The 576,716-nt window shown below is 39.4% G+C and overlaps 5 protein-coding genes, 1 non-coding gene and 1 pseudogene across 10 annotated transcripts; 4 read left to right on the forward strand and 3 right to left on the reverse strand.

Moving 5' to 3' along the window:
• Positions 1-30,524: 30,524 nt before the first annotated feature.
• RANBP17 (RAN binding protein 17) lies at positions 30,525-413,776 on the forward strand. Of its 3 annotated transcripts, XM_036884800.2 has the most exons (28): positions 30,525-30,683; positions 40,006-40,152; positions 41,675-41,765; positions 79,919-80,085; positions 83,194-83,259; positions 87,610-87,714; positions 89,145-89,310; positions 90,605-90,678; positions 93,164-93,283; positions 95,172-95,318; positions 95,906-96,078; positions 98,156-98,349; positions 130,715-130,820; positions 147,310-147,445; positions 302,670-302,743; positions 303,788-303,868; positions 313,029-313,092; positions 313,181-313,289; positions 335,579-335,682; positions 341,372-341,460; positions 348,802-348,909; positions 351,115-351,197; positions 362,794-363,008; positions 364,943-365,081; positions 375,388-375,554; positions 406,932-407,030; positions 408,853-408,980; positions 413,097-413,776. In XM_036884800.2, the coding sequence occupies exons 1-28, from the start codon at positions 30,666-30,668 to the stop codon at positions 413,191-413,193; spliced, it is 3,267 nt and encodes a 1,088-aa protein (XP_036740695.2). In that variant the 5' UTR covers positions 30,525-30,665; the 3' UTR covers positions 413,194-413,776. The 3 variants fall into 3 exon arrangements, 2 of the variants coding, with proteins under 2 accessions (XP_036740695.2, XP_057347695.1); XM_057491712.1 differs by lacking the exon at positions 93,164-93,283; XR_008993699.1 differs by lacking the exons at positions 375,388-375,554; positions 413,097-413,776 and having other exon boundaries at positions 408,853-408,979.
• Positions 50,301-66,481, reverse strand: LOC118912023 (transmembrane and coiled-coil domain-containing protein 5A-like). Its single transcript, XM_057489075.1, has 14 exons — positions 66,340-66,481; positions 62,842-62,998; positions 62,289-62,412; positions 61,863-61,913; positions 61,080-61,151; positions 58,318-58,374; positions 57,803-57,862; positions 57,323-57,387; positions 56,038-56,095; positions 54,024-54,193; positions 53,100-53,230; positions 52,886-52,964; positions 52,320-52,382; positions 50,301-50,760 (listed from the first exon to the last, which is right to left on the reverse strand). The coding sequence occupies exons 1-14, from the start codon at positions 66,479-66,481 to the stop codon at positions 50,574-50,576; spliced, it is 1,416 nt and encodes a 471-aa protein (XP_057345058.1). The 3' UTR covers positions 50,301-50,573.
• Positions 53,702-53,811, reverse strand: LOC118912051 (small nucleolar RNA U13; annotated as a pseudogene).
• LOC118912052 (small nucleolar RNA U13) lies at positions 276,083-276,183 on the reverse strand. The gene has a single exon (XR_005024704.1). It is a non-coding gene; the product is annotated as a small nucleolar RNA U13 (small nucleolar RNA).
• Positions 413,777-422,892: 9,116 nt separating the features above from the next.
• Positions 422,893-426,024, forward strand: TLX3 (T cell leukemia homeobox 3). The gene is made up of 3 exons (XM_036884784.2): positions 422,893-423,463; positions 423,819-424,062; positions 424,971-426,024. The coding sequence occupies exons 1-3, from the start codon at positions 422,902-422,904 to the stop codon at positions 425,179-425,181; spliced, it is 1,017 nt and encodes a 338-aa protein (XP_036740679.2). The 5' UTR covers positions 422,893-422,901; the 3' UTR covers positions 425,182-426,024.
• Positions 426,025-462,943: 36,919 nt separating this feature from the next.
• Positions 462,944-476,852, forward strand: NPM1 (nucleophosmin 1). 2 transcript variants are annotated; one of them, XM_036884729.2, is made up of 11 exons: positions 462,944-463,108; positions 465,114-465,193; positions 465,750-465,869; positions 466,209-466,302; positions 466,625-466,731; positions 466,854-466,921; positions 469,980-470,037; positions 470,416-470,499; positions 471,237-471,338; positions 473,472-473,546; positions 476,495-476,852. In XM_036884729.2, the coding sequence occupies exons 1-11, from the start codon at positions 463,051-463,053 to the stop codon at positions 476,531-476,533; spliced, it is 885 nt and encodes a 294-aa protein (XP_036740624.1). In that variant the 5' UTR covers positions 462,944-463,050; the 3' UTR covers positions 476,534-476,852. The 2 variants fall into 2 exon arrangements, with proteins under 2 accessions (XP_036740624.1, XP_036740626.1); XM_036884731.2 differs by lacking the exons at positions 473,472-473,546; positions 476,495-476,852 and adding an exon at positions 472,390-472,742.
• Positions 476,853-484,170: 7,318 nt separating this feature from the next.
• Positions 484,171-517,614, forward strand: FGF18 (fibroblast growth factor 18). Of its 2 annotated transcripts, XM_036884823.2 has the most exons (5): positions 484,171-484,308; positions 484,478-484,514; positions 498,139-498,319; positions 509,711-509,817; positions 516,534-517,614. In XM_036884823.2, the coding sequence occupies exons 1-5, from the start codon at positions 484,277-484,279 to the stop codon at positions 516,798-516,800; spliced, it is 624 nt and encodes a 207-aa protein (XP_036740718.1). In that variant the 5' UTR covers positions 484,171-484,276; the 3' UTR covers positions 516,801-517,614. The 2 variants fall into 2 exon arrangements, with proteins under 2 accessions (XP_036740718.1, XP_036740719.2); XM_036884824.2 differs by lacking the exons at positions 484,171-484,308; positions 484,478-484,514 and adding an exon at positions 484,764-484,830.
• The last annotated feature ends 59,102 nt before the right edge of the window (positions 517,615-576,716 follow it).

The following is a 576,716-nucleotide window of genomic DNA, read 5'->3' on the forward strand; positions in this document are numbered from 1 at the left end:
TTTGGAATGATTTGTTCATACTGATTAGTCATAAAAAATTATCAGGATACTCCCTGAAATTCATTTTGCTCTGAAAAATATTTATAACCCCACAAACCCCTTGCCCAAATTTGTGCCCTTTTCTCTTCATCCACAACCTTTAAACCTAAAGCAATGCTTCTGAGACCACAATGTGCAAACAGATCCCTAGGGATCATGTTAAAAATGCCTGCCCTGAATCAGCTGGAGCTCAGATTCTGCATTTCCTACAAGCTTCCAGGTGAGTCCCAGTGAGCAGCTGGTCCCAGGCCACTGAGTAGCAAGAACCAAAACTTTGTGGATCACCCTCAAAACAATTCCTCTTTAATTTTATACCCAGAATATTAATATTATATCCAGTAAATTCACATTACATACTTTGTTACACAAGATACAAAAGTTTAAGCTGAGTAATTTCTACTATTCAGAAATAATTTTATTCTTTTTCTCTTAAAATACTAAAACTCACCACCTCTCATCTCTGCCTCCACTTCATCTCCATTTCAGCCTCAGACTTATATTCCCTTCTTTTTTCAACCTGCTCCACAAACTAAAATACACTGAGTGTTACTCAAGTATACTGCTTCTCTGATTTTTAGGCATTGTTTGACTTTCAAGTGTTAAATAATATCTACAATGTCTTAGATTTATATAATACTTATGACTTGCAAAGGGCTTATGTGCACTTATTTCATAAAAATAAGTTCATGTCTGAGGAGAGAGAGGGTAAAAAAAGTAGATGGACTTTGGAGTAAGATTTCCAGATACAAATCCTGGCTCTGCTAAAAATATTCAGTCTTGGGCAATTTATTTAACTTCTTTGCCTAGATCTCATTTGTCAAAGGGATGGAGAGCATAAATAGATGCATGAGCTCCTTATTTGGGTTAAGGTTGGGTTATGAGGTTTCAAAGGAAACTGACTAGCCAAGCTTTGGAACACAAAGGACACTTCATGTGTAACTCCTCCAAGTTCACACCCAGCTGCCCTTCTAATTCTACTTTGTTTTTTAGGGATTCCTTCAATGCCCCCTTTCCTGCCATAGCTGTCTTTCTGCAGGATGACAACTGGCATCAGACACTACCTTCTACTTTCCTCTTTATGTCCCAATCCTTTCAAATTCCTCTATAAAATCTGCTGCATTTGTGGAGCATGCAGCTGGTATTAGACACTTAGATTTCAAGTGATCAAACAAGACATGATGACAAATCTAAGAAAAATGACACCACCCTTTTGAAGAAACCCAAAATCAATTCCCTTCCCCTACCTTCCTTGAGCTTCCCTCTTTTCCAGTTATCCTACCTCATCTATCATACTTAGACAGAAATCCATATGTCTAGTTTAAATCACTGTTTCTCAGGCAACAGCCAGGCTACTTAGCAAGAGTCTAAAGCAAGCCAATATAATATTCTGCCTAGAGTGATATTTGGCCAAAGGTTACTATGCCAGAGTAGGTTAATTATTCTAAGAGGACTTACTTTTACTTTAATTATTGATTGCCATGAACTAATGAAAAAAGAAAGCTGCTATTTATTAAGTGCTTCTGTATCCCCCAGAAGCCTTTACATACATATCTCATTTCGTCCTCATCACAACTCTGCAAAAGGTTTTCCAATTTCAAGGAAATTTGAAGATCAAGTTGGTGTAATTACTTGCTCAATATTACAAGCTGGTGATAAGCAGAGCCAAGATTCAAACGAAGCCATAAGTGATTATCTGTCTGTGTTCTGTTGCTCTTAATTTAAAATTTATGTTTAGCCAAGTAATATGTGCATACAATGTTGAAGAGTTTCACAAGACTTAGAATAGCAGCAGTCCCTTGCCCTGCCCCTCCCCACCTCTAATTCCCATTCCCCAGAAGAAACTCTTTTCAACTTTTTCTATTTATGTCTATATTTCTCTTAAAGTATGCCTAATTGTTGTTTCTTGATCTTTTAATTTTGAACTATAATTGACTATTATGAAAGATGAAGATTTAATTCTCAAGCACCATGCCACACCCCCACATCCCACCCCCAACACACACAAACACACACACTCCCTTTTTCCTTCCTCTGGATATAATAATAAAATTTTTTTTTTGGTTAAATTGATAATCAATGTTTACATTGACTTGGACACAGAAATACTATTCACAGCTGAACAACAGAGTATACCTGGATCATTTTTCTTTTCTTGTACAAGTTTTCCTTGGAAATAATAATTGCATCACCATGCCATTTCTTTACTGTTTTATGTTTCTATTATTAATTTATCCCTAGCTCCTTGCCAGAACCATAAAACTCTTAGAATGGTCAAGTGCATCAAATGATTTATCATTTTTCTGTGTATGAATGTTTTGTTGTTTTTCCCTAACATCCATGCTACAGCCCCAAACTACCAACACACACTGATTACTCTCAAAGTCTGCTTTATTCATTGTTATGGACTCTTAGTAGGCCCTTTTAACCTATGATGCCTGTTCTTCGATTCTAGAAAGTTTTCCTGTATGGTTTCTTTTCCTTCCCTTTGACAATTTGTTCTTTATTTCTGAAATTCCTACTAGTTAAATGTTTAACTTCAGAAAAGATCATGTATCTCATCTTTTCTTATCTATCATTTTGACTTTTTAGTTTATATTTTGGGTGATTTCTTCTACTTTTCTGTCAATTAATGGGTTTTTTATTTATGGTATTTTATTTTTCATTTCCAAGGTTGCTTATTCTTCTCTGTTTTGTTATTGTGGCATCCTGTGCTTGTTCTAAGGAGGCAAAATTTGCTTTTCTCTCTTTAAGGATATTAATTATAGTTTTTTTCTTAAAAGTGTTCTTCTGCTTCCTAAATTTTCTATTTTCTCCAAGTAGTATTTTCTTCCTGGTTTATTTGGCTCTCATATTTCATATTAGAGGCTTTCCTATTGCCTGTATCACTTTGAGGCACTCTTAAGTATGACACAGGAAGATCTATGCATGGACAGAACATCCAACTACTGAGTTTTTTAAGAGAGAGACAAAAAGGTGATGATGTGATGGGTCAGCATTTTCACTGGTTGATACCCAGAGTCACCATCCAGAGTTTATATCTCCCGAGAAGTTCAGTTTCCTCAAAGAAGAATCCTCTTGTTTCTTCCTTGAAGTTTAAAGCTGGCTGCTAGCATCCTGGGAGCCCAGAACAAAAAAGGACAAAGTCCTGCTTATTCAGCAAGTTGATTTTCAATAAATCTCCTGGTCTAGCATCTTACCCCTGACCATAGCAAACCTTGCAAAAAATTGAACTTCGAGTGTTTTTTTAACCAGCTACCAGAAAACGAATCTTACTGTTCTATATCCTAACTTCCCAAACATCCCCTATTTCCAGCCCCATTCTGTAACTTCAGCTCAGCTGCTGCTGTCATATCTTAACATGCTGGAGTTCTGCAGTATAATGTGTCTGGCTCCTTGTCACCTTCTTCCACCTCAGGTAACTAGGTTTCTACTCTCTGCCATGCTAAATCAGTTACCATCTGTTCACTTGCTTTTCAGCTTCTATGTGTTGATCACCCTTTTGTGTGGAGCCTTCTCCTATTGTCCTTGTTAGTGTGTGTTTTCCAGATTCCTTCACTATCATTTTGAAGGATTTGAGGAGGGAAGAGGAATACATTTGAGAATGTATTTATTATTTTTAACCAGAAGTCCCATGCTTTTATTCTTGTGTAGCAGTTATTTTAGAATAATAGTATGTTAAATAATGGCCTAAAATCTCACTTGACCCTCAAATAAACAGAGGCCAATTAGGTTGGGCCATAGCCATTCTCTAGTATGTCATAGAATGGTAGCCTAGGTATATTGAACATGTCAATCTAAATCTTATGACTAGAACAGAAGGAAGACAAGAAGGAGGGAAAAAAAGAAAAATGGAAAGTCTTTCCCTAAATTTTTTTAGTCACACATGATAATAAACTTGATACTTTACATAATTGCCCTTCATTAATACTTCTTGGGCTTCACTATTTGGTGGTATAAATTCTATTCTATTCTCATACAATAACTGTCTTAGGATTTGGCTTCCAGAACCAACAGGAGGCAAAAACTACACTTCTATTGCCAAGAGTGTTTGTTTTAAACCCAAAAGCTGTCCTGACAAAAATTGCATCCCAGAAGACCATTTGTGGATTTTAAAATATCCTATTTATCTTGTCTAGACTTGGAATCTGATGTCAATATTGTCTTGAAATCATCTGTGACAGATTTGTGATTACTTTTGCAGGGGAAAGAACGGGGAAAAAAAGAAATGGGGACTTTTTTTTTCTCTAGGTGCAAAACCAAACATTCAAGGCTGGTGTTCACTGCCTTTGAATGAAGCCTCTGGTGAGCATAGTGGTGTTTGCAGACCTGCCACATAGTCTCCCCGCTTTGCATGATGAGAGCTGGCTAAGATTATTCAGGGGAGGTGATGACTCAGGAAAATGTGATTTAGACTCTGCTCGCAGCCTGCAAACTGCCTGTCTGGTATTGTATTGGATCAGTGTGGCTGTGCTTAGAATGTGGGAATATGGAAGGTGAGTTCTGTGACTTGGACAGTCATTTCCATGGTCAGTGTGGGCACCACCTGGCATATGTACTAGATGCAGTGGTACTTATGGATGGGTGAAATGTCTAAGCCATGAGGCATCTGTGTGAACCGGGAATGTGTGGACCTGAAGGAAAGAGCTACAAGACTGTCTGCCAGTTCAAGGAGCTAAAGTTTCAGACAGCACCAATATTAGCATGAAACACAAAGTACCTTGTGAATCAGGTAAAGCAGAATCCCCATACCTTTCAGTGGAATTTTTAAAGAATAAAGGATATGGGTCTCTTCATGTTTTTAAATGTCTAACATTGACTATGTGTGTTGAAATGATGTTAAGAGTCTGGTACCTATTTGTAGTCATAATCTGACTTAATTCTGGGTTATTTGACCTCCAGCAGATCTAAATAACTCAGGTATGAGGAATCAGTCATCCAGTGCTCTATAGATATAATCATACAAGAATTAAAAAATGAACTGTAATAGAGTTCAACTATGTGACTTCACTGAGTAATAGCCAATGTTTCTGTGTTTACATATTTGATAACAATAATACAATTTTCTTTATCTCTTCTATAGTTATAAATCAACTAAATTTTAATTTAGTGAGATCTAGATGGAATTAAAAATAAGAAGCAATAAAAGGTAAATGCCTTTATAAATATGAATCATATCTGTGCTGGACTCAACACCTTTTTTAAAGTATGGACGTGGTACATAAAATCAATTGGAGAAAATTTAGTCTTGGTATGAGAGTCAAAACTTGTTTCACTTGAAAGAACCACATATAAATAGATTGTAAATCTACATTACTTGTTAAGTAAATAGAGAAGACTTCCTATGTCAATGGGAAATCATTTGTATTTATTTTGGTGCACAAGACTCATAACAAGACAAAATAAAGTTCTTATGTGGCTGCATTTTCCTTGATAAGATAAAGAAGCAATGTAAGCATAAAACTGCTATACTCATTGGGAAAGATGAAAAATAAAGCAATTATGACAGCAACTTTTACAGAGATAATTTCACAGCCCCATATTAATATAATTCATTCTTCAAAAATAATCATTCCAACTTCTTACAAATTTTCAAATGTCCTAACGCATGCTCTCCAGAGCTCTAAATTGCTTATCAAACACTTCAAAATATAGTTCTGGAGATAGCTATTAATGAAATAAGGCAACAGTTACCTCAGTACCTAGAATCCACTGTGTGTTATCACATGCTCACACTACAAACACGTGTTTCAGAATATGATCATTCCACTGAGTTTTCCAAGGTCCATAGGTGCAATTTTCCTTGTTAAATTTGTTTCTGAAAAGTAAAAATTTGAGATCTCAGGAAGCAGATTCCCAGAATGAAATAAAGCTTAACCAGCAATGTCCCCACTGTAGTAATGTCAACCAATTCTGATACAGTATTAGAATTGCAAATAGAGATGCACAATTTGCAGAGCCTTGTGGTACTGGATGTACAGAAACTCAGAACTCTTGAGAATTACGTAGTTTAGCAAAGAGAATTATTTTAGTCTAAGATCCATGAGTTCAAAATAATCTTTCCAATCAGTTTTAACCTTTTATTGTGAATACACTCTGTTGGAAATGAGAAATGAGTCTTTTTTTTCATCATAATAGAACCACAGCAACACTTGAAGTTCAGTGATCCTGATATCATTATCATATTTATTATTGTGTATTCATATTAATGAATATTCATAAGACTAAATTTTCTACTTTCTTTTTTTAATTTTTAAAATTAGGATAGCTCTTCTACTATCACTTTTAACGCCATCAAAGCTAGTGTTCTTCTACATCATTTGTAATCATTGATTCACAATTTCTCAGTATAATTTGTGAGTTCCTAGGGCTGAGAAGATGAGTCTAAAAGGACTGGTGATGTGAATGATTAGGCAATACAAATACCATTCTTGATTTGGTTGCCTGCTCCAAACCTTTAAAAATTTGTATTTAAAAATACAAAAGCATAGTTAGCTATTATTCTGTTAATTTATGTTAATACCTTCCTGTAATGGTCTGAATTCACATGGTTTGCAAAATGACCAATTTGCCAACATAATTATGATTTTCCTACATTCACAAGGAACAATTTGCAATTATTTTAACATACTGATATACATATATATGTGTGTGTGTGTGTGTGTGTGTGTATTTATCAGTAACAAGTCAAAATCCTTTAAAATACTTTCAAGGCTATATTTTACTTAACTCCTGACTCAATGTTCTTGAGCTAAATAATACATATCTAATATGCTTTAACAGGCCATTGGGGGTAATTTTCTTTTGGTTTTTGGCAGATAATATGATGGATTGAGTTTGAACTTTGATCACACTAGGACTATGGCAAGTCTGTGAGACTTTATATGGACAAGACACGTAGATTTATTATGAGTGATATTAGCACAGTTATTGTGAGTATATTAAGTTTGTAATATATGGAAAATTAAAGGGCCAGCCTTGCTGATTAATATGTGGCAGTAGATAGAACAATGAAGTTATATCAGTTTCCTTTAGCCAAGCAAGGAGTAATAAATTCAGGATTAAAACTATATAGGTTTGATTCCTTTAAGTCCAAGAAAAGGTTGCTATTATTAGCAATCAAAAAGTATTCCCAAAAGAAGAAAAAGAAAGAAAGTATTAGCAAATATTGGGAGCTTTTAGCACAAGCAAAGACAAAAAATTTGGTGGTTAGGAGAGCTAAGCTAAATCATCTATTCTTTATGAGTTTCTTGATATAAAATGTACTCCCTAATGTTGAGAAGCAACAATTTAACACCAGTTCACTTTTTTTCATTTCTTATCCCATTTATTTTTGATTGGATGTTCACAAACTAATACTTCCAAGGGCCACATAGAGCAGCTTTTCCCTTGAAAAGGGGGATTAATGTGATTTTTGGTTTTTTATGTGATACACTTGGCATGGACATTCCTGCTTTCCCAGGACAAAAAAGAAAAATTACTTTAATGTTAAACTGACTGATGGCCCATTCTGATTTTCTGAGATTACTACTAATGAAAAAACACTTAATATTAAGAAATAGAAGATATGGAACATAAAGTTTACAAAAGCTACCTGCTTTAGGACCATATCAGCCATTAAATAATTATACAGTGTCAGCCTGTTCAGTTGCTATATAGACTGCAACAAATAAATAGCTAAATAAGTGGGCAAGAAAATTAATAAGCTGTTTTAAAGATGGCTTGACTTGTTTAATTTTCATTTTAATTAAAAATTTTTATTGGAATATAGTTGATATGCAATATTATATTGGTGCCAGATGTATAACATAGTGATTAGATAATTATATACATTACTAAATGCACACCATGGTAAGTGTAGTTACCCCATTACTTTACCAAGATAAACCAACAGTCTTTTATCAGCATTTATGGGTCAATTTATTTTTTGGTTTTTAGATTCCACATATAATTGAACTCATATGGTATTTGTTTCTCTGATTTAACTCATTTAGCATGATACCTTCTAGGTCTATCCACATTGCTGCAAACAGCAGCAAGACTTCCTAAAAGATCACTTGACTTTTTTACCCTGAGCCAAAACAAAGTCAATTTCCAAGATGTTGTATCAATTAAGATAAAACTGAGCTATGAACAATAATATTGCATTATTTTTTCAGAAAGAACATTTAGTATACATAATTAAATGTATGCACATGCATACATTTTGAATTTCATCCTCAAACAGAAAAAAATGTCCTCTGAGGCAACCCATGGAAGTTGAGGATATTTTTTGTGATTTTTTCAAAAAGTAAAAAAAAAAACTGCAATAGAATTTATTACATTCTAAGTTATATTTCTTTTTCTGTGTAAAAAGTCTGTTTCTTGATTTAGAGCCATTATTGAAACAGAATTATAAAGCTAGTTACTGTATAATGGGGATAATGGGATGTATGTAAAAATGTAATAGGAATAATACTTACTTTGTAGACAGAAAAACGTTAAAATCTGGGCTCTGCTTCTTAACAATGTGAATGACCTTGGGCAAATGTGCTTAAATTCTTTGAAGTCACCAGTAAAATAAGAAAATACCCACCTTGCTACCTGGTAGTGTTAAGTAAGAATTGCCCAAAGTTTGGTACATAACGGTTCAAAAATGTATTTTCCTTCATCCACATAGTGAAAATGAGATCCTAGAGTAATGACTATTTTTATCCCATATTATAAAGAACAGATTTTGTATTTTTTATATGGTACCTTTTTCATTAACAGCTTTATTGAGATATAATTCATATTCCATAAAACTCACCCATTTTAAGGGTACAATACAAAGGCTTTTAGTATATTCACAGTGTTGTGCATCCATCACTACAATCAATTTTATGTTTTCATCACCCAAGAAAGAAACCCCACTCCCCTTAGTCATTGCCCACCAACCTTCCCATCCTGTCCAGCTCTAGATAATCACTAATCTACTTTCTGTCTCTATGGGCTTTCCTATTCCAGACATATCATATAAGTGAAGTGAAATCATATAATATGTGCTCTTTTGTGACTGACTTCTTTCCTTAACATGATGTTTTCAAAGTTCATCCACTTTGAAGCATTTGTCAATACATTCCTTTTTATTCCCTTTTACTGGAATAATATTCTGTTGCATGTTTATATCACATTTTGTTTATCATTCTTCAGTTGTTGGATTTTAATTGTTCCCACTTTTTGGTCATTAGGAATAATGCTACTATGAACATTTGTACACAAGTTTTTGTGTGGACATGTTTTCATTTATGTTGGGTATATGCCTATGGGTAGAATACTGCATCATATAGTAACTCCTTGTTTAACCATTTAAGGAAATACTAAATTGTTTTCTAAAATATCTGCAACATTTTACATCCCTTTCAGGGGTATATTAGGGTTCCAGTTTCTCCACATCCTTGTCAACCTTTATTATTATCTGTATTATTATTAAAATATCCAACAAATGAAGAATGATAAATAAAATGTGATATATACATATATACCATCCCAGTGTGTATGAAATGGTGTCTCATTGTGGTTTTGATTTGCTTTTCCCAATGACTCATGATGTTGACAATATTTTCATGTGCTTATTAGCCATTTGTATATCTTCTTTCAAGGAAAAGAATAATTAAAAATCTTTTTTATTATTGGATTGTAATAATTATTTACATATTGTAAATACAAGCCCCTTATTGGATAGTGGCTCCTTCATCCCCCATTACTTTCCTATTTTTTCCCTCCTCAACATCTCCCATCCAACTAGCACTACATCTTCAGAGCTTTGTTTTACCAAATCTTTTTGAAATATTAATAAGAATTTTTCCCATCCTAATTTTTACTATATTCAGTTAAATGATAGGCACTTCTTAATAAATTTATAATGCAAGGTTTCTTTGTCATTGGGATTCCCCTTTTCACATTGCTTAAATACCAGAGATATTTTTGTAGCAATTTTGGTTAAAAGTCTACTACTATGTGAGTAGTAAAAAAAAGCCCTCATTTATTTGTGCGAATTGAATATATATATCCACAAATTATTTCCAAATATTTCCAAAAGTAATTCTTTAGACACTAGAGACACTTTTGACACAAATTTCTTGCTTAATTTTTTTCTTGTAGCTCCTGTTATTTTTCTCTTCAAAATACAGAGAACTTCACTCAAAATGGTATCATTTTTGGTTGTGAAGTTTCAGTCTACCCAGTATCACATGTGACATGAAAGAAAAAGGCAGACAAATGTTCTTTCCTGGTGATGATAGACATATTTCAATGCAGATACACAAATTATTTGCACACTACACAGTACATACTCTTCTGCAGATCACATTTTATAATTCAAGTTTGAAATATTAAAATGTTTCCATTGTAATCATATGAGGCAATATGTTAATACCTTACATATTCAAGGTCTTAGATTTTGAAAATCATTTCAAAAGTATGATCTCATCACTATGACTTAGAGGTCTGCACATAGTAACAGAGAAAAAGGATATAAGGGGTAGTGCAGTGGTTCTCAAAGTATGGCTCAAAGACCATATGTTTCAGAATGAAAAAGACTATGTGTAAATAACTGCACCTCTTTGATCCTATTGTCTCACTTTTCAGGAATATTTTAGAAATTATTTAATAATGAACATATGTCAGTCACCAGCACATTGCCTTGCCTAGAGTAGGCACTCAATAAATAGTTGTTATTACTATCCGTTTTTATCTGGGAAACCCTCCTCAGAATAATGGGTAGAAAGGGCATTTAAGTGGAGGTAACAACATAAGCAAAGAAGCAAGGACACTCATGCTACACAAATAATTCACTGTAACTGTGTAGAGGGAACAAGTGGGAGTAGTAATAACTAAGTCTGGAAAAGTAAGATTGGGATAGATAAGAGGACCTCAGTACAGAGTTGGGATTTTTCAAAGTAGGCTATGAAGTCATTGAAAGTTAATTTTTATTCTTATTTTGAGAATTTCCAAGCATCCTCAAAAGTAGAGAAAATAGTATAATATAGTATAAAACAAAGTATATAAAGCTCTACATACAAATCGCCCAAATTTAATAATTATCACATTTTGCCACATTGAATCATCTATCCCTTTCTTATTTTGTTTTATCTTTGTCAAAATATCTTAAAGCAATCCCTAGCTTTCATGTTGTTTAACACTCCAAATTTCAGTATACCTCCACAGAATATATAACACTAGCTTACAGAATCAAAGTGCCTTTATCATATCTAAAAAAGTTAATGTTTCTTTAGCATCACCTATCTCCCACCCAGTCTACAGTCTGTCTAAAACATATCCTTTTAAAGTTTTCTTGAAATACAGGACATTCCATCCAACAGCTGCAGAATATACATTCTTAAGCATACATGATTCATTCTCCAGGATATATCATATGTCAGCACAAAATAAGTCTTTATATATTTAAGAAGATTAAAATTATGTCAACCATCTTTTCTGACCACAATGCTATAAAACTAGAAATTAATTACAAGAAGAAAACTGGAAAATTCACAAGTACATGGAGAAAAAAAATATATGATCTTAAACAAATAATGAATCCAAGAAAAAATTAAAAAAGAATTTAAAATAATCTTAAAATGAATAAAAATGGAAACATAGCATATCAAAACTTATAGGATGCAGCAAAAGAAGTTCTAAGAGGGAAATTTATAGCAACAAATGCCTATATTAAGAAAAAAGGAAATATATCAAATATACAACCAAATTTTACACTCCAAGGAACTAGCAAATGAACAAACTAAGCCCAAAATTAGTAGAAGGAAGGAAATCACAAAGATAAAGAAATAACAAAGGAAATAATGAAGAAAAAAATTATATACAGACTAAAAAGGCAATAGAAAATATCAGTGAAACTAAGAGCTGTTTTTTAGAAATAGACAAAATTTCAGTGACACTAAGAAAAACAGATGATTCAAATAAATAAAATCATAAATGAAAGAGGAGACATTATAACTGAGAGCACAGAAATAAAAAAGGATCTTAAGAAACTAATATGAACAATTGTATGCCAACAAATTAGACAACCTAGAAGAAAAGGATAAAGTCCTAGAAACAAACAACCTACCAAGTTTGAATCATGAAGAAATAGAAAATTGGAACAGACCAATCATTAGTAAGGAGATTGAACCAATCTCCTAGGTAGTCAAAAACCTTCCAACAAAGTGAAGTTCAGGACCAGATGGCCTCACTGGTGAATGCTAACAAATATTTAAAGAAAAATTAGTACTAATCCTTCTGAAACTTTCCAAAAAATATGAGAAGAGGAAGCACTCCCAAATTCATTTTACGAGGCCAGCATTACCCTGATACCAAAGCCAGACAAGGATGCTACAAGAAAAAGAAAATTTCAGGCCAGTATCCCTGTTAAACACTGATGCAAAAACCCTCAACAAAATAGCAAACCAAATTTAATAATACATTAAATGGATCATAAACTATGATGAAGGGGATTTATTCTAGGGATGCAAGGATGGTTTGACATATATAAATCAATAAATAAAATATACCACATTAGCAATATGAAGGATAAAAATCATATGATCACTTCAATAGATGCAGGAAAAGCATTTGACAAAATTCAACATCATTGTATGAAAAAACTTTCAATAAACTAGGTACAAAGGAAGTGCCTCAACATAATAAAGAACATATATAACAAGCCTACAGCTAACATCATACTTAACTGTGAAAAATTGAAACCTTTTCCTCTAAGATCAGGAACAAGATAAAGCAAGGATGCACAGCCTCACCACTTTTGTTTAATATAGTACTGGAAGTCCTAGCCAAGGCAATTATGCAAGAAAAATCAATAAAAGGCATCCAAATTAGAAGGAAGAAATAAAACAGATGACAGATGTTTTACTAAACAGATGACTTGACCAAAAAACTGTTAAAACTAATAAATGAATTCAGCAAAGTTGCAGGATTCAAAAATCAGTATACAAAAATGAGTTGTATTTCTACCCACTAATAATAAACAATCAGAAAAACCAGTTAAGAAAACAATCCCATTTGTAATAGGATCAACTCAAATAAAATAGTTAGGATTAAATTAACCAGGGAAGTGAAATATCTATACACCAAAAACTATTAAACATTGATGAAAGAAATATCCGTGAAACTAAGAGATGTTTCTTAGAAATTGAGAAAACTTCAGTGACACTAAGAAAAAAAGATGATTCAAATAAATAAAATCATATTTTATTTTGAATTCTTTTACAGGAAGATTGATGTCTCAGCAGGCCCTCTCTCTGGTTTTTTAGGTATTTTGGACTGAACAAAGTTCTTCTACCTTTTCATGGCAATGGGAGTGGTCGCTGGCAAGTGGTGCATGTGTCAGCTGTGAGAACAAAGTCCCTTCCTGCTTGCTGGTTGCCTTGCCCAGCAAGACTTTGTGAGACCTAGTAGTATTATAAAGTAATCCAAACATGCATCTAGTTGAATCCTGGGGCTTGATGAGTAGCAATATGTATGGAAGGGAATGTGTATTGAGGTGGAAGTGTAGAACAGGGGCATCAAAGTCTGCTTGGGCTGCTATAAGAAAAACCTATGGGCTGTGTGGCTTAAACAATAGAAATTCATTTTCTCACAGTTCTGGAGGCTAAAAAGTCCAAGATCAAGGACTTGGAGAGAGAGTGAGCTCTAGTATCTCTTCTTTTTCTTAAAATGGCTCCTGCCCTATTGGGTTAGGGCCCCATCCTTATAGACATACTTAACTTTTATCACCTCCTCACAGGCCCTATCTCCAAATACAGTCACAGTGGGGATTAGGGCTTCAACATACAGATTCTGGGGGGACACAAACACTCAGTCCATAACACGGGGAAAGGAGACAGTGGGGTGTACGTAGGTATAGCACTGAAAGGTCTACAATTGCTAAATACATTGTGTCTTTCACTTATGTAACTTCTAATCTGTTGTCTGTATGGGTTTTTCATTTACATATCAAATTCCTGCAAGTTACTGAATCACAAAGAGTAATACAGATTATGGAGACTACCCTGAAAAACATGAAGACTGAATCTAGTGACAATGAGAAAATAAACAAATTTGTATTAGAATGTGGCTATTTCACATAAAATATCACCTACATTTACTTGCATAATTACAATAGCATTTTTAGCTATGTACATAAGCATTCTTGCTGGACAAATTGGCATTGAATTTTTAGTAGCTCTCCTAATCTTAGAGCCTCTCTTACTCATATGATGACCAAATATCACTTCAATTGATGTGAATAATCAAATTAAACTATAAGCATTTCTCTGTGCTAAACTTTGTGATTGCATATGGAGGAAGTAAAAGAGGCTGAATACATGATTCATGCATGGAAGATTAACATTTCAAATGTATTTAACCCTTTATTTCACAAAAACATAGCTTGTAACAACCTTTAAATATTCTAAGAAACAAAATCATATGCAATTAGGAGGATTCTCAAGATGGCGGCATGAGTAGGGTGGTGGAAATCTCCCAAAACCATATATATTTTTAAAATTCAGCAAATACAACTATTCTTGAAAGAGTGACCAGAAGATACAGTATACCAGCCAGGCTATATCTACATCTACAGGAACTCAACATCTCACAGAAAGGGTAAAATACAAAGCTGTGACCCGGCGGGACCCAAGCACACCCCCAACCAAGCTCAGTGGCAAAAGGAAAAGAATCAGAGTGGGGAGGGAGTGAAAGCACAGGACTGCTAAATAACTAGCCCTAGTAATCTGCACCGGGAGCACAGGAACACATTGCATGGTGTACTGGATATTACAGGAAAGGAAAAGCAAAATCCGAGACTAAGACTGCAAACAGATTCCCACAGCCCACTGCCCTGGGACAAAAGAAAAGCAGGCGTGTTAAAAGTCTTAAAGGGACAAGGGTTTAAGAGGTGGACAAAATCATCTTGACACATTCAGCCCAGCAGACTGGGAACTTTAAAGAACTTCAGGCACCCTAACCCACTGGGTGGCAATATGGCTCCAAAGCACCTCATTCCCTCCCACCAGCACTGCAAGCTAACTGGCTGACCTGCTACTGCTGCAGAACAGTGACGGAATAGTCCTGCCCACAGCAACCACACACAGGCTTCTCCCTGTGCCCAGCTAACTGGCCCATGCCCAGAGGCTGACCTCTGTGCACAGTTGACCAGCACAGACAGTGGACACTGGCATAGAGTCCAGAAGGCACAAAGGGGCTCTGTCCTCAGGGTGAACATGCACTGCTTGCCTGCAACCCCTGCCAGTGCCCTAGGCCATCCCGAGAGGTGTCCCAACCATGGCAGCTCAGGGGATTAACCCAGAGACTTCTCCCTGTGTGCAGTGGCCCAGCACAGGCAGCAGAGACCAGCACAGAGCCCAGGAAGCACGTAGGGGCTCTGTTCTCATGACAGAACACACGACACTCACCTGTGACACCTGCCAGTGACCTAGGCCATACTGAGAGCAGTCCCAACCATGGCAGCTCAGGGGATTAACCCAGAGACTTCTCCCTGTGAGCAGTGGCCCAGCACAGGCAACAGAGACCAGCGCAGAGCCCAGGAAGCATGCAGGGGCTCTGTTCTCATGACAGAACACACGACACTCACCTGCACACCTGCCAGTGACCTAGGCCATACTGAGGGCCACCCTGCCCAAAGAAACTCAGGGGATTAACCCAGAGGCTGCTCACTGTGTGCAGTTGACTGGCACAGGCAGTGGAGATGGGCATGGCGACCAGCAAGCAGGAAGGGACTTTGTTCTCACAGCTGACACATGCATCACTCACCAGAGACTACTCCCATCGCCATAAAAAGGCAGAAGAACCTTGTTCAGTCCAAAATCCCTCAAACACCAGAGAAAGGACCTGCTGAGACTGAAATCACCAATCTTCCTGAAAAAGAATTCAAAATAAAAGTCATAAGCATGCTGATGGATCTTCAGAGAGATATGCAAGTGCTAAGGGATGAATTCTGAGGGAGATAACAGAAATGAAACAAACAACAGAAGGATTTAAGAGCAGACAGGATGAGGTGGAAGACACTGATAATGGGATAGAAATCAGAGAACAGAAATACAGAGAAGCTGAGGCAGAGAGAGATAAAAGGATCTCTAGGAATTAAAGAATATTAAGAAAATGGTGTGACCAATCCAAATGGAACAATATTCACATTATAGGGGTACCAGAAGAAGAACAGAGAGAAGAAGGGATAGAAAGTGTCTTTGAAGAAATAAATGCTGAAAACTTCCCCAATCTGGGGAAGGAAATAGTCTCTCAGACCAAGGAAGTTCACAGATCTCCCAACACAAGAGACCCAAGGAGGACAACACCAAGACATATAACAATTAAAATGGCAAAGATCGAAGAGAAGGACAGAGTATTAAAAGCAGCCAGAGAGAGGAAAAAGATCAACTACAAAGGAAAACCCATCAGGCTATCATCAGGCTTCTCAACATAAACCTTACAGGCCAGAAGAGAATGGCATGATATATTCAGTGCAATGAAACAGAAGGGCCTCGAACTAAGAATAGTGTATCCAGCAAGATTATCATTTAAATTTGGAGAAGGATTAGACAACTCCCATAAAAGCAAAAGTTGAGGGAATTTACCTCCCACAAACCATCTCTACAGTGTATTTTAAAGGGACTGCTCTAGATGGAAGCACTCCTAAGGCTAAACAGATGTCACCAGAGAAAATAAAATCACAGCAAAGAAAGCAGACCAACCAAATACTAACTAAAGGCAAAAAATAAGATCAGTTATCCACAAAAGCAGTCAAGGGAAACGATAAAGAGTACAGAATAAAACACCTAACATACAAAGAGTGGAGGAGGAAGAAAAAGAAGGGATAGAAATAAACAATCATCAGACTGTGTTTATAATAGCATAGCAAGTGAGTTAAGTTAGATTAGACAGTTAGATAGTAAAGAGACTGTCCTTGAACCTTTGTTAACCACAATTCAAAGCCTGCAATGGCAATAAGTACATATCTTTCAATAATCACCCTAAATGTAAATGGACTGAATGCACCAATCAAAAGACGCAGAGTAATAGAATGGATAAATAAGGAAGACCCATCTATATGTGGCATACAAGAGACTCACTTCAAACTCGAAGACATACACAGACTAAAAGTAAAGGGATGGAAAAAGATATTTCATGTGTTGCAGTACTTGTATCAGACAAAATAGACTTCAAAGCAAAGTAAGTAATGAGAGACAAAGAAGGATATTACATAATGATAAAGGGGTCGATCCACCAAGAGGACATAACCATTATAAATATCTATGCACCCAACACAGGATAACCTACATATGTGAAATAAATACTAACAGAATTAAAGAAGGAAACAGAATGCAATGCAATCATTTTAGGAAACTTCAGTACACCACACACTCCAAAAGACAGATCAGCCAGACAGAAAATAAGTAAGTACACAGAGGCACTGAACAACACATTAGAACATTTGGAACTAACAGACATCTACATAACTCTACACCCCAAAACAACAGGATATTCATGCTTCTCAAGTGCACATGGAACATTTTCCAAAATAGACCACATAGTAGGCCACAAAGAGAGCCTCAGTAAATTCAAAAACATTCAAATTGTACCAACCAACATCTCATATCACAAAGGTATAAAACTAGAAGTAAATTGTACAAAGAAAACAAAAAGGCTCACAAACACATGGAGGCTTAACAACATGCTCCTAAATGGATGAATGAGCAAATTAAAACAGAGATCAGGCAATATATGGAGATAAATGAAAACAACAGCACAATGCCCCAACTTCTGTGAGACACAGCGAAAGCAGTTCTAAGAGGAAAATATATAGCAATTTGGGCCTATTTAAACAAGGAAGATCAATCCCAAATGAATAGTCTAAAGTCACAATTATTGAAACTGGAGAAAGAAGAACAAATGAGGCCCAAAGACAGCAGAAGGAAGGAAATAATAAATATCAGAGAAGATATAAATAAAATTGAGAAGAATAAAGCAATAGAAAAAATTAATGAAACCAAGAGCTGGTTCTTTGAGAAAATAAACAAAATAGATAAACCCCTAGCCAGACTTCTTAAGAAAAAAAGAGAATCTACACACATAAACAGAATCAGAAATGAGAAAGGAAAAATCATGACAAATACCACAGAAATATAAAGAATTATTAGAGAATACTATGAAAATCTATATGCTAACAAACTGGATAACCTAGAAGAAATGGACAACTTCTAGAAAAATACAACCTTCCAACACTGACACAGGAAGAAACAGAAAATCTAAACAGACCAATTATAGCAATGAAATTGAATCTGTAATCAAAATACTACTCAAGAACAATACTCCCAGACCAGATGGATTCACCACTGAATTTTATCAGACATTTAGAGAAGGAATAATACCCATTCTCCTTAAAGTTTTCCAAAAAACAGAAGAGGAGGGAATACTTCCAAACTCATTCTATGAAGCCAGCATCACCCTAATACCAAAACCAGGCAGACACCACAAAAAAAGAAAACTACAGACCAATATCCCTGATGAACATAGCTGCAAAAATATTCAACAAACTATTAGCAAACCGAATTAAAAAATACATCAAGAGGATTATACACCATGATCAAGTGGGATTCATCTTAGGCACGCAAGGATGGTACAACATTCGAAAATCCATCAACATCACTCAACACATCAACAAAAAGAAGGACAAAAACCACATGATCATTTCCATAGATGCTGAAATAGCATTCGACAAAATTCAACATCCATTCATGATAAAAACTCTCAAAAAAATGGGTATAGAGTCCAAGTACCTCAACATAATAAAGGCCATATATGACAAACCCACAGCCAACATTATACTTAACGGCAAGAAGCTGAAAGCTTTTCCCCTAAAATCAGGAATAGGACAAGGGTTCTCATTCTCCCCGCTTTTATTCAACATAGTTCCGGAGGTCCTAGCCATGGCAGTCAGACAACACAAAGAAATTAAAGGCATACAGATTGGTAAGGAAGAGGCCGAACCGTCACTGTTTGCAGCTGACATGATATTGTACTTAAAAAACCCTAAAGAATCCACTCCAAAACTAGATCTAATATCTGAATTCATCAAAGTTGCAGGATACAAAATTAATACACAGAAATCTGTTACTTTCCTATACACTAACAATGAACTAGCCGAAAGAGAAATCAGGAAAACAATTCCATTCACAATTACATCAAAAAGATAAAATACCTAGGAATAAACCTAACCAAGGAAGTGAAAGACCTATACCCTGAAAACTACAAGACACTCTGTTGAGAATTTAAAGAGGACACTAATAAATGGAAATTCATCCCAAGCTCTTGGGTCGGAAGAATTAATATTGTCAAAATGGCCGTCCTGCCCAAAGCAATCTACAGATTCAATGCAATCCCTATCAAAATACCAACAACATTCTTCAACAAACTTGAACAAATAGTTCTAAAATTCACATGGAAGCACAAAAGACCCCAAATAGCCAAAGCAATCCTGAGAAGGAAGAATAAAGCATGGGGATCTCGCTTCCCAAAATCAAGCTCTACTACAAAGCCACAGTAATTAAGAACATTTGGTACTGGCACAAGAACAGACCTACAGACCAATGGAACAGAATAGAGACTCTAGATATTAACCCAAACATATATGGTCAATTAATACACGATAAAGGAGCCATGGACATACAGTGAGGAAATGACAGCCTCTTCAACAACTGTTGTTGGCAAAACTGGACAGCTACATGTAAGAGAATGAAACTGGATCATTGTCTAACCCCATACACAAAAGTAAATTTGAAATGGATCAAAGACCTGAATGTAAGTCATGAAACCATAAAACTCAAAAAAAATAGGCAAAAATCACTTGGACATAAACATGAGCAACTTCTTCATGAACACATCTCCCTGGGCAAGGGAAACAAAAGCAAAAATGAACAAGTGGGACTATATCAAGCTGAAAAGCTTCTGTACAGCAAAGGACACCACCAATAGAACAAAAAGGCCTCCTACAGTATGGGAGAATTTTTCATAAATGACAGATCCAATAAAGGGTTGATATCCAAAATATACAAAGAGCTCACACACCTCAACAAACAAAAAGCAAATAATCCAATTAAAAAATGGGCAGAGGAGCTGAACAGACAGTTTTCCAAAGAAGAAATTCAGATGGCCAACAGGCACATGAAAAGATGCTCCACATCGCTAGTCATCAGAGAAATGCAAATTAAAACCACAATGAGATATCGCCTCACACCAGTAAGGATTGCCACCATCCAAAAGGCAAACAACAACAAATGTTGGTGAGGTTGTGGAGAAAGGGGAACCCTCCTACACTGTTGGTGGGAATGTAAATTAGTTCAACCATTGTGGAAAGCAGTATGGAGGTTCCTCAAAAAACTAAAAATAGAAATACCATTTGACCCAGGCGTTCCACTTCTAGGAATTTACCCCAAGAAAGCAGCAGCCCAGTTTGAAAAAGACAGATGCACCCCTATGTTTATTGCTGCACTATTTACAATAGCCAAGAAATGGAAGCAACCTACGTGTCCATCAGTAGATGAGTGGATAAAGAAGATATGGTACATATACACAATGCAATATTATTCAGCCATAAGAAGAAAACAAATCCTACCATTTGCAACAACATGGATGGAGCTAGAGGGTATTATGCTCAGTGAAATAAGCCAGGCGGAGAAAGAGAAGTATCAAATGATTTCACTCATCTGTGGAGTATAAGAACAAAGCAAGAACTGAAGGAACAAAACAGCTGCAGACTCACAGAACCCAAGAATGGATTAACAGTTACCAAAGGGAAAGGGACTGGGGAGGATGGGTGGGAAGGGAGGGATAAGGGGGAAAAAGGGGTATTACGATTAGCACACATAATGTGGTGGGTGGGCACGGGGAAGGCAGTATAACACAGAGAAGACAAGTAGTGATTCTATAGATCTTACTATGCTGAAGGACAGGGCCTGTAATGGGGTATGTCGTGGGGACTTGATAATGGGGGGAGTCTAGTAAGTAACCATAATGTTGCTCATGTAATTGTATATCATTGATAGCAAAAAAAAACAACACAAAAAACAAAATCATATGCAATTAGATATTGTTTACAGAAAGTCACTTACACACAACCATTATCAAAATATCAGGAGCCTGTTATCCAATTTAAGAAATGACTGTGGTCAATCCATCTACAACTGACACTGTATCAGATGACACGATTGTAAAATGGTATAAGTCATCCAAGTTTTTAAAGAGATTGTCCAAAGGTGTGTTTGGAGAAAGATGTAGAATAGTGGAAATAAAAGAGTGGAAAACTTGATTTAGATTGTCTAAAGGTTTGTTTGGAGAAAGATGTAGAATAGTGGAAATAAAAGGGCAGAAAGCTTGATTAGGATAGCTCATTTAAGATTAAGCTCATTTTCAAAATGCTGGTGTCTCTTTTGAAAATGGTCATTACCAGGTTGTTTGCAGGTGAGGTAGTCCAATTGTGTGTGAAATGCCCAGTGCTCAGAACATGGAAAGGGCTCAGCAACAGTATGGGCAATTGTGAGCTGTTGCTGAAGATGCCAGGCCCATGGTAGCCCCTTTGTAAAGTGTCTTTGGTATATAGCCTGTATCCAAATGATCTCATTTCAAACTGGGCCATTGGAAATACCATTTATTCTTTCCAGCTTCAGATATTCTGGTTCTGGTAAATCATGTAGAAATAGAAACTACCAACCAAATGGATACTCCATTCACTTTGTAAGTGAGCCTCTCCAAAAAAGGTTTATAGCGTCACTGTATGGCCCACTAATTATTGGCACAAAATGTGGTTCGATGTTATTTTTAGCACTACCATTACATGACCTCTCTTGTTAGGGTGACCAATGCTTTACTCACCCACTTTTAAACACTCAAAAATTTGGTTATACATCCACCCTCACACAGATGCTCAAGGATTCCTGAGGCCAACATTTTGACTTCTCAGATTACCATTCAATGAGATCCTTTTAGTGAATTAAGAGCAAATATTACTGGCATGTGCCTAGAATGTAGCTTCGTGGTTTTTTCCCTGTATAAAATGGCAATTCAAGTATATTCCTCATGATGTTGATAGGATGCTTTAGTTCTTCTAGGTAAAAACAATCTCCCTGATATTATCTCAAAATGAATTCTGCCATTTTAAGGAATCAGTCCTAGGGGTCTTGCAGATTATTGCCTGTGTGGACAAAACAGGCAACTATTTAAGTGATGTCATTTCAAGGATTATAAAAATTGTCATTAATTGAATTTCTCCAAATATAAAAAGCACAATTATTTTATCTCCAAATATATCAGTGTGTATTTCCTATAAACAAGGGCATTCTCTTATATAACTGCAATGAAACCATGAAATCAGGAAATTAACACTGATACATTATTGCTTTCTAATCCTCAGATCTCATTCAGATTTTGTCAAGTATCCCCAAAATGTCCTTAATTGCAAAATGATAGTTTAGAATCATGCATTGCATTTAATTCATCATGTCTCTTTAGTTTCCTTAGTTGGATACAGTTCCTCGGTCTTTCCTTGACTTTCATTACCTTGGCACTTCTGAAGATTATAGGCCAGTTATTTTGTAGAATGTCTCTCAGTTTGAGTTTTTCTGATGTTTCCTCATGATTAGATTCAGGATGTGCATCTTTTACAAGGCTGTGACAGAGATGGTGCTATGTTGCTTTTATTGCATTTTCAAATGGCACATGATTCAGACTTGTCTCATTATTGATAGTATCCACTGAAAAGTTACTGATTTTCTGCTTTGTAATTAATTAGTATTTTGTGAGGAACTGCTGTAAGACTATGTAAATACACTGTTCTTCATCAAACTTTCAATTCATTCATTTACTTATATTAGTATGGACTAATATTAGCATAGTATTAAGGTTTTTTATTTTATTCAATTAATTACAATCTATTACTATTATTATTTATTTTGATGCCTAAATTTTCCTAGATTTGGCAAGTGGGAACCTCTTTAAGCTGGCTCCTGTGTCCTTTGACATGCCTGCTTCCTTCCTTTCTGGCACCCTAAGATGTTCCTAAATTATCTTGTACTTACAAGTCCCAAATTGGAATCATTCATTTCTCCAAGGAGTCCTGGTTCTTTAAGTGGAAACAGCACTTAGAAACCAAGTTTTGGACATTAGGTGTGCTATTGTTATTGAGGTGCGGCTGATCACAGGTACTGTCAGTAGGCATATATGCAGGTACATACACACACACCCCTATCTAAATTTATTTCTATGTCTATATATATTGAAAACTATGAATTTTCACTAATACTTCTAATTCCATTCAACTCCACAGGGCTCATTCTAGTTTTCTCCCTTTCCTTATTCATAACTTCCTTCTCCCACAGTAAGAAGTCTGGCTTCCATTATTCTTAATATATTTATTTATTTCACCAATTTCCCAGTCTGTAACCAGTTTCCCAGCTCTACTGCTAACTCCTCCCCTGCACTGATCTCTTCTTCCCCTACTTGGGCTTTGACACCCCTTACCAAGACACCACTCCATGTGAGCACCCTCCCTGTCCTGCTCAGGCTCTGACTCACCATACTCCACTCCTGCATGGATGCATTTCTCAGGCCTGTCAAGCTCCAAAATCCTTCACTGTGCCTGTTCCCCCACCTGTCCTCAGTGCACAGATAGCCTCTTCATACAAACTGGGCTTCAGAACCCCACAAAAGTAAAAACTTTACATGGATGCACTTCTCCCTTGCTTAGTGTCTGACACCCCAGGAAGGACCACTTTCAGGCATGCACACTCTTCTCACCCAACTCAGGCTCTGATATCCTCTTACCCAAAGGTCCTCTTTACCCTACATGGCCCATAGTTCCTTTTGTCACAGTTGGCATGGACCTTGCTCCACCCTACTAGATGGCTATAGGCCTAGCCCAGAGTATGCATTATTCCCAAAAGTATCTTGGGTGAACAATAAACTAAAAGGTCAAATTATGTATAAGTCAACCTGGGAAAGCTTTTTTAGGAGCAGTTTTTTATATGGCCCAAGGGCAAAATTTTGTCTTTTCTCCTCTGCTGGTTATAGAGAATACTGATAGTTCACTGAACATTGCTATTATATGCTTTATAATAGTGAATAACTCAAACAGACCTAAATTTCTTTAAGTAGAGGATTAAATAAATCATGGCATATACATACAGTAAAATATGATGGAGTTCTCTAAAAGAAATGATATATAATACTGACATTGAAAGATACATAAAATGTAGTGTTAAACAGAAAAAGCAAGGCAGAAAGGGGTATTACAACATGATCTCGTTTGCATAAAAGAAAAAAATATTTGCGCACATGTATATGTGCAGAGACAGAGGCATGAAAGAGGCTGCTGTATTAAGATAGGTTATTTTTGAAGGGCTTTCATTATTGGCAACTTTTACTTTCAATTTTATACAATTCTGTACCATTAAATTTAAAACAAAATCATGGATTTCTTCTATACTCAGGAGCAAATGAAAGAAACACTCTTTTAAAATAAGTTTCTGCAATTGAAAAGGGCTTAACATGGGCATCAGTATTGATTGCTCTCCCTTTAAACTCCTCAGTATGACATAATGTAATCTCGGAGATGACATGAATGTGTGTTGGAACAGGGGAGATGGAAGGCCAAAGAAGAAAGGAAAAAGAAGTAGTTGACTACTTGGTTTTCCTTCAGCTATTCTTAAGCTCTTTCATTTTTTCCTTATAATAAGAGACTTGCCTGGTCAGCTGAGTATTCCCACGGTAAATTTAAAACATAACTCTTAGCAAAAGGAAAATGTTGACCCATAGAAGAAAGGACTTAGGTTCTAAGAAATGGTGTAGTTGTTGCTGCTCAAAGTAATATTAGTATGTGAGGGATCCAGTTTTATATTTTAGTCCAAATTAATTGTACTTGAAAAACAAATACACAATATTGTTATCATTGATAAGTCCTAAATGTACTTTGTAGAAATCTTTTAGAAAACAGCACCTAAAATGGGGACACATCTATTTCTGGGAAGAAGCTATGTGCATAAAATGGGCTGTGACTGGTGATAGCTCTTTTTTTTCTGCCCTGTTCCCCTAGAGTTTACACATTTGATATTCTCCATCTCAATTTAAGGCTGCATTATTTTTAAAAAGTGCACACACTGCACTGTTTCAAAAAATATTTGTGGCAATAGCACCTGTCTGGTCAAGTTCCCCTTTTCTAATTAGGCTTTCCCCATATACACACCTCTCATCAGTGCTTCTTTAATAAGTACATCTTTAAGGAGCACTTTAATGAGCATTAACAGTAATCTATTTAGGTCTGATTTTTTTGTTATACCATAAGTTTTTCTCTGATTATAAAAATGGATACTGTACATTTTAGAAAATCTTGAAAACACAGAAACATTATGAAGAAGAAAAAAAATCACCTGTTAATTCTACCAGTCATAAGATAGCACTGCTAACATTAGTTTGTGCGCTGTTCCATTCTTGTTTTCTATGCCTTTTCTTCCTTTCATTGAAATGATGTATTGTTCCATTTTGCCCTTTACATTTAACCTTTTAACGTAGCATTTTCCATGTCTTTACAAAAACTCTCCATAAATATAATTCTTAATGACAGTATAGAATTTTACCATATGCTGTACCATAATTTACTTAACCTTTTCAGCTTTTCCCTATTATAAATCATGCTGTAATAAATATCTTCACATACACAACTTTTTCTCTTTTTTTTGCAATTTAGGTTTTTCTTAGAATCACTTTATAGATATTGGGTGAAGATGAATATTTTCAAGGCTATTGATATATATTGCAAAATTGCATTACAGAAAGGTTGTACTGCTTTATCTATCTAATATGCATGTCAGGTGATATTTTATGATGGTCCTTCTTAGTGGTATTGTTACGCATACATAATTAACATAATATTACTATCTTGCTTATGCAATCAATACCTTAATAGAGAAACTAATATGCAAGTAATATAAGGCAATATACAGAATGAGAAATATTACTTAATTTTTATTTGACAAAATAATGGCATTATTAATACATAGCAGATATCTTTATTATTCCCAGTATGTTAAAGGCATAACATCATTTAAAGAAAATGCATAGTTTTTACTATATATGTAATAATCAAGATTGTGAAATACTCATATCACCAGTGGAGAAGAACTTTTTTTTGCTGTTACTCTGGTTTCACAATGGATATTTAAATAAATGGAGTTAAGGTTAATGACTTGACAAAATAAAAATATAGTTGAAATCATGAAAGAAATATACATAGGTAAATATTTTATGCAACTACTGTGTTTTGAGTGGGGTTACATAAATTTGAATTTTTGGATGCTTTCTGCTCCCATTTCTCTCACTTACCTATCCTCTGTTGGATTCCCAAAACTTACTGAGGTATTGAGCAATCTTACCAAGTATACTTAATAAAATTATATTTTTAGAATAAATTAAGAGAAATGTGTACTAATGTTCCCTATACATTACATATATGTGCTAGTAAAATAAAATGATCATAGGTTTTACGTTTTAAGTATTGATGAAGTAGAATTTTCGTTGGATATTATGAAGTTTCAGTCCAAAAATTTATGAAAACATGAAATAGAAATGCTACTAATGTAGATAATGTCATAACCTTTCAAAATTCTCCAGGATAGAGAAGCTGGATGGGGTAGTAGGGACAATGAGGAAAATATCCAGCTTGATTGTAAATTTACAAACTAAAAACTCTAGAAAAATTTGCTCTGTTTGATTAAAGTTATAATTCCATTCCGTTGAAAATATCATTTTGAAAATGACATGAATTTATTTAATAATAATAATTAGTATTTATGTAGCACTTAATGTTTGCCAGGCCCTGAGTATTTCATATATATTAACTCATTTAATCATCACAGCAACCTATGAGATAGGTACTATTGGTCTCCATTTTACAAATGAAGAAACAAAGGCATGGAGAGGCTAAGTAACTTCACTGAGTTTACTAGCTTAGTAAGTTGGTATCCAGACCCAGACTGGCTCCAGTTCATTTTCCTAACCACTGTGCTCTACTCTCTCACCTCAGTACTACTTCTTATGAAAATTTTGAATTAGAGACTTACTGTTATCCTGATCTTAGAAATAACAAATCAGAACTCAGAGATATTAGGTGAATTTCTTTAGTTACCATAATTACAACTGTTAATTGAATCCCCTGAAAAGCTACAAAGATCCATTTATCTTTTTCAGAAAGCTAGTTTCCATAAAAGGAGATGATTTTGTAATTCCTAAGGGCTCTAAATGTCTCTCTCTTAATTGAGTTTTGTGATGGAAATGAATTATTTGACATCCTGGAGCATCTTCTGTGCTAATTCTAATAGCTGTAGTGACACAATTTCATCTTAAATTTTATTAGTTGACAAAGAAGATATGGAGTTGCATGTATATTTTCTTGATAAAAAATCATAGAAGGGATCATAGAAGTTAAGTGAAAACAGGAAAAGAGTCAGCTAAATTTAAAGGAAAAAAAATAATTGACTTCTCATTTTCAGAATTACCTGGTAAATCCACAGACTAGTCAGCTGCTGTTCTTACAACAACCTTATATTTGTGCCAAGGATATTCTAGGATGGGAAAAAAAGCCAATGATCACATCTCAAGTAATTGTTCCTCCCCTTATGATCTAAAACTTGAAGTAATAGAAATACTACTTTAAAACAATAGCTTCAAAATGTGGTTGGGATCTAGAAGTGAGGCCAAGGCAATAAGCAGTTAAAATAATGGGGTATTGTGTAGGAGATGCATTAGGAAAGTCAGAAATAAACACCAGTGCTTGGGAGGTGGGGAACACAAATGAGATTGGCTACCAAAAGTCTTGGCACATGGAAACAGAAGTTAGAATATAAGAATAAAATCTTTGGATATAGGAATCAAAAATGCCAGAATGAGGGTATTGAAGATTTTAAAGTTTAGGAGTTGAGCTGTGGGGATGAAAACTCACTGGCTGTGGATAAGCTACAAAAATCAAGGGTGAAGAATGGAAGATGCAAATAGTCTGGTCATAATGAATTAGCTTCTGTTGGATTAGACCTCTCACTGAAAACAATTGTAAAAACAGGACAAGCAAATATAAATATATTTAACAACTATATAACATATATAACTATAAATAAATATATATTTAACAGTAATTTAACATATATTAACAACCATACATACTTATACACATGACAAATACATATATTTAACAACTGCTTGAAGGCACTAGAGAACAAACAATAAGGCAGACCGGATTGGCTTCAATCTTTGAGAGAATGAAAGCACTAAGTGTGAGACCCACATCCACCTCAGGTCTCCCCTACCCCCAGAGAAATTTTCAGTTGGTACAGGGTTAATAGAGTTAAATTGACGGTACCAATCTCAGTAACCTAGGAGCGGAGATGGGAGTTTGGGAACAAAAGCAGTGGGATTTGAGGCTCTTTACAAAATTCTAGAGAGACAGAAACTATAGAGATGTGAGCTCAAAAATCTATGTACAAATTCCCTTCAAATCATCAGTAATTTCTTAAGAGTGCACACACACAAGAGTTTAAGGAAACTCAGCAGAATAGCAGCAGCACCTAAAGAGCTGAACAGAGATTTTAGCAGCTGCAGAATACTGGGGAGATGGATTAGAGTTCAAGCTCTACAAGGTGGAAGGGCCTTGTTAAACATCCCAAGCTTTAAACTGTAAGATCTAGTAAGGACCATGACCTAGGAAAACGGGCAAAACTGTAATAAACCTGAATTTAAAAGCCTACAACCAAGCCTCAATAGGATTAAAGTGACCCACTGGCATTCTATCTGCCTACTACAAGAAAATTTAAACCTCTTTGGAGAAAACTGATAATCATCCAGAGCCTTTACAATTTTTCTTTCACACTGTCTGACATTCAATAAGCAATTATGAGGCACATTAAAAAATAGCACCAAATACAAAAAACCAGGAGGATCCACAGGTGATTTAGATATTGGAGTTACCATATAGGGGCTTTAAATATTATGCTCAAAATGTTCAAAAAATATGAAGAGGAAAGATAAAGAATTTCACTGGATACTTGTGTTATCTATCTAAAGAATGGAAGGGGAGAACTCAAATGAAAATTCTGGAACTGAAAATATTCTATCTAAAATTAGTTCTCTAGGGGTTGCATAGCAATGCACACATAGCAGAACAAATTTATATTGAATGGGCAAAAGGTTAGTTAAAAATATTAAAGTGGAATGAGAAAAAATATAGGAAAGAGTGTAAGAGACATATGGAACACTCAAAAAAGTCTAATACATGTAATTGGAATTCCAGAAGGAGAAGAGAGACAAAAAGGGACAGAAGCAATATTTAAGGAACTACTGACTGAGAATTTTCAAACACTGATAAAAAAAATATCAAATTTCAAATTTAAGAATCCTTATGAATCCCAAGCAGGATAAAACACACACACACACACACACACACACACACACACACACTCATATCACACTCAAACTGCTGAAAACCAAAAAAGAGAAAAATTTTAAAGCAGCCTTAGGAGGGAGAAGGACACATATGACATAAAAGGAGAGAGAGAGAGAGTAATGGCTCCCTTAACAGGAACAATAGCAACCAGAAATTAATGCTGAAAAAAAATTTTTAATGCTAATTTTTAAAAAGCCAAAATTGAATTCTATACCCAGCAAAACTATCCTATAAAAAATGTGGGTGAAGTAAAAACAGTTTCATGTTAACAAAGCTGAGAGTATTTGTTGTTGATAAACCTGATCTACAAGAAGTGATGAAAGGAAATTTTCACACAAAAGTACAATTACCCCAACTGAAACTGTCACACTTCATGAAGAAATGAAGAAAATCTCAAAGAAGTGGCTTTGATCCACTTCTGACCAAATTCTCACATCAATGGAATCATTCGGTATAAAATATTAGTTCATAATACATGAAATACAGACAAGAAGTACGAGGTGAATTAGAATTTTGCAACGTAACACCAGGTAGACACTGTCGGTTTAATTTTAACCAGAATAAAATTAAGAAAATTGGAAGTTGGGCTCTGGAAGTCAGGAGTCAAGAACAGCAGTTGGCATAAAGGAGTCAAGGTTATCGCTAATTGTGTCAAGTGTGATAAGAGAAATTGTGGTGATGAGGGCGTCAGGAGCCATGGGCAATCGTTGTGCTGTAGGTGTTGTGGATCTACAGAGTCTGTGGGAGAGATTAAAGAGTCAGGGTTCACGGCTACCAATTCGGTTGCGGTGGGTGTGTCAAAGGACAGAGGTTAGAGGTCCCACCCACCTGAGAGAGCAGCAGTTGAAACTCGAACGTGGAGGGCCGTTGAGATTTCTAGAACCCCCCCCCCCTCAGGCCTCACCCCTCTTGGCCAGCCCCGCGCACGCGTCCTCCATCACCCCGCCCCATCAGGCCCCTCCCCGTCCATCGCCTTGAACGCCTGGGCCGGGCGGCTGAGGCAAACAGCAAGCGAGCGAGCGGCGCAGGGACCCCGCGGGCGGCTGGGCTTTCTCGGCGCCCGCCTCCGCTCTCTCCCCCTCGGCGCTCAGGCTGCCGGCCGGTGCCGCCTCCCGGGAAGATGGCGCTGCACTTCCAGGTCAGTGCGCTCGGCGCTGCGGAGCTCCGCTCTGCCGCCCTGGCACCTGGCGGGACACTGGGGTCTAGAGACTGAGTGAGGGTCGAGAACGGCGGCGGAGGCGGCAGGGTCGGGGATCCGCGCCTCGGGACTCCCGCCCCCGGGCACTGGCCTGGGCTGCACACCGCGGGCCCGGGACCGAGGAACAGGCGGCCCGAGCCTGGGGGTAGTGGGTGGAGGGGTAGGGCACAGGCTCGGAGCTCGCCCTTCGCGGGAGGTGCGGATGCTGAGTACCGGCCCGCAGGAGCTCGCCCTTCCCGGCCCCGCCGCTCGGCACGGAGAGGGGCTTTGGTGGCGCCCAAGCAGATGGGAGCCCAGCCGGGCCAGACCTGCCTTCCCGCCTTCCCGCCGCGTCGCCGACCGTGGCTCCGTGATCCGCCCCTACTCAGTTGGGAAACAGCTCGAGAAAGGGCCTGGGTCCGCCGAAGGACTGTGGGCAACAGTTGGACTTTAACTGGCCTGGGCGCGCAGGGGCTGTATCTGTAGGGAGTTGCGAGGGAGGGCTCCGCTGCAGCCTCCTTGGGGGAGGACACCGGGGCAGGGCGCGCGAGGAGCGCGGAGAAGATAAGGTTCACGTATTCTTGGGCTGCGCTGGCATATACCTCCAGTTATTCATTCCAGTTATTCACATAGAGCCTCCCAATGTGTCTAAAGCACTGTGCAAAGTTCTGGGATAAAGGATTACATCGTTTTACCATGTAAATGCCCTCAAATTCTATGTTCTCATAGAATTCACAGATGATTACAGTACATGTGAAAAGTATGATGTAATTAATCCCATGATATCATGAGAACATGGAAATAGGGCGATAAGCCGTGTGTGTGTGTGTGCTGGGAAGGAGTGAGGCAGAGCCGCTGTGCTTCTCAGACGAGATGTTTGAGCGTTGAGCTTCCATTCATTTATTTATTGAGTTCCTACTTTGCTAGACACTGAAGATAAAGCTCTAGCAAAACTTTATGATTTCTGTCCTCAGGGATCTTGCAGCCTAGTAGGACTTGAAAGAATTGTAGGAGTGCCCTAGGAACGCTGTATAAGGCAAAAGGATATAAGGCAAAAGGACAGGTGAGCCTCGGCAAAAACTGTAGAACATGGCACACTGCAAGAAGTTTGATTCCGCAGGAGCTTAGAGTTCATTATAAAAGGGACGGGAGCTGAGGAGGCTTTGGATGGCAGGAGATTAACCTGGAAGGGTAAGCAATTTCATAATGTGACAGTATATCTAAGTGTCGCATTCTCTTTGTAAACTTATTTTAGACTCCCTGTGGTCCCACTGACTCATTTCCTAATTTATTGATTCTTCCGAAGGGTCTTTTCTTTACAAACAGCCACTCTTCTCTCAGGTAATTGACAGCTCCAGGATGTTATGGAGGAAGAGATAGTGAGCCCCACACATTATCTTTGACTCCTTGCCTTTTCTAAAGGTGTCCATGTCAAAATAATGTTATTTATTTCCACTTTAGTAAATATGTCCTCTGGGAAATTTTCACACAGAGAATCTCACAGGGAAGACTTAAGGATTGTAAATAGATAATCAGTTGTTCATAGTTCAGATGTAAATCTTGAGGGTAAGTTAAAAACTATGGTGGAGTTTGGAACATTTTCAGACTCGAAAAGATGATGCATAATAGTAAATCATCCTGGTAGACTTCTTCATGCTTATGTAGAGTATTAGAAAAATTAGCTGCTAATGCAAAAACTACCTATATTGGTTTCCCAGGAATGTATTGCACAGCAGCTCTGGTCAGCTTAAAAGTGGTGTCAGCCAAATAAAAGATCAGACGGTTTTGGAGGTCAGAAAAAAAACTCTCAAACTTCTCAGTTTGAATTCTTTACAGCACATGAGGGTATATTATTGTACAGTTAACTTGAGCATTTATTAATAATGATAATCAGTACCTAGTGTTTTGAATTTTCATGTGCTTTTTGTAGATTTTGAACCCCACAACAAACTTGAGAGGTATGCATATATGTAATACATACATTTTATTCTTGAAGACACTGAGTCTTAGAAGAATTGTGACCTGGCCAAGACTATAGAGTTAGAGTAGTTCTAATAGCTCATAATTCCATATTCTTTCATACCAATATCTTACTGTCACCTGCCCAAAAGGGTAGCTAGTGAAAAATTATGCCATTAAGATGGTGAGTCAATATAAGTTGGTCATGGAGACAGTAGTACAGCATGGAGAATTTAGTCAATGATTCTGTAATATCTTTCTACATTGATAGATGGTAACCACACTAGAGAGAGTTAGGATTTAATAATATGGGTAACTGTTAAACCACTGTGTTGTACATTTGAAACCAATCTAAGATTGTATATCAACAATACTTCAATAAAAAAAAAGATGATGAGTAAAGAAGTGAATTTGTGCAAGTTGTTGTTAGAGCACTGCCTCACAATCTTTTTCACATCATGGCATACATAAAAAAATGGTGATTTTGTGGCTTATTGACATAAACTGCTCATAGCCAAAAGCCTGGCTGCCTGGAGAACAGACAGATCAATATCCCAGGCAAACATAAAACCCATTCAAGGCATATGCATTCTGGTTAGGAAGCTGTGAGTTGGGGTACTCTGTCCAATAGAAAATAATAGATCTGGAATATCTGAGAGGAGACAATCCATATTGGGAGGTAGATGGCAGAGTGAGGAAAGATAGTGCTGGGAATAAGTAACATGTAGGCACTTTAGATAAAACAGATTGACTTTGATGGGAATCAGGAGATAATTTTAGAAAAAATTAGGGACCCATGTGGGGGTCTTTTTTGCTCTGGATTCTTCCAGAATCAGACTATGGCCATGCTTCATATTATCCAACCAGGTAACCTGATTTGATCTAGATGTGATTGTGGACTATTATATTTGAACACAATGGTACCATGATGAGAAAGGGGTTTGGGAAAGATCATCCTGGAATGATGGACTTGAATGAGAAACTCTAGACAGAAGACCGATATGGTGTTTTATAATTATCAATGACTTTAGAGGTTACATACAGTTTATTGTGGATCTGCTGTGTGCCAGGCACTGGATTAAGGTTTATCTTTTCTGTTTTAATCTTCACAATTATTACTACCTGCAATTTCCAAAGTGATGGTAATAAAAGTTAAAATTTTGCTTGAGTTCACTTAAGAAGTAAAGTGGCGGAGTCCAGCGCTTCCACTTTCATACCCAAAGAAGCCCCTGATCCAGGGCACTGAGACCACAGTTAGAAAATATTATTCTATTCTCTACTTTCTATGAATATTATGCAGAGGTGTTGAGTCTGTCTTTATTGAAAAACAATCGTTAGGACTTTATCACAAATTAGGTGTGTACCCACAATTAGCCAAAGTGTGAGATCTGAGGACATAATTCACATGACTCCCCACACTTCTGACACCAACTGCATGTTTGGGGATTTCTTAGAACCACCCTCAGGTTGGATAGTTTACCAGAAGGAGTCACAGAATACACTGAAAGCTATCGTACTCAAGGTTGCAGTTTATTACTGGAAAACTACACAGATTAGAATTGATTAAAAGAAGAGATGCATAGGGCAGAGTCTGGGAGGGTTTCAAAACAAAGCTTTGCTGGTCCTAAGGACATGTTACTCTTCCAGCAAATATGTGTGGCAATATACACTGAGTATTGCAAAGCAGGGAAGCTCACCTGAGCTTTGCATTCTAGAGTTTTTATTGGGGCTTCATTATGTCATCATGATTGACTTGATTTCCCACGTGATTGATCTCAGTCTTTAGGTTGACTGATACCATGTGATCCACAGACCCCGCCTAAAACACATGGTTGGTCTTTCTAGTCTGGCGAGCCCCCAGTTTAAGACTGGGTATGGGGGGACCCCTCCCCATAACAAAAACACCCTGTTAGGTGTGACATAGATTCCACCCAGAGTCTGAGGGCAAATGCCAGACTTTTCTTTGGGCAAGGCCAAACTCTTAACTGTGCAGGAGGGCCTAAGGAGAAGGAAAAGCCAGAAATGACATCAAGATAGTAAATCTAGATTCTGGTGTAGACCTCTGAAACACTGAAAACAAAGGGACACTGGAAATGGACATCTGTGGGAAATATGTTGAATTCCATTTCTGTTACTTTTGAGTTGTTTTCAGCATCTTTCTGGATTTCCAAGAGGAGGGATTTATAGACAAATATAAAGATGGTGAACAGACAGGATTGAAAGTACACACTAGGACATTAGCTGCTGATAGATGGTGAGTAAAGTAAAGGGTGGCGAGATAGCAGGACGGTGAGGAGACGACATGTACTAGGGCTTATAGACTTGTATTTGGCTCATATTTGGCTCAAAGTTGACCACTCTATGTTTGATCATGAGCAAAATATATATATAGGTATAATTTCTCAATCTCAGTTTGTTTTGTCTGTAAAATGGGTGTGCTAAAAATATGTACTTTTTGCAGGAGTCTGCTTTTCAGCTGGGTTTGAAAAAATAAAATATGAACATACTTTTATAAACTATAAAACAGTAAAACAAATACTATCCAATTTGTCATAGAAGGAAGAATTCCAAGAGGCCCAGGAATGGGCCTTCAGGTATGCTCAGGAAAAGATAGTAAAGGGAGAAAGAAACACCCATCTGTGGAAAATGAGTAACTTCAAGATGAAGGCATTTTCTATTGATGGTAATCAAGATGCTTTGCGTACAGGTAATCAAAATTTAAGAGTTTTAAATTCAGTTGTGGCAGGATTTTTGTGGCTCACCAGTTTATTTTATTATTATTACAGGATATTTTTTTTCCCTAGAACAAAAGCCTTCATCCTTTTTTTTCTTTCATCTTTATTGAGGTATAATTGACAAGTAATAAATGGCACATATTTAAATTGTGCAGTTGGATAAGTTTTGACATATGTAAATACATGTCAAACCATCACTAAAATCAAGATAATGAATGTATCTATTATCCTCAAGTTTCCTTATGCTCCTTTGTATTCCCTCCTTGCTACCCCCCCATCCTGTTGTCCAATTCTCCTCCCTCCCTAGACTATTGATCTGCTTTCTGTTACTATAGATCTTTACAATATATACTTTTTTTGTCTTGCTACTTTTACTCAGCATTACCATTGATAGATACATGTGTGGGAATTTACTGTATAAAAAGAAGTCACATGGTCAATAAATATGAGAGATGCCCTCTCAAAAAAAAAAAAAAGTCATCACATCATTTAGGGATTTGTTATATGTCAAGTGCAGAGACCAGAAAAGAGTCCAGAATAATTTGAAAGATTGTTATTTAGACTATAGACAAGATTATGTCATTGTCTCCTAGGCTATGGAAGTTTGGTCCTGTTTATATTTGCTAGTCACTCTGTGTGAGCTGGGTGATGTCTAATTCTATTTGTTCTACTCATTAGTTATTTACATGGGCTTCTAATGTTGATATTAAACCTTGTAGAAACTTTAATAACAAACTTGATTTGACAACAAATCAAGAAGAGATCCATTTCTTTGAGGCATTCTCATGTTAACCATATTCTCAGATATCAGTGTGTAAATTGATTAATTCACTCTGAAAAATAAAGTATCTTTATAGACAGATTCTCTGGAAAGTCAAATGCATATCTGAAGATTGCTTGGTCAGTCAGCAGCACCACAATGTGAGTTTAGTTGTTTTAAAAGTTTAGATAATACCTTTCCACCAGGGTAAGGATCTTTGCATATATATCCTTTTCCAAAAAAATTCAGTATGTCAGGCATGTATTTGTTATCATTACAGTGAAAGAATAACTTGATTTTTTTCCCCTCTGTTTCAGTCTTTCATAAAAGAAGGTTCAAACCTTCCCCTTTTTATCTTGCACAGCCTTTCAGTTGTTAATAATTTGAAATACCTTTGGAAAGAAAAGGATAATTTGTAATATTGTTGACTTAAATAAATACTATTTAAATAACTCTCTGACTTGTTCTGTGTTGAGGTTTTCTAAATCAATATAGCAAAACAGACAAAGTAATTTCCAGAACTTTTCCAGAATCTTTCCAAATAGGTTTATTCAGGTGCCATTGAATTAATATTAATATTTGTATTCATATCCTAGGGCTTTTATAACAAATTACCATAAACTGTGTGGATTAAAACAATGGAAATTTATCCTCTACAGTTGTGGAGGCCACAAGTTTAAAACTAATGTGCTGGTAGGATTGATTCCTCTGGAGACCTTGGGAGAGAAACTCTTTGATGCCTTTCTCTAATTTCTGATGGCTGTGGCAATCCTTGGTGTTTCTAGGCTTGTAGATGCATCACTCCAATCTTTCTTCACATGACCTTCTCCTTTGTGTTTTTGTGTATCTCTGTATCTCAGATGTCCCTTTCCTTTCTCTTATGAGTCCTTAGATTTAGGTCCCCACCCTAAATCCAGGATGGTCTCATTTTAAGATACTTAAGGATTTGCAAAGAGTATTTCCAAATAAGGTCAAATTCACAGGTATTGGAGGTTAGAACTTGGACATCTTTTAGGAGGATACAATTCCACCCATTACAATATTATTGGGTAATATTAATAAAGAATTAGCTCTACAGGGTATACTGTATGTGTCAGAAGTAATGTGGTCCTAACTCAGTTCGTCCTCCCAAACAAACTTATGAGGTGTTAGGCACTATTATTAGTCTCACTTTTTCGCTGCCTTTGTGTTTGAACAATTAGAGCTTGTCACTGTTTCTGGCCTATTTCTTTTACACTCAGAGTCTACTTCAAAGATTCTTAGACCTAGGTGAATGGATGACAGCGGAATCAGTTTATCATTAAATTATTCTGGGTGTTACCAGTTCTGAAATTCAGCCCTTCAGATTCATTAGATGAAGGAAAAGACTTCTAAGATTTATCATGAATCATGAGAGGGAAAAAAGTAGCTCTTCTCATTTTTCTGTTTCTTTCCTTATGGAAATTCATGAACATAAATTTTCTGTGCATTTCAATATGAACAGTATGTAATAGTACTCTGAGGACTTACTGGGCTAATCGAGGTGGAGGAAATATTTAAAATGTGGTTCATTTAATCTATACATTTGAAATCTTTCTTTTATACTTTTATTTTCACTCTAGCAGGAAATTCATAAGTCTGGGATATTGGGCTATGACCTGGATAAGGATGTGGAAAATGCCACAAAGGAGCTAAGGAGAGAGATGTGAAAAGAATAAAGGAAGCTAGAGGTCTCATTTTAGTGTTTCTTGAGAATTCCTATTAGGCACAGGTGTATGTGTTCGAGGGACTGTTTGGACTGTTGTAGCTCTAAGACTACAACATAAAAATTCAGGCCAGATACGCAAAGAAGTAAAAAGCTAACCTTTTTAAACAATAAGGCTTCTCTCTCACTTACCAACTTAACATTTCCCTGTATGGCCCCGGAAGATGACTGGTTAGCCAGAGACGGGTAAGATTCCTCAAGGGAGGAACAACCTAAGACAGGCACAGTCGCAGGGGGCCATCTGGTGAGAAAATGGGGAGCAGCAGAGGTGAGGCTTACAACCTCCCCCCCTCATGTTCTGAGAGAAATCTTCTGCATACATGGATGTTTATTGCCCTCGTCTAGCTCGGATTACCACATAGTCTACAGGCACACACCTGATCATCTATATTTGCTCTCTTACAACACTAAACTCTGTTTTCTACCTTTATCTCGTATCTACCACTTCAGCATTTTATTAAAAATAATAATAATAGAGAAATGTGGTATCCACATATAAATCAAGTTTAAAAATCAAATGAATATTCATATTTGAACTGACTGTGTATAGTTCATAATGCATGAACAAAACCGAAAGCTTCTGTGATGACTGCCCTTGCACTGTTCACCATGTAACTTATTCACTATGTAAGAATTTGTTCTCCATGTAAGAATTTGTTCGTTATGCATCAGAAGATTGGAGACTGACGAAAATTAGGCTTGGGGTGGATTAATGATTGTGCATTGAGTATTGACCCCCCTATACAGAAATTTATTGTGGTTAACAACTATTTGATCAATAAATATGAGAGATGCCCTCACAAAAAAATATATATATATATATATATATATATATATATATATATAAATATATATATATATAAACACACTTCCAATTGTAAAATAAATAAGTAACCGGGATGTAATGTATAGCATAAGGAATATAGTCAAAATATTGTAACAACTTGGTATGGTGATACCTGGTACCTAGAATTATCATGTATATAAATGTTGAAACACTGTGTTGTACACCTGAAACTAATGTAATGCAATACTGTTGTCAACTACCCTTCAATAAAAATAAAAATAAAAAATAAAAAATTCAGGCCAGAAAGGATAAAAAAATAACATTTCTTTAGGAATATTCCATATTTCACATGCTCCCTGGTAGTGGAATCTGTGCTAATTTTTTGTCCTCCAAAGAATAATTCTCTTGAACTTCAGTTAAGTTCAAAGTGAAATCGTTTGTTTTTGTAAGATGACTTTAACAAAAATTCTTTTAAACTGAGAGGAATGCCAGACTCACCTTTTTTCTTTCAGATTGTATCCATTTGTCCTATATTTTTTAGATGAGATTATATTTATACACAGAATGAATTATTCTTTGTGCCTCTAAAGCAGGAGCCTGCAACAAGATAACTAGTTCTTACATTCCTAGAAATAACATGGGGTCAAGTCATAGTTGCTGAAAATCATGACATAGTTCCTCTGCAGCACTATGAGTGCTTAGTTCAGAAGCCCCAAATCAGTATTTGTTTGTAATTATAATTATCTTCTCTTTTTTATAGACGTTCTTACAATTTGAGAAAGAATGTAAATTTGCATAGTGTCTGCAACTTCAGCGTGATATTTCTCCCACCCATCTCTTCAGCTTCATTTGGCATTGCCTTCTTTCTTTCTGTTTACCAATCATACTGACATTTTAATGGCTTTTAACGATTAAACTCTGTTCTCGGCCTTGGTAAATGTTGTTTCTTTACCTGGACTGCTGTCTAGGCTTTTTTCACTTGGCTAACCCTTTCAGGTCACCATAAATGTTACTGCTTCAGGCAAGCCTTTTCTAACTCCTTGGATTAGGCACGCCCTCTTCTTTCTATACTTTTACTTTTCCGTCACAGAACTATCAATTTATAACTAAATAATTTAGAGGAAGGAGAAATGCCTTTTGGTTCACTACTGTGATCTCTAGTAAGTATTGGTGACTCAGTAAGCATTTATTGAGTTGATGACTAAAGGCATGATAGTTGTATCCCATTGCCTGTGATTACTATATTTGTTTTTTTTTTTCACTCAAATAAAATGCTAATTTTTTTTTTTCTTCTCAAGAGTTTGGCAGAATTGGAAGTATTATGTACCCACCTCTACATAGGGACTGATCTTTCACAAAGAATAGAGGCTGAGAAAGCACTTCTGGAACTTATTGACAGCCCAGAATGTCTCAGCAAATGTCAACTTTTATTAGAACAAGGAACAGTAAGTATTTGATAACAGCAGTTAACCATAAAGATCACTATATAATGTGTCAGTGTTAAGGAACTTGTATAGGTTAGCAATGATAACTGATAGGTATTACCACATGTCATTTTACTATAGTTTATTTCACTGTCAAAGAGATTAATCATAGAAAGAATTGGAAAGCAAACTTAGGGATGAGCCTAGGAGGTGGAAATAGGCATGAATTGAAATAGTTTCTTGATTCCTTTTGGCTCCATTTATGTCTCATATCAGTGGGCAAAAGTTACATTTTTAGAAAGTTGACTAACAGCTTTAAAAAAAAATTTAGATGACAGAGGTAGGTTGCGATTAACTCTGAAACGTGAAAGAATGATTCAGAGTAATGCTTACTACCTCTGGCCTGCCTCCCTTCTAGAGATGTGTAGCCATTCATTCGGCAATCAGGAAATACTGAAATGTTGAACCAGGTGCTGTACTACTTACTTGCTTTATGTGCCTGCATTAAAGTAACTCATAGTTTAGTTGGGGAGGCATAGATATGTAAATAAAGACATATGAAATAATATGGTAAGCACTATAGTAAGAAACTGTATGGCCTAGAACAGAAGCTAGCAAACTTTTTCTGTAAAGGGTCAGATTGTAAATATTTTAAACTTTGTAGGCCAAGAGACAAAATCAAGAATATTTTGTAAGTATGTCTGTAAGAACAGAGAAAACAAATTTCTACAAGGTTTTATTGATGAAATTTAAAATGTAATAATTGAATACAATTTTTTGTAATACAGATCTACTAATGAATGGAATTATTCCTTTGGGGATAACATTTTGCTTAATTGGGGTTCAAAGTTAGTATTTCTGTCATCAACATTGATTATAAATGTTCATATGTTAATACTGATCTGTAATGAGATTTTACATATATTATCTTAGTAAATCTTTTTTTACACAGATAGGTATTGCCAAATATTGATTTCAATCTATGAGCATATGATTTCAATTAAGCATATTCATCACTTAGAAGGCATTTGTGGAATTCTTTTAAAACTTTTGATATTTGCCTTTTAGAATGTGATTGTGTTGCAGATTAATCACTTCCAATTGAAGGTTAGGTGGAATCCCCTCAATTGCTCAGTTAAATGGATTTTGAAATAGGAAGAGTTCTTTTGCACTTTCATCAAGGCCTGAAATATGCTGCTGGAAGTGTAGTTTGAGTTCAGGAAGTATACTCAGGAATAGAGCTATGACTACTTGTTTTAAACTGACAGTTGTGGGAAGCATATAAAGCAACTTGTTACTACTTATGATTCAAATAATGTTAGTTGTTATTGAAATGACTTTACTGCATTATAAGTTTTGTATATAAGAGGTCTTGTATGATATGTAGATAGATAGATAGATAGATAGATAGATAATCTATTGTAAATTAGCCAGTTTGGAAAACCAGAAAAGTTCACATTATTGCTTAGGAAAAGTTCCTATCATAATGTTTTGATTATTCTAATATCATTTCTAATAATAATTAATTTATTTTTCTTTCCAGACATCCTATGCTCAGCTCCTTGCAGCAACATGTCTTTCAAAACTTGTTAGTCGAGTCAGTCCTTTGCCAATTGAACAGAGGATAGATATCAGTAAGTGGTTTGTTATGCTTTCTATTAAATTTTACTTTAAAATAATTTTTTCTTTTAAATATGTTAAAGTGTTAAAAATCATGCAAGTTACTTGATTCTTTCATTTTTTTAAAGGTGACTAGTCAAGTCTCCTTTATCCATCTAGTGATGAGGAATGATGTATAATATAGCAATGTGTAATTTAAAAAAACATTTGTTTAGTTTAATAACAAATAACAAACATTTTATTGTGTATATTATTTACTAAAATTTGCACTCTCTTATTTCATTCACCAAATTTAGAAGTGGGTACTATTGTTATCCTATTTTATGAATGAGAAAGTTAGATTTGATAGGCTCTGTAATATGCCCAAGATCACACAGCTAGAAGTAGTAGAGCTGTGATTCAAACCCACACTGTGTGGATTCCATGCTCTTAGCCATTCTCTTAACTTCATATGCAACTGAATAATAGGAAAGAAATCAAATCTCCAGTATTTCTCAGGATGCTATACCAAAATCATTTGAGATGCATTTAAAATCAAAAGCAGATTCCTATTGATAAGGAAGTTAATGTATATGTGGATGAACAGTTTGGAACTTAGTGTAGTTGGAAAACTGATTCTGTGAAATAGCAGTGTATTTCTCAGAAGTAATGTATTTTAAGATTCTGTGTGTGTGTGAATTTGCCTTTAATATGGACAAAGCTCTAATAATTGAGGTATGGGATTTTTTATCTTTGTTCATATTACAAATAAACTGTTGACTCATTTTTGCTTTCCAACCTCAAGGATCACATTCATATTTGTGTATCAGAAAAATTAAAATGTATTATGTATGATGGATCTTTAAGCTCAATTTTTGAATGATTGAATTATACACTAACTTGTCATTTGCTTCATATATTTGAGCAGTGTCAGGTTCACAACAGAATTAAGCAAGAAGTTCAGATTCCCCATATTTCCCCGCCTCCACCCATGTGTAGCCTCCCCTATTATTCACGTCCTGCACCAGAATGGTACATTTGTTACAACTGATGAACATACATCCACGGTCATTATTACTCAAAACCCATACTTTACACTAGAGTTCACTCTTGGTATTGTGGATTCTCAGGGTTTGAATAAATGTGTTATGACATATATCCACCATTACCATATTAAATAGAATAGTTTTGTGGCCCTAAAAATTCCTGTGTTCCATCTGTTCATCCCTCTCTATCCTCTAATCCCCTGGCAGTCACAACCATTGATCTTTTTACTGTTTCCATAGTTTTGCCTTTTCCAGAATGTCGTATAGTTGGAATCATATAGTAAGTAGCCTTTCCATAGTGGCTTCTTTACTTAACTAATATGCATTTAAGGTTCCATGTCTTTTCATGGCTTGGTAGCTCATTTGTTTTTAGTGTTGAAATGATATGCCATTGTTTGGATATACCATAGTTTTATCTATTCACCTACTAAAGAGCATCTTGATTTCTTTCATGTTTTGACAATTATGAATAAAGCTGCTTGTAAAGCAGGTTTTTGTGTGGACTTAAATTTGCAACTCATTTGGTAAACATTAAGGAAAGTGGTTGCTGGATCATATAGAAAGACTATGTTTAGGTTTGTAAGAAATTGCCAACCTGTCTTCTAAAGTGGCTGTACCATTTTGCTTTCCCAGCAGCAATGGATGAGAGTTCCTGTTGTTCCACAACCTTGCCAACATTTGGTGTTGTGTTTTGGATTTTGCCCATTCTGATAGGTGTGTCGTAGTATCTTATGATTGTTTTAATTTGTAGTTCCCTTTTACATACGATGTTTAACATCTCTTCATAAGTTTACTTGCCATCTTTATATATTCTTTGATGACATATCTATATAAGTCTTTGGCCCATTTTTAAATCAGGTTGTTTATTTTCTTATTGTTGAATTTTTATTTTATTTTACTTATTTATTTTGTCACTCAAGGCCCTCCAGGGCCTGGCCTGCCATTTTTCTTTGTCATAGGGTAACTCCTGCAAATTTGTATTTCCTTTGTAATTCTCGCAGAAATGTATTGCATAAATGACAAAAGTCTTCCTGAATCCTATTCTCCAGAAGCAACAACTTGTTTCAGGCTTTCTTTTTTTTTTTTTTTGGTTTGAGAGGTACTTATTATTTTGCCATATATAGTATCCCCTTTTTATTAGGAGTTTCCCCTTTTAGTCAGAAATGCATGTTGAAATTTATTAAATGACTTTTCTTTTTTTTGGTATCATTAATGTACAATTACATGAGCAACATTATGGTTACTAGACTTCCCCTATTATCAAGTCCCCACCATATACCCCATTACAGTCACTGAATCAGCATAGTAAAATGCTATAGAATCACTACTTGTCTTTTCTGTGTTATACTGCCTTCCCTATGCCTCACCCGCCCTACATTATGTGTGCTAGTCATAATGCCCCTTTTCCCCCCTTATCCCTCCCTTCCCACCCATCTTCCCCAGTCCCTTTCCCTTTGGTAACTGTTAGTCCATTCTTGGGTTCTGTGAATCTGCTGCTGCTTTTTCCTTCAGTTTTTTTCTTTGTTCTTATACTCTACAGATGGGTGAAATCATTTGATACTTATCTTTCTCTGCCTGGCTTATTTCACTGAGCATGATACCCTCTAGCTCCATCCATGTTGTTGCAAATGGTAGGGTTTGTTTTCTTCTTATGGCTGAATGATATTCCATTGTGTGTATGTACCACATCTTCTTTATCCATTCATCTACTGATGGACACTTAGATTGCTTCCATTTCTTGGCTATTATAAATAGTGCTGCGATAAACACTGGGGGTGCATCTGTCTTTTTCAAACTGGGCTGCTGCATTCTTAGGGTAAATTCCTGGGTCAAATGGTATTTCTATTTTGAGTTTTTTGAGGAACCTCCATACTGCTTTCCACAATGGTTGAACTAATTTACATTCCCACCAGCTGTGTAGGAGGTCTTACTGTTGCATTTTAAGAGCTTTTTGTATATTTTAGATCATAGTCCTTTATCAGATACATCTTTTGCAAAGATTTTCTTCCAGTCTGTGGCTTGTCTTCTTGTCTTCTTGACATTGTCTCTCATAGAGCAGAACTTAATTTTAATGAAATCAAGCTTATCAATTATTCTTTAACAAATCGTGCCTTTGTTGTTGAGTGTAAAAAGTCATAGGAAAACCCAAGATCATGAAGGTTTTTTTTCCTATGTTATCTTTTAGGATCTTTTTCTAGTTTTGTAATTTATGTTTAGGACTGTGATCCATGTGGGGTTAATTTTTGTGAAGAGTGTAAGGTCTGTGTCTAGATTTACTTTTTTGGCATGTGGATGTCTAATTCTGGCACCATTTGTTGAAAAGACTTTACTCCATTTTATTACCTTTGCTCCTTTGTCAAAGATCTGTTGAGTATATTGATATGGGTCTATTTCTGGGCACTGTGTTCTGTTTCATTGATCTATTTGTTCTTTCATCAGTTCAACACTGCCTTGATTACTGTAGCTTTATAATAAGTCTTGAAGTTGGGTAGTGTCAGACTTCCAACTTTATTCTTCTCCTTCAGTATTGTATTGGCTCTTCTGGGTCTTTTGCCTCTCTATATAAACTTTAGAATCAGTTTGTCAGTATCCACAAAGTAACTTGCTGGGATTTTGATTGGGATTACATTGAATGAACAGATCAATTTGGGAAGACCTGATGTCTTGACAATATTGAATCTTCCTATCCATGACCATGGAATATCTCTCCATTTATTGAGTTCTTGGATTTCATTCATCAGTTGTAGGTTTTTTGTAGATGTTCTTTATCAAGTTGAGGAAGTTCCCATTTGTTCCTAATTTGCTGAGAGTTTTCATCATGAATAGCTGTTGAATTTTGTTAAATGCTTTTTCAGGATCTATTTTTACGATCATGTGATTTTTCTTCCATAGCCTGTTGATTACATTAATTGAAGGTTGGTTGGTTGGCTGATTATATTAGTTGAATGTTTTTGAATGTTGAACCAGACTTGCTTGCCTGTGAAAAATTCACCACTTAGTTGTGATATATGTGTTTTTTTTATACATTGTTGGATTTGATTTGTTAATAGTTTGTTGAGGATTTTTGCTTCTTTGTTGGTAGAGAGACACTGGACTGTCTATTTGACATATATATATATATATATATTTTTTTTTAATTTTATTTTGGTATCATTAATCTACAGTTACATGAAGGACATTATGTTTACTAGGCTCCCCCCTTCATCAAGTCCCCCCCACATCCCCGTTCACAGTCACTGTCCATCGACATAGTAAGATGCTGTAAAATCACTACTTGTCTTCCCTGTGTTGCATAGCCCTCCCCGTGCCCCCCCCATACTATACATGCTAATCGTAATGCCCCCTTTCTTTTTTTCCCGCCCGTATCCCTCCCTTCCTACCTGTCCTCCCCAGTCCCTTTCCCTTTGGTAACTATTAGTCCATTCTTGGGTTCTGTGCTTCTGCTACTGTTTTGTTCCTTCAGTTTTCCTTTGTTCTTATACTCCATGTATGAGTGAAATCATTTGTTACTTGTCTTTCTCCACCTGGCTTATTTCACTGAGCATAATACCCTCTAGCTCCATCCATGTTGTTGTGAATGGTAGGATTTGTTTTTTTCTTATGGCTGAGTAATATTCCATTGTGTACATGTACCACATCTTCTTTATCCATTCATCTACTGATGGACATTTAGGTTGCTTCCATATCTTGGCTATTGTAAATAGTGCTGCGATAAACATAGGGGTGCATCTGTCTTTTTCAAACTGGAGTACTGCATTCTTAGGGTAAATTCCTAGAAGTGGAACTCCTGGGTCAAATGGTATTTCTATTTTGAGCATTTTGAGGAACCTCCATACTGCTTTCCACAATGGTTGAACTAATTTACATTCCCACCAGCAGTGTAGGAGGGTTCCCCTTTCTTCACAACCTCGCCAACATTTGTTGTTGTTTGCCTTTTGGATGGTAGCCATCCTTACTGGTGTGGGATGATAGCTCATTGTGGTTTTAATTTGCATTTCTCTGATGACAAGCGATGGGGAGCATCTTTTCATGTGTCTGCTGGCCATCTGAATTTCTTCTTTAGAGAACTGTCTATTCAGCTCCTCTGCCCATTATTTAATTGGGTTATTTGCTTTTTGTTTGCAGAGGTGTGTAAGATCTTTATATATTTTGGATGTCAACCCTTTATCGGATCTGTCATTTACGAATATATTCTCCCATACTGTAGGATACCTTTTTGTTCTATTGATGGTGTCCTTTGCTGTACAGAAGCTTTTCAGCTTGATATAGTCCCACTTGTTCATTTTTGCTTTTGTTTCCCTTGCCCAGGGAGATATGTTCAAGAAGAGGTCACTCATGTTTATGTCTAAGAGATTTTTGCCTATATTTTTTTCTAAGAGTTTTATGGTTTCATGACTTACATTCAAGTCTTTGATCCATTTCGAATTTACTTTTGTGTATGGGGTTAGACAGTGATCCAGTTTCATTCTCTTACATCTGTCCAGTTTTGCCAGCACCATCTGTTGAAGAGACTGTCATTTCCCCATTGTATGTCCATGGCCCCTTTATCGAATATTAGTTGACCATATATGTTTGGGTTAATGTTTGGAGTCTCTATTCTGTTCCATTGGTCTGTGACTCTGTTCTTGTGCCAGTACCAAATTGTCTTGATTACTGTGGCTTTGTAGTAGAGCTTGAAGTTGGGGAGTGAGATCCCTCCCCACTATATTCTTTCTTCTCAGGATTGCTTTAGCTATTCGGGGTCTTTGGTGTTTCCATATGAATTTTTGAACTATTTGTTCCAGTTCATTGAAGAATGCTGTTGGTAGTTTGATAGGGATTGTATCGAATCTGTATATTGCTTTGGGCAGGATCATTTTGACGATATTAATTCTTCCTAGCCAGGAGCATGGGATGAGTTTCCATTTGTTAGTGACCTCTTTAATTTCTCTTAAGAGTGTCTTGTAGTTTTCAGGGTATAGGTCTTTCACTTCCTTGGTTAGGTTTATTCCTAAGTATTTTATTTTTTTTGATGCTATTGTGAATGGAATTGTTTTCCTGATTTCTCTTTCTATTAGTTTATTGTTAGTGTATAGGAAAGCTACAGATTTCTGTGTGTTAATTTTTTATCTTGCAACTTCGCTGAATTCCGATATTAGTTCTAATAGTTTTGAGTGGCGTCTATAGGGTTTTTTATGTACAATATCATGTCATCTGCAAATAGTGACAGTTTGACTTCTTCTTTACCAATCTGGATTCCTTGCGTTTCTTTGTTTTGTCTGATTGCTGTGGCTAAGACCTCCAGTACTATGTTCAATAACAGGGAGATGAGTGGGCATCCCTGTCTTGTTCCCGATCTCAGAGGAAAAGCTTTCAGCCTCTCGCTGTTCAGTATGATGTTAGGTGTGGGTTTATCATATATGGCCTTTATTATGTTGAGGTACTTCCCTCTATGCCCACTTTGTTGAGAGTTTTTATCATGAATGGATGTTGAATTTCATCGAATGCTTTTTCAGCATCTATGGAGATGATCATGTGGTTTTGTCTTTCTTTTTATGTGGTGGATGATGTTGATGGATTTTCGAATGTTGTACCATCCTTGCATCACTCGGTTGAATCCCACTTGGTCATGGTGTATGATCCTCTTGATGTATTTTTTAATTCGGTTTGCTAATATTTTGTTGAGTATTTTTGCATCTACGTTCATCAAGGATATTGGTCTGTAGTTTTCTTTTTTGGTGGGGTCTTTGCCTGGTTTTGCTATTAGGGTGATGTTGGCTTGATAGAATGAGTTTGGGAGTATTCCCTCCTCTTCTGTTTTTTGGAAAACTTTAAGGACAATGGGTATTATGTCTTCTCTGTATGTCTGATAAAATTCTGAGGTAAATCCATCTGGCCCGGGGGTATTGTTCTTGGGTAGTTTTTTGATTACCGATTCAATTTTGTTGCTGGTAATTGGTCTGTTTAGATTTTCTGTTTATTTCAGGGTCAGTCTTGGGAGGTTGTATTTTTCTAGGAAGTTGTCCATTTCTCCTAGGTTTTCCAGCTTGTTAGCATATAGATGTTCATAGTATTCTCTAATAATTCTTTGTATTTCTGTGGGGTCCGTCGTGATTTTTCCTTTCTTGTTTCTGATTCTGTTGATGTGTGTTGACTCTCTTTTTCTCTTAGTAAGTCTGGCTAGAGGCTTATCTATTTTGTTTATTTTCTTGAAGAACCAGCTCTTGGTTTCATTGATTTTTTTCTATTGTTTTATTCTTCTGGATTTTATTTATTTCTTCTCTGATCTTTATTATGTCCCTCCGTCTGCAGACCTTAGGCCTCATTTGTTCTTCTTTTTCCAATTTCGATAATTGTGATGTTAGACTATTCATTTGGGATTGTTCTTCCTTCTTTAAATATGCCTGGATTGCTACGTACTTTCCTCTTAAGACTGCTTTCGCTGCGTCCCACAGAAGTTGGGGCTTTGTCACTTAGCTACAGCAGAGAAAACATAGTGATGAATAATGAAATATGTATGAAAGGAAAAATTTTTTTAAGTTTTCTTAAGTGACTCTGAAATCACAGTGTGTGAAAATACTTTTTCTTTCATGATTCTAAGTCTCAAATTCATGAGTGCAGAGGAGTGGATTTCTTGCTCAGCTCTGTCATGTGGCAGGACAGTGGTAAATGGGAGCTGGCCATACCTTATCCTCCCCTTGTGCCAAGAACGAAGTCTGGTTTAGTGAAACACCTATTAAGGCCACACCTACTCGGCAGAAACTGCCAGATTCCACTGGACCCTAGAATGCCTCTGCCACTCAGTGTGGGAATAAGCCACACATGTAATGCTGCTCTTTGAGATGGTGGGGGGTGTTTCCATTTAGGGCGCCAGGTAAAAACTCAGTGACTTGTATTGTCAGACAATGCATATTTGCAGTTACTCTAGTAATTGCCAGGAGAAGAGGATTTTGTTTTCTCTGAGGCCTGGGGTTAAGAAAGAATTTACTCATTCTAGGCAATTTACCAGATTAAGAAAGTTGCTTAATTTTTTTTTTCCATTTGTTTACTTCTGTTCGTAATATTTATCTGTGGTACAAGATGCCTTTCAGCCTTTCATTAAAGGATGACTTTGGTGACACATGATCAGCGGATTATGGGACAGGGATAGGCATTTGCCCTCGGCCAATACAGATTCTTTGGTATTTCCTGCTGTGGCTATTGGAAAAGACTGATTGTACTGAAGTTGCTAATCTGGTAGTATAAGATTTAGGTTATTGGCAGAATATTGCCACTTAAAGGAGCAATGCCCATTCAGAGAAAGGGAGAGAGATGAAGCCCTGAGGACACTGGTGAAACTTCTGGATTCAGCCATGCCTGAAACCTCAGATTTTTAGTTCCATAAGGCAATATCTTTCTTAAAATTTTGCTGTAATTTTAAGTTAGCTTAAGTTAAGGTCGCTTGCTGCTATAGACTTCTAATTATCAGTTGAGAGCCATCTGCATTGCAGAGATCCAGTCTTTTACATTTTTAAGATTAACTAGGAGTATTGAGAGACCCTAACTTTGCTTAGCATCTATGACATTATTCTGAAAATGGTCTGCTTTGTTTACTACTTCATACTATTTAGCTTATTCTATAGCCACTGAAATCTATTGACTGAGCTGTTTACTGGGCAAGGTCGATCTTGGAAAGACAACATGGGAGGAAAGGTAATCAGTAGGCAAACCTCAAGGGAAAAACTAGAGAAAACATCTTCCCTCTACAAATTCCACCATCTCCCAGTGTACACAGTCAGGTACCACTTGCCTTCTTTTTCCAAGGATGTTTTTTGGAGATTAGTGGGGCAACAAGTCCTCAGTCCGAAGTGTGAGAGATGCAGAGACGAAGCTCCTTAGCCTCCACAAGGTGCTCCTGTTCAGTATCTTGGGTAGTATGTCGATTAGGAGATCTGGATTTATAAAGCTTATGTGGAAAAACAAGTAGCCCAGCAGTGTGATGAAAAATAGGGTGATGAAAAAGAGAACCTGAGAAATCCTGAAAAGAGAAAGCCAAGAAACTTTTAGCCAGATGTTAGAAAACCAGGAACAAAATAGTAAGTCATACCTAAATGCACACCTCATTCCTTCTTGATATTCAAATGTCTCCCACTAAATGTTGTCTCCGTTCCCAGCAACCCCTTGTAAATGTGGTCCTTCCCTTGTGCTGGCTTGCTAGTTACTGTCTTCCATTGCTGTGTTTTATTTTCTTTTAGTATTTATCATTATCTGAAATTATCTTGTGATGTAGTCACACCAATTTATACCCCACTAGCAGAGTATGCATTTCTATGGATCTACACCCTCTCCAACACTTACCATCAGATTTTAAAGTTTCACTAATCAAATGGGTGTAAAGTAATATCTCATTATGGTCTTGATTTGTATTTCCAAGATGAACAGTGATGCTGAATATCTGTGCATAGGTTTATTGGTCTGATGTGTTCCTTTTGCCCATTTATTTGCTAGGTTGTTTGAGCTTTTCTTACTAAATGGTAAAAGTTCTTTATATGTTCTTGATATGAATCCTTTTCCGTGTGTACTTTGAATAACTTCCCTCTACTTTCTAACTTTCACTTGTTCTTAAGTGTTGAAGAGCAAAAGTTAATAATTTTGAATAAAGTCTAGTTTATCAACCTTTCCTTTAATTAGAATCAATCTTTTTATGTCGTGTTAAAAATCCATGCCCTATACCAAGGCCTGAAAGGTACTTCTATCTTCATTGAGAGTTTGTAGCATTTTAAAAATATGTTCACAAATTCTTTGATACTCCTCTCATTAGGAGATTTCCCTTCACTGGGGTGTGGACTGGACTTAATGGCTCATTTCTAAAGAGTACAGTATTGTGGAGGTGCCAGTGTATGACTTCCTAGACTAGGTACTAAAGACACTGTAGCTTCTTCCTTACTCTCAGGAGAAAACCAGCTGTCATACTGGGAGGATACACAACCAGCCCTGTGGAGATGTGCATGTGCTGAGGAACTGAGACCTCTTGCCAAAATCCAGCAAAAAAGCCAGTGTGAAAATAGATCCTCTAGCCCCAGCCAAGCCTTCTAATTACTGTAACTTTGGCCAACATCTTGTCTGTAGCCTCATAACAGACCTTGGAGCTAGAACTACCAGGCTAAATGACTCAAAGATTCCTGACTCACAGGAACTATGGGATGATAAATGTTTATTATTTGAAACTAGTAAGTTTTGGGGTTATTTGTTGAGTGGGAATAGATAACTCATGCTGAATTTTAAAGATCCCTTTCTGTCTTTTTGTGGACCTTTAAGTCTTTAACACATTGGGCTTGCTTTTTATATATGCTGAATGTTAGTGATCTGATATCATTTTTTGTCTTATTTGGATAACGTTTTTCCCTACCATATTTTTGAACAATTCTTCCTTTCCCCTAAGACATACAATTAGTGTTACATATCAAAGGTCTAAATGTGCACTGTTTCTAAGCTCTTTTTTTGTTCTGTTTCATTGTTCAGTTTTCCTAGTCTGGTCCCAATAGCACACTATCATAATTATTGCAGCTTCATAGTAAGTTCTGATATCTGAAATGGCATATTCCCCACCTCTTGCTTTTCTTTAAAATTTCCAGGTTATGTCTGACCCTTTACTCTTCCAAATATAGTATATTTTAGAATCATTTCATTCAATTCCATGAAAAATCTTTTGGGGAGTTTGATTGGAATTGAATTGACTATTTTTCAACTGGAGACAACTGATGTATTTCTGATATTAAGGCTTCCTATCCATGATCATGATATTTCTCTTCTTTCATTCATGATACTTTTAATATTTCTTAATACATTTCTCTAAATTTCCCTGTAGTGGTCTTGATTTCTTTAAACGATGAATTTTTTTGCCCTTGCTGTGTTACTGTGATTTGCATGAGCAAACTGCCACTGTTTCCTTCCTACATTAACCTTATCCAGCTGTTCTGGGCTGCCTCCAGCCCCAGGACAAATTCATTACCACCTGCACTCACTAGTCAAAGAGAACCCCTTCCCCACCAGTTCTCTGAAGTCTTTCTCTAGAGTTGATCTTAGAGCCAGGATCCAGGATCCATTCTGGTGAAGTATCTTAGAATTAGAATCAGAGGCCCTTTACAAACCTCCTTCCTCCTTCCTGCAAATCTTGAAGCTGGATACTATATTCATAAGGAGGTTCTGGGTGACATTCCCAGGGAAAATCTTAGGAATAACCAACTTTTTAATCTCTTGATTTAACGACCAGCGTACCAGTGCCCCACAGAATAGTCGAGTAAAACAAGAGGGAAGGTATTTGTAGTTTTCTGAACTAAACTTGTACATTCTCCTCCAGATTACCAACTCTCATTAAGGCAGACAGTCCTGGGGAGTCCACATGGGCGATTCCATGCTTGGCACGGGTGTTAAAAGTATAGGTGAAGGCAGTCCTAGGAGTTCTAGGAAAAATTCTACTAGTTGTTCCAGGAACACTATATGTAGGGATATCAAAATATGTAGTACTTCATTTACCTTGTATGAAGGGACATCCCCCTTAAGGCAATATTCTAGACATTTGGAAATTACCTTTAAACACCAATAATTTTATGTTAATCATTTTGATGGAACTCTTTCTAAATCATATTTTATACCACTTTGAATCTGTTTCTGTATGCCTTCTTAAACATTATATTGAACATAATTTGACCTTTTCTTGAAAATACAAGGGCTACATGAATACAAAATTTTGCTGTCCCAGTGATTCCTTCAGAACTAATATGCACTCAGTTGTTTGAATCTTGAGTTCTTACTCAGGTTAACAAATATTTTTGAGCAATTATGATGTGCTGGATACTGTTAGGTGCTTTATCTCTTTTTCACAATCATTTCCTCTTTTATCTGTTATTAGGCAGCAGTATACTTGCATTTAGAAGTTCTCTCCCTATGTATGTATATATTTTTCATGTCGGGGGTAAGAGCTGACATTGTAACAAGGTTTGAGGGAGGCATGTCTCATACAATAGTGTGAAAACCCAATCACTATGCTTATGAACCCCATTTCTAATCTACTGATTCTACTGGGGATCCAGATACATCAAATGAATTCAGACTGTTAAGGGAAGAGGGAGTAAATATGAGATTTGCCACATCTCTTTTAGGTGATGAGATACCCGTTTCTGGTTACTAGTGGGCTGTTGGCTGCTAATACTGGAAAATGAGATTAGTAATTGCCTTTCAGCAAGAAGTCATAGCATTAAAACTGAGAAATGTGGTCACTGATGACACTAGTTTGTTGACTCTGTGTGTGTGTGTGTGTGTGTGTGTGAGTGTGTATACAAGGTTCTCCTTGTTGTCTTCAGGATGGCTAGTAGATCTCCCAGTTTGCCGGAAGTCTGCTCAAAGATATTTACTTGCCTTTTACAGAGCCATATTCCCTTCTTTTGGAGAGACTTGTCCTGGGAGAAGAAGAAAGGACATTGATAAATAAGCAATTTTTGGAAGCTGTCATCACTGTCAAGTAATATTCAGTGAGCCATTAGTTATATGTTACATTTAGATACCATACAAATTTTTTTCATAAGCATAAACAGATGAAAATTTCAAAGACAATGAGTATACATATATATGCATATATGTGTGTGTGCAGTATTTATATATATATATACATATGCATATATATGTGTGTGTGTGTGTATATATATATATACATATACACACTTACATATTTATATATAATTTTGTATCACCTTCTTATATACTGATAGGAGCAAAGGAAGGCATAGAAACATAAAGTATATTGCCCAAGGTTATATAGCTGGTAAGTGGTAGGGCCAGGCGGGACCTCTGGGAATCCACATTCTGGGCTCTCATAACTCTTTGCTCACCTTCAGCTCAGCCAGCAACCCTTAGAGGAATGAACAAGCTATGGAAACCACACAAATATATTCTGAGATAAGTTTTAAAAGTATAAAAATGTAAAGATGAAGATATATCCTGGATTTTTGTGGCATTTCTTTTACAAAATATTTTCTTAGTTATTTCATTTTCCTTTTAACTTCCTTGGGAGATAAAAAGACAGAGGAATGAAGATCACGTTTTAAAATTGTGTAAATAAGGCTCATAGAATTGGAATCATGAGAAACTTTATGTTTTACAAATTTGGTTCTATAGCTTGAGTCAGATGAGGTGAAGTGCCCTCTAATCAGTGCTCAGGGAGTGTCTCTGTAAAGACGGCTCAAACTCAGGGAACGGGACCATCATGGGACTCTCATAATCTTGATGAAGACACTGTTTTCCCTCTGTTGGGTAGTCAGATGAGTACTTTGATGAACCATTGGGAATAAATGACAGGACATATCAGAAAGTATGCTAAGCCTCGTCCTAGAGAGGGGGAGTCCAGTTAATTTCAGGGTCTAGTTAATTTTTTTGCTGAGTGGAATATGCAAGAGAGGGGCAGAATAACTTGGTCAGAACAATTGGAGTCATGGGCACTGTGGGCATGTCTGACATATACCCAAACATTTGGATGACCCCAGGGACAATGGTGGATTATTGATGTTTGCGTTTTAGGAAAAGAAGACTTCTTTTTTTTCTGAGATTATCAAGACCATATATTTCATGCCAAAAAATTTCTGTTGAGTGTCAACCTTGCCTCTAAAACCAATATTCATTACAAAAATAAAGTTAAATAAAAGTTTATCTTTTAGCCCTGTGCACTTGCTGCCACAAAATCCCAAACAGGCAAAGAGCCGTGATGCTCTGCATCCAATTCTGTGTCCTTCTGACCTTTACATATGTGCTGGTGACATCACGATGTTAAACATGAACAGATTTGGAGCTGTGTCATAAAGAAGTGATGACTTCTTATGTTAAGTCATGGGGCGACTCTGATCAGATAGTGACAGATAACCCTGGTGCTGTGTGTTTTGAAAGATTTGGGACCATGTTGGGATCATCTGGAAAGAGTTCTGTGATTGCAGGAGGAGGGCGGTGTGGTATATGTGTCCTATATTAGCCTCTTCTCTGTAGAGCATAGCCTCAGTTAATGTTCCTTCTTGCTTGCATTCTGAACCTTCTTAAGTCTTAGACTAGTTTCTACGAGGACATGTCTCGTATTTACATGCTGTAAGAGAGGGAAGACAGTTGTCTTCTTTGTTTCAGGTTGGAATGCTTTGAAATTATATCTAGTACTGTTCTTGGAAAATGCACATGGGAAGCTTTGTGTATGTTTCCTGGCTTATAGTGTTTTGGAAACTCTGACAGGCAGTGGCCCTGAGAGGACACAGGGTGGAACGCTCACCTTATTATTTTGGCTGTTAGGTTCTTTTCTTGCCGAGTTCATGCTCAAGACTTTTGATCTAGGGGGAAATGAACCAAGATAGGGATTGAATAAAGTACACTCAAATATTCATACTACATAATGATTATTTTAAAAATTTCATATTCTAAAGCTGTGCTGTCCACTATGGAAGCCAGTGGCTGCATGTAGCTATGAACACTAAATTAATAAAAATAAAAATAAGCTCCTCAAGATGATCAAAACCATATATTTCATGCCAAAAAATTTCTGTTGAATGTCAACCTTGCCTCCAAAACCAATATTTATTACAAAAATAAAGTTAAATAAAAGTTTATCTTTTAGCCCTGTGAACTTGCTGCCACAAAATGCCAAACTAACCATGTTTCAGGTACTCAGTAAGTGGCCCGCTGCTCCTTATTGGATGGCACAAAGTTTTACTGGGCAGCTCTGCTCTAGAAACTTATCTTAGCAGTGAAGCCATACTTAATGTTCAAGAGGCTCTCGGGAAACTTGAAGGTATCCTTCAGAATTCCAAGTCCTGGTACCCTGTGGCCCTCCCAGGCCACAATGCATACCAGGGCTATTTAGAGGCGGTATGAAGCTTGGATCTCTTTACCTTGATCCCCAGATTCTAAAATATTTAATAAATGTAAGTACTTCTCGACTAAGTTAAGATTTAACTTCTAAAAAGGGGCCAAGAAACGGGAGTGAGATTTTTGACTTTGTTTTCTCACCATGTCAATTTTAGACAAACTCAGAAAGGAGGGGTTTTTGTATTACCATTTCTAACCTTTAATGGTCATAGTTTAGTAGTTAATATAGTGTACAGTTTGAGTTTGGTAATATGATAGCCTTCATGTGTCTAGAGGTTAGTTTCATGCCTATCTTATATGGCTGAGTCTCTGTTTTGGGGGAAATGAGGGTGGTATTAGTTTAAAGGGCTTTTCTGTGAAAGTAGGAATGTCCTACTCATCAGAGTGCCTACCAGCCCTTTCAAAATCAGATGTTCCCGCCCTTAATATAAACCTGAATAATTGAAAATGTGATAAAAGCATGAAGGGAGATGTGTTTCTGTGGTTTTTTAAGAAGGATGGAAGAAGGACCTGCATTTTAAAGTTGGTGTGGTTTAGTGTGCGTCAAACAATCACTAACAGAAGGGAGAGAGATGTGGCATTGGGGCTCACTCAGTCCCGAGTAGGAATTGGTCAGAGGAATGTTTGCTGTGACCCGGGCTGAGATGGAGTTACCACTAAAACCAAGAAGTTTCTTTTTTGCCAAAACTCACACTTCTTTCTCAAGGAGCCGTGTCTCTACCTCTTCTTCAATGTTCTTTGAAGTTTCCTGGTACTTCTTCCAAGAGAAATAAAAGAAACCACAGTTACTAATTAGAAGCCTTACACTTTTTCTAATCATAAGAAGCATGTATTATTACGTGGTAACATGAATGCTTGGTCTTCTTTTCCAGCCCCCACACTCCCCACCACTCCTGATCACTCGCTGCACTTCCTACCTTCCCAGGCAGGTCCTTGGGTAAATGGCGTAATGAAAGGAAAAGTGCTCGTTATGAATTTAAGAGCACAGAGGTCAGGAGACCAGGGCTGTAACAGAATGATATTGGTGCTGGGTTGTCAAGGACCCAAAGACCCTTTGTAATGCCACTTTGAAGAGTTAATATTGTTCTAGAAAGTGTTCTTTGAAAAGCCTGGTTTCACATTTATCCTGTACCTTACAAACCCTTCTCTGTCCCGTTACCGAGAAACTGTACCTTAATGCAGAAGACTTGATCTTTGCAGAGCTGTGCCACTAATGCGTAGTCTTCCATTACCTGGGAAACCAAAATTCAGTCTTAAATTTCTTTCAGGAAATTTCTCTAAGAACCAGAGTATACTTGTTTCCTCCTAAATCCCAGACCCTAAATGTAGTTTTCTAATTGTTCTAAATAAGTTTTTGCTGTATGTATGAACTCATTTCATTTCTGAGGCTGGATAAGCTTTATTTTGCAGGGAATTTTATTTTGGGACAGTTGAGAGAAAAATAGATACTAATTTGTTGAAGATACAGATATGGAACATATCCTGTAAAAATTATTGAAGAGAAGGAAACCTAGGAGACTGCATTTACCTTCCTTTCCTTCATCCCCTCCTCAGCCCCATAATGGTTCTGGATCTGGAACCTTATTATATATATAACTCAATCATTTGCAGAATGTATTGCATTGTCTAACTGAACATCAACTTTTCCTTTCTCTGGGAGAAGAAATACTGAAATTACTACCATCACCTTAGCCAGTTCCTTCTCTTGGTCAGCACAGGAAGCTTCGAGCTGTTGTAACTTAACCTATAGAAAGGGAAGAAGATGGGTAATTCAAGGTGCAAGCAGGCTTCCATTCTGAAATGCTGTCTCAAAGGTTATCTTACAGGTGGTTGACGTGCATCAGATGTCTTTTTAATGGAGGAGAGTCAAACCATGCAGCATCCTTCTGGTGAACCTACCCTTCTACACTCCCAAGCCCTTAGCATTCATCAGGGCTCCACTCATGCTTAAACTACAATTCTTAGCTTCCTTCCTTGTTAGCTATTCCTCTTAGGAAAAACATCAATCTTGAAAAACCTCAGTCTTCCTTTTCCTTTTATATACTTACTGCTCACTCCTTTTTTACTCCCCATAGTCCTCCTTCTTCCTTCTTTTCCTTCCTTGTTTGATGGAAGCCTATTCTATATTGGTCACTATGTTGGAGTGATGGGCAGAGGGCCATGAGAGCAGAAAGTCTACAGTGGTGAACAGGATTGACAGGCAGAGTCTCTGCCTCACAGAGCTGACATTCTAGTTAGGGACATTAACAGATAAGTCAGCATGATAATGATAAATGCTATGAAAGAAATACAAACAGAGAAATGTAGTGATAGTGATGGCATGACAGCTATCATAGGTGAGGTCCTGTCTGATGGGATGATACTGGGTTGAAATCTAAATGGTAAATAGTAGCCAAATGGAGATCTGGAAGAAATATGTTCCATGCAGGGTTGCAGCAAGAGCCAAGACTGTGAAAGAGCACATATGTAGTGTGTATGTGGAAGTTATGTGGCTGGAGCATGGGGAAATACCTGGTAAGGAGGAGATGAGGTGGGGAAAGGTTGACATGGATGAGATTATGTGTAAGGCCTTGTAGCTTCTAGAGTTGGCTTCTTTATTTTAATTGCAGTGAGAAGCCAGGTGTGAACTCGAAGTAGTAAGGTTATAATCTGATTTGTGTTTTTAAAGAATAAGTCTTTTCTATGTGTGAAAAGTAGATTAAGGGTAAGAGCAGAAGCAGGAAGACTAAGAAGCTAATTTGGCATCCAGGCAAGGGCTTATGGTGGCTCGCAGAAGGGTAATAGTAGCAGAGGAATAGATGTGCTCGGGCTCTATTCCCTAGTTAGAGCAGACAAGCCTGCGTTTTTCCTTCCTTCCACTTTTAGCTCTACTGTTCCCACTTTGATCTAGGTACCATTGTTTCACATCTGAAGAACTTCTAAGGGTTCCTTTCCTCTTCAGTCAATTATATCCAGGGCCAGAGAGCCAAATGTGCTAAGGGCTGTATTTTCAGGATGGTGGTCTGAGACACAAAGAGGCATAGCAGGCATACCATTAAACTGATGAGCTGATTGCCAGGATGTAAGAACAACAGAAGCAAGAGATATGCTATGTATTTCATAGAATTAGAGAAATCACTTGAGAATTCTACAACACATGTAGGCAAATGGGAGTAATGTAATGGGTCAATAATGCTTTAGAGTTCTTTGGAGGTGGGCTAATAGCTTCCAGGAAAACAATGGCCATTGTTCTGACAATACCTGGAACTACCTATAGTCTTTCAGCTCAGCTAAGGTGACACAGCATCACCAGACTTAAAGCCTTGCCATGGTCTCTGGAGGGCTACCGTCAAGAAAACTTGTTTTGAGCAGAAGGAAGCAAATGCAGTTATATGGCAAGGCTAGTCAAGGGGCTTCTTAAGCCTTTCTAACCTGCGCCCCAACTTTATCCTGAAGCACATGCAGGCTCCACATTTCTTCCTTTCCAGATACATTTCCTCAACAGGTGTGGCCAAGCAAGCTGTTTTGGTGGCTCTGGACTTCCTGTTTTGTTTTTTTGTGTGTGTGTGGCCATCAGTACTAATTTGGCTGACAGGAAATAGGGAAGTAATTCTCTATTTTTCACTTTCTATTTCATTTTCAGTGTGTCCATCTCTGCAGGGGCTCCACAGACGTAGTATGGGCTTAACTGTGACCGTAAGAGGCTAAAGAGAAATAAGGCAAGGGCAAGATTTAATTCTACAGAAAGTATCAAGTAAGAATTGCACCTGCTTTCTGAATAAAAAATAAGTCCACCTTTTTTCATCTTTGATCAGATGGATTGTGCTTGTGCCAGGTTTTTATCTTTGGAACACAATTAGAGAAATGCTAAGCAATGTATGATACACTCAGCAGGTAGAGGTCACTACATATTTGAGTGATAAATTGAATGACTCGTTTTCTGGATGGGAGTCAGTGATAGAGTGTGTAAATTACCTAGCACACAGTAGATTGACAAATCCTAGCTCTGCTCTATGAATCCATACATTTGCCTCAGCTAGACTTTTACATAATCACGTTAAATATGTGACATTTCAAGGTTTTACTCTTCAAATAAAGGAAAGAGTATTTTAAAAATATACCATTTCATTCCGTTTTCAAACTGAGGCTGAAAGGGGCTGATTAAAGTGCCCAACTTCATATACCTCACTAAGTGCTGGGACCAGGATATAAACCAGGGACTTCAGTGTTATATATGCATTGTGCAGTTGTGTTCTGCTCTTCCTGAAGGAAGAGAAACAAAATGTATGGCTTCAGAGTGAAATTCCTTACCAAGGGCAGAAAAGAATTCAGTACTCAGTAGCCTAGGCTTAAGTCTGACATGGGCTCAAACTACAAAGAATTTATCCCAGTTTTGATAGTTGTTTCCACTTAAAAGCTTGCTTCCTGGTCACGTAACCCAAACCCACTCAAGATTGCTTTTTCATTTACCTTCAACTCTTCCAGTGCTCCCTTTAGATGGCCTTGCTCACACTTGGTTGCCTTTTGCAATTTCCTTGTATGCTATGATTTTAAATAAATACATATTTCAAATAAAAATACATCAAATAAACAATTCTAGAAGACAAACGCACTGTTTGGTGTGTAGAGCCAATAACATGGCCTTGATAAAGCTGCCAGTAGATGGTCCCTTAATGGATACTTGGTGCCCTTGGAAGCATCTTTATTCTACCTCCGTCTTCTTCTCACTAGTCTTGGCCACCAGAGCTAGAGTCTGCCCAAGCAGGAGTACTTCCCTGAACCCTATGCCATTCCGGGCTACAGAGGGCTGAGGTGTGGATCAGAAAGTAGGGCGATCATAGGAAACCCACTGTATTTTGAGCTGGAGTTGAGGTGGAGTGAATGCCTGGATAAGGAAAGGGGAAGTCCTTGGGATTTAAGAATTTTTTAAAGTCTCTGTTGAAAATAAAATTAACCTTTCACCTTCCAACAGAGTGTCAGTGGATTCCATTTTCTTGTGATAGAATGAAAAACCCATGGGATCACCAAGTAGCCCAGATGTCGCCCCCACTCCCTTCACCTTATGCTCGCAGGGGAAGTCCATGGCATTCAGGTACAAGGCTCAGCCTCGGGAGAGGGGGGCAGGGGTAGAACCCGCCCCCAATACAGACTTTTCTGACATGTGGGATCCTCTATGATCATTTTCCCTCCCTTGTCCCTTTGACAACTGGAGCTGCTGCGGGGAACCTGGGGAAAACTAGAGCCCCATCCCACCTTTTTCTGAAGTTCTGTTGTATCGTGGACCAGAGTCTCATTTTTCCTTTCCTGTTGAGAGAAAGAAGCAGCGCATAGGTGTGGAGCTCCTTGCTACCACCCATCTTTGTTCAGCTGATTGTTCTCCCTTTCACCGGGTGCTATTTTCCTGCAGTAACCCTACCTCACTGCGTATTGTCAGGTAAAGGACCTGTGGTTTGATTTCCACATACGTATCTACGCCAACTCACCAGGATAGACATGCCCACATGCAGGGCTTCCCAATATGAAATATTACCAATATGAAAATTACTCAACACATATTTTACCATGTCTTTTGACTATTCTTTGCATGTAAAAAAGAGGAGACTAGCTTATCTGATGACTGATGATAGACAAGCTGAGGAATAACACCTATCAGATGGCTCTTCCCAGCTTTTTGCTTACAAGTCTGGCTATTTCTTCTTCCAGGTCTTGCAACGTTCTTTCCCTTTCCATGCTGGTACTATTCTGCTTCTCCCACTCCTCATCATCTGTCAGGTCTTGGGGCTGAGTGATCTCACTTTCCAGCCTGAATGACACAAGCACATAGTATGAGGAACAGACTGCTTCAGAACTGAAAAACACACATCTGTCAGTTTTAAGGGTACTTCAGTGTCAATAAATATGGCTCTCAAGTCGAAAACCCATCTTTCCTGGGTCCTTACCATCATAATCACTTCAAAGGCAGGAAAAAAAATCACTTCAAAGTTTGACCTGATTCCCAAGTCAAACACCCTAGTGTTCTTTCAGCTCAGGTGAATATCAACCAATCTTTTAAGAATCTCTTTGAAACTTGCTATAATTCAGGGTTTGAGCCACAGGAAATGCCAAAGAATGAGGAAGAAACTGCTACATAAGATATAGGTCTCTAGAGCAGGTAGGAAAATTGAGGTTTGTCTCTTCTCCTCTATCCCATCCCTTGGATTGGGAACTTCCCTCAAGAAACCCCAGCACTCACCTCTGTATTTCATCTTCTTTCTGGTGGATTTTGAGAAGAAGTTCCTGATTTGCTTCATCTATTCTTTGCAGATCTCGTTCAAGGTCTCTGTTCAAACTATCAATGTTCCTCTTTGACTGGGTCAGTCTTAAGATCTCCACCTCCTCTGACCTACAGATTCAGCCCACGAAAGGTACAAGGGCCAGTTATCTCAGGGTCAGCGATCTTTGGGCCAGAAGGGGTATCTAGGAGACATGTAATTCAACAACCTGGCTGTTTCTGGGAGCATACCTTTCCTTTTTCATAGGAAATTATATTTCTTAATCATGCCCTACTATTTGTTTCAGTAATTCTCAACTCAGTCAGCAAGAGAGGATTTTCCCAGGCTTTCTTGATCAAAGTGCTCAATATAATAGTACACCTCCTCCCTGGTTCCAAAAGAAGTTTGCTTCCTTAATAGCCTCTTATATTGGAGAGAATGGCTTCTCAGGCAAATGGAGCACAAAATCTGCTCAGAAATACACTTCCATTGAGTATTTTCATCCAGGCACCTGGCACATCACTTAGAGTTGGTTCCTGCCTTATGCCGCAAGAGCTCTCCTCCAGCAGATGGGGCTTCTGCGTTTCCCTCCCTCCTCGCATCTCAAAACTTCTCCATTTCCTGCTACAAAGCTTGAGAATCTACCATGGGAGTTACTCCACCGAGTACACACATGATCCAGGCATTCACTTTCAAGAATACAAACATCTTTTTTGCAGTGAATTTGAATGTAATAGTGGTAACACCTCAGTGGTTTAGAAAGGGTACCTGGCAAATGGGAAGCTCTCAATACCTTTTTCTTTTTGTTGCATGTCAGTTAATTGGTTTCTCTTTGAAATGATTAACTGGGTATAAAGTGTGAGGGAGAGGTCTTTTGTTTTGAGTAGGAATGAGGCATGATTTTGGCAAAGTAAGTCCTTCCTTGGAAGGGCTGAATGGATGCAGGACTTACAATAGTTGTTACTTCAGGAGGACCTGGAGTGCTCGGGGTGGTGTCAGCAGGGGGTTGGATAGACAGGAGTGTAGGACGGAGTGGGGGGAAGATGAGGGAAGTCATGAAGAGCAGGCCTGCTTCACACCTTGGTCCTTGGATGTGGCTTTGCATAATCATGATACTTACTCGTAATCTAGCTGATCCTCCTCAGGTTCTTCCATTATAGATTTCCTAAAATACCAGCAGACATGTATTGGATGAGGTGGGGAAATGGGTCCATTTATGAAACACAGAGTAACTAGCCAAGAGTCCCAAAGGATAGGGACAAAGTCAAGTCAACCGATTTCCTTCCTCCAGCCCCCCAGGTTTTGGCCATGACAAAACCCAGCCCTTTGATTCTTCTGTCTCCCTGATCTGACTGTACCTCTGGTAAGGATACAGTGAGGATACAGTGATATTTCTGGAAAATTCAATGTCTGTCCTTCTAGTGGGTATATGTGGAGATGGTTCTCTAGAACAAGAACCCTTTCAAACTTTGCTCCAGGTAATTAGAATCAATAAAGGTCATCCATTCCTCTGAAGTCCCTTTTTGCTCTGTGCCCAGCTGCTTTCTTTAAGGCCCTGTGGGCATGAATGTAGGTGCATAACCACCCTGAAAAGTAATCTTTCTGACCTCTAGCTGGGACTCTGTAAGGATCTTCAGATATTGAGATCTTTAGTATTAAATAGGGCTCAGAAAAAACCAAGCAGAAGTAGATAATTTGGTTCATTCTGTACCTTAGTTTCCTCTTTTTCTCCAATTCTTCAATAAACTCTGTCCCCCTTCTCATATAAATGGCTTCCTAATTCTACCTTAGTCGCTCAGCTTCTGAAGTCCAATCTTTCCCCACTGGAACCATCCAGTAGAGTGTCAGAACCTTCCAAGGGTCAGGACTCTGCTATTGACATAGGATGGGTGGGGCAGCATGTCACAGTGGGGTGGGTGACAATGGTCATTCACGCAGAGTTCCAAGGCTAGATGGGTGCGTGTGTTTTATGGCCGAGTCTTCCGTTTGGTGGTAGTCAGTTCAATGGTTGCGATTCCTGGGTAGTATGAAGGGGTGGTCCCTGTGTTTTATTTTTCTCTCAGATTGAGCTTCCTGTCTGCCTGAGTGCAGCTATGGGAACCTGCGTCCTAAGGCAGCAGTCTGATCCCATAAGCGCTCGTTCATCTGACACGCACTGAAACAACAGAAGAGCACTTATGGGTGCCAGGCACTGTTCTAAGCATGAGGGAGACAGAGTGAACAGAACAGCCCAAACACCTGCCGTCACGGAGTTTACATTATAGGGAGTATATGTGAGGGCGGGAGGGGTAACACAACGCAATAAATGAGTACATGTATTTTATTTGGTATGATAAAAAAGGGGAATGCTCTGAAGAAACATAGGTGAAGAGGGTGAGAGGAAATTCAGTGTGTACTGCTTACGTGGGAGGGAACTGAAGTTTTAAATCAGGTGGTGCAGAGAAAGCACTGAGCATTGCCGGACCCAGAAGTGTGGTGTGGATGTGTTAAGAGGCCTGATCAATGGGAAGGAAATGTTAGGTTGTGCTGAGGTGAACACAGAATCCTCAGGCCTCACGACCAAGGGCAATAGCCAACAAGGCCCATGGCCCGCAGAAGCATGGGCCAGTATGCAGCTGAAGGGCCAGCAGGCCCAGGGCACCAGCAGGAGGCGTGAGGACACAAGCTCCTCATTTGCTGCTTTGAGGACGCGTAGCTTTTCCTGCAGCTGCCACTATTCTGGGAAAAAAGAACTCTGGAGAAGGAGAATCTGTCCAAAATACCGAGAAATTACCCATAAGAGATTTTTTACCTGGGAAAAGTCCATGATATCTCTAGTTGGCCCCACTGTATTTTCTGTCAACTTCAGTCAGAGCAGGGAGAGGGGAAGATAAAATCAATTGCACTATGTAAAGAATATGTTCCCGCATTCATGAGTCTGTACACTTTGGCCACATTCTGTACAATTTGTAACTTTTCGCCTAAGTTAAGGAAACCTGGGAAGTTTTGGATCTCTACTTAAGGACTGTATTGACTTGATTTGTGGACCAGAGTGACTTCTTAACATACTGTAGTTTCTAACAAACTATTTGTAAAATTAACAGCCTCTGATGACCCCCATTACCGTCTCCCTTCTTCCTGAAAGAAGGCATTTCATTGCTTTATGAAGCTATACACAGAAGAGTAATTAAGTACCAATTCAGGCCAATGGCCTCTCCCAGGAATTAATGGTAGGGAGAGTTCAATAATCCCAGCTGGTTATATAGCTTTTCCAGGAAATGCCCTGGACCAAGGTTATTGTAGCGACTAATGGATTGGATAGGGACTTTGAGTGGGATAAAAATAAAGCTCTGTCTCCTTCCTGGGGAGCTTTTCTCCTGGAGGGGCTACCACAGGCAAACCTATAGGGGCAGCAGAACCCCAAAGCTTGGGGCCTTGTGTGCGGCGAGGAAAACAGACTGCTATTAGTGAGAATTGCTAAATCAAGGTAGAAACGTTGCCTTGGGAGCAAATGAAGGTCCTTGATGTAAGCATTGCTGCTAATCGAGAGGTGGCTTGATTAACACCCAGTGCATCTTTAGAGCAGCTGTTTTCACCTTGTAACTTTTCCAAGCCGTGCTGGGCCCTGTGCAGAAGAGTCATTGAGACACATCAGACTGTGCTGCATTGTGGTCGGGAACTCTGACCTTGGCGTGGCAGTCTGTTGTGAAAACATCCCCTCCTCTTCCAGGCTGGGCACTCAGGGTCTGTTTGCCTGGCCCTCTCCCTTCTGCTGTGAGGGGGCAGGCCAGGGGCCCGAGCCCTGGACGCGGCCGCCTGGGCCCTGGTCCTTGCTGCTGACTCACCTGTCGTTTCACTTTGGCAGATTCTGCTTGTGTATGTTTATAGATGAGCCTGGTTTTGAGGCTCATAACTACACAAGACTCTAGAACGTCATTGTAGATCATTGTTTTTCGAATACAGAATCAAATACATGATTTTCCTTATGTCCTTACTTATTTTTAGTTACTATTTTTTGCAATCTTTAGGCTCATAGAACCTCTTTGAATTCCCTTTTAAAATACTCAGAATAGCTTTCTCAAAAGCAGAAAGTTGAACTGCACTGAAATGTTAAGAAAAATAAAGAATGTACCATTAGTTAATTCTGCCATTATTTAATATCCAATAAACAACGATGGTAGTTTGACCTGGCAAAATGTGTATATATATATATAATAGCATAAATAATTTAAAAAATGAAAACTCATCAAGAATCTAACCTCAGCAAAACCCTGTATTTTGGTTTGAGACACATCAGACTGTGCTGCATTGTGGTCGGGAACTCTGACCTGTATTTTTATGTTTTCTTCTATTTTTTCTATTGACAAACCTTCATTTATAGTTCTCAGAGAATAGATAATACTGTTGTTTGTCTCCTTACTTAATATTTTTCATAAACATTTTCCAGGTTTTTACATACTCTATGTCATTTCAGTCAGCACACGAAATTCTGCTAAGTTGATAATCCTCATGATTTGCTTCTCCACACCCTTCTTACCTGTTTGTCTGTGTGCACATCTGTCACCCCTGGAGTGCTAGGAGAGTGCCCTGTATTAATTTTCTAGGGCTGCTACAACAAAGTGCTACACACTGGGTGGCTTAAACAACAGAAGTTTATTTCCTTCCAGTTCTGGAGGCTATGAGGCAAGGTGCTGGCAAAGCTGGTTTCCCCTGAGGCCCCTTTCCTTGGCTTGCAGATGGCCGTGTCCTCCCCTGTGTCCTCACAGAGGCATCCCTGTGTGTGTCTGTGTCCTTCTTTCCTCTTCTTAAAATGACACCATCATAGAGGAGTAGGGCCCTCCTTAATGACCTCATTTTAAATTAATTACCTCTTTAAAGACCTTATCTCTTAATACAGTCACATTCTGAGGTACTATGAATGAGGACTGCAGTGTAGGAATTCTAGTAGGACCCAACTCAGTCTACAAGAGGGATTCAACCAATGTTTACCTGTGATGAGCATTCAGGCTATTTCCCCACCCTTACCCTAGATAAAAGCACTTCAAAGAACAGATTTATATGGTCATTACATTTTTTAGGTACAACCAAACTGTCAGATATGTATTTATATTTTTACCATTTTTGAATGTCTTTAATACATCAGCTTTTAATTTTACATGTGAGGAAAATAAAGACAGGGACAGTAAATGTTCTGCTGCTATTATGTTTCCATTTGGAATGGAGGCTCAAGGTTTGGTTTTTTTTTTCACCATTTATTCGTTCCTTTATTTCCTGGTAACCTCAATGCACATCTGCTTATCTTCTTTTTGTGTTTGTTTGTTTGTTTTTATTGTGTTATCATTAATCTACAATTACATGCAGAACATTATGTTTACTAGGCTCCCCCCTTCACCAAGTCCCCCCCACAATCCCCATTACTGTCACTGTCCATCAGTGTAGTAAGATGCTGTAGAGTCACTACTTGTCTTCTCTGTGTTGTACAGCCTTCCCCATGCCCCCCCCCGCCACATTATACATGCTAATCGTCATGACCCCTTTCTTTTTCCCTGCCCTTATGAGGCTCAAATTTTTATCATGCATTTTTTTTCCCTACTGGAAATTGTACATTGGAATGTTTTCCCCTTTCATATTATTTATTCTCTCGTTGGCTTATAAAGGCAATATTCAACCTTCCTGGTGAACAATTTCTGCCAAACTTGCCATTGAGAGTTTTTTAATTTTTTTATTAAGGTATTATTGATATACACTCTTATAAAGGTTTCACATGATAAAACAATGTGGTTATTGCATTCATCCATATTATTGTGTTCCCCATACCCATTGCCGTCACTGCCCATCAGTGTAGTAAGATGCCACAGAGTCACTACTTGTCTTCTCTGTGCTAAACTGTCTTCCTCATGAACCCCCCTACACCATGTGTGCCAATCATAATACCCCTAAATCCCCTTCTCCCTCCATTCTCACCCACCCTTCCTCACTCCTCCCCTTTGGTTACCACTAGTCCCTTCTTGGAGTCTGTAAGATTGTTGCTGTTTTGTTCCTTCAGTTTTGCTTCGTTGTTATACTACACAAATGAGGGAAATCATTTGGTACTTGTCTTTCTCTGCCTGGCTTATTTCACTGAGCATAATATCCTCCGGCTCCATCCATGTTGATGCAAATGGTAGAATTTGTTTCTTTCTTATGGCTGAATACTATTCCATTGTGTATATGTACCACCTCTTTTTTATCCATTCATCTACTGATGGACACTTAGGTTGCTTCCATATCTTGGCTATTGAAAATAGTGCTGCAATGATCATAGGGGGGTATGTCTTTTTGAAACTGAGAAATTATATTCTTTGGGTAAATTCCTAGGGGTGGAATTACTGGATCAAATGGTATTTCTATTTTTAGTTTTTTGAGGAACCTCCATATTGCTTTCCTCAATGGTTGAACTAGCTTACATTCCCACCAGCAGTGTAGGAGGGTTCCCCTTTCTCCACATCCTCACCAGCATTTGTTGTTCTTAGTCTTTTTGATGCTAGCCATCCTAACTGGTGTGAGATGATATCTCATTGTGGTTTTAGTTTGCATTTCCCTGGTGATTAGTGATGTGGAGCATCTTTTCATGTGCCTGTTGGCCACCTGAATTTCTTCTTTGGAGAAATGTCTGTTCATATCCACCACACATTTTTTACTAGGGTTATTTGCTTTTTGGGTGTTGAGGTGTGTGAGTTCTTTGTATATTTTGGATGTTAACCCCTTGTCGGATATGTCATTTACAAATATATTCCCTTACACTGTAGGATGCCTTTTTGTTCTGCTGATGGTGTCCTTTGCTGCACAGAAGCTTTTTAGCATGATGTAGTCCTATTTGTTCATTTTTTATTTTGTTTCCCTTGCCTGAGGAGATGCACTCAGGGAAAAGTTGCTCATGTTTGCATTCAAGAGATTTCCGCCTCTGTTTTCTTCCAAGAGTTTTATGGTTTCATGACTTACATTCAGGTCTTTGATCCATTTTGAGTTTACTTTTGAGTATGGGGTTAGATAATAATCCAGTTTCATTCTCTTGCATATAGCTGTCCAGTTTTGCCAACACCAACTGTTGAAGAGGCTGCCGTTTCCCCATTGTATGTCCATGGCTCCTTTATCATATATTAATTGACTATATATGCTTGGGTTTATATCAGGGCTCTTTAGTCTGTTCCATTGGTCCCTGGGTCTGATCTTGTGCCAGTACCAAATTGTCTTGATTACTGTGGCTTTGTAGTAGAGCTTGAAGTTGGGGAGCGTAATCCCCCCAGCTTTATTCTTCCTTCTCAGGATTGCTTTGGCTATTTGGGGTCTTTTGTGGTTCCATATGAATTTTAGAATGATTTGTTCCAGTTCATTGAAGAATGCTGTTGGTATTTTCCCTCCTTCCCTCCTTCCTTCCCTCCTTCCCTCCTTCCTTCCCTCCTTCCCTCCTTCACTCCCTCCATCCCTCCTTCCCTCCTTCCCTCCTTCCCTCCCTTCCCTCCTTCCCTCCTTCCCTCCCTTCCCTCCTTCCCTCCTTCCCTCCTTCCATTCCTCCCTCCCTCCCTTCCCTCCCTCCCCTCCCTTCCCTCCTTCCCTCCTTCCTCCCTTCCTTCCTTCCTTCCTTCCTTCCACCACTTCCATTCTCTTTCCTCCCTCCCTCCCCTTCTCATCCCTCCACTTCCCTTCCCTTCTGTTCCCTCCCTGCCTTCAAACAGTTTTATTAAAGTATAATTTACATACCATAAAATTTAGTTATTTTAAATCTGCTTAATATTTTTAGTAAATTAGGGTTTTGGGAACATTCTTACAATTTGGTGTTGGAAAATTTCCTTCATCCCCAAAAGAGCCCTCATGGTCATTTACAGGCAGTCCTGCTTCCATACCATCAATGTCTAAGATGCTTTCTTCTTCTACAGGTTTACCTTTTATGGATATTTCATATAAATAAAGCCATACCATATGTAGTTTTGTGCATCTGGCTTCTTTTACTTAGAAAAATGTTTTTAAGGTTCATCCATGTTGTAGCATGTAACAGTATTTTGTCTTTTTTAATTGTAGAATAGTATTCCCTTGTATAAATATATGATGTTTTGTTATCCATTCACTACTCAATGGGCATTTGAGTTCTTTCTGGTTTTTGGCAGAATGTTGCTATAATGTTTTGGCACATTTTTGGCACAGTGCTGCTGTGGGCATTGACAGACAAGTCTTTGTGTGGAAAATACATTTTCATTTCTCTTGAGTAGATACATTGGTAGGAGTGGTGTTGCTGGGTCATAGGTTTATGCTTAACTTTTTTTTGCTGTTGTTGTTATCTTTAATCTACAATTACATGAAGAACATTATGTTTACTAGGCTCCCCCCTTCACCAAGTACCCCTACACACACCCCATTACAGTCACTATCCATCAGCGTAGAATCACTACTTGTCTTCCCTGTGTTCCACAACCCTCCCCATGTCCCCCCCTACATGCTAATTATACATGCTAATTGTAATACCCCCTTTCTCCCCCCATCCCCCGTTTACCCCTCCCTTACCACCCATCCTCCTCAGTCCCTTTCCCTTTGGGAACTGTTAGTCCATTCTTGGGTCTGTGAGTCTGCTGCTGTTTTGTTCCTTCAGGTTTTTCTTTATTCTTATACTCTACATATGAGTGAAATCATTTGGTACTTGTCTTTCTCCGCCTGGCTAATTTCACTGAGCATAATACCCTCTAGCTCCATCCATGTTGTTGCAAATGGGAGGATTTGTTTTCTTCTTATGGCTGAATAATACTCCATTGTGTATATGTACCACATCTTCTTTATCCATTCATCTACTGATGGACATTTAGGTTGCTTCCATTTCTTGGCTATTGTAAATAGTGTTGCGATAAACATAGGGGTGCATCTGTCTTTTTCAAACTGGGCTGCTGCGTTCTTAGGGTAAATTCCTAGAAGTGGAATTCCTGGATTGAATAGTATGTCTATTTTTAGTTTTTTGAGGAGCCTCCATACTGCTTTCCACATGGTTGAACTAATTTACATTCCCACCAGCAGTGTAGGAGGGTTCCCCTTTCTTCACAACCTCGCCAACATTTGTTGTTGTTTGTCTTTTGGATGTTGACCATCCTAACTGGTGTGAGGTGATATCTCATTGTGGTTTCAATTTGCATTTCTCTGATGACTAGCAATGTGAAGCATCTTTTCATGTGTCTGTTGGCCATCTGAATTTCTTCTTTGGTGAACTGACTGTTCAGCTCCTCTGCCCATTTTTTAACTGGATTTTTTGCTTTTTGTTTGTAGAGGTGTGTAAGATCTTTATATATTTTGGATGTCAACCCTTTATCAGATCTGTCATTTACGAATATATTCTCCCATACTGTAGGATACCTTTTTGTTCTATTGATGGTGTCCTTTGCTGTACAGAAGCTTTTCAGCTTGATATAGTCCCACTTGTTCATTTTTGCTTTTGTTTCCCTTGCCTGGGGAGATATGTTCATGAAGAAGTCACTCATGTTTATGTCCGAGAGATTTTTGCCAATGTATTTTTCTAAGAGTTTTATGGTTTCATGACTTACATTCAGGTCTTTGATCCATTTCGAATTTACTTTTGTGTATGGGGTTAGACAGTGATCCAGTTTCATTCTCTTACATGTAGCTGTCCAGTTTTGCCAGCACCATCTGTTGAAGAGACTGTCATTTCCCCATTGTATGTCCATGGCTCCTTTATCATATATTAATTGACCATATATGTTTGGGTTAATGTCTGGAGTCTCTATTCTGTTCCACTGGTCTGTGGCTCTGTTCTTGTGCCAGTACCAAATTGTCTTGATTACTGTGGCTTTGTAGTAGAGCTTGAAGTTGGGGCACGAGATCCCTCCGCTTTATTCTTCCTTCTCAGGATTGCTTTGGCTGTTCGGAGTTTTTTGTGTTTCCATATGAATTTTTGAACTATTTGTTCCAGTCCATTGAAGAATGTTGTTGGTAATTTGATAGGGATTGCATCAAATCTGTATATTTCTTTGGGCAGAATGGCCATTTTGACGATATTAATTCTTCCTAGCCAAGAGCATGGGATGAGTTTCCATTTGCTAGTGTCCTCTTTAATTTCTCTTACGAGTGTCTTATAGTTTTCAGGGTATAGCTCTTTCACTTCCTTGGTTAGGTTTATTCCCAGGTATTTTATTCTTTTTGATGCAATTGTGAATGGAATTGTTTTCCTGATTTCTCTTTCTATTAGTGAAGTTAGTGTATAGGAAAGCCACAGGTTTCTGTGTGTTAATTTTGTATCCTGCAACTTTGCTGTATTCCGATATCAGTTCTGGTAGTTTTGGAGTGGAGTCTTTAGGGTTTTTTATATACAGTATCATGTCATCTGCAAATAGTGGCAGCTTAACTTCTTCTTTACCAATTTGGATTTGTTGTATTTCTTTGTTTTGTCTAATTGCCGTGGCTAGGACCTCCAGTACTATGTTGAATAACAGTGGGGAGAGTGGGCATCCCTGTCTTCTTCCTGATCTCAGAGGAGAAGCTTTCAGCTTCTCGCTGTTCAGTATGATCTATTTTATCATGAATGGATGTTGAATTTTGTCGAATGCTTTTTCAGCATCTATGGAGATGATCATGTGGTTTTTGTCTTTCTTTTTGTTTATGTGGTGGACGATGTTGATGGATTTTCGAATGTTGTACCATCCTTGCATCCCTGGGATGAATGCCACTTGGTCATGGTGTATGATCCTCTTGATGTATTTTTGAATTCGGTTTGCTAATATTTTGTTGAGTATTTTTGTATCTATGTTCATCAGGGATATTGGTCTGTAATTTTTCTTTTTTTGTGGTGTCTTTGCCTGGTTTTGGTATTAGGGTAATGTTGGCTTCATAGAATGAGTTTGGGAGTATTCTCTCCTCTTCTGTTTTTTGGAAAACTTTAAGGAGAATGGGTATTATGTCTTCTCTGTATGTCTGATAAAATTCCAAGGTAAATCCATCTGGCCTGGGGGTTTTCTTCCTGGGTAGTTTTTTGATTACCGCTTCAATTTCTTTGCTGGTAATTGGTTTGTTTAGATTTTGTGTTACTTTCTTGGTCAGTCTTGGAAGGTTGTATTTTTCCAAGAAGTTGTCCATTTCTCCTAGGTTTTCCAGCTTGTTAGCATATAGGTTTTCATAGTATTCTCTAATAATCATTTGTATTTCTGTGGGGTCCATGGTGATTTTTTCTTTCTCGTTTCTGATTCTGTTGATGTGTGTTGATTCTCTTTTTCTCTTATTAAGTCTGGCTAGAGGCTTATCTATTTTGTTTATTTTCTCAAAGAACCAGCTCTTGGTTTCATTGATTTTTTTCTATTGTTTTATTCTTCTCAATTTTATTTATTTCTTCTCTGATCTTTATTATGTCCCTCCTTCTGCTGACTTTAGGCCTCATTTGTTCTTCTTTTTCCAATTTCGATAATTGTGACATTAGACTATTCATTTGAGATTGTTCTTCCTTCTTTAAATATGCCTGGATTGCTTTATACTTTCCTCTTAGAACTGCCTTCGCTGCATCCCAGAGAAGTTGGGGCTTTGTGTTGTTGTTGTCATTTGTTTCCATATGTTGCTGGATCTCCATTTTAATTTGTTTGTTGATCCATTGATTATTTAGGAGCATGTTGTTAAGCCTCCATGTGTTTGTGAGCCTTTTTGCTTTCTTTGTACAATTTATTTCTAGTTTTATAGCTTTGTGGTCTGAAAAGTTGGTTGGTAGGATTTCAATCTTTTGGAATTTACTGAGGCTCTTTTTGTGGCCTTGTATGTGGTCTATTCTGGAAAATGTTCCATGTGCACTTGAGAAGAATATATATCCTGTTGCTTTTGGATGTAGAGTTCTATAGATGTCTGTTAGGTCCATCTGTTCTAGTGTGTTGTTCAGTGCCTCTGTGTCCTTACTTATTTTCTGTCCAGTGGATCTGTCCTTTGGAGTGAGTGGTATGTTGAAGTCTCCTAAAATGAATGCATTGCATTCTATTTCCTCCTTTAGTTCTGTTAGTGTTTCTTTCACATTTGCTGGTGCTCCTTTGTTGGGTGCATATATATTTGTAATGGTTATATCCTCTTGTTAGACTGAACCCTTTATCATTATGTAATGTCCTTCTTTATCTCTTGTTACTTTCTTTGTTTTAAAGTCTATTTTGTCTGGTACTAGTACTGCAACACCTGCTTTTTTTCCCGTGTTGTTTGCATGAAATATCTTTTTCCAACCCTTGACTTTTAGTCTGTGCATGTCTTTGGGTTTGAGGTGAGTCTCTTGCAAGCAGTGTATAGATAGGTCTTGCTTTTTTATCCATTCTATTAGTCTGTGTCTTTTGATTGGTGCATTCAGTCCATTTACATTTAGGGTGATTATTGAAAGATATGTACTCATTGCCATTGCAAGCTTTAGATTCGTGGTTACCAAAGGTTCAAGGTTAGCTTCTTTAGTATCTTACTGCCTAACTTAACTCACTTATTGAGCTATTATGAATACTGTCTGGTGATTCTTTATGTCTCTCCCTTTTTATTCCTCCTCCTCCATTCTTTATATGTTGGGTATTTTATTTTGTGCTCTTTTGTGTTTCCTTTAACTGCTTTTGTGGGTAGTTGGTTTTATTTTTTGCCTTTAGTTAGTATTTGGTTGGTCTAATTTCTTTGCTGTGATGTTAATTTCTCTGGTGACATCTGTTTAGCTTTAGGAGTGCTCCCACCTAGAGCAGTCCCTCTAAAATACCCTGTAGAGGTGGCTTGTGGGAGGCAAATTCCCTCAACTTTTGCTTGTCTGGGAATTGTTTAATCCCTCCTTCATATTTAAATGATAATCATGCTGGATACAGTATTCTTGGTTCAAGGCCCATCTGATTCATTGCATTAAATATATCATGCCATTCTCTGCTGGCCTGTAAGGTTTCTGTTGAGAAGTCTGATGATAGCCTGATGGGTTTTCCTTTGTAGGTGACCTTTTTCCTCTCTCTAGCTGCCTTTAAAACTCTGTCCTTGTCCTTGATCTTTGCCATTTTAATTATTATGTGCCTTGGTGTTGTCCTCCTTGGGTCCCTTCTGTTGGGAGTTCTGTATACCTCCGTGGTCTGTTCAATTATTTCCTCTCCCCGTTTGGGGAAGTTTTCAGCAATTATTTCTTCAAAGACACTTTCTATCCCTTTTTCTCTCTCTTCTTCTTCTGGTACCCCTATAATGCAAATATTGTTCTGTTTTGATTGGTCACACAGTTCTCTTAATATTGATTCATTCCTGGAGATCCTTTTATCTCTCTCTGTGTCAGCTTCTATGCGTTCCTGTTCTCTGGTTTCTATTCCATCAATGGCCTCTTGCATCTTATCCATTCTGCTTTTAAATCCTTCCAGAGATTGTTTCATTTCTGTAATCTTCCGGACGTCATCCCTTAGCTCTTGCATATTTCTCTGCAGCTCCATCAGCATGGTTATGACCTTTATTTTGAATTCTTTTTCAGGGAGAATGGTTAGGTCTATCTCCCCATATTCCTTTTCAGGGGAGGATGTCTGGATTAGTCTGCTCTGTATCAAAATCTTTTGCCTTTTCATGGCAATAGAGGTATTTGTGGGGAGCAGGCTCATGTGTTGGCTGGGAGAACGTCCCTTCTTGCTGGTTTGTGGCTTTCCTCTCCGGGGAGAACAGCGACCCCTAGTGGCTTGTGCTTGGCAGCTGCGCGCAGACGGGTTTCTAATTCTTGCCCGGCCGCTGTGAAAGAAGCTCTGCCCTGCTGCCTCAGGCTGCTTCTCCACTATGGCGGAGCCGCATCGGAGGGGAAATGGCTGGGAGACTGTTTATCTCCATGAGGGTCCTCCGTGCTGTGCTGCCGCCCAGGGGGTTAGGGCGCCTGGAGTTCCCCGGGATTCCCTGCTGGTGGGCTAAGTGTCCCAGGACACTTCCGTCCAGCTGTGGCGGTCCCTGTCCCTTTAAGACTTTCAAAAAGCACTCACTTTTCTTTGTCCCGGGTGCACTGGCTGCAGGGATCTGCTCACAGGTCTTACTGTCCTGTTTCCCTAGTTTCCACCACCCAACGCATGCACTGTGTGTCTGCGGTCTTGTGCGGATGGCTAGGGCTGGGTGTTTAGCAGTCCTGGGCTCCCTCTCCCTCCCTGCTCCGAGTGCTCTCCTCCTGCCACAAGCTGGGGTGAGGGGCGTTCAGGTCCCACTGGGCTGCAGCATGTATCTTACCCCCTTTGCAAGGCGCTGGGTTCTTGCCGGTGTGGATGTAGCCTGGCTGTTGTCCTGTATCTTCTGGTCCCTCTTTTAGGGATAGTTGTATTTGCTGTATTTTCAAAAATATATATAGTTTTGGGAGGAGATTTCCACTTCTCTACTCATGTCGCCATCTTGGCTCCACCTATTTTATGCTTAACTTTTTAAGAAACTACCAAATTACGTTCCAAAGTACTTGTACTATTTTGCGTTCTCACCAGCAAAAGGTTCCAGGTTCTCTACATCTTCACTCACATAAATGTAATCTTGACTTCTTGTGATAGTTTCTTTTTGTCCTGTGTATTCTCACTCTCTAAATATTTCATAAGCCAACTCTCTAGGCATAGATTATAGCTCAAGTTATTGTGTTCTTAGAATTTGGAATTGTTTCCATCAAAGCATTTTTAGTTACATACTGAGTTATTTACCTTCATTTTATTTTTTTCCAAAATAATGTACTAACTTTTGGGACCAATGTAAAGACTGAGTATTTCCCCTTTCCATCATATTCTTTTTGTATGTTTTCTGATAAACTGTGACGTATTTTTTACCTGACTTCAGTTAGTTAGTCAACAAGTATTTCATATTAAATTTCATAGTGTGTAATACCTAAAGTATCAGTTCAATGATAGTGAACTTCAGAATGCTGTCTGCAAGTTTGAATTTAGTAGAGTTCTGAATTACTACTTATTGCTAAAATAAATTGGCCAGTATTTGGAAGCAATAAACTAAAACTTAAGACAAATCAAAATAACCTGACTCAGAGTCCCTATTTGGCTACTGTGACAAATCATTTCACCACTTTGACCTTTGTCATTTTTTTCCTAAGAAACAAAATAATAGTTTTATAATAGCAATATCTTCACTTTGCTATGAGAGCCACGGAAGGTATTGTCTGGGAAGCACTTTTATTCTAAGGAATCACAAATGCTAAATATTGTTATTGTCATGTAGGCATTTGGGGCTAACAGTGCCTCTAGTGCACAGCTTTCCAACTTCATATTAACTTAAGTTTAGGAGTTCTTCCATCTGTTTTATGTCGTTCTCCCATGTGTCTTTCTGAACATTTCATTTCCTTCTGTGTATGGTTTTTCCTTATCATCTTCAGCTGGTGATGATGAGATTGTTGTTGTTTTACTTCATGTTAATCATTGCCACTTACTAAATTGGAACAATATTATAGGTCATATAAGAAGCACAATGAGAATGTTTTATGTAAAACGTCATCTAAAATAACAGAAGTATAGTCTATTAAATTTTTTTCTGCCTTAGATAATAAACTTATTAGCTAATACCTTTGTTCAGGCAGTCTGGGAACGTGTGCTTACTGATACCTAGCTTAAATGTGAAACTTGGTTTGTGTCTCATTCGGTTATTTATTATTTTTAGATTATTGCTGGTGGTTATCACTACCAACATATGGATTCCCCACATACCATCCAGGTTAAATTTCTCAGTATTAAAAATAAAAGTATATGAAGTAAATAAACTGTATTTTCTTTTATATTCAGTAAGCAGTGCCATTTTATATTTTGTTATTGAAATAAAAGATTACATATAATGAAGCTTAGGAAAACTCTATTACTGTAATCCATAGAAGAAACCTCTTTCAGATTTATCTTAATGCTACAAAAATCTGAGCTTTAAAAATTATACTTTACCTCCTTTTATATTTGTATTAACTGTATTAATGCTAATAAAAATTAAGGTTGAAATATGCTAGTCATGAGAACTTTTTTTTATTGTCTAGAATTTCACTAATTTGTCAAGAACAACTGTTCAAAGTGTTCTTGGATTTTGGAGTTGTTTCTATTAAAGCTATTTCTAGTTAAATATTGAGATATTTACTTTTGTTTTCTTTACTCTCTTTCCATGTGGCATGCTGGCCTTTGGGACCAAGTAGAAAGTGGATCTTTTCCTTTATCAAAAATTTTTTCTCCTATTTTTCTTAGACTTTCTGGCATATTTGTTACCTGACCTCAATTATTCAGTCCACCAGGAAGCTCATAGCAGAATTTGTTACCCACCTGTTACCCAAGATTTTGGTATATTGACTTAATTCCAAGCTTACTTTACTAGTCTATTCTTACTTTCTTTAACTTATATACTTATTTTCTAATACTGTGTACTATTTGTATTTTTTATGCCACCTAAGTAGGATAACATACATTTAGTATGCTATAACACGAAATATGCATTCTAGAAGTAACTGCAGTGTAGTGTTATGCAGTAAAACCACAGAATTTATGAGAGAAATGGCATTATGGAAATAAAAGTCAAATATTTTTGTCAGTGACACATTAAAAAAAAAGAATCTAATAAAAGAATAATAAAGTTTTATACATGTTAAATGGTTTAAATACTTTAGGAGAGTAAATATGACATTTTATCTTAAAGAAGACCTGAAGTCTGTTTGCAGAAGTGGGCTACAGAAGGTTATGAGTTTGTGAGTTATTATGAAGTAGTGGAAGGAGGTGATCTGAAACAGTGTGGAAAGTTAAAACACCAGGTAAGGCTGATAACATGAGATGCACTGAAACAGCTAGTAGATGTTGGAGGTATATGCATTATGTGTATGCCTTGGCCCATTGGCCTTGTTTCAGTTTTCTGTATTCTAGCATTTTTTTCTACATGAAATTATGCAAAAACAAAAGTGACAATCTCATTATACTCAAATCATCCCCTAGTATATCAATTGAATTGAAAAAAAATAAGCCTTATACCAGAGTGACTATGTTATACCTTGGAGAAAGGGATTAACTTTTTGTCCAGGAACATGTCATCATCACCACCTGTTTTTCTTTACATGATTCATATTATGTTACTGAAAAGTCCAAATGATCACAGAATCACATTTTCTTACAGAAAACTACATTCTTCATTATGTGGCATCACAACCCAAGCTGGCTCCCTTTGTCTTTCAAGCCCTAATTCAAGTCATTGCTAAAATCAGTAAATTGGGGTGGTTTGAGGTTCAGAAAACCCAGTTTGTCTTCAGAGAAATTATTGCTGATGTGAAGAAGTTTCTTCAGGTAAGAAGTCATTATTACATTATTGGACTGTCACTAGTTTGGTTTTGATAACTGCTTTTCCTAAAGCTGTGTTGTTTGTTTTGTGACAATATCAGTATTGTCAGTACCATATTAATTATGATTTATAGTTTATCCTCTGGGTCTTTTATTTTTTTATTGCCAGTACATAAGGATCAGGCCATTATATAACTTCCAAACCAGAAGAATGCAAATTATATTTTCTAATTTCATGAATATGGTCTGTGATTTCTAACATGTATCTGAGTACTGCATATATATAAACGTGTATATAATGTTTTTCATGTATTATCTGATTTAATGCTCATTATATTTCAGTGAAATGGATTTCATCTTGTAAATGAGAAAGCAGGCTTAGAAAAGTTAAGTAATTTGTATCATGTTGCATAATGACCTAGTAAAGCAGAGAGCTAGCACTTCAACAGGTTTTCTAACTTAAGATACATATATTTCAAGTTTTTACATTATACCACATTGACTATGTTTGTTTCTCAAGAATGTTTCCAAACTAAGTGATTAAAGTTACAGCATATGCACATTTAACTTACACAAATTCAGGTATTTGGACTGTAAAAAAATGAGCAAGAAAGAAAAAAAGGAAGAGGACACTAATTAAAATTGTGATTCCACTTGCCATTCCACACAGTATTTACGTGTCATGGGATACCTAAATCTACCATTTTCTGTGCCTTTATGCCTCTTAAGATGACCATAATGCCCTGCTCAATGTAATTCAGATGCATATTTACAATACTTAAAGGTACATATTTTTTTCATACAAACATTATCCCCAATTGCAAGAAAAGTACTTAAGTTGGTGCTCTGCTGAAGAAGCAGTAATCTCTTAAAATTCTTGAGGAGAAACTGGCGTTTAGATTAATTGAGAGGTGGTTCAGTATTGGTTTATTAGCAGTTAGGAAAAATTTGAACTTTCTGAGATTTTAGTTCTTTTACAGTAGCTTTAAAATTTAATCCCTGTGTATGATATAACTCTCTCATATAGTATAATGCTGGAAACCTCAGAATATGAAATACTAGACTGTCCTGCTGCTTATCTTTCATAAAACCCCAGCTAACAAATACTTGGTCATCTAAAACTTCACAGGAATAAGTGCATTTCAGCCCAGAAGAGATATACCCTGGAGCAGTATAGTTTATTCAGAGACAGATGAGTTTTTCACTCTTGTAGAGTTGTGCTTGTAATTTTGGCTAACACAATGGCACTTCTTTCTTGTCATTTACTGAAATTATATACAGCTATCAAGAATCATTAGGGTAAACAATAAACTTAAGAGTTCCTTTAAAATAAAATCACGGTTGAAAACTGAATGGAATGAAATCATTCTGTTGGTTAACATTTCTCAAGCTCTCTTTTCAGTGGCTGGTTAGTTGAACTTAATTTGGGCTTTAGTGTGCTTTTGTCAGTTTGGGAAGACCAGAAGAAACAAAAAATGTTTACCTTCAAAGTTTATTATAGTATCACAAAAAAAGGCACTTGCTTTTTAGGTATATGACTTAACCTATCGTTGAGTCATGAGAAAGACAATTGTCTTTGTGTTTTAGTACTCTAAAATAGTACAACATGCGTCCTTTGGGTATTAGCAGCTTCTGTGAGTTTTGTACTAAAAATTATTTTAAGTTTGCTAAATCTTACATGGCCTGATGTTTTGTACATCTTTTTTTTCTCTGTTATTGCAGCCTAATTCTTGCCACAGTACAAACATTTATATGTGTGCCTCCTTTCTGCATGCATACCCAGGAAATCCTATTGTCATCTAGGGCAGTTGCTGGTCCACAATGAGATAAGGAGTTTATCTCCTTATCAGAATATAAATCAACACAGTGCTTCCTTTATCGAGGACTTGCTATGAAAAAAATTGGCAGCTGAACTAAACAGTGTACTTAGAGACTTAGCTATTTTATGTTCTGGTGCAAACTCTTTGATCTTATGAACTAGTATGAAACTGTTCTTGGATTAGAATTGAGTTTGCAGGTCACTGGAAGATGCATAGACCAGCAGTGGGTCAGGGAACCACACTTGGGGGAACTTTGGCTTGGTAGACAAGAGGGTAGATGCTTCAGTAATAGGAAATCTGGAGCTCATTTCAGACAGTTCAGATTTTCCTGAAGAGCCATAGAGAATTAAAATACAAAAATTATAGGATGTTTCTTTTGCTTATTTTTTAAAATTCTGAGATAGTTTGAACTTAATTATATCTAATGATCCAGTGTTAGTAGAATTCTGTGATAGTTTGAAGGAATGGCCAGCTATAAAATTAAGACTTGAAAGTGTTTCATTTGTATTAGTGCTTTTCTTATGATTACACTGTAACTAAATGTTGCATTTATTATTTTCATTCTTTCAGTGTGATTTTCAGATAGGGTAACTTGTTAGTAATGTACATATAAAATCTGAATTTTTATTTGAAGGACGTTTTTGAGATTAAATTGGAAGCTGATTAAATTAAAAACATTATAGAGGCTATCAAACTGTATGCCATATTGATAGGCAAGTATTTACCCCAGTGCATTGGGCACTTTAGATGCCTTCATTACAGACACATAATAAATGCATATGCATGAACTATTAAATAATACTAAAAGGATCTCAGTGATCTTATCTGATGTTAGATCAAGGGATTTATTTGAATTAGATCCTAAGCTATTTATTAATTATTTATTGAATGCAGCTATCTCAGTAGCCTTCAAGCATACATATTATAGAGCTAAAAAGCATTTTTGTTCATTCTTATTCATGGTCTTAGGAAAAATATTAAACTCTTGTATTTTGAGGTTTAGTTTATTATAAGTTCTAGGTGCTGAAAACATTTTGTAGAGTATCATGCAGTTCTAAGATAGGTGAATTTTTTTCCCCTCAAATCTGTACACACAAATTTATCCTTCAAAAAATGAACTTGAAATTCTTTTTTACTTATGGAACTCATAGTGATTTTTCTACATATTTTAATAAACACATTATTAAGAAAATGTGATGTTTCAGTATTTAATTACTTTTAAGTATTATCTGGTTTGCACAGTCAGAACCAATCACATCTCCACTTAAGCTAACCTTGGTTATTTTCTCCAAAGGGTACTGTGGAGCACTGTATAATAGGAGTAATAATCCTTTCAGAATTGACTCAGGAGATGAACCTGGTAAGTCTTTCTATTTAATGGCAACATGAAGTTTGCTAAGTAATACTGTTTCTTTGATGTAAAAATCTTCTTTTCTTCTTTGTGTGGCATAAAACTCTGAATAAATCAAGTGGGTTTTTTTTGTCTGTTTTATTAGTGGCATAATTAAGTATTGGAACACTTTCATTGTTATTGAAAATAGCAGCAGTAGTATAAAGTACTGCAAAGGACAGGGAATTAGACATAGTGCTTGCTCCATGGCAATTGGGGAATTGTCCTTTTATCTTCCATACATATATACTAATATAGCCTCCATAAGAAATAAATTATATGCAAAAGAGAAACAGACTTTTTATTCTCTTACAAATAAAAGACAAGCAGTTTGGTGAATTGATTCTCAACAATGGGTACACAGCAGGACTCATCAAAGAACAGGCCACTTGGCACTCTGCCACTTGCTAGCATGTATTTTCACCCAGTACAAGGAACATTTGCAGAAGCTACGCCTCCCCCCAACAGTGCCTTTATGAGCTCAGCAGCTGAGCACATTTTCAGCTGCTCCTGTTCACTTTTGTACTTAACATGGTTCCAGACAGAACAAAAGCAGAAGTTGGGTTTTATATGAAACAGTGTTATAAAGTGTTATAAAAAAGGAGAATGTAGTGTTTATATTTTAAAACTATCATCATCTTGAATGGCTTGTGTTTGTGTGCATTTGTGTATGTATATGGAAAGCTTGTGTACCCAGGACCATGTGCCAGCTTCCTCTGTATATACAGTTCCTGTGTATTAAAAAAAATCACCCCAAGTAACTATTTTCTACTTATGTTTAGTTGGGAATTAGAAAATATTTCTAGATTTATTGGAGAAATTTCTAGAATATAGTGGTTTTACTTTACCACAACCATCACATCCCATGACTGCCCTGTCCCAAATGTGTAAAGATCGCTTGCCTATGGATGTATGTCAGTATATATGTATGTAGCTCCAGGGCTATAATGATAATACCTGGAACAGTTACTATAGTGGCAGGGATATTATGACAAGGACTTTGGCTAATCCTAATAGACTGTAAATATGTCTAAGAAACTGTACTTTCTTTTAAAAAATATATTTAAAAAATAATTTTAGTATAAATATTTTATCTCATAAAAGTGAAGAGCATAGTACAAACAACCACATGTACCCAGCATCCAGCTTGTACAGCCATCAACTTTTGGCTAATCTTAAAACTAGCTCTTTTTTTGGTGGTTGTTTCCTACTTCATAGCGCAATAGGAATACAGACTGCTCTGGTAGTGTTTGCTGGGTTTAAATTGTTATGAGACAAGACTAATAATATGGAGTTTTAATACAGTGTGATTTAGAGACCAACCAAGTTTTTTTAAAACTTACAGAAAAGTTGAGTGTAATACAAAGTTTTTTCTCAACCATTTGATACTGAGTTGTCGACATCATCCCGGAATAGTGTATTTTGTACATACAAGGACATTCTTCTACACGATCACACTGTGACCATTAAAATCAGAAAATTAACAGACAGATTACCCTTATCCTCGTGCTTTATTTGAATCTCACCATTTGTCCCAGAAAGGAACCATTTTAGAATTGTGCATCTCATTTATTTGACATGTTTTATTAGTCTACTTTAATCTGGAAAAATTCCTCAGTCTTTCTTTCACTTTCATAAAACCTTAACACTTGTGAAGATGACAGGCCAGTTGTTTTGTAAAATGTCCTTCAGGTTTGGAGTGTTTGATATTTTTCATGATTAGATTCAAATCACGCGTATTTGTTAGAATATCACAGAAACACTGTGGTCTTCTCATTGCCTCCTACCAGGAAGCACATGATTTGATTTTTAAATTACTGATGTTCACTTTGGTCACTTGACTGGTAAAGATGGTCTTTTCCAGGCTTCTCCCGTTGTGGATTTTTCTTTCTCCTTTATAAGGAATAAGTATTTTGTTGGGAAGTACTTCAACGTACCTGAAAATATCCATTCCTCATCAAATTTCTGATTTATTCATTTATTTACATCAGTATGGAGTCTTAGTTTCCTATTTTATTTAGTAGGTTGTGATATGTTATTAATATTGCATTTTGATGTTCAAATATTTCCAGATTGCCAAATATTCAGTAGTAATCTTTTCAAGCTACCTTCTATGTCCATTTGACATTTAATCACTATTCTTTGAACATTTTCTTACTTTTTGACATCAGATGTTCCAGGCTTATCTTGTATAGAACCAAATGCCTTTTGAAAAAAGCTTCAAAGTCTGAGGTGTGATTTTGGCTTTGTATAGTGAAAAATATATGGCATCTGTGGAATCTTTTTACTCAGCCTAATTTTATGGCATTTATAATTTCAACTAGTATTTCTTAAGCACTTCTGAACCAGGCAATAGGGAGATCTACAGTGCATGATGAAAATCAAATATTATAGTTGTCAGATGTAAGCCAGGTAAATTCAGGTAGTGTCAATAAAGGATTTATCTTTTAAGAAAAAGACCTAAACTTGAGGTTCCCTAAAAGTTAGGAGGATTAATGTTATCTTCGTTTTTTAGAAGCCAACATGGTAGAGGCTTATGTATGCAGTAGAAAATGGATGTGCAGTCCCTCTTCTCAAAAATTGGATGTCTAATTGGGCAACCCAAGTAACACAAGCATGTAGGCCTTGAAGATGGCTCTGAAATTAGACCTGGATTTGTATTTTAGCTCTATTGCTTACTGCTTTGTACAAACTTGGTAATGGTTTTAAACTTAAATATCACTGTCACTTGATTAGATTCAAATAATGCAATTTGTCAGGAATATAACAATACTGTAGTTTTCTCATTGTCTCCTATTAGGAAGCACATGATTTAACTTGTTATATAATAAATAATAAACTAATAAAGTGAGAATGACACCATCCATGGATCTTACCAAGATTATGCAAGCTGCTAGCACAGGACCTAGTATGTACAAGTGCTCAGTAAACCCAAGGTTCTTTTCACCCTGTTATAGATAGGGTGGTAATGAGGGGTTTGTCTAAGATAGTGTGCCTATAAACTTTAATTTTCTCATATGTACAAAAAGGATAATATAAATCTCACAAGTTAGTTTTGAGAATTAAGTGAAATAATATGTGGAGTACTTCATAAATTGTGATTGTAATGCTGTATGCTATTTTTAATTTGTATTAAGGAGAAATTTTTTTATATATTGAGGGGAGGTATTATAGGAGAGACAGACTGAGCTTTGATTTGAAAGAGGGGAGCAGTGCTGTAAATGCTAATTTGATCCTTACATATTGAATACAGGTTCCAGTGACTTTCTGTAATCACTTTGGACTTCTGTTACGTTTCTTGTTTCTATAAGTAAATGTGGCATTTAAATGTAGTCTAAATTGTATGATGGAGTTTAGGAAGTATCAGATTAATGAATTTTGAGTTTGCTGCTTTTTTTAGAATCTATTAGCATTAGCAAGGAAAATGGCTTTTTTTCTTCCAAATAGTAATAAGGAATGCTATAGCTACTGTAGTCCATGGTGTTAATAGTTGTTTGGGTGTCAGATTTCAGCTTTGTTTGCTGTTGCCTATTGATAAATGGAAATATTCATGGTATTAATACTACTGTTTTGGCCATGTTATATTTTAGATTAGAGGCTCAAGAACTAGTCTTAGTAAATTTATTCTGAAAAATAGTTATCACTAATTAATAAAATATTTAGAGGAAATTACTGTTACTGCTTGTGTAATAAATCAGACTAAAGATTATTTATAGTTTCTGCCTTGGTTTCTTTTTAGAATACCAAGGATATATGAACCAGTAACATACCTGATGTTTATAGAAATGCCACCTTCATATATATATGACTTTTTCATATATATAAAAGACTTTCTTTAACTGATTTAACTTTCTTTTGCTGACTCACAGGAAGTTAGAATTTGAAGATTATCTTAGAGATTTCTTATTTTATAGGTGGAGACTAAGAAATAGGGAAGTTGTTACTTGCTTAATATTTAATATGTAATACAGTGCATGATTTAGGAGTTGATAGTCTTTGTATCTGCCATTATTTTATAACCCATGTTTATTTCACCTCTGAAAGTATAGTCAATTCTAGTTTTTAATTTGGGGCTCAGTATGGTTTGTAGAAAGAGCACTGAATTGCATCAATCCAAAAATTTGAGTTCTAGGTGTGGCTCTGCCATTAATTCTTAGAGTAACCTTAAGCAAGTCACTATCCCAGTAGATTTTTTAAAAGTTCTTTAGCTCTCTACTTTATGATTCCTTAATCATTATTTCCATTCCTTTTATTACTTAGTTAATTTTTGCTTTGCTGTTTGGTAAACTTGGTTAAATAAATTCATCTTGATCTTTTTAGGTTGATTGTTCTAGACCTTCAGCAAAACACAGGAAAATAGGTACCTCATTTCGTGATACTTCTCTCAAAGATATTTTAGTGCTAGCATGCTCTCTTCTAAAAGAGGTAAGTTATTTAGTAATTCAATATCCTAGTTAGAATACTTAGGAAATTTTAAATTTCAAAAGAATTTCAAATGAATCCCCTCTGCCCCACCCTTTTTTGCCTTTTTAGAGATATCATGGACAATCTTAATTTTTAAGTACAGTAGATTTGCACAAATCTGTAAGAGGTTCTAAAAGATTCACTTTTACTTACTAGGGGTATAATTAGAGTAAAATCCCAAGGGAATTTAGTAACTTGATTTTAGGTGGTAGTTTCATTGCCTTCCTACCGTAGATTATTTATTGGAGAAGCTAATTCAGACTTAAGTTTTTTTATTGCCCTGCCCATATTTTAGTGGAGTACAGATGAACAGTGAAATGACAGTAAGTTTTCATAATTCACCAACCATTATATTTATTCATAACGAGCCCAGGTAGTTAGCTTTAATAATTTCTTTGGGAAATAATATTTTCCCATTTGCTACTTAGTGCCTTAGTGAAACTAGGGATAGTGTAATTCATAATTATATTGTGTTCTCTCATAATATAAGGACACTGTCCTGCTTCTCAAGCTTGTTAATTGGTATAGTACATTTCCCAAAGTATGTTCTGATAATTACCAGTTTCTACTTATTTTAGTTCTGTAGTATAGTGACATAACTGCCATCCTAGGCCAGACTGAAAGACCCCCTATTATTTTAAATTTTTTGTTTTAGTATGGAAAATTTTAACATGTACAAAAGAAGATGAGATAGTATAATAAACTAACCCCCTTGGACCCATCAACCAATTAAGCAGTAACAATTCATAAACCAATGTTGTCTCATTTTATTCTTACTTAACTACTTTATTTCTTTTTGTGCTACTCTTGAAGCAGAATCCCAAGCTTCCTATTTCCTTTACAAATATTTCATGATGTATCTCTCAGAGATATAATCTATTCTGGTTGTGTTAGAATGGACATTTTGGGGGTCAGGATTGTTCTCCAGAAGCATGTGAGTGTCCCTCCACTTTCAACCGGCTCTGAGAACCTTTGTTAGCTGAATGTAGGTAATTTATGTATGAAGTTCCCCCCACATTTTCTTGAAGAATACTATATTTTCAGTTTGTTCCAGGCAAGCTTTGAGCTAATGAATCCCTTACATTTATATATTTGTGTGGTATAAAGTATTTGTCCTAAAGTTACTTCTTACAACTTTAGAAGGTGACCTACTGTTTGCATAGAAGTGTAAAAGTTCTTATTCCTGTTTTATAAAATAAAATTTGAAAATATTGTAGGTTTTTGTTGATAGTGATTTTATAATTTTTTCTAGTATGTACAACAGCATAACTTTGTGAACTTTTTATTTTACTAATTTTAATTTGGTATTGAGGAATTATTTAAATTAGTGAAATGAAAATTGTTAGCTGACTTATTTCATAATGTTTTATTTGAATTTGAATTTTCTTCAGGTTTTCGCCAAACCTTTAAATCTTCAGGATCAAGGTCAGCAAAATTTAGTGATGCAAGTCTTGAAACTGGTCCTCAACTGCCTTAACTTTGATTTCATTGGCAGTTCAGCAGATGAATCTGCAGATGATCATTGTACAATACATATTCCAACAACCTGGAGAACAAGTAAGAAAAAGTTTACTGTAATGAATGGTAAGCATAAAAGGCACAAAATTAAGCAATATAGTTGCCTTATGTGCAGTTATCCATTTTTTGCTAGGCAATCAAAAACTTCAAAAGGATTTGTAATTCAGGGTAGCTGCTGATACCCAATATTGAATTTTCTTTTTTCTGATTCTTATCATTTTAACTTCCATATTTTGATATTAGGAAGGGGAACAAATAGCCTTGAGTTAGGGGGAAAACAGGTTTGGGTGTGAAAGTGAAGAGTTCTATTTTGAAACCTTCAGATAAACAGAATGGGAGAGGTTATAACACTTGGCTTCTCAGGAAGCTACTTGCTATATAAACCAAGAAAGTGGAAGATATGGCATTTGGGAAAAAGGAGCTTCAGTACCTGATGACAATGAACAGACACACAGGTGCGATAATTATATAACAAATTTAGGAACAACCAGTCCAAGTTGAAGGCTCTGGGAGGTAGGATTAGGAAAATGGAAATGACAGGTTATTTGATACTATTGATCATGTAGAAAATGACATAAAGAAAATTTTGCAAATCTGTCAGAGCATTTGGAAAGAATTAGTGACAGATACACAACTAAGCACATAAAAGATGCTGCGATTAAATCCACAGAGTTTTAGAAATGTAATGTAGTCATAGTATATTCCTTGGCTCAGCTGTTAACATCATTTATATAGTCATAATAAATGTAAATACCTAGAATTGATTTAATCCCTAATTGATAGAATAGTGGATGGATTTGGGGAGAGGTTGAATTGTAGATGGTGGTGTGTGGGTGGTGAGGTGAGTGCTTAGATAGCTAAAGCCTTATACACTGTATCATGAACTCATTTATTGTTTAAAGTAAAACAAATAAATAGTAATATAGTATGTTGTTTGAAAACATGAATGTAAATATTAATAGCTAAGAGCTGAAAGGTGGTTGGAATGGGGTAGGATTATAGCTGCTTTTTGTTATACTTTTTTTTAGTACTATGTACTTTCTGATACTATTTGAATTTTTAAATGGTTACATTACTTGAATATAGTAAAAAAATTCTCCCAGTAAGAACTGTAGATGCTACATAGAAGTAAGGAACATAATAGCCAATTAATTTCTATCTCTGTATTATATCATCTTTCAAAGAAAATAGCTAGGATTTGGAAAGGAATTAGGCTTAACTGGAAACAGTACCACATGCAGAGGTCTTGGAGTTCTTGGTTTGTGTGATGTCTTACTAAGTTAAGATCACTGAATTGAAAGAAATGGTATTAGAAAATAATTTTTTTTTCCAGTTTTTCTGGAGCCAGAAACATTGGATCTTTTCTTCAATTTGTATCATTCACTTTCACCACTACTATCTCAATTAGTAAGTAAAAATAATTCATTATTTCATTAAAAAATACCTGTAATCTTTACATATTTATATATGTACTTTATATATACTCTGTATATAAAATATATTTATTCTTCATATGTTTACTTTTTTTTTTTTTTTTTGTGAGGGCATCTCTCATATTTATTGATCAAATGGTTGTTAACAACAATAAAATTCTGTATAGGGGAGTCAATGCTCAATGCACAGTCATTAATCCACCCCAAGCCTAATTTTCGTCAGTCTTCAATCTTCTGAGGCATAACAAACAAGTTCTTACATGGAGAACAAATTCATATGTTTACTTTTTGAAGTTCTACTTCTGTTGTTGATTGGGTTTACCTCTCACAAGAAATGCTTACTTCTTCTGGGATTTGTATTGCTTAAGCTGTTTGTCAGATTCTGTTTTTAGTGAGCAGTGCATTCTATTTCACTGGTGAGCCAGAACCAGTAGCTGCTGATCTGCCAGAGCCAAGACAACCTTCAACCTCTAAGTATATTTTTCTTCCTATTCAGTGTCTGTTCCTTCTTTTGGGCCTCAGTCCAGTAATTGGCATTCCCCACCTGTTAACCTTCCCTTCACTTACCCTCTCTCTAACTCTTTCTCAACCCTCCAAACTCTTCAGTTTCCCAGGCACCTCCCATCAGATATCTCTGAATGAGAAGCAAAGGGGATCTTCTCACTTGATTTTGTGCTCATCACTCTAGTTGTTCATTTATTGTTTGAATCAAAATCTGTTGTGTGCTTAAAAAGTTCTTGAAACTCTTAGTTCTATAGAGCTTTGAGACTATGGACCCTCGATTTGTGGAATCTAAAATAGAGATCAGGCAAGATTTAAAAAAGAAGGAGAAGCTGTCAGTTTAATAACTAGGCTTGTAGAAGTTGGGAAATTCTAACCTTGCCATTTCTGAAGAAAGATGTTCCAGATTTAAGTACATGTCAGCACTGTGTTACTATGTTTGTTTAGATATGTTGTCACCTAGAAGGGATGAACAGATTCATAAAAATACTCCCCCCTGCTTTTTTTTTTTTTATTAAATAAGTCTCCTTTTGAATTAAGGGCTTTAAGGTAGTGGTTTTTAAATTGGGATTCACAGGACACTCATGTTTCCAGATGGTGCCACAGAAATTTAGCCAGAATAGTCCTGTTTCTAGGTGTCTAAAAGCCATGGTTTCAATACAGTTATGTTTTGCGATAAAACAAATATAATACCGTGCTTAAAAAATGAAGTGGAAAACAACTGCTTTAAGAAAAGTAGCTAATATTGATTGAGCATGCCCTATTGTATGGTACTTATCTCACTTCATCCTCAAATTGGCCCTGCAATTTAAGTATTATTACCCTCATTATGTAGGCAAGGAAACAGACCCAGACTGTATTAAGTGACTTTCTCCAGGGCAGCAAACTAAATATTGGAGCTGAGGTTCAAACTCCGATGTTTTTGGCCCCCAAACCCTGAATATTTTTAATACACCAGTAGTTCCAAACTTTCTACATATAAAAATTGTCTAAGAAATTTTTGTTTTTCTTTGTTTTTTTTTGTTTTTTTTTTTAGCAGTAAGGTCTATGCCAAATGGGAGAATATCTAAAAAGGCCAATCTCTGATTTTTGTCCCTATTCTTACCTTTGCAAAGAGAGCCAGACATTTTGTGTGAAATCTCTTAATTGAAATACTTAAATGTTGATAGCTAATTCTATTTTTTTTTAAGTGGGAAGCAAACATACATGGACCAAAAAACAAAACATATGTAGGCCAGTTTGGCCTGAAAGTTGCCAATTTGGGGCCTCTCACTTAATGGTCAAAAGACTTCAGTGGGTATCAGTAGTAGAATTAGGAACCCAAGGAGTGAAATTGTCTGGTAAAGTACTAACATTAGGAAGATAACTAGGGCACAGATAATCTGTAGGAATTTTTACGAGTTATCTTAACCCTTCCAGCAGCATTTTCCAAATTGTTCCTTAAGATATTAAAGAATAGTATGGGTAAGATGTTCTGTCACGAAATAAATTTAGGACATGCTAGATTAAGTAAAGTAGATTAACTAAAGGTTACAGAATTTTTTTTCCAGCTGCAGAATATTGCAGTGCATAATTTGCAACATTTCTCAAACATACTCTACCACAAAACCAGGTTTTCTTTTTGGTAGAACACCTAGTTCATTGGTTCACAAACAGAACTGGACATCAGAAGCAATTGGGAGCCTTTTGAGTGTATGCATGTCCAGGCTGTGCTGTAGCATACTTAATATGTGAAAAAATATTAGGAAAAAATACACAAATAGGAATTTCAGTAATGGAGTTGAAGGGTGGTGGGTTGTGGTGGTGATTGGTGATGTTTAGCTTTCATTATTTTTGGATTCTTAAATGCTTATCATTAAAATAAAAAAATATATATATTTTTGTAAAGACTAGTGTTCCTTACATGTGGCCTTAGGTACTTTTAAAATTGAAATGAATTTTGTTGTTCCTATTTTTAGGCACTTTCATGTTTAGTTCAGTTTGCTTCTACAAGAAGGTCCTTATTTAGCAGTCCTGAACGTGCCAAATACCTTGGTAATTTAATTAAGGGAGTAAAAAGGATACTTGAAAACCCTCAGGTATTTATGAAGTAATTTAATTAATACTTAGCATATAGATACAGTTTTTCTGCTAAAAAGTGCATAACAGACTCATGACTTTATTATGATTCTGGAAGAAAATATAAAGTATCATATTTATCTTCCTTAGATCTCATTTGTAGTAGAAATGGGCAGTTTTTAAAAATGGAATTTTCCCCTCAGACTTATGTATTCTTCCTCTTTTATTTTTTCCATTCTTTTAGGTAAATATGAATAAAGGTTATGTATTATCATGCTCTGCTTTCTACCATTGTATGGCTATTCTTTGCTTGTACTTCTTAAATTACTGAAGTGATTAGTTCAGACTTATATCTACCTTCTGAACTAGAAGACTCAATGTAAATGTGAATGTTAATATTGGAATAAGTGGCTTTAAATTATGAAATAATGTCTTTTTGCCCTCTTGTGGACAAATAAGAGTTTGTAGGTTTCAAAATCCATTCCATATATTAACTACAAAGCTTCAATGGTAATACTCATTGGAGAGAATTGCAAAGCCATTATTAGTGATTTTGAGTGCCTAAATAAAATTTTTCACTTCACTTTTAGTTTTGTTTTTGGTTTAAAATATCTAATGCAAGTACAGATTTTAAAAGGTTAAATGATGATTTAAGGAGGCTTATTTAAGTCTCTTGGTTATTAATAACTTGAGAGGATATAATATCTGTACATAGAATGTGCTTACTCTGTAAAGAGCAGTTGTTTTTGCAGGTTATTCTCAGGAGTATTTTATGTGTTGTGCATTTGTTTTATCTTTTCAATGTTATCACAACTGTGAAATTTATATGTTTTGCTTACAAATGGAATTTTACCATATAGTTTAAAAGTTTTAATCATTTAACTATCTTCAGTCAGTATGTGAAGATAATATCTAATACCAGATAATTCTCTTAATTGATTTTCCAACATCCTCACGTTGATTTTTCATGGCTGTAAAAGTTAGTTTGAATATTACATCAATTATTTTAAAATTGCAAACTTGTAATGAAAGACTTATGAATACAAAATATATTTTTGTAATTTGTCGTTAGTAGATAGACACTATTTTATAGTCTTTCATGGAGTTCATGAATGAAATTTCTTAGAAACTCTTTCAGTGTTAAACAGATATTTTTTGAATTCTGTTTGATGCCAGCTAGAGTGTAAAATGTTCAAGTTTTGAAGATAAAACACGTGTCCTGTTTTCAAGGAGCTGCCAGACAACTGGGGGCACCAGTTTTGGTCTTTCCTTTTCACTTACCTTCCCACAAAAGATACCTCCATATTGGATAGTACTTCTGTTAAACTTGCTGCCCTATATTGCAGTAATTTATCTGAATGACTCTCCACTTAGCCACAGGGAGTTGCTTGAAGGCACAATGCCTGTAAATACTCAATAAATATTTGTTTGAATTTGAAGAAATTTCTATTGTTTGTGTATGCATATATGCCATTTAACTTAAGTCCAGTTGGTATTTCTCTTTTCCAGGGTTTCAAGAGCCCATTGCTATTTTTCATCTTAAATATTTTTCAAGTCCTTTATTGACTTTTGTTTAAGCTACACTATATGCATACACACAAACACACTCAACACTCATGCAAATTTTTTGTGTAATATAATGGGTTCCAAACATAATTTAGTCATCATGGTGCAAAACTTCTGCTAAAGTCTCTACTTTGGATTCTTTATTATTGATCATTGATGACCACATTAAATCCAGCAGGAATCATTTGTTTTATTTCACTGGTATCTATCCATTTGACACAAAGTACCATAAGTACCCATGAAAACTGGAAAACAATAAAATACTCTTGGAATTTTGATAGGTCATTAGCTTAGTTGGTTTTTAAGTTTTTTAAAAGCCTTTCTTTTTGTCTCATAATTTAGGGTTTGTCTGATCCAGGTAATTATCATGAATTTTGTCGATTTTTGGCTCGTTTAAAGACAAATTATCAGCTGGGAGAATTAGTTATGGTGAAGGAGTATCCTGAAGTTATCAGATTGATTGCTAACTTTACCATTGCTAGCCTACAGGTAAATAAAAATATATAATCGATGTTAAACTGTAGATAGCTTTAAAACAATATCTTGGTAAGATTTAGTGGGACTTTTTGAAAACATCTTTTAGAGTACTTCGCTAAAATGTGCATTGCAAGGTTTTCAATAAAAAGTTCATTGTAACATTCTATAACAATAAAAAATTAGAGACCATCTAAATAAAACTGAAGAGTGAATTGAGAACCTGTAGCAAAAACGAGGTGAGGAAATATTAGAAAGTGTTACAGATTGTTTTTGGAAATTTCTTTTTATAAGTTTGAGGGAATGTTTTAAAACCATCTTTCCCACATGATAATCAACTTTGTGAGAAAATATGCATGGAAAGAAAATTAGAAGGAAGTATATTAACACTTTAATGGTGATTATCCTTGGGTGTTAGAATAATGAGAGATTGTTGGTTTCTCCATTATACTTTTTGCACCTACAAAATTTGTTATGTCATTGGTTGTATAGTCAGAATGAAAGTTAATTTTAAAACATGTGTTTAGTAGTTTTGCTTCTGTAATTCTTATTCTATGAAGATATAATGTCATTTAAATAACATTTGCTTTATTTCTTTGTAGCATTGGGAATTTTCTTCCAACAGTGTTCATTATTTATTAACTCTGTGGCAAAGGATGGTAGCATCAGTTCCTTTTGTGAAATCAACTGAACCCCACTTATTAGACACTTATGCACCAGAAATCATGAAGGCCTTTATCACTTCTCGGTTGGAATCTGTTGCCATAGTTGTGAGGTACTGAAAACTAAATGTTTATGTTGTATTTTCATCTTTTCCATCTTGGAATTTTTAAATTTGAGGTGTAATTTACCTACTGTAAAATTTGCCATTTTTATTGAACAGTTTTATGAGTTTTGATAAGTACAAGCAGTTCTGTAACTACAATCACAACCAAGATATAGACTAGTTCCAACACTCAAAAGAGTTTTTTTAGGTCCTTTGGTAGTCAGTCTTGCTCCACTCTCAGCCTCTGGCAATTGCTGATTTGCTTTGTTTCCTGATAGTTTTGGGCTTTTGTATAAATGAAGTGTGAACTGTTGTATAAATGAAATCATATGGTATGCAGTTTTTTAGCCTAGCATCTTTTACTTAGCATAATGCATTTGAGATTCCTGTGTTGTCAGTAGTTCTTTCCTTCTTTGTTGCTGAATAGTATTCCACTTTGTAGATACATGGCAGTTTGTTTATCCATTCATTTGTTGATGGACATTTGGTTGCTTATATTTTTGTCAATTATGAGTAAAACAGCTGTAAACATTCCTGTACAGATTTTTGTATGAATGTAAGTTTTTATTTTTCTTGGGTAAATACCTAGGTGTGAGGTTCCTTGGTTGCATGGTGTAAGTGTATATTTTACTTTATAAGAAACTGCCAAACTATTTTCCAGAGTGGCTGTATCACTTTGCATTCCTACCTACCAGCAACATATAGTAGATTGGATTGCTATGCATCCTCACCAGTACTTGATATTGTCAGTTGTTAAAATTTTTATTGTGGCTTAAACAGTCATTCAAATAGGTGTGCAGTGGTACCTAATTATGGTTTTAAATTGTATTCCCTTAATGACTACTAATATTAAACATCTTTTTATGTGCTTATTTACCATTTGTATGTATTCTTTGGTAAAGTCCCTGTCAAATCTGTTGCCCATTTTTTAATTGGTTGTTCATTTTCTTATATTGAGATTTGAGAAATCTATATATTCTTATCACAAGTCTTTATCATATGTGTTTGGTAAATATATTCTCCCAGTCCATAGCTTGCCTTTTCATTTCCTTAAGTTTTTCAAAGAGCAGAAAGAAGTTTTGAAGTTTGATGAAGTCCAATTTATCCTTTATTTTTACTTCTAGAATGTCTGTGGTTCTAGAATTTACATTTAGTTCTGTGTCCATTTTGAGTTAATTTTGTATATGATAGGTAAGGCTCAAGGTCCTTTTTTTTTTTTGCATATGGATGACCAATTATGCCAACACCATTTGTGAAAAAGACTATCCTCTCTTCATTAGTTTTCCTTTACATTGTTTTCAAAAATTAATTGACCACATACATGTGGTTTCTAGACTCTGTTCTCATTAATCTATGTTTCTCCTTCTGCCAATACCCTATTTTGATTATAGCCTTACAATAAATAACCTTTGAAGTCAGATAGTATGAATCTTTTAACTTGGTTTTCCCTTTTCAAATTGTTTTGGCACTTTTATGTCCTTTGCTTTTCCATGTAAAGTTTAGAATCATCTTGTTGGTATCTACAAAAAAATCCTCCTGGAATTTGAACTGAGATTGCATTGAATTTGTAGGTGAATTTAGGGAAAGAATTGACATCTTAGCTAGCAATATTGAGTCTTTTAGTCAATGAACATGTTTATCTTTTAATTTTTAAGCTCTTCTATGATTTCTTTCATCAGTGTGTTATAAAATTCAGCCTTCAGATCTTAGATATATTTAATTAGATTTAATTTAGTATATTATGTTTTCTGGTGCCTTTGGAAAAAGCTGTTCGTTAAATTTCATTTTCCAATTTTTCATTGCTAGTATATAGTAATACAGTTGAATTTTATATATTGATTTTGTATGCTTGGGTCTTGGTAAAGTCACCTGTTAGTACTGAGCATTTTTGTGGTTTCTTTGGTATTTCTTATGTACATAGTAATCATGTCATCTTCAAATATAAACATTTTATTTCTTACCTCCCAATCTGTCTTTTATTTCTTTATCCATGATGGAGTTTTTATTTAACATAAATACAGTTTATTTGTAGTGAATAAAGTACATCACATTCTAATGTTCTGCAAACTTGTTCTCATATTTGCAGAGATAATTTAGATGATCCACTGGATGATACTGCTACTGTGTTTCAACAGTTGGAGCAGTTGTGCACTGTCAGCAGATGTGAATATGAAAAGACATGTGCTCTTCTTATACAGTTGTTTGACCAAAATGCACACAATTACCAAAAGCTTCTGCATTCAGCTTCTGGAATAACTATGGAGATGGCAATTCAGGAAGGTTAGTAACTTTTATATGACTATTACATGGTATTATGTCAAACTTTAAGTAGCTTCATTAATTGCTTTAATAATTTTACTGAAAAGTATTTATTTCTCCCAGTTCCTGGTTCCCTAATAAGCCATTAATTTTATTAACCATATAGGTATTTTGGTGGTTTGATGGTTAATTTTCAGTTTTCCATTATAAGGTTTGGAGGAAATATTTCTGTGGAATCAGTATCAAGAAAACTGATAATGATCTTTGAGTAGAGTTTATTAACTTACACTTTAACTAATCATGTTTCCTTCTTTGCTATAACTGACTGGTAATTCAGAGCCCAACTTCAGCCAGTAAAAAAATATATGAAGACCTCATCATGGTTTTGCATTAGTGTATTAGCCTTCATCATGCCTTTATTTTATTACTTTACTTCCTCAATTTTTTAATTCCTTTATTTTTCTTTACTCCTTGATTGAAGGAGGATTTATTTATTAATGGAAGGAAGATAGCAGGGAATAAAAATAAGTACATTTTTCAGATTTGTAAAAATGAGATGAATTATGAGAATGGAACTGGCCTCACACATTTCTATTAGGAAACTCTTTGATGGTATTTTCAGAATTTTTTTTTTCTTTCATATTTGACTCTCTTATCTTGCTTTGGAAAGTGAGTGGTAAGGGATGATAGTCAAACTTAAATGATTTCTAAACTCTTTTAAAAATTTCTTTAAAAGATTGTTCTTTGTATTTGCATAATGACCTCTTAAGATACCTTTTTGTCATCTATCTGTTTTGTTTTTCAGTCTCACAATTCTTCTGAGAAGCTAAATAATAGAGTAGTAGTTCACCTTTTGTACTTTAAATGTGTTCTTATTTAAATTAGGATCTCATTATTTATAAATTACCAGGGAGAACTAACCTGTTTTGCAGCATTTAGTCTTTTCATGATTGATTTCTTCTTTTAGTAGAGTTCTGAAAATTATTAAATACCATATACGTACAGAAAGAGATTTATATATATTGAGACATAGTGACTAGCAATAACAAACACTGTCTCATAACTTAAAGAACAGGTCTTAGAGTAAAGATAGACTTGAGTTTCTATACTTTAATAAGAGCTCTTTGTTCCTGGGGGGAGTCGGGTGGGAGGTGAATTTTACTTTCATCTCAATTTATTTAACCCACAGCTGAAATATGTTTTATTTCAAAGATCAGCAATTTTAGAATTTCAGATAGTACTTGCTCAGGAGTACATGCTACTGAAGATATTAAGAGAATAAAAAGATATGTAGATCTACTGTTGAATCAGAATATATTTCAACAAATGTGTGAATCTTAAATACCCTAAAGCAAAAGAAAAGTGTTCTGGAATGTTACTGCTTTTTTAAAAAGCACTGAAGTTAGACCAAGGGATACAGTTTTGTTCTAACAGACATTTAGGTTAATTGTAAGGATAAGGAATGCATGGGTAAAATCAAACATTCCTATCATGTTATGTACATTCTATTCCTGTTATAATTTGCTTTATTTTCAGAATTGTAGTTTGTAGTATTAGTTTCCCTTTATTGGTATTCTTGCATATACTATTCATTGAATAAATGAGTTATGACTCAAAAAAAAAAGACCAGGTCAATCCCAGTATCTTTTTTTTTTTTTTTTTTAGATAATTATTTTTTATTGAAGGGTAGTTGACACACAGTATTACATTACATTAGTTTCAGGTGTACAACACAGTGATTCAACATTTATATACATGATAATTCTAAGTACCAGCTATCACCATACCAAGTTGTTACAATATTTTGACTATATTCCTTATGCTATACATTACATCCCGGTTGCTTATTTATTTTACAATTGGAAGTGTGTACTTTTTCTTGGTTGTTGTTGTTAGGGCATCTCTCATATTTATTGATCAAATGGTTGTTAACCACAATAAAATTCTGTATAGGGGAGTCAATGCTCAATGCACAATCATTAATCCACCCCAAGCCTAATTTTCGTCAGTCTCCAATCTTCTGAAGCATAACGAACAAGTTCTTACATGGAGAACAAATTCTTACATAGTGAATAAGTTACATGGTGAACAGTACAAGGGCAGTCATCACAGAAACTTTTGGTTTTGCTCATGCATTATGAACTATAAACAGTCAGTTCAAATATGAATACACATTTGATTTTTATACTTGATTTATATGTGGATACCACATTTCTCTCTTTATTATTTTTAATAAGATGCTGAAGTGGTAGGTAGATACAACATAAAGGTAGAAAACATAGTTTAGTGTTGTAAGAGAGCAAATGTAGATGATCAGGTGTGTGCCTGTAGACTATGTGTTAATCCAAGCTAGACAAGGGCAATAAAACATCCACATATGCAGAAGATTTCTCTCAAAACAGGGGGGGTGAGGTTCTAAGCCTCACCTCTGTTGATCCCCAATTTCTCACCTGATGACCCCCCTGCGACTGTGCCTGTCTTACAATCCCAGTATCTTTATTGTTCACTTTGTTCCTCTATCCAAATGTGTCCTCCTTTTTACCAGCACAAAATATTTGAAATCTGGAATATTGTATTTATCATTTGATGCCTTTTCTTTATAGTTTTATTGCATATGTACAAATTCTGAAAATCGTGCATAGTTTTGCATATTTTTCATTTTATACAAATGGTATCGAACTGTATTAATTTGTCTGCAACTTGCTTTATTATCTTTTCTCAGTTATTGTATTTATGAGATGCCATAGCTATAGTTCCTTTATTTGTGCTGCCACTGTTCTGTTGTTTAAATATATCACAATTTATTTATGCATTTTCTTGTCAATGAATATTTGTGTTTTCTCTGTTTTTCGGTAGTGCAATGAGTGCTGCTGGAGAGATTGTTATGTGTATCCATTACATAATCAGCTCCAGTAGATAATGAGAATGCCAAGCTAGTTTACAAGGTGGTTGTATTACTTTATATCCCACCCATTCCTGCTGGATCCTTGCCAACAAGCTCATAATGTCAGACTTAAATTTTTGCAGGACTAGTTAAGGTAATATACCTCATTGGGTATTTTATTTTTCACTCCCATAATTAGTAATGGAGTTTAGTTAGGTTTATTGACTGTTAGTTGTGTCATCGTCAGTGATATATATATGTCCATGACTTTTGTTCATTTTCCCCTCACCATTTGGAGTGTTGATCTTTCTCTTACTGATAAACCTCTTTATATATTTTTGACACTAATCCATTAGTTATTTGAATTGTAAACATTGCTGCCAAGTTTGTGACCAGTCTTGACATTTCACTTTAATGTGTCTATTCTTATTTTCATATCAAATTTTATTTTAATTAATTCACCTAATCTTTAAAGAGCTAATACATATACATTTGTTCAGAAAAGAGAAATTAAAATATGCTCTATTCCAGTCCTATAATCTGTCCTCCCATTCTGCACTCTAACAAGTAACAATTCTTGCTAGTTTTGCATATCTTTCCAAAATTTCTGTGTGTAGTTTCTGTATGCAGTTTCTGTACACAAGCAATTATTAATACATAAATTCTTCTCCCTTCTTATTTACATGGGATGTATTATATACCACATTTACTGTTCTACTTTGCTTTTATTATTTAACAATGTATTTTTTTAGTGATTTTCAAGTGAGTATGTAGAGAATGCTTAGTTTTATAGTTACTTATTTTATTTTTTGAATGTACCATAATTTACTTAATGATTCCCTCCAGTGTTGAGAATCATTTGAGTTCTTTGCTATCTTCTGCAATTAAATGTAATACTATACAGATTAACCTTGTACATATGGCATTTTATATGTATGCAAGAATATCTTCAAGATAAATTTCCAGAAATGGAATTACTGTTGGGTGGAAAGGTTAATGTATTTATAATTTGTATAAATATTACCAAATTGCTCTCTGTAAAGACTTTATCAATTTATTTGCCTACCATCAATATATGAGAATGTTTTCATACAGCCTTCATAGGACAATATTATCAAGCTTTTGAATTCTTGGCAATTCTACAGGCAAAAATTGTTTTTTCAGCATAATTTAACATTATAATTTAACATTCTCTTATCCAGTGTGGTTAAACATTGTTTTAACTGTGTGGTCTTCTTCTTCTGTAAGTTAACTAACTATTCATCTTCTTGGCTCATTAAAATTTTTGTTTTAGTCTTTTCTTGTTGATTTTTAACACATCTTTATATATATTTTTTTAATTTTTAAAAATTTTGATATCATTAATGTACAGTCACATGAGCAACATTGTGGTTACTAGATTCCCCCCATTATTGAGTCCCCACCACATACCCCATTACAGTCGCTGTCCATCGGTGTAGTAAGATGCTATAGAGTCGCTAGTTGTCTTCTCTGTGCTATACTGCCTTCCCTGTACCCCCACACACATTATGTGTGCTAATCGTAATGTCCCTATTTCTCCTTATCCCTCCCTTCCCTCCCCAGTTTCTTTCCCTTTGGCAACTGTTAGTTCATTCTTGGGTTCTGTGAATCAGCTGCTGTTCTGTTCCTTCATTTTTCCTTGTTCTTATGCTCCACAGATGAGTGAAATCATTTGATACTTGTCTTTCTCTGGCTTATTTCACTGGGCATAATACCCTCTAGCTCCATCCATGTTGTTGCAAATGGTAAGATTTGTCTTCTTCTTATGGCTGAATAATATTCCATTGTGTATATGCACCACCTCTTCTTTATGCATTCATCTACTGGTGGACATTAGGTTGCTTCCATTTCTTGGCTATTGTAAATAGTGCTGCGATAAACATAGGGGCGCATGTCTTTTTCAAACTGGGCTGCTGCATTCTTAGGGTAAATTCCTAGGAGTGGAATTCCTGGGTCAAATGGTATTTATATTTTGAGTTTTTGAGGAACCTCCATTCTGCTTTCCACAATGGTTGAACTAATTTACATTCCCACCAGCAGTGTAGGAGGGTTCCCCTTTCTCCACATCCTTGCCAGCATTTGTTATTCTTAGACTTTTCTATGTTGGCCATCCTAACTGGTGTGAGGTGATATCTCATTGTGGTTTTAATTTACATTTCCCTGATAATTAGCGATGTGGGGTATCTTTTCAGGTGTCTATTGGCCATCTGAATTTCTTCTTTGGAGAAGTATCTGTTCATATCCTCCACCCATTTTTTAATAGGGTTGTTTGTTTTTTGGGTGTTGAAGTGTGTGGGTTCTTTATATATTTTGGATATTAACCCCTTGTCGGATATGTCATTTACAAATATATTCTCCCATTCTGTAGGATGCCTTTTTGTTCTTCTGATGGTGTCCTTTGCTGTACAGAAGCTTTTTAGCATGATGTAGTCCCATTTGTTCATTTTTGCTTTTGTTTCCCTTGCCCAAGGACATGCATTCAGGAAAAAATTGCTCATGTTTATATTCAAGAGATTTTTGCCTATGTTTTCCTCTAAGAGTTTTATGGTTTCATGACTTACATTGAGGTCTTTGATCCATTTTGAGTTTACTTTTGTGTATGCGGTTAGACAGTAATCCAGTTTCATTCTCTTGCATGTAGCTGTCCAGTTGTGCCAATACCAGTTGTTGAAGAAGCTGTCATTTCACCATTGTATTTACATGGCTCCTTTATTGTATATTAATTGACCATATATGCTTGGGTTTATATCTGGGCTCTCTCGTCTGTTCCATTGGTCTATGGGTCTGTTCTTGTGCCAGTACCAAATTGTCTTGATTGCTGTTGCTTTGTAGTAGAGCTTGAAGTTGGGGAGCATGATTCCCCCCACCCCTGCTTTATTCTTTCTTCTCAGGATTGCTTTGGCTATTTGGGGTCTTTTGTGGTTCTATATGAATTTTAGAACTATTTGCTCTAGTTCGTTGAAGAATGCTGTTGGTATTTTGATAGGGATTGCATTGAATCTGTAGATTGCTTTTGGCAGGGTGACTATTTTGACAATATTAATTCTTCCTATTCTTGAGCACAGGATGTGTTTCCATTTATTTCTATCTTCTTTAATTTCTCTCATGAGTGTCTTGTAGTATTCAGAGTATAGGTCTTTTACTTCCTAGGTTAAATTTATTCCTATGTATTTTTTTTTTTGATGCAAATGTGAATGGAATTGTTTTCCTGATTTATCTTTCTGCTAGTTCATTGTTAGTGTATAGGAATGCAACAGATTTCTGTGTATTAATTTTGTATCCTGCAACTTTGCTGAATTCAGATATTAGATCTAGTAGTTTTGGAGTGGATTCTTTAGGGTTTTTTTAATGTACAATATCATGTAATCTGCAAACAGGGACAGTTTAACTTCTTCCTTACCAATCTGGATGCCTTTTATTTCTTTATGTTGTCTGATTGCTGTGGCTAGGACCTCCAGAACTATGTTGAGTAAAAGTGGGGCGAGTGGGTATCCTTGTCTTGTTCCCAAACTTAGGGGAAAAGCTTTCCACTTCTCGCTGTTAAGTATGTTGTTGGCTGTGGGTTTGTCATATGTGGCCTTTATTATGTTGACATACTTGCCCTCTATGCCCATTTTGTTGAGAGTTTTTATCCTGAAGGGATGTTGAATTTTGTCGAATGCTTTTTCAGCATCTATGGAGATGATTATGTGGTTTTTGTCCTCTTTTTGTCGATGTGGTGGATGATATTGATGGATTTTCGAATGTTGTACCATCCTTGCATCCCTGAGATGAATCCCTTGATCATGGTGTATGATCCTCTGGATATATTTTTGAATTCAGTTTGCTGAAATTTTGTTGAATATTTTTGCATCTATGTTCATCAGAGTATTGGTCTGTAGTTTTCTTTATTTGTGGTGTCTTTGCCTGGTTTTGGTATTAGTGTTTCTGGCTTCATAGAATAAGTTTCGAAGTATTCCTTCCTCTTGTATTTTTTGGAAAACCCTAAGGAGAATGAGTATTATGTCTTCTCTAAATGTCTGATAAAATTCAGTGGTGAATCTGTCTGTTCTGAGATTTTGTTCCTGGATAGTTTTTTGATTACCAATTCTATTTCACTGCTGGTAATTCATCTGTTTAGATTTTCTGTTTCTTCTTTAGTCAGTCTTGAAAGGTTGAATTTTTCTAGAAAGTTATCCATTTCTTATAGGTTATCCAATTTGTTAGCATGTAGATTTTCATAGTATTCTCTAATAATTGTTTGTATTTCTGTGGTGTCTCGTGATTTTTCCTTTCTCATTTCTGATTCTGTTTATGTGTGTACGTGGATTCTCTTTTTTTCTTAGTAAGTCTGGCTAAGAGGTTTATCTATTTGTTTATTTTCTCAAAGAACCAGCTCTTGGTTTCATTAATTTTTTCTGTTGTTTTATTCTTGTCAATTTTATTTATATCTTCTCTGATCTTTTATGTCCCTCCTTCTGCTGACTTTGGGCCTTATTTCTTCTTCTTTTTCCAGTTTCAATAATTGTGAATTTAGACTATTCATTTGAGATTGTTCTTCCTTCTTTAAATAGGCCTGGATTGTTGTATACTTTCCTTTTACAACTGCCTTCGCTGCATCCCACAGAAGTTGGGGCATATGCTGTTCTTTTCATTTGTCTCCATACATTGCTTGATCTCTGTTTTAATTGGTCATTGATACATTGATTATTTAGGAGCATGTTGTTAAGCCCCTATGTGTTTGTGAGCTTTTTTGTTTTCTTTGTACAATTTGTTTCAAGTTTTCTACCTTTATGATCTGAGAATTTGGTACAATTTCAACGTTTTTGAATTTACTAAGGCTCTTTTTCTGGCCTAGTATGTGGTCTATTCTCAAAAATGTTCCATGTGCACTTGAAAAGAATGTGTATCCTGTTGCTTTTGGGTGTAGAGTTCTGTACATGTCTGTTAGGTCTGTCTGTTCTAGTGTGTTGTTCAGTGCCTCTGTGTCCTTACTTATTTTCTGTCTGGTTGATCTGTCCTTTGGAGTGAATGGTGTGTTGAAGTCTCCTAAAATGAATGCATTGCGTTCTATTTCCTCCTTTAATTCTGTTAGTATTTGTTTCACATATATAGGTGCTCCTGTGTTGGGCACATAGATATTTATAATGGTTATGTCCTCTTGTTGGACTGACCCCTTTATCATTATGTAATGTCCTTTTTTGTCTCTTGTGACTTTCTTTGTTTTGAAGTCTATTTTGTCTGATACAAGTACTACAACTCCTGCTTTTTTCTCTCTATTGTTGGCATGAAATATCTTTTTCCATCCCTTCACTTTTAGGCCTGTGTATGTCTTTGGATTTGAGGTGAGTCTCTTGTAAGCAGCATATAGATGGGTTTTGCTTGTTTATCCATTCTATTACTCTGTATCCTTTGATTGGAGCATCCATTCCATTTACATTTAGGGTAATTGTCAGTAGATATGTACTTATTGGCATTGCAGGCTTTGAATTCATGGTTACCAAAGGTTCAAGGGTAGCTTCTTTACTGTCTAAACATCTACATTAACTCACTTATTACACTATTATAAATGCAGCCTGATGATTCTTTATTTCTCCCCCTTATTTTTCTTTCTCCTCCACTCTTCATACATTAGGTGTTTTATTCTGTACTCTCTTGTGTTTCCCTTGACTGCTTTTGTAGATAGCTGATTTCATTTTCCCTTTAGTTAGTATTTGGCTGGTCTACTTTCTTTGCTATAGTTTTATTTTCTCTGGTGACAGCTATTTAGCCTTAGGCATACTTCCATCTAGAGCAGTCCCTTTAAAATACACTGTAGAGATGGTTTGTGGGAGGTAAATTCCCTCAACTTTTGCTTATCTGGGAATTGTTTAATCCCTCCTTCAAATTTAAAGGATAATCTTGCTGGATACAGTATTCTTTGTTCGAGGTCCTTCTGTTTCATTGCATTGAATATATCATGCCATTCCCTTCTGGCCTGTAAGGTTTCTGTTGAGAAGTCTGATGATAGTGTGATGGGTTTTCCTTTGTAGGTGATCTTTTTTCTCTCTCTGGCTGCTTTTAATTCTCTGTCCTTGTCTTTGATCTTTGCCATTTTAATTATTATATGTCTTGGTATTGTCCTCCTTGGTTCCCTTGTGTTGGGAGATCCATGGACTTCCTTGGTCTGAGAGACTATTTCCTTTCCCAGATTGGGGAAGTTTTCGGCAATTATTTCTTCAAAGTCACTTTCTTTCCCGTTCTCTCTCTGTTGTTCTTCTGGTACCCCTATAATGCGAATATTGTTCCGTTTGGTTTGGTCACACAGTTCTCTTAACATTCTTTCATTCCTAGAGATCCTTTTATCTCTCTCTGCCCCAGCTTCTCTGTATTCCTGTTCTCTGATTTCTATTCCATTAACAGTGTCTTCCACCTTAACCAGTCTGCTCTTAAATCCTTCCAATGTTTGTTTCATTTCTGTTATTAACCTCCATAATTCATCCCTTAGCTCTTGCATATTTCTCTGCAGGTCCAACAGCATCCTTATGACTCCTATTTCAAATTCTGTTGCAGGAAGATTGGTGATTTCAGTATCAACAGGCCCTCTCTCTGGTGTTTCAGGGACTTTCAACTGAACAAGGTTCTTCTGCCTTTTCATGATGATGGGAGTGATCGCTGGGAAGTGGTGTGTGTGTGTTAGCTGGGAAAATAAAGTCCCTTCCTGCTTGCTGGTCACCTTGTCCATCTCCACTACCTGTGCCAGTCAACTGCACACAGGGAGCAGCCTCTGGGTTAATCCCCTAAACTACCATGGGCAGAGCAGCCTTCAAGATGGCCCCTGGCACTGGCGGAAGTTGCAGGCAAGGGGCGTGTTTTCTGCTGCATCAACAGAGCCCCTTCATGCTTTCCATACTCTACACTGGTCTCTGCTGCCTGTGACGAGCAACCACACACAGGGAGCAGCCTCTGGGTTAATCCCCTGTGCTGCCATGTGTGGGGCGGCCCTCAGGATGGCCTAATGCACTGGCAGGGGTTGCAGGCGAAGTGTGCATGTTCGCCGCCAGAACAAAGCCCATTTGTGCCTCCTGGACTCTGCACTGGTTTCCGCTGTCTTTGCCAGTCAACCGCACCTGGAGAAGCCTCTGTGCTAAGCTATGTGGTTGTTTTGGTCAGGGCTGTTCCCTGGCTGTTCCATAGCAATTGTGGTCAGCTGGTTTCCTTGCAGTGCCGGCAGCTGAAGGAACGGTAGGCTGCTTATTGTCACGTGGGCGTTCAGAGCTGCGTTGCCACCCAGGGGGTTAGGGCACCTGAAGTTCCTTAAAGTTCCCAGCCTGCTGGGCTCAGTGTGCAAGGAAGATTTTGTATACCTGTTAAACCCTTGTCCCTTTTGGACTTTTAAAGCCCATGTTTTTCTTTTGCCCCAGGGCAGCTGGATGTGGGAACCTGTTTGCAGTCCCAATCTTGGACCTTGCTTTTCTGCTCCTTCAATATTCAGTGCACCATGCAATTTGTGTCTGTGCTCCCAGTGCAGACCACCAGGCCACCAGGGCTGGTTATTTAGCAGTCCTGTGCTTCCACTCCCTCCCCACTCTGATTCCCTTCCTCCTGCCAGTGAGCTGGGGTGGGGGAGTGCTCAGGTCTCATCTTGCAATGGCTTTGTATCCTACCCTTTTCCGTGAGATGTTGGGCTCTCCCAGATGTAGTCTGGCTTGTGTACTATATCTTCCGGTCACTCTTTTAGGAATAGTTTTATTTGCTGTATTTTCAAAATATATATGGTTTTTGGAGGAAATTTCCACCACCCTACTCATGCTGCCATCTTGAGAATCCCCCCTTCATACATTTATTTTTAACTTCATTATTTTCTGCTTCATACTTCTGATTTATTTCGCCTTTTGTTTTCTAATTTTGGTTGGAGACTCCACGTCTTTGATTTTTAGGTTTTTAGTTTTTGCTAATAAAAACATTTAAATCTATACATTTCACTTTAAGCATTGCTTTAGCTGCATCTCATGCATTTTAACGTGTTATCTCTATTATTTAGTTAAAATTTTTCTAATATGGGATTTGTTTGTTAGTTCATGGATTATTTAGAAGTATACTTTTTATTCCCAGAATATTGGGGTTTTCCTAGCTTTCATACTGTTATTGATTTCTGATTTAATTCTACCTTGGTCAAATATAATTTTGTCTGATTTCAGCCTTTTTTAATTTACTGAGACATTTTTTATGACCCATTATATATTCTGTCCTGGTAAACATACCATGTACACTTGAGTATGTACTTTACAATCATTAGGTATAGTCACATGTGAATAGCAGTTAAGTCAGTATGGTTAATAGTGTTGTTCAGGTATTCTTTGTTTTTATTGATTTTGTTTTTTTGTCTTTTTTTCTGTTTTGTTTATTTTGTTTTTTTCTAATATCCAAATATGATTGTGGAATTGTCTATGCTACTTAAAATTGTCAGTTTTTATGTACACATTTATAATTGTTTCTTTATTTATTGACTTTTATTTGAAATCTATCTTATGTGTTATTATTATAGCCAGTGCCTTCTTATGCTCTTTGTATACCTGGGGTATCCTTCTCTATCCACTTACTTACAGTCTGTCTGTGTCTTTATATTTAAAATGTGTCTCTTAATTGACAGTATATGGTTTTCCCTTTTTAAAAAAAAATCCATTGTAAGCTAGATCTCTGTCTTCTCATTGAAGTCCACTAACTAAATGGGATGAAATGGACTACCAACTCCATAACATTTAAACTATTTCATTAGAATAGTTTTTTGTATCACACTGGTAGTATGTATTTAGGCCCCAAAAGCATGTGAGTCTTATTTGAGGGATTTTTTTTCCCCTCTCCACTCAACATTGAAGTTAATTCTGTGTTGTCTTTCTCTTGGGAAGATTTTTTCCCCTCCAGTTTACTTTTTCCACAAGGGTGTAATACTGTTTCACCTTATGTAAGAATTTCTTGTTGGACTCGTCATGTTATCATGCCCTAGGCTTTGTCCTTTGTCCATCAAAGGAAAAGCTTAGTTTCTCTCAGTTGTTTTCTGTGCTTAAGTCTCTGATTTTAGCCCTTCCACCATTTTTTTACCTTTGAGGATATATTACTTTCTTACCAGCTTACTAGAACATCTGGCGCCTTTGTGCAAACTGGGAAAATGGTGTCTTTCTCCCAGGCTGGTGCAGCACCATCCTAGGGTACACACAGGGTAGAGTATAGGTTGGATTTCCATCCCTTCTTGTCATTCCAGTTAAGTATCTTTTTGTAGGTATGTGGTGTCTTGTAAGGCTGACTTGTAGTGTTTCTGGTTTTTGTTTTTACTTATACAGTGATAGCCTTACATAGTATCTTTTCAGATATGTTTTCTAGATTAATTTGGATTATGTTATGTTATAATTTGGCTTATGTTTAGCCAGCTATTTACAGTATCACATTTTCTTTTTCAGTTTCTATCACAATTACTGTTTGCTTCTTTAAAAGTAAATAATTAGTAGTAAATTTCATCTCAGTGTAGTCAACTAGATGCTCTGAAAGGCCTCTCAACTCCAAAACAATCAGATTCTGGATAAATGTTTTAATGCATTGCCTGGCTTGAAATAAGTACATGAAATTTCTGAGGTTCTTTCTCCTTCACTCCTTTGTCCCTCCCTCTTCTGACTACTTTCCCCTCAAAAAATGAACTTTAACCAGAATGGTACTATTCAGCAGAAACAAAAGCAAAATACAATATTGCTTTCAAAGGCAAATTATCAATATCAGTGGCAAAACCTTAAGCTGGTCACAAGGTAGGTGTACTAAACTTAAGATTCTTCTATTAAGTTGGACCCTTGAAAGGTAATAAAGTCCCAGATTGGTAGATCCCTTTGGCTTCCAGCAGAAAAGTGAACTAGAATCTTCTCTGAAGAATAGCACCATAATTTAGGGCCTTGAGAATCCTGCAGATTAACATCAACCAAATGAGTATCTGTAATTTTAAAATAACCATCATAGAAACCATGAAACAAGACACTGTGAATGAGCATTAACAAAAACAGTAAATTTTCTATTTTATTTAGACCTCCCCAAGGACTTAACATATTGGAATTCGACAGGAATATAAAGTAATTAGGTATATAATTGATTTTTTTGGTGACCATTGGTAATTTTATTACACCAACCATTGAATGCACTTCTGCTGCACTTTGGAACACAGTGGTTGTGTAGAGGAAAAGCATTTGTGCTATTGCTTATGAGCTGAGCTAGATTTTTCCCTCCAGAATACCATTTTACTTGCCAGTCATTACTGACAAAATATGGTTATTAGACTTGGACATTTGGCACACATTTTCCTTAATGAAGTGACTGTCACTTCAAGGTAATCGATAGTATTTGTTACTAATGATAAAATTTGTGCTTATAAGCAAAAATTAGAGTTCTAGAAAACTTATATTTACCACCATAAGTTTGACAGCTTTCCAAGACTTAAAGACTTTTCTGAAGATATTGATGGTGTATTAATGAATGTGGTTTTTGGATAGTATATAATGAAATGAGCAACATTTGGAATATTTGCTTGACTCAGTGACCATAACTTCCTAAATATTCTGTATTACAAAGATCCATCCGAATTGCAAAATAGGTTAGAGAATTTTAATGTAACAGAATTTGAAAAGGTCATTAATATAGTTTTATAGTTCACATTTCAGTTAACCTTTAAGGAACTACCACTTATTGAGTTTTGCTGTAGTATCAAAGCACAGTATCCACAATTATCTGAAAATATTGAATATTCCTCCATTTTTAACAATTTATCTTTGTTAGGCTATATTTTCTTGATATACTAGAGCCAAAAGAACATATTGCAAAGCAAATTGAATATAGAAGCAGCTATGAAAATTCAACTGTCTCCTATTTTTTTCTTCTTTATTTTATTGAAATATGGTTTGTATATGATATATTGGTTTCAGAGAGCAGTTTAGTGATTCATCAATTATATGCATTATTAAATGCTCACCATGATGTGTAGTTACCATAACTCACCATACAAAGATATTACAATATTATGAGCTATATTCTATATGAAATACTTTCATCCTTGTGACTATATTACAATTCAAAGTTTCAAAGTTTGTACCTCTTTAAGCCCTTCACCTGTTTCCCTTGCCCTTGCCTCCCACATGGTAACCAGCCACCTGTTTTCTGTGTTTATGAGTTCATTTCTTTTTTGTTTGTTTGTTTTTCAGATTCCACATATAAGTGAAACAATTTAGTATTTGTCTTTCTCTGATGTATTTCACTTAGCATAATATCCTCTAGGTCCATCCATGTTGTTGCAAATGGCAAGCTTTCTTTTTCATTGCGAATGTTATTCTGTTGTGTATTTGCGCCACATCTTTACCCATTCATCTATTGATGGACACTTTGGTTATTTCCATATCTTGGCTATTGTAGTAATGCTGTAATAAACACATATATTTTTGAATTAATCATTTCATTTTCTTCAGGTAGATTCCCAGAAGTGGAATTGTTGGGTTGTATGGTATTTCTGTTTTTAGTTTGTTGAGATTCTTCCATGCTGCTTTTTGTAGTGGTTGCACCAATTTCCATTCCCAAAAACAGTGTAGGAGGGTTCCCCTTTCTCTGCATCCTCACTAACACTTGTTATTTCTATCTTGATAAAAGCCATTTTGACTGGTATGAATGATACCTCATTGTAATTTTGATATGCATTTCCCTGATGATTAATAATGCTGAGCATCTTTTCGTGTGTCTCTTAGCCATCTGTATATCTTCTGTGGAGAAACATCTATTCAGGTCCTCTGCCCATTTTCAATTGGAATATTTGGGGGTTTTTTGGTGTTGTATGAGTTTTTTTGTATTTTGGATATTAACCCCTTATCAGATATTGTTTGCAAATATATTATCCTATACAATATGTTGCCTTTTCATTTGTTGATGGTTTTCTGTGCTGTGCAGAGGATATTTAGTTTAAGGAAGTTACACTTGTTTATTTTTTGCTTTTGTTTCCCTTGCTTGGGATTCACATTCAGAAAAAAATTTCTAGTGTTGATGTTCAAGAGTTTAATGCCTGTTTTCTTCTAGCAATTTTATGATTTCAGGTCTTACATTTAGGTCTTTAATTCATTTTGAGTTTATTTTTGTGTTATGGTGGAAGTCAATGATCCAGTTCCATTCTTTTGCATGTAGCTATCCAAATTTCTCAACACCATTTATTGGAGAGATTGTCTTTTACCCATTGTATGTTCTTAGCTTCTTTGCCACATATTAATTGACTATATAGGTATGGGCTTATGTTTGGGCTCTCTGTTCTGTTTGATTTGTCTGTGTATCTGTTTCTGTGACAGTATACTGTTTTGATTACTGTAGATTTGAAATCAAGGAGAGTGATACAGTTTGAAATCAAGGAGAGTGATACCTCCAACTTTGTTCTTCTTTCTCCAGATTGCTTTGGCTACTCAGGGTCTTTAGTGGTTCCATATGAGTTTTAGGATTATTTGCTCTGGTCTGGTGAAAAATGCATTGATACTTTGATATGGATTGTATTGAATCTATTGATTGGCTTTAGGTAGTATGGCCATTTTCAGAATATTAATCCTTCTCATCCATGAAAATAAAATAGCTCTCTATTTACTTCATTTATCTTCAGTTTCTCTCAATGATGTTTATAGTTTTCAGAGTACAAGTCTTCACCTGCTTAGATTTATTCTAAGCCATTTTATTCTTTCTTTGAAATTGTAAATGGAATTATTTTCTTAATTTATCTTTCTGCTAGTTCATTATTTCTATGTAGAAAATGCAACCAATTTCTGTTTATTGATATTTTATCCTGCGACTTTACTGAATTCATTTTTAATTCCAATAGTTTTTTGGTGGAGTCTTTAGGATCTTCTATATATATTATCATGTCATCTACAAATAATTACAGTTTTACTTTTTACTTACCAATCTGTCTGCCTTTTATTTCTTTTTGTTGTTTGATTGTTATGGCTAGGGCTTCAAGGACTATGTTGAATAAAGAGTGGTGAGAGTGAGCATCTTTTTCTTTTTCCTATTTGCCATTGAGTATATTAGCTGTGGATTTGTCATATATGGTCTTTATTATGTTGAGATAAGTGTCCTCTATACCCACAGTTGAAGTTTTTATCATGAATAGGTGTTGAACTTTATCAAATGCTTTTTCTGCATCTATTGAGATGATCATATGGTTTTTTATCCTTCCTTTTGTTAAAGTGGTATATCACAGTCATTGATTTATGGGTATTGAACCATCCTTGCATCCCTGGGATAAATCGTACTTGACCGTGATAAATGATGTTTTAAATGTCTTTTTTAATTCAGTTTGCTAATATTTTGTTGAAGATTTTTGCATCTGTGTTCATCAGGGATAGTGGTCTATAATTTTCTTTTTTGTAGTGGGCTTCCTAGTTTTGGTACCAGGGTAATGCTGGCTTCTTAGAATGAATTTGGGAGCTTTCCTTCCTCTTTACTTTTTTGTAATATTTTGATGAAGAGAGATATCAACTCTTCTTTAAGTGTTTGGTAGAATATGCCTGTGAAGCCATCTGGTATTGGGTTTTTGTTTGTTGGGATTTTTTTATTTTTATGACTGATTCAATTTCATTATTAGTAATTGGTCTGTTCACAGTTCTATTTCTCACTGGTTCAGTCTTGGAAGCCTGTATGTTTCTAGACATTTATCCTTTTCTTCTGAGTTGTCCAGTTTGTTGGCATATAATTTCTCATAATACCCTCTTATAATCATTTGTATTTCTGTGGTGTCAGTTGTAAATTCTCTTTCATTTCTGATTTTATTTGAGTCCTCTCTTTTTTTCTTGAATAGTCTAGCTGAAAGTTTATCAATTTCATTTATCTTTGCAAAGAACCAGCTTTTAGCTTCATCAATCTTTTGTACTTTTTTTAGTCTCTATTTCATTTATTTTTGCTCTCATCTTTGTTATTTCCTTTTACTAACTTGGGGCTTTTTAAATTCTTCTTGTCTAGTTTATTTAGGTGTCAGGTTAGATTATTTATTTGAAATGCTTATTAATTCTAGAGTTAGGACTGTTTTGCTATAAACTGCCCTCTAGAACAGCTTTTCCTGCATCTCAAAGATTTTGAACTCTTGTATTTCTGTTTTCCTTACTCTCCAAGTATTTTTTGATTTCTTCTTTAATTTCTTTGATGACCTATTGGTTGTTTAATAGCATATTGTTTAGTGTCTGTGTGTTTGTGCCTTTTCCCTTCTTTTATTCTTGTAACTGATAACCAGTTTCATACTGTTGTGATTGGAAAAGATGCTTCATATGATTTCAGTCTTCTTAAATTTGTTGAGACTTGCTTTGCTTTGTGGCCTAACATGTTATATATTCTAGAGAATGTTCCATGTTCACTTGAAAAACATGTATATTCTACTGTTTTGATATGTAATGTTCTACATGTATCAGTTAGTTCCGTTTGGTCTAATGTTTCATTCATCTCCACAATTTCCTTATTGATTGTCTGAATGATCTATCTATTGATGTAAGTGGGGTGTTAAAGTCTACTATTACATTACTGTCATGCTCTCCATTAACATTTGCTTTATATATTTAGATGCTCCTCTGTTGAGTGCATAGATATTTACAATTGTTGTATCTTTTTGCTGGATTGTGCCCTTAATCATTATCTAATGTCCTTCTCTGTCTCATGTTATGGTCTTTGTTTTAAATTCTATTTTGTATGATATAAGTATTGCTACTCCTATTTGCATGGAATATATTTTTCCATCCTTTCAGTTTCAGTCTCTGTGTGTCTTTATATCTAAAATGAGTCTCTTGTAGGCAGCAAATAGGTGGGTCTTATTTTTTAATCCATTCAGTCACCCAGTGTGTTTTGTTTGAATCATTTAGTCCATTTACATTTACAATAATTACTGATATGTTATGCAGTTACTACCATTTTGTAAAATTTTTCCTGATTGTTTTTGTTGTTTTTCTCTGATTCTTTCTTTCTCTCTTGTTCTCCTCTTGTGCATTGTAGGTTTTGTTAGTGTTATATTTGTTCCTAAATGATTGATAAACTATCTCTGGTATATGTTTGCTTACTGGTAAAATTTTCCCTTTCATATTTTTCTTGCTTGTAGTTAGGATCTTTTATTTTCCTCTTAAAGAAGACTCTTCAACATTGCTTGTAAGGCTGGTTTAGTTGTGGTGAACTCTTTTACGTGATGTTTATCTGTGAAGCTCTTTATCTTCCCATCCATTCTGAATTGACAATCTTCCTGGGTAGAGTATTCCTGATTGGAGGTTTTTCTTCTCAGCACTTTGGCTATATCATGCCCCTCCCTTCTGACCTGTAGGGTTTCCGCTGAAAAATCAGCTCATAGCCTTATGGGGTTTTCTGTGTAGGTAGCTCACTGCTTTTCTCTTATGGCTTTTAAGATTCTCTTTTGTCTTTGATCTTTGACTATTTAATTATGATGTATCTTGATGTGGACCTCCTTGGGTTTATTTTGTTTGGGTCTCTCTCTGTTTCTGGATCTGGATTCTCTGTTTTCCTCCCTAGGTTAGGTCAGTTTTCAGCTATTATTTCTTCAAATAAGTTTTCTACTCCTTTCTCTCTCTCTTCTTCTGGGACACCTATACTGTGAATGTTTGTACTTTTGATATTGTCATAGTACTCCCTTAACCTATTCTCATTTCTTTTTATTCTTTTTTCTTTCTGCTGTTCAGCTTGAGTGCTTTCCATTACTCTCCTCCAAATAACTTATTCTTTCTTCCACATCATCTTATCTGCTGTTGATTCCTGCTAGTGTATTTTTCATTTATTCTATTCGCTATCTCTCATTGGTTACGTTTTATATTTTCTTTCTCTTTGTAGGAGTTCTCACTGAGTTCTTCTACTCTTCTTTCAAGTCTGGTTAGCATCCTTAAAGAGTTAAAATTTATCTGAACTCTTTATCTGGTAAATTGCTTAACTTTATTTCATTTAGTTCTTCTAAAGTTTTGTCATGTTCTTTTCTTTCAAGCATATCCCTCTGCCTACTCATTTTGTTTCACTTTCTGTGCTTGATTCTATGGATTAGTAGAAAGGGCTGCCTTTCCAGTCTTGAAGAATTGGCCTTGTGTAGGGAAGGACCCCTAGGTATACTGGTAATTTGGGCCAGTTGGCTAGGGGCTTAGAGAACATGAGTTAGGGGTGTCCTGGTGTCAGGGCTCTCAGGGTGTGGCTTGGGGGAGGCATGATCATGGGGGCCAATTGTAGTGTTTCCTGAGTAAATGCTAATGGGGTCCATGATGGTGGGGAGGCTGCAGGTACAGGTGTGGTCTCCATGAAAGCCCCATCTCTACAAGTAATGGCTCCATTCCTGTGGTGCAGCAGTGGCCCAGGCACTCTCTGCAGGAGTAGTCAGTGGCAGCAGAGCCCTAGGTCCCAGCAGAGACCCCAGGCAAGCTCAGCCTCTGTGGCTACCAGCTCCATGCCTGCAGTCCAGCAGCAGCCCAGGTGCACTATCCAAGGGTGGGCAATGACTGGCTGTGTACCAACCATGCAGCCCAAAGCCCAGGAAAGCTCCACCTCCACAGATACCATCACTGTGCCTGGGATACAGCAGCAGGTCAAGTGTGCTCTCCAGAGATGAGCAGCTACTGGCTATGCATCTTCTATACATATGTATGTTCAGGTTCTGCCCCAGTAAAGCCCCATCTCTGTGGCTAATGGGTTGGCACCTGCAGTGCCTCAGGGACCTAAGTGTGCTCTCCATGGTTCACCTTCAAGGGCTTGCCTTGGGGCATCTGCAGCTCTAATTTGCTCTCCATCTAACCTGTCTAGGTATGGGCAGAGGCTGGGAAGCTACCTAGACCAGATCTGAAATAGGTGTGTGTGACCAACCCTGCTTCCCCCTTTATTGTCAGTATGGGGAAGGAGTGTAAAAGATGGCACTCTCCAGAACTCTGCTTCTGTGAGAATTCCAGCTGTTCCCCCATGAAACTGTAGGTGATTTAGTTGTATAAAACAGGTTTCATGTATAGTCTAGATGCACTTTAAAGTACAGCTTTTTTCTATGCCCCAGGGTAGAGAATTGTCCAGATTTCTCAGTGATGTCTCTCCCATCTGTGCATTGTTGTAGTGGGGGTAGTATTCCCTTTGTTACCATATGTCTATGTCTCCTGCCATTTTTTATGTGATGTCTATCCTTCGTCATGCAGAAGGTACTCACTCAGTCCTCAGTTCTTCCTCAAGATGAATTGCTCTGTAGGTGTAGGTTTGATGTGAAGGTGGATTCAAGCTCTCTCTACACTGTCATCTTCCCAGAAGTCTTCTGTGAAATGTTTAAAGAAATAAAAAAATAGAGTCACAGATGAGCAAAAAGTATGGAAAAAAAGACAGATTGAAGAAGACTCAAGTAAAACTTCTGTTACTGAAAAAAATTTTATGATCTAAAATCTTATGGGTCTATAAATTAGATATAGCTGAAGAAAGAATTTGCATTTTGGCAGTTAGATTTGAAGAAATGTTCAAGAATGTGGAGAAACAAGGAAAGTGAAAATACTGAAAGAGAAGTTAAAGGATGGAATAAAAAAATCAGATATATCATACTGAATCTCAGAAAGACAGAATAGAGAAGGTGATAACCAGAGACTTCTGTCTGAGAATTTTTCAGAATTAATGGAAGATTTGAATCCATCAATGCAGCAAGCCCAATATATACCAGTCAAAAACAAAAAACAGTGTTTTAGTCAAACTGTGTAGTGCCAGAAATAGAATATCTCAAAAGCTGCTTGAGGAGTATAAAATAGACTAATAGACTAGACTCACTTCTCAACAGTAAAAATGTAAGGCAGAAGAAAATTGAATGAAAATAATAGTCATCCTATAGTTATATATCAGTAAAAGTGTCTTTCAAGAGAAAGGATGAGCAAAAGATATTTTTGGACAAATGAAAACAAGATGTTTTCTACCAGTACATCTTCACTGAGGTTCTTCATTAAAAGTGTTCATTAAATGTTCTAAAGATTATTTTTCAGGAAGAAAGGATGTGATTCTGGAAGGAGGAAAGGAGTGCATAGAAATTGGTGATATATAAATCTCAACAAAATCAACCTGTATACTTAAAAAAATACTTTTTAACTTGTGAAATTAAAAAAAAATACCACCATAAACAGTGACATATAAAGAGAGGGGTGTGCTGAATACTAAAATTGTTATAACTCCTTGTCATTTTTAGGAGGCGAATTAAGATGGTGAAATTTTAAGAGTAACACCTCAAAGTATAGATGGTATGCTTTTAAAAACTGACCGGGAAGAACAAAGCTGGAGGCATCGTGCTTCCTGACTTCAAACTGTATTACAAAACTGTACTAATCAAAAGAGTATGGCACTGGCATAAAAACAGACACATAGCTTAGTGGAACAGTATAGACAGCCCAGAAAAACTCATGCACGTATAGTCAAATAATTTACAAAGAAGAAACCAAGAATATACAATGGAGAAAGGACAGTAGTCTCTTCGATAAATGGTGTTGGGATAACCAGACAGTCACATGTAAAAGAATGAAACTGGACCATTTATCTTACACCGTACTTGCAAAATAACTCAAAATGGAATAAGAGTTTAATCTAAGACCTGAAACCATAAAATTCCTAGAAGAAGACAAGTGGTGAGCCCCTTAACATCGTTCTCAGCGATGATTTTTTGGATTTGACATCAAAAGCAGAGGCAAAAAAATAAAAAATATACAAGTGGCACTACATCAAACTAAGAAGTTTCTATTCATCAAAGGAAATCATCAACAAAATGCATAGGCATCCTACTCAATGGGAGAAAATATTTGTAAATCATTTCCCTGGTAAGGGCTTAATATCCAAAATACATAAAGAAACCATACAACTCAATAACAAAAAAAAAAATCAAACAACCCAATCAAAAAGTGGGCAGATCTGGATATTTTTACAAAAAAGACATACAGATGGCCAACAGATACATTAAAAGGTACCTAATATCACTAATCATTAGGAAAATACAAATCAAAGCCACAATGAGATGTCACCTCACATCTGTTATAATGGCAGTTCTGAAGGGCAAGAAATATGTGTGGGCAAAAATATGGAGAAAAGGAAACCTTTGTGCACTCTTGGTGGGAATGTAAATTGATGTAACTGCTATGGAAAACAGTATGGAAATTCCTTAAAAAAAAATAGAACTACCATATGATCTAGCAATTCCACTTCTACGTATTTATCCAAAAAAAAAGGAAAACACTAACTGAAAAATACCTGCACCTCCATGTTTATTGCAGCCTTATTTTCAATAACCAAGACATGCAAACACAACCTAAGTGTCCATTGATAGATGAATGGATAAAGAAGTTGTGGTGTGTATATATATATATATATATACATACATAATGGAATATTATTCAGCCGTAAGAAAGAGTGAAATCTTGCCAGATGTGACAATATGGATAGAACTTGAGGGCATCATGCTAAGTGAAATAATTAGAGAAAGTCTAATGCCCTATGATCTCATGTATGTGTGGAATCTATAAATAAAAACAGTAAAAACAAAACCAGAGCACAAAGATAGAGAGAGAAGATTGGTAGCTGACAGAGGTTGGAAGAGGGAAAAGGAGGGCAAATAAGTAAAAGTGATCAAAGATATAAACTTCCAGTTATAAGGCATGGAGGTATAGTGTACAGCATGGTGAATACAGTTAATAATAGTGTATTGCATATTTGAAGTTGCTGGAAAGTTCTCACACAAGAAAAAAAATTGGGGACTGTGTGGTGATTGATGTTAACTAGACTTATTGTCATGATCATTTCACATGTACAAATACTGAATCATGTTGTACACCTGAAGCTAATATAATGTTATGTGCCTGTTGTATCTCAATTAAAAAAATTGATCAAATGTTAGTATATAAAGCAAATCCGAACAAATTTCAGTGATTCAGGGTGAAAGAATACACTTTCTTACCAATTTGAAATTAAAATTAAATTGCAAAAAGTAATAAATAAACCCCATACACTTGGGAATTTTACAAACATACATGAAGGCACATGAAATACCATCTTACTCTCAGGAGGCTAGCAAAAATAAGAAATCTTAGAGAAGAATGTAGATCAAAGGGAATTCATATAACCAACTTTTATTAATTGGAGTATATCAAAATGAGTATATAATCAATTGGGAATGGAATGGAAATCAATTCGGTGTTTTTCTTGAAGTGGTACATTCAAATACCTGCTGACTGGGCACTTCCACTCTTCAGTATGTCTTCTCGAAAATCTCTTTCATACAAGAGGACGTGTGTGAGAATATTCATAGTCTCATTGTTCCTAAAGACAAACTGGAAACAGCTCAAATACCCATCAACATGAAAATCAAACATATCATAATATAGTTACACAGTGGAGTATTATATAACAATTGAAATGAATTAAGTATGGGTATACTTAAAGATGAATGTCAGAGTAAGGATATTTAGTGCAAAACACAATTCTCAGATAACTATATATAGTATGAATCATATAAAGCCCCAAAAGAAGTGAGGCTGAAAATATGTTGTTTAGGAATATATACATAAGTGATAAACTGAAAAATGAAAAAAAACTGAAGAGGTTAGTAAGCACAGAACACAGGATCATGATTACCTATAGGGTGGGAGGTAAAGGGATAAGCTAGGGGAGGAGTATGAGGTAGCGGGGATGGTAAAGCCTTGATTCTTAAGATAGAAGGTTCACAGGTGTTTGTTTTATTACACTTTATGTACATTACATATATTCTTTTATATGTATCAGATATTACAGTACAATGTAAGAATAACTTGTAAAATAAAAGACCTGTTTTTCTACAAAACAGCATTGAATGACAGTATAGCTGTTCTAAGATATATGAATGGGTTAACTGAAATATAATAATGTATTGATATTAATTTAAATAGGTCTGTCTATTGAATAAAGTATGTCAGACCTGATTATTAATATAAATTCAAGGAGTTATTATAGTTGGATAGACTATGTAGTTTTAATAAAATAACATTTCAAAGCATCTAATATAACGATACATTTTAACATCTTAAATATTTAATAATAAACATTTAAATAAATTCATCTAGTCAGAGGGTCAGTGGGAAGGAATCTTGACTGCTTTTTAAAGGTATCTGTGGTCTACTCAAAAACGATTATTTTATATTGTGAAAAATGCCTAATGTGGCTCTTGCTTGTACCATTGTATGTAATAGTATTCAATTTCTTTTGTGCAGACTATACACTTCAGTTAGTGTTGAACAAAGAAAATTATATGCTCTCATTATGTGTGCTTTAATTTAGATGCTTAATGGCTTTTAATGTTACAAAATAAGTTTATTATTGTATTATGATCTCATTTGTATTATATTGTCTTGCTCTTCCATATTTGTGGTGATATGGTCATGGTTTACAAAAACAATAATCCCTAAGAAATAGGTCATTAACAGTAGTTAACGATTACTTGTGATCTATGGTAATGACTGATTTCTTTGGGATTATTGCAGTTATAAACCATAATTACATATTATTACAGCAATAATTATTTTGTTAAAGGAAAAAATGTTCTGTGCTTGAACAGCTGCTAAAACAAGTGTGAACATTTCAGAATAAGTAGAAAAGTAAAAATTATAATGAAAATTTAGTCTTATTATAAGATGAGATTTGAAAAAAATTTAAAGATATAAACCTAATATATCAGATACTTAAATTTTTAAATGCAGCTTACATTTATGGATTTATATTTTGTGGTTCTTTAAATTTTGTGGGTGTAAAGTAACATTTGTTATTTTGAACACTGTCAGTCCAAAATTGAGGTTTAGAGAAGTGTTTAATGTGTATGAGAAATATCACTTATCACTTAAATATGAAAATTACATTTTATTATAAAGCCTTTATATTTCATTGCTTATTTCTAATATTAATCCATTCTTTAACTGTTTAGTTTCTAAGGGTTAAGAAATGCCTGCATTTCTGTTTTTTATACAATAAAAATCAGTTTTCTAAAACAAGGAAGGAGTAAATACACATTCTGTTTTTCTCTAAATAAATACTTCCATTGAAAATTTAACCATAATTTTAGAAAAAATGCTCACAGTTGATCACATGCTGTTGAAAGCCTTAACTTCAAGGTCACAGAATAAAATAGAAGATAAAAAATTTAAATTTGAGAAATTCATATATTTAACCCTTTTGCAATAATTCTCATGAACTGCCTTGAAACAATCATTTTTCAGCCTCATCTTTTTCTCTCACTAGGTTCAATCCCTTGGGCATGGGAACTCTGTCTCCTTTTTCACCCTGTTCTGTATATATAGATATTTAGTCAAACTCCTACAACAGAACATGATACATAGAAAAGCAAATGCTTTTCTAAATAATGTTTTTCTTGTTTGTTTTTTTTTCAGTTGCAGGCTTTTTGTTTCTCTTACAAATGGCACTAAGGAAGTCTGTATGGTTAATTATAATTAGCTTTAATTGCAACAGCCTTTTTGGTAGAGAGGAAAGAACTTAAATATTAACTTTTAAATATTGTGACTTAATTTTCTTGAGCAGCTTCTATAATAAAACTCAGAATGAACATATAAAAGTTACAAGTTGATATGTTTTATGATTTTTGTAGGTATGATAGGGAAGAACCAAAAAGGGATGATAGCTATTTAATAATAGTAATAATGGCAACATTTTTTTAGCACTTAGAGCAATTATTATGACTATAAGCAAAATACCATTTAGTGCTTGTAACATTCTGTGAGCCAGGTATTATCATCATCCTTATATTCATAAATGAGGAAATTTAAGTCGAAATTAAGTAACTAACATATTAATAGCAGACATAGGATTTGAACCTGAGCTGTACTACCTGAAGTTTTTTCATGTTGGTCTCCCAATAGAGAAATATAAAAATTATGTGCATGATGAATTCTTTGTGTATTTTCAAGTAGGTTGTTTTATCAAAAGATAGAAGGCAGATGTTTCTGTGTTTACGTTACTGATGGACCCCCAAAATAAGCTTGCTTATTTTAAAATCAGCTATTCAACAAATATTTATTTCATGTGTCACATATACTTGATTTTATAGTGGGTGGTTTGGGAATCAGAAGTGTGAAATGCCCTAGAAATGATTGCAAAGTCAGATGCAATCCCATTTGTGGTCAGAATTTGGGAGATATCTAGAGAATAATTCAGGATTAGGAATTAAAATGTATTAAAAACAGGATTGTTGGATATTAAACATTGGGTCATCAAGGTCTGTCCAGCTAATTGACAAGTGTGTTGTTTGAGAATTCCCTTTTATCATTCTTGAGAGGCAGGGGTATGTATCTCATAATGGTTAGAGAATGGACTCTTGGGAATCTATTGCCTATATTTGTATCATAGCTCTGTACTTTAAATAAAGATTTGTGACATTAAATGAATATAGATATAGATTACAGATACAATCTTTAGAACAGTACCTAGTGCACAGTAAATGTTTGCTGTTATTTTTAGTATTAGTCCACCTTTCTTTAAGAAAAATAAATATCTAAAAATCTAAATGGGTAAAACATATAAAAGGTTATTTATATTTAATATAACATGATTAAATATTATATCAGTATCTTAATGTAAGTATTAAATATATTTAAACACTTCCATTTTGAGAATGTGCACTAGGATATTTTTAAAATAATGACTCTCATAGGGCAGGTAAATTATTACGCTACATTCACCAAAAATTATGATGTTTTGGATCACATTCATTCTACAAAATGTGTATGCCTCACAAGCAGTTGGGATATAGTCTATTAATAATGACCTCTGTAAGATTCTGAGAAATATAGTTGATTCTTGTTATTTGGTTTGTAAGTTCTATGAAGTTCCTAAGAACACTGATTTAACAAATGCTAAACCATTGCTTCTAGGGGAAGTACAGAGTTAGGTTCCTGTGGGCCTCTGGTTTACAACATTTTCATTGACAAATCAACATATAACCTTGTTTTATGTGTGTTTTTGCTTAAAGATACCTTGTTTTATATGTACTGTTGGTTCATTTACATTGAACTCACGACCAACAGCACTATAATTCATGCCCGGGTGAAGCTTTCCTACATGTATTTTCTCTACTAGGCACGTAACAGTTTTTCTTCATTTAGAAACACTATGCAGCACTTACGCATTACTCTTGGGGACTATTTTAAACAGTAAGAACACCAAAACAAAAAACAAAAAACCCCGAAGTACAAAAGAAAGTCCAAAAAGTCCATGAGAAGAATACTTCCCTGTTTACAGTATGAGATGAAACAAAAACATAGTGTTGCTTTGTTTTACGTAAGCTTGGAACATCTGCGTTGGTCAACACAGATTTTTTGCTGCTCCGCACCTGTCCACGAATGATTGCAAGTATTGAATTTGGGGTTACAAGTCAATTTTACCAAGTAGACAAATTTGCAGATAACACAATCTGCAAATAATGAGGATAGACTATATCATATCTTTTACTGAGTATGCTTAGAGAAGTTGCTTTTATTTTCCTTAAGCAGTAGAAATAGAATCACCATAAAAATTCATTTATAATAACTGTATATTTTAGTGTTTGCTAAATTGATAATGTTAACTTTTTCTTCCCTGTTTCATGCTGTATTTTCTATGTAATGATTTCTTAATTTGGTAACCCATGTCAATAGATAATGTACTACATGCCAGGCGCTGTTTTAATGCTTTGGAGATGTAATATACAACTAAACAGGAAAGGATAACACAATGCAATTTAGATTCTGTTGGAATACACAGGTAACAAAGCAAGATAAATAAATAAAATATATATTGTGTTAGAAAGTGATAAACACTAAAATGAAAAATATAATGAAGCAGGGGAGGGGAATATGAAATGTTGGCAAATTATGTTATGGTTATCTCTTAGCAAAACTTGGTGGCTCATCAAATAATAATCACTTTGTTATTATCTCTAAATGTTCTCTGGGTTTGATGAGTCTCAGCTGAATGGTTCTCTTTTGGAGTCTTTCAGGCATTGTAATCAGATGACGCTAGGGATGGAGTCACCTGAATGATTCTTTACTCACAAGTCTGATGTCTGAGCTAGTTGTTTGATGAATGTGCTCTAGCTGCGCCTTTGTGGGACATCCATGTAGTCTTTTTTCATGGCTAGCTTGGGTTTCCTAATACTGTGATGGTCTCAGGGTATGTGGTCTTCTTACATGGTAACTGGCTTCCCCAGAGCGAACAGTCCCTGAGAGACTGGAGGAAACTTTCGATTCTCTTAAAGACTAAGCCCAGTACTGAAATAGTGTCACTTCTACCTTATTCTGTTAGTTTAAGCAGTCACAGTCCAGTCCAGATTTACAAAGGATTGGAAGAACAGTAGACTCCATTTCTCGATGTGTGCATACATGGCATACATGGAGGAAAGGAACTGATTGATGGGTATCTTGAAGACGTACTACTAGACTGTAGGTATCAGAACTAATAGGTTTGCTATGTAAGGCCTGACTGAGAAGGTATATTCAAAGTGAGACTAGTTAGCATAGTTGTATTTTTCCCCAGTTATATTAAGCTGTGTGAGTATAGTAAAAAAATAGGTGAGGAATTGGATTTAAATATTTAGGGTTTTGTAAGATGACTGTGTCAGAGCAAGAGAGGAGTTGCAGTGAAGTGGTATGCAAGGCAAAGATGTTAATGATTTTACCATAGAACCAAAGCTGGGTATGCAGGGTAGAGAAGACATGAAGGGGATGTAAGAGTGAAAAAATGGCAGATCCAAAAAAAGCTGTTAGAACTAATAAAAGAGATCAGTAAAGTTGTAGGATGCAAGACAATAAACAAAAGTCAACAGTGTGTCTGTATATTAAATGAAGGTAATCCACTTACAGTAACATTGAAAAAGAATAAAATATTAAGATATAAACGTTAAAAGTAAGTGTAAGACTTGGGTACTGACACTGTAAGATGTTGAAAGAAATTAAGGATCTCAGTAAGTGGAAAGATTCCATGGTCGTAGATCAGAAGACTTAATACCATTATGATGGATCTCTGTCAAAATCCCAGCAGGCTTCTATGCAGGGATAGACAAGCTGATCCTTAAATTATGTGGAAATCCAGGAGACCCCGAATATCCAAAATAATCTTCAAAAAGAACAAAGTTGAAAGACTCAAACTTCCTGGTTTCAAAATTTACTACAAAGCAACAGTAATCAACAGTAACAGTATGATATTGGCAGAAAGATAGGCATTAGATTGATGAAATAGAATTTGAGAGTCCAGATATAAACCCTCCAAGTTGTAATCAGTTGACTTTTGACCAGGGTGGCAAGAAAATTCAATGGTAAAAGAATTGTCCTTTTAACCAGTGGTCCTGTGACAACTGGAAATCCACACGCAAAGGAATGGAATTGTACCCCTACCTCCTATGATACATAAAAATTAAGCCAAAATGAATCACAGACCTAAATGTAAGATTTAAAATTATGAACCTCTTAGAAGAAAACATAGGAGTAAGTTTCCATGATTTGGGGTTGGGCAATAGTTTCTTAGATACAACACCAAATGCTGAAATAACAAAAGGAAAGTTAGAAATTTGGACTATATGAGAATTAAAATTACTGTGCTTCAAAGGACATCAAGAAAGTGAAAACAACCCAGGGAATGGGACAAATATTTGCAAGTCACATATCTAATAAAGACTTGCATCTAAACTATATAAAGAAGTCTATGACTCAATAATATACTAAAAAAGATAAGTTTAAAAATGGGCAAAGAATTTGAATAGATATTTCTCCAAAGAAGGGCTTGTAAGTAGCCAGTAATCACATGAAAGGATACTCAACGTTGTTAGTCATTAGGGAAAGGGATGTCAACATTACATGATTCTAGTTCATACCCACTAGGGTGGATATAATAAAAAAGATAATAACAAGTATTGGCAAGGATGTAGAGATATTGGGCCTTCGTACATTGCTGGTGGGAGGGTAAAATGGTACAGCTACTTTGGAAAGCACTTAGGCAGTTCTTCAGAATGTTAAAAAATGGTATCATTTGACCAGCAATTCCACTTCTAGGTATGCCCAAGAAATGAAAACATTTATCTACATAAAAACTATATAGAAATATTCTTAGCAGCATTGTTTATAAAGCCAAAAGGTGGTAACAACCCAAGTGCCTGTCAACTGATGAATGGATAAATAAAATGTTACATGTTCAAACATGGAATATTATTTGGCTGTAAAAACAAGTGAAATACCAGTACAAGCTACAACATGGATGATCTTTGAACACATTATGCTAAGTAAAAGAAGACGATCACAAAGACCACATATTGTATGATTCTATTTATATAAAATTTCCAGAATGAGAAAAATCTGAAGAGAAATAACGTAAATTACAACTGCTTAGGGCTGGAGAGGCAGTGGGTACAGAGGGGGGTTTCTTTTAGGGGGGATGAAAATGTTCTAAAATTAGATTGTGGTGATGTTTGCACAACCCTCTGAATTTACTAAAAAACATTGAATTATATACTTGAAGTGGGTGAATTGTGTGATGTGTAAATTATATTTCAGAAAAGTTGTTAAAAAAGAAAGTAGTAGATTCATGGATTGGAGGTTCCCAGTAGAAGGAAGGATTGTTGATGTAAGATTCATCTTTGTAAATATTGAAATCAATACTGATTATGATAGAAATATTGTTGGAGTGACAGCAAGCCATGAACTAACACCTTCAAAAAATAAGGAGACATAACCTTATTTCTAACCTAAGGGAAAGTAGATAATTACAACAAGAAAGAGTATTTGGTAGTATGGTTAGCTAACATAAGATGTAAAGCTGAGGGCTTTTATGATGAAGAGAGGAAGTAAGTTCTGGAAGCAGAAATGAGGAACATTAAGAACACCTATGTCCAAGACCCAAGAGGCAAGAGGTGTGGAAGAGAAATCAGCTACCACTTGAGAGTGCCCGCAGAGGAAGCAGGGTCATCAGGGGACTAGTAGACTTTTATACTGATCATAAAACACTTCTGGAGTACATAAGGTAACTTTCTTAGTACTTTCAGTTTCCTACATGGGGTTTTTATTCTGTTACCTTTGTCACTTATTATGCATGTCTTGAAGCTTGAGTCTGTTTTATGAATTACAGTTGGCCCACGACCAACACTGGTTTTAACTGTGTGGGCATGTTTATATGCAAATTATTTTTCAATAAATATATTGGAAAATTTTTTGGAGATTTATGAGATTTGAACAAATATTTTCTTTATCTTTATTTTAAGCATATATAACATATGATGTATGTGTTATTCAACTATGTTATCAGTAAGGCTTTCAGTCAACCATAGCTATTAAGTTTTTGGGGAGTTAAAAGTTATATGTGGATTTTAGACTGCACAGGGGTCAGCACCCATAATCCCCATATTTTTCAAGGGCCAACCTACTTGATCAGATTAGTGTGCCTGTTCTACTTTTGTTTCACGTTGCTTATGTACAAGGCTGCATAACTGGTCAATTCTGATTTATTCATTGTTGTTTTGTGATAGATTAAGGGATGTGGATATTTGCCAGGTTATATTTCTAACTTAAAAGAAGTTTGTCAAATTTCTCAATATAAAAATATAATTGACTTCAGTATTATGAAATACCCTGCTCATCTTTAAAAAAACAAGCCCCAAGAATAGTATAAAATTTCTTTTTAGAAAGATAATTGGTATGTGTTAATTATTCATACAGGTATCAAAAATCTTGGAGAATCTTATACATAGATTGGTGAATCTAGAAGTCTAAAATAATAAGCCTTAAAGAAAAAGCTTCAGTAAATACCTCCATTTCTAAATTTGTCAGTTTTGCCTGCCCCTAAGTAATTTTGGTGAAAACTAGATGTTGTCATTTGTGTCACTGTTGTAAAGTTCATCTTTTGCTGCTATTGCCCATGAAGTTAATTTAGTCATCAAGCAATGTGATTTGCAGTGAAAATCTTGGATTTAAAAAAGATTTTCCATAAAAATACAAAGAATGAATTTATTACCATCTATTATGTTCCAAACAGGGTCAGTATTAAAAATGATCAGACTGGTGCTATCATGGCTTTGGCTATTCAGCAAAGATCCTGGTCATTGGATCATCAAAGTACTTACTGACAGCCCTGGGTCTAGATACTACATTTGTTTTTTTGTTACCAAATTTAATTTTAAATTCTAAGTCTTCTTAGGAGATACTGTTTTCTCCATTTTGCAAATGAAAACCTAAGACATAAAAAGGTAAGTAATTTATGAAAGGTCACAAAGTGAATTGGTGGAGCTGTCATTCAAACAGTTTATCTGGCTCTAAAATATGTCATTTTCACTATTAATACTGCTTTGATAAACTTAAAACCTGACTCTTCACTCTCGGCCCAGAACTGAGTTCACAGTAGTTTGTCACTTGTTTGGAAAATCGATCATTTTGCTACGTTTGGAATTTTCTGAAAAATAAGCTTTATTTCTATCAATACTTTCTAACAATTTTCTTTCCTGTTATATATTAGGACGTCTTGCATGGCTGGTATACTTAGTTGGGACAGTTGTTGGAGGAAGATTAACATATACCAGCACAGATGAACATGATGCTATGGATGGAGAATTATCCTGTCGGTAAGTCACGGTCACAGAATTTATAGGAATTTAATAAGTAGTTAAGAAATTTCGTTTTTGAACTGACATTATGAGCTAAAGCATTTTGTACTTGGCCTTTTGAGGAAGGTATTTTCCTTTTTATTGCTGAGAAAACCAAGGCTTGAAGGTTAAGTGATTTGTGAAAGTCAAGTCCCTACTAAGTGGTATTGTCAAATATATTTTAAACATGTGTTTAATTGGTGTGATGAAGATTTAGGTTACTTTTTATTTCTTAGGACCTGATAAAGCATACAAAATTGGTATGTATTATGATGGTGGCAAAATTGGGGTGACATACATCTTGCCAAAAAGCAGTGGATAGTCAGTTACCTAATGCAAACTTTGTTTATGATTGTTGACGAGATTTTCATCCCATAATCATGGCCTTAATAAAAAGCAGTGAAATATTCGCTTCACATTTCTATTTTAAACTGGGGAAAATTCCTATATATGAATAATATAAGTGGTTTGTTTTCCATATGCTTTGATTTATTTTTAATAACATCAATAATAACAACTAATTCATTTTTGGCTATTATAAGGATTAAATGGGTTAATATTTTTAAAATGCTAAGAACAATGCTTGGCAAATAGTGAGCACTCTATTACCAAAAAATAAAACCCAAAACACATTTTAAAAACAAAATCAAGCATTATGTCATGAACATTTTACCTCGACATGAAATATTCTAAGTGGTACCATAATTTAAACAGACTGTTTTTTTGGAATTTTAGGTTGTTTCTCAATTTTTCCTCATTATAAATTGCTTTGAGGTGAATATTTTTATTTATATCTTTATGTAGCTTGGAATAATTTCATTAAATTAATTGCTAGAAGCTGAGTACCTGGTTGAATAGTATGTAGTGTTTTAAAGACTTAGAATATCTAATACCAATGGCTTCTGGAAAAGTTGTACCAGTTTATTCTCTGAACCCAAGGCTATGAGAATTACCATTTTTTCTGCACCTGAATACTAAATATTAGGTTTATTTTTTCTGCTAATTTATAGATAACAAATGTCTCATTCTAATTTGTGTTTCTTTGGTTATAATTTAGTTGGTGTTCATACTTTCTTTTCCATTCCTATTCTTGCTGTTTGTATTTTCTCTTTGTGATTTTTTAAAAACATATGTAGATTTTATCATTTACGTGGTTTTCCTTTGTGACTCTCTTTCCCTGTTTATCATAAGAACTCATATATATAAAAAATCTTAATATTTTGTAATTGGTTTTGCAAATCTTTTCTTCATGTTTTTGTTGTAGAAATTTCTTTTTTAATGGATTTAAATATTTTTATATTCTAATCTCTGATATACCTACAGTTATTTTGTTTTATGTAATTTTTCCAAAGTTTCCAAAGTGTTAACCAACTTATGCCAGCTCAACTCTGTTGATTTGAAATGCCACTTATATCTTACACAAAATTTTTGTGTCTTTTTATAGGCCTTTCATTCTTTACATAGAAAAGATCATAGAAGTCTACTATCACCCTACTAAAGTCCTTAAAATTGTTTTACCTAATTGTGATATTCTTACTCATTATTATTCTTAAATATATTTCCAAGTGTTTAATAAATGTGTTACCACTTTGAATTGAAATTTTCTCTTCATTCCATACCCTCTCAACCTTTAAAGCAGCACTTTTCGATGAAGTTGAATCTAAATAAAACATAAATACTTTTAGCTTTTCTAAGTCTTACTATTTCCAATATTAAGTCACTTTTAAATATTAATTGGGAGCATTCTTAAAATGCTTTGGTTAATTTTAAACCAAGTGAACAATCTGCCTCTGTACCATCTTTTACTATAACATTACATATTTAGTAAAGTGGAAATTAAGTACATTTTTTTGCTATAGTTTGATTTTTTAAAGTTTTCATCATCAAGTAGGGAAATTCCCAATGGCACTCTTTTCCTGAGAAAATATATACCAGGGAATTAACAGAAGTGGGTTTTATTTGCCAAGTACAACAATTTAATTTTTTTCTTTAAGCAGCAAACTTATTTAATTTTAAGTAAGATTTGTTTTTGTGTTTTAGCCTGTATTCCCTAGAAAACAAAGCCTTAGGTGAAGTTTATGGACTAAGGCTTTATTGAGGAACTGGGAGAACAGTACATTTATAGGAAAGAAAGAGTAAAGGGAAAGGAAAAGAAAGTGACAGAGCAAGAGGAAAAAATGGAGTAAACCCACATTATTCACAGATATCATTTTTGCAAATTTGCATGCTTACGAAAATTAATCTGTAGTGCCAAAATCAATACTTGTGCTATTGCAATCATTCTTGGATATGTCCATAGTGGTGAAAAATATGAGTTACCCAACACACACTTTCTAAACTGAGGTTCAACAGATACTCTGCCTTCTTGTTTTATACTTATTTCATACTGTACATAGGTATTTTTGCTATTTAGTTTTTGCATTTTTGTGCTTTGTGTTGGTGTTTTGCTGTTTAAAATGGCCCCTGCATAAAGCTTCAGTGCTGTCTAAATGTTCCTAAGCACAAGAAGGCTGCCATGTGCCTCACAGAGAAATTAGGTAAGCTTTGTTCAGGCACAAGTTGTGTTATTGGTTGTGAGTTCAATGTGAATGGATCAACAATATATATTACAAAAAGTGTCTTTAAACGAAGCACACATAAAACAAGGTTATATATTGTCTGTTGGTGAAAATAGTGTGACCAGAGTTCCTCAGGAAACCTACCCCTGTATTTCCTCTAGGAAAGGTTGTTCAGTATTCACTAAGTTTCACAGCGACTTTATAGAACATCACTACCATGAAATATGAGCATCAACTGTATGAGGTGGTGCGTTACACACTTGGTTACTCACATTTACAGGAGTTTACCCCAGAGTTTTCATGGAATCACTTGGCCTCAGCGATCCATGGTGGTAGGGACAGGTTGGGGTCTAAGGGCTAGCAGTTTATATATTTGCTTTTTTCTGTGTCCCATTCCTTATTGGTTGAAGTGTACTGCTGGAGTGTTTAACTTTTCCATACTTCTTAGTTGTGTTCCCTGGCCTCTTTGAGGAGCCACTGAGCAAGCCAGAGTTTCTGCTGGGTCTGTTGAGTTGGAGGTAGGAGCGAGAGCTGTGGCAGATCTCTCCTCCTCCCTGGGTGAGAATTTGTGATTGCAGGAACTGTGTAAATCTTCACTGGGGCTACAAGACAAGAGCTTGAGACCAAGGGTCAGGTGAGAGGTGGTGGTGGAGTTGATGGATGTATAAACAGGGCCAAGCAGATTCAAGGTAGGGCATATACTAGGACCTACATACATTGTCTAGAAAAAAACATAAATATATGTTTTAAAGTACTGAGATTTCACATTAAATAAGAATAATGTTTTATGTAAAATTTTAAAATACCAATTTCATATAAAGAAATTCCAGGTAACTAGAACAATAATACTGTTGCCTTCTGCATGTTGTTATATGATACCTTACCAACTCCTGAGAGAACACTACCAAATTAGAAGATCATGAAGCTTCTGCCAAAAATCTATGTGTTATTTTATTAGGAAGGTTAACATAAAAGCTCCCAATATTGTAATAATTAAAATTAAAACATGTTATTTAACATATTTAAATATGCTACTTTAATCTAGTAAATAAATATATTTGTGCTGATGCTACCCAATTCTAATTAAATAAAGATGATTTTATAGTAATCTCAGTTTCATTTGCCATGACTAGAATGTAAACCTCTTGAGAGTTTCCCCAGGGATTTTTGTCCTTTCATCCTGTATCCTCTCAGTTTGCTAGTGCTTATGGAGGGGCTGCTGCTTTCAGACTCCTTCCTCTCAGCTTCACCCCCATTTGTCCTTATTTCTCTCACCTGTTCATCTGCCAGTACTCCCTTAGCATTCACTGAAAACTTTAACAACTAGCTCAGAGTTTTGCTCTCCCAAATCCTACTACAGTACAGATGACTTCAGAAAAGTTCACTCCTCTTCTCTACTCATAAGCTTCCAATGGCTTCTTGTCACACATGAAACAAATTCCAAAGTCCTTACCATGTCCCAAAGCCTCCTTACTACTTCTCTGACCTCACGTTCTGTCTTTCCTCATTGAACTCACCCATTCTGGCCTCCTTGTTATTCTTTGACTGTTACCAATATTTTTTCATTTCATGGTCTTTGCATTTCTCTTCCACTAGAAATGCTTTCTCTCACATGTTTATGTAGCACTCCTTTACTTCAGTCAGATCTCTACTCAGATGTCTCCTCCTCCTTGGACTTCCCTATCCAAAATACCATCTTATCCTACTTTATTTGTCTTCGTAGTACTTATAACCTCTTGATGTTTATTTATTTGTTCATTCCCCTAGAATAGGGGAAGGAATAAGCTTTATCTGCTTTGTGTTCACTGCTGTATTTTTATCTTATCTGTCCGTCAAAACCTTAGTTCTAAAGGAATTAAGAGTTTTCTCTAATTTGTTGAGTGATAATAAAAGAAAGTGCACACCTCTGTAGATAGATCCCATTATAAATTAAGACATCATGTTTTACCCCAACTGAGCCCTCAGGGTTGTTCAGTGATCCTTTGTTGTTTTAGTAATTTGTCTTCTGACTTCCAAACACCTATTGAACTATTTAACTTGCATGTTGTCTGTCCCACATATGCCTCCAGTTCAGTAACTAAAATTAAAATCATTTCTTACATCCACTCCCAGCCCTGACTTTCTTCATGTGTCTCATCACAGTCCACTTAGTTGCATAAAGGGAGTACCTGAATCCCGGGAGTTACCCATAACTTTTCCTTTTTCTCTTATCAGCATCCATATAGTCATCAAATCCTGTCAATTCTACTATCTGTTTATCCCGGTTAGTCTAGTTATTTCTATCTCCCCTGCCATTTTAGCTCCTGTCATCTTTCACTGGGATTCATGCTACAGTTTTAAATGAACGCCTTTCTTCCTTTTTGGCTGTGCTCTGATCTGATTTGTCAGTGCTCTGTTTAAACTCCACAATGACTTTCCATTGTTACTGGGATTAAAACCAACATGGCTCATCAAGCTCTTCATGATCCGGCTCATACCTGTCTTATTAGCCTACTCTCCTGCCCTTGGCTGCTTTTTAGCCATATTGAACTTTTTGCAGCTTTTAAATGAGCCATGCTTTTTCTGCTCTCTCTAAATAGCTACACTATACTTTCCCCTTCCTCTAGACATTCTCTCTCTCTGCCCTGTTCCATCCTAGAATATTAGGAATCTTTGCTAATTTCTTTGAAGTGTCTATTAAAGTACTTGCCATTTTTTATTCTAGTTGCTTGTTTTGTTGTTTTTCCTGCATGGACTGTAGGTTCCTGGGGAACTGGGAATGTCTTGCTTATTCTGAACTCCTAACACACACCCTGTCACATAGTATAGGCCCTCAAATATTTGTAGACTGAATTATTAAGTTGACTTGAATACTTATTTAATTGGATATCCAGGGGAATATAAAATAAATAATTATCAAAAATTATTTCTCATATTTGAAATAGGGATGCTTATACTTGAATCAAAAATTTTAAAGATATATTTATCTTTTTCCCTCCATGCTCTTTACCAAAAATAATTTATTTTTTATTTTTAAATGTGTATGTATATATTTAAAAAGGTATCATTGATATACAGTCTTATGAAGGTTTCACATGAGCAACATTGTGGCTACTATATTCACACATATTAGCAAGTTGCCTCCCACATCCCGCTGCAGTCACTGTCCATCAGTGTAGTAAGGTGCTATAGTCACTACTTGTCTTCGCTGTGCTATACTGTCTCCCTGTGACCCCTCTACATTATGTGTGCTAATCATAATGTCCTTTAATTCCCTTCTCCCTCCTTCCCCACCCACTCTCCCTAACTCCTTCCCTTTGGTAGCCACTAGTCCCTTCTTGGAATCTGTGAGTCTGCTGCTGTTTTATTTCTTCAGTTTGGCTTTGTTGTTATACTCCACAGATGAGTAAAATGATTTGGACTTGTCTTTCTCTGCCCAGCTTATTTCACTGAGCATACTATCCTTTAGCCCCATCCATGTTGCTGCAAATGGTAGGATTCATTTTCCTCTTATGGCTGAATAATATTCCATTGTGTATACGTACCACATCTTTATCCATTCATCTACTAATGGACACTTAGGTTGCTTCCATAGCTGGGCTATTGTAAGTAGTGCTGCTGTAAACATAGGGGTGCATGTATCTTTTTGAATCTAGGATCTTACTTTCTTTGGGCAAATTCCTAGGAGTGGAATTCCCAGGTCAAATGGTATTTCTACTTTAGATTTTTTAAGGAACCTCCATATTGCTTTCCACAATGGTTGAACTAATTTACACTCCCACCAGCAGTGTAAGACGGTTCCCCTTTCTCCTCATCCTTGCCAGCATTTGTTGTTCCATGTCTTTTTTTTTTTATTAAGGTGTCATTGATATACAGTCTTATGAAGGTTTTACAAGAAAAACAATGTGGTTATTACATTCACCCTTATTATCAAGTCCCCTCCCATATCCTATTGCAGACACTGTCCATCGGTGTAGTAAGATGCCACAGAATCACTATTTATCTTCTCTGAGCTACACTGTCTACCCCCATGACCCCACACACACCATGTGCACCAATCATGATACCCCACAATCCCCTTCTCCCTCTCTCCCCACCAGCCCTCTCCCACCCTTCCCCTTTGGCAACCACTAGTCCCTTCTTGGAGTCTGTAAGTCTGCTGCTATTTTGTTCCTTCAGTTTAGCTTCGTTGTTACACTCCACAAATGAGGGAAATCGTTTGGTATTTGTCTTTCTCTGCCTGACTTATTTCACTGAGCATAAAACCCTCTAGCTCCATCCATGTTGTTGCAAATGGTAGAATTTGTTTCTTTCTTATGGTTGAATAGTATTCCGTTGTGTACATGTACCACATCTTCTTTATCGATTTATCTACTGATGACACTTAGATTGCTTCCATATCTTGGCTATTGTAAATACTGCAACAATAAACATAGGGGTGCATATGTCTTTTTGAATCTGAGAAGTTGTTTTCTTTGGGTAAATTCCTAGGAGTGGAGTTCCTGGGTCAAATCGTATTTCTATTTTTAGGGTTTTGAGGAACCTCCATACTGCTTTCCACAATGGTTGAACTAGTTTACATTCCCACCAGCAGTGAAGGAGGGTTCCCCTTTCTCCACATCCTCGCCAGCATTTGTTGTTCCTTGTCTTTTGGATGTCGGCCATCCTAACTGGTGTGAGGTGATATCTCATGGTGGTTTTAATTTGCATTTCCCTGATAATTAGTGATATGGAGCATCTTTTCATGTGCCTGCTGGCCATCTGAATTTCTTCTTGGAGAATTGTCTGGTCATATCCTCTGCCCATTTTTTAATAGGGTTATTTGCTTTTTGGGTGTTGATGCATATGAGTTCTTTATATATTTTGGATATTAACCCCTTGTCAGACATGTCATTTACAAATATGTTCTCCCATATTGTAGGATGCCTTTTATTCTGCTGATGGTGTCCTTTGCTGTACAGAAGCTTTTTAGCATGATGTAGTCCCATTTGTTTATTTTTTATTTTGTTTCCCTTGCCCAAAGAGATGTGTTCAGGAAAAAGTTGCTCATGTTTATATTCAAGAGATTTTTGCCTATGTTTTCTTCTAAGAGTTTAATGGTTTCATGACTTACATTCAGGTGCTTGATCCATTTTGAGTTTACTTTTATGTATCGGTTAGACAATAATCCAGTTTCATTCTCTTACATGTAGCTGTCCAATTGTGCCAACACCAGTTGTTGAAGAGGCTGTCATTTCCCCATTGCTCCTTTATGGTATATTAATTGACCATATATGCTTGGGTTTATATCCACTTTATTCTTCCTACTCAGTTTTGCTTTGGCTATTTGGGGTCTTTTGTGGTTCTATATGAATTTTAGAACTCTTTACTCTAGTTTGTTAAAGAATGTGGTTGGTATTTTGATAGGGATTGCATTGAATCCATTTTGACAATATTAATTCTTCCTACCCATGAGCACGGGATGTATTTCCATTTTTTGGTATCTTCTTTAATTTCTCTCGTGAGTGTCTTGTAGTTTTCAGAGTATAGATCTTTCACTTCCTTGGTTAGGTTTATTCCTAGGTATTTTATTCTTTTTGATGCATTTGTGAATGGAATTGTTTTCCTGATCTCTCTTTCGGTTAGTTTATTGTTAGTGTATAGAAATGCAATAGATTTCTGTGTATTAATTTTGTATCTGCAACTTTGGTGAATTCAGATATTAGATCTATTAGTTTTGGAGTGGATTCTTTAGGGTTTTTTATGTACAATATCATATCATCTGCAAACAGGGACAATTTAACTTCTTCCTTACCAATCTGGATGCCTTTTATTTCTTTTTGTTTGATTCCCATGGCTAGGACCTCTAGATCTATGTTGAATAAAAGTGGGGAGAGTGGGCATTTATTTCTTGTTCCCTATCTTAAAGGAAAGGTTTTCAGCTTCTCGTTGTTAGGTATGATGTTGTCTGTGGTTTTGTCATATATGGTCTTTATTATATTGAGGTACTTGCTCTCTATATCCATTTTGCTGAGAGTTTTTATCGTGAATGGATGTTGAATTTTGTCAAATGCTTTTTCAGCATCTATGGAGATGATCATGTGATTTTTGTTCTTTTTATTGATGTGGTGGTTGATGTTGATGGATTTCCGAATATTGTACCATGCTTGCATCCCTGGAATAGATTCCACTTGATCATGATGGATGTTCTTTTTGATGTCTAATTTTCTGTTTTTTGTGGTATCTTTGTCTGGTTTTGGTGTTAGAGTGATGCTGGCCTCATAGAATGAGTTTGGAATTATTCCATCCTCTTCTAAGGTGGGTGGGTATAAGTTCTTTCCTTTCCCAAGTGTTTGATAAAATTCAGCCATGAAGCCATCTAGTTCAGATGTTTTGTTCTTAGGTAGTATTTTGATTATCAATTCAATTTCATTGTTCATAATTGCTTTGTTCAGATTTTCTGTTTCTTTCTGGGTCAGTCTTGGAAGTCTATTTTCCTAGAAAGTTGTCCATTTCTTCTAGGTTATCCAATTCATTAGCATATAATTTTTCATAGTACTCTCTTAATAATTCTTTGTATTACTGTGGTGTCCATAGTGATTTTTCCTTTCTCATTTCTGATTCTGTTTATGGGTGTACACTGTCTTTTTTTCTTGATAAGTGTGGCAGGGGATTATCTGTTTTGTTTATTTTCTCAAAGAATCAGCTCCTGGTTTCAGTGATTCTTTCTATTGTTTTATTCTTCTCAATTGTATTTATTTCTACTCTGATATTTATTATGTCCCTCCTTCTACTGACTCATTTGTTCTTCTTCTAGTTTCATTAATTGTGAGTTTAGACTGTTTATTTGGGGTTGTTCTTGTTTCTTGAGGTAAGCCTGTATTGCAATATACTTCCCTCTTAGAGCGGCCTTCACTGCATCCCACAGATATTGGGGAGTTGAGTTGTTTTTTCATTTGTCTCCATATATTGCTTGATCTCTGATTTTATTTGGTCATCGATCCATTGATTATTAAGGAGCATGTTGTTAAGCTTCTATATGTCTGTGGGCTTTGTTGTTTTCTTTGCATAATTTATTTCTAATTTCATACCTTTGTGATCTGAGAAGCTGGTTAGCACAATTTTAGTCTTTTTCAATTTACTAAGGCTCTTTTTGTGGCCTAATATGTGATGTGTTCTTGAAAATGTTCCATGTGCACTTGAGAAGAATGTGTATCCTGCTGCTTTTGGGTGGGGTCTTCTTGTTTTGTAGATGTCTGTTAAGTCAACTGTTCTAATGTATTGTTAAGTGCCTCTGTCCCCTTACTTATTTTCTGTCTGGTTGTTCTGTCTTTGGTGTGAGTGGTGTGTTGAAGTCTCCTAAAATGAACACATTGCATTCTATATTGCATTCTGTTTCCCCCTTTAATTCTGTTAGTATTTGTTTTACATATTTAGGTGCTCCTATGTTGGGTGCATAGATATTGTCCTTCTTTGTTTCTTGTTGCTTTCTTTGTTTTGAAATCTATTTAGTCTAGTGTAAGTACTGCTACTCCTGCTTTTTTCTCCCTATTATTTCATGATATATCTTTTTCCATCCCTTCACTTTTAGTCTGTGTACGTCTTTGGGTTTGAAATGTGTCTCTTGTAGGCAGTGTATGGATAGGTGTTGGTTTTTTATCCATTCAGTGACTCTATGTCTTTTGATTGGTGCATTCAGTCCATTTACATTTAGGGTGATTATCTATAGATATGTACTTATTACCATTGTAGGCTTTAGATTTGTGTTTACCAAAGGTTCAAGGACAGCTTCCTTACTATCTAACAGTCTGTCTTAACTCACTTATTATGCTATTTCAAACACTGTATAAAGGTTCTTTTATCCCCCCTTCCTTTTCTTTCTCCTCTACTCTTTATATGTTAGGTGTCATATTCTATACTCTTTGTGTATTCTTTGACTAACTTTGTGAGTAGTTGATTTAATTTTACATTTGCTTAGTAATTGATTGGTCCTTTACTGTGGTTTTCTTTTCTTTGATGACAGCTATTTAGCCTTAGGAGCACTTCCTTCTAGAGCAGGCCCTTTAAAATACACTGTAGAGATGGTTTGTGGGAGGTAAATTCCCTCAACTTTTGCTTATCTGGAAATTGTTTAATACCTTCTTCAAATTTAAATTATAATCTTGCTGGGTAGAGTATTCTTGGTTGGAGGCCCGTCTGTTTCATTGCGTTAAATATATCATGCCACTCCCTTCTGGCCTCTAAGGTTTCTGCTGAGAAGTCTGATGATAGCCTTGTGGGTTTTCCTCTGTATGTGATCTTTTTCTGTCTCTGGTTGTCCTTGTCCTTGATCTTTGCCATTTTAATCATTATATGTCTTGGTGTTGTCTTTCTAGAGTCCCTCATGTTGGGAGATCTGTGTACTTCCATGGCCTGAGAAACTATTTCATTCCCAAGATTGGGGATGTTTTCAGCAATTATTTCCTCTAAGAAACTTTCTATCCCTTTTTTCTCTCTAGCCTTCATCTTCTCGTACCCCTATAATGTGAATAGTGTTCTGTTTGGATTGGTCACACAGTTCTTCTACTATTCTTTCATTCCTAGAAATCTTTTTTTCTCTCTGTGCCTCCGCTTCTTTGTATTCCTTTTCTCTAATTTCTATTCCATTTACTGTCTCCTCTACCTCTTCTAATCTGCTTTTAAGTCCCTTCCTTGTATGTTTCATTTCAGATACTGTATTTTTCAAAGTTTCTGTCTCTTTCTTTTAAGTCCTCTCTGTGGTTTTGAATATTTTTATTTAGCTCTGTGAGCATGTTTATGATTTTTGTTTTGAAATCTTAATCAAGAAGGTTGGTGATTTCATTTTAACTTAGCCTTCTTTCAGGAGTTTTTTTCCTGTAGTTTTGTTTGGACAAATTCTTTTGCTTTTTTAATTTTTAAGTGATTCCTGTATAATAATAACTTTGTGTAAGCAGTGCTCTCTAGTGCCCAGAAGCTTTACTCTCTGGAGCTGCCCAAAATCTGGAGCAATGGTGGGGATCGTGGGTAAGTTAAACCTGGTGCTTGCTGGGAGGAAAGAGTTCTTTTCTGCTTCCCGTCTGAAGGGCATGCCTCTACTGCCAAGGCCAGTGCACTAATCATGCAGGGAGGAGCCTCTGAATTATGTCCTTATAACTGCCATAGGTGTGGCCACTCTCTGGTTGGCCTGGTGCAATGGCGGGGACAGCAGGTGAGCAGACTGGTGCCTGCCAGGATGAAAGAGCCCATTTCTGCTTCCTGTCTATAGTGCCTGCCTCCACTGCCAGGGCCATGGAGGAGCCTGTGCATTATGCTCTTTCAGCAGCTATAGGTGGAGCCTCCCTCCAACTGGCCTGGTACGTTGGCCAGGGCAGCAGGTTTGCCACTTGGTAGTGCAGTGAGGAAAGAGTGGCAGCCTATGTATCACAGTAGGGAGCCTCAGCACTGCATTGTCAGACAGTGGGATGGAGTGCCTGAAGCTCCTGAAAGTTCTCAACCTGCTGGGCTGTGTGTGCTGGGACATTTTTGTCCACCTGTCCTTTCTCCTGAGCAGCAAGCACTGTGTAATTCTTGCCTCTTTAGCAGTGCTTTCACTATTGAGAAGTCTTTCAAAGTGCCTGCCTTTCTGTTGTCCTTGAATGGTCAGTTGTGTGTACCTGTTCTCCACAAGTGGCTGAAATCTCAGTCTCTCCGATTCTGCCTGCCTTTGCTTTCCAACCCCACTAATCTCCAGAGCACCATGTAATATGGTTCGTACTCCTGGAGCACAACTCCAGGGGTAGGTGTTTATCAGTGCTGGGCTTCTACTTCCTCCCAGGTCTGTTTCTGTTCCTCTCGCTGGTTAGGTGGGGAGGGGGGAGAGCTTGGGTCCTGCCAGATTGAGGTTTTGCTATTTTGCCCTTTTCTGTGAGGTCTTTTCTTTTCCCCAGATGTAGGCTGTCTGTTGCAGTTTTATTTCTGGTCATTCTTTCAGGATTAGTTGTATTTGCTGTATTTTTGTGTTATATGTGGTTTTGGGAGGAAGTTTCTGCCTCACTTCTCACACTGCCATCTTTTTCTGCCTCTCACTCTTTACCAAAAAATAATTTAAGAGAAAGGGTAAAAGAAATATAGAACAATAAATTGAAAATGGAAGTGAATATTATATATGTAATTTAAGTTTTGGTCTTAAGTACTTGTTTGAGGTGGCCATAAATCTTTGAGGGCACTGCAGCAGACTACTAATTGTCCATATCTCTTTTTCCCTTCTTCTCCAATAACAGAATACCTGATGTTTTGCTGGACATTTGCCCACCCCAGTAAAGCCTAGATTTACTAGACTTTCTTGCAGATAGGTGTGGTTAAATGATTATGTTCTGGGCAACTGTATGTAGGTGAATGTGGTATGAGCAACATATGTGGTCATAATGGTTGGAACTGAAGTGTCCATCTTAAACCTCAGAGTGATTCTGTGAATGAGGCAAGTGTAACAAGTTAGGAGGAGCTTAACTTGAGCCCTTGATCACCATAGAGCACCAGTTAGTCTTGGAGTACTGCCTTGGATTTTTGCTTGAGAGAAAAATAAACATCTGTATTGTTTAAGGCATTATTTTAGAATTCAAGCACTTGAAGGTGGACATCGTGTGCCCTGGTGGGAACTCTTTCCTACTGTCCTGCTGGAGGTCATTGCCTCTTAGCCAAATGCAAATCGCCAGCTTAGTGTGAATTGTAAAGGCATCCCAACACACTGTCTTTGGGATTCACATTTTTTTTTAATTTTGGAATGTATGCTATAAAAAGGAAATAAAAGTAAACAGGAACAAAGGCATAGACTCAACAAAGACCTAGAGTAGGGAAAGGGTGATTCTACTCAATAAAGAACTTAAAAGCAAGGTATGCCTTATTTAAGTCACTTGAAAAATCACTTGGATCCAGAGACCAAGTTGGATTTGTGTATTTATTTATTTAACAAAAATTACTCCAGTAGTCTGCTAATTGATCAATACACAGACTTTAAAAGTCACCTTTGTCTCTCTTCTCAAAATTAGATAATAAACACAACTTTTTAGAAAAAAAAAATAATCTGACTATAGTAATCTAACTCTTAAATTTGAACTGTAAGTGTTCCTTCATTAATTTTTATGATATTAAAGATATTTGGTAAGTGAAGGGTACTTTTAAATAAGTAGCTTAATATATAAATGTTAGAAATAACTATCGAAGTGATTGTCAAAATATTATTTCATAACACTGACAATAAGAACCTAGTTTGTAAAAGAAATTCATATGTTTTAACCAGACATTTTGTTTCTAGAAACCTTTGGTAGTAGGGAAGAGGACAGTAATTACTTTTCACTGAAATATGAATTCACCTTCAAAATGAGATGATTACGTTTTGGCATAGTCTTAATATTATGCAGGCATACCTCAAAGACATTGTGGATTTGGCTCCAGACAACTGCAGTAAAGTGAATACTGCACTAAAGCAAGTCAAATGGATTTTTAAAATTTTTCCAGTGTATATCAAAATTATGTTTACTCTATACTGTAGTCTAGTAAGTGTGCAATAGTATTATTATGTCTAAAAATACCGTGTATGTTCCTTAATTAAAAAATACTTTATTGCTAAAAAATGCTAACCATCATCTGACCTTTCAATGAGTTATAATCATTGATCACAGATCACCATAAAAAATACAATAATAATGAAAGTTTGAAGTCACCAAAATGTGACATAGCAACACAAATTGAGCAAATGCTGTGGGAAAATGGTGCTGATAGACTAGTCCAACACAGGGTTGCCATAAACCTTCAATTTGTAAAAAATGCAGTATCTGCAAAGTGCAATTAAAGAAAAGCACAGTGAAATAAAGTATGCCTGCACATCCATTAAAAATGTTTTGGAAAATTATTTAATAATATGAAAAAAATAATTGGTCAAGATATATTTAGTGAGACAGATCAATGGAATAGAATAAAAGATCTAGTAAGTAATCAGTATATAAGTGAACTTAATGTATATGATTATGGCTAAATCAAAATGGTGAGCAGAAAGGACTCTACAAGAAAAGAAATGGTTCTGAGCAGCTGGGTAGACATCTGGGAAAAAATGTTGGTCTTTATCTCACAAGATATGTTTAAAACAATTCAAATATATCAAAGGTCAATTTTAGAAGTTAAATATAAAAACTCTTTAGATTCAGGTTAAGACCTGGTTATTTGCCAAGTCCATAAAAAAAGATGATAAAATTTTTTGCTTAAGAAAAACAAAAACTTCTGTACAGCATTAAAAAAAAAAACATAGTCAAATTCAGGAAAAAAATGAAGAACAAGGAAAAATAATTACAGTTCAATCATAGGTATAGGGCTCTGTTTTCTAATATATAAAGAATTTGTTGAAATCAGCAATAAAAAGACAATCCAATAGGAAAAATTGGCAAAAGATATGAACAAGTGGGTCACAGAAAGTATAATAATATGGCTTAAAAATACAGAAAAATTTTAACCTCATACATGAGAGAAATACATATTAAAACTACACTGAGATACCATTTTTAGATTTCAGTAAATTCTAGCTTAATGTTATCCTGAATTATCTGTGTGTGTAGACGCTCTCATAGACTGATGATAGGAGTATAAGTTGTTTTGATTTCATGATATTAGCCATGAAAATTATAAAAGTTTACATTCTTTAAGGTAAAAGTTTGACTTTAAGAAGTGTATATCGTAATTGTACATATGTAAGATGATGTGTACATGTTAACTGCAGCATTTTGTAACAGCAAAAAATTATAAACAACTTTAATGTCCACTGGGAATGTTTGAAAATATTATAGTATATTCATATGGAATGTTAAACAGCTGCAAAAGAGAATGAAGAAGATCTTTATGTCTGACATGGAAAGATTTATACTATATACTGTTAAATGGAAAAGGCTAGGTTTAGAACCATAAGTATATTATGCTCCATGTGTTTAAATCAATTAAGAGATTAGATAGTTGTATTTACCTGTATGTACATGAAAAATGTCTCTGGGAAGACACATAAACTATTATGTGTATTTGTCTATACTCTTGTCTGCATATATGGAAGGATCCAGGTAGGTCAGGGTTAGTCGTAGCTGCCTTTGTGCAATTAGAAAAAGAAGAAAATCTGTTTCCTCAACAACCTCTACTTCTGTCTCTTAAAAAAATTATTATAATACACTGATATTGTCAGCAACTGGCACTTGGCAGCCACCCACTGGAAAATTTTAATGTAAATAAATAATGGAAGGACTTCTCTTTTGAAAATTCTAGATTAAACTTCAGTATATTAAGCTTCTTTTCTAAGAAATTTAACTTAACCTTCAATTCATATATGATTTTCTGATAATAATAGTTGCATACTTGTATTAAAAATATTTTAAGAGCATCTTGTAAGTTATTTCAGGTTAACAGGTAAAATTTTTCTCATTAAGAAAGTGGTATATATTTTGATAGGTGTACCTCTTGATTATTTTTGTATTTTAAGTCATGTGACCCCAAAATAGGTAATTATATAAAAATATAAGGTTTGATGAAAAAGTAAAATATGAAACTACACATTCAATAAAATTCTTCTTTTACTAAAATTTTATATGTATACATAGATGTTGTATCTATATATATTTATAACTAAATATTTTATATATTATATATTTATATGTACATATCATATATGTTTATACATACATTTTTAGTAAAATAAAAAGTGTATGTCCACATAGGTTTATAGTGTATGTGTACATCTTAGGAAAAAAGACTAGAAGGAATTAGACCCAATTGTAGATCTCATAGCGGTAGAATTTCAGATGATTTTTAAAATATTTTCTTCTTAAGGCTTTGTAGTTTTCCACTTTTTACAGTGATTATATATTATTTCATTGATGATAAATGTTTTAATATTGTGTCTCTAAAAATACTTACTGAAGCCTTTTTTTTCCCTTCATAAAAAGAGTTTTTCAGCTTATGTTTTTAATGGATAACAGATTGCCTCAGTGTCCTAATGAGAAAGTAGAACTTGCCATTCTGTGGTTCTTGGATCAGTTTCGTAAAACATATGTTGGTGATCAACTTCAAAGAACCTCAAAGGTAGGTTTTTACTAAAGATTTTTAAAATGTTATTGAAAATGAAGAAGAATATATACATATAATAGCTTTAAGCTGATATGTTTGAGCAGATTTTACTTAAGAAATGTAATTGATCCATTGAAATCAGTTGATTAATTAGTATTGAAGGCAATGTGAGTTTAATTTTCTTGTTTTATACCCAGATTTACTGTTTTCTTTGAAAATTGATTGGCAGAGTTAGTGAATGTTTTTTATTAAGTAGCTAAGATTATTTTAAACACATTAATGGATTTTACCTTGTATTTCAAGGTTTTAAAAAATGAGATTTACTCTTTAGTAGTTCTGGATACTTTTTTGGACACTTATTTATGATGGCTCCGGTATATTTTTCTGTCATTCCATGGTATTTTTACATGATTATGATGAGGACAGGGAGCTAGACATGACTTTGAGAAGCTGCAGTTAAGTCACCTTTATGTAGGGAACACACATACTATGATAACTGAAAGTTTAGCATCAGCAAATTTAGATGAATTGCTCTTAAGGTATAATGAAGGATTATTGAGGACATTTATGTAAACCCTACCAGATATTTAGTAAGTACTTGTGGCACCGAGTAAAACCTATGAAATTTTTTTCTTCCTGGAGCAGTGACTCTTTACAAAACCTCTATAAGAAGTCCTAAGGATATTCTTGTCTCTTTTGGGTTTGTAGTTTGTATTAGTAATGTTGAAGGATTTCTTGTTGAAAATCCTAGAATAAGTTTTTTATATTGAACTGGACTTTTTCTTTCCTGAGAAATTTAGCTTAACTTTCAGTTCATTTCTGGTTTTCTGTTAATAATAGTTGTATAGTAGTATGAAAAAATATTTGTTTGATTTTTGTTAAAATCATCCTTTCACTTTTTTCAGGTAACATTTTCTTTGCTTTTAAGTGATTTACGTTGATACTTCCTTTGTCAAATATATTGTGATATTTTATTGCCATTTAGGATACATTTCACTATAATTTTCTTAGAATTTAGCTACTATTGAATGAGACCATTAGGGAAAAAGAAGAGAAGCTAGAAATAAATGTTTTAGGTTGACAGTAAGGCAAATTAGAATCAGACAAAAATTACATGATATGGAATTTATACAGTGTGCCTCTTAAAATCCCAGATATGCTACTTGAAGGATGAATATAAATTGAACTGTGATAAATTGTTTTGTTTTAAATGTACCCAGAGAGTTTGTTATTTTGCTTTCGCAAAGTGAATACTCCTGAAACATAACTAATCCAGTATCTGTTTAGTTTGGTTCTTAAAACAGAACAGTATAATATGGAATGGAAAAGCCTTCAGATTATCATCATTTTAAGTACTTGTAAAGAAATATGTAAGATGAGATTCGATTTTTAGGAAAAGGATTTAGAAATTTTTTTTCCAAAATGTGTGTGTTTGTGTATGGTAATTATGAAAAAAGTGCATTATAAAGATCAGGGTTTTTTTTCTTGAAAGAGCTTATGTATTAAGGAAAAAAACCCATATCATAACACTGGTAGTAATTCTGTAATACAACGTTAACATTTTTACGATATGCATCTTACCCTATTTTCAAAGAGAGTTTGTCCTGAGGTGATTTTATTTCTAAGGCTTTCCTGCTACATAAACCCAACGTGAAGCCAAAGCTTTCCATTTTTTTTTCCTCTGGTTTGTCTGCCGATCTGCGTAACAGGAGAGATTTTTTCCTATTAGTGGTCTTCAGTATGTGCCCTGGCACCCTTCTAGGACCTCTTCATGATCTCTCTAGGAATTACAACAAGCTGGCATGGTTAGTGTTATTCTAATTTTACAAATTAAACAATGACTGTTTAAGGACTTTGTAAGTTCTCTACTTCCTGTTTTTGTGACAAACAACTAAGTAAGAGTAGATAGAAAATATTTTTTTGGTGAGTGTATTGTTGAATTTCAAATTCTGGCAACAAAGGGGAGAGTATTAGATAATAATAAGTGAATAGTGTTTAATAATGTGCACATATTTTGTACCAGGAACTATACTTAGCACTCTTAAGCATTATCTCATTTAATTGGATCATATAGAGTATGACTTAACAAAGTTCTTCCAGTCTCCTATATATGTTAACAGTTTCATGCTTCAGTACTCTGTACACGTGCTACATACTTTATGTGTATTAAACTTTTTTCAGCTCCTTTAATGGTTTGCATTCTCTGTCAGTTCTGAGCCTTTGAATAAAATGTTTCATCTGCTTAGGATTCTATTTCTTTTTAATCCATCTTCTGACTCACTGCCTTACTCTGATAACTTGTACTTTATCTTTTACATTAGATACCCATCCTTTAGGACACCCTTCTTAACTTAAATTCTGAAAGTGTTCCTTTTTCCTATGTTCTATAAAGCTCCATTCCCCTATTTTAGCATTATTATACTGCGTTGTAATTATTTGTTAGCAAAATGTATATAGACTGTAATTTGGGTTAAGACCGTCTTGTTTCTTTTTTATTGCTAACACTTTCAAGTCCCTGTCATACTGCTTGTATGCATTCTACTAGCCAGTGATTGAATGTATAATATTTAGTAGAATTCCATAGGAATTATGTCTATATCTTACATATAATACTTTTAGGTAATAAAGAGTGTGTTCTTGAATTGGAAAATAATGTTGACCTCTGTGAAATTGTTAAGCAATTTTAAATAAGTTATACTATTGAGCATCTTGAAAAATTCATAAAAGCCTGTATATGCAAAGTAATATAATTTATAGACATAAGTGCTTCAGAGACCAAGATGAAGTCATTGAAGAGTACTAAGTTATGTATAGAAGTCTTGTTCTGTAAGCAGGGAGAAAAGAATCAAATAGTAGCTGTAGGCATTTTTGAGCAATTAGTCTGTGCTACAGACTTTGCATAGCACTTAATGGACATCTAGTTTCCATCTAGACTCGATGGAAATAGTTATTATTTAACATCCCTCACCCCATTCCTTTTTACAGATATGGAAGCTAAGGCTTGGAATGGTTACCTGATAACAGAATCTGTGCTGCTAACCACTAGCTATATTGCCTCCTGTTAGATCTGGCTTAGTGAATGGGCCCTTCAAACTCAACAGGTTCTAAAAATGAACTCACTGTCTTCTAAAACCCTTTCCACCTACTTTCCTACTTAAAAGGAAGAATGACTTTGAACAGAAAATTTCCAATTTGTTTTTACATTTTGTATCTGATCTGTCACCTAATCTTGTTGATTTTATTTACTAAATATCTCTTAAGTTCCACTCCTTTCTCAGACCCCTTCCTTTTTATCCTCATTGTTACTGAACTGCTTGTCATTTCTCACTAGATTTCAAAAGTCTTCTAATTGTCCTCTTTGTTTCCATTTTACTTTCCACCCTCCCCAGTCCATTTTCCATATTGCTACCAGACTAATCTTGACTTTGGTAGAAAACCAGAGAGAATAATGTAATGAACACTCATACACCCATCATCCAGCCGTGTCAGATCTGAATGCTTTGCCACGTTTGTTTCAGATCTGTGTATTTTTAAATTAAACACAAGTGACCTATTGTTGCTCTGACTCTGTTCTCTTCACTTCTTGCCCCAAAGTAGCTACTATCCTAAATTTAGTCTTATTTTCAAGCATGATATTGTTCTTTTCCCACATTTCTATGTGTGTAAAAACAAAACATAATATTATTAACTTTATAGAAAATTACTATGCAGGACATACCTTTTTTGATCAACATTTTTTGAGAGTTTATCCGTGATGATACGTATAGTTCTAATTAATTTAGTTACTGAATAGCATTACAGTATATTACTATACCATTAGGTATTCATTTTTTTCTGTTAATATATTAGGTTGTTTGCATTTTTAAAGTTTACAAAAAATACTGCAATATTCTAATACCTGTTGCCTGATGCATTTACTTTATAAAGTAAATATTAGGAATGGAATTGCTGGGCTATGGAATATAATCTTCAGGTTTACAAGATATTATCAAGCTGCCCTCCTAAGTGTTATAATAGTTTATACCTCCCGCACCAGAGTAGGTATTTATTGCTGTATATTTTCCTAATACTTGTTTTTGTCAGACTTTAAATTTTCCAATCTTCAGAAAACACATTTCTACCTGTCCCATTCCTCTGCTTAGAATTCTTACTTTGACTGCCTTTTCTTTGACACTGCATTCCACTCTGTGTGTATGTGCTGCTTGTCTCTTTCCCTCTTGCTTGTTCCTACTCATTATCCAATACATGCTAATAAGTAACTACTATGTATTAAGACCAGAGGTGTAAATGCAAATAGGGTGGTCCATCTCCCCAGTAAGTTTTTATTTAAAGAGGAAGATGAGCAAAGTTAAAAATTATAAAATTTTCCCACTTATACATTGAAACACTATAAATAAGGAAAAGACACTGTTAAGTAAATACTGCCAGACATTTGGTTTATCTCTATGTAAAATTTTGTAAAATTTCATAGCATAGAAAAATAAAATCCACGTAAGTTAGAGGACTTTCAGTGTGAAAAGCAGTAGATTGTGATTAGGGATAAGGAAAGATTTTTTTTTTACGTAATTCCAAACTGTAAACCCAAAATTTACATAAATTCTACCCATATTAAAAGTAAAAACTTATTTTGTTCCATCAAAAGAAACAATATGCAAAGTAAAAATACAAGCAATATCTACAAAAGTTGAAAATGCATGCGCTCTTAGGCCAGGGAATATAAACTCTAAGAACATACTTTAAAGAAGCTCACACACATACAGAAAGACATATCTAAGAATGTCTTCGGCATACAAACAATTTGAAAATGTAATTTAAAAATATAACATCTATAATAGTACCAAAAAATCCCCCATAAAATACTGAGGAATAAGTCTAATGAAAGATATATAAGAACTATACATTGAAAACTCCAAACATTGTTGAAATAAATGAGGCCAAACTAAATGGTTTATGTCTATGAATTGGAAGACTCAATATTAATAAGGTCACTTAAGTAAAGTAAGGTATGATAACACAGTGTCATCAAATAAAGAATATTAGCAAAGAGATAGGGATTATTTAAAAAAGAAACAAATACTGTCATTGAAAAGAACAATAATTGAAGTGAAAAATTTACTAAAGGGGCTCAAGAGTATACTATTGAACAAAATGAATTTGAACTGCATGTGTCCACTTATATGTGGATTTTAAAAAATATATTGGAAAATTGGAGATCTGCAACAATATCAAAAGACATTTTCTTTTCTCTTGCTTTATTTTATTGTAAGAATACAGTATGTAGCACATATAACATGCAAAATATATGTTAACTGACCATTTATGTTAGCAGTGAGGCTTCCAGTCAACAGTAGGCTATTAGTAGTTTGGGGAAGTTAAAAGTTATATGTAGATTTTTTACTACATGAGGGTTTGGCTCCCCTAACCCCTGTTATTCAAAGGTCAACTGTATATTTAAAATGGCAGAAGAAAGAATTAGCAAACTTGAAGATTCATCATGTCTTAGTCAGTTTGGGCTACTATAATAAATAACCATTGACTGAGTGGCTTAAACAACAAAAATTTATTTTTCACAGTTGTAGGAGCTGGAAGTCTGAGATAAGTGTGCTAGCATGGTCAGGTTCTTGGTGAGGTCCTTTTTTCTGATTATGTCCTCACATGGCCTTCCTTGGTGACCACTGAAAGAGAAAAAGAGAGAGATTGATCCTTTGTTTCCTCCTCTTTTTGTAAGGACATTAATCCATCATTAGGGTCATGCCCTCACAACCTCATCTAACTCATTACCTCCCAGAGGCCTCACCTCCTAATACTGTAACCATTGAGGGTTAGTTTTAACATTTGAATTTTGGAGGCCACAAACATCCAGGCCATAACAGATGGAGAGATAGTATAATATTCAAAGAACAGAGGGGAAAAAAGAATGAAGAAAAATGAACAGAGCCTCAGAGAACTGTAGGCAGTCATTAACTGTACCAGCATGGAGTACCCGGGAAAGTACCAGAGAGGAAAGTGAGAAAGGAATAGAAAAAAATAGTGGCTTAAAACTTAACACAGTTGATGAAAAACATTACATATCAAAAAAGATCAATGCTAAAAGTACATCATTGTAAAACTGCTGAAGGACAAAAATATTTTGAAATTGACAAGAGAACTGCTCATCATGAACAAGGGAACTCCAGTAAAATGAACAGACTTTTCTTTAGAGATAGTGGAGACAGAAGACAGTTGGATAACATAAAGTGCTAAAAGAAACTTATAACAGAGAATCACATATCCAGAAAACCTCTTTGAAAATTAAAGGAGAATTGAAGACACTCCCTCAGGTAAACAAAAACTGAGAGAACTCATTGCTTTCAGAGCCACCTTAAAAGAAATGCTAAAGGAAGTACTTCAGGCTCAAAGCAAGTGACTTCAGATGAAGTCACATGAATCCATGTGATGAAAACACAAAGAACACAAGTGAAGGTAATCCATCTCTTAACTGACTTAAAAAACAGTTGTATAAAACAATTATGTATTTTATACACATATACACTGTATTGATGGCATATATGCAGATAAAATATGTAATGTATTTGCCATCACAGTAAAAAGAAGGTGGTTTGGAGCAAAGTTCTGGGCTAAGGAAATGACTCAATAGTAATTCAAATCTACAAGAACCAATAAAGAGAACCAGAAATTGTAAATAAGAAAGTTAATGTAATAAACACCTTAAACATATTCTTATTCTTTTTATCTCTCAAATTCTTTAAAAAGTATAAAATTACATAAAAAAATAATTATAATTTGTTGGGTTTGTAATGTATAGGTATAACATGAAATAACTAATATTACAAAAAAGGAGAAAATGGAATACAGCTATATAGGAGAAATATTTATCTCATTGGAATTACATTAATATAAATCTGCAGTACTTTCTGGTAAGATGTATATGGTGAGCTCCAGAGCAACCATCCAAGAGGTAAATAAAAATATATAGTTCAAAAAATCATGAACATTATTAAAATGTTACACTGAAAAATATTCACTTAATGCAAAAGAAGGCAGTATTGGAAGGCTAGAGGAACAAAAAAGATTCCAGACAGAAAAAACAAAAATGAAATGGAAGACATAGATCTAAAATTATCAATAATAACATTAAATTTAGAATGGATTATACAATCCAACCAATAGACAGAGGTTGTTAAACTGGATTTAGAAGGAAAAAAACAATGTCCAAAATGTTACCTATAGAACACACATTTTAAATTCAAAGATCCAAATAGATTGAAAGTAAACAATTGTGAAAGATACATCATACAGACAGCAACCATAAAAAAACTGGAGTGACTATACTAATACCAGACAAAATAGATTTTAAAATAATAAAATGTCACTAGGAATAAAGAGGAACATTTTGGAATGATAAAGGGTTGGCTCATGAGGAATATATAACAATTATAAACATGAACAACAGAGGCTAAAAATATATGAAGCAAAAACTGACATAACAAGAAATAACAATAATCGTTGGAGACTATATTGTCCTAGTTTCAATAATGGATAGAAAAACTAGGCAGAGGATCTATAAGCAAGTAGAGGCTTGAACAACATTGGAATCCCACTAGACCATGGACAACTATATAGGTTTATACCCAACAACAACAGGATATACATTCTTTTTAAATATAGAACATTGTCCAGGACTGACCATACACTCTACCACAAAACAATAAACTTAAAAGAATTGAAATAATACAGTGTACATTCTCCAAACAATGGAATGAATAGAAATCAATAACAGAAAGAGAACTCATAGGTATGTAGAAATTGATTAACACACTTCCAAATAACCAATGAGTCAAATAAGAAGTCACAAGGAAAGAAATTCAGATGGCCAACAGGCACACAAAAAGATGCTCCACATCGCTAATCATCAGAGAAATGCAAATTAAAACCACAATGAGATATCACCTCACACCAAGTTAGGATGGCCAACATCCAAAAAATAATAATAACAAATGTTGGCGAGGTTGTGGAGAAAGGGAAACCCTCCTACACTGCTGGTGGGAATGTAAATTAGTTCAACCATTGTGGAAAGCAGTATGGAGGTTCCTCAAAAAACTAAAAATAGAAATACCATTTGACCCAGGAATTCCACTCCTAGGAATTTACCCTAAGAATGCAGGAGCCCAGTTTGAAAAAGACATAAGTGGCCCTATGTTTACCACAGCACTTTTTACAATAGCCAAGAAATGGAAGCAACCTAAGTGTCCATCAGTAGATGAATGGATAAAGAAGAAGTGGTACATATACACAATGGAATATTATTCATCCACAAGAAGAAAACAAATCCTACCATTTGCAACAACATGGATGGAGCTAGAGGGTATTATGCTCAGTGAAATAAGCCAGAAGGAGAAAGACAAGTACCAAATGATTTCACTCATCTGTGGAATATAACAACAAAGCAAAAACTGAAGGAACAAAACAGCTGCAGACTCACAGAACCCAAGAATGGACTAACAGTTACCGAAGGGAAAGGGACTGGGGAGAATGTGTGGGAAAGAAGGGATAAGGGGAAAAAGGGGCATTACAGTTAGCACACATAATGTAGGGGGGATGGGGCATGGGGAAGGCAGTGTAACACAGAGAGGACAAGTAGTGATTCTATAGCATCTTACCATGCTGATGGACAGTGACTATAATGAGGTATGTGGTAGGGACTTGATAATGGGAGGAATCTAGTAACTATAATGTTGCTCATGTAATTGTACATTAATGATACCAAAATAAAATGAAATATAATAAGTCACAAGGAAAATTAAGAAATACTTCATGGTGAAAGAGTATGAAAACACAATATACCAAAACTTGTAACATTCAACTAAAGTACTAGATTCTAAGCAGTAATTTCTACTTAGGGGTAAATTTGTAGCAGTAAACACTTACATTTAAAAAGAAGCATCTTAAATAAATACCTAACCTTCTACCTTACCACACTGGAAAAAATAAGAAGAAACTAAACCTAAACAAAGCAGAAGAAAGGATATATAAAGATTATAGTAGAAATTAATGGGGCATAAATTAAGGAAACAGAGTAGAAAATAATAGCAAAATCAATGAAATCCAAACTTGGTTCCTTGTAGAGATAAATAAAATTGGTAAACCTTTAGCTAGATTGACAAAGATAAAAGACTGAAATACTAAAATCAGGCATAAAATAGGGGATATTACTATTGACCTTACAGAAATAAAAATGATTATAAGGGAATATTGTAAAGAGTTGAATACCAGTAAGTTGGGTAAATTTGATGAAGTGGGCAAATTCCTAGAAAGACAAACTATTGAAACTGATTGAAGGAGATATAGAAATGCAAATAAGCATATAAATAAAGAGATTGAATTAGTAATCAAAGGCTATCTACAATGAAGAACTCAGGCCCAGATGTTTTCCCCAGTGAATTCCACCAAACATTCAAAGAATTAATACCAATTCTTCATAAATGCTTCCAAAAAGTAGAAGAGGATAGAACTCCTCTCAGCTTATTCCATGAGGCCAGTATTTCCTGATACAGAGTCATACATATATATCACAAAAAAAGAAAACTTCTCACCAGTATCTTTTATGAATACAGATACAGAAAAAATGCAAAAAAAAAAAAGTAAACTGAATTCAAACAACTTATAACACTTTCCCCTATTATCAGAAGCAAGACAGAATGTCTCTACTTAAACATTGTACTAGATGTTCTGGTCAGGGAAATTAGACAACAAAAGGAAGTAAGAGGCATCCAGATTGGAAGGGAGGAAGTACAACTACCTCTGTTCACAGGTTACATACATCGTTGGAACAAATTAAAGAAAATCTAATAAATGGAAAGGTATCCCATAGTCATGAATCAGAAGACTTAACATTGTTAAGATACCAAGAATACTCTGCAGATTCAGTACAATCTCTATCAAAATCTCATCTGTCTTCACAGGAACTGACAAGCTTAACTTAAAATTCTTTTGAAAATATAAAGGGCCAAGAATAGCCAAACCAATCTTGAAAAAGAACATTCCTTTCCCAATATCAAAACAGTAATGAAGACAGCGGGGATACTGTCAAGGATAGACATATAGGCCAGTGAAATAGAATGAGAGTCCAGGCATAAACTCTCACATTTGCAGCCACTTTATTTTTGACAAGGATGCCAAGACAACCTGATGGTGAAAGAAAAGTCTTTTCAATGAATGGTTCTGTGGCAACTGGAAATCTACCTAATATGAAGTTGGACCCCTATTTCCCATCATACACAAAATTTAAGTCAAAATGAATCAAACCTAAATGTAAGAATTGAAACAATGAAACTCTCAGAAAAACACAGGAGTAAATCTTCATGCCTTTAGATTGGTCAGTGGTTTCTTAGATAAAAGCACAAGCAGCCAAAGGAAAAAAATAGACAAATTAGACTTCTTCACAAGTAAAAACTTTCTTTCAAAGGACACTATGAAGAAAGTGAAAATACAGCTCACAGAGTGGGAGAAAATATGTGCAAATCATTTATCTGGTGAGGGACTTGCATCTGAAGTATATAAAGAGCTCTTATAACTCAATAGTAAAAAAGATAAGGGGGAGGAGCCAAGATGGTGGCGTGAGTAGGGCAGCGGAAATCTCCTCCCAAAACTATATATATTTTTGAAAATACAACAAATACCAGTATTCCTAAAAGAGAGACCAGAGGATACAGCACAACATCCAGGCTACATCTACATCTGTGAGAACTCAGCACCTCAAGAAGGGGGTAAGATACAAACCATGGCCCAGCAGGACTTGAGTGCTCCTGTCACCCCAGCTCCCAGGTGGGAGGAGAGGAGTCAGAGCAGTGAGGAAGTGGGAGCCCAGGACTGCAAAATACCCAGACCTAGTCATCCACACTGGGAGCACAGACACACATTGCAAGGTGTGCTGGATATTAGTGAAACAGAACAATAAAACCTGTGAGTGGGTTCCCGCAGCCAGCGCCCCTGGGACAAAAGAAAAGAAAATGCTTTTTGAAAGTCTTAAAGGGACAGGGGCTTCACAGCTGGACGGAATTGTCCCGGCACACTCAGCCCAGCAGCTGGAATCCCAGGGAACTCCATGCACCCTAACCCCCTGGGCGGCAGCACAGCTCTGAAGTCCCTCACAGCAATAAATAGCCTCTCGTCCATTCTGCCTCTGGCGTGGCCCTGCCATAGCAGGGGAGCAGCCTGAGAGTGGCCAAGCGCACAGTGGCCGCCCAGAGCCTCCTCTGCAGCTGTCCCAGCCAGACTGAGAGGCCCCACCGGCACACAGCAGCCCATCACAGACAGAGGAAGCCGGGACAGGGTGCAAAGGTCGCCGTTCTCACAGGAGAGCACACCTGGCATGCCTGCCTCTCCCCGCAGGACACTGGGTTGCCCCAATGGCTGCCCTGCCCATGGGGGCTCAGGAAATAAAACCAGAAGTTGCTCCCTGAGTGCAGGTAACCAGAACAAGCAGCGGATGAGGGCAAGGCGCAGGAAGGGACATTGTTCTCCCAACTGACACACATGCCAACTGCCTACGACTACCTCTATTGCCATGAAAAGGCAGAAGAATCTGATCTAGTCCAGAATTACCCAGACAACCCATAAGAGGGAGCCTGGAGAGATAGATTTAAACAATCTTCCTGAAAAAGAATTCAAAATAAAGGTCATAACCATGCTGGCGGACCTGCAGAGAAATATGCAGGAGCTAAAGGATCAAGTTAGGAGGGAGAATACAGAAATAAAACAATCTCTGGAAGGACTTGAGAGTAGACTGGATAAGGTCCCAGAGGCCGTTAATGAAATAGAAATCAGAGAACAGGAACACAGAGAAGCTGAGGCAGAGAGAGATAAAAGGATCTCCAGGAATGAAAGAATGTTAAGAGAACTGTGTGACCAATCAAAACAGAACAATATTCGCATGATAGGGGTACCAGAATAAGAAGAGAGAGAAAAAGGGATAGAAAGTGTCTTTGAAAAAATAATTGCTGAAAACTTCCCCAAACTGGGGGAGGAAATAGTTGCTCAGACCACGGAAGCACACAGAAATCCCAACAGAAGGGACCCAAAGAGGACACCACCAAGACACAATAATTAAAATGACAAAGATCAAGGACAAGGACAGAGTATTAAAGGCAGCTAGAGAGAGGAAAAAGGTCACCTACAAAAGAAAACCCATCAGGCTATCATCAGACTTCTCAACAGAAACCTTACAGACCAGAAAAGAAAGGCATAATATATTTAATGCAATGAAATAGAAGGGCTTTGAACCAAGAATACTGTATCCAGCATGATTATCATTTAAATATGAAGGAGGGATTAAACAATTCACAGACAAGCAAAAGTTGAGGGAATTTGCCTCCCACAAACCACCTCTACAGGGTATTTTAAAGGGACTGCTCTAGATGGAAGCACTCCTAAGGCTAAATAGATGTCACCAGAGGAAATAAAATCACAGCAAAGAAATCAGACCAACCAAATACTAACTAAAGGCAACAAATACAACTACTCACAAAAGCAGTCAAAGGAAACACAAAAGAGTACAGAATAAAACGCCTAACATGTAAAGAATGGAGGAGGAGGAATAAGAAGGGAGAGAAATAAAGAATCATCAGACTATGTTTATAATTGCTCAATAAGCAAGTTAAGTTAGGCAGTAAGATACTAAAGAAGCTAACCTTGAACCTTTGGTAACCATGAATCTAAACCCTGCAATGGCAATAAGTACATATCTTTCAATAACCACCCTAATGTAAATGGACTGAACGCACCAATCAAAAGACACAGACTAATAGAATGGATAAAAAAGCAAGACCCATCTATATGCTGCTTACAAGAGACTCACCTCAAACCCAAAGACAAGGAAAAACATATTTCCTGCAAACACTAGGGAGAAAAAAGCAGGTGTTGCAGTACTAGTATCAGACAAAATAGACTACAAAACAAAGAAAGTAACAAGAGATAAAGAAGGACATTACATAATGATAAAGGGCTCAGTCCAACAAGAGGATATAACCATTATAAATATATATGCACCCAATACAGGAGCACCTACATATGTGAAAGAAACACTAACAGAACTAAAGGAGGAAATAGAATGCAATGCAGATTGTATGCAAAAAGTTGTAAAATATATATAAAACATGATACTCCCTGTATCAAATATGTTAAGAATACTATGTTTGTGGATTCCAAATATAGTAAAGGTATAAAGATGTGTATGGGATTGGTAAACACTAAATTCAGGATAATGGTTTTCTCTGGTTGAGCAAAAGCATGGGATTTAGGAAGAAGGCTCAACAGACTAAATCTATATCTGCAAAGTTATATTTCTTAGTCTTCATTGTGGGCTTGGATAGGTGTTTATTATTATTATTATTTTTTTTTTATTCCTTTTCCTAAACATGGAATTTTTAATAATCTACAAAACAATTATAGACACTCTAGTTTAACTGCAGACTGAATATTCACATTTATCTTCCTCTGCACCTGGAAATCTTATTAGGATAATAAAGGAATAAAGAAGAAATATACTTAGAAGGGGAAAAATGGGAATGATGCTAGGCAGTGAAATACTTGAGGCTAGTAATAAGAGATATAAATTTTATTTGTTTTAATGTACCTGAGAGAACTGAACCTTCAGAACATGGAGACTAAGGTTACACTTTACCTTTGAAGGTAGCTGAAAACAAGGTAAGTGGTTTAAAATTTCTATTGGGGTTAGATTCCTGTGGCCCCTACCTACTCCAGCACAGCTAAGGACTCCTTCTTTCAAGTTTCTTGATGGAGACAGGAATTTTTTAATGGAAGTTTGCACAGCAGGGGATGAAAGTGAGACACTGGGCTGAAAATAGTCCCACGCACTACCTAACTCTTGGTATCACACATAACACTGTTAGCTGGGCTCAAAACGCCAAAGTAGGAGATTGGTGAATGTTTTTAGGACTAAGAAATTTAAGAGTGATTCCTATAGATAAAAATATGTGGGATCGCCAGTTTAAAAAATCAACCTACCTTTTCCTGCTACAGTGAAGTTTATCAGATGACAAGCCCTGTTGTGAACAAAGAGCTTCTATTCAGTCTTGAGTGATTCTTTCTGAAAAGTGATGACAGTTGACAACTGCCAACTTTTTGAAGAAAGCCTCTTAGAGAAAAGCAAACAAAAAATAGGAAATTGGAACAAAACAAATTAATATTGCTACAATGAAATAAGAGCAGGATTCTATAAAAAGGATAATTCAAAGGAGAAAAAAGAACTCTTTGCAATTTAAGACTTGATAGCAGAAATTAAATCTTAGTGAAAGATTTGCAAGATAAAGTTGTGACAAATATCAACCAGAAAGTTAGAATAAAAGGACAATGGAAGAGAAAAATAAAAATCAAGAAACCCAACAGTGGATTAATAAGAGTTCCAGTAAGGGAAAATGAATGAATACTAGAAAATTTCTTGTTACAAAAAATAAGATGTACCATGTTGAAAAGGACTTTGCAGCAGTCCAGCAGTTTGAAAGAAGACCCATCTATATATCAAGGCACATCATTGGGAGTTCACATCAGGGAGGGAAAAAGAGAAGATCCTAAAAGCTTCCAGAGAGATAAAGATGGTCACATTCAAAGCATTAGGAATGAAAATTGTATTGTTCACAGTTGCAACACAAGAAATAGAAGACAGTGGAACAATGCCCTCGCATACATGTGAGAGACAAATAAATTCCAACTTAAAATTTTACCTCCAAACACTTAGAGCCAGATGAAGCTTCACACTTTAGTTCCCTTACATCCTTGCCAGGATGCTGCTGGAGACTGTGCCCTACCAAAAAATCAAGGGAGTAATCTGGAAAGCAGAAGGAAGGCATGGCATCTGAGAAATAAGGGAGTCCAACACAGGACAGAGGCAAAGAGTATTTCCAGCTTGATGGCAAAGGGAAACTCTAGGATGACAGGCTGTGCCTTAAGCATAGAGAGCAAGGATTTCGGACTACAGTGGGTAGGAGGTCATCGGTTTTTCTTTTCTTATTATAAAGGAACTGACGGGCTGCCTGATGTGTTGGATCATGTTAGGAGGAGTTTAGGGGTTTTACAGATCTGGAAAAGAGTTTGAGGACCAATTTGCAGTAGAAACATAGAAAACCAAAGTAAATGAAAAGTGAATTGAAGTAAGTATTTGTACAAGAAAGGAAATCCAATCATAGAACTATGTAGCTTAGTTGTGAATAATAGATATATTGCCATAAATATGTTAGGGAGTCAAAGATAATGTCTAAAATTTGACAATCAAGAAATAGCTGTATCAGCATGTTATTTAGATGAGTGAGTGAAAATAGTATAAGAAATAGCTAAAGTAGTTGAAAGTAGGCTTACCAAGTATTGGACTCAGATGTGGGAAGGAGTATGTCAGAGGATGGCAGCTTTTCATTTTTACTGTTTGATTTTTTTAAATGATTTATGTGTATAATTTTAATAGGAATACAAATTAATTTGGACAAGTTCAATGTCTTTTTATTCATGCAGTGATAATGGCAAGCATATGGCGTCATTGGAGCACAGAGGACAGGGTATTAGCCTAGATGTTGGGAGTTAGAGAAGGCTTCTGGCAGAGGGGATTCCTGAATGGAGTCTAGAAAAATTAGTAGAAGCCCTGGGAAAGTAAGGAAAGCACAATCTAGGAGGTAGGAGATAGGAATAAAACCTGAAAGGTTCCACATTGGAAGAAATCCAAATAGATTCGTATAGCTAGGGCTTGCAGTATCCCCAGTGACCACTGCAGAGCATAACATTAGTAAATCTAAATAAATGTTGTTGAATTAATAAGTACATAAATATATGGAAAAGGTTTTTTTTTTTAAAGACTGAGAAGTCTGGGAAAGGAGACACATGGCAGTCATACACAGCCTACCTTATGTCTAGAGCACCAGAAACTGGACAGGAATCTACAGCAAATCTAGGCCTCTGTAAACTGACCAGTTTGTCAGTCAACCATGTGGATTGTTTCTGAGATAAATAATCTGTTCTGGAATTCAGTAGCAGTATAATCATAGTAACTCAGCATGTTCTTGGAATATAATATACAAATCAAAAGTGTGGCGAACAGTTAAACAGTATAGGTAAACAGATCACCCATTTAAAATATTAGGATACAGTTTAAAATATTCAAACTCTCCTGAATATAATAGAATTTTCTTAGGGTATATCAAACTTTTTGCAGAATTTTTTCTTAACTTTTGTATCCATCAATTGTTCCTCTGTTAGTATTACTAGAACTTTCTTTTATCTCATTATATGGTAGATGCCACCACTAACCATAATTATAAATAGCCTCAGTTGATTAATTGAGAACAGTTTTAAATATTATATACTTAATTTAATGCCCATTCATGTATTAGAAAAAGTCCGTTTTAATTTTTAACCCAATTAAAATTGGATTTTTAATTTTAAAGTTGAGTAAGGAAGAATCCTTTTTAAGCATATACACAACATACACACACATCTTGGCTTCTGAATATCTTCTGATTGGGAGTTTTAAACTTTATTCTCAAATTCTTTATTTATGCAAATCTCACCAATAAGTGAAATTTCAAAAGATAGTTAAAATGTGGTTGTTTAGATCTGGGAATGTATTTTCCTTTAAAAATAGATCCACAAAGAGCTATTAGTGCTGCTGATAAGCCATACTATTAATAAAACTTGCCTGAATTTTGGCCTCCCCATCTAGAGCACCAGCAATTGAGGAAGAAGCAAGTTCCCTTCTCCTTTTAGGATTTAAAATTTTAAATAGGCAGATTAGTCAGAGATTTGTCTCTCCCTTTCTTCATTTACAGTTTTGACATCCTATCCAGTTAGTCACTACCAGAGGGATTTCATCTTCTAAAATAATCTGTACCTCTTTTCTCCATCACCACACTACACACAGTAATACACACACACATCCTACTTTACAAATTTCCTGTCTTTCCAAATACCTAGCATCTGCCAGATGTCAAAAGGAAAGCATTCCAATTAATATATGAATGAATTCTCCTAGAAAGTATTCATCTTTTTTAAAGAAGATAATGCAGTAGTGCCAAAGAACTTCAAATGGTATAATAAAGTGAAGTAAGAAAGATAGCTGTTTAGATGCAGGTTCCATATGGTTTGAAAGTGTACTTGCATGGTAGTTTTCCACTTTTTTTTATTTTACCTTCAGCCTCCTGAATCTAGCTATTTCTAAAAATTTCCATATTGCTTTTCAGGAAGATTCTCAAGGTATTGGGAAAGTTATGATGCCAGAGAGTGAAGGCAGCATGGTAATTTATCAGTAGGGTGACCATACATCCATATTCGCATAGAGTAGTATGGATTCACACTTGTCCTGCCATTGATAGTTAATTAGCCCACCTTTCATTCTCAAAAGTGTCCCTATTTGGATAATAAATTATATAGTCACCTTATATATAAGTCACATGTTTATAAATAGGTTATTGTAGTAATTCATAAATGGGAAGGAACTTTAAGGCCAGACAAGTGATCTTTTCTTTTGACTCTGGCTCTCCATACCTGAGTAAAAAAAAAAGCCTTGTTTATTAGCATCATGAACTAGTGATGGATATGTATGTTGTATCCTTGTAATTCTGTGGGATATAACATAGAATTTTCATTAAGACAGTAAGTACCCACTGAATGTCCAAAATAGAAGTGGAACTATTTCAGTGTTCAAGCATCATCTTTGTATGGATTTCTAAGTTGTTTTATGTAATTACCTACCTGCTATTGAGCTTTTCTCCTGTTGAGTACACACATGAAGCAGCAGATGGCATTCTCTCCCTACAATTGTTAGGTCCTCCTGTATAGACTTACTAACAGTTACAGTAAATTGAGTAGGAAAGCACTTGAATAATGAAACAGAAAAACAAATCGTAACAGTAACTTCAGTGGACTGCTGTAACTATAAGTGCAATCCAGTGTTGAAATAATGTACTTGCTGCTTTTCCAGGGACTTTGATGTATTTTGATTGTTGACAGGATATATCTCAGTATTTGATAACACAATTTTAGGGAAAAGCATTTAGGAAATTCAATCACAAGAAAACTATTTTGTGCATTGAATTTTCACTTTGGTGAAGAATAAGTAGTAGCTTTAAAATATTTTAAACAGCAAATGTTGAAACATTTAAAAATATTCTAGTGCAATGAATATGTCATGTAAATTATAAGGAAAAAGCACCTTCAAAAAGTTAAGATTATCTTTTGAGCTTTGTGTATTAGAGAATAATGATCAATGCCTTTTGGGATTTTCTCTAAGTGTTTTAAAACTTAGCTTTTGATTCTAGGCTGCTTTAAAATTTACTATGTAAATGTATCATAATGTCTCTATGATAGTGTGTTATTAGAGCTAGCTAGGTTTTCCTTCATGAAGAATAGTTAGTGCTCATAGTCCAAGTTAATGCTCCTACTACGAGATTGTTTGTTGCTCAGGGATTTGTTCTTTCAATTGTCTTAATACATCTAATACATGTATAACATATATAATAATATTCAGATAGACTCCTTTACTTTAAAGACGATTTCTCTGCAACTTTCCCTAATTTTGCCCTCCAATCTTACATGGTAATATATATTAACTATTTTTATAAACATGTCTTTGTCCCTGCTTAACAGAAAATTGAGCAAAGCAGACTAAAAACCTAATTGTTTTATTTTAAAAGTGGTTTTGCTTTGTAAGTGAATTTGCCCAGTTACTCTTTTAAGTATGAACTTGCCTAAGTGCATTTAAGTGTTGATTCAAGAGCAGGAAATAGTAGACAAGGAGATTTGGAGCAGAAAAACCTGAAGTTAAAATCTTAGCAGCCATTAATAATTGGAATTATGATGTAAGTTAGAGAAATAATAGGACTTAAAATGGAAAAATAAGGGTTAGGTTTTTTTTAACTGACTTTTTAAATTTGTTATTTATCACACCAAATCAAATATACCATTATTTGGCATCAAATCTTTTGTGAATTATATGTAATTTTGTAATTCCTTATACATCCGTTCATTACTTATTGTCTCCCTTGTGCTGAGCTAGACCGAGCAGTAAAACAAAGGTAATGATTCTTTGTGGTTATTTGACAAAGTATATATTTACTTACCCACAGAGTATTTTTAATCTGTGTTTTCTCTCATTTTTCCATTTATTTTTTGTGATAAATTCTAAAGCATTTATAAAGTTTGACATCTTTGGACAAAATGCTCAAAATAAAACTCCATGTATATTCACAGGTTATGAATGACATGTTTTGTATTCTCTTGATCAATTTTTTTAAAGTAAGGTGGAAAGTTAATTTCTTGTGTTGATTCATAAGTTTTCTGCCTCAGGTATATTTATCCCAAGTTAATTTTGGATGTTTAAAGTTTTTTAAATGATTATAAGAAATTATTGACAAGAGTAATAAATGAAGTATCATGTGGTATGTGTCTAACATGTATCTTGAAGAGTTCTTAGCACTAAAAAACACTCAATTTAAAGATATTTTACTTTATAAACTTTACAACTCAAAAATTCCTTTTCTTCCCACATCGGTCTGAAGTTTGAATTAATAGTCATTGGGTCTTGTGGAAATCATGCACAAGATGATCCCCCCTCACAAATCAAAAAGTAAGACATCCAATAAAGAACTGTTTCCTGAAAAAGACTTCCCCTAATTTAACTTACATCCACAGTTCATTGCAAACACACACACACACGCGCGCGCATGCACGCGTGTTTATTTGGTACGTTTTGTTTCTTGGATAATGATGGATGTCCTTAACAATTCAGAGAATATCCCAAATGCCTCACTGACCACTGCATAAAATAAAAATGGGAAACTTAGTTACTGAAGTCTTGGAGTGGAATCTGCTGTCTTAAAAGTATTTGAGTTGCTTAGAAGAAGCCCATATGTGAAAATATGTCCCTAACTTTGGCATCTCAGTGATAGAGCCATTTGCAGATCTCCTACTGAATTTCTAGTAGAAATGTGTTCACCTGGATGCTGATGCTAAAATTGGTTATCTTCCTTATTATTTAGTGTTAAAGCAGCTATCAATGAGAATTTCCTATGACATCTCTGAAAGTTTTTTCTTGCTTCTGTTCTTAATTGCTTTAAGTAGTTGGCTTGAAGGAAATCAGGATGAGATAGGATCCATCCTACTTCTGCTGCAGAAACTTTGTTTCTTTTTCTTCAAGAAATGCTTAACTCCTATTATATGTTATAATGACTTGATGTCAACTGGAATAAGAAGTTGTTGTAGCTACATGTTTTTAAATAGATATGGTTGAAATATTTCCAAAGTAATTTTAGCCTTCATGATAGTAATCCTATAGCATCAAATGTTTCCTACAAAACTGAATGAGGGATGTGGTGGATCATTTAATTTTTAATTATTTATTTAATAACTATTTATTGGGGTGGATTAATGATTGTGCATTGAGCATTGACTCCCCTATACAGAATTTTATTGTTGTTAACAACCATTTGATCAATAAATGTGAGAGATGCCCTCACAAAAAAAAAAAAAAAGTACACACTTCCAATGGTAAAATAATAAGTAACCGGGATGTAATGAATATAGTCAAGATATTGTAACAGCTTGGTATGGTGATAGCTGGTACCTAGAATTGTCATGTATATAAATGTTGAATCACTATGTTGTACACCTGAAACTAATGTAATGTAATACTGTGTGTCAACTACCCTTCAATATAAATAAATAAATAAATAAAAATTAAAAAAATAAAAAATAAATTAAAAAAAAACTATTTAAAGTTCTTTGAGTTAATTAATTACTTACATAGTAATATGTTATGCTTTTTTGGTAGGATAAGTATAAGAAAGGAAGTACATTATTTCCAAGGCAGATTAGTATTTGAAGAATAGATGTTTAACCTGAGAGAGAGCCTAGTACCGAATAAACATTTTAATAATAAGGTAGGTTTATTGAAAAAATATAAATGAATGGTAAGCCAGAATTGCAGGTTATTTATTAGCACATACATATATATATATGTATATATATATAGTGTGGTTATGATGCTATAAAACAAACAAAACTAAAGTATTAGAAAAAGAAGGAATGTAATAAAAATATTAATTTGCTGTCTCTAATACTAAAATGATAGGCAATGTTTCCTTTAGTGTTTTTTATATTTTCAGATTTCTTTACTGGTTGTATTATATATAGTTAGGGAATCCAATAAAGTCCAATTAAAAGTTCTTTTTATGTCTGTATTGCACTGCCTTTGTTCAAATGATAGTGTTAGGCATGGCGTAGTAGGCAATTTATTGAATGAATTTGTTTAAATGTGTTATGCAAAATTATTCTCCAAGTATACTCTATTCTAAGTCTGATAAATTTAGGTTCTACTACACATAGATAGTTGTATTATGCATTTACTAGATTCCTACTAATTTCAGAGAATATTGTGTGTGTATTTATATTTCTGCTTATTTTATGAAACTAGCTACTTCTAGGTTATGTAATATTAAGTCTCCTACCACCATGTGGCAGTAAATCAGATAAATAGAAATTTCAGTAGCATGGATTATAATAGTTAATGTTTATATTCCATCTGGTACATTTATATTTTTCTTTGCTGTGAAAAGGCAAAAAAATTTTTTTAGCTTAAACAAAGGATAAATGAACATTGTGAATAAGGCTTCTTTACTGTCCTAATGATTAATGATCACTGAACACTTTTGAAAGATTAGCATTTTTCAAAGCTGCTAAAAAAATATACTGCTTTATTTAATTACAAGAAAGTAAAGGCTCTTCACACTGACAGGTGGTGGAAATTAGCAGGCAGTTTTGAAATTGTGCTGTGCACAAGAAATTAGATCTCATTTTAATTCTGCTTTTCTCAACTAGCAAATGAGGTTAATGCCATACATATTCAGCTGATATGGATGAAGAAATTGATATAAAGTAGATCAACATAGCTACAGGGCTAGATTAATTTATAGGTAAAGAGGCAGTGATAAATGAAAGTAATGTAGTAGTGGTCACTAAACTCCTCTGCCATGAGGGATTCAATAGCGTTAGTTGCTCATTAAAGGCATTGTCAGGGTGCATCAAATAGAAATTTGAAAAGGAATAGCCAACTAACCCCTAATTATCAAAATACAGAAAATACTAATTATACTTTAATTAGCTTTTCTTTTAATGTACTGAAATTTGTTACTTTTTGTGTGGCACAAATGGATAGTTATATCAACAATAAATAGGTTGTTTTAATAACTTTCTTTTACCTCTGGGAAAACTACACTCCAATTTTTAATATGCAATAATGCTTCTCTCTAGCCTGTAGGAGATGAAAATTATTAAGTAGCTTTATTTTTTTGAAGATTTTACAGCAGCTTTGGGAAGAATTATTTCACCATGCATCAATTACTTTTAATTGAACTGAATATTTTTCAGATTGTACCAAATGCCTCTCATTTAAGTTTAGCAGTTAGAGTTTAAGAAAGCATCATGATGAGAATTACATTTAACCTGTGTCATGTGTTGTAATAAGATAAGGATGATTATTTATTTTGAATTTTTAAAAAGCAACCCAAGGCAGAAATTGTAAAGGTAGTCACCTTATTTATTTCTGGTAGGCAATGTTGTTAAAATAGAGGCTATATATTTTTTAACTCGGCCTGTGATTTTTTCTTCTTCCCCCATAAGGTAGCTATAAAACTCCAGTTAAGAAAAGATTCATCTATTTAGAATAAAGATGCAGTGTTGTAGTAGAAAGTATGTTGGGCTTCTAGTCAAATAGACCCCAGGTCTATTTTGTGCTCCTCTTACTATCTCTTTATCCTTGACAAATCTATTAACTTTTCTTATAAGTCTCCTCACCTATCAATAGGAGAGGTACCTTTTAGAGAATTGTGAAGATTAAGTAAAATATGTGACAAGTACCTAGGTATAGAATTTAATACAATGCAGATACTAAAAAATGAAAAGCTGCTGTTATTGATAAGAATAAGAACATAAGACTGAAAAGTTTTTAAAAGTATTTCTCTGTAAATTTAATGTAACTGGAAAATTCCCCTTGCAACAATTTCATGTAATCTAATCTTCAGAATATCTAATGTAATTCCTGATCTGTTTTGGAGACTGATTTATCAGATTGATTTTTTTGTGTGGAAAATTTGGAAACAGTTCATCTTTGGGGAAGATATTCACAGTAATTATAATATCAACAGATAATTTAAGTTTGTGTTTTTTCCCAGACATGATAGTCTGATTCTGAAGCCCCCTAGGAAAAGACGAAAGTGACTTCTGAACTAATTAAATGTGTAATTTGTATACATGGTATAATGTATACATCTCTATTTTTCTATCCTGTTTCTTTTGATGCTTATGTTCGCTTCCTGTTTCCCCCTCCCAGTACTTTTGCTTCCCCTCTACTATTTTTTCTGGGAGGTATAGTCATAGCATATACTGGCCATTAATTTGGTCTGTGACGCTCAACCTCTCCAACTTTGTTTTCCTTGTCAGTAAAATAAAAACCATAATGTTCGTTGCTCTTTTTGGTAATCAGTTGTATCAGGATGTTATGCCAACATCTGTTATGTTGCATATTTTGTCACAAAATATCTGGTAAACAATTCAGATAGGAAAAAATGAATGGAATGCCAGAAGAGAGCAGGAGGAGCATTTTACAATTTATCAAGATAAAAATGCTAGCACTACCTTGAAACATAAGCACTGCCAGACTACTTATTACAATTATGAATGCTAACTACATAAATATATGTGAAAGTAAGTTGTAAACTGTGAAGCATTGTATACATATTACATGAAAAGTGAAAATGCTACCTTTCACCTGATTACAAACTAGCCAAAAAGAACAAGTGAAGCAGTAATTCTGAAGAGAAGGAAGATGAATGGGTTTGTTTCCATAGACGATACAGGAAAGTAAGGGAGAATGTCAGAATGGAAGAAAGGAAGTAAGATTTTTATGTTCATCAGAGGAGGATAGTATTTTAAAGTTTAGAATTACAGCAGTTGTTCTCAAACTGAGGCCCCAGATCAGCAGCATTAGGCCCCCTGGAAACTTGTTAGAAATGAAAATTCCTTGGCCCTGTTGTATCTGACCTCTGAGAGTAGGCCCAGCAACCTATGTTGGAACAAGCTCTTTAGGGGATACTGAGGCTTACTAAGTTGAGAACCACTGAATTACTTGCTTGAAGACAGATGCTCTGTCTTACTATTTTTAAAAATCATCCTAAGGAACTAGGTTGGTTGGTTTGTAATTCCCCCCACCCCTTTTAATATGAACGCATGCTCCTCTCTTCCTTTATTTTAACCAAAGTTATAAAGAAGGTAGTGGAAAAATGACCAGATGTCAATTATGTGTTAAATGTTGTGCTAAAGTACGCTAGAGAAATATATGTCAGTGGGATCTATGTTCTCCTCTTTGAACAAAATAAAATGCATATGGTTTATGCAAGGTACATATATAATAAACTATGAGTTATCCTAATCTTATCCCTACTTTTCAGTGTTTAACATTGTAAGTAATGCTAAAGTGAACTTTTTTTTTTCAGAGGAATATATTTTTAAAGGTACAATTGTTTTAAATCGAATGTCTTGGTTTATTTTTTTTTTAAAGAAAGCTGCAATCTGAGCTAATGCCATGAACATAGTCCTCAAATGTTGTGACTCTTCTATGTTCTTGGCACTTTATGTCTGTATATTGCTGGTGATCTATGGTCTCATTACCTTTTTTAAATTAATCCTTTTTAAGAAAAGTCCTTCAAACACTGTAGTAAGATTAAGTCAGAAGTCACTCTCTTTTCTGTTTCTAGAGTTAGATTGTTTGGATTTAATTCCTAGTTGTGATTTTTGGCAAATTATCTCTCTAAGCCAGTATTTCTTCATCTTGAAAATGAAAATAAAACTAACTACCTTTTAGGAAAATTTTGAGATTAAATGAGTCTTCATATAAAAGAGTTGGCAGAGTGCCTGACACAGTGCACAATAAATGTTAAGTGATATGATGATGATGATGGCCATTGTAACAGTGAGACTGTCTCTTTTCTTCTTCCGTTTTAACTAGTGCAGTGTTTTCGGAGTTACAAACTGTTAAAACTGGAATATACTATACAGATATTTTAAATGAGCACTTTCCAAACTCTTTTCTACAGATCGCAACACTCCTGAGAACAGAACAGAACAAGTTAATAGTACTTTTAAAACAAAGGATTTTTGCCACATAAATTTGGAAATGTGTAAAAGCCCATGCACTGTATTTCTGTCTCAGAAATTTATAATGCATATTGTCATATTAAAGATTTTAAGAAAACTTTGCCTTAAATAATCATCAGCGTTTATCAAAATTACTTAACTGTAGAAACCTTTTCTCTAGGGAACACATACTTGTGCTTTATTTGCAAAAACAATGGGAAATGCTATCTAGACCAAATGTTGCCTTTTATAGGTAAAGAGGCATCTCCCATAGAAATTAATGACTTAACTAAGGTCACACAGTTATAGAATCAGATTGGAACCCAGAGATCTTTCTAGTCTTGTTCACTTGTTTTTCTAAGGAATTTTGGTTGTAGAAAGGAAAATGCTTTGAGTAGGAAATTAGAGATGATGCTCTTACATAGGACGTCAAGAAAGGAGGAATCGGAGTTCATTTTAATTATCTCATGGATGCCTGATTTAAGGGAGTCCAGGATACTTGTTAAAAATACAGATTCTCATATTCCTTGATATTTTGCTCTGTAGATATATGGTAGATTATCATTGGTAGGTCATACATGCATAGATCTAGAATTTTCAGTAAAGGATTTTATAAAATTGTGAGCTTTATGATTCTGAGTGACTACAGAATTGGTGTTATCTTTCTACATTGGCAGAAAGATAACTAAAAATAGACGAGATTCTATGACAAGAAATGAAGGTAAACCTCACTTCACATATACTCACATCTCAAAGTCACATGAATATGGGGAAGAATGATGCTGGCTTGTTGTGCTCCTTTTAAATACTCTGTAGTAGCCATTACATAAAGCAGTTATAGAAATCTGAGTATTAAGGTTGCTGTTGGGTTATTCAAAGCTGTACATTTTAATCAATCTAGCAGTTTATCAGTAAGCTATATTAAGTTCTCTTTTTATAAATTTGTGATTCATTAAATTCAGTTTTTACGTTTTAACCACAACTCTGTTGGATTTGCCTTAAGGACAAGGTGCTTATAATTTGAATTTAAATCTAGATCTTCTTATTTCAGAAAATATCTAAGCATTTCTACATGGAAAATTCTGGAAAATATGGATAATATTTGGAGTAATATTATAGCCTTTATAGCAGATACCTATTCAGATTCTATAAAGACAGTAAAAATTCTCAATGAAATAAGAATTAGTTCTGGTGTATAAATATTTTTGCTTTCCAGTAAATATTCATAGATAACTATGAATATTTAGGCAATTTCAGAAATTCAAAGAGGCATTATTTGGGAGAAATAAATATATAAAGTATACATTGTCATGAATACAAATATGTGTGATCTTTTAAGGTGATTTCATGTGACAGGTGAAATGTTTCTGAAAGTTGGTATGTGTGTATCTTTTCTTTAAGATCTTGAAATTTTGACCAAGCTACATGCACATTTTTATATGTGGCACTTTTATTATGAGTTGTCAATTAGAACAGATTCCTTGGTTATCCTCTGCAGCCTCCCCAAGTAATAAAAAAGCTCATGGTTAAAAGATAATCTTTCTACATCAAAAGGGCTAGATATCTAGAAAAGTCTGAAAGAGTTTTTGAAACACCCTCTTCTTTCCCATTGATACGAAATTTAAATGTTAGTTGAAGCTATTTTCCCCAAAAAAGCAAAGTAATGAATGAAAAGATAAGGACACTAGTAGAGAGTGATGTCAGTGAAATAAAAGGAACGGAAAAATTGTTTATGGAAACATGAGTTGAATGGAGTGATGGTAGTAATACCTGAAGTGGACTTAAGAGAAAGCAAAAGTGATCTTCATGAAATTGGTTATTTTGGTCATTTGAGATCAGGAAGTTATTTCATTTTTTTATTTTTTTATTTTTTGTTAAATGAATTATCATTGGTGTACAATCTTACAAAGGTTTCACATTAACAACATTGTAGCTTCAACATTCACCCATATTATCAAGTCCCCCCGCCACCCCATTGCAGTCACTGTCTATCAGCATAGTAAGATGCTGTAGAGTCATTGCTTGTCTTCTCCGTGCCGTACTGCCTTCCCCATGAACTACCTATATTGTGAATGCTAATTATAATGTCCCTTAGTCCCCTTCTCCCTCCCTTCCAACCCACTATCCCCAACCACTTCCTTTTGGTAACCACTAGTCCCTTCTTGGTGTCTGTGAGTCTGCTGCTGTTTTGTTCTTCAGTTTTGCTTTGTTGTTATACTCCAAAAATAGGTGAAATCATTTGGTACTTGTCTTTCTCCACCTGGCTGATTTCACTGAGCATATAACCTCTTGCTTAATCTATGTTGTTGCAAGTAGTAGGATTTGTTTTCTTTTACTGGCTGAATAAAATTCCATTATGTGTATGTACCACCTCTTCTTTATCCATTCATCTATTGATGGACACTTAGGTTGCTTCCATATCTTGGCATTGTAAATAGTGCTGCGATAAACATAGGGGTGCATATGTCTTTTTCATACTGGGCTCCTGCATTCTTAGGGTAAATAAATTCCTAGGAGTGGAATTCCTGGGTCAAATGGTATTTCTATTTTTAATTTTTTGAGGAACTTCCATATTGCTTTCCACAGTGATTGAACTAATTTACATTCCCACCAACAATGTAGGAGGGTTCCCCTTTCTCTGCATTCTTGCCAGCATTTGTTGTTCCTTGTCTTTTGGTTGTTGACCATCCTAACTGGTATGAGGTGATATCTCATTGTAGTTTTAATTTGCATTTCCCTGATAATTAGCGATGTAGAGCATCTGTTCATATGCCTGTTGGCCATTCAAATTTCTGCTTTGGAGAAGTGTCTGTTGGAGCCTCTGCCCACTTTTTAATCAGGTTATTTGCTTTTTGGGTGTTGAGGTGTTTGAGTGCTTTTTATATTTTGGATGTTAACCCCTTATCAGACATGTCATTTATGAGTATATTTTCCCATACTGTAGGATGCCTTTTTATTCTGTGGTGTCCTCTGCTATACAGAAGCTTTTTAGTATGATGTAGTCCCATTAATTCATTTTTGCTTTTGGTTCCCTTGCCCAAGGAGATGTGTTCAGGAAAAAGTTGCTCACGATTGTATTAAAGAGATTTTTGCCTGTATTTTCTTCTATGAGTTTATTGTTTCATGAATTACTTTCAGGTCTTTGATCCACTTCAATTTACTTTTGTGTATGGAGATAGACAATAATCCATTTTCATTCTCTTGCATGAAGATGTCTAGTTTTACCAACACCAGTTATTGAAGAGGCTGTCTTTTCCCCATTGTATATCCATGGCTCCTTTATCATATATTAATTGGCCATATATGTGTGGGTTTATATCTGGGCTCTCTGTTCTGTTCCATTGGTCTATGGGTCTGTTCTTGTGCCAGTACCAAATTGTTTTGATTACTGTGGCTTTGTAGTAGAGCTTAAAGTTAGGGAGAATAATATCCCCAGCTTTGTTCTTCCTTCCACTTGATCATGATAGATGATCTTTTTCATGTGTTTTTTAATTCTGTTTGCCCACATATTTTGAGAATTTTTGCATCTATGTTCATCAGGAATATTGGTTTGTAGTTTTCTTTTTTGTGGTGTCTTTGGTTTTGATATTAGAGTGATACTGGTCTTATAGAATGAGTTTGGAAGTATTCCCTTCTCTACTATTTTGTGTAATACATTAAGAAGGATGGGTACTAGCTCTTCTTCAAATATTTGATAAAATTCGGCTGGAAAGCCATCTGGTACAGGGATTTTGTTCGTAGGCAATATTTTGATTACCAATTCAATTTCATTGCTGGTAATTGGTCTGTTCAAATTCTCTGTTTCTTCCTGGGTCAGTCATGGAAATTTGTATTTTTCTAGAAGATTGTCCATGTCTTCTAGGTTATCCAATTTGTTAGCATATAATTTTTCATAGTACTCTCTTAATAATTCTTTGTGTTTCTGTGGGGTCCATAGTGATTTTTCCTTTCTCATTTCTGATTCTGTTTATGTATGTACACTCTCTTTTTTTCTTGATGAGTCTGGCTAGGGGTTTATCTATTTTGTTTATTTTCTCAAAGAACCAGTTCCTAGTTTCAGTGATTCTTTCTATTGTTCTATTCTTCTCAATCGTATTTGTTCTGCTCTAATCTTTATTATGTCCCTCCTTCTACTGACTTTGGGACTCATTTATTCTTCTTCTAGTTTCATTAAGTGTGAGTATAGACTGTTCATTTGGGGTTGTTCTTGTTTCTTGAGGTAAGCGTGTATTGCAATATACTTCTCTCTTAAAACGGCCTTCACTGCATCCCACAGATATTGGGGAGTTGAGTTGTTTTTTTCATTTGTCTCCATATATTGCTTGATACCTGTTTTTATTTGGTCATTGATCCATTGATTATTTAGGAGCATGTTGTTAGGCCTCCATGTGTCTGTGGGCTTTTTTGTTTTCTTTGCATAATTTATTTCTAATTTCATACCTTTTTTGCCTGAGAAACTTGTTGGTACAATATCAATCCTTCTGAATTTACTGAGGCTCTTTTTATGGTCTAGAATCTATTTTTGAAAATGTTCCATGTGCACTTGAGAAGAATGTGTATCCTGCTGCTTTTGGGTGGGGTGTTCTGTAGATGTCCATTAGGTCCATCTGTTCTAATGTGTTGTTCACTGCCTTTGTCTCCTTAATTATTTTCTGTCTGGTTGTTCTGTCTTTGGTGTAAGTGGTGTGTTGAAGTCTCCTAAAATGAATGCATTGCATTCTGTTTCCCCCTTTAATTCTGTTAGTATTTGTTTTACATATGTAGGTGCTCCTATGTTGGTTGCATAGATGTTGATAATGATTATATCCTCTTGGTGGACTGACCCCTTTATCATTATGTAATGTCCTTTTTTGTTTCTTGTTACTTTCTTTGTTTTGAACTCTGTTTAGTCTAGTATAAGTAGTGCTACTCCTGCTTTTTTCTTCCTATTATTTCATGATATATCTTTTTCCATCCCTTCACTTTTAGTCTGTGTATGTCTTTGGGTTTGAAGTGTGTCTCTTGTAGGCAGCATATAGATGGGTATTGTTTTTTTTATCCATTCAGTGACTCTGTGTCTTTTGATTGGTGCATTCAGTCCATTTATATTTAGGGTGATTATCGATAGATATGTACTTATTACCATTGTTTTTTTTTGGTTTGTGTTTACCAAAGGTTCAAGGACAGCTTCCTTACTATCTAACAGTCTGTCTTAGCTCACTTATTATGTTATTTTAAACACTGTCTAAAGGTTCTTTTTTCCCCCCTTCCTTTTCTTTCTCCTCTACTCTTTATATGTTAGGTGTCATATTCTATACTCTTTGTGTATTCCTTGACTAACTTTGTGAGTAGTTGATTTAATTTTGCATTTGCTTAGTAATTGATTGGTCTACTTCCTTTACTGTAGTTTTCTTTTCTTTGGTGATAGCTATTTAGCCTTGGGAGCTAACTTCCTTCTAGAGCAGGCCCTTTAAAATACACTGTAGAGATGGTTTGTGGGAGGTAAATTCTCTCAACTTTTGCTTATCTGGAAATAGTTTAATCCCTCCTTCATATTTAAATGATAATCTACCAGGTGGAGTATTCTTGGTTAGAGGCCCTTCTGTTTCATTGCATTAAATATATCGTGCTACTCCCTTCTAGCCTGTAAGGCATCTGCTGAGAAGTCTGATGATAGCCTGATGGGTTTTCCTCTGTATGTGATCTTTTTTCTCTTTAGCTGCTTTTAATACTCTGTCCTTGTCCTTGATCTTTGCCATTTTAATTATTATATGTCTTGGTGTTTTCTTCCTGTGGTCCCTTTTTTTGGGAGATCTGTGCACCTCCATGGTCTGAGAGACTATCTCCTACCCCAGATTGGGGAAGTTTCCAGCAATTATTTCCTCAAATAAACTTTCTCTCCCCTTTTCTCTCTTCTTCTTCTGGTACCCCTATAATGCAAATCTTGTTCTGTTTGGATTGGTCTTACTATTCTTTCATTCCTAGAGATCCTTTTTTCTCTCTGTGCCTCAGCTTCTTTCTATTCATGTTCTCTAATTTCTATTCCATTTATCATCTCCTTTATCTCATCTAATCTGCTTTTAAATCCCTCCATTGTATGTTTCATTTCAGTTACTGTATTTTTCAGTTTCTGTCTCTTTCTTGAAGTCCTCCCTGAGGTTGTGAGTATTTTTCTGTAGCTCTGTGAACATGTTTTTTATTTTGATGCTGAAATCTTTATCAAGAAGATTGGTGATTTCAGTTTCACTTAGTCCTCTTTCTGGCTTTTTTTCCTGCAGTTTTGCTTGGACATTCTTTTGCTGTTTTATTTTTTTAGTGATTCCTATGGAATAAGAAGTTTGTGTAGGCGGCACCCTCTAGTGCCCAGAGCTCTATTCTCTGCAACTACTGATCATCTGCAGCAATGGCGGGGGCCACAGGCAATCAGAACTGGTGCCTGCCAGGAGGAAAGAGCTCTTTCCTGCTTCCTGTCTGCAGTGCCTGCCTCCATTGCCAGTTCCAGTGTGCCCAGCATCCAGGGAGGCCCTCTGTGCAATGCCCCTGTAGCTGCCCTAAGTAGGGCCTGTCTCCAGCTGGCCTGGTGTGTTGCTGGGGGCAACAGGTGAGCGGGACCAGTGCCTGCCAGGAGGAAGGAGTGGCAGGATGTGTACCACAGTGGGGGACCTCAGGGCTGTGTTGCCAGCCAGGGGAATGGAGCATCTGAATCTCCTTAGAGTTCCCAACCTGCTGGGCTGAGTGTGACAGGAAGATTTTATCCACCTGCCCCTTCTCCTGAGCAGTGAGCTCTGTGCAATCTTTACCCCTTTAGCACCCCTCTTGCTGCTGGGAAGTCTTTCAACCTGCCTGCCTCTTTTTTTGTCCTGGGGGGCCGTTTGTGTGTACTTGTTCTACACAAGTAATGGATTCTCAGTCTCTCCTAGTATTATGCTCGACTTTGCTTTCCAACCCCTCTGATCTCCAGAGCACCTTATAATGCGTGTTCATGCTCCTGCAGCAGATCGCTACAGCTTTGTGTTCAGCAGTCCCAAGCTTCTATTCCTTCCCTGCTCCGTTTCTCTTCTTCCCACCTGTGTGCTGGGGTTGGGGAGGGCTTGGGTCCCGCTGGATCGTGACTTTGCTTCTACCCTTTTCTGTGAGGTCTTCTCTTTTCCCTAGATGTAGGGAGTCTGTTCTGCAGTCCTCTGCCCACTCTTTCAGGATTAGTTGTATTTTCTGTATTTTCATGTTCTGTGTAATTTTGGGAAGAGGTCTCTGCCTCACTTCTCATGCCGCCATCTTTCTCTGACTCCAGGAATTTATTTCATTCATACTCTGCTAAACCACAGCTTTTCAACCGCTCTACTAGGTGAATATGTAGGAAGATTTCTTGTCTCTTATGGAGGATTTTGATGTCCTAGTTGTAACATCCAGAAGTTTCCACAGATAAAAAGTGGTGAAGACAGTATTGAGACCTAGGTTGGTCAGACTCCAAAGCCGTAGCTCTCTAGATGTGTCATGTTTAGGATTCTGATTCCTACCTAAGATATACCATCTGAGTATAGAAATAAAAGATGTATCTCAAGTTATACTGTCATCATTACTACCTCTCATGTTGGAATGGGATAATTTATCTTTTTCTAGCCTTACGAAAGAGTAAATATATTCTTATTTGTTGTGTGGTGATTTCTAAAAATTTGAAAAGTGACTGCCAGCCAAAAGGAAAGAAAAAAAGTTCAGTTGAATCCCAAAAGCTTTATTATAGCTCCGTATACTCAATGTGATATTTCTGGAAAGGTGGTTCCTCAAACTGTGGTGTATGTAAGAATCCTGGTGAATAGCAGGAAGGGTGGTGGAGACTTTGTTAAATGCAGTTTCCTGTACCTCTCAGAGATTCTGATACTGTAGATCTTCAGTAGGACCCAGAAATCTAATTTTAATAAGTACTCCTACTAATTTTGATATAGATGATCCATGAACTGTACTTTAGGAAACACTCATACAAAATTTCTACCTCTTAGTCCATATCCTGGATATTCTGCCAAGGTGTGAGGGGTGACTTTTTAAGTCCTTTCACAGAGTATTTCTAGCTTGCTTGATTTAGATTGCTGTTCACCTGTTTGGCTTAGTGAAGTCCTATATACCCACTCTTATGTTAAATGAATGCTAGTTGACTAAATAGTTATTTGATATCCGTGTCTTTAAGCTGTTTATTCTATACTATTAGAAAACTACACACTAATTCAATATTCCTGTTAAGCTATTTGCAGTACATGGTAGGAGCCATAAAAATGTGCATACCCTTTGATCTAATGATGCCATGTCTAGAAATCTATTTTTCAGAAATTATCAATCCTCATTGCTTTGTAGGTGGTGAATTTGGTATAAACACATTTCTATCAGCATGAAATCTTCATCACATAAAAAATGCTTTTATGATAGCAATATAAAACAGCATATATTAAGTATATAATAAGATCCAACTATGTGAAAAAGGAAGATCAAGGAGACTACAAGGAAATGAGCCAAAATACCCAATATTTGTATCTCTCATGACAGTAAAGAGAATTTTTAAATTTTCCTCTACTTTTCTGTATTTTCTAGTATTATTTATTAAGAGATACATAATTTTAAAATAACCATTTTTATGTCTTCACATTAACTTCGTTATATAAATGAAAATATAAGTATTTTCACATTAGTTTCTATTATAGTTAGTTTTCCAGTATGCTGTGAAGTCTGCCAAATGCATGTAAATTTGCTGTTTTAAATCTATGCTGCTTATATTTCTTAGTTCCTCATTGACTTTGGAGAATGACATTGTCATATGCATGCCTTTTTGAATATAGCATTTTGAACATAAATATCAGGTCTGAACAATTGCCATTTCAAATTATTAGGAACACTCAAGCCGTTCTGGGGTAGAACTATTTGTTAGAAGACATAGAAGCCCATTTATAAACCTTGAGTTTTGGCTTATTAAAAAAATCATTTCCTTCTTAGATATGTGCATGTTAAATTACCAAAAAGATTGTGTTTAGACCTTACATTGTTATATTTAAATGTTGTATGTATTAATACAATATGAAAAATGTACATATGCACATAAAAATAACATCAGGACTAAAGGTAAGGTAGTGGAGAACTTTGATGGCAATATTAATTCAGTATTAAGTTCTTCTCATTCAACAATTTAATAATCTTGTCAAGGTCCTTGAGGCATTTTAACCACAGCTAATTAAAAATGGACGTACTGACTAGTCTGTTTTATTGTGCCTTTATTTGTCTATCCAGATGCTTTTGCTGATGGGAAGTTAAATAATCTATTACAGTTTCAATGAAAAAAAAAAGTCAGAGGTTTTTAATTTGTATAAGATAATTTTTATTTTGGATTGGAAATTTCAATACGGGGTTCGGTAATTTGTTTTTTTTTTCTAGATGTAGAAATGTTCATAAACTTAAGTAGAATATCACATTTTAGTATATTTTACTTTCAAATTTTTATTTCATATTTAGATAGTCTAATAGCATTGTCAAGTTTAGAACTAGAAAGGATCTTGACAAATCGTCCACTACCTTGAAGCGGTTTAATTTTTTTTCTACTCTGTTGTAATAGTGAGGCTTTGTGAGAGTTAAGTGACTTGCTCAAGGTCTCAGAGCTAGTGTTAGAAAACCAGAATGTAGCTATTATTCCTAAGGTAATGATTTTATCTAATTATTTTCTTAGATCATTATATTAGTACATTTTTCCTAAATACAACTTATATCAGCATTCACCATAATTTTTTTGTTGTATTTCTGATTGTAGATAAAAATGATAGTATAGTATTTGTTACAGGTTTTCTTCTTAGCATTTCATAATATTTTTACAATGAAGGTTAAGCAATTATAAAATTAAATAACCTGTTTTTCAATTGGTGTAAGTTGGCTTTATTTTATACTGCTAATAAAGGCACATTATATTGAAGCATGGCAATTAGCACTGAAATGCACGTCCATTAACTGCAACATTAGGCTGAGTATGTAATTACTGTCTAGAGCCAATATCTTTGTGAAGTTACATCTACAGTGCTATTAAGCTATAAGCAATATTTGTACACTAATATTTAAATGTTTCAGAATTGATACCATCTTTGTTCAACTTAAAAATGAATACTATATTCATTCAGTTTGATTTGTATCTTATGTACTTAGAAAAATCTGATAGGAATGCTCAAAGATGATTGAAATATGTGACTTGTGGTAGGTAGATTTTTATATGGTTGCTAAAATGTGGTACATATCGATCTTACATCTTATTTTTTCCAATTTTTTTGTTGTGGTAAAATGCATACATAACATAAAATTTACTATTGTAACCATTTCTAAGTGTACATAGTAGTATTGTGTACATTCATATTGTTGTGCGACTATCACTGCCATCTGTCTCCAGCTTTTCAGCTTGCAAAACTGAAACTCTGTATCCATTAAACAATATTCTTCATTTTCCTCTACCCCTAACCCTGGGAACCACCATTCTATTTTCTGTCAATTTTGTCTACTCTGAGTAATTCACATAAGTGGAATCTTATAGTATTTGCCTTTTTGTGACCGTCTTATTTCACTTACCTGATGTTCTCTAGGTTCATCAGTGTTGTAGCATGTGTCAGAATTTCTTTCCTTCCTTTTTAAGGCTGAGTAATATTCTATTGTGTGTATATCCCACATTTTTCTTATCTATTCACACTTGGATTGCCTCCACACTTTAGGTATTGTGAATAGTGCTGCTATGAACACGGGTGTACAAATATCTCTTCTAGACTCTGTTTTCAATTCTTTTGAGTACATACTCAGCAGCACAATTGCTGGATCTTGTGGTAATTCCGTTTTTAATTTTTTTGAGGAGCTACCATACTGTTTTCCACAATGGCTCTACCATTTTACATTCCCACCAACAGTACACAAGGGTTTGGGTTTCTTATATCCTCACCAACATTTGTTGGTATTTTTTACTGAAGTCTTTTATTCATTCACCATAAAATACATGTGGATTCTATTCACAGTAAAACTGAACTGGCTATATAATCAAGCTTTTTAATCCAGAAGGTATTTCGGGGCATATCAAAGCAAAATTGCTTTTAAATCTGAATATTTATGTTGATTATTGAAATCTACCTGAACTTGTATTTTCAACAGTAAGTACCATTTTTCTTTACTGTTACCACATTTAGAAGGATATTTGACAGCCGTTGCAAGTACAACCTTCCTACAGTGTGCCTTTCCAACTTGTATAATTTACATGTTGCTATGTGACATTACTTAATTTATTTGGCCCTATTGAATTCTTGTATCAGTGTGCTGGCTTGGAAATACATATACAAACCATACAATGAGGCAGACAGAGTTAAGAGACTTGCTGCCTAGTTGTGTTTCTACCCCTAATGCCACATTTTTTAGTGGAAAATATTTTAGTTTTGGAATCGGGTGAATTTGATTTCAATGCCAGTCTTTATCACTTAGTAGTCTGTGGCTTGGGCAATTTTTCTAACTTTTCTAGATACCAGTTTTCCTGAATAAAACAATGCAGGATTGTTAAGACAGAGATAATAAATATAATGAGGTTCACATAATATTCATAATCTGTAAATCATAGTTATTAACATTGCTGTAGTTGTGTAACCTTGGGTAAGTTACTTAGTGTAAATCTCAAATTTAGCCCAAGTCAAATTAAAGGATTGAATTGGACCAGGAGAAATGGGCCTTGGGATCTTTGAAATAAAATGCTACTATTTTTGTTCTGTACACTCCTGTGAAAAGATTTGTAATGTTCATCAGATTCTTAAAGTTGTTTGTGCATCTCCAAAAAGGATAAATGCTAAGCTAGGTGATTTCCAAGTTATTTTATGACTATATGCTGTACACTCAACTTCAGTGTGGCCATAGTTAGGAAAATTCTTTCAGAAAAAAATTTTTAAATCAGGACTTTTGCTCTCAAAGATAATCTTTGTAGTCTCTGGTTTTTGGTAATGTAGAAGTCCTTATATCAAGTAACATTCTTGCTAAATTATAACCACTAAAGAAAAAATATATATTTTTAAAAACCTACCGTTTTAAGACACTGAAGAGTGACCAAAAGTAGTTAGAAACTGGAGAGCAGATGTTTCTTGAAAGGTAAGAACAAAACTGGTTGAGCTCCACATTTATTTGGCTTTTCCCTTGAAAAAACTCAAAAATTCATTCAGTGCATAGGAATACTGCTCAAGCGTAAATGAACCATCTTTTCTAATCAGTTAGAGATTGAAAATCAGGACCCTCAGAGCAGCTTGAAAGGCAGAAGACACAAAGTGGGGAGCCCCAGAATTTGTACACATCCTCAAAATCCTTATACGTCAAGGTTGCAAGGGACTTGGGGGCAGGGAACAGTAGTTTGAAACCTTGAAGAGCGAAGCCATGATCTCAGCAGTTACTGAAGATAGATTTTGGAGTTCGAATCTTGCCAAGTTACAAAACTTGGTAAATGTCTCAGGCTTGCTATTGAAACCCGGGAATGGCACACATAAGGAGTATAGATCATATTTTAGGAATAAGATTTTTGTGATAGGACCAATGCCAAACTGAAATAGATGTGTTCTAACAAACCCTAAATAAGCTATATTAAGGTCAAGGCGATCCTCTACTAATTAAGTTAACTGCAAGAATAAAATTCATATTTTGGAGAAAGTTAATACAGTACAGAATCCAGAGATTATATATAGTAGACAATAAAAAATTAATAGACATTTTAAAAATGGGGAAAAGTGACCCATAGAAGAAAATAGTCTACAGAAAGAGACAAACAGTTGACTCAGATGTTGGAGTTAGTAGACAAGGACTTTAAAATTACTATATGATGTTAAAGAATCCACATGAAAGAATTAATAGGTGGATAAATGAGGAACTTCAGGACACATTCTATATAAGCTTTTTTCTGAACCATTAAATATTTTATACACATCATGACAGTTAACCAGTAATACTTTTCATATATCTCCTGAGAAAGGGATATTCTCATATATAAACACAATACCATTATCACCCTCAAATATAATAATTATATAAGAACATCATTTAATACACAGCTCATATTTAAGTTTCTCCTATTGTCGCAATAATGTTCTGTATCACTTTTCTTAAAATGCCAGAAGTAATGATAATATATTGAGTTTAGCTATCTCTTTAATTTAAAATCTTTTGCCACCTTTTTTTGTTTTTTCATGATACTGTTATTTTTGAGAAGTCTAAGCCAGCTCTTTTGTAAAGCCCTTCAATTTGTATTTTTCTGGTTATTGCCTCAGTATTTAAAAATATTGCCAAGGTTACTACATAGCTGAGGGCAAGTAATTGTTAAAAATTTTTTTCAAAAGAGAGCACTTTAGACCAACAATGAACTATGGAGCAAATAAATAAATGACAGAAACAGCAAACCTTAAGTTCACAGGATTATCCTGCAAATGTCAATTCTGCATTACAGTGTTGCTGCCTCCCTGCACTTAGCAGGTTTTGTATGTAGGAGATGAGTGAATTTTTAGTATTATTCTAAGGTTAAAGTCTCTAGTTTTTTTTTTTTAATTAACAGTGTATTTGGTTATATGCCCCTGCTGTTCCTAGAATCGTAATTTATGGTTATTATCTTACATTTTCCTGGGATATTTTTGAGAAAACTCTTTTGATTAGGATTCTGTTAGTACTGAGAGGGAAGAAGCAAGGTAGGTATCTTGTTATCTTCTGAGAAGTGTGCTTCCCATAAGTGAAAGTAGAAATTGTCAAATAGTCAATCCAGAAATTGTCAGTGTTCAAACCCAAAGAGAAGGCGATAATATATTGTCTTGTTTAAATCATTGTTTACTGTTCCATTCTCAGTTGCCCCATGATTTTCATGATAGTTTTAATATGCTGAAATCATCACTTTCTAATTGGGACTAAAAATTTCACTTAGATTATAAATTTAAAGAATACTTTTAAAAACATGAATGCCATGTTTACTACAGATATGATCAAATCACCAAATAGTTAGATTTTTATCCCATCATGTTAAGATTAGATTTGTCTTTTCTAGGGTTTCATGTAAATGGAATCACATAATATATACTCTTTAGTATCTGGCTTTGTTATCTCAGCATACCTTTGAGATTGACCCATTTAATGGCTTATTGAGGTTCCTTTTCATTGCTGAGTAGTATTCCGTTGTCTGGATGTAACCACAATATGTTTATATTCACTTGTCGATGGACTTTTTATTCCTTTTGTCTTTTTTGTTATTAGGAAAAGGCCACTGTGAACATTATCTGCAAATCTTTGTAATGGCATATATTTTCATTTTTCTTGTTTGGAGTTTTCAATTGTCAAATGATACGACAGATATTAACTGTCAAACTGTTTTCCAAAGTGGTTGTACCATTTGATATTCTCACCAACAATTTATGAATTTTCCAATTACTCCACATCGTTGACAACATTGTCTGTCTAGTATTGTCAGTCTTTTAAATTTAAGCCACTATTCTGGGTGTGTAGTGGAATTTCACTGTAGTATGAATTTACATTTTCCTGGTGACTAATGATATGGAGCATCTTTTCATAGACATATGGCCTTTCATATGTCTCCCTTTGGGAAGTATCTGTATACATATGTATTGTATTTTCTCCCCACCTGTGATTTGTCACTTGTTTTTTTAAATAGTATCTTTTGAAGAGCAGACATTTAAAATTTTGATGAATCCAGTTTATCAATTTTTTTCTTTTTTTCTTCCTGCTTTTTGTGTCCTAAGAAATCTTTACCTTATTGCAAGATCACAACTCTTTTCTCCTATGTTTTCTTCTAGAAGTGTTTTATTTTTAGCTTTCACATATCTGTGATCCATTTCAAGTTAATTTTTGTGTGTGGTAAGAAATAGGAGTTGAGGTTCATTTTTTTTCCCCTATGGGTATCAGGTTGTTTCAGCACCACTTGTTGAAAAGACTGTCCTTTCTTCTATAGAATTATCTTGGGTTTTAGTAGAAAATGAATTGATTATATATGTACGCATCTATTTTTGAAGTCTCCATTCTGTCCCATTGATCGATAACCCTATCCTATGCCAATTCATACTGTTTTGATTACTGTAGCTTTTAGTAAATCTTAGAGTGAGGTAATGTAAGCCCTCTAATATGATATTCTTTTGAAAAATTGCTTTGGCTATTCTAGTTTTTTGCCTCTTTATACAGATTTTACAATCAGCTTATTGATCACTATAAAATACAGTATGTATTGGAATTACATTAAATGTATATATCTCTTTCAGGAGAACTTACTTTTGTAAGAGTACTGAGGTTTTCTATATTCTTTCTGATTTTCTGGCTACATGGTTTTGTTGATTATTAAGAGAGAAGTGTTGACATTTCTGACTGTAATTGTATAGTGTCTGTTTCTTCTTTCAGTTCTGTTTGGCTTCATGGATTTTGAGGTTCTGTTATTAGATCCATAAAATTTTTAACATTGTTACACCTGTCTGATGAACTGACTCTTATCATTATGAAATGACCCCCTTTTTTTCATGGTAATGTTCTTTGCTCTGAAACCTACTTTGTTTGATATTAATATAGCTACTTGCTTTTGATTACTGTTACCATTCATTTACATTTAATCTATTTATGCTTTTATTTATATATAAATAGGATTGTAGGCCCCATATGGTTCAATCTTGTTTTCTTATCCTAGATAACAATCTCAACCATTTAATTGAGCTGTTTAGAACCATTTATATTTTATGTAAAACCAGTTTTATGCTTCAATTGATTTTTGTTCCCCCTTTTCTTTGTTTTTTTTCCCCCTTATTTTAGATTAATTGTGTAGTTTTTATTACATTTTATCTCCTTTTTTGGCTTAATAGCTATAATTTCTGTCAGTTTAGTAGTTATTTGTTAGAGTTTGTAGTGCACATCTCTAGCTCATCACAGTTCCCTTTAAAGTGATATTATACCCTTCACTTATCATATAACAGTATACTTCCATTTCTCCCCTTTCAGGCCTTGTGCTATTGTCATACATTTTACTTTTACATACATTATAAGCCCCACAATACCTTGATTAATAACATTTTAGCTTTAAAGTCAATTATCTTTTAAAGAGATTTAAATAATAAGAAAAAAGTTCTTATATTTATCCATTTAGTTTCTATTTACATTGCTTTTTATTCCTTTACATAAATCCAAATGTCCATATGGCATCATTATCTTTCTGTCTAAAGATTTCTCATAAAATTTCATGTAGTACAGAAACTCTGATGGCAAATTCTTTCAGCTTTTGTATGTCTGAAAAAGCATTTATTTTGCCTTCTGTTTCAAAATATATTTCCCCTGGTTATATCATTCTCGGTTGACAGTTTTTTCCTTTCAGTACATTAAAGAAATTGTGCCACTGCTTTCTCACTTGTAGTGTCTATTATGAGAATTCTGCTGTACCCCTTTTCTCCGTTCTTGTGGATGTAATTTATCCCTTTTTTCTGCCTTCATTTAAGATTTTATCTTTATCTCTCATTTTAAGAAATTTAATTACTGTGTGTTGTGGTGTTATTTTCTTCATATTTCTTGTATTCTGGATTTATTGAGCTTCTAAAATCTGTGAAATTTTAGTTGTATAAAATAGGAAACACTTTTGGCCTTTATTTCTTAAAGTGGTTTTTTTTTTTCTGTCCCTTGTCCTTCTCTGTTTTGGGGACTCCACTTATACATACATTAGTTCACTTAGAGTTGTTCAATGGCCTACTGGTGTCTTTTTTTCCCTATGTATTCTTCTTTTATAATTTACATACTGTTCAAATTACTAGCATTTTCTTCCATGATGTCTGATCTGTTGCTCATCATATCCAGGATATTTTTTACTTCAGACGTTCATAGTTTTCTTCTCAAGCAGTTTCCTTTAGGCCTTTTTTGTGTTTTCTGTGTCTCTATTCAATGTCTTCCTCAAACTCTTTGAACATATGGAGTATATATGTTATAACACTTTTTTGTCTTTGTCTACTAATTCTGTCATCTATAGAAATTTCTTCTTTGCATTCCTAATGATTTTTTTATTGGATGTCAGACATATTTTTATTCCTATACATACTTTCCGGTTTTGTTCTGGGAAGCAATTAAATTATTTGGAAACCATATGATCCTTTCAGACCTTACTTTTAAGTTTTTTATGCAGAAACAGGAAAACATGTAGTCTAAGATTAAGTTTGCATCAGTCCTAAAACAAAACATTTCTGAGTACTCTGCTTAATACACCATGAATTGTAAGGTTTTCCATTGCGGCTGTTAGGTACAGGAACTTTTTCTAACCCTCTGAACCCCTGGTACTATTCCCTCTAGTCCTTTGGTGGTCTTTTTTTTCTCAGACACTGGATAGTTTCCTCACAGCCATGTGTGGATTAATAAATATTTAGTTGGAGATTCAATCCTGTACATATCTCTGACATTCTCCCTATAGCTCTCTCTTTTTTAGTAGTCTTTTCTACAAATTCTAGCTACTTTGGCCTTTTGGACTTCTATTTCCATTTTCTCAATTTGGAACTCTGCTAGGCTTCACCAAGCTTCTGCTTCCCAGGGCCATTCCAAGGCTCACTTGTTTCTCAGGGATCTCTGTTTTTGTTGCCTTATTCTAATGTCTTGAAAATTGTTTTTCCATATATTTAAAATATCTAAATTTTTTAGTTATTTCAAGCAGGAGAGTAAATATAGTCCCTCTTATTCCATAAGCAGAAGTCCTGGGTTTTACTTTTCTGACCTTTTACTTTTAACCTACCTGTTTCTTTATATTAAAACTGGTTTTTCTCATAGATGGTATCCTATCTCCCAATCATTGAAATATTTAGACTAGATGTCACCAAATCTTTTCTGTAAAGGGCCAGATAGTAAATATTTTAGACCTTGCAGGCAATCTGTATCACAACTGCTCAACTCTGTTATTATAGTGCAAAAAGCAGCCGTGACATTACATAAAAGATTTGGCATGCTTCTGTTCCAGTAAAGCTGTGTTTATGGATACTGAAATTTGAGTTTCAAAAACTTTGATATGTCATGAAATATTATTAAAAATTATTTTTCAGCCATTTATAAATATAAATACCATTTTTAGCTGATAGACCATAAAGAAATAGATAGTAATCTAAATTTGGATTGTGGTCTGTAGTTTGCTGACCTCTGGATTGTAGCATTTCTTTTTAATATAATTATTGATATGGCTGTCATCTTGCTATTTTTTTCTGTTTGTCCTATTTGTGTTTTTGTTCCTTTTTATCCCTTTTCTTGTCAGTTTTGAATTAATTGAGTATTTTTTTCTATTATTCTACTTTATCTTCACTATTGGCTTATTAACTGTATCTGTTTTATTAACAGTTCTCTGGTTTATAATATGCATCTTTAGTTTATCTACCCTGTAATGATATTATGGCACTTTATATATAATGTAAGAACTTTATAACAATATACTTCCATTTAAATCCCTTCATTCTTTATGCTCTTGTTCTCATAGATTTTATTTCTACATTTATAAATCTCTCAATACTTTATTATCTTTTAGATAAATTGAAGAATGAGAGGGAAAGTTTTTATATATACCTACATACATGCTATTTGACACTTCATTGTGTAATTCTACATTTCTATATGGTATCTTTTTAATTTTCTACTCAAAAGTTTCCTTGCATTTCTTGTAGTTAAGGTCTGTTGGAAATGAATTCCCATAGCATTATTTTCTTTTAGCTAAAAAATTATTTTGCACTTCCCTTTGAAGGATTGTTTTCACTGTGTATAGAATTCCAGTTTGACATTTTCTTTCCTTCAACTATTTAAAAATTTGCTTATTGTCTTCTGGCTTTTATAGTCTCTGACAAGAAGTCTGTGAACATTCCGGAACTAAGTTCAAGTTGCTTCAGATTCTGAATTCATATCTGTCTCCTCAACTCAGTGAGACTGCTGTACTATACATAGGATTCCCCTTTCTTCTTTGCAGTCTTGAATGTTCACTGTATTTGTTTCCCTTCTACAAGGATCCTAGTACTAGACTGTTTTCCATTATCTCAAAAATGTTGGTTCTTATATTTAGTCCAGTTTTCTTTTTGCTTAATGCAGGATGGTAAGACTAGAGCCTCTTACGGCATCATGGTTGGAAGAGCAAATTCAGTCTTTCAGAAAATAAAAAACTATATTCGTTGAATGCACTAGGAACTACATCCCAGCTTTCGGTGCTAGAAATAAAAACATGAGCTGTACAGACTTGATTTCTATTCTCATGAAACTTGCATTTCAGAGGTAGCAGAAGAAACTTTTAATCACTAAGGAAATTAAAAAGTGATGGTCTGAGGGCCAGTGCCTGCTTTGTAAATAAAGTTTGTTGGAAAATGGCCATGCCCATTCCTTTACATATTGTCTATGGCTGCTTTGGGGCAATAATGACAAAGTCGAATAGTTGGCCCATTAGCCTAATATATTTATTATCTGTCCTTTTCAGAAAAAGTTGCCCCCCCGTGACATAAAAGAACTGGTTGCTTGAGCTGAGGTCTCATGACTAAGGTATTTATAAAGTTGGTAGGCACTTGTCTACCCATACCTTAATGAACTTTTAGCAACATTAAGCATAAATGACTACTTCCTCCTCCTTGAAAGTTTCTCCTTTCCTTAGCTTATCATATACTATGTTGAGTTGCGTTTCCTAATCTTCCTGACAGTTCCTTCTCAGCTTCTTTGTATACTGAATTTCCTTGATCGGACCTTTAAATGTTGGAGTTTCTTAGAGCTGGGCTTATGTCTTCATTTCTGTCTTCTCTATTTTCTCCCTAGTCTTGTGTACTCATTTGTCTTCAGTTACCATCTATTTACTGATGGCTCCAAATATATATCTCTACCTAGGTTGCCTACAGCCTTAGGTATCCAACTGTCTACTTGACATCTATTGTTATCTTAAGTTCAGCAGGATCTAAACAGAATTCTAAACAGACATCCCCTGCAAAAGCTGCTTTACCATTAGATTTCTCTATTCAACAAAAAGCATCTAGTGCTGTTGATAACCTAGAACTTGTTGTAGCCAAGACCTTTCAATTCAGCTTCAATTTGTATAATTCAATTTTATATAATTTTATATTTATCCAGGCACCTTTCCATGACCTCTGTGGCAGCTTCCTACTGGTTTGCTCATATCCGCTCTTGCATCCTCAAAGTAGTTCATCAGATACTATAGCCAAACAAATTTTTTAAAAATGAAAATCACAGGTGAGAAATTGGGGATCAACAGAGGTGAGGCTTAGAACCTCACCCCCCCTGTTTTGAGAGAAATCTTCTGCATCCGTGGATGTTTTGTTGCCCTTGTCTAGCTTGGATTAATACTTAGTCTGTAGGCACACACCTGATCATCTACATTTGCCCTCTTACAGCACAAAACTATGTTTTCTACCTTTATCTTGCATCTACCTACCACTTCAGCATTTTATTAAAATAATAATAATAATAATAATAATAATAAGGGAGAAATGTGGGATTCACATATAAATCAAGTATAAAAATCAAACGAATAATCATATCTGACTTGATTGTTTATAGTTCATGATGCATGATCAAAACCAAAAGTTTCTGTGATATGACTGCCCTTGCACTGTTCACCATGTAAGAACTTAATCACTATGTAAGAACTTATTCACCATGTAAGAACTTGTTTGTTATGCTTCAGAAGATTGGAGACTGTTGAGAATTAGGCTTGGGGTTGATTAATGATTGTGCCTTGAGTCCCCTATACAGAATTTTATTGTTGTTAACAACCATTTGATCAATAAATATGAGAGATGCCCTCTAAAAAATAAAAAAAATTTTAAAAAGATGAGGTAAAATGCAACCTGAGCCTCAAGTTCCAGAGCTCACTTTTGTTTCCCTATATGGTAGGTCTATGTGGATAATTCCATGTTAATCTCTAATTTACTGCACTCTTTGTGACCCAATGTTTTGTGTTAACATTTATGTCCACAAGAAGAGGAATATTTTGGGCAGATTATGGAATACTTAAATGTAATAAGCGCTTTAAAGTTATGAGAAATTGTAATCTAATCAATAAAGGCACGGAAATAAAAAAGTTCACTACAGAAAAAATAAATAAAAATCAGTGGATTCTCATTGCTTGTAGGATAAAGATGAAAATCTTTTCCGTGGCTTATAGAATCTACTGAAGAAACTGTCTTCTGTTTCCCTCTCCAGTTTCATCCTATACCATTTTCCTTTTTTTCCTCTTTTCTCTAGATACTTTGGCATTTTTTCAGTTCTTAAATTCTCTAAATTCTTTACCAGGGCCTTTGCATGTTGTTTCTTCTACCTGGAATGATCTTTCTATCTTCTTTGCATTGCCAATTCCTACAGTTTTCTCTGGACAGCCTCCCCTCATCCTGTCTTCCCGTCTTAGAGCCTCCTGTTATATGAAGTCATATTACTTGGTCTTTAGTCTTCAAAGCACTTGTCTCACTGTGATCAATCACAACTATAATTAATATCATTATTTGTCTTTCTTCCTCACAAAACCATAAACTCCAAAGGGAAAGGAATTGTGTCCATCTTGTTCACCATTGCATCCCCAGCACCAACCATATTTTTTGACAGTCAGTAAATATTTTTGAAATAAAATGAGTATATTACGTCTTTTAATTATCACAAAACCCAATCATTTATAATTTCTCTTTGGGAGGCTTTTTAGCTTCCTCGGGAGAAACTCAGTAAAGAATAAAGATAATAGCTGCCATTTGTTGAGCAATTTTCATGCACTTGCTACTCACTATGCTACATACAGAATCTTATTTACACCCTCACAACAACCCTACAGTATAGATAGATTCGTCTCCATTTTTATTTGTGAAAACTGAGGCTCAAAGAGGTTATGTCACTTGCACAACATCTCACAATTAGTAAGTGGGACAGCCATGATTCAAACCCATTTGGTCTTTTTCCAGAGGCTCTTAGGCTCTTACACTTTGTGTTGCAGCCTCCTAACCAGGTTATTACTGGGAAAACTCCTGCACTTTCTAACTTAACCAGAGGCCTCCAGCAGATTTTCCCCCTTTATCTCCACTTAACCAAAGGGACTAAAGTTAGTATCTGTACTTAGTAGCTCATATATTCATTAGTAGTTCATATTCATACAGTGATTATAGGCATAATGTGTACTTTTTATATTAAACATCTATAAAATACTGAAGTTTAGTAATTTGGCTTGGATCCTTGTAGATGTGCTCTAGAATAGCTGTGCAAAAATTACACCCTGTTACAAATGAACTTACTCCATTTGACATTACTTTTTTTTCTTTGCTGTCATTAACAGTTTGGATCCTAAATTGAGAAATTGCTCACAAATTCAAATTAAAAAATGGAAAGTTTTATATTTTCTCTACCATAAAACGTAGTAAAACTCGATCTTTAAGTGTCCATTTCTTAAATGAGTTTATCACAAAGGTAAGGCACTGCTTTCAGAAACAGCAGCTTAGCTTTTTTCTATTTTTACTGCATAGTTTAGGAGTCTGAAAGATGCAGCTATTTCATGATAAATTAATGTCATGAAGAATTTTTTTTTGTCTTTTCTTTCATCATTGGCAAATTCATTTTTGCTGTGGAGCATCTTACCTTCTTAAAATGCTCATGAAGTATAAATGGAATTATCTGCGATATTTTGGTAGACCTAATCATATCCCTTCTTCTATCTGTGAGCTTTGCAAAAAGTGTTATCGCTCTTTTTTGGAATTTTATGTTTGACAACTTCTCACAAAAAAACTCTGCTCGTATGTGTAAAATTAGCCTGTAAAGCATTTGAACTAACCTCAGGAGCTTCCTATTATAATTAATAATAATGTTATTATTACTGTTGTCAAGCCTTGCTTCATAATAATTTCCTTTCATACTTAAGTTTAAGTACTAAACTCTGTAGCCTTGTATAGTGATTTTCGTTAAGGAGATCAACTTTATTATTTCCCTCTTAAACTATATAGATGAACCTAGACTACTAGATCTAGTAGTTTCTAGTTACTTTGTAAAATGGGTGGTGAGAAGTAGAATTGAGGAAGGGATTAAATTTTCATATAAATTGCTCAGCTATTTATTAGTTGGCCTATTAGATTTTTATAGTAGCTATTGAACTTTTGCAACCAGTCTTATTCTGAGTACTTTATTAAACATCATTTATTAGCTTCTATATAATCTCACTATATCATTTCACTCATGTGAAATAGAATTTTTTGCTTATTGATTTTTTAAAAATAAAAATTAAATGATATCCATCCATACAAAACATTGAAATTCCAGACTTGCCCATGAAAGAAAATAGTTACATTGATACTAGATTTATAAGGCACTGCAAAAAGAAAAAGCCAACCGAATAATTGTTTGTTTGTTTTATTAAGGTATCATTGATATACACTCTTATGAAGATTTCACATGAAAAACATTATGGTTGCTACATTCACCCATATTATCAAGTTCCCCCCATACTCCACTGAAGTCACTGTCCGTCAGTGGAGGAAGATGCCACAGTCACTACTTGTCTTCTCTGTACTACACTGTCTTCCCCGTGACCCTCCCCGCACCATGTGTACCAATCATAATACCCCTCAATCCCCTTCTCCCTCCTTCGCCACTCATCCTCCCTTTGGTAACCGCTAGTCCCTTCTTGGAGTCTGTGAGTCTGCTGCTGTTTTGTTCCTTCAGTTTTGCTTCATTGTTATACTCCACAAATGAGTGAAATCATTTGGTACTTGTCTTTCTCCACCTGACTTATTTCACTGAGCCTAATACCCTCTAACTCCATCCATGTTGTTGCAAATGGTAGGATTTGTTTTCTTCTCATGGCTGAATAGTATTCCATTGTGTATATGTACCACATCTTCTTTATCCATTCATCTACTGATGGACACTTAGGTTGCTTCCATATCTTGGCTATTGTAAATAATGCTGCAATAAACATAGGGGTGCATATGTCTTTTTGAATCTGAGATCTTGCTTTCTTTGGGTAAATTCCTAGGAGTGGAATTCCTGGGTCAAATGGTGTTTCTATTTTTAGTTTTTTGAGGAAGCTCCATATTGCTTTCCACAATGGTTGAACTAATTTACCTTCCCACCAGCGATGGAATATTCAGTTGTGTTGAAAACAAAACAGACATTGTAAAATCCTGGATTTTACTAATTCTCTAAAATAAAATTGTACATATCTGTAAGAAAGACTTGACATGATATTTTTAATGTAGATTTTAAAATTAAAAGAAGAAAATCACCAAATTGGAGGAAAAACACAGACTTGTTGTTTGAAAACTTCAATAAGGATGTTTTCTAACTATGGAAAACCTGAATGGAACATGTTCAATACATACCAAATACTAGCCTTGGGAATGCCAGATAATCTGAACTGTGGAAAGATAAATTTTAAATCACCATTAGAGTAGCTATAATATCTGAAATAATTTGATCATTTGGATTGACACTGGATTGTTGATGTCTTCCATATCCAAACTTAAGCATTTAAAAAAATATTCTGGGATTCATTACTTTGCCCATAAAAAGAAATTCTTAATTATTGATCTTCTCAAAATTAAATTCTAAGGGGCCATGAAAATGATCACTTACAATTAGCATCATTATTATTGTAATCTCGACTCCAAAATGACTTAGACTTTGGATACCTTTGTCTCTCCCAACTTTTGCAGAGACTTTTTTTGCCTTGTGTACAGAAAAGAGGTAGCTAATGAGAATATGCATACCTGACTTTTTCCCCTCTCCTGAGAAAGGAGAATTCATCCACTGCCACTGTACCTTTTTTTCTTTCCTTTTTTGTCTTGCACAGAAGACTGACATCTTCCTGTGAAGGGCTTGTGGCAAATCTATCCAACTCGGGTTTCTTCCTCCTTGAGAACGATCTGATCCATCATCATCTGAACCAGGGATCACACTCTAAGGGCCCAGGTGAGGGCAAGTCAGGCTAAATGTTAAGCCAGTTTCTTTTCTGGTCAGGTAAGTCGCACTCAGGCATGCTGTCACTCAGCATCAGTCAGCCTTAGGTTTTTAAGCTTCCTAGTCCCCAGAGAGAGATGCAGTTCACCTATCCATTAAATTCTAGGACTCACCTAACTATTAATGACCAATCACATCTTTAAAAATTCTCTTTGCTGCATGATGTAACCATTTTCAAGATACTTATTCTTAATTCCAGAAATCTTAAAGGGAGTTTGTTTGTGTGGAGAAAGACAGATATTGAAACAGACAGATTTTTCTAGTTGCAATTTTAGTGCTTGTCTCCATTTTTATTGAACTTGTAAGAGGTTAGAGCAACTTAAAATCAGTCTAGCATATATGATCTTGTATCCTTGTAATATTAATGGCTTTTAACTGTGTAGATGTCTTGAACCCTCAGAGGTAAATTCAGACTTTATAGTTAACATTCACATGTGTGGTCATCATGATGGTCTTTGTTGGTTTGCCAGGGATTCTTTCATTTCCTGTCAGAATGATTAAGGGCAGAGACAAGAATTTCCCTGTTCTGTATCCAACTTCCACATGCTAGTTATAAGAAGAAACTTATGATTGCTCCTTAGGCAAGTGCTCTTAGCTAACTGAAGTCACACCTTGCATCTTGATGCTATCTTTTAAGATGGAAGGTGAATTAGGTCTGTGGTTATGAGGTTATTTTCCAGACAATTTATATTTCAAAAGCTTTTTTTTATTGGAGGAAAAAATAAGTCTGCCTTGTATTCTGACATTGTTGGTCTATCCTTCAAAATGTGCTTGGTGCATTATATGTCATTTGTTTTATAGATGACATTTTATGTGCCATAATAAATTCATTGTCTATCTTATAAGACATTAGTCTGTTTCATCATGATAATGACAGTGTGTGCATTTAATTGTGAGGAAAATGAAAGTAGTTCTACTCTGATGTACCTTGTCTCTCTGCCATTTGCCAGTACATAGATAGGAATACATTGAGCATTTATTTCCTTCTATTTCCTGATTCTCCAAATGACTCATAATTTATGAACTGAAGTTAATATGCTTCAGTGAGTTTGCTACAGGAAAAAGTGACTCCTGGTTATTGGAAAGAAGAGATTATCTTCCTCTCTGAAATTTTGCCAGCCATGAAACTAAATGGTTGTATTACCCTTTACTGTTGGCTTTTTGAGATGCATTATTTTGTGTTTATTACTCAAAAATGTCAGTACTAGTTTTCAGCTAGAGAACATTTCTTTGGCTGATAAAGCAACTTTCTCAAGCATTTATTATTTGGAATTACCTAATATTTAACCTCTGGACCCAAACTAAAGTGGTTGTTTATTTGATTAAATATTGGTACAATTATGTTGGTATGGACTTAGATGCAGAATTTGTTAGGTACAAATCCCATTTTTTTAATCCCTTTATGTTTAGTGTATCATGCAGATGAACAGAAAACATTCATTGGGTATTTAAAAATATTTTTGTGGTATCCCTCTTCAACAGGAAAGGTATTTATTAGCTCTGCTTCAGATTCTAATAGAAAATTATTTCCCACTAGATCATAACTGTTTTAATATAATTAGGTTCCTACATGTGTATTGTATGACTTTGTGAATATAACCTAATGCAATCATATGCATATATAAAGTAACTTAAATATTTCAAAGTTGACTTAGATTACTTAACCAAAAATGTCATACACATTGCAATGTTTATTAAATCTTAGAATCTGCATTGTATTGAACTAAGTGGCCATGTTTCAAAGGCTTAGGAAGTAGCTCAGGTTTCCCAGGCTGCTCTTGTCCTAGGCTAATAACTACACTGTAGATGGGTTATAATTTTGAAAAAATTAGCAAGCTATGAATGAAATTTGAGGTTATATTTGACTGGCTTTGGAAGTACCTGTAAATCTAAAGATCATTTTTAAAATAACCTTTCCTACTTTTATTCTTGAACTCTTCTACTTTTGTAACCCAGTTTTTTATGTAGATGCATATGTGAACTTCAGATATTTCTATATTAATAGCAGTGAAATCATTGCAAAATGTTTTAATAAATGAATGAAGTGTAATTTAGAGATTTAAAAGATCAGTTTTTCGTCCTTAAAAACATCTTAATGGGATCAGCTCTTAATTATCTATATAGAGATTTATAGATTCTAAGTATATAGATTTAGACTACCTGTGATAGCATTTCCATTCTCTACCAGTAACACATTTCAGAGACACCTGGTATTATAATAAGGGACATGGTAACTCATTTACCTTACCATAAGCAAAACAAAATTAGAAAGGTAAATTTGCTATGAAAAATAAGTAATTGATGAATTCCAAAACTAAATATGTGATTTTTGGACTCTTTCCTGTATTGGTAGGATTGATCTGCCCTTTCCTATTACAAAAGCACACAAAAGCTTCAAAAATATATATATTTTAAATATAATGTGTTAGATTTGGAATAAAGTGCAGCTTTGAGCTAGGCATTATAGAGATTATGTGCTGAAAAATTCTTACCCTTACACTCCCTTCCCAGTTAGTATTTGATTGCATTACTCTAATAATCTTTAACATTAAAATCAGGCTTTGTGCTTCTTCATGTCCATTTTCTGTGTCCTCTGTAGGACAAAATAAATAAATAAATAAACCAATGAATGTCATTCTTCTAAGAAACTCTTTTAGTGTCTTTTAATGCATCCAAGATGCCAGAACAGTCCTTTCATACCTCTTGAATAGTAGCCGTATGCTATTGTATAAGACTACCTAGCTTTTCTTTTGGTGATGTCTTGCCATTAACTTATAGAAATGAGTACCATACCTTCAAGCAATTGGTTAGATTGCCTGACAGCTACTAATGTCTCAAGTTAATAACCATAGAAAATTTTCAAAAAGGTGATGCCTGCTTCATAAAATGTATTTGTGATTGCTAATATCTTATTTGGCTCAAAACAACTAGATTTAGAAGATTCTTAAATTGTATATTGTTGGAGTATGACACTTCAAACAAACAAACAAACAATGATTTACTTTCAGTTCTGAAACTATTCGGAAGGATTTGTTATCTCTTGCAGACCTTTCTGCAAACTACTAATGGGATGAACACAATATATCACTTTTATAATAGTGAGCTATTAAAGGCAAGCATAAAGCAGTCTGAAGCCCATAAGTGCTGCCAACAGCTCCTGCTTTAATGAATTCCCTTTTAGATGTCCATTAAATGCTCGTGGCAAATGTACTCATAATGGAAATGGCAAATCTAAATGGGTAGATATGAATAATCCATGGAGTTTAAATTCTGTTTATGATCATCTTCACATTTAGTTTTCAAGACAACGCAGTTTAGTTTTCATTACAGTTTGGAATAAAGAGGACAGGGAGTAATTGATTGCTTCAAGCAGATTAAAATCAATGGTTTTCTTTCCAAAGAACCAGCTCAATGCAGTAATTCCAACTTTAAACATTGATTTAGGGTACTCAACACAAAATGTTTTGTGCTATGTGAACTTTTATATAGAAAGAGTAGTATTAATTTTATTTCTCTATATATCTATATAGTGAAATATAGAGGTTGTTAGTAGCATGTGCATGACTTAATAGTGATCTATATTAAGTCATTTTGATATTATTGCAGTCATATAATGAATCAATGAGATTCCCGTCATCACTGTAATACTGTTTGTAACCCATTAGCACAAAGAAATTACAGCCCATCATACATCATTACTGTGATTGAGGCTTTATTACCATATTCTCAAATTGCTTGCTTGCTATAAAACTAAATAGACACAAGTCAACTATAGGTGGAGTATAGTCTATGCATTACTGTGCTACAGTAATGAGGGATTATTGTACCATAATGGGGTGAAACTTCTGAGGAAAATAAACTTAGCAGTAATAGAAAATTGGAGACTCTTTTTACATTTGTTTTTATAACTTTGAAGGTCAGATATATTTGTTATACTCAGGTTATTGTCTATGTATTACATGAATCATAGCTTCTTAATATTTTGTAAAGAACTTTTCCCCCCATACGTATACATTCAAAGTCTGTAGTTTCATGTATTTTGAATGCTCAAGGCTGGACTTGAAATCTGCATTTTGCCATTTGAGATTAGATATTTTACTGCTGCTAAGCCTGACATTTTTTTGTGGGTGGGTAATACCCTTTAAACTTTAGGCTATTTTTCAGTACTCTATGTATTTTAATAACAGTGGGAATAGATCAGTAGTCTCCTGGCTCTTCAGTTGAAATAATAAGTGTATGAATGCAACAATATGCTAAGCAATGAAGAGAGGTAAAATATGGAACAATTGCCTGGAGCCTGATTGTAAAATACTTTTGATGTCTCAAAGTGGGAAATGGAAGAAATATATTACCTCTATGTTAAAGAAAAATATATCCCATGACACTAAAACTTGTTAGCTAAATTTTGCATATGTTCGTCCTCTATCTGTTGAGTCTTATTTATAAATTATAACATTGACAGCATTATTTAGAATAGCAAAAAGCCCAGTGCACTGACTTTTGAGTAAAATCATTGTTTGGATTCAAAGTTCTGTTCAGTGCAGAGTGGCTTTCCAATTTTATCCTCATTGTGATTTAGCACCATGACAATTTAAGTAGCAAATAACAATATAAAATAAAAAACTGAAACTGGCATAAAATGTGTTCATGATTATAAAGCACTTCACATATAAATTTGTAGGTAAAGCAATAATAACTACCTCCAAAGTTAGAAATGGCAACATATTCTTCCAAAAGAGGTAACTTTGTTCTCAGGTATAATACCTCATAAGCCACATAGACATTACTCTTATGTTTATTATGATGTAATTACCCCACTCACTTTGTAAATCATATTTTTAAATTTATAGCACATGTAGTACTTGTAGTGGTATATAACCTGAGCACTTGTCAAACTATGTCTTAACCACAGTGAGAGGTACTACATAAAAGCAGAATTCAGAATTGGCTGAGGGGACATAGCCCTAAACTATGCCTCAGCCAACTCCAATGAGTACATTCTTAAAATGTGAAAAACTGAAAAATCTCCTAATTAACCAGCTTCACTGTTATGCTTGTATGCATTGTATGCCAGAGTACACAGCCATTTTAAACTACATGAATACTTTCATGACTTTATCTTGATTCATTTAATCACTTCTTGGAGCACTTTCTATATCAAAAACAAACAAAAGCAATGCAAATGCAAAAATCCCAGGAATAACAGAGGTAAAGTTAACAGATTTTAGAAGGATGTATTTTAAATTTTAAAATCATCTCTGACTCATAATACACTTAATATAATTGCAAACAGGATTTCAAGTTGTGTTACATTTGTTACCTGCCTCAAAATCTTTTGGACAACAACAGAGAACATGAATAAAATAAATTATTTTGGAAAAATGTCTCTTCAGGTCATCTTCCCATCTTTTAATTGGATTATTTTGGGGGTATTTGGTGTTGAGTTGTATGAGTTTTTTATATATTTTGGATATTAGCCCCTTATTGAATATACCATTTTCAGATAACCTTCTTCCATTTAGTAGGTTGCTTTTTAATTTTATTGATGGTTACCTCTGCTGTGCTGAATCTTTGTAATTTGATGTAGTCCCATTTCTTCATTTTTGCTTCTGCTTCCCTTGCCTGTGGAGACATATCGAGAAAAAAATTACTAATGCTGATGTTCAAGAGTTTACTGCCTATGTTTTCTTCTAGGAGTTTTATGGTTTCAGGTCTTATATTTAGGTCTTTAATCCATTTTGAGTTTATTTTTGTGTATGGTATAAGATAGTAATCCAGTTTCATTTTTTTCTCCTGTAGCAGTCCAGTTTTTCCAGCATAATTAATTGAAGAGACTTGTCTTTTCCCCATTGTACATTCTTGCCTTCTTTGTTATATATTAGCTGACCAGTTAAGCATGGATTTATTTCTTGGATCTCTATTCTGTTCATTGAGCTATGTGTCTGTTTTCATGACAGTACCATACTGTTTGGATTACTGTAGCTTTGTAGTATAGTTAAATCAGGGAGCTTGACACCTCCAGCCTTGTTCTTCTTCTTTAAGAGTGCTTTGGCTACTTGGGGTTTTTTTGTGGTTCTGTACCACAAAAATTTTTGGATATTTTGTTCTAGTTCTGTGAAAAATTCCATTGTTAATTTGATAGGGATTGTATTGAATCTGTAGACTGCTTTGCTAATATAACAATGTTAATTCCTTCTATCCATGAAAATAGAATATCTTTCTATTTATTTGTGTCATCTTCAATTTCTTTCATCAGTATCTTACAGTTTTATCATCTCCTTGGTTAGATTTATTCCCAGGTATTTTCCAAAGAAGACATACACTTGGCCAACAGACACATGAAAAGTTGCTCAGTATCACTAATCATCAGAGAAATGCAAAATAAAATCGTAATGAGGTATTACCTCACATTAGGCAGAATGGCTAATATCAACAAGACAAGAAATAGCAAGTGTTGGCAAGTATGTGGAGAAAAGGGAACCCTTCTACACTGTTGGCAGAAATGTAAATTGGTGCAGCCATTAAGGAAAGCAGTAGGGAGGTGTCTCAAAAAACTAAAAATAGAAATACCATAAACCCCAGTACTTCCACTTCTGAGAATTTACCAGAAGAAAACAAAATCAATCACCAGTTCAAAAAAAAAAATGTATGAACTCCTATGTTTATTGCAGCGTTATTTACAGTAACCAAGATATGGAACCAACCTAAGTGTCCATTGATAAATGAATGGATAAAGACAATGTGGTACATATATACAATCGAATATTACTCAGCCATAAAAAATAATGAAATTTTGCCATTTGTGACAACATGGATTGACCTAGAGGGTATTATGCTAAGTGAAATAAGTCAAAGAAAGACAAATATTGTATGATTTCACTTACATGTGGAATCTAAAAAATGAAACAAACAAAAGAGAAGTATAGCCAAACAGAGAACAAACTGGTGGTTGCTATAGAGAAGGGGTTGGGGGGTGTGTAAAGTAGGTGAAGGGGATAAAGAGGTACAAATATCCAATTACAAAATAAATTAGTCCTGGGAATGGCAGTATAGCACATAGTCAATAATATTGTAATACTTTGTCTTTTGACAGATGACAGCTACACTTAACAGTGAGCATTTAGTGATGTTTTTGTTTTTTGTAATAGCCTAGGTGGAGAGATAGTAATAACAAATATAATAAACAATAAAAAAATAAATAAGCTATAAGTGCTAAAAAGAAAAATAAAATGGGATATGGAGGATTGGGACTGCTGAGTAGGATTGTTTTATGTGCCATATTTATAGAGGACCTTTCTAAAGAGATGACATTTTAGCAAAAATCTTAATGAAGTGCAGAACAAGCCATAATGGTATCTGTAGTAAAAGTGTCCCAGAAACAGTGAATACAAAGGTTCTGAGACAGAAGCATGTTTGGCATGTTTGCAGAACAGCAAGGCCACTGTGGCTCAGCACAGTAAATAAGAGGGAAAACATAAGAAATTAAAAATAATGCCCAAGTAATTTTTAAAACTTAATTATGAATTCAATACCATTAAAGATTTTTTGTCTTTGCTATTAGAGAAGTAATTTAAACTCAAATGATGCCTCCAATAGTTTTCTAATCCTGAAAATGACCTAGTTTTTAACTATTTATACTTTTACTATATTCACTCTATTGTGTGTATCTTTAGTATGGATATAGATTTTTATTTTTGGTAAGCTATGGCAGAAAGTCTCAGAGTGGGAGCCATGGACTTGCCTATATATTTTTAGAGCTTATAATTGGGAAATGTTTGTACTTTTACTGCTGGTTTAGATAGGTTTTTCAATTTATTTCTAGCACTCTGTAAAAACAAACATTTTTTCATTTAATGGCCCTTCCAAAGCAGTCCATAGGTCCATTAAAGCTTGTGAAGTCTTGTTATTTTATTTATTTGAGTTACTGACAAATGGAAATAGATGAGATGTGGGGGTCTTTAATCCTATAAAAGATGTCCTTGAATTGAAAAAAATTTGCGCACCAGTTGCCAAAAGGTTCTAAGACAAAAGCTGAGGAACAGAAGAACCAAACATAGAAAACTGAGGTAGAAAGAAGACCTTAAGAGCTGCCTGAAGTTATCAGAGAAAGAAGCTGTAACTCTGGGAGTAAGAGGTTTCCTTTCCCAGAATAAATTCTCCTGTGAATCCACTGAAACCGAAGTAAGGCAAGGGGAAGGGAAAGTTGGGAGAAACCGTTTTTATTGCTCACAGCTTGCTTGGGATCACTAGCCAGGCCGGGCTCCATCTGTCCCCTCCAGCCATGTTATTTCTTACAGTCACTAGCCAGGCCCAACTCCGTCTGTCTCCTGTGGCCACAGCTCCCGCTCTCCTTCCCTCTGGCACTTTCCAGGAGGAACTTCATGGGCGTGACCGTGGTAACTGACTGACACCAGACCGGTTAGGTACCAGGAAAGGAGGGGAGGAGAGAATGGCTGTTTTCTCTCTACCCCTTGTCCCAGTCAACCTCGAGGCTTTGCAGTGGTAAATACCCATTGATATGTAAGTGGACTAAAGTTAGGTGGGAGATTCTGGAAATTCTGCCATTTACCCCACAGAAGCTAAAAACGTTTACAGGCTAAGTTTTTACACAGAGATGAAGAAGGTGTCGAAGAGGAGTTCTTTAGTTCCATTTTGCACAAGTTTTGTGGAGAAGCATACCTCAGAGATATTGTGTGTTCAATTCTGAACACCAAATAAAGTGATTACCCCAGTAAAGCAAGTCAAATGAATTTTTTGGCTTCCCAGTGCATGTAAAAGTTATATTTACACTACATAGTCTATACAATGTACATACCTTAATTAATAAGTAACCATCATCTGAACTTTCAGGGAGTTGTAATCTTTTTGTTGGTGGAAGGTCTTTCCTTGATGTTGATGGCTGCTGACTGATTAAGGTGCTGGTCACTGTAGGTTAGGGTGGCTGTGGCAATTTCTTAAAATAAGACACCAACGAAGCTTGTTGCACAATGGAGTCTTCCTTTCATTTCTCTCTAGCATGTGATGCTGTTTGATAGCATTTTACCTACAGGAGAACTTATTTGAAAATTGGAGTCAGTCCTCTCAGACTCTGCCACTGCTTTATTAAGTAAGTTTACATAATACTCTAAATCCTTTGTTGTCATTCCAATAATCTTCACAACATCTTTACCAGGAGCAGATTCTATCTCAAGAAACTACTTTCTTTCCTCATTCATAAGAAACAACTCTTCATCTGCTCAGATTTTATCATGAGATGGCCATAATCTTGTCATATCTTCAGGCTCCACTTCTAATTCTACTTCTCTTGCTATTTCCCCTACATCATGCAGTAACTTCTTGCACTGAAGTCTTGAACCCCTCAAAGTCATCCATAAGGATTGGCAACTCTTCCAAACTCCTTAATGTTGATATTTTGACCTCTTCCTATGAATCACCATATTCTTAATGGCATCTAGAATGGTGAGGAACAGAAGAGCTATGTTGTACACATAACATAGGTTTTCAGTTTACTTTGCCCAGGTCCATCAGAGGAATCACTAGCTATGGCAGCTATAGCCTTACAAAATGTATTTCTTAAACAATAAGATACGGAAGTTGAAATTACTCAATGCATGGGCTGCAGAATGAATGTTGTGTTAGGAGGCATAAAAATATTTATCTTGTGTATCTTCATCATCAGAGCTCTTGGGAAACTAGAGACATTGTCAATGAGCAGTAATATTTTGAAAGGAAGCTTTTTGTGAGCAGTACATCTCAACAGTGGGCTTAAAATATCCAGTAAACCATGTTGCTAAGGTATGTGCTATCGTCCAGGCTTTGTGGTTTCATTTGTAGAACACAGGCAAAGTAGATTTAGCATAATTCTTAAGGCCCTAGAGTTTTTGTAATGGTAAATGAGCACTGGCTTCAATGTTAAGTCATCAGCTACAATAGCCCTTAGCAAGAGAGTCAGACCATCCTTTGAAACTTAGAAGCCAGGCGTTGACTTCTCTCTAGCTATGAAAGTCCTAAGTGGTGTCTTCTTCCAATATAAGACTATTTAGCCTACATTGAAAACCTGTTGTTTAGTGTAGCCACCTTCATGAATTATATTAACTAGATCTTCTGGATAACTTGCTGTAGCTTTGACATCAGCTCTTGCTACTTGACCTTGCACGTTTATGTTATGCAGATGGCTTCTTTCTTTAAACTTTGTGAACCAACCTCTGCTAGCTACCAACTTCTCTTCTGCAGCTTCCTCACCTCTCTCAGCCTTTATGGAATTGAAGAAAGTTAGGGCCTTGCTCTGGATTAGATTTTAGCTTAAGGAAATTTTGTGGCTAGTTTGATCTTCTATCCAGACCACTAAAACTTTCTTCGTATCAGCAATAAGGCTGTGTCACTTTGTTATCATTCATGTATTCATTGGAGTAGCACTTTTAATTTCCTTCAAGAACTTTTTGCATTCACAACTTGTTTGGTGCAAGAGGCCTACCTTTCAGCCTTTCCCAGCTTTTGGCACACCTTCCTCACCAAGCTTAATCATTTGTGTAGCTTTTGATTTAAAGTGGGGTATATGCAGCTGTTCCTCATCAGTTGCTTGCCGGCTGTTGACCTGAAGTCTCACTCCCTTGCCATATGAAGCTCTCTAAAGGACTGCTTGATTGTCCTTATGATATGGCAGCTAACTTCCCCCAAAGTGGGTGAACCAAGAGAGAGGGCAGGGAGGAAGCCACTTTACTTTTTATGACCTACCCTCAGCAATGACACATTGTCACTTCTGCTGTATTTGATTGGTTACAAGTGAATCAGTCAGTTTAGCCCACATTCAAGAGGAGTGGAATTAAGCTCCACCTCTTGAAAGGAAGGATATCAAAGAATTTATGGACATATTTTTAAACCACCAGACTTACCCACACTGACATCAGCCTGGTTGATTTACATGGGATTAGTAAACTAGTCCTCAGAAATCAGTGTTCTAGAATTAAGAGGAAGTGTAGACAGTGTTCGTTGAGACTTCTTAGCTATCTTTCTCCTAATCCTGAATGTGAGTTTTCCTGAATTTTTATTTTGCCAGCTATATGTCACTATTGAGCAGTAGGATCTCATGGTCAAGTTTAGGGAGTAAGTCTAGTTGAAAGGAGTCTTAGTCCTAAGTAGGAGATTTTGCAGCTCACATACAATTGAGCCTACTTTACTGTGGTTCTAATAGGGATTTATAACCAAAACTTTATTTAAGAGTGATAATGTCTGGCTGTGCACTTTGCATTATCTCTCTGTGAAACTTCTAATCATGGTGTTGATCAGAGTTTTGAGGTTCAGGAACCCATCTAACAGGAACCATACACATATTATTTACTCTGAACTTTTATAAATCTAAAGATTTAAAAACCCCTTCTAATTCATGGATTAATGGGTCATAGAGGGATGGCAAGATATATAATAATACAAAACATGGCAAACCTTTAATTATTAAGTCTAGGTGATGGATATATGACTGTTCACTGTATAATTCTTTTAACTTCTCTTTATGCTAAATTCTTCATAATAAAATGTTAGGGGAATAAAACTCTTATCCTTATTATACTGTTCCTAGCTATTGCTCTTCCAAATGAGTGCCTCCCTCAGTGGGAAAGAATTTGTAACTTTTTCTCCCCAGTCTGGACAGCATATACAAGTTATTTTTAATAGTTGGCATCTTAGCAAGCCAGGTAACATCTAGCTCTTCCTGTCTATACAGTGTGCTTCCTGTGATAGAAAAGCCAGGATTACAACTCTGGCATCCTCCTGTATATCACAAGGTCCTGAATCACAAACATACTTAAATAGAACATCCGTTACATAATAGCAGCTACTGATGACTTAAGTGCCTCCTGTGCCCTACTCACTCTATTAGGTACTTCGTTATCACCTTAATCTATTAAAAAATGCAGAGCTGTAGGAAATTACAGATGAGAAAACTTGCTGCAGTACTTCTGTTTCTTAGTAGTGGTCCTTTAGTAAAAGTCTCTTTAGTATTGAAAGTCAGTATATCTAGTTATGGATTCTAGTGTGTGATTATCATTCATTAGCATAAGTCTATGGAAAATGCCTAGATATTTGCAGTGACCTCTCATAGAGTCTTAAACTTTCACTTGTACTTCACATGGCTTATGTGTAGCTGGAAGAGCCATATTGCTTGGAGTCAGAAAACTAGTTTAGGTCTTAGCCACATCTCCTAAAAGCTTAGTGGCCACATAGAGAATGTGAGTGAAGGATATATAGGAATTCTATATAACTGTTTTTGCAATTATACTGTAAGTCTGAAATTATTTTTAAATGAAACAAAATAAATTGCTCCATTTCTCCTCTGGGCCTTAGTGTACTATTTTTGAAAGTAGGAAGAGCTATGTGTAATAATAATGCCAGAGGAGCATTGAGAGCCTAAAGTGTGAATGTAGATATGTAATATCTCACACAATTTTGAGTCCTCTTGTACATACTCAATAATTATTTTCATATGTAGTTAAATGTATAATATGTATTCATTAAGAGTGGCAATATGATCTTGTAAGAAAATCCTTAATCTTTGGAAAGTGGCTAACTAGACTGAAATCTTGATTCTTCCCCTGCATGATGTTGTGCAACTAAGTCCCTTAATGCCTCAGTTTTTCCTACAGTGGTATGAAATTGTGGTAAATATTCAATGACTAAAGACATTCAAACAGCCTATGGCCTGTGAATTACAAATTCCTACATATGCCCATAGTTATCTCATATAAACTACTGTAAAAATTACTGTAATATTTATCAAGCAGTGAGCCATTTCATTAATTGATGTCACCCATTTGCTTTCATTTAAATACTGAGATTCCTCAGTCTTTCTGAACCATCACTGGGCACAAAGCAACCTATCTCCCAAAACAAAGAAGCCAAACTACAACCACCCCCTTCACAATCTGACTTGTGATAAGATGTGAAAATATATTTTTATTTGTTGAGGGAAGTCCTGTGTATCCCAGTTGAAATCATTTTTTGAAGTACATCATTATATGTAGATGCTATACTTAAATACATTTGTTGTTTCCAGTGTTAATGAAATATTTGTGGTGAAAGAGATGATTAATTAATGCTGGTAAGTTGTTTGGATCAAAGAGAAATTCTCCCTTTACTAATATCTTGATGATCAAAACATCAAGAATGATTTTACTATAATAGCACTCATACTTGAATTATCTTTGGATTAAAAGGTTCTAACTAGTATCCTTTTTGCATTGCTTTTAATTATAAGTATAAATCAAAAACATGTAAAATTACAGAGAGCCACATGTTTTCCAAGAACCGTTTAGTGATTGTTATAACCCACTCTGGGTGGGGTGGACATCATAGTTTTGTCAGGGAAACCAAAGTCACAGAAAGACCTCTTAAATTTGTGCTTTGTATGAATGGAGTATATATTAGAAATGTTTGGAGAAATAGTAACACAAAGCCTTTTCTGCAGTGTTTTAAAAAAAGGATATAGTAATTTGAGTAAAATAAATTAATAATAATAATGTATTTAATGGGCACAAAAGTGGATGACTGACTATAGGATGACTTCAGAAAAAGAGATACGTCTGATGTTACATATTGACTGGTGACTGTTTTCCTGTACTTAATTCAAAACAATGTGTACCATGCACATATCAACCTCTTATCAAATGACTGGCTACAGTATATTCATGCAGATGTTCCTGTAATTACTTTTTAATAAGTAAACCTTTTTGAGGTAAATATGTAAAATGAAATGTTACTATTAAAAAACACCTAAGGTCACTCTTGTCTTGCTTAAAAAATTTTATTCTGAATATTCCAAGAATATATGTAGGATAAGATAGTGGTTTCAAACTGGTTTATAATCAGCTGTTTCTTAAATATTACACAGAAGCAAATGGTTCTGACTAAAATGAGGACACAGGGGTTGCAGGGAGCCAGATGTTTCAACGGCTCAGTCCTTTCTCTGTAGATCCCCTGAAGTGTCTCTGTGGCATCCTGAGCCTCTGAGGAGTGCATTTTGATAACTATGGGCATATGTAGAAATTTGTAATTCACAGGCCATAGGCTGTTCATTTGTCTGTTGGATGACTCTGCCTCCATGTCACTGTTAGATCACATGGGCTAGCCAGCACAACTCCACTTGTTCACCAGGAATATGTTTATTGCATCTACAAGTTATTGTTAGTCAACAAGTTTGTCTAATCAATACTGCTAATTAGGTATGTGAAATAGGCTCAGACATTTCCAAGTCTCAATTTCTTTTATGTATATATGAGAGACAATTGGGTTAGATCAAATCAGAAGCTCCTTTCAAGCACCTACCATTCCATCATTCAGTGGAGAGTCTAGAACTATTTTTTTATGAAGCAGAAAACAAGTATTAGCCATGGCCTATAAATCTGAGGGATTTAAACTCAGAGTGGCAAGATAAAACTAGCCGAAGTAAAACAGTTAGAGACAACCTTTAACAAAGTATTAATAAATTGTTTTGGTCTTTAAGAGCCAAAATTTTATATAAAGAGACAAATTTATGAAGAATGAATATTTTTAAATCCTTAAATTAAAAAAAGTTTAATATTTCATCTAATTCAGGTAAACTAGCAAATTATGTATTTATGCATTTCCTAATAAGAATTAAAAATCAATCCTATTGCTCTATTATATCTTAAATATGGTCTCCCAAGCTGGCATAGGAAGGTATTAGTCATTTTTCTTCTCATGCCATCTATAAATAACTATTAATAACATGACATTTTTATTTTAATACCTCTTTTGAAATCTGTATTCTTAGAAATGTGATGAGCCAGACTTTAACAGCTCATAAAAATTCAGTTGACATATAGCTTGAACATTAAGATGAATGTGATAAATTCTCCAATTGTTTATTAGTACAAATTAGTATTTTCCAATGTCCATTCTTAAAGTGATTTTTTAATATAACTTTAAGGTCCTGTAGATATATTTCAGCATATTAAAGAAATATTTTAATAATTATTTTTTATGTTGAAGTTTTATTTTACTTTTCTAGTGGTGTTAATTCATTAAGGTTTATTTTTCACTTTGTAACAATGTATTTCCAAACCATTAAACAATTTGTAGAGAATTTTATATTTATTTGATATTTCACTATACTACCAGAACTGGTTTTGCTTTGCTCACAAAGTAAGGAGAAATCCAAATTTACTCATAATAAAAGTATTAGAGAAACTGTCAATAAATTTGCTGTTATAATTGAGTCATATGATATCTAAATTGCTGATAATATGATCTGCTCGTTAAACAATAGTGTCTGGAGAAAATGATGGATTAATTGACTGATGGCTAAAGTTTCCTTTAAATATAATGGTTCACCCAGTTTGATTTGATTTGTGTAAAATAACTTTCTCTAATAAACAATTTGCTCAGAGGCAATAGAAGAAATGAATGGTTATCAAACCAAACTTAATTAGTCTATTCTAGATTGATATTACTTGGGGAGTCTTCGTTTTAATTGTGGAGGGCTGGATACGAAGAGTTTGGTTCATTATTTTTTCCTGTATAAACACTATTGTGTAACTACCTATGGAATAATAACATGTGAATTCATTTTAATAAATGCTTGTAAAATGAATTAGCTAATTATGCCAGGCTAAAAATGATTCCTTTAATTATTTTGGATATTTAACTGGTACTTCAATTTTATTATTGTTAGTCTGTAAATGTGATTTGTATTAGCTCTGCCAAACTAATTATAATGTATAACTTAACAAACAATTTGAACAGTTTTGTAATGCTTATAATGTTCTCTTCTCTTTTGCAAAAGAAAACATTATTTCTAGTTTGCATGAAGGTAAAGGCTTAACACAAATTCAGACCAAAAGAATGGCAATTTATATCTAGAGAATAAAAATCCCTCAATATCCAGCTTAGTGATTTGACATAATTATATTTATGAGAATGAACAGATTTCATTCAGGAGAAGATAAAACTAGTGGTGACTCATTGGATTGTCTTAAGATGATATTCTGTTGGCACTTAAAGGCATTTGATGAATTCTTACTTTACAAGAGGTTTCATGTACTCTTAAGAGATTTGGTGAATTCTTATAAGCCAGAAATGTTTTCTTCATGCCCTCACTGTAGATGGAAGAACTCTATCCACATTCTGAAACAGAAAGATTTATATTAATAACTTACTGTGGATGTCAAAAATAATATGCTTCCTATCTTACTACACTGATGGACAGTGACTGTAATGGGGTTTGTGAGGGGGGCTTGGTGACGGGGTGAGTCTAGTAAACATAATGTTCCTCATGTAATTGTAGATTAATGCTACCAAAATTTATAAAAATATGCTTCTTAATCAGTTTCATTTAGCCGAATAATTCTGATAGTTTTTGAATCTAATAAGAACAAAGGTTTTTGTAGTAAAAATAGAGCATGTTATTTCAGTTGTTCTCGGAAGAAAACAAAATCACATCCACAAAAGTTTACAATCTGAAACATTCTTTTTTAAATTAACATACAGGAAAATTCACATTTTACTTTGGGGGAAGGGTGTATAGTATTATTTTAACCCAAGTATCATATAAACATTACCATAGTCAGGATATGGAATAGTTCCATCACCTAAAACATACCAAACCTCCCTCAGGCTGCTATACCCTCTCCCGCATCCCTAGTCCCTGGCAACCACTGATCTGTTCTCACTTACTATAATTTTACCTTTTTCTGGAATGTCATGTAAATGGATTCATATAGTATTCAACCTTTTGAAACTGGCTTCCTTTTTTCAGTGTAATGCTTTTGAGATTCATCCATGTTTTTGTAATATCGATAATTTGTTTCCTGTCTGTACCACTCCAAATTGAATATAGCCAACACTTAACATCAATTTGTCCAGTTAATATGAATCATCTCCCAAAGGAAACAGTTTTTCCTTCGAAGTATACTATTCACAATTAGAATTTGATATTTTCCCTTATTCACACATGTACTTCTGCCTTTTTAATGTCTGCATTGGAATTTTATGGCTGCACCATAAAATTATGAATTATGGCCATTACTGCTTTAGATGCTTAGATTTTTTTTTAATTACACTTGATGCTGCAATAATTATTTTTGTGTGTATCTTTTCTGTACATACATCTTCCAATAACTCTTAGAAATGAAATTTCTGGGTTAAAAGAATAAATGCAAAAACAATTGTATGATTTCAATTTGCCTTCCAAAAACTTTGAACCAATTTGTACATGCTCTTACTTTGCCATAATTATATCTCTATGTAATCTTTGCAAGCTTAGTAATTGAAAATATCTAACTTTTATTTTAAATTATATTTCATTAAATTAGTACAATTGAACTCAGTATTGTTAAGATATCAGTTGTCTCCAATTTGATCTATATATTTAATGAAATCATAATTTAAAAAAAAAATACCAGCAAGGCTTTTTTTTTGTGTGGTAGTTTTGTTTGGGATTTTTGGTTTTGTTGTTGGGTTTTTTTGTTTTGTTTTGTTTTTTGCCATCTTAATAGGATTGTAGTAGTACCTCATTGTAGTTCTGATTTGCATTTTCTTAATGACTAATGATGTTGAACATTATTTCTTCTACTCACTTATCTTCCATATATCCTCTTTGGAAAAGTGTCTGTTCAAGTCTTTTGCCCATTTTTAAATTAGGTCATTTTCATGCTGTTAATTTTTGAGAGCACTGTAGTTTTGGATACAAGTCCTTTGTTCCTTTGTTGGATATGTGGTTAATGAATGATTTCTCTCATTATGTAACTTGTCTTTTCATTTTTATAACAGTGTCTACTAAAGAGCAAGAGTTTTCAGTTTCAATGAAATATAATTTACTATTCTTTATAATTCTTTACTATATGGATCATGCTTTTGGTATCATGCATAGTTAAATGAAAAATGTGTGTGAGAACTTCTGTGGTGTCAGTATAGTTGTTCTCGGAAGATGTGCAAGTTGTTCAACAGAATCTTCATTTCTGATTTTGTTTGTGTTCTCTCTGTTTTTTCTTGCTAAGTCTGGCTAAGAGTTTGTCTATTTTATTTATCTTTTTGAGGAACCACCTCCTGGTTTCATTGATTTTTTTTTTCCTGTTGTTTACTTAGTCTCTCATTTATTTCTTCTCTGATCTTCATTTTTCCCTCGTTACTAACTTTGGGTTTTGTTCTTCTTTTTCTAGTTCTTAAGTTGTAAGGTTAGATTGCTTACTTGAAATTGTTCTTGTTTCCTGAGGTAGGCCTAAATTGTTATGAACTTCCCTCGTATATAACGACTTGATCAGCACCGCACATATTTTGAACCATTGTTTTTCTGTTTTCACTTGTCTTCAAGTATTGTTTGACTTTCTCTTTGATCTGTTCCTTGATCCATTGACTATTTATATGTTGTTTAGCCTCCACATGCTTGTGTTTTTTCTAGCTTTTTTTTGTAATTGATTTCTAGTTTCTCATACCATTGTGTTCTGAAAAGATGTTTGACGATTTCAGTCTTCTTAAATTTATTGAGACTTGTTTTTTGCCCTACTAAGTCATCTATTCTGGAGAATGTGGTATATACCCTGAGAAGAATGTGTATTCTGCTAATGTTGGGTAGAATGCTCTGTATATATCTGTTCAGTCCATTTGGTCCAATGTGTCCTTCAGTGCCACTGTTTCCTTATTGATCTTCTGTCTGGATGATCTATCCATTGATGTAAATGGAGTGTTAAAGTCCCATACTATTATTGTGTTTCTTCAAATTACTCCCTTTAAGACTGTTAGTATTTGCTTTATATATTTAGGTGTTCCTATACTGAGTGCATAGGTATTTACAGTTGTTATATCCTCTTCTTGGTTGACCCCTTTATCGTTATGTAATGTCCTTCTTTGTCTCTTGTTACTTTCTTTGTTTGAAGTTTATTTTTGTCTGATACAAGTATTACCACTCCTGCTTTTTTCTCATTTCTGTTTGCATGAAATATATCCAACCCTTCCCTTTCAGTCTATATTATAATCTTTAGGTCTGAAGTAAGTCTCTTATAGGTAGCACATAAAACGGTCTTGTTTCTTTGTCCATTCGGCCACTCTATGTCTTTTGATTGGAACATTTAGTCCATTTACATTTAAAGTAGTGATGGATTGATATGTACTTTTGCCATTTTATTAATTGTTTTCTGATTGTTTTTCACTGTTCTTTTCTTCCTCTTTTGCTCTCTTCTCTTGTGATTTGATTACTTTCTTTAGTGTTATGCTTGGGTTCCTTTCTCCTTAATTTTGTGTATCTATTTGAGGTTTTGGTTTGTGGTTTCCATAGGTTCATATATAGCTTCCTATATATATAGAACAGTCTATATTAGGCTGATGGTCACTTAATTTCAAACACATTTTAACAGTACTACTTTTTTATTATTATTTCCCCCTCCATGTTTTATGTATATGTCATAATTTATATATTTTTGTGTGTGGGTATCCCTTAACTAATTTTTTGTATTTTTTTTTTACTCTCTTTGTCATTTGAATCTCTTACTTGCTCTGTAAGTGGTCTACTGCCTTTACTGTATATTTGTTTTCACTGATTAAAAACATTTAAATTTAAAAACATTTCCATCTAAAGTAGTCCCTTTAACATATCAGTTTAGTGGTGATGAATTCTTTTAACTTTGGTTTAATCTGGAAAATTTTTAATCTCTCCTTCAATTCTGAATGATTACCTTGCTGGGTAGAGTATTCTTGGCTGTAGTTTTTTGCCTTTCAGCACTTTGAATATTTCATGCCACTCTCTCCTGAAAAATCAGCTGAAAGCCTTATGGGTTTGCCCTTCCACATAACTGCCTTTTTTTTTTTGCTGCTTTTTAAGATTCTCTCTTTATCTTTAATCTTTGCCATTTTAATTACTGTGTATCTTGGTGTGAACCCAGTTGGGTTCATCTTGTTAGAGACTCTGTGCTTCCAATGCCTAGATGTCTGTTTCCTTCCCCACACTGAGGAAGTTTTCGGCTATTATTTCTTCAAGTAAACTTTCTACCCCTTTGTCTCTCTCTTCTCCTTCTATGATCCGTAGTATGCAAATATTGTTTCATTTGGAGTTGTAACAGAGCTATCTTAACATCACTTTTAGAAATTTCATTCTTTGCATTAGGTAGATCAGCTATGCTTCCCAGTCTTAAAAGTAGTGGCATTTTGTAGTAGACATCCTCTGGTGCCCAGAAACCACAAAAAACCCTGCTCACCAGAGTTGGTTGCTCCAATGATGTTCTCTGTTGTGGCTGAGCTGCAATTGCTATTGGTGGGCTGTGGGCAGGACCTGCCCTTTGCCTGTGTGCCAGCAATGGTGGATCCCCACTGCTATGCCTCTGTGTGATACCTGGCCTTTCCACTGTGATTGCACTTGTGAGCAGGACCCACCTTCTGCTTGTTTGCTAGCAATGGCAGATCCCCATTGCTATGCCTCAGTGTTTGATACCTGGCCTTTCTGCCCGTGATGTGCTGTGGCTGCTGGTAATACCCAACTACCACTGGGTTGAGCATGTTGTATGGAGCATGTCTGCAGGGGAATACCAAGGCTGAGCCAGCAAGGTAGGTGGAGAGTTTCAGAGCTGGCCCACATAAGCTTCTGGCCAGTTGAGCTAAGAGCAGACTGGAAAAGTGGTATCTCTGCACCCTTTATTCTCTAGAGAGAGCTCCCTCAGACCCCCATCCTTCTGGCACACTTCCCAAGACTAGTAAATCTTTCAAACTGTTGCCTCAGTGTTAGGTCTCAGACGGGTAGACAGAGCATGCTGGTCCTCCACAAGTGTACCCTTGCCCCTCCCCCCATAGCACTCCAGCTCTCCATGGTGCCTAGCCCCATTAATCTTCAAAGCCCAGTGCTATGGGGACTCAACCTCCCAGAGCAGTTCCCCAGGAACAAGTGTACCAGGATTCTGAGCAATTTTTCTGCCCCCTCTTCTCCTCTGAGCATTTTTCTCTCTCCCACATATGGATTAGGATGCATGAAGGGCTTGGATCCCAGTTGATCACAGCTCTGCTCCTTTATCCTTTTCACTGTGCTCTTCTTTTCTTCTCCAGGTATAGAAGGTCTGTTCTGTGGTACTCAGGCCACTTTCAGAGTTAGTTGTATTAGGTGTAATTGCTTCCTTGATGTGTATGTGGGAGAAAATTATCACAATGACCTATTCCGCGTCTTCCTTCCCCTTCTAATCCCTCTTCTTTTATTTTGTTTCTTCTTTCCTGCATCATTTTAGATAATTTAAATATAGTGTTCGATTTTACTTTATCTATAATAGATAGAAAAACTATCTATTATAGTTTTTTACTGTATCTCTTCAAATTGCTTTTTTTATTCTTGCTATAAGGATATTATATATATTTAACTTTTCACAGTCTGTTTCTAATTAATCTTTTCACTAAAAGTGGAACATAGAACCCTTTTTATCCTTCACTCTTTGCTCTAGTTGCACTATATGTCACATTTGCATACATTGAAAACCCCTCAGTTAATATCATAACTTTTGCTTTGAACCACTACACATATGTTATATAATGTAAGAGAAAAATGATACTCTGTTTATCCAGATGTTTACCCTTTCTGTTTCTCTTCTTTCATTCCTAATGTTCCAAGTTCTTCTTCCATGTCACTTCCCTTCTTCCTTTGGTGACTTCCTTTAACATTTCTTACAGAGCAGGTCTCCTGACAATGAGTTCTCTTAGTTTTACATCATCTATTTTACCTTTATTCATGAAGGAATTTTTTCTGTGGATATAGAATTCTGGGTTGAAAGTTCTGACAGTTCTTTACATTGTAAAAATGTTCCACGTTCATCTGACTGCATGGTCTAATGAAAACAACAGTCATTTGAATAGTTAAAGCTCATAATATTATGTTCTATTTTTCTCTGGCTACCTTCAAGATTTTTTCCTTGGCCTTTAGTTTTCAGCAGTTTGTTTATAATTGTAGGGGCATGGACTTCTTTATGTTTATACTTCATGAAACAGTAGGTGTGTGTTTTTTGCCAAATTTGGGAAGTTGATAGCCATTATTTCTTTTCTTTCTTTCTCTTTTTTATCTCATGTGAGGTAAAAGTCACATGGCATACAATAAAGCATTTTAGTGTACAATTCAGTGAAATTTAGTGCATTCACAGTGTTGTTCAAACACCACCTCTCTGTAGTTTCAAATATTTTTCATCACCTCAGAAGAATACTCCATACCCATTAAATAATCACTTTCTATTTCCCCTCTCTCATTCATTGGGGATAACACTAATCTGCTTTCTATCTCTGGATTTGCCTCTTCTAGTTATATCATTTAAAAAGAATCATGAATGTGACTTTTGTGGATGGCCTCTTTCACTTAGCATAATACTTTCAAGCTTTGTCCAAGTTATAGGATGTATTAGTATTTCTTTTCATTTTATGACTGAATAATACTCCATTTTCAGTGTATGCCATTTTTTTAAATCTCTTCATCAGGAGGGTTGTTTCCTCCTTTTGGCTATTATGAATGATCCTACTATAAACATTTGTGTATAAGTTTCTGTGTGCACATACATTTTTTTTTCTCTTTGGTATATATGTGTATATGCCTGTGTGTGTGTGTGTGTGTGTGTGTGTGAGTATAGTGTGTAGTTGCTAAGTCATATAGTAATTCTATGGTTAACACCAAACTGTTTACTACAATGGCTGTGCCATTTCACATCCCCACCAGCATGTACAAGGGTTTCTATTTCTGTACATCCTCATTAACATTTTTATTTTTCTGGCTGTTTTATATATATTTATGGAATTATTATAGCCATCCTATTGTATGTGAAGTTATATTTCATTGTGGTTTTGATTTGCATTTCCTTAGTGACAAATGAAGTCATTGAAGATAATCACAAATTGTATCTTCTCTGGAGAAGTATCTATTCAAATCTTATGACTATTTTTTATTTTTTATTTAAATTTTTTCCTGTTGAGTTGTCAGAATCCCTTATATAGTTACATAGACTTGATTCTAAACCCTTACCAGAAACATGATTTACAAATATTTTCTCCCTTTCTCTGTGTTGTTTTTTCACTTTTTTAATGATATTCTTTGAAACACAAAAGTTCTTAATTTTCTTGGTGTCCAAGTTTATCTTTTTGTTCTTTTGTTGCTTTGCTTTTGTGTGAGATCTAACAATTCACTGCCAAATCTGAGGTCATTAACATTTACTGTTATTTCTCTTTTAATTATTATATAGTTTTAGCTCTTATACTTAGCTAATTGATCTATTATGATTTAATTTTTATATATGTGTGAGATATGGGTTACGACTTCATTCTTTTGCATGTGGTTAACCATTTATCTCAGCACCATTTGTTGTAGGTAGTATTCTTTGCTCATTGAATGGCCTTACACCTGTTTCAAAATCTTCTAACCACAGATTTCTGGGTTTATGTCAGACACTCAATTCTATTCCATTGCTCTATGCTATGGCCAGAATGTTTATGTCCCCCAGAATTCATGTTGAAATCCTAATCCCCAAAAGTGATGGTATTAGTTAGTGGGTCCTGTGGAAAGTACTTAAATTATGAAGGCAGAGCTATTGTGAATAGGATTAATGTCCTATAAAAGAGGCTCCAGAGAGATTCCTAACCCCTTCCACCATAAGAGGATATAATAAGTCTGCAACCTGGAAGAGAACCCTCACCCAATCATGATGGCACCCTGATCTTGGATTCCCAGCTTCCAGAACTGTTAAAGATAAATTTCTGTTGCTTATAAGCTATCCAGACTGTGGTATTTTGATATAGAAGCCTGAATGGACTAAAGCAGTCCTTACCTATCCTTACACTAGTACTCCACTGTTTTGATAACTGTAGCCTTGTAGTAAGTTTTCAAATCGGAACATGTGAATTTTCCAATTCTGTTTTTCAATACTGTTTTACTTTCAGAGCCCTTTGCAATCCCATATGAATTTAAAGATCATCTTCTCCATTTCTGCAAGAAAACGCAATTGGATTTTGATATAGATTGTATTGAATCTGTAGATCATCTTTGGGACTATTAGTATCTTAACAAAATTAAGTCTTCTGATCCATTAACATGGAATGTCTGTCCCTTTAATTAGATCTTTAATTTCCTTCAGCATTTTCTTAAAATTTTCGGTGTACAAATCTTTCACCTCTTTGGTTGAATTTGTTCCTAGATATGTTATTCTTTTGGATGCTATCATAAATGGAATTATTTTCTTTATTTCCTTTTAAGATTATTCATTGCTGGTGTATAGATGCTAAATTGATTTTTTGTGTGTGTTAAGCATATACCCTGCAACTTTGCTGAATTTGTGTTATTAGCCCTAGTAGTTTTTTGTGGACTTCTGAAATCTGTGTATAGAATCGTATCATCTATAAATAGTGATAGTGTAAATTTTTTCCTTTGCAATTTGGATGCCTTTTCTTTCTTTTCTTTTTTTTGCCTAACTTGAGGTAGGACTTACAGTACACATTTGGATGCCTTTTATTTCTTTTTTTTTTTTTTTTGCCCAGCTCCAGGTAGGACTTCTAGTACACTGTTGAGTAGCAGTGGTGAAAGTGAGCATCCTTGTTTTGTTCCTGATCTTAGGAGGAAAGCTTTCAATCTTTCACCATTGAGCTTGATGGTAGCTATTTTTCCTTCCAATTCTCTCAGTATTTGCTTCATATATTTTAGAGCTGTTGTTTGATACATATATGTTCATAATTTTCATATCTTCTTGTTGATTTGACCCTTTAATTAATGTCTTTCTTTATCTCTTAACAGTTCTTTTATTTAAAATCTTGTTTGTCTGATATCAGTATAGCCACAAAGCTATCTTTTAGTTACTGTTTGTATGAAATGTCTTTTCTATCCTTTCACTTTTAACTTATTTGTGGGGAATCTCCTTTAAGCAGTATACAGTTGGATCATTTTGTTTTAAATCCATTTTGCCAAACTCCTTTCATTGGTGAGTTTGATCTCTTTACAATTAAAGTTCTTACTAATATTGAAAGATTCAGTTCTGTCATTTTCTATATATCTTACATATTTTTTGTTCCTCAGTTCCTCCCATACTGCCTTCTGGTGTGCTTGCTTTTTTTTTTTTAGTGCCAATTTTGATTCCCTCTTCAATTTTGTAAGTTTTTAAGTTATTTTCTTAGATCACAATGAAGGTTACAATTTACATCCTGAATTTATAACTACTTTGAATTGATACCCAGTTAAGCTAAAAAACATACATGCATTCAGCTCCTATCCTGTCACCTGCCTTTATGTTATTATTGTCACACATTACATAAAATCTTCATACAGTGTGTACCCATTCATGTAGATTTGTAATTTTTTTGGCATTTGTCTTTTAAATCATATAGGAAACAAAAATAAGAGTTACAGACAAAAAATACAATAATGCTACCTTTTATATATACTATGTAATCATCTTTACCACAGATCTCCATTTCTTTATATGGCTTTGAGTTATGGTCTAATATCTTTTCATTTCAGCCTCAAGGACCATATTTCTGGTAGGGCCAGCCTACTACTGATGGACTTCCTTTGATTTTAATTTTTTTTAAATCTTGGATTCTCTTAATTTCACCTTCACTTTTGAGGGAAAAGTTTCTTGGTTAAATAATTCTTGATTGACAGATTTTTTTCCCTTTCAACAGTACAAATATATGACTTCACTGTCTTCTGGCCTTCATAGTTTCTGATGAGAAATTACATGTTAATATTATTGAGGTTTTTGTGGGGGTTTTTTTTTGTACGTGAAAAGTCATTTTCTCTTAATGCTATCCAGAGTTTGTCTTTTTCTTTAGACAGTTTGATTATGTGTCTCAGTGTGGATCTCTGTTGATTCATCCTGCTTCAAGTTCATTGAGCTTCATGGATATGTAGATTCATGTCTTTAATCCAATGTTGGAAGTTTTATGCTATTATTTCTTCTAATTTTTTCCAGCTCTTTTCTCTTTCTTTTTTCCTTGTGGAACTCCTGTAATGTGTATTTTGATATGCTTGATTGTTTCTCATAGGTCCCTTAGGTGCTGTTCATTGGTTTTCTTTCTGCTTCTTAGACTACATACTTTCAGTTGCCCTGAAATGTAAATTCTCACATTTACTGAGTCTTTCTTTTGCCTGTGCAGATCTGCTATTGACCCCCTGTAGTGAATTTTTCATTTCACTATTTTCAGCTCCATAATCAATCTCATTCCTTTTTATATTTTCCATTTTTAAAATTGAGTCCCTAATTGCAATAGTGTTCTCCTAATTCTTTTAGTTATTTTTTCCATGCTTTTTCATAGCTTTTTGAAGCTTAATTGAAGTCTTTGTCTAATAAGTCCAGTGAATGGTCTTCCCTCAGGGATTACATCTGTTGATTTATTTTTTCCTGTGAATGGGCCATACTTTCCTGTTTCTTCATATGCTTTGTAATTTTTTTATTGAGAACTTGACATTGTGACCTTGTAATGTGAGTGGTACATCATACAGTAGGATTTTACTAAACAATAAAATGGAATAAGCTGCTCATTCATGCAACAGCATTGATAAATATTACATGTATTTTGCTAAGCAAACAAAGCCAGACCAAAAAAGTATGTATTGTGTGATTGCATTTTATTGACATTCTGGGACAGGCAAAGCTGATAAAGATGGAAAACAGATCAGTTGTTGCCAGGGGCTTAGGGAAGGAGGAATAGTTGACTAAAAAAGGGACATAAAAAAAAAGTCCATTTAGTGCATTTAGAGCAATGCAACTGTTGTGTAGGGTGGTGGATATATATATGTATGCATCTTTGCATTTGTTAAGAGCCACTATCAGATGAACTTTAACCTGTGTAAAGAAGTCAACTAAGATGTCAGGGAATCCCAGGATGGAATGTGGATTATAACAAATGGATTTAAATGTATGTATTTAAATGTATGCCATTACCTTAATGAAGTGGGTTGGGGAAAAGCTGCTGACCTAAGGAGCTTTGGAAAATGGTGTTTTGACTGGCTAGTATGAAGCTAGAGATAAAAAGAACTGTACATAAACTCTGTACTTTAGTTGATAAATTTGTTTCTCACCAGTGTACAGGTTAGTGATTCTAAAACTACATGTATTCTAGAGTTGACCAAATAAGTAAACATATTGTAATATTGAGAATAAAATTTCTCCCTGTCAAAGTAAAAATGTTACAAATAAGTAAGGGAAAGACTAGAATGAACTCTGGTGCTGAAGAGATGTGTGATTAAATATCATGGGTATTTTAATGTATATGCAGGTACATATAGAATTAACAATAGGTATTTACATATATATGGTTTGTGTATGTATGTGTATTTCCAAGTTCTGTGTGCTGGGAAGGCCTAGAAGCAGTGACATCCAGTAACAGCAAATACATCCAGCATTCAGATCTTGGTTTTTATGTACCATTTTCCCAAAAAAAGAATCAGGTTCCTTGGAGAAGTGGCAGATCCTAGGCCTAGGACAGAGAAAACACAAGATAAGTTTGGTGTGTCTTACAGGGCCAGAAAGTAAAGAGATGCTTTAACAGAAAAAGAAAAAAAGATGAGAGCATGTCAAAAGAACTCTCAATGGCCAAAGCTGGAACAAATTGAGCAACTACACAACTACAAAAAAACTATGATATTACTAGATTATAAATCAGGAAATAAAATAAATATCCATAGTGATATAAATAAATGATTGAATTAATAAATCGGAGAGAAGGAACTCATCTTCCTTATAAAAGAATTCCAAATGATTTATACAGATACTGTCCCTTTTAGGAGATAGAGCTTAATTCCCCTCTCCTGTAGTGTAGTCTGGTGATCACTTAATGATATGCATCCAAAGCCGGGATTATGGAAAGGGAAAACGTAGTAACTTTACAATGAGGTAACCTGGTCAGCTCACCTGCCTAAGTATCAAGGTTAAAAATCACCAGTTATAAGTCAAGCGGCAGCCATGTAAGCCATGTAACCCGTGTCTAATCATGAGAAAATATCAGACAAACTCAAACTGAGAGAAATTCTACAAAATACCTAACTAGTATTCTTTAGAAGTGTCAAGGACATGAAAAGTAAGGGAAGTCTGAGAAGCTGTCACATATTAGAGAAACCAAAGAAACATGGTGACTCAGTGCAAGTGGAATCCTGGACTGCTCCTAGGGCAGATAAAGGACATTAGTGGGAAAACTGATGAAATACAAATAAAGTCTGTAGTTTAGTTGATAGTATTGCTGTACCAATGTTAACTTTTAAATTTTGACAAATGTACTTTGGTTATATAAGATGCTAAGAAGCTGGGAGAAGGATATCCAAGAACTATATATCTTCACAGTTTTCATATAAAGATCAAATATTCCAAGATAAAATGTTTATTTAATAAACATACATTTTCTGTCAAAATGTACATTTATACAAGTGAACATCTCTTTACTTATTCATCATTCTTTTGTGAGTTGCCTGTTACTGTCTTTACTAGTACTTTGTTTAGGATTTTTACATATGGTTCCAACCCCACATAGACTTGTTTAAAGCTCTGTATAAATTGTATCAATAACTGAAAAAGCTGTGTTTTTATTCCTTTCCATACTATTTTTTAAACTGTGTGTTCTGAAAGGACACCTGATCATAAATCTTTCCTTTTGTTATCTTCTCTGCTTTAGGTGTTGGGAACTTTTTCATGCACTTTTTGACTTAATCCTTGTTAAATACTTGTTAGCTAATATCTTTGTTTAAAAGAAAAGTATTTTCAGATAAGAAAACAGGCCTAGAGGTTAATAACTTGCCAAAAATCAAAGCAGGGACAGGATTTAAATTTACATCTTGAATTGGTGTAGTTACTATGGAGAGCAAGTGTGGAGGTTTTTAAAAATCCAGAAATAGAAATACCATACAACCCAGTAATATATAGTGACAGATGGTAACTACACTTAACTGTGGTGAGCATTTACTGATGTATGTAATTGGTAATTGTATTCACTATGTTGTATACATCTGAAATCAGTATAATGCTATCTATCAACTATGTTCCAATAAAAAGTAAAATAAATTAATAAAGTCTCACTCTAGTTCCCTTTCTTTCCAGTATGGTAAGTTGCCTTTTCCTCAATATAGTAGCAAAACGTCAGAAAAATTATTTTTGACTTTTTAAAATCAAATTACAAACATTTACAAATGTAAAACCAAAACCCATATCTTTCCTACTTGTAAATATGCCTATTTGGCTGAAGAACATATGTTAGGAAAAATTTTAGATTGGTCAAATTGACAAATTGTTCACTGTAGTTTTTAACATTTCATTAGGAAGCAAAATAGCAATAAAATAATATACCACTAGATTTTGAGGAATTTTAATAGCATCATCACTGGTTGCAATTTTGGTTAAATTTCAGGACAGACAGTATATATAATGCTCTAAGTTTGGATTTAGATTTTGAGAATTGTGATTATGCATATTTTATCAGTTCAAGTAAAGCCACCCTTCAATTTAAAACATTTTCTTTGCTAAAAGGAAGTTTAATGTAGGCTTCAGAACCAGCCATTGGTTTGAGTCCCAGATCCGCTTCTTACTCAGTTTTTTTATTTTGATCTCCATGTGTATAATATATTTCCCGTCTCATCTGTAACTTATGATAGTATAGCTGCATAAGCTACCTTGTTGAAAATATGATAACATAAATCCCTTAATATACTTTAATCCCTTATCTGATACTCCAAGGATAAAAAAGTTTTAATCTCAGCAGGTTATAACATAATATAATTATCCCTTATTTGGTGCCTAAATTCTGTCTTCATCTGATAAAAGACAATCTTTGCCACTGAAAACCAGTAGTTTAAGAGATGAGCTTCATTAGAGTATGCTTGTACAATATTATCAACTAAATATTAGATAACATTTTTTAAAGTTAAGCATCAGAGTATCTAATGTAGAAATTACTAGTTCAATAGTATTTTCTAATTTGGGTACCTACAAAAATTCACTTAACTCTCTTAGATCTTAAATATCTTCCTGTGGATAAGATACAGCAACCACCTTCCCTAGGGTATACAAACTTTTTGCTTCCAGTAATAATTAAGGACTGCCGTAAGCATCAGCTTTAGTCAGAGAATCAGGATAATCTGGTGTCCTAGATGCCAAAGGAAGTTGCAAGAAGAGGGTTTCTGTGTGTTAATGATGGGATATCAGATAGCCTTGAATTTTAAAATAAGGTGAAGCCTCAGACTGAGGTTGCTAAAACTGCCTATGAGGGGATTCTTTGAATTGAGTGATGGTGCAGACATCAGATGACATACTACATTGTGGAATGGCCTGTGTATCTTATAAATCTGTATTGGCAGCCCCTAATGTTTGGCCTAAAGTTTAGTATTAGGTTAATTTTTAAGAAGGGAGAGTGTCTTAAAAATCTCTGTTTTCCCTTTACTCTCACATTGTACTTCACTTCTGATACCAGATTTGTGGGTTTTCTGCAGAACAAGCAGCTCTCTGATACCAGCTAGGCAATCTATAATTCAGTTCAGTTTGACATTGTTTACTTAGAGTTAGTGTCAGATTCCACATGTTTAGGGCTCAGTCCCACAAGACCACCCCAACTTCAGACACCAGTTGCACGTTCCAGGTTGTCAGCTATATTCCTGATTGACTATAAATTGACATTCCCGTGATTCCCTCCTTGGGTTTGATTTTGAAAATGTGCTAAAATGGCTCACAAAAATCAAATAAACACTTAACTCACATTTACCAGTTTATTATAAAGGATATGATAAAGGATACAGATGAACAGCCAGGTGAAGAGATACATAGGCAGGTATGGGAAAAAGGGGTGTGGAGTTTCCATGCCCTCTCTGGGCATGCCACCTTTCCTGCACCTCCATGCGTTCAGCAACCTAGAGGCTCGACACTGTACTATGGTTATTGTGTTACTGTTAAGGAGGCTTCATCACTTAGGCATGATCAGCCATTAACTCAATCTAGCCCCTCCCGCTTCCTCGAGGATGGGGAATAAGGCTGAAAGTTCTAAGCTCCTAGTCATACTTGATCTTTCTGGTGACCTGTCCCATCTTGAAGCTATCCAGGAGCCCAACAAGAGTTGCCTCATTAGCACAAAAGATACTCCTATCACCCAGGAAACTCCAGGGGATTTGGTAGCTGTACATCATGAACCAGGGTCGAAGTCCAGATGTTACAACAAAAGGTGCTCCTCGTGCTGTTATCATTTAAGAAATTACAAGGATATTTCAGGGGCTCTGTGCCAGGAACTGGAGGCAGAAACCAATATATATGTACTTTCCATTATTTCACAGGAAAGGAATGAAAGAAAAGGGATAGTAGTAGCTTGTGGGGAAGGTACGGTCATCCACAAAGATGTTTGTTTGTTTTTATAGTATGTGATAGAGGAAAGTTGAGGGAGGAAAGGAGAGGTAGAGAAAAATCACAGGGCCTTGATCATCTCAGCCAAGTGAGAGCCAATCTTCCACTGAAAATAAAGGACACCAGACTGAAGTGAGGGCTTTGAGGAAAGTGGAGGAAGCTTAGAATAGCAACTCTGGGAAATTCAGCAACAAAGAAGCAAGAATATTTTTTTTAATAAATTGCAGGTAGTAGTAAGGACCCAGAAGAGGTAAGAGAGCCCTAATACAGTATGTGCCCTTTTAAAAATTATTTTTTTCAGTCAACATAAAGTTTTTAGATTTATCCATGTTGATAAGCCTACAGTAATTAATTCCTTCTTTGAATTACAGAGTAATATTCTGTTGTATGAATATACCACAATTTGTTTATCCATTCTGCTGTTAATGGACATTTGGATTATTTTCACTGGTTTTGTTTTTTTTAAAAAAACAGGAACATTTTAAAAATTGTTTTTAAAAAGACAAAGGAAAAAAATTGAAAAGTAAAAGCCCAACTCTTCCCCTCAAATGGTAACCTCAGCCTATAGTAATATCCTCTTTTTTCCTCAGTGGTGTTTACATCTTAAAAATAAAGTGTTGTTTAACCCAAATGAATAATTGTTTCAGGAAAATGTATGCTCCTAACAGTTGAGGAAGAAAACTGCTTAAGTCACCAGAATAGATACCAAGAAATCTTCTGGGACTTTAATCTCAAAATGAAATCTTCCTTTTAAGGCCTTTCCTACAAAAAGAGGACATGTCACGTACTATCAATATTTATGCTGTGAGGATAAAATTTGTCTTCACTTTACTTCTTAAATATATAATATGCTATATGTAAATGTAAGTATATATGCATTTTTCCTATAGTGGTGCATTTGGTTATTTTATCATCTATGGTGTTAGAGATCCATCAGTTACCATTATTTATTTTATTCTTTGAGTGGATAATGACCTCAGAGAATTCTAATATTCTACAACTGTAGCTTTAAATAGATTCTCATTGTAGATTTCAGGACATCTAAGAAGTTATCTATGCTCAGTCATCAAAGCACTCAAATAGAGACTTTTGCTTAGTTGATAAGTAGAATATTCCCAAATATTGCCAATGCTTTATTTTATTCTTTTGAGTATTTACTGAGATAACTGGCTAAGATCTTATCTCAAGGAACACAAATAAAAAATGAATGATTTAAGGAGGGACCAACTTCTTGGGTACTCAACATATAACAGACATGATATTTAAGTTGCTAACACCACTACATCTTATCACCAGTTCTGTATAGAAAGTGAGTATTTTCTATGAGTTAGATACAAAACAAGGTGCTTTACTGTGCATTATAATTTCTACAAGGTAGGTCCTATCATCCCTACTTTAAAGGTAAAGAATCTGAGGCTCCAAGAAGTAAAATACCTTATCCAAGTCGCTACTCAATGAAAGCTAAAATTTCCTATTGGTCCCATCAGAGAATAAACTTGTTTATAGTTAAGCACTGATTTCCATTATCAAGTAAATTCCATGCTGTCTCTGCTATTCTTATTCGAAGGGGGAACTGACTCCCTATCCTGACCTCAGGAATGCAGGCATGACATAGACCTAGCCAATCAGATCACTTTATTCCCCTGGCCACAATTATTAGTTTAATATGAGCGTGTGAATCAAGCCAAGTTGGTCAGTGAAGTTTAATTTCTGAGACTTGTTGAAACTATTTGCAAAAAGAAGCTCTTTCCATTGAATTTGTAGCTGGAAAAATGTAAGTCTTGAGCTTTTAAGGGCTGCAGTGTTCAGAAAGCCAGCTTGAGAGTAAATGAAAGGCATGAAAAGAAATGCTGAGAGATGGAGAGAAACCAGATCTTGCTACTCTTTCTTTAGCCTGTAGGTCTAGTGATCCAGCCATACCTACAAGAAGGTCTAGCAGTGGTTATTTCAGATACTGAGCAAATACTCCCTCCACCCATGCTCCCTGCTTGAAACAAAAGACCCTGCTGAACTCAGAGAACCAAATGACTGCTAATGATTTGAAGTGATACTGGTGGTATTCATTCTCTCTGACACATACACACAACATACACATGTACACAAGACTTCAGTCCAATATGGTCACTAATTCTAAAATCGGAAACAACAGTGAAGATGCCAGGAGGAAGGGAAAAGTGTTTTGACCTGTTGCCAAACCTTATTTTTCACATCTATACTGTACCTATAGTCCGTAATGGTCACTGCAACCCTTTTTTGTGAACTGTTTACATGTCTGACTTCTTGTTTGGATTTTACTTGGTGATTTGATATGAATTTTTAATGTGAAAGCACTTAGCATTAGGAGTTTGACATTTTGTCTGACCTTAATCACCAGGAGGATCATGAGAGGTTTATTCAGTGGGAAGAGAACTGTTACAGCTCTGACAGAAATGATGGGAAATAAGTAAACAGCCTTTTAAATCTTCACCAGAAATCAATAGGGTTTAAAGATGATGGACGTTGGTGTTTTTTGCTGCTTAAGGACTTCAACCTTTTACGGGAAAATATCTTCTCAACGTGTCAGCAGTTTTTTCCGTGCACACAATGAATCACTGCTGCAAATAGAACATTCTGCATAGAACACTCTTCATCATTATTATAAGGAAGAAACTGTATATGACTGCCCATGGTAATATAGAGCCTTTTGGGGCATTTTGTATGAAAAAAGAAGGCCATTTCTCACCATTTTGTTTATGTCTTATGTGTAACTCATACACCAAACTTTTTCCTCAACACAAAATAGTAGTTATTTATTGAGTACCTCCATTGTGCTGGGTATTGGCTGTGTGATATGTTTAGGAAAATGATATGACTCCATTTTATAGATGATAAAATTGAGGCTCAGAGGCTCTGTCTAAGGTAATCTAACTAGTGATATAACTGGTATTTAAAATCCTAGTCCATAGAATTTGAAGTTTGTGCTTTTACCACTCTTCCAACTACATCTCTGAGCACAGGCATTCAATAGTATTCTCACCTTTGGTTCTATTTCTTTAGTAGTGGTATCTCTTATTTTCTTTCTTTCCTCTTTTCCCCCAGTCAGTAAAACTGACTTAAGTGACAGATCTCCACATCATTTAATAAAAGGGTAAGAGCTACACCATAGTCATTGAATAAAGGGATATGGTTTGAGAACTGCTTCCCAATATACTCTGCAGATTTGTTTTTCATGAATGATTTATAAGATATTAGATTTATATAGCATTTAGTAGTATATTCACAATCAGCCAAATCTGATGCAAGTGTTCAAATATTAACCAAACATGTCATGCAGTGTCCTTTGTTTCAAGGTATAGAATTATAGATTTCATTGTAAAAAAAGAAAGAAAAAAACTTCTACTCTAAACACTGTTTTACAACATGGAAAACTTGCCATTACAAAATAGTTGACTTTCTAGGTAGTCAACTAATTAATACATATTATTTGGCAGCTGTTATCCTGGAGAAAGTAAGATGTTTATTTTGTAATTTGGAAGTATTCTTTCTAATTCAAACTAAGAATACCAATTCAGTTTTTAATAGTAAATAATCATGAAAGCTACAGTAGTAAATAAAAATTTTCACATAAACCCTCTGGTTTTGAAGTGAATTTATATATTAAGGACTACATTACTTTAATTAACTATAGTTTTTAAAAGATGAGATAGCTCTTTACCAGTTTATTATAATATATGTTAGATATGTTGAATGCAAATAATATCAGATGAAAGTCACATTCCCTGCTCTTTTATTAGACAATCATGGAGCTTTTGTAGTCCTCCATCTATTTATTTAGAAACTGAAATAAACCAGATGTCCTGAGGATCCTCCTAACTGTAAAGTTTTATAACTCCTAACTAACCGAAGTTTAGACTTTTGGTTTGAAGTCATTTTTTCAATCACATACATTTAAGAATAAAACAATGTTAAAAGTAATTTTTGCTGTAACATTTTTAAATGTTCCTTCTCTAGGCCCTTAAAAACAGGTCATTTTCCAACATCTAATAGCCTTCTCTGAATTGGTGGTACTGTGTTACTCCCCTGACCTGTGCTCCCCTCTAGTGACTTATCTTTGCTTCTCTTATGAAAAAAATACAAAACGTTGTTACCCCGGGCATTCTAAAGGTCCTTATCAAGGAATGAGTGGTCAGCCATTTTCTTGCAATCTCTGGAGCCTGAAGTTTTCAGGTACATGGTGATTAATTCTTATTTGGTATAGGAGTAAATTGATCAAATTGACTGGGTAACTAACTGCTGAGCTTGTAGGAAATAGTTGAATTATGGTGAAAGGATGATTCTCAGGCAGTCTCATTATAGGAAAGACTATAAGAAACATGCATTCAGAATCAAAGTTGTGATCTTACCTCCTCTGCTCAAATTTACACTGAGTCAGGACCTCTATAAAGAGAGCGAGCATAGTAGAAATCAAGAACCCTCTGTTCTAGCCTAACTCTTCCCCCTATTTTTCTGGTCACATAAATTAGAAGGTGACATAACCTCTTGAGGACTCAGTTTTCTCATCTGCAAAATGGGGATAATAGTACCTACTAAGGATTATTGTAAGAATTATTTGAGTGAACATATGAAAGCACTTGAACTCCTAAGTAATTGCTGCTTTATTAGGCAATTTACCTAGATTATCATGCTAGTACAAGTTTTTGTTACCTGGATTTCATGTATAACCTCAGGTTCTTATACTGCAACTTTTCAGGTATGACCACATGTAAGTTCTTTTAAAAAAGGTACGGCTGATTTTATTTATTCACTTACTGTTTCAGTTTTCGTCCTTGCTCCTATTATCAAGTAAACATAACCATTTTAAAAAAGAAAATAGCTTCCTCAAAGATTAAACAAATGAAGAGAGGACTTTTCAGTAGAGAGGGTTATATTTAGTCCAGTTCCTTTTCTTGTTTGTCTTGTAACTTTCCATCCTCTTGTTAAATATAAAATCATTTCTTAGTTACTTTTTGCATTTATATTTTGCATTGGTTACTATAGTTGTTTGTTTATTTTATTTTGGTGAGGCCATCTTTAATGGTTCATTTTATTAACATTTGTTTGGGGGCCAGATATTTTGTCCAGGTAAATGCTTCAAGTTAATTAAAGTCAGTAGGAAAATATAATTTGATAACTAAAAAAAAATCACAGTAAAGCAAAAAATATTTTTTTGCTCCAAAATCTTACTTAACATTACACACTGGTAAACTATGATTATGTCTGTGTTTGTCCTACATTATATACATTTGTTCCCTTTAAAAAACATGTAAGTTTCCTCTTTTCTTGGCAAAGTCTGAAGTTGAATATTTTACTCTTAAATTATATAAAAAGTTCTCATGCCTTATTAAATGACTTATAGTCATCAATTTCTACCAAAAGAAAAATTATTTTCCCCCAAATTGTTATTTTTTTCTCTTTCATAGTTCCTTGTATATCCTTTTATTGCAGCAATTATAATACATGTTTATGTGCCTGTCCTAAACACCATCAGGAGCTTCTGAAGTTCTGAAAATTCTTACTTGCCTTGATCTCTAGTCCTTAAGCTCTGTGTGTGGCACTTAGTGAACTCCCAATAATATATTGAATGATACTTCAAATTATGTTGAAGTCTAAAAATACTTAGACAAATTGATCTATGACTGCACAGGCAAGTTATATGGCAGTGACTCTTAAAACAAAAATGTTCCCAATTTGTAACTGATGGTCTGTAATGTCATTTTACTTCCATATTAGTCACCTTTCATAATAGTGTTGCCATATTTACTTCCATAATAGTCACCTTTCATAATAGTGTTGCCATAGTAAACTAAGATAAGAGGAATTTACTGAGACTTCTCTCCCAACCATTAGGATAAACAGGTATAAGGCTCTGCCTCCAGTTAGCTGTGTGACTTTACCCTGTAAAGGTTTTATTTATAAAATGAGGGCTTATACTGGATTATTGCTAAGGTTCTCTCTAGCTGGAGAAATTCTCAATCTGAAGAGCTTAACAGTATCTGTCACCTACATTAATTTTGCTAAGAGACTTTTTCACATCAGAGTGGCATGATCATTCTGAGTTCATCCAACGTCTCAAAAAGCCTGGGAAGCCCAGTTCTTCTTAGCTCCACAGTAGCAGTGCTTGAGGAACCTGAAATGTACACTAACAATAGCTTCTTAGGTCCTGAGGAGAATTGTTATCCACCTTTGATCTCTAGTCCTTAAACTCAGTGCTCGGTATTTAATGAATGCCCACTAATACTTAGTTTCCTGTTTCATATAATGGAAAGTGTTAATTACATGAGAAGTCTGTACTTCTGTTGTTGAATTTGTGGAAAGACCAAGTATATTGTGCAGTCAGCTTTCTGCCACCCCATCCTACCAATATCTAAGTCCTTTGCAGATGTGGCTTAGTCCCCCAAATATGTTATAAAAGATAGAAGTATATTTTTCTACATATCGTGGACAAACAATATATGTTTATATATGGTCTTGTCCCCTATGGAGTAAAAACTACTTGAGGTCAGGAGCTCTACTTTCTTTTTTATCTCCTTCTGGTTTATAACTACTTAGCACATATTAGTCAGTTATATTTACTAAGTCAATAATTATACAAAATCACACACATGATGTAATAGCTGAATCATTACTGAAAAAATTACTGCCTTTGTAGTGTAATGATCCCTCTCTACAAGAAAGAGTATCAAGACCAAGTTGTATGTGATAGCTCATGAAAGGGGAGTTTCCATAAAAGCACTTGCTGGTTGCTACTCTCTGTTATATCATTTCAGGGACAAAGGACAAATACAATCACAGCTGCTGCTATAATTTTCATGAATTCTAAACATATTTTAGAAGTCATATATTTATTAAATGACTATAGAAATTTATTGGTTATTTTCAGTCTAGTTTTTATGCAGTCTAGCAATGTAATTGGGTTGTATTATGTGACTCGTACTTTTTCACTTGTAGCAATTACCAACTGTCTGTGCCAGTGTGATTCAATGCTTTGGGGAGTGAAGTAATGCAGACTAAATCAAAGCTGGGCTTGAGCCAGGATGAGTTGGGAAGATACCTACTTGTGTAATCATGTAGACCTGGATCTCCCTCACTAATTTAGGTAACATACATAAAACACCAAACATGGTACCAGATCACAGTGAGTTTCTCCACAAATGGTAGCTAATGTTGTTTTAGTTTAAAAGTATACTGTTTCCCTTGTCTGGGGAGATATGTCCAGAAATAATTGGTCATGCTTATAGTTCAAGAGATTTTTGCCTATAGTTTTCTTATAGTTTTATGGTTTCATGCCTTACATTTAGGTCTTTAATCCATTTCAAATTTACTTTTATGTATGGAGCTACCCAATAGTCCATTTTCATTCTCTTGCATGTAGATGTCCAGTTTTCCCAATACCAGTTATTGAAGAGACTTTCTTTTCCCCATTGTATATCCATGGCCCCTTTATCATATGTTACTTTACCATATATGCGTGGGTTTATATCTGGGCTCTCTATTGTGTCCCATTGATCTATGGATGATCTGTTCTTGTGCCAGTACCATACTGTTTTGATTACTGTAGCTCTGTAGTATAGGTTGAAGTCAGGGAGTGTAATATCCCAAACTTTGTTCTTGTTTTTCATGATTGCTTTGGCTATTTGGGGTCTTTTATGGTTCCATATTAATCTTGGGGTTATTTGCTCTAGCTTATTGAAAAGTGATGTTGGTATTTTGATAGGGATTGCACTGAATCTGTAAATTGCTTTGGGCAGGATGGCCATTTTGACAATATTAATTCTTCCTATTTATGAACATGGGATAGATTTCCATTTATTTGTATCATTAATTTCTCTCATGAGTGTCTTACAGTTTACCCAAGAGGAATACAGTTTTCAGAGTATAGATCTTTCACCTCCTTGGTTAGGTTTATTCCTAGGTATTTTATTCTTTTTGGTGCATTTGTGAATGGAATTGTTTTCCTGATTTCTCTTTGTTAGTTTGTTGTTAGTGTACAGGAATGTAACAGATTTCTGTGTGTTAGTTTCTATCTTGCAGCTTTGCTGAATCCAGTTACTAGTTCTAATCATTTTTTGGTGGAGTCTTTAGGGTTTTCTATATAAAGTATCATGTCATCTGCAAATAGTGACAGTTTAACGTCTTCTTTACCAATTTGGATGCCTTTTATATCTTTATCTTGTCTGATTGCCAAGGCTGGGACCTTCAGTACTATGTAGAATAAAAGTGGACATCCTTGTCTTGTTTCTGATCTTAGAGGAAAAGCTTTCAGCTTTTTGGCATTGAGTATTATGTTAGCTGTGGGTTTGTCATATATGGCCTTTATCATGTTGAGGTACATTCCCTCTATACCCATTTTGTTGAGAGTTTTTATCATGAATGGATGTTGAGTTTTGTCAGATGCTTTTTCAGTATCTATTGAGATGGTCATACGGTTTTTGTCTTCTTTTTGTTAATGTGGTGTATCACATTGATAGATTTACGAATGTTGTACCATTTTTGCATCCCTGGAGTAAATCCCATTTGGTCATGATGCATGATCCTTTGAGACACTGAGAGGTGAATGGTGATTACCACAGGGGAGGGGTTGGTATAGGTGGGTGGGGAGCGGGAGGATGATGAAGGGGCACAAAAATTCTCAATGATTCTGTAACATCTTTCTGTGTCAGCAAATAGTAACACACTAGCTGGGGTGAGGATTTAATAATGTGGGCAACTGGTGAACTACTGTGTTGTGTACTTGAAACTAATATAAGATTCTATATCAATAATACTTCAATAAAAAACAAACAAAAATTTATAAAAAACAAGGTTAAAAATATATTGTTGAAAGTAGTCATTAGGTATAATAACCTATTTTAAAAGTTTGATGTCCATTGCCTTGAAAGTAGTTTACTATAATATACAGTATATCTTGGCATATATTGTACCCACAGAAGGTTCTGAAACAGACCAAGAAATGAAAGGACCAGCTAACTTTGTTGCAAGGCCTTGTGCGTTTTTATTTAATGGTCATCAGATCCTAATCTAGATGGTGGCAGCCAACATGTGTGTAGTTGTTAATTGTATGTTAGGTTACAGGAGATCCTGCCTTAGGCAAGTTACTGAGTACTAGATGAACTCAATTCTTTTATATTTCTGGTGTGAAAATAAGGCCAATAATGCCTGCATTGCAAAGTTATTATGAGGGTTAGTGATTATGTCTGCAAAATAACTAGTCCAAGTGGCTGGAATTTTATAAATTCTAGAAATTATACCTTTTGTTTTTATTGTTCTCATTATTATCATAATCACCACCATCATCATCTGTATATAATGATCTGTGCATTTAAGGTGGGTTTTGCTTTTCTAAATGCTCCCAATATTTCTCTGTTCCTTAGAAACAGATCCTTTGAATAACCATAGGAGCTCTCTAGGAATCTGACATCAAAAATGCTTCATCTACTTCAGTAGGCTCTTAATTTTATGCCATTCTCACATAAACCTGTCTTTAACACTGATTCTTCTGATCTTTCAGAACTATACTTTCTTCACACACAATTATGGAAGCTTACTATCTGTCTGATCTTGGTATGTGGTAACACCTGCAGTTTGCCCAAGAGGAATACATGCATTTTGTGCAGTCTTTATCAGGTTGTCAGTCCTGCTTTACTCATATTGGCAAATATTCTGCATTCTGTTCCTACCTTTTTTTTTCCTTGTGATAATTTCATTTAATTTTACTTTCCCTTATTACTTTTTCAGGCTCAGTTAATCCCTAATACAGTACGAATTTCAAATCCATTCTCACTAAATAATTCACAGTACCATGGAGGTTTATTTTGACTCTGTCTTGTTTCCTTTACTCTCTATCCCCTTGATGTATTTGTTGTGATGACTTTAATCATGTTCAGAAGGTTCATGGAGAAAAGAAGGTTATGATTGGAACTGATATGGGCCATAGACTTTATTTATATGGCTGTGCGAGTCTTTCTGTTTTATCATACTGGAGTTGAACTTACTGAAGACATTGCTGGCTATAAATAAAAAGAAAACAGTCCTTTCCATGTGATATTAGGTTTATAGCCCACCAAAGGAATCCATTGTTGATGCCTATAAATACATGGAAATTCAGAAGGGTTTTAGTGGCCCAGTTACCTTTTGCAGGTTATAAACTTTCCTCCAGTCCAAATTGGACATTTTAACTGCCCTCAATATTTCAGTAGATTGTATGAAGAGCAGATGAAATAATGTGAAATGCATATATAAAAGGACTTTGTCCATGATGAAAAGTGTTAATTCTTTATAATTTTACAATGTTAGTGACCCATTATCCTTTCGGGGAAAAGACTGAATGTTGGTATTTCCTATTTATTAGGCTTTTTTTGGCCTGTCTGCATCCAAAAAGGATTTGAAGCAGAAGTCACTAATGAAGTTATTGAATTGAAAGCATTATTACTGGCAATAGGAGCAAGTGACAGGAAATCTTAGGAGGGAAATATTTTGTAAGGTTGTTGAATTAGTTGCTACATAGGCAATAAATAACTGGGAGGCACACCCTCATAGGTAGAATAAGCACAAGGCCTTGTGCTTTTTTATTTAATGGATTATTTATTTTATTTAATGGAATATATATATTTTACTTATAGATACAATATGATGTGCAAATTGGATTGTTGGCAGATAGAAATGATTTTTAAAAGAAGTATTTTACTATAGATCTGGAGAGATATTTTCTATAAAAAGGTAAGATCTTAAAATGAAGAGGTAAAAATTAGGATAAGAAATTAAAAATTAATTTCACTTTGAGTACTTGGAGGAAATGTTGCAACTTAAAGGGAAAGAGTAGTTTTCGGACAATAATAATGTAATCAGGAGAAAGTCTGAATTTTGCATCTGCAAAGAAGGCTGAGTCTTAAATAACTTTTTAAAAGGTCAATGTCTATCTTAAAGGCTAGTTTATCAACAAAAGAAATTCTGGGTGGAACAGGGAGAAGGAAGATATTTATTACTTATTTCTGAGATCCTATTAAAAATTCTAAGTATGTGGTAGAAGTTTTAAAGATTCATATCATAGTACAAAAGGAATTATGATGGTTTTGGATAATGTTATGAAACTAACTGTAGCAGTGTAAAGTTTGTAATTCTTGACTTCATATCTTACTTTGTAAACTAGTGTTTTATAAAAAACTTAGTTACTTTCCACTCCAAGTTGCTACTGAAGAAATTTCCCTTAGTGATTTTCTAAATCCAGTGCTGAAATTGATCAGTTCATGAGTAACCAGTGGAGGGAAGAAGTCTGAATCACTCTAGGTCCTTTTTTAGTTTTTCTCTCCCTTTAGTTCTTTCCTCCAGAACTATATTAGGCAAAGCCTTGTAACTGCTACTTGCTAGCTCTTTTTCTTGGGGCAAATTCCTTAGCTCTCTAAGCTTCATTTTCATCATAAAATGTGAATAATGAATACTTACTTTACAGAGCTGGTATGAGGACTGAGATAATATGCTTAGGACAGGCGGAGCCAAGATGGCAGTGTGAGTAGGACACTGGGGATCTCCTCCCAAAAACATATATTTTTGAAAATACAACAAATGCAACTATCCCTAAAAGAGAGACCAGAAGATACAGGACAACAGCCAGACTACATCCACACCTACGAGAACCCAGCACCTGGTGAAGGGGGTAAGATACAAGCCCTGGCCCGGCAGGACCCGAGCGCCCCTCACCCCAGCTCCCAGCGGGAGGAGAGGAGTCGGAGCGGGAGGGAGACGGAGCCCAGGACTGCTAATCACCCAGCCCCAGCCATCCGCACCGAGAGTGTAGACACACAGTGTGAGGATTGTGGGAAACTAGCGAAATGGGACAGTTAAAACCTGCGAGTGGCATCCCTGGAGCTGGCGCCCCTGGGACAAAGAAAAGCAAGTGCTTTTTAAAAGTCTTAAAGGGACAGGGACCGCACAGTTGGACGGAAGCATCCTGGGACACTTAGCCCAGCAGCAGGGAATCCTGGGGAACTCCGGGCACCCTCACCCGCTGGGCAGCAGCTCTGAGACCCCTCACGGCGATAAACAGCCCCCCACCCATTCCCCCTCCGGCGTCCTGCCATAGCAGAGCAGCAGCCTGAGGCTGCCCACGGCCACAGCAAGGGAGCTTCCTCCATAGCGGCAGGCAAGAAACAGACACCCAGTCTATATGCAACTGCCCAACACAAGCCACTAGGGGTCGCCGTTGTCCCAGTAAAGAAAGGCCAGGAGCAAGTGGAAAGGGTCTTGGTTCTCCCAGCTGACAGACGAGTCAACAGCATACCACTGCATCTATCAACATGAAAAGGCAAAAAAATTTGATCCAGACCAGACTAACCCAGACATCTTCCACATCCTCCCCTGAGAAGGAATCTGGGGAGATAGATTTAACCAATCTTCCTGAAAAAGAATTCAAAACAAAAGTCATAACCATGCTGATTCACTTCCAGAGAAATGTACAAGAACTAAGGAGGAAGAATACAGAAATAAAACAATATCTGGAAGGACTTCAAAGCAGAACAGATGAGACGCAAGAGACCATTAATGGACTAGAAATCAGAGAACAGGAATGCAGAGAAGCTGATGCAAAGAGAGATAAAAGGATCTCCAGGAAAGAAAGAATATTAAGAGAACTGTGTGACCAATCGAAATGGAACAATATTCGCATCATAGGAGTACCAGAAGAAGAAGAGAGAGAAAAAGGAATAGAAAGTGTCTTTGAAGAAATAATTGCTAAAAACTTCCCCAAACTGGGGGAGGAAATGGCCTCTCAGACCACAGAAGCACACAGAACTCCCATGACAAGGGACCCAAGGAGGGCAACACCAAGACACATAATAATTAAAATGGCAAAGATCAAAGAAAAGGACAGAGTATTAAAGGCAGCCAGAGAGAAAAAAAAGGTCACCTACAAAGGAAAACCCATCAGGCTATCATCAGACTTCGCAACAGAAACCTTACAGGCCAGAAGAGAATAACATGATATATTTAATGCAATGAAATAGAAGGGCCTTGAACCAAGAATACTGTATCCAGCATGATTATCATTTAAATGTGAAGGAGGGATTAAACAATTACCAGACAAGCAAAAGTTGAGGGAATTTGCCTCCCACAAACCACCAGTACAGGGTATCTTAGAGGGACTGCTCTAGATGGGAACACTCCTAAAAAGAGCACAGAACAAAACACCTAATATATGAAGAATGGAGGAGGAGGAATAAGAAGGGAGAGAAATAAAGAATCATCAGACAGTGTTTATAATAGGTCAATGAGTGAGTTAAGACAGTAAGATAGTAAAGAAGCTAACCTTGAACCTTTGGTAACCACAAACTTAAAGCCTGCAATGGCAATAAGTACATATCTTTCAATAATCACCCTAAATGTAAATGGACTGAATGCACCAATCAAAAGACACAGAGTTAATAGAATGGATAAAAAAGCAAGACCCATCTATATGTTGCTTACAAGAGACTCACCTCAAACCCAAAGACATGCACAGATTAAAAGTCAAGGGATGGAAAAACATGTTTCATGTAAACAACAGAGAGAAAAAAGCAGGTGTTGCAGTACTAGTATCAGACAAAATAGACTTCAAAACAAAGAAAGTAACAAGAGATAAAGAAGGACATTACATAATGATAAAGAGCTCAGTCCAACAAGAGAATATAACCATTACAAATATATATGCACCCAATACAGGAGCACCAATATATGTGAAACAAATACTAACAGAATTAAAGGAGGAAATAAAATGCAATGCATTCATTTTGGGAGACTTCAACACACCACTGACTCCAAAGGACAGATCCACCAGACAGAAAATAAGTAAGGACACAGAGGCACTGAACAACACACTAGAAGAGATGGACCTAATAGACATCTATAGAACTCTACATCCAAAAGCAACAGCATACACATTCTTCTCAAGTGCACATGGAACATTCTCCAGAATAGACCACATACTAGGCCACAAAAAGAGCCTCAGTAAATTCCAAAAGATTGAAATCCTACCAACCAACTTTTCAGACCACAAAGGCATAAAACTAGAAATAAACTGTACAAAGAAAGCAAAAAGGCTCACAAACACATGGAGGCTTAACAACATGCTCCTAAATAATCAGTGGATCAACAACCAAATTAAAATGGAGATCCAGCAATATCTGGAAACAAATGACAACAACACAAAGCCCCAACTACTGTGGGACGCAGCGAAAGCAGTCTTAAGAGGAAAGTATATAGCAATCCAAGCATATTTAAAGAAGGAAGAACAATCCCAAATGAATGGTCTAGTGTCACAATTATCGAAATTGGAAAAAGAAGAACAAATGAGGCCTAAAGTCAGCAGAAGGAGGGACATAATAAAGATCAGAGAAGAAATAAATAAAATTGAGAAGAATAAAACAATAGAAAAAATCAATGAAACCAAGAGCTGGTTCTTCGAGAGAATAAACAAAATAGATAAGCCTCTAGCCACACTTATTAAGAGAAAAAGAGAATCAGCACACATCAACAGAATCAGAAACGAGAAAGGAAAAATCATGACAGACCCCACGAAAATACAAAGAATTATTAGAGAATACTATGAAAACCTATATGCTAACAAGCTGGAAAACCTAGGAGAAATGGACAACTTCCTAGAAAAAGACAACCTTCCAAGACTGACCCAGAAAGAAACAGAAAATCTAAACAGACCAATTACCAGCAATGAAATTGAAGTGGTAATCAAAAAACTACCTAAGAAGAAAACCCCTAGGCCAAATGGATTTACCTCGGAATTTTAACAGACATACAGAGAAGACATCATACCCATTCTCCTTAAAGTTTTCCAAAAAATAGAAGAGGAGGAAATACTCCCAAACTCATTCTATGAAGCCAACATCACCCTAATACCAAACCAGGCAAAGACCCCACCAAAAACGAAAACTACAGACTAATATCGCTGATGAACATAGATGCAAAAATACTCAACAAAATATTAGCAAACAGAATTCAAAAATACATCAAAAGGATCATACACCATGATCAAGTGGGATTCATCCCAGGGATGAAAGGATGGTACAACATTCGAAAATCCATCAACATCATCCACCACATCAACAATAAGAAGGACAAAAACCACATGGTCATCTCCATTAGATGCTGAAAAAGCATTCAACAAAATTCAACATCCATTCATGATAAAAACTCTCAACAAAATGGGTATAGAGGGCAAGTACCTCGACATAATAAAGGTCATATATGATAAACCCACAGCCAACATCATACTGAACAGCGAGGAGAATATCGTCAAAATGGCCATCCTGCCCAAAGCAATATACAGATTCGATGCAATCCCTATCAAATTACCAACAGCATTCTTCAATGAACTGGAACAAATAGTTCAAAACTTCATATGGAAACACCAAAGACCCCAAATAGCTAAAGCAATCCTGAGAAGGAAGAATAAAGTGGGGAGATCTCACTCCCCAACTTCAAGCTCTACTACAAGGCCACAGTAATCAAGACAATTTGGTACTGGCACAAGAACAGAACCACAGACCAATGGAACAGAATAGAGACTCCAAACATTAACCCAAACATATATGGTCAATTAATATTCGATAAAGGAGCCATGGACATACAATGGGGAAATGACAGTCTCTTCAACAGATGGTGCTGGCAAAACTGGACAACTACATGTAAGAGAATGAAACTGGATCACTGTCTAACCCTATACACAAAAGTAAATGTGAAATGGATCAAAGACTTGAACGTCAGTCATGAAACCATAATACTCTTAGAAAAAAACATAGGCAAAAATCTCTTTAGACAGAAACGTGAGTGACCTCTTCTTGAACATATCTCCCCGGGCAAGGGAAACAAAAGCAAAAATGAATAATTGGGACTATATCAAGCTGAAAAGCTTCTGTACAGCAAGGGACACGATCAATAGAACAAAAAGGTATCCTACAGTATGGGAGAATATATTCATAAGTGACAGATCCGATAAAGGGTTGACATCCAAAATATATAAGGAGCTCACACACCTCAATAAACAAAAAGCAAATACTCCAATTAAAAAATGGACAAAGGAGCTGAATAGACAGTTCCCTAAAGAAGAAATTCAGATGGCCAACAGACACATGAAAAGATACTCCACATCGCTTGTCATCAGAGAAATGCAAATTAAAACCACAAGGAGATATCACCTCACACCAGTAAGGATGGCTACCATCCAAAAGACAAACAGCAACAAATGTTGGCGAGGTTGTGGAGAAAGAGGAACCCTCCTACACTGCTGGTGGGAATGTAAATTAGTTCAACCATTGTGGAAAGCAGCATGGAGGTTCCTCAAAATGCTCAAAATAGAAATACCATTTGACCCAGGAATTCCACTTCTAGGAATTTACCCTAAGAATGCAGCACTCCAGTTTGAGAAAGACAGATGCACCCCTATGTTTATCGCTGCACTATTTATAATAGCCAAGATATGGAAGCAACCTAAATGTCCATCAGTAGATGAATGGATAAAGAAGATGTGGTACATATACACAATGGAATATTACTCAGCCATAAGAGAAAAACAGATTCTACCATTTGCAACAACATGGATGGAGCTAGCGGGTATTATGCTCAGTGAAATAAGCCATGTGGAGAAAGACAAGTACCAAATGATTTCACTCATATGTGGAGTATAAGAACAAAGGAAGACTGAAGGAACAAAACAGCAGCAGAATCACAGAACCCAAGAATGGAAAGGAACTGGGGAGGATGGGTGGGAAGGGAGGGATAAGGGCGGGGAAAAAGAAAAGGGGCATTACGATTAGCATGTATAGTGTGGAGGGGGGGCACAGGGAGGGCTGTGCAACACAGAGAAGACAAGTAGTGATTTTACAGCATCTTACTATGCTGATGGACAGTGACTGTGAAAGGGTATGTGGGGGTGACTTGGTGAAGGGGGGAGCCTAGTAAACATATTGTCCTTCATGTAATTGTAGATTAATGATACCAAAATAAAAATAAAAATAAAATAAAATAAAACAGAAAGTAACAGAGCCAGGACTTAAACCTAGGCAGTATGTCTAGAATAGTCTATTTCTCTAGATCAGAACTACTGGCATTTTGACCAGAGAATTCCTTTTTTGGGGAGCTATCCTGTGCGTTTTGTTTAGCAGCGTCTCTGACCTCTATCCACAGTTGCCAGTAGCACCCTCTCAGTTTTGACAACCAAAACTGTCCCCAGACATTGCCTACGTCCCCTGAGGAAAAAAATTGCCCTCCGTTGAGAAAACTGTTACAGAGATTATGTTATTAACCACTATAGTATGCTGCTGCATATATAGACTTAAATTCTGCAAGGTACATATGTGAATAGTTTCATTGTACAGTCATGTATTACAATTCTAGCCTTTAATAGTTACTTTTAGAATATATTTACATATTTTCCACACATTGGCAGCCTAAGCTATTAACACTATTTCAATCAATAATAATAACAATAGTGAACACAGTGACAGATAAGATAACTATCTGAGAAACCATAATCTTTCGGAGATTGGAAGTATGTGGCTACTAGCTTCATTAGGGAGAAATATCATTTTAGTAAGAAGATAAATTGAGAGAAGTTTGACTAGAGAATTTCTAAGGGCCCATTTAGTTTTTAAATTCCATGTTTTATTTCCTTCAAATCTAATTGTCACCCAATATTCTTGGATTTTAAGTGTTTCTTTAACATACTGATATCCATATTAACATAATTTAATCAAAATCTTAACTCACCATTTACTCTTAATTCTGCTTGGAACTGGTATTCCTCAAATAGAATTTCATTCATTGATTCCTGAATTGAGGTGAAGTTAAAATATGGTTCTGTGATAATAATATTAGTATCTAAAAAATCAACCTATGAGAGAGAAAAGAAATCCCAAAAGTTTTAGCAGTTTGTAGTTATAATTATATAAACAGTTGTTTTCATATACAAATAAATTTATTTAATCCTCACAATAAAAAAATATATATGCTTAGGACAGTAACTGACAAAGAAAGTGCTCATTAAAGATTAGGTGTGTCTATATACACAGTGGAATATTATTCAGCCATAAGAAGAAAACAAATCCTACCATTTGCAACAACATGGATGGAGCTAGAGGGCATTATGCTCACTAAAATAAGCCAGGCAAAGAAAGACAAGTACCAAATAATTTCACTCATCTGTGGAGTATAACAACAAAGCAAAAACTGAAGGAACAAAATAGCAGACTCACAGAACCCAAGAATGGACTAACAGTTGCCAAAGGGAAAGGAGCTGGCAAGGGTGGGTGGGAAGGGAGGAATAAGCGGATTAAGAAGCATTATGATTTTCACACTAATGTAGGGAGGGGCACAGGGAAGGCAATATAGCACAGAGAAGACAAGAAGTGACTCTATAGCATCTTATTATGCCGATGGACAGTTACTAATGGGGTATGTGGTGGGGACTTGATAATGGTGGAGTCTAGTAACCACAATGTTGCTCATGTGATTGTATATTAATGATACCCTAATAAAAAAGTTAACTGGGTCTATTGTTGATGTTTTTACTGCTGTTATTATTACAACTGTTCATATTATTACCTTTGAATACTGTCATTTCTTTTTCCTGTAGTCCACGAAATCAAAGAAAACTCATTGGGAAATATAATCACAGGGGATGTGTGTATATAAGTAGTGGCCATGTATTATATAGTACAGGTTAATAAGCTTTGCTTCTTAGCATGTTGTGAATATCTTTAAAATTTGAGGGAAGAAAAGAAAAATTTTCTTTATTTGAAAATGTCCTTCTATTTTTTATCTTTGAGTAGCAAAAACCTGTATGTATTTTTCAGAATCAGTCTATCTGATAGAAACCAGGGTTCTCATCATCAGGCCATTCTGAGGTTGGCAGTACTTTTGGAAAAAAGTGTTGTTAGGATTCACTATACATTCTTATATTTCCTTGTATTTTATCTGTTAGCTGTCCCACTGTGGTCCTCCTGGCAGTCAATCGAGGTACAGCTTCAAAGGGTAAATTATTCTACACATTAGTAAGCTGGATGAGCAAACTGTTGAACCTATCAAATTGGGCTCCTAGAAAAGGTGGCTGACCTATGTTTTTGAAAACTGAAGCATTCACATATTAAATGTCTACTGTTGGCCAGACCTCCTGTGAAGTCATCATTATCCTTAAAAGCCTGTGTGTTAGTGGTGAGACTGACAAGAAATGGTGCAGGGAGATAAAGCTGTGACTGAGGTGAAGAAAGGATAAGAAATTAAAAATTAAAAGGAGGAGCATCTCCCTTGGGCTTGAGAAGGGCATGACTGAGGGGGCAGAGGAGCCAGAGAACTAGATGATGATAACATCTATTCTAGGTAGTGAGGCCAAATGGGAGATGGCCCAGCAGGTAGAGGTGAGGGGCTGCAAGGGGGTAAATTTTTCCAGGTTAAGGGAACAACACATTTGGAGGAGAGTAAAGATGAAGATATTGGACATGAAGGGAGAAATATGGTTTTTCTTGTCCTTAAGAGGGACTGTTTTGTGAAAGACCTAGTCAGTTCAAAAGAGGAAATGGTATTCACTACACTATTTTATTCTGTTGACTTGATCAGTCAGTTTCAGTAGAAATACTTGTGCCTAATAATCCATTTGGGCATGGATATTTTGTTGTTGTTACTCTTGTAATTTGGAAACTATTTTCAAAATTCTCATGTGGTTCTCAATATTGGCTGTACAATATAATCACATGGGAAATTTTTTTAAATACTACTGTGGATTTGCTGTAAAATATTCCAACAGAAAATTTTAAATATTGGGGTATGGGGGAATAGGTAATCACGACTGGCAAAACATTGGTAATCATTGAAGCTTGGTAATGGGTACCTGGGGTTCATCAAAGTATTCCCATTGTTTGTATGTAATTTGAACACTTCCCTAAGAAAAGTTTAAGAAGTAACATTCAAAGATTTTTCCAAACCCTCCAAAAATACCCATGCTTTGGCTCCGCCCTAACCAATTAAATCAGAATTTTGGGGGGTAGGACCCAGGTATCTGTCTTTCTTTGTTTTAGTTCAACATGGTCCTTAGTGTATATCATTATTAAAAACCTCTAGTTTATGAGATAAACCAAGCAGGAATTATTGTCCTTATTTTGTAGTTAGAGAAACCAGAAGAGCTGAATGTTTTGTTAAAAAGCCATAGAGATAGTAAAGAACACAGCCTTTGTTGTCAGCCTCCTATTCTGGTGCTCATTTTATTACACCGCTGTGCTTCTCAGTTGCCCACCATTAAAGGTGTGATTTTGTGGCTACTTATTATTAACATAATCTGTTCAGAAACTATGCTACATTGAAGATATCTTAGTCTCTAAAACGGAGTTCTTCCATCTTACGACCGTGATGGACAGTGACTGCACTGGAGGGGATAAGGGCTTGATAATATAAGTGAAAGCTGAACCACTGTGTTGTGTATTTGAAACCATCATAAGATTGTATATCAATGATACTGTAATAATTTAAAAACAAAAAACAGAGTTCTTCCTCAAACTGGCAGTATTGAGTGCAAGCCGTGAAAACTGCTAATAAATTGGTTTTATTTGTGACTAGATATTCATAATTCAGCTTGTCATTTTCTTTTCTTGGCCTGTAAATAAGGGAGCAGTGTAAGTGCCTCTTGGAAAGAAAAGATGCTAATATTTTTCTAATGACCTGTGTACTGGGGCAGTAATTCTACATGCAAATTAAAGATTTTGGTGACAAATGATAACTCTCATCATCATTCTAATCTCTTAACTTTCCTGGGTATTGTTAATTCATAACATAGTTTGAATTGACTTACCATTATTGATTCCTGTATTCATTAGAATGAAAAGGGAAATCTTGCCTTTGCAAGGGAAATGCAGTAATCAGACACTTTCTTTCTCATAGAATAAAAGGACCTGGTGGGATATAAACAGACAATTATATGTGAGCATGACAGTTAAATTGACGTGGTGAAGGTTAATGCTTGGTTGCTCCATTCATGTTGGAGGTTGCAATCACTTGTCAGTGTGTTCCCATAATACATGCAGTACATCTTCATTAGGAAGGCATATAGCGATCAGCTTCAGGTTCCGGGACGAGCCTGTGGCCAGGACATCATTAACCTTTTGAACCTGGAATTGTAACAGAATGTACTATTGGCTTAGGTTATCAATTATGGTCAGAGTCAATTGATACTTAGAGAAGGATTATTGGTGATGTATATTATAATTTACTCATCTTCCATTGTGTGATTAAAAATAAAGTTGACATGGCAAAGTATTCCATTTCTTACTTTTGGAGAGAGAAACTTTGTAAGCTAGAAGCCTTGCCAAATAGCTTTATAAATAACAGTTCAGGATTTTTTCATTTTGGGGGATTTTTTGGACTGTTTTCAGTATTATTTTCAGTTTCTTAAGTATGAACCAGTACAACTACTAAGGGGACTTTTAAAATTAAATGATGTGTCAAATTATAATAGAAAAGACTCATAGGTAGCATATCAACATACTTTAAACATCAGGTGTAGTCGTGTAGCTGTTAATTTTTTGTCTCCCATACTTCTTTTTCTATCCAATGTTTCACTCAAATCAAATATCATCAGAAAAATAGCTGACAGAATTTCACCATTTTGGAAGCACTTAATAGAATGTCTGTTAATCAAATAAAACTGAAAAATATTAGTTGCCAACCCAAATCACGGGAACAGTATGATTTTAATGCATTTCAAATTATCTATTAAAATTTAAAAATAACTTCCAAAATTAAGAAGCTATTTGCTTTTTAGCTATATTTCTGTATTAAATAGTATCTTTATTGTATTAGTTTTGAAATAATTTTCTAATAATGTTAATATGTCTTGACACTTCTAGAAAAAAGTTACTTAGGTTTTATTTATAATTTTTATCCACTGCTATTTGTGCTATTCTGAATTTATCAGCTATGAATCTGTCTTGAGATAATTTATTTTAAATTTATAGACAGAGCTTTTTTTGCTTAGATGTTTATTGCAACATTTTTGTAATGGTAGGAAGTTGAAAACAACATAAATATCCAACACTAAGGCATTGGTTGAATACATTATATACATAGAATTGAAGAAATATACTACTAACATAATGATAGGATAGAAATTTTAATATCCTGAGTAAATAGTTATCTTAAATTTTAAAAGTGGGCTTAAAAATTGCATACTCAAGGGTAAGAAGAGGGTTATTGAAAAAAAGACTAGAAGGAAATATTACTAAAATGTGAACAGTGGTTACCTTGAGGTGGTAGTATTATATGCCTTTTTTCTTCTATATTTTATCAGATAAAGTATTTATTATAGTATTTGTAAAAATTATATTTTAAAGTAAATTATATTTTTATAATTATTTTTTAATATTATTCTCATTATCAGAAAACATTAGTTTAAAATTAATCAGGTCTCTAAAAATAATGTTTTTCTAATCTGTTCATCAGTGACATAATATAGTATGTAAGGCCTAATTCCTGGTTCAGATTCCAATTCTGTTACTTCCTAGTTGTGTGACTTCGGACAAATGTTTATACCTTTTCATGCTTCAATTTCCTCAACTGTAAAATAGGAATGAAGTACCTATATTGTGAGGTGGCTATGAAGACTGAGTTAGTTAATATATAGTGAAGTTAAAAAAAATAAACACATAAACACATAATGTCATGAGCACTGTAATCTTTCTTCTCTCTTCTGGGCGTAAACCCACTAGTGCTTTTCTCTGGCTCTGTCACTTTCCTGTTTATCTTCCTTCTGTGTATCTCTACTTGTATGTCTCATAGGCTCTTCCAAACTCATCATTTCCAAGATGTAATCATTTACCTTCTCCCTGAACATCTTCCACTCCCACTAAGTGAATGTCATTCTTACCTGAGTCACAACATGAAAGATGTGAAAGACATTTGGATGATTCTTCTGTCTTCCTAAATTCTCTTGACTATTTCTGCTTTTTTTCTTTCCCTTCTGCCACATTCAAACCATCTTTATTTCTCATGTACTAATTCCATTCTTGGCTTCCTCGCCCCCAGGCATCCTAGACAAAGCTCGTAGGGCATTCTTTCTGAAGTGTCAGTCTTTGGTAACTCCGCATGCTTTCAAGATGAAATCCAGACCCACAAGACCTAGCCCCTCCTCTGGACTCTATCATCTACCTTGCACTGGCTTGACTGAATTATTTGCAATTCTTTGAACACATGGTGCTCCTTCCATACTTCTGGGCCTTTGTACATATTCTTCCCTTTCTCAGAAATGTTCTCCAATCTTCTTTGATAACTGTGCATTAGATAGTCCTCCAAATTGGGATAACACATGGTACAAAGCAGTAAAAGCATTTCTCATACTTTGTGGTAATTGTCTGTGTCCTTGTCTATGGTCCCCTTTAGGTTATTATCCCTAACATTTAGGAACCATCCCTAATTCATTTCCATATATCTAGTGCCTAGAAGAATGTTGACACCCAACAAACACTGAGAAAGAATAAATTTGATGGAAAAATAGCAGTTTACAGGTGATGAATATTGTTTCCCTAAAATAATATCTATTACCGGCTGTTTTCCTGTTCTTCCTATAAACAGCAGACCCACCTTGTTCCCACCATCACAACCAGTATTATTTTCCTAATAGCTTGTCTGCAAAAATTAATCATTCTTACCTCTTTGTTTATAATTGTGAGCCATGGTAGATATGTTGAGTCAGAAAAGTTACTAATGTAATATAGTACTTGCTGAGAATAATAATGTTAGTTCTCAAAGGATCACTCTTCTCCAAAACAAAGTTAAAGTCAAAATCATGCCTTATAATGCTGTTTCTTTACCAAATCTGTCTTTCTGTATTTATTTTATCATGAGTCTGGTGACAGTATATAAACCTCCTTCTAAAGAGTTCATATTACTATAGTAGTAATGACTTTCACTGATGATGATGACCTGTTTTGCTGCATGATATTGTGTGTTTCCATGATATAAGTTTACTTCCCCTTTAGGAATCCATCTGCTCTAGATTGGATACAGTCTGCCATCTTCATTATGTAAACATTTTTTAAAGATACATAGTGTGCAAGAAATTGGACAAAACTATGGAGAAATGTTTAGGGACACTTTAAGAAACAGTAGGAAAAATATGTTAGTTGGATAACCACAAGTGAAATTGTATAACTTCCCTGAATCTTAGTTTCTCCTTTGTAACTTACAGATAAAAATCTGTACTAAGTAATGGCTAGCATAGAGTAAATGTTTAATAAAAGTGTGTCTCCAGAGAGGATTAAAGATGGTGGCTTGAGAGGTAAGACAGAGACCTCCTCCTAAAACCTCATATAATATGAAAATATAATTAATACAACTAATCCTGAAAGAACAACAAGAAAGAAGGCTGCGACAGACTGCACACACCTAGAGGAAATAACAGACTGCACGAAACAGGGTAACGTACCAAGGCCGTGACCCAATGGGACCCAGCCCTACCCCCACCCCAGTTCACTGACAGGAGGAAGAAAAACAGCGGGGAGGGAGTGGAAGCCTGGGACTGCTGAACACCTAGCCCAGGAGATCTTCTCTGGGAGCACGAACCTACATATCATTGTGCTCTAGAGATTAGTAGGGTTGGAAAGCTAAGACAGGCAGAAAACCTGGGGAGACTGAGATTCCAGCTATTTTTGGAAAATGGATCCATATCTGGCTGATCTGGGCAGGCAGTCCGAGTGACTTCTGAAAAGCGAGAGGGCTGCTAAAGGGGCAAGGATTGCACAGAGCTTACTGCTCAGGAGAAAGGACAGGTAAACAGAATTGTCTGGGTGTATTCTGCCCAGCAGGTTGGGAACTTTTATGATCCTCAGGCACTCCAGCTGCCTGGCTGGCTACGCAGCTCCAAGGTCGCCCACCATGATACACAGCCTGCTGCACCTTCCTCCCGGCCAGCCCACACCTGGCTTGCAAACTGGCAAACCCTGCCCTGGGGTCAGGCCAGCGAGAAGGAAGCCCTGCCTACAGCAGCTACAAACACAAAGCATAGAGGCTTACACCTGTGTATTCTGCCCACTGGTTCTGGCAGTGGAGACAGGCATAGTAGCCAGGAAGCAGGAAACAGCTTTTTCCTCCCCCCAGGCACTAGCACCACTCCCCTGTGACCCCCAACATCGCTCCAGGGGCTGAGCAGCTCCAGAGAGTAGAGCCTCTGGGCACCAGAGGGCACCGCATACAAATATGAAATGTCAAAGGAACCTGGCTCAAAGCAAAATCTTAATAGCCCCAGAAAAAGGGTAGAGTGAGACTGAACTAATAAATCATTCTGAAAGAGATTTCAAAATGAAAATCATAAACATGCTCCTGGAGGTGCATAAAAATATTCAAAAACTCAGAAACGAATTTAGGACAGAGATCCAAATGTTGAGGAACACAATGGAGGGTCTTAAAAGCAGATTAGATATGGTGGAGGAGAATGAAATAGAAATTACAGAAGAGGAACTGAAAGAAGCTGAAGCACAGAGACAAAAAAGGATCTCTGGGAATGAAAGAATACTGAGAGAACTGTGTGACCAATCCAAATGGAACATTATTTGTATTATAGGGATACCAGAAGAAGAAGAGAGAGAAAAGGGGAAAGAAAGTGTCTTTGAGGAAGTAATTACTAAAAACTTCCCCAATCTGGGGAAGGGGATAGTCTCCCAGGCCATGGAGATGCACAGATCTCCTAACACAAGGGACTCAAGGAGGACAACACCAAGACATATAATAATTAAAATGGCAAAGATCAAGGATAAGGACAGACTATTAAAAGCAGCCAGAGAGAGAAATAAGATCACATACAAAGGAAAACCCATCAGGCTATCATCAGACTTATCAGCAGAAACCTTACAGGCCAGAGGGAGTAGCATAATATATTTAATGCAATGAAGCAGAAGGGCCTAGAACCAAGAATACTCTATCTGGCAAGATTATCATTTAAATTTGAAGGAGGGATTAAACAATTTCTAGATAAGCAAAAGCTGAGGTAATTTACCTCCCACAAGCCATCTTTTGGAGGGACTACTATAGATGGAAGTGGTCCTAAGGTTAAATAGCTGTCACCAGACATAAAAAGAGATAGACATAAGAGTACAGAATATGATGCCTGATATATAAAGAATGGAGGAGGAAGAAAAGGAGAGGGAAAAAAAGAACCTTTAGATTGTGTTTGTAACAACATACTAAGTGAGTTAAGTTAGACTCTTAGATAATAAGGAAGTTAACCTTGAACGTTTGGTAACCACAAATCTAAAGCCTGCAGTGACAATAAGTACATACATATCAATAATCACCCTAAATGTAAATGAGAGTCTGAATGCACCAATCAAAAGACATAGAGTCACCGAATGGATAAAAAAACAAGACCCATCTGTATGCTTCCTACAAGAGACTCACTTTAAACCCAAGACATACACAGACTAAAAGTGAAAGGATGGAGAAAGATATTTCATGCAACTAATAAGGAGAGAAAAGAAGGAGTTGCAGTACTTGTATCAGACAAAATAGACTTTAAAACAAAGTCACAAGAGACAAAGAAGGACATTACATAATGATAAAGGGGTCAATCCAACAAGAGGATATAACCATTATAAATATCTATGCACCCAACACAGGAGGATATACATATGTGAAACAAATATTAACAAAATTAAAAGGGAAAATAGAATGCAATGCATTCATTCTAGGAGACTTCAACACTCCACTCACTCCAAAGGACAGATCAACCAGACAGAAAATAAGTAAAGAGACAAAGGCACTGAATAACACATTAGAACAGATGTACCTAACAGACATCTACAGAACTCTACACCCAAAGCAGCAGAATACATATTCTTCTCAAGTGCACATGGAACATTTTCGAGAATAGATCATATACTGGGCCACAAAAAGAACTTCAGTAAATTCAAAAAGATTGTAATTGTACCAACCAACTTCCCAGACCACAAAGGTATGAAACTAGAAATAAGTTATCCAAAAAAAATGAAAAAGTCCAGACACATGAAGGCTTAACAACATGCTCCTAAATAATCAGTGGATCAATAACCAAATAAAAACAGAGATCAAGCAATATATGGGGACAAATGACAATAATAATTCAACACCACAAAATCTGTGGGATGCAGCAAAGGCTGTGCTAAGAGGAAAGTTTATTGCAGTACAGGCCTACCTCAGGAAAGAAGAACAATCCCATATGAACAGTCCAAAGTCACAAATAACTAAACTGGAATAAGAAGAACAAATGAGGCCTGAAGTCAGTAGAAGGAGGGACATAATAAAGATTAGAGAAGAAATAAATAAAATTAAGAAGAACAAAACAACAGAAAGAATCAATGAAAGGAGGAGTTGGTTCTTTGAGCAAATAAACAAAATAGATAAACCCCTAGCCAGACTTATCAAGAAAAAGAGAGAATGCACACACACAAACAGAATCAGAAATAAGAGAGGAAAAATCACTATGGACACCACAGAAATAAAAAGAATTATTAGAGAATACTATGAAAAATTATATGCTGACAAACTGAATAACCTAGAAGAAATGGACAACTTTCTAGAAAAATACAACCTTCCAAGGCTGACCCAAAAAGAAACAGAAAATCTTAACAGAGCAATTACTAGCAATGAAATTGAATTGGTAATCAAAAAACTACCTAACAAAAAAACTCCTGGACCAGATGGCTTCACCGCTGAATTTTATCAAACATTTAGTGAAGATCTAATACCCATTCTCCTTAAAGTTTTCCAAACATAGTAGAGGAGGGAATACTTCCAAACTCATTCTATGAGACCACCATCACCCTAATACCAAAACCAGGCAAAGGCACCACAAAAAAAGAAAATTACAGACCAATATCCCTGATGAACATAGATGCAAAAATTCTCAACAAAATATTAGCAAACAGAATTCAAAAATACATCAAAAGGATCATACACCATGATCAAGTGGGATCCATCCCAGGGATGAAAGGATGATACAACATTCGAAAATCCATCAACATCATCTACCACATCAACAAAAAGAAGGACAAAAACCACATGATCATCTCCATAGATGCTGAAAAAATATTTGACAAAATTCAACATCCATTCATGATAAAAACTCTCAACAAAATGGGTATAGAGGGCAAGTACCTCAACATAATAAAGGCCATACATGACAAACTCATAGCCAACAACATACTTAACACTGAGAAGCTGAAAGCCTTTCCTTTAAGATTGGAAACAAGACAAGGTTGCCCATTCTCTCCACTTTAATTCAACATAGTTCTGGAGGTCCTAGCCACAACAATCATACTACAAAGAAATAAAAGGCATCCAGATTGGCAAGGAAGAAGTTAAACAGTCCCTGTTTGCAGATGACATGATATTGTACATAAAAAACCCTAAAGAATCCACTCCAAAACTACTAGATCTAATATCTGAATTCAGCAAAGTTGCAGGATACAAAATTAATACACAAAAATCTGTTGCATTCCTATACACTAATGATGAACTAGCAGAAAGAGAAATCGGGAAAACAATTCCATTCACAATTGCATCAAAAAGAATAAACTACCAAGGAATAAACTTAATGAAGGAAGTGAAAGACCTATACTCTGAAAACTGCAAGACACTCATGAGAGAAATCAAACAACATACCAATAAATGGAAACACATCCCATGCTCATGGATAGGAAGAATTAATATTGTCAAAATGGCCATCCTCCCTAAAGCAATATACAGATTCAATGCAATCTCTATCAAAATACCAACAGCATTCTTAAACAACCTGCAGCAAATAGTTCTAAAATTCATATGGAACCACAAAAGACCCCAAATAACCAAAGCAATCCTGAGAAGGAAGAGTAAAGTGGAGGGGATTATGCTCCCCAACTTCAGGCTTTACTAAAAAGCCACAGTAATCAAGACAATTTGGTGCTGGCACAAGAACAGATCCATAGACCAATGGAGCCTACTAGAGAGCCCAGATAGAAACCCAAGCATATATGGTCAATTAATATACAATAAAGGAGCTATGGATATACAATGGAAAATGACAGCCTCTTCAACAACTGGTGTTGGCAAAACTGCATGCAAGAGAATGAAACTGGATTATTGTCTATCCCCACACAAAAAAGTAAACTCGAAATGGATCAAAGACCTGAGTGTAAGTCAAGAAACCATAAAACTCTTAGAAGACAACATAGGCTAAAATCTTCTGAATATAAACATGCGTGAGTGACTTTTTTCTGAATGCATCTCCTCAAGCAAGGGAAACAAAAGCAAAAATGAACAAATGGGACTGCATCAAACTAAAAAGCTTCTGTACAGCAAAGGACACCATCAACAGAACAAAAAGTCATCCTACAGTATGAGAGAATATATTTGTAAATGACATATCTGACAAGGGGTTAACATCCAAAATATATAAAGAACTCACTCACCTCAACACCCAAAAAGTAAATAACCTGATTTAAAAAATGGGCAGAGGATATGAACAGACAATTCTCCAAAGAAGAAATTCAGATGGCCAACAGGCACATGAAAAGATGCTCCACATCACTAATCATCAGGGAAATGCAAATTAAAACCACAATGAGATATCACCTCACACCAATTAGAATGGCTGGTATCGAAAAGACTAAGAACAACAAATGCTGACGAGGATGTGGAGAAAGGGGAACCCTCGTACACTGCTGGTGGGAATGTAAGCTAGTTCAGCCATTGTGGAGAGCAATGTGGACATTCCTCAAAAAACTAAAAATAGAAATACCACTTGACCCGGGAATTCCACTCCTAGGAATTTACCCAAAGTACATAATTTTTCAGATTCAAAAAGACATATGCACCCCTATGTTTATTGCAGCAATATTTACAATAGCCAAGATATAGAAGCAACCTAAGTGTCCATCAGCAGATGAATGGATAAAGATGTGGTACATATACACAATGGAATACTATTCAGCCATAAGAAAGAAACAAATCCTACCATTTGCAAGAACATGGATGAAGCTGGAGGATATTATGCTCAGTGAAATAAGCCAGGAGGAGAAAGACAAGTACCAAATGATTTCCCTCATTTGTGGAGTATAACAACGAAGCAAAACTGAAGGAACAAAACAGCAACAGACCCACAGACTCCAAGAAGGGACTAATGGTTACCAAAGGGGAGGTGGGGGAGGGCAGGTGGGGAGGGAGGGAGAAGGTGATTGAGGGGCATTATGAGTGGCTCATATGGTGTGGGGGTTATCATGGGGAAGACAGTGTAGCATAGAGAAGACAAATAATGACTATGTGGCATCTTACCATACTGTTCGGCCATAACTGAAATGGGGTATTGGGGGCACACAATAACTTGGGTGAATGTAGTAACCACGTTGTTTTTTTATGTGAAACCTTCGTAAGACTGTATATCAATAATACCTTAATAAAAAATATATGTAAAAAAAGAAAAAAGTGTGTCTCCTTTCTTCCTTCCCACTTTCCCACATGGCATATTTAAAGATAATTCTAATAAAAGAGCCCAATCAAACTGCAGGTTGCAAATAGATCTGAAAACATATCACTAAACAATCATTCTCTTTACTTAAACAGTCACTACCAGGTATCTCCCCTCATGTGATCACTGATTTGAAACTACCAATGGCTAACTGTTCAGATTTGAGCATTCTTGGCAGCCATTACACATCCAAATGCGATTTCAGAATAAAAAGAATTGTTACTGTTGGGATATTAATGAAAGCATTGTATGCATTGTATGTGGACATCCATTTGTCCATTCAGTCATTACATGCTTAACAAATATTTGAGCAACTCCTGTGTTCCAGATTGTGCTAAACATTAGCATTAAAATGGCTGGACTGAGCAATTTTTTTTTTAATTTAGGGTAGGCCGTGGAGGGGCAGAGCGCCAGGGAAATTTGAGAGCGTGGGAGAACGCTGCTCTCCGCCCTGCAGCCTTTCTGAATTGCCGCTGGGCGGTCATTTTTCCCCGCCCGCGCCATCTGAGTTTTTCGGTTGGGTAGTGGGTGGAGTTGTGCTCTTCACTCTTGGCCCAGATACCCCGAGGGCTCAACTCACTTGCATTTTGTTTTTTTTTTTAATGTCATTTTTAACAATTTTTTTAAGTGTCATTGATATATAATTTTATGAAGGCTTCACATGAACAATATTGTGGTTTCAGCATTTGGACTCCGCAATTTTTTAATGGGAAGATGCTCACATCTCTTTTAAAGCAAAAGACTTTTTAATGTTAGCTATTTTATTATTATTTAAAATTGTTGACTACTAAGCTAAGCTCTTGTCATTGGTTATCTCTTTTAATTCATACAGTAGTTCCTGCAAGGTAGGTGCTGTTATTTTCCATTTTCAAGATAGAAATTGAGTCCCAGGGAAGGTAAGTGTTATCCCCACGTTTACGTAGCTAGTAAGAGGAGCTGGGAGTCAGACCTAGCAACTCTGAGTCTAGCACCTGTGCTCTTAACCTCCATTTCAGCAGGTCTCACTAGTCCAGGGACTCCTGGAGATACTGAGACCCTTTCAGGTGATCTCTGAGGTCAAAACTATTTTCAAAATGATGCCAGGACAATATTAATCTTTTTGCTTTCATACTCGAATGTACAGTGTAGTCCTTTGGAGGGCAAATGCCATGTGATATTACAACAGACTGAATGCATAAGCAGGTGTAAAAGTCCAACTGCTCTGCTTCTGTTAAGCCAGACATTAAAGAGATTAATAAAAATGTAAAACAGTGCCACTCTTCTTACTAAATTCTGTTTTAGAAGATATAGCTGTTTCATTAAAAATATAATTATATTGACTTGTGATTAATTTTTCTAATAAATATTTTTAAAATTCTGCTTTATTTCTAATACGGTCAATATCAATAGATATAGCCCACATAAGCAAAAGCTTTTTGGGTTCTTCCTCAATAATTTTTAAAAGTACAGAAGTATCTACAGACCAAAAAGTTTGAGAACTATTACTTTATAGTATTATCCTTATATTTCCGAACTTCCTTTTGTATACATTTGTGGTCTTTTAAGTTGACCTCCCAAGTTCAAAGAATTCTGCAATTCTGCTCAAGAATAATACTTTCTTACAAGTTGTCTAAATTGTTAGCAGTAATACTTGAGACCCTTACATATTCTTTGACCCTGTCTGCCTTCTCAAAGAGCTTATAGTCTAGAATTCCAGGATATCATGATTCCAGTGTATCTGAATCAGATTTCCAAAGTTAATTTTTATGTAATACATGGGAAAGAATCACATTATAATTAGATTGTGTTTGAATATTTCAACATTATGTTTTAGTATGTAACTGGTATTATAGCTAGTATATTACCACCTCCAGAAGTTTATTTAACCACGAGAAGCAAATGTTTTTTTTTTCATACATAAGGAAATGGCTGAATATTTTATGATTTATCTATTGTATATTTTTCAGCATTTTAGAAGCATGGTAGAATACAGATACATGAAATGGTTTCTAAAAAACTGTTTATTTATTTCACTTAACAGTTAACTGAGCCTGTACCATTCTGTGTGTTTGAGTACTGGGGAAACAGACCAGCTGTAGTCTTAGTTCTTGGTTCTTATGTTAGATGGAGGGAAAGGAGAAAAAAAAAGTGAAACGTGTTTGCCAAACTAGTGTAAAACTCTTAAAAATAACATCCTTTTTGGTTCTTGATGAATGACATTTGTCATTAATTTTATGTGGATAAAAGATCCTATTTTATATGAATATAATTTAATTAGTATTAAAATATTCTACTCTGAATACGTGGATGTTTTATTGCCCTTGTCTAGCTTGGATTAACACATAGTCTACAGGCACACACTTGATCATCTACATTTGCTCTCTTACAACACTAAACTATGTTTTCTACCTTTATCTTGTATCTACCTATCACTTCAGCATTTTATTACAAATAATAATAATAATAAAGAGAGAAATGTGGTATCCACATATAAATCAAGTATAAAAATCAAATGAGTATTCATATTTGAACTGACTGTTTATAGTTCATAATGCATGAACAAAACCGAAGGTTTCTGTGATACTGCCCTTGTACTGTTCACCATGTAAGAACTTATTCACTATGTAAGAATTTGTTCTCCATGTAAGAACTTGTTTGTTATGCCTCAGAAGATTGGAGACTGACGAAAATTAGGCTTGGCGTGGATTAATGATTGTGCATTGAGCATTGACTCCCCTATACAGAATTTTATTGTTGTTAACAACCATTTGATCAATAAATATGAGAGATGCCCTCACAAAAAAAAAAAAAAAAAAAAAGTATACACTTCCAAAGGTAAAATAATAAGTAACCGGGATGTAATGAATATACTCAAGATATTGTAACAGCTTGGTATGGTGATAGCTGGTACCTAGAATTGTCATGTATATAAATGTTGAATCACTATGTTGTACACCTGAAACTAATGTAATACTGTGTGTCAACTACCCTTCAATAAAAAAATTATTATCTAAAAAAATTAATAAATAAATAAAATAAAATAAAATCTTCTACTCTGAATTAGAAATTATTGAGATCTAATACAATGCCAAAGTATTTTTTTAAAATAATGACTAAGTGTTCTTTAATTTCCTCAAGATAAAATGAGAAAAGATTGTCTAGAACCAGGTAGACCCGGTAGACCCAGGAAAATGTTCACTGTAAGACAAAATTGATGGCCAAGTTGAATTGTACATATGATCATCAAAAGAAAACAGTATCGTAAATTTCCCAGAAAGTTGAAGGACATGTATCCATGTATTTTAGTGAATATGTACCCCATTTATGCTGAGAGAAGTGGTTTCAGTTTTAGTTTTTGCAGCTAGGAGTGTTTTGTAGGTCAACCTTTCTTAAATACTTAGTGCTCAACCTAATGGTATTCCCACAAGCATTACTAGTGTTTCATGGTCACAGGGATTCGGGACTACTGTATGATGGATACCATTCACCAAGGCCTAGGTGAGTTTGCTCAGCAACAAAATTTAAAATGTTTTAAAACCTGCTAGTGCTTACCACTACAAATTTTATTCCAATGAAATAAGAACTAATAGGATCTAAGACTAGCTGATACCTTTTAAGGTATACAGTGTCAAGCTAACCTAGGATAGCATTTGAACCCTAGCAGCATCACTCAGATTATATAGAGTTTCTAGGGCCCAGTAGAAGTGGACTTGAACGAAGAGATTCATTTTAATGAAATCGTGGCTTTAATATGAATTTTTTATGCCATTTGGATTCAATTTTACTAACTTCCTACAGAGAGAATTAATGGCAAGTAAGCTTAACATTTTTTGTTTTGATGTTACTGTTTGTTACAGAAAGATGGAGATGTAGTTAGAAAAAAGTATTCAATATCTTTGCTAATTTGGGGGAAATGAGAAAAGAAACACTTGTTTTCAATAACACCAGATACTGCTGAAAGAAAGCTTGATAAAATCTTGACTGATTAAAATACTGTGATTTTTTTTTCTCGGAAGGGAAAGTCCTTACTGTCCCCCCTCTACTAAGAGGGACTCAGAGAATACCTGTAGTGACTTGATAACTTTATGTTTATCAAAATGGTGATGGAGGGTTGAAGAGGGGGAGAATGTGAATAGGTTGGTAACACCAGTATGATGGCCAAAGTGTATTCCAGTCCCAAATACTCACACTAATTAGCCTGTGAATTAAAAAAAAAACGATTGAAAGTGAATTTCAATGATGAAACTGCTAACTTCATAAATAACAATGAATATTGTATTTTCTGATTTATTGTTTCAACACATAAAATTTATTGAGTCTTTAAATTAGTTAGCCCTGGTCCTGCCCTCAGTGAATTTATAATCTAGTTTGAAGAGATTAGATTGCTATGCTGGTGGATGAAGTCCGCAAGAACATCTGTCTCGCTCTCCAGCTCTGCCCCTCTTCTCTAGCACAGAGCCTGTTCTGTGTCATAGAGGTTTTTTTAAAAGTCATTGAACATGTGGTGATGGAAAGGAAGAAGAGGGAGGAATGGGTGGAGAAACAGAAAGCTATAAACCTAGCAGTTCCTGTTTCCAAAAGTCAATTTAAAAAATGCAATTTTATCAATGTCAGCTCAGAAGTTATAATGTAGGTCAATAGGAATCAGTTCATACCATTTCTGTTGCCACACATGTGTTGCAAAAATGAAGTACGTACAGTCTGCTTGTGCCTGACTGAGATGGTATTTCAGATAGCTGGGTCGTAGTTAAGGAAAGCTGTGTGGACTTTTAACTTAGAGTTTCTCTTCCTTCTACTCCCCCTCCTGGTACCCCAAACCTTCCCTATATCTCTACCAGTTCCCTCACTCTGGCACTGCAGTCGAGCCCACAGTGTCATCTAAGCGTCATGGGAGGTGATTGGAGAGCAGTGTTCTGTGCCTAGGCATTCAGTCTCCAAAGCTTGCAGCTTCAGCTCTTTCAGAAACTCATCTCATTTCCAGAGTATGTCCAGTGCTGCTGAGTTATCCAGCAGCCACCAGAGCTACCATTTATAGTTAGAAATTCTGTAAAATTATGCCCATGAAATAAATGAATAAAAGATGTACAGAGTTTTCTGTCTAGACAGCCTAAGAAAGCAAATTTACACACATGGTATAGGATGGTATTATATAGTGAACCATATTGTACAAGCTTTGTCCCATAGCGATCTTGGTTCAAATCCACCTTATGTGCTTGTAGGGTTTTTCCTATTATAATGTGTAAAGTGCTTGGGACATAGTAGGCCCCTAGGTGTAAGTCATGTTACTACTTTCAGAATCATATGGGTAGAACTAGATGAAGCCAGAAAAGGATCAAATTCTACAAAAATAATAAAACTATTTTGTGCAACATAAGGAAAGAAAATAACATTAAGTAAATCTGTTTGTTGTCAGGGCTCTGTTTTTTGAAAAAAGAATCATGGTCTGTGTCTTATATCTAAATCAGGAAAGGACTTAACTTCACATTAATAAGCACTCTGGTACAACATAGTAGAACAAATAATCATCAAAGTAAAATTAACTGAATTTTCAACATGTAATTAAGTTGTATGTTGCACAACAGCATTAAAACAATTCTCATGACACTCAAAAACACAAAGCCAGTAAGAAACACCCATTCCCTTTTTGGAATAAGCACAGGAGAATATGCAAATAGATTATAAGAAAATATCATTCATCATTTTCATTTTCTTTGGAAATTGTGCTTTCCTTCCTGAATATACCATAACTTTTCTCTTCCTTACATTTTTATACTTAGAATACTTTTAAAATATTTTGTATGTGTAAAAACACCATTTTATTCTAAAATGTTTCTTGTGCTTTTTTAGTAAGAAACAATTTGGGAATTACAGATACATCATCAAAAGTAACGGTTACCTTGGCAAAAGTATATTACAAATTATGTTGTGAAGATGAAAAGCTAGTTTCCCTTCTAGTTATTTCTTTTGGTGAATGGAAATCAGCACTTTGATACCATTTTATTTACACTGGAGATACAGTATGCATGTTTTTATTCATACAACTTTTTAAAGGAATTTATCAGGTTTCATATGTTCTTAGACTTTTATCTCTAAAATCCTTTTGCTAACCCAACCAGTAATAAAGGCATCCAATTTTCACTTACCAGACTTGGGTTCAAACATTGTTCTATACACTCAGTGATCTTTGGACAAATTTCTCAAACTTGCAGATCCCCAGCTTTCTTGTCTCTAAAGTTACACTTTAATAATAATAATAATAATAACAATAATAATAATAATAATACTTAACTCATAAGCCCATTGTAAAGATGAAAGGAGATTACATATAATAAGCTCTCAAAATATGTTAGGTCTTTTCCCTATCCTAAAAATTATTAAGATTACATATGTATATTTTTTACCACCTTCACCCATCTTGCCCATCTCCCATACCCCCTACCTCTGGTACCACCAATCTGTTCTTGTATCTATGAGTTTGGGTTTTTTTATTTAGATTCCACATATATGTGAGATCCTTCATTATCTTTTTTTTTCTGTCTGACTTCACTTAGCATCGTGCCCTCAAGGTTCATCCATGGCAAACAGCAGGATTTCCTTCTCCTTTTTTAATGGCTGAATATTCCTGTGTGTGTGTGTGTGTGTGTGTGTGTGTGTGTGTGTGTGTGTGTGTGTGTACTTACTATATATATGTATACATCACATACATATATATACACCACATTTTCTTATTCATTCATCAGTAGACACGTTGTTTCCATTTCTTAGCTCTTGTAAATAATATACTCAGAAAGAACATGGGGTGCAGATAGCTTTCCAAAATAGTGATTTCATTTTCTTCAGATAAATACCCAGAAATAGAACTGCTAGATCATATGGTAGTTCTATTTTTAAGTTTTTGTGGATCCTCCAAACTGTTTTTCATAGTGGTTTTGCACCAGCTTATATTCCATCCAACAGTACACACAAACAAAACAGTATACCTTTTTTCTACATCCTCACCAACACTTGTTATTTCTTATCTTTTTGATGCTAGCCTACTAACAGGTGTGGGGTGATTTTATTGTGGTTTAGAATTACATTTCCCTGATAGTGATATTGAACACCCTTTTATGTACCTGTTGGACATTTGTATTTGTTCTTTGGGAAAATGTCTATTCAGACCCCCCGTCCATTTTCTTAATCAGATTGTATTTTTTTTCTGTTGAGTTGGATGAGTTTTTATGTATTTTGGATATTACCACTTATCAGATAAACTTTTTTGCAAATATTTTCTCCCATTCCATAGGTTGCCTTTTCATTTTGTTGGCTTCCTTAAATGTTCCTAGATATAGGAAGTGGTTCTTATTTGTATCTGCTCCTGTTGTTTTCCAGATCCAGGAATAGTTTTAAAACAAAAATAAATAGAATAATGTTAATTACCTAGTTCACTGCTACTGTATTGTCCAGCTTGGGAAAATGTGCTGTTTTTGCAGTATATTTATTCAAATGGTTTATAAATTAAAAGCAGAGACCTATCATGTTCTAAGATCCTGTAGTTCATCACTGCAAAATAAAGTATCCATTTATTAGGCCAGGATTGTCTACAGTGTCTGCAAGAGTAAACAGACCCACTCATAAGAGTAAGTGTTGCCTTCAAATTTGTACTGAAGTATGCTGAAAAACATGTATGCTATAGCTGTGATAATGAGCCAGTACAGTAGAGAGAGGTGATTTATGATACCTGTTTCTGACAGCTATAGTGCTGAGATTCCCAGGGTATCTGATCATGGCATTAGCATGCTGACAGCTCAGCATTTAGAACATTATGGTAATTTATCCTGCCTGTGCTGTCACCTGCACTGTCAGAGTTTCTTTTTAATGATGGTATAACTATTTTGTTTGTTTGTACTGCATTCTTTTCATTTGGCTAATGCTTTCTCATTAGATTGAACCTAGTAAATGAGAGTAATTAAGTGCTTCCTATAGCTCAGATGCAATGATTAAGTTGCAGAGCTGCTACTGATTATGTTTTGTCATTTATCTCTATTAATCTGAAAATAATCCAGATGATAAACACATGTAATTTTTTGCTAATGTTCAATAGATGAAATTTATAGTTTCTCAATGGGGCCAAGCAATAAGTGTATAATCATATATAAATAGTAAGTTTTTCTATATGAACTTGTTTTAAATAAACATACAAGTTATAAGTATAATTAATAAAAAGGAAAAGATATTTTTAATTGTCACACAGAATTTACTCTTTCATGAAATGTCCTTCTTTATTCCAAAAAAAAAAAAAGGCTTAAATCCTTGTTACAGAGCAAGTTGTTCCTCTGACTTTCCCTTTCTTTGAGTCATATGCAGGGACAAGACTGAAATTCGTTTTAATATAGTATATTTGAAGTTCTTGTCATCATTCTGTTCTTAGAGTTTTCCACCACTTCTTATATACTCTGTTTTCTAAACTATAATAATTTATAATGATTCTAGAAGAAAATGGTTCCACTAAATGTTCACTAAGTAACTCAAATGAAGTCTAAAATGTGGAAATAATGTGGAGTTACATGTATTTTTTGAAAGATAATACAGTTCTGTATTTATTTTTGTTTGTTTACATCTGACAGTATTTGCTGTAAGGAGAATTATAGTTTCTATAACTGATTATTATGAATATGATAGTTAATCCTTGCTAGCCTTTTAAAGTTTCTATAAATAATGCCAAACCAATTGATAAATTTTGTTTGCAATTAGAGACAGTATATGTCACATTAATGCATTTTAATGTAATCATTGTGTAAAGATTTATTCCTAGCTATTTATAATTTATTTACGAAGTGATAGTTTCAACAGACTTTTGAAAGTAGTAGGATATTGTTTTTAGGAAATTACATTCTGTGACACTGTTTTCATAAATGGTTAGAAAGATTATAGAATTGCTCAATCTGTAACTGTGTGCATAGGCTGCCCTGAATCTTCAGTTCATACACAAATGGTAGGAAAACTGACAGAAACCTAGTTATTGTATTTAGTAGTTTATGCTTGAATGTATGACTGGGAGTCTGGTTAATATTTTCATCAAACATTGGAGTAAGAACATAAGCAGTTCTTATTTTGAAAAAGAACATTGTTGAGCTTTTAGCTTGCTCCTGTGCATACAGTGCTGTAAGGAGTGCTTTTATGTTTCATTTAAGAAAAAGGTCTTTTAAGCATCTACACATGTAGTGCTTTTATTTGCACATTTAGATCATTTGCAGAATTTTGTTCTGTGAACAGATGGTATCACCTGAAATTAGATGCTTGAAACATTGATGTTAGGCCTACTTCAGTTAGCTAATTTTAATGGAATCTTTTTTAAATAAAGACATTACATAAATCTTAATGGAATTTGATATTTTTAATGATCATTCATGTATTCTTTGGATCCCTTTCTAAAACAATAAGTGATTTTTAAAAGGTGGGTTTAGGCTGCACAGAGAACTCTTCATTCCCATTAGGTATAGAAATGTCTTCCATGCAAACTAATTGGAAATTGAGGCTCTCATAAATATTGGGGAATTATTAGGTTCTCTAGCAATCTATTCAAATTGTTCTTCCTGCAATTTTAGAAGATATAATGTTTAACCTAATAGAGACTGGCTCCTTAGGGATCAAATTTTCAATGCTATACTCGAAAAATTATTTTATTGAAGTGATAAGACTATATATGAAGTGATGGTTTGTTAATGGTAGTATAATAGAAGAATTTGTATTTTTGAAATTGTGAAAAGTGTCTCTGGTAGACATTGTCAGTTAAGTAAAGTACCAAAAGCAGAAAGCCCTTACTTCTAACTCAGACATTGTTCCTTAGTAGTTATTTCATTAGGTAAATCATTTCTTTCTTCTGCACACTGAGATATTAGGGTTAGTAATGGTATGGGAAAGGCCAATGTAATTCTCTTTTAATGTTAAATAATAAAATAATAAGCCCAGAAAGGAATAACCTTTAAAAGCTATGACAGGTTTCTTATCATTGTATACTGATTTTTTAAAAAAAGCAAACATTGGATAATATTTTAGGATGGAATAAACTAGATTTATTTTTCAGTGAAAGATGGGAATGATGGTTTTGGTATAAGAATCTTCTTCAGTATTGATTATCTACTTACTGTTTCTGTATTCCTGCATAGCTGATTCCTAAATGTTCTTTCTTTCTTAAGATTCCAATTTTTTAATTTGTAATTCTGAATTACCCTCCACCTCCACCCCTTGTCCCCAAGACAAAGCAACAAAAGTCTTTTTGAGTTGTTAATGTTGAAGTTTCTTTGTCCTTGTTTAAAAAATAATTATAAAAATAGGGTAAAGAGAAAATTCTTTCCCCACCCCCCTCTTGTTGGTCAGTTCTACAGAAGTAATTTAAAATACCGTATATTGAATTCTTTGATCATTTCTCCTGGGTGGATTGGGAAAGAAGTCAAAGCTGAGGCAATTGCTTCTGGGCTCTCTTTCTGTGTGCCTGGTAAATGAAACACAAGGAACCTCACCAAACTACATGACTAATGGCAACCTCCAGTGCTGCCTGCAATCAAAGATTAATTTGCTTTATCAAGTTTAAAGAATACTGGGTGATAAATCATGTCAAAAAGAAATAATCAGTCAAAGGCTGATGTTCTTTTCTACATGTGAGGACAGGTGCTATGAAGCATGCATTTACCTTATACGGATAATTTTATTTTTATGCATTTATGTTCATCTTAATTTCTATTTAGTTGATTCTTCAATCGAATAATTTCTCTCATTAAAATCAACTAGCACTCCAACTAAAGGCCACAGGATTATAGATCCAAAGTAACAGTCTTTCCATTTATATATTTTCTCATATGAGTAGTCTTAATAAATGTTTTCAAACATGAGCTAATTCCAAATGGGAAGTGAAATTATTTTCTTCCTGTCAAGTTGCCCAAGAATGTTAACTGGGTATTCATATTGTAACAGATATCTGTGTATATCTACATACTTACATAAAATGTTCATTTTACTCAAATCTCCCCATACTTTTTTCTTTTCTGTTTTTCTTTTTTTAAAGAGAGAGAGCTGGAGTCTCTCTTTAATTCTATGCTCTGGTCTATAATGCGGGATCAGTTTTAGGTAAGATTATATTATAAAGAGGTGGTCCTCTCAGCACTTTCAGCCAACACATTTTGAACAGTATCCAAAACCAATCTTGTATTTTTTCAGAGGCTGTCAGGATACTTCTGAAAATGAGACTCAGAGTATCATTTTAGCCGAGTTTTTTATTTCTAGTTACAGTCATGTTCAACTGTAGTCTCTTTAAATGTTTTGGTGTAGGCAGCTATATATAAGTTCCTCCCCTAGGTCTTTCCTAGCTTACTGTACCTTCAGTGGCTAATTAGAAATTTAGAAATTATTAATCCTCCATTTGATGTACAAAATTAAATAAATATTCATCATAGGCTTGAAACATGGAGCTGTGAAGTTATATAGTTTGAGCACTGAAGGTAAATCCTATCTCTAGAGTGACTCTTCATTTTCTTCTTCTTCATGGTTTTTCCCAGACTTTCTGTCTAAATTTTGACCTGTTTTCTCTTCAATAAATTGCTGGCAATGCAGGAGGGCTTATGGCTATTTTTTTTTTCTTTCCTTCTGTTTCTAATTCCTAGGAATTATTTTTAAATATTTATAAATTCCCATTATTGACATCAATAGTTCCTAAAAACAAAATAGCTTGTCAACTTAGCTGGGTTTTAAAAGACTTCTTTTTAAACAGAGTAGTAATTTAACTTGCCTATACTCACATTTTTCACAAGAAAGTATTTATCATGACCTATTTCATATCTAAAATGAGTTGAGAGACAAGTTAATGAGGACCCTTCCAATTTGAAAGAATTTTGTAACCCTGGACATACCTATTTTGACATTAACTGAGTCACCAGTGATCATTAGTAGGTTGTATAATAGCAGTCCATCCTAGTGATTTGATAAAGTATAAACTACATAATGAGTAAAAATAAGTTTAGATTTGAAGACTGAACATTTCTATCCAAGGTCTGAAACCAGCATTTATATAAAACCTGATAACTATATTTTGCTTCAGGCATGCTGTTGAGAGTATTGTCCCATCTTATTTGTTAGTAGTCCCCTTATGAAGCCACATGAGAGAAATTTCTTTTAAAATTTAACACTAGGATATGCTTCTGTTTGCTTAAGAAATGCATATATATTCCTCTAATAGATAGTAAAAACTATAAAATAATTTTTCCTTTTCCACTTTGGGCATCTGGAAATTTGGCACCAAAGTATGGCTCATCTATGCTATTATGTGAAACCCTATATCTGCTTTTATGAATTTGGTGAGTCTCCCTCCCTCCTGCCTTCCACTCTTTCTACAGTCTTATTCAACTTTATATTATACCTGGTTCTTATGTTTCATTTTAATTCCTCTTTTACTTCCTATATGTTACTCTAAATACTATGTATGCTGAGTCACTGTGTAAATAAGTAAAATCACCCTGACTCTGTCACTAAATATCCAAAGTTATTTCTTTTAGAGTTTCAGTATTCTCATTTATAAAATTAAGTAATGAACTAGAGTACCTTTAAGACCTTTTTCACTCAAATTCTGCAATTGAAAACAGTAGAGGACTTCCAGTTTCTGTTTGGGGCCATAGAAAGCTGAAGGGAGCATCACTCCCACTCTTTCAGCAACAAAAAAGCGAGACAAACTTCAAGTTTATGTCAGAGAGCTGAGGTTACAGGGCATCCAAATAGCCTAAAATCTGAGGAGAAATAAGTACCTCCTAGGAGAGAAGGAACACAAGCACTTTCTTACCTGAGGCACACACAGTGAACACGGTTAATGATTGGGCTAGAATAGTTAATGAACTGACAGAGGCCTGGTATGGGCTGGCAAGAGAAATTAGAGCCCCAGACAGCCTGAGACATATGGGGATTTCATACCTCTTGCAGGCTCTTTCTCCACAGATCCCCCAAATAGCCCCTCCTATACATAAAGACAATTGGGAAGAGTCCTGAGAAAGTATCCTTCAAGGTGCAGGCTGATGAGGGAAACAACAGTTTGTACATGCAGAACTCTACCTGAATGCTTCCTTCTCCCCTATTTCATCAACTGAAAAAAGTGCTAATTTACGTAGTGATAAAAGTCACCAGTGAAAATCCACCACAGCTCAGGTAAGGGAAGAAGGTGGGGCTGGGAGCCTACTCCCTGCCCAGTGAGGGAACAGGGACAGGAAGATGTACTGGGCCCAGAACTATAGCTGCAGAAGGGGAAGGAGCACTGAAAAGGTCATACCCCAAGACCCAGAGACACTGTGCCTGCCTAAGACTGAGACCTAATGAAAATAACAGAGAAAACTCTTCCCCATCCCCTATCTCAAGACTAATAAGCATCAGAGAGCAAATAATAATGCAATAGTAGAATAATGTGGGGAGAGTTGCAAGAGTATTAAGACAGTTCCTGTCTGAGGCCAGCACAAAGGGTAGACCTAATGCTAAGGGTAGAGCAGACACTGAGAAAATCCATCTTGAGAACTAGCCCCGCTTCTAAATAGAAGATATCACTAGAGTAATTTGAAACCTGTGATCTAAGACTCAACCCAACTCCTCACTTGAACTCCAACCACCACCACACAAAAGACCTAGCCAAGAAGCATGCCCATTTCCAGGAGTATAAACCCCAAAAAGTCTGGCTTTCAACAAAAAGTCACCAGAAAGGAAAAAAAAAGAAGCAACCAACTACCAAGAGACAAAGAAAATAACAAAACCAAACTCAATTATGACACAAATGTTAGAAGTGTATGACAAGGAATTTAAGATAACTGTAATTAATATGTTAAAGATTCTAATAGTAAAGATAGACAACATGCAAGATCAGATGGGTAATTTCAGCTGAGAGTTGTAAAGTATAATAATTAAATATACATGCAAAAAATGAAAACTCTTTATCAGAGATGAAAAATACCTTTGAAGGCCTCATCAGTACACTTGACCCAATTAAGGAAAGATTCAGTAAACTTAAAGGAAGGTCAAGAGAGATTACCCAAACTGGAGCACAAATAGAGAAAAGAATAAAAAAGTAATTAAAAGAATAGGCCATTCAAAAGCTATGAGACAGTATAATATATGTGTAATGCTATGGAAAACTTGAAAAATGCTGTCAACCAGTTTGACCTAATTGACATTTACAGAACACTTCATCTAACAACAGTAGAATGCATGTTCTTTTCACATACACATGATACATTCACCAAGGTAGACTGTATTTTGGACTATAAAACAAATGTTAACAAATTTAAAAGAAGAGAAATCATGCGAAGTATGTTTTCAGATCATAAATTAAACTTGAAATCAGTTACAGAAAGATATCTAAAAAATCACCCAAATATTTATAAATTAAACAACCTAAGTAGTCCATGAGTCAAAAAGGAAGTCTCAAGTTAAAATATATATATATTTTGAACTAAATGAAAATGTAATTTAAAATATTTTAATTTGTGGAATACTGCTAAAGAAGTGCTTAAAATGCAATGTATAGCATTAAGTGATCATATTAGAAAAAAAAGACTGGGCTCAAATTAGTATCTAGGTGTTGGCACTTTTTTTCTGTCAAGGTCCAGATAGTAAATATTTTAGTCATTGCAGGTCCCATGTGGTCTCTAACATGTGTTATTTTGTTTTATTTTTACAACTTTTTAAAAATGTAAAAACCATTTTTAGTTCAAGGACCATAAAAAAGGGATATGGCCAATGACCCATAGATGGCCTACCCCTGATTTAGAAAACCAAAAACTGGTTGAAAAGATAAATAAAATTAATAAATGTCTAGCTAAGCTAGCCAAGAAAAAAGACACAATTACCATCAAGAATAAAATCATACATACCAGTACAGATTCCACAGACATTAGAAAGGGTAATAGAGTAATATAATTTAACAACTCAGGTTAAATGGACCAGTTCTGCATAAACTACCAAAATTCAAGAAGAGATAGATAACCAGAACAGTCCCATATCTATTAAAGAAACTGAATTAATAGTTAAAAGCCTTCTAATAAAGAAAACTCCAGACCCAAATTGTTTCACTGAAGAATTTTACCTAATATATAAGGAAGAAATAATCCTAATTCTATCCAGTCTCTTCCAGAAAATAGAAGAGAAGGTAACAATTACCAGCTCATTCTATGAGGCCATCATTACCCCGATTCCAAAATGAGACAAAGGTATCACAACAAAAACTAAAATCAGTATCCTTCATGATCATAGATACAAAAATTCTCAACAAAATAGTTGTAAATCAAAGTCAACAATATATAAAAACACAGCACAACCTAATGTAATCATTCCCAGTGGTGTATGACTGGTTCAACATTTAAAAATCAGTCAATGTGATGCACCTTATTAACAAGCTTAAAAAGAAAAACCATATGATTTTCTCAATAGATGCAGAAAAAGTTTAAATACATGTTCTTAGTGAAATTTCAGTAACCCAGAAACAGAAGGGACCTTCCTTAATCTGATCAATGCTGCCTTTGAAAAAGCAAAGTCATATTTTATCTTGAAAGACTGAATGTTTACCTCTAAGATCAGTAACAATACAAGGATCTCCTTCTCACCACTCCTATTTTGTAGTGTACCAGAAGTCCTGTCCAGTTCACTGAGACAGAAGGAGAAACTTTCAAGTGTCAGATTGGGAAAGAAGAAATAGAACTGTCTCTATTACCAGATGACATGATTATATAGAAAATGCTAAGGAATCTACAGAAAAGATCCTGGAACTAATATATGAGTTCAGCAAGGTTGCAGGATGCAAGATCAATAGGCAAAACTCAACTGCACTTCTATATACTGTCAATGAACAATTGGAATTTGATTTTTTTAAGTACCATGTAAAATAATAGCCCCTCCAAATTGAATGTTTTGGTGTAAAGCTAACAAATATATGTAGGATCTGTATGCTAAAATTATCAAATACTGATTAAAGAAATCAAAGATCTACATAAAGGAGAAAGATACAGGGTTCATGATCAGAAGATTCAGTGATAATAAGATGTTAATTCTTCCCCAAATTAATCTATAAACTAGTGCATTTCCAATCAGAATATTAGCAGGATTTTTTTTATAGAACTCAACAGACTGATTCTAAATTTATCGAGGAAGGCACAGGAACAAGAATAGCCAAAACAGTTTTGGAAGTGAACAGAATTGGAGTATGCACACACCCAATTTCAAGACTACCATACATACAGTCATACTGTATGTAACAGGCAGATGTTTAGACATAAAGATAAATGGATCATAATGGAAAATCAGAAATAGACCCACACAAATATACCTTGCTGATTTTTACAAAGGTACAAAGGAGATACACTGGAGAAAGGATAGTCTTTTTTCAACAAATGGTTCTGTATCATTTGTATGTCCATATGCATAAATATGAATTTCTCTCCATTTCACATACTTTATACAGAAATTAACTCAAAATAAGTTAAAAGACAAGTAACAGATTGGGAAAAAATATCCACAAATTACATTTCTGATAAACCACTTTATCTAAAATACATAGCCTTTCGTTGAAATTCAGCTATAAGAAACACCACATTAAATAAATGGACAAACACTTAAATGAAGAAGGTATTAAAGTGGCAGATAAGCATGAAAAGCTCAACATCATTATCAATAGGAAATGCAAATCACAACCACAATGAAATACTACAACTCTATTAGAATGGCTTAAATTTTTCAAGTCAGACAGGTTTGAGGGTGGCACATGTCACAGAAAACTTGAACACCCAATCGTCATGCTTATGGATCAGAAGGGCTTAAATTTTAAAAAAAAAAACAACTTATACCAAGTGTTATAGATAATAAGAGCCAGATTTCTCACTGTTGAAGATAGTTACAAATAAGGAAAGAGGAAAGTTAGAATGAACTCTGGTACTGGATCAGAATTGGAGATGCCAGTATTTCTGGATAGATACAGAAATAAATAAGGATGTGTGCGTGTGGTGGGGTATTGGTTAGGAATCATATTTATATTTCCTTACTTTGGCATTGTAAGAGCTGCAAATCAATGATACCCCAGTAGCCAAGAGCACACCTAGATCTCAGATCTTGATTTCTCAATATAATTTTCCAATAAAAGAAACCAAGTCTTCTTGGAGAAATGGTTGATTCCGGGACTGAGTCAGGGAAAATATCAGATGAACCTAAAGCATCTTGTAGTGCCAGCAATTAGAGAGTTGCTTTAAAAGGGAAGGGAAGAAAAAGGATATGGGCATGCCACAAGGAGTCACCCTGAAAGAATTCCTAATAGCCAAAGCTGGAGTAATTTTGAGCAGCAAAATGAATGATAGTGTTGGATTATAAGTCTCAGAACCAGAAAAATATCCCTGATTAATACTGATATGCAAATTTAGAAGGAATGAAGGAACTGTAAAGTCATTATTAGGATACCATGGTAATAGTTGTTGCAGGCAAGCTCCATCAAGGATGCTAAAATTAATGGACATAAGTTTTAAGATTATTTTCCTAGTCTTCACAAGGAGAAACTTTTTGGAGTGATGGAAATTATTGATACAGATGTAGATCTTGATTATGATGTGGGTTACACAGCTATGCATTTGTTAAACCTCATAGAACTGTATACTTTTGCAAAGGGTGAATTTTTATGTATGTAAATTATACCCAATTTTTTAAAATCCCTATTTTGAAGTAGGTATCTGCTTGATACCCAAAAATCTCCTCATCTTATTCTTACCTTACTGTGGAAGTTGCATCAATGTGTCACAAAGTTATGAAAAGCTCTTCAAAGCACAGAATATTCCTCACTACCTATGTCTCCTCACTGCCATCTATTGTATTCTAGTTTCATGAAATTGCATGAATGAATGAAAAACAGAAATTATTGTTGGTTATTTTATCACATTAGGACAGTTTTGAGGCCATTCTACTCCCATGACAGGCTGTCCTTATTCATCTCCACCTGACCTCATTCCATTTATTTAAGAAACATTTGCAAAATTATCAAAAAGTGTCTCTTTTCTTTCCCTCCTTTCTCTGCTGTGATAGCTATTTACTGGAAATGAATGTATCAGAGAGGAATGTATCATGAGGTCTCCTAAATGAAAACCAAGATAAGACATCTTTACCAATGAAAAGAAAAAATATTCAGATACAGGTGTTCAACTAAGGAAGGTTGGTTTATCAAGGATAAAGCCAGAAAATGAAAAGATACAGTTCTTTAAGCTAGCAAAAGCCTAAATTAGAGAACTGGTTAATTTAGAGAAGACTAAAATCAAAATGAACTAATTTGTTGGGAATATCCTACTTTTGCTACTGCCAGTCCTGAATCCAGCCACCTGGTTTTTTTAAAGGTTGTATGCTTATTCAAGAATTCATCTAAAAGATTATGAATGAGGACCTAATGCCAAATAATACTTCTGTTGCAGAAGAGTTGGCACATTCATCATGGGTTTTATATACCTCTTGTTTTTTTCTAACTCTGGTTTCTTTTTCTTCCTATTTGTGTGTGTGTGTGTGTACCCTATAAAAATGTATAATATACATTGATATTGGTAATATAGGTGGATAAATCCATGCCTGATATTCGTTTGCTTCTGGTTTGTAATTATAATAAGGCTGCTATTTTTGGTTTCTGTTCTCTACGTTTCTATTAGAATGTTTGTAGAGCTTCTGTCTTAACATAACAAGTGATTCTTGAAAGCAAGACTGGTCTCTTTTTCATATAATTTTCTGTTAAAATGTACTTTTCAAACTATAATTGAGGAAAAAATACTATTTAGAGGCCAGCTGTACAGTACAGTCATAACTGGCTGTCTAGTAAATAGATGCTCCTGTTCTGTGGCGAGGTCTTGGAGTCCAGACTATGACTGCTGCTGGCAATGGAGTCTGAACCAAATGTACTCCCTGTCCTTTATACATAAAGATAATATTTTATGCCCATGATGAATATGGAGTTATCCCAAAGTTGCTTCTTCCATTATAATGCAATTTTGGGGTATATTCAGACATAGTCTTTTCATATTAATAGATTACCAGTGGTAACATGGGTGATTGTGATCGTTAGCTATGACCAAACAAATGACTATTTTTTAGTAGAATTCAAGAAAAACTAGAAGTCTCTCTTAGTTCATTAGTATTCCACATGAAATGAAATATAGACTGTTTCAGAGGCCTACCATGTGCCAGGAAGTATGTTAAATACTTTATTTACTTAGGTTCTTCTAACCACTATGTGAAGTAAGTATTGTACCAGTTTTAGACATGAGGGAATTAAGGCTCAGAATAAGTGATTGATAGTAAATCATAGAGCAATGTTCCTAGAGCTAGATTTTTTGCCGACCTAGAGTAGTTCTTAACTCTGAAGACCAAAATGTGTATAGGTGTTTGTCTTTTCTTTCCAGGTATAAGTAATAAAGGTCTGGTTTCTTAAAAGATTATTAAACAGTTTGTTTTTTAATTTTTTAATTTATTTGATCAACTGCAAAATTTAAATGAATGGTTGTTGTAAACAATTTGATTTTATCTGGTAGGCTATTAATCATGGCTCCATGATGACTCAGTTAAGTACCACAATTAGTGGGTCCAGACTTGGTACATCTAAAAAACAGCCCACTATGGGAAAATATAGTTCCAAATTAAGATTTTACTCCTAAAGGACACACGATGGAACAGTGGAATTTTTCTACTTAGTAATACTTGTACATGTTGCTTTGAAATACTGAGTAAGATCATAGAGTATGAGAACTGAAAGAGATCATAAAATATGTAGTCTGGTAGTTTTCCAGCTTGCTCTGTGGTTTTGGGGCAATTGGAGGAGGAACTTGGCAAGTCATATTCCCCTTCCATGAAACAGAGCACCATACCTTAACGTCTCTCTCCTATTAGGTGTCCAAGTAAACTCTTATTTGAAAAAACGGTTTCACATCTTTAAAAGATTTCTTTAAATGTTTCAACATTTTACATCTTTAGAACCATTTCCTAAATCTACAGATGACAGTTTAAGGCCCAGAAAAGTAAATTACCTTTCCAGGTTAATCTCACTTATTAGACTAGTATGTTCAATGCTATACTTTCTTCAAAAAAACATTTATTAAATATCTCCTGTGTCCCCATCAATATATGCCTAGAACTTACAGACTGCTCAGTATGACAGTGCTTAGAAGTTCCATTTGAAAGAAGCCAAGAGAAGCATCCCTTGAGAAATTACATTTGAATGAGATCTTTAAAGAGATGCCTTTGTCGGGTTGAAAAGGGGAGTATGGCTATTCCCAGCTGAGCTAACTGTGTACAGCATGAAAGCATGACATGATCAGCCCATGTCAGAAGGCTTGGTGGGGTAAAATTCTGGGCAGTACAGTGGAAGTTAGGGGTAAAGTTACTGCTGTAATTGGGAAGGGTCAGATCAGGGGGAGTACTCCACAGCAGATTAAGGAAAGAAGGTTTTATCCTTTAGGAAATAGTGTGTCATTGAGAACTTTTAATTAGGTAAGAAGAGTGATTGATCATTTATGTATTTCAGAAAAGTTTTTCTGTGGCAGTGTCTTAATTCTAGAAGGTTAAAATACAAACTGTATGTTATCCTTCAATCATCTCAGCCTCTTTCACTTACTGGTATCTGCAAATGGTGCACCCCTTCCCCAATGGCAGCTAGTGTCCATTATATGTTCTTAGGTGTTCTGTCCTTTAGAATTTATGCCTAGCACGACACAGCATAGGTCATATTTGAAGGACCTTTTAAAACTGAGTGTTTGGCTGTGAAATCCTTTTTTGTGTTTTGCTTCACTTGAAATGATGTCATGATTTACTGTGAGACAGAATAATTTGTTTCCTTTGTCATCTACTTGGGATGTCATAGACTGGAGGGCCCTGTGTTGGTTGAGGGGAACTAAGAATGGGAAGGACACATGATTTTTGTATAATTTCTCTTGAGTATCCTCACTTGTAATGGATTTTGGCTCTAAGCATAAAGATACATGGAGAAGCGGCCTGTTGGGAGAGTATTTTATGTTTCACTTTTTAGTGACTAAATAGAGTATTAAATGATTTGTGTGGTGCTTGCATGATGTTAAATCGAAAGGGCTATTATTTTATCAAGAGTAGCTTAAGCATACACTAGAAGGCCAGACATTAAATACAGGGTTTCTATGTGTAAAGAAAAGTCAAACTAGGTTTCTTAGCTTGAATTATCTTAGTTAATAACCTTAACAGTGGTTCTTAAGAAGCCTAAGTTTTAAGCCCCTAACAGGTTGTCTTTAGGGGCCATTTTTCCTGGCATTATACTGTGCTCTCAGCCACCGTTCTGGGTAAGCTAGCATCTTAACATCCACTGCCTCCAAGCCTTTATAGATCTCTCAGACCACCTGTGCGTTAAAATGAAGTCTATATTCATCTTACTGTGCTGATGGATAGTGATTGCAATGGGTTGTGGGGGGGACTTGACAATATGGGTGAATGTTGAAACCACAGTGTTGCTCACATGAAACCTTTGTAAGATTATTTATCAATGATACCTTAATTAAAAATGGAAAAAAAAAAGATTATGTGAAACAGGAAAATAAAATGAAGTCTATTTTTCACCTTGTCCTAAACAAGAGTCCTTTCTTTCCCTAATGAAGCACAGAAGAGGAGAGTGAAGAAACTTTTCTTTGGTATAAGTCCCGAGGGACAATCCATATTCTAAAAGCCCCAGGAGTTGACTTGCCCTTACTTCTGTCCAGGATTCCTGTTCCCTGGCCCTCTAAACCTTCCAGCAACTGTGTGGGGAATTTTTTAATATTTTGATACTAGCAAAAATAAATGCTTTTTTATCAGAGTAGTAGTGGAAGATTGATAAAATAACAAGTAAGAACCAATTACACAACTTCAGGAAGTCTCACACCAAAAGTTGCCCATGACAGTAATTAATTCGTAAATGGGAATAAGTCCAAAGTACATGTCATGTCTATTCCCCTGAGAGCCACATGGTGGGCTTTAGACTTCACTCCCCAGAAACAGTGTTCCTGTGACATCGTGTAATGCCTTACCTCTCCTGAAAAAACTAGCATCACAATAAGAACAACAACAAAAACTGGGGAAAAGCATTACTTTAATTATTAAGGTGAGTTTTTAGGTTCTCAAAGAACAACATTTCAAAGGAAACCCCATATTGTGTCTAACAGGCCCCAGGAAGAAGACTAAACATTATTAGTCACCTATAACACGCAATGCCAAACATTCACATGTATTTCTCTATACCTTGCAACAATCTTATGATATTCTACCTCTAACATTGGTAAAGAAATGCACCCAAAGAAATTTCCTTCTCTTCCTTCCCTTTTACCTTCCACCTTGGGCTTTGGGGTGAAGTGAGCAAGTAGTATTAACAAATAAGGTATGCATGTATGACTTGCATGAAAGAGTGGAAGAAAGACATAGATAATGAGCAATATGCCCAAAATACCTATAGCATATTGAACAGGGGGTGAGGCTTTATTTTGTAGAAAGAACAAGACAAGAAAATAGAATTATCATGAGGAGGAATGCCATTTATTGTGTAGCTTCTAGGTGCCAGTACTCTGCTAGGTGCTTCACACATGTAATCAGTTTATAAGCCTCACAACAGTCATGTGGATTAAGTGCTATTGTCCTCATTTTACAGAGGGAAACCTGGTGATCAGCATGGTTAAGTAACTTTCTCACGATTATATACCTAGTAAGTATTGGAACAGGGATTAAATCGGTTCTGCATGTAAGATCCTCTAACACCAAAAAAAAAAAAAAGTACATAAAATGTACATGTACATTTTCCTGGGAGAGAGTCAATTCCTTTAATAGATTTCGCAAAGGAGTTGATGGCCCCCCAAAAAGTAAGAACTTCTGTATTTTGCCACTTTCAGATAAGAGGAACAGACCAAGGAAATTGGAGCTGTGTGAGCCTTGTTTTATATTCCCCTTTTAAATTTTTTCCCAGGTAATAGTAGTAAGTTAAGCCAGGGAAAAAAAATGCCCCTCACAATCCTTTAAGGCAAAGAAACTAATTAATTTTGTTAGAGAAGTAGCAGTAAAATACTGGATAAGAATACAGGTTCTGATGTCAAATTACTTAAATTTAAACCCTAACTCTACCATGTATTTGTTCTCTTGCCTCACATAATACACCTAATCATTCTATCTCAATTTCATTGTAAAACTAGTACTATTACTTACCTCATAGTAGATGTGGGCATTAAATTAGGAAATATGTGTTAAGTGCTTAGCACAGTGGTTCTGTCTAGGGGTGACTTTACATTCCAGAGGACATTTGACAATGTTTAAAGACATTTTTGGTTGTCACAATTTGGGGGAGAGGTGCTACTAGCATCTGGTGGATTTTACAATGCACAGGACATGCCCCCACAACAAAAATAGCCCAAAATGTCAGTAGTGCTGAGATTGAGAAACCCTGGTTTAGCACAATGACTGGCATGTACATTTCAGTAAATATTTGCTATTGTTTTGTGTTAATATCTAAGAAAAACATGGAAGAACAGTGAAATTATGGTCCACTCATCTTCTGAGAAACTAAAGAAAAGTAAATTTAAGTATCAGGTAATAAACTACTTTAATAGTCATTATTATTATTAGTTTTCATGGGAAAACTCATTTAAAGAATGTGATTTTGTGTTAGTATAAATGAATGTGAACCCATTTCTGAGGCCTTCATATGTGCTTTTTAAAAAGTTTTATATTTTAATCCTATTTGGTATTGATGTTACTATATTTTTTAGAGCATTTCATGATTATTATAAAAAGTAATCTGTTACAAGTGCTAGTCTCTGGCATTATTCTGATTTGGGTTCAAATCCCAGCTCTGTCACATGCAAACTATGTGACTCAATAAATACATCACTTAACTTCTCTGAGACCCAGTTTCTTTGCTGGTAAAATTGTAATATTAATACTTACCTACTTCATAGAGTTATACTGATTTAATTAGATAGGCATATAAAGTACTTAGCATAGTACCTAGCACACAATAAGCCCTCAGTAACTGTTAGCTGCTCATATTATCTTCATCATCATCATCATTGTCATCATCCCTGTCCCTGAAACTTCAGTACTCACAAGTAGTGGGGTAAAACTTGGAGAGGCCAACTGGGAGGCTGATTGTTAGCAGAGTAAGCCTGTCCTGGTTTCTGTAGCCAACATGTTTGAGCCATCTAATTTGACATGCTGCCTTCACCAATTCCATAAAATCACCCTCAGCTTTCCTGGTCACTGTACAAGGTCTCTTTCCTAGTTTGAAATCATTCAATAGCCACTCTCAGAATCCCTAATCCCATTTGAAGATACCCTGGATCTTTTGCACTATTGAGTTATGTTGTTTTTTTCTCAGGTGTTCATTGAAGTCCCAAGTAGTTACTTTGTTTTTTTCCAAAATCCCCTATTGTAACAGGGAATCTAAGAGGGAAGAACTCTTGTTTCCTATCTGGGTCTTCTCACCATGTGACTGTTAATTTTATTATTTTACCATATTGTATTTTTAGCTTTCTCCTAAATTGTGTCATATTCTCCTTTGATGTTCCTAGTTTAGTTTGTTCAGAGGCAGAACAGCAATGTGATACTGTAAGGTATAATATATAGTTTGGTTAAGTTGCTATGATTGCTTACTTTCTGTTTCTAGAGGCTAATTTATGGTAATTTCTTCTTTTACTGTACTTGGGCAATGGAAAGTATAATATGCAAACATGGTGTAAGATTTGAGTTAGTTTGCATCTATCTATATTAATGCGTTCCATAAGCTAGGCATTAATATCCCTTTATTGTGCTCTTGTTAAAATAATTATCTTAAATGTAAGGAATTAAAATAGAGAAACCTGCAAAGAAAAGAAAGTTCCATTTTTAAATAACAGATCTCAGTAGGCTCTTGATTTGCAGGATGTTACTCTTCATCTCCTGAGTCAATGGAATGTATCACATGAGCTTCAGTGAGCAGATGTGGGGGGGGACACAAGCAGGATGTGGAAGCAGGAACCAGCAGCATTGGCACACTGGCAAATGCTTCTGTTTTGCTAAGACCTGCTTTTTTGTATTCAGACTGTCCAAACCATCTGCTTTTATACTCATTTTACCTACTGTCAGCCATTTTGGAGTTTTTAAAAACCTTTAAAGTGATGGGGAATTTTTCACTGTTAAGCTAAGAATCCACTCTTTAAACACCTTGTGCTTTAAGGATATTCCCATTTCATTCTCAAGAGAACAGTTACTTTTTAATTTAGGTGCAGTGTGTTTTATGTTATATAATTAAAATGTTTTTCTCCCTTCCCAATTACTTATTCTCAGACATTGAAATTTAAATTGCCTAAGTAGATACTTGGCCATAGTGTGATATATTAACAACAAATGCATAGTGATTGAATGTAAATGATGGTTTGCTCATCCCTTCTCATTAAAAAGAGAGAACGAGAGAAGCATTTCATAATTTAATGAAAATTTCTAATTCTTTTTAAGCTTATTTATTTTCTAGATATGCAACTGATGCTGTCACTAAAAATAGTATTTATAAAGTACCTTTTCATAAAGTATTTATAAAGTACCGGATGCTGTGCTGGGCATATTGTCCACATTAATGCTAATCCTCTGTACAGCCTTATAAAAAATAGATATTATAATCTTCATTTTGTTGATGAAGAAATTGATTCTCAGAGAAGTTAAGAAAATTTTTCAGGGTCACATTTTAGACTGGGGATTTCAACTCCGGTTGCTCTGGCTCTTCTGCATTGATTTTCAAAATGTCATATCAAAGAGATGACTGGATATGCAATAGAATGTTTCTGTATAAGGAATCAGGGATGGTACATTTTATTTAGTTGCAGGTGAGCATACTTCATTTGGTTTGTGAAGTTCTTGACTCTAAGCCTTTGATAGTATGTAGATGTTTTATTTTCTTCTGTAGTCATTGAGAAATACTGTTGGCACTTGGTCTTCTGCATCTGCTTTTTGCAAGGTTTTTAAAAAATGCTTTTACTTAAAAAGAAAAGGAATAAGTGTGGCCTGTTTCTAAAAATTTTACACCAGCTAATTTGTTTTTCCCTTGAGCTTTCTGTCTGTCAGCATCAAGTAAGGCCTCTAGTAGCCTTCAAGATGGTAGTCAGAATTGAATGGCTATGTTGTAACATGCTTTTAGACCTTTTCCACTACCCGAAAGTGTTGTCTGTGCAAAACAGACCCCAAAGATGTAGTTCAAATGATTTAAAAGCACAGTGTTAATAGGTGTCATTTATATTTATGTTTTACTATTTTAGTGTATGACTCACATAGACACTATAGAAACCAACAGCATGGAAGTATTAAGCCTCTTCAGCCTACAAAGTTAAACACTTCAGAGAGAAGATCAGATTTTTGTTCTTTTAAATCAGAATATTGGTAGGATTTCAAAATGTCTTCATATCTGAATTCAAGGGTTCCCTTAGCCTTATATTAAGTTCAGGGAAAATAAGAGGAAATTCTGCTTTCCTATGGTATATAATAAAACTTATGGAACTTGTCTTTCCGAGCAGTGCCCCAAACTGAAAATACAAATAGAATTGATAAGTCCGTGAATGAAACAGTCTTTACAGTCATTAAGGAAAGATAGAAATATCTGGGCTATCTCTCTAAGCTTTTGAGGTTAATGGTCATGGTTGGAGGGTAGGTCATTGAGTTGTAATCGGAGACAATAAAGAACCAAATGAGCCATGAACTATATATTAAGTTCTTACGTAACAGGGACCATTGTAATCTCCTTCACGTTCCTGACCTACTTCAGACCTTCCTCTTGTACAAGGAATTAGATCCAAAATTGTCACCTTGGCCTTTCTTTTCAGTTCCCAACCCTAACTGCTTAAGTAATACAACTAAGGAAGAAAGGGATTTATTTTCCACATTCAGTACTTTTTTTTTGAAACTGGATTTAGAATTATTTTGGTACATATTTAACTGAAATCTTATAAGCAGATGAACCTCCCCCAAGAAACTGGGTATATGAGGTTGGAGGGCACTCTCAATTCAAAGATGAGGAGAACAGAAACTTCTAACAGAAAATAAAGAATGAGAAAAATGATAAACCAAAGAGTAGTTCTGTCCATGAAGGTCAGAATATAAAGGAGAAGGCAGCACATGAATATCAGAGACAACGGAGTCCAAGAAGAATAAAAGCTGACCTCTCTGGCTGTGTTCCATCATATATACTGTAGTGATGCAAATCTTAAAACACCACTTTCATCTTAGGGCTCTTCCCTCTTAAAGACCTCTCTGCTGCCTTCATCCATCCAGCACTCCTTGGCTTCTTAGGTCCTCCATAATCTGGCTCCACCTACTGGCCAATTTTACTTCCAACAGCTCCCCTCTGTGGGGCTGATTCACCATCTTTATCTTAATATAATGTTTTCTTTTCCTCTTCTCCCAGCCCCCTACGATCCCTATCCTTCAGTGTTCTATTCAAGGATACACTCTTACAGTTCTTAATACCTGTATTATATTCATTAAAATTTAGTTAAATAATAATAATGATAATGCTAGTGTTCATTTATTATTATATACCAAGTACTATGATAATAAGCTTTTATGTGCATTGTATCTTGTAAACCTCAAAATAGCCTTACGAAGAAGGTGTCCTTAACCCTAGTTCTGCCTTAAAGTAGTTTGACTAAGAATACAATGGTAAGATGTGGCATGCACAAGATTTGACCTTTAGGTCTAACCAATTCTTAAGTCCATTAAATGAGGAGCTATAATTCCCAATCTTGTTCCTTTGCTTTCTGCTCTGTGTCCTTATTTTCTTAACAAAGTTTGAGATTCTTGAGGATAGAGGCAATGTGCTATACATATCTTATATCTGTCAGTATAACTAAGACAGTGGTAGATCATCAACTGTTTTCTTTTTTGACAGATTGAATATGGATTGGGTAGGGTGAGATGGTCAGATTTCGTGGTGACAAAAGCAGAAAAATTTTATTGTGCTCTGAAGTAGATGTTATTAATTAGAGGACTTTTTTAGGAGACAGTGGATCATTACCAGCCAGTGTTCAGTGTATAAGGATTGTAAATTAGAAAAGGATCTTTATAGTAGCTATAACAATGTTACTTTGGGCTAGATAAGTGCCACTCTTTTGTTCTTTCATTCATTATTCAAATACTTAAAATTAATGTGATATTCTGATTTATAATAAGAAATATATGTTTGGTCTTTGCCCCTATTTCTGGCACATAGCTGCTAAAATCCTTGGAATTTTCTAAATGGCAAGAACCAATAGAGGTGTCTTGATATTCTTACCAAACATCTTCAACCACACTGGAGTTTATGTTAGTGAGGTAACATCCTTGGAAAGCATCCTAAGGGTGGGGGCTAGTTGGCAGGGGAATCAACCAAGTGATCAGAGAGTTGGAATATTCAGTCTCACCACTTGACCTCTGCAGGGTGAAAGGGGCTGGAGATTGAATTCAGTCACCGATGGCCAATGACTTAATCATGCCTATGTAAGGAAGCCTCCATAAACAGCCAGAAGGATGGGATTCAGAGAGCTTCTGGGTTGTTGAGCGCATGGAGGTTCTGAGAGAGCAGCTTACTCAATAAGTGTGGAAACTCCACACCCCTTCCCACGTACATTTCCCTAAGCATCTCTTCCATCTGGATGTTCCTGAGTTATATCCTGAGTGATCCAGGAGAAAAAAAAAAATACCCTTCACAATCCTTTAGGGCAAAGAAACCTAATTAATTTTGTTAGAGAAGTAACAGTAAAATACTGGATAAGAATACAGGTAATTTGTAAGTAAACTGTTTCTCTAAGTTCTACAGGCCTCTCTAGGAAATTAATCAAACCCATGGAGGGGGTAATTGGAACCTTTGATCTGTATAGCTGCTTGGTCAGCACAGGTGACAACCTGGACTTTCCATTGACATCTGAATTTGGGGCAGTCTTGTGGGACTGAGCCCTTAACTTGTGGGATCTGACAATCTATCTAGGTAGATAGTATCAGAATTGAGTTAAATTTGTGGACACCTGATCTGCTGAGAATCAGATCATTGCTTTGTAGTGTTGCAAAAAAAAACCAAAAAACACACATTGGAATTACAGATACATGTAATTGCCTACTGTGTGCTAAACAATGCTGTGTAATGGGACAGAATATTGACTAGAAAGATAATCCTGCCATCACAAACTGGTGGAGAACACAGTCAAAGCTGACAGGGCAATCATTGTTCAATATGATGAGGCCCATGACTGCTATGTGGAAAAACAGTGGGAACATATAGGAAGACGTATTTGATCTTGGGAAGTCTAGGAAGGATTCCCAGGGGATACTCAGGGTTTCTTTTAGTGTCATTCACTTCTGTGCATTACATAAACACATAAATAAATAGAACTAGGAAGTGCATGTTGATACAAAGAGGCCAGAGAGTCCAGCTTTATGTTTTCCACTTTCCTATTCAAGATTGTGAAACGACCAAGAAAGCTAACTATTGTTTACCAAAGTGAGGAGGTTGTTGACAAAGTAAGTGTTCCATCACCTCTAAGAAGAAGGTAGTAAGTAAAACAAATTCCCCTACCCCTCTCAATTTGCACCAAGAACCACCCACCCACCGCTTCCACTCTGTCAGATAGGAGCCAGTATGTCAAGGTTATTTTCCATGCATTAAATGAAATAGCACCCAATTGAAAGTTTGGTTTGGGTTTACTAGGATACATGCCCATGAGTACATATATTTTTTCCTAGTAGCTAGGAAACCGTGTTGTCAAATAGTGAAAACTGTGAGTAGGAAGTTGGAGAACAAGAAATTTTGCTGTGTGATCTTGAGCAATCTCCTAAACCATTGTTTGATTTCCCCATCTAAAAAAAGTGGGGTTCATGATACCTGCCCTACCTGCTTTAAGTGCACATTTTTACTGGTCCAAGAGAGTCAATACAATGAATGGGCCCTCTCGCAGCCAAAAGGAAGATGATGCTAGTAATTAAAGATTTAAAATAAAATTTTGCCAATGACATGTAAGAGAGAGAGAAGGGGGCCCTAGAGAAAGTAGATACTTTGTCAGCTATTTTTCTTGGTTGTTAATTGAGAATTTTATCATTTTAAATCAGCTTACTGTATGGGAAAGGTCATGATTTCAGTCAACATGAACATTTACTATTAAAAAGAAGCAAAACATAAATTAGGAAATATAGCAGGGTTCTCTACATATATAGTTACATGGTTTATAGAATATTATTTGTGATGGTAATGATTCCCCTCTAAAAAAAACTCTGAAGATTAAATAAAATTATTTCATTGAAATCTTCAAAATATGTATCTCCCACACATTCCTAATTGTTAACTGCCATAATTAAACTGATTTCAAAGGAAAGGGTGAAAAGTAGATCTGAATAGAGAAATGGAGTGCTATAGAATATAGAATTTTTATTCATTTGCACAGTGGACTGTCATCTTGAAGTAAATATAAAATGGAACAAAGTTATTTGTGCTTTGAAAATTGAAGCATTGTTCATCATGCATAATTGAACGAAGTTGGAGTTTTGTAGGTATGAAACAAACAAAAAAAAGCCACAGCTATGATAGCTATTACAGGAAATGGAGGAAATTAATAATAAAAGACAATACACTACCTCATAAATACATGCTCATCATGAGATTAGAGGATGAGAGCATTAAGCAAATACCCTGATTAATTTAACATTTTAATCCTGGAATTGGAGTACAGATATTTCAGAATTCATTTGTACATAGACAAACCAGGAAGAAAAAATTAACAGCTTACTTTCATAAGTAAGGTTTTTCAGCAGTTCTTGTGAATATGTTACGTAATACTCTTTTAAAAGAAAAATTAAAACTAAGCAAGGCATGTTTGATAGGAATATATCTCAAATAAATAACCAGGGTCTGTATCTTTAAAACACAAAATATATTAAGGAATAGATTTGGGGCATTTTTGCCCTATTACAGCCAGGGATCTTGCCTTTTATAATTTGTTCTAAGGTGACTCGTAGGAGCTAAGATTTTTTAAAGACTGCATGATATTAAGAACTGATTTAGCGGGGGTAAAGTACTTTCTTAGGTCTCAGTGTTCACTGAGTAAAGTTTAACCCTGATGGGAACATCTTTGAATATATTTTTGATGCATAAAATAATTTATCAAAACTTTAAATAAATTTTGGAGGATTTTCAGGAAGTGCAAATAGCGTAAGAATAGTTTACTAGAAAGGCTTTTATTTTATATCACATCAAAGTGAATCACTTTATCGTTTTACCTATCAGCTATTTGGTGAAAATCCACAATTTGGCAGAATGGTTAATAGGGCACAAATATAGACATTTCATGAAATGTACCATGTAAATGTAAACCTTTGTAGTTACATGTTTTTGTAGCAAGAGAATTGTTTTAAAAGGCATGTAATTTATTAGCTATCGGTAGCTTTTTTATTGCCTTGCCGCGCTGCAGTAATAAATAAAAGAAAGTGAACTGATTTTACAAATGGCACACAAGGTGCACATTTTGTGAGAAAAAAGTCTTTTTTTAAAGAATTGGCATTAAATCCTTTTTTTGTGATGACAAAGAGGCTAAGAGTGCAAACTGTATTTTCTGTTTATCAAAAACAGTCTTTTTTTCTCGGGGGCATTTTTTCCTATGATCATCAAGGGATTTCAAAAGCAATAAAGTGTGGAATCATTGTTCGACTTGAACAGTATTAAAACTTAGGTTTTAATTTCAGTGAAGTAATAAGATTTGAACCTGTCTCACGTTACAGCACTGTAAGGCATTTAGCAACTGTATTTTAAAAGAGGTTTTTAAGATGCAGCTCACTTGTAAGTTAACTGTGTGTCAGTAATTAATAGTTTTTCTTCAGCATAGACTGTTGTGATGAGACCAAGAAATATCTGTGTTTTTAGTAACACATTATGATAATTGTAAGAGTTTATTCCTAATTAGTCTAAATGTCTAATAATTTTCAGCTGGCTTCTCTGGCTGCTTAATAGAAAAAAAGAGTGACATGTAAAGTTACAGTGTGTTTTGGGCTTTTAAAAATATAAATGTATGTGCACATATGTATTTCAATAAGCTTTACATCCAGCAAGTTGACTCATTCATTAACCAAGTATTTTATCCTTCAATATCATCTCCTAGTTTTTAGATATTGCACCATTTGTATATTTACATAAAAATATTACCATTATGGTACTATATGTACAGCTAAACTCAGACTGACAATCTGAATTCTTCAGTACTTAACATTGAAACTTACCTTTACTTCTCAAAAAAGGCTTTAAAATATGAGCATTTCTATTAGATCAATGTGGCAACATACTTGCTGATGAAAGATTATATTTACCATTTTGAATTGCTATTGAAAATAATTGCCTCTACAAAAGGAAACATCTGTATGATAGCACATGGTTAAAGCTGCCATCAATTTTTAACATTTGAGGGTTGAGCTATGACCTTTTATGATGACTGTGAACAGTAACTGCCTCCATTAGCCATAAGTTTTGTTTCTTTATTTTAGTAGATGGCCTAGACTGTAAATATTAGAGAATCTAAAATAAATCAACATATTATCCTAAGGATACAAAATGTAAGAGCCATTTGTGGTTGGGAACCTTTGACAGATAGTTTGGATGAGGCAGATGATCGCCTGCCTAGCGTGTCTGGTCTCCATTGCTGTGCCTGCAGGCAGTTTAGTGCTATGGTTGTATATTGATGTCAGGGTTAGTACTGAGTGGCTAGCAGTGACAGATGTCTATAATTACAGGCAATGCTTCCAGTATTTCAGAAAAGCCAGCCTATGTTGAACAATTATCTTATTTCTGCTTTGCCAAAGAGCATGTTCCAATTGCTAGTATTAGCAGTGGTGAATATAGCACTTCATCTGCTGCCTTGGGACAAATGTGGGAAAAGTACTTGGTTATAAAACATAAATGCAAAATATTTTTTCAGCATTTTGAATTAGTTAAGTTCAGTGTTTTCCTAATTTTTATTTCCCCTATAATGTTTCTGTTGAAGGAATCTTAAAATATAAAAGCACATTTGGCATACTTATTGGGATTTTGTTTTCCCCTAGGCCTGCATGGCTCCTCAGCGCCACTATCCCTTGCTTTACTGAATAAATGTGTTTCAGCAAAGTCGGCTTTGAAACAACTTTCTCCATTGTGAATTACATTTTCTGACTGACTCCCATTACAAAATTGGAATGCATTTCCATAGACAATCTCCACACCTTTTGACAAGGAATATTGTTAAATGATAGACAGGGCTGAATGTGTGAAACACCTTACAACACTGATGACTGTATTTGCTGAGACTTGCAATTCTCAATTTTTGTTTCTACCCTTTCTTTTTAGCCTTCAGCCACTTATGATCCTTTCCTATCTCCTAGTGTTCGTAACCACTTCCTTCCATGATCTTTTCTGACCCATTTTCATGGCTTATTAGAAATGTTTTCATGCTTGATGATCTGAATTATCTACTGTCCTTTTTTTCTGTTCATGTGCAAGCATGAGACATGGCTGTAATACCACACTCCCCAGCAGGTGCAGCTGCCTTACACAGTACTCCCCAACCTTAACCTTCCTGAAGTTCCTAAAGTTCAAGACAATGGGTATTAAAACATTATCCATACTGTAAGTTATAAATCTGTATTCTCAGGTAATATAGAATGAGAAATGCCTAGGAAATATCTTTGAGAATATGTTTAATTTTCAACTTTAATCTGACCTATACTGGGTTTCCATTTTGTGCTTAACCACTTTGTGGAGTTCTTCATTACATTTTCTCATTTAGTCTTCTCAGCAATATTCTACTTAGTAGGTATTATCTTCAGATTTCAAGAAGGTTAAAAACTTGCTCAGAGAAAGACCCTGGTTTTCAACCAAATCATCCTACTCTAAACCCAAGTTTGCTTTCTACTGTATCATATTGCCTATATATGTATTTAGGCGTGAGTCCAGTCATGATCAGTTTGAAGTGTAGTGATTAATAAGACCAACAAGACAAATTTCATTCCCGTATTTTCTATTTCATTTCCCAAGGAAAAAACTCATCTCTTCAATCACAGATAGAACCTCTGGTCCTGGCTAGCCATCAGTGACAAGAGAACTAAGCTAGATACAAGATACTTGATATGATCCATCCTACTCTTCGAGCGGCAACCCAACCCATAGTTTAGTGTCAGAGATCAATATTATATTTATATATGAAAAGCAGCCTCTTTCTATTCTTACTGGGCCTAATACATAAAAACTCTTTTGATAATTTAAAACTCTGGTGGTGGTATCCAAGAATGCCTTGTGTATGTGCTTTAGTTTAACAAAGAAAACTCACTGATCTGACTTGGGAAGACTTAGATAATTTATCAGACCTCAGGGAACTTGTTCAAAATCACCCAATAAGTGGTATAATCCAACTAGTCTTATGCTTCAGAATCTATCCTTAACCATTTCACTAGACTACTTTCTAATTTGTGGTATTACTCATTGTAATATTCTTTCCATTTTACAGATGAAGAAACTGAGATTCTGAGAGGCCTAATAATTTCACTAGGACTATAGAGTTAATCATTAAATAAAAATATTTCTTGAATGCCTTTTAACTGCTAAGCACTGTCCTATGCTAGCAAGTAGCAGAGTCTCACTCAAAACCCCATGTGAATTACGCTACACATACATTTTATGTTTTCTCCTAGTTAACTTACCTAAAATATATACTCTATTAACTTGCTTATTTCTGTCTTCTTCCTGAGAGAAGACTATGCTTCCTGGGTAACTATGTATGGTCTTGGTCCACCAGTTGGGCCTTTGCGTATGTCATAGATAATTCTCAACGTAGAAGTGTTTGGTAGGAAGACCAGGATGGAGACAGGACTTAGTCTATTGCTGCAGATACTGTCTGCTCAGAAAAACCAGATATTAGTGTTTGAAGGCATTAATGGGCCATCAAAGGGTGAACTCTGAGCCACTGCATTTGGAATAAGTTAAAAGTTTTCACTAGGCTACTGTGAAAGACAGAAATTAAAAGGTACAAAGGACAGAGGAGCAACATTTTTTAGTAAAATTTGAGAATATAATGAAAAGAGCTGATCTGACAGTATTAAAAATATGAGTGATGTTATTAACACCCCTTTTTCATTCCTTGAGCCATTAATTCTCTACTCTTCATGTCAGGTTGTTCTTCCCAGAGGAACAGAGTATTGAGTATCTCTTAGGAAGAAGGTTCAGAAGTTGTTTTGGATGTAGAAAAAGAACATGTTTCAAAGAGGCAATGTGGAGGCAGAAATTTCATAATATATTACTAGGAAACATGTGAATAAAGATGTTAAACGTGCAGATGGGAACCTGGTGAAGGCCTAACACCCAATATAAATATAGATGTAATTTGGATGCTTTTAGAAGATTTGGAGGAGAGCTTGTATGCAAGAATTAGACTGAGTTGTGAAGACTCTGTATGATTTACTTACCTTCTGAATGACTGCAGAAATGAGTTCTATTTATTAAAGATGTACTTTTACCCATCAAAAGGTAACTTGGCCTACTTAAAGCATTAGCCCCCGTTGCCACACTTAGAAAATGAGAATGCCTCATGAAAAACAACAGTACTAAAAGATTCCTAAAAATAGTTCTGTCGAGTATTTATAATTTGTTCTTTTTTAGAGCTATCCTTTAGCAAACCCATTGTACAATCCATTATACACCTCCAGGCCTCAAGCAGCGTTTTACCATGCTTCTGCTCATGGCCTCCAGAATAAAATCAAAGTCCCAAGAATATTTTAAGTGATAGCCACAAAGATCCTGAGCTACATTCTCCCTATGTATTAAGTTGGGAAGGCCTCTGCTCTTCCTTATCCCTGACACCAGGTGGCAGGTCCCTAAACACTGTGCTTTTTAGGTTGTATGCCTAAGGAGTGATGTGTCCAGAGTTCCAGAGAAGGCTTGGAAAATAGTTAAGGTTGCTGAATTGAGTTGCTAATTTTTGTGGTGGATCACCAGTCTTTATGCTTGTCCCACCACAGCCCCAGATTCTTATTACTGAAATAGGCACATGCTCACGGTGGTAAGTATAGGGGTATATTGCCTTGGTTCCCTTTGTTATGCACTGTGTAATCCTACAGTATGCATGTTTTATAGCCAAATGTTCAATAGTCAGATAGTCAGCTAATAAACAGTATTAACTGCAAAGACCCTGTTTAGTGTGATTACCTAGTGCAAAAGCAACCTGTGTTTCTTGAATGTAACATTTCTGATGTGGCCAGTTCTAACCAGTTCTTCATTTCTGAAAGGAGGAAGTTTTCTTTGGCTGCACTGAATAGTATCTGTTATTGAACAGTTTCTAGAGCACATGTATCCCTTGTGCTAGAATATGTTTCTGGCTGACACCTTTGAGAGGTATGTGGGATTAGAGTAAACAAAACCTTTTATTTCCCAATTCCCCACCTCTGCCATCACCCTCTCACAAACTTCATCCAGCATAACTTCTTTGCTCCAAAATCTAATTGTATCATCTTAAAAATCTGCTATTGCAAAGAATTATAAATAAAATGCCTGGAATGCCTCTTCAAACCATGGTCTCAAAACCTTCTACCAAATTAGCCAAGCCTTCTTCCAATAGCCTTGTGCCATAGCCATGGTTGGCTTCTTACTGTATGAGCTTGGGAAGATAATATATTTACCCAGAGCTTTACCATGGCTTTAGCCACAGAAGACTAGTTTAACAGAAGCTTGGCCCCAGACATGAAGCAAGTTGGCAGCCAGCAGGGGCAAAGCTGTGTCAGGACAAATGTACACTCCCCATCTTCTCTAGTTGGCTTCCAGCTGGTTGCACCACAGGAGTCTTTCTATGGGCTGTGTATCTTGTGACCAATAACTGGTGCACTCGACCCAGGTCCCTCTTGGCTAGTGAAGGCCTGTCGGGAGACATTAGGTTCATGCTGGTGGAGATCCTTAGTCAGTGGCTCCCTGAAGGAAAATGAGGCAAATAGCCAGCTTCTGTTGAACAGGTGGTAGTTAGACCTTACATCTTGTTGGGGGTGAGAGGGAGAGTTTCTCCAAAATTCCCAGTATTGCTGTTTTTCATACCGTACCTGTACTCCTCTTTCTAATAAATGATTGTTTAGAAACTAATCCAAAAATATCTCTGACAGCATCTGGAGCCCTTCCTTAGCAGTCTGGATTTGGGCCCAAGTTAGGAATGGAAACCCCACTGGGGTGCCAGCAAAAGAGGAAGCATGTTCTTAGCCATGCATCAGTGGAGGCCCCTACTGGGAGAGGGGATTATCACAAGGCAGCAGGCAGCCCTGCACCCCAGCCTGCTGGGTTCCTGCTTTGTGCCACAGGATGTGGAGCGAAGGAAATGTGAGGCTGAAGCGGTCGCTCCAAGTTTTCTTATACAATAGCTTATTCAAGCAGATTGGGAATGTCTCTTCAGAGATTTGTTAGGTACATGTCCCCTTAGCAAGATGGCCACCACAGATGGTGAGTTCAGATATCCTAACTGAAATAAATACTTAACATTCATATTTGTTTTATACTTCCATAACCAGCTTTTCCTTATCAGATGCCATTCTGTATTCAACTGAATGAGGCCAGCAGAATCCTAACCTTTTATTACCCAGTTTCCAACATGGGTTTTAAATTAAATTCTGGCAAAAGGTATTTTAACCTAATTTTGGTCTTATATTTTGTGATGTTACCTTAAATGATATAGAAAAATTAGCCAAGATTAATGTGGATCTGTCTATTTGGTATCACTAGCATCTATGATGTTTGTACCACAGTTCTCTTGAAGTGGTCATAAGTTAATTGTGATGATCATGTTTTATTCTGCTTCAGGCATTAATGAAAGAACTCAGTGTCTTTAGTACCAAATGGTTTAGGTCCAAGTCATTAAATGCTCTATTAGTTCCCCCTTATACCTTCCCTGCTCCTCCCTTCCCTGCCTTTCACTGGAAAAGGGTCTCTTTTATAGAAATCATTGCATTGACCTCAAAGGCACTTGAAGCCTCAGACAAAAAGTATGAAATTGTTTCCTTATGCATAATAAATGATTTCTCACTTGATTCAAAAGTTATTTTCCCAAGGAATGTTAATGCTTTCATTATATTATCCTTTGCTATGACAGGTTTTGTTTTACCAAATTACAACCAGTTAAAAATCTTGATTGATAATTCATTTCAATAGATTGAAATACTACTTTAAAATGTATAATTGTCAGTGGGGGAGGTTCAGTTTTGTGGTGTCGATTTTGTATTATTGGATGTAAATTTTTTTAGAATAAATTGGTTCAGGAAAGTATATCATCTGATGGCAGAATATTTTGTTGTTGATTTCCACAGCACTGCTAATTTTCTGCGTTGAGACTGCTTACAAAAGCTCTCTGAGAAGTTATAACATCTTAAACATTTATAGAAAGCCTAGGGGTATTAACTTACTATAATTTTCTGAAGATTCATTATCCAAAATCTTAATTCATTACAACTCTTATGAAAACCTATAGAACCAGTGTGTTCTCTTATTTTCTTATTTGCACAGAATGAGAGCTTCATTGCTCTTTTTAATTTGTTTCATGTGGTGTTTTTGAGTACATTTCATAGAGGGCTGTTATTGAATTTCTGTGACTGTCATTATGTATCCATACAACCTTTAGGAGCTAATATTCTGGGTTTCCCAGTTCTGTCATCTACTTCAAATTTAAGGATTGACATAATTAGTTTCTTCAAAGTTATAACCAGAATGTTAGAGACGACACTACAGATACCCTAGACCAAGGATTAGGATTGGATAAAGAAAGCAATTAAAAAAATTATCACAGCACATGCTTTTATTTTTTATTAAATTAAATTTACAACTCAAAATCTTACTGCTATTTGTGTGTTTATTCCCTTGTCTGGTTTTCTTATCTTGTCTGGCTTCCCTTTTAAAAACCAGATATAAGATGATTTAAGCTACCTTCATATGCACAGACTATTTGTCATTCAGTTAGTCGAGGAGTTAGAGAACAAATTGGGTCCTTGAGGCATTATGTACATATCCAAATGCTCTTCTCCAAAAGTTCAAAGAACCTTCAGAGTAAAATAAGTAGAGATAAGAAAACAAACAGATTAAAACAGTTTTTTAGGAGCATGCCTCTCAACTCTGTAATAATGATAATTTCTTACATTTCTAATGATTTCCTGTATGTATTTCAAGAGCTAGAGAGATGGATGACTGGTTTAACAGGTAATTTTTCTAGCTTCTAAGACAATAACTATTAGCAGTAGAAAGAATTTGGTTTGTATCATGAAATTTTGAAGCTTTATGTAATGAGCCTTCTCTTGAAAAGGGATTAGCTGACAATTTTAGCACTTACTATGAGAAAAAGTCCATGAATAGGGTAGGAAGGAAATTAGCATTTGTTGAGTGACTACTTAAATATGAAGCTCTTTGTTAGGTATCCTCGTTTAATCTTCCCAAAAGCCCATAAAGTAGGTATTACTATTCTTGTTTTATGTAGGAAACCAAGATTTGAGACTAAGCTAACACCTGGCTAGTGGCAGATCTAGAATTCAAGCCCAGATATCTTTGGGACTAAAGTCTATGCTTTTTCTATGTTGCTAAGTTTATCAAGACAGTGTTCTAAGTATTTCTGCAGATATAAAGAGAAATAGACATTTTCCCTGTTCTCAGGCAGCACATGCTTGAAATAGTGGAGGAAACACATATTCATGTGGAAAATTTCTACAACAAGATCATATCCTATGTCATATGAGAAGTGCTACTAACAGGCTGGCAACAATGGATGCTCTGAGTGTTCAAAGGAGGAGAACTCTTCTTACTGAATCTACAGGGAGAACTTCTTCTAGAAACATTATTTAAGCATTAAAAACACATCTTTTTAAATAGCAAAATTTTACCAGCAATCACCTCTGGTGAGTGAAATTTTGGATATATTATTTATACAGAAAAAAAGTTCTAGGTAGAAAAACATTCCTTTTATGAGCTGTTTTCTTTTTGTTAAAAAAGTATGAATGAAATGGAATCAGCCAAAATGTACATCCTAACATTACATTCTTTTTATTCATTTAACAAACATTCATTGAGTATTAGGCATAGAAGATAAAAGAGTATCATCTCTACCCTCAGGGAGTTTGGTGTCTAATATAGAAATACCTGCATATTAAAAAGAAGGAAGAGAGGGAGGAAGGCACAGGCTGTCAAGCAAAAACTAGGTTACAATGTGTGCATCTCTGACTATGTGAAAAACTTAACCAAAGGTGTAACTGTGTGTTCCACTTCATTGTATTATCCTTCAGAAATAGTTGGACAAGCTAGTGTATACATATGAAAATGGGGTTGGCCTTTCATTTTTTAGATTTTGCTTATTTTTCACTATGACTAAATTATCTTAATTGATTCTGAAATAAAAGATTAGTAATCTACGAACTAAAAGTGAGATGTTTTTTCTCCTGCATTCCTACACAAACTCCTAATCCATCCTTAAAATGAGTGGTGTGATGTAGTTTCTTCTTGCTGTCATGAAAATTACTTTCAATGAAGTAATAGAAATTTTAGAAAATGTTGGAAGTCCCTAAATATTGTTAGAATTTTTTCTGTAGAATACTTTGATTGATGTGTGCTTCATGATAAACAATTTTATAGATATGTCCTCACTGGACAAATTACTTCCCACCCCAAATTATGTATGTCTGTGGTATAATTTCCAAATGTTTGAACACATTTTCATATAATCTGCATGTTCTCTGAATGATAAGGTGCCCTGGGAAAATGAGAAACAGTCTTTTAAAAGAAATGCAGTAATCATACGTTGATTTTAAATGACCCTGTCACACGTGAAAACAAATCAGATTGTTGCTCTTAATGAGCTTTTCAATTTACTATTCAGTAGATCAGATAAGTGGATTTAAGAGGTAATGATCCTGTTTAGTACTCAAGCTTGACTGTCAGATCCTAGTAGTGGAGAGAAATCCCTAGGGACAAAAGCGTTGACACAGTTCTAGATGGGATAATGGGAATCAAAGCTAATGGATGATAAAAGGAATGGTGCAAGTTACAAGGGTAATTGTGGATTAAAGCACTGCCATGTGTCAATGTTGACTGTTTTTTCTAGTAACTTATTGGGACAAATCTGATGCTTTGAGGAGCTGTTTTGACAGCAAAGCAAAACAGACCTGCCTGCCTCCCTTCCTCCTTTCTTGAATGGCAGGGACACAACAGAAAAATTCCCTGTAAGAACTATCAATAAAAAAAGATATTTTTTAAATGTTAAAATGTCTTAAATGTTTAAAATCACATTTTAGTAATTGTATTTTTATTATTCAGTGTGGCATGGGTAAAATCAAAATTAGATTAATTCTGAGCTTTGCCATGAAAAATAACATTCATACTGTCTTGAAAATGTAAAATTTAATATTACCAAAAACACAATATAGAGAGTATAATGTGGTGATGGACATCCAAACAATTACAGTGTGAAAAGCACCATGATAGAGGAATGGACCAGATGCTGTGGGAACATAAAGGAGAGTGCAGCTCACTCTGCCTGGGAAGGCGAGGGAGGCTTCAGAGGAGATGACTTTTGAATGGGAATCAGGGAAAGAGGAAGAAGGTTGATTCAGGCAAAATGAACAGCACATGGACTCAATAGAAATCTGAAATTGCACAAGAAGCCTCAGTGATCCATTAGCATTTCATTGTGGCTTCACGTTGAGGGAAATGGTAGATGAGGTAGGTTCGGCCAAATTGTGAAGAACCTTGTGTGCCATTGATTATATCAATATCGTAAGATTTTCCAAGGGACTCAATTCACTCCCATCTGTGAGAGAGGTTTTGGATCATTTTGAGATAAGTAAAACTTCCCTTTCTACATATCTTTCTTCCTTTGAGCCTTCTATGTGCTTCAAGTTTTCTGATCATTGAAGATTGATGGTAACTAACTTTCCTAGGTTTTCTCTGCCTAGCTACCTGTTCCCCACCAGACATCTGTACAATGATAACTTCAATCTTGTAAGAGATGAAGGCCTAGTCTCATAAGCAAAGTCACAGATAAAATAATTGTAACGCCTTTCTGTAAGGCTCATCAGTTAGCAGAAGAGGCAATTTGAATCTCAATCTTCCTTTCTTTCTCTCTCCCCGAGATTCTCCCTTCTACCTTTCTGTCCCTTCTTTCCTTCTCTTGCCCTTCCAGGTTTAAAGCCTGGAACACAAGCTTCTGGTTGGCATAGTATTTAAAATCCAAATAAGAGATCTTTACAATGAACAGCTTTCCTCCCCTATATAGCCCTGAAACTCTGTGATTTGTGGTACCCTGTGATTTTTAATTTCACCTTAATGACCTATGGCAGTATATCAAGCTGGTGTATACATATGAAAAACAAAGGCAGAGGTGGTGAAAGCTAAGCTGCCATACCATAGAAAATAGGAAGATTAGAGGAAAGTGAGAGAACACAATCACAGGGGATCAAATCACAGAAGAGAAATCCCATACAGCTGGTGTCTGGCAGGGATAACCTGGAATCACACCAGAGCATCAGGGAGTATGGAGGTGTCAACCCACCTCTCAGCTTTGCCAGGCTATTAGGGAATATTCTATTGGCTGCTTGTGGCATTTTCCCTCTTGAAGTGTGATATGTGTTTATAAGCTTAATGTGACCTAGTTTGAAACTGAAATGTTGCACCCCAAACTCTGCAGCCAACACTCCTTAATTGGAAGCTCAGTGGATTCCCAGGCCTTGATGTATTCGGCAAAGAATCTCTGAGCCTGGGATTTCAGTTTCAGCATGGAAAGTAAGACCCGTCTCTGTATTTGGGGGAGCTTAATTGAGAGATGTTTGAGGAATATTTCTATAAATTGTTTAACTTCCTCTTACTTTTGAAATCCGTATTCTTCTAACTGCCTAATGTAATCCTAATTATTTGATGGCTTCCTGAAATCTGGAGTAGAATGGAAATTTTTTAAATGTTGGAGCTTTTATTGAAGCAATCTGCTTTCCAGCCCTTCTTTGAGAAAGTGGTGGTTTACCACTCTGGGGGAAAAAAATATATAGGTGGAATGGCGGGAATGAAGTGACTTGTGAGTTTGGGGGTATGTGGGGGTGTCTGTGTTTCAAAATAAGAGATGTGCTTCCTGGAAGAAAAAGAGGGTAAATTTTAAAATTATAAATTTTTTAAAACCCTTCATTTACTGTCCTCATTCACTCCCTACTGCATTGTGGATGCAACCACACATTAAATCTTACATCTCAATTTGAGTAGTCTTTTGAAAATATATGTCAATGATAAAGCTTTTAACAATTAAATATTTTCATGCAGGTATATGCCCATATGTCAGAAGTCTTAGGAATAACAGATGAAAACCATGTTCTAGAAACGTTAACGACAAAAATGTGAGTTCTGGCTTCAGGTCTTCGGTTTTCCTTTTGGTGTTGCTGCTTTGAATCTAATAGATACTTTTTACTGTACGTAATATCTCTTCATAAATATTAATTTTTCTAATAAAAGACTTTTAAAATTATGCTTTAATTCTTACAACACGCTTAATTGAAACTTAGTTTCACATATTTAAAATTCACCATCCAAAAGACATTGATAATTGTCAAGGTATCCATACAGCTGCAGGATGCAACACCAAAACATGGTTTTAAAATTTGACTAACTCTTCCTGTTAACTGGGCAGCATTTTTTTTTAATTAGGAAGAAAATACCCAATTCTCAAGAACCATCTGAAGAGATTATTGCAAATCGTAATCACTGAGAGAAGTTTGATTTCCTTAAGTAAGGGGGCATTCATTGATTCCAACAGGAATCTATGCCCACCAGAGACATATTCACAAAAACTGTCCTTAAATTATTCTTATAATATTAGCAGAATTAACTAGTTTCTAATCATAGACATAACTTTGTACATTTAACCTCAGCTTGCATGCTCTACTTGGCATCACACCTTATCTGTATAACAAATAGACAGCATTGTCTTGCTTGCAGAGAACAAAGCTAAGTAATCATGATCACAAGAAATGAGTTTTGGAGCCACAAGTTTGATGGTTCGTTTCTTGGCAGTAACTGTGAGCCTCTATGTGACTTCCTTTAAACTCCTGCTGTTGCTCCCTAATGTGTTTGTTTTGGATACAAACCTAATGTTTCATATGTGAAACACTTAGGCAACTTTTTAATTTACAAAACTAAATTTATAGAATTATACACCATTTGAAGAGCAATGTTCATTGTACACTGATTGTATATAATCTTGAATGTACTCTGAAAAGAATAGAACAGAAAATGTTCCACTGATATTTAAACCTGCTTTTCACTTTGTGAGATATTTGTGATTTAGGTCCTCAAACTTATACGAATGTATGTGTATTTCCATGTTCTCACTTCGAAAGCAAATACCTTACTTACAATAAAAAAACTTTTTTTTTCATGTTTAGTGTTAAAAACCTTAAATACTGGGGAAGATGTGAACCTGTAATTTCAAGGACACTTCAGCTCCTAAATGACCTTTGTGTTGGATATCCTTTTTAGTATATATCTGATAACATATATAAACAACTTAACAAGTGCCTCCTATCGGCCAGACATTTTCCCTGTTTACGATTTTGTTTTTTTTTAATAAAAAGCCTCTCATTAGCCTTATCTGTAAATGCATGTTTTTTACTTGTATTAGCTATATACTATGAAGCATGCACTTAGAGTGACAATTAAATTTATGTGACTAAATAGATTCCCAACTAGTTCAAGATATGTTTATACCCACCCAGTTTAATAAATGGAAACATAAGAAAGTATGCAATGATTTTTGGTCCATGATTAGTCCATGCACTTAGTCCATGATTTTTCATAATTATCAGGACAAATTCTTGTTATAAGGGGAAGTGTGTAACTAATTTTAGGAAGGTCAAAATGTTCTGAAAATATTATCTTGTAAGAGTAAATACTCTATCTTCAGTATTTTTCAGTTGAAAAGAATATTACTTTCATTAAGTAAGATACACAAAAAAGTAATAGGAAGAAAACTAAGTTTTTTTACCACTTCTTTGATTATTGCCCCCACCAAATCAACATCCTACTTAAGGTTTCCCATTACACATTAAATGTTTAAGTCTCTCTTTAGCATATTTTTAAAATCTAAAACCAGAATCATCCTTTCTTATTAGATTATATTTGATACTATTTCCATGTTTTTACCAATGACAGAGAGGCATGTAGACTTCCTCTTATATGTTAACCATCAAATATATAGGAGTTGTGAAAAATAAGTGTTGGTTTAGTTAACCACTAAGATTAGCTGGTATTTTAATATGAGGACAACGTTCTGAAAATGGGTGGCATTGGATGGAAATCTCTAAATGTAGGTTCATTTCAAGAATATGTTAGTATTAGTTAAGTTTAAAATTGTGTTCCTTGGCAAACCATAAAAGATTTCCAAAGTATTAGACACCCACTTTTATGCTGAAATTTAATATGCAACTTTTTATTGGAAAATAATCGTCCTTGTCTGGCAAAATCCACCATGCAATATTTCTGTTAGTAGGTATAATGCAATAAAGACAGGGAGGGCTATTTATCACTACAAATTTTGAGGATTTCAGGATTCTTTTTATTATTTTAATATATTTCTTTGATATTAAATCAGAAAAATGATAAATTACACCTGTCCAGGCTGTTTTTCCTTTTTACTGGAAAGTGATGTACAACCCAATTCCACTGGTCATTTTGGCTTTTTAAGATATGTATTTTTTCTTATTAAAAAAAAAGCTCAACCTGTATTTTTTTTTAATAAGGCTGAAATACTCTTTATTTCTAACATATGAAGTGGTTTATAAGTACTTCCTAGTATTGCAAACTCTGCCCTTTTCACAACGAATTACTGTGAAAGCATATTATCTGGAAAGAAGCTTATGGTATTTTATACCACAGATCTATTGTTTAGATTTACCCTATTTTTTAGGTTGGAATTGAAATCTAATATAAAATTAATTTGATTGGTATTCTTTTTAGTATGATTTGCATAATGCCTAATTTATTTGTATCTATTTAAAATCCTTTTCCTATCACTTTATATCTCCTAGATATCCTTTAATCCTAAAATTATGACCTTTTATTTTACAAGCTGTTTATTGCTTTTGAGCCCTTCTTAAAGTTAATAAAAAAGTCTTATTTTCAGAAAACTTATAGATAAGTTTAAAAGCTGTAACATTTTAAACCAAGGGATACAAATGATTTCAACTTGGGTACATTGATTTATATTTTTGAACAATTATTTCAGGTTTGCATATTTAGAAATATATATTAGCTCAATTTGATTTCAGTGCTCAGTTATTTGAATTATAAATCATTATGTCCCTTCTAGCTGATCAGTCATGAAATATCTTTGAATTCATTTACATAATGGAATATGTGAGTGGTGTATCTGTTTCAGTGCAGTTGCTGGTTACTAATGTATGTTTGTTGTTTCCTATCGATTTCTTTACTGTAATGTGTTTTCAAATCCTCATTTTATAGCAATATGTTATTTCTGTGTTAAAAATAAGACTGCACTCTTCAGCAATAGAAACAGTTACACAAAATAAAAATCATCACCAGTTGGTCTCTATTAGTGGAAGTCTGTTTATATATTAACATTATAAGTATTTTTATTTAAAATATTAGTAACAAATGAAAAGCATGTTATCATACTATAAAGTTTTTAAATGTTCCTTATTACTTCATAATGCATATCTTCACATACTTCTGTTTTGTTTTTCCTATTTTTATCTTCTTTAGAGTGAACCTTACTCAGTGTTTGTGGCCCTCAAAGCCAGTCTCTGAACTTTAATGTTCTGGTATCTGACCACTTGTTTGAAAATTGAAATCACATAAGATCCTCATTTTCAGGAAGTGCTAAAAAGCCTTATGTTTACTCACCTTGAAACAGTAGTGTCAAACTTTAGTGAATGTCAGAATCACTAGAGTGCTAACTAAAATACAGATTGCTGGACCCCACCCCCGAGAGTTTATAAGGCCTGAGAATTCGCATTTTCAGCATGATGCTGGTGGCTCAGAAACCATACTTTGAGAACTTCTGCCTTAAGATAATTGGAAAATAGAACTATATGTCCGAAACAGCAAAGTTACGTACAGTACTTACCCCACAGACGTTTTTCTGTAAGACATTGTCTGCACTCAGAAAAGGAAGACTTGACATTTTTAGAGAGAGTCTAGTTCCCCAAATAATAATAATAAGTGTGAGGAGGCTGCCATTACATTAAATCCCTGTATTTTAACTGGAGAGCCCATTGCATTTTACCCCAAGATTTCTGCTTGTCAAATTTGAAGCTTTCCAAGTTGGTTAAACCCTTTTAATTTTAAAATCCAGTGGCCTTTTTGAAAGAAAGTTTATGTTTTCCCATCAGGCTTATTACATGAGCATATATAATACATTGATCAAATAAAGCTGAGTAACTTTTTGACATACTCTTTAAATTTTAAGAATTCCAGATTCTGAATAGCTTTATCTAACATGTAGAGTTGAAATGGCTCTGTTCTGGGGTAGCCCTCCACAGTATTAGGTATAATACTTGAGGATCCTTTTCCTTCTTTGAAATGTTTTCCAGTCATAAATTCTAATCTCTGTCTAACTGGGAAAGCAGTGAGATTGTTCAAGTGATTAGAACAAGGAAGCTGCTGGGAAAACTGGAGAAAAAATAAGGGTCATAAGAGCAATCAAATAAGCTTAGTTTTAAATGCTCAGGAGGGAAGAAGGTGTTCCATTTCATCCAAAATTCAGTTTACTAATAATTATTTTAATTTTTTCTTCTTTCAAAAAACAATTGACCAATATTTCTAATGCAATTCATTGTTTACTCAAATTTACCGGAGGAACATGTCTCACTTTAGGTTTCAGATAATAATGGAAAAGGAAATTTCATTTTCTATTGGGCCCTCTGTTGGTAGTTGCCCTTATTACATCATCTTCAAAGGTTTGAGTAAATCCAAAAATATCTTTAGTTTTTTGAAAACATACCCCATAAAAGAGTTATACATTAATTCATGAATTTATCCAAACTCGTTTTTACCCTGTTGATACTGTTAACTTCAACAATTCTTAGAATTAATGACTATTCCAGGTTACTGCATGACCACCTACATAATTTGCAAGGTTCAGTACAAAATGAAAATGCAGGGCACCTTGTTCATAAATTAAGAATTTCAAGATCTCAACAACAGCACTGAACCAAGCATGGGCTTTCTAAACTCAGGACCCTGTGCAAGTGCATTGCTTGGATGCCCATGACATTGGCCCAGGTTGACTGTTAAAGAAATAATTCCCTCCCATTTGGCTTCAGACTAACTCTCTAAGATTTAGAAACTATCTCCTTAGTTCCTGAACACCAGGATTTGGTGAATATAATTCCTATCCACTTGCATCCTAAATCTATTTATCTTTCAGTAGTTCATTTCAGTTGTTTTCATTTTTGCAAGCCAAAGAATCTATTTCTTGTTCAAGCTCTTTGATCACCATGATGATTTTTTTTTCAACCTCAAACCTCGTCCAGCTTCCTTTCTTTGTCTAAGTGCAATGATCAGAATTAAACGTTGTTTAGATTTGACATTGAATAAGAATAAAATAGTGATTTTTAGATTTAGTTCTATAAATATCTTAATGATTTACTTTATCTTACTGGCTTCTCTCAACTCAGTAAACATTAATTAAGCATTTGCTAAGTACAGTGCAAAAAAACAAATGAGAGACCCTGCCCTCCCGGATTTTAAATTCTAACAGAATTGATCCTGATTCCAGACTTTCTTTACTACATTTCTCCTACCAGCTCAAAGTCCAGTGTTTTATTAGAGTAGTATCTTTTTCTTTTTTTTCATTTAACTCAAATAAATTACATACTAATTTTCTGAAAATCTGCACATTAAAAATAATGTGGGTGTGTGACACTTTGATATGATGGTTTTGAGGGAACTTTTTTTATTCAAGATCATTTAGACATAGCTTACATACAAACCATTTAAGTATACACATCATGTGCAAACCAGACATCCACATCCTTTCACTGATCTCCCCACCCGGGGTGTGAGTCCTGAATGAGATAGTCAGGAAGAGTAGAAGAGAAGAAATGAAACAAAGGTCTAGGATAAAATATGAATTCATGAAGGGTGGAAGTAAAATTGGGTGTATCTGTTACAGTAGTAATTCTGCTGTTGTGATATAGTGTTAAAAAATACTGCTCTATTTCAGTGAATACCACCATCTCCAGATGGTTTTAAGAATGTTAAATAAAATCAGTTTCAACATGTATCCCTCAGGCATACTTCTATTAACATTTCGCATCAAAAGAAATGTTGATTTAGTTCTTTGTTTTCTGTCTCTATCATCCATGCAAAAGCCATCCCATAATTTCTCTGCTCTTTTTGTTTTTGTCTTAGAATCACGTGTGAGAATCCTCTCTACTCCTCTTCCATAGCCCACTTATTCAGACCTTCACTCGGTTTTTTAGATTCTTGGGTCCCAAGATTACCTTCCTCGAGTATTGTTTTGATATGATCATATCTCTTCCAAAAAGCCTGGAATCATTTCCATCTGCTTCTCAGGTCAAAGTAAAATTACTGATTTGAACTTGAGTTTTTTAATGGTACTTGACTTACTAAATTCCCATAACTAATTTTCTGATCCAACACTCAACCACAATTTGTACTTCATACTTAGGCCAAGGAAATTAATTTAACTTCCCCTGGACACCCTGCTTTATCTTTGAATCACCATATATGCTGTTTTCCTCATCTGACCTATTGTAACTCAGTTGTCCCTTGAATTTTCAGCTCTTGCTAAAGACTTGGTAAAGCCATCCTAAAACAGTTATAATCCTTAGTCACTGTGTTAACTGAAAGAACATGAACCGTTATTTAATTCTCTGAGGCTCAGTTACTTCACCTGTAGTAAGGGAATATTATCTCTCTCTTAGGATTGTCTGAGGATTAAATAAAATAATAACTATGTAACAATGCATCGATGTTATCTAACAATAATAAAGCACCTAGTACTACTGACCCTGTCACATAGTAGATGAACACTAAACATTAATTCCCTTCATTTTGTCCCTATCATCTTTTGTTTTTCTTAATGTTCCTGAATACCTAGTTCTTATCTATATATCTGGGGATGAATATAACATAACTTAGTATTGGCTAGTCCTCTCTCCTGTTAGGTTGTATAAGTTATTAGACAGTAGGGCTCTTTTTTTCTCTTCCTGTATAGTTTCAAAACTTCCATAGTGAGCATTTGAACGTACTGTTACCCCTCTTGCTGAGTGACTGAACCTTAATTTCTATTCCTTGTAAGTAGTTATTAGTATCCTTTAAGATGCTTCATTTTGATTATACCTATTAGGATTTTTTTTTTCTAGTAGAGTTCATGAGCATAGTCATACATTTGAAATAACTAATATTTCAGTAATTATGCTTTGTATCTAACACCTACCTATGGTAATTTCCAACACATGATTTTCTTACTTGTGAACTTTCTTCTATCATTAGCATCTAATTCTATCTGCAAAAACTATTTGTAGACATGTATGGCTTTTAAATACTTGCTTATTTAGATACCATCATCCACCCTCTTGTGCTTAGTGAATATCATGTATCTAATATACTACTTTAATTCTAAAACAGAAATTTCTTCATATTTGAGCATTTATGTAAATAAGATATGTCTTATAATTGATGGTATTTTAAAACAGTTTTGCTTATCACATAAAATAATGTTTTTTAATATTCAGTGGCATTTTAGGTTTGGTGAAATATGGCAGATACTCAGTAAAGGCTTCGTGGAAAATCATACTTGATTCTGCTGTGTCATCAGCTACTGACATGTGTGGTACCCTGTAACTTAAGAAACCAGTTAATTCTCAATCTGGCTATCCTCCTCTTCAAGGATATAGATTTCAAAATTTTCAATCATCTGTAAGATAAACCATTCATTCAACTTTTTTCTTTCCTTTCTCCATCTGTCATGCTGACTATCAATAAGACCATCTTCACCTTCCTCAACTTTTTTATAACCACATGGATACAGACAGGAATTTTCTGGGAATTTTGTTTAGTGAGTTAATATCAACCAGGCTATGGAGTTTGTTCAGTCCTGGATGTGATGAAGGCTCATTAATTAATAGGTCCCTCCTTAAAGATACATTTCCTGTCCTTTCTGGGACCTAGTTCCAGTTTCAGTTGTATCTCAAGAAACTAGTGATGGCTGTAGAATCACTGGCCTCTTTAAAGTCAAATGAATCTGATGTAACCTCCTGAGAAGAGCTTACACTTTAGAGTCAGACAGATCTGGATTTGAAGCTTGGCTCTACCATTTACATGTTCTATGTGCGACCCTTGCTAAATTCTCTTACTATCTACATTCCGACTACTGTTGCTGTTACTGTTTACCAACCATTACCACATTTACTGTTACGAGCTGTTCGGAAAAGACCTCTGAAATCTAACTTACCACTGCCACCCAACTCAGATGCTCCTACCCAACTCAGATGGCACGACCTGTAAAGACTCTAGTCTCTTAAAGAAGAACAAGATGAAAGAATAAAGATAATAAGGATGATGTAGGCTATCCATTTGCCCTTTAAAAAAAAAATACACACCCTCTTAAAGGCTATAACTACCTTTGAGTTGAATTCCTGTAAGAGAATTAAAATATTCAGATGAAATCTCACTTTTTTCTTCAATGAAAAAAAAGTAAAAATTTATTTACTCTTAGTTATTTTTTTCTTTAGAATGAAATTAAAAGGCATTAAGTCTGGCCTTGGTACAAAGTGTACAGGTGCAGTTCTACAGAAAATGTGTCTTTGGCAAGTGAGATTCTTCCTATGAATGTCCTGTTTATTGCTACCATGAATGTTCTATTGTCCAAACATGACTTGCTATTTAACAGCACTGACAGGAAGATTCCTATTAATGACAGCATTCTTATCACCTATAGACCCAACCACTTTTAACTTCACAATTCTAAGAGAATTATATTTGGTAATTACTTAAGGTATTTCATAGTTTATTGATTCCCCACCCATATTTAACTGAGTAAAGTGTGAGTGGCAACTCTTCTTTTAGTGCTTTACACTGGGGAAAAGTCAAATCTGCAGCTTTGTACAGGGTAAGACCTGCCACCTAGTAGCCCTGATCTTGTTGCCCTGCAGCCTGCTGGGAACACACAGTGCATTGAGTACCCACTGAGAGCAGTGCACTGAGGAAAATGCACAGATGCCACCCCTGCCCTTAGAAAGTTTACAGTCTAATATGGAGGTGAGCCAAATACACATGCTTAATGTGCAACTGGATTGGTTGCTCTAGAGTCAGAGGGAGTTGAATCTAAATCATACTAATTATTTGTCTATTAAAAAGTTTCATTTAATTTTTTCACTTTGTTTCTCATCCAAAAAAATAGAAGTGATTCTACCTACCTCATGGGATTGTGAGAATTAACCCTGCAAGCAGGAGACATTCTATAAATGTTAATTATCTGCATCTTTGTGTCTTCCTCCCTGGTTTATAATTGGCAAAGATATTTGCATTATCTGATCCTCCCAATAATCCTGTAAGATAGCTTGGATATAGGTTTCATACTCATTTGTTGGAGAGGGAACTAGAGCTATGGGTGACTGACTATCGTACCCAGACTCATTCAGCTGACTGAATGGTGTAGCCCAGCCGAGAGCCCAGGTTTCCCGACTCTTGTCTCCGATGTGTTTGCTACCCGTTTGACCCACACCTAAGTGACTAAATAAGCAAAGAGTGTGTTGTATACTGAGTAGATGTTCCTAGAATCCACATCAGCCCTTCCTTGATGATAGCATTAACCAAAATTATTTAGGCCTTGTCATATTTATGATTCCTTAACTTTACTCTCATTCTGAGTTGCACTGTTCAGGGTAATAAGGCAGTACAGGAGAAAGAACATGGTCTTTGTAGCCAAACCTTAGTTCGGATCTCAGCACTATCAATTCATAGTTGCATAATCTCTGGAAATAATGTAATTACTCAGTTTCTGTTTTCACATCTACAGATTAGAAATAATACTTAACACTATAATTGTAAAGATGAGGTGAATTAACAAATACAAAATGCCTTGCAACTAATAGGTACTTGAGAAATATTAAGCCCTTTAAGCCTGTCCTTCAACACTTGATAATATGTAGTATGCTAAATCCTGCTAATTGTATTCTCATCTTTTTCTTCTAAAGCAGAATTTCCTTAGATTGCTGCTGACTCATTGTTTCTTAGAACTGAATAATTTTCTTTCTTGATAGCCTATTATGGATCTTTTATATTTTTTATGAAATGCTATTAAGTGAAAGTTCTCAAGTTACACCCAAAATATAAAAAGGTCAGTTTTAATTTTCCACTATCAAGACTTTAATAGTAAAGAAGTTTTTGTCTTAATTATAAAATTCATTCTTCTTTCCATAACCAGAATATGTATAAGACAGGAAAAGTAATTGCATTGGTTAATAATGAATTATCATTTTTAACAGAATGAAAGGCATCTCTGTGTGAATAATTTTTAGAAATAATATTTATTCTTCATAAATAGAAACTAATGCCATTGTAGTTCAGTGTTATTTTGTTATTTATTACCTATTGATAAGATGATTATATTTCCCCAGATTCCTTAACTTGTATTACCTATATCCTTTTAAAAAAACTTAGGAAGATAGATGCTGTGAAATTCATGCTAAAAAACCACACGGTAAGTCTTATTTCCTTTAATGACTGGAATTTTCCAGATAGTTTAGGTAAAGCATTAGTAACTTTGAGTGCTCTTTTGCTTTCATTAGAGTGAACACTTCCCCTTTCTTGGCATCAATGACAGTTACAGTCTCAGTGACTTCAGGTGCCGAACAACCTTCTACACAGCACTCACTCGCCTTCTGATGGTAGATCTAGGTAAGGTTAAGAATTTAAGCTTAATAAGAGATCAATAATATACCTGTGTGGATAAAGGAGGGGAATACTAGTGACTACTACATTTTTTAGAATTTATCATCCTTGACAGTTTTCTACAACCTTCAAATATTGAGTATTCACTTGCTAGTATCAGAGCCAAAAGACAAATCTTTGTACGTATGGTGGTATTTTTCACTTCAAATAGTATTTTCATTCTTTATGTCAAAATTTATTTTCTGGGTATCCATTGATCCATCAATTTTACTGCAACTAACCTAAGAATATTCTTAACTTACAGAAAAGCTTTTCACATAAAGATTTTCTTTGTAATGATATTTATTCTAGAGAAAAAAATGGAAACAATGTAAATGTCCAACAATAGAGAACTGTGTAAAATTATGGCACAAGCACTTAGTTGATGAAATAGTCTGTAGTCATTAAAAATTATGATTTGAAGACAATGCAATACGTGTAATTTTATGTTACAATATTAAATGAAAAAGCAAGGTATTAAACTATGCATATAGTATGAGTGATGGGGAGAGGGCAAGAATGTGCAAAAAAAAAGGCTTAAATGGAATTCTTCAAAAACATTAAATATTGTCTTTGGGTAGTGAATTATAGGTAACTTTTCTGCATTTCTGATTATTTGAAATTTTTTTAACGTATTCCTTTTATAATGTGAAAAAATAACTTGTTTTTACATTTTTTTCATTGAAAAACTAAAGTTAGCCGGAAGTATCCACAGATAAATAGTACCTTAGGATGGGCACCCAAGCCTCCCTGTGGTGACCATGTTATTCTGGATTCTCATTTTTCCCACGTTTTAATACTGCAGGTTAAATTAATCAGTTATTATAGACACATGAGAGAGTTCAATCAATGATGATGTCATCCTTAGAGAATATACTGATGGTACTTTTTTCTTCCTTTCTCTTGCAATGTATTGATTGATCCATCAACTTAAATAAGAATTTTTTTTCAATATGGTCATGCAAAAGGTAAAAGGATAAATAATTTTATTTTGTACATAAAGGCATTGAATCTTATCTAGAAAGGTGACCAAACCCTTTTCTGTTCCACATCTGTATTATTTTCATGCACTTCAACAGAATAAATTACCAGAAAGACAAACAGCCAAAAGCTGAGAGTAGTGCAACTAGAATGATTAAGTGGGATTGATTTCTAAGGAAAGATTAAAAGAACTATGTATGTATAACTTGGCTAACTGACAACTAGGGCTTGAGGCAAAGAGAACTGTCTATAAATATTTGAAGAGTATAAACCAGGCATACGAAACCTAATCATCTGCTACCTAAGGCAAGTGGGAGATCTGAGTGACAGCTTTGCATACTACACACTTGGCCTATATTACCTCTTTGGCTACTGCCTTGGAGAGAAAAGGAGCAACCCAGACTCTTTGTCATTGTCCCCAGTAATCATTTAGAGAACACAGTGTGCTGTGCTCTGAGAACAAGACAAAGGCCAGTAGGGATACCAGCCCCTGCCCTCAAGGAGCTTGCCCTTTTGTTTTCCAGTAGTCCAAGCATTAAAGATGACTGTGAAATCCTTGTCTAGACTTAGTTTATTTCCTAAGCCTTAAAAAATGTTCTTTTAATGACTCTCAGGGAGTGAAAGAAGTGGAGAGACCAAAGTTAAAGAGAACTGCCTGAAAAAGATTTCTTAGAAACAGGTTTGTGTTATGCACATCTTAAGGACCTGGAAGTGGAATGGGTCAAGATCGTTTGTCACATGGTCCTCATAGACAAATGAACCCCATCCACCAGCAAGTCTGCAGAGCACAGCAGGATGGTACTCTCTGTATTCACAGCGCCACTGCTCTTAGTGCACTGATAATTGGTAGTCAGGATGTTGCCGTGCACTGTACATTGCCTTTTTAAAGATGACCTTTATTTAGTATTGCTTCCATGTAAACTGTGAGGTATGAGAAACTGACGCAAAATGTGTAAATTTGAATAACTTAATAGGATTTTATTCGGTTTCCCAAGATTAGATTCCTTTGAAATATTTAACCCATAACAATATGAAGTATACATTGATATTTTTTAATTCAAAGTTATTTTTTAAGAAAAGGTGAATATCTGTTACATTGCAAGCACTCCTTAGATACCTTGGGAGAAACAGAAAAAGGCTATATAGAAATGCCTGGTACATGGTAGGTGCTCGATATAAGTAAATTGAATCTGAGTGTAGATCAAATTGAAAATAAAAGCAACTACATTCATGGAATTTTAACATTGTTTGAAAAGAAACTCTTTCCATATTTATCAGCCTTTTTCACTTTTTTAAAAAAATGTATACTGTAAGCATCAAGTGGTGATTTCTGGTATATATTACCAAAGCTTCTCTCCCTTGTCAAGAAACAGAGTTGCTTTTCTTCCCAAAATATGTTGAACTCCTTCAGGGTATGAACTTTGCCTTTTTTGTGTTTTCTAGCAGCAGTTTCAATATCTCCACATTATAGGTGCTCAGTAGTTATTTGGTGAATGAATGATACACCATTCATTATGGCTCCTGGAATTAGCTCTGCCTGCCAGCTTCTCTGAGAACAGCTTTGATCATTGGCCTCTCCAAAGCAAAACAAATCTAGTGACTGTTATTTTCACAACTGATGAGCTACACTTGGCCACTCTTGTGCTTGATTAATCACCGGTTGCTCTCTGTTCAAAGTGTTATTACTTTACAGACAATCATTTGTTGAATGTTGTTGAACACAGTTTTAATTGAAGCCTTGTCTCACCAGCTAGGTTGACTAGGTGCTGCTCTCAAAATTCCTATAGATATGTATGTGGCTTTACAGCTTTCTCTTGTGTGTTCACTATCATGGAAACAAGGATAAAAGAGATAGTACTGTTGTCAAAAGAAGTATCGATCCATGTATTAAGTGGGAGAAATAAAAATATTAGGTAGTGAAAATTCTTCTCAAGTTAAAGAATTTGAGGAGGAACTTTTTGTATCACTGATTTTTTTTTTGTAAGAATCAAATAGGAAAAAACACCTAACCAACCTGCTTGCAAAGCATTGGATGTGATACTTGGACTGAAATATAAAGCATATTTGTGTGTAAGCCATGCTCATTGGAGTGACTAGAAAAGGGGAAAGAAATTGGGTGTCACATTAATTGGTATTTACTATGAAATTCATTTTGGATTCTATTCAATAATTTGTACTTTGTATGAATTTAATTAGATGCTCTGTGCCCCAGGTTGTATTTCAGACTAAAATGGGGTTTTTTTTGGCAATAAACAGTTGTACCACTTTATCAAATTGCTCCTTGGCTAAACTAGATGAAATTTTCACTTACATAAAGAACAGAAGTGAAAGCATTTCATCATCAGAATGATAATATTTCATGTTGGCAATTTATTTTTTGTATTCTTAAAAATTAATGCAAAAACTCCTTTCATAAGATAGCACACATACAGAAAATAATGGGTGACCGACCATATGTGCATGCATGTTGCCCTTCCAAGAATCACTTAAAGTTCCCTAGGTTATTTTTAAATTAACTTTGTCAATCTAATAAACTAAAGGAAAGATAATATTACCCAAGCCAGTAAATGGAGAACCTCCAGGGAGCTGTTCAGTATAAAATACTTGAATAAATAAAAACATTCTATTTTGTTTAATTTGCATGGAGGTGAATTCAGTTGACAAATATTGAAAGGGGAAGTGTGGAAAGAGCTTTAAAAAAGGGCTTTTTGTTTTGGGGAAAACCAAATATTGTTAGTTGCAAATTAAATTTTTATCAGCCACAAATGTAGAATTGCTCAGTGTCCCTAACGGTCATTTTTCTTTGGCCATTTTAAGATTGTACCTTATCTTGACCTACATAGATGCAAAGCATGTTGGTAGGATCTGACATGCTTTCCTCAGATACTCAAACTCTAAGAAGCAGTCATATTAGAAAAAGCTAGTAGAAGTAAAAATGGAGGAAATTTTCCTTTTCTTTATTAATAACAACTAACATTTGTTTACACATATTTAGTTTGCAAACCACTTTCACATAAATTACCCTATCTGATCCTCTCAACAGCCCACCTGAAATAGGTATTATGCATTGTTTTTCTTAGAAAGGTAAGATGTAGAGGAATCAGATGACTTGCCTAAGATCAGTCATATACCTTGTAGCCCTCTGACCACACATTCTCATTCACTTTTGCTAAGCTGTACTTCACCTTTCACATTCTCAATCAATTAGGAAATATAACTTTTCATCCTTATTTTTATTTGAACTATTTGGACTGAATGATTGATTTGAGGCTTGGGGGCAGTGAGAAGAAGGGAGAAGGGATTACTTTCTAAGCTTCTATCAAATAAACAGATTTGTGTTTATTGTTTGCCCTATATAGGTTATATTACAGTTCTATGATCAGTGAAAATCAAATGTGGTTTTTCAGATTTGTCCTTATGTCTAATAATTGGCCACAGCATATTCACTCTCATGGATAAAGAAACACAGAGGTTGATGCCCCAGGAGGATTTAGCCAGTGAGAACCTTAATCAGAAATAGCAAATATTCTGATAGATATGAAGAGTACATCAGTGTATCACCTGTGTCCATGACTTGGCAGAGACTATCTGGAAAATAGACATGGGGGACAGGAGTGGGCAATAAGGGGTAAAGAAGCAGCTGGAAATACTTAGAATCTATAATGAGATAATTAAGACTAATTAGCTGGCCCTGTAGGCAGAAAGCAGCCCATTAAGTCCAGATCCAGTTTTAATAACTTACCTGGTTTTGTGGGTAGAGAGTCCAGAGCACCCCAGGGAATGAAATGCTTTAGGGTAGAAACTTTTAGGGTAGGTTTCTTAGAAAAGGAGTTCAATAGTCTGCTATGGTGTGGATAAAGTGAAGGTTCCTATGGCCAGGAACATGGCCCTGATCAGCTAGCTCACTACACACGTGTGGGCAACACAGTGCTATTGACTATATAAAAAGCTCCACGCAGTGCTCTGGGCAGCATGGTGGCATGGTCGCATGGCTGCTGCATGGCCGCAGGAGAGCAGAGACTGGCATGGTGGCCGCACCGAGCACAGAGACTGAAACAGCTGCCAGGGTAGAGAGGCCCAGAGGCAGAAAGAGGCTTGCTGCATGCAGACTTGCTCTAAGTGGACTGGAATCTAGTGATTGACCTGCCACCATGGGAATAAAGTTGTGTATAAATGCTTTCACCCCAAGAACATTCCATTGTCATTCCTCAGTCTCACTGAGTCCATAGTGAACTTGCCCAGGGCTGAAACCCACTGGCAAGACAAGTGGGCTGTGCATTTTTCCCCTGGGAAATAAACTTTCTGGTTCCCTGGGGAGAGGAATTAAAGGGAGCCTTACTTTTCTTAACTATCAAATGGAGTTATCTACCTTGAAGAGTTGTCATGTGGTTTAAATAAAATAAAGATATGTGGAAGGGCATGGAACAATTCTTAAAACAAGTACTCAGTATATATTAAGACACAAATGTTTGTTGAGTATACTATCAGGGTCACTGACTGACACTGGGACCTCAGAATGAGGCACATTCAGTACCCTAAGTGCATTCGTACTTAGGTTATTATTTTCTGCCTTCAGTTCTTAGGTTATTATTTTCCTATAGAAGCAAGAGCTGATGAAACTTCCTGACAGATACTAAAACATCCTGTCCTGCCTGAAGCCATAAGTCATTTCAAAGCCAGCTAGAACTCCTAGGCTGTTTAGAAGGAAACTGAAATGAAAACTAAATTCTGAGTCAAGTTAGAGATATCTGGGTAAGCACATTTCTCAAGACTTGATCTGAAAGAACTTAGCAAGTGCTATGCTAATGAAGCACTGGGGAACAGCAGATACAGGTCTAGACTTGCAAAAATCTCTGGCTCTTGAGATTACCCACTGGTACTTGGTTTTTAATGGATTATTTTCTTCACCCACTGCCTCTGTATCTCCCTGTTTATTTCTCCCAATTCTCCTTAGTTTGGAAGAGAGCTTCATAGCATTGGACCTGACCTTTACTGACTATTAGTTTCCTATTACTGCTGTAACAAATTATCACAGATTTAAATATTACAAATTTATTATTTTACAATTCTGGAGGTCAGAGTTCAAAACGGGTCTCTGGGCTAAAATTAAGGCATCATCAGGGCAATGTTCCTTTATGAAGGCATTGAGGAAGACTCTTTTCCCTTGCCCTTTGCAGTTTAGAGGCTACCTGCTTTCCTTGGCTCACAGGCCCCCTTTCTCCACCAACATCTGGTCAAGTCCTCATGCTGCCATCTCTCCAATTTTTCCCTTCTGCTTCACTCTAACACTTTAAGGACCTTTGTGATTACATTGGACCCACCTGGATAACCCAGGATAGTCTAATATTTTAGAGTCAATTAATTAGCAACCTTAATTCCCCCTTGTCATATAACCTAACATATTCACAGATTCCAAGGCTTAGGATGTGGACATCTTTAGGGTGCCATTATTCAGCCCACCATACTGACCTGTCACTAATACCAAAGTCTTTCACACAATGCTATCATACCATAAATCCTCCATAACTTGTTGTATTGTAAATAATTATGTTGGCTTCCATAATTTATTTGTTCCATGGCTTGTATTTGTATTTGTATAAATAGACCATAATTATTTGTATTACTTCTTCTTAACCACTCCCCAGTAATCCAGCTGCTATTCCCATTTGGATTTGAGAAAATGAGAAGTTTCACTGTTCTGCATACATTTAAGGAGGTGTAAGGGGGTGGAGTACAAACCAGATTTTTGTTAGTGGTGGGTTTTTGGGTCGTTGTAGTTTTATGTTTTTTGCTTTGAGATTCACACACCATAGAATTCACTCTCCCTCCTAACTTGTACAATTCAATGGAACTTAGTATATTTAGAATATAAGGTTGTAAAACCATCACCATTATCTAATTACAGAATCTTTTCATCACCCCTGCCCCCAGCCCTGGCAGCCACTAGTCTACTTTCTGTCTCTGTGGATCTGCCCTTCTTGATCTTTAATATAAATGGAATCATATAATATGGGGCATTTGTGTCTGGCTTCTTTCAAGTAGCAAGTTTTCAAGGCTTATCCATATTTTAGCATGTCTCAGCATTTCAATCATTATGGCTGATTAATATTCCTTTATGTTGGATAAACATTATATTTTGTTTATCCATTCAGTTGATGAACAATTAGTTTCTGCTTTTTGCTTATTATGATAATCTGCTATGAACATATGCTTTCAATTCTTGTGCATATACCTAGGAATAAAATTGCTGGGTGTCTTGCCAATGGGTTCAGTGAGACGGAGGAATGACAATGGAATGTTCGGGAGTCGGGGGTGAAAGGGTTTATTATCTGGCTTGTTCTCCCAGCGACAGTTCGAGCACTAGAATTACGTCTGCTGCATCCAATGATCTCCAGGTCTGTAATCCTCCTTGTCTCTGCCTCCACCCAGAGCATTGGGCAGAGCTCTTTATATAGTGACTCAGTCAATAATAATAGCTTATTGCCTACAGGTGTGGAAGCATTAGCCTAGCAGTAGGCCAGTTAAATCATCAAATAGTTTAGGTTCAGGTGATGATTCAGGCCATGGGAACCCCAGCTTTCCCCACACTGGGTCAAGTGGCAACTCTGTGTTTAACTTTTTGAGTAACTTTTAAGGTATCTTCCACAGTGGCTACATCATATATATACATATATATATATATATATCTGATAGAGATATAGATATATATATATATCTGATAGAGATATATATACATATATACACAAAAATTGAAAGCATATGTTCACACAAAAGTTATACAGGAATGTTCATAGCAGATAGATAGATAGATAGATAGATAGATAGATAGATAGATAGATAGATAGATAGATAGATAGATAGATAGATAGATAGATAGATAGATAGATAGATCAGCTATACCATTTTATATTCCTACCATTTGAGGTTTTAAATTATACAAAATAACAAATGAGATGTCCTACAAATAAAATATCTGAGAACCAACAATAAAAGAGTTATTATTTGTATTTTAATGTGACTTTTCTGAAAGACAAAATATTTGAAACTTATAAAATAAATAAATTTCTGTTGAATCAGATCCTTAAAAATCCAATAGAGGGGATTAGCTTTGGGTTTTACCTAAAAGCTGTAGAATTTATCACTTGCATCTATGTATGACTGAGAACTTAACAATGTTTTAATTATTTACTTTCCCTAGCCAATGAAAATATTAGTCTATATGTCATTTCACCTTCAAATCATACAGGTTCTTGACCCTTGTCTTGTTAGAAAAAAACCTAGTAGCTTCAATTATTATTCATAAAAGGATTCTCACCTGGCCCTGCTTGGCTGGCTCACTACACACATGTGGGGAATACATTGCTATTGACTCTATATAAAGAGCTCCGCCCAGTGGTCTGGGTGACACAGTAGCATGGCTGCAAGGCTGCAGGAGAGCAGAGCAGAGGCTGGAGTGGTGGAAGCGCCACGGACAGAGGCACAGAGGATGGCTGTGCTGGGAGGACTGTGCAGGCCGAGAGGCCCAGAGGACAGCTGTGTGGGACGGCTGTGAGGGCAGAGAGGCCCAGAGGCAGAGACCGGCTTGCTGCGTGCAGACTTGCTCTGAGTGAACAGGATTTTAGTGACCGACCTGCCACCTGGAAATAAACCTGGGTATAACCCTTTCACCCTGAGAATGTTTTACTGTCATTTTCTTTGGTCACACTGAATCCATAATGAACTTGCCTGGGGCTGAAACCCATTGGCAAGACGATCACATACACATTTGGCATACTAAATATATGACTGCATACTTGAATATGAAGTTGCCAGAGAGTGAGCTCATATTTTCTCCTTTCATATCAGAAAGAGTATATCATGCCTCTGCCGGTTGTACAAATCAGGAAAAAATTGTTAATAGATATTGTATAAAGCTGTTTGCATGATGTAAACATGCTTTCCTCAGATACTCAAACCAGTGGCAGTTTTCCTACCATGTTGCAGTAGCAGAGGAACAGTGCTACCTGAAACAAACATTTCATTGGGGACAATACACCAATGTCTAGCATATGCCTACCTTGAACCCAAATGATTGCTGAGGAATTCCTTTCTCCTCACCAGAGCCAAGCTCATTGTTCATCACTCTCTTCTAACTTCATACAGCTCTAAACTCAAGATTCTGTGATGTTGACTACAGTTCGTACATCTGAAACCTTCCACCCCATCAGAGTTGTAGGGGGAAGAACATGACCTTGGGAGTAAGCCAACCTAATTGGAGATCCTAGTTCACTGACATTTACCAGCTGGAGAATAGTGAGCAAACCACTTAACACATTTGAGCCTCTCTGTTCACATGTAAAATGAAAGAAATCACCATGTAATTTCTCAGAATTGTGACCATTAATGTCTCCCAATGGGATTTGAACATAGTAAGAGCTACATAGGTGTTTAAGTAAATCAAGTACCAAATTCATTACCTGCACACAATAAGCACTCAATAAATAACTTATTTAGTCACTACATAAATATATCTTGAGTGCCACATCCTATTCTAGGCATTAGTGATACAGCCATGATCAAAACCAAGTTCTTTTAGGTAGAGAGTCAATGAAAATATATATAAATATGAAATCAGTCATAGTAAGTCTGTGGGGAAATGAAAGTTCATAAAGCCAGGATCCTCACTTGAACCTAAACTACTTGATAATGTAAGTGACCTACTGCTTCCACACCTGTGGACAATAAGCTGACTGAGTCAGTCTATAAAGAGCTCTGCCCAGTGCAGAGGCAGAGATGAAGGAGGTTTACAGACCTGCAGATTGTTAGATGCAGATATAATTCTAGTGCTCGAAGTATCACTGGGAGAACAAGCCAGATAATAAACCCATTTACCCCAAGAACATTCCATTGTCATTCCCCAGTCTCACTGAACCCATAGTGAACTTGCCTGGGGCTGAAACCCACTGGCAAGACAAAGTCCCATAAGAAAAAATAAGGTAGGTTACTGAGTAGGGAAGTGGGTAGGTTGAGGGTATGCACTGCAGTACCATTTTAGGTAGCTCCGTCAGGGGAAGGCCTCTCTGAGAAAGTGACATTAAGTAGAATTGCTGCACACATTGTCTTGAGTACTGCTCCTTGACTTCTCTCTGCATGTTTTGGTGGCTTGTCTCTTGTGTTCTTGATATCCCTGCTTGCCTCAAAATTTGAAGAGATGAAGTCAGGATGCTTTTTTGTAGCTCTGTATTATTAAGTGAAGGAGTGAAATGTTATAAGTCCTGAGTTTTTCTTTGTTCTTGAGTAAATATCCATAGCTTGGAAAAACTTAGCTCCCAAAGTAAGACTGGAAGCTACTTTGTGGTCATATGTTATTTGATCATCATAATCACCCAAATCCACATTAAACTCAAAACAACAAAGTAACTAATTTCTGCCTTTCAGTAAGTGCTAGACATGAAGCAAGGGAGCTTACAGATGTCTTGTCATTTAATCCTCACAGCTAACTTTATGAAGTAAATATTGTGTCTCTTAATTATAAATGAGGACACTAAGACTTACTTGAGTGAAGAGACAGAATTCAAGTTTAGAACTTTCAAAGCACCCAACTGTCTTGCCAATGGGTTTCAGCCCCGGGCAAGTTCACTATGGATTCAGTGTGACCAAAGAAACTGACAGCAAAACGTTCTTGGGGTGAAAGGGTTATATCCAACTTTATTTCCAGGTGGCAGGTCAGTCACTAAAATCCCATTCAGAGCAAGTCTGCATGCAGCAAGTTGTTCTCTCCCCTTGCCTCTGGGCCCCTCTGTCTGCACAGCTGTCCTCTGGGCCTCTCTGCACAGTCGTCCTGCACAGCCGTCCTCTGGGCCTCTCTGCCTGCACAGTCGTGCCACACAGCTGTCCTCTGGGCCTCTCTGCACAGTCGTCCCGCACAGCTGTCCTCCGGGCCTCTGTCCTCGGCACTGCCACAACTCCAGCCTCTGCTCTGCTCTCCTGCAGCCTTGCAGCCCTGCCACCATGTCGCACCCAGAGCACTGGGCGGAGCTCTTTTTATAGAGTCAACAGCCATGTATTGCCCACAGGTGTGCAGTGAGCTAATCAACCAGGGCCAGGTGAGAATCCTGGCCACAGGAACTCACATTTTATCCACACCAACTCTCCCCAGCATCTTTATCTGCCTGCAGTGATCATTATCACTGTTCACTGCTGTCACAGTTAGAAAATACTTTCTCGGCAGAGGAGGCGGAGCCAACATGGCAGCGTGAGTAGGACAGTGGGAATCTCCTCCCAAAAACATATATACTTTTGAAAATACAACAAACACAACTAGCCCTAAAAGAGAGACCAGAAGACGCAGGACAGTGGCCAGACTGCAGCTACACCAGCGAGAACCCAGCGCCTGGTGAAAGGGGTAAGATACAAGCCCCGGCCCTGCGGGACCCGAGCGCCCCTCCCCCCAGTTCCCGGCGGGAGAAGAGTAGGCAGAGCGGGAGGGAGACGGAGCCCAGGACTGCTGAACACCCAGCCCCAGCCATCCGGGCCAGAGCGCAGACACAGTACATGCCCAGGGGGCCCTGGATACTGGGGGAACAGGGAGTAAGACCTCTGAGCGGGTGCCGAAGCTGCTGCCCCTGTGACAAAGAAAAGCGGGGGCTTTTTGAAAGTCTTAAAGGGACAGGGACTTAACAGCTTGACGGAAACAACCCAGGTCACAGTACAGCAGCTGGAAATTACAGGGAAAACCGGGTGCACTAACCCCCTGGGCAACAGCTCTGAGACCCCTCACGGAGGCAAACAGTCAAGCAGCCCCCCCATCCATTACCCCACCGGGCGCTGCTAAAGCAGAGAAGCAGCCTGAGACAAATTCCGCCCACAGAAAGGGAAATTTCTCCCTTCCGGCCAGGCAAGACACAAAGACCCAGTCTACACGCAATTACCCAACACAAGCCACTAGGGGTCGCAGATGTCCCAGTAAAGAAAGGCCAGTAGCAAGTGAAAATTTTGGCCCTCCCAGCTGACAGTCAATAGCACCTGTCAACATGAAAAGGCAAAAAAATATGATCCAGACAAGACTAACCCAGACAGCTTCGGCATCTGCTACATCTTCCCCTGAGAAGGAATCTGGGGAGATAGATTTAGCCAGTCTTCCTGAAAAAGAATTCAAAACAAAAGTCATAACCATGCTGATGGACTTGCAGAGAAATATGCAAGAACTAAGGAAGGAGAATTCAGAAATAAAACAAGCTCTGGAAGGACTTCAAAACAGAATGGACGAGATGCAAGAGACCATTAATGGACTAGAAAACAGAGAACAGGAACGCAGAGAAGCTGATGCAGAGAGAGATAAAAGGATCCCCAGGAATGAAAGAATTTTAAGAGAGCTGAGTGACCAATCGAAAAGGAACAATGTAAGAATCATAGGTATTCCAGAAGAAGTAGAGAGAGAAAAGGGGATAGAAAATGTCTTTGAAGAAATAATTGCTGAAAATTTCCCCAAACTAGGGGAAGAAATGGCCTCTCAGACCACAGAGGTACACAGAACTCCCATGACAAGGGATCCAAGGAGGGCAACACCAAGACACATAATAATTAAAATGGCAAAGATCAAAGACAAGGACAAAGTATTACAGGCAGCCAGAGAGAAAAAAAAGGTTACCTACAAAGGAAAACCCATCAGGCTATCATCAGACTTCTCAACAGAAACCCTACAGGCCAGAAGAGAATGGCATGATATACTTAATGCAATGGAACAGAAGGGCCTCGAACCAAGACTACTGTATCCAGCACGAATATCATTTAAATATGAAGGAGGGATTAAACAATTCCCAGACAAGCAAAAGTTGAGGGAATTTGCCTCCCACAAACCACCTCTACAGGGCATCCTACAGGGACTGCTCTAGATGGGAGCACTCCTAAAAAGAGCACACAACAAAACACCCAACATATGAAGAAGGGAGGAGGAGGAATAAGAAGGGAGAGAAATAAAGAATCATCAGACTGTGTTTATAATAGCTCAACAAGCGAGTTAAGTTAGACAGTAAAATAGTAAAGAAGCTAACCCTAAACCTTTGGTAACCACAAACTTAAAGCCTGCAATGGCAATAAATTCATACCTTTCAATAATCACCCTAAATGTAAATGGACTGAATGCACCAATCAAAAGACACAGAGTAATAGAATGGATAAAAAAGCAAGATCCATCCATATGCTGCTTACAAGAGACTCACCTCAAACCCAAAGACGCGCACAGACTTAAAGTCAAGGGATGAAAAAAGATATTTCAAGCAAACAACAGAGAGAAGAAAGCAGGTGTTGCAATTCTGGTATCAGACAAAACAGACTTCAAAATAAAGAAAGTAACAAAAGACAAAGAAGGACATTACATAATGATAAAGGGCTCAGTCCATCAAGAGGATATAACCATTATAAATATATATGCACCCAATACAGGAGCACCAACATACCTGAAACAAATATTAATAGAACTAAAGGAGGAAATAGAATGCAATGCATTCATTCTAGGAGACTTCAACACACCACTCACTCCAAAGGACAGATCCACCAGACAGAAAATAAGTAAGGACACAGAGGCACTGAACAACACACTAGAACAGATAGACCTAATAGACATCTACACAACTCTACATCCAAAAGCAACAGGATACACATTCTTCTCAAGTGCACATGGAACATTCTCCAGAATAGACCACATACTAGGACACAAAAAGAGCCTCAGTAAATTCCAAAAGATTGAAACCCTACCAACCAACTTTTCAGACCACAAAGGCAGAAAACTAGAAATAAACTGTTCAAAGAAAGCAAAAAGGCTCACAAACACATGGAGGCTAAACAACACGCTCCTAAATAATCAATGGATCAATGACCAAATCAAAATGGAGATCCAGCAATATATGGAAACAAATGACAACAACAACACTAAGCCCCAACCTCTGTGGGACACAGCAAAAGCAGTCTTAAGAGGAAAGTATATAGCAATCCAAGCATATTTAAAAAAGGAAGAGCAATCCCAAATGAACGGTCTAATGTCACAACTATCGAAATTGGAAAAAGAAGAACAAATGAGGCCTAAGGTCAGCAGAAGGAGGGACATAATAAAGATCAGAGAAGAAATAAATAAAATTGAGAAGAATAAAACAATAGCAAAAATCAATGAAACCAAGAGCTGGTTCTTCGAGAAAATAAACAAAATAGATAAGCCTCTAGCCAGACTTATTAAGAGGAAAAGAGAGTCAACACAAATCAACAGTATCAGAAATGAGAAAGGAAAAATCACGACAGACCCCGCAGAAATACAAAGAATTATTAGAGACTACTATGAAAACCTATATGCTAACAAGCTGGGAAACCTAGGAGAAATGGACAACTTCCTAGAAAAATACAACCTTCCAAGACTGACCCAAAAAGAAACAGAAAATCTAAACAGACCAATTACCAGCAACGAAATTGAAGCGGTAATCAAAAAACTACCAAAGAACAAAACCCCCGGGCCAGATGGATTTACCTCGGAATTTTATCAGACATACAGGGAAGACATAATACCCATTCTCCTTAAAGTTTTCCAAGAAACAGAAGAGGAGGGGATACTCCCAAACTCATTCTATGAAGCTAACATCACCCTAATACCAAAACCAGGCAAAGACACCACCAAAAAAGAAAACTACAGACCAATATCCCTGATGAACATAGACGCAAAAATACTCAACAAAATTTTAGCAAACCGAATTCAAAAATACATCAAAACCATCGTACACCATGACCAAGTGGGATTCATCCCAGGGATGCAAGGATGGCACAACATTCGAAAGTCCATCAATATCATCCACCACATCAACAAAAAGAAAGACAAAAACCACATGATCATCTCCATAGATGCTGAAAAAGCATTTGACAAAGTTCAACATCCATTCATGATAAAAACTCTCAGCAAAATGGGAATAGAGGGCAAGTACCTCAACATAATAAAGGCCATCTATGAAAAACCCACAGCCAACATTATATTGAATAGCGAGAAGCTGAAAGCATTTCCGCTGAGATCGGGAACTAGACAGGGATGCCCACTCTCCCCACTGTTATTTAACATAGTACTGGAGGTCCTAGCCACGGCAATCAGACAAAACAAAAAAATACAAGGAATCCAGATTGGCAAAGAAGAAGTCAAACTGTCACTATTTGCAGATGACATGATACTGTACATAAAAAACCCTAAAGACTCCACCCCAGAACTACTAGAACTGATATCGGAATACAGCAAAGTTGCAGGATACAAAATCAACACACAGAAATCTGTGGCTTTCCTATATACCAACAATGAACCAACAGAAAGAGAAATCAGGAAAACAACTCCATTCACAATTGCATCAAAAAAAATAAAATACCTAGGAATAAACCTAACCAAAGAAGTGAAAGACTTATATTCTGAAAACTACAAGTCACTCTTAAAAGAAATTAAAGGGGACACTAACAGATGGAAACGCATCCCATGCTCATGGCTAGGAAGAATTAGTATCATCAAAATGGCCATCCTGCCCAAAGCAATATACAGATTTGATGCAATCCCTATGAAACTACCAGCAACATTCTTCAATGAACTGGAACAAATAATTCAAAAATTCATATGGAACCACCAAAGACCCCGAATAGCCAAAGCAATCCTGAGAAAGAAGAATAAAGTAGGGGGGATCTCACTCCCCAACTTGAAGCTCTATTATAAAGCCATAGTAATCAAGACAATTTGGTACTGGCACAAGAACAGAGCCACAGACCAATGGAACAGACTAGACAATCCAGACATTAACCCAGACATATATGGTCAATTAATATTTGATAAAGGAGCCATGGACATACAATGGCGAAATGACAGTCTCTTCAACAGATGGTGCTGACAAAACTGGACAGCTACATGTAGGAGAATGAAACTGGACCATTGTCTAACCCCATATACAAAAGTAAACTCAAAATGGATCAAAGACCTGAATGTAAGTCACGAAACCATTAAACTCTTGGAAGAAAACATAGGCACAAACCTCTTAGACATAAACATGAGTGACCTCTTCTTGAACATATCTCCCCGGGCAAGGAAAACAACAGCAAAAATGAACAAGTGGGACTATATTAAGCTGAAAAGCTTCTGTACAGCAAAAGACACCATCAATAGAACAAAAAGGAACCCTACAGTATGGGAGAATATCTTTGAAAATAACACATCCGATAAAGGCTTGACGTCCAGAATATATAAAGAGCTCACATGCCTCAACAAACAAAAAACAAATAACCCAATTAAAAAATGGGCAAAGGAACTGAACAGACGGTTCTCCAAAAAAGAAATACAGATGGCCAACAGACACATGAAAAGATGCTCCACATCGCTAATTATCAGAGAAATGCAAATTAAAACTACAATGAGGTATCACCTCACACCAGTAAGGATGGCTGCCATCCAAAAGACAAACAACAACAAATGTTGGCGAGGCTGTGGAGAAAGGGGAACCCTCCTACACTGCTGGTGGGAATGTAAACTTGTTCAACCATTGTGGAAAGCAGTATGGAGGTACATCAAAATGCTCAAAACAGACATACCATTTGACCCAGGAATTGCACTCCTAGGAATTTACCCTAAGAATGCAGCAATCAAGTATGAGAAAGACCAATGTACCCCTATGTTTATCGCAGCACTATTTACAATAGCCAAGAATTGGAAGCAACCTAAAAGTCCATCGATAGATGAATGGATAAAGAAGATGTGGTACATATACACAATGGAATACTACTCAGCCATAAGAAAAGGGCAAATCCAACCATTTGCAGCAACATGGATGGAGCTGGAGGGTATTATGCTCAGTGAAACAAGCCAAGCAGAGAAAGAGAAATACCAAATGATTTCACTCATCTGTGGAATATAAGAACAAAGGAAAAACTGAAGGAACAAAACAGCAACAGAATCACAGAACTCAAGAATGGACTAACAGGTACCAAAGGGAAAGGGACTGGGGAGGATGTGTGGGTAGGGAGGGATAAGGGGGGGCAGAAAAAGAGGGGTATTAAGATTAGCATCCATAGCGGGGTGGGAGAAAGGGGAGGGCTGTACAACACAGAGAAGACAAGTAGTGATTCTACAACAGTTTGCTACGCTGATGGACAGTGACTGTAAAGGAGTATATAGGGGGGACCTGGTATAGGGGAGAGCCTAGTAAACAAAGTAATCGTCATGTAAGTGTAGATTAATGATTAAAAAAAAAACGCAGTTCCTATGTGGTGACCTCTAATGAGTTCTACACAATGATATAAAGGGCATATAAAAGTGTAGGCAAAGGGTCTGTTTGTGTTTATACAGAGGATCAAAGCCTAATTTGGCTACCCCGAAAATGAACTAAGATACGATATGAAAAAGAACTTCCAACATCAGCACTCTCGGGAAGACTCATGACAGAAGATGATCAGCAAAAAAAAAAAACTCCAACAAAGATCCACGCACTGTCACAGGTGTAGATGCACTCATCCCACCAGTTCCTGGACTTGCCATGGGAATGAGGAAGGAGATATCTAAGCTGGCCTGTGCATACAGTAAAACAAAAATTGGACTGGATCTATACTGTTGGAACTCAACCAAGAATTAGGAGAAGTGCAAATTGTAGCACTCCAAAATCTTACAACCACAGACTATTTATCGTTAAAAGAACATATGGGATATGAACAGTCCCCAGGAATGGGTTGTTCTAGTTTATCTGAATTCTCTCAGACTGTTTAAGTTCAGTCGGACAATATCCACCATATCATAGATAAGTTTTCACAAATGCCTAAGGTGCCTAACTGGTTTTCTTGGTTTCACTGGAGATGGCTGGTAATTACAGGTATGCTTTGGTTAGGTAACTATATTCCTATTATGTTAATGTGTGTGCACAATTTAATTAGTAGTTTAAAACCTATCCATGCTGAAGTTACTCTACAAGAAGATATGTCAAAGAAATAATCAATCTTCCCAGGTTTTCTTCTGCCTGCTACTTCTATAGCTTTTCTTCTTCCTACCTAATCACAACCTTTAAATAGAACTCGTGCCACATGTCGAATTTACTGAGTATCATAATTCTTCCAAGTGGTAAAGACACCTCAAGACAAATGCTGGGCATAGAAGCCACAGGGCATAAATATGCAAAGAAGTAAAAAGCTAACCTTTTCAAACAATAAGGCTTCTCTCTCACTTACCAACTTAACATTTCCCTGTATGGCCCCGGAAGATGACTGGTTAGCCAGAGACGGGTAAGATTCCTCAAGGGAGGAACAACCTAAGACAGGCACAGTCGCAGGGGGCCATCTGGTGAGAAAATGGGGAGCAGCAGAGGTGAGGCTTAGAACCTCCCCCCTCATGTTCTGAGAGAAATCTTCTGCATACATGGATGTTTATTGCCCTCGTCTAGCTCGGATTAACACATAGTCTACAGGCACACACCTGATCATCTACATTTGCTCTCTTACAACACTAAACTCTGTTTTCTACCTTTATCTCGTATCTACCTACCACTTCAGCATTTTATTAAAAATAATAATAATAGAGAAATGTGGTATCCACATATAAATCAAGTTTAAAAATCAAATGAATATTCATATTTGAACTGACTGTGTATAGTTCATAATGCATGAACAAAACCGAAAGCTTCTGTGATGACTGCCCTTGCACTGTTCACCATGTAACTTATTCACTATGTAAGAATTTGTTCTCCATGTAAGAATTTGTTCGTTATGCATCAGAAGATTGGAGACTGACGAAAATTAGGCTTGGGGTGGATTAATGATTGTGCATTGAGTATTGACCCCCCTATACAGAAATTTATTGTGGTTAATAACTATTTGATCAATAAATATGAGAGATGCCCTCACAAAATATATATATATATATACATATATATATATATATGTATATATATATATATATAAACACACTTCCAATTGTAAAATAAATAAGTAACCGGGATGTAATGTATAGCATAAGGAATATAGTCAAAATATTGTAACAACTTGGTATGGTGATAGCTGGTACCTAGAATTATCATGTATATAAATGTTGAATCACTGTGTTGTACACCTGAAACTAATGTAATGCAATACTGTTGTCAACTACCCTTCAATAAAAATAAAAAAAAAAAAAGAAAATACTTTCTCTTAGAAGAGTGAGATTACGTAGTTTAAATCTAATGTATGTATATATTATGTATTTAAAGAATTGTTATTGTTTATTTCAATTTGTTATTGTATTATTCTATATCAGGTGTTAAGAAAATAAGGGAATTTAAAAATTCACCATTATTGAGTCTTTCCCCTGAGGGTTCCAGCCCCAGGCAGCTTCACTCTGGATTTATGAGCCCAAATAAAGACAACAGAACATTCTGGGTGAAAGGGGGCTCATATTAAGCTTTATTTTTGCAGGGGTAGGTTGAGCACTAGAATCCCATCTGCCTCTGTCTCAGCCTCTGTCCAGGCTCTGTCTTCACTCCCGGCCTGTGCTCTCCTCTCTTCTGCTCTTGTTCACTTCTCTAGAATCTGCTCTTACCATCGGGAGAACTCTTTTTTCATAGCAATACCGGCAGTAATGGTTTATTGCCAATGGGTATACAAGCATGCTCCTGCACAGTAGGCTATTACATCATTGCTCGTATACAGTGGGCGAGATTAAGGTCAGGTGAGAATGCTAGCCATGGAACTTCCATTTTCCCTACTTTGAGCAACTGCTTTTCATTCAAAAACAGTGTTTCTCTTATATATGGCAGGCACTGTTCTAGGTGCTAATACTATATGATACTAGTACTACCACTAGTGCTTATTGAGCATCTTCTATTTTTCATATAACATTTAATACTCACAATAACCCTCAGAGAAAGGTATTTTTATCCTTATTTTGTATGTGAGAAAACTGAGACTAATAGTGATTAATAAATATCTAAAGTTAAACAGTATGTGGTGGAGCCAGTATGTGGAGCTATTTAATGCAGGGCCTTCCCAACCTACATCATTCTACTTAACTGAAAAATGCAGACATACACAGTCTCAGCTCTCTGGAAACAAAGCCAAAGATACTACCAGTGTAGGCTGGTAGATCTAATAATTTACATTACACTTGTTACAAGTTTTACATCATTTAATCCCCATTAACCTTCATCAAATAGTGGTAGTGGTAGAATGATGCAGGCAGTATTATTAGTGTTATGATTAGCTATATGCCTAAATATCTGCAATTCAAGACAGACTTATAAATGCTGTCTGTAGTAAAAAATCAGACAAAATGCTGTGGGAACCCAAAGGAAGGAGGAATACTTGGCAGTGGGACCTTACAGATATTTTGCAGGGGAGCTTAGCTGAGACATTGGGAAAGCTGTCATTTGACCTGGGCTTTGAACACCAGAATGGCTTTCTGTAAAGGTCTCTGTTACCACCAGTTGACAGAAGGTATATCTAAAAGGAATATCTTGGTTGCTGTAACTCCAGGGCGGGGCGGGGTGGGGAGGTGGGGTGAGCCCGGGGCAAAATACCTTTGAAACCGAAATCAGTCAAAGGGAGAAATAAAGTTGGAGAAACCCATTTCTTACAAGCAGTCGTCCCACGTCTCTCTCATGACCTGGCTGCAGAAGAAGAGACGTCCACCCACCCTCTCTAGTCCAGATAAGCCCTTGTGGCCCTTGTAATTACCTATTGCTATGGAGATGGACTACTTCTCTCCACCCCTTGGAAACACCTATCCATACGGAGATGCACTAAGGCCAGGCAAGAGATTCTGGAAATATTGCAATTTTACCCACAGACGCATAGCCAGTTGACGAGAGCAGGGATTATGATTTGATCTACTTTACCCCTCACCTAGGACTCTTGTCCAAAACAACATACCAGGAAAGAGTCACTGGCTTTTTGACATCTCTTTGTGAACAAAGTGAAGTCCCTAATTCTTTTGGGCTTCAGAAACAAAGTATGTAAAGTTAAAGGGAAAAGAGAAGTCACAGAAGATCAGGGTCAACCAAATCAGCCACTCCTTAAGAGTCATAAAGAGCCTGATTCTGACATTGATCTTCTGTGTATGTGGCCTTGGGCCTCAGTTACCTTATCTGTAGAATGGCTTGTAGGCCAGTGTTTCTCAAAAATTTGCATGCATCTAAATAACCTGGAGGGCTTCTTAAAAGAAAAGTTGATAAGCCCTTAAACTCCACTCCCTCCCAACCCCCAACCCCCTACCCCCTGACCCTGACCCCAAGTTTCTGACTCAGTGGGTCTGGGGTAGAACCTAGGAATCTACATCCAGCAAGTTCCCAGGTGTTGCTGATGCTAGTTACTAGATCAAGGACCACATTTTGAGAAGCAGTGTCTGTGAGGTCTAATGCACTATTTAAAAAGTGATAACATAGAAATCAGGAGGACTGGACCATATAGTTCTACCTCCAGCTAAGTACACTACCTTGAGCAAGTCACTTAACCTTTCTTTGCCTCTTTCTTCATCAGTAAAGTGGGGCTTATAATTCCCTATGGTATAGGATGAATGAGAGAATTTCAAAGTCATTTCAAAGAAACCCTTGAAAAGAATACTATAGGTATTTTATATGTATATGTTTACTATGTAAATTGTGCCTAAGTGAAGATTCTGCCTTGATAGAATTCTTGAAGAAACTACAGTCTACCTTTAAAGCGAAAAAACAACCGAAAATGTCTCTTTTCCCTCTCTTGTATGAAGAAAAGGAAGCTTACTGCAAGAAGAAGCATGCCCGTGAAGAGCATACTTAACACCCAAAGGACCCATGAAGAACCGTGTCCTATTTGGCAGATAAAAGTTTTCCTGCCATGTATTTAACAAATTATTAAAATAAATAAATAAATAAAAGAATAATAACTTATAGCTATCTGGGCACCTGAGTCTGTGAGCCCTTTAGGGCCTTGGCACCTAAAGATAAGGGGGAAAAAAGATGCTTGTCTCTGAGGCTTTGAAAGTGGCTTTCCTTGAGGCATTAGGGAAGCTCTGGGGGCCCTAAGAGCTGAAGGGCTGAGGTGCCTGGGGCATGAGTCTGTTTGATCCAATAAAGAGCCAGAAAAAAAAATGGGTGGTAAATAATTTTACCATTTCATTTGGTGCAAAAGAGAAGGCAAAACACCAGAATATTCAATGAACCAAATCACAAAATGTGGCAGAGATGTGAATGCAGGCCGACCCCTTCTCAGGAACATTTCTAAGCCTGAATGAAGCACTCACTGCCGAGGCTAATGTACAATAGAGTGCATTTTAAACCATGGTGACCCTTTTGTTTTTCTGATAGGCGAAGATGAGGATGGATTTGAGAATTTCATGCTGCCTCTTACAGTCTCTTTTGAAACAGTGTTACAAATATTCAACAACAACTTTAAACAACAAGATGTAAAGGTGGGTTTGCTTCCAACATGAGGAAGAGTGATACTGTTCATTCTAGAATATCTAGATCCAGAAGAAGTTTCCACATATTTGTATGTGCTGTGTGCCTCATCAGTCTTGCTTTCCCAACTGCATACATCTTTGAGTTCTACTTTCAAAAAAGTACTTTTCTAGTTTCTTACACAAAATGGACTTTGAGGTTGGGGAATGACTTTGGACGATCAGTTTATGATTAAATGACACAGATTTGTCTCTTGTGGCAATTAGTATCTTTAAAAAACCATTTCTCATGGGTACACCACTTTAAACATCCCTATTCCTTCATCTACCCTATACTGTATGTTTCAACAGATTTATGGGGAGGAATACACAAATATACACATGCTAAAACACTACATCTCTAAATATTTTTTAAACAAGAATTTATATAAATCAAGACTTTATTAAATGGCTAGGCATATATGTATGAATAGGAGCTGGTCTTGAAGTATTGCATTCTTAAACTGAACAAAGTGATTACGATAACTGATAGCTAAATAAGGTTTTTATGTGCCTGTGGGAGCCATATTAGGATTGATTTGACAAGTCAGTTCAGCTGTGGCAACAGTCCTACTATCTAAGACAACATTATGTTTTATTAGTAAAATCCTTAAGTGTAGCAAGCTGTTTGTGACAAAACAGCCCCATATTTTAATGTGGGGAGTGGGAGCACAAGATCTGCTAAATAGAAACAGCATCTTGTGAAATCATAGTGTTTCAGGGCTGTATTAAACAGACTGGCACTGATTATTATTTTTAAAACACGAATATGCTCCAGAGAATGTAGGCACCTTTGTTGGTGATGCTTGGGTCATGTTTTATTGTTATTTGAAATATGTTGAAAAGATTAACCATCATTCCTCTTCTCTCTACCAAAAAAATTAGCAGGAAGAAGCCAAATAGAAAAATGATGGCCTTTGGTTATTAGTTCAGTGTAATTCTTCTACCAAAAAATAACTAACCAAATACTATAACTTTTAATTTGAAATAGAGTTTTTGACATGAATGTTTATCAAGAGGCAGTGCATGTAGAATTTTAAAACCAAAAAGGAATCTTAAGAGATTTTCTTTGTGTTTATAGTCTTGCTGAAATTCTTCACCAGTTTCTACTCAGGTTAGCTGTATTTCTTAGAGGTCTTCGAAATATGTTTAATGACCAATAAAATCTTCCCATCTTTAAGGTGGCTATTGCTGCCCTTTTATATCAAAAAGAAGCAGTGAGGTTGAAAAACACCATCTTTGTAAAAATTGCATTTGTCTCATTTGAAGATTTCATTATACTCCAAGCCCATTTTGATGTAATCCCATCTAGTTTGATAGAAACCATCTTCCTAGAGTCATTTTTAATGGTGTTCCAGTGATATATCCCTAAACCAGCAAGTTCTTAACGACCCTGGAAAGTGACTGCTTGATTACACTTTAACGGTATTTGCAAATAAAATCACAAGTAATTAAGGGGAAATCTCCAGGCTTTTGAGCAAGTTTGATGCATGATAACTGCCTGATTCAGCTTCATCTAGAGTAATGCTGTGTAGGCAACAGCTACTGAGATCAATAGCAACGTAATGATAGTGGCAGAATTAAGTGAGTAACCTGAGAACTGTGCCTCAGAATGCATGCAGCTGCCACGAACCAAGGCCACACAGTGCACTCCGTGCTTCCGTCCTAAATGTTCATCAAAAGACGCCCTGCAGGAAAATGGAGTTAGATGCTCTTTATTGCTGATCGTGTCTCTTGCCACATTTATCAGGGAAATTGGATTAGCAGTTGGCAGCTGCAGGTAGACAAGATTCTGCAGTGATTAAATATGCAGCTTGGCTGCATTTGTTGTGACAGACCTTTAGTAAATTCTACTGTAAGCACCATCTGTCTAATTTGTATAAAGAAAACTTGGTGCTTTAAGCTACCGATAAAGAACTAAATCTGTTGCTTTATCATAAACAAAACTTTTGCACTAAATGCTTTTAAATGTAATTTATTAGGTTAAGGCTATTTTTCTATCATGATGAATAAATAATACATGCAAAAGTGCTTTCAGGTACTTCATTTTGCAAGGACTAGAGATAAAAACAGTTCTATTTTGTTCTTCAATAAAGTATTTAGTATTCCAATCCACAGGAGGTGATGCTGTTAAAATATCTCTATGAAAATGCCTCAGGACTGCCAAATTCATTTAATTTGCAGCCCTTACCAGGATTTTCTAACTCCCTATTTATAGATATTTTTCAAATGTGAATTTCAGGATGAGCATAAGCATTAAGGACATATGTTGCCAAATTGAAGTATGGTTGTGAGGGGAGGAAATGCTGCAAAACTCTTAAATTTATGGCTTTGTTTTCTTACTTAGTCCTAATAAAATTGAAAAGAACATTGAATTTTTGTCTTGGGTTTTTCGCTTCAAAGTAAAGGGAAAAAGAAAGAAAACACTGTGGCAAATCCTGGCTTTAAAGCATTAGTTCAAAATATATGTTTTTCCCCCTATTATTGCACCCATAGTAAAATATAGTCCAGTACTCCCCTGACTCATGCATCATTTTTGATCTGGCCATGACGTCATGGTTTTTAAAGGAAAATGAATGAAAACTTCTCGGAGGAAGAAGAGCATTTAAATAGGAACCTGCTATCTTTAGTCCCTTCGTAAAAACTCCACAATGTTAAATTATTTAAAATCCTTGATTTTCAGCATGCGCACATTAAAAGTTTTCGCACTAAGTGCCAAATGTTGCAAACAGCACTTTAACAGAATGATTTTGCTTTGATCCCTGTAGCAGTTCCTGAATAATTTATCACAGGTTATTGCCTTAATTCTGGAGAGGGATAGAGCAATAAAGGCAGATGAAAACACTCCAGTTGAAACACCTTGGGGCCTGCTCATTCCTCTGACACGGCTCTTTTGTTGGAACTATTTAGAGGTTATTAAGATGTGTCTCCAGAATTAAGAGTATGCTGTAAGGATGAAGACAGCCATCTTAATTCTAAAGACAAAGCACAATGACCCTTCACCTTCTTTTTCTTTGTTGTTATTATATAGTAGAATTATGAGGATAATATTATAGCTGCCCCCAGTAGTGCCACTACAGTAAAGGGTCTGTCAGACTTTCCATTAGAAACCCTGTTTTGGGGGTCAGGGTGGAAGGAGCCGCATTTCAGCTGTTTCCCAGCCCATCCGTCTCACACTTGGCACACAGACAACTGTTTCACCGTGCAGCAGACTGAAGCACTGAGCAATTTTTCCTTGAATTATCCAAAAAAGGAGCTCTTAGGATTAGATACCTCAGACCTATCCCACTCCCGAAAACAGCCTCACCAGAAATATTAGGAGTTTTTCACATTTCAGATCAAGTGTTGACCAGGCTTTAGGAGAAAGGCAACTTTTGAAATAAACCTCTTTGTACTGTTTTAAATGAGATGGTAAATTGTGGCTCGTCCTCCCCTAAATTTCAGTCAGATTACCTCTCTGCCTGAGATTGTTTAGTAGCCTGAGAGCTCCTAGTAAACAGTCATCTTGTCTCAGACCTGGGTATGTTTTGGCTATCAGGAAAGTACTCCCTTAGTGTTGTTCTAGTAGTGTATAGATTATTACAGTACTCTTGCTGTTCTGTTTAGATCAAAAACATTGCTTGAGCATAAGAAATCTGTTTCTTGTGCACATTAATACTGCAGTTTTCTGCTTGGTTGAATCTATTAAAAACATACATATTGTTATATGCTTCCTCTGCTAGGAAGTAACATTTCTAAAATAAAACATTGACATAATTTCATAGATTCCAGTCACTTAGACCACTTCTATTAACTTGGCATCTTTTAAAGAAGAAAAAGAAGTGTGATAAAATAAATATTAACCTTTTTGTGTAATGAAAATAGTCTAAATAAAATATTGGAAGAGCCCTTTGCACTAGGCACAAAGAAAGTAAAACTCATGGTTCCTATTGACTAATTTAGAGTTGAATGGTAGGTGCTTTATATATAGTAGCCTGTAATCTTTAAGTGTACATCATAAAAACAGACCAAAAAGGCCACTTCTGTAGAAAGACTGCAAAGCTAGTCAGAATAGAATTGTTTGAAGATAGCTTCTTAGAAGATGTATTTTGTTCTAGAAGCTATGAGAAATATGGAAAGCTGAGAAAGAGGGGAACAGTTTCCAAGTGGTAAAAATAGGTTACATAACAGGCAAAATGTTTAAAAAAAAAATAGCAAGTCTCATGAGAGAACTACAACGAAGCTAGCTGATAGAAATAGAGGACTGGTAAGATTATGAAAGTGAAACAATTAAGTCATTTAAAGAAGCAGAAACAAATTCAGGGTTTATAGATTCAGAAATTCCAATTACCATCATTCTATAAGCTGCTAAGCAATGGATAAACCAAATATCCTTATAAACAACTTCCAGTTATATTGAGTCATCTTTCGGATGTGGGGGTTGAGGGTAGGATCAGAAATTACAGACATGTCCAACAGATAAACTATTATTTGCTACTTTGAAATATTATTTAGCCATTAAGATGAAGGTCAGGATTCATTTCCAAGCACCTAATGATAATTTAAACAACTTCCTAAAGAGGTTTTTATTTATTATCAAAGTGTGAGGTAAAAGAAAATCTGGTGAAAAGCAAAGTTTAGAGACCATATTCTGGCACACTATTTCCACTGAAACAGTATCTTCAGAAATCACATTGCTTATCTCGGTTATCCCAGCCCCTTGCTTTGCAGTTGTGTTTCTTTGTGCTCTTTGTTCTGCCAGTCTAACATTTGTTCGTGGGTTTTCTTTTTCTCTTCCCAAGCATCATCCTTAGGACAGCTTAATTAAGAGTTCAGAGTATAGTCAGATCTCTTTTATTTAAGAGTCAAGTTTTTTTTTTCCTCTAAAATAGTTACAGAACACTTAGTATGTATCAGGCTCTTATTAGGGATTTTTACATAAATTCATTAAAATTTATTCTCACACTGCCTCTGTGAAAGTAATATTATTAGCCCCTCTTACAGATGAGAAAACTGAGACTGGTAAAATGCCTTAAACCTTACAATTTAGAAGTAAAGCTGAAATTCAAATTCAAAGCTTCTGATTTCAAATCTAGAAATAATAAATATAGGATTCAATGATATATAGAACTCTTTTCCTTTCTTGGGGAATGTAAGTGCCATTCTGCATGTGTCATGGTACCAGGAGGTCACCTGGCCAGTTTTATTTTGTCCTAAGTTACTAAGGGTATATTCTTTAGGGATCTTTAAATGCCAGTGTCTTTCCAGGATAAACTCCAAATTGCACAGTGGGACTGATTTTATGTAAGCTGATATGGTTAAAATATGCTGTTATTAAATAATATCTAGACCCTGTGCATTTGTGTTTTGTGGAATTATCAATTCTCATCTTTTTTTAATCTAATTTGGCATTATTGAGAAACAATTATATTAAGAATCAAAATGTTCCTAAGCTACTGGAATTATGACTTAGCTCAATTTATAAGAAGCAAAGTAGAATTGGTCAGCAGATTTGATGGTCTGCTTGTTTAAGGAGTCTATGGTTTCCTATAAAAAGGGATCTGAACGAGACATTTTAGCTAATGAATCAAAATCAGATACGTGGTCATTATTGCCTGATTATTACTCCATCTGCTCTGTGCTAACGTGAAAATCAATTACTGTGTCTCTTTCCCACTGACAGCGTATGTTGATCGGGCTGGCAAGAGATCTTCGAGGGATTGCCTTTGCACTGAACACAAAGACCAGCTACACCATGCTGTTTGACTGGATGTATCCTTATTACACTGTGACAATACCAGCTCTGTGCACAGAGGGATGCCAGGCCCCTCGCTTTCGTTTAATAGTATAGCACAGTAGGGAAGAGGAAACAAAGCTAAATGAACTAATGTGTAATCAGCTAAAAATTACAGCACAGTGGCAGCAGTACAGATAACTGAGCACAGCATTTGGAGACCCAGCTCAGAGAGGTCACTTTTTGGTGTCATTAAATATTGACAACTTAAAATCACATCCTCAAATGATTGTCTGTGTTGTGGTTGCAGGGGTAACCAGGCTAACATCTGTAGCTCAGAATCACTGAATCCTATCATTTAGCATTCTAGGGATTTGAATTCCTACTCCATCTCAACTAGCCGGGCTGAGAAGCTCACTTACTCTCTTTGAGGCTTAATTTATCATGCTACAGTTTTGCATCATCATGAAAATATTCATGGACATGAAAGGGGGGAAATAAATGGTCAGGAGTTTTCATTTGGTATAAAAAATTTGAAATTACCTTTGCCAGGGCTTAGTACAGACAGCATAATAAAGAAACAAACTTGCCCAACAAAAGTGCCTCATCAGATAAAATTAAAAGATCATGGACTTTGGTGTCAGACTGCCAGGCTTGAAATCCCAATCACCTAATTGCTGTGTAAACTTTGGCAAGTCATTTCACTTCTCTGAGTCTCGGTTTCCTCATCTGAAAAAGTAGACGTCCAGCTTCATGGTTTACTGTGACCATTAAAATAGGTAACATGCTTTGTATAATGTGTGGGACATATTTGGTAGTCATAAGTGGTTACTATTATATTGTTTTAATAACTTTGAACCTTCTTTGATCCTCACAGGAAGTGACAGTTCATGCAAGTCTTATAAGTGTAATACATTGTTTCATGTCTTTACATAGGAAACCGTCCAAGCACATAAGAAAAATCTGTAGCCTTAAAGCTATTTTATATTTTAAGTTATACTATTTCTTAGTTACTCTTTTCAAGCCCTTCTTATCCAAACATCCCTCATAAATTAAATTGCAAAAGAAACGCCTTAAAATTTCAACTTAAATCTTTAACTATTGATGTCACAATTAGGCCAAAAACAACTACAAGGGATCTGGACATGCTTTAGGGAGAAAGCTACACATTAAAAACATTTTTTTAACATTAATTTAAATACTGACTTACATTTTTAGTTACTCTTAAAGCTTGCTTCATCAGGTTTACATGTCCATAGAAGGGTTAAAGATAAGAATTTTCCATGTCATTAAGGAATCATCTATGTCTTTTTATCAGCATACAAAGTACAGGTACAAAGATGGTAGATTTTAACATGGAAATTCTTATAATTCTTTTAACTATGAAGGATAAACTGGAATTACCCAAGACCCTTTTGTTTCTCTAAATATAAATAGAAACTCATAAAGGAAAAACTTTCATCATTTATTTTAAAAATCTAGTTGTGGCACTTTAAACCCGATGGTGATCTTGAAACCAAGTTAACAACTCTAGGCTGTTCAGCAATTAACGTTTCCTCTTCAACAACCCAAGAGTCAAGTTCAGAACCTTTCCCCTCAGTGTCAGAGAATAGAAATAGCTGCCATACCTGCCTTAAATCTATAGAACATATTGTAATTTAAGTTTTTAATTAACTCTTGTTTTCCATTTCCTCGCTTTGCTCCTTTTGCACCTATCTGAAGTAAAACTTTTGTCCAGCAGATGGCAGAAAATAGCAAACAGAAAACCCTGGGACTTAAAAGTGTTTTGTTTTGAACTGGAAACCATTGTCTCCTCCATTTGACCATTCATGTTGATGTTATTAGGGTCAGGGGCAGAGGGCGAAGTGTCAGTTATGCAGGAAGCTGTGTTAGATTAGCTTGGTACCAGTCTTGCTTATAATAATTGAGTTTCAGTAGCAAATCAGCTTCCTTGGGAAAAGGCCAAAGGCTTTTCATAATTGTATTGACAACAAAATGAATATGATAAATGGTATTCATTCAGCTGAGACAAGATTTATAGTTTTCCTCTGGGCAAGGGATGAAGAGCAAATACTTATAATAATAGTAAAATTTGTTTAAAAGTTACATTATTTGATCATTCAAAAAGCTTTATTAAAATATTTCGAAATACTTTAAGCAGTTTCAGGTGATAAAGTACACATTCTTTCCAAAGTATTCTAGTAATGTAAAAATGAATATGATAAAAAAAAAAACCATGGATATGAAAGTCATTTATTCTTCCTGAAATATTGATATGTCAAGCCGTCAGTGACGATTCCTGCATTACTGCTGGGGAAAGTTTATTTGCCTTTTATCCACATAAATGTATGTTCTTTAATTTGTTATACAGTCCTTAGCATGCAGAAGAAACGTCCTGTAAGAGCACATGTCATCTTAAAGTCAAAATGCATTTTATTTATGGCGATTATTTGATAAAATGCTATTTTAGTGGTTAGCTATTTAATTCAAAAACATTTCTATAAACACTGACTGCATTAACTGCCTAACTGCATAACATGAACTACATTGCTTATCACTCTGTCCTTCCAAAACTAAATTGCCTGAAACTACACAGCAACCATGTTGATAAATTATTCCACTACTAGAGAATTGAAGAAGAATCGATGATACACTACTTTGCCCCTGTAGTGAGAATGCAGCAATATAAAAGCACCTTACTTTGCAAAGCATTTAGTCACCTTGTTTAAACTTTTCCTGGCTCATACTTGACTGAGGTATCAAAAATCCAGATGAAAATTGAAAAAAAATACAGGAATGTTTATGATGCTATTCCCACACTCAGTCTTTTAATTGTCACAATCTCACCTTTAAGTCCACTGTTTTTCAGTCAAGCAATCACTGCTACTTATTAACATACATAAACACATTGTAAAAGATAAGGCAAGACCATGGGATACGTCAAAGAGCACAAACTTTGGAATAGGACAGTATTAGATTCCAGTCCTGGTTCACTTTTTAACAACCTGTGGGGTCTTGGATAAGTTAATGTCTCAGAATCATGGTTTTCTCTTCCATAAAATAGGACTAATAATACCTATCCCACAGGTATGTTGTAAGGATTGAACTGACACATATATAAAGGGCCTAATACAATGTCTGGCACAAACTAAATACCACTGTTGTTAGTTCTTTTCCCTAATATGAATGAGATAAAAGAGTCTCATTTGCTCACTTACTCAGCAAATTTTGCTAAGGACTGTGCTAGATGTAGATTACTTACACTCAAATCCTACCCCAAAATGAACTTACAGTTTAATAGAGTCAGTTAGATGCATGCATAAATGACTATAATAAAATGTAGAAGGTGATAAGTGCCATAACAAAGATACAAAGAGAGTGATTGCATTTTTCTGGGGAATCAGAAAGGCTATGCAAAAGTGAAGATATTTTCCTGGATCTTACAATTAAGTAACACTGGGCTATTGAAACTACAAAGTAAGAGGTTTTCAGTTGGCCTAAGCACCGGTTTAGGAAGGGGAACAGTGGAAAAGATGTTCTATCATAGATAACCACTTGCTTCATGGTTGCAAATGCAAATTGCCTGGTACCCTTGAATATCAGGCTAAGGAATTTAAACCATTAGTCCATAGATAGTATAAAGCAATTGATGGTTTTGATTGAGTAACAAAATCAGAATTACACTTGAAGTAGAAAGTAATCAGCAATACGTTAGACAAATTAAAATAGGGAAGAAAGTAAACCTAAAAAATCAGTGTTCGGCAATCATTTTTTGAGTGCTGTGGGCCCGGCATGAGGAATTAATTAAAGGATTACTTTTCACAAGAGCGAGTAAAACAGATTGCTCTTTAGGAGTTCACAATCTAGTGGACATAACAAACAGCTAATGAACAATGTGTTACAACAAAGATGCCTGGGACCATGTGAACATAGAAGAGGAAGAGATTGGTGTTTTTGGCAAAAAGAATAGGCTTCCCAGGGAAATGAAAGTTGAACTAGGTGTTGAAAGATGGATAGGCATTTACCAAACAGAAGGAAAAGTAAAAGCTGCCAGCAGCATTTACCTTCATAAACAAAGATACAGGTGTTACACATTCATGGAATACCTTTAAAATAAGTTCTGAATTGGCAGGTGATTGCTGTTCTGGAACCATATTCTCACACCCATATCTCTTAATAGTTTTAACAAAAAGTTTTGTTGCCTTCTAGTATGTTATAATGCTTTCTCCACTGTGAAATCCCTGAGGGAGAGAATTATGTTTTCTCATTTCTGTTTTCTTGGGGTGCAGCACATAATAAGTACTAATAACTTGGGTGGATGGATGGATGGATGGATGGATGGTTAGATGGATGTCAGGAAGCAAACCTAGTATTTTTCCTTTTTTCATATTTGGCATCTTATAAGGAGATAACATCATTAATGCTTTTGATTTTTCATTTTTCTGATGTAGTCCTTAGGAATTCACTGAGATCTAGGTGAAAGCAATTAGAGCTGTACCTCTGTCTAACAGCTCCCACTGTCTTCTTCCTATCCAAATATGTGTAGTCCTCACAAGGCCACTGGAAAATTAAGCTCTTAGACTGGGTTCTGATTCTCACCCTGTAATCTGAGTCTGGCATTCTCACTCTGAAGCCCTTTTAACCTCCCTCCTTGGTAGACCTCTACTCTGCTTTCCAATAATCACTCATTTTCTCTGTGGCAGTCACCTCTGTCAGAAGCATATTAGAATTGGCAGTGCTCTCATTCTGCACAGAAAAGGGGGCATCCCCTTATGTCCCCCGGCCCTATCCCATAGCGAAAGCAGTGTGCTCTGAAAAATATGATGGTCCTAATGCCTCTAGAATGCCTTGCAAAGGCGCTTCTGTGTGCTTATGACATTCTTAAATTTTGAAGTTTGGGTCTTTCCAGTTCCTGATGAGCCTTTCAGATGCTTGCCCGCTATGATCAGAGTTTGTGCTCTGAAGATCCCTTGGTGAAATATTTCCTCACCTGTGCTCCTCTGATATTGCTTCAGAGTTTTGGCACTCAAGAGCATCTCTATTATATGTCCACCACCTAGACTGGAGCATGAATTTCCCTAAGAACAAAAGCCATGTCTTACTTATCTCTGGTTTCCTAGCCCCTAGCAGGTACACAGCACATAGTATCTATCATCTATCAAAATGAACAAATTTTCTATTCCACAGAAAAAACAAAACCATAAATTATCTGGACAAAATCCAAAATAGAGTTAGTAATCAAGCTCATTGATTTTTTTTCATTTTCATCCAAGTGAAACCTCACTCATATGTGTACTCTCACTTCTTATCTCTCTTCTCTGCTTTACTTTCCTCTGTTACACTTCCTAACTTACTGTGTATCTACTTTATTTTCTGTCTCTTCTTATTAGAATATAAATTCCATAAGGGCAGGGATTTTTTTTAATGTTTGTCTCTGGTGTCTTCAGAGAGTCTAAAACAATGAATAGCCAATTATAGAATAGGACTTCAATAAATACTTGTTAAGTAAATTGTTTCATATATACAGATATAGCCTTAACATGGTAGATAGTTATAACTGGGGAGGGGAAACCAAATGTTCTTTTTACAGTTACAAGGAGCATGCCGTTCTTAAGGTATTAGAGGGCTTATTTTCATTGAAAGTTATGTGAATAATTTCCTGAAGCTTCAAAGCAAAATACACAGTTAAAAATAATTAAATAGGTAGTTTTAATCAAATATGCTACACCTCACTGTTAGGTTGGCAGGCTTACAGCAATAAGTATTTATTGAAATCTACTTTGTGCCAGGTCCACACATACAGTAAATGCCTAAACCCTGCCCTCAAAGAGTGTATACGGTAAGAGATAAAGTGCTATGATAGCACTAAAACAGCACCACAGCCTACCCAGGAGACACACCTAACCCCTTTTAGAGGGAGGGGTGTCAGGGAGGCTTCTTGGAATAACTGACATCTCTACTGAACTCTGAGGGATAAATAGGAATTAGCAGGGGCATGGTAGGAAAGCATAGGTCTTTGCCCTTTAGAAACTCATTATCTAATGGGCAAACAGATAACACAAGCAACCAACCTAATACAGTTTGTTATAAGATGTGGTCAAAGCGCTGACTGACTACAAATGAGGAAGAGGTTGATGCCTTTTGACAAAATAAGTTTCACCACCCCAGGGAAAATGAAGTAGGCTAGGTGTTGAAAGAGAGATGCATTAGGCAGAAGAAGTAGCACATAGAGGAATGGACATGAGAGAGCTGGCATCAGTGAATTTGCAGGGAATTAAGAATGGCTGAACCATAGATAGTGTAGGAATACTAAGAGAAGACTGGGGGTAGGCAGGGCCCAGATCTTAAAGGGCTTTGTATGCCATGTTAAGGAATTTGAAATTCTAAGAGCACGGAAGAAAATTGTGATCTTTATCACCATGGAGATCTCTACCCATGCCACACAGAAAAGGAACACCATTAAGTGATCAGTTCAGCACTTTCTGAAACAAAAAGACAAGAACATTGGAAAGAGAGACACCTGGAGATTAAGAAAAGAAAAAGGAGATGAAGGTAGTGGCATAGTAAGAATTTTTTCTGCTGCATTTTTAGGCCTTAATTTTATATTTATGTGTCCATTTAGCAAGGAGGCCAGTTATGGGTTAAAAGGCCAGTGGAGCTGAGTCAGTTTTTCAGGTTCTAATGGTCTCAGCCATTGACTCATCAGAAATATATGCTCCTTAGTATTGAGGAGGATGTTTGAGACTTTCTCCTTAGGTGGACATGGGCCTACTTTTAGCGACACTGACCTTGAATAGATGAAAAGTATCCAAAGCTTTTCTTCAGGCTAACATTCCCAGTGTTCCTTGGAGCTGCAGTGCGACCAAGCAGAGCAAGTCAGCAACTTTGAAAAAAAGAATGTAGGTAATTTTGAAGCTAGGAGATAGATATATGGGGTTTATTAGTACTACTTCCCTCAACTTTTATGTATTTTTTAAATTTCATAATCATTTTTTCTTTAGTGGTTTGATGCCGAAGAAACTCTGATAATAAGAAATCATATATATTTTTGTTCTCATTAACTAAATTTATTTTCCTTTCCTATAATATTAAGCATAATTCTTCACATATGTTACTTTTGATACTTTTAAAGTGTATCTTTTATTTACAGAGTATGCCAACTATAAGGCAATATAATATATGGGGTATGTTACAAATAGGAGCAAATCATTTGCATTTCCCAAAAAAGTATAGCTGTGAGGGTTAAAGAGAGCAATTTATAAAATTGCCATTGTATACTAAACATACAACAAATGTGGTTTCCTTTTTTTTAAGTGACACGAATTTTCAGGAACAGTATTTCTTTTCACCCTTAAATTCTTTAACAGGCTTTATTAAAGGTACCCAGCATATCTTCCCGTTCTTCAAAAGGCTATTGAGCGATGGTATGGAGAGCCAGCATGTACAACTCCCATCTTAAAACTTATGGCAGAACTGATGCAAAATAGGTAAGAGGTATGACAGGGGAGTAAAAAAACAAACTACTGTTTGGCAGCAGTTTCCAGAGGTCAGATTTTCCTGCTTGGATATATATATTCAAGGCCCAGTGAGAGGAATAGAATTAGAGATGGTTAAAACCTTTTGGGGGAAAGATACAGTACACTTAGTTATATATAGGAACTGATAAAAAAAATTGGAAGACTGCAGCCACTGTTATTTAATATTCAAAGCCACAAAATGGAGGAAAAGCAACTATTTTAATTGTCTCACTGCTTAACTGCAATTCTGTAGAATTTTAAAGCAAGAAAGAAATTTAGAGGTCTCTGAGTTGAGATGTTTCTTTTTATGGATAAAAGGAACTGAGTCCCAGAGCAATTTATGAACACATAGTTTGTCTCAGGAGCCCTAGGGATTGTCCCTGTTTTGACTTCTAAGTTACCCTTCTTCCTCTATGCTAAGATGCATGTATGTGGGTGATTTATGCACTCATAATTTTCATTTAAATAGCAACTACAACCCTTCTCACAAATTGCCTAGTTGCCCTTATAATTTACATAGACCAGCAGAGATTCAAATACTCTGCATACAAATACTAACAAAGATACAGCTAAGAGAGAAAAACTGCAATAAGCTGATTGGTTTTACCTCTCTAAAATATGTCATTGTGAATATGGCTTAGCACCAAATTACCTGTCACTTAGCCATCCTGTTTCATCAGTTCCTTTTTGTATACTGTGTGTTGGAAGGGAGATATCCAGACAGGGAAGGAGTATGGATTGCAGCCCTATTTTTGTCTCTGGTGCAGAGTTTTTCATAGCAACAATTAAACATTTTTTGAACAAAAGGTGGAAAAAGACCTGGCAAATAAATAAATGTGAGTATTATTCTTTTGAAAGCTGTTAGTTTTTAAAACCATTTTCATAGATGCCTTAAATATTAAAGGAAGAATGGCTATGTATTTATATTAGAAATTTAGTTTTTATTGAATTACAATTATTTCAACTACATAATTGATATTATATATTAGTGATACAATATTTAATATTAAAGGAAAGAAATCATTGCATTGTATATTGTAAGGTATTTAATATATGCCACAGGCAGATAATTCATATCTAGCACAATTGTTCTAAGAACTACCTAGTGAAAATCTGTGATCTCAGAATATGTTATCTTGTCTTTGTTTCTCTAGAATCTAATGTGAATTATGTAAATATGCTTGTTTTCTTTCATCAGAAATTGTATGACAATCAAATGTTCACAATATTATTTCTAATTTGTAATTGTAATTAATCCTAAAGCATTTTGAAAAAAGCATGGAGAAGCAATAACTCATTCTATTCCTGGCAAAAGGACTTCAGCAAATATCTTTGCTGTTTGGTATTTCTCTGCCATGGCCTGATTTCATGTATTTTGCTAATCCTTTAAAAAATACACTGTTATTTTTTGAAAGTGAAGCAACAAGGCATGTCAGAGCCAACTAGAGCCAAAGTGATGTTAAAAAAGCACATTTTCTGTCAGGATGGCATGTTAATCCTTTACTCTGTTCATACTGTTTTCCTGCCTGTCAGGAGCCAGGGAGGTACAGTTGTTCTCATTTAAAACTTCTGGGATTTGTTTCTCTTTACTTGAGCTATGTGAAATGGAAGCTATAGCCCATATGTAATTGAATGTGTGTGAAATATGCTTGAAGTATCAGATGATTCATGCACATGAAAAGCATTATTAAAGAGGTACCTAGAGTTAAAAAAAAAAAAAGTACCTAGATTTCCTATCTGTCACTTTAGAATTTATTTTTTAAAATGTATTAGGCACTACAGGAGATCTCAAATGTCAGTCTCTATCCAAGTATTTATATAAATGTATACATACACACCTGAGGTTTTTTTTATTATTATCTGTCAGCCACTTTGCATGAAAGGAGGAAAGGGAAAGGAGGTCTGAGATATAGAATGTCAAGATATTGTTATGACAGTGAAAGTGAATTCTTTGAATCAGCAAATAAATGAAAATAGCTCTACTAAATTATCCTAATTTCTTTATAGTAAAAATATTAGCATACATATTTTATCAACACTTGCTTAATGGAATGACACTTTTAAAAAGGGATAATTGTGCAGCTGCTCTTCTAATAAATGAAAATGCCAGATATTTTCAACCTATATTTGGTTTCTTTTTTTGCACATATGGCCTAATTTTGCTATATTTCTTAGATCTGAGCGTTTGAATTTTGATGTATCATCTCCTAATGGAATTCTTCTCTTCAGAGAAGCTAGTAAAATGATTTGCACTTATGGTGAGTATCTTTTTTCATATTTGTCTCTGCAATAGAACTTTATCTCTTTGGAGGAAAGAAAGATGTTAGTTATTTTGTTCTTTTGAACTTTCATATCTGTATGAATTTGTGAAGTGGGTAATAGGAAAGCAAAAAGCCAGGTAGCTATCATATTGGTATCAGGAGAAGTAAGCTGCATGGCTTTGACTACAAATCATGCCTGACCAACTTGATGAATTTTCTTTTGGATAAAATTGCAGTGTCAGTAGGCAAAGGGAATACACTAGATAGCATATTGAAAAGTTATAGCATATTCAAAATTACTGAAATTACAGCAGGGAGTTTACTATCTTGGATCATGGAATGCTTAGACCAGTATGTCACCAGCCCTGAATTTTGGGAAAATATCCTGGTAAAGAGCAGTAAATATTTTATTATAGGGAACTTACAGGCACTGCACCTTAGAATCAGAGTTCTATAGTAAAGATGGTCCTATTCAGTGATAGTAGAAAATTTGGTGATTTAGAATTGAGCCTTAAAGATACCTTAAACCCATATACTTGCCAATTCTGACAGCTTCAGTGAAATTCTCAACTCTGAGACCATTACGTAGCCAAGGAATGGGGATAGGATTCTCTGTAATCAAGTTTGTCACACAATGACTGAATGCTAACTACAACTCACTGTGCGATGCTTTTCTTGAGAGATGTTTCCCTCTGTCCTCACATTCTTTATTCTCTTCTCTTTTCCTGACTGTTTTTACTTTCTCAAATCAATAGCCTAAGTACAATTGATCTCAAAAATTGCCCATAATTCTCATACTTCTTTCTGAGTACCTAGAAACAGATTTTACAAAATTTTGTTAAGCCTCTTTTTTTAATGTGTATATGTGTGTGTCTGTGGTATGTAGGAACAACCTTAAAAGCATATTATTTCTGTAAAAGTAAAAGCAGAAAAATTGTTATTTTAAATTTACTTCAATTCAGAACACATTCTAGGGCTCTGATCTGTATGCATTATAAGCCTCTGTTAAGAATGCTCAGGTTTAATTGTACATTTGGCTTTTAGAGTTTGAGGTTGTAAGTGTATAGAAGCTACAGAAAGCATCTGTTTATGACAGTAAACTTGTACTCTGTTATTTTCATCCATACCAACAATCACATTGCCACTTTTATGTTGAAAATGGACACATTAGAATCATACAAATTAGAAATGCTGTGCCTTCAAAAGGTGAAAATGGGCCCCTTTTTAAATATTTTCAATATAGTTTGCTGTACTTCTAGTGTATATCTAATTGCTTTGAGCATTTTATCATACAAAGATACATGTCTGAACCTTTTTCCAAAAGCATGGTACCTTAGAAAAGCATGGATTTTGGAGATTATAAGATCTGAGTACCAGTCCTAGATAGAACCTACTCTTATTAACTCCATGACCTTCAGCTAAGATACTACAGCTCTTTATGCCTAGTTTTCTCACATATAAAATTAGGAATAAGGAATACTACTGACCTACCTGTCTAGTTAGGACTAGAGGTAATTAATTGAGGTACTCTGGGTAAAAGGCTTGGCACAGAGTGTAACATAGAATAATTACTCAATAAACATGCTTCTCCTTGATTCAAAGCATTCCCTTATATTCATGAAGCCAGCCTTCTTTGGACTGACCACATCACTTTTTTCTTCAGGGATGCCTTCTGCTTAGACCACACTGTTTAACTTCCTTCTGCCTATTGCAAGTGCTAAGTTTCTGTGTCCTCACTTTTTAAAAGGATATATGAAACAATGCACATTCAAGAATTTCTTAGTAGTCGATAGAGCTTTAAGTAACTGTACAATGTTAGATTCCTGTTACCAGTCACAGTTGTATCTTGCCTTCCACTTTTGCTGGATCCATTTCTTTCACTAAGTGTAATTTTTCCTCTGGGGCTTATTCACTAGCACAGTAGGGCTAAGAGCAGTGACTTCTTCCTCTTACAGTATCATTGGATCTCTAGGACACAATGTATGTCCAACAAGTGATACCAAAAGGCATCTCAGAACAAATACGGATTTCCAAAGTTATCCAGTCCTCTATCAGGTTGCCTGACATAGACAAAGGCATTGTAGCAAAAGTTGAGAAAGATAAACTATGTAAGGATTACACTGGAGGGAGAAGAGAAGACAAAGGGACAGAGAGGAAGGGAAGGAAGAAGAGAAGGGAGGTGGAGCAGAAAAGAGAAAAAACCTTCAAAGCATTCTAGGAAGAAAAGCCAGTACGGAGTTTTCTTACCCTAAAGAAAGACTAAGAGATTAGGGTAAGGCTCTGCTACTCAGTTTGAACTAACAATGGCAGCTTCCATTTTTTAATCAGCTATTATATGCCTACTCCTATACTAGAACATTTGTCATACATTAACCCGTTGAATCCTCCAGGTAGGTATTATGATCTGCCACTCACTAGTCATTTGGCCTTGGTGTTAAGTTGCTTAGCCTGTCTTGCTTCCGTTTCTTGTTAAACAGAAAATAATACCTACTTCATAAGGTGGTTATGAGGATTCAGTTCCATAATGCATGGAAAGCCCTTAGACCAGTTAGCTACTATGAGTACTGTTAGAAAGAAATTGAAGCTCATAGAGGTTAAGAGATTTTCCAATTACATAGCGAGCAAGTAGTTGAATTGTTGAATTGGAATTTGATTCAAAGTCTATATGACTTCAGACAACAGTCGTCTTTCCATATTTCTTACTGCCACTTGGGAATTGCTGTAGGAAAATTGTACCTTGGACGTTTATAATGAAGCATTTATTCTTTAAGGTATAGTGATTCCTATACTAAAACTTAAGGGAAATCAAAGGCTAAATGGAAAAATGTCCTTTAACTTTGTCAGCAGTGACTTTGACACATGCACTTTATGTAGAAAAATAGAAATTTTTTCAACCTTCACTGATTCCCATGTGGCCTCCATCAGCCAAGCTGATTTTATCTATCTTTACCTTCCATAATGTTTTATTACCCATGCTTTTACCTCTGGAGATTCTGATATGCTCATTGAAGGGAGATCATGTCGTTGTCATACAGGAGTCGGGAAGTGAAGGAAAAAGGGTCTGGGAGGACACAGAAGAGCAAGCATTATTTATTTCTTTGGTAAGCCAAAGTAAAGGAAGGAGAAGCCCATGAAGGAAAGAGGCCAGAACATTCTGTGATCCCTCTGTCTTCATCCTCACTGGGTTTCTTCTCTGCTTACGTCTCATGGGCACCATTTGGATAGTCAATGATTGGGGCAGTGCAGAGGGGGAAGGACTCATTTCCAAATGCACCTGATTTGCTATATATTTTGTGGAATATCTGCCTTGATTCTCAATGAGACTGGCAAAAAAAATACTTTTGATATGCTGTTTTATTTATCTACATTCTGTCATGATATACTTTGATGTAAGTTTTTAATTTTGCTTCAGCTCTCAGCTGCTCTCGCTGTTACAGCTCAGGGTCAGCAGTGAGGTTAGCCACAGTAGCACAAAACAATTTCCTGTTTGTACAGCCCAGGTAACATTTGGATGAGGATTAAATTTTACCACATTTTCTACTAGCCCAAGCCTATTATTTCTAATGAGTTTTAAATTGCTTCAAGAACATGTATTTCAAAACTTAGTGCTGTGATCCATTCAGCCTGAACAACTTAATAAAAAATTTCTTTCTTAAATTTTTGGTTAAAATGTTGCATGCAGTGTAATAAATGTTATTACTTTGGAAACCAACTTCTCAGTTTTAAGAACTGGATTTTTTATGCTCAATTTCCATTTGTCTAATCATCTTCCCATTGCCTCTGGGTACTGGTATCTTTAGTGACATCTGTTGGTTGAAGAATGCACAGAAGGGAGAGACAGAGGGTTTTTTTTATTTTTTGTTTTCATAAGACTGGCTAAAATGAAACCGTTATTATTCCTCCGTTAGGTTTCTGATTTAAGAAAGCTCAGTGTTTGAAAGTCTAAACTTTAAAAATGAGTAGAACAGAAATGATTGTTCACTATACATAAGAATTTATATCAGGTTTCTTTTAAGCAGTATATGCTGCAGGTCCATTTAAGGTATAACTTAATAGTATGCTTAAGTTATATGAGTTACTATTACTTATTGTGACCTAGAAAACAGACCAGTGGTTTCCAAACTGGGTGTTGCAGAGCCCTATAGACTGTGAAAGTACTACAGAGGGCCCGCCAGAGACAAGGGAGGTGGGGCCCTTGCTGCCACTGACCAGAACCACCTAGCTATATAGTTGCATTAGATTTGTTTTTAAAAGGGATAACCTGTTTTAATAAAAAAAGTTTTTATAAAAAAAAAACTTGAAAATTACTGACAGGTAGTATTAGAAGCATAAGGATGAAGGATTGCAATTGTATATTTATGTTTCTATGATTACAAAAAGATACCTGAAGAATGCATTGGTCTAGAAATAAATAGTTAATAAAATATCACCATGAAATAACAGTTCTGAAAAACTGCATTAGATCTTACCAGAAACTTGGTTGGGGGCATAGAATGACAAAGTAGTGTATAGTAAAGCTCACGAAAGTCTTGTGAAAGCATTGGAATGGTCAACACCTTAAGAAGTCCAGCCCCAGGATCAAGTGGCTTACAAATCAAGGCCTTTAAGAATACATTCTACAATAAATCCACCACAGAGGTTAGACTTGGCACCTTCTGCATGCAAGCAAAAAAAAATGTTAAATAAGCTATTAAATAAGTGAGGATGTCTGAACAAGTGCTTAGAGTCCAGTGAATTCTTTCATCCATGGAGCTAAGATTTATTGAGCATTTACTATGTGTCTCAGACTGTGAGAGTTACAAGGGATAGGAAAGGAAATAAGACACGCAAAAAAGAATCTTACCGATTCTTCCTTTAAGGAACTTGAGTCCAGCAGGGGATGCACACAAGTAAATGAAGAATGATGATGCATTGTGCTCACTTTTATGCTTGAGAGGCATAGAGAGTGTTACAGGAGCCCAGAAGACATTTCTAACTCAACCTAAGAGATCAGAAAAGGAAGCATTTTTTGAAGGAATAAGAATAGGGCCCAGAAGTTTGAGGATGGAATTTCAAGCAAACAACAGCTTTTACAAAATCACATAACTATAAAACATTAGTAAATTGTAGTATTTCAGAATTGCTGTAGAAAGTAGAAAGTCATGGTCCTGATCATCATTTCACTCAAAGAAAACCCATTGTTAATAGTTTAGTGTATGCTCTTCCATACTTTCTTATGTGTACATATACATATATTTTTCCAAATGTCATAATATACTTGCTAATATGTAATTTGCTGTTTTTTACTTATATCATGGCAATTGCTCCATGATAATATATATGAATCTACCATAGCTTTTAAAGTAGCTACAAAGTATTACATTTACATTTTATAGTCCTCCTATAACTTATTTAATTATTCACCTTTTGATAAATATAATTTTGATAAACATGTAGTCTTTCACTATCATATACTATGTTTCAGTAAGCAACTTGTACATTCAGCTTGGGAGCTTCATTCATTCAACAAATACATATTGAGAGCAGCAGGCATTGTTCTAAACTCTTTGGATATATCAGTGAGCAAAACTGAAAAAAAAATATTTAGTATGTCATAGCATGATAAGTGCTTAAATAAGGGGGGCGGGGAAGCCAAGTCAGGATAAGGAGCATTGGAAGTACCAGGGATTGAGAGACATGTTGTAGCATTAAGTGGTCAAGGTATGCCTCATTGGGAAGATAACATTTGAGCAAAGACTTACAGTAAATGAGGGAGTTATGTGGATAATTTGGTGAGGAGGATGTCAGGCTGAGGGAACACATTTTAGGGTCCTGAGGCAGGCGTGCTTGGCGTGTCTAAAGGACAGCAAGGGGCAGACATGAAGACAGTGAAGACAGACAGTTCTTTGGAGGACTTTTGTTACAAAGGGAAGTAATATCTACCAGGGAAGTAGGACCAAGAGAAGGTTTTGAATTTTTTTAATGGAAGAAATAATAGCATGACTTGTATTCCAATAAGATGATCTAATAGCAAAAAAAAAGACTACATAGGAGAGAAAAGGGGAATTGTTGGTGCTTTGTCCTTAAGCACTTAAGAGGAAATGGGAGCCAGTTGAACATACCGAGGAATAGTTTTTATAGAAGACAGTGTATGTGAGTACCAAGGCTACCAGATAGGTTAATATGCTAATGAACTTTTAGAATTAGACTGTATCCCCAGAGTGGATTTACACATTTTTTAATATTTTTAATAAATATTACCAAATTGCTCTCTAGAATTGTTATACTAATTTGTATTCCCAACAGTTTACTTAATTTTCCCACATCCTTATCAACACTGCATTGTTTTAATCATCAGTCTGAAAGGAAAATATTATATTCCTTTCCAGTCTTAACAACTTCAATTCTTTCCCCAACCATTTACATCCAGAGGTCTTGGCTGCTGCTTTGCAGAGACAGAGTGGGCTGAGTGACCTGAAGTAAAGGAATGTCAGCAAGCTTGTGATTCTCTTCCCATTACTGTTCTGATGATAAGTGAAGACAGTCAACTTATAGAGCTGTCAGCCAAATATCAAATTCACTTTAAAATTTTAGAGATTAAAAGAGAAAAAGAAAAGGTAAATCAATCTAATGGATTGCTTTATAAACCAGGAAATAACATTGTTCACATTGCTAGTTCTTTCTGGTACAAGATACTACGATAGTATATCTTATCTCTTCTACCTTTTTTTTTTTAAGTATTTTTTGAGGGCACAGAGAACTCATAGAATGTGGGGCAAAGAACCACACTGTGATCCCCTACAGCAAATTCTCTGTTAAAGGAACAGAGGGAGCATGGTCAAAGATATCACTGACCTTACTTTAAATTACGCATTAAAAGGAAGTGACATTATTCGACACAACACACACCCAGCTTCACCTTCTCCTCTTTTCCAGGCTATAGCTCTCCTGTGAACTTACAGGCTGTGGGACTGGAGAAAGAAATGACCCCAGTACTATGTATTGTTTTAGTTTATATTTACTGAGCACTGTGCCAGTTAGTATGGCAAGCATTTTACATAGGCTGTCTCCTTTACGCCACAGAAGAGCCTTTTAAGTTATAGGTAGTTATTATCCTCATTTTATAGATGAGGAAACTGACTTACAGAGGCTAATAATGTGCTCAGACACCCAAGTAATAAGGAAAGATGTAGGATTCAAACCCCAGAATAAGTAGACTCAGAAGCCTACCCAGTTCATCACTGCCTTATGCACTATGTGTTAGCTTCTCTTAGAATATTATCTTGTTGTATAGGTTTCCAGGTAAGGCCTGTGAGGAAGGCCACTCCTCTTTGGGTGTAGGGAACCTCCTCTGAACAGGACATCATGGAATCACTCAGAAAACAGTCTCAGAAGAAAAATTATTTTAAAAAATAGAAAAGTAGATCTCAGACACAGAATAGGAGAGATACATATATAGAGATAGAGATAGAGATCTATAGATATAGATATAGATGTAGATAGATATAGATAGATATAGATCCTTCTCTTAATATAGATATTAAGAGTTACCTAGAAGGATACTTCTATGTGCTGGAAGCTAGCCAAAACAAAAAACAAAACAAGAAAAACCTTATCCAAAAAGGACATAGAGGTTAAGAAAGAGGAACCCAAGCTGTTAATATAAGCTAGTAATGAGGAAAATATTTCTAATAAGCCAAATTATCTATATCAGGAGTCCTCAGTTTTATTTTCCAATTTTTTCCTCATAGTATTTAGTGAGATTTCTTTTATTGCTACAGCACGTACAAGCGTAAGAGCAGCAGTTTCACAACCCTTGTGCTTCCATTCCCCCATTACAGTCTTTGTCCAGGTTAACCATGTAATGCACTGGTCCCAGTGTAGCTTCAACATCCATCTTACCCAAGTCTAATGTCCAGGATGTAACAGTACTTCATTCCCCTGTCCCCAGTTATGACAGATGTGGTCAGTGGGAAACAATTACAGATTTTCCTTTTGATTCTGAACTTTGAAAGTCTTTTTTATCTCATTAAGGAAAGCATCATTTCCTTTTGTGCTGCTACAATAGTACCAAAGTGGCAACTGTTCCTGGCTTTAGTGGCTGCTAGCCTGGCAATGCCTTCATCTCCCAGCTGTCCATTAGTGTAGTACAGATCTCCATCTTAGGAAAGGAGTTCTGGGAAGGAAGGAGATGGGGCTTTCCAGGCATGGAGTGGAGCACGGAAAGCAAGGAGCACTGTCATACCGCAGAGGAATTTCAAAACCAAACCTCAGCCCTGTTACTTTGTTCACAGTAGTGCAAGTCTAACTGCTAGACTTTAAGCTTCTTAAGGACAGGGCTTCCAGTTTTAGTAAGTATTGTTGAACAACACATACTGATAAAGCTGAGTTAGTGTGAACAAATGACAGCTTGGCCAAGCCTTCTCTTCCATACTCTTTAATAACCACCATGGAATGCTGAGGCACTTAAGCACAACGAGGTATAGTTTACTATTAAAAGTATCACTCATTCTACTTTGCAACTTCAAGTTGGAATACAAATTACTGTTTTAACACAGATGTATCTGAAACAATCCGAAAGATAAGACATGTATGCCAAATTGCAACTTTAACATAGGTAAAAGTGGTAATTCTAAATAATTAATCTTTCTTGATGATAGGTTATCCAATCCTTCATAAAAATTTTCCCCATCACAGTTATTGATCTGCATATTCCTTGTTTTGCTACAGAATTAGAACCTTTAGTTCCCCCCAAAAGGAAGGTCCTAAAAGATGACCCAGTTTTCTCCCTTTCATTCTGACCTCCCCAACAAACGTAAAATGTGTCAACCACATCACCACCCCAAATTACCCTAGCTTTTTGCATCACATATACTCAGTGCTTTTCTTTACTGGGGAAGAGAGGGAGGGAAAATGTCTTCCTTAACTTATATTTACATTGAGGCAAAGGTAGAAAAGCAGTGGTTGAGAACTGTCCTCTCCTGCAGTACATGCTTTCACAGACGTCCATGCATGTGCATTTAATCTGCCCGGAATCCCCTCCTCTCCCTCCAAGACCACCTGGGAAACCACAATTGATCCTTGAAAAGCAGACCATTCTGTGAAGCCTTTCCCCACTGCCTTCCGGCCTCTTCCTCACAATTCTTTTTGCATGTATCTATTCATGCTAAGCACTTTCTACTTGCTTTACAAATAACTCATTGAGCCTCATAACAACCCTAGAAGTTCTATTATTAGTTCCATTTTATTGAAGGAGAAACTGTGGTATAGAGAGCTTGCCAAGGTCACAGCTAGCACACACAAGATTGAACCCAGTTAAACTGTTTCCAACTCATACTGCTAACCACCAGATAATACCTCTTATTTAATTTAGATTTGTGTCAGGAACCTCCAGTATTTGGCACTGTGATTTGCACATAGAAGATCAATAACTGTTATTGACCACATATATTGTTCTTGATCACCATTGCCCAGAGTTGGAGAGAGGAGGCTGTGGCTATACAAGGGAGCAACAGCAGTGGAACTGTTCTAATACTCCCATTTCATCTTGACATATCTTTCTGATAGTGTTTGTCACATTGTACAGAATTGTTTATTTACAAATATGTTTCCCCAACCAGATGGAACTCTTTCAGAATAGATATTTTATTTCTTTCGCCTATCCCAGCACCTCACACATAGTAGCTGTTAAATAAGTGCTATCATATTGAGTTGAATTATTATGAAACCTACTATATATCTCTAAGGTAAGTTAGGATGGGATCATGAGAGAGGGTACAGACTTTAGTACAGAGTAAATTCCAAGATATGCTCCAGCGTGTCTAGACAATGGTATTGTTATTCAGATGGATAAATTATAAGCAAAGCTCTGGATTTCTAAGGATGCCTGCAAGAAAACCTGCACATGGAAATGTTTCAGTAAGCAGATCAAGGCGAGAAACGTTCACTCTGGGATGGTCCTGTGCTTTATGCTCTACTGGTATTGGTCCTTCTAAGCACACATGTACTTATTGTAATATACATTGATATCAGTCAGGATTCAAACAGGGAAAAATAAGCACTGTGACACTACAGGAATAAGGAATCTGTTTTAGGAATTAGACTGTATACAATCTTGGGTGAAGATGGGGAAATAGGTCCAAAGGGGAGATTTGGAAGTTCAGAAGAAAAATCACTGATCTGCCCTCGGGAAACAATGGCATGGATGGACAAGTTAGAGCTTGCAGGGAAATCTGGGAGCTAGTTAGATCCAGCTGCTGGAGTGGAACCATGTAAAGATGTGGAGTGAGAGGTGGATTGGTATCATAGTATAGAAGTCAGCAGAGGACTTGCTTGTGCATAGCTGCTTCTCTGTAGGTTTGCTGCTAAGGACTTGGGGTCATTGGTCAACAGGGTTGGTAGTTCTAGACACAGAGCAGGAAAGAACAATGACAAGCTGAAGCCCAGCGGCATCTCTGCATCTTTTTAGTATCTCTAATCACAGTGACCTTCAGAAAGTCATAACTGCTACTTCACTTGCACCTTCCAAATCTCACTCAGTGTTCTCTTTTGCCCAATTCTATCCCAGTCATACAGGGAAATGGGTCCTGGGAAACCTAATTCTTATCCAGCCAAATTGACACAGTACCAGACCACAACAACATGCCTCTAAATTTTGTAAATTAAATTTAGTTTCAATTTTAGAAGCAGTACTCAATTGAATAGGAAGAAACATGGGCAACTTCATAATTTATCAAAATGCGTTCTTGGACATAGCCTAGTAACATGCCTTACTAGCACACATCTCAGAAACAGAAATTGTTGGTTGTAAATGCTAATTACTACTAAAAATTTTAAGATAATTATACAAACATTTCTTTGTCTTTTGATGCTCAACATGGGATTTAAGTACAGTTTGTAAACAGTCATCTCTTGAGAACTTCTGAAAAGGGATCTAAGGAAAAAAAAAGGAAGTAACATTTATTGTGCACTGTGCCAAGAACTTATGTGTCATATTTCATTTAATTCATATAACAAACCTGTGAGGCTTCTAAACATGAAGTGACACAAGATCAAGTTCATGTTGAAACCTGATCAAGTTCAGGTTGAAATTCATCCAAGAATTTAGAGTAACTTCTGTCTCAGTCTAGGTTACCTTTTTCTCTTGACTTAGTTATTTACTCCTACTTTTTTTTAAAACCTCTTATTGAAGAAGAGATGATACATATATTAAGGTAAGTAAAGAGAACTAAACTAATCTTAAGATCACAACCCAATGAGTTTTATTATCTGTGTATATATTATGTATCGTATATATCATGTAATCACCATCCGGATAAAAATGTAGAACTTTTCCAATACCCTTGATTGGTTTTCCTTGAATCAGTTGTGCTTCCCAGGTAAAGTGCCTGGGATATATATTATATATATGTAATATATATATATTCAAGTATTTTTATATATAATTATAAAATATATTACATTTTTCATTGCATGGATGGAGTAATTCTGGGAATAGTGGTAGGGAGAAGTGAACATTAGCAGTAGAGTGAAAATGTTAAACAATGTGCTTTATAACTGCCTTGATTTGAATCTACTTATATCAATTTCTCTTTTTGCTTTTACCCTAAAACAGGTAGTCAGATCTTGTCCCTCGGGAGCCTCTCAAAAGATCAGATTTATCCAGTGAAACTCAAGGGAATCTCCATCTGCTATTCAGCTCTCAAATCTGCCTTGTGTGGAAATTATGTCAGCTTTGGCGTCTTCAAGTTGTACGGGGACAACCATTTTGACAATGTACTCCAGGCCTTTGTCAAAATGCTGCTCTCAGTGTCCCACAGTGATTTGCTAGTAAGCGGTCATGCATCATGGGAGTCTTTGTATGAAATGTGAAGTAACACCACCACAGGCTTGGAATTGTTGTAATGAAGCTCAGGGATTTAGAATAGCACCAGAGCATATTTATGTTTTAGGACAGTGTCTTGATGTAACTTAGAGAGTCTGAACAACTATAGTAGCTGTATTTACATAATTAACGTGCAGTTTTGAAAATTGCAGCAACCACCTTCTGACAAATTGGTCATCCAGAGTGATTCAGATTCTGCATCTAGAAAACATATAATTAACAATTTCGACTAATTGCTTATAATTGTATTCATAATTTTTAAAAGGGCTGTGGTTCCTGGAGCGGAAAATGTAGGATTGGCTGCAGGATCTTCTTCCTTCACTTCTCCTCTGCTGCCCCTGCTGTTTGGCCTTCCATTCCATTAGAGTCCTGGTGTGGTGGACAGAGTGCTAAACCGAAAGTTGGGCAACCTGTTGTGTAGTCTCACTTCTGCCACTCACTAGTCATTTACCTTGAATAAATCACCTTCTCTATTTCTCAAGGCTTCAATTTCCTCACCTCTAAAATGAGTAAATTAAACAAAGTGATCTCTAGGTCCCTTTTCTACTTTACCATCTAGTTTCTATGATTTATGTCAGTGGTTTTCAAACTTTGAGGCCCATCAGAATCACCTGGGGTGCCTGTGTGAAATTCCAATTTCCAGGCTCTTGCGCTGAGCTGTGTCATTATCAGACTTTTTTAAAAACATCTCTGCCTGATTACACAAAAGCTAATATATGCCCATTGTGGTTGCAGTAATTACTTCAGTAACACAGGCAAATTCATGCTCAGGCTTGGTTCAGGCTTTCCCACCTGCTCCCAACCCAAGGTTACAAATAAAATCTGGGAGTCTTCATTAGTCAGCCTGTGTGAGAAATACTCCTTGCCATTCTAATGGACTAGTGGCATCCTCTTCCATCTTTCTAAGCTAGTCTTAAGAAAACCACATCTCAAGCCCAAGTTGTTAAATAAGCCTCCATACTAGAATGGAATGCTCACTGAAGGATGCCTGTAGGACAGAAATACAGAGTAGAAAGTTGAGTTAAATCAGCCTCATTGAGGGGACTCTTCACTACAGTTGAGGTCCAAAAAAACTGATGTGGTTCCAGGAATTTTTCTAATTTATTTTCCTATAGACAAACAAACCTCTAACTCAGTAATTATCAAAATTGATGGTGCATAGGACTTCCTTAGGGTTCCTGAATAAAATGCACATTTCAGAACTTCATTCCAGAGCTTTTCATTTAGTGAGTCTAGAGTGAGGATCAGGAAACTGCATTTTTAGCAAGCAGCCCATGTTCTTATGGAAGTAATCTTAATCCCATTTTAATAAATACTGCTCTGTTTTATATTTCTTATGAGTGTTGAATTTCATTCAAGGCTTTCTTATGCACTTCTGCTTGTCGTATATGGTAAATATTAAGCCATTTACCAAATTATGATTTCATGAGATAGGTTAGTGTAAAAAAACAGCAGACTATAATGCCAATCTTATTAATAACAGCAAATTTCTTTGTGTTAAAAAAAAAAGGTTGCCCTGCCACTATTAGGCACTGTTCAGAATTAGAATACTCCAGTTCAGAAAAATAATTCACAGTCTTCAAAATTCCATACTACAGAGATTCTACTTATATTTAAATGATAGGCATGTAAGGTAAAATTGAGATTATCTACTGTGTTATAGTGTCAAATTAAGATTTATAGGTATCAGTAGTTTCCTATTAGAAACCTTTTAAATACTGAGTTGAGAATCATTATGTCATTTGTTCCATATATTCATTTTATGTACTTACGTTTAAGTAAGTTTACAATTTCCAGTATTATAAATGGCAATTTGCACTGGACTGTAACATATCTTCTGCTACCCTGTGGCTTGACATTTAGTATCTCTGTGTTGTAGCAATATCGTAAACTGAACCAGTCTTATTATCCACTCCTGGAATATCTCACCCAGGACCACATGAGCTTCATCACCAATTTAGATTCTCCTGTGCTCCTCTATGTTCTCACATCTATCTCAGAGGGACTCTCTGCTCTAGGTAAGTGTCATAGAGAACATTGTTACCAGAGGAAGAACTTGACTGTAGTCTCTTAATGTATGTGCTTATTAATAGAAATGATCACCCTACAGAGAGGGGAATATTGTGTACCCAAACTGAGAGATTATTTCATAACTATTACTTGTGAGGAAATGCCCTTTTTAAATTTTTTGATATACAGGTTGTTTTTTAATCAGCTTTATTAAGGTATAATTTACACCCAGTAAAACTCATTGATTTTAAGTGAACAGTTAAATGAGTCCTGACAACTATATATAAATACGTAGTCATGAACCACCACAAGCAAGGTAGAGAACATTTTCATCACCACAAAGAGCTCCCTCGTGCCCCCTTCTGATCAATCCCTTCTTCCAAGCTCCAGCCCCAAGGAACCACTGACTACTTCCTCTCGCTACAGTTGGCCTTTTCCAGAGTTTCACGTAAGTGGAATCATATAATATATGTCTGGCTTCTTTCATTTAGCATAGTGCCTTTGAGCACTTCATGTTTTGTTTTGAGAATCAGTGTATTCCTATGTATTGTTAAGTGTTATTCCACTGTATGGATTACCACAATTTGTTTATGTATTCACCAGCTGATGGACATTTGAGTTCTTCTCATTATACAGTTGTTTTGAATAGTGCTACTATAAACATTCATGCACAAGTCTTTCTGTGGACAAATATTATTTCTTTGGAGTGAATTCCTAGGCGTGGGATTTCTGGGTTGTATGCTAAACATATTTTTGACATAATAAACTTTTCCCCAAAGTTACTGTACTGTTTTGCTCCCCCAGCAATGTTTGAAGGGTCTTGCCCTATATCCTCCCTAACACTTGCCACTATCAGTTTTTTTAATCTCAGCCATCCTAGTGGCTGTGAAGAATAGTCTCACTGTGAATCTCATCAATGAACTGCATTTCATTAATGAATAATGATTTGAACATCTTTTCATGCTTATTTGCCCTTCATGTCTCTTCTTGATTGAAGTGTTTTGTTAAACTTTTATCCATTTTTAATTTTGTTTTATCTTTGTAAGAGTTTGTTATATATTCTGGATTTAAATCCTTTATCAGATATGTATTTTACAAAAAATTTTTAGCCTTGGCTTATCTTTTTCTTAACAGTATCTTTTAAACAGCAAAGTTTTTAATATTGAAGTTTTTTTTATCTCTTACAGTTTTTGAGGAATTTTTTTCTCTTATAGTTCATGTCATCCTAAGATGTTTGCTTAACGCAAGGCCATAAAGGTTTAAACCATGTTTTTCCAGAAGTTTTACAGTTTTAACCATTATGTTTAGGTCTGTGATCCATTTTAATTTAAATTTTGCATATAGTATTATGAAATGAAAGCTGAGATTCTTTTTTTTACATATGGATATTTAAGTGTTCTAGCACCTTTTGTTGAAGAATATCCTCTCTCTTTTGGATTACTTAGGGCCAATTCTATGTTGTCCTAATTTTTTTTGCCCTAATTTTTCAGTAACTCTTAAAATCACATAGTACAGCTCTCTGACTTTGTTTTTCTCTTTTAAAATTGTCTTATCTATATAAATTTTATATTTTATACATTTTAGAATCAACTCAACTTGTCATTTTCTCCTGTTTAAAAGGAATGGGAAGACTGTAATGGGGTATGTGGTGGGGACTTGATAATGAGGGAAATCTAGTAACCACAATGTTGCTCATGTAATTGTATATTAATGATACCAAATTAATTAATTGATTTATTATATAAATAAAAGGAATGGGAAGCAGAATTTGGGTTGGGATTGAATTGAATCTCTAGCCAAATTCGGAAAGAATGACATATAAGCAATAATAGGTGTACAGTTCCTGAAAATGGCAAATTTCTTACCTGTCCATTTACTTAGATCTTCCTTTTCTTTACAACATTTTGTAGGTTTGAAGGTATGAATCTTGTACATATTTTTGTTACATTTATAACTGTATTTTATGTATTTATATTGTTTTAAATGATACTGAGTTTTAATTTCCTATTGCTCTTTGCTACCATGTAGAATCGCAGTGGATTTTCTTGTATGTTGACCTTATATCCTGCAGTCTTGCCACTCACTTATTAATTATAGTAGCTCTTCATACATTTTTTAATTCATAGATTTTCTACATAGATATATCTGCAAATAAAGAGTTGTACCTCTTCCTTTCCAATCTGTGTGGGGGGTTTTCTTGCCTTATCACACAGACTAGAACCTACAGTACAATGTTGAACAGAAGCGATGATAACAAGTATGCTTTCCTTGTCTCCAGTGTTATGGAGAAAGCATTCATTCTTTCACCCTTCAGTATAACGTGTTAGCTCTAGGTTTTTCATAGCTGCTCTTTATCTTATTGAGGAAATTCCTTTCTATAATAGAGTATTATCATGAATGAATGTTGAATTTTATCAAATTCTTTTTCAGTATTAACTGAGATGATCATATGGTTTTTCTTTTTTTGGTCTGTTAATACATTACATAATGTTAATTATCACATTGATGGGTATTTGAATGTTAAACTAACCTTACAATCCACACTTACTTACAGTATATTATCCTTCTTGTATATTACTGGATTCAAATTTCTAAAATTTTGATACAGATTTTTACATCTATGTTCATTTCAGATATTAATATGTTCCTGTGTAGTTCTTCTTGTATAGTTTTCTGTTCTTCTCATATCTCTACCTTGTTTTAGTGTCACTCGAGCGCCCTCATAAAATAAATTAGCAAATGCTCTCTCCTCTCCTATTTTCTTACAAAGTTTACGTAAAGTTATTACTTCTTTCTTAAATGTTTGATAGAATTCCCTAGCAAACCCATTAGGCCTAGATTTTTCTTTGTTAGAAGGTTTTTAACTACAAATTAAATTTCCTCAGTGGATATAGGATGATTCTAGTATTCTTTTACATCTGAAGTAGCATTTGGTAGTTTGTGGCTTTAAAGGAATTTGTCCATTTCATCTAAAGTTCATCTGACATTACTGGCATAAAATTGTTCATAATATTACCCTGTTAGACAGTTTGATTTTATGGGATCTATAGTGATGTCCCTTTTTTTTCATCCCTGACATTGACAATGTTTGTCTTCTCTTTTTTTGTAATCATTCTGGCTCTAGGTTTATAAATTTATTGCAAAGGACCAGTTTTCAGTTTTTGTTAATTTCTCTATTATTTTTCCATTTTCTGTTTCATTGATTTTATGTATGATTGTTATTTCCTTCCCTCAGTTTACTTTTCCGTTTCTAGTTTTCTCAGGTAGAAGCTTAGATCACTGATTCTAGACCTTTCTTCTTTCCTAGTATATGCATTTAATGCCTTAATCTATGTACTGCTGTAGCTATAGATGACAAAATTTTTATATATTTTTATTTTTTCTATTCAGTTCAAAAATATTTACTAATTTCCCTACTGGTTTCTTCTTTTACCAGTGTGTTGTTACTTAGAAGCACATTGTTTAATTTCCAAATATTGAGAGATGTTCCTGATGTCTTTCTGTAATTGATTTAGTTTAAATCCTATCTATGTGGTCATAGAATAACCTCAGTGATTGTTACAACTTTTATATATATTGAATCTTTTTTATGGTCCAAAATGTGGTGAATGTTCCATGGGCATTTGAAATTAATGTGTATTACATAATTGTGGAGAAGAGTATTCTGAAGTAGTCTATTTGATAAGGTTCAGGTTTTCTGTAATCTTACTGGTTTTTTGTTTGTTTTCTTCTCATTCTATGAATTACCAAGAAAGAAGAGCCAAAGTCTGTAACTTTAATTAAATAAACTAAGTAAAAGAGATTTCTCCTTTCAGTTCTATCAGTTTTTATATATATATATACTTTGAAGCTCTGTTATTAGGTTTGTAAATATTTAACTTTTTTATGCTCCCTTGGTTAATTTGCCCCTTTATCATTATGAAATGACCCTCTTTATCCCTGGTAATATTTTTTCCTCCGAAATCTACTTTGCCTGACATTTTTAGCCTGTCCAGCTTTCTTTTGCTTAGCATAAGCCTTTTTTTCCATCATTTCGCTTTTAATCTTTATATCTGTGTCTTTATATCTAAAGTTGGTTTCATGTAAACAACAGGTATTTTCTTGTTGCTATTTAACAATTTTTTACAAACTTGATGGCTTAAACCAATGTAAATTTATTATCTTATACTTCTTTAGGTCATAAATCGGATATGAGTCGTACCAGTCTAAAATTAGGGTGTCAGCAGAGCTGTGTGCCCTTTCTAAGAGCAAATCCTTTTCCTTGCCTTTTCCAGGTTCTAGAGACCAGGTACATTCCTTGGCTTATGGACCCTGTCCTCCATCTTCAAAGCTAGCAACATTGAATCCCTCTGCCCATTCTTCCATAGAATAGATACATCTCACTGATTCTGACATTTGCCTCTGTTTCTATGTTTTTAAGGACTCTTGGGATTACATTGAGCCTACACAGATAATCTAGGAGTCTCCCTATTTTTAGTTCAACCGACTTGCAACCTTAATTATTCTTTGCTGTTTAACCTAACACATTCACAGGTTTTGGGAATTGGGACATGCACATATTTGCCTAATACACAGCATATAATTGGGTCATATTTTTATCTCAAATCAGACTGTCTCTGTCTTCTCATTAGTGTTTTGACCATTTACATTTAATGTAACTACAAGTATTTTTTAGTTCAAATCTACAATATTGCTCTTTTCTCTTTTTCCTATCTAGGTGTTGTTCCTTTTTTCCTTTTTCCTGCTTTCTTTTGGTTTGGGGTAATTAAATGTCTTTTATGAGTCCATTTTATATCCTCTGTGAGTTTATTAGCCAAATTTGTTTATATTTAGAGGTATTCTAGAGTTTATAATCTACACCTTCAAATAGTATCATCACGGTTGCCTTCAAATAATTATAGTTTACCTCTTTCCTTCTATCTCCATTCTTTCTGGAACTCCAATTCCACATGTATTATATATCCCTGTCATATTGTTCAAATACTGGAGAGGACTCCTTTTAAATCTCCATGACTCTCTCCTTATACAGCTCCCACTCTTTGATACTCTAGCTGTCTCAGCCTCCCCAAATGCAAACTGTTTCTCTTCAGCTCAGTGAGACCACTGGACTTTGTTTGGGTTCCCCATTCCTGGCCTGGAAACAGCTTCAGACAATAAGCTTGAGCAGTTGTATAAGTATTACCTCATTTGTTTCCCTCCTCTCTGGGTTAATAGTCCTGTACTGCTTGTTGTACAATAATTGAAAAACACTGTTTCATATATTTTGTCCTGTTTTCTAGTTGTTTATGGCAGAAGGGAAAATTCTCATAGCAGTAAATCCCTCATGGACAGAAACTGAAGTCTTGTCTTTTATTATTACTGTTTGGCCTGATGGTCTTTTATCTCACATCATAGCAACACTTGAAGATTTTGAATTGCAGGTGGCTGTATTGCTCTCAGAGTGTGGTCTTAGGCCTGGAATATGCATTTTAGCAAGGCTGTCAAGGGAGTCTTGACAAAGTGCTGTTATGGAAGAAATAGTGAACTTGGATTTAAGTCCCAGTGCTGCCACTTTGTAAGTGTATGAGTGTGAACACATACTATGTGCCTAATGCTGTTACAGTGTTTTCATATGTGTATTTCACGCATGTCATTCTCAGAATCACTCTGCATTCCAAAACTGAGTTAGATACCCTAATAGCATTGCTTGTTCTTATTTCCCACGTGATTGTAAGTTTCTAAAGGACAGGAACAGTGTTTTGATCACCACTTTATTCCCAGTACCTAGCATATAGTAAGTGCCTAATAAATATTTATTAGCTGAATTAATTATGTAGTATAATTTTCATTATACAGATGAATAAGCTGTGGCTCAAAGAAGTGAAACACATTGCCACCCTGCTGGGTCTATCTGCCTGATAAGAGGCATGGTTTGGCAGGTGAATTGTGCCCTGTGTCATGAACAGAGAGAACAATTTAGAATGTTGAAAGCAACCACTTGGGCTTCTTCTTTTCCAACAACAATAAATTTGCAAAGAGGCATTTATAGGTATTGTTTGGATTACAAACAGGTTTCAGTTTGACTAGCCTCAGTGGAAAAACTGAGAGAGGTACAAAAAAGCTGAGTCAGTTTTAGAGTAGTGACTTGCCTAGTATGCTTAACATGATATTAAAAGTTTTCAGTTAATCATCATTTGCCAGCATTTTTAGTTTTGGGCCAGCTATAATGTTGGGAAAGAGAAAAGTGATTGTATTTTCCAACTTTTTAATTACCTATCCACCACCAACAACTGTTCTCACATACAGAGACCAAGTGAAGGGCTTACAAAAAGCTGCTCTTATTAATTACTCTCCATTCATTCAGTAAATATCAGCTATGCACATGCTGTGTGCCAGGTACCATTCTAGACCTTGGCAGTACTAAAAGGAAATAAGATAGATAAGGCCCCTGCTCATGTGAAGCTTATACTCTAATGAGGAGAGAGAAACAATAAACACACACACACACACATGAAAATGTCAAGTCATGATATAAGTGTTAAACAAAGACTTAAATGGGATAATGAATAGAGAATAATTAAGCATGGCTTTTTTAGAAGTGATCAGGGAAGGCCTCTGAAGATTAGCTATATAGGTTGATGGTACATTCCAAGAAGTAACAGATGGCACAAAAGGCTAAAAAAGTAAGGGTGAAGGCAAGTGAAAAATTGAGCCAACTGGAAACCACTAGATCTTTTTCCATCAAGTTAATTATTAATAAAATGTTCATTATTAGTAAGGAGAGTATGCTGTTATTTTGAACACATTCTTGAATTGGATTGAGTAAATAGTATGAATGTAATAGTTAGAAACTTAGAGACCTTGTACATTAGTTTTCCCACCACAAACATGCCAAAAGAGAAGAAAGCTATGGATTAGCTAAATAAAATGACAGGTTTGGTGTTTAAAGGATTGAAATATCCAAGAAAACAAACAGGAGGTGAAAAGTGAAAAACCTATGTGTTAGGCACTGTGTTGCAATCTTTACATACTTTCTCTCATTAATTTCTCAAAACACTTTGCAAAGTATGTTGTATTCAGTACATTTCACAGAGGTGCAAAATTAAGCTCCATAGAGTCAGACATTTAGAAGTATGGCTTCAACCCTAAGATGCACCTATTTTCAAAACCATGTCACCACACAAATAGACCTTTTGTTTCTGAAATTGCTTCCATACCATATTTCTCTAAGATCTTCATCCTTCCTTCTGGTTTGGTGAGATACCTTGAGTTGAAGCCAAATTTCAGTTCGATCCCATTGTCATTCTACTGACTCTTAGGTAAGCAACTTTTTCCTCCATAGTTAACTTTTCAAAATAGCTTTCCATGATGTGTCTTAGTGAAAAAGGACTGTGAATGGGGCATATGCTTCCTGTGGAGCCCAGTTGCTGGAAAGAAGGAGCCTTTGGTTGTTTGCAGTGACAAATAAGTTGCTAGAGAGGACAAGGTGCCTAGTAAGCTTAAAAATGATATCCAAAATTGCCTATGTCATAGATGAGTCCTTTTTAAAAGATTCTAAACATCAAGAACTAGGACAAGATAGAAAAATACATGACTTCTGCCCATCCTTTTATGTTGGGAGAGTTTCATTTTTGAATCTCACTCAAAAGCTTGAGCGGCAAATAAAACCAATAATAATATGTAGTCCTCAGCACTATTCATTCTGTTTTTGATCAAATGGCCCTTGATCCTTATGATTCCACACTTTTCAATCTACCCTGAAATAACATTTATTCTTTTCAAAGCCCCCAACCATAAATCAGCCATAATGGAAGCTCTTCTTGCTTTTATCACAAGGATATATGCTCCAACCTTCATGTCTAAAGTGTTTACCTGGCTTTTTCATAGCTGACTCAGTAGACTGGAACCTTTTAATGCAACTGCATGGCATGTGGTCACCAAATCTATGTGAAGTCTTTATAATTTTTGTATGATTGATAGCATATTGCTCTTCACTGGTGAGGGGCACCATATCTATTTCCTGCTTGCTTCCTTTTATGGATGTTAACTTACTTAATCTATTTCCTTTCATGATTGGGACTTCAAAGGTAGAAATGTGAAGGAAAGGAGAAAAGCACCCAGGTTCAACAAGTCTGTGCCTGACTTTTAGGCAAAGATACTTTCCACTGCATTACACCACCTTCCAGGGTTATAAAACCAAAGCTTTTTTTTTTTACAAAGTAACTCAGTTACTGGAGAGATAAATAATTAATCAATCAATCAATTAATCAATCAAATGCTATAGCTTTAGGAGAAAAAAATAAAAGCTCCTTTCTTAAAAGCCTGTAGCTCCGCAGTTTCCCAAGATGTCATGCCCATCTTTTAGACCTTCATTCAACCCCTCATGATCCTAAATCAGCTACCATTATCCTCCATTTTAAATGCATGAGGCTGCATGTCAAAACCTGCTCCAAAACTTAGCTCTTTCTATTTACTGTGTCGTCTCTCTCTAAAACAATATATGTAAAACAGTTAAGCTGTAGCATTGTATCAATTGTATTATTATTAAGCACAACTCAAGACTTTAAAAAACTTTTCTCAGATTGACTTTGCCTACACATTCTTTAATTCAGCTAATGTTTCACCTCTGATCTGAGCTGCACACGTGTCTTACAACCTCAGCACCTCTGATCTGAGCTGCACACGTGTCTTACAACCTCAGAGATGAATAAGAATAGGAAACTGTTGCTTTAGGAAGTTTATAATTCACTGCTTCCCAGCCCTACTCTCCCAGTCTTACTTTTTCTCTTCTGAGTCAGCCATATGTGCAATTTCTTGAGTACTCATTGTTTTTAATTGTTTCTCTTTTTCTGTTACTAATCAAAACTCCACAGGATCGTGTCCATGTGTTTCCATTAGCCAAACAATCTGAGCCATCCATGCTATGACTCAAACCATGAACTCTGAATAAGTGTCTTTATCTCCGAGCTTCATTTTTCTCATTTGAAAAATGCAAATAACACCTAGTATATTTTAAGTGGTTGTTGAAGTACATGAAATGATAATTTTAATGTTCACAGGAGGTAGCAATAAATGGTTGCCCTCTAAGTGTCCTTACTTGCTTAAAAAAAAACCTTCAGTAATATCCCTATTGCCTTTCAAATTAAATGTAAATGTCTCAGCCCACTGTTGGATGCTCTCAAGGAAGACCCCAACCCACTTTGTCAGCTTGCTTTCTTATGACCCCTACACATTCTTTGACTCAAACCAAAAGTTCTATTTCCTGAATGCACCCTCCTCTTTCACTATGAGGGCAAACTGGTAGTAACTATTAACTTCTGAGTGCACATTGTATTTTAAGAAGATGCTTAATTCCTACATATATTTTTGCTTAATAGCTACTTAATCTTGTTGCTTAAGAGTAAGATCTAGAGTCTAACTCCTTGCTTATTTTCAAACCATGTCTCCACAGTTATCTCCGTGTGGCATTGGACAAGTCACTTAATCCCTCAGTGTCCTCACCTGTGAATGGAAATAATAACAATAACAATTATAGTGCTGTTGTGAGGATTAAAAATAATAATCCATATAGCTAACACAGTAAGCTCTCAATAAATATCAGCTATTTTTATTATGAGAATTTCTAGTCATTTTCTTCTCATCAACTCCTCAAGATATTTTACAAATGATGAGAAGAGTAAGTGACCTTTCAGAGTAACAACACAGCAAGTAATTGGAGCAGATGAGATTTGAACCCAGAGCTGACTGGCTCCAAAATCCATTCCTTTCTGTCACGCTATGTACATTGTGCTAATCTCTCTACCTGAAAAAAGTCCTTCCTATGTCTACCTGGGGTAACTTTCCCAAGCCCATCTCAGGTGCTACCTCCTTCACCAAACTCTCTTTGATCCCTATCCAAATGCGATGTCTCCCTCAAAATACTCACAGCGTTGTGTAACTCATTTTTATACAACATTGTGCTGCACTGACTTGTATACTAAATCCCGAGCTCTTTGACTCCAGGGTGGGGATTTCCCCCGAAGCAGAGCACTTGGCACCAAGCAGATATTTAATAAAGTCCCTTGAATTGAACAGAGCATCATTAAGGTCACAAAAGGAAAATTCTGTCCAATTCAATCCAAGAATCACTTACTTACTAACATATCTCTATGCCAGGTCCTGTAGTAGACACTGGGTTTAAAGAGATAAGCCAGACAAAATCCCTGCCCTCAAGGAATTTACAGTTTGATGAAAGTGCTCTGAAAGCAGAAAGTGACTGTTTTTAATGGAAGCATTGTAATTAAGCGAATGAAACACTTTAGTAATACAAACAAATTCTCATTTATTGTCACACAGATACAGTTGTCTCCTCCAGCTGCTGTACCAGTTTAGACCACCTCCTCACCTACCTCTTCAAGCACATAGCAAAAGAAGGCAAGAAGGCACTTCGGTGTAGAGAGGCTACCCAGGCCGGTCAGAGACTATTACATTTTATGCAGCAAAATCCAGATGTCCTGCAGCAGGTAACTTGTGGTCACCTGACTTACAAAACAGTTTCCCAAAAGCCTACCTGGCCCTAAATATCTCTTAGAGCAACTGGTCTTGCCAAGACTCTTTACCAGTTACTCTCTAGGTACATTTTCCTTGAAGGTAGGATAGTACACTGGCTTTAGGATTATTTACCCTCAAAAAATATGTCAGTTGTTCCAGTGAATCTAGAATTCAAAAAGAGGACAGCTCTTCCAGAGGCCTGAAATAAAATAAAAGACAAAGCTGGAACTAGAAACAGTCAACTTCTGATTTCTTTCCTGGGACTGCTAATAATGTCATCTTAAGTTTGTCTCGTGATTGTTCTGGTCTGTTGGGAAACTACAATGTGCTGGGCTCCCAGTCTGTGCCAAACAACTCTCTAGGAACTTTCCATTCATTGTAACATAGTTGGTATTTTTCTCATTTTAAGGTGAGAAATCAGGGTTCAGATAGGTCATATTCCCAAGAGCATTTAAGTAACAAGTAATAAAGCCACAATTTCTTTATTTTCAAAGTGTTTTCTGACTAGCAATAATATGAGCTAGGTCCAAGTTCAGTATTGTTTAAAAAAACTCATTTCTCAAATCATGGTAACATCATGCATAAAAATTAATATACATGCCAGAAATATTTCAAAGAGAATAATACTGTTTTTCTATGAAGCTACCATCACTAAGATATTTTCTAGTTCCACTAAATTTGAAAAATGATATCTTTATATGCTTCCAGTTGTTTTATTTTGCCAAATTATCTCCATAATAGTCTGTGGTTTACAAATGTAAACACTTCAACAAGGTCATTAGCCTGAAAATAGAATGAGACAGCCACTCTGTTTTCTTCCTGGCTGTCATTTTTTTGCTAATATTAAATGAAATTATGTAAACTTTAGTTGTGGTGATGTTTCAGTTAACCAGTTATGTTCCTGGTGGGGAGAGGTGTAATTAAGATTTTGCATAACTTGGCAAAGGGCTGTAGGCCTATAATTATTTGATATGACACTGGAATTATTATAACATCTTGGCAATATAGTAAAGAGAAGAGGAAGGAACATGTTCATTGAGGACTTCCTACATACAAGGTATAAGAGCCATTCAGACTCATAAGACATAATTTCTTTTCTTAAAAAGTTTCCTGTCAAGTGGAACAGAGATAACTGGTTAGTTATTGGGTAGCTGACCAATTATATGATAATTGGATTAATGTAATGATGACAGAGTAACACAGAGGAGAGGACTTTCAGAGAAGTCTTCTCCTGAGAGGACCACAACCCTGAAATGTGAATATTATCATCCCCATCTTACAGGTGAATAAATTGAGATGCAGAGAGATCAAGTGGAAAGTGGAATGTGAACTAAGGACTGTTTGGCTCTAAAGCCCAAGTGCTTACCACTTACACCAAGGGACTAGTTGGTAGGGATGAGATCTCAGATTCACTTGGAATGCCTTTTCAAAATATACATTTATCAAGATTTGGGTGCACCTCTCCTATTCCCTCGCCCCACCCACCCAACTGCAGCAGCCAGTGGCACTGTTGGGAGTGTGTCATAGCCCGCAGGTGTTTTGTAAGGTTGAGAACCCTTAGACGGTGCATGTAGCCAGTGGAGAAAATAAATACCTATGGATTGGCCAGGAATCAGACCCAGCCCCCAACCCACTATGGCAAGCAACAAGTCTGCCACCAAATCCCTCCTGCCAGCACTCAGTCACGATCACATTATTGTCCCATAAACTTTGGCAGAAACTTATAAGTTAGTAGAAAATTTTAGCAAAAATCAATAGACTATGGTTCTAGACAAATAATGTCAGACTATGTAGAGCAAGTACTGTGGTTGTGCAGGAGACAATCAAGTTTGACTTTACTCAGAATTGTCATGTGTTTGTTGGTTTAAGTAATTTCTGTGTGTTAATAATACTTGGTAATCCTTTACTTTATAGCATATGACTAAGTAGTGATATATCTTTATTAACAGTGGAATACATTCTATTTATTTGGAATGTAGGCTTTCAGATAGCATTTTAAATATTAATGACTGGTCTCCAGTAGTCAGCATAAATATGATTTGCATTAGCACTAGGTTATATCATCTTGAGTGCCTCTGATGTCAACTATGGGGTATAGTAATACCTGACATCATCTCCTTAGGTCACTGACAACTTTGACCTCTATTCTTATGCACAGTTTCTGTCGTCTCAAAAGCTCTTTTTGAATTGATTTGAAATTTTGACTCTTCCCTTTATGAGGCAGTAAAATTGATAATTATTCAGATGGGAACTGAGCGCTGAGTGAAAAATCAATTCCACCCTCTCTCTACTGCGTATAAAATTACTTCTGAGTCGGCTGGACTGAACGGATGGCCAGAGTAAAAGCAGCAGGCAGGAGTAGTGGGAAGAATTAGCTGGACAGAGCTAATAGCCTGAAGGGATGGGCTTGGAGAAGAGGGAGCAGGCCAGTTGGGGGTTATTATGAGCAAGGATGGGTCCCATTGATCATCTGTTTACATCAGCTTTCCAAGACCTTATAAATCAGCCCTGAAGAGCAGCAGAACCCAAGATTCGGCTTCTTACCAGAGGGACTTTGTATTAGATTACTCTCATTTTCACACTCAGATGAAAAGTGAGCCATTGATTATTCATTGGTTGCCCATTAAATGCTGTTTTTATAGATGATTTGCCTATCACAGAAGGTAATGAACAGGGATGCTGCTTCATAACTTGAGGTTTCAGTTTTCAAGGCATCTGTGTCGGTTAAGTAATGCCTAACCCTATTAAAAGGAATGGGTTACAAATTGCTTAACAGTGCTGAAAAATTAGACCCTAATGACTAATTGTGCTTGGAGTTTAGAGAGGGTTTGTCAGCTCTTTAAACTAAACTGATGCAATGATACAGCAATTATTTACTAGTTTGAACTGTTTTTCCTCCCAACCTGGACATGCATTGCTGGAAGCATAACTGCATGAAGATTGTCAGTTCCAAACTGCAAAAGTTATCTCTTGAAGCTTCCATAGCAAACAAAGCATGAACCCATGTAAGGTTCCTTATAGGCCTTTCCATTTGTATACAACAACCTGGGAAGTAATTTTATTTTTTTTATTGAAGTATAGTTAATATACAATATTATAGTAGCTTCAGGTATGGAACATAGTGATTTGACAATTATATACATTACTGAAAGCTTACCCTGATAAGTGTAGTTACCATCTGTCATCATACAAAGATACTATAATATTATTGACCAAATTCCCTATGCTGTACTTTTATCCCCATGATTAATTTACTTTATAATTTGAAGCTTGTACCTCTTTATCCCCTTCACCTATTTTGCCCACCTCCAACCTCCTCCCTCTGGTAACCATCAGTCTCTTCTCTGTATTTATGAGTCTGTTTCTGTTTTGTTTGTTTATTTGTTTTGGTTTTTAGATTCCACATACAAGTGAAATCATGTGGTATTTGTCTTTCTCTGTTTGGCTTATTTCACTTAGCATAATACTCTGTAGGTGTCCATCCATTTTGTCACAAATGGCAAGATGTCATTCTTTTTCATGGCTGAGTAATATGCTACTGTGTATATGTACCGTATCTTCTTTATCCATTCATCGGTGATGAACACTTGGTTGCTTCCATATCTTAGCTATTGTACATAAAGCTGCAATAAACATGGAGTGCCTTATCTTTTTGAATTAATGATTTTGTTTTCTTCAGGTAAATCCCCAGAAGTGGAGTTACTGGGTCATATGGTATTCCTATTTTTACTTTTTTAAGAAATCTCCATCATGTTTTCCATAGTGGCTGCACCAGTTTACATTCCCACCAACACTGTACGAGGGTTCCCTTTTCTCCACATACTCGTCAACAACTTATTATTTCTTGTCTTTGTGATTATAGCCATTCTGGCCAGTGTAAGATGATATCTCATTGTTGTCTTGATTTGCATTTCCCTCATGATTAGTGATGTTGGGCATCTTTTCACGTATCTGTTGGCCATCTGGACGTTTTCTTTGGAAAACTGTCTATTCAGGTCCTTTGCCCATTTTTTAATCAGATTACGTGTTTTTTGGGGGGTGTTTGTGTGTGTTGAATTATCCAAGTTCTTTAAATTCTGAATATTAGCCCTTGTCAGATGTATTATTTGCAATTATATTCTCCCATTCAGTAAACTGACTTTTCATTTTGTTAATAGTTTCCTTTGCTGTGCAGAAGCTCTTTAGTTTGATATGGTCCCCTTCTTTATTTTTGCTTTTGTTACCCTTGCCCGGGGAGACATATCCAGAAAAAAGTTACTACTGGTTGTGTTTAACAGTTTACTGCCTATGTTTTCTGCTAGGAGTTTTACGGTTTCAGTTCTTATGTTTAGGTCTTTAATCCATTTTGAATTTTATTTTTGTATATGGTATAAAACAATGAGCCAGTTTCATTCTTTTGCATGTAGCTGTCAAGTTTTCTCAACACCATTTATTAAAGAGACTGTCTTTTCCGCATGGTATATTCTTGTCTCCTTTGTCATATATTAATTGACCATCTAAGTGTAAGTTTATTTCTGGGCTCTCTGTTCTATTCCATTGATGTATGTGTCTATTTTTGTGCCAGGGCCATACTGTTTGATTACTACAGCTTTGTAGTATAGTTTAAAATCAGGGCACATACCTCCAGCTTTGTTCTTTCTCAAGAGTGCTTGGCTGTTCAGGGTCTTTTGTGATTCCATACAAATTTTAGGATTATTTGCTCTAGTTCTGTGAAAAATGCCATTGGTCTTTTGATAGGGATTGCATTGAATCTGTTGATTTCTTTGGATAGTATGGCCATTTTAACAATATTAATTCTTCCTATCAATGAGCATGGAGTATCCTTCCATTTATTTGTGTCATCTTCAATTTCTTTCATTAGTGTCCTATAGTTGTCATAATAAAGGTTAGGAAAGACATTTTAAGTGCCTGTCACCTAGATATGTGTTTATTATGACCAGTTATGTGGCTTTAGATCTTCACTGTTTTAAAAACATTCTCCAAATAAGCCTTCTTCCATATTTTGCAAATCTAATTTTGCAAACACTAAATTTAGTACATTTGAAGATCCATTATAATTGACTATTTCAACTAAGAATTATCTGAACAGCATTGCTTTGACTTAACAGTTGAGATATTTGACATAACAGTTGTATGGCAACCTAGTTGCCATACATGGAAAAAAAAATTCCCTGTGTGTGTTTTTTTTGTTTTCTTTTGTTTTTTATTATTTTGTTATCATTAATCTACAATTACATGAAGAACATTATGTTTATAGGGTCCCCCCTTCACCAAGTCCCCCTCACAAACCCCATCACAGTCACTGTCCGTCAGCGTAGTAAGGTGTTGTAAAATCACTACTTGTCTTCTCTGTGTTGCACAGCTTTCCCCATTCCCCACCACCACCACATTATACATGCTAATCGTAATACCCCCTTTCTAATTCCCCACCCTTACCCCTCCCTTCCCTTCCATTCTACCCAGTTCCTTTCCCTTTGGTAACTGTTAATCCATTCTTGGGTTCTGTGATTCTGCTGCTGTTTTGTTCCTTCAGTTTTTCTTTGTTCTTATACTCCACATATGAGTGAAATCACTTGGTATTTATCTTTCTCCGCCTGGCTTATTTCACTGAGCATAATACCCTCTAGCTCCATCCATGTTGTTGCAAATGGTAGGATTTGTTTTCTTCTTATGGCTGAATAATATTCCATTGTGTATATGTACCACATCTTCTATATCCATTCATCTACTGATGGACACTTAGGTTGCTTCCATTTCTTGGCTATTGTAAATAGTGCAGCGATAAACATAGGGGTGCATCTGTCTTTTTCAAACAGGGCTGCTGCATTCTTAGGGTAAATTCCTAGGAGTAGAATTCCTGGGCCAAATGGTATTTCTATTTTGAACTTTTTGAGGAACCTCCATACTGCTTTCCACAATGGTTGAACTAATTTGCATTCCCACCAGCAGTGTAGGAGGGTTCCTCTTTTTCCACAACCTTGCCAACATTTGTTGTTATTTGTCTTTTGGATAGTAGCCATCCTTACTGGTGTGAGGTGATACCTCATTGTGGTTTTAATTTGCATTTCTCTGATAACTAGCAATGTGGAGCATCTTTTCATGTGTCTGTTGGCCATCTGAATTTCTCCTTTGAAGAACTGTCTGCTCAGCAGCTCTGCCCATTTTTAAATTGGATTATTTGCTTTTTGTTTGTTGAGGTGCGTGAGCTCTTTGTATATTTTGGATGTCAAGCCTTTATCGGATCTGTCATTTACGAATATATTCTCCCATACTGTAGGGTACCTTTTTGTTCTATTGATGGTGTCCTTTGCTGTACAGAAGCTTTTCAGCTTGATGTAGTACCACTTGTTCATTTTTGCTTTTGTTTCCCTTGCCCAGGGGAATTTCTCTTAAGAGTGTCTTATAGTTTTCAGGGTATAGGTCTTTCTCTTCTTTGGTTAGGTTTATTCCTAGATATTTTATTCTTTTTGATGCAATTGTGAATGGAATGTTCATGAAGAAGTCACTTAAGTTTATGTCCAAGAGATTTTTGCCTATGTTTTTTTCTAAGAGTTTTATGGTTTCATGACTTACATTATCCATTTTGAATTTACTTTTGTGTGTAGGGTTAGACAGTGATCCAGTTTCATTCTCTTAGATGTAGCTCTCCAGTTTTGCCAGCACCATCTGTTGAAGAGACTGTCATTTCCCCATTGTATGTCCATGGCTCCTTTATCATATATTAATTGACCATATATGTTTGGGTTAATGTCTGGAGTCTCTATTCTGTTCCACTGGTCTGTGGCTCTGTTCTTGTGCCAGTACCAAATTGTCTTGATTACTATGGCTTTGTAGTAGAGCTTGAAGTTGGGGAGTGAGATTCCCTCCCACTCTATTCTTCCTTCTCAGGATTGCTTTGGCTATTCGGGGTCTTTGGTGTTTCCATATGAATTTTTGAACTATTTGTTCCAGTTCGTTGAAGAATGTTGTTGGTAATTTGATAGGGATTGCATCAAATCTGTATATTGCTTCGGGCAGGATGGCCATTTTGACTATATTAATTCTTCCTAGCCAGGAGCATGGGATGAGTTTCCATTTGTTAGTGTCCCCTTTAATTTCTCTTAAGAGTGTCTTATAGTTTTCAGGGTATAGGTCTTTCACTTCTTTGGTTAGGTTTATTCCTAGATATTTTATTCTTTTTGATGCAATTGTGAATGGAATTGTTTTCCTGATTTCTCTTTCCATTGGTTCATTGTTAGTGTATAGGAAAACCACAGATTTCTGTGTGTTAATTTTGTATCCTGCAACTTTGCTGTATTCTGATATCAGTTCTAGTAGTTCTGGAGTGGAGTCTTTAGGGTTTTTATGTACGATATCATGTCATCTGCAAACAGTGACAGTTTAACTTCTTCTTTACCAATCTGGAGTCCTTGTATTTCTTTGTTTTGTCTAACTGCCGTGGCTAGGACCTCCAGTACTATGTTAAATAACAGTGGGGAGAGTGGGCATCCCTGTCGTTCCCAATCTCAGAGGAAAAGCTTTGAGCCTCTCGATGTTCAGTATGATGTTAGCTGTGGGTTTATCATATATGGCCTTTATTATGTTGAGGTACTTGCCCTCTATACCCATTTTGCTGAGAGTTTTTATCATGAATGGATGTTGAATTTTGTCTAATGCTTTTTCAGCATCTATGGAGATGATCATGTGGTTTTTTTCCTTCTTCTTGTTTTGTGTGGTAGATGATGTTGATGGATTTTTGAATGTTGTACCATTCTTGTATCCCTAGGATGAATCCCACTTGGTCATGGTGTATGATCCTTTTGATATATTTTTGAATTCGGTTTGCTAATATTTTGTTGAGTATTTTTGCATCTACATTCATCAGGGATATTGGTCTGTAATTTTCTTTTTTGGTGGGGTCTTTGCATGATTTTGGTATTAGGGTGATGTTGGCTTCACAAAATGAGTTTGGGAGTATTCCCTCCTCTTCTATTTTTTGGAAAACTTTAAGGAGAATGGGTATTATGTCTTCTCTGTATGTCTGATAAAATTCCGAGGTATATCCATCTGGCCCGGGGGTTTTGTTCTTGGGTAGTTTTTTGATTACCTCTTCAATTTCTTTGCTCGTAATTGGTTTATTTAAATTTTGTGTTTCTTACTTGGTCAGTCTTGGAAGATTGTTGAATTTTTCTAGGAGGTTGTCCATTTCTCCTAGGTTTTCCAGCTTGTTAGCGTATAGGTTTTCATAGTATTCTCTAATAATCCTTTGTATTTCTGTGGAGTCTCTTGTGATTTTTCCTTTCTCGTTTCTGATTCCATTGATTCTCTTTTTCTCTTGATAAGTTTGGCTAGAGGCTTATCTATTTTGTTTATTTTCTCAAAGAACCAGCTCTTGGTTTCACTGATTTTTTCTATTGTTTTATTCTTCTCAATTTTATTTCTTCTCTGATCTTTATTATATCCCTCCTTCTGCTGACTTTAGGCCTCATTTGTTCTTCTTTTTCCAGCTTCGATAATTGTGACATTAGACCATCCATTTGGGATTGTTCTTCCTTCTTTAAGTATGCCTGGATTGCTATATACTTTCCTCTTCAGACTGCTTTCGCTGCGTCCCACAGAAGTTGGGGCTTTGTGTTGTTGTTGTCATTTGTTTCCATATATTGCTGGATCTCCATTTTAATTTGGTTGTTGATCCATTGATTATTTAGGAGCATGTTGTTAAGCCTCCATGTGTTTGTGAGCCTTTTTGCTTTCTTTGTACAATTTATTTCTAGTTTTATACATTTGTGGTCTGAAAAGTTGGTTGGTAGGATTTCAATCTTTTGGAATTTACTGAGGCTCTTTTTGTGGCCTAGTATGTGGTCTATTCTGGAGAATGATCCATGTGCACTTGAGAAGAATGTGTATCCTGTTGCTTTTCGATGTAGAGTTCTATAGATGTCTATTAGGTCCATCTGTTCTAGTGTGTTGTTCAGTGCCTCCGTGTCCTTACTTATTTTCTGTCCGGTGGATCTATCCTTTGGAGTGAGTGGCGAGTTGAAGTCTACTAAAATGAATGCATTGCATTCTCTTTCCTCCTTTAGTTCTGTTAGTATTTGTTTCACATATGCTGGTGCTCCTGTATTGGGTGCATATATATTTATAATGGTTATATCCTCTTGTTGGACTGAGCCCTTTATCATCATGTAATGTCCTTCTTTATCTCTTGTTACTTCCTTTGTTTTGAAGTCTATTTTGTCTGATACTAGTACTGCAACACCTGCTTTTTTCTCCCTAGTGTTTGCAGGAAATATGTTTTTCCTTGTCTTTGGGTTTGAGGTGAGTCTCTTGTAAGCAGCATATAGATGGGTCTTGCTTTTTTATCCATTCTGTTACTCTGTGTCTTTTGATTGGTGCATTCAGTCCATTTACATTTAGGGTGATTATTGAAAGATATGTACTTATTGCCATTGCAGGCTTTAGATTTGTGGTTACCAAAGGTTCAAGGTTAGCTTCTTGAGTTTCTTACTGCCTAACTTAGCTCGCTTATTGAGCTGTTATAAGCACTGTCTGGTGATTCTTTATTTCTTTCCCTTCTTATTCCTCCTCCTCCATTCTTTGTATGTTGGTTGTTTTATTCTGTGCTCTTTTGTGTTTTCTTTAACTGCTTTTGTGGGTAGTTGATTTTATTTTTTTGCCTTTAGTTAGTATTTGGTTGGTCTGCTTTCTTTGCTGTGATTTAATATTCTCTGGTGACATCTATTTAGTCTTAGGAGTGCTCCCATCTAGAGCAGTCCCTCTAAAATACCCTGTAGAGGTGTTTTGTGGGAGGCAAATTCCCTCAACTTTTGCTTGTCTGGGATTTGTTTAATCCCTCCATATTTAAATGATAATTGTGCTGGATGCACTATTCTTGGTTCAAGGCCCATCTGTTTCATTGCATTAAATATATCATGCCATTCTCTTCAGCCTGTAAGGTTTCTGTTGAGAAATCTGATGATAGCCTGATGGGTTTTCCTTTGTAGGTGACCTTTTTCCTCTCTCTAGCTGCCTTTAAAACTCTGTCCTTTTCCTTGATCTTTGCTATTTTATTATGTGCCTTGGTGTTGTCCTCCTTGGGTCCCTTCTATTGGGAGTTCTGTGTACTTCCATGGTCGGATCGATTATTTCCTCCCCCAGTTTGGGGAAGTTTTCAGCCATTATTTCTTCAAAAACACTTTCTATCCCTTTTTCTCTCTCTTCTTCTGGTACCTCTGTAATGCGGATATTGTTCCTTTTGGATTGGTCACACAGTTCTCCTAATATTGATTCATTCCTGGAGATCCTTTTATCTCTCTCTGCGTCACCTTCTATGCGTTCCTGTTCTCTGGTTTCTATTCCATCAATGGCCTCTTGCATCTTATCCATTCCACTTATAAATCCTTCCAGAGATTGTTTCATTTCTTTTATCTCCCTCCGGACGTCATCCCTTAGCTCTTGCATATTTCTCTGCAGCTCCATCAGCATGGTTATGACCTTTATTTTGAATTCTTTTTCAGGGAGATTGGTTAGGTCCATCTCCCCAGTTTCCTTCTCAGGGGAGACTGTCTGGGTTAATCTGGTCTTTATCAAATTTTTCTGCCTTTTCATGGCGATAGAGGTAGTTGTGGGAAGATGGAGCGTGTGTCAGCTGGGAGAACATCCCTTCTTGCTGGTTTGTGGCCTTCCTCTCCTGGGAGAACAGCGACCCCTAGCAGCTTGTGCTGGGCAGCTGCGCACAGATGGGGTCTCTGATTCTTGCCCGTCTGCTGTGGAGTTAAGCTCCGTGGTTGCTATAGGCATGGCCAGCCTCAGTCTGCTGCTCCAATATGGCAGAGCCGCGTTGGAGGGGAAACAGGAGGGAGGCTGTTTATCGCTGTGAGGGGCCTCCGAGCTGCGCTGCCGCCCAGGAGGTTAGGGCGCCCAGAGTTCCCTGGGATTCCCAGCTGCTGGGCTAAGTGTCCTGGGACGTTTCAGTGCAGCTGTGGGGTCCCTGTCCCTTTAAGTCTTTCAAAAAGCACTCGCTTTTCTTTGTCCCCGGGGTGCCAGCTGCGGGGACCCACTTGCAGGTTTTACTGTCCTGTTTCCCTAGTATCCAGCACCCCACGCACACCCTGTGTGTCTGCGCTCCAGTGCAGAAGGCTAGGGCTGGGTGTTCAGCAGTCCTGGGCTCCCTCTCCCTCCCCACTCTGACTCCTCTCCTCCCGCCGGGAGCTGGGGAGAGGGGCGCTCGGGTCCCGCCGGGCCGGGGCTTGTATCTTACCCCCTTCGCGAGGCACTGGGTTCGCTCAGGTGTGGATGTGGTCTGGCTGTTGTCCTGTGTCTTCTGGTCTCTCTTTTAGGGATAGTTGTATTTGTTGTATTTTCAAAAATATATATGGTTTTGGGAGGAGATTTCCACTGCTCTACTCATGCCGCCATCTTGGCTCTGCCCCCATCCCTGTGTGTTTTTATGTCATTACAAAGATAATCTAAAATTTAAGAGCAAGCCAATAGTAACAGTGATTAGCCCTGATCTGCTGCAGTAATTTTGGAAGATAAAATTTCTTTATGAAATTTTTTTTCAGTTTTATCATGGTCATGTTAAGTGTTTGCATATATAATCCATAAATCAGCATTCATTTAGTTATATCACAGAGTGAAAGATTTGCACAAATTAGGTAAATGAAAGAGGGTGTTTTACAGCAATAGATGGACATTTAAGAGATGTGAGTAATTGTTTTTCAGATTTTAAGAATAAGACACTGATGCTGAATGCTTCTTTAAATCAGAATTTCAATTAAAACTAATTGCTCTAGAAAGAGTAGCACTTTCCACAGAAGTAGAACAAGAACTATGCAATTGTCAGTATTACTGATTAATCATGCAGTTAACTTATTAACAAGGTATTTTTAGTAATTATAGTCTCTAAAATCTAAATACATTGAATGGAGAAATTAGAACATTTAGGTTTGAATTTATCTTACCCCTATTTAACTATTTGGCTCAAATCAGCTATATTAAAACCAAAAAAAGTTCTAATTATAGTTTATAGTTTTCCCTTCCTTCTTCCCTTGCTCTCTTTCTGTCTGTGCTAACCTGACATTTAACTACAAACTGTGAAGAGCTGTCAGGAGTTATAAGAATCATACTTCAGTAAGGATATATGCTGAAAGAACATTCACCCTTTTCCTCAGTCAGTCAGTCAATCAATGAAAATTGCTTTTGTATAGTGCTCTTCATGACATGCATCCCAAAGTGAATTACAGCAAAAGAGAAATCATCTGCTCTTTTTTCATTCTGTCTTTAGATTGAAATGATACTGCTCAACATTTTGACATACTGTATGAGACATCTTTCATACTTAAGATTCCATTCCATATTACTAAGTAGGAGAAAGTGCAGTCATGTATTTAACTGATATTGAGATTTTGGCCTATAGAACCTTAGCAAAACTCTCACACTGGGAAACACTTAAGCAGATGAAATATATTCACATCTCTTTTCCTCTAAAAAAAATTAGCCAGATTTTCCAATGTTACTATAAAGACATTTCTAGTGAACCTAAAGAGAAAGTGTACACTTTACATGACCCATTGACTCAGTCTGCTTGATTTGAAACTTTATTACTGCAAACATGGCAGAAGTAGATAGAAAATCAAAAACACATGCCTAAAGAATATGCACAGCTGGATCAGAAAATAACATGAATTTAAAGAGTTACTAAGCCAAGGACTGGTCATTGGACAGTGAAAGTGGAAGATAGGAACTGATACATCATGATGGAATTATTTTTTGCACATGCTGCTCTCTTGGTGTCTTAGGGTTTCAGCCCCAGGCATGTGCACTATGGATTCAGTGAGACCAAGAATGACAATGGGATGTTCTTGTAAAAGAGTTCATAGCCAGCTCTATTCTCACAGCAGTAGGTCAGAAATTAGAATCACATCTGCATCCAGCAGTCTACAGGTCCATAATTCACCCCTGTCTCTGCCTCCTCCCAGAGCACTGGGCAGAGCTCTTTATATAGTGACTCAGTCAATAATAGGTTATTGCCTATGGATGTGGAAGCAGTAGCCAGCAGTAGGCTATTACATCATCAAGTAGTTTAGGGTCAGGTGAGGATCTGGGCCATCGGAACTTCCATTTTCCCCACACTTGTTCTTGCATGTACTAGACAAGTCTGTGCATGTACTCTGTATTTATTTCTAGGAAGAAAATAATATTGGCAAAATGTAAGTGCTTAATTTGTACAGGCACTAGCTTAAGCTCTTTACATATGCATTAAATCTGATTAATCTTCACAGTATCTCTGTGAAGCTATAGTATTATAATTACCAATTTACAGATATAGAAACAGACAAAAAAATTAAATTTCCTAAGATCATGTGGTCAATAAATGGAAAACCTAAACTTTTAGCCTAGGTCTGTTTGATTCCAGAGTTCACATGCTTAACCACAAAACTACAGCTTGTTGGTGGCTACTAATCTGAAGTAGTATATATGTTTTGACCACTTACAGTGAGGCAGATTGAACTTCTTATAAGTCCTACCAGGGCCATCCTTAAGGTAGAATGATTTAGAACAGTCATCCTATAACCCAACTTTGTGTTGCAGCCAGAGTAAGACAGATGGGCAGTGACCTAGAGAATCAACCGGTGAGGGAGAGGGAAGTTGCTTTACCAGCTGGTACAGAAAAGCCCTGTGGCTCCCGGCATCACTGAGGCAGAGCTAACAGAGCTGCCTCTCTTATTCCACTTGCATACCCAATCATTAACTCTACAGCCAGACACTGCGGATATAAAAGTAGGACATGTATCCTTGAGAAGGTCAGAGTCTAGCAATATAACTTTCATAATGTTCCTTTGTGACTTTTCTTTAATGCCTTTGAGGTAGCTCTTGAGGTTTACTCTAACCTGATTTTTCTAGGATAGATTCAGTATGGCAGCTAGGAAATAAAGTGGGGGAAGCGGCAAGTGCTTTGTATCTGGATTCCTTACCCAGCACATCTCTAGGCTTTGTCCCAACTCTCACCACTGATTCATCAGTATAGAATGCCATTTTTCACCTCTTTCTAATGGTAAACAGCTTCTCTTTTCTAAAGGAAGCTTCTACTACTGAGTATCATTAGCTCTATCAAAGATCATTCTTAAGGCCCTCCCACACTGATAAGTCTGAAACTGACACCTGGGCTCCTGTGAGCATTCCTCTCCCTTTCCTTTCAATTCTGCAAGGTGTCACAAGCTAAGATGCCTATAAAGCCAAGCAAAAAACTTGCACAAGGTAAATAGGAAAGAAACCTAAGTTGAGTACACATCCCTGTCTAAAGGGGGCAGTCTCCATACAGCTGCAGTTAATTGTTGCCCTGTAAGAACAGTAAAACCCAGTGTTGCCAGATATATTGAGATTTCTCCCCAAAAAGCCAGAAATCCGTATTTTTTAATGTTGGCCCCTGACTGAAAATTGAAAACAAAGCATTCTGCAGGCCAACACTGTATGTCTGGTTACCAGTTTTCCACTTCTGTATTATGTCATTTTAGAGAATCTCAGAACGAAGATCTCCCAGTGTGTGAGTCCTTACATTTCTCACTGCCATCCCATGTGGCACTGCAACCATGATATTTTTATTCTTCTCTGATGGTTTTGATAATTTTTGAAGCACACTTTTTTGACTTGCAGTTTAAAAGGGATGCCATTATTTTGCTTTTCATATGACTCTATAGTCAAGTCTCTACTGAAACTTAGAGAGGGTATTTTATCACATTTGGGTTGTATCTTTGCATACAGAAAGGATCCAGTAAACAGTCAATAAAACTCAGCTTAACACCTCCCAAACATTTTTCATTTTCAAAATAGCCAGGTTTGAGACAGAAATAAAGTTCAATTTGGTCATGTGTGTGTGTGTGTGTGTGTATGCAATCTAATTATTAAGGATCAAATCAGTGTATCTAGGAGGACCAGGACTGGACAAAAGTATGTAGGTAACACCCAGGTAATAAAAGTCCAAAAGGAAGTAAAACTCTAAAAAGGATGAGTTTATGACCACCACCCCTAAAGATCATTGCAGAAAATTAAAGTTTATAATTTAAAAAATAGGAAGATACCATTTTTTTTATTAAAATGGTATTTGTGATATAAAATTATTTGTCTATCCATCTTTAGAAGGATCATTCTAGTCCAAATCCTTTATTATATACCTTATTTTGGCCATTTTGATTTCACTTTTGTTATAAAATATTTGTTAACTATTTCAACTATAACAAAAATGCTATTTTAAAACAGAAAAAACAGTTAAAATGAAATCCTTTCTTGATTTATGAATCATCAAATAAATGTTATAACCATAATACTTATCTTAACAGAGTACCTTTATTCCCCCAAGGATCACCTCCATCTTGATACTTGTCCCAGCACCTAGCAGAGTCTGACATCTTGTGATGGTCAATGAGTGTCTGCAAAACAAACCCAGAAAAGTTTATTTTTAGAGCAATCTTCAGCTATGACGTTAGGTATCATATGGATAGGCTACATGGTAATAGACTACTACATAATAAACTAAATAGAAATACTAAGATAAGATTATATCGTTATATACTATATAATAACCCTGCTGAAATTTCACAAGAAAATTTCATTTTAAACATGGGTGAGGAAAGATGTAAGTACCTCAAATATTATTCCAAATAGTTAACAGAACAGAGAGGTATTGTTTTGTTGTTGTTTTTTACTAGGACATGTGTTTTTCTACCTCTAAGCACAGTTTAAAGATGTAATCCAGTGATAGCATAACTGTCTTATTAATTGAAAGGGGTGGAATCCACCAGATGTAGCCCAAACCAGCAGAGAGTTGGGTGACTAAGCAACAGCAAAGATACCATATTGAGTGAGCCAGAATTCAGTCTCCAAGTCATTTATTTCAACCAGTGACAATACATTTAAACTCCTGTGCCTCCACAGTGATTGATGGTTTAATATCATATATAATTTTTTTTAATGAAGGAAAAACCATTTAAATATGTTACCATTTGCACTGGTATTCTCCTATGTACATAACTGCATTTAATCATTATGGGGATTGTTTTTATACTTGTGTAATTTGTATCCAAGAAATAACTGTCAGAACCATCTCATGCTGTTGCTGGAAATGGTACAGTGTGCCTCATACTTGAATAGATTCATTCTTCCCTGCACATAATTAAGAGTGTTGGAGCTCTCACTGCCACCACATAGGAATTCCATGTTTACATTTCTGAGAATGAAAAATTAGCCACAATGTGCTTTTTCAGGTTCCCATTTTCTGTGGCTGTGATATTTAAGTACCTTAGTTCTGTACCAGTGTATGATTTGAAGAGTTTGATTTTAAGACTTTTAATATTAAAATACATAATAAAATTTTATTATCTAATTACAAGAGGGTTTAGCCTCTTATTAAAGTTGCTAAATCAGGCCTAGATTAGCATCATAATGGCACAGTTTGACATGGAATACTCAAAAGTCAAGTTGGAGGAAAGGGACTGGGTTTTTTGTTGTGTTTTTTTTTTGGGGGGGGGTGATCCTCCTCCACTCACCCCTTGCACAAAATAACAAGGATGAAATGCATGTATGGAAACAAACAAGGAGCAATTTGGGACGCTGGAGAAGGAGTGGAGGTGTCAGCCTAGGATGGTACCCTTAGGCAAGGCAGCTGGTATATGTAGCCTTTTGTTTATCTGCTGCTGGTTTATGTAGCCTTTAGGCCTGCACCAGAAACAATCACTCCTACAGGGTCAGCTGCTGGTCAGAAGCAAAGTAAGAAAAGATTTTGCGTTCAAACGTGCAGCCATAATTTCTGTACAGCTGGCACCTGCTACTGGTGCACAGCATGAAGGTGAAAGGTCAAAGAGGCAGTTGTTCAAAACTCAAGAATGGCTTAAAGGGACTTGTAGATTAATCTGCTTTATTAACTTCTGTATATTAGATAACTATTGCTGTGAATGACAGTACATCTTTTTTAATAAGTCGCATCTCTTTCTCTTTTAAATTAGCTTTTGAGTAATGAATATTAAATAGAAAGCATTTCAGGGGTAATTAAATGAAAACAGAATGATGTCATTTTACAATTATATTTGTATGTTTATAGAATAGGGGAATTATAATGTTTTCCAAGGAGCCAAAAAAAAAAAGAGCCATCTCTTCATAAAAAGAATTTGAAATAAGTAAGTCACATGTCCATTAGCCTTTGTGTTTAAACTAAAATATATGATGTAGTTTGTGACTTAGCATGAAGTCATTGGGTGCCAGTGGCTTGATTCCCAGGGGCTCCAAGTGTTTTCTTTATGAATTAAAGTGACTGCAATCTGTCATCATTCTTTTATCTACAGTTTAGCACAGTTAGTTTTACTATTAGTCTGCAGCAAATATTCTCAGAATAGCAAAGGAGTTGTAAGAGATGAAAAATGACCATACTTTTTCCTTTGCACTCATGTAAAGCAGATAACATATAACAAGGAAAAAATGCACTGCTTTACACAGGTTTAGGCCAATAATAATTAGGCATGCTTTATAATAATGTCTTACCCAGTATGGCAAATGGCAAGCAAGATGGTTTTCAGTCTCTTCATTAATAGTGATTGGTATAATTGGCTATCATTGTAAATTAAGGATCAAAAGGGTTCACTAAATGTACCCTTTCTTAAAGCCTCTGCAAGGAAATTTTCTAATGCATAGATTAAATGCTAACATCAACTCTGGATAAGTGTTTTTAACAATTTGTGTTCTAAAGGGACAGTTTTGTCTGCTTTCAGTGGTTTTGGTTTTCTTTTTTTTTTTTAATTCTCAGAAAACGAAAGCACTATGGACGATATTTGCCTTTTTATTCTAACCCAGCACAAGTAGCAGTATCCAGTGAAACAGAATTTCACAAACAGAATTTATTTGGGATTTGCACGCCCAAGTTTTAACACAGGTGCAGTCTTTCTACTCAGAGCAGTGTTCTTGTTGTGTCAGATGACACCTGAGATCATCTTCCTGCATCATACCCAAGCCAACTCAGGGCTTACCAGAAGGATCCTAAACTTGCGTGGATATCACAAAGAGGCTGACTCCCTTGACCAGAAAAGATAGGGTTAGGAGGATTTCCTTCCCTATCACTTCAAAGTAGAAGAACCTTTGCCCCTCCTTTTTAGAGATACATACTTTTCCTCCATCCTGTAACAGAAGCCTTATTTCCTGCAGAGTGGCTAGGATTTAAGAGGTCACTATGGTCAGACTCAAAATTATGATAATGAATGATTATGATGAAACAGAAATAGAAATAATTATCGTAGGCTAGGCTGTGTGCTAAGTGCTTTACATATATATGTGATATTAGATATGTGTATACATACATACACACATATATTTACATATATATGCAAAAATATGTATATATTCTAGTATATTTAAGTCTCACTATGTGAGACAGATATTTTTATCACCATTTTATGATCTGAGTACTGTAATTGCAGCTCTAAGAAGTCAGATAAGTCACCCAATATGCAGCTAATGAATAGCAAAACCTATGCTCTTCACCACTTACAGTACTACTTTTGGAGTGGTGGGAATGGAGGTGGCAAGGGAGACACACAACATTCATTCGCTTGTAAATACTTAACTGAGCTGAGGTCCCTTTCTTTGAGAACTGATTGGACAAGAAATAAACACTTGTCTCAGCTGGCTCAGTTAAGTTTTCCTCCCTGGATTTAGAAACTGGCATTTAAAAGATGTTGGTCAGACCCTAGTCCTCACCCAAATTGAAGACTTGAAAAATCAAGAGCCATGGGGAAGCCATTCGCTGCAATATGCTCAGAGAAGTAGCCAGTCTTCAGCAAAAGAGAAGAGCAGCAGACAGGTGGAGAGGATCTCAGTGAGCAGTCAGGCAGCCCCAGAGAGAGAGACTGAGGAAGATCCCATCAGCATTCTTGTCCCTGGTTCAAAGTCCTGGAGAGGCCTGACTGTGCTGACTAGTCTAGCAGTCCTCAGGTCACCCCTTTTAAGCCTAAGTTTTGTCTGTGGTAATTGCTGTCCTCACAGCCAAAAGATTCTTGGCTCAGGGAAGTTAAGAGGACAGAATGCACCAATGAGTGCAGACTCACCTAACACAGAGAAGGTATTTAATAAGTATATAAAATAAGCCTTCACTTTAAAAAACAATGTACAGGTACCAGTCACTTTTTTTATGTCCCTAAGGAGAAAATATCCCTGCTGTTCCTATGTAGAAATGTTAAAAGTATACTTTCCAAGAAATCCCAAGCCCAAGACTTAATTTCTAAAGATGACTTGATTTTGATGGCCATGACTTCAGCCAGATTACGTAGGTCTTCTTAGTCCCATCCATGTATTCTGCCTTTTTTAGAGTTCTTTCTGTGACAGGCATTCTCAAGATCACTAACACTCACTGGACCTGGCGGGAGCATGGTGTGGTGTGGATTTGATTCTCGGCCCCAGCATGACTTTTTCTTACTTATTGTTCCTTCATATTCCAGGCCTCACCTTGCAATGGCAAGAAGGAAATTAAACTTCATAATCTTTCCACTTACATAATGTCTTTTGAATCTCACAGCAACCCAGTGGGAAGATAGGGCCAATAGGGATGTTTTTTAACTTGGGAATATAGATGTGTCAACAAATATAATCCCATGGTACCTCTATGGGAAAAGTATGCAGAGGTTCAGAGAGGTGCAATAACTTGCCCAAAGTCACACAGCCAGCAAATAGCAGTACCTAGGATATAACTAAGGCTTTCTTATTTCCAGATCTTACACAGTTTTCACCATACCAAGGCTTCCCAAGGCCTTAACCTGTCCTTCCTTCCTGGAATTTCTGCTTCCTTCATTTCTCTGAGTGGCATTGTGAATGGTATGAGGAACTATTTAAGTTTCTTGAAAGAATGGCACAATGTAAAGTGAGGGCTGTCTTAACGATAGCATGATTTATTCATTTTACAGTTCTTACTGGTTTTCACATACTTAAATGGTAAATTATGTGAAGTTTTGCCAAAGAATATTGGGGTGCTGGAGATGTGAATTCAATCTCTGTGTTCATTTATATCTTAATTCTTGGGAAGTTTAACCAGTGGTAGCCATTGGTGAGGCTGTGAGCCTATATAGTAAATTAAGGAAGCCTTCTTATTTGGTCACTTCTTGAAGAACAAGGTAAAGGTTCCCTAATCCTTGGACCTTTCATAAATTAATGCTGCTTTCTGTACTTTGCAACCCAGAATAACTCTTGCATGTTCATTCTGTACCCTTTGTCATGCTTAGAAAAATATAGGTTGTTTTTAGACTGATGAAATTCTGTCCTCCTTTCAAACTTGTTTAATTGCAAGTTCTCTGTATCTGTTGAGGTTTTTCTACTTTACAACAAAGAAGACAGGTTTTGTAGTCAGTTTGCCTGCTTTGAATACCAGTTATACTACTTGCTAACTATGTCCTTGGAATGTTACTTCACCTCTTTGAGGGTAACAACACCTCAACCAGGGGAATTCTATACCTTATTTGAACTGACCCCCAGGATCAGGTAGCCAAACTGCTCCCCCTGTGGTCTCATGCCCACATTCCCCAAATGTTAGCCAAGACCCACTGCCTTAGATCTCTCCCACTCTGTCACTCCCTCAGCCTACCCCACAAATTGGAACACTGGTACCATGGCAAAGAAAAGCACTCAAGTGTGTACTTAGTTGAGGTCATATGAACAAAGAACATGAAATAAACTGCCAAGGTTGAGCAATGGGAAGTGCAAGGCCTAAAGAGAAACCTCTTAAGCCCCAGAGAGATCCCCCAGAAAGAAAACCCTCAGCAAGAGCTCTATGTTAATGCCCATACTTAATGTGGCATCTCATTTTAGATGGGACAAAGAAGTTCCTCTCAGGGAACTAAAAGCATCAAATAGAGTTAAGTGCATTTAGGGATGATTTCTCTAGACCTTTATGATTAGAAGGAAACAACTTGGTGGGTGGACAATAAGAGATTAATAAATACTTAGTCTACTTGAGTTCCTTAAGGCTACAGGGACCACACTTTATTCGATCCTGTACCACAGTGCCTGATACATAGTAGGAGCTCAGTAATTCTTTGAGCCATAAATAAGTATGAGAAATGGTGTGGGTAAGGGTAGTGGCAGAGGAGCAATAGCACAGTACCTGACACACAGTAGGTACTTCATATGTACATGTGCAGGTGAAAGAAACCTAATAGATAACAAGAGGAATTCCTATCCCCTCCAGAGACCTGGCCTGTGGTGGAGTCTGCACTTGAAGGGAGAAGGTCCACCCTCAGCAAAGGGAGCAGCCCTCCCTCCCAACCCCATCATTTTCCTGAGCCCCCTGCATTACAGAGAGACTGGAAACAAATTGACAGAAACCTGGAGGAAAGAAACTCAAGTGATTTAGGAGAATGGAAGGGCTGGCTTATGGGGCCAGATTAAAGAAGCTAAATATGTACAGCCTGCCTAAGTGACAACTAAATGGGGCATTTGATAAGTCTATAAATACTTGGAAGATGTAAGTGCCAAAGAGAAAAGGGAATTACTTAGCATGGCACAATGGAGTATTGGCATAATGGGATAATATTAAGAAAGGGAAAATGAAGGTTGAACATCAATAAAAAGCTTCCTGACAAAGAGAACCATTCCTGACAGGGGACACTATTAAATTATGTGCTGTGGACCAAAGGAAGTAATGGCAGTGCCATTTCTCAGGGTACTGGCCATAGAGCCAGCAGGGCAGGAGCCAGGGTACATCCTGACTGAGGCAGAAAAGGCGAGCAGGCAACGCTCCATGTCTGCGGCCTCCCAGTTCTAGAACAGGAAAAAAAAGCTGCATCTTCTCAGAAGTCAGATGGCCCAGGCGTCCTAGGCCTAGTCCCTCTGGAGAATGGTTATGCCAGCAGTTTGCCCTTCCGTATCACTGCCAGAAAGACTCCTTCAACTTCAATGGTAGAAGTCCATGTTCTCTAGCTCACATCAGGAGGCTCTTCACAAGATCTGGCCCCTGCCTACCTGAGCAGCTTCATCTGCCACCACTATCCCCACACACCCTCTCCAGTCCCACAGAACTGCTTGTCACTCCCCAAGCACTTCAAACCTTTGCTTGCCTTTCTTCCAGCCTGATTACCTGTCAGATTACCTTTGTTCATCCTCTACGACAGATCCAAATGTCACCTGTGAAGCCTTCCCTACTGCCCCCACACCTAGGCAGTTAGCCTTGTCCAGGTTCTGAAAGCCTCCCACATGGCTTCTGCATGTGGCACTTGCTAAACTGTGTTGTCAGTTTATAAACAGTCTTTCTCTCCCTCTGCTTGACTATGAGCTCTTTGAGGCCTGGGACTGTGCCTTTGTTCATCTGTATGTTCCCAGAGTCTGACCCAGAGCCTGGTACAAAGTAGGTGGTCAGTAAATGTCTGAATAAATCAAGGACCAAGGTTCTATTCCTAGCACTTCAAGTCATTTTCATTCCTTGGGCTCCCTATGTAATTATTAGGGCACAAGAGCTATCAAATCTCAGTGACATCTTTGAATCATCTCCCCAGCCTCTTAGCCAGCACTCTATGCCACCTAGACAACTATAAATAAAAACCCTCAAATCTGAACAGCAGCGTGCTGTCCTCTGTGGTTTAAATGCGAATTCTAGACTAGTCTAATCTTTAGAGGAAGATGCTTCTGAGGGTGCTGTGAATTATCTACAAAAATATTTTTTCTCCCCACAAAAAATCATTTGAACATGATAAATAAAATAATCCTCCATTGTTGGTTATGAAGATTTTTAGGACCACCTAACTAAATCCCTTCAGGAAACTGGGGAGAATGCAGCGACCGATGCGAGGCAATGAGACATTGAACCTCCTACTATAAGGATAATATATTTATTATGAAATACAATATTCATTGCACTCTGCTTTGATGACTGCATGAGATGCCCTTGTGCCATTATGCCTTATGTTGTTCTGTTGTGAAATATGATATTCACTGGGAAATGCTGTGATGACTGTTCAATAAAGTAGCATGCTGTTTCCCTCCCTTCCTTGAATAGCCTCAGAGTTTACTTTATCACTGAATATTTAATATAAACATGTGCTTGTAGACGTCTCTGTCACGCATATGTATGTATGATGGTTGGGGCCCATTTCACTGCTCCTTATCCCATAAGTTCACTGTTGGACTATTGGTCCACTTCACGGCAGCCCCCCCCATTACATGGGGCGCTGCAGGGGCAGTCTAGCATCCCTCCCCTTCTCTCCATTGGCAGCCTTGAATTTAAGGCCATCTCCTCAAAGTTCTGAATTTATCTACAGCTTCAATATCATATTATATTTCTTGGAAGGATTTCATTGGCTGGGAAGAAAATGGGGTACACTGTCAGGGATTCTGACCCTTTCTCTCTGTCACTGCTGCCACAGCCTCATCATTTCTCCACTGGACATTTGCAATAGTATCTAACCTCCACTACCTGCCCATCACTGCTGTTCTCCCGTCCTCCATGAGTTATTGTTCTAAATCACAGACCTCATCATTGTTCAAAAATCCTTTGAAGGCTGCCATTTATGTCCTGGCCCAAACTCATTTCAGCATTTAGCATGACCTGAGAAGCCTTTTGTTGTCTGGACTCAGCCCCATCTTCTGCTTCTCATCTTCATTCCTACTCCTTGCCATTCAGAAGAAGGTCTCTCTCAAATGCCTCCTGAACAGGGGCTAATTGTTCTACAGACATGCCAGGCCCTATCTCCTGTGCCTTTTCTCATTTTATTTCCTCTTCCTAATATTGTCTTCTTCCCTGGAGATGCTGTATGCATCTTTTAAGATTCGAGTTGAGTATCACCATCCCTATGAAGATAGGCTGGTCTTTATAGACAGAATCATAGATATGTGCCTTTGTTCATCTCTCTTGAGCTTGTACACAAGCTTGCTTATTTGGGGGCCCCCAGAGGGTACTATAGGCCATTAGAGGGTCTACAACCTGACTGCATGGCAGTCATTGAGGCAGTTCCATGAACTAGAGATAACGGTGTCACTTGAGTAGAAATTAGAGGAAAATGGCTTTGGACTTGAAAGCTATTCCTCTACATACAGATTTCCCCAGCATTCCTACCCAGAGGAAATTTAGATGACGTTTTTGACAATTGATGCTTAATTTTTACATCAAATTGAAAAGTGTTTTGTTTGATGTTGGTAACAGAAGAATGAGAAAGAGTTCCCCAAATAGTGCTGAGTGGCACACCCTGCAGCCTTCCAGTGCCCCAGGTTTTCTGGTTTTATTTTAATGCAGCAAGCTGCTTTATGAGATCTGCAGCCACTTGAAATATGATTTACTACTCGTAAAAAGTTTCAAATGGATAATGAAGATTCAAGAATGAGACTCACAGTGTAGTATAGTCAATTTTGTTGCCATTGCTCTCCAGTACATCTCTGCCATTGAACTGAATTATTTATTATAATTTATTTCAACCATGGAAAATAAAACCGTTTTCATTGTGATGTGCCCTGTAACATTCAAAATAGACACATTACATGCAGTGCTCTCAATTAATTAATCCTGAAGTTTCATTCCAACTTTATGTTTTTCCTTATAAGCTGGGAGACTGGCAGGTAATTCTTTCCCTAATAAACTCTGATTTAAAAAAATGTTTTGAGAACTGGGGATTATGTTGATAATGGAGAAGACTGAAACAACAGTAAAACTAAGTTGTGCATTTCCTTAGATTTTACAATGGATGGAAGAGATTTTTTAATATTCTAGGCAATTTATCACTGGGAGAAAAAGCAACCCTCAAGTTTCTGTACGGAGGGGTGGTTGGTTTAGACATGGAAACATGCAGTGCTGGCTCATGACCAAAGCCAGCTGAGTTAACCAGTCCTGCAGTACCTTGACTGGTAAGAACCTTCTTCCTTTTTTTTTTGCTCAAATTTAGTATTGTGCAAAGGCCAAGTATTTCTGATTTTCCAGAGGAGAAGGGGCCACCCATAATTGATTGCAATCTCGTTTCTTTAAAAAAGAGGCTTACCTCATCTTACATTTTCAGTTGATATTTTTTTCATTTAAATTGCTAAATGCTTGCTCTTTTTGCAAGAATACAAAGACACTGTAAGAACTTAGGAACATGCTTAATATGTACAGATATTAAAAGATGTAAATGTAAGTTAGATGGTAGGGCTTAGTTAATCCAGGCAGAAAAGCGTATGCCTGTTTGCCCATTACTTTCCTTTTTCATAACGTTCCGTTAATACCACATCAGTAGACAGCAGACGAAGAGAACAATTGATTCCTTTTCCCTAAAGATGACTAATATCTAATTTGAGGAGGATCACATTTCAATATCTGCTGTGCATGCGGCCTCAGGAACAGCACTTGGTAATGACAGCAACTCCCTTACTTCCACAAGCACTAAAAATCTGGAAGCTTTCCCTCCTTTGGCAGCACTCAGATGCTCCCAGATTCTGGATCTCTAACTAGGGCATAGTGCTCTGGAGAAATTGCTCTGGAGATGGGTAGAAAGTTTCCTGTTTTTTCAAATCCCGCTCCACTACCCAGGCAATCCTATTACTGTTTTTCAGTTTAGCTTTGTTATTGTTGCCAGGGCCAGCTTTCCCCACCCCCTTCCTCCACAACTAGAAAGCTAGTGACATGCACCAAAGGATTCCTGAGACACAGAAGCAGCTCTTGAGTGTTTAGTACTTTATTATTGGTTGATCCTCAAAACATCACCAACTCCTTGCCTCAAAACCAAGGATGATCTAGCTTGGCCAGTTACACATAATTTTGTATCCTTCCCCTCTTCCCATTAAGGTCCCCCACCTAACAAATCAAGGCACTCCATTCACATACCCTCTTGGACACAGCCCCAATCACCCTGGCTTCGTCCTCCCCACCCCACACCATCTAGACCTAGGCACAGGGCTACTTTGTCTTTGGTCTCTCACCTTCCCTTTGGTCTGCCCTTCCTTGGTCTAAGTAAAGCTCTTTCTCACGCCCTCCTTCCGTCACTTTTTGGACAAGACAGATTACTCTTGCACCATTTCCATTTTCCGATTCCCTGATCCACAAGCAACAAAGTTGCAGGATAACTAAAATGTCATGTAACCTTGAACAAAGAGTCTGGGATAAGGAAGAGTTGGAGTTCCCTAAATATATTGAGGATTTGATCAGGGTTCATATGGAGAAAATTGAAACAACAGTAAAACTAGGTTGTGCGTTTCCTTAGATTTTACAATGGATGGAAGAGTTTTTTTAATATTCTAGGCAATTTATCACTGGGAGAAAAAGCAACCCTCAAGTTTCTGTACGGAGGGGTGGTTGGTTTAGACATGGAAACATGCAGTGCTGGCTCATGACCAAAGTCAGCTGAGTTAACCAGTCCTGCAGTACCTTGACTGGTAAGAACCTTCTTCCTTTTTTTTCACCACATTGAGTAGGATCAGGGTTCATATCATCACCACCTCAGGTTCAGCTTTTTCGTTATGGTACAGATGAGAAGCAAGAGGGAGGAGTTAGAATTTTTTCACCTATTTCTTCGAACTTTGTGAAATACTTTTCAGTTATATTATTTAGTATGCTCAAAGAACATTAACAAAAGTGTCCACTTTATAAGGAATATCCTAACTCAGAGGAAATCAGCTTATTTAACTAATGTTTTCTGTGATGTTAATTTAAATTGCTGTGTACATGGCACTTTTGGTGGGAGGGAAGTCATTATTTTTAGAAAAATATTCCATGGACCCTTTTCCAGAGACAATCTATTAATTATGTCTACTATTGTTCATCTTGAGAGTCTGAAAACATGTTAACCAAATTTATAAAAAAACTTTAGTAGGAGGAAGGAAGATCTGCTGAAAACTCTCCAGGAACCACTGCCCTGGATTCTGATGGCAGGCATTTCAGGGGCTGCCTGACGCTTCTGCAGGTGGCAGGTGGCACACCTGAGGAGATGCACGTGGACATCCTTTCTGGAAGGCCCACCAAAGGCGAAGAATGGGCGCTGCCCAGAAGCAAGCCTTTCCTCTCACACCATCAGTCCTCCAGAAGTCTACAGCGAGAGCCTTGATCACCACTGCTGGTGGTCTTGGTCCTCATGCACACACAGCCTGACAGCAGCAGGCAGCAGGCTCTGGACTCAGGCCGACCTCTGAACGTGTCCAAGTTCTATTTCACATCCTGAGAGCTGGTGGCTATGAGGCCTTGAGCAAGTTACTTACTCGCTCAGTACCTCAGATCCTTATACAGGGTAATACCTACCTCAGGGTTAGCCAAGGGTTAGAGACAACAGCCGCATGTACCTAGCAGAGAGCTGAGCACCCAGAAGCCTCCCCATAAATGATAACTATTATTTCTGTTGGGCAGTGAAAAAACTCAGCAGGTGGATGTGCTTGTCATTAGAAAAGATGATGCTTCAACCTTCAGCCTTCGCAGCCAGAAAGCCCCCACAAGGGCTCTCCCTGGCAGCTCTTGGCTAGAGGGACAAGAATGGCTTTGAAGAGTTCTCAGGCTCTGCACACACAGCAAGATGCTTGGAAATGACCAGCTTATTAATTTAGATATTCCTCGTTTCAGATTTCAGCTAAAGATTGAGGCCAGAACTTTGTTTTTTGTACAACCCCCTTTCAGCTCTTTAACTTGTTATATTTTTGCTCATGATAGTTCATTCAACGTTTCATTTTTCATTTACTCATTTACTCACTCCTTCAGTCAGTAGCTATTTCCTAAGCCTCCAATATGTGCCAGATGTCATGCTAGGCACCGGGGATGCAGAGAAAAGTCCCTCATGGCCCGAGCACTCAGGAGTTTGCAGACTAGTCTCCCTATGTCATCCCACTTCAATCATCACCCTGTCCTCACTCAAGCCCGTGTCCCCAGCCATCCTGCTTTACCCAGCTTCTAGACCTGGGGAGCCTCCAACTTCCTTAGAGAACCCACTCGCCATCTAGCTGTAAAGTACTCCACACAAACCACATCTTTGCATGTTCTGCATCAGCAGGAGCTAGAACAGGAAGCACGTGAGGTGAGAGCACGTAGTTCACCACCTTGCTGTAGGGAAGGTATGACCCAGCACATTTGGGCTGGAAAGTCCACTGTGCTTCAGGCTTGCACTTTACATCCCATCTTAGGGTAGAAGCTTAAGAGAGGACCTGAGGACTGAACCGAGATTCTGATAACACAACATGGCTGAGTTTTAAAATTTCCAGTTCAAATATTTGTGTTGTATTTAGAGGATTACAAGTTTTCAGAACAATAGAAACAGTGTCATTCAAAAATCCGTATTAATACCTGGGTCAGACCAAAGAGGGATGGTTTTTGGACTGTTGCCTCTTTTCGATTATTTTTTTCCACAGCTCTCAAGGAATTAGACAGTTGTGAGGAGACTATAACTTCATCTGTCTGTACATCATCAAGACATGAAATGCGTTACTTCCTCGAGCCATGAAATTCCAGTGGGTCAGGCCAGGAAGGGTAACCATAGTTGGAGTAAAGGAACCCTAGTCATTGTTGAGGGCCTGCTGTGGGCATGACCGTACAAATGCTTGGTATGTGTGAAGGAGTCAGGCCTCACAGCAGCTCTTCACAGTAGTGTTTTAATCCTCCTTTTTATGTGGAAGGACATAAAGGCTCAGAGAAGTGAAATGACTTGCCCAGCATCCAGGTTAGGTAAGTGGCAGAGCCACGTTTGGCCTCAGTTCTGACTAGCTCCAAAGCCTGTCCCTTCTGCACCGTGTTGGTTTCATTTCACTGAGAGGAATTTCCTACAGACTCATGCCAAAGCCGGTGGGGAGGAGGAAGGAGAACGGGAAGATGCCTGAAGCACATGGAGTGTGGTTTTCCTAAGTGGACCAACCCACTCAGTTCCCCCAGCCGGCCCCATTCCCTGGCTGGGCAGAATAGCTGCTTGGGGTAGAACAGTGGATACTGTGTGATTTGGACACAGGCCCTAGCAAGCAGCCTGGGTTGGGCAAATGTGAACCAGCTATTCCTGACACCCTGGAACAGCATGGAAGTGAGCAGAAGCTGGGGGTGGGGAGGCGGGCTCACACAGCATTCCTCCCCCTAAGTACTGGGGGGCTTTGTGACTCAGTGGGGCTGGCGGGCTGGTGTGAGCTGCCAAGGGCTCTCTCCTTTCAGCCTTCGCTTGTTTGTGTCATTCACCAAGAGAGCTTCCCACCAGAGAGTTCACGTTACCTGGAACAGGATCTGCTACTTAAGCATTTCACCCAGTATACTTCTACATTTGAGGGCTGGTCGGTGGGAGCAGGGACCCTTCTCCAAAGGAATTTGCCACATTGGCTGAGCTGTTTTCCCCATACTTTAGGATTTTTAGGAAGAAAAGCACTCTGGAAATGAGCAGCCATGGCAATACCACTTGAGCAGATTTGCTCACTAATTTCCATTTTTCCAGAAGAGTAAAAAAGAAAAAAAATCATCCATTTTAGCCAACTTTATTTTTAGAAAAGTGTTTTATTCAAACATTCCTTACTTATTACAGACATAAATACATGCATTCAGACAAATGAATCCACGGGAGAACTGTATAAAGTAATTGGCACATCACTTCAGGGTGCTTTGTCAGTTACTGGAGGAGTTGGGAACCTCCAACTTTAATCTTTTCCATTAAAATATCCATTCTGCCTTCAGATTGTGAAGCCCATAATATTTTAGGCTGTCTCCATGGATCTGTTAGTTTTGCTTGTCAATTTAATTTGTGGCTCATGACTTTGGGTAGCTTGTTAGATTGTACATGGGAACACGTGATCTGCAATTGATGTTCAACATGCCAGACTTAAGACCTAGCCCCTCCCCAGAGAGACTGGACGTAGAGTGGAGATGAAATTGGAAGATTTCATTTGCAACCAGCCGAACACTTACGATGATGATGTATGGAATGGTAGGTGTTTAGAGCTGGAAAGATGCTCATTACTCTTGCTATTATATACTTTAAATGTTTATAGCACATTTCACTCTTTGCAACCCTTTTTATATCCAACATCTCATTTGATTCTCAGAGCTTCCTTGTGCTGGATTATTGTTTCCCTCTTTACAGCTAATGAAACTGAGACACAGAGAGAGGTTTAGTAGCTTCTCTGACATCACAGGGTGAATTGGATTGCAGAAATGCCAGGGGACAAAACCACATGTCACCAAAGCCCAGTCAGGGGCAGTGTGTGTGACAGCTTTTGCCACATGATTGCCATTTCCCCTGCCTTCTTTTGGAAAAAAGAACTCTGAACCTGTGGAAACATAAGGACTAGAGATGAGAGGTAAAGGGTCCAAGAACGAGAAACTGTCCAGCCCCTCATGGATGAGTGAAGCTTGCTTCACCATCACTGGCCTGTAGACTCTACAGCAGCCTCATCCCTGGCCTCCCTCTTTAATTCACTTGCATAGTACATGTTCTTCATGTCCCCAGAGGGATCTTTCTTAAGTGCATATCTGACCCTCAAACCCATCCGTGGCTCCACCTTCATCAGGTGAAGTCCAGACTCCTCAGCATGGTCTTCCAGCCTGGTGCTGGGCCTTTCTTCTGGCCTGCCTCTCTTCTCTCCTGCCACACTGAGTTCCTTACCATTGCAGAACCCAGTGTGTTCATTCCCAGCTGCCTTCTCCGCAGCTCTCTCTGCTTAGAACACATTTATGTTGTGCTCCTTCAACATTCCCTTCTCTATAGCATCTTCCCTGACTTCTCCTTGAAGGCCCAGAGGCATCCTTGCCCCTGCCGCAAGGGCACAGCACTGTGCCGTGTTCTCTCTCTGCTGGGTGGTCTGTCCCAGAAACTTCTAGCTTCTCAAGGGCAGAAGTTATGGTAGATGCCTGTTCTCACACCTCCCTTAGGTGGCCTGCAGACTTTGAAGAGAATGGCTGATATGTACACCTAAGAGTAAAGTGAGTGAGTGAGTGGGTAGGTGGAGAAGCAATGAGAAGCCTTTAACAGCTTGAACCAGCAGGAAGCATGACGCTCCAAGGTCACATGGAATGTGACCCATTCCTCCCTCTCTCAGAAAGATGTTGCCCCTCTAGATCTTGATCTCTGGTGAAATGAGAGGCAGAAAGGAAGGTGAGCATAAAGGAAAGGAATCTACATGGTGACTTAGCATAGCAGAAGGCATATCAGGGTTGAGAGGCAGGGACTGACCCTCTTAGCCCTGAGGCTGCTCACTTCCGCCCACCCAGAAGGTCCTCACCAAAGTACTCGGTGGTGGAAACTCTTCCTCAGGGACCTGGGAGTCTTTGACAAGAGTTCCTACAGGCGGCATTATAGGTTTGCATAGTCAAGGCTGTTTGTCCAGTAAGAGCCCTCATGGCTGTGGGCAAGATGTAGGGGTAGAAGGTGAGCACATAAAATGCCTGAGTTGGAGACCTCTGACCTAAGGCATCAGTGTCTTCATGGGACTCTGTCTTCCAGATGATGTCTGCCCTCATGAACACCATTGTCTTTGAAGACTGCCGGAACCAGTGGTCAGTGTCCAGGCCTCTCCTGGGGCTTATCCTGCTCAACGAGGAGGTAAGTATGACTTCAGGAAGGCCCATGGGGTGTGGTCCCTGGGAGGAGGGAGAAGCCCTACGCCTGGCCAAGCTACGACAGTGAAGGACACAGGACACAATTAAGCATGAGCTGGGACTGTGAGCATTCCTGGGCAAGGCCATGTCCTCCCATAAGGCCCCTCCCCAAAGGCCTCAGATCTTCTTCAGTTAAGCAGAGGCCTCAAGACTAGCCTGTCTGGAACCCCGCACCCCCAAGCCCAGGTGGGAGGTTTGCTCAGCAACGCTTCAAGCTCACTCTCACTCTCCCTCTGGCCCACGGGAATTCTGAGCAACACCTGTTTTGCTCTTTCCTTGGCCCCCTCTTGTATATGGGGTTCCCACTGCCCTGCGTGGTAGCAGCAACCCCTCGGACACAAGCACAGAGCCAGCACGTTTCATCAGAGAGCACAAGCCTCCAGCCTTGAGCACACTCACCTCGCCTCCCTGGGCTGCCGCCCAGGCACTCCAGCTTCCTCCTGCACCCACCCCTGCCTCCCCAGCAGCCGGTTGGAGCAGTGTATTACTGCTTGGGAGAATGAATTGTCTATACAATAAGATAGTGCTGGGGAAAAGGACAGTGAGATTAGAGGCAGCCGCATACATTAAAATTCAAACTGAGATCCCAGCCTTGGAAAGAAACTAATAGAAGAAGAAAATATATCAAAAAGAGAAGAGCTGTCCCATCCTTCACCTGTGCTGAAGTCTCCAATTTTAGCCACATTCAATAGCACTGTCATTCATCTTCCCTCGGCGTTATTGTGATTTAAATCCAAGCTCTATAAAAGAGAGCAGTTCTTTTAAAATGATTGAGAGGGAATAAGGGCAAATTCAGTGTTTAGAAAAAGCTTATGACATCACAATATTATACTTTACTGATGGAGGCAATATTTCATGGTTTGGGATGAAAAACTAATAATTTTCTATTTGGTGTGAGTCACTGCATCATTATAAAAGGGAAAAATAAGTAGTTTTGTGCATTCCCAGTCTTGTTCAGGAAGACATTGTGGTTTAAGTGTAATGCCTCTGATATATAGTATTTAAGTATTAGTCTGACTACATATTAATTATGTGTGTTTTTGATGTGAGCTGTTTTAATGTATGATGGAAATTAAATATCATGCTGTTTGGGCTTGGAAGGATAAACACATGACTGGCAAACTGTTATCTTTGTGCTGAAATTAGGCTGTTGCCAATGATTAGGAGCTGTGTTTAGTATAAGAGCTTGTGTTTATATAAAAGCCCACAGACCCCAGCAGAGAAGGGCTGTGCATTTCTTGGTGACCAGGTATGACAGGTGCTTTTCTGAGTACCAGAAAGCGCTCCCAGAACCAAGCAAGCCTCTGTCGTACCCACCTCAGCATAGCAGATCCGGTGTAACCCAGCAGGACCGGGGCTTGGAACAAACCCTAGAGTTGTCTGAGGAGTGATATACTAAGCCATGGAAGATGATGAGGCCTGAGCACAGGCCCCAAGGGCTCCTTGCACATTTTCAGTTAAGTTCTCCCCTCAGCCTGAGAGACCCCTCTTCTTCCCACCTTTCTATGGTTAGTGGAGATAAGAATCAGGGAGGCCTTCATGTGCTCGATGCACAGTTGACAATAGAACATTTCTAGCAGTATCTAGGAATATCTCTGTTCATTTGGTTTTCTCTAAAGGCTCAAGTTCACAGTGGACCTGGATCAGAGCTCCTCTGAGAGTTAGGAGCCCCAAACAGATGAGAGCTGATCTAGCCCCTGCCCCACAGCTTTCTGCAGGTGCAGGTTTAGAGTCAGAGTTCTGACACTCGTTCTGTCTGCCACCAGTATTTTAGAGAACTGAGGGCAAGTCTGATCAACAGCCAGTCTCTCCCCAAGCAAGAAGTTCTTGCCCAGTGCTTCCAGAACCTGATGGAGGGAGTAGAGCAGAACCTGTCCATCAAGAACAGAGACAGGTAAGCAGTACCCAGTAGGCTTAGCATCTGTTGGGGAGGCGGACATTCCAGGTTTGTGGAAAATAATTGGATTGTGTGGAACATGGCCTATATATTGATGTGGCTTTTCTATTACACCTTGTTATTCTAGACTCCATTTATTTCCATCCCATAAATATTACTAAGTATTTGCTTTCTTCCATACATTGTGCTAGGCACTATACAGGGATACAGAGATGAATAAAATGCAGCAGCCTTTGCCCTTAAGCAGTTCATAATCCAACAGGAAAGATATGAAAAATCACTAATCGAAAAAGGTCGAAAGAAGGAAAGCTCAAATCTGCACAGGCTTTGAGGTCAGATTGACTCCAATTTAAATTTTATTGCCGCTCTCTATAGGCTGCATGGCAGTCAGTGAGGCAGTTAACTTCTCTGATCCCATTTTTCTCCCCAGTAAAATGGAGATGATGATAATTGGTTGTGATGTTTAAATAGCAGAATGTCATAAAGCATGGCACCTAGGACATGGTCCACAGTAGTATTAGTTCTCTCCTCTGCCTGATCTTTAAGAGTGGCTTAAAGGCCTGTTTTGCTGTTGCCAATGAGATCTAAATGAGAAGAACGCAAGCTTATCAACTATGCCTGAATTCATTCATTCATTCAGTTTGCAGAATTTTACTGAAGATCTACTGTGTGTCAGGCATTGAGGATACCAGTGGTGAACTAACTGTTCAACCGGGGCTTCTGGTGGGGGAGACAGACAATAACGAATGATGGAGGAAGAAAATACTCTCAGGAAAAAAAAACTGCCTACACCATCCTTTTAGAAAAGTGGTAACGTTTAAATGCTGCACCAGCTGATGTGCAAATCATCCCAAAAGCCACACTGTATCTTGGCGTCACCAGCCTGGGCTCTGGTAATACATGGCCAAGTCGGGTGGGTTCTGTGGACATGTTCCCTTGACGGCTTGTTCCATGCCTGCCTCCTCTATCAGGCAGCGAGGGGCCAGCAGGAGAAGAGACTGCCTGAACAAGTAGACCCTAGGTGCCTCAGGGGGAAGTGAGTGCCGCCTGCTGAGCCGCTCTGTGAAATGGTGTCAGGCAGCCCTCCTATTTCACCTGAGTTCTAGGCAGCAAGGACTGAATGCTTTCCAGGTGCCAGCCTCTATACTGCACATTTACAGGTGTTGTCTCGATTGACTCAGTAAAGTCTCACTTCCCACAGTCCTGTGAGGTTGCTACTCATCTTGGGCACCAAGGCAGGACATTGAGTATTCATCTGAGATCACCCAGCTAAGAAGTGGTGGAGCCAGGATTTGAACCCAGATAGTCTGACCTAGTGCCCCCTCTTTTTGAACCACTAAGCTCAGTTTTATAATCTGTAAATGAGAATGCTAATACCTATGATTGGTATTATTGTGATAGTTAAATGAATTTACAGGCATATCTCAGAAATATTGAGGTTTTGGTTCCAGAACACCCCAATAAAGTGAATATTGCAATAAAGCAAGTCAAATAAATTTTTTGGTTTTCCAGTACATATAAAAGTTATATTTATAATACTCTCTAGCATACTAAGTGTTCACTAGCATTATATCTAAAAAACAATGTACACACCTAAATTTAAAAAGCCTTTATTGCTAAAAAACGCTCACCATCATCTGAGCTCTCGGCAAGTCATCATCTTTTTGTTGGTGGAAGGTCTCTCCTCAATGATAATGGCTGCTGACTGATCAGGGTGGTGGTTGCTGAAGGGTGGGGTGGCTGGGGCAATATCTTACAACTCAGTGAAGTTTGCTACATCCCTTGACTCTTCCCTTCCATGAAAGATTTCTCTGTCACACTTGATGCTGTTGGATAGCACTTTACCCACAGTTGAACATCTATCAAAATTGGAGTCGATCCTCTCAAACCCTGCCACTGCTTAGCAACTAAGTTTACATAATATTCTAAATCCTTTGTTTTCATTTCAACAATCTTCATAGCATCTTTAACAGGAATGGATTCCTTCCACCTCAAGAAACCACTTTCTTTGCTCCATAAGAAGCAACTCCTCATCCTGTTGTATCCTGAGATTGCAACAACAATTCAGTCACATCTTCAGGCTCCACTTCTAATTCTAGTTCTCTTACTATTTCCACAATATCTGCAGTTGCTTCCTCCACTGAAGTCTTGAACCCTTCACAGCCATGAGCATTGGAATCCACTTCTTCCAAACTCCTGTTATTGTTGATATTTTGACCTGATCCCATGAATCACAAACGCTCTTAATGGCATCTGGAATGGTGAATTTCCAGAAAGTTTTCAATTTACTTTGCCCAGGTCCATCAGAGGAATCACTCTATGGGAGGTACAGCTTTATGAAATGTATTTCTTGATAGGATTTGAAAGATGAAATTACTTCTTGATTCATGGGCTGCAGCATAGATGTTGTGTTAGCAGGCATTCACCTCATTGTACACCTCCATCAGAGCTCTTGGGTGACCAGGTACATTGTCAATGAGCAGTAATATTCGGAAGGAATCTTCTTGTGAGAAGTAGGTCTCAACAGTGGGCTTAAAACATTCAGTAAACTATGTTGTCAACATATGTGCCATCATCCAGGCTTTGTTGTCCTATTTATAGAGCACAGGCAGAGTAGATTTAGCATAATGCTAAGGGCTCCAGGGTTTTTGGAATGGTAAATGAGCACTGGCTTCAACTAAAGTTACCAGCTGCATTAGCCCCTAACAAGAGAGTCATCCTTTGAAACTTTGAAGCCAGCCATTGACTTTTCCTCTCTAGCTATGAAAGTCCTAGATGGATCTTCTTCCAATAGAAGGCTGTTTTCTTGACACTGAAAATTTGTTGTTAGTGTAGCCACCTTCATGAATTATCTCAGCTAGATCTTCTGGATAACTTGCTGCAGCTTCTACTTCAGCACCTGCTTCACCTTGCACTTTTCTATTATGGAGATGGCTTCTTTCCTTAAGCCTAAAGAACCAACCTCTGCCAGATCTAAACTTTTCTTCTGCAGCTTCCTCACCTCTTTTAGCCTTTGTAGAGTTAAGAGAGTTAAGGCCTTGATCTGAATTAGGCTTTGGCTTAAGGGAATGTTGTGGCTGGTTTGATCTATCCAAACCACTAAATCTTTCTCCATATCGCCAAGTAAAGCTATGTTACTTTCTTATCATTCTTGTGCTCACTGGAATAGCACTTTCATTTCCTTCAAGAATTTTCCCTTTGCATTCACAACTTGGCTGTTTGGAGCATGAGGCCTACTTTCAGCCTGCCTCAGCTTTTGACATGCCTTCCTCACTAAGCTTAATCATTTCTAGCTTTTGATTTAAGATGAGAGACATGCAACTCTGTCTTGCACTTGGACACTTAGAGGCCATTGTAGGGTTATAAATTGGCCTAATTTCAATATTGTTGTATCTCAGGGAACAGGAAAGTCCTAGGAGAGTGAGAGAGATGGGGAATCAGCCAGTCAGTGGAGCAGTCAGAACACACACATTTATTGATTAATTCACCTTTTTGTATGTGCATGGTTTGTGGCAACCCAAAACCATTACAATAGTAACATCTAAGATCACTGATCAAAAATTATTACAAATATAATAATGAAAAAGTTTGAAATATTGCAAGAATTACCAAAATGTAATATAGACACAAAGTGAGCAAATGGTGTTGGACAAATGGCATCAATAAACTTCTCAACACAGGGTTGCCACAAACCTTCAGTTTGAAAAAATACAATGTCTGTGAGGTGTGGTAAAGCAAAATACGGTAAAGAAAACAGAATGCTTGTATGTGGAAACTCAACCCAGTGTCTGGCACATAAGCTTTGGTTCTTTTCTTTATGTACTTTACCATTCATGAGTAATCTTTTAAAAACTATTTTTAAATAGTATTACCACAAAATTCACCTCTAAAAATGGTCAGAGTGTATTTTGTGGTCACCCTTGCTTTCCAGGAGGGGAAAGAAGAGAGAGTATTGCTGGTGGTGGAACTGTGAAGTCAGTGAAAATGCGAAGAAGGAGCTCAGCCAGGATCTGGGGCTCTCTCCATGGTCCTGAACTCAGGGGCATCGTCACGAAGAGGTTCAAATAGCCTCTGCCTTGCCAACTCCCTCAGCCTTTCTTTCTCTTTCTCCAGGTTCACCCAGAACCTATCCGTCTTTAGAAGAGATGTGGCAGAGGCCCTGCGCAGTGATGGCAGCTCAGAACCGTGCAGTCCGGACATGATGAGCTGACCCAACTTCTCTGACCATGTTCCGAGCAGGCTTTATGGGTCTGAGTCTCAGACAGTGACGTTGGCTAGCCCAGGGGAATCTATTTTTCAAAACAACAAAAGTCCTACCTTTTTATAAATCTGGCCTAATTAAAAGAATTTATAATAGTCCACAAACAATGTGAATTCAGCCTTTGCTCTGAAGAAGCAGATGTGTTTTCAGTCTTTCTATAAAATATTATCTTTGTTCTTATAATGTTCTTAAAAGGTGTAGAAACAGTATTTAACCAAAGAACATAATAAACCAGCTTTGCACCTAAGTGTGTATGAGTTAATGGTTCTGCAATCAAGGTTGTGAATTTGTTGCAGATACACCATTCCACATGGATCCTGGATTGAGACAAATGCCATTTGAACTTGTTAAGTTAGTAGTTTGTTTTGAGTCTGGAAGAAGCAACAGCAAGGACTCTTAGCTGTGGGCATTTAGAATGAGCCTGGGAGCTCTCCAGAGCATCCAGCAGGACTGCGCACAGCTCTTTCTGCCTCAGCAGCATCTGATAAAGTTGAGAGACAGTAACACAATTAGATGACTTACAAACGACATTTGCTTTTCACCGGCATAAATCTGAAGTGGTTCAGTCTAGAAGAATTAAGCTGTACAGTTACTGCCTGCAGAGATATTTCTCCAGAAGGAGTCAGGTAGCCCCAGCAAGAAGTTCTGGGTGGTGCCAGCACACAGTCCTTCTGCCTCCATCTAATTTTTAAGAGAAACAGAAGGTGTCTAATGCAAATACATATTCAAAGCAGCCCTGCCTTCTTCTGTCACCCAAAACAGTTCTAGTTGCTAAAGTTCAGTTTTCCAGGGGATGAGGAACAGCTGGTTTCCATCCCTCCACAGAAATTTTTATTTACTGTGGGGATTGCAGCCTTAACCCAAACCCAAGACCGTTTGTGATAGACGATAACTCGACTATTAATGTGAGATTACCACTGTCAAATGGCTTTTGTATCTCCCAGCTCTGTCTTCATGGTTCAGGCTTATAATAAGTATTGTGCCTTTTATTTCTAATAAGACATGAAAGGTTGCCTTACTGTTGTAGAAAAAGTAAATCCACAGGCTCATAATACAATCTTGTTTCTCTGACTGGTGTTTCTTGGAGTTGAGTTTTGCAACAGGCTTATCACATAAAAGTAAACTCACCTAAGTTCATCCCAAAATGTTTTCCCTTCCTTGTGTGAAACCAGGAAATGTAGGGGAAAATGTATTATAGATAGGGTTACTTCTGGTATTTAATGAATAGTGTAAGCCTTGACCTTAAACTATATTTCACTAGCAGCAGGAAATATAATTTTCCTTGAGAAGGCAAATTCAACTGTTTGGAGAAGTCCAACTTGAGAGTTTCTCAGGGGCTTATTACTGTGCACTCATCCCACAAAAATACTTCATAGAAAGCCTATCCCATTCTGGCACTTCTTTTCTTCACAAAAGTCTAGGACTTAAAAGCACTGTATCATTTGCATTAAAATATAAGAAATAAACAAGAAAACAACAATGTGCACTCGCTCTTCTTTGCCACACTACCAAACCTGCCTGGTGGTTTCATACTAGCTCGGAAAGCTGCTGTCAGAGGAGGACTTGTCAGGCCTGCCCCCACTAGTGACTGTAGCAAGGCCTGCATGTGATGCTGGATTCTCAGAGCAGACTGAGGCAGCAGCAGAGGCTGGAGAATGGACACAGCCAGCATTTACTGAGCATTTGCCGTGCTCTTTATATTATTTCCCTTATTCATCACAACAACCCCATGAAGGTAGACAACAATATTCCCACTTTTCAGTTAAGGAAACTAGAGCTCAAGGGTGGTACCTAGCTTGCACAGATCACACAGGCAGGATTTGAACCCAGATCTGTCTCACTTCAAAGGAATTTCTGGTCTCTTCCAAGGAAGATGTATATTTGAGGATGGTGAGTTGAAACCACTTAATATTTACAACCATTTTCATTATTTTTCAGAACTCTATTGCTACAAAACAAATTATCCCAAAATGTAGTGTTTAGAATGTTGATTGTCTCACAGTTCCTGTAGCTCAGAAGTCCATAGCTGGGTCTCTGTTTCAGGGTGTCTCACAGGCTGCAGTGAGCGTTGGCCAGGGCTGCCGTCATCACAAGGCCTGACGAGGGAAGGAAGGATCTGCTTCCACGCTCACTGGCGTTGGCAGGAATCATTGCCTCATAGTTGGTGGACTGAGAGCCCCAGGGCCTTGCCAAATGGGCCTCTCCATAGGGCAGCTCACAACATGGAATCTTGCTTCATCAGAGCAAGCAAAAGGGAGGACCAGAGAGTGCAGCGATCTGGAATTCCAGCCTCTTAGAACCTAATCTCAGAAGGGCCATCCCATTACTTCTGCTGTATTCCGTTCAGTAGAAGTAAATCAGTAGGACGAGTGCACACCCAAGGAGAGAGATCGCACAAGGTCATGACTACCAGGAGGCACGGGTTTTCAGGGGCCATTTGGAAAGCCACCACCTCTCTTTCATCTGGCCTTTGCTGGAGAGGTTGAGTTTGGCTACAGGTTTTCTCCCTTGAAACCTGGAAAGGAATCCTAATTTTCCTTGGAAGGCTAAATTCTATTCTGAAGGAGAAAAAGAGTGGGGAAGCTGGGCTGTTTCAGGAGCACATTATACAGCACACTCATGCCCCAGCCAATGGGAGCCTGATGGACCTGTGCCCCCCACCCTTGCCTACAGAGAATGCCTTGGTCAGGCAGAGTGGGGACTCCTGGGAAAACCTGGAGGCCCATGTGGGAGTTCTCTGGAGGAACATCTTAGTCCAAAGATAAAACTAACATTGAAGGGAACGCCCAAACCTAAGAAAGCTGCACAAGAGAACTAGTTGGGTCTATTATGTGCTCTAATCGGATCACAGGTGTATCTAACTTCTATTCAGCTATAGGAGAAGTAAACAGCCCCGCTTCCTGGGGCCTACCACTTACCAGGCATATGGCCTAGTGTGAGCATGAGGTGGGAGGTGTGGGCCACTGCAGGCACACTTCATCCTTCTGATGATACCCTACTGTGGAAATAAATATGTGTATGTTTCATGCAATGTGGGGCTCTAAGTCAAGCCAACTGCTTTCACTGGTAAGTAAGAAATTATTTGGGGGTATTTTTAGTTTGCTCAATTTTTGCCTTCTACACTGACTTAAGAACCTGGCCCCTGAGAAAGCTGTATCCTGCTTGTGCTCTAGATGGTTCCATTTTTCTGTGCTTTCCCATAAAGCTTCTCCAAGATGGGGGTATGAGGGAGTGCAAGGTCCCTGCATTATGTGATGATCTGAGCAGCCCAGAAAAAAGCCCTCTTTGTCCCCAAACTCCCTTCCTCTGGCTCTGCTAACCAGTAGTGCCTTTGGGTTATGGAACTGGAGGCCCCTTTCAACATCCAGAACTGGCCTGGGATGTAGCCATTAGCTGAGATCAGTGACAAAATCAGTTAACTGCCAACAGAGAGCTGAACATGAGAACAAAAACTAGGTTAGGTATGGTGGAAGATTTTGGGAAAAGTGAAAGATCTGGCCTTTGGGAACCTTATCTAGACAGAGGCTAGTCCAGCAGTATGGGGGAGGTAGCACTGGAGAAAACTCAGTTCCTTATGGTCAGGAAGCAAAAGAGCGCCTGGAGGGTTGAGCAGGGGAGAATGGGGAGAAAGTGAATGTTTCAAGATGAGCATATATAATTAAAACCGCTATTATTTATTGAGCACCCTCTAGGCACTGCAGATGGCTATCTCATTTAAATGTAATGTTTCCCAATAAGAATGCCAAGTTAAGTATTATTATCCCCATTTTAGAGGTGAGAAAACTGAGAGTAAGAGACTGACCTGAGGCCACATAGCTAAGTGGACAAGCCAGGATTCAAAGTCAGTCAGCCTGACTTCCAAACTTATGTTTCTTTTCCACTATAATCCATTAGCCAGGTACTTCACCCCTGGGCTCTGCGGGCAGGTGGGAGGAGATGGACGCAGAGGCCTCTAGGACCCACCAGATGGGGCTGGGCACTCCCAAAGAAAGGCCAGTCCAATACTGGGCTCCTGTGTGTTGTATCTATGGGTTCTGCCACTGATTCATCCTCCTCCTTGAACTTTATAACATCATTCTTGAGAGTTTTTAATGTTTTATTGAGGTGCAAGTTTACGATGACAGCAAACCTTTCAAACTACAGCAAGAGTAACCTGCCTCCTTGGCATATTAAAAAATAATGTGTGTCGGTTTTTACGTCCCATAGTTTGGATTGCTGATAAGAGCGCTTCCTTGACAAGATTCTTTTTGAGGTTTACAGAAAGCGTAATAAAATATGTAAGTTACATTTCCACAAACAAAAGCCATAACATAAGTTATTTATAAGTGTGAGATACAAACAGTATCACGATAAATAAACCATAAAGGGTACCTGCAACATCCATCTTAATGTAATTTGCCCAACAAAAGTGTTGAAACGAAGTCCAATTTAGCAGAGAAATCTGCAGGAAGAGAGCAAAGTTGTAGAACACAAAATGGAAAAAATGGCTGATGGGGGTGTGTGGAAGGAAAAAGGGCCCGAGCTCAGGTTTGGAGGCACCACAGGAGGCCATGACAGGTGCCCGCCCTCGGCGCCTGCCCTCACTCCCTGACCCCTGCCTGCCACGCGGCATTGGCTCCATCTACACGCAACCCCTACTCACCACCACTCTCCACCAGCCCCCGGACACAGGAGGGAACGTCTCTTACCCCTTCTTGTCTTCCACCCCCTACTTTAACCCCAGCCCCACAGCCAGCTTCTTTTTGCCACTGCCAGCCTCCCTGCCAGGCTCAGCCCACCTTAAAGGTCAGGGCCCGGGGCTGACGCAGCACAAAGAGCCTGGAAATCATGCATTCACTCATTCATTCACCTACCACAAATAAAGCAATGAATGAGACGGTCTCTGCCTTCAGAGAGCTGATGAGCAAGATAAATAAGATCAGGTCTGAAGTCATTGAGTGCAATGGTGAAGATAAACAGGGGGAGAGAATGACTAGGGGTGAGGAGGCTGCTTTGGAGAATGGGCAGAGGCGATCGCTGGCCTGGGTCTCAGAGGCTGGAAAGGCACCAGCTGTGGAAGGAGCTGGGGAGGTGAATACTGCACTAAAGACATGCAAATTCCTGGACACACTTCTGAGCCCTTTTATGTATCCCCTTGTCGGCCCTTGCCATGTGCTATTCCATCACCCACCACAAATTCTTGGTGATGATGCTCCAGGGGGCCAGGTCCTGTGCCCAGCCCCAAGATGTGGAATCCAATGCTGCCAAGACTGTTGGGCTCTGAAGGAACTCCTAGGGAATTCAGAAGGGGGGGTCCCCCAAGGCTAGCCCTCACACCCCTCCTGAGCTCCTTGAGACCCTCCACTGTCTTCTCCTCCCCACTTGGTCCTGTGAGTCAGAATCCTTACTACCGGCTCCCAGAGCAGAAATAGAGGTGTGAGGCAATGGGAAAGCCTGGGCTTCTGGGCAGGACAGTCCTGGCTCCAACCCAGGCTCCACCCTTCCCAACTGGACGCCCCTCGGCAAGGGACTTCATTTCCCCAAGCCAACTGTCTCGTAAGTCTCCTGACATGTGGGGATCCCAAGCAGCAAATGGCACCATGCGGCCTTTGCCTTCCTCCAGCTGGCCGTCTTGGGTCCTTTGAGACAGTCTCAGAAAAGTTCTTCCCCTAGTCCCCCACCTAAATCAAAGCTGGGATAAGGTCCAGAAAATGTGAATAGGTGCTCAGTAAAAATGTATTGAATAAACGAATGAGTGAATAAATTTGGGCAGGTGTCTTTAGAGCCTTCCATCTTCAGAACTGCAAGGGCCCCAGAGACTCCTGACTAGGGTGTGTGAAGCAAGAGTAGAGGGTCGGCTGGCAAGCAACCTGTGACATGGTATGTGTGCCATATTACGTGTTTGTGTCTTTGTCTATGGAAGTCATCCATAACATTTTTCATCAAATCTTCAAATGTGATTGCTGACCCAAAATATGTTTAAGAGCCCTTATTCAATCTCTGCCTCATTTTACAGACAGGGAAATTCCAGTTCACACAGGAAGTCAGTGGCAGCATAAACCTGAACAAAGCCTGGCCTCCTGCACATGGACAGTTGGGAATTCCAACATCCTGACTCTCACACCTGAAGCCCCTCTACCTGGCCCCTCTACATCTCCCAAAGGCCTCCACCAGCTCTACCCCTTCTCCCAGCTTTTCCATGGGGAAGAGTAGGGGTATACTGCATCCCAGAAGTCTTTCTGGATCCAGGACTCCTGGCCCCATGTCTTCAGTTCTTAGAATTTTCATAGTCTAATCTGTGTGTGTGTATATCTGTCATTGTTTAATCAATAGCAGGCAAGAAGGGACAGCAAAAAATTACAATATCAGGAACACCAAATACACATCAAAACATATTTGGCCAAAAAAGCACTTGGAGGTAAATGGATGGCCTTACATGTACTTACAAAAAATAGAGACTGACAAAAAAAAAACTAAATTTTCACCTTAACAAAGAAGAAATTAATAAAAATAAATCACAGCATTCCTGAAAGAGATGACATAAAAAAGAAGATAATGAAATAACAGTCTTTCTTTAAGACCCATAAAATAGACAAACCTTTGGCAAATATGATCAAGAGAAGGCACAACTGTGTAACACTGAGAATGAAGAGCGGAGAGGATGTTTTCTCAGAGTCACGTGAGAGTTTCAAATTATGAGCGAATCTTCCCATAATGTTTTAACAATGAGTTTGAAAAATTGGATGAAATGGACAATATTCTGGGCACTGGCTTCCAGATTTGAGCATGCATCAGAATCACCTGGAGGGCTTGTTAAATCAGATTGCTGAGCCCTACCCTGGTTTCTGATTCAGTAGATCTGGGCTCGGGTCCAAGAATTTGCAAGTCTAACAAATTCCCAGGTGATGCTGGTGCGGCTGGTCTGGGAACACACTTTGAGAAACAACTGTCCCAGGGACGACTTCCTGTCCTGTTTACTCCCCTTCCTGAGTTGCCTAACAGCTCTGTTCTGTCTGAATTAGGAAAGAGGGGTTGTGATCAGTGGCCCAAAGCACCTGCTGCTGGATGACTGAGAACCCCAGTATCTGAGAAAGCCAGGTCCCATGCAGTGGGGCAGTGCCCTTCCCTATGCCAATCACTGCACTGAGGGCTTTCCCCTGGATGAGCTCATTTAATCCATGATGCTACTGTTGCTTTACTAAATGAGGAAACTGAGGCACAAAAAGGACAAATAATTTCCTGAATCCACAGCTAGTAGATGGAGGTAGAATATAGTTCTTAAGCACTGGGCCATTCGCCCTGCCCTGGGAGCAACGTTGGCCATACCACCCACACATTCTCCCTAATTCTGTGCCCACATACCCATGTGGGCTCTATCAACCCAACTTAACAGGCCAGAAAATGGCAAGGACAGGCCCAGAAGCTGGGGCTCTGGATGCCAGAAGGGAAGTGGAGCTGGTGAGGCACCAAGGCCAGCCCCTGAGTGGGGATCATGGGAACCCCCTGAACCCTCTGACCCTCATTCCCCTCACCAGGGAAAAAATGGGATCAATAACAGCTCTTTTCTCACAGGAATGAGTAAGTGCCCAGCCGCCACCTGGCACACGCTGAGCTCTCTGTCCTGTTGTTAAAGTCGTTATTATGTAACAGCCAGAATTCTCACAGGCACCTCCATAGACCTGGTCTCATTTACTCCTCACGGCCATCCTGGGGGTAGCTATTACCCTTCTGCTTTACAAATGAGGAAAATGAGGCTCCAGGAGGGACGATGAAGGACCAAACATCCCTCAGCCGGCCGGTGGCAGAGCCTGAAATAGAAGCAAAGATCCCCCGGCCTCCCAGCCATGAGGCTACTTCATCTGAAGGTCCTTGTCTCCCAAAGGGAGCAGAGAAGGGCTTGTCCGTGCCCCAGGCACCCTGCTCTCCTCACCCTGGACTGCTCAGCGGGTTCATTCTCCCCGCCCAACATCAAGGCTCCACAAGGGCCAGTGACTTGTGCAAGGTCACACAGTGGGCAGTGACCTAACTCAGGGACCAGGCTTTAAGACTGCAAATACTGTGGCCTCTCCATTTTTCCACAGATTATTAAGACTCCCCAAGGTGCTGCCTCTTGCCCTTTGTGATCCTCTGAGACTGACCCCCACCCATAGATGACACATCTTTCTCTCCAAGATACTGAGCCTCAAGTAAAATAAAACTGCAAACAAATAAACAAGAACATACAAATAATGCGTCAGCCATCAACGAGGGGGTGGGGGTGGGAGGGCAACTGCAGCGCTCAGTGCCCACTATGACAGGCCCTAAACCCTGCGCTCTCTCAAGCTTTCCGCAAGGATCATGACAATTCTATAATGCATACATTGCCCATTTTACAAATAAGAAAAGCAAAGCCTAAAGATACGGAGTCAGTTGCTCAAGGTCACTCAACTATGAAATGACCGACCCGAATGTGAACACCCTTCTAGCCAACTGCCCATCTGAGCTCTAACCACGTTGGCAAAACAGGAAATGGAGCTCAAGGAGGAGGCCTGGCCAGGGGTGCAGCAGTCAGCTTGCACCTAACGATTTTAGAATTAATGGGCAGAAAACGATTTGCAGTTTCCCCAGGGAGAGGTTGGCATGGGGAGTGACCGTCCTGCATGCAGCCCTACCCACGGTGTCTCTCGGCCAGCCAGGACAGCTCCGGAGGGAGCTGAAACAGGGAGTGCTGTCAGCACCGAGGCAGGACTGGAGTGGGAAGGACTCCCTACTCTCCTTACCCAAAGAAATCCCGCTATTTGCTCTAAATATGAACCGCCCCCGCCCTTGCTCCTGGGGTAACCCAGGTCCCCACACTTGCCGCGCTGCGGGCGGGTCCCCACGCGCGAACACATTCCCGTCTATCCTGCAACGAATTTCGAGAGGTCGGATCCCCTCTCCCCACCTGGCGACCCTGGGTCCCTAAGTCCAGCCGGGCCGGGCACGCGTGGGCACCTGCGAGTCACGCCTCGGTCCGCCTGTCAGGAGCCAGGGAGCGTCTCCAAAGTGGCCGCGACGCCGCGGCCGAAGCCCGGGCGGGGGCGAATTCTCCCCAAGCGGGTCGGTGTACTCTGAGCGCGAGCACTCCAAGATGCTGCCCTCAGCCCGCGCGCAGGAAGCGCGGAGCTTGAGCCCCGTGGTGCGCCCATTCGTTGCTCCCGCGGCCGTGGAGTGTCCAAGACGCTTCCGTGGATTCCGCAGGGTCGTCCCAGGCCTGCGACTCCATTGTAATTGAAAGGGCTCATAATGTTTGGGTTTTGCTCTGATGAAAAAAATTGGAAGAAAACGAAAACCCTCTTAGCAAACGACAATTTCACTAGCAGAGCGCCCTTGTTCGCCCAGTGCTGCGGCCAGGAAGCAGCCCCGGCCGGGGAAGAGCGGGGAGCGTCTGCTAATTGCAGCTTCGTTAGATTTCGGATTTCGGAGGCTGAGGTTCCAGCGCTAATATCCGCCGCCCATTATCTCGGCTAATAAATTTGACCTATTGTTCGTTTGTTAAAATGATGTCACCTTGGAACAGTCCCTAAGCTCCTATTTCCATGAATTAGGCCTTTATTGAAAGCCAGGAGCCAATGGGAGGAGAGAGGCTTGTTGATCGCAGCCAATGGCTGCGGCGGGAGAGGAATTAGCAGCGGAAACTCCAGGTTCGGTTCAAGAAAGATGACACAGAGCCTGTCGGGCCCGCGCACTCTTGGCAAAGTTTCAGTGCGACGAGAGGCGCCGGGCGTTCCATGGCCGCGCCGTAACGGGGACCCAGCCGCCTCCCCGCCCAGCCCAGCCCAGCCCTTCTGCCCTCCCAGGATGGAGGCGCCCGCCAGCGCGCAGACCCCGCACCCGCACGAGCCCATCAGCTTCGGCATAGACCAGATCCTCAACAGCCCCGACCAGGACAGCGCTCCAGCCCCGCGGGGCCCCGACGGCGCCAGCTACCTGGGAGGGCCCCCCGGGGGCCGTCCGGGCGCCGCATACCCGTCTCTGCCTGCCTCCTTTGCCGGCCTCGGCGCGCCCTTCGAGGACGCGGGATCTTACAGTGTCAACCTGAGCCTGGCTCCAGCAGGCGTAATCCGGGTGCCAGCACACAGGCCGCTGCCCGGGGCCGTGCCGCCGCCTCTGCCTAGCGCGCTGCCCGCCATGCCCTCCGTGCCCACGGTCTCCAGCCTGGGCGGCCTCAATTTCCCCTGGATGGAGAGCAGTCGCCGCTTCGTGAAAGACCGCTTCACAGGTGAGCAGGGCGAGCGAACAGGCGCCAGGCCTCGTCCCTGGAGGGGCCAGAGGCGCCGCGCCGTATGTGCTCCACCCCGGGAAACGATTCCCGAGGCCCTAGCGCGGCCAAGGCCTGAGCGCCCAGGGCCCGGGGCAACCTAGTGGGGAGGAAAAACAGGGAGTTTTGGGGAAAATAAGCCTGTGCCAGGGGGAAGAGGGAGGCATCTCCCAACCGGCTTGGTGCAGCTGGGGACTCGCGGGACCAACGAAATCGCGGGGCACTCTGTTCCCCACCGGGCGGGACGGGATCCGCGTGGGGCCTGAGCGGCGGTAGAGCCAGGCTGAGTTTCAGCGGGCCTCGTGTGTCTCCGCAGCGGCGGCGGCGCTCACGCCCTTCACAGTGACCAGGCGCATCGGCCACCCCTACCAGAACAGGACGCCGCCCAAGCGTAAGAAGCCGCGCACGTCCTTTTCTCGGGTGCAGATCTGCGAGCTGGAAAAGCGGTTCCATCGCCAGAAGTACCTGGCCTCGGCCGAGAGGGCGGCGCTCGCTAAGTCCCTCAAAATGACGGACGCGCAGGTCAAGACCTGGTTCCAAAACCGGAGGACCAAATGGCGGTGAGAGAGGCCCGGCCCGCCCACCTTTCATCTGCCCTGAGCCACAGCCCGGCGCTCTCCCCTTCCTGTGCTACCCACTACCTACCTACGCCCCGACCCCGGGCTGCGCCTCCCGCCTCCTTCCCTGATTTTATCTCCCTTCTCTCCTTCCCGCCCGACCGAGCTTCTCTCCCCACTCTCCCGCGCCTTGGCATCTCCTCCAGTCCCATCTTTGTATCGCTCCCGTGCGCCTCTCCAACTATCTCCGGGTTTTATTCTGTCTCCTGCACTCCCTGGGTTTCCTGTCAACTGCCCCCCAGCCCCACCCTATGCCTCTCGCTCTCCCCTTAATCCCCTCCGCTTGCCCTCCCGGATGTCTGACAATCCGTGCAAGATCCGAGTTCTCCCTCTAGCACCCCATCCCAACTCCAGCCCCGTTTTTATCCCATCCGTTTCGATCTAACCCGTAAACGGCGAAGCGATCGCGTCCCGGAAGAGGGGTTCGAGACAGGGCCTGGGAGAACTGAATGAGACTGCCACAGCCCTGGGACGCCGCGCGGGCAGTGCAGAGCCAGCCTACCCACCCGCGGACCCCAGTGACCTGGATGCCCGCAGGGCCGACTCAGTTACACACACACCCTGACATTGTTATCTAGCAGAAGAAACAATCTCTGTTGGTAAAGCCAAGATACCCTGGCGTGCAGGTGGGCGGCAGGCAGAGTACCCTCCCAGCGATCGCCCGGTGCACAATAAAAACAAACGATTCCCACTCACTCCTCGGACACGCGGGCCTCGGGCTCACAGCACTGGGTGGGAAGCAGACAGGCTCTCCGCCTCGAGGCTCCCTGTTGGCCTCGGCTCCCAAGAGGGCTGGGGCCCCGCAGTGCCGGGTGCCTGACGGTACTGTCCCTCTCCCTCCCCTGGTGCAGGCGGCAGACGGCGGAGGAGCGGGAGGCGGAGCGGCAGCAGGCGAGCCGGCTCATGCTGCAGCTGCAACACGACGCCTTCCAAAAGAGCCTCAACGACTCCATCCAGCCCGACCCGCTCTGTCTGCACAACTCGTCGCTCTTCGCTCTGCAGAATCTGCAGCCCTGGGAGGAAGATAGCTCCAAAGTCCCCGCCGTCACCTCTCTGGTGTGAGCCACCGGGGCGCACCGTCGCCAAGGATCGCTGCCCCCATCCGGCATGGCGTCCCGGGCCCCCAGCCGGGCTGGGGGGGGGGACCGAGGCCGAGAGGGGAAGGGGTCGCTGAGCTCGAGTAGGCCCCGGGGCGCCGCCGCATCCCCGCAGGCCGCGGAGGGAGGCTTGGCCCGGGCTCCGCGCGGCTGCACAATCCGAGACCCCGCTCCGCTCCCAGTCCCGCCCCAGGCCCGGGCCTGACAAAGAAAGCGCCTTACGTTTCTCCGCCCCTCGCCCGCACCCCCGGGCCGGGCGCCTGTATTATACTTTGTACTTTTGCCCAAACGTGTAAATAATAAAAGTTTTGGCTTTTTTCTTTAGAAACCCGCCACCTGCTTCCCCTGCGGGAGCCTCTGTGGGAGGGGCAGCCGACCAGGTGGTTGGGGAAAGCGCCAGGGGCTGGGGCACCCTGCATTTAGGCTGGGTCCACTCCTCTCCTTTTCCGTTCCTTTTATTTAAGTCGTTTTATTTAATAAAAAAGTTAGCTATTTCACTTAACGCCGCTTTTATTTCGTTTTCGTTCCAAAAATGCTCGGCGACCTCCGGCCCTGTGCCCCACCCCTACGGCGCTAGAGGCCGAGCCGCGGCGTTCGGGGGTAAGTCCACTTCTCCAAGCTTCTTCTCTATTCGCTTCAGCTCGAACCCCGGACCGGGGCCCCGCGGAGGACCCGCGGTGCAGGTCAGTGCGTGCCGGCCGCCTGCAGTCTGGGTGCCGCGGGCTGGGGTGGAGGTCGGCAGGGCACTCTCAGCCAGGAGGTCGCACACCAGCGCCTGGCAGAGTTGGGAGCTGAAAGGCCCCGCCTAGGCGAGCACTTAGGCAGTCACAGGTCAGACCCATCTAGGGGGTGGGTGGCACGGTGACCTTGAAGTTCTTGAAACGAGGAACCCCCTCCCCGGCCGCGCCCACACCCCACTGCTTTTATCCAGTGAGGGCTCGGAAGGCTCTGGGCCGGACCCACCGACTGGCCGCAGGAGATCAGGGCGCTCTGTGGGTGGGCTGGGCGCTCATCCGGGCGCGTCCAGCGTCTCCAAACGCTTGGCGTCTAGGGAGTAAGTGCAGCGCACAGCCCCGGGATACCCGCGCCCTTTGGGGTTGTGTGGGACTACAGGTGAAGCGTGACGTCGTGTGACGTCGCCGCAGCCTCGGTGACATCCCTAAATAGGAGGGCGGGGCGCCTGGAAGCAGAACACTGAGCCCAGGTGTGAACGCGGCGCGATGCGGCCCACCCAGTTTTACCTCGGCATAAAAGCTGAAGTTTTGGGATCAGGGGATGGGCGGAGCGTGGGCCCTTCCAACAAAGACAATCATACACTCAGTGCTTCCGTGAACTTCCTCTTGCTCCCTGAGATTTTTCAGCTTATCACTCTCCCTTTCGATCTTTTAAAAACTTTACTTATTTCTGGCCTCTCCACCATTTCTTTCTCTATTTCCTGTTTTCTTCTGTGTTACTCTTGGTCTCCGTGTTACTATATCTTTTTCCTTTTCTTTATAGTTTCGTGTTTATGTCGTTGCTTTTAGTTTCCCGCTTTTCTTTCTTTGCCATATCCCGTCTTCCTCCTCTCTCCATTTCTGTCTCTCGCGTCCTCTGTCTCTCTGTAGGTTTTTCTTTCTAGCCTTTTCCTTCCCTCCTCTCTTGTTGTCCTTTTTGTTTTCTCCTCATCTCCCAGAACCTCCTCGCCTCTGCCTCTGCCTCAGCCTCTCTCTTGCCCCCTCCTACTCCGCCGTCTCTCCTCCAGGCCGGGTTCCCGGCAGCTCCATGAGGCAGAATTCTTCCCAGGCTGTCCACGAGGCCCTAGGGCGGCCCCGCTCGCCCCTCGCACTGCCTCGCTCCCGGCCCTGCGCCGCCCTGCGGGCTCGGGTGTTTGGGCGCCTTCGTTGTACGCGGGCTGCGGGCTTATCTACACCCTCAAGGCTCGAGGAAGGGGCGGGAGTCCAAGAAACACGGCTGGAGCTCTCAGCGTTCCTCCCCTCCCCTCCACCTCCAAGCCCGAGTCTTCCGGAATCTGGGTAGCTAGGGACTTAACAGACACCCCAGAGAGGGTGACTCAGACCTTCGAGTGTCTTCCATTGGCCTTTTCCTGAAATGCTTCTATTTTCTCCGTTAAAAAGCCCGAAGAACGCTGTCATCGGGATGGGAAGCGTTGGCCCTTCAGCTGGGGACTTGAGCATTTAAGAACCAGAGCGCCCTTCTTTGCCTTTGCTGGCCAAGCAGTCCTTTCCTCGGGGACTAGCGTCGCTTTCCAATTTATCTCACTTTATTCTATTTCTCCATAATAAGGCTTAGTGGTTTTTGTTTTTCTAAATTATTTTTGTTGTTTTGCCAGGATGACCCTCAACTCTTGGGCCGTTTTGGGGACACACGTCTTTTTCTTTTTCTCTGGTGATTCGCTTTGCGCAAAAGGTCTCTGACCTAAGGCCCGCCCGGGGTCGACGTTCAAACAGTCTCTCAGATGGGAACTTAGTCTCGCCGCCGCCCTGGGGAGCGCCGGCTTTTTCTCCGCCGGGTACCTCCGCAGCGCCGCCCGGTCTAGGCGCTGCGCCCCAGCCAAGCCTTGCTCAGCCAAGGGACGGGCTGGCTGGAGTCGTCGAGTTAGAGATGAGGCCGCTCATGTGGGGCCGGGTCGGGACTCTCTCACCTACGTCCGTCCAGAGCAGTGTGGGCGCCCCCAGCGGGTGGGAGGGATTGCTGCGCAGTGCAAGGGTGTTCAATGCCTCAGTCCTCTCGATGTGAAAAGCCTGGGAGGGGACCCACTGTGGCTGCGCCGGACGAGAGCCCGCACTGCTCCCGTCCTCCCACCAAGAGAGCTATTAGGCTGACTTCGGGCGCCGAAATATCCGGGTCAGGCAGGCGCCCCTAGGGCCAAGCTTAGAGGAAAGAGAATACGGAGTTAAAAGGCCGAAGTGGCGACTCCTTCGCGATCCTCTCCCAACGTTAGGCCACGCCTCGACCCGGCCCGAGGAAGCGGCGGAGGCTCGGGAGGCTGGCGGGTGAATGTGGACGCCCAGCCCCGCCGCGGAGGAGCTTGAGGATGCGAAGTAGCGGGCGTCTGGGCGACGGCTGGAAACTTAGCCTCCCCATCTTTCCCGGTGGCCTTGTCTCGCGGCTGAGTATCTCTAAAGCGGCTCCCATTTCACAGGTGCAGGACAGGGAGCCAGGAGGCAGCCTCCCGGCCTGGCGGACTGGGAGGACGGGCTCTCCGGGCGCGCTGCTGCCGGGGCTCCACCCGCAGGCAGGGAGGCCTGGGCCCGAGACGTCCGCAAAGAGGGGCGAGGCTGCCTGGCCCTGGGGTGAGGAGTTAGGCAGCGCTCAGTTCTCCCAGGCCAGATCAGAGAGGATCAGAGGGAGAGTAAGAGAAACTCTGGGACGGGCCGCTCACATCCCGAAAGTGGGAATGATTCCCATCAGCAGCTCCCTGTACAGCGCCGGCTGGGGACCGCGAGATGTACGCCGCGGTATGTAGTTTACAATGACCCACACATCTCTGCAAGGTTTGAGTGCTCTTCCCCACTTTGCATTTGGAAAAGCTAAGGTTCAGTGAAGTTTAGAAATCAGTTCTGCTTCGCTTGGTTGCGACCCCCTGACACTAGGCCCCGGGGTCTCGGTGTTGCAGAAGGGCATTCCCGCTCTGGCTTGGGCGGTGGACTCGGGCTGGGAGCTCCAAGGGCGCCCAGCGCCTCTCGCCTTCCAGGTTTGGCCCACGTTTGTCATCCGTGCGGCAGAGGGGAGACTTAGCCGGCCGTCCAGAGATCAGCAGTGAGACCCACAGGACCCGGGGCACCCCTGGGCCAGGCAACCTTCGCCCACCTGCCTTGGCAGTTCTGCGAGCGTCTGGGATGTGCGGCCCATTCGGCCGCCAGCTGCGCAGTTTCGGCGGCCTCCGCCGGGTCTGCAGCAGGCAGTGCGCGTCTGTTCCGCCGCAGTCCTTAGGCTCTCAGAGCTAGGGACCTGGGGATGTGTCCTCCAGTTTCGCGCGGAGACAGCCGGGCCATGGACCGGTCCCGGGATGCTACAGCGCTGAAGGGTCCTAGGAATCGTCGCCAAAATCCCAGCCTTGGTCTCAGTGCAACTACAAGGCTGCCCAAGTCCCGAGAACGGCGACGTGGTGCAGGCGCCGACCTTCGGAGGTAGTGAAGGCTCTCAACACTCAAGGCGGGTTTCCTAGTGTGAAATCCACCAGTAGCGGCGAGGACCCACGTTTCCAGGCATCCTCTCGGTTATGCATGTCTATCCTCAGTAATATCCAGACCTAATCGTTCACTTTATTGTGGTTCGGACACTCGTAACATCTTCTCGAATGCCACAGAGATCTGTGCGTTCGTTTCCTCATGGCACGCAGCCACTGGCCTACAGGAAGCTCTCCGGCATGTTCTGTCACTTCCTCCCTCTGTGGCCCTGAACGAGTGAGTCGTGGACCCTCTACAGTTTGGTTTCCATCTCTGTAAAATTAGGGCTATGCACTCATTAAGGACTCTTCCAGAGAAAATGAAAACCCATGGCTTATGGTACAGGTGATTATCATTTATTATGAAAATTAAAGCATTTAAAAGTATATTTATGGATAAGAAATTTAATTAAATGCTTACTAACAATGTAGATGTTTAATCAGAGGTGTTGCTTTTCTGGAGGAAAGGGCAGGAATAGGGCAGAGTCCCCCAATGTGGTCAATTCTCCTTTGGTCTCTTAAGATGGGGGCCTTGATGGAGAAGTCATCTCGGAAACTGGGCCTGGCTGGATCTGGTTAGACGTGTCAGTATCCCGGTGGTATACTGCCATCAGTGGCCATATCTACCTCTCACTCTAGTTGAAATGATCTGACAAAGTTGTTCTAAGTGTTTGACTGCCAATTAATGAGTTAGCTATTAAAACCCTTGCTCCCAATTGTGGTGGCAAGGAGGTAGGGTGGCAAAAGAAAAAACATTTTTGAACAGAATATTTGGTCGGAGGTTTTTTACACCTTCCACCATCCCATTAAATCCCATTCTACAAATACGGAAGTTGGGGGCCTGAAAAGGTGACTCTCACAGGTTCCCCCGCTCCTTAACTTGGCTCTGGACTCAAACGCCCAGTCCTCCCACGCGGCTGGCTGTGTCCCGACCTGACCATGATCGCAGCCTGGAAAAGCAACACTGGCCACTGGGTGATCAGAGAGATTTGTGCCAGCCTAGAGCCGCCCAGCTTTTAAGAAGCCTGCTCCAGCCCTGGCCGCTACCAGGAAGGTATAGTTTTGCTACTAAGATGGAGGATTTTATCCGGGATGCGCTGAAACTCCGGAAGGCTTGGAACCTAGGACTGCCGTGCACGCTTTGCCTCCTTCATCCCCCGTCCAGGAAAATTTCACTTCCTCCTCCGCCAGCCTGGACGCAACTTGCAGAGAGGCAACCAGCAGGAGGGACTCAGAGCGCTCTAGGAAAAGACCCTACCCTCTCGGGAAGGCCGGCCCTAGCCGGTACATTAGCAAAGCCCTCCGAGCCCCTGGGGCTGGAGGCTGTGGTGCCGGGCCCAGAGGGGAGCTGCTGAATATCCAGTATGCTAAACAGCGCGCACTGGCATCTGCCGTCTGGGCCACCACAGCTGGGACACTTTTGTTCCTGGAAAGTTGAGGGACAAGGGAGGAGGCGTGTGGAGGGAGCAGAGAGGAAACCTGACCGGGAAGACGCAGGGAAAGCACTCTGGGCGGGATGGGGGTTGCCCTCATTAACGCCTACAGTTTCAAGTTCATTTGTTGGAGAGAATGGGTGGAGACCCTCTGAACAGGGATGGGGCCCTGTGCCTGGTCTCCACTCCCGGAGCCCCTCAGAACGGTGGCCACCTGCGCTCACAGTGGATCCAGAGCCCAGGCTCAGGAGGCCCAGCTGCTGCCATTTGTTGAGAGCGTGTGCATGATCTTGTGTAACCCTCACAACGACTCAAGGAGATAGGCGCTATTGTAGTCCCCACTTTACAGATGAGGAGACTGAGACTCTAATCAATGACACAACACCCCCAAGGCCACTCTGATGCCAGGACTTTAACTCGAGCAGACTGACTTCACTCACTGGCTTTTACTCACTGAGGCCGCTCAAACTCCCTGGCTATTAAAGCCAATGTCTCCATGCGACCGCCAGAGGGAATTCTGACCAGTTTGAAAAGTACCAATCCTGAACAACTTCAGGTACAACATCCTGGGCGGCTTTTTACAACAATGTCACTGCTGCCGTTACTATCCCCTGCTCTTTCTCTTTTAAGCACTCTGAAGGTGGTTGGCAGGTACTGGGTCTTTCACTTTATCTAAGGGACTCAGGGGTCTTCCACTGCCCTGTCCCCGAGCCCAGGCTAACAAACCGACTCCAGTGAGCCCCCTGCAGGTGCGGAGGAGCGTGGTGTAGCCCTCAGCTGCTGTGCCCTGATGACTTTTGCTCAGGGAAGAGAGATGGCACTTACGTGTGGTTTGCCTCCTATGCCAAAGTGCCCACAACACTTACGGAGCTTTAAAAGTCCTGGTTGAAAACCCCACTTTTACTGCTTTGAGGACAAGTCACTTTGCCTTTCTGACCCTCTGTCCTCATCTGTACTCTGTAAGGATAGATCTTCCTCACAGGGTTGAGGATGAAATGACATAATCCATTAAGCATGTCACCAGAAGCCTGGTGGACATTAAGCACTATGGTACATTTACTATTATTATTATTATTATTGGTAGATGAATTTTCACAAGAGACGTTGTTACTTGTTCTCCTCCTAGAGAGAAGGAAGCAGACTCAGAGAAGATGAGTAACTTGCTTAAGGTCAGACATTAAGTGGTGGAGCTTGAATTCAAACCCAGTTATGTCAGTGTTTAGAGCCCTGATCCACCCCAGTCTGTGCTGTATCTCCCCATAAAGAATGTTCTAGAATGGTGGTTGAAAATCTAGACAATGCTGAGTAAGAGTAACCAGGTGCTCTGTTGCCTGCTGGGGCTTCTGTTTGCTTGGGTTGCTGCTGTTTGGCACACTGCTACTGCTCCATACATGGTGATTAAGTGATAATCAGAGGAAGTAGGACTTCCAGAACATCTACAGATCTACTGTGGGCCGGGCTGTGTGCTGAGCATTTCACACCAGCAATTGCATTTAACCCCCTTCCTTAAAGCCAGCCTAGCAAGTAGATCCCATTCTGATGATGAGAAATTTGAGTCTGAGGACATTAAATAACTTACCAATGTCCCAAAGTATGGATTGGAATCCAGATGTTCTGAGTCCAGAGAGAGAAGAAATCTAATATGTGCTGAGTGCCTACCACATGCTAAGCACTGTACTCAGGATATCATATATATTTTCTCACTCAATCCTCACAAAAAAATCTTATAAAATGGTTTTGGAACCCCATTCTACAGATGAGAAAACTAAGGCTCAGTGACGACTTTCAAGTGTATTTGTCCAAGGTCACATTGTTGTCTAACTACAATAGCTTTCTAGCTACCACCCCAGGATGCTCCAATCTGTTTTGAAAGTTGAGGTCTTCAGCCAAAGTTGGGGTGCTCCATGGAGGTGGGGCAGACCAGTTATGGGAGGTGTAGTTCTCATGCAAAATATGAGAAGCTTCATAGCTTCTCCCAAAAGGAGGCCAAGCAAACTGGATATTTCCTGGACTCTGTCTGAGAGTGGGAATGTCAGTGATATTTAGTGAGCAGTGATTAAGTGTCTGGAGGTAAGATGAACACAAACAGATAAACCAGGGTTGCAGGGGACAGAAGGCCAATAGGCCTGCTTTCTGACTGCAAGTACACAGCAAAGGGCTGTGCTGGGAGCTGCCCCTCACTGCCTTGTCTTCTCTCTCCTCTCCTTGCCTCCCTGCTGCGGCACTACTGGGGACTGACCCCACCTACCTCCAGAAGGAACTGCTTTTGATGAAGACCACAGGCCCTTTATACATTCATGTTCAAAAGCTGGAAAGGAGAAATATCTGTGTTACTCAGTTGCATCTAAGACTTAAAGATCACGTAAGGTAGATTGTTTTGTTTGTCCTCAGATTCATCAGGTGAAAAGCAAAAGACCTTGAACCTGGAGTCACTAAATCCTGAAGGGCAGAGTCTAGGCTGAAATCTTGGATTTGCTTTCTCCACATAAGCCAGGCTTTGCCAACCTGGCCATGCACTCCACCAGACAAGCTTCTCCTGGGCACCACAGTGCTCAGTGCACTGCGCACTTAGTAGGTGGTTCAGTGAGTCCTGGCAACTGTCGGCTCCACAGCTTAAGCTGCACAGCTGCCAGCAACCCCATCCCGTTGGAGTCTGAGGCTTCTCTGCAGGAAGTTTGCTTGGGCACCCTGAAGGGAAAGTTGAACTTGCACTTCACGTAGTTTAAAAATGATTTGTCAATGGTGACAGTTTACAAAAATATACTCCTGTTGTGGCATCTTCCAATCGCCGGGATTTATGGCTTCATCTCTTGTATTTGAAAGCACACCCGGATGCTCTGGCAAATGGGAAAATGTATGAACAGTTTGTTGGCTTTTTTTTTTTTTATCAAGTTTCCCCAAATATGTAAACTCTGAGAGCGCCTTATTCTTTTTAAATGATCATTCATTTGTCTCCAGACTCTATCTTTTGGCACAATTTATTATTCTCTATTCAAAAAACTTAAATGCATTTTGCATATTAGCATGTAACTCTTGTTCCTGTCTCCTCAGTTGTGGAAAGGGCTGGATTGCTTTTATAAAGAAAAAAATGGCTAATAAAATTGGCCTCAGCACCATTGCTCTGCAATTCTTATGAACAGTAAAGTGGTACTTACCGTCATTGATGTTAAAAGCTATTTCTAAATTATGGTGCCATTTATTATCTCTAGTGTCCAAAGTAAGTTTAAATGATGCTTATAATTCATGTTTTACCAAATTTCCCTTTCCCCCCGAGGATACCTCTGATTAACTTATGCACATTAAAGCGCTTTTTAAATTCTTCTTTTATTGCCATTATGCTCTGAAAATCTCAGCGATTCTCAAAAATGGGTAATAAACTTGAGATAAAATGCTGCAGTTTTAGATCAATGCTGACATATCACTGTGGTGATTTCTACAGAGCTAAAGTGATAATGCTTCATATTTACGGAATATATACTAGGTTATTACTACAGTATTACCATTTTGTTCTAAGATGAAATGAGTAATTTACCAATTTATTAAACTGTTACATTTAAGTATTGCTTAGGACATTACCACCCCAATCTGTTTACTTAGCTTGAAGAGTTACCATTAAGATACCCTGTTTATTTAGGTAAAATTTGTAATCATCATGCCTTCCATTAACCAACTTATTTTTCTGCAAGGCTAATTGTCTGGAAATGAGTTTCTTCTTATTTACTGTGCTACATTCTGCTTAGCTGGCTAAAAACGTCACCCCAGCAAGAAGTGCTAGGGAAATTAATAATACATACAGAGAACAGTTTTAATTAGTATAATACCAAATGTTAATAAAAGATTTATGACACCGTTAAAAAGTTCTAACAGAAGAGATCTTAACAGCTTTGGGCTCAATTTGTCAGGAGAGGATGAATGTGGCTGCGGCCTTTTGTGGGAGATTAGGGTGAGTCTCGGCAGCTGGGGGGCTCCCGGGAGCAGGGTTGAAGGTGAGAACTCTGCCTTTAAAGGAGGTTTGCTGGGAGCTAAATAGCACGTTCACACTAAGGACAGGGAATTGGGAAGAGGGGTGTAGAAGGCCAATTCCAACTGAAAGCTACCAAGTTTTCTGCACAGTAGGAGAGGACACACTGGCCTTTGGTTCGAGTTGGAAGCAAGACTTTGAGGGGCTAGGCCACTATTAGCTCAAAGGCTAGGGGGAAAATGGATCGATATGGAACTAGGAAAAAGACAAATGATATTTACTGTGTCTATTATGTGTGTCATTTGCTTACACATGCCTATTTTAATTTTCACAGCAGAGAGCTAGTGCTGTCCTCACTGTGCAGGTCAGGAAGCGAGGCCCTTGGCAGGGTATAGCGCTTCCCGAGGTTATGCAGTGTGAGTGGAGTAGACTTTGAACCCAAGTCTGTGGAAACCTCACAGCACTGACTGCTAGAGGCAGTACCAACGTGAGGAGCACTAATCAACTGCACCTCTGTCCACACATCAGCCAAATGGACGACCAGACAAGCAGTTGGATACTTCCAGTTTCATCTGGATGGGCTGATGCATGCTCAGCCTTCCACCATCTTGCTTTCTGCAAAGGACAGTGTGCTTTCTTCACATGCCCATCTCCCCTTCCATGACACAAGGTCAGGCGTCATTTCTTACCTGTTTTAGATTTTTTTGCCTGGCATATGATAGGTCCTTTTAAAAAGATTTAAGGGACCAAGGAAATAAGGAAGTGAAAAGGAGGGATAACTACAGCTTCCTCTTGCAGTGTTTGGGAGAAATACTGACCTGATACGGATGTATTTTGTTGGATTGCTGAAGTTGCCCCCTCCCTGCCACCAAGCCCACACTGTCCTGGCTGAAGGATAAGTGGCTATTATTGTTACTGTCTTTTCCAGCCCCCATGAGCCAGGTCCTAGGAGCAGTGGGAATCCTTTGAGCTAATTCTTTCTGAACACGGGTAATAAAAACTGACCAAGCCTGTTATTTTCCTAACATTCTCTCTAGTTTGAGAAACTCCGCATCATGAGGCACTTGAGGACCAATGACTTTTTATCTTACTCTTGATTAAAAGAGAAAAAGAAAACAAAACAAGAGTTTTTGGACAGAGGTTCTCCAGGATTTGTAGCAAAATGGCTTGGACTATTTCTAGAAATAGAAAGGTAATGTCTGAGACCAGGGCCTCCTGTGATGCTCACCTAAACTCCTTGCTCTTCCTGACAGTTCCCTCTGAGAAGGAATTTTTTTGTCCTTGAGTAGATCAATGGATAAACAAATTATGGTCTACCCATATAATGGAACATTATTCAGCCATCAAAAGGAAGGAAGTACCCATACACACTAAAACTTGGATGAATGACGAAAACATTATGCTAAGTGAAAGAAACCAGGTACAAAAGGCCACATAGTGTATGATCCCATTTGTATGAAATGCCCAGAAAAGGTAAGTCCATAGAGACAGAAGAGATGGGTGGTGCCAGGGGACAGGTTGAATGATTGCTGAATGGGTACCTGGTGTTTTCCTGGAGTGAAGAGAAAGTTTTGAAACCAGAGAGAGGTGGGTATTGCACAACATTGTGAATACACTGAATGCTGCTGAGCTGTACGCATTAAAACAGCCAATTATATGTTATGTGAATCTCACTTCAGTTTTTTTAAAGAGGCATTTTAGGAATATTAGTGTAAGTGTCCAAAGCTACATGCATACATTATGAGAGTGGCTCTAAGAGGGAAATGTTCGAGATAGCCATATGTCCATCATTTAGAGATTGGTCACATAAAATAAAATCATTCATACTATGGGATGAAAGGCAACCATCAAATAGAATGGGGAAATTATTAGATACTGACATGGAAATATGTCACAATGCATTATTAAGTGAAACAATTGAGTTACAAAATAGTATGTATGGTATATTCCACTACAAAAACACGAACACAGGTGTACCTTGTATTGGCATATGACAAATTTGAAAGGATAGACACCAACTAATGATTTGCTCAGGTTACTGCTAAGGAAAGAATGCTGAGGTAGAAAAAGGCTTTCACTTTTACTGTTTCACACTGTCATTTGCAAAAAATTAAAGGATTTTTTAAAATAAATGAATATGCTTTGAATTATGTCAAAAGTTATAATACTGTCTAAGATTCAGAAGAGTATTGAGGACAAAAGAAATGGACCCATAGTCTTGCCACCAAAACCTTTTTTTGTCTGTATGGTTCAAAGTTTTTGGCTTCTTTCTTTTTAAACACATAGGATACCAAGATTATAAAAAAAAAGAAAAACTGAGAAACTGTTGAAGACATCAAAAGATGAAAGTTTAGACTAAGCAGGGCATTACTTTGCCGGCTGTGTCTCTTCTGATGCTCAGCACCAGGCCCTGAAAATGGTAGGAACTCACTCAGTTCTTAACCCCCAAGTTTTTAAAGTTTTTAAAACCTGCTTCATTTTCCCGCAGTTTTCAGCATCCAGCAATGGAGTTGTTGAACCTAAAATGTTTATAAAACAAAAGGGCACTTTTTAGCTAAGAGGACAAATGCCCAGGGAAACCTTTTTATCTCAATTATTGGGATGGTCCAGAAAGTATTCTTACCTTGGATGATTTGAGTAATTACCTCAATCTTTCACTTTGTTTTGACTAGCTCTGCAGACTGATTTGAATTCAGGAAGGGAATCAATTACTTCAACTAAATATTATTTCAAATTCATAATGACAACTTGTGAAATTTTTTATTTTTCAATGGTTTTTCTCAACTACAACCAACATTTTAATTTCTGCCATTTTATCCCTTTTCAAAGGTAGTGTTGTTAGAATCTGAAAGAATGGAATCAAAGCAACGAGCCGACCTGAGTGTTTGTGTGTTTCTGCATTCGTGTGTGTGTGTGTGTGTGTGTGTGTGTGCATGCATATGTATACACATACCATGATGGGCCCTGTGTCAAATTTTCAAAGCAGAAGACAGAGCTAATTTTTCTCTCTTATTTTCAGTGTATTATTTTCTGTGGGCTCTAAATAATTGATAAGAAGGTCCCTTTCCATAATTAAAATGGATGTCCCTACCCACATGCCACGATAGCTTTTCCAGTAATGAGTGAATTTAGATACAAGTTAAGTATGGGTTCTATTTGCCGCCCTGGATGGGCTGTGGAGCAGTGTGCAGAGTGAGGGCTCGGGGCTGTGAGGACAAGCTAGTTCCACTGGAGATGACAAGAGAGCAGAAAGGACAGAAGTCTGGTGATGACCTGGAAGGAAGGCCCTGGCTGGCCCCAAGGTCACCTTAGACAAGTAGGTGAGCCAGGCGCACAAATCTTGGGACCGGACATTGGAAAACATACTTAGTGCCATTTGGAATCTGTTGAGTTTCCTTGGTCTTTTAGTCCAAGCTGCAATACCTCCCTAAGGTCTTTCACCTTCTTAGTGACATCTCCTGGTTGCCCCTTTCCTTGATCAAAACCTGCTAGGAAACCTTTCCCAGCAAGGGGAGGGGTCAGCCAAACCTTTTCAGGTGTGGCTACCTTCTTACAAATACCAAAGCCTGCTCATTCGCCTTTGGGTTCAGCAAACACTTCCTCCTCCCCCACCATGGGCCCGACTCTGTGGCTGGTGCTGGAGACACTACAAGCAAATGCTCCCTGTCCTGAAGGAACTCAAGTAGGACTGGGCAGATGGACGACTACCACCAGGGAGGCAGGACCAGGAGCTGGGTCCCAGGGTCCTGGGCTGACAGCACCGGTGGAGCAGGGCCAGGTGGGAGCAGGGAAAGCTTCCCAGGGGAGATGTCTTCTGAGAAGAGGGAATGGGGCAGGAGTTCAGGGTGGGAGGTCACACGGGAAAGGGATGAGCAGCCGGTGGGCAAGGATTCATTCACGCGGTGTTAAGTCCCTTCACTAGGAGCTCAGATGTCACCCTGTGCATGGCCCTGAGACACTGAAAGACCTTTGCAAGGGTTGGGGGGGCATTGAATTTTAGGAAGTCGGGGTGGGTGCAGAGGTGAGACTGGAAGAAGGACTGAAGGCTCAAGCTGGAAAGCGGGGTTCTCAGAGGGTGAAGGAGGACAGCACTGGGCTCCAGAAACCTCCTCCCAGCTGAGGCAGCTCTGAGGAGGGGAATGACAGACCAGGGGACCGAAAGGGAAGGTCTGCAGTCCAGACCTCCCTGAAGGCTGGAGTCACCACTGACAGGGAGGCGGGGTGAGAACAAGACCTGCCAGGTTCATATCCCAGCATCCCCCTGGAGCTCTGTGACCTGGGGCAAGTTACTGAACCTCTGTGAAGCATAGTCTTCCCTGTAATTTGAGTATAATGACACTTGCTCTGCTCATATCTACCCACCACATTCTCACTGCTCGGTAAATAGCAGGGCCAATTATTATTTGGAGGTGGAATAGGCTGTCGCGCAAATGTGCCTGTAGAGGAGCCCGCGGGGGCGCTGGATGGCACAGAGCCCTGAGTGCCAGAGTGGAGGCCAGCCGCCAGTGGGGCTTCCTCACCCAGCCCTCCGGACAAGGAGAACTTTGAGCAAGGGAAAGAGAGCCACAGGCCAGTCTGGATGCGTTCATTTCCAAGCAGACTCCTGCACAGGGGAAAAAAAGAAGGCATCATGTCAGTTCTGGCAGGAGTACCCGAGACCACAGATGCATTTGCCCGCCTGCCCCCGCTGTTCTCTCTGTCTGTCTCCCTCTGGCCTCCTTCATACAGTCTTGGCTTTGATACCACCAGCTGCCTCCAGAGAGGTGACAGGCGACTGGAAGTAGATTGCCATCAGGAAGCAGCCAGTGGACAACCCTGGAAAAGGGGGCCCATACTTGAACGGCACCAAGTTCTCAGCTCCCATCACAAATGGGCCTGATGCTGATTCAAACTTCGAAAGGATTTTTTTTTAAAGCAGCCTTGCTGACAGGTTGCATATCTATTTACTTGATTCATTTAAAATATGCTCAATACTCAAAGGTCCCTAGGAAGAGTTTACCAATAAAGCAAAGAATCACCATCTAAATAGAATTCTAGCATCCAATACTTCCTTTAAGGAAAAAAGAAAAAGAATTTCTTGCCCTCTGCCAAAAGCAAGCCTTTGGGGAATTATGAGAGCTGGTGGCTGGGTGACACACTGTCACTGAAGGAACCTGCAGGTACCATGGAGAGGGTGGAAAGGCCACCATTATGGGCAAATTACTCATGGAGAGGCCAGCTGACTAGCCCGCTGACATAGGCCCACTGTGTCAGTGGGGCATTACAAGCATTTTTGTCTCAATGTTAACAGAGAAACTGCTAGAAAGGTAGAAACCAGAAACCACGGCTGCACCAGCCAAGTTGTGTGTATAAACGGCCTATGTGCAAAATACTGCTCAGGAAACCTTCACCCTGGATTTCCCAAGTCCCCAGCGGCACCCCCCCCTTGCTCCTGTATACAGCACCCCGCCTTGGCACCACCTCACAGGCCCCACTGCCCTCCACCAGCAGCTGCCCCTGCCGAGAGTCTTTCATAAGACAGCGCCGACTGTTTGGCATAAACTCTGCTCCGGGAGCCAAACAAGTCAGTGGGTGCTTACCCTGACTTTGACACCACACTTCTGTCCCTTGTGTCATGCTGATGAGGGTGCTGCAGCCTGTGTGATCTTATCTGTACCCATGGTGCCTGACTCTGTAAGTGCCTGTTGTCACCCAGGGAGGTCAGCATGCAGGGGACTGGACATGGGCACGGGGCCACCAATAGCTCTGCCACAGCCTCCTCCTCGCGGTCTGTGCCTCTGCCTCACCTTGCGGGCTTCTCTCCAGGCCACGGGGGCACGGGCCCTGTTGCCCTCCAAGCAGGGACTTATTCCTTACTGCCCTCAACCAATAAAGGGGCAGGGAGCCAGATTAGTACCCCAGCTGCCTAGCCCTGAGCGGAGAGGCATATTTTCATATCTCCAAGAGGTCCCCAGCAACACGGAACTCCAGTTGCCACAGTGGGAGCTAGCTTGAAAACACACCTCTTATTGGTGCCTCCTTTCCATCTCATCTTCCTACTCCCTGCCACTGTCTCCTGAGATCACTGCCAAATAGCTGCTTGCACCCAAATCCTTGACTCAGAGTCTGCTTTGGGGGGAACCTGAACAGAGCAAGATGGGGTTTACTACATAGAATCCTATGACACTGCCATCTCCAACCACAGCAAGTTCATATGGATAAACTTATGATTCCTGGTGCACAAGCTGTATTTCCTGAGATGCCAAAACAACACTGACCTCTATTAACACATGTATACCCATGTCCATGAAGCTACAGGGTCTGTGCAAGAACAGTTTGATATTTCCCCTTTCAAATGTTTACCTGTCCTGATGGACATTTCATCCTGTCATTTCTAGTGCTTACTTGACATTCCACTGTTCTGTCCTACCCTGTCAGCAGGGCCAGCTTCATGAGCTTGCAACCCGTGCACTTGCCCTACACTTGGAAGAGTTCTGCACTTGGTTTAAAGCTCAGCTGTTGCCATCTTGAAATTCTTAATAATTTTTAAACAAGAGGATCTATGTTTTCATTTTGCAATAGGCCCACAAATTATGCAGCTGGTCCTGTCTGCAAAATTTAGATGACCCTGACTGTTGAGCATTCCACCCCTCCAAACTTTCTCCTCTAGAAACAGGCCAGTGCCAAAAATCAAGAAAGAGAATATTGTCCAATTGGCCAAGACAAAAAATTTTATGATACCCTATGTTGGTAAGAGTTGGGAAAACCAGCACTTTCCTACACTGTTGGTGGGAGTGTTAATTGCTCAACCTTTTTTGTAGTGCGATATGACAAAACCTTTTGAAATTTAAAATGCCCATTCCTCTTAATTGAGTAATTCCACAAAGAGGTTTTTATCCAACAGATATACTTGTATGTTTGTTCAAAGAAGTATGTGCAAGATAATTCACTGCAGCACTATTTGAAAAAGCAGTTGTAAATAATGTAAATGAATATCAACAGGGACTGATTCAATAGCATATAGAAAAATTGAAAAAAATGAACTGCTAGGTAACAATCTCTAGATAAATTGCAAAATAAAAAGGCAAGGTACAAGGTAGTATGCATAGTGACTTGCATTTGTAAAGTAAAAAACAATGAGAAGGGCTAAACATTCTTACTGCGTGCACAGATTGACTCTAGCAGGAAGGAAGGAGGCACCAGCACTGCGACTGCTGCAGGGAGACTTGTGGAATGGGAGAGACGATGGAGGAAGACCGATTTTTCACTACGTGTACTCCTTTTGGGTGTTTTCATTTTCTTTTTCTCCCTTGTGAATATATTTTTCATCATTTCAAATATTTAACACTTTAAAATGTAAAAAAGAGAAGAAGGAGGAAGAAGATGAAAGAGAGTAAGCTAGCAGGCTACTTAATAGGCTGTCAAGCCAGCCAAGCAGCCCTTCTATTTCTGATTTTAAGTTTCTGCAGGGACTGGAACTACAGAGAAGCCTGCCGCTCCTTTCTGTATTGCCCTGATGTTGACTTCCTCATCTTTCCCCAGGGGCTGCCATTGTAAGGTCCCAGGGGGCAATTTTTAAAAAATATCAGAGTAAAAGGGAACCTTTTTCTTGTTTTTCATGAATTTGTCTATTTTCTCTGTTTTGGAAACAAGAATGTATGAAGCGACTGTGTCTCCTTTTTATTTTTTCCCATTGCCTGCCAGGAAGCCCAGAGACAAATTCTAAGCTCAGTTATATGTTAGCCAACTGAGATGTAGGTTGAGTGCCTTTCTTTCTTCTGGACTTTATTTTCTACCTCTATCATCTGTTCTTTGTCCCTGATTCTCTCTATTTTAATTTATAATTGCTTTTACTGTGTATGGGCTAAGATAATATTTTGAATTTTCAATTGATGGTTTTTCCTTCCTGTATTTCCTTGTACCCCAGCCCTCCCTGCCTCCTCCCTCATTCAGTCAACAAGACCAGGTGGCATCCTTGCCTCAGGGAAGCTATGTCATTGTGGAAGGAATGAGTTTCAAAGCCCAAGCTCTGAGGGACTGTGGGCCTGAGTAGTAGATTTGGGATGGGAGGTGATACATTACACAGAGCAAAGCTGGCTGAAGCTTCTCAGGCTGGAGGAAAAGGGATCAAAAGGAAGTTGAGAGTAAGGGGATAGCAGAAAACCCAGACTGCCAGGAGAAATCTGTCCCAGGGGGAGGCTGGGCTCTGCTTCCCACTCCAAATATAAAGTACAAACCCTATGGCAGAAATGGCTGTGTAGTTAGACAGATGGGCCTGCAACCAGCTCCCAGAGAGTCCTGCACCCCAGAGGGCACAGAAGTAAAATGACTCCCATATGACTCAGGAGGTGGGAGCCTCCAAGAGTTCCGAGACATATCCGAAGGGGTCTTGTGATTGAGAATGGCAATGTGGCGGCATCTTTCATGGACCTAGGACCAAGATTAGATAATGGTCATCACCCCAGATGCCAGTATGCATGGACAGTAGCTCAGGACATGTCTGGCTTGCCACCATGCCCTGTAGCCCTCCAGAACTGAGAGTAACTCAGGAGAACTGTGACTTGACTGAGATGAACGTTCCACCATATGGCAGAATGGTGCCCATAAAAGAGATTGAGTTGCTTTACAGAGAAAGAGTTACGTAGCTTATAAACTTGAGTTTGCAAAACAACTGTGCTCTGAGCCCCTCAAAGGAATGCAAAAGAGAAAAATAAAGAAGCAAAGAGCCTTACCCTGAAGTTAATCCTTTCTGGACCCTATGTAAGAGGGGACCCCAGAACAGACTATCCCCTTGGGAGCCCTGGGATGGCCCCTGTGATATGGATAGAATGTCCATGCTTGGGACACAACCGCATGTCTCCCACATTGTGAGGAGTCAGGAAGTGAGCGATCTGATTCACTTCCTACCTCTTCCTCCCTAACGAATGCTTTCTGAATAAACTGGGCTGCTACTGAGCAGTTAATGGCCTGGAAGCTTCCCAGGTGCTTTAGGAAAGAAGAGGCCTTTTAACCATGATTTTTGGCCTTCATAACTAATGTCGGCCTTAAATGCTCTTTGGAATAACAAATGAGTGCCTGTCTGACTCTGAAAGCCTTTGCTAACTGTACTCCCTAGCTTTATTATTTCGCTGATGGGGACTGGTTTTGTCATCTGTAGTGAGTCCTCTCAGCAGTCTGACCCTTAGTTTACCTGTCTTTCAAATGAAGATAAGAATAATTTCTTCGTGGGGGACTAAAGGTGAACACATGTTCACAAAGCCCCTTAGGATCACCGGGACTGGTCTCTCAGGACTTAAGTGGTTGTTATGTAATAATTTTTCCTTCTAGTTTCGATTAAAAAATGATACAGGTGATGCTAATGGAACATGCGCACTGGAGACACCTTTACAGATAGGAATAGAAGCAGGGTGTCCCAGCAGCAAGATTCCCTCACAGCACTAAATTACACAAACCAAATAATGTGGGGGGGTGGGGGTGGGAGGGGAGCTTAAAAAAAAAAATACAAAATGAAAATCGAAATGTTCCAGACCTTTGCTGGCTGCCCGTTTGTGGTGAGTGGTCCGTAAGAGGCCGCCTTACTCGGCCGTGTGGTAGACTCTAGTGCCCTCTGCTGTCATTTGGGAAACAACGCTTCTTTAGGGAGTCGTCAACATCTATGGCAAGGAAGGAATCAGGGAAGGAACACCCATTACTGACCAAACATTTCCACCCGAATCTGACCTGTTTCGAGTTATTTGGGTTGGAGGCCAGGTATCCTCCGTGGAGCCTGGGGTGTCCTGTTACATCAGCCTCAATATTTATTCCACAGATGGAGCTGAGTGTCTCGGAAGGGAAAAGGAAACTGACCCAATACCAGGACTCCCAGGGATTGAAACAGAGCGCCAAAGTATTTTGGAGAGATCATAAGAGGGTAGTTTGGGCCAGATTTGATACAGCCGCAAACTGTTGTGTTCTGAGGGTTATTTATTCATTTTAAAATTTTCTTTCATTTTATTTTTTGTCCATCAAGCAAGGAATGGACTTGAATTTGGCCCAGAGTCTGGCGCTCATCATTGGAGGTGCCTCTCTGTAACACCTGGGTATGGTCCAAAGATCAAATGTTTGTTTACTCTGTAACGGTAAAGGATATTTGCCCATTAATTTCAACTCCAGCACTCCAAGCCCCATGTAAGGTACAGTTAATATAATCTCACTTTAGATGACACTCAGAGGAGCAGGAAGACAATTTGTGGGGGGAAAGGGATAAGAAGCAGTGCACATTTCACGGGAATGTTAATATTTACTCGTTGCCACACTTGGTATCTGGGAGGCTGCACAGTCACTAAGTGGGGATTACATCTTCAATTAAGTAGTGGTGGCGGGGGAGTTAGTGATGTTTCACAGAGGGAAACTGCCGAAATCATACTTTAAGGAGAATAATTTTTTTTAAAAGCTACAAAAAAATTGAAATAAAAGCCCGAGGGAAAAAAATAGAGGGAACATTTCTGTTCAGGGAATCCTAATATTTTGGCTGAACACATTATGTAAAATTAAATACTATTTTAAACCAAGGAGATATAATATCTAATTAAGTTTTTGTGGTTGATGGGCTTAGAGAGGATTGTGAATGTTGCATCCATTGAACTGAAAGAAGTAGAAAAATTAAATAACACTGTTCTATAGTGACTTTCACCAAGACATGCAAGCAGACTTCCATATTCCGCTTTTACTCTGCCCCCTACCTAGAACTCAGTGAAGACATGAACGAGAAAATGAGAATGTGCACAATGAACTCATTAAGGCTTATAACCACCCCAACGAGCAGGAATCAAGAGCTGTTAGCCTCATTTCCGAGTTGTGACCATGGTCTCCCAGGGGCTAAGGGACTCTCTTCCCGGGTCATCTGGTGAGTACAGGGATGGAAGAACAACAGAACCACCATCTTCCAATTGCTTCTGGAACTTCTTCTGCCCCATAATGCTTTCTGCTCTTCAGTCAGAAGCATGTCAAACTTAGGGATTTGAAGGCTTCTATTATGATCAGAATTACCAGGAGCAAGATTTTAAGGCTATTTGGAGTTGTAGAGGAACTTTAATGTAAGGTATGTAAAAACCAGAGACGGAAGATTAGTTTTAAAAGGATATTGACTTCCAAGACTAATTATTACTTGAGGATGTTTTCAAGTTACTTTATAAAATAATTTCTAAAGATAGGAAATAAGGAGATATGTATGTGATTTTCAGTAGGCAATTTTTAAAGACTTAGCTTGGATAGCAGTTTTTCTTAAATAGAGTAAAATCAAAATACCTCTGAATACTGAAAGACAGCCTAGAAAAAGACAGTACTTCAAGTAGAAAGACTAAATATTTCAATCCATTTCATTAGCTTTTCCTTTAAATTTACTATCACAGATGTACAATACGAGAACTAATCCACCATTTCAGAACGTTTAAACTTTGGTAAGATCTATTTTATCTGCATAGTTCCTGAGATAAATTAACCAGAGTCATATTTAATATTTGGGTGGAAAAAAGGACTCTAAGGATATCTTCATCTTGAGTTGAAAGAAATTTGGTCAGAAGGCTATTTGAAAGTAGAATATTCAAGTTGTAATTTGGTATAAGGAAGTAGTTTAAATAATTGAAAATGAGGAATGAGCTTTGAGACGTTGCTCTTCAGTGGTCGTTTTTGTTTCAATTGCCACAAGCAAGAAGTAGGTTTTAAAAATAGATCACCAGGGCAGAGCAAGTGTCTCTGACAGGCACTTGCAGGCAGGATTCTGGAAATTCCAATCATTTAACAAATTGCGCCATTAAAAGTTATAATAGGTCTAAAAGCCATTCTTGAAAGAACTTACTAAGTAATTTGACCTACAAAATCATCTTGTTAAATTCATTTGATATCATGAGACAGTTAGTGAAATATGCATAGTACATTATATTAAAGAGAAAAGTAGCCTTCAATTGGTATCTGATGTGCACTTTGCAATCACAGCTATTAGTTGTCTATAAAACTCCTAGACATGATTTGATTTGATTTGATTACTGCTATATCATTTTACTTTGTAACATATAGGGGTGTAGATTACAGGTCTGCTATTGCTTACTAGGAAATATTTAACGAAGGATGTTTTATTTATTAGCATAAAGAGACAGTGGATTATTGGGTGATTAAAGTGATGATGTGGCTGCCATACTTGTCAAAAATATAGCCCTAATTCAATAGCAAGGCGACAGTCAGTCTCTGAGTTGATCTATGCTTGAGCAAACTGGCTCTGGAAGCAGGACATCCCCCACTTAAAAGGATATTTGTAAATATCTATAATTGCACATTATCAAAAACAAACACAACGGCAAACCCACAGAGAGATTTCTCACTTGTAAGTTTACTTTCTATCTGTCATGAGCCCCTGTGTTTTATCTTTTGTACTCCTAACATCCCAAATCAATAACAGAGAATGAGATTTAATGTTACTGATCTATGTGGGAAACATCATATTTTTATAAGACGTAAATAGAGAGGAGAATTCAATAAAGGGAGCGAAGAAAGGAACTAGCATTTACTGAGTGCCTATTACGTGCAGGCTCTGTGCTAAGCATTTTTAGCAAGCTATCTCATTTAATCTTATAGAAAACTGTAAAGTGAATGAGGAAATAAATTTGTTTTTAAATTTTTGAATTGCACACATATTTACTATGTTGTCTTGTGTTTCCTTTGGTTTAATTTCAGCCCTACATTTTAGCCCTACAAGTAACTTGCATCTCAGAATTATTTCACACTTGCTTGGGAGGGAAAAGTTGCTAATACCACTTACCAATGAATATATTTACTGTAGCTAGCATCCATATTTTATATATTCTTAACCCTTACTTAAAGAATACTTGATCAGAATTTTACTCTATATAGAGTTTATAGTTATATAGTTATATCCTTCCTGAAATACTAGCTCTTTGCAACTCATTGTGAATTTTAAAAAGCTTCTAAGACCATACACTACATCATGTAAATTATCCATTTGTTCTTTAAGATTTGTTAATCATATTCTTTGCACTTCAGGAAAAACTTAGTGCTATTTCAAAATAAAATATTACATTTTTTTTTAGGTCACAAGCCAAGATATGGTACAGACCCTTTCTCAATTATTTTAATAAGCTAAAAGCTGGAATTCTCCCATTTTATATTAAAACTTTGCTAGGCTTTTGGAGCACTTCAGTTTCACAGCGCCCTCTGCTGTTACTCTGCAAGTTTACCACTCTTCTAACAGCTCCAAACTTAGCTAGAGACAAATCCACTTCCAGGCAAGGGTCATCCCAGGTCAGGGTCACGTCCTCAGTTAGGATTCAGAACTTAATCACTGATAGTGAACTAGAATTCGAAAAAGCTTGTGGAGCTGATGTGCCCTGACTGAACTCCCAGAAATTATCTTTCCATCCTCATCCTCTCCTCTGAGCTATAGGGCTCCTACATCCAGCAGCCTCCACATCTAATGGGCATTTTACATTTCACACCTCCAAAACAGATGTTTCATCCCCAACATGACTTCCCCTAGGCCTTCTCATCTCTGTTTGTGGCTCACCTCTCACCTGGCCCCCAAATCTAGGATTTGGCTGTGACTTCTCTATCCCTCACCTGACATGTCATAGGTCCTTTGCTGAATGATTTGAATGAATAAGGAAGCAGATATGGCATGCGGAATTTCAATGTGTTAATTTACCATGAAAAATAGAAAAGCATCTATGAAAACAGGAATAAGATCACTATGTAATTTCCAGGTAGGTAGGCCTACATTGAGAGAAGCCAGTACCGGTTTATATTTTCCTAGTCATCCCTTATTGAGGCAGGATAGAATCCCTTTTGATTTCCATAGCCTCCATCATGCAGGGCATGGAACAAAGGACGCAGCTTTAGGTTTCCAAGTTATAATCACATTCCTTCCATGTTCTCTGAAACTTTATGCTGGTTAGAGTTCCTTGGAGTGGAACCAGGTTGTGACTAAGCCCACCAGTCTGTTGACTGGCCATGTCATGATGTGTTTCACATCTTAGTGTAGCTCCTCTGTGCCATAATGCGTGGAGTCTTTCTAGTGTCTTTTGCTGAGGGTAAGTTTTTCCTTGTTTGCGGAGACCTATGTGGCCATTTTGACCACTGGCCTTTGTTAGTCAAACTTGCCAATCAAAATCCAACATACTTGAAAATCAAAGTATTTTCCAAACTATCTTAGCTAGTTTGATTTAAACAGAACCCTTTGATTTACTATATACACTCAAAATACAATTTTGACAACACATAGTTCAAAAAATTAACATCAGGCTGATCCCTCCACCCGGAGATAACCTCAATTGACTTTCTGATGTATTTTAAAACAGAATTGATTTGTTAGAGCAGTTTTAGGGTCACAGCAAAATTGAAGGGAAGATACAGAGATTCCCACATAGCCCCTGACCTCCTTCCTACATGCACAGCCTCCCCCAGGATCAACATCCCCTACTAGAGTGGGACATTTCTTACAATGATAAACCCGCATTGACACATCAATACCACCCACAGTCCAGAGTTTATAGTAAGGTTCACTCTTGGTATTGTACAAATCTATGGGTTTTGACAAGTGAATAATATCATGTATCTACCACTATAGTATCACAAAGAATAGTTCCACCTCCCTAAAAATCCTCTGTGCTCTGTGCAGTCATCCCTCCCTCCCTGCTAACCTCTGGCAACCACTATTCTTTCCATCTTGATGTATTTTTTTTGTCTCCTTTCTATGTAAATGTGTGTATATTAATATTATTATAAACTCGCACATACTATGCATGGAATTTCATGTTCTGTTTTGTTTTCTTTTTAAACTTTTAAAACTTTATACTATGGAAATTCCCAAACATACCTAAAAAGAAGAGAGAAAACTATAATGAATCTCCATGTACCTGGCTTCAATAATTATCAACATTTTTTCAATTGTGTTTCAACTATCTCCCTCCACTGCTTTATTATTATTTTTTAAAATTTTTTGCTGAAGTACCTTGAAATAAATCCAAAGTGTTATGTTATTTCATCCAAATTGCTGAAATATGTATATATATATATATATATATATATATATATATATATATATATATATATATATATATAGGCTGTCTTCTCCATTTACTATGACATCATGAATATTTTTCCATTCCATGTCATTCACTATGGTTTAAAGCACTCTGTTTAACAACTGCCAAATATTGTCATTATCTGTATGTGTCACAAACCTTTGAGTAGATTTCTATTTCCTTAGGAGTCTCTGAAGTAAATTACAGGATCAAAAGATAAGAGTTTTAAAGACACAAGAGATTTAATGATATGTCAACTTGTATTCCAATCAGTGGGATGTGAAAGGGCCCGTTTCCTTGAACCCTTGCAGACTCTAGGTATTATCATTTGTATAAGTCAAGGTTTCCTTTCAGATAGCAGAATCTGCTTTAGCTTGTAGTGAAGATTTGTTAGCAGTTATTACGAAGCCATTAGAAGATTTGGAAGAGCTGACCGAGCTCCCAGGAGTGAATTCCAGAACCATACTGCAGAGTTGGCTCACCAAGGCAGGTGCCTCTGCCACAGCTGGAAAGCTGAGAATAAGAAAGTTGTCATCTAGTGCAGGCTCGAGACTCACGGGGCCTGAATCATGATGTACACTATCAAAACGGATGGCTCTCCATCCCCATGAAACTGAAGCTGGACCCTGAGTCTTCTACTACAAATGCCATGGAAACCCCAAATGCTTCAGTGATCTCGCTTGCTAACCGAGGCAGCAGAATCATGGTTTACTCCTCAAAATACTGATTTTTATGGTCCAAATTTCATATGGGAATATTGCTAGATGGAAGATAGGGCATCTGAAAAATTCCAGCTATAAGGGAGTCTAGGAAATGTAGTGTTTTGCTTTCCAGCTTTTAGCAGCAGCAAGTTATGATGCAAAGTGGCTGGAACAGAGCTGAATGAGCTAATCTGTATACCAGTTACATTCCACCCATTTGGCAACATAGCAAAGAATTTTAGTCTTCCGCATTAAATCTTCCAAACAAAAGTAATACCAAAACCAACATTCCTACTGGACTCATACCTCATACAAACAAAAATAAGCTTACCCCAAAAAAGGAAACCCAAACCTCACTGCATCCATATCTAAGGGGTGCTCATTCCTCTTCTAGTATAATCACTTATTGATAACCTGTGATTTAAGTACTAAATGATAAAGTTTATTACCACTTTATATTAAATATCCTAACTTACTGTTCTGGAATGTTACTGGATCCTGGTCTAAACTGTGTATCTAAGTGCAGGAATCAAGTCACTATTAGACCCACTGAATCGTAAGGTTGGGTAGACAGCAGGAGTCCACTGTACAATGAAGTGGTACATCCAGGACTGGGCTGAGGCAGGTTCAAAGAGCACAAGTAAGTTGTATGAACAGGTGGCCCAGACCCCATGTCACTTACCTCCACTGCACTAATGTTTATACCTGTGACCTCATGGAAGGTTCCCCATGACCAGCTGACTAAGAGGGAAAATCTTGGTCTGGTTCATAAATGGGTGAGCTCAATATGTTGGTCCAAGTTGGAAATAGACTGCTGTCACACAACAGCCCCACTCGCAAGTTACCTCGGCAGACAGTGGGGTGGAAAATCCTCCAAGTGAGATCTTTGGGTTGTGACTTAAGTCATCCACTTTGTGTGGACAGCCAAGTATTCTCATGTAAGGAAATACATAGACTCATGGTCACTGACAAGTAGCTGATTGACCAGGGACTAGAAAGAAAAATACTGAAAGATTAGAGTTAGGAGGTCTATAGGGAGAATGGGCATGTGGATAGACCTGTGGAGTAGACACAAAATGTGCTGATCTTTGATGCCCACCAGGGAGCATCCACTGCAGAAGAGGAACAAAACAACCTATGCACAGGATGGCCTGTTCAGGAGATGGTAGTCGGCTTCTGCCTTCACTCCAGGGCTCTCAAAGTGGCTCATGAATGGAGTGATCATGGTGGCAGAGATGGATTCCAACAGCAGAGGCTTGCTTTTATTAAGGCTGATGCAGTAGTGTCACTGCCAAATGTCCAATCTGTCAGCAGCAGAAATCAGTGTTGAGCCCTTGATACAGTTCCATTCCTAGAAGAGACCAACCACTCACCTGGTGGTGATTTGGTAATATAGGGCCACTCCTACTGTGGAAAGGATAGTGACTTATCCTACCAAAATCTCATGAAGTCTGATTTTACTGACACAGGACCCCACATAACATCACATTGGACCCAGGGACCTACTTTATGGTACTGGAGGAATATTGATGGGCATGTAACCAATAGGATCTATTGGTCTTGGCATATATCACATCAGCCTGAAGCTTCCAGATTAATATAACATTAGAATGACCTAACAGATGCTGGTAAGTCTGCAGATGACCCCTGTGGGATTGGCACACTGCCTTCAAGATGTGATATAAACCAACTGGACTCATACCTCATACAAACAAAAATAAGCTTACCCCTGCTATTTTATGGAGTTGTTTTCCCATTAGATAGAATACAAGGGTCCATGAGCCCAGCATGGTGGTAAGAGTAGCTATCTATCCATCATTCCCAGTGACCTTCTTGGTGACTTGTACTTCTCATCTCTGCAACTTTGGGTTAGGTGCATCTAGCAGTCCTGGCCTGTGATAGGAGGGTGAAGTAGGTGGAGATGCTTCCATCAGGGGACAATAAATATTGTGCTGAACTTATACCTAAGGCTGCTACCTGGTCACTATGGCTTTCTCATGACAGAAGATCAGCAGACAAAGAAAGGAGTTACGATATTGTCAGTAGTAATTGACCTTTTTCCTCTTATAAGGAGGTAGAGTCACTTTGACATAATGGAGGAAGGGAGAAACATGTAACTCAGGGAAGTCACTGGGCATCTCTTGAGGCCACTGTGCCTGGTTTTAACTGTGAATGACAGTTCACGAACCATGGCCTGACAAGCACACAGTAACCAGAGGCTCAAGCCACTTGGGTAAAGATCTAGATTGCCTCAAGAGGCAAGCAATCCAGACCAAAAGAAATGCTAGCTGAGGTGAGGGGGAATCGAGAACAGGTGGGCATTAGAGGAGGGAGAAGATAACTTTCAAGAGCCTCAGGACCAGCTGCAGAAGTAGGGGCTGTAGTTCATTCCACTATCTTTCCTCTTATCCATATCTTTTGCTAGAAACTGTGATGATCCACTTTCCTGAAGGGTCACTGTTTTGGACCTAATGTGAGGCACAAGGGTAGTGCAAGTCATCTGTATTCTCCCCATATCCTCTCAAGTTCCTTTACCATTAGGGGATACACACACCAGTTCCCCTTGCACTTTTTCTTCCAACAGCCAGCACCTTCATCTCTTTGTCAGAGGGCTGCCCTCAGGCTGCTGGCACCATGTGACTGTGGGCACAGAGGACCAAAAGTGCCTGTGGATTAACAATTCTCACTCCTCTCCCCCACCCTCTACACACACTCCCCAGCCTTTAACCAATCACTGAAGAGCTTGGAGTGCATGGAGGTATACTCCATGCTCTGGCTCCTTGCTCCCCACTGGGACATTGTCTTGTCTTCACTGTCCAGAGTTCCTCTGTGGAACTGAGCCAAAGTCATCCTCTGCAACACTTCACTGGGTATCACACCCTAGCTTCCCTTCCCGACCCATTTCCCCACCTCCCCACCCCCACCTGGGAGCACTTCCTAATCAGTCACTCTGACATGAATCGTTGTCTCAGGACCTGCTCCCAGGACCAGCCTATACTATTGGGAGGTTGGAGTAGGGTTGAGTAAACTGATCTGCAATATTTTCCACCCTCTTTATGCATATGGATTTCTTGTGGCTCCCAAACTTTGGTGACCCAATCCTTATTATCTGTTTGAATAGTCCCTAAAAAAATTTGAGGGTAGTTTCTAAATATACTGTCATTTTCACTAATTCTACTAACAGTACCCTTCCTAAAAGAAGATAATAATTTTTAAAAAAGGAAATATTCTTGAAAGAGGGGTTAGATTATGGATATTATGATTGATTCGTTTAATTATTGTCTTATGGTAGGCCAGAAAAAAAGTAACAGGGAAAATGATCAGACCTAGAAAACAGAGGATTCAAATAGCATGACGTGCTTTAGTGCAATCCTAATGTACAGGTATTAGTACTTCCTGGCTCTTCCCTCCTTCCTTCCTTGAAGTTCATGGATTAGGGACACACACAAAAGTAAAATTAAGTTATTTACCCTCAAGGAACTCACTGTAACAAAAGACAGTCATGTAAATACAGTAAAACATGGTGAAGTTTAATAGCAGAGGTCAATGGAAGGACAGTCCATTCTTGTAACTCATTTAAGCCTCAACTGCTGCAAAATGTCTCCATCCTGAAGGAAGCTGTTTGGACACATCTTGAAACCCATAATACATCTTGGTCACTTAATCATCACCCCCACCTTTGGTGATTCTTACATTTTCCCTCATGAACTCTGCCCTCTCCTCTCTGCAGGTGGAAGTGTCAAGCAAGGACGTGATGAGAGGATAGGTCTAAAATATCTGATAATAGATGAGTAGAGAGGAAGATGGTTGTTTAGGCTTTGCGTGGTGTCTTTTTCAATGAAATGCAGTTCAACAAAATGCACAAATGAAAGCAAATTTTCATTAAGACTCTGGAGATAATGCCAAGGTGTCATAATGATCAGTGCATTTATTAATTCAAAGAAAAGTTTTTCAAAATCTTCTTTGGGCAGGTAGACTGGGAATGTAGAACAAGGGGGGTGGGGGAGAGGCAGTGAGTACCCATAAATCAATGATTATAATCCAATGAAAAATATAAAATTATTTTTCTTCATTTCCAATAAGTGAGCCTGAGAAGTGTGTGTTGAATTGAATGGTCCCGCTCCCTCCCTGGAAAGCTCAGTCTGTTAGGTAATGATTATTTGCAGCTAATAGCAGAGAGGTGAATGCATGGGCTTAAGAGGCAGATCAAGATCTGTCTCTGTCTTGCGCTAGCTATGGGTTTGGGGGAAGTTACTTAACCTGTTTAATCCTATTTTCTTATCTGTAAAATGGGGATTGTTATGGGTTGAATTGTGTCCTCCCTAAATTCATAGGCTTAAGTCCAAGTCACCCTGAACTTCAGAATGTGACTTCACTTGAGAATAACGTTATTGAGATGTAATTAAAATGAAGTCATACTGGAGTAGGGTGGATCTCTACTGATCCACTGATGTCCTAATTAAAAGGGGAAAGTTGGACACAAATCACACATACAGGGGGAATGAAGATGAAGGCAGAGATAGGAATAATGTTTCTAAAAGCCAAGAAACCAACCCTTCCAACAGCTTGATCTCAGACTCCCTGCCTCCAGAACCATGAAACAGTAAATTTCTGTTATTGAAGCCACACAATATGTGTGGCTTGCAAACTTGCAGCCTTTGCAAACTAATACAGAGACTAAACTAGTTACCAGCCCCATACAGTTATAGTGAGAATTAAATGAGATAATGCACAGTATTTAATACAGTGATTGGCACATACAAAGTACTTAAAACTGGTTGCTATAATTACTGTTTAGAGTAGATTAATTGACTCAGTCAACAACAAACATATCTACTGGAACAAAGTATATGCTGAAGTTGCCTTCCCAATATCCACCCCATGTCCTGGAGGATCCTGAATTTTCAAGCCATGTGACTTGGATCCAACTAACTCCTCCCTCAATTTCAGGTTGTGCCTGAGTGGCCTAAACCCCTCTTTGTAATTCCCCTTCCCTCCCACAGGGACTGGATTTCAGATGAACAGTAACTCAGGCCTGAGCCAATCATCACATGGCATTTCATGGACCATAAATGGGGCAGAGTGTAGCGGGGAAACCTGTGACCTAAGGTAACTCAATCAGAATCTCTAGATTTTCTTTGGCAGTTTGAAGAGAGATATGTCTTCTCTCCCAGGCTTCCCCCAGCCCGATACATAGAAAGCTTGTCCATGTGAGCCCTGTGAGGAAGTGCAAACCAGAAGCTGACGGGGTAGAGCTGAGAGATTCCCAGTAATTGTGACCCTGATGATAGCTTACACCACTGTATATCAAACCCCACTTGAGCACTGGCCTACCTCTTGCTTTCCCAGATAGTTTGAGTTTGAGCTGGGCTCTCTTGTGAATGCGACACATGTAGTGGGCAGGACTTGGTAGGAGAAAAGCAGCACATAGTTTTGTTCTTGTTCACCAGTGCTCTTTACACCTTCTTGGCCAAGTTCATTCTCCATCCAAACAGCCGGTTGAGCAGACCACTCAGTGTTTGGGTCACTTTCAGGCATTAGAACAGTATTTTAGAATAGAATCATTTTCAGGTGCCAAAAGCCTGGGTCATTTGAAGTCAGAACTTCAATTTTTGGTGTAGCTGAAGGTTGCTCAGGCCCATTCAGGCTTGATAACTTGCAGAAGTGAAGGAGAAATGTGGGGAGTTTTTTTGTTTTCTATTTCTTCACCTTGTTCATTACTCTTGCTCCTCTCTGTATCCTGTATCTGGGTGCCCCAGAGTCAGAATGGAAAGGAGGAATGGGAGGGAAAAAGCAAGGTGTAACTGGATGGTAGTGGTTTAATCTGGCATCATTGCCCCCCTGTAGCAGATGCCCAAATGCCAGCTTTGGGTCACAGGGATGACTTCATGACTTCTTTGCAAAAGTTCGTACACTTTTGACATGTGTAAGTTTATTGATATCAGTTATGCCTCAATAAAGCTATAATAAAGTAAGAACTGATGGTAGCAACTGCTGGTGAGGATGAGGAGGTGGTATTTGTCAAACATTGATTGTGAAAATGTAAATTGCTACAGTTACTTAGAAAAGTGGTTTGGCAGTTTTTTATAAAGTTAAACATGTGATTACATTTCCAGCAATCTGACTCCTAAATAGCCACCCAAGTTTTAATTAACATTTATATTTAATAGACATCAGTACCAGAATGTGTATAGTGACTTTATTTACAAATGCTAAGAACTGGAAACAACTCATAATCATAAATCCTTCATCTGGTGAATAAACAAACTATGGGATATTTAAAGAATAGATTACTGATTAACAATTACAGTATTAAACTACTGATATGTGGATTAATCTTAAAATCTTTATGCTGAGTGAAAGAAGCCAGACTCAAAAGACAATGTACTATATGATTTCACTTGTATGACAATTTAAAAAAGACAAAACTATAGGGAGAGAAAACAGATTAGTGTTTGCCAGGGTCTGAAGTTGGGGTGAGGGATTTTTTGGGGTGATGGAACTATTCTCTATCTTGGAGTACTAGTCATACAACTGTATCCATTTGTCAAAACTTGCAGAACTGTACTCAAAAAGAGGTGAATTTTATTGTATATCATTTATTCTTTACAAAAAAACAGAACAATGAAAAAAGCAATGGTATTGATCTGGAGATTTAACTTCAAGGATGCATGTATATTATGATTTCATTGTTCACAGCATTGAAAAAGTAAAAACAACCCAAATGTCCAACAATGGAGAAGTGGTTAAATAAAACAGGGTATAAGGAAAAGGCAAATTAAATCTACAACAAGAGAATATTACTTATTTTTAACATTGGCAAAAGTTGAAATGTTTGACAACACACTCTACAGACGATACTGTGAGAAAACAGGCTGGTGGGAATGCAAAATTTAGCATTGCATGTGAAAAGAAATGGGCAACATCCGCAAAACTCATATGCATTATGTTTGCTGGTTAAATAGTCTCTGTAAGGCTGTTGTCTTCATGTCTGATCTTGCAGCTTGAAGTCTGCAGGGCAGGCAGTCAAAAAGCACAGGTGGATATAAAGTGGGAAAGCACAAGGACAAACCAACATGAGCTGAAACACATGAGGACAGGCCAAAATTCAGGCCAGTTCCTCTAACCTTGAGGAACTGGGTATCTTGCAGAAGGTGTCCTTGTCATTCAGCTAGACACACACAAGGCCTAGAAGTTGTGGAATCTGAGTGAGAATGCAAGGGAAGGTGGTGCAGTTGCAGACCTGGATTTTGCCCCATGTCAAATTGGTGAGCCCAAATAAGCCACCATGTGTGTGAGCCACAAAATACCTGCCCCAACCTTCTGGGCACAAAAAACAAAATGGCTGCTGTTTCCCCTCTGCCCACCAAATTTCATGTGAAAATATCTCTTGTCAACCATCCTGACATAGAGGGAAGTTTAGCTTAGCCACACTGACCCACTATAATGCCACCAAAACCCAGTAAAAACACAAAACGATTCCTGTCAAGCTAGTCATTTTGTACTGATCACAATACCGTGAGACAGGAAACAATCCAAATGTCCACTAACTGGGTAGTGGTTAAATAAACTAGGGTATATCCACACTGGGCAGTTGTGAAAAAGTCTGTATGTGCTGCCATGGAGTGATGTCCAGGTTATATTGCTAAGTGAGGGAAAAAGAAAAAGGAAGGTGCAAAACAATGAGCATGGTGTGTTACTTTATTTCTAAGAAAATATTTCCTAGCTCTGTCCTTTGGAAAGTCCTAGAAAAACAACCAACTCAACATAAATGAGCACCTTTCACCACCAGAACGTGATCTCTAATAATACCTCCCACGAAAGGAGTCAGGATCCTCAAAGAAATGGCTGAATCTAGGTCAGAGGGAGGAAATGTATAAGGTGAGCCTGGAATATACTGTCACACCAGAAAGTAGGAAAGTTATCAAAGATGTTTTCACAAAGGAATCATTTCACAAAGATATCAAAGCCAACCTGAAGGGATTCTCACTGCTAAAATGTATCATTTTGAGAAACAGAAAAAGAAAAGAAAGAAATTTAAATACAAGCTATGTTAAAATTCATGTGCACATGAAGATACTAAAATAACTTAGTCACCTTTGGAGACAGCTAGGGTTCCACCTATTATTTTGAAACAAGTAAATAAATAGAAAGATGTTATCATTTAGGAAGAATTTTTCAGGATAACCAAATAGTTGATAAGGGAAAGTTCTCCTTTATAGAACATTCCAGTTAATAAACGCAGAGTTATTATCCAGTTAATAAATAAATAATTTCTGGAAATAATGGACAGAGGCAGTGATCAGTTAAAACTCTTAGGTGAATGGAGAACGTTATAAAGGAAGAAATCAGGCTGACAATAGCTGAAATTAACATCATAAAAAGAGAGATTACCAGACATTATTTGTCTCCTGACACACAGGAAGTATTCTAGCCACCTATGAAGTACTCTTGCCAAGAAAATGAACACAAGTCTGATCAAGACTCTACTTCAGAGCTGTCCAACACAACTTCTTGCAATGATGGGAATACCTGTGGGCTATCCAATACTGTAGCTATTAGACAATAGCCACATGGCTATTGAGCACTTGGCTAGTGAGATCGAGGGAGTGACTTTTACATTTTAGTTCATTTTAATTAATTTCAATTTAAGTAGCCACATGTAGTTAATGGCAACCACACTTAAAAAAGCAGCTATAGATCTAACTGCTAACTTAGAGAAAGTACAGGGGATAAATGAACATGTTAAATGACAAAATGTCTCAGTGCATAATGTATAGACCTTGTTTTTGATCCTTATTAAAACAAACCAACTGAGAGACAATTGGGGAAATCTGAACTAGATAATTTATAATATTAGGAATTATTTAAAATTTTATTTTGTATGATAATGGTTTATGTTTAGACTTTGAAAAAAATCATTCTTGTTTCTTAGAGATACATACTGAAGTATTTATAGATGAAAATATGTATGTCTGGAATTTTCTTTAAATTATCCAGCACAGGGGAAGGAGGATAGTGGAAGTATATATATGAAACAAGATTAGCTCAGTGTTGAAAATTGTTGAAGCTGAGTGATGGATATATGTGTGTTCATCATAGTATTTTTTCTATTTTTGTGATGTTTAAAAATTTCCATCACAAAAAATGTTAACAAGTGAAGGAATAAATAAAACTAGAATTAAAACAATGGTATTTTATACAGCCTATGGAATATTATAAATACTAAAAAAAAATGTAGTGGGCCTCTACATATTATATCATGGAAAGACAGCTAGTTATATATAACTAAGTTATATGAAATAAGAAAGGAAAGTTGTAGAACAATTACTACAGTCTGAATATTTGTGTCTCCCCCTCAATCATTCACCTGTTGAAAGCCCAATCCTCAATGTGATAGTATTCAGAGGTGCAGTCTTTCTGAGATGATTAAATCAGGAAGGTAGAGTACATATGAATTCGATTAGTGCTGTTAGAAAAGAGATCCCACAGAGTTCCCTCACCCTTTCCACTCTGCTAGGATGTAAGTCTGCCACCCAAAGACGGCCCTCACCCAACCACGCTGATCTTGGACTTCCAGCTTCCAGAACTGTGAGAAATAAATATTTGTTTAGCTACACAGTCTGTAGTATTTTGTTGCAGCACCCTGAATAGATTAAGACAACAATATATTAAGAATGAACCTATTTATGTCAACAATAAAAAGGCATATTTATATGTACATGTATTTATAACCAAACATCCTGTGCAAGTCTGTTTCTTAGAATATATTTACAAAACTACTTTTAGTCATCCATAAGGCTATATGTACAAAGATACTGTATCAGTCTGATTGGCAGCTGTAACAGAATACCATAAACTGGGTGACTTAAACAATAGCATTATTTCTCACAGTGTTGGAAGCTGATTTAAGGTGCCTGCTGATTCAGCTTATGAGAAGGGCTCCCTTCTGGCTTGCAGTTGGCTGCCTTCTTGCTATGTCCTCACATAGCTGAAAGAGAGAGAGCAAGCTCTGGTGTCTCTCTTTTTATAAGGACAGCCTTATTGGAAGGGCCCATTTATGACTTCATTTAACTTTTATAATTTCCTCACAGGCCCAATCTCCATATATAGTCACACTGAGGGTTAGGGCTTCAACATATGAATTTGGGGGGACACAAACATTCAGCCCATAACATTTATGAAATCATTATTCCTTATAGAAAAATTATGGTGACAATTTCAGTATCTACCAATGGAGGAATGGACAGGTAAATTATAGCAATATTATGAACTAGTGTGGATAAACATCCAAAATATATTTTTGAATATAAAAACCAAGTTAACAATATATGAATTGTCACATAAAAAAATACAAAAGGAACCCCAAGTGTATAGTCTCTTCTTTCTTTCTCGATAGATATAAATAGATAGATAATAGATGTTGATGTAGATATAATCACACACAACTATTAACAGTTGTTAACCCTAGGGACCAGGAAAAGGGATATGGGAAAGAGGGGCACTTTTGCTTTTCTGCTTTGTATAGGCTGAATAATTGTAATTTATTAAAAAAATAATGAGCATTCATTACATTTATAGATCTGAAAAAATGCAGTAAGTAGTTTAACTGCTTGATTCTATAAGATAGTATCTAGACGAGGTGCTTAAATATTAACACAAGTGTATTTATTTATATAACATGACATAAGGGTTTCCATCCCGTTCAGGCTCTGTACTTGAATTCAATTATGGTGCAGAATCACCTTGTAACTAAAAAGAAGTTACAGAGTAGTTTCAACTTTTACTCCATGGACTCAAAGAACATTAACTTCCCCTCCTCCATTCTCCTGTAGCTGTATAGAGATTTTCTAATTCTAAATGCCTAACTCCTCCTCAACCACAGTCCTCCCCTCCCTTAGCCTTTCTTAGTTCCTTTACATAGAAACCGTTCCAAATCTCAGGATTTTCTCTAGCAACTGGTCATACTTGAAATCCCAAAAGATCGAAGAACCAGGCAAGAACCAGGCTGGTGGAGACTCTTCTTCAGTTAGGGGTGGGGAACAGCTTGGCCCCACTGGCATATTGGTCTCATTGACTTCTCCAAGTTCAGAATGTTGATTCTGTAATTAATAACTGGTTCATGTATATTATAGTTTCTCTTCCCAACTAGACTGCATTTGGAGAAAAGGGGGTAGGGTTATTGCTGTCATTATTTTTATTCCTTACCTATTTCGCTTGATCTGTTCATGCAAAAAAGGTACTGGGGGATCCTCACCAGTGCCCAGGGAGCTGCAGGAGAGAGAAGTCCTGAGATTGTCAAGGTGTAGTTTGTTTATTTAGAATGCTAATTTCCAGGCTTATTCCCTGAGTCCAATTAAGGTTTGTGCATTTCTTACAAGTTCTATGCTTTATTTACAGGTCAAAACTTTCTTAGGAATGTTAGGAACTGCCCTGCCTCAGAGATTGGACCCACACATAGCCCTGAGCGCTCTTTCAGAGTGACGTTAGTATTAGACTTGGAGCTGAAGAACCCAGTCTCACCACTTCACCTCACCATATTTCCTCTCTCTCTAGATCTGTTTCCTTGTCTCCAAAGTGGGGATAGTCACGTCTGCCTCACAGGACCTTATGTGGGGACATATTGTAGCTGTAAAGCTCTTTTAAAACCCTGTGTGTCTGGAGAAATCAACCAGGCTTGGTTCCTGCCCTGCTCATAAAGAGGCTGTCTCAGTCCCCTTTTGGACCCAAATGACATTAAATTGAGAAATTTCAACTTGGGAGATGTTTCTTCAGAAAAGGCAGAGCTATAAAAACAGTTGATTTGAGTAAGTCTGGCTTGCAGCTACAGTTTTTCTCCCCAATGAAGAATAATCTGTAATCTACTCTGTCTCTGGCACCTGAAGTTTTAACTTTGGGGAAACAATGAACTCTGAGCGAAGGCCTTCAGGCAAGTCAAAAATCCCAAAGTGGTTATTATGACTGTTTGGAGGCCCGCGAGGCACCAGGGGATGTAAAAAGAGGAATCGAGCTTCAAGCTGGCTCACTTAGAACAGCACCTCCATACCTAACAAGGCTACGACCTACCGCCGCCATTTTGCAGGGTGGGCTGCGGAGGCTCTTGGAAGCTGCCCTGCGCGCCAGAGCTGGCGAGGACGTGGAAGGACTGGAGGCGGGCGGCCGGCGCCACCAGAGGAAAGGACGCGTGCGCACAGGCGGTAGCGGTGGAGGGGGTGGGGCCAGGGTGCGAGTGCGCATGGTCGATGGGAGCCCGCGAAGTACCTGGAGGAGGTGGGGAGGCGAGGTAGAAAGAAGTGGTGTTGAAGAGCGCTTGCGCAGGAGGGCGCCTGTCCGAGGAGGGGGCTCCTGAGCACGCGCGCGGAGACGGGACTTGGGGTGGTCTCGCGAGATCTTCGGGGTGCTATATATATGCGTAGGGAGCCCGCGTCCTTTCCCTGGCGTGATTCCGTCCTGTGTGTTTGTTCGTTGCTGTCGATATCTCCGTCCGCTTTCTCTGCCATCTAAGTGCGTGCCATCACTCCATGGAAGATTCGATGGACATGGACATGAGCCCCCTGAGGCCCCAGAACTATCTTTTCGGTAATTGCTGGGGTGGGGGGGATTGGAGCGAGGCGGTGTAGGGCCTGGCGGCTTTGAGGTTGTGGTGGGGGTGGGTGAGAGGGTGGGAATCCTGCTGAGGCCTGGGCTGGCGCAGAGAAGGCTAAGCAGGCTAGAGGCCTGAGGGAGTGAAAAGCGAGCTGCCGCGCCCTGCAGTCTAAAGGATGGGGAGTCAGGAGGGGAGAACCGGAGCACGGAGTAATGGATAAGAGGGGCAACCTGAAGCGTGGGGCTTCCGAGGCCCGGGGCCGGAGGTACCGTGTAACCGACCGGCTGAGGGTTCGTCGTTGCCTGGGGCACATGGTAGAGCTCTAGGCATTATTTTTTTCTAGGGGTGTATGAGATAGTCTTCTGCTTCCTCGCCGGTGCGGTGTCTGTCGCTGTGTCCCCGGCTGGTGGTGCAGGAGGTTATGTGGGTCCGTGGTGTGAGGCATGGGCCTCCTTTCTTGGGGAGGGGATAGAGCCCGGCGTTGTCCTCCAGCCTTTAGGTCTCCGAATTTAAGGGTTAAGTATCTGCCCAGGTCCCTCGGCCGATTACGGGGGGAGGGGAGGCGCGGCCCGGCGTGAGGCCGCCGCAATCGTTGGAAGCACGTGGTTGCCACGTGGTTAGGGGAAGGAGGGGGGTGTGGGCTCTACATCCGGGGCTCTCGGATGTCTTGTCAACTCCGAACCTGGGATCTTGGGGCGTAATTGAGGCTGTTGGGCGGGAAATGTCGGGCGAAGTAGGTAGCGCCAGGATTCTGGAGATTTTTGTTAAGTACTTCATCACTTACCAGGCTGGTAGTTTTCACTTACATAGCCTTTTTTTCTAACAACGGCAGGTGGAATTAGCCCACTTTATAGACGACGGTACTGATGCTTAGACCTAGACAGATTTTTAAGGAAGGTTGCACTTGTAGGTAAACAGACTAGATCTAAACCAGGACAGTTGTCTCCAGAGCTGGTGCATTATAACTAATTTTTTTTTTTTTTTTGAAGAGAGGCTGGCCGAGGTAGGGTAGAGCCTTTTGTGCAGCATTCGAGCAAACAGCTTTTTTTTTGTAGTGGGACATGTACAGAGGGTTCAGTCTGGGTCACTAAAACCTATACTATTAAATTGTAATTTTATGCGAAGGTTTTGGAATTCCTCCATTCCCGACCCCAGTACATACTATCCCGCTAAGGAGAAGCCTGCCTTGGTTTTCATTCTTAATAAACTTGATGATGGAAGCCATTTATTTTTTTTTATCAGGCTTTGAAGTAAGTGCATATCCTGACCCAAATTTATTTTGTTACTGTGTATACCATGCTGAGATATGCTAATTGAGCAGTAACAGTTAAGCGTCTTTGTACCAGTAACTGTTAAATGGCAGGTGGATGGAATTATTTAAATTAATTAAAATTTTATTCTGACAGTATTTTAAAACAATTTGTCTATGGAATGGAAGCAGATTACGTGCACTGTACATTAAGGTTTTTATTCCTGGTGATTTGAAAAGCTGGGTGTTTGACCAATTTATATAAAAATGTTTTTGTGTTAACCCTTTGGGAATGTCCCTAAGATATATATCTATTCCTGCCTTAAATATAATTTCTAAACATAATGTACGTCATTTCTTTTACTACTTTTACTTTGGAGATGGATGTTGACCCCTATAGAAAGTTTTAGTTCTAATGGGATTTCATCAACATTGTCCATTAGGATTGGTTTCAGATATGTGCTTTTCAGATTTACTAAGTTTTTTAGCTCGTTTTTTCTAAGAAGGGTAATGTTTGAGAATGAATGGTATAATGGAAAAGTGGATTTTATGAAGCCCTGTATAGATGGTAATTGATGTCATTTATAGATGTGTTAAAGAAATCCAAGAAGTGATATTTATGCCCTGCCGTTCTGGTAGCTACAATAGTGAAAAACCAGTCCGGAGGTTAACCATTATCTTTTTCGTTACCCACACTAAATTTTTTGTTATTTTTCTCCTTGTTATAATGCTTTATTCTTCATTTACAGGTTGTGAACTAAAGGCTGACAAAGACTATCATTTTAAGGTGGATAATGATGAAAATGAGCACCAGTTATCGCTAAGAACGGTACTTAAACTTTGCAAAAAAACCATTCTTTATTTCAGTCCCTTAGTTTCTTTTCATGTGGCTTAAAAGTTTTAAAATAGAATTTTCATAATTGATTGTTGTGTATACCTGATACAAAACTTGGCATCTTTACCACTCATTTGGAAGTCATGTAAAGTCCAGTCACACTGTTAATCTTTCCATGTTTATAAACTTGGCTTCAGTTGCATTATAAAGCCCTTTAGGGCAGTGATACATCTTTTTTGTCTCCCCACAGACTAGCCTATAGTGCAGGGTTCTATTTGAAGTAGGTGGTTGATAAATGTTAGGTTATCCGTACTGTGGATAGGTGATGGCATATATAACTATGTCATCAAATGCATTTCTGTGTGTTTTTTCCTGAATATGAGAAAATGATTGGCTGGATCATATAAAACCAGAAGACAACATCGCGCACACATTAGTTTTTCTTCAGTGGTAATAATGAAAGGTTTATAATTCTGTTATTTGAAAAACAGATTTTGGGGGGATGGCAAAATACTGGGAACTTAAGTTGAAGTACTATTTTTGTTCACAGGTCAGTTTAGGGGCTGGTGCAAAGGATGAATTGCACATTGTTGAAGCAGAGGCAATGAATTATGAAGGCAGTCCAATTAAAGTAACACTGGCAACTTTGAAAATGTCCGTACAGCCAACGGTAAGGGTGCTTACAGTTTGGATTTTATATCAAGGTCTAGTTCTGTTGCATTAAGGTAGGTGTCATTTGTGTTATGCCAAGGAGATGAGGGAATTTAGCCTTTCCAGGAGTCACACCTGCATTTTCGTGGGATTGAATGATCAACTCAACTCTTGAACTTTGGGTTTGCTGCTTGTTTATCAGGTGGAAAACTGGTTCACAGGTTTATTCATTTGGCTGATGGTCTGCCTAGGACACTAATTACACAAACTTTTGTAAGTCAGTTATGAACAGGTTTGTACCAAACATTTAACCTTTTATTTCTCAGTATTAAGTGATTTAAAAGTTTCTCCTTTTTAGGTTTCTCTTGGGGGCTTTGAAATAACACCACCTGTGGTCTTACGGTTGAAGTGTGGTTCAGGGCCTGTGCATATTAGTGGACAGCATTTAGTAGGTATGTCATTTTTATGTATTTTGCTGTTTAATCCCCTTATTGCAATTTGGACTTCACAAAGAATGCTTAGTTCTAGTACTAATGTCTTTATAACAGGTTCAAGTGGGAGTCCGGTAGTTTGTAACTAGAAAAGCCTGTGTGGTTTTTTTGTTTACATTTAAGACCTAGTAACGAGTATTAGCTCCCCTTTTAGAAAAATGTTCCGTTTGCTGTTTTTCTAGTAGAATCTCAGTTTTTAGTAATAACTATTACCAATGCCCTTTTTTCCTGAGTTTTTGCTTTCTTGAGTTTTAGTAGTGGTTAATAATGAATTTTATTTTAGCTGTGGAGGAAGATGGAGAGTCTGAAGAAGAGGAGGAGGAGGATGTGAAGCTCCTAAGTATATCTGGAAAGCGTTCTGCCCCTGGAAGTGGTAGCAAGGTTCCACAGGTAATTATCGATGAAATTAGAGGTATTCTTATTCTGGCCTTTAGTTTGGTTATTAGGATCAGCACTTGCTCATGAGTATGTATGTGTATGTGTGTATTTATTTTTATTTTTATTTTTTAAAGAAAAAAGTAAAAATTGCTGCTGATGAAGATGACGACGATGACGATGATGATGACGATGATGATGAAGAGTAAGTATGTCTTGGAAGCCTGACATTGTTCTGTGCGGTGCGGCTTTGTAAATATTATTTACCAAAGTCATCCTGTGGAATTAAGTACAAGTTTTAATTAAAGGTTTAAATGGTAGTGGCTGTCCTCTTGGATTAAATGAGCTGAGTTAAAAGGATATTATCAGGACATGTACTTTAAAATGAGGCAGTGCATTGCAGATATCAGTGCAGAAAAAAGGCAGATGCAGTATTTCTCAAATTTGACCTAGGTACTTTTCCTAAGGAAGATTTAGTGGATACATTACACTAACAAATTCCAGTGTATTTTACACTGAACAGATTGTAATAAATGGATTGAGGGGGGAAATCTGAAGAGCTACAGCTGTCTTTTAAGTGGTCACTTAGAATTTTTTTTTTTTCTTCCCACAAAGTATTGTTTGGCCTATGGTTCTCTGCTCCTTAATGATGAAGTAAGATTCTAGAAGAGGTGATTTTTGTGAAGAATTTACAATATGGTTGGAAACAGGATTTGATGTGTTTATTAAAATTAGATCAGGCTAAAGTAAATAGTTACGTGCACACTATGGAATAAAGTTCTGTTTAATTGGTCTTATCTGTATACAGTAACATCAGTAATTCAAATACATTGAGTTTTTTTAGTTGCCTTCAACTTTGTCCCTGAGTTCCCAGATTAATCCGTGTATATTTATTGAAAACATAGTTCAAATAGAATCTAAAAGAATATGCACTAATTAATGATCAACTCTTGAAGTTAGGTTTTCAGTAACCTCAACTAGCCAAGGAATTCATTCTTTAAGAAGCCTTTTGAGCATCACATTAAAGGCAGGAAGTAGGAAAAGACTGAAATACTTGAGTGCTTAAATTCATAATTACTGGCATGTCCAACTTAAACTGAATAAACTGCTACTACTTTACCATTAGTAAGAAAATACACTGCAAAAGAATGGGAAATGGGCTTAGAACAAATGAGAAATATGTACAGTGTACGGTGCTTAGTTAAGTGGACTTTGAGTGTTTACCTAGTTTTCAGTGTTTTCAAGTTGTCTTTGCATAGGTTTACATGTCTGTGTCCAATAATATATTCACTGATAACTTTGGTGACAAACCTGTCCTGTAAGGCTTTGGAGTAGGACCTGATTTGGTATCTTGATTCTGCTTGGCTTTGAAAGATTTCCTGACTTTAAAATGGGAATATTCCCTGACAACCACAATGTTTGATGTAACTTGTTTTTAAGTTAGGTAGTGAAGAGTGGGATGAAAACTGGAGGTGTTGTCGAAAGGGAATGAAGGATAATCATATATGCATAGGTAGGGACAGTTAATGGATGCCTTGAGAATAACAAGTTTTAGAAAATTCATTGGTTAGGTGGCACTGAAACTGAAAAGATGCCTCAAGGTGTGTTAGCTGAAATTGTTATTGTGTGGAAATGGTCCTGGAAGATAAAATAACCTGCAAGGTAAAAGGGAAATGAATGGGTCCTGTTGTGGGATGAAAAGGTATGATACAGGATTAGTTAACTGCTATTGATGCAAACAAGAAAGCTGAAGACCATTTAGTACATGAAAAGGTGTAGACTGAACCAGTGTGTGGTTCTCTCCATTAAAAACACCCCTTTTCCTACTATGGTAGGAAATCCTAATAAATTAATGATGATATAATCATAGTCATCTTATTTCTAGTATAGGGAGACACATGCCGGAATTGGGTTCTAAGGCCAAAATTCACAAAATCACTGTTATGACTTAAAAGGACTGTCTATATGGTTTTATATATGATGCTTGATCTAGTTAACAGCAAATTTTACTGACGTGTTGGAAAGATAGGCATTTTCTTTGGTTGAACATAGATGAAGTTGCTCCTGTTAAATTTAGAGACTGGTGTGGAAGAGAACCATTTTGGTAAATATATAATTGGTTTGTGAGGTAATCAAAACAGGATCTTTACAATTTCAGTTTACTAATACAGATTTCTGTGGACTTCTCCAGGGATGGGATTCTTGTTTCGATTCACAATTCAGTAGTTTTTTAGTACATGCACGGTTGTGCAGCCATCACAATTTCAGAACATTATATCACCTCAAAAGACCATACTATTAACTCAGTCTTCTCCAGCTCTAGTCAACCACTAATTAATGTACTTCATCTTTTTATAGATGTGCCCATTTGTGATGTTGCATTTAAATGGAATCATTGAATATGTGCTTTTTTTATGACTGGTTTCATTCACTTAACAGCATTTTTAAGATCCTTCTGTGTAGCATGTTACCAGTACTTAAGTGACTGAGATACAGGATTTTTTTGTATGTCTTGGAGTAGTAAGTCCCTTATCAGAAGATTTGCAGAAATTTTCTTCTATTCTGTGGGTGTCTTTCCACTTTGAGGTGCCCTTTGCACAAAAGTTTTTAAAATTTTTGTGAAGTTCAGTTTATTTTGATGCTTCAACTTTTTGGTGTCAAACCTAAGGAGCCATTGCCAAATCTTCTAAAAGTTTTATAGTTGAGCTCTTATGTTTAGATTTTGATTGATTTAAAATTTTTTGTATATGGTATAAGGTAGGGGGTCAACTTCGTTATTTTGTGTGTGGCTGTCCAGTTGTCTCGGCACCATTTGTTAAAGACATCTCTTTGAATGGTTTTGGTTCTCTCTTGAAAATAATTACCATAGAACACGTGTGGTTTTATTTCTGAACTCTTCACTACCACTCTATCCATGTAGGTTTCTCTTTAACACCAGTAGAGTACTGTCTTGATTCTGTTGCTGTGTGGTTTTTGTAGATTTGTTTGAAATCTTAAAGTGTGAATCCTCCAACCTTCTTTCAAGATTGTTTTGGCTACTTCATTCCTTGAATTTCAATATGAATTTTACAATCAGTTTCTACAGAGAAAGGGAGCTGGGATTCTTTTTAGGGATTAGGTTGAATCTAGACTAATTTGAAGAGAGGTGGCCACTGAAGTTCTTAATGTCTTGATTGATTAAACTTGGAGATTCATCCAATTTCTAGGTAGACTTACGGATTTATTTAATTGAATCAGTATTAATGACTTACCTTCATTTGTAGTGATGATGATGATGATTTTGATGATGAGGAAGCTGAAGAAAAAGCTCCAGTAAAGAAAGTAAGTAGGATGCAATGCTGTAAGAGCCTGGAAAAGAACTCACTCCAAGATTGTCAGACAGAAATAGCCAAAAACAGGAATTTTTATGTGTTACTTGCTTATTTTGTACTTAGTGAAAGCTGGCTTGGGAGGTGATTATGATCTCACAACTTGGTCTTGGGTTAGGACTTCCCTTAAAGCTTTCCTAAATAAAAGTGAGGAAGGAGCTTTTTTCTTTATCCTTGTGGGCCTTCTCCCTTTGTTAGCTCTTTTGCAGCCTTCATTAAAATGATTGTTTCATCTCAGCTTCTTTTCTTCTCATGGTTTGGGGCAGTTTTATTTGCACTGATAACGTCTGTTATTTGGGGTATGCGTTGATTTAAGACTTTCTAATTGCAGTCTGTACGAGACACTCCAGCCAAAAATGCACAAAAATCAAACCAGAATGGAAAAGACTCAAAACCATCAACACCGAGATCAAAAGTAAGTGGCAGCATACATTAAAAAGTACAGGCTTCATTGAAGTAGTTAGAAAAGTTAAAAGTACTACTGTGGAAAAATCTAGTGTGAAATTTGGTAGGCCTTTGGAGAAACCTGTAAGTGGTATATTTAAAGAGCTAAAATCTGCTTTTTGGTAATGATCGTTTATATATATATATGTATGTATGTATGTATATATATAGCTGCTGGACTTCCTAGTGGAGGAGGGCGACAGCACAAAGATTTTTATTGTGAAACAGTTACCTTCTTCCTTTATAAAGAATCTTGCTTTTGAGAGGTATATATACTGCATAGCACAGAGTTTATGACACCTGACTGCATATTAGTCAAGTAGGGAGCCTGGAAAAGAACTCACTAATAACTAGGCTTGGAGATTATCATTTTAAAAAGTTCTGGGATGGGTCTCAGGCATCAAACTGCAATGACTTTCTGACTTAGTTCTTGCCTTTCTGGTTTAATTTTTGATGGTTATCCTGTAAATATAGAACTGACCTGGTGATTAATATAAATGTAAGTTCATGCTATTCCTATTAAGGAATGAATAAGAACAAAAAGTTCTTCAGGCATGAATTAATTTATAATAGCAACTCAATTCAGGTTGTGTACTCTCTTTTTATAAGGAAGATTGTAAGAATTTTACTTATTGAGAAAATATAGGTAGGATGGGTCTTAAGAGCTGTACTTTAAGAACATTTTCAAATTCCAACCTTTTTCCCTAGGGTCAAGAATCCTTCAAAAAACAAGAAAAAAGTCCTAAAACACCAAAAGGACCTAGTTCTGTAGAAGACATTAAAGCAAAAATGCAAGCAAGTATAGAAAAAGTAAGATTTATCTTTCTTAAACTAGGTAGATTTATTCCCTTCTCCCTCAAATTACTTTTTCCGAGGGTTTAGAACAGGACTGTTGTACACTTTTTAATTCTTAATGTACTTGCTCCTTTTGTAGTGTGTTTTTTTTTTTAATTTGATAACTAGTTACTTAACATTCATTTATAACCTTTGGTGGGTTCATGTCCACCCCCCATCCCCCATATTTGAAGTTACATGTGCTCTTATTTTGCATTATGAAAGAAAGGAGATTCATTGGTATTAAAATGAGATAAACATTTCCCTTAGCCTGCCGGTTCCCCTCTGTAAGATACTACATAACCGTCAGAGGGCGCGTGAGACTTAAAAAATTCCAAACAGCTGGAAAAATAGAGCCTTTGTCTTTGGCTGTTTGGAGTTTTTAAAAAATTATGATTGACTCTAGTTAAAAACATTTTCCAACAAATTGAGTCATTTCTGTTTGCCTTTTACACCAGGTGTCACCCACCAGTCAATACATGTAGTAATACCTTGAATTTATGAGTGACTAATATGCTTGCATTTGGGCTCCTTTTGTCTGAAATACTAAACTGTGTGAGGTTAGCTCCCATACTGCTACTTAACTTGACTAGGGGGCTAAACTTAAGAAACTTTTGAATGAACTCTGGACTTGTAGAATATGGGATAATCTGTTTAAATGTCTTGAACCACATAGGAGAGATGCTTTAATTCTGCAAATAATAATTTTAAACTCCAATTATAGTAAGAATAATTGTGGGATGGTAAAGAAAAGTTGCTGACATCCTTCCCCATGTTTTTCCTGTGCTCTCTAGGTTCTGCATGAATGACTTCAATAGATATCCTTTCCTTATGCAGTGAAAATCCAATTAGGAAAATAACATTATAGAAACCAGGATGTTCTTGTTTTTCTGTAGTACTACTGTAAACTTAGCCTTCCTGGTATCACTGCTTTATTTTTATACCTTGCATACAATGCTAAATGACATCTTTTAGATACTCCTGCCCCCTATTTTAATGTGGTCCTATCTCCTTGATTTAATTACAGGCGCATTGAACAATCCTGGGCACTACTGGTAAATTAAGCCCAAAGATGGGGAGAGAGAGAAAGAGGAGAGAAATATAGCCCATACGGGGTATCATCAACAATCCAGACTGAAGTCTTCTATTTTTAATCTCAATCCCCTTTCCTGACCTTCCACTCACCCCCCACCCCCTTTCAGGCGGGAAGCAATCTCACTTTTGAACTCCTTAAAGCACTTCTGTTGACTGCTTTGATTCAGTGACCCTTATATTTTGCTTTCTATTACTTGCGCATTTGCCTCGCCTCTTTGACCCTATTTTAATCACCTGTGTATCTCCCTAGCTACTCAATAAATATTTGAATGAATCAAATAAGAATGTATGTGACAATAATTTAAAAACGGAAATCGTAGTAAGGTTTATTTTCTAAGTGACAGAGGCAATTAAGTATCTTAGATCGTACCTGATCCCTTAACCTTGGACATAGTGAAACCTTGATTTCAGGTTACAAGAAAAATCAAGTTAGTTATAAAATAGGTAAAATTGATATGCTTAGTACATTAAGTAATTCCAAAGTGGTGATAAGTGTACACATTTCAAGGGATTTATAACTTAATGCTTTGAAAATATTTGGTGATGAAATACTTTGAAAATAATTTGATCTAATAACTACTGTGGTGTCTTCCCTATGTCATAATTAAAGGAAATTTCACAGGTATGAGTGAAGGGTAAAACTAATTTTTTTCCCCCATTTGGCCTTGTGTACCCTCTAGATGGACTCCAGGTTTTCTCTGTACTGGACCTAAGTTCTATGTATTGATAAATCTCTTAACACTTCAATCACTTGTGTATATGGTACTCAAAAAGGGTGTACATTGTATTTGGTTCTGAGTGGTAGAAGGTGGTGATAAAACAAGATGTTAGATAATAGGTAGTTGACATTTGAGTACCTTGAGGAGTCTTGAGTGCAGCATGAAAGGGTTGAGGGAATAAGGAATAAACCAGTGGTCCATGTGATGGTATGTACATCTGTGCTGAATTTCACAATGACATCTCTCAGAAACACTGATTCTGTACTTACCCTTAATAATGCTTTTGTTTCAATAGGGTGGTTCTCTTCCCAAAGTGGAAGCCAAGTTCATCAATTACGTGAAGAATTGTTTCCGGATGACTGACCAGGAGGTAAGTGAATTTGGGAGACATGACCAAATCCAATTTTCTGTGATTTATTAATGGTTCTTTTAGTCGCTTTTAATGTTGGTTTCTTTTGAAAGGTTCCTGACCACAGACAATACTTCAGATTAAATACATGGAAACTCTTAAGAATTTAGTTGACAGAGACTGAGAAGATAAACTTTTTTAGTACATTTTCCCCAGCTTTTATACAGTTGATAAATTTTCTCTTGGTTACTGGATTCAGTGTTAACTTTGGTACTATGTTGGCCAAAGAAACAAGTTGTGGTTTTCCTTCCTGCTCCATTTGGCCACTTGGGCTGGTCTTTGCCTTCTTGTGAGTTGGCAGAGACCATTGTTCTCCATAGAGCTTAAGAGAAGCATGTTGTGCTGAAATTAAAGTGTGAAATCTGGGAGCAGAAGCCACATTGTAGCTAATAATATTAGCTTGATTCCACTGTTAGATTGTGTATTTCTTACTCATGAAGGGATTTTGTCAAAAGAAAATTCTTGCATTTATTTTGCTGTCTGAGAGTCGACTCACGGGTTGTGAAGGAAAATGTAAAAGCAATTACAGGGTTGCTAGGTGTCATGTATATACAGGATGTATCCTGTGTTCAGTGGTTTTTGTCAGGACTCTCCAGGTTGTCCTTTAACCAAATTAAGAAATTTGCTGGTTAAGCAATTTTTTCCCAGTATTTGGTACGCACTTAAGTGGCAGCACTATTTTCCTCAGGTTTGAAACCCTTTGAATGGTTGGTTCAACACCTGTTTACTGTTGCGAGTTCAGCCTTGATTGATATGGCTGTTAGATGATCAGATTCAATCTGTTTGATTCTTTTGGTTGCTATTTGTTTCTTTGTGTGTATTTGGACCCCAAAATGCAAGTGAAAAGTTGTGTGAATTTTCTGAAATAGTGGACATTTATTAAATATAAAAAATCCTTTTGAAACTCTAGTAGGTGCTTCTTAGCTCAATATAGAAAATGATGGAAAGTCTGATATAAACTAGCATGTACTAATAGGTAAGCATAAGATAGGTGATTCCTTAAACTAGCACCAGACAGGTTAAAATAGAATTTTTGATTAAGCAAAACTGAGGTGAAGGTGAAGTAGTCGCAAAGTGTTAAGGGCCTTCCACAACAGCGTAACATTCTTGCAACTGAAGTGACTGCAGTCAGAAGTATTTTTTGACTCTAAAACTGAAAGCATAATTTCAAGTGCCAGGATGGAATTTCTGCAGTAATTAAAAAAAAACATAATGGCTTAGTTTATTATAGAGATTATCAAAACTCAAAATGCCTCACTTTTTTATGGCATAGCTACAGATAGATGCTGGTAAACTTTTCCCATTGCTTATACTATTTTCCCATTGCTTTTACTATTGTGAAAGAGTTGCTTATGAGGGTTTGGCTACTAGAATCCCTTCTAGATTGGACATGAGAACTAACAGCAAATTTTTGCAGAAACTCTTTAGTTCAGAGTTAATGCAAAGTACTGCTTTTTGTGGAGAGAAGTTTTGGTGAATGTTTAAGGGTGCATGCAAACAATGTTTACTCAGAGTTGAAGCAAAGCATGAATTGATTCTACAGAAGGCATTTGCTGTCCTGCTCACATTCTAGATAATGCTAGTCAGGCAGCATCTGAGGTTTATTTTGATGTGGGAGTATCATGAGATTTTTCTTCAGTATTTATGCTGAACTGAATGAGCCAAGGGAGGATTTTTGTGATAATTGACATTTGGTATTTAATTTCCTTGGATTTGAAATGCAGTGGCTATGTTTTAGTTGAGAGAATCCTATTTGAGGCACTGAGGTCATGATTAGAGAAAAGGCCCTCACAGTTCTTGGTGACTGATATCTTTAATAATCCATTGAGTAAAGTATACTTATTTCTTGTTCATAGTTTTAAATGTCTCTTTTAACAGTAGGAGTATGTAAATTAAGAGCAAACTCTGAAATACTCCATTGCTTTAAAGGGATCTCGAATCCTTCAAAAGATGACAAAAACATCAAAATTGTTCTTTAAAACATTATTTACGAATAGGGAAGGATGCCAACTTGATGTTAATAATTAATTGTGTACTTAACCATGACTGTTTAAAAGTGGTCTTTTATCACCAGAAGAGTATGATTCTTTCACATGGATGTTACCAAATAGATAGCAGCCTGAGAAAAAGTAGAGTCTTTTGAAGGAGGATATAGAAATGGACAGGGACTTTCTTTTAATTTTTTTGGTAAGTAGGCCACATTTTGGATTGGTAGATCTCAAAAATGGAAAAGGAAGTTACATAATGGAAGATGATGGTGTAAATTGCTGAGTAGTTACTATGGCAAAACATGTTAAATATACCATCTCATGCTAATGTTGAGCATATTGTCATTAATGAATGTTCAGTGGACAATGAGATAACTTGAACGTGATCACTAGAACGTATGTTAACAGTGTAAATGGAACACAGACTATAAGGAATTTTATAAGCAAATTCTGCAGAAAACAAACTTGAGATTCATTTACATCAGGGAAATACAATGAAAGATGCAAAGAGAAAGATGTAGTTTCAGATTAAACAATTTTAGTATTTATCACATAGGCTTAGAAATAAATATTTAACTCTCTGTTCTTTATTTTCATATGCTGAATCTGGCATCCAGAAAGTATATGGCGATAAGGCAGCATGGGCCAAACTGGTCTGTGCCCTTCCACTTGATTTCCACAACTTAGAGCTAAGCTATTACATGTATATGCTTACAAAGAATGACATTATGTCTGAATTAAAGTGTTTGAAATTATGTCAGTATAAATTTCCTTGAAATCAATTCTTACTTATTGAGAGTGAACCTTTTTGGTGGTAGAATGAAAAATGTTAAACTACAAAAAGAGACATAATTTAATTTATTGGTGCCTATAAAGTGTTGTGGTTCTTTAACCACATTTCTTTTTTTTTTTTTTTTCCAGGCTATTCAAGATCTCTGGCAGTGGAGGAAGTCTCTTTAAGAAAATAGTTTAAACAGTTTGTTAAACTTTTCCGTCTTATTTCATTTCTGTAACAGTTGATACCTGGCTGTCCTTTTTATAATGCAGAGTGAGAACTTTCCTTACCAAGTCTGATAAATGTTGTCCTGGTTCCATTGCCAAGAATGTGTTGTCCAAAATGCCTGTTTAGTTTTTAAAGATGGAACTCCACCCTTTGCTTGGTTTTAAGTATGTATGGAATGTTATGATAGGACATAGTAGTGTTGGTGGTCAGACAAATGGAAATGGTGGGGAGACAAAAATATACATGTGAAATAAAACTCAGTATTTTAATAAAGTAGCACTGTTTCTTTTCCTATTACTTGCCCTTTACTTGGTCAAATAGCTAAAGGTGCCAAATATTATCCTAAAATCTCATAAGAAAAAGGCCTGCCCTACCCCTCCAAATAGTTGTTTCCCAGAGTTACAGAATATTTTTTGTCATGACAATTTAATGTCCATACCTTCCCACATCTTAATAAGTACCGTGCAAATGTGTTTCTAAATGTTGGAGTCCATCTCTTACCCACCTGTCCTAGCTTTTTCACTCCCAGTGACAATCCATCATGTAATCTGTAGCAGCCTTTTGCAGCCTGATTTTTTTCACTTGAATCAGATTAGAAGGTGATTTCTGTGACTGTTTTCTCTATTTGCCCTAAATGGCATGTGACTAACACATTTTAGATCCATAGGAGAAAAGTAAGCAACATGAGGACATTCAGGGGCTAATCCTTGAGACTCCTGTGTGTTTCACCATGGGCCAGTTGCAGGATGGTCAGGGCTAGATTTCTGTGTTGCTGTGGAATATCATCCAGTTTCCCAATAAGTGGGAGGAGTATTTTCAGAGTCTCTATAACCAGAAAATGTCTTCATTTCTTACCTAATATTCAGTGCTGCTGAATCACTTAAACAATTTTTAAATGTGTGCCTTTTTTGGCTTAGTCTATTAACATTTTCACGGATTCTTTTGTGTATGACCAGATTTTCTGATAGCTTAATTAAGATTGCTTTATTGCTGAAGTTTTTTTTGTTTTGTTTGTTTTTTTCTGCCACCGCCTCTTGCTGAAGTTTTATACTGTGTCTTACAGTCTTGTTTTTGGTCCCTGGGTGGACTGTGGGTCTGTTCTGAGCCATTTTCTTGGGAGATTTCAGTCTCCTATCCATTCTTGGGCCTTCTGTTTGATTCTCTTGGATGTTTTTCCTCATTCCTTTCTGTTTAAACTTGAGGAGAGACTTTTATTTTCTGCCTTGTTCATTTTACTATTTTAATTTCCAGATTCTTGTCCTTGGTTCTTTGGGGATGTAGTATGGAAAGTCTGAAAAAACTGCTCATCCAATGCGTTGTTTACTCGTTTTTCTTTTTCCTCAGCCTTGTAATTTTATCTTTATATTGATTAGGAGGGTGGCATGTGTAGATTAAGATATAGTTTCAGATATTTTGAATGGGGTTCTACAGATACCAGCCTTTTTATCTCTGAGGTGGTTTTGTAAACATTTTGGTTGAGGGGGTGAGGAAAAGGTTGGTGCAGTACATGGTCTTGTCTGATCCCATTTCCCAGATACCATATGCCTCTTGTAGTCATTTACTTAAGGTTGTGGTTTTCTTAATTATTCAGTTTCCTTTGTCCAGGACATGTATCTACATCCTTGTAGCTTGCTTCTCTCTATACTTTTATTGTATTGGAGGCTCAGCAAGGATGGTAAATGTTCAATATTCTTTTTTTCACTAGAAAGTACTTCTACTTTTATACTTGGTTTAAAAGGTCATCTTTAAATTGATAGAACAGTTAAAATACAACACATAGCCAGCCTACACCTTGATTTTAAAAAGTAAACTGGTGTTTAAATACTGTCAGGTGCTACCAAAAACTACATTAAAGTTAAGTCATTTCATCCACAGGTACTGTTTCATATTATAGCATATAATATAGGAGTATGGTAGGTAATTATTAGTATCAGTTATTTAACTGTTCAGAAGTAGAATCAATTATTTCTTAATGGACATGTAGGTCTGAGATTTTTAGTGCTTTGGGTTCTGTGTAGAAATGAAGCCTAACTTTGTTTTAACTGATGGGTACTTTGCATGTAACAGGAAAACCAAAAGGAATTCTCAGCCATTCTGAGGGAACAGCTGGCCATACTGGTTGCCCTATTATTAAACCAGATCCATCTTTGCAAAGGTTCTAGAGAGGACTTGTATTTTGGAAGGGCAGAAATTAAAAATTTCCCTGTGCCTCGAGTCAGTAATGGTGCTAGTTAGTAGACATCAGGCAACTAAATGTAATTTGGAAATGGAGCTACTACTACTCCTAGGCTATGACTTAGGAAATTCCTGCTTTAGAAAACACAAAATTCTCTTTGTACAGCGCAATAGGTAAGTGAGATTGACAAGTAGATATTTCCCACTAGGTATGTGAGATTGGCCATACTTAGATCAAGATTGATAAGTAGATAGTTCCCTGTAGATAAGTAGATCTATTTCCCAATAGATAAGTGAGATTGGCCATACTTAGATCAATATTGGTTTAATTGCTAAAAGCAAATAAGGTACTTGAACATAATTAAAGTTTTTTTTCAAGTTTTCTAAGATAGACAAAACAATTGGTTTCCTTCTGTTTGTTCCTAATGTTAATCCATCTTGATTATAGTAGAGGGAGCTGTGAAGAACTCGCTTGCTCTCCTTAATTTTGGAATATTTAGTACCTGTACCAGAAATTTATTTTAAGTGGTTCTGGAATTTTCCTTTTTGAAAGTACTTGCTGATGGCATAATTCTATTTCCCTTAAGCCAGTCTGTGAATATGAACGTTTCTTACTGCTTAGTCCTTAATACTGTTTGTTATTTTGCAGGCATTCTCTTTAAAATTTAATTGCCTCAGTTTGTACCTGACTTTTAAAAATATTTTTAGTGTTTTATTCTTTTCATTATCCAATTTTCAGAATGATGAGTTGATACTCTAGGAACCTCTAAAAGTATCCTGAATTCAGATTCTGTGTGTTGGTGTTTCATTCCACTGTTTTTTCATTTTGGCCAATGGAATGCCTTTCAATCTTGGTCCTACCATCAGACTCCAGTAGTCCTTTATGGCTTCTTTCTAGTGTGACAAAATGGTCCAGGCCCAGTTTGTTCACTTTTGTTTTCAGACCTGTAATGATCCATTTCTCCCAAGGAGCACTGGCTCTTTTTAAAAAATGACATTTAGGAACCAGTCTGGGTGGGAGCAGTGTTAATACTGGATTATTGTTTATCTGACTTTGTGGATGATCAAATCCCATCAGAGCCTTTCGAAAAATAAAGGGAAAATTGTGAGCTCTTGAAAGGACAGTGATGGCACCAGTTAGTTGGCTGATGGAAGCGCCTCTTCTGTTACTTTAATCACAAAAGATTCTGCTACTTGGGCCTCAACCAGAGAAAAAAATAGGTTGATAAAGCCATTTTTGGGGGGAGAGCAGGTCAGGTTGTCTAAACTGAATCATGAATCATGTAAATGATGGGTAATAATAGCATGAGGTTAATAGTGGTATATAACAGTTTGCAGAAGCAGCTGTAGTATTGACAACTACAAGCTTAATGAGGGGAAAGAAACACAAGTGTGGGGTTTTGTTAGAATTTGCTCAAGAAAAAGGTTGAAGATCACAAGTAACATGCTGAGACTATTAATCAAAGGTGGTGGTCCAGGCTCTAGAGATAGAGGGTTAAAGTTATTTGAGAATGTTTAAGGCTGTCTTCCAGCCAGTTCTTGCCAAGCAGCCATTTGCTCCCTTGACTCATGAATTTGGCAGTAGAGGTTCTGTTTTAATGTGAGTTCTGAGAGGTGGTTTTGGGACTAATCTGTGCTACTCGTTAAAACTACTTGATCACATGAAGGCTTGAGGCTGCATTTGTTCTTTGTTAGGCTGCAGATTCTCTCATCTTTGTCTCCAAAATGTTTATATTCTACAGACTCTGGATTTTGTGTCTTAAATTGGAGAGAGGTGGCATAAGCAAAACAGTTGACCCTGTAGGGCTTACATTAATTCGCTTGGGCTAGCAGTCAACATTTTCTGCTCCCCTTAAGACAGGTTTTACAGATGAGACTGCTCAGAAAACTTGTGAGTTTACTAGCTGGAGCTGGGAGTTGAAAGTGTGTCTGATTCCAACACCAAATCAGCACACAGCCGCCAACTCCAAACTACTGTACTTTTTGCCTCAGCTGTTAACAGCCTTCTCATCGGCTTCCTTACTGCCACAGTGCCATTCCAGTTCATTCTTAGCTGCAGTAAGTTCTGCAGCTAAGAATGAACTGGAATTCCAGACAAATTGGTATATCCATACTGTAGAGTACTACTTGGCAATAAAAAGAAACAATTACTAATGAAAGTAACAGTGGGTGAGGGTGAATATTCAACCTGCAGAGCAAAAGCCAGATACAAAAGCATATACATCATTCAATTTATGTGAAACTAGAACGTAAGTGTAAATACTTGTCACTAACCACATTTAAAACAGATGCATTTAAAAATTGTACATAAACATTACCTTAAAAAAAAAAGGCCTTTGATGGCTCTCTCTTGGTCTTTGATGGGGCCTGCAAGGCGCATGACTGAGCATTTGCTTGTTTTCACCTTCATTGCTTGCCACTCCAGGTTAATCCTACCTGTTGTTCAGCCTTTTTCTACTTGTGGGCACTTGATATGTTTTGCCTCGAATATTCCTTTGCATGGAAGGGTTCCCACCCTTTGGGTCTCATTACTAAGAGGTCTTCTCTATCCCTTCAGTTTCCTTCAAGGCACTGGCCAGCTGTAATTTATCTCCTGGCCTATTTGCTTTCATTTAGCCTGTCTTCCTGGGTAGAAGTGAAATGCTTTTCTAGAGTAGGGACCTTGTTTGTCTTCACCCATGGGCTGATACACAGCAGGATCTGAATAAACTGTCAAATTCACATAAAATGTCATTCAGAAAGACTCGTGTATGGTAATAGGTATGTGAAAGTTAGATTTGAGTGGTGGGGAAAAGACTTGTTTAAATGACTGAATTTGGGGTTTAAGACAGATCGTGGTCTTTTCTACTATAAAGGTGAGTGACTGCCTCCCTACATAATGAAATTGTGAAGAAAAATGAAAACCTGGAAGTGATAATTATTACAAATAATTGCTAAAACGTTTGGAGCCTTCATTATGTGCTCAACTCTGAATTACCTAATTCAGTAGCAATTGTTACTGTTTTTAGCTATGGTTTGTAGATGAGGAAGCTTGCTGAAATTTACAAATGTTGGAGGCAATACTTAAACCCCTAAGCCCAGAACCTCTTGACGCTTGATTTTATGCTCTTAGAACTGTTCTCTGTAGACTTTTTGGTCAGTCTTAGCTGGGTTGATAGTCTTGTAAGATTGAGAAAAAAACTTGATCTGAGCATAAAAAATGCAAGCATGTTAGGTAGAACATGTAGTTATATGCCTATTCCATTCAAAAGTAATAGAAAGTAAAAGTATAGCAAATGAAGTATAATTCTTAGGAGATACTTCAAACATTCCATTTTAGGTGATAAGGCCAAAACCACCTCTTGCTTGACAGGTCTGTCTGCATGAAAGGATGGTGACAGTGTCTTATCCCCCAGTGAGAGCATTCTGTCCATTTCTTTGTTGTCACTGCATCTTCGGGGATTAGTTCATTTTCTCTAAGACTTCGTATTTACCAATAACTGCATGAACAGTTCTGTCAATGAGAATGTCTAAAATCAGCCCAGTGCTTCACACAGGAACTTTTCCCATCTTCCAGCACCTCGTTTTGAAAGGGTATTCTGCCTTTCTGTCCCGTGCTGAAGCTGGCTACGTTCAGATAGTTAAGAGAGCCTCAGCTTTGAAAATGAACTTAAAATAGCTTGCAGTGAGACCTGATATTTGGAACAATTGTTGATATTTCTTATTCCATGACTGGGATATAGCACTGTTTGACGACAGCACTTACCTCAGTTTATGCTCTAGTAAAACGAGAGTTAAACCCACAGCCAGTGACAAAATTTTAACCAAATGGTGCAGATTGCTAAGTTTGGTTTTTGAGCTTGTTGGCCTATTCCTTTCCCTAGTTTGAGTTTTTTCCCCTTAGCCAAAGCAGAGCTTGGCTGTTGGGGGCTCCAGACAGAGTGAGGCAGTTGCACGTGAAGACTGTACATTTGAGGTTGGTGGGAATGACAGGAGTGATGCTTCTGAAGGAGCGGGGGTGGTGAAAAATACCTTCAGAGAGGCCCTGGTTAAGGGAGCTTAACAGTTGTAGCGCTCACACAGTAGCCAGTCTCGGCCAGGAGGCGGGAAGACGGCCTTGAGTGGGCGCTGACCAGAGTCCTGCTGGCTGCTCCTTGTCCTGTAGCTCACCCGGGCTGGGGTTGCAGCGACGTCTTGAAGCCACTAGGTGACAGCCGTGCATTTCCGAAGCTGGCTCGCCTACCAAAAGAGACAAGCTGGGATCCCGAGAACCGACCCGGGAGTCCCGGAGGTGGGAGAGTGGGGGGTGAGAGTCGCCTTGGAGACCCCACTCCTCCCCAGCAGCAGGGGCGGAGAGATCGGAAGGGGGTTCATTTTAGAGTGCCAGTAGTCCGAGAGAACATCTGGGACATGCCACGAACCTTCAGGGACTCAGAGGGCGGGTAAAATCGGCCTTCCCCCCTTCAGTGGAGCCGACCCGAGGGCTGGGCCTGATCCACCCTCTCCCTGCTGCCCTCTCAAGCGCTGGTGGGTGTGAGTGAATGCAGTAGCAAGGATGCTCCGCACCTAACTGCATTCTTGCGGACTGCTGCATGCCCAATTCAGGCAGCGTTTGCGCCGCGGCGCGGGTCCTTGCGCCCCAGTGCAGAGCTCCGACGGCTTTCTGCGCTCGCCAGCTCCAGCTCGCGAGTTCTGCCCCTTCGTAGCTGCGGGTCCCGTCGCCGAGACCCTGAGCGCCTCCAACCCGGAGCCGCCAGGAGGAGGAGGAGGCAGTGGAGAGGCCGCGGCAGGCAGGCAAGGCAGGCAGGCAAAGCAGGCAGGGCCCCCTTTGATGTGGGCGCGGCGCACCCAGGCGAGCTGAGCGCCCGTCCGGCCGCGCCCCGAGGGGGGAGCCCCTGGGCCCCGCATCCTCATTGTGCCGGCTAGGGCCCGGGCCCGCCCCCGGCCCCCCGCCCCCTCGCCGCCCGCGCGTAGAAAACGCCCCGGCCGCCGCCAGTGGTGGGAGGCGGCGATGCGCACGGCCGGGGAGACGCGGAGGAGGAGACATGAGCCGGCGGGCGCCCAGACGGAGCGGCCGTGACGCCTTAGTGCTGCAGCCGCGCATCCCGGCTCTGGAGTGCTGACCCCTGGCCTCCCGCATCCGCGAGTCCGGCCGGAGAGCGCGCCCCAGCTTCCAACCCCGACGCGCATGTTGACCCCGTAGTGAGCCGGTCAGCCAGGCTCCCGAGGACGCCCGGACAGCCAACGGGCCAGCAGTGAGCAAGCCTCCCTGCACCGGCCGGGTGCCTCTTGCACGGCGGCGGCCACCCCCTAGCTCCCGCGCCAGCCCTGAGGGCGCAGCGCTCCGGAGGAGCCGCGCGGGGCGCTGATGCCGCAGGGCGCGCCGCGGAGCGCCCCGGAGCAGCAGAGTCTGCAGCAGCAGCCGGCAAGGAGGGAGCAGCAGCGGCGGCGGCGGCGGCGGAGGCGGCGGAGGCGCCCGGTCCTGGCCGCGCGGAGCGGACATGTGCAGGCTGGGCTAGGAGCCGCCGCCTCCCCCCCGCCCAGCGATGTATTCAGCGCCCTCCGCCTGCACTTGCCTGTAAGAGCCCGCACGCGGTGCTGCCCACCCTGCCTGGCTGGCTGTCCGTGTGCCTGTGGTTCTGTCTGCCTGCCCGGCCGTTCGTCTGACTTTCCGACTGCCTATCTGTCCGTCTGCGCTCCCCCCTCTCTCAAGTTCCATTGACCACCTCTCCATCTCTCTCCTGCAGGTGTTTACACTTCCTGCTGCTGTGCTTCCAGGTACAGGTAGGTGAGCTCCTGACTCTGACCTTACCCCTCTCCTGCTGCTGTATACGCTGACCCCCCTCTCCCGTGCCGCGCCCCCTCCCTGTGCCCCACCCCTCCTGGGCGCGGAGCCCAGTGCACCTGTTCCCAGGGCTCAGAAGGGCGGCTCCGCGCGCGCCTTGCGCCGGCGAGGGCCAGGCCAAGGGCAAGGGGCTCTGCTGCGGGTCTTGACTAGCGCGGCTGGGAGGAGATCCCTGCTGACCTCGGCTGGGAGGAGATCACCGGAGCCAGCGGGCTCAGCCGCGCAATGACCCCTGGTCCAATGTGCCCACAGCCGGTGAGGAGTTGGAACCTGGGGATTTTCTCTGCCAACCGTCCCTTAACATCTCCGCCCGCTCCTCCAAACAAAAAGGCTCCTTTCAGCCGAGTGGATTTTGAGTCCAGGGAGAAAGCTTCAGTTGTAAATTACTCGGTGGTTCTAAGGCGTTTGCAGAAGAGAGAGACAGAGACAGACATACGGACGGACAGACTAGAGAGACTAGGGTGAGAGGGAGCAGAGCAGGGCTCCTGGACTGAGGGGCTATTGCTCTCGAGGCCGCTCCCAAATGGGCCGCGCTCCGCAGACCCTCGCCCAAGGTGGTGCAGCCCTCAGCTGGTTCCCCACCTCGCTCCCTGCTCGCTCGCTCTCCGTGAATCAGAAGAGGGCTTGGCGCTCAGCCTGGAAAGCACTTGCTAAAATCTGATCTGTTACTTCAGCAGCTTTCAGACTCAGGAAGGTCTTGGCATGCAGACAGTTGGAACGCTCGGGCTTCCAAAGCCATGGAAATGAAGGAAAAAGGGGGGTGGGAGGGAAAGAGAAGAGGGAAAGAGGGAGCGACTTCAACCCCGATTAGAACCAGACCAGGGCTGCCTCAGCCTGGTGGGAGGAGGGATCTCAAAGGGAAAGGGAATAGGAAGTGCCAGCTGCCCTAGCCCCCCACCCACCTAGAGCTGCGGGGGAGGGGCCCTAGGAGGAGCTGGACTGGGGCCAAAAGAGATTATCTGCTCCTTCCCCGTCTGGGTTGAAGGCAGGTGTCCTCACAGGGTTAGAGAGGATGCTTAGACATTAGCCTTCTGGACTCTGGGAGTACCTGAAGAAAGCCTTCAGCAGGGAAAATGGTGGTTCCCCGAGTTTTCTGGCTCCAGGAGTGTTTTATGTGTTGAGTGCTGCTGAGACTCAGCAGCCGCTTGCCGTGCTTGGTGATGGTTGTGGATCTGCTTATCTTCCCTCCCACTCCTGGGAGAGGATTGTTCCCATCAGTATGGGCATTGAGCTGGGGGCAGCTAGTTGGGGCTGGGGGCAGGCTGGCTGGCTGGACGGACAGACTGATGGCTTCTTTCCTCCTGTTGTCCAGGCTGGAGTCCCCAGTGACTCCTTGAATCAATACAACTGTAGTCAGTAACTCAAGACTGGCTGTTTGCCAAAGCAGATGTGACCCTGTGTGGTGGCGGGGTGGGGACTGGCTGGTGTCAGAGAGACAGGCCAGTGCCAGGCATGGCCTATCTGGTTTGCAGCTGAGTCCCCAAGCAGAGAGCAGGCCCCAGGGTCACTCTGGGGAATCTGCTTCTCTGACCTGGGTGAGAGCTCTTTTCCTGAACATTGAGCCTGGGGGTGAAAGACAATGAAATGTGCATGGAGGTAGAGAGATGGCTGGGGACTTTGTTGCTCAAGCCTCTTGATGACTACTGCCTCTTGGTCCTTGAAGTGCGGCCCAGGAGGGGTTGCTGTGTGGTCTGTGTTCTCTGAGGGAGTGTGAGGGAGGGAACCTAGATTCTGCATCCCACCTCCTCCTCCTGGACAGAGCTAAAGCCAGCCTCTGGGGAGAGAGCTGGGTGGTCTGTCTGAGTTAGGTCCATCTGGGTTAGGACTTCAGGCAGGTGAGGGAGCCTCTTCTCCTTCATCTCCTAGCAAACCCCTTCCTCTGCAGCTTTTCCCCATCCAGCTGCTGAAAGACTGATGTTTTTAACCCATGGTCCATGCACCCTTAGAATATCTAAGGATGGGATTATGAGAAAGAAGGGTCCCTGACACATTGCACTAAAATGGTGTCCAAGTGTGCTTGTGTCAGAGCAGGTTCTCAGCCCCCCCACAGATACTGAGAAGCACCTATGATTCCTGAAAGATAAAGAAATGCAACTGTAGGGGGTTACGGGCAAAGTTGGCAGGTTCATGTCCCCATTCATGCTCTAGGGACCAAGGTGGAGTGGCCATTAGAGGTAGAGATGAGGGGTGGCACCCACATGTTAGTTGCCAGGAGTCTGAAGTCTGTTCCCTGCTGAGGTGGTGTTGGGCAGACAAAGGTAACACAGCTACTTCCTGGGCAGAGAGAGCTTAGAGGGTGGTAGTGAGAGCTCCTTGGTGTGCATGGGTGGCTGTGGGGTGGGGGCAAGCCTCCCTGCATGGTGGGAAGGGCTCATGGTCTTGCAGTCCCTCACACTGGGCCTGAACCCCAGCTCCATCTTTCCCTATCTGTAGATCACTACTAGTCATAGCTTCATAATTTTTGTAATGGGTGGCCCTGTGGGTGAAGGGGTACCATGATAGGTGTGGGAGAAATTTTGCAAAATCTCATCCACCCAGGAGGGCATATATTTCTGCTGGATAATGGATACACCTATGCCCTTCCCTTCTCCCCCTCTATGTTTTGGGGGACTGGTCCAGTCTTAGCAATGTAGTTTCTGGGCTCCTCCTCTCTTCCCATCTCTCAGCCCCCACTCACAGATTGGGCCTCCACTCCCAGCCACAGTCAATGCCAGACGCTGCCCTCCTCCTCTCCCCATGTAGAGAGCCCTGCCCTCACCCGCCGGCCACCCTGGGAAGTGGGAAGCTGGGAATTTAATAAAATCCCTTCTCCACATGACTTGGGATACCACGGGTAGCTCAAATCGGAAGAATTTTAAAAATTTCCAAGGGGAGCAGGCGGCGTGACCAGTAAATTGCTTTTCTGCACTTGGCTGAGCGCTGACAATGACACCGGCCTGGGCCTTTCATGCAGCTTGGCTGGCACCTGCCTGACATTGTTCCTGCTGCCAGGCTCGGCTAGGTCCTGGCCTTCCCCAGACAGGCCAGGCTTGAGGCAGGCCAGGGCAGGGGGCGCTTCCACCGCCAGGCCCCTGTCCCTCCTGCAGCGCCAACTTCCTCTCTCACCGCACCATGTGTTCAAGTTTGGAAATTTCCTTCCACAGCCGCTCTTGGCCTGACCAGCCCCCACACATGGCCTCCTCAGGTTTAGAACCTGTCTCTAAGTTGGCTAGGATGGGGGAGCTGGGGACAGACTCCTGTGGAACATGATGAGGATGGGAAGCTGTCCCATTGTGTGGTGCTTTTAATTTCTTAAAGCCGTGACATAAGCCACCCGTCCATCCAGTTAGGTATTCATATGACAGTAGTTGCTGGGAGCTAGCTTCTTGGCTGGCCCTGGGAAAAGGACTAGTCAGTTCCTGACTTCAAGGAGCTCCCAGTTGAGGGCAAAAGTGCTTTAACCCCGTCTCTCATGAACTGTGGTGAGGCGCCAGCCAACTTCCTTCAGTCTATGGGAGGAAGAACCTGAGGCCGAGGAGAGGTGCCCTGGCCAGATGGAAGAGGGCTGCTTGTAAGAATGCCAGAGCGGCTCTTGCATCAGGAAGCATGCTTCATTCTATTATTCTTCCTCCTGAAGTAGGAGAGGATAATATCCCTAATTTGCAGATGGAGAAACTGAGGCACAGAGCCAGGAAAGGATTTGCTCAAGGCCACAGCAAAGACTCAAGATCTTGTATTCTTTCTACTACAGCAGGCAGACTTTTTCAGGAAGACTATACTGATGGCAAGATGGAGTCCCAAGAGGCAAGCTAGGGGTCCTCAGTGAGAGACCCTTTTGGAGTCCCATGATAGGATCCCCATAGTAGGGGATTATCAGAGCCCAGGTAGGTGTCTTTGTGATTGAGGACCCCTGATTCAGAGTCTGTAGGCCCTGATCTTCCTGGAATGTTCTGGTCTGAAAGTGTCCCAGAGCCAGAGGTGGGTGTTCATCGGGGTGGGGCCCAAGCACTCCCCTCCCAGCCTCTTTACCAGCATGGAGGAGGTGAGGGTGGGAGGCACCCTGCCAGCATTCCTGCGGCCCCAGAATGTCACCTGCTCTGAGATAAGGAGGTGGGTTTTTTAATTTCTAGTGGTTGGTACAGCTGGTATCTTAGGGATAGCTCTGAAGGCATGTTGGGCCCACAGAGGGAGATGGAGGGGAACAGGGAGGAAAGTTCCTGCCCTCTAGCAGGAAAGTTGTGGGTGTGGGAAAGCAGGGTGCAGGCACACCAGGCTAAGAGCAATAGTTGTAGCCACCACCAGGCATTGTGTGCTCACATGTGACAGGCAGGAGCTTACATCTAGCCTAAGCCTCACAACCAGCCTAGGATTAGGGAATTTTGCAGGTAGAGAAAGTGAGGCTCAGAGACATGAAATCACCTGTCTTTGGTCATACAGCAAGAGAGAAAGGGCTGGCTTCAGCCCTGGGTCACCCATCTCTGGGGCCCAGGCTTCTTAAATAGCAGTGTGGGGGCTCTGGACTCTGCCAACCTGGTTCCAATCGTCACTCTGCCTTGCTTTTGCTGTGTGACTTTGGATAAGTTATTAACCTATCTGGGTCTTGGCTTCTGCATGCATAAAATGGGAAGAAAACAACTGATAATCAGTCTTCTACTTTCTGAGGGTGTGGAGCAGGGGGCAGTGCAGAGGCCAGTGCTCGAATGCTAGTCTGTGTGTCAAGACCCAGCCCCTGTGCCTCTGCCTCTGGGAGGGCTCCCTTGTCCCCAGGGCACTGCCACCTCCTGGTGACTGGGGAGAAGGGAGGTGTTGATTGTTTCCTTCCTGAGCTCAAGGACCATCTGATGCACTTGGGTGCATCCAGAGTTCTTGCTGGGGCAGGTCTGCCGCCTTCTTGCAAGGAGTGTGGCAGATTACTCAGGGATAGTGCCAAGGGCCCTGCTGATGTGGTCTGGGCTGGGGACAGCCACAGGGCCTCAGAAAGGGCTGAAGCCTGCTGCCCGCTCTTTTGGCCTGAGTGTAGGGATTTGTTCTGGAACATCAGTGGGGAAGTGGCCCCTTGGGCTTTAGTCAGGCTTGCTGGTACAGGTGAGAAATGTTTGGGTATCATTTGCTCTGACATCTGAATGGCATAAGGCCTCAGGCCCATTTAAAATGCTGCTTCACCAAGGATGGGGCCAAGGCTCAGCCTCCTGTGGGTCACAGAGAAGAAAGCCTTTCAGGATCCCTGGGACCCTCCTGGCTCTGCCACTGGCTCATTGGATGACCTCCCTCTCTGTGCCTTGGACTGTCCACCTGGGCATGAGTGAGATGAGCCCGGTAGCATCTATGGTGCCTGAATGCGTGGCTTTGGCATAGGACAAACCTAGGTTTGAGTTGGGTCTGTGCTGCTAACCAGCCGTTCAGCAAATTTCTTAACCTTCAATCTTCTGCACCTCAGTTTTCCCCATCTGTAAAATGTCGTAATGAGAGGTACCTACTTCTTAAGGGTTATTGTCAGGACTGAGTGGGATCATGCACACAGAGTAGCAAGCACAAGGGCTGGCACCTCCGTAAATAACTGAGTAATAGTAATTGCTCAGTCGGTATATGCTGTTTGTGTGTGTTAGATGTATGATATGCTGCAGAGTGCTGACAAACGTTAAGAAAGATGTGCTCCTCTGAGTTGGGAGCACAGGCTTTGAACTTAGGTCTGAATTTCATCCTCACTGCACCACTCACAGGCTATGTGGCCTTGGGCAAGATCCTTAACCAATCTGAGTGCCTGCCTCCTAATCATGTGGGAAATAGGGAGAATAAGGCTCCTGCCAGGCCTGTAGGGAGGGATGATTGAAGTTATGTCTTGGACCAGGGATGCAGTATGCCAGTTATGGTGCTGCTCCTCATTAGCAGTCAGCAAACATTTATGGGATGCCTGCTGCATAGCTGGTCCTTGTCCTGGATGACATTTTAGGGGGATGAAGAAGGCATCCAAGAGTTGAGCTTTTTCTGCCAAGTGTTCCCTGTGAAGAGATGGCCAATATTTTGGGTAGCTTTACTTACCTGCCTCCTCCTCCTCCTTCTCCTTCCAACCCCTACCTTGGAACCCCTTGGCACTTTGTCTCTATCCTGTGATCCAGTGTGTTCTCTGCTGGGGCTTACAGGGATGCATAGGAGTTCAGGCTTGGACCCAGCTCTCCTAGTCACACCCCACCTTGGCCTCATGGTAGTCATGTGAGTGAGCAAATTGCTTGGCCTCTCTGCAGCTCATCTTTTACTATGGGCATTGGGATAGAGCCTCCTCCTTGGGGGTGCTGAAAGGGTGGATTGTGGTCACCTGGGGGAAGCACTTGGCCCGGCACCCATCTCATTGTAAGTGTTGAGCAAATGTAAGGTGCAGTTATGCACTTGACTCTGGTGTGTCTAGAGGCTTGCTTGTCTGTTAGCTTGAGTTTCCTGGAAGTCAAGGGAGGCCGGGCCCATGCAGCACCTAGCACAGACCTAGCATGCAGAATAAATGTTGGGTCAGTGGTTGGGAGGGTTTGGGGAGCTGCTTATCTAGGGGCCAGGCACCTGGATTGAGCCCCTCTCCTGGCATCAGGTGTGAGGCATGGGGGCTCAGGACTTGTTTCAGCCCTCAGACTTGAGAGAAATCTGAGAGGTCTGTGCAGGGGCAAGGTCTCTGTGGTGCCACGGCTACTCTGGTGAGGGCCCATGAAACCAGACTTGGGGTGAGGGGATCTGGCCAGGGAAGGCTTGAATCTTGAAATAGGAGCAAGTTGGATGAAGACCCTGTGAATGTGTGTGTGTGTGTGTGTGTGTGTGTGTGTGTGTGTGTGTGTGTGTGTGTTGGTGTCTGTGTAAAAGCCATTATAGGCACACACAACATTCCACATGGAAGCAGGGAACAGCCTGACATGCTCAGAGAACTCCAAACCAGTTGGGGTGGCGGGAGCATCAAACTCAGGAATGCAGTGATGTAAAAGGCCATCATGGGCATAGAATATCAGAATAAAGGGCTTCTTTATTACCTTGTAAGCATGCATGACCACTCTCCCCACTTAAGTGCCTTAAGGGAGAGGGAATTGAAGCATGTACTGGAGGGAAGGGGAAAGGGAAGAAAAAAAGGGAGCCTGGGTCTTTAGGGGCCTTGCCCCCTCCCCCAGGCTGGCTCCAGGGTTGACTCCCAGCAGCACCCATATTGATGATCTGTACAGAAAAGGCTGATGTACGGGAAGAGGGAGCTCCCAGTCAGCCATGTTGGGTGGCATCACCCCCTCCCATGCTGATGGCTCAGCCCTGCCAATCAATACATTGATGGCCCTGGGAGCTTAATGGACAGGCTGGGGGTGGGGAAGGGCCCTTTGCAGCATCTCTGTGTCCTGGCTGGGCTGGGTATGCAGAGTGTGACAGGAGAAGGCAAGAAGCCTGGGGCTGAGGGGTGGGTGGGAGCATCAGCCTGAGCCAAACTCAGATTCAAGGGTGGGCCCAACCTTCTTCCTCTCCTTTCTATCCAGAGCTGCCAGCTGGGGGAAATTCATGGGCTCTGGAGCCAGAGATGGGTTGAGATCTTGGCTCTGTCGCTTTTTATACAACTTGGATGAGTCCCTTGGCCTCTGTGTGTCTGTCTTTGTCATGGGATGGTAATGGTTCTGACCTGCCCAGGTTGTGTGAGAAGGAAGGAGACGGTGCCCGGAAAGTGCTTAGCTCAGGCCCTGGCACAGAGCAAGCACCCAGTAAGTGGGAGCCAGTGTTAGTTTCCCTCTCAACAATAATAATAACCCATGGAGCACTGTGGCTGGCAGCAACTCCCAGGCCTGAGTCCAGGCCTGCGCTTGAGGAAGAGTTTGGGGAGCTGCATTTTGGGGTGGAAAGGGGGACCGACTTTACCAGGGATTGCCCTGGAAGGGGGTGCAGTCTCAGCTTTGAGCCAAGAATTCAGAGAAGCCCTGAAAGCCCTCAGCATGGCTGGCGGCAGCTGCTGCTACGGGAGGCAGGCGGGATGTGGCAGAAGTCTGTGGGCTGCCCGTCCTGGGACCAGGGAGACCCTCCATTTCTGGGCAGGCTGCCTGGAGACAGGGGCACGGATTTTAAGAGGCCTTAAGGACAGGGACCTGGGCGGGAGGGGGCAGTCTGACCCCATCCATCTCTTGGATGGGGGGATGTGGCCCAAGGCCTTTAGCCCTTTCATGTTTAATCCCTGCCCCTGTTAGTTCCTGCCCCAGCAACTGCTTGTGGCCAGAACCAGCTGCAGTCCTGAATGGGGGAGAGAGAAGATGGGAGGGGAGAGGGGAGCCTGGAAGCAGACCAGGGTGAAGTGGTGGAGAGCTTGGGTTCTGGACTGAGGGGAAGCTGGATCTGAATCTTGATTTCTTTTTCTTACTAATTCTTTGACGTTGGACAAGCAACATGACCTCTTCATGCCTCAGTTTTCTTATCTGTCAAATGGGGATGACAATCATAATGACTCACAGGGTTGCTTTGGGTATATAGGTAATTCACCTGAACATAGGTAATTCACCTAAAGTGGTTCTTAGCATAGAGGAAGTGCTCAATAAGTAGTGGCTGTTTTGAAAACAGAAGAAAGAAAAAGAAAGAAATCGCAGCTATTGTTATTAACATAATCTTTTTCTGAGGTAAATATTATAAATGATCCCTATTCTGCCATGGGAAAACTGAGGGTTAAAGAAATCAAATATGCTGGTGATTTGGAGTGGAGCTAGGTCACACCTGAGGTCAGTTAGTGCTGGTGGTTGTGGTGTTGAGTGTGTGGTGTGTGTGCATTTATGTAGTGTGTGTATGTGGAGTGATGCCTGATGGAGCAGGTGTTTGTAGGAGGTGAGGGTGTGGCCCTGGAAAAATACTAAGCCCCCAAAACATGCCTTCAGAGCTATGAGCGGGTGCATAAGGCTGAAATCTTTGGCTACAGGGAGCAGTGGTGGCCATCAGATGTGCTGGTGGGAGGGGGACTGGCTTGGAAGATGGCACTGCAGTGGGGGCCCACCTCAACTGCTTTCCATCCCACAGCAGGTTTCCACTAAGGTGCCTAAGAGAGAAGACTTGGATGGTAGGCAGGGGCTAGATCTTAAAGGACCACATGTGGGCCCTGAGCCGTGGGTGATGGGGAGCCAGAGTTTGGAGCAGGAAGATGGCCTCACCTGGTGTGTTAGAGCACCAAGCTTGACGAAGAGGAGACCGCAGGCAGAAGGCAGAGGGTGCTGCTCCACTCAACACCATGTCTGTGCCAGCCCCTGGGATCTTCGTAGACCTTGGGGCAGAGTTGAACTTGTTGGGCCAAGGTTGCTACTGTGCAGTTTCTGGACTGGGGAGTGAATTTTTATCAGAGCCCAAGCCCTCAGGGCAGGGAAGGGGCCGGCTGGGGTGTAACTGGGGTCTTAGGCTTCAGGAGGACCCACTATAGGTCATCCTCTTTTGTTTTTTTTATTAAGGTATCATTGATATACACTCTTATGAAGGTTTCACATGAAAAAAATGTGGTTACTACATTTACCCGTATCATCAAGTTGCCCCCAAACCCCACTGAAGTCACTGTCCATCAGTGTAGTAAGATTAGGCCACCCTGTGTTGAGAAAAGCTGGCTCCACCAAAAAGAAATCTGTGGGTATGGGTTGAAAGGAAGGCAGAGGGACAAAAGATGCCTTCCGCTTCCGCCCAGGGAGGAATTCTAAACGTGTAAACCCTGCTCGCCTTATGAGAGCTGCATTTTTTTCACCCTTCAGCTTTCCAACACCCCTGATGATTATGCACCTGGAGGGGTGTTAGCCAGGAAGAGAGCAGCTCTGACTGTCCTAGGAAGTTCTGGGAAAACAGGTCCCCTCTCAGGCAGTGAGGTGCCACCCAGCTAGCAAGGGAGGAGTAGGGAGAGGACGGGAGAGACCATTCCTGGGTTGGACTGCTTTGCGTGAGCTCTGCGGGCAGCCCCTTGAGCTCTATGGCTCCAGAGAGGTAGGTGCCTCAGAGATCCAGTCTGTGAAATGGAGTCTTACTGGTGCCCACTTCCATGGGTGCTAGAGGAAATTAGACAGGTTCCATGTTTAGAAGGCATCTTAGCAGAGTGCCTGGAACAGAGGAAAGCCAACAGTTGATAGTGTTTTATGAAAAACATCCTTGCCATCCATCTGTTGGGCACTCTGTTTGGGTAAGTGGTAGGGCTAATTTTGGCCACCATGTTTCCCTCATCCTAGCCACAGTCATTTAACAACATTTGCTGGGTGCCTCCTCGGGGCAGAGCTGGAGATCCAGGGATGAGCCAGTCAGGCTGTACTCTGGGGACAGTAAGCCATTACAGTAGGCCCTAACCCCTCCTGGGGTAAGATTGGGGTCAGGGGGGCAGGAAAGTCTTCCAGAAGAGGCACCTGAGGTTGGGTGTCAGCCAGGCATAGGGGTCAGGGTGATCTGGGCAGAGAACCCAGTTTTTGCAAAGGCTTGGAGCCCCTCAGAGGTCTTTTCCAGGAATCCCAGGGCCTCCCCGGGTTTCAGGAGGACAGACTCTGTTTCCATGTCAGAGGCCTCCCCTGCCACCTCCCTCTGGAATGATGTGGCCACAGAGTGTGGCTTAAATGGTGGAAGCTGAGCAAGATGGATTGTTTCTCTCACATCCTGGGGAAGGGCTACCGGATAGCCCCTGCTGACCCTGGGTCACCTGCGCCGCCTCTGTCCAGTGGACCAGGGAGAAAATCATTAATGGGAGACTGGCTTCTGGGGCAGGGCAGCTCCCCTGAGGGACCCAGGATGAGGAGAATGGTTTGACCTTTGGTCGATAAGGTCTCCTGTGAGCAGGAGGAGAGTTGGAGGATTGGGGGAAGGCTGCAGGTCCACCCTTGGGGGAGGGGACAGGGCAGGACCTTGGGCAATCATTCCAGGAAGGTCGCGGGCAGGAGGTCTTCATGACACTTACCCACCAGGTGTGGACCTCAGGGGGCACCAGAGTTCTACCCTCCCTGAGCACCAGGATGTGAAATGAGGTGGGGCCCAGATATGAGATACTGGCTGTGAATGGTGACGGGGGCTGGCCATCAAGGGCAGAAGTGATGGCTGTGCACACTTGGTGGGTCTGTGACCAGGCCCTGAGCCCCAAGGCTGTGTGGCCCAGGGCAACCGATTTAACTTATTCTGAGTCTCAGTATCTACATCTGTTAAACGGGGGGTGATAAGCATTCCCCAGTTGCAAGGTTGTCGGGACAATCAGAAACAGTATCTTCTCAAACTGTCATCTGTGCCATCAAAGTACCTTGTATGTAGGGAAAAGGGAGTATGATCCACTTGTGTCCCCAGAGATGCTTCTGTTTGTAGGGGTTCCTTGTGAGCATCTTAAAGGGCTCCCTTATATTCTCTCAGTAGTTCTGCCTAATGGGTATTTATTCTGTGCCAGGCGCTGTTCTAAGACTTTATAGTTTTAGTCACAGCAGCCCATGAGATAGGTGCAATTATCATCAATCTCTTACATAGGTGAGAAAACTGAACCACAGAGATGTTAGTAACTTGTGTGGGGTCCCTTCGCTAGGGAGTGGCATGCCCTGGGCTTTGAATCCAGGTCCTGCTTCTGATGGCATGGGCTGGGCAAGTGGGGCTCAGCAAGGTGGGGCTGGAGGCAGGGTTTTGGAACCATAGGTCTGGGGCTAACTGCCGTTGCCTGCTCTGTGATCTTCAGCTTCAGGGCCTCAGTTTCCTTAACTGTAATGTGGGCTAAGGTGTCCACCCTCAGGATGAGAGTGAAGGTTGAATACTGTGGTCCAGCTGAGGTGCTGTGGGACCCAGGCTGGGGTGGGGAGACATGTGCAGGTGAGCCTGGGGACAGAGACCCTGGGCTGAGCTGGGCTGGAGTATAGCAATTAGGGAAACATTGTCTCTGCCCTTGGGAGCTCACAGTTGAGGGGTGAGCCAGATCCTTGGACAGGCGCAGTCCAAAGAGGTCTGCCATGGGCTGAGTGGGGTCATGCTCTTGTGGGGATAGGTCCTGAATGTCAGACCTTTTGGGCACATGGGACAAACCCACAGCACTATCTGGGCTTCAAGAATTGTTCAGCTTTATGGCTAAGATGGGGCAGGACAGGCACACAACTAGCAGGGCATAGGAAAACCTAATTTAATGCTAAGTGGAATGACAGGACTTCAGATCTTTTCAATGTTCACTTGTTCACTCAGTCATTCCTTCAGCAAATGTTTGAATTTCTACTGTGCTATGTGCTGAGGATACAGGAGCAAACAAGAAAGAGACAGCTCCAGCTTCATGGCGCTGTCAGTCCAGTTGTGGGGAAAAAAACAAAAACTGGATAAGTAGATGTTATGTCTGGTTGATAAATGTTAGAAAGAAAAACAAAGCATGGATGAAGAGAAAAACAAAAACAAAGATGGAGAATAACAGAGATGGGGGGCTGCCTCAGGAAAACAGTCAAGGAAAGTGTATCTCAGAATATGACATTGGAGTAGAAAACTGAATGTAGAGAAGCCAAAATGTAAAAATCTGGGGAAGAGCATTGAAGCAGAGGGAAGAGCAAGTGCAAAGGCCCTCAGGCAGCTGTACATTTTGTGTTTGGAATGCTCAGAGGTACAATAAAGCAGCCAGTGTAACCCAGTGGGGAGGGAGTGGTAGGAGATGAAGGTGGAAAGATAGTGGGGGACTCATCCCACAGGGCCTTGAGGCCATGGTGGGGAACTTTATCTAAACATAGTGGGAAGCCCAGAGAGTGTGGAGGGGAGGATTACCCAAGGTGGTTGGGTTTGATGGAAGACAGACTACTAGGTGGCAAGAGTGGAAGTGGACGCTGCTGAGGAGGTGAGTGCAAATTGTCCAGGTGAGAGGCCATGCTCAGGGAAGGGAGACCAGAGAGATAGCGTGCTGCCATAGCCAGAGGTGTCTTACTGGAGGATGTCGTCAGAAATGAACTGAACCTCCAGGGATACAGGGAATTTCCATGGGAGATGCAATGTGAAGTTTTCTCCAAGAGAGGCCGGGGACATGAGGATGCCTGGAGCAAGATGAGCAAGATGAGGATTCCTGGAGAGGAGAGCCCCCAGCACTGGCTCCTAGGGAGAAGTGGCAGTGGATTGTGGCCATTCCTTCCCAGGATGACACTCGCCGGGTCTCCCTCCTCCTCACCATGCACCCAGATGTCAGTTCTATGCCCCCATCCCTCTGCCATCTCCATATTGATTTTGGTACTTTTCTTCCCACTTGCTCACCTCATCCTTACAGCCACCCTGGGAGGTAGTCAGGGCAGGGGTTCTGCTATACCATTTTGCTGGGAAGGGATCTGAAGCAGAACAAACCATGTACCCAAGGTCACATATGAAACCTCTACTCTATACCTCTTACTTTAATTTGGAGCTGTAGTGGAAAAGTAGTAAGCTCTACTGTCAAATAGATGTAATCCTGATTCTGGCTGGGCCAACTGGGCGACTTGCCTCCCTTCTCTGAGCCTCAGTTATCTCATCTGTGAAATGGGGTGGTAACAGGGTGGTTATGAACGTGTGCCAAGGCCTGGCCCAGAGCCAGCACAGCCCTGGCTCTTTGTTGGATTATGGTTCCTGCGTGCAGGGAACACAGGACTTCCAAGGTGGCTCACTGATGCCCCCTTCCCTGCCCAGGTGCTGGTGGCCGAGGAGAACGTGGACTTCCGCATCCACGTGGAGAACCAGACGCGGGCTCGGGACGATGTGAGCCGTAAGCAGCTGCGGCTGTACCAGCTCTACAGCCGGACTAGTGGGAAGCACATCCAGGTCCTGGGCCGCAGGATCAGTGCCCGCGGCGAGGATGGGGACAAGTATGGTAGGTGCCAACCTCTTCTACCATGCACATACTCTTCCTGGCCTCCTCAGGTTCAAATCCCAGCTCTGCCATGTCCTGGCTCTGAGACCTTGCACCTGGCACTGGGCCTTTCTGGGCCTCAGTTTCCTCATCTGTAAAATGGGGATGTTATAGTGCATCCCCAGGAGTCTTGTTGGGAGTGCTAACTGAGGATGTGAAAAGACAGTGCTTTTGCTGGTAAATGCCCACAAATGCCAGTCATCACGGGTATCAGTGCTTTGCCTGGTGATGGCTTAGAGCAGGTGGCTGCTCCCTGTAGCCCTGCTCCACCAGCCCCAGGTTTAGACACTCAGCAGAACACTTTTTGCATGCTCCTGTCTGGGTGCTGGAAACTAACCTGGTGGGAGTGTGTGTGTTCGTAAGTCTGTGTGTGGGAATACGCGTGCATGTGCACATGGATGCACGTATGTATGTGTGCACTGTGAGCTTGAGCTTGTGTACTTGTGAGGCAAGGGTGCTCTCAGCACCTTGGGCCACAGTTCCATTGACCTGCCCTTGACCCTAGAACTGCCCAGCCCTCCTCTATGGTGTTGAGGAACCTTCACCCGTCTCATGCAGTCTCTGAAAGGGGGCTGGGAAGAGTGAGACAGCCTGATTCCCTTCCCTCTGCAAGCCCCCAGCCCAAAAAGACCCCTGGCAGTGAGTGAAACAGACAGGACTCCAGCTTCCCAGAGCTTGGAGGGGATTGGGGACAGGTGCTGAGCAAACAGGGGCCCTGCTCCCACTGGTTCCTGCCTTCTCAGGTGTCCCAGGCCAAGGTGCAGGGCTGGGACCGGGGTCCTGCTTGTGCGCTGTGGGCCTGCCAGCCTAGGCTTATCTGGGATGATGCCCCACCGGCCCACTGGCCCCTGCCCATTGCAGTCAAGATGTGACAACAAGACAAATAATTTCTTGGACCTTTTATCTCGGACACCATTTATTTTCCCTCAGCCCCGGGGCAGGGCTGACCTCATGGTAGGGCCCAAGTGTGGCAGCTGCGCTGTCACTGGGGGCTGGGCCAGGCCAGGCTGGGTAGGGCTGGGCCAGGCTGGGCTCCTGTCTCCAGGCCAGCTGCCTCCCCTCCCTTCTCCCTGCCCCATCACTCTTTACTGCCCCCATTCCCCTCCCTCCCTCTTTCCCCTTCGTCCTTTTTCAGTCCTGCTGCTTTTGCTTTTATCTGGGCCTCTCTCTGAGTCCCTCTCTCCTTCTTCCTGGTTCTCATCTCTTCCCCCCCTTGTGTCTGTCACCTCTCGGTTCCCCCTCGTCCCACCACCTCTGTCCTTCCCCCTGCCTCCCTCCCTAGGACCATGGCTTTCCCATCCCTCCTCCCCGCCTCTCCCAGGTCCTCTGCTGGCCTCCTCTCTAGGGCCTCTGTCTCTCCTGCCCCCCTTCCACGGACGCCTGGCTGTGCCGGGCAGACCCAGGTGGTGGTTTTCCCTGGGATCTGCTGTCCAGTTGCTGCCAGGGAAGGGGCAGCTGGCTGGCCGGGGCAGGAGGGAGGTGCCCTCCTGGGGAGTCCCCGGAGCTCTCGCTGGCCCCTCCAGGCTGCAGGAGTACAGGGGGGTCAGACTCTGGACTGAACCATCTGTCCGCATCCTGAGACAGGAGGCAAGAGCTTGGGAGGGAGAGGAGCCCGGGAATGGCCAGCCCCTCACTCCAGAAGTCACTTGCCCTCTCATTTCCTCTGCCTGAACTGGAGACCCAGGGAATCTCACCTGCTGTCGACTACAGGCAAGCCCTTTGCCTTCTCTGGGTCTGCTTCCCTTCTGTACAATACAAGTTGGACTAGAGTAGTGCTTCTTAAACATAAATGTGCATATGGATGACCAAGGGCTCCTGTTAAAATGTGGATATCGATTCAGTGGGTCTAGCGTAGGGCCTGAGCTCTGCATTTCTCACAAGCACCAGGTAATGCTTGCTGATGGGCCACACTTTGAGTATCCAGGGAGTATCCCATCTCAGCTTCTCCAATTTCACAAACTCTAGATTTAATAATTCTCTCTCAAGTAATATGTTTATTACTCTTTCAGTCCCCCCAAACCCAGGGCAGCATGGTGCATTGCTGGCTGCTGAGGCTGCTCCATTTAAATGTCACATTAGAAACGCAGATGAGGCAAAGAGACCTCATCTGTGAGCCCTGAGAGAGGAAGTGAGACAATGGAGCCACCTGAGGCTTCCAATCTAGATAATCAATACAAATATTATTGGGAGGGTGATTTATGTGGCCAAGCTCAGCCAGGAGGATCAGGCTGCATTTAGGGCCTGCCCTGCATGCGGGGGAAGGGTGGCCAGGAGTCCCCGGTCAGGCCAGGGGACCCAGGGCTGTCCAAGAACCTGCCTCCTTCTTCTCAGGGCTTGGCCAGCTGAAAGAATGATGCGATCTGGGACCTGCGTTCATATACAGATGATTGCAGTCTGCGAATTTCACACAGTCTAGGTATAAACAGAATCCATCCCTATAAATGCCTGGAATCTGGAATCCCCACAAACATGCAAAGTCTCAGGTTTGGTGGCATTCAGAGGCGCTAGACTGTGGATGGGCCAAGGAGCAGGCCCATGTTTGTGTGGGTGCCCTGCTGAGGAGCCCTTGGCTGGCTTTCCAGCAGTGAGCAGCCTTTGGTGCAACCTACACAGATGTTAGGGGGCTTCCTTACCATGCTGTTCTGCAGGAGGGTCTCCATGTGGTCCCCTAAAGCTTTCCCAGGGCACTCTGGGAGGCCCCTGAGGGTGGACTGGTCCAGGGACAAGAGGTTTTCTTAGCTTTGGGTTGGGCTCTGGAGGGAGAGCTATGCAGGCCAGGGACTGGAGGCTTAGGTAGTGGGACATCTGGCAGGCTGGGCACTTGGAGAAGGGCCACCCTGTCCACATGGAGTTATTATATCAGCCCCTCCTCTTCCTGCCCTTGGTGCTGGTCACTTCTGTCCTGCAGGCAGTTGCCACCTTGAAGAAAAAGCACTGGACCTCAAGGCAGAACACCTGGGGTGCAGTTAGGGCTCTGCAGCTGAGTAGCTTGCAGAGCTTGGGGCAAGTGTGTCTTGCCCTAGGCTCAGTTTCTTCCTGGGCCAAGTGAGGTGGAGAAAGCCCACTCCACCTGCCACAGGAGGCTGCTGCTCATAAGGAAGCCTGGATGTGGAGGTGTCAGCTCCTCCTGGCTGCAGGTGGCAGGACTTCTAGGAAACGAGAGCCTGGGAGTGGTAGGGCCCCAGCTTTGTGATGGTGGTGTGGGGGCAGCGCTGCTTTTATAAGCCTTATGATTGGATATTCCTGCCTGCTTTCATTTAAAAAAAGACTTCTCTGCTTGAGGAAAAAAATGATAAAACCCCCCCACATAACGTTTTGCAGTACACCAGTCTCCTAGGATTGACGGTGCCTGGAACAGCCCCCAAGCAGGCCACTGGAGGGGCTGTGGTAGCCAGAGGGGTGGTCTTTAGAGGGGCTGAGCATGTAGGCTCTGGAATCTGACAGGATTTGAATCTCTGCTTCACCACTTAGGAGCTGGAGACCTTGGCTCTGTTTACTCTTCTGTGAAATGGGGTCATTGAAATGAGAGACTATCTTATGCCCAAAGATGATATGATTATTATAGCAAGAATATGAGTAATAACACCTGAACTCATTGCTGTTGTGTAGGGATAGGGAGGTCTCCTCTCTCAGGAACTGATTTCTGGGGCTTCCAGAAGGGACCCTGCCTCTCTCCCATCAGTGGGGCTCTGGCTTGGCAGCTGCAGATAGAAGAGGCTTCTTCAACAGGATTCCAAGTGGTAGGGCTGGCCTGGCCACAGGCTGGCCGCTGTGTGGCTGGATGAGGAGGGGTCTTAGGACCTTATTGGCTATTGTCTGGTCCCCCAGTTCATGCTGGAGTCCCTCATTCACTGGCCCAGAATTACTGAGCCCTGGGGAGACAGTGGTAAGACACACCTGGTCCCAGCCTTCAAGGAGCCCCCAGGCCAGAGACCCTGCTCTTGTCTAGGGGCTACTCTGAGTAGGAGGAGGTTAGGCCCCTAACTTCCTGTGTGACCTTGGCCCTTCCCATTCCCTCCCATTTTCCTCACTGTTAGTGGGGATCGAGTGTAGCATGGAGTTATGCCACCAGCTTCCTCTGTGTGGATTCATCTGGGATCCCAGCTGCACTGCCACTTCCCAGGGGTCACAGGGAGCCGGTGTGGCCAGCACTCGCCCTGCTCAGCTGGGCAGCCTTCCTGAGCTCCCTTGCTCATCCTTGTCCCTAAGAATGTGAGCTCCTTGAAGGCAGTGATTTTTCTGCATGTCCCCATGTCCAGTTCAAAGCCTAGCAGAAAGCAGGCTGCACTTAAAGGTTACTGGACGAATGAATAAAATAATTATGGGGCAACTGAAAGCACGATCAGGCGGCTCCCACAGCAAGGTGTGTGAGGTGCTCCAGGGCTGAGCTGGCGACAAGAATGGGCCAGGTCCTCCAGTCCCCATTTCTCTCAATCTCGTACCTTGAGGGCTGTGTTTGAGCAAGGAACAAGGTCTTTTGGGCTGGCCTGTATGGCTGAAGCAGCAGAGATCAGCCCACTCTCCGAGTCTGGTGCCCCATTCTCCATATTGCAGTCCAAAATGGAAGACTGCGTTACTCTGCTCTCAAAGGTGCTCATGGCACTTAGAATGGAGTCCAAGTTCTTAGGGCAGCAGAGAGGCCCAGCACGGCTTGGTTCCTGACTACTGGTCCAGCCTCGGGCTGCACCGCCTCTTCCTTGCCCATTCTGTGCCTGCCGCAGGGGCCTTGCTGCCGCCACTTAACACACTGGGCATGCTCACAGAGGCTAAGCCCTTCACATGGGCCGTCCCTTCAACCTGAGCATGCCGCTCTCCCAGGTCTCCCCATATGGCTTCCTCCCGCACTTCACTCAGGCTTCTGTTCAATTGTCCCCTTATTGGAGAGCTTCCATCTCTGTCCCTTCATGGATATGTTTTTCTTCCTAGCACTTATCACTAGTGGGCATTATATTATGTATTTAGGTATTCGCTCTCTGTCGTCCCTGTTAAAATGGAAACTCCTTGAGGGAAGGGGGCTTTATCTGTTGTGTTCACTGCTATGTCCCCTGCACAGAGCCAGCCACAGCAGGTGCTCAGTGTATGCTTGAGCCAGTGAATGCCTGGATGACCCCTGTATGCATCCAGGAGTGTTCCCCCAGGGCAAGTGCCTGGCACAGAGTTCAGCACACAGTAGGTACTTGGCGAGTCAATGCTCCTTCCATCCTCCTCTCTTATCCTCCCTTCCACCATTCCAGGCTGCCAGCCCTGTGTGGTGCAATAGGGATATCGCAAGCAGCAGACTCGGCTTCCTCTAGGTCTTTCCCAGCTGGGAAAGGCATTAAATACTGTGCCCTCTGAGCTTGTATCCCATAACTTCTGTCCCCAGGAATAGCCACTCATACCTCTTGACTTTGCCGCTGAAATGGCCACACTGGAGCTACAGCTAGGATTAAATATAGCTCTTGATCAATCCTATTGAAATCTCCCCCTTCCTTTCTGGTGAGCCCATGTGGCCAGAGAACCCCCTCAGGGACTTTACGGGAAGGGAAGCTGTGGGCACCTTTGGAGAAGCCATAGTGTGTGTGTGTGTGTGTGTGTGTGTGTGTGTGTGTGCATGCACAGTGAAGGGGATCTCCCCTTCCTCTCAACCTGGCCCAGCTTTGGAGGGGGGCTGGGAGTACTGATTTGGTAGCACCTCCCAGTGCCTTTGTGGCAGGGATGGTTCCACTCTGGAGGGTGATGCCTGGAGAGTGGCCAGCAGCACTGTCGGTGGTGCAGTTGGAGAGGCCAGCCAGCTGCTGGCCACCTTGCACGGGCCCGGGTCAGGGGCTGGCATTCCCAGCCTCTCACTGGCTCTGGCTGCCTGCTCTGCCATCACAGGGCTTGGGGTGTTAACCTGAGGTTCTGAGAAAAGAGACCCATTCTCCACCTTTGTCCCCCTTTCCCTCTTGAGTCCTGTCTCCTATGTGTCTGGGCTAGGTCCCTCTCTGGTTGCCTCTTTGCATCTTTCCCTGCTGTTTCCTACCCTTCAACCCAAAAGTCATCAAAATGAGACTCTGGATCACAGCCTGGGGGGCCAAGCTAGGAAATCATACTGGAATCAATCAATCAATCAGTGTCATTCTGCTGTCGCTGGTCTGCATAATATCCATTCCACTTTGCCTAACTCTGTCTGAATCTCTATCTCCCTCTGACTAGTTCTGGAGTTACTCTGCCTGTGTCCAAATCCTGGCCCTACTGTGTGACTGGGAAAAGTAACTTACCTTCTCAGTATTCAATTTCTTCATCTGTAAAATGGGTGTAATAATTTCTACCTCAAACGGTTGTTGAGGGGTCTAACTACATTCCACATTCAAATTTTAAGCACAGTGCCTAACTGGTACATGCTCAAATAAATATTAGCTGTTATTTTAAAGTTATCATTATCACTACATGCGTTCAAGAGAAGTGGGAGGAAAAAAAAAGACAACATGAGTTTTTTTTTTTTATAGAAAAGGCTTTTTCTTTCATTCTCTCATTTCCCTTTTTGCTTTCCTGTCTGGATGCTGGAGAGAGGATTGGTCCTTGGGCAGGAGCTGGGCTCCTGCTCTGCACTGAGCACTGGTCAGGCTTGCGCTGTGGGCTCTCCTTTCTGGGAAGCTGTGTTGTGGGGGACCCATTAGGCACTCATGCCCGCTCTGCTTCATGCAGCCTCTTCTTCCCATGACCAGATCTAAAGCTGTGTTCTTGCCCCTCTGGCTTTGGTTTGAGCCCAGCTGTGGGTGCTCCTCAGGGCTCCCCATCTCTCAGCATCAGCTTGAAGCTACCTTCTTCAGGATGACCCCAGGGACCCCTTCTCCCTCAAGGTCATTTGGGAGTGGAGCCAGGGAGGGGCAGGCCCCAGCCTTTGGCTCTGTGGGCATCTCCACCCACAGACCCCTGCCCCAAGAAAGGGAGTTCAAAGCAAGGATGTTCTCCACCTGCCTGTGGTGTTCCCTCACCCACTCCCCAGGAGAGGGGCTGGAGTGGAGGAGAAGAGGAAGGTGGGGGGACAGGGGAAGACCAGAACTTCTGGGTTAGCCTGCTTGGGTTTGAATCCTACCTGGGTTTTAACTCCATCACTGTGTGACCTTGTGACTTAAGTTTTCTCACCTGTAAAATGGGGATGAAAATAATTGTTTCAATTTATGGGTGTGTCTAACCTAAGTGGGATGATGCATGTAAGGTAGTTAGAACAGTGCCCAGTATGTCACAACTGTAAATAAATGTAGGTCACTGATACTTTCTAGAGGAACAGAACTGAAAGAGCCCTCGGAAGTCACCTGGTCCCATCCTAGAGAGGGTCAGGGTTTTTCCCTTTGTCACACAGCAATCAGAATATGTGATTTTAATCCTGAGGCTGGGGCTGGAGAGGTAGGAACTCAGAGCTCTGGTGAGTGGCAGGAATAATACCAGGAGTAGCACCAGCAGGGAGCAAAGTGGCTAAGGGCATTGACTGTGGAATCAGGGACTAGCTTTGAACTTCTACCCTGCTTTGACCAGCTGTGTGCCCTTGGCCAAGTCCCTTTACCTCCCTGAATCTCTTTTTCTTTAACTCTTCAATAGTGTTACTCATACCTACAAGGCCATTTATGCATTTGCTAAAATTTACTTACTTGTCACTTACTGTGTGCCAGGTGTAGGCTAGGTGCTAGAAATCAATAAGACAGATAAGGCCCTGCCCTCCTGGAGCTTATCTAGTTGGACAGAGACATACAATAAAAGAAAGAGCCCATACAATGATTTGAAGCAGAGCTCTGTGGAGCGTGGAGGTGGGTAGGGTGGTATGACATTGCACAGCATGGCCAATGAAGACCTCTCTGAGGTGACATTTGGATGGCAACACAGAAGATGAGAAGCCAGTGTGGGAAGCTCTAGGCAAGGCAATCTCCAGGCAGAGGTAACAGCAAGTGCAGAGGCCCTGAGGCAGGATGTGCTTGGTGTGTTGGGAGGAAGGGCAAGGAGCTTGTCGGCAAGAGGTCTGCGAGGGTGGGAGGTGGGGACGGCCAGTGGGGGCAGATCTTGTGCCCCTGTGGGTCCCTGTAAAGGGCTAGATTTTAAGGGGGTTGGAGATCCTAGGAGGCTTTTTAGCAAGGAAGAAACTTGACTAATTTTATATTTTTAAAGGATCTCCCTGGCTAGCGAGGGAGGTGGCAGAGGGAGGAGGCGGTTGGGTTGTGCAGCCTGGAAGGTGAGGTCTGATGAGGAGGGGAGCGAGATCGTGTCCCCATCTCCTCCTGCTCGGCCTGGTACAGGCCTCTGGGAGGGAGCTGAGCCAGATGGGGCTGCGAGCTCTTGAGAACTGCCTCTTGCGGGCTTAGGTCATGAGAGAGGGTCCATGGTGCTGGGGACCAGGCAGGTTCCAGGGCAAACCTGGCCTGGGTGGGTGTAGTCTCCCTCTCTCTCCGTTAGTCTCTCTCTTTCTCACTCTGAGAACTGCTGCTGCTATTACTCCCCAAAGACTTTACATAATTCTGGCCTGACTCCCTCCTCATTATGTCATGTGCTGAGTGGAGTCTAGGTCACTCTATGGCTTACTGCGGTCAGGGAGAGCAGACTACTGGCTCCCCTGGCGTGGTGGCTAGAGTAGACCCTCTCCACTGGAGTGAGGGTGGCTGGGCTTGTGGGGGTGGAGGTGCAGCCCAGCCCCAGGCCCAGGCCCTTTGGATGGCTCAGGCAAAAGCCAGGGCTTCCTGTGGTGGGCTGGGGCTGGTAAGTAGTGCTGGGGGTGCTTTGAGCCATGTGCCCTGGAGCCCAGGCCCCACCAGAAGGAGGCAGGCAGACCTGATGTCAGCCATTCTTGCTGTGTTGCTTCTCTGAACCTCAGTTTCTTATACTGCAAAATGGGGACAGAGGCATCCAGTGCTCATGGGGATTGTGACTTTAGTAGGCTCACACTGGAGGCTGAGTGTGCATATGGTGGAGCTGTTCTGAAGACAGAGGCCCATGCACATTCTGGGAGAGGGACAGACAGCAGTCTCTCCCTCGGACTCACTTGGGCTTGCCTGGACCCCAGCACTGTGGTCTCCTCCCCTTCCTGTGGCCTCGCCAACCCTACGCCTCTCCTAGACCCTGCCCCCAATCCCAGGGAGAACCCAAATAGGGTGGAGGCCCCCCTCCCTTGCACAGGTAAGGAAACTGAAGCCTAGAAGAGGGTATGGCTTTTTCAAGGTCACACAGCCCAGAATGGCCATGCCGAAAATGGAATCAGACCCCATAAATTCCAGCCCAAGAAGACGTTTTCCAATATACTTCACAGTGTAGGATGCCAGCAGCCCTGGAGAATGCTGAAGAAGCTCATGTCAGAGGGCATGCCTTGGGGAGGCAAGTTCTGCTCCACCTCTGCCCTTTTACACACATCAGTCTTTTTTTCACTGTGTGGTTTTTTTTCCTTTTGGGAAAACAGTTTTGTTTTGCTGTTAGTAGGGAACTTAAACAACAGTTACTGAGTTACTTCTACTCAGCTTCTGAGAACAGGGAGGTTGGCCCTTTCCAGCATTATTTTGTGGAATGCTCACAATAACTATTGAAGATTAAGGATGATTATCCCTGTTTCACAGGTGAGGAAACTGAGGCCCAGGGTCATACAGTTGGCAAGTGGGGCCAGGGATTCATACAAGTTCTATGCATTCCAAAGCTCTCACCTTCCCCTTTCACATGCTGCCTTCTTCAGAAGCTTCTGGGATTGGAGATCCTCTTGACCCCCCCATAACTCCCATTTCATGTGGGGTCTGAGCTTTTTGAGGAGATGTGGAAAGCAAATCCCTGAACTGTTGTGCCATTTGCCCTGGGCTCCCAGGGAGAGTTATCGGGAGTTGGATAAGGGGAGCAGGGAGATTAAGGGCTTGTAAGGACCATCTCAGCTTAGTATTGGTTAATGTTCTTGACTCAGTGTTTAGTAGCAGTGGGGGAAGGTGTAGAGAAGAATGTGCCCCCACCCTGTTTCTAGAATTACTAAATTCTTGTTAGATCTTTAAATTTTATGTAAATTCTTCTTATTTTCCTTGGAAAGGTGGGGTATCATATTTTAATTAGTAGCGGTGTCAAAGGAGGGCTAGATTAATGATTGGAAATCCTGAGTTCCAGATGGTTTTAATTTTCACAGCAGGGCACCAGGGCATATATTTTTAAATTTTTTTATTAAAATCATACCTGGTATATTTTAGGGGCTCTGAGGTACACTCTTTGTGGCTCCAAGGATACTGTATTTAGGGCTATGATTTTTGTTATGGAAAAGCAAGTCCCTTGTCACTGAAATTAAAATTTTGTGGGGGAGGGAGGGGCAGGTGCTGGGAAGCAAAGGGTCAGGGTTGGGAGGGTGAGACTGGGGGGCAAAGAAGGCAGCAGGGGTGGGGAACCAGGCACAGAGATTCAAGACTAGAGAGGAGAGAGCTCAGAGAGGGTGCATGGCTTGCCAAAGTCACAAAGCACCCTACTAGGGAGAAAATGTGGACTGGCCAAGGGACAGGGAGGGATCTGGACAAAGCATGCCTAATAGAGGGACAGCCACCCTTTGACCTTTTGATGTCCTTATTCAGTTAGGGCTTTGGGGGATCAGCTCTTTACACCCCTATCCTAAGGGAGGCTCGATGGAGCATGGATGGTTTGGTGTGGGATCTCCTACCCAGGACCAGGGAATATTGGGTCCTGGTTGGGAATTGTTACCCTACGGCCTTGGTGGCCTTGATGGAGGAAAGTGGAATATCCTGAAGACACCTGCCCTTCCAGGGGTCTGGAACCTCCCTCCTGCCCCAGGCCTTCCTCACTTCAAATGGCAAAGCTGTGGAGCCAGGAGGGGACCCTAACAGGGGTTCCCATTGCTTGCCCTGGAGGAAGGGGCCTCTGACCTAAATTTTGAAGGAAGTAGCTTGACTTCCCCCAAGGCAGGGTCTGTACTCGTGGGCACACATGCACGAGTGTGTGTGCTCTTCCAGACTCGAGCGTGTCTGTCTGTCCCCTTATTCCAGAGACTGCTCCTACTTTGGGGGCTCTTTGTGTGGCTGTCTGTCCTGTTAGGGGAATGGAATTAAGGGGCTGGGGGAGGTGGGTGAAGACAGGAGGAGAGGGGCACAGTGGTATTTAACCACAAGGGGCAGAACGCTCCTCTAGCTGAGTGATCTAGGACCCAGGTGGAGCCAGGAGAGGCTGGGGTCTGTGGGGGACAGGTGATGCACAGCTTCTCTCCCTGCCCAAGGGCAGTGTGCTCCAATGGGACTTGTCAGAGGCCTCTCCTGTGCCTGGTTTGGGGGCACTGGGGGTACAGGGACAGGGTCAGGGATCATGTCACTGAGCCTTTAGGGCAAGCCATTGCCCCTGGTAAAAAAATGTGTCTTGTTCTCCTTCTGCCTTTCGAAGCCCAGCTCCTAGTGGAGACAGACACCTTCGGTAGTCAAGTCCGGATCAAGGGCAAGGAGACGGAATTCTACCTGTGTATGAACCGGAAAGGCAAACTCGTGGGGAAGGTGAGTGCTAGTCTGGAATTCCCAGGGAGCTTGGTTGGGTCCCTCTGGCAGACCTGGTAGCTGGAACAGTGTCACAGGGCCTTGTCAGCCACAAATGGAAAATAAGCCTGGTGAGTCTGTGTGTGTATATGTGTGTGTGTGTGTGTGTGTGTGTGTGTGTGTGAGAGAGAGAGAGAGAGAGAGAGAGAGAGAGAGAGAGAGAGAGAGATTCCTATGGTAATCTCTTCCTTTTGCCCCCTTCTCCATTCCTGTACCTGCAGCCTTGCCAGGCTGAAGTGTCCAAGGTGGTGGCCTTAGGGAACACACAGGTCCCTGACCTCCTGGCGGCTGTGCAACTCTGGCTCACTTGGGTGTGGGAGCGCCCTTAAGGGCCCCTGGCACTTCCTGTCTGTGTGTACCTGACAGGGGGACAGAGAACCGCAGGCCAAGGGCTGGGGCTATAGCATTGTTTTGACAATCACCAGGGGTTCTGGCTCCGGAACCCACTGCCTTGTCAGCGCTGGGCCTCCTGGTTCTATCATTTCAGGAACATTTTGTCACTTTGGAACAGGCAAGAGAGCTGCATGTAACAAATCAGGCAGGGGTGAGGGTCTGGGGTGAGTGTACCCACATGTCAGGAGCTTTGAGCCTTCACCCATGTTGCTTCTTGGTGCCCCACTTTTTCCTGGGTGTGCTTGTTGGTGAAGTTCACACACTTGCTTCCTTTGGGAGTTCCAGTGGAAGGTTCTATGATAGAGTCATGCTCTGTGTTCCCTTTTTCTGGAGTCTACTCACCTACATATCCAACTTGTATAATGGTTGGGAGCTTCTGCTGAACAGGAGGAGTCAGGGGTGGAAGGTAGACCCAGATTCCAAGGAGGATGGCTTTTCCTGCTTGGGGGCAAGACCCTGGCTGAATAGTTGCATTTATTACCCATTCCTGGAGGGAGGATGCATGACTTCAATTCCTGTTTAAGCCATGGGTTTGATTTCCTGAATCCCCGAATTCTTATCCCTCTTCCCCTCTCCCATACCTGAGTGTCTGGAGACAGTGTAACAGGCCATTGACCTGAGCCAGAAAACTGTAGCTTATTATTTGCTAATAATAATGGCACCAGTAGCCTTAGATGATTGAGCACCTACTTTCTGCCAGGCACTGAGCAAAAATGCTCCTGAATAATTCCATGAGTTTGATACCACTACCATCCATCCCCATTACACAGATGAGAAAGCTGAGGCTTGGCCAGGTCCTGGGCACTTGTCCCGGGTCCTACACAAGAGCTAGGCAGGATTCAAAGCCCAGCTGGAAAGCAAAGATTCCAGATGCATCGCCCACACTAAGTGAAGCTTCTCTAGCAAAATAATAGTAATCTGCATAGTGTGGCTTGAGGAGTGGCTTTAATTAGTGATTCACTTTCTGTGTCCCAAGGCTGGCCGGCGAGGGGGTCTGGGGCAGGGGCAGCGGGCGGGCCGAGCGCCCAGTCCCCTGGCCTGGCCGTGCGTTTCCTGTGGCGGCGTGGCCCAGCCCCGCGTCAGGCGCTTTGTTCTTCTGCCCGCCTGGGCCGCCTCCCAGGCCCAACCTGCTTGCAGTTGGAGGCTCGGCTTGCTCTTTTTTTTCTGTTTAAGGGTGAGGGGGAGCAGCCCGCCATGCCCAGTGCCCGCGCGCCCCTCCCTCCCCGTCTGCGCGGTTCCCGGCATCTTGACCCCAGGAGAGCCGTCCCGGGGTTAAAAGAGCAGCCCCGCGTCCCCTCGGGCCGCTCCCCGCCGCCGGCCTCCCCCCACCCTCCCGCCGGCTGGCCGCTGAGTCACCGCTTCCACAGGAGCCGGCTCCGATTTCCTGCCCCCTCGCCCTCTCTCCCGTCATTAGTACTGGGGAGGATTCAGCTGGCGCGCACCCCCAGGCCTGGAGCAGCCCAGGGAGCCCCACCCCCTTGCTGAGGCTCCCTCATCCCCTTCCAGGCTCCTGTCTTTGGGGCTGTCTCCAAAGGTGCCCCCCAAATCCACCTGTCCCAACTGCGCCCTGCCAGGTCCCCCTTTCTGCCTGTCTTGTGCAGCTTCCCTCACTCTCTGGCTCTGCAGCGAGAAGCCATAGGCCAGTTTGTTTGCTCTTCTGCCACTGCCTCCCAGGCCAGGCGGGCCCAGGTGCTGGGGTTACCCTCCTTTCCTCGTTGCTTCCACCTCATCCCTTAACAGGAATAGTTGCCTCAGCTGCCTCAGGGCTCCCAGCCTCAGGCTGCACTTCCAGACCCTTCCCCACTGCCCATTCTGAGCTTTCCAGACTGCAAAAGGGATCAGGTATCTCCAAACCTCCACCCCAGCCAAGCTCAAAACTGTCCTTGGGTCCTCACCACCTACTGGAGAAAGGCCACACTCCTTGGGGGGACACTTAAAGGCCCTCGGGAGCTTCGTTGGCCTCATGGCCCTGCCTCATGTTTCTTATGCCACAGACCACCACTTCCTGGCCTTGTACATACTGTCCCCTCTGCCGGGCCAGCCCTTCCCTCTATCCATCTTCTCCGAGGCCTGATTAACTTGCAACAGCCTCTAGCTTCCCTGAGCCCTCATCAGCAGGCTCCCTCACACAGCTCTCTGGGGCCCCTCTGCTGAACTGCTTTGTCACTGCGTCCCCCAACAGGACAGGGAGCTCACTGAGGGCCAAATCCAGGTCCATCCATGCATGCTGTGTGTACCTGGCCACAGGGCTTCAGGGGTTCCAGAGAAATAAAAATGTGGTTCTTGCTTTTTGAGGATTGACTTAACCTCCAGCCAGAGTTATCCACAGCAGGCCAGGGAGTCAGAGTGTCCTGACCTCCCTGAGCCTCAACATCCCTGTCTGTAAAATGGGAATAATAATGCTGGCCCTTGTTAGGCACTTGTTAAATGTTCCCTTTCCCTTTGAAGCTGGGCCACAAAGTCACCCCTTCGTCTGTGGGAACCCCTAGCCTCCACTTGGGCTCTGGTTCCTTTGAAGTGGCTCAATAGGAGGACATTCTTGGGTGGGTTTGACCTTGAATGCCAACCTTGCGTTTCTCTGGTGAAAGCAGGGCACATGTACTGAGCTCCCAACAGAGCCCTTTCACATGCTCCAAGCCCTTGGCTGTAGCTATTCTGTCTGCTGCATTGTGTCAGTCATATCCCAAAGCTTTGCCTCTGAGCCCCTGCATGTCCCTTCTTCTTGCCACTTCTCTGGATCCCATATCTATCTGGTCCAGGAGACTGTACTTCCTTTCATTCCATAAATAGTTATTGAGTGTTGGGCACTAGGTGCTAGGCATTTTTTCAACCCAGATTGATTTTTTTCTCATCTGCTCCTGTCTATATGATCACTGGTGTATCCTCTTTGGGACAAAACAGGGCCCCAGATCTTTTAGGGTAGGGGGATACCCTCTTACTATCATATCTTTGTAAAGACTGCTTTGGGTGTGACTAAACCCACTCAAATGCTTTAAGCCAAAAAGGAAGTTTTTGGTTTATGTAACTAAAAATGTCCTGGGTGGGGTAGTCCTAGTTTCAAGTATGATGGGATCTAGGGGCCAAATGATGTCATCAGGATTCAGTCTTCAGATGAAATAGAAGGAATAGGACTCCAGTTTGGAGAGGAGGTTGGAGTTGGTATGAGGGGAGAGATGATCAAATTCTACAAAATCACCAAGGATCTGGGAGGGGATATTCACATACTCCCTAAATATTAAAGGATCTGCCTTGCCTGAACCAATTAAGGCAGTGTTTCTGGGGGTGAGGCCCAAACACAGATTTTTAAAAATCTCTGCAGCGTCATAGAGGTAGTCAGGAGCAGAGGCTAGGGTCAAGTCCAGGTGGGGCCTGCCATTAGCTTCTTATTTGCTGTGTCTGAATTCATAGTGGGGAACTTGTGACCCTCAGAGACGGTATGGGTCTTCCCAAGGGCACCTGAAGTCTGGGGCATTGGGAACTTCAGCCCAAAGCCCAGCACCTCAACCCTTGTAAGTAAACCCAGACATGTGTGAGTGTGTGCTAGCTCCTTTTACACCCAAGACCTTGCTCCACACTCATGGCTGCTGTGTATCCCTGAGGGAGGTGAGGTGTTGTGATGGGCAACACCTGCCCTCCCACACCATTTGTCCTTGTGGACCTCTTTGGAATTAGATGAGAAGTAAACTGCAGTGGCAAATGCAGGTTCGAAACCTGGCCCTGCCACTTACAAGCTTCATGATCTTGGGCAAGCCGTCTTTTCCCTCTTTGAACTTTGTTTTCTTCTGCCAGGTAGTCTACCTCACAAGTTAAGAGAATTAAAGGCAATAATGGATGTGGAAATGTCTGGCTTAAGAGTGGACTGAATGAATGAGTGAACAAATGAGTAGGGACATCAGAACAAATGAGTGGGCTAGGCAGAGAGCTCGGGCCCTCTGCTTACTCTGTCTTCTCAGTATATCCCCCAGGAGGGGCCTCTCATAGTTCATGACTGTATCTGGGATATTAGTAAGGGATCTAGGAGGCAGAGTCTCCTTGTTTCAGAGGAAAATCCTTTCATGTGTGACCCCCACTATTTCTATCCCAGCAGAAGTCTCATCCATTCAACCAAAAGTAGCTCTGGACATGCCTGTCTTGGGCTAAACCCCATGCTAAGCCATGAGAGCAACTAAGTAGTGGTTCCAACCTCCTAAAGTTCTTGGGCTAATGGATGAAGGCAGATATGGAATTGCTCTGTTGGGGGTGGGGAGGTAGAAGGAGGAATGGATGCTAAGGAGTTCAGAAGATGGAGTATGTGAGGTCCAATAAAGCTTGGTGCTTGAAGGGGGTCTTGAAAGAAGAGCAGGAAATGCCCAGGGAGATGGGTGGCAGTCAGGGAAGGCTTCCTGGAGGAGGTGGTTACTGAGCTGAACCTTGAAGGATGAAAGCAGTTTTCAAGGCAGTGGCAGGTATTCTAGGGTATGGAAATAGCATGATGTATAAATTTTGTTCAATTTGCTCTATTCCATCAAAACTGACCAAGCAACCTGACCTCAGGTTGGATAGGCAGCTTTCAGAATTATCCATGGGGGACTTAGAGCCCAGAGACCACTCCCCTTTACCCACTTTGCACATATACCCTGGCTTCCCTTGCAAGAGGCTTTCACTGCTCACCCCACCCGCACTGTCCTCTGAGCCCCATGTATCCCCAAGGCTCACCCCCTGCCCATTCTGTAGCCTCCTCAAAATATCTCGTCCTCCAGAGAATGTTTTCTTAGCCTGCCTGTCCCTTTCTGCAAAGTTCAGTGCTTTGTCTGCAGGGCCCAAGATTGCCCTCCACTCAAAGGTGAACGTTTCTGGAAGCTCCAGCCCGTTTTCCACTTCAAACAAAAGGCTGGAACTTGCACCTCAGTCTCCACACACAGCCAGACTGCTGGGCTTCCAAGTTGGCTGGGCATCTGTCCGTAACGAGGAGTGGGCCTGGCCTAAATTTGGAGATGTTAGTTGGAAACTCAAGTGCTGCTAATTCAGGCCTTCCAACCTTGTGTGTTTCCCACTCTTCGACACGGAGCAATTCAGCTGTCTCAGGGAGGAGCCTCCCAGCCCTGCCTCCTACCGCCCTTTGTCCAGATCAGATCCAAGGAGGCAGGCCAGACCCGTCGGAACCGCCTGCTCTTCAGAAATAATCTAGCAAGTTCCTACTGTGCACTGGGCTCATTTGTGTCATTCCTCAAAGCATTTCTGTGACGCAGAGGTCATTGACTCCTTCTGGTAAATTGAGGAATCCGAGGTTTAGAGAGTGGGATTAACTAGCCTGAGGTCACATAAGGAAGTGTTAGAGTTGATTCAGCTTCTGACTCTGAGTCTAGTGCTCCTTGCCTGGCATACCTAGTCCCCCAGGGGGTCCATACATCTGCTTAGGAGCTTGAAATCACAGAATCAAAGGCACAGGTGTTGGGAGTTTGGCCATGCTAAAACTCTTATTTTTGGAGGGCCCCACCCCTCTTCACACTGAACATTAAATACACCACATCCCACATTAAATATAGTCTCCATTTAAGTATATAGCAGTGGAGTTGCTGACTTCATGTCAGGTTTTGCGCCCTACCTGTGGATACTCCTTTCTGTTGCAGGTGATAGAATGCAATCTCAACTGCTCTAAAGGAAACGAGGTCTCATTGGCCCACGTAAGAGTGAGGTAATGAGCTTCAGCTGCAGCTCCGTCCAGAGCCCAGAGGAGGTGGGCAGGGCCTGGTTCCTTTCATTCTCTTCCTCTTGGCTTTGCTTCGTGTGTGCTGGCTCTGCTGTCAGGCAGGATTTCCCCTCTTGCAGTAAAATGGCTGCCTCTGCTTCAGCCTTACATGTCCCCCAAGTTTAAATCAGCCTGTATTTGGTGGGGGGGAGTGCTTGTACAAGGGCCTCAAGGAGCACTCTAATTGGGTGGCTCAGGCTGCATGCCCAGCCCTGCACCAATCATGGGCGATAATGTTTTATTGGCCAGGTTTGGGTCTCTTGTTCTAGTAGAGTTCAGGTAGAAGTCCTGGCTACAGGGAGGAGAGTGGGGAAGGGACGGATTCCTGAATGACAGTGGGAATCTGTTCCCTAACTAGCAGGTAGGAAAAGATGTAGGGACCGATATGACAAGTCCTCTCCACAGAACCAGGAAGTGACACTGCCGAGGCCAAAGCTTGGGTCAGGCCCTCTCTGTCATCTCAAGCCTTGGCCACCTGCCCATGCCCGCTCCACACAGGTCTGCCCCTCCTACCCACCCTCCCCATCTCACCTCCTGCTTCTCTTTCCTTCTGCAGCCTGATGGCACCAGCAAGGAGTGTGTGTTCATTGAGAAAGTCCTGGAGAACAACTACACAGCCCTGATGTCGGCCAAGTACTCTGGCTGGTACGTGGGCTTCACCAAGAAAGGGCGGCCACGGAAGGGCCCCAAGACCCGGGAGAACCAGCAGGACGTGCACTTCATGAAGCGCTACCCCAAGGGGCAGGCAGAACTACAGAGGCCCTTCAAGTACACCACAGTGACCAAGAGGTCCCGGCGGATCCGCCCCACGCATCCTGGCTAGGCCGGCCTGCCGTGGCCCCCGGCGGCCCCAGCCCACACTCACACTCACAGAGAACTGCATCAGAGGAATATTTTTACATGAAAAATAAGGAAGAAGCTCTATTTTTGTACATTGTGTTTAAAAGAAGACAAAAACTGAACCAAAACTCTTGGGGGAGGGGACGTGATAAGGATTTTATTGTCTTAAAATCCCCTATGACAAAACACTCACGCAAAGGGATGGTTGTCAACCCACAGGTGCTTGTCTCTCTCTAGGAACAGACAACTCTAAACTTGTCCTCGGAGGAGGATTTGAATGAGGAAAACGACAGTCTCAGAAACCAAAGTCCTTTTTCCCAAAGGTTCTGAAAGAAAAAAAAAAAGCAAAAACCCATAAAAAAACAAAAAACAAAAACAAAGACAAAGAGAAAGTAGTAACCCCCCAACTGCCCTCTTTCCCAATCCCCTATCCCTGCCCCAAAGTCCAACAAAAATCGCTCTCTGGTTTGCAGTCATTTATTTATTGTCTGCTGCAAGCTGTCCCGAGACACCGCGCAGGGAAGGTGCGCCCCTGGGAATTCTCGGCGCCTCGACTTCCGACGACAGACGGCCTCGTCCAATCATGGTGACCCCGCATTGCTCTCAGTTCTGGAGGATGCTGCTATCACCCTTCCGTGACTCACACGACCTAGTACACCAATGATAAGGGAATAGTTTAAAACCAGCTATATTATATATATTATATATATATAAGCTATTTATTTCACCTCTCTGTATATTGCAGTTTCATGAACCAAGTATTACTGCCTCAACAATTAAAAACAATCAACGAATTATTTAAAAAACCCTGAGGTGAGTGGTGGCCGGGGCAGGGCTCAGGCACGGTGGCCCCGTTGTGTTTCATGCTTCTTAGTCTGTGGTCTTTGCACTCAGAGCTGGGTGGAGCCTTGCTCATGCATTCATTCACTGATGCAATCAACACTTACTATGTTCTAGGCACTGAGAACGCAGCCTGAAACAAAGCAGTTGGAAATTCTTGCCTTCAGAGAGATGACATTCTAAAGAGTCATTGATTCAATGATGGACTCAGTCATATGTTCACATTTACCTGGCATCTCCTATGTGCCAAGGGGTTATTCTAGGCACTGGGGATTTATGGAAGGATGCAAGAAAAAAATCCTGGCCTGTAGGGAACTTCACTTACAGTAATCCACTGATTTCACTGCTTCATTCATTGATTTATTGATGGAGTCATGTATTCAACATATATTTATTAAGCACTTACTAAGTACTTTAGGGACTGGGAATTCACCAAAGAACAAAACCCTGCCTCATGGAGCTTGCAGCCTAAGGATTCTAGCTTGAGGAGTCCACATCTGGGTTTTGCCAGGCACAGGCTGAACAAGGCAGTCCTGGTCTCCACTCTTCTCCGTCTAGTGCCAGAGGAGTCAGAGAGCCCAGGTCAGGTGGGCACCTGGTGTTTCTCTCCTCAGACTGTCATGGGCTGGAATGCGAGACTCTGTCAGGGTCTTTAATTTCCAGAGACCCTTTCTTCTGGGCCTTCCCAGGGTCAGATGAGAGGCTGGGTTAGTCTTGGGAAAGCAAATCAGGCAGGAGGTTGACCAGGGAGGAAGATGCCGCCTCTGAGGTCTTGCTGCTGTCACCTGCCTCCCTTGAAAACAGCTCTTGCTAAGCCTGGCCAGGAGAGGTCCCCAGTGAGGCCCTATAAACAGGTGGGGATGAGGCAGAAGTACCTTCTCTGCAGGGGGCTCCTGGCTGGAGAGGAGGCTCAACTTCTTCTGAGCTGTGTGTCTCTCCATATCCACATCAGAGTTTGAGCCACACACAACTCTTGGTTCTGTCTTTCCTCCCTGCATTTTGAGGGTGTCTCTTCACCCCTGGGCCCTGTCCCATGCATCACAGCACATTTTTGTGAAGCCCTTTCAGGTGCACAACCTTATTGTGACCTGAGGACAACCCTCAAGGAAGTACTATCATTATCCCCATTTTATGGATGAGAAGACTGAGGATCAGGAACATTTAACAGCTTCCCCAAGATCACAGAATAAGAAAGTGCTGGGGCTGGTATCCAAGTCCTAGAGTCTCTAGGACTGCAGTAGCTGTCACTTGGTGAGTGCCCACTGTGTTTCAGACCCCCTGCGAGATGCCTTATGTATGCTGCCAGATAGATGCACCCAAAATCTCTGGGGGGACATAGGTACTCCTAACTTCCATGTTTGATAAATGAAAAAACTGAGGCTTGAGAGATCATTGACATGCCCAAGGTCTCAGTGAGCAGGTGGCTGAGCCTGAGACCCTTGGTAATAGTAATTGTGATGGTAGTTGTCATTTATTGAGCACCTATTATGCATCAGTCCCTTTCACATTCTATTATTTGATTTAATCAATAACCCTGTGAGATGGGTATGTACTATCTTTTATACTGGAAATTTCAGAGAAGTCAAATGACTTGCCCAAAACAATCCAGCTAGAAAATCGTGGACCCAGGATTCAATCATTATTCATTCATTCATCCAATAAATACATGTTGAGTCTACTCTGTGCTAGATGCTATTCTAGGGACTGGAGATACAGAAGTGAACTGAGCAGATTCCCTGAGCTCATGGAGCTTACATTCCATTAGGGGAGATCAACAATAAACCAAATAGGTACAAAATATGTTAGGTAGTGGTAAATCATAAGGAAAAAATATGATAGGGTGAGGGGATAAAGGGTAATGGGGCTACTATTTTAGATGGAGTGATAAGGGAGGGCCACTGGAGTGGGACCCATGCAAGCACTAAGGGGAAGAGTATTCCAGGCAAGGGGAACAGATAGTGCTAAGGCCTGGAGTTCCATCATGGGAATAAAGAGAGGCCAGTGGGACTGGAGCAGAGGAAGGGGAGAGGGGGCCAGGATGCAAACTGAGCTTTTATTTGGAGTGAGGTGGGGAGCCACATGTGATGTGCCCATACTTTAAAGGGACTGGTCTGGCTACGATGTGAAGGACAGGCAGATCCCCACCTGGGGCTGCTTGACGCCATGATCTGGGCTCTCCCCACACCTCACTGACTCCTGCTGCTCTGCCTGCCCTCACAGGCTGCCGGTCCCTCCCACACCCAACACCTGGCCTTCACTCCATCTCTGGGAGCAATAGGGCCAGGTGGTTATTTCCTTTACCTGCCCCTCTAGAGACTCATTGCTTTGGAAATTGTGGGTCCAGCTTCTATTTACACTAGACAGCTTTCTGGACATTCCCTGAACTGTGAGAAATGGGTTAATGATAAGCACATTGGACTGGCAGGAAGATTTCCCAGCCATGGATGATGTCTTCTTAGGATGCCAGCTTGAGGAGGAGCTGAGTGTTTCCACAGTCCACCTGAGGAGGAAACCCTTTCAGAGCACCTATTATGTACCACACACATGGGTACTCATTGAACCAGGCACATTCATGCTCACTGAATCCACCCAACCAGCCTCTGGGATGGCCATTTTTAGCTTCACTTTAGAAAGCAGGCTCAGAGAGGTGGAGTCACTTGCCTGAGGCCACACAGCAGAGGAGCTGGACTTTGAGCCCAGGTTTGTCCATCCCTAGAGTTGTGGCTTGACCCAAGCCTGTATGATTGCAGCTCCCAGCATCTGGGCAGGGGTTCAATCTTTCCCTCTCACCCCCCTATCCTGCCTCGGTGTCCACCATCTCCCAACCACGGCAGGAGGTAGGTGTAGACCACATTCCCACAAACCTAATGATAGCCCTTCTCCGACCCTCTGGACCCTCCTCAGTATGTCAGTGTCACAGGGGGTGCGGGGATCTGGGACCTAAGGCACCTGAGTTTGTTTTAAGCTTGGCCACTTTTCCAATTGTGTGACCTGGGGCGCATCATTTGTTTTCTGTGAGCAGTATCCCTCATTGACCCATTTGTCTCACCTGGCCGCGCCGAGGTCATGTTCAGAAGAGAGAGCAGAGCAAATTGGTGGGGATTATTCCTGCCCAATAAGAGCAGGAAGGCACCCATGCAGGCAGTTTATCCTCAGTCTTCTCCCTCCATCTCCCTTCAGCCTCATTCCTTCAGAGAGGAGGCAACCATGGCCCAGAGGGGGGAAGTGACTTGCTCCAGGGGTGCCCAGAGGGTTAATGACAGAGCCCATTAGATGACCAATGAATAGTGACAATAGCGATAATAAACATAGCGGGGTATGGCAAAAGGAGTCAAGTCAAGGCTCTTCAGGGAGTTCAGAGGCCAGCGAGGTTCCTCTGAGCATACTTCTCCAAATTTGCTTCTTTGACCCCAAGTAGCACTGAGCAGGCAGGAGAGGGCTGAGTTCTCTTGGTCCCAGACCCTCACCCTCTGCACCTGACTTCTCTGGTGGTGCCATGTGACCTAGTGCCAGAAGTCAGTCAAGATGGACCTTTTACCATAGCATTTCCAACGGCCAACAGGCAAAAACAGAGGGACCAGCCCCTGAATCAGGGAGAGAAGTGGATTTGGGAACGAGGCTGCTCTTTGCCAACTTGCCCCACCCTTGGGCAGTTTGGGGATTATCAGTGTTATCAATGTTTCAATGTTAACAGGGCTTATAAACGTTCTTCTATGGCCATTGACCCCACCCCTGACCACTGGGTAGGGGAAGGAAGTAACATTTACCCGGCACCTACTCTGGACCCACCCTTTGATCACAGTAGTGTGCATACACTCTGCTCAGGATGGTTCCTGGTGCAGAGTGAGTTCTTGGTACCTATGATCTTATTGACTGGCACAAGAACCTGGCACGATAGGTGTCAGGAGGACCATTTTGTAGATGGGGAAACTGAGGCCCATAGAACAATGTGATTGGCCCCAGGTCCCGTGGGGAAAGTGACAGAGCCAAAATTTGAAAGCAGGCCTCCCTGTTCCCACTTTCTATTTCCCTACTGTTCTTCTCTATCCCTTTGTTGGGGGTGGAGAGGGGGGAGTGAAGCCCTGAAACTTGGATGGATGGGTGGGTAGGGTGGACATGACAACCAGGAAAAGTGGTGTTTAGAGGTGTTCCGGCCAACCAGGTGAGGGGTGGGGTAAAGCCCCAGGCTGCCTGCAGGAAGTGGTGGGGGGCAAGATGCCCTCCTGGCTGCCTGCCCAGCTGGAGCCTAACAAGGCCAGGCTGGGATGCCCGGGGCTTGAAAGCCCCATAAACGGGCAGAGCCCTCCCTCCCCAACCACAAGAGTGGGGCTTCCAAAGAAACAATAGTGAATTAGGTGCTAAAGATGTGAAGGCTGCTCCCCAACCATGCAATTAAGTAGCGGGTCTGCTACAAACATTAGGCGGGGAGTTGGGGACCAGATGTCGGAGAGGCTCACCCTTGGCTGTCCTGTCCCAGAACTGCCCGGCCTCCTGGCTGAGGTTTCCAGCTCTGGCAAGAGGGAAGGAGGCAGGTAGCCCTGGTGTGTGTGGCTCCCTGCAGACCAGGCCAGTAATTAATCAGGCATCTCCCCTCCCTGGGGTAGCTTCAGGGACCTAATTAGCACTTGCTAGAATTTCTGCCCAGCTCCTCTGCTTGTGGAGGGAGCAGCCCTTCCAGTGTTCCAGCCTCGCAGGATGACCATGCAGCTGCTGGGCCCTGTGTTGCCCTCTGGGGCGGGTCAGAGGAGCTGCCTAATTTTTAAAGACTGCCACAGACTGAAGTCTCATTTGCCTGCCCCACAAGGGCCAATTGTCATCTATTGAGCACCAGCTACGTGTGGACATTTTACTCAGTTCTCTTATTTAATTATAACCACAGTCCTCTGATACAGTTATTTTTATCTTCTTCCAACCAATGAGGACACTGAGGCTCAGAGAATGGAGGTCACCTACTCAAGGTCATCTGTCTGATCCCTCAAATACTGCACATGACTATTTCACCACAAAGGCAGCCCCCAAAGGATTGGTATTATCCCCATTTTACACAAGGACAGAGGATCAGAGAAGCAAAGGGAGATGCTCGAAGTCACAGTTGTTAAGTAGTGAAGCCAGGATTTAACACTAGGTACTTTGGACTCTAGAGTCTTACCTCTCCAATTCTCCTGACCTTCTAATTCTGTCCCTGTCTTATTCTGGAGTCTTTTGGTTACATGTGAAGGAAACTCATGATAATGACTTAAGCCAATAAGGAAATTTATTGGCTTGTGTAACAGGAACATGCATAAGCATCTGGCTTCATGGAAAGCTGGATCCAGGTGCTTCATCTTCTCTTCCTGCTTTCAGCTGCGATGGCTTCTTCTCAGGGGGTCTTTCCCTGTAGCTGCAGGCTTATGTCCAATGACTTAATAACTTGAGAAGAAAGAGAATGTATTATTTCCTAGAGGCTCCAGTAAAATTCCCATGCAATGGGTCCAATGCATGATTGGACCCATCCTCTCTTGCTTATCCTTGAACCAATCACTGTAATCAGAGAGACAGAATAGTTTAAGTGGCCAGGCTTAGGTCAGGGGCTGGATGCTGGAGCTGGAGTGTGGGAGGCATAGGGCGGTCTACCTGGCTATAAGTTCTGCCTGGAGGGGAGGGGTGGTTCCCCAAAGCAGTATGGAAGTGTTTTTACCAGAAGAAAAGGGCAAAGGCAAGAAAAGTCTGTTCCAGGGTTTCTCCACTTGGGTGCGCCTCAGAGTCCACAGGAGGGATTGTTAACACATGGTGCCAGGCCTCACCCCTACAGGTTCTACTTCAGTAGGTTTGGGGTGGGCCCCAAAATTTGAAAGTTCCCAGGGGATGCCGATAAAGTGGGGTCTGGGTACCCTATTTTAAGAACCACTGGTCTATATCTTTCTCTTATCCTTACTTTCTCCACCCTCACTGTGTCCTGTTGCCATAAGGGGACATGTTCCAATCCAAGGCCTTTAGACTGAGGACACATATACCTCAGGCCATATAAGGGCTTTCCAAGGGGTTCTTTGGCACCATAGCATCCCTTCATTCCATTTATATATAGGGATCAATTTATAGATTCTCAGATTTCCTAAGCGCTCGTTCCTAAACTGGTCTGCTGGAGAATGCCCTGTGGCCAGCCAGCTCTCCTTCCCACCACCCTGGCCGCAGAGTCCATCCCCTTTTCAATAGAAAGGCAAAGCTCTCACCCTCCCTGCCTCTCACTGTGGGCATTGCCTGGGGTGTAGAAAACTCCAGATCATGGAATGAAGGGATGCTCTGGTGCCATGAATCTGTAAGCCCTCATGCTTTCTCCTGTCCTAATATTGGTCTGCTCTGTAAGGGCAAACAATGCATCCATTTGGGTCCATGTTGGGTTATTTTCATTCCAGGTATGTTGTACAGTGGGATGGTGGGAGTACTGGCAGTTTTTCTTTAATTACCTTGCCTTTTTTCTTCCCCAAATATTGTTCTGGAATGCATTCACTACTAAGGGAGAGTCTTGTGAATGCAAAAGAAATATCAATAGTGGGAGTAACTTCTTTTATTCAGAGGACACAAACTCATGACTAAGTTCCATGCCTTATCTACCTATCTGTTTATCTATCTATCTATCTATCTATCTATCTATCTATCTATCTATCTATCTATCTATCTATCTATCTATCTATATATCTATCTATCTATCTATCTATCTATCATCTATCTAGCTAGCTATCATCATCTATCACCTACCCACCAACCTACTTACCTACCTACCTACCTACCTACCTACCTACCAAACCATCTTAGAATGAGAATATGCATGATTTGGAAAGGCATTTGGAAATACCAGTCTGGGCAAAGCATATCCTACTGTGTTGTTACCATTCTCAGTAAAGAGAAAGAGCCTAGTGCATTTCTCATCTATCCCTTCCTTGATCCATGTCTGTCTCTGTGTGGTATTTTACCCAATTTCAAGTCGAAGGAGCTGAAACATTCCAAATGTAATTCCCACAGGTCGTCTTTGAGTAAAACATCTTGTATCAGAGGGAAGTTGGTTATATTTTCTTGAACATTTATTCAGACTTGTGGGGGAAATGTTTTCATTTAACTTTTGCAGAAAGATAATAAATCCACATTCATTTTTTACTTGGGTGTAAATCTCTTCTTTGCTGTCAATTGTCACTATTCCTTTATTTGTTTTCAGTATGTATTTATTAGGTTTAAATGAACTTAATTGCATATGACTTGGATTCTGCTCCACTGCAAAGATGTACTTTTCAAAATTACTGAAGGGGATTCATGGGTTTAAAAGGTGTGATGACCCCATGATAGTCCAATCCATGCCTCTTGTCTGCTTGACACCCACACACAGATGCACAATCTGGACATGTGTCTCTGGGTACTGGCTACTTGCTTGCCAGCAGAGCTGGCAGCACAGAGACACCTCAACATGGCCCCTTGGGTGGTACCCCAAGAGGTAGCCCTTGGGGAACTCACAGTTGAATGCTGTGAGCCGGTGGACTATGAAGCAGCAAGAGAGGAACACACAGAGGCCCAAAGGCTGTGGATGGACAATGGCAAGGTGACCGAGTAGGTAAGGACAAGGGGCCAGGAGACTCTGGAAAGCAGAAGGCAGGCTTAACTGCAAAATGGAGAAGGACAGCCCGGCAGAAAGTACAGCAAATGCAAATTTGGGGAGGAACAGAACAATACAAAGGCTGACAGAAGGATGCTGTGGCAGATCTGGGGAGCTTGAAGTGGAGTGATGGGAAATGAAGCTGGGAGGGGAGAGAGGCGAGATTGTCAAGGCTGTGGCTTTTGTAGGCCCTCATTTTGCACTGGGCACGCACTTCCGTGTTCACAAACACCCTCTGCTCCACGTGCGTGAGCAATGGTCAAACTCCGATGCTTAGACAAGTGCACCCAGGGACACTAAGATAGCACAGGGTCATGCCTCCCTTCCTCCCTCCCTCCTTCCTTCCTGCTTGCAACATTTTCTGAGTGGCTACTCTGTACTGGGATTCTTGGAGGTAAAGCAACGAACCTGGCGGTCTCTGGCCCTGCAAAGTCTTACTGGCAAGACAAACAGTGAACAATGACCATGCAGTGTGACAACTGATACAATGGACAAGCATAGTACAAAGGGGGAGTCAGAGAAGACTTCCTAGAGGAAGAAGCATGGACCCTGAGACCTGAAGAATGAGGAAGCATTGGCAGGAATAGAAAGCGGGGGGAGGGGCAAAGCATTCCAGGTAGAAGCAGCAGCACACACAGCAACCTGGCTAAAAGAAAGCATGACTGGTAGAAAAACACAGAAAGGGGCCAGGGGAGGATTTATGGTTTTGTTATAAGAGTGACAACTTGATTGCAAAAATGGAGGGGATGCTACTAGAGGACTCACCCTGGGCTTCTGTTTTGTTGGGGAGGCCTAGGGCCTGGGCTGATGGACGTGGGTGATTGCGGGAGGTACCCAACCTTGCTCCAGCACCTCTGTGGGCTCCTTTAGAGTCAGGTGTAGTTCCATCCATCATCAGCTTACACCTCAAGGACTGAGCAGCCACTGAGCCACACGGCCTCCGTGGTTCCCAATTTGTGCCCCAGGGATACTTGGCAGTGTGTGGAGATACAAGTCCTGGGGGACTGCCACTGGCATCTAGTGGGAAGGGCCCAGGGGTGCTGCTAAACCTCTTAGAATGTACAGGACAAAGAATTACTGCTATCAAGAAGTATCTGGCCCCAAACATCAATTGTGCGGAGTGTGAGACCCTTAGCCTAGATTCCTTCTCACAGGAGGGTGGCAAAATGGTGATTTTTCTAATTCTATCATTTCTTGTGCATTTATTGACTGGAATTCTTCTATAAACAAACACTTCCCCCCTTAACTCTTCAGTTACTCCAAGAGGCAATTCAGACAGGAAAGACAAATATGTGAGTCTTTCTCTTTATTTACCAGTTTTAAGAATAGTTAACTAGCGTCCTCCAAAGATGACCAAGACATGCTCTTGTATTATCATGGGAATTTTTAATGTTTTATTTAATGCATTCCAGTCGATGGTAATCATTATTCTTTCTGAAAGTCAAGTTCTTCCATCTTTAGTGCAGACTGCTTCTGGGGGCGCCTGTGTCCTTTAGTCATTGCTGGAACATTCTGATGGCTTCTTTGCTTCCTGGGGAGATGAGATGTCCCTGGTTCATCTTGTGCTTTTCCCACCCCTAACCTGGGATCAACTGTTTCTCCCAGAGCCTGGGTACCTTTTAGTGGAGAACGTCAGGGCTCGCTGAGGGTTAAATGAGATGATTCCTGTAAAGCTCTTCTCACAAGTGTTTGGGACATAGAGAGTGCTTATCTAATGCTGTGGTGTTTTGAGGGTAAAAATCAAACCCCCACCCCCAAGCCACTTCAACTTCCTCCTTCCCCCAGCCTGCATCTCCAGACCGTCTGGAGTCGGGTCTGGGTAGAGTGAGGATTCAGGTAATCGGGGGGAGGGTTGCAAAGAGCTGCTTTGCTGGGCAGAAGGACCTGTCACCCCAGAGAGCGTGTTCACTAAGAAGCCAGGGTAAGGCGGAAGAGAGGAGCAATTAGCTAATTCAGGACTCAAAGCCTTGCTTTCGTTTTCACCGCCGATTTTGATCCTATAGTCACCTTTGACCTAAGGCTCTGGGCAATTAGTGCCTTCTAATGAAGTGGTGGTGAGTTTGAACTTCTGCCTTCCTCCCCAAGCTGAGTCAATACCTTTGTATTGTATTACACCTAATTGAGGCAAAGGGGTTCATTTAAGCTTACAAATGATTACTTCCCACAATAGAAGCTCCATCTCAGTTAGTGAATTGGCTCTTCCAGGCATCCTCTGTTTTTGTCTGCAACCAAAGTCTGCATTTTATGGACTGCTTTGTCCTTTTTTCTCCTTCCTTCTTGCTTCTCTCTCCTTCTTTCTACCCTCTACCGTTTGCCCTCACAATTCAATTTGGTAAATTCAATGTAACTAGCATTCACACTTTTGTTGGCATTAGGTGGGCCAGGCTCTTAGATCCCAGCATGATTCTGGCCCATCCCAGAAGGAGCTCACAGCCTAATGACAAAGGCAGACTCATAAATAAATAAATTATAAATTAGACTGCAGTGTGGTAAGGGCATAGTAACTCAACAAGTGTAGACAAAGGAACGAGATGGCTTGGTGTGGTCTCTGTGCAGAGTCCGCAAGGGGAGACATTCGAATCATTACATTTGAAACCTCCATGGCCCAAGGGGAGACTTTATACAGGTGGCCTATCAGGTAGTTATTTAGAGTGGAACTATTTAAAAGAATGCGGCAGACACCTCATTTCCAAACGCAGATTTGGTCTGGGCTGCCTGCTCCCCTGTGGGGTCAAGCACTTCACAGAAGCTTGGCCTCATCTGCATCCTCATCCTCACAAGGTGAGTAGGGATTCGCCAAAGCTAACTATGATAGGCGCATTCCCTGCCTGCGAGTGGCTTAAAAGAGGCATGTGACCATGTTCTGGCCAATGAGCTATGAGGGGAAGTCTGTATGCTGGGGGTAGTGGTGAGGCACGTTTCTAGCGAAGTTTCTTAACTTTTAAAAACAGACACAAGAAAGTCATGACACTTTTCCCGAGTGTGGGTTTTGGTGAGGATGTGAGAGCTGGAGCTGTTGTAGCCATCTTGCAATCACAAGGAGAATTAGTTGCTGCACTGAGAATGGCAGAGCAAAAAGATGGAAGGAGCCTGGGACCTTGACGCGATTGCATAGCTGCCGAAATACACTGTATGGGGGCTCCTGCCTTGAGATTTCTCGTGGAGATACCAAAATGTTCTATTTAGGTGTCTTTCTGTTGAGTTTTCTGTTATATGCTGCTGAAAGCTTCCCAACTGATACAGAAAAGCAGTGAGAATTTGAAGGAAGAGTCATGAAGAGGAGAGAAAGCATTTCAAGAAGGGGATACAGACAAAGGTGCTGAGAAAACAGGAAATGTGAGCAGTAACATGCAGTTCTGAGAGGTGAGGTCAAAGAGGGTTCAGCTGGGTTAGGCAGCGCCCCATTTCTCCTCTCTCTCTGCCTCCCTCCACCCCTCTATTCCTCCTGGGAGATTCCTTCTCTTCAGTCAGTCTCCTCTGCAAATGTATTGGAAGGGAGATATGGGTAGCAGCACTCTTAGCCTAGATATAAAATGTTTATTGAATATTCGCTCCGTGCCAAGCCTTCTGCTGGGCAAAAGTGACCAAGATGTAGTCCCTTCTGAATAGAACTCCCAGTCCATGGACAGAGACAAAAACATATACCTGTCCTTCTACACAGGTTTCTAAACCACTTCAAGTGAGAAGTGTTTAGATGGGTTCATGGGTTTTTTATTTTAACAATTATGAATTTATTTTGTGATCAATTTCTTTATAAGGCAGGAATACAAATTTTCCTTTTGAATATATTTAAACAAAGAAAAAACTTAACTTAAGGAAAACTATTTGGTAATGTTACAGGTGGTATGTGACTATGGTAGCACTTGGGCAATGAGAAATAAATGACATGTGCATGTGTGTGTGTGTGTGTGTGTGTGTGTGTGTGTGTGTGTGTGTGTATGAATGTTTGTCTGTTCAGTCTTTTTGCCAATCATGCAAGAACAGACTTCTGTTCTTTTCGGAACTACCATTTCTGCATTTTATGTGGTTTCATGGGGAGATGTCATATACATATATGACCTTTCTTCCATCATGTTCAGTAGGTCCTGGATCTTCCCTCAGGACTTTTCAAACCCCAGAAAGCCCCTCTCTAGTGGCAGAAGCTATGAGACATACGGCTTGGAAGCTGTTAGTCTGCTCTAAGGACATTAACCTGGAATGAGGGAGACAGGCAAAGAGAAGGAAAAATAGGAGATACAGTTGATATTTATTGTTCATGGTAGTTATGTTCTATAAAGTGCCCACAAATCGAATTAGTGAATGCTAAACCATTGTTCCTAAGGGAAATACAGGGATAGAGTCCTGTGAGCCCAGTTACAACATCTTCATCAACTGATCAATACATAACCTTGTTTTATCTGTGTTTCTGTTTAAAGACACCTTATATAATATATGCTGCTGAGTCATTGACATGACCCTCATGGCCAGCAGCACTGTACTCATGCCTGAAGGGAGCTTATCAAACATGTTTTCTCCATAAGGGACATCACAGCCCTCTCACACTTAGGAATGTAGACAGCACTGTAGCACTATGCTTGGGGGACCATTTTCAACAATGAACTTCCTAACAAAGAACACTAAAGTGAGAAAAACGTGGTGCTAAGTAGACTTTGGAAAGGACTATTGCTTACAATATGAGAGCTGAGATAAGAAAGCAGGGTGTCACCTTATTCGACCTTAGCTGGGAGCATGTGCATCAGATGACTCAAATTTTTCACCTCTGCACATGTCTATGATTGACCATGAAATGCCACAAATGTTGATTTGGGGGTTGCAAATAGATTTTAGCAAGTAAGTAAATCCACAAATACAGAACCCATGAAAAACAAGAATTGACTGTGAGATGGTAAGATAGGTGGATAGAAATGAAGATATACATATAAAGAGAGATATCTCTATCTCTATCATCTCTATATCTAGAGAGAACTTGCTCAGCTCTGATAGGGTTTGAGTCACTGGCTCTAGCTAGCTACTTTACTGCCCTTATTATGGATTGAATATTCTGTTTTTGTTTGATTATATGAGAGATTTCAAGGTCATTTTTACATTCCATTCTACTCCTTTTTGTTTTACTCTAAGTTGATTCAATTGGAATTCTGTTGCTTGCAACCAAAAAAATTCTGACTTAGTATATAAAGCCCTTGGCACATAGTAGGTCTTCAGTGAATGTGGGCCTCTTCATGGAATGTAGGGTTGGCTAAAGGCAGTCAATGAGTTTATGTTTAGGGAGAGGCAGTGGTGAGAAGGAGGACTTCATTAAAAAAAAAAAGGTAGCAATGTGTTTCCAAATTTTCCCTTTATCCTTAGCAGCAGTGGTCACTATTTGCCATGTTCCAGTACAGATGGGAAAGTCACTGAATTATAAACCCAGTTGCAAGCTATTTTTGGTAGAGTTTGGAGTGTGTGTGTGTGTGTGTGTGTGTGTGTAATGTACGCATTGGGATTCTTGGCCACTGCCTCTGTTTGTATCAGCTGTCAGCAAATCAGAGGCGCCATACATGTTTGTCATAATTCATTACATTAATTAACCACGTTTGAGAACTGGGCGCAGGCCAGAGGGGACGCAGGGGAGGGAAGCCTCCACATTGTTGTGTCTGAACCTCCTGGGTCAGAATTTCCAAGGTTTGATGGGCTGCCATCGCCTGCACATGTGTCCCCTGATACTTGGACCTCGATGAAATCATCATGTTTACATCTTCGAATATTCTCTGCACATGATGCCCATGGCTGGAAGCCAGAGGCAGAGAGCATCCCAGAACTTGGCTCTGGAGGCCCATCTCGGTACCCAAAAGAGTTTGGAATTACCCCAACGTCTGATACCAAACTGGGCATCCTTCTCCAGTCCATCCCTCCCTGGCCAGTGTCCTAGGCAGGCTGCCTGGCCTAGGCCTTTTGCAGGACAAATGGTACTAGTTGTACCACTTCCCACTCAAGACTTGATGGCTGAAGCTGTCCTTTCTCCACATCCCCCATTTCAGTGAATGGTGCCATTGCCCACCCAGCTGCCAGCCTCTGAAACTGTGGGTAATTCTTGACTCTTTTGCCATATCTAATCTGCCTCCACATGCTGTTGATTTCCCTTTATTAGCATTTCTTAGGTCCTTAAACTTCTTCAGCTTGACTTTACCGCTGCCCTGTCTGGGCCTCAATCACCTTTCACCTGGACCACAGCAACAGCCTCATCTCTGGCCTCCTTTTCCCTGTCTCTCCCTGCCATCTTGCAGGCTGCAGCCAGAGGGATTTTTCTAAAATATTTCTAAATTGCAGATAGAAGCATTTCTATAATGCAGATAGAAGCATGCTGAAATCCCTCCATGCTTTCCCATTGATATTGGGATTCTTTTCCATGGCTTATAAGACTCTGCTTGACCTGCCCTGCCAATCATTGTGTCCTGTTCATTTCTGAGCTTTATTCTCCAGCCTCCCTATCAGTTCTTCCAATACATTTCCTTTGCCTAAGTAAGTTTCTGTTGTATGCAGCCAAAGACCCTGACTCCTGAATTATCAAAATTTGTATTTGTTCCATATGTCAGTTTAAAGACAGTTTTGTTTATTTTTTTTCAGCAAAAATGTCTTACATTCTTACCATGTGCTCAGTGACTGAGCTACCGGTTGGTATTTAGCCAGTTATTGGTGTTTACAAACTAGGTCCTTAGCGATGCCATATAAGCTACTGAGTAAACCTTACCTAAAGCCAGTGACAAAAGTTTTTCCAGTATCTTGAGTCAACAGATTCTCTTTATGTTTGAATTAAGTTTTCTGTCACTTTTAAGTTGACACAGACGTTTTGAATCACAAAGTGGTTTTGGGCAAGGACAACTTCTGCTTATCTGCTAGGGCGGGCTTTTTATTTGTATAATCCAGGCCTCTTCCCTACCTTGCTGATGAGTAGTTACCCTGTGCACATCACTTATAGTTTATAAACCACTCCCATATCCATTATCTCATTTAAACCTGTCAACAATCCTGGGAAGTGTGTGTAATTGCATCCATTTTATAGATGAGGGAACTAAGGTTCAGAGAGGTAATGGGCACACGGCTAGTGAGAAGCAGAGCTAGTATTTAAATCTTGTCCTCTGGTTCAGATTTGTTTATTTCCTTGTATTTGTACATTCATCAGTTCCATTAGAAACAGTAAAAAATGATTGAATGCCTACTATGTGCAAAGATTTTGCTAGGCTTTGCAAATATATCAGTAAGCAAGACAGAGTCCCTGTCCTGAGGAAACTTACTGACTAGCAGGAAACATGGACTGTGGTAGTGATGTGTGATGGGGGCGCCTCTTCATTGTGAGCTGGAAAAGCTGGTCAGCGAGCCGCCACTGGCTGGGATGAGCCTCCACCATTTCCCATCTCTTTGTCTCTCTGCATAACATTCATATTCCAGGCTTGGGTGGGTGGGAGACAGGCTAGAACAGATGCAATGGACTGTGTGATGGGGAGCCAGTGATTCTGCGAGAAGAAACTGTGACACTGTTAGGAAGGGGGAGTAAGAGCAACAAAAACTTACTATGATTCAGGACACATGAGCTACTCAGTGGATTCCAGGGGCATGCCTGGGTGATGGCCAGGAGTTACGTTTGCTACACTCAAGCTTTTATAGCTTTTATTAATCGATTTCACGGTTTTGGACATTAGGTTCCCCTTAAGTCCTTTTGACTTATTTTGGAACTGTCTTCTGTGAATGTTGCTAAACCTTTTAGGGAAAAGGTAGAGGCTGGTGAGGAGAGCCAAGACATTTTTTCATCTCCTGCAGAAATGTAGATACCTACCCTACACTCAGCCCACCCATGGCAGACATGACTAACCGAGTCTGGCATTCTTTCCCACTGAACCCAGAAATCTTACTCTGATCCTCCAGATCCTCTGCCACAATCTGCGGGCACTCACTCCACGCTGGCACATGAAGTGCCACCTATTTGCCAGTCCTCTCGGACTCTGGGGCCTTGGGAAATTCCTTCCTTTCTCTAGGCTTCAGCTTCCCCATCTGTTAAATAATGGCCCAAATGATCTGTGAGTTGCCTTCCGGTTCTGACAGTGTGGGAATGGAAGATCTAAAGTGACCGGGTGGGAAGCAGCGCCTGGCGCAGGCTTTCAGGTTGCAGCTGGAGTTTCCCCCTACCCCTGCCCCTGCCCCTCCTTTGGGGGCCTGCAGACTGGGAAGTGGGCGGACTCAGATCTTGTGCTAGGACACAGACTGAGCAGGTAACACTGTTAGAAGACACCCACGCCTTGGGGCTGGATTGAAGGAGCCAAATGGCAAGGAGGGTCACCATTTATAGAAGACCTACTGTGTGCGCCTGGCCCTGCCTCTCATCTTCAGCACAACCCTTCAAGTTAGTTATCTCATTCTTATGCCCTCCCACTGACAAGGGTGCTGACCTCATAGTGTTACCCACGTGCAAACCCAGGGGCAGAGTCAGATTTAGAGTTCATGGTCTATGTCCATGGCTCGTTTCCCAGCTCCACCTGCCTCCAGCTAGAAAGGCCCTATGGGTATGGCCCTTGGTACTTAGTGGGATTTGCCAAGCCCCACTCCACCCCAGAAACCCTCCTCCTGGGGTGCACTCTGTCTCTGCACCCAACTCTGTCACTGCTCTGACCAGCTCCCCGCTCTTCCCCTTTCCCTCTAAGGACCCCAGGGTCCTGTGTTCTGGGCCTGTTGCCCTGTACCCACTATCTCGTCACAGGGTTGCCCAGAACTGGAGATGCTTCGCCCAGATCCCGAGAGATGGTGGCGTCTCGGTCCGCACAGCCTGAGGGGTGACATCCGCTCCAGAGTCTCCCTGCGGCGTTGGGCCGAGGCCAGGCCTTTGCCTCGGCTTGTACCCTGGCCTGGCTTCCTTCCCTTCCTCGGCCGCCTTCCTCCGCTCTCCTACTGAAGGCAGTTCCTTAGTAAAACACTTGCCCTCCAACACTCAGCTCACAGTCAGCTCTGGGCAAGCTGACCTAAGATACCTTCCTGCACTCTATTTCTTAGGAAATTATTCCATCATGATAAATGAAATTTATAGAATTCAGTGCAGAGCATTTTTGGATAGATGATTGTACGTGCTTCTTTGCACATGCGGGTCTCTCTACCCAGAATGCTCTCCCACTGCCTACTTCACTGCTGGACCTTTTCAACCCTTGCTTTTTCTGGGAAGCTTCTCTGCTCCACCAGATATGGTTAGTTACTTTCTCCTTTGTCTTCCCCATTGTGGTGGAGACCTGCTAGATATACGTCAGTCTTGCCTGGCTCCTCGATTCCCAGCCTCCCGTGCAGCTGAGTGGGGCAATGTGACTGGTTCTAGCCGATGGAACATGGACAAATGAGGTATGTGATTTCTGGGCTGGATCATTAAATGTTCCATGCAGTCCTCCGTGACACCTCTCCTGCTTGTTGGCTGACATCCAGTAGAGGATTCCAGTAGAAGATTCCAAGGAGGCCTGGATCTCATAATGATTACACGGAGCAGAAGCCCCTGCCAGTGCATTACACTGCGTGGTATCGTGTTAAGCCACTGAGATGCTGGGGTCATTTGTTAAAACAGCTTGCGCTGAATGCTTCAGTATACCCAGCATCTTATAATTCTAACAACAATCATGCTGCATTATTATTTGTTACTTATCTGCCTCACTCAGTTGGGCTGGAAACTCCTTGAAATCAGATGCAAGCTACCTCTGTACCCAGTGCCCAGCCCAAGAAGACATTTGAATTTGTTTGTTCAACAAATGCACAAAAACCTGTGAGATTTGGTATAATAGTCCAGCTTGCAGGCTGTGGAGTTGGAGTGGCTGGGTTGGAATCCTTGCTCTTTCTTTTGTTGCTTGGATCACCTTGGGCAAGTTACTTAACCTCTCTGAGCTCAGTTCCTAATCTGTAATGTGGCAATAAAATGAGTACCTACTTCACAGAAGTGTTGTAAAGATTAAATTAGGTTATGTGTTTAGCCAGAGCCTGGTGAGTAGTAAGCACTCTATAAACATCACTCTTATTATTATCACAGCTATCGTGTCCCCACTGATATTGACATTCAGAGAGGTTACTTGACTGACCCAAGATTACTCAGTAAAGGGCAAAGGGGGTCCCTGCATGCAGATCTTCCTCTTTCTGTGCCCCTTTGAGGAACAAGTAGAGAGTTGTCTGTCATCTTGGGCTTTTCCCCTGGAGTTCTGGGTGACAGCCAGGATCCCCAGCAGGAGTGGCACTTGAGAGTTTTTAATGCCCTCGGGTGCTAAGTTGAGGCAAAGGGCCTGAGTGACTTCCCTGGGGAGAATCATGCTCTTTGTTGAAAGACCTCTCAGGGCAGAGACATGGCCTAGAACCCGGGCCCCCACCCTGGAGGAGCCAGGCCACACCCTGGGACACCCCTTGGTTGGGGGCCAGGCATGGGCTTACAAGCCACAGGAACATGCAGTCTGTTTTGCCCATTTCCCAGGCACTCTTTTCTTTCCCCTCAGTTTCTACCTCTCCCCTTCCTCCTCCAGAGAAGTACTCAGAAGTTTTGAGCTACTCTGGCAGTCTCTGAGCTTGAACTTCAAGACCCACAGCCTCTAGGATGGGAGTCCAGGAGAAGCTTTTTAGCTCTGAGATCCAGATGGCAGGAAGCACTGGGGTTTCCTGAGGGGTGGGAGAGAGAGGGGCACTGCAGGTTTCCCCAGGCAGTGTGCCTGCTGACTTCAGTCCCCCGGGGAGCAAGGGCCTGGACCCAGCTGAAGGGAGAAGGCCCCTGGGGAACGCTGGGAAGTCCAGGGGATCCTGGGCTGGCTCAATGGGGAGGGTCCACTGCAGTCCTGGGGACCCCATGAAGTACTCTGCTGGGGCCAGGGTTGGCCTGCTCTGTAGGTGTTGAGCTCTGTCCTTTTTCTGGCTTCTCTCCCCCTTCTGATACACACTGTGCTCTCGCTCACCTCTCCACTGTATTCCTGGCCTGCTCTCTCTTCCCACTTGGCCATCTACTGCCCTCCACCCACTTTTCCAGATGCCTCCTCCTTTGTGAGGCCCTCAAAGGTAGAGCCATTCGCCTCCTGCAAGCCACAGGTAGGCCCTTTCTTAGAGATGGTCTGTGGGGGCCAGTCCTGACCAGAGAATGCCCTGGGGGCAGGATCTGTGCCAGTTCACCTGTGTGCAAATATATTAGTGAATGAATGAATGAATGAATCAGTGAGGGAATGAATAAATGGAAAAGGGGCTGCCTATGCCAATGAATTTGTCAATGAACACGTGAGGGAATGAATGAACTCACCTGAGTGGGGAGCGAGTGGGTGAGCTGGGCGTTCTGGGCTGGGCTGGTGTCTGGGGTTAGAACAGTAGCAGCAACAGGGGAGGAAGGGGCTGTGTGGCCCCTTCCCCGCTCACAGTGCTCCGTCGTCCCTCCTGGCTCCTGTGTCCCCTCAGGTTCCCATTCCTCACTCAGAGGAGAGCCCTCCTGGCCCCCACCCTAGGATTTTCTTGGCAGAACCCTCCTTAGAGGCTGTTTCTCTTGGATGAAGCCTCTCCCTGACCCCTCCTCCCCTCCCCAAGTCCCCATAAAACGTTCAAAGTAGTTTCTTTTACTCAATAAAACAAACAGAGGCGAGGGCAGCCTTGAGGCCTGAATGTGGGGCCCTGGGCTTTGCTCAGCTGAGGCTGGCAAACTGTCCTCACAGTGGCCTCTGGAGACCCTCCCGTGCCGTGTGCTCCACTTCACAGATGGGAAAGTAAGGCTGAGAAGAGAGAAGGTCATTCTGCTGCAAGTGGCAGACAGAGAGTTAACCTTGGGCCTTCTGGCTCAGATTTGGGGCACAGTCTCCCTCTCAGTGGTGCTTCTCTGCCTCACTGATTCTAGCAGGCGTCAGCAGAGGGGAGGCTACGGGCTGGGTCTCAGGCAGCCTCCATGGTGATGGGCTGCTGTTCTTCCCACAGGAGGCTGCATTTGGCTGTATGTCCTTGCTGAAGATGCACTGTATGTCGGCAGGAGGACAGCAGAGCCGAGAGAAAGGATTTCCCATGCTCAAAGGTTGGGGGTCCCCATTTAGGGCTCTGCAGGACCAGTGAGACTTGGGTGGGTGTGCAGGGCAGGCAGACTCACAGAGAGGCATACGAACTGACTGAGCACACTCTGCATGCCAGGCGTTCATTACCGCAGCCCCCTAAGGCAGATGCTGTTATCACCATTTTACAGATGAGGAAACTAAGGACCAAAGAGGGCACATGACTTGTTCAAGCTCATGTAGGTGGTAAGTAGTGTAGCTGGGATTTGAACCCAGCATTTGTCAGGCTCCAAAGCCCAGGTTCATCCTCATTGTCTTAGTTGGGTGAGAGCTTGAAGTAGGAAGGGGGACAGGGACAAGAGTGGACTGGTGTCAGTCCAGTTAGGGGCCAGGCTCAGACTAGGTGCTCTCTCAGGCTCCTGCTTTTGTGCCCTCCTGTGATTGAAGGCTAAGCCTGCCTGGGGAGATGGGGTCTTTCTGTTCTTGCAGGAGTCTGGACTCTCCTTGCTTAATCATTTCTTCTTGCTTGGTTTTCCTTGGAGATAGATGCTGTCTAGCCCTCAAGTGTGCGCTGGCTTCCCTTCTGCCTGCCCTAACCCTGCAGCCCTGCAGTGGGCGGAGCAAGCTCCTTAGAAAAGGGGTTCCCTCTAGACAGCCCTGCCCTCCACCCCCTTTCCATTGCTGGCCCTGACCATCCCCCTGGGCCCCGGCTCAAGAACAGACACTTACCCCTCTGCCAAGCACGGAGTGGGAAGGGCTGCTGCAGCCCTGGCCAGGAGTCCCAGCCAGGGAACGGGATCAAGAGCGGATGGAATGACTGGGGCTGCTGAGGGGCCAGACCAAGGCACAGGGACCAGGGACCGGGGCGGGCTGGAGGTCAAGGGAGGAGCAGGGGGCTCCCTATCCCCAGCTCTGCCTGCGTGTGAAAGTCAGGAATCTTGCAGCTGCAGCTGGAGGGGGCACATGGTGGGAAATGGCTTCCCCCACCTCTCTTCTTGGAGGGGCCAGACCTCTTAAAGGGGCAGTGTGGTCTGGCAGGGGTGATGGGAAAGCTCAAATTCTCAGCCCCGAGGTCAGAGCTCTGTGCCTTCCCATAGGCAGTGGGGTGCAGAGAGATGTCTTGGTGTCTTACCTTCTTACTATAATGGCATCCATCTGGGCCTATTCCCGCTTGAAGAAGCCAAGGGGTTGGGGCCCTCATCTACTTTGTCCTGAATGTCCAGTCTGGACGGGGCCTGAGGGCCTCAGTAATTATTAAGAAGCTGATGACTTTGGTGAGGGGACTGTGTTAGAGCTGTGAGCTGGGACCTCAGATCCAACCAGAGCCCCTCTCTAACTCGCTTATCTCTGACTCAGTTTCCTCTTGGTCTCCCAGACCCAGTGTGTATGAGAGGTGTGAATGGATCCTGGCACGGTGCGTGTCCCCTGGTGGGGCTGTTCTCCAAGCCCTCCCACTCACTCTTAAAGTATTCTGCCTGTCTAGTGAAATCACCTTCATTCAACTCCAGACACCTGGCCCCAAGGTACATCTAACATTTATAAATGGATTCATAGCTTAGTATTCAAGGGACCTGAGTTCAAATCCCCACCCTGCCTATTCCCAGCTATGTCTCAGGTGTTTTTAAATCCATAATGGAGCCATCAGTAATACTAGATCAGAAGATTGTTGAAAGGATTTGATCAGTTAATGCAGCTAAATGTTTAGAACAGGTACAATAGGTGGTAAGCAGGATATGAACTCAGGTCAGCTGGGGCCAAAGCCTGCTTCTTTCTGTCGCTGTGAGTGAGATCTTCGGCATCTAGCCCTGGGATCGTGCACTCACTGGGAGCTGGTGGCGCCCTGAGGCCAGCGGCCCTCTCCAGCTGAACAGAATCTACTCCTTCCCACCAGCCTGTTTCCACTGATTCCAAGAACGATGGACAGTCATGCAGGATGGAAATATCCCCAGAGCCCTGTGGTCCTTTCCCCTCCCTGGGCCTTGGCTTCCCCGTCTACAGGTTGGGAAGATCCGACAAAGGCAGTATGAGTCTCATCTGAGCTATAATGCTTGAGGGAGCTTTTAGGACACACAGCGGGTGAGGCCTCCCAGGTTAGAGGACAGGAAGGGGGCCCTTTGGAGTGGGGGAAGTGAGCTGGCTCTGTCCGTGGCCTCCGACCTCGGCCTCAGCCGGCAGCTGTGCCTGGACTCCTGCTCGTGGCCGCCCCGCTCACGGGCCTTTGGGGACTTCCCTGCTCCAGGCTGACCCCTGCCCTGACCAGGAGACCTGCTGCTCACACAGGCACGCCCTCTCTGCTGGGCCTGGGTGCTTCTGTGTGCGGTGTGCAGCGGGGGCTCTCGGGTGCAGAGAGGGAGGGGATCCTGAGCACATGCTGTGCCTCACACGTGGAGCCCCCACGGCGTCAGCCTGGGCCTCTGGCTCAGCTGTCATTCCCGGGGCCTCTGTAGCCCTGCTGGCTGCCGCCACAAGCAGATTCCCGGCGAATGGTGCTCCTGAGACCGCCACAGGCCCAGGCTGCGTCATTCCCGCCCTCCCTGAGCCCTGGGACCGGCCGGGCGCGGCTCCAGCCCTGGGAACTCCGCCTGTTGCTTCAGTTTTTCTTCTTCGAAACTTTGCTCTATGATTCAATGAAATGTCCCTGCACCCCATCGCCTGGCTTGGCTAAGCTGACCTTGGGCAGAGAGCCCTGGGCCTGGAGTCCAGGTTCTGGTCTGCTGCCTTGGATGCCCTTTGTGACCTGGGAGAGGCTCTTCCCCTTGGTGGGCCTCAGTTTCCCCATCTGTAGAATGGAGTGGGAAGATGGTGGTGAGGGTGCATCTAGCCACAGAAGCAGGATGAAGGCCACCCACCTTTGCACTCTCTCAGGCCTGACTTCTGGTTCCATGGTGGATACCAGTCTTTCTTTGCAGTTAAGTTTACCCAGGGGTCTAAGCTGAACCTCTCTACTCTGCCCTCCCTCCCCGCCAACCAACTTGAAGATCACTGGTCCCAGGCCCTGCTGTGGTGGCTTTTGGTGGAGACTCATCCCAGTTCACTTCTAGGATCTAGGCCCCAACCACCCTCTCTTCATGACCCTCCTGCCCCCACCAGGCTGAAGGCTAAGGCCCCCCTCCCTGGGGTCTCCGCCACTAGAGGGCGCCACCACTCCCAAAACATGACTGAAAAACAAACCCCAAATGCTTACCCCAAGTGAACTTGATTGTAACAGCCATCATTTACTGGTAATTTATACATATCAGGTGCTGTACCAATCCCCCACAGCATCCCTGGGAGGTACATAGTCCCATCATCCCCACTTAACAGGTGATAAACTGTGATCCGGAGGACTGAAATGACTGACTCAAGGTCACTCAGCTGGTCAGTGACAGAACTGGGACCAACATCCATGTCCAACCAGGGTCAAGCTCAGGCCCAGAGCTGAGGCCTTAGTGGCCCCCAGGGTGGGTAGGGGCTGATGGGTGGGATGGGAGCTAGAGATGGGAGCTAGGGCTGAGATGGTCTGGGACCATCAAAGTGAATTGTTGCAAACTTAAAAAAAAAATTCAGGAGGGGCTTTTAAGAATTATACTGGCAGGTAACATCCATGAAGCACTCACCATGTGCCAGGCACAACACCTAAAGGTCTACACACATGAGCTTACCTGATACTTGAAACTATCCAATGAGGATATGTTCTAGTGTGATTTCCATTTTACAGGTGGGGACACTGAGGCTCAGTGAGGACCAGCTGTCTTGTCCAAGCTTATCCATTTGAACCCAGGTCTGGTTGCCTCCAAATTTGCTGCCTATCTTGTTTTAGATGAATCTTATCCAGAATCCTAATATTTAAAAGAGAAAAGTGGGTGAAAGTGGAGGAGGTGGAGAACAGAAGCCTGAGGCCTCAAGGCCACATTTGGAAGACCCCTGATTAGGTGCATCCCTCTCTGGCTCCAGAGAGGAGCAGAGATGGTCAAGGGTACAGAGTTGGTTCAGGGCAGAGCAAGAGAAGAGCCCAGGCCTCCCGGCCCCCCCGCCGTCCATGGCTTGCTCAGGTGCTGCGCTGACTTCGAGGCCAGCAGAATGTCCTGTCTAGGTCCGGGCCTGGGGAGACTGGGGTGGGTGCTTCACTCTTTCCCTGGGAGAGGAGGCTTAGTGCTGACTGGAGTCATCTGGGACACATGGGCTTTTGAAGATAGTGGCAGCCATGAGGTGGCCTGGGGGACAGATATTGGGCCCCCATAATCTCTACCGGTCTTCCCCCCCAGCCATCCCAAACAAGCAGCCCCTTTGCCTCCTCTGACTGGTGTACAGCACTGATGCCGCTCCTGGGTAAGATGCTGGAGCAGCCTGTGGCCACAGAGTTGAATCGATGGTCTCACAGCCACTCGTGGGGACAGGCGCCCTGGCGTAGGATGTGGTCCCTGCATTGTGTGAGGCTCCCTTTGGTGTAGTGGATAACTTCCTGATCCCAGGTCTGCCTTGGGCCTACCTTGTTCTTTGTAAGAGTTGAATCTTTGGAATTTTCTTCCTTCTACTGTGATGCTGGGATAAATTCAGCTGCAGTGTGGCTAAGAAATCCCCACAGCTTGGGAGAGTGGGCTGGTGAGTCAGGCTGGGGCTGGGGGCACTGGAACTAATAATGTGTACACTCTGGGGATGAAGCCTCATTAGCATGATTGCAGTGAATCCTTGAAACAACCCTGTGAGGTAGGAACTCTTGTGTTTTCACCACCTTTATGCAGATGAGTGACTAGAGCTCTCAGTCATTTAATTTGTCAATTAAAGAGACAAAGGCAATCAGGGACATACAATGCAAACAGTACCAGGGCCATCAGCCCGCATGATACAGGGCCAGATGGGCAAGGCAAATAAGGGAGGGGACCAAGTGTAGGGCAATAGGGAATAGTGGGTATTGTGGTAAACTTCAACCTTAATGTGGGGAGGTAATGGTGGCTACAGCTCAAGCCACTTGTTGCCATGTGGGCCCAATGTGGTCAGAGGCTCTAGTTTTTCAAGTCAAGTAAAATAAAAAATTTTGATATTTGTGTGAACTCTTCCATTTTCCCAAACCCAGAAAACTAATTTAAAACTAATCTTAAAAATCTGGGGGAGAAAAGCATCAATCACAAGAGTTAAAAGTTAAAAAAAAAAAAGTCCAGACAGGCCAAACAAACCCATAGACAAAATCCAACCTGATACTATGTTATAAGGGGCCTGTGGGTTCCTCGAGGAAGGGCCCCTAACTCAGTCTAGGAGGGTCCCCCTAGAGAGTGAATGCCTAGCTGAGGGTGAGCAGCGATTAGGAGAGGCAAGTGGCAGAAGAGGAAGGGGGCATGCACAGTGGCGACAGTAGGGGCAGGGGCATGGGGGAGAGACGCTGCATGGCATGTGGTCTTGTGACTGTACTGGGTACACCACGGGGCCCATGCTACCGACATCCCTTCCAGGAGAGACTGCCATTTTAGGTGTCCCCAGAGGAGGAGTTACAGTCTTGGGGGGTTAAAGGAGAGGGGAGAAGGGTCTCCCAAGAAACATGCAAGAGATTCCTTTTGTTGGGGCAAAGGGCAGTTTAGTTTCTGCCCCCAGTTTTAAATCAAGTGTCATTCTTTGCAGATCCTTCTGTTGTAGCCCAAAGCCCTGTATGCCATGTTCTCTGGAGAGCAAAGGAGAGAGGACTGTGTTCATACTTGGGGAAAAGTCAGTGAGGAGGGGCCAGCAACCAGCAGCTGAGGTGACCAGGGAGGCAAGGTGAGCACAGAACAGAACAGAACAGATTCCTGAACAGCCAGCTAGGCCTTTTGGAGGAGACAGAAAACAATGGGGGGAAGGAAGGCCTCCCTCCACTGTGGATCTTTTCACAAGCATTCAGGAGAGCACCACGTTTTCTGTGGCCGCATGTGGGGTGAGGATGGGTGGCAGTGTCTGAAGATTAATGGGAAGGGTGGCCCCAGCTCACTTAGGGTTACACATGCTGAGATGGCATTTGCTGAGCTGCTGCAAGGGCCCCAGACAGTGTAGAGTGACAGAGCCCCAGTCCACACGCCGTGTCATCCTTTGCAAGGGAAGGTTTGACCCAGATTAAGATAGCAAGTATTTTCATCTCGTGAGTCAGGCCTCATTGATTGGCCACAGCTTTGCATTAATAAGGATCTCAGGCTGCATGGGTTCAGCCAAGAAGAGTGCAGAGATGGATTAATGATGCCTGCCAGGGGGCAGACGCAGGAACAGTTTCTATTCCCGGATTGTTGCTCACTCTCGCCCCCAAAGGAAAAGAAGTTCTCCTCTCTGCTCTCAAGTTCTCTTGACTCAGGTTCTCCTCCCTCCATGACTTCAGACATTTCCTCTTCAGGAGGCCTGATTGTTGAGAGTGACTCACCCTCCCCTCTGGGACTCGGTTTCCACCTCTGTGAAAGGGAATGAATGCCATGCTGACAGTGATAATAATTCCCTCCCTCTCTTGAGAGATGCCAGTGGAGGTAAAGTGACCTCTTTGTTATGTGATCCCATTCTTGTAATTGCTTGTCTATGAGATAAGACTCAATCCCACAGTTTTAAGTATTGTAACTGTATAATGCATTTTGGTATCTAGCAGAGCGAGAACCTCTCCCACCCTGATCATTCTTTTCTCTCAAATATTTCATGGCTTTTCTCTCACAGTTATTCTTCCAGACAAACTCTAGGATCATTTCATAAGGTTGTGATGAGAAATATGATCTTCTTTCTATAATTCTGTAATTTTATGAAGTCTAATGCTCTAATGTATAGGCTGTGGACCCAAACATCTGGGTACAAATCCTAGTGCCACCCCATCTGTGAGATTTTGGGCAGAGACTTAACTTTTCCAGCCTCTGACCATCATCTGTAAATGGGGCTCACAGTAGCACCAAGTTCATGAAGCTCTTAATGAAGATGAAACGAGATAATTCTTGTGCAGTGTTTAGGAATGTGCCTGACATATATATGGCAAGACTGCCATGTAAATGAGTGAATGGGGGCCAGTGTTCATGTCCTTTGGTTCTGTCCTCTCTCCCGTTTGCTACCCAACCAAGCCGTGGTCCACATGTGGTGTTGATGGCAGTGGGTGGGGCTTGCAGAGGAGAAATGCAGAGGAGGCAGGGGTTGGTGGGTCACTCTAGACCATGCAGCTCGTGCCCATGGGACAGGCTGCCATCAGGGATCATCAAATAAATGCCATATGGTCCCTGATCTCAGGGGCCACAGTTTGGGGAGCAGGCAAACACAGTGCCCCAAGTCACTGCACAGGATGGGAGAAGGTTTTGTGCGAGCCTTGGGGGCAGGGATGACCTGGGGTGTTGAGGGCATCAGGAGGGCTTCCAGGCAGAGGGAACTGATGAGCATTCAATGAGTCAGGCATGGCCAGAGCAGCTGCATCAGGAGACACAGCTGGGGATACTGGGGCCACACCAGCAGGGCTTTGAGATCAGGCTAGGTGGTTTAGGCTTTATTCTGAGGGCAATGGGGAGTCACTAAGAGTCTTAACGTGGGTGGTGGAGGGGGCATTCAGACCTCATGAAACTCATGCTTAGGACATGAGAAATTCAGAGAGTCACCCAAGCATCCTTTGACACACTGACCCGGCGGGTCTCCACAGCACAAGAAATGCTGGGACCTCCTCTTCCTCTCCAGCTCTGGGAGGCATGGCGCAGCTGCCCATTTGCTCCAACTTTCTGAGAGGCATCTGCCTTCCCTTCTTCAGTCCGCCCTTCTCTCCTGCATGCTTCCCTTCGCTCTCTGCCTCCCATGCCCTGCAAGCCCACTTACACCACTCTCCTTTCTTGGGTCCTGTTGCCTGGTCCCAACAAACCTCCACCAACAGTCTCCAGCTTCAGATAGAACCTTTTCCCTTAAAAGTGGCACCCTGCATATTTGGACACAGATGACAGTTTGGATGGAAGCCAAAACAAATGCTGTCTGGGAGGCCACAGGAGAAGTTACCAAGTTTGTACTCCTTATCTCTGAAGATTCTTCCCACCTGGGATTCTCAGGGCTTAGCTCTGACTTACACGTAATTTGACCCTGATTTCTTACCAAGTTTCCAGACATCATGTTTTGAAGCAACGCATTACAAATGCATCCTAGACTTTTAATATATACTTTACCACATTTTACTGCTTTTCATTTAATTTTTTACTGTTCTTATTTCTTTTTTCTGATTATAAGCAGAATAGACACACTGTAAACCTTCTGAGCCAGTGCAGACTGTTTTTCAAAAAGATGGTAGGATGGTTAATTTTTTTGTCACCTTGGCTGGGCCACCTGCCCAGATATGTGGCCAAAGATTATTATGGATATTACTATAAGGGTGGATTTGGATGATATTAACATTGGTGGCCATTGCCCTCCATAATGTGGGTGGGACTCATCTAATCATTGAAGGCCTGCATAGACTGACACACTGACCTCCCCTGAGCAAGTGGGAATTCTGCTGCAGATGGCCTTTGGACTTGAACTTCACCACTGGCTCTTATCGGGATCTCCAGCTTGCAATCCCACTCTACAGATTTTGGACTTGCCATCCTCTACAATCAGGTGAGCTAATTCCTTAAAATAAATCTCTTTCTCTCTCTACACATTCTACTGGTTCTGTTTCTCTGGAGAATCCTGACTAATACAGATGAAAAGCAAAAGTACTCTTTCAAATTATTCTAGGGGTGCAGGTTCACAGAATGACTGAAACCTAATCACAGGACTATGAATGCTTACCTTTCCACAACACCTTTCCACCACATTACTAAAGGCCTACTTACTGCACAGTGCATGTTTAGAGCAACATTATTCATAATTGCCAAAATTGGAGGCAACCAAGATGTCCTTCAGTAGGTGAATGATTAGTAAATGGTGGTACATCTAAGAATGGACTATTATTTAGCACTAAAAAGAAATGAGCTATGAAGCCATGAAAAGACATAGCAGAATCTTAAATGCATATAATTAAGTAAAGAAGACCAAGCTGAAAGCACCACAGTGCTGTCTGATTCCAGTTATATGACATTCTGAAAATGTCTATTGGGAAGTAAGAAGGTTAATGGTTGCCAGATGTTAGGGATGTGGAAGGGATGAATCAGTGGAGCACAGAGGATTTTCAGGGTTGACATTTCTTTGTATGATACTGTAACAATGAATACATGTCCTACATTTACCAAAACCCATAGAATGTGCAACACCAAGAGTGAATCCTAATGTAAATTATGGACTTTGGCTGATTATCATGCATCAGTGGAGGTTCATCGTTAGAACAAAAACACTCATCTGCTATAGTGTGTTGATAGTACAGTAGGTTGTGTCTGTGTGGGGACAGGGCTACATCGGAACTCTGTAATTTCTGCTCAATTTGGCTATGTTAAAATGAGAACTGCTCTAAAATGAAGTTTACTGATTTAAAAAAATCATCCCATAAAAAGACTCACAATCAAGAGCAGCATAAATCCTTTTGGAATACTTAAAAAATTCTGCTATATAAACATTTATTAATGTTATAGGCACTGTAGACTTTTCTGCAATGTGCTTTTTACCTTATTTTGTTTAAGTAACTTTCGTTGCCACTAATGGTCCCCCTTTTTCTTTAATGGATATATAATGTTCCATAATTTTTTAATCTTCTTTTGACTGTAATTTGTATTACTTAAATTTATTATAAATATCATAAAATTCCTATCTTTGAATATTTGTTCAAGTTTTACTATAAGATAAATTCTAGGTGTGAACTTGTTCAGTTGTCTTCCAAAAATGTTTCAATTTCCATTCCCATTAACACTCTCTGAGAGCCCCTGTTTTCTCAAACTCTTGGTACTAAGATCAACCTTTTAAATCTTTATCAAAAGAAGAAACAAAAAAGTGAATCTTGTTTAAATAGAGACTTTTAGGATTGCTGGTGAGGTGAAGCATTTTTTCACATATTCTGTGGACACTTGTGGCTCTGTGTATTGCCTTTAAATGTCATTTCACGTTGTATATTCTCTTAGTATCCTTGCCTTGATGCTGTATCTCTTCTAAAACCTGCCCAGGGCTCAGCACAGCGTTTAAGGCATAGCAAGTGAGTGAGCAAATGAATGAATGAAAAAGCACAACTATTTCAGGTCTCAGAGATGGTACCGGGTATAGCGGAATTCCCCACTTGGTCTCCTGGTCCAAAAAGTGAATTGCTCTCTGCTTCTGGCCAGGGGAAGGCTTGTGGGAGGAAAGTGCCCTATTGCAAGGAGCATCAGAGGTTCCTCTTGTGAGCAGGGCTTGATGTCAGGACTCCAGGAACACCCTCCTGCCTAACATGACAGTGTGGAACTCCACATCCTCGCCCATGAGCACCTTTCCATTTCAGTCACCCAAATGCTGTGGGGTAAATACCACAATGTCTATGCATTTTGTTAGGGGAAATATGTGTTGGAGTAATTTATCAGCAGAAATCATGGAGCTGGACATTGGTGAGATTTCCTGAGAAAAGGCAAAAAGAACAAAAGCCAGGTAAAAAGCCAAATCCACGGTCTGACATCACTCTCCAAGAATTACTGCTAAATGTGCCCTGGAGAATGGGCCACACCTGCCAGTGTTCCCCCCACTAGTGAATCAGAGCCTTCAGAGTCTAGGCTAATTCTGCCAACCAGAGCGTAGTGTCCCTTTGGTGCAGAATCAGGCTGACCCGCCTGGTAGTTGATTTCTGCAAAGATAGAACTTTAGGGGCCCAACTGGAGGAGTAGTTGATGGGAACACTTTCCAAGAATTACAAGCCAACTGAAAAAATAAATCCCACACACTAACATAATCCCACTACTAACATAATCAGTCACATTTACTAAGCACTTACACATCCATCACATTCTAAATGCCCTCAGAGGGGTTAAGTAGCCTGCCTGAGGCTGCACAGTGGTGTGGGGTCCATGCTCCTGCCTGTTCTACCTCCTCTGTGACATAGAAATTGTCATCAGTGATGTTTCATGAGTACTTCCTGGGTGCTAGGTACTGTGCTAGGGACTTTAAGACATGAACTACACACAAGAACTCTATGAGGTGGGTGCTTTTACCACACTGTTTTATGTGGTGACTGATCAAATAATAATCAAAAGTCTGAAACCTATCCTAAATATGTCTCCCACTGGAGGAGACTTTGACAAGGGTGAAAAATGTGAATCTTGATCCTTCTTGTGAAAAACAAAACAACCCCCGGAGTCCCCCAAAGTCTAGGCCATGTAATCATTTAACAAATGTCACTGGAGGGTGAATAAGTGGGAAGTGAGCTGCTACAGGGAGACACAGTGAGGGCCACCAGGAGTGACAGGTGACAAGGCACACTAGGACCCAGCAAACCTTCATTGACTGCCTGAGCGTAAGGATGAAGGACTGTGCTTAATTATAATCCAAGGCAGAGGATGAGAGAAATAGGTTCAGGACAGTGGGCCTTGGGTGCCCCATGTCTCTTGCCCTGTCCCAACCTCCCCCAAGGTCATCAGAGCAGGCAGGGTCAGTTCTGGTCCCCTCTGGGGGGCTGTGCTCACACATACACACAGGGGCTTGAGCACTGTCCAGGAGACACACTCAGACCCAGAGCCACCAGCAGGAGAGCCCTACACATAGCATAGTGAGATACCCATGTGTGGACAGCTGCCTGTGTATGTGCACCCCCGCCTCCAACTCCCCTGCCATGAACACACACACACACTGACAGACACACACACACATTTCTCTGAGGATCTTGTGAAATTCCTAAAAAAAGAAATTCCTTCCTTACATGCCTTTCTGTTGTTGCTGGTTTGGTGGCGCAGTTGCCTCCCCACATTTATTAGGCACCTACAGTGTGCCCATCACTGTGCTATGCCCAGGGGCCTGTCCTGGGGGCGTGGGGGCAGGAGGGAGGGGCCCTAACTCAGGAATCAGGAAGAGTCAGGTGAAGGGAAGAAAGTCGGGAAACCCCCGGTGCTGCTGGTGGGCCTGTTTGGGAGAGCTTGTCAGAAAGGCTACGGGGAGCTGGCTGCAGTTCAGACATCTTCCAGGAACACAGAAAACAACCACATTTTACTAATTATAGCGAAGGAAAACACGCTGCGATTACAGCTAAATTACATTAAGACATAACTGGCTGGCTCAGCCTGGGCTCTATCTCTCTGGCTCAAGTTTCAGCCAGGCTGGGCAGTGACACAGGCAGGGAGGCAGGCCAGTGGGGCCTTGACTGGGGAGGGCCCTGTAACCCCGTTCCCTGTGGGGCCGTGACCCTGGCGTGATCGGGGTGGGGGAGTCCCAGGGCCAGTCCCAGCCTGTGTGACCGGCATCTTCCTCTCCCCAAAAGGGGCTTCCCCAGACCGCTGGGCTGGAATGACATGCTGAGAGGGCCACAGAGCCACCCGCTGTCCCTTTTCCAGAGCTGAGGGGCAGAGAACTTCAGGGCTGCAAGGAAGGCCTCTGGGCCAAAGTGTCAATCATTCAGAAGGTAACTTGAGTGGACTGTTTTTCTAAATCCTCTCTCCTGTTGTGGCCACCAGTTCGGCCTTTTCCTTCCAGGCCCTGGTCTGCACCTGCCAAGAAGGGCTTGGCACCTGCTAGGGGAATGGGGGGATTGGACCCTCTATCCCCATTCTCCATGTAATTATTCCCAGAGGGCCAATGTCTGATTCACGCTTCAGTGGTAGGAGGAAGGCAGAAAGGGAGGGAGGGAGGGAGAGAGACGGAGGGAAGAAGAAAAGGAAGGCAGAGGCAGGCGCAATTCATATGGGAAAGACAAGGTACTGGGCGCTCACCAGGTGCCAGGCATTGTCCACACAGTATCTCCTTGGATCTCTACAATAACCTCAAGGACAGGATCCCAGCCTTGTTCTTCCACAGGCTCTAGAGCTGCCCACAATGCAGGTACTCAATAATCATTTCAACGATTTCTTGAATGAGCAAGTGAGGCCAGTGAACTAGGTAATATCATTGTCTGTAGGTGGAGCAACTGGAGCTCAGCTGGGGCAGAAACAATTATGACATCTCAGGGTTGGGGTTCAGATCCAGCAGTTTGGCTCCAAAGCCTGCTCACTCACCCCTGCACCCAGGTGCTAATCAAAGTGGCCACTCCAGTCACCACATGGCCCCCAGCTATGATGGGACCTTGGTCTCCAGCCTCAACCTTGTCCAGCTTGGGGCTGAGTCAAAGGTTTGCTTCTGTTCTGCCAGGCACTGTGCTTTAAATGCATGATCTCATTGACCCCTCACACTACAATCTGGGCAGGGGGTGGCTCTTAAAATCCTCATTTTTAGCTGAGACTCCTGGGGCTCAGAGAGGTAAAGTGACTTGCCTGAGCTCACACAGCTGTTAATGGGGGTGTGGACAGGGTTCCCTTCCTGGTCTGTGTCCCTTCCTTGGTACTGCACCAAGCAGTACAGTGTTAGGTCAGAGTCCCCAGGGGGCCTGGTCTCTGGTCACCTACTAAGGGCCTGTCTGATGGCCAAGGACAGGGGCAGGGTGGGAGGCTCTTTCCGCTTGGAGCACAGACCCTGGAGCTGTTCTCCAGGCCTTCTGACCATGAGGGCAGGGTTTGGCTGAGCTCAGGGAAAACGCATTGGCCTGTGCCCGGTGGGCTGGGCCCTTCCCAGATCCAGGGGCAGCAGGAGATGTGGCCGCGGGCATTAGGAGCAGCTGGGCTGTGGTCTGGTGGTCACTGTGTTCTGGCCAGTTATGCTGGTGTTTACAATCCACATTTTTAATAATCTGATGTTATGTTTGGACCTAAGTCCCTTCTGCAGGGCCTAAAGATTGCCTCCAAGATGGTCTTCTAGTTCCTTCCAACTCCTGCCCTGAAATGAGCTGGGAACAGAGGGAGAGACATAGAGGGAGATGGGAACTGGGAGACAGAGGTGGAAGTGGAGGGGGAAAGAGCTTCAGCTAACATTTATGAAGTGCCTACTGTGTACCGAGTGTATTTCTTATGTTAATTTTATTTGATATCCACAGCAACCCTGCATGGTGTTTTTTCTCTACCTATTTTGTGGATAAAACTGAAACCCAAAGGCTGAGGTTGCCAGACCAAGTTCACACATCCAGGCGGGGTGAGCCTGCCGTTTGCTCGCAGGCATGTCTGGTCCAGAGCCTGGGTCTTTCTCACAATGCTTGTTGAGCTATAGGTGCATCTGGGAACGTGGCTTCCTTATGAGGACTCATCCACTCGGAGCCCTACGTCTTTCCTAGGTGCAATCCAACTCTCACTCCAGGTTTGGGGGAGACAGAGATGGATGGCCATTTTGGAAGTAGAAAAGTCCAGGCCTTGGGCTATCCTTTTCCTCTCCTATCCCCTTTCAATCCTTAGCATAGTCTGCTCAGGCCCCAGCCTGGGCTGGTGGCGTAACTAAGCCTTGCAGTTAATGGTGGGGCTCCCAGCCCACTGCCTGCCATCCTTGCCGGCTCCACTGAGTCAGGAGCAGCAAAGCCAAGCCTTTCCTTTTAAGAAAAGGTTCCATGTGGAGCCACGCCTGGTTTACAAAAGGACTGTGATCTCCAGGCCCCCACCCCACCCCCTCGCCACCTTCTTGTCTCGCTTCTCCCTAGTGTAGTGGGATACACAGTGAGATCAGATTGCAGCACCCACACTTGGCAGTAAAAGTCATAACTCTAATAATTACAGGGCATTCGCTGTGTTCCAGAGACTGGGCTGAGTACTTTTTATCAGTCTCTGAGTCCTTACAACAGTCCTTTGAAGCAGGTGAGATTATTGCTCCTGTCTTGCAGATGTGGCCGTTGCCTGTGATTGTGTAGCTGGCAAGTGGCAGAGGTTCCACTCTTAACTTTAACTGCCTTGTAATTGTGCTTTCTGTGTCTGTGGCTGTGACCTCCAGTTTCCTTATCTGTAAAATGGGACTGCCCATTGCCACTTCAAAGAGCATGTATGACAATGCAATGAGAAAATGAGGGTGAAGGGCCTAGGACATATTGGAGGAAAATGAAGGTAGGTGCCTGAAAAGTATTAGTTGCCTCAGTTTGTCTGTCATTCAGCAAGCATGTAGTGGATTCCTGCCTGAGCCAGCCCCTGGCACAGGTGTTGGGGACAGAGCCGGGAACACAGGGATGAAGTCTCACCTCCATGGAGTTCACAGCCCAGTGACAAAGATGAGCACCAAGCAAATCATTACACATAATTGGGGCACTTGAAGTGGGCCCTGTGCTGCCAGAGAGAAGGACAGGGTCAGGTACAGACTAGAAATGGGAAGGATGGTGCTTGAGGACAGTGAGGTCCCCTCTCATAACACAAGAGAAGGCCCCAGTACAGGGCAGCAGGAGGGGTCCTTGGGGCTAAGGAAAGAAGATATTGAGGGTCCAAGGAGCTCTCCCATCTCCTCTGCAGCAGCAGGAAAACCCTGGGTGGTCTGAGTCCAGTGTCTTGGCCTGACACAGGTAAAAACGTGCCAGTTCTGTGGCAAGTGTCACCTGCCTGGCAGCTGGCTCAGCAGATATGTGGGGCCTTGGGTCTGAGGTCTGGGGAGGCCAAACCACAGCCTCGTCTGTCTGTTATGGTCTGTCTGTGTGTAATGGGCCTAGCTCTGCCTGTTGTTGAGATGACTGTAGTCAGGGTCACCAGTTCGAATCCCATCTCTGTTGCTTATTTGATGTGAGTGATGTCACTTCTTGGAGCCTTAGTTTACCTGGTCTGTGAGATGTGGATCTTAATAACCACCTCTGATTGTTCTGTGGATTTAATGGAAGAATGAATGTAAAGATGGATTTATCCCCATGTTACAGACAGGGAAAATAGGCTCGGGAAAAATTAAGGAACTTGGTCAACATCACAGAGTGGGTGATAGAATTTACAAAGGGAGAACAAAACACATCAAGACTGCAAATAAATAAAAATCACAGCTATATATTTTGGGGGACCCACTATGTGCTAGGCAATTTGTGTTTGAACCTAGCTCCGCCTACAAAGGTGGCTTTTCTACTTTGTCTTTTGTGGGGTAGTGGTGAAAGTTTGAGGCCACCACTTCCATTTGGCCCTGGCTCAACATTTTGAAGGGCCAGAGGTATAGACATTCAACAGTCTTTTCAAATGAGGTTACATAAACTGTTAAGGTTGTCTGATTTAGCAAATAAAAATGTCTTCAGAAAACAACAAATAATTTTGTAGTGTAAGTATGTTCCAAATATTCTAGTTCCTTCTAACTCTTAAGCATGGACATACTTATACTAAAACATTATTTGTCAATTATCTGAAATTTCAGTTTTACTGGGCATCCTATATTTTATCCAGTCACCCTACACACACCCCGGAATCACCCAGATAGGATTAAGAGAAGACAAGTTTCACCACGCAGCTTATTGAACTGCCCTGCCTGCATTGCTGTTTGGATTGAGATTTTTTTTAAAGTTCTGAAATTTTCTTGGGACTATCTTGCATTTTTGTGGGGATTAAAAATCTTTAATTTGTTCTTTGCTGATATTTAAAACAAGCTACAGTGTTTTGTAACATTAAGTTGACATTTGGGTGCGCAAACTATGGCCTGTGGACCAAATCCAGTCCAAAATAAAATGTTACTTATACAAATAAAGTTTTACTGGAACACAACCATACTCATTCGTTTACATATTGTCTATGGCTATTTCTGCACTACAATGGCAAGTGGGGTTGTGGCAAAGGCCATATGGCCCACAAACCCAAAATACTATCTGGACCTTTACAGAAAGTTTGATGACCCCGTTGCTGTTATAATTCTTACTAATCAGAGCTTGCATTCTTAGCAGTGGCCACACACAGGTGGTCCTTGCACGTGGCGGTGAGAGGAGTGACTGCAGTTTGGTTACGCTGAGATGCCACTTCTAAGCCTCCAGTCTCCTCCCTGACATGCAGTGGGTGTCCTTGGGGGTGAGTCCTCCCCACCTTTTCTCCTTTATTTCCTCTACCTTTTCCTCCTGGAAAGGGAAACCCTCCAGTCAACCCCCCTCTTCTCCTAAGGAGGGCTGCTCTGTAAATGCAAAGCAGGTTTCTGTCGGATTTTGAGCCCTATCTGCTTTCCACAAATTTCACCTGGCTAAAAATGATCATGTGCACAATCCCTCCATTGAAGTCATCAGCTAAGTGGGCAGGGGGAGGTCTGTGCCCTGGTCCTGGGCAGTCCTCCCTCTTTTTGCCTGACAACCCCATCTGTCTATCAACTGGAGTGCATAATTTGTTGAGTTCCCACCCCCGGGGCTCTGTGTTCAGTTGGGTCTGATTGCAGCCCTCCTTGCAGAGGCTCAGCAGGCAGATTAGAAAAAGGAGAAGTGCTGGGTCAGGCAGCAGCATCCGGGAAGTCGCCCATCACCTGCTGCTCCATACCTGCCACCCTTCCCCAGACCTGGGAAGACAAGGAGTCACCTCCCCTCCTGAACACCCAAGAGGAGTCCTTCCTTTCTTTCTCCTTCTGTCCATACACATGTCTGTCCATCCGTTCATCCATCCATCCATCCATCCATCCATCCATCCATCCATCCATCCATCCATCCATCCATCCAAAATTCCAATCTCCAAGCTAGTTTCCCAGGGAAACTGACCTAAGACAAACTTTTTAAATGTTTCAATGCATTGTTGTCATGAACTCTAAATGGTCTGAGATTTTACCTCCTTGTTAGTTAACAAGTTAGCCTGCACTGTTTCATGGAAGCTGGCAGAAGACACACAATTCCTAGGTCAGAGATAAAAGAGTGTTACCCACAGCCGGCTGTGACTGCATGAATTTCATCACTGCTGGAGGACATGGAGGGGCCAGGCGGGTGCCACTCACACAGGGGGGTTGTGTCACAGCTGTGCCAAGTTGAGGGCATGGAATCTTTATAATGGGCAGAAAACTTTCCTGACTTTTGCCCTGGAGGAAGACATTTTCCTTGTTATACTGGGGACACATTTACCCAGTGTTCTGGAGGAAGACACCGTGTCTATCTTCCAGGGCTTTTGTCTCTTCTGTACAAATAGCCTTGAAAAGATAGAGCCTTGGCTCCCAAGATGTCTAGAAAAGTGGGAAACCCATCAAGAGCTGTCTCCTGACAACTGTCAATTTGTTTCCCTTAATTAACTCTCTGAGCTTTCTTAATGGTACTCTTTTGTACGTAAAATGAACAGCCTTCACAATTGTCATTAATTATTGCAGGCTTTTATGGTTGCAGCAACACATTGCCCTTTAACTGACTGAGACTATAAGTCCTACAAGGCAGTTTCTACTCTGAGTTACATTAAGAATCATTGCCTATGTTTGGAAGTAAATGTTCATATATTAACAATAAGCCTGAGTGGTGTGTGTTGTATGTATTACTGATGTTGTTAACAATGACTGGACATGATAGGAAACCTACATGATTACATGACCATTTATCATGTACAGCTTAAGGATGCTAAAAATGACAGTCAAGTTGGCATTTGGCCTTTGGCTTTCTGAAGCTAAGGCTGAAGCCAAATAGCAAGTTTGGGTGCAGTTCTGAAGCTGAAGTTGAATGTTAATGCATCTCAAATTATAATACAGAGTGGTGTTATAATACCACTCCATACCACTCCATTCACTCAGAATAAACTGGCATGGGGAGCTGGGGAGGGGGCAGAGGGCTGCAGGAGTAGGTAAGTGGGGTCACTTAAAGCAATCTCTTGTGACCATGGATTAACTTCCAGGAAAAGGAAAATCTAAGGATGGGCTCTGAGCAATGAGTGGGAGTCAGCTATGTGGGGGTGGGGAAAGAGCGTTTCAGGCCAAAGGATCAGCATGTGCTAAGGCTCTGAGGAAAGATGGAAAATGAATACCTGGTGTGTTCTGGAAACTGAGAAAAGCTCAGGGCAGCTGGAGCCTAGGGAACAAGTGGTGGATGTGTTGGGGTAGAGCAGGGCTGAGAGGGGTGGGAAATGGGGGTGAAAGGGGACTCAAGATGAGGGTGAACTGTGCAGCCTGGCAAGGGCCCAGGCTCTACCCTGCACAGGGTGAAGACCACAGCAGCCTTTGGGTGGGACCAGCAGTCAGGACTGTGCTTCAGAAAGATCCCCCTGGACAGGAGGTACGGAGAGCAGAGCAGAGGGGGCTGGCTGGAAGCAGGGTGACTAGGGAGCAGGCTGATGTTTTCAAAGGAGGGAGCCCCACCCCACTCCACCCCCATGCCGAGGCTGGGAGGAGCTGGACTGGGGGTCAGAGAGGGCTGGCACTGGAGCCCCACTGACCCCCTTCTGTGTGCTGAGGGCTGGGCAACACAGGCCTGTTCCTGTTTTCTGCTCCCCCAATAGTAGAGGTAATGATTCCAGATCCCATTTTCCTCCCTACCTGTTGGCTTTACCACAGGTTCTTTCTAGATCTTTCCATTGCTAGGATCTCTGGGTGAGGTTGACTGAACTGCCTAGCTGGAGTTGGAATGAGAATGATGCCATATTGCATGGGTCCTGCTGTACCCCAGGTTCTATCTCATCTCGATTCCATCAAGCTGTGGGGGTGATGAGAGACCATGTGTGGTCAGCACAGCCCGTGGCTAAGCAAGACAAGGTTAAGGTTAAGAGATTTGAACAAGGTCACCCAGTTAGCAAAGGGCAGAGCCTGGATTTCACCCAAAGTGGTCTAATTCCAGCACACAGATGCTGAGGCACTATGGAGAACTCCATCCTGAATGGGAAGCATTCTAAGCCAGGGGAGGCAGGCAGTGTTCACTAGAGTGAACAACAGGACTGACCCAGAGCAGCCCTCAGCTGCTCCAGCTGAACACCAGCTCTGCGGGGAAGTGCGTCCCAGTGAGGACTTCTGAGCACTTAGCTGTGAGCTAAATGTAGGGATGGCCTGGAAGAGCATCCTCTGGCCTCCCTCCTCAAAGCCCAGGGCAGAAGTGGCTAACGATGCCCCAAATCCTCTCTCTGTTATTCCCTGGGCTCACAGGTAACCATGTCCCCATGCCCCCATTTCCAGTGAAGTGCGTCTCTGACAGATTTTGCTTGTGGTGTGCGGGTGAGAGAGATGGTGGCCCTGCTAGGTCCTAAAACCTCCTGCACGATCCTTGGTGCTCTCTCTCTCTGCTTCCACTTCTGGACTAGTGGCAGATGATTCCAAAGATTCTGAGGCCCTAGGAGATGCTGGAGGCACAAGATGGGAAGATACTGGGTCTCTGAGTGACATCGTGAAGCAGAGCCATCAACCTCTTACCATCATGGTACTTGACATGAGTGACAAATAAGTTTGAATTTTCTTAAACTGCAGGACATTTGGGCTTTTTACTTTTATTATTATTATTATTATTATTGTTGTTATTATCATTTTAACTCCATCTAGTGTCACTTATCTTGACTACTGCAGCCCACCTGGTCCAGCCTAGACTTTGATATTCTAGTCCTCAGCCCACAAACAATGTCTGCTGAAGCCACTCCCTCCCTCCTCCCCTCTTTCTCCACTCTGAGCTCAGTGTGGTTGCAGAGGTGTCACTGCATGTATCATTGTACCTCTCTTCCCTTGGTTTTAAGGCCATTTGGTTGCATCTCCTGGTTGGTGCCATGGGAAGAGCCTTTGGCTCAAACTTGGGTTTGAGGCTCCACGCTGCCATTTTTAGTCATTTAAGGAATATTTACCATGTGCTGGTACTGTTCTATGCACTTTAGATGTATTAACTCCCTGTAGCCCCCAGGCAGGCACCGTTACTGTCCCACCCAAGGGCACAGAGCTGTAAGTGAGATGACCAGGGTCCATACCCAGTCAGCCTGGCTCTAGAGCTCAGGATCATAACTTTACTTGCCTTGCTGCTGTGCTTACCACCCATGCATAGCCCAGCCTCCACATCATTTGGTAGATGGATCAAAACAGTATTGCCAAGCATGAAATGTGCTGCTTCTAGAACCCAAAGGGTCCAGCAGCCATTGGGTTCCCTTCTGTGTGATGGAGGCCATCCATGAGATGCAAGAAGTTGCTCTTTACTTTTGAGGGAGTTGACTCAGCAGGTCCCAGACTAATGGACCCCTAGAGTATCACTCATATGGAGGGTCCCTGAATCTTCATATAGTTTTTCTCTGGTCTCTGGAAAGCAGGGTTCTTACCAAGGTCTCTCCCATACTTGCCACTTCCTGTTCATCTGGTTTGGTTAACACGCCAGCTCTCCAGGGCGATGGTCCACTTTGAGATTCTGGGAACATCTTTTGGAGTATTACGACAGGGGTTGGGAGAGACTAGCATAGCCCTGGGAAATGCTGCTATCCACCCCGCAGGAATATGAGCTGCTTCTGGCCTTCCTTCCTAGTAGGGACAGAAATGAATACATTTGCCAGATGAGTGGCCACATACCAAGTACGTGACACCATGTTAATCCACTCCAGCAAAGACACCACCTCCCACAAGGCAGCTGTAACTGGAGCTACTTGGTTGAGTTAGTGGTAGCCCCGTTATCTCCTTTTGCAGGCCTGGCACCTCTCTGGCTGTGTTTTGTTGTGATTAACATTAGTTATTAGTCTGGCACTCAGGAAGGGAGATGTGGGCACATTGTGAGTGGGTAGATCCTTTATTTCATGGTAGAGATTGCATCACCTTCAAATGAGAGAGAGGTGCTAGCATTTAACAGGGACTGCTAAGTGACTTCTACACACTCATAGGGTTCAGGGTGACCAAGAGATTCTAGATTTTTAAGTGCATTGACCCACATGTCCCCATACCAGTCCTCAGGGATCTACTGCTTCCAAGCAGAACCATGACTCTGGCATAGATTGAATACTTGCTGCAAATTTCAACCTTTTCTGAAGCTTCACTTTTATTAACTCCAGGCTTGATCCTCAGCTTCCTCTAAGCACACCTGCAGGAGATGGCATCCCTTCTTAAGTTACCAAGGAAAATTTCTGGCTTTTATACTTCACCTTTAATTGGTAATTTATCACTCTGGCCTTTTATTATCTTTTCTCCAATGTACTAATGACACTTTGCAACTCATCTGCTTCAGGACTGTTATAATGACCAGTGTTCCCAACCTCTCAAATGTCTGAGGCATTGCTCCTCCACTACTCTCCTTTCCACTAGTGTCCCATTCCATGGCAGTGCTCATGGAAGTTTTTAGACTTGCATCATTGCAGCATGGCTGGGAGCCCTCAGAGCAGGTGAGAAAGGCAGGCCTGGGCAAGGGGAGCAGTTGAGCTGCCATGCAGTGGAAACAAAGGCCTCCCAACCCCATGGGGATCCCTGAAGCTGGGAGGGCACCTGCAGGTTGTCAAAATTAAGGCAAGGGGCCAGTCATTGGACATGTGCGTTCCCTGGGAAAAGGCTCGCCTTGAGTGAGGCAGCTCACTTTGGCTAAGGGCAACACTTCCTGGAGAGGGACTCAGTGATGTGCCATCATCGGGCACCACTGCAGGCAGCTGGGGATCGAGGGCCTTGGTCCTGAAGGTGGGGATCACCGCACATACCACAACTTCATCTATACATACGCCACCTTCCATGCGTCCTAGGGTCTCTGTTTTCCACAATAGTGGTCTCAGTTACTCAGCATTACATTGGCTCCCTTCCCCATCTGTCTGTATATATGTATGTATATGAAGTTTTCTAGAAGAGTACACATAAAACTGTTAATAATGGTTGGGAACTAGGTAGCTAGAAAATATGAGTGTGAAGATTGACTTTTCACTTATACAATCTTAGTTTTGTACCATTGCATTCATTTTTATATATACACACATTTGTTAAGTAAGTTAATAAGAATCCCAGGAAAATGAAGTGCAGTCAAAGAATATCATGTCATTTCTCAGGCAATTTACAGAATCATTATTACATTTTCTCTAGTCATCCAAGTGTTAAATAACCATGTTAGCATCCTTTAAGCAGTGGAAAACAGTTCTAACAAAGGAAAATACATACGATTTTCTTTTGGAAGGCTTTGCTGTAAAGCACCAGATTCTGCACTTTACCTGCAGTACCTCAGTATTTCACTTTATCCACACAAGCCCTTGTTACCCCAATTTTGCAGGTGAGGAAACTGAGGCACAGAGAGGTTAAATGATGTTGGGGCATGCTCATGTTCTTTCTACCTGTGACATTCGCCTGGCCTTTTCCTTTTACCCACACAGTCCCCTCCAGAAGCAAGGCAGGAATTCTAAAAGACAATTTACTGATGAGAGACTAAGATGCGGACAGGGCAAATGGCCTAAGGGGAAACTGGGGGCACCGCTGGGTCTTCAACCAGAGTTTCTGACTCCCAGGCTGAGCCTGCGTCCCTCGGCATCGGGGCCTGGAGCGGGCCCAGGAGGCCTTGAAAGGAGCGACATGGTGGGCTGGGAGGCCAGTGGCCCCAGAGTCAGGAGGTCATCACCCTGCCCTGCCCTGCCCTCAGTTTCTCACACCGACCAAGGGGCCAGGGGGGAAGGGACTTTATGGCTGAGGGGATTTATGGCAGAGACAACAGTTTGCTCTCTGAGCTGCGCCGGCCTAAGCCACCCAGGGAGCGGCTTTACACACCCCTGCAGCCCCCAAATGGGGTTTCCAGCTGGAGCTCAGGGGCCCTCTGCTTGGTCAGGGCCTGGGATGGCCCCATTTCCCATCTGTGCAGGAGCCCTATGGGTCCGTCTGCTCCTGTGAACCCTCCATGAACCCCACAGAAAGAGGGAGCGGCTTGGAGGGCCCCCTGGTATGGGCCAAACTGCTCCCAGGAGCTCAGAGCAGGGGTAGGTCAGGACCTCAGCCAGGGGAGCAACAGGTCTTCTGGGATCCCCTTGCTGCTCCCCCTTTAGAAGGCTTTTTATGGCCCGGAGGCCCCTCTGTTCAAATAGGACTGTCACCTACTCATTCTTTCTGACTCAAGCATCTACCCTCAGTTCTCTGTTCCTTAAGCTCCAGTCAGTCACGTCTCCCTATCTATAAATGTTCCCCAAGAGGTTCCCCAGGAGCTACCAACACAGCAGAGCCAAACATGAACTGCCCATGCCTCCCCTTACTCTCCTATCAGCTTGTTCTCAGGCAGTGGTAACTCCACCTATCTCGGCTCCCGAGACAAAAACATGGGGTCTTCCTTGATGTCTTCATCTTATTTTAGTCACCAGGTCATGCCAATGCTGCTTGAAAAGCATCTCCCAATTCTATACACCTCAGAATTCCTGTTCCTTCAACTGATTGGGTGAGGCCCACCCACATTATGGAAGGTAATCTACTTTGCTTAAAGTACTGATTTAAATGTTAATCTCATCTAAAAAATACCTTCACAGCAACATCTAGAGTGGTGTTCTACCAACTATCTGGGTACCATGGCCAGCCAACTTGATACATGAAATTAACCATCACAACATGCATGTGTTCTCATATACATAGAATGTGGATGGCTAGATGGTTGAATGGATCAATGAATGATGAGCAAATGATTGGATATGTGGATGGGACGATGGATAGCACATGGTTGGTTATGTGTTTTCATGGAAGGATGAATGAATGAATGTCTGGATGGGTGGATAGCTGGTTGGTTGAGCAAGTGGGTGGGAAATGGATAGATAGGTGGACATGTGTGTGAGTGAGTGATTCGTGGGAAGTAAATGAATGCATGGGTGGACTGATGGGTAGTAGAATGTTGTCTGGTGGGATCCATGGGTGGCTAAAGTGCTGATGGTTGTATATGTGCATGTGGTGGTGGATGACCGTGTGAATGCTTGGATGCATGAATCCGTGGATTGATGGATAATTGAACGATTAAGTGAATATAGATCAGATGTAGTTAAGAATAGATGGAAGGATGGGTAAATGAATGAATGGGTGTGTGAATAGATATATTGGGCAGTGGGTTTCTCTGGGAAAATGCTAAACTGAGAAAATGCTGAAGACAACAAGGCCTTTATTAGGGAAGAAGCACCAGCTGGAGAAGGAAAGCAATATATCATGTACCATTCATGTGATTCATACAAATTCCATCTCTCCAATCCTCCATTTCTTCATCTAAACAAAAGGGGGGAAATATTCCCTTACCTGGCAGGGCTCTATGGAGCTCAAGTGGGATATGTATGCAAGTGTCTGCCATCTGCCACAGTGCCCTGAGTATTGTAACATTCTCAACACTGTCAGCTTTCTGCAGTCCTCTGCCTCTCCTTCCTCACACGTGGGTGGAAGGTTATGGTTTACCCAGCAAAGTCATACTGCAGGCTCCTCTGGCTCCCCTACCCCAGCTTCAATATGAACACATTCCTGACACTGATATGACCCCCTGGGCCCTGCCCTTGGGCACAGAACATCCCCCTTCAACCTCACCCATCCCGAAAGGGACTCCAGTGGCTGAGTCTCTTGCCCCAGCTGGGTGGAGTTCTCTGTCCTCAAAGGATCAGAGACAACGCCTGGGTCTGGCCACTGCTTCTTCCTGAGTCTTCTCATGACACCCAAAAAGGATGAGAAACACCTTTGGTCCCATCGACCGTGGTAACACTTTCTCCCAGAGGTGAGAGACACGTACAAGGCTACATACACACAAACACACCCAAAGTTTCTATGGAGGCTCTTGGTGAGAAGTTTGTGATAAAGCTTAGCAGTCTGAGAAACCTCAGTTTGAATCCTGCCTCTGCTATTTTTGGGCTGTATGAGTGTGGAGATGTCATTTTCCTTTTCTGAGACTCAGTGACTTTATCAGCAAAATGGGAATAATATGGCCCACCTCACAAGGCCTGATCTGCCTTCTGTCACTATGGATTACTTGTATTTTCTAGAATTTTCTATAAATGAAATAATACACTATTCATTCTTTATGTCCAACTCCTTTTGCTGTGAGTAATGATTTGGGAATTCACCCATATTGTTGCATGTGTCAGCAATCCATTCTTTAAACTGCTCACTTGTATTCCATAGATTACCACCTTCTATTTATCACTAATATATTTCTTTATTACTTTATTCACCCATTATTCAAATGCTTGCTTATTTATTATTTACTACTTTGTCCATTCATTCATCCATTCTACAAATATTTACTGTGTGCCTACTCTGTGACAGGCACTACTCTGTTATAGCAGCAGAGCATATATTATGTAATACACATATATTATATGAGCATATATTATGTAATTACATATATATATATGTGGTGTGTGTATATACATATCTGTATTTTTATAGATCTGTATCTTTATATATATATATATATACCTTTAGCAAAGGTGCTGGGACTAAAGCAGCAAACAAAGTAGGGAAGTGCTTGCACTGAAGGAAGGAGACTATCTTGTAGGACGTGTAAGCACATAAATATATCATATGACAAGCTGTGATGAATGACACTGAAAAATAAAGCAGGTCTTGTGGGGGCGGGTGTTTATGGAGATGTGAACTACTTTATATAAAGTGGTTGGAGAAGGTGCTTTGGAGCCAGTTCTCCAGCTATTAGGGATTAAGTAGACAAAAAGAGAATTAAAAATTTTGGAGATCTTGGTGTGGGTGCATATTCGGGATTTTCAAAGAGCAGGAAGTCTGGAAGAGGCCTGGACTGAAGATACTCATTGAAATAGTTGATGTTCCAAGAGCCTATTTAAAGATGTAAGATTGATGAGATCCACCCCCGTAGGAGTTGTGTAGGTGGAAGACTGAGCCTAGAGACTACTATTTAGGGGCAGCAGGAGGAAGGGTAATCAGCCAAGGCAGTGGGGAAGGTGTGGCCGGAGGACAGAAGAGGAGCCAGGAGACAGTGGGGCTACAAGCCAGGTGTGAAGTAGGTTTCGACAAGGAGGCAGGGGTCGCTTGTGCCAAACACTGCTGGGGGCTTGAGGAGGAGGAGCAGGAGCAGGAGCAGGAGGACGGGGAGTGTAAGCTGACCATCAGCTGTGGAGACCACAGGTCTTTGGCGGTGCAGAAGTGCAGTGGTCATGGAAGGTGGGAGTGATGGAAGTGGAGTCTAGAGAATGGGAGGAAAGGTGGTAGAAATGGTTAACAGTCTCTTTTGAGGCATTCTATCATAAGGGGAAAAGAAAAGTGGGGTGATCACTGATGAGGGGTGTGGGAGTCAAGGAGTTTATTATTTCTAAGTGAGGGACTATTTGGCATATTTTATGCTCATGGAATTGAGCTAGCATTTACTGGAGGCTTCTCTTTCTAGGCATGGTGCTATTTACCCCATTCTTGTTTCTCATTAATTTCAAGAATTCTGTCCATCTCTTCACTTTTAAGTAACTGCTTTCTTTAGAGGAAGAGGGTGTCTGAGTGGATCCTGAGGGCCAGGGAGTAGCCTGGGGGGAGGAGGAGATGGGCAGAGGGGAGATATCTTAGCCTGTCTGGATGGCCTTTCCCTATCCCCACTTCTCCCCAGGAGGGCCAGCCGACACCAGGGAGAAAGCAGACCAAGTCTTCCCCAGTTCCTGGATGAATTGAGAAAGTATCACGTTGGCCCTGCTGAGGAGGGAGAGGAGGCCCCAGGAAGGAGAGCGGGCTGAGGCCAGAACTCTACCTCTCAGTGGTGACCCGGCCTGGTGCTGAGGATGAGGCAAGCCCAGCACCTGCTCTGAGGTCACCTTCCTTGGGCCTTGAGCCAGCACATCTTCATGTCCATTTCCACCAGCTTGCAGGCCGTGAGGACTGGGTGGGCCAGGATAAGTAGCCAGGAGGGGTCTTTGGACAGGACCCCACTTGAACCTGGCTTCTTTCTTTCCTTTGGAGGCTATTTGGAGGGTGCATGTGGAGTCTGACAGATGTGGATGTGAATCTGGTTCCAGGATGTCTTGAGGGAAGATGAGGGTGATCAACTTGTCCCAGTTTGCCTGGGACTCACTATGTTTAGCATTCAAAATCTCACAGCCTGTGAAACCCCCAGTCCCAGGCACACCAGGGGATGAGTCACCTGAGAAATAAGCAGTGGATGTGCCTGAAATTCAAGGGCAAGGACTGACTCGTCCAGCCTGGGAGAAGCCGAATGGGAGGGTGGGTGAGAGCCCAGGCAGCAACCCTGGCTTCACCACTTACTGGTTGTGGGAGTGTGTAAGGAGTGTAACTTCTCTGTACATCAGTGTTCCATCTGTAAAATGGGGATAATCATAGCTTCTATCTTACAAGGTTGTTGTGAATATTAACATAAAGCTTTGAAATTGCCTGGTTCATAAGTATTCAATAGATGTTAATATTTAGCTATCATTAGTAACCTCGGTGCCCAAAGTAGGTAGCTGGGTACTAAACAAAAGTTCATTTATCTCTCTTTCTCAATCAATGATAAATTGATCTATTTACTGCTTTGGTAAGAGTGTATACAAGATGCTAGGGGTAACCAGAGGGAAGGGAAACTGATTCTATTTAGTGGGCATTAAAGTCATCTTCACAAAGGGGGTAATACTTGATATTAAAAGTTAGGAGTTTCCCAGTTAGACAAGGGTGAGAGAAAGGTTACTGTAGCATAGGGAACAGTCTAAGCAAAGATGTAGAGCTATGAGAGTGAATGAGCAAGTTGCTTCCCTTTCATCCCAAGCACAAGTGCATAGCTCAACAACTCAGTTATCAAAGAAACCAAATCTCACAGGGGTTGGTTTTCCTACACCCATACTTGTAAATGCTCCTTCCCTGGCAAAGCCCATGCTTTTCAATCTGTACTCCAGCATCCAGCATCCAGCTCACTGCCTAGTACATAGCAGGTGCTCAATAAATGTTTGTTGCTCATCAGCTCTGTACCTGCTCCTCTGTTAAGTGTCTTACGCGTGCTATCTTAATGTTAGTGTTACTATCTCCCATTTTAAAGATGAGAAAACTGAGGTGTGAAATAAATGACTGGCTTGAGCAAGGCCCAAGAGTGGTAAGTAGAACATTAACATTCAAAACCAATAATGTCTGCCTCCAGATTAAGCTTGCAACCACTTCCATACATGTTTCTATGGTTCTCGGCAAGTGATACCTCTGTCTACAATCTAAGAACAGGAGGAGGCTGGTTGAACTCTAGGATTTGTTTCCACTCTGGTGGGGAAGTAACTCACTTCAACTCATTTCAATAAACAAGTCGAGGTTCCCTGCTATACAAGGTGAGGTCTCATATTGCAGAGATCAGATAGGTGAGCTGTAGAGCCAGGCCTGATTGGGTTCACACTTCCTAGCAGTGTGATCCTGCACAAATCCTGCTCTGCTATGGCCTCTGTTTCCCCTCCTCTGTGAATTAAATGAGTTGCCTCATCTAGGGTATTTTGAGCAGTGCCAGGCCCATGGTGAGCCCTCAGCATGTACCAGCTGCTGTTAGAGCTAACTTTACCATTACAGAGGGAATCAGATTGACAGGGGAGATGGGATGGAGGGGCCCAGGTGGGGGGCTGGCCTTGGATGGCCTCTGGGCTGCCATCTCCATGGTGAGAGGAGAGAAGGGGAGAGCAAGGAGCAGTGGGGGTGTGGTGGAGAGAGGAAAGACCTTCTCCCTTCAGTTAGAAGGTTGAAGAGTGGAAAGGAGCTATGAAGTAGCCATCGCGGAGAGGGGGAAGCAGAGGGTGAGACTGCCAGCAATGGGGGTCACCCAGTGCAGGTAGGGGATGGAGATTCCAGAAACCACCTGCCCACCTGGGTACATTTCTTCCACGAAGCTCAGCTGTCGGAGGCAGGAGCAGAGGAGGTGGGGGCGGGGAGGCAGTGGCCGTCTCATCTAGGCATGTGGTTCAGCTAGATCAGGGTGACGCAGGCAGAGAGAGCTGGAGTGGGAGAGCAGGTAGTGACGGCAGTGACCAGTCATGGGAACTGGGTTGGGGAAGAGGCACGGGGACCCAGGTCGGTGAGCAATCTAGGGAGATGCTGGAGCCAGTGCATGTGTCTGAGAACTGTTCCAGCTGGGAGTACAGGAACAAGTGAACCATGATAGAGGGTTGCAGGTGAAGAATGCAATGCTTGAATTCTTGATGTTGGAGGTAGCCCAGTTTCTGATGATGACAAGTGATGGTGGCTGATTTGGAGCAGAGGAGGGGGCATTGGTGATGAGGAAGTCCAAGAACACAGAGGCCAAAGTGTTGTTTGGGATGCCCATGGGGTCTCCAAGTAAGCCAGGGCAATGGCAAGAGGCAGGGGGAGGGGAGTAAGGAGCCCTCAGTGGGAGAGGAGTGACTGCGAGGCTGGTGGATGAGAGCCAGGGGCATGGGGAGCAGCCAGCCAGCCTGAACCCCGAAAGAGCCGTGGGTTCTGGACAGAGGGTGGAGCTGCAAAGTTCAGAGTGGCCAGGAGGAGCCAGGGGGAGCCAGAGCTACTTACCTTCTCTGAGGTGTGTGAGGAAACTCAGCCTCACCTTGGGATGGCCAGAGGGAGGACGTCCTCAGGGAGGGGCAGATGGGATGGGGTGGGGGTCAGAGTGGAGGAGGGAGCTGTGGGTGCGTGTCTGTGGGACTGGAGTTCCAGGGGCCCATGAGGAGACTTCTGGAAGGAGGGGAGGTGGAAGCTGGGCCAGGGGACAGATGGCGCAGGGAGTGGGGATGAGAGGGCTGGGCTGCCCGTCAGAGGTGTGAGGCCTTGCCCTGGCTCCTTCTGTGAGCTGGAGAAGGGCGGCTCTCTGGGCCCAGCAGGATTCAGCTGAGACTTGGATGTGTGACCAGCAGCTCCCAGGTGGTGGAGGGTGTTAAGTGGTGCTCTGGGGAGGGGAGGGGAGGGATGGAGGGACCTTTATGCTCCCTCCTGGGTGGGGGCTTTAGTCTGCAGGTCTGGAGCCCCTAGGGCAGGTCCCAGTGGACTCCGGGTGGGTGCTGCCTCTTTCCCAGCCTGTGACCCCCGGGTCAGGGGCTTGCCTCCTAAGGAGCTGAGAGTCTGTGGTGGGCCTGAGCCAGCTGCTTGGCAGAAAGAAGTCCCCTTCAATGACTCTTCCCCATCCCAAGGAGTAATAGGCCTGTCTGCAAAAACCCGAGGTGTGAGGAGGGGGCTTGGTGGAGGGAGGCTGGGGGCGGGGAGCCCCCTGATCAGGCTTCCTGCTGAGACCACAGGGAAGGCCAGCCAGCCCTGGGCCTGCCATGGAGCTGCCTCCTGTGGGGCCTCAGGCAGGGCCTCTGGAGAGCAGTGTGGGGCCGTGAAGCACCTGGAGGGGCAGAAAGCTCCCCGAACACTTCCCAGCTCAGAGGGCTGGCTGAGAATGAGCACTGTGAAGGGAGTCAGGAGACTCCACCACTTATGCCCCCACCCCCCAAAGCCCCTCCCAGGCTTCTGAATGCCCTGGGGCTGTCAGAGCTCCCCACTTCAGGCCTCAGTTTCCCTGGCCATTCAGCTGCAGGCGTTTGTGGCCTGGGATGCTCTCTCTGGCTGGTGAGGGTGTTTAGGCCCTCCCAATATGGGCAACAGGGCCCAGGCAGAGGGCCTGAATGCCCGCCCTCGCTGGGCACCCAGAGCCTGCTCAAGTTCCATTCCTGAATATCAATGAGCAGGCCCAGGAATGTCTGCCACACAGCTGGGCCTGGGCAGGCAGGCAGGCGGGGCGGGAAGGGAGGAAATGGCCTGGCTGGCCCTCCCAGACCCACCTGCCCCAGCAACAGCCGGCAGGGCTGGTGGGCAGGTAGGGCACCCTCAGGCGGGAGACCCTCCAGCACTGGCAGGCCAAACGTGCGCTCTGTGCTCTCACACCTCTGAGCCTCACACTGCAGAATTATGCATTGTTACTCCTGTGACTTGCCCACTTGCCCACTCTGGGAATACTCAATTCTGGGCCTCTTTAGCTGCAAAACCATGATAGTTGCAGCCTGTTGCCATAAGGAATGGGGAAAGCTGCAAGTTTGAACAACTCAGAGACCGCTGACCTGGGAGCTACATTCATTTGTTTCTTCATTCTGTAAAGATTTACGTGCCAGGCTGGTGCTGGGGAGAGAGCTGTGAGCAGTCCGGGAGGTTGAAGGGGCCAGAGAGAAAAGGATAACCTAATGGGAACCGTGCTCCTTAATCATCCCCAGCCCCCCGTGGGTCACCTAAAAAGCTGGTGAAGGCTGCCTTCCTCTGCAGCATGGAAGACTCGTCTGAATTAGGAAGATAATTTATGAATGAATTACATCTCAGGACTGAGCCCTGCAACTGCAGGAGAAGTAAAGCCTTCTGAGAATCAGGACATCAGTGACCAACTAGCAGATGTGCCAGTTCCTGGGGCTGGAGCAGGGAGTGGGGTGAGTATCAGGATTATTTGGCAAGGTTTCTGCTGCACGGAGCATATGGACAAGCCCAGGCAACAACCCCATGGCCAGGCCCTGAGGAGCAGGGATTGCAGGCTGGGAGAGGCCAGGTAGGAGGAAGAGGTCGGCAGCAGGGACATCGGAGCTGGGCATCATAGCCAGAGTGAAATTCCTCCAGGGATAAAGTTCCTCCAGGGAAGGGCATTCCAGCCAGAAGCCATGGCTCTGAGAAGGCCTTGCGGGGTGTTACAGTGCTGCTGGGATGTTAGCAGGGTACAGGGAGCTGGGACGTGGACCTAAACCGAGAGAGTGGGTGCGGGCTGAGCAACCAGGGGGACACGTTACTTGACCCAAGGGATGTTCTAACCTTGTTCCCTGGCTAGAAAACCATTCTGGATGTGCCCAGTCGTGTCTGGAAGCCGACGAGGGCTGCCCATGAACAACACAGTGCTTTGAGGCTGGCTGGCCTGCCCCTCCACAGGCACCAGAGCTGTGTCTGAGCCACAAAGGCCACCATTTCCAAAGAGGGGGCTGTGTGGATGTACCCACAGCGGAGGGTCCTGGGCAGCTGCTGGGCCCCACCTGCTTGGCCCCAAAACAGCATTTGAAGCCTTTCCCACCCAGATGAAGCTCAACCTCAGGTCCCAAGGCTAGTGACCTTGAAAGGCCCTTCCGTTCTCTGTGCCACAGTTTCCCTGTGGCCCCTGGGTACCTGCCAACATCCTCACCATGGTGTCTCAGGAGAGATGGAGCTGGGTGGCCATACAGAAAGCCGCATGAGAACTAGATTTAATTAGCCATGGCTGTCATTTCCGACCCCTGGACCCTCTTGGGGCAGTGACGGTGGGGAGACTGCATGGGCTGGTTGCAAAGCTTTCACTGTGGGGCTAGCCCCTTTGGGAGGCCTTACGGCTTGAAGCTGGTTTCTGGACATCCATGGGGTTCAGACCCCTTTCTGGGCCTGGAGTGGGGTGGGTAGAGGCAGCATCAGGACCTTGGTCCGTGTTATTTAGGGAGACTGAGCTTCATATCCAGCTCTTTGTCCATCCGTCCATCTCTCTGTACCTCCACTGAATGACAGCTGTTGAGCACAGGCACATTCTAGTTGTGTGACCATTGATGGGCTTCGGAGGCACATCAGAAAGCATGGCACAAATGCAAGAAGGATCTCACTCAGTGGCCCCATTCCACTGAGCACATAAGGAGCTCCCTGCCTCCTGTGTGTGCCCAGGGAAGCCACTTCATCCCTGGGAGCCTGTTTCCTCCCTATAGTGGGGTTCTGGGATCTCACTGGCAGTGCTGTTGTGAGTTTCATGAGATGATGGATGGAGAATACCCAGCATGGCACAAGGGCCTCTGTGGGAGCTGCCATTGGTATTTACTGTGGCATTAAGCCTGAGCCTCTAGCTAGCATGGCTTGGTGGCAGGGCTGGCAGTGGGGAGAAGAAGAGAGAGGGTAGTGGGTTAGGCAGAGCTCGCCGTGTCCTAGCTCTGTGATAGTGGGCCCATCCCTCAGCTTCTCAGAGTTCTCATTTGTAAATTGGCAATGATAATTCCTGTCTCTCAGGGTTGAGGTGAGGATTAGAGGCAGTCTGGATGCATTGTGTCCCAGGCACATGCTGACCACTAGCTTCCTTCTATTTCCCCTTCTCTGAGGGCCTGGGCTGGGAGCATCACCGCTCTGAGGGCTGTGAGAATCAGGACGCATCCCCACTGGGCCCTGCACTCATCCACAAGCCGCTGGGAAGGCTCTGTGTGGGGTGCTTGGAACACAATAATGGACAAAACAGTTTAGATCACTGCTCTCATCCCTAGACTGGGGGCAGGGGAAGGGGCAAGAATGCCAAATACACAGAGCAGTGTGTGATCAGTGCTCTGAAGGAGAACTCCATGGTGCTATGATAGTAGAGCAAGGGGATGCTTGAGATGGAGAAGTCTGGGACAGTCTCTCAAAGGAGGTGGTCTTTGAATGGAGACCTAAAGGATCAGAAAGAACCTGCTGTGTCCATCAGCAGATGAATGGATAAGGAAGATGCGGTACATATACACAATGGAGTATTATTCAGCCATAAAAAAGAGAGAGATCCTGCCATTTGAGACAACATGGATGGATCTAGAGGGTATTGTGCTCAGTGAAACAAGCCAGGTGGGGAAAGACAAACACATATGATTTCATTTATTTGTGGAATCTACAAACAAAACAAAGCAAAACGAATAAAGCCACACTGAGGAGTGACTGGTGGTTACCATGGAGGAGGGGTTGGGATGGGTAGGTGCAAGGGTGAGGGGGATAAAAGGGCACAAAAATTCTCAATCATAATATACATTGGTCACAGGGATGGAAGTGCAGCATGGAGAATATAGCCAATGATTCTGTAACATCTTCTTATGTTGACAGATAGCAACTGCACTTGTAGGGGTGAGGATCTGATAATGTGTGTAACTGTTGAACCACTGTGTTGTATACCTGAAACCGATGTAAGATTATATATCAACTATACTTCAGTTAAAAAATAGCATTAAAAAGGAAGAAGATACCAGCTGTTCAAAGATTGGGCAAAGAGGGCACAGCAAGTGCAGAAGCCTGGGATTGAGAGAGGAGGCCTGAGAGAGCGAAGGAGGCCACGCTAGTGGGGGGATTTCACGTATGATGGGAGGAGTGCGAGGTACTCAGCTGGAAAGTCAGGGATAGGCCAGATCAGACAGGCGGACTCGTTTATAAGATGGTGATGACTCATACTTCCCAGCTGAGGAAACTGAGGACTCAGAGATGTTAAGCCACCTGCCCAGTTAAGTTGGCAAGAGCTGGAACCCAGGTGGGTCTCCAGCATCAAACCCTGTCGGGAGACAAGGGGCAAAGCCCTCAGGTGCTCTGAAGACCCCCGCCCTCTTGGGCCTAGGAGAGAGAACACTGTGTCTGTGAGAGAGAGTCAGAAGAGGCAGCAGCCTAAACACACGACAGACCCCGGCCAGTCCCGGCTGCCAGCACAACTGCTTGTGTGGCTGCCAAGGAGCCAGATGCTGCTTCTGGAAAAAATATCTTCCTGGCTTGGCACTCCCTGACTGGCCTGCCTGCCATGCAGGGGAGGAGGGGGCTGCCGAGTGTGGGCCGGCTGCCGCTTAGCACCCCAGAACCGCACTGCTGTGCCTTTGAAGCCAGGGCAGGGACAGGGAAGGGAGGGGGCAGGGAGGATGCAAGCAAAATATTTTTGCTAAAAATATTCGGGTCCAGGAGAAGATCTTTTTTCTTTTTTTCCCCTACTCTTGCTGGAAAACCAAAGTCTTATTAAAACAACACCAGAATATTTCATGTTGATATCAATTAGGCGAAGGAGAAGGAATCTTGAATTTTCCTCCCTGCCAGTTTCACATAAAAGGAATATTCTCCCAGAGGCCAAAGGATGAAGGTTTTTAGTTTTTTTCCTTTTCTGCAAAAATATTCCTGCAATGTGGATGGAAAGTTCCTCATGTCTGAGAGCTTCCTGAGAAGTTGGGTCTCTGGACCCTGAGGCAAAATTCTCCCACTAAGCCAGGCGGGGCAGGGCAGGTGCAAGCCCCTCAAGAGGGCCCTCCGAACCCGTCAGGCCTGCTCTGCACGGAGGCCAACCTGAGTACTCTACAAGGCCCCCAGCCAGAGGGACCATGGAGCCAGTGGCTAGGAGATGGGCAGATACAGACAGAGCTCTTGGCCCCTGCCGCTGGCACCCCTCATCAAAGCTTCTCGGGCAGCGTCAAGGCAAGGAGTCTCCTCTGAGGTGCCAGACCTGGCCGACGTCCCTCTCCCTGGTTTAGGCCTTTCATAACCATGGTGGCAGCACTATTTCTGTGTATCTATTTTGTGCCAAGCACTTTAAAATATGTACTAATACACTATCATTTAGTCCTCATGAAGACCATAAGAGAGGATAATGGTATCTCCAATGCCCCTGGGGCTTACTGTCACACAGCTAGTAAGCTGCAGTGACTGGATTTGAACCCAAGTCCTGACCCTAAATTCTGTGCTCTGTCCTCTGTCACAAACTGCCTCTTGATGATCTATTGGCTCAAAGTTTGGTTTCCCATCGAGCATCCTGTAAGTTAAAGTGAGGCTCTCCTATCCTTGGTGTTATCTCAATCCTCCAACTCCAAATCAGAGTTCCAGGAAACAACCCCTTCGGCAACATTTTCCCTCCCTTTTCACCTCTTTTCAGCTTTCTGAGGTTCCTTTATTTATGCATTAATACATTATTTAATTTATTCCTTCATTCAACCATCCATTTATCTATCCACCCACCCATTCGCCCACCCATCACCCACCTTCCATTTATCCATCTATCCATCCATTCATCCACTCACCCACCTTCCATCTACACATCCATCTCTTCATTCCCCCATCCATCTACCCATCCATCCATTCAACCATCTTCCACCCCCCTTTCCACCCACCCACCCACCCACCCATCTAGCTGTCATTTTACCCACACATTCACCAGCCCATCCACCCAATGTTTGCGATGTAGAAATGACTAGAAACAGCTGCTAAAGTCCCATTCAAATTCATCAAATATTGGAGGTGGAATATAATCTTAGAAAGTATATAATCTGGTAGTGCCTCCTATGTAACTCAGGTGGGAGGGAATATCTTTATTTTATAGATGAGGAAACTGCAGTCCTGGGAAAGCGATGAGACTTGCTGGGAAGTTGTGCTTTGTCGTAGAAGGACTGAGAGCCTGGAAGTCAAAACAGACCTGAGTTCTGGTCGCAGCTCTTCACGCTGCTAGCTGGCTGACTTGGTGCAAGTCAATGAAACTCTGCAGGATAGACAGTAAGAGAGGCCAGGGAGGGCTCCAGGCCATGGAGGGCTTGTAGGCGATTGTTAAGAACTCTGGCATCTACTGTAAGAGGCCACCATTGCAGGGTTTTGGACAGAGGAGAAACAAGATCTGATGTAAGTTTTTAAAAGGATCACTCTAGCTCATGCGTAGAGAGTAGCCTGTTGGGAGGGAAGCATACAGGCAACGTGACAACCAGCTAGGAACTATTGCAATAACCCGGGAAGGAGATGGTGTAGTTTGGACCAGGGTGATGGCCATGGAGGTGGCAAGAACCATCAGTATTCACTGTGAGGTGTGGAAGGAGAGGCATCCAGGATGACTTTGTGGCTTTGCACCTGAAAGACTGGCAGGATGCAGGTGCCATCACCTGACCGGCTGGAGGCTGTGGGTGAAGCCAGTTTGGGGAGGAAGACCAGGAGTTCATGTTTGGCCATGTTGAGTCTTGAGATGTCCCTTAAATATCTAGGTGGTGACGTTGAGTAGGCAGCCAGATATGCAGTCTTGGGTAGGAGTGGATCTGGGCTGGATGTATAAATCTGGGAGTCATTGGTATATGAATGATATTTAAAACCTTGAGATTGGAAGGATCATAAAGAGAGCGAGTGTAGATGGAGAGAGATGAGGAAGAAGGCCTGAATCTCAGGTCTTCCATCACTGAGAGATTTTCCTAATGTTAGTGAGCCCTCAAGGTACAGATGGGGAGAGAACATGGTTGTAGGTCTCATAGAGTATGCATTCTAAGGGTGACAACAGACACAGAAGGAACGAGCAAATTCACTAGGCTAGCAAGCTTTAGGGGAGGGTTAGCCCAAGCTCTGCAGGAGCCCAGACGTGGCGCCTCACACAGCCTGGGACACCTGCCAAGCTGTCCTGTTCCTGGTCTGCTCTGACAGACGTGGCCTGGCCGGGCCTGAGTGACTGTCAGCGCACCCTGAACCTGTTCTGTTCCATGGAGTGGGGAGAAAGCCAGGACTCAGAGTTTAGAAGCTCATGTAACTCTCTCTCTCTAGCGCTATGAGATGAGTACTATTATCAACCCTATTTTAAAGATGCGAAACAGACTCAGAAAGGGGAAGCCATGGGCCCCAGGCCTGACTTTAAAGATCATGCACTTAACAGAGAGAAGGGGATGCAGGCAGATGCTGGAGAAGGGGCTCAGAATCTTCACACTATGATTTGGGTCTTTCTTCTGAGAGAGAGCTCCCTGGCCTGCCAGAGTCCAAACTCAGATGCTTTCTGGGGCCAGGGGGCGGCCATCAACAAGGGATGTGGGCTGGGGCAGGGCGAGGAGGGCACAAGCCCGATCTGGGGCAGCCACTGCTCAGCCTAGCCTGTTGTGGCCCTATACAAAGGTGGGCCCAGTTTTGCCAGACCTGCTTCTAAAGAGAAGCCAGAAATATGAATTTTTATGTGAAATTTCCCACTTGTTAAAGGAGCGTTGAGTCCAAACAAAACACATTAGCATTCTGATTTGGCCTCATGGGCTACCAGCTCCAGGCTTTGGACTTTTGTGTGGCTCTAGAACCACACAAGCCTGGGTTTAAATCCTCAATCCCTCCCTTAATTAATGGCTGTGTGATCTTGGGCAAGTAAGCGCACCTCTCTGGGCCTCAGTTTCTTTATCTGTCAATCATCCCTAAGTCTCAGGGCTGTAGATGATCATGGGAGACAGTGTGTGCAGAGCACCTAGTCCAGTGCCAGGCACTTGACAAATGCTCCATAAATGTGGTGCAGAGGTGGCCTGTGTGTGCTTGTGTTTGGATGGTGGTTGGAGATTTGTATGGCCTGTCCAGGCCTTCTGCAGTGGGCCCTGAGCACTGGGGAGCCCGTGGGCAGGATCCTCCCAGGCCTGCACTCTAGGTCAGCTCTCTCTCCCTAACCCCTCTTTCAAGTATTCCCCATGGGCCACTTATGGCTCAGGGCCTTCCTCACCAGCCTGGTCTCCCCCTCCTACCACCTCTCCATGGTGCAGGAGAGCAGTGGTGATGCCTAGATTCCTGAGGGGATGTTTTCCACATTTCTGGAAACCCACTGCGGTTTGGTTTTCCGTGGTAAAGGCCTTGGCAGGGGCTCAGCCCAGTGGAACAGACGGTGGCTAGGAGGGCCCAGAATCAAGGAGACATTCATTGAGCGCCCACTGTGTACCAGCCTCAGGGATTCACAGATGCTTAAAACAGTCCCTCCCCTCCAAAAACCTCATTATCTTGTTATGGATACAGACTCGAAACATGAGAAGTTAAAAACAGATCTTAAAACCGAAGTCCTTGTCACTCAAGCCAGGAGCCTGGCTTGCTCCTCCTCACCCCATCAGACACTGAGTTCTGCTGATTAGCCCTACTCAGTCTTCTGAATCTCTACGACTGGCCCCTTTCTTTCCACTTCGGTGCCAAGGCCCTAGTTTGGGTCTCTATCTTCTCTCCCCCAGATGATGGCAGCTGCCTCCTCCTGGACTCCCTGCCTCCCACCAACCCTTGTCAGTCCTTCCCCACATGGCTTCTGGGAAGGGCTCTCCTCAAACCCAAAGCTGGCCCGCTAACTTCCCTACCAATCCCTCAGTGACCTTGCGATGGTGTCCAAACTCCCCAGGTTGGCTCACAGGCCTTGCAGGCTCTGCCCCTGCTGCCCTTGTCAGCTGGCTTCATCTCTTACCATCTTTCCTCCACCTCTGTGCATTAGCTATGCTGGATG

This window comes from Manis pentadactyla, chromosome 2 (assembly GCF_030020395.1).
Source record: "Manis pentadactyla isolate mManPen7 chromosome 2, mManPen7.hap1, whole genome shotgun sequence".
NCBI classification, from domain to species: domain Eukaryota; kingdom Metazoa; phylum Chordata; class Mammalia; order Pholidota; family Manidae; genus Manis; species Manis pentadactyla.

What these genes read in the sequence shown, in the direction of transcription:
- TLX3 (XM_036884784.2), top strand. Translation starts at nt 422,902, where the DNA reads ATGACACAGAGCCTGTCGGGCCCGCGCACTCTTGGCAAAGTTTCAGTG. An exon ending in CGTGAAAGACCGCTTCACAG is followed by an intron (nt 423,464 to 423,818) that starts GTGAGCAGGGCG and finishes GTGTCTCCGCAG; the next exon opens with CGGCGGCGGCGCTCACGCCC. An exon ending in AACCGGAGGACCAAATGGCG is followed by an intron (nt 424,063 to 424,970) that starts GTGAGAGAGGCC and finishes CCCCTGGTGCAG; the next exon opens with GCGGCAGACGGCGGAGGAGC.
- FGF18 (XM_036884823.2), top strand. Translation starts at nt 484,277, where the DNA reads ATGTATTCAGCGCCCTCCGCCTGCACTTGCCT. An exon ending in CCCTCCGCCTGCACTTGCCT is followed by an intron (nt 484,309 to 484,477) that starts GTAAGAGCCCGC and finishes TCTCTCCTGCAG; the next exon opens with GTGTTTACACTTCCTGCTGC. An exon ending in TGCTGTGCTTCCAGGTACAG is followed by an intron (nt 484,515 to 498,138) that starts GTAGGTGAGCTC and finishes TTCCCTGCCCAG; the next exon opens with GTGCTGGTGGCCGAGGAGAA.
- LOC118912023 (XM_057489075.1), bottom strand. Translation starts at nt 66,481, where the DNA reads ATGACTCTTCTGCACAGGGCCCAGCACGGCTTGGAAAAGTTACAAGGT. An exon ending in AAGAAGAAATAGCCAGACTT is followed by an intron (nt 61,914 to 62,288) that starts GTAAGCAAAAAG and finishes TTCTCTCAACAG; the next exon opens with GAAAGGAAAAATGAGACTCT. An exon ending in CTAACAGCCAAAATAATAAG is followed by an intron (nt 54,194 to 56,037) that starts GTGAGCGTTCCA and finishes TTCTTCTCCCAG; the next exon opens with GACAAGTCTCTCCAAAAGAA.
- NPM1 (XM_036884729.2), top strand. Translation starts at nt 463,051, where the DNA reads ATGGAAGATTCGATGGACATGGACATGAGCCCCCTGAGGCCCCAGAAC. An exon ending in GTGGTAGCAAGGTTCCACAG is followed by an intron (nt 466,732 to 466,853) that starts GTAATTATCGAT and finishes TATTTTTTAAAG; the next exon opens with AAAAAAGTAAAAATTGCTGC. An exon ending in AAAAAGCTCCAGTAAAGAAA is followed by an intron (nt 470,038 to 470,415) that starts GTAAGTAGGATG and finishes TTCTAATTGCAG; the next exon opens with TCTGTACGAGACACTCCAGC.
- RANBP17 (XM_036884800.2), top strand. An exon ending in TCCAACAACCTGGAGAACAA is followed by an intron (nt 89,311 to 90,604) that starts GTAAGAAAAAGT and finishes TTTTTTTTCCAG; the next exon opens with TTTTTCTGGAGCCAGAAACA. An exon ending in ACCATGCTGTTTGACTGGAT is followed by an intron (nt 341,461 to 348,801) that starts GTATCCTTATTA and finishes GCTTTATTAAAG; the next exon opens with GTACCCAGCATATCTTCCCG.